The sequence below is a fragment of the Pan troglodytes genome, chromosome 13 (genome assembly GCF_028858775.2).
Source record: "Pan troglodytes isolate AG18354 chromosome 13, NHGRI_mPanTro3-v2.0_pri, whole genome shotgun sequence".
Lineage (NCBI taxonomy): Eukaryota > Metazoa > Chordata > Mammalia > Primates > Hominidae > Pan > Pan troglodytes.
Window position 1 is genome coordinate 21,842,403 of NC_072411.2, and position 487,587 is coordinate 22,329,989.

A 487,587-nucleotide genomic window follows, 5' to 3' on the forward strand; every position below is an offset into this window, starting at 1 on the left:
CAAACACCTCAGCCTTTCAGAGCCTCCAAGTTTCCTGGGAGAAAAATCCCAGAACCACATGGGTGGGAGCTCCATGACATGCATTTGGTTTTGCTTCAGAATTCACTGGCCAAGGCACTGTGAAAATCCAAAAGTCATTGACCTGCTCTAAGCCGTAGGGTGTGCAGAAACCTCTGAAGGCTTCATTAAGTCTTGAAGAAAATAGGCCAATGGAAAGGCCTGCATTGGCATCCTCAGACGAACCCTTGGCCTAGCTGGCTTTTCATAGGCAGAGGCCTTTGGACCAGCCAGTGCAGAGAGGCGGACGTGGCTGTGGACAAGTGTCTCCCAGCTTAGCTTCTGGCCTCTGGCTGGCCCAGCTGGGCAGTCCACAGAGCAGGTCCTCAGGGCCTGCTCGAACCCCTCAGTGCTCCACTGCTTGTCTCAGCATGGCTCAGGTTAGGGAGGAGAGGGTTCGGTTTGATTTCAATCTGTCTTGGGTGTAAACCCCATTGAAGCACTCAATAGCTAATGTAACTTTGGCCACATTCCCTAAACTTTCTAAATATCTGTTACTTCCTCTATAAAATGAGAATGACAGAAACTAATTCATGGGATTGTTGTAAGGAACAGAAACAAGTATGTGAAGTTTCTGGCACGTAATTTCCATTCATTCTGTCAGGCATTATCATCACAGTTAAAGAATTCCAGGGTAAATAAAAGGTCTCCAGTGTAAATATTGCAGACATCATGAGAAGTGTGTATATGTGTGTATGAATGGTTATATTTCTTTAGTTGGGGGCGCTGGAGTTCACCTTGCATGTTAACTCCATGGAGGTCCTACTTACTCTACCCCAGCTACTTATTTCACCCCCAGCTCCTGCCACTAAACCTTGAGCCAGTTTATTGACAAGGTTATATTGTCCTTATTTTTTCCACATTACATATTTAAGATGCTTAAAATTTCCTATGCCAAAGGAACATTCTAATCTCACAGCTCATAGCCAACCCCTGAGACACAGGAAAGTGTTAAAAGGACTTCTTCAAGCTAGGGGTAAGTTTGTGTAGTGCAGTTCTTAGCTAATCATGGATTAGAAAGTGTGAGGTGAGGATTAGCACATAAATAAAAGACTTCTTTGTCTTTATGCTCACTCTAATATCGCACTTTCCATTCACTTTTCTTAGGGGAGCTGTAGGGCTCCTGGACACAACCATTCAGACTACACGGTTAATCTGAGTTTCATCGTTCATAGCTCTTGGATTCCACGTCATTTGGCCCTAAGAGAATTGAAGAATTCAGGCATATCCACAAGTCTAGGGGTGGTAAATAGTCTCATCCCACACGCTCATTCCAATTGATTGGAATGGCTGCCTTGAGTTCACTGAGACAGATTCTGTGGCCCAGTCGAAGCCCAGCTCAGAAAGACAGTTGTGATGGATTAGCCATGTCTGCAAGGAACTAAAATATGGGAGACTGCTGTGTGTGCTGGGTATTTGCCTGCTTACCCTGGAGCAGGAGTTGAAAAACTTTTCTATGAAAGGTAAAAATAGTAAAGTGAATATTTTAGGCTTTATGAGCTAAATCCTTTCCCTATCACATCACCTTCTTCCTTCTCCTCTGCCTCTTCTTCCTCTTTTTATAACATAAATATTAGGGAATCAATGTCAGCAAGAAACAGATAAAATCATGGAGCAAGACTGAAAGAAATGTTGCCCTCACACACCAATACCATCCCATTCATATAAGCCCACTTCTCTGTGTATGTATGTTGTGTCTCTCTTCCTTTGATGCAAAAAACAAGCACACACACAAAAAACAACTGCATACTCTTTCAGTCTTCTGGCTTTGGGCCTCCACAGTGGACGCTGGCTGATTTCTGGCTGCCTCTTGACATCTCCTTTGACATCTAACTTGCTTAAAACTTCCTGTGCCAAAGGAACTGCCATGAATGTTTGTGTGCAACAATTTGCTACAGGAGACACCATTTGAAAAGCTCCATTTGACTCAAAGATCGAGTTCTTCCAAAGAGAGGCTTGTCTTTCTGTTTTCTTTCCCCTCATAATTAACACGGCAAAAAAGACTCTATGGTTTGGGGGTAGCTCACAACTTATAATTCTCCATGGCTCTCATTTTTGAATAGCCATGATAAAAATTATATAACTGTGTAATTTATATCTTATGTAAATAATTTCTCAGCTGAGCAAATTACTGGGTAGAAAGCAAACCCATCGTTTCCTCTCTGAGCTGCTCCCTATTCACCCTTAACCTGATTTGTGCTCAAACTCTGAGCTACAGAGAGAGATGTCTGGGTGAGTTACGTCCAAGCAGTATGATTTACACCCCCACCCCCAAAATTTCTGCCACAAATTGTAGGTGAAGCTTTTTTTGCATTTTCATGTTGAAGTATAAATAAGCCTTTCCAGTTTTTTAAAGTGAATTCTGGAAAGTAGAACTGAACCGTGGAGGTCCTTGTATACTCGGTGAGGAGACTGAACTGTATCTAAGGGCAGTGGGAGCCCACAAGGATTTTTTAAAAAATAGCTTTCTTGAGATGTAATCAATATACAATAATCTTCACATATTTAAAGTGATAATTGTGATAATTAATTCAAGACATAATTATAATTATGTTTTTACTTGTATGTCCTCAGAAAGCATCACCAATCAAGTGCACAAACACATCCATCACCCGCAGATGTTGGCTTCTGTCCCTCGGTAACCCTTTCTTTTTGCCCCTCCCCTCCCACGGCAACCACGGATCTGCTCCCCATCAATACAAATTAGTTTGCATTTTCTAAAGTTTTTCGTGGATGGAATTATACAGTATGTATCCATTTTTTCTGGCTCCTTTTATTCAATATAATTACTTCGAGATTTATCTGTGTTGTAGCATGCTATCAGTATTTCATATTTTATTGCTGGGTAGTATTTCATTATATGAATACATCACAATTTATCTGTCTATTCACCTTTTGCTGGAAGTTTGTTTGCAGTTTTCGGCTTTTACAAATAGGCTGGGCATGGTGGTTCATGCCTGTAATCCCAGTACTTTGGGAGGCTGAGGTGGGTGGATCACTTGAGGTCAGGAGTTCGAGACCAGCCTGTCCAACATGGTGAAATCCCATCTCTACTAAAAATACAAAAATTAGCCACGAGTGGTGGTGGGCGCTTGCAATCCCAGCTACTCAGGAGGCTGAGGCACAAGAATCACTTGAACCTAGGAGATGGAGGTTGCAGTAAGCTAAGATCACGCCACTGCACTCCAGCATGGGCGATAGAGCAAGACTCAGTCTCCAAAAAAATAAAAAATAAAAGAACAAAGTAAACCGCCATGAATGTTTGTGTACAAATCTTTGTATGGATATGTTCCCTCTTTTTTTTTTTTTTTTTTTTTGGAGATAGGGTCTCACTCTGTCACCTAGGCTGGAGTGCAGTGGCACAATCTCAGCTCACTGCAGCCTCAACCTCCCAGGTGTAAGCAATCCTCCTGCCTCAGCTCCCCAAGTAGCTGAGACTACAGGTGGGCAACACCACACCCAGCTAATTTTTTTGTATTTTTGGTAGAGTAGGAGTTTTGCCATGTTGCCCAGGCTAGTCTTGAACTCCTGAGTTCAAGCTATCCTCCTACCTCAGCCTCCCAAAGTGCTGGGATTACAGGCATGAGCCACCGGGCCCTGCCAGACATGATCCCTTTCTTTCCTTGGTAAACACCTAAGGAGTTGAATGGCTGGATCATAAGGTAGGTATATATTTAAGTTTTTAGGCAACTGTCAAACTGTTTTCAAAAGTGGATCTGTGATTTGTCATTCTCCCCTAGATATGTGTAAGAATTGCCTTTCCTCCACATCCTCACCAACACTTGGTATGATCAGTCTTTCTAAAGTTTAGTCATTCTAATAGGTATGAAGTGGTATCTCATTGTGGTTTTAATCTCCATTTCCCTAATGACTAATGAGAATCTTTTCATGTGATTTTTCTTCCATTATATATTTTTTGGAATGAAGTCTCTGTTCAAATCTTTTGCTCATCTTTTAAAATTGGGCTGTTTTCTTATTACTGAGTTTCAACAGTTCTTTTTATATTCTGGGTACAAGTTCTTCACAGATATATGTTTTTGCAAAGATTTTCTCCTACTCTGTGGCTTATCTTTTAACTCTCTGAACAGTGTCTTATGAAGAGCAGAACTTCCAGCTCTCAGGGCCCATCTCACCACAGCTTTCAATTTGGGCTGAGTCCAATATATTAATTTTTTTTTCAATGAATTATACTTCTGGTGTGATATCAAAAAATATTGTTTAACCCAATGTCACAAAGATTTTTCTCTTGTGGCTTCTTCTAGAACTTCTATAGTTTTAATAGTTTCATATTTTGGTCTATAATCCATCGTGAGTTCCTTTTAAATATGGTTTAGGAATATAACTTATCAAGTTAATTTCTTATATAGTGTAAGGTATGGGTCAAAGCTTATTTCTTGACATACAACTATCTAGCGCCATTTGATGAAAAACTATCCTTTCTGCACTGAATTGCCTTTACATAATTGTCAAAAATCCATTTTCCATATGTGTAGGTACATTTACATACCTTCTTTGCTGTTCCATTCATCTATTTGTCTGTCCTGATAACAATACCACATTGTCTTGATCAGAGGTCTGCAAATGACAGCCCATAGGCCCACTGCCAGTTGTGTAAATCAAGTTTTATTGAGCCAGGCATGGTGGCTCATACCTGTAGTCCCAGCACATTGGGAGGCCGAGGTGAAAGGATGGCTTGAGCTCAGGAGTTCAAGACCAGCCTTGGCAACATGGGGAAATCCTGTCTCTACAAAAAATACAAAACTTAGGCATGAGGATGCATGCCTGAGGTGGGAGGGTCACCTGAGCTTAAGAAGTCGTGGCTGCAGTGAGCACTGATTGCACCAGTTCACTCTAGCCTGGGCAACAGAGTGAGACCCCATCTCAAAAAAGAAAGTTTTATTGAACAGAGACACACCTATTCAGTTATATACTGTCTGTGGCTGCTTGTGCACTACAATGGCGGAATCGAGTGGTTGTGACAGAAACCACAGGGCCTGCAATCCTAAGATATTTACTATTTGGCCCTTTCAGAAAATGTGTGCTGATCCCTGGTCTTGATTACTACGGCTTTATAAGTCTTGAAATCTGATAGTGTTAGTACTCTAAATTTATTCTTATTTTCCAAAGTTATTTTGGCTATTCTGGGTCCTTAGCATTTCCGTATGAATTTTAGAACCAGCCTGCCAATTTCTACAAAAATAGTCTGCTGGGTTTTTTGTTTTTGTTTTTTAAATTAAAAAAGTTTTTTTAGAGGCAAGGTCTCACTCTCATTCAGGCTGGAGTGCAGGGTATCATCATAGTTCACTGTAACCTCAATGTCCTGGGCTCAAGTGATCCTCCTGCCTCAGCCTCTCAAATAGCTGGGACTACAGGCACATACCACCTCACCCAGTTAATTTTTTTTAATAGGTGGGGTCTCACTATGTTGCCCAGGCTGGTCTTGAACTCCTAGCCTCAAGCTATTGTCCCACCTCAACCTCCCAAAGTATTGAGTTTACAGGTATGAGCCATGGTGCTTGGCCTCTGCTGAGGTTTTGATTGGGACTGCATTGAATTCATAAATCAATTTGCAGGAGAATTGGCATCATAACAATACAGAGCTTTCCAATCAATGAATCAGTTATGACATCATTTATTTAGGTCTTTAATTTCTCTTGGCAATATTTTGTAGTCTTCAGTGCAGAGATTTTTACATGTCTTTTCATTTCAGTTTCTGGTTGTTTATTGCTGACATATAGAAATGCAGTTGATTTGTGTATATTGATCTTGCACCCTGCAACCTTGCTCATTAGTTCTAGTAACTTTTCATAGATTTCATCAGATTTTCTACATAAACAATCATGTCAAGGGCAAATAAAGAAATGGACACTTTTACTTCTTCCTTTCCAAAAGGGATGGCTTTGTTTTGTTTTTGCCTTATTGCACTGGTTAGAACCTCCGGTTGAATAGATATGATGAGAGTAGATATCACTTTCTTGTTCCTGATTTTACGGTGAAAGCATCAGCCTTTCATGATGAAGTATGCTGTTTGCTATGGGATTTTTGTAGATGCCTTTTATCAGTTTGAGGAAGTTTTTTTGTATTCCTAATTTGCTGAAAATTTTTTATCAGAAAAAAGTGGTAGGTTTTTTTTCGAATACTTTCACTGCATCTGTTTAAATGACCATGTTTTTCTTTTTAAATTTGTTAATATGATGGATTACACTGGTTGATTCTGAATGTTAAATCAACCTTGAATTCCTAGGACAAACCCTACTTGCATTATCTGTTTTATATATTGTTGGATTCACTTTGCTAATTTTTTGTTTAAAATTTTTGTATATATACTTATGAAAGATACTGGTCTGTAACTTTCTTTCATTAGGAAAAATAAAATGGGCCGGATGCAGTGGCTCATGCCTGTAATCTCAGAACTTTGGGAGGCCGAGGCAGGCAACCACCTGAGGTCAGGAGATCGAGACCAGCCTGGCCAACACAGTGAAACCCCAATCTCCACTAAAAATACAAAATTAGCCGAGCATGATGGCACATGCCTGTAATCCCAGATATTTGGGAGGCTGATGCAGGAGAATCGCTTGAACCCAGGAGGCGGATGTTGCAGTGAGCCAAGATCGTGCCATTGCAATCCAGCCTTGGCAACAAGGGCAAAATTCAGTCTCAAAAAAAAGAAAAAAGAAAAAGAAAAAAAGGAATGTAACATTATTTCATTTATTTGTTTTTGTTTTTGTTTTCTTTTATTGACTTATTTTTTGAGACAGGATCTCACTTCGTCACCCAAGCTGAAGTGCAGTGGTGCAATGTCAGCTTCCTGCAGCCTCGATCTCCCAGGTTCAAATCAGCCCCCAAGTAGCTGGGACTACAGGCACGTGCCACCACACCCAGCTAATTGTTTTTTAATCAGGATAATGCTGGCCTTGTAGAAAGCATTGGTAGGTATTCCCTCTTCTTCAGTTTCTTGGAGTAGTTTATGAATTGGTATTATTTCTTCCGTAAATATTTGATAGAACTCACCAGTGAAACCACTTGGACCTAATGGGTATCCTGTGGGTAGATTTTTAACCAAAAATTCAAATTATTTTATAGATATAAGGTTATTCTGGTTATCTGTTTCTTCTTGGGTGAGCTGCGGTCATGTGTGTCTTTGAAGGAATTCATCCAGCTCACCTAAGCTGTTTAATTTATTGGCATAAAGTTGCTGATAATATACCCTTTTATCTTTTTAATATCTGTGGAAACTGCAATGATGGCACCTCACCTCTGTCATTCCTGATATCGGTAATAGGTATCTTCTTTTATTCCTGATCAGTTCAGCTGGAAGTTTATCAATTTTATTGATTTTCTCAACAAACCATCTTTTGGTTTCCTTCATCTGCTTTTCATTTCATTGATTTTTGTTTTGGTCCTTACTATTACCTTTATTTTTCTTTCTCTGGGTTTAATTTGTTCGTCTTTGTCTAGTTTTTTTGTTTGTTTGTGTTTTGTTTTGTTTTGTTTTGAGACGGAGTCTCGCTCTGTCTCCCAGGCTGGAGTGCGGTGGCGCGATCTCGGCTCACTGCAAGCTCCGCCTCCCAGGTTCACGCCATTCTCCTGCCTCGGCCTCCCGAGTTTTTCTAGTTTTTTAAGACAAGAGCTGAGGTTATTGACTTGGTACCTTTCTTCTTTTCTAACATGAGTGTTTAGTGCTGTAAATTTCCCTCTCCATACTACTTTAGTGGAATCCCACAAACTTTGATATTTTGTTTTCATTTTCATTCAATTAAGAATGCTTCCTAAAATTCCTTTTTATTTTTTCTTTGATCCATTAATTATATTATTTAGTTTCCAAACATTTGAGAATTGTCTATTTGGTTTCTAATTTAATTCTAACATACTCTTATACTATTGGCTTTCTAGGGTTGCTATGACAAATTACCACAAATGCAGTGACTTAAAACAACACAGATGTTTTACCTCACAGTTCTCTAACAGTTCAGCAGTCAGACACGGACGTCACTGGGCTAAAATTGAAGTGTCAGCAAGGCTGTGCTCCTTCTGGAGGATGAGGAGAATCTACATCCTTGCTCTTCCCAGCTTCTAGAGGCTGCCTGCATTTCTTGGCTCATGACCCTTTTCCCCGACCTTCAAAACCAGAAATATCAGGTTGAGTTCTTCTCATGCTACAGCTCTCTGCCATCCCCTCCTTCTTCCACTTATGAGTACCCTTGTAATTACATTGGGCCAGGATAATCTCCCCATCTCAAGGTTAGTTGATTAGCAACCATAATTCTCCTTTTTCATGTAACCTAATATGTTCAAAGATTCCAGGGATTCGAACATGACATCTTTGGGAGGCCATTGTTCTGCCTACCACACATGACTTGAATCCTTTCAAATTTATTGAGACCAATGGCAAAAAACATGGTCTGTAACTTATATCAAGTTGGTTGTTAGTGTTCATTAGAATTTCATAACTCTACTGATTTTTTGTCTTCTTTTGCTATACATTATTAAGAGAGCAACATGATGAAATCCCATCTCTACTAAAACTACAAAAATTAGCCAGGCTTGGTGGCGTACACCTGTAGTCCCAGCTGCTCGGGAGGCTGAGTCAGGAGAATCGCTTGAACTCAGGAGGCGGAGGTTGCGGTGAGCCGAGATCGCGCCACTGCACAACAGCCTGGTGACAGAGCGAGACTCCGTCTCAAAAAAAAAATAAAAAAATAAAAAATAAAACTCTGACAATAATTATGGATTTGTCTATTTCTCCTTGCAGTTTATCAGTTTTTGCTTCATGTGTTTTGTTCTCTTACGAGAAGCACAAACATTTGGACTGTAATGTCTTCTTGTTGAATTGACACCTTCATCATTATGAAGTGACCTTCTTTATCCATGGCAATGTTCTTTGCTCTGAAATCTATGATCCCTGATATTATAATCTAACGATCCCTGATATTATAATCTAATGATCCCTGATATTATCACATAGCCACTCCAGGTTTCTTTAACCTAGTGTTAGTATGGCATACCTTTTTCCATCCTTTTACTTTTAACCTATTTGTGTTTTTAAGTTTAAAATGTTTTTATATGCAACATACATTTGTCTTACTTTTTTACACAACCTGATCATGTCTGTCTTTTAATTGGAATGTTTAAACCACTTACATTTAATGCTATTATTAATATGTTTTGCTTACATGTAACATTTTATTTCTATTTGTCATAATATTTTTGTTCCTTTTGATTATTTTTCTGATTCTTTAACATTAATTATTAATAAAATGATTTCATTTTATCTCTTTTGTTGGCTTAGTAGCAATAATTATCTGTATTTGTTATTTTTGTGGTTGTTTCAGGGCTTATAACATGCATTTTTAACTTAAAAAAAATCTAGCTTCAAGGGACATTATACTACTTCACATATAGCATAAGAATCTTATGATAAAGTTATTTCTCTCCTCCCAGACTTTATGCTATTATTGGCATGTATTTTACTCCTACATATGTTATGAACCCTACAATACAGCTGGGCACGGTGGCTCACACCTGTAATCCCAGCACTTTGGGAGGCCGAGGTGGGCAGATCATGAGGTCAGGAGTTCAAGACCAGCCTAGCCAACATGGTGAAACTCTGTCTCTACTAAAAATACAAAAATTAGCTGGGCGTGGTGGTGGGCACCGGTAATCCCAGCTACTCGGGAGGCTGAAGCAGGAGAATTGCTTGAAACTGGAAGGCCGAGGTTGCAGTGAGCTGAGATCACGTCACTGTACTCCAGCCTGGGCAACAAGAGCAAAATTCTGTCTCAAAAACACAAAAAAACTCTACATTATTTATCTTCATGTATTAATATGTGTTCATTATTATTTTGTAAGTTCTCTTTTTAAAATATTTAAATAATAAGAAAAAGTCTTACATACTCATCCATGTGGTTACTATTTCTGGTGCTCTTCATCCTTTTGTGTGGATTCATATTTCCAACTGGCATCATTTTCCTTCTCCTGAAGGACTTTAATATTTCTCGTGCAGGTCTGCTGGTAATACATTCCTTCAGTTGTTTTATATCTGGAAAATCCTGTATTTCACCTTTGTTTTAAAAAGATTTTTTTTTTTTTTTTTTTTTTTGCTGGGTATAGAATTATAAGTTGGCTTTTTAATATTTATGTTTTATTTTTTGCTTTTCAGTATTTTAAATCATGTACTTAAAATGGCCTTTGGGCCCGGCACAATGGCTCACGCCTGTAATCCCAGCACTTTGGGAGGCCGAGGTGGGCGGATTACCTGAAGTCAGGAGTTCAAGACCAGCCTAACCAACATGGTGAAACCCCACCTCTACTAAAAATACAAAAATTAGCCAGGTGTGATGGTGTGTGCCTGTAATCCCAGCTACTCGGGAGGCTGAGGCAGAATTGTTTGAACCCAGGAGACGGAGGTTGCAGTGAGCCAGGATCGCACCACTGTATTCCAGCCTAGGTGACAGAGTGAGACTCCATCTCAAAAATAAAGTAAAATAAAAATATCCTTTTGTTGGCTTTTTTTTCTCTTAAGAAATCTGCTGTAGCACTTACCCTTGTTCATATGTAGCATGACTTATTTCCCTGGTCACTTTTAAGATTTTCTTTTTATTAATGGTTTTGAACAATTTGATTATGATGCACTTTGGTGTGGCCTTATTCATATTTCTTGTGTTTGAGGTTCATTGAGATTCTTAGTTTGATGAGTTTATAGCTTTAATCAAAATTTCAAAATCTCTGGCTATTATATGTTCAAATATGTTTTTCATTCTCTTCTCCCCTCTCGGAAACTTCAGTTACACTTATATTAGACTACTTGAAGTTGTCCCACAAATCACTGATGTTCTTTTCAAAAAAAAATTTTTTTTTTTCCAGACAGGGTCTCACTCTGTTATCCAGGCTGGAGTGCAGTGGCGTGATCTCAGCTCACTGCAAACTCTGCCTCCCACATTCAAGCAATTCTTCCACCTCAACCACCCGAGTAGCTGGGAGTACAGGCGCATGCCATCATGCCCGGCTAATTGTTGTATTTTTAGTAGAGACGGGGTTTCAGCATGATGGCCAGGTTGGTCTCAAACTTCTGACCTCAAGTGATCCATCTGCCTCGGCCTCCCAAAGTGCTGGAATTACAGGCATGAGCCACTGCGCCCAGCCGCTCTTTTCAGGTTTTTATTCTTTTTTCTCTGTGTTTCATTTTACATAATTTCTCTTGCTATGTCTTCAAGTTTACTAATCCTTTTTTTATGCAATGTCTGCTCTGTTGCCAGTTCTATCCACTGTATTGTTTATCTCAGACATTGCAATTTCATTTCTAGAAGCTCAGTTTAGGTCTCTTTATATCTTCCATATCTCTACTTAGCTTTTCAAACATATTGAAAACAGTTATAATAACTGTTTTGGGGCAGGTGGTGAGGGTGTTGTTTTTTTTTTTTCTTTTTTCTTTTTTGAGATAGAGTCTCACTCCATTGGCCAGGCTGGAGTGCAGTAGCACAATGAGGGCTGACTGCAGCCTCCACCTCCCAGGCCCAAGTGATCCCCTCACTTCAGCCTCCTGAGTAGCTGGGGACCACAGGCACACACCACCATGCCTGGCTAATTTTTCTATTTTTTGTAGAGATGGGGTTTCGCCATGTTGTCCAGGCTGGGATCAACCTCCTGGGCTTAAGCTATCTGCCCACCTTAGCCTCCCAAAATATATAATAACTGTTTCAATGTCTTTGACTGCTAATTCTAACATCTGTGTCAGTTTTAGGTGGATTTCAATTGATTAATATGTCCCTTCATTATGAGTTGTATTTTTCTGTTGCTTTGAATGTCTAGTAATCTTTGGTTGACTGCTAGACAATGTTAACTTTGCCTTGTTGGGTGCTGGATTTTTAGTATTCCTGTAAAGATTCTTGGGATGTATTCTGAGATGTAGTTTAGTTACTTGGGAACAGTTTGAATCTTTAAGGTCTTGCTTTTATGAGTTTTAGATGGAGTCCTGTCTAATTTAAAAGCTAATTGTTCCCCACTACTGAGGCAAGTCCCTCCTGAGTGTACCCAATGAGCTGTGAATTATGTTTTCCCACCTGCCTAATAGGTGCACACATGATTCCTGACTTTGCATGCATGCTGGGCGCTGTTAGCTCAAACTCTTTTCTACCCTTGGATAGTTTCTTCACTATCATTCATTTCTCTGGTTCATACTCCAGGAGGACCCTCTGCAGATCTCTGGGGTTCTGTTTCTGTGCAGCTCTCATCTCTCTGACACTCTGTCCTGTGAACTCTAGGGGTCTTAACCTCCCTGTACCCTCAGCACCATCTCAACTCAGGGAGTCCCAGGGTCTCTCTAGGTCTCCTCTCTGCATCATGGCCTGGAAACTTGTAAGCTGGGGCAGTTGTAGGACTTTATTTGTTTCCCATTTCTCAGAGATCACTAAACTGCATTGCTTGATATTCATTGTCTTTAAAACTGTTGTTTCAAATACTGCCTTTTTAGGTAATTTGGTAAGTCTGGGCCCTGTTACTTTGCCTGGTCTGAAACAGAAGAAACTCCACATCTTCTTCTTGAGCAGAAGAATGGTGGATAAATATGATCTTTGAAAAATTTCAGCTGGTGACTCTGTGTAGGATACCCAAAGAGGAGCATAGAATAGAAAGGGAGAGAGGGGAACCTTCAGGATCATAAACTGTTGATGTTTTAAAGTCATTCTGCTCCCTCTGGGGCCCTCCCACCTATGCTTCTGAGGAGTCATGGCACACTTACTAAAAGCAAGTGGTTTCTGTGGTTTCTGTCTGCTCTGACTCTGGGCCCTTCACTCGGGTAAAACTCACCATGTATGACGAGGCCATACCCCAAAGAAGGACCCTATTGGTGAATGAAGGCTTAGTCCTTTCTGCCACCTCCCTACTCAGCATAGTCCTGCACCCACATCTTGGACCATATTCATCGTTTGTGGTGAGCACCACTGTCGCCTCCACCAGGGAGCCCTCTGTGACCTACAGCTGCATGAGGAGCCCCTCCTCTCTGCCCCCACAGTTCCTGTGTCTCACTTGATCATGGCACTTACCACATATTATTGTATGATCATTATCTGTGAGCACATCTGCATCACCAACCAGACACAGAACTCTATGATAATGGTAACAGGGCTTCATGGCCTCCACCCCTAGCATGTAGCCAGCCCAGAAAAGGCAGCAGGAAGGATTTACTGGATGGCTTTGTAAAAGAATGGGTGAAGAAATCAACGAGGGAGCTTGGCCTCTGGGTCTCCTTGAAAACTCTTTTGCTCTACCCTCTGGCTCCATCAACTCCCGTGGCTCAGGGTAACTTACCTGACTGATCTAACCAAGCCCCTGGGATCTGATCCAGCCCCTAAAGTGGAAGGGAAAACCAAACAATCCCTAATTTCAGGAAGGTGACTGAGTCCTAGCTGACTTTCTCCCTGATAAGATCCTCCTGGAAAAGTTGAGGCAGAAATATCCTGGCTGTCGATTCTCTTCTTTCCCCTCCCCTTCCAAGCCTGAAGGTTCAATAATGATAGAAAAAAGGACATATGATTTGTTCCCATCTGAAACAACAAGAGAGGAATAACTTCTGTGGCCACAGGCTTATGTCTTCCCAGCCATGTGTTTTGTGGCCACTGTCTCATTCTGTCCCAGCACCCCAACAAGCAGGTAAGAATAAGAAAACCACAGCTCACAGCAGTCAAGTCACTTGCCAAGGGGCACATGGAAGTTCAGGAAGGGATGTCACTAGAACCCTCCAATCTGCAGCTCCAGGCTCCCGGCCTATGGGCCATGGACCTGGGGGTGTAGCAGTGTAGGGTACATACCCAGGCTCTCCTTGTGGCAGGGGAACTGAGACTAATTGCAATTGGCCTATGAATCCATATTTGCTCCAGCAATTGTCTCTACTCTGAATAAATAACGTCACACACATCTACTTGTTGCCATCTTTTTCCAACCAAAGTAGTCGAATGCTACTTAAGTACAAATACATTTAAAAGTATAATTACATACATGCTTTTTAAATTTCATTATAGATTCTATCAAATCACGTGTACAAAGAGCCCAGCTGCTGTCATGGCTCTTGACATTTTGTTGATGTTCTTAATGGGGATTTACCTACTTAAATTTGGAATCTTCTGAGCTCCAGACCTGAGTGGTGCTCTGGGATTCGAGGTCTGGTTTTATTTAATCATGTCTGCAGCAGGAGTACGGGAAGTAAGAGGGAGTGCAGCCACTCCTGGGTTTGCCCTCTAGGATGGGGGCAGAGTGAGACACAAGGGCATGGGGTGGGTAAGAAGTGGGGAGCTGCCATCCCTTCCCTGGGGCTCAGACTGACTCTATCCAGGCACTGTCCCCTCCCCACCCCCAGGTTGTTCAGCTGCATCCTCAGCCCTGTCCATTCATGCATCAGGAAAACCACAGACTTGAGTCTCTTCCATTTTCTGGTGGTTTGGGTGCCTTGGCTAAGGGCCTATTCTCCCAGCTTTCTCCGTTTCACCAGGCTGTCATCGAACACCTGGGAAGTTGTCAGGATGCATCACACTTGATACTCTGACTCTTCCTGCAGAAATTCCTGACCCTGTGTCCAGGAGGTGAAGGGTTAAGAATGGATCAAGTCCAGGCCTGAAGAGACCATTCATAGACTGTCCCAGGAACCACATGGAGTCCTGTTGCCACTCCCTTCCTGATCTGGACCCTCTGGGGCACCAGGATCTACACTTAGGCCATAGGATATGGCAGTGGGGGAAGGGTTTGGGGTTCTGATAGAATCCTCACTGTGCTGAGGGGGATGTATCCCTTAACCTCGCTGAACCTGTTTTTTTCATCTGTAAAATGGGGATAACAACATATCTACTTTAATGGTAAGGACTGAAGAAAAGCATGTCAAGTGCCTGGCTCTACGTCTGCCGTGTAACTGCCTCTTACCTGATGTCTGTTCGCTGTGTCTTCCTTTGCAGAATGTGTCCTGAACTTGTGTTGATGTACTGGGTCCACTCAGCCAATCGTCTGCTAATGAAGGGAGGGACACGAAAGGGGAGCAGGAAGATAGAGGTGGCTGCAGAGTGGGAAATGAGGATGACTGTGATTGTGTATGCAAGTGTGCATGCATGCACATTACATGTGTGCACAGAGGAACCAGGCCGACAGGATACGAATCAAAGGGCTCAAGAGACTTTTTGCTTCATTTAATGCCTCAGATTCCACGTTGCTACATAAGCCTCCTAGAACCTAAACACAGCCCTAGAAAAAGAAAATTATCCTAAACTAACTGTGATCCATTACGCCTTTGGTCTCCCAGTGAATTGAGTCTCAAAGTAGAAATCAACGTGAATTATAGAAAATTCAAGTTCTTTTTTTTTTTGAGACGGAGTCTCGCTCTGTCACCCAGGCTGGAGTGCAGTGGCGCAAACTCGGCTCACTGCAACCTCCGCCTCCCGGGTTTAAGTGATTCTCCCACCTCAGCCTCCTGAATAGCTGGGATTACAGGCATGCACCACCATGCCCGGCTAATTTTTGTATTTTTAGTAGAGATGAGGTTTCGCCATGTTGGCCAGGCTGGTCACGAACTCCTGACCTCAGGTGATTCACCCACCTCGGCCTCCCAAAGTGTTGGGATTACAGGCATGAGCCACCACGCCCGGCCAACCTGAAGCTCTATTTTTTACAAATCTGGGATTGAGGATGTGAACTCCATGCCTGTCCCATTTTCTTACTCAGCTATGGGCTGTATCTTGCACTTGACCCTAAGTTCTCTAAGTGTGGCAAAGTTGTTCCCTTTATAAGCACTGTATTTCCACCACAAGCACCATGTCTGACACATACTATGCACTCAGTAAATATTTGCGGGGGTGGCTACACAAGATGGATGAGCAGCGGTGAGCTCCCCTGACTCACCCACTATAAGCCCACCACCCCAAAAATGGTCTCCTGTCCCTTGGCACAAGTATTCCTTCTTTCAGCACATGAGACAGACATGCCCTAACCCCCACCCGACCCGCTTTCTGGGAAGCTGACACAGGGGCTTGGCCCCGGCCATGGTGCCTGAGGCCTCTGAGAGGCAGGTAATGGCTTGGGCTAAGCTGGTCTCTTTGTTCCCAGCATCAAGGCAGGCTGAGCAGATGCTTGGCAGTTACCACCGCCAGACCGGGCCTGCCAGAACAGGGGGTGAGGCCCAGCCAGGGAATGTGTCAGGAGAGATTCCAGGGCCGGGGGAACACAAAGAGGGCACTCTCAGGGCTCCTGGGAGCCTGCCCGGCCTCCGGGTCTGCCCGTGTCAGGCCGTGCTGCCCATTGAGGCAAGAGCTCCTACCAAGGGCAGGGAAGTGACAGAAGGAGGCTAAGTTGGCCCCAGTGCAGCCCCAGAAATGAGCAAAGAGGTCATAAAAGCAGACAGCACTTATACAAGGCTGGGTGGTGGAGTGGCGAGTGTGAAACTTGAGGCAAATGTCTTCAGCTCTCTGAGACTCCATCTCTTTGATGCCAAAACCATGTTGCAAACCACGTTCCTACATTGCCAGCGGGCTCTATAGTAGTCTTAGCCAATAGGGGATGCTAACGGGAAGCTCAGTGCTGGGCCTGGAAGACGGGGTTTGGTCCTGCCAGTCTCCTTTCAGCTCAGGTGATTGTAGCCCCAGCCACACTCCTTCCCCTCGGCAGCAGCAGGTCCCTCCCGTAGCAGCAGCTGAATCTAGTCTGCAGTTTCCCAACCTTCACAGAACCAGCCTCATGGTGCTGCATCTCAGAGACACCAGCCCCAGAGCAGAGGAGCAGGAGTGTCTCCTTCTCCTACCCCCAGAGGTCTGAGTTTTGGCTCGAAGGGGGCTTCTCCTCCAAGCTCTTAAATTCTAACAGTTCTAATCTCTTCCCTAGTCCCCCAGCCTTGGGGTGTGGGAGCTGCTTCTAGCAGTTATTACCTCCACAACAACTCAGTTTTCTTTTCCTTTCTTTTTTTTTTTTTCTTTCTTTTTTTGAGATGAAGTCTCGCTCTTGTCGCCCCAGGCTGGAGTGCAATGGCGCGACCTTGGCTCACTGCAACTTCCGCCTCCCGGGTACAAGTGATTCTCCTGCCTCAGCCTCCTGAGCAGCTGGGATTACAGGCATGTGCCACCACGCCCGGCTAATTTTTATATTTTTAGTAGAGACGGGGTTTCACCACATTGGCCAGGCTGGTCTCGAACTCCTGACCTCAGGTGATCCGCCCACCTCGGCCTCCTGGAGTGCTGGGATTACAGGCGTGAGCCACTGCTCCCGGCCAACAACTCAGTTTTCTTTTTGCCTTTTCAGTTACCTAATTACCAACTTTATGCCTGGCTAATGCTATTTATATTAATGCTCTTTGTAAAAATAATGGGTGAGTTTTCTGTCTCCTGACTGGGTCCTGTCTGATCTTTCAGGCTAACAACATGTGCTTCTTACTGTTTTCTGAGGATGAAATTGTATGGTACCTGGCACGTCCAAAGCCTTCAATTTATGTTCATCCTTTGCCTTCCCTCTGGAATACGCTTAGACTCCTATGGTACCAGCTTTTCCAAAAATCTCACATTTTTCCTACTGAGATGTTTAAGAGCACACATTTAGAGACAAAGCTGTGTTTGAATCCCAGTTTGGCTACTTAATAGCTGTACAGCCTTGCACAACTTGCTTCACCTCTTGAAGCCTCATCTATCAAGTGGAAATAATAACAGCACCTACCTCCCAGGGTTGCTGCAAGGATTACACGAGATAATATAGACAGACAGCATCTAGCAGCACTCAGAAAATTATAGCTATTAACTCTTATTTGCTTATTATTTCATGGATACATCAGTGAAATCTTATAAAGTAAATCATGACTTATTTGAGAGTAAAGTTGTCACTCTTGCCTCAGAAGAAGGAAAAGGAAAAAAAAAAGAAAGTGGCTGGGAGCAATGGCTCACGCCTGTAATCCCAGCACTTTGGGAGGCCGAGGTGGGTGGATCACCTGAGGTCAGGAGTTCGAGACCAGCCTGGCCAATGTGGTGAAACCCCATCTCTACTAAAAAATACAAAAATTAGCCGGGTATGGTAGCACTTGCCTGTAGTCCCAGCTACTTGAGAGGCTGAGGCAGGATAATCTCGGAATCCAGGAGGCGGAGGTTGTACTGAGCCAAGATCGTGCCACTACACTCCAGCCTGGGCAACAGAGCCAGACTCTATCTCAAAAAAAAAAAAAAAAAGAAAGAAAAGGAAAGAAAGTAAAGTCTGTCATTTAGTTTTCTATAATCCCACAACCAACTTTAAGCCTCAACACCACCTAGTACAATGCTAGGCATCTCTTTCAAGCTTAATAACATTACTGGCTCCAAGGTGGGGAAAGTCCAAAGCTTGTCTTAGAGCTGCAGAGACTTTAGAGGTGATTAGTCTAACCCCACTGCTGTTGTGTCATCCTGAGGGTGTACCCATCAAGCATATGTACAGCCTCTAAGTGGAAGAAAAGATTCTTCTTCAAGTCCAATGAATATGTGTCCCCCAGTGGTGTCCACCCATGGTTGAGGCTCTACTCTTTGGGGCCACACAGGCAAGGCTATTTGCTTTTCTCATTATCAAATATTTGAAGGTGATGGTCATTGTCACGCGTGTCCATGTGAAGAGACCACCAAACAGGCTTTGTGTGAGCAACAAGACTGTTTATTTCACCTGGGTGCAGGTGGGCTGAGTCAGAAAAGAGAGTCAGCAAAATGTGGTGGGATTATCATTAGTTCTTATAGGTTTGGGATAGGCTTACAAAATACATTCTTAAGGGCAGGGGAGAATATTACAATGTACCTTCTTAAGGGTGGGGGAGACTATTGTATCAGTTAGGGTGGGGCAGGAACAAATCACAATGGTGGAATGTCATCAGTTAAGGCTATTTTTACTTCTTTTGTGGATCTTCAGTTGCTTCAGGCCATCTGGATGTATACATGCAGGTCACAGGGGATATGATGGCTTAGCTTGGGCTCAGAGGCCTGACAATCATATTGCCCCCTGAGATGTTCTAGTAGTTCCCTAGTAGTTTCTTACTAAAGCAGCAAGATTTCAAAAGGCCTCGACTTCCTAAACACACTTCACAAATGAGTGTCTGTTAAAATCATGGTGCTCAGAGCAGAATGCAGAGCTGTGCAGCACCCAAGGGCTGATGAGAGAAGAGTGGGTAGGATCATCACCTGCCGTGGTTTAAATGCGCTGCTGTCTTTGATGTGGGCTGAAATGACAGTCTTGTGACCACTTTATATGGCAGCCATGCCCCCATTCCTTTTGTGATAATCAATTAAACCTCTGTATCAGTCCAAGTTCTGACTTGTGAGCAGTAGAAAATATCTCTAGCTGAATTATGAAAAAAAAAAAGTAAATGTACATTGGATTTCTGGTAAGATGATGGTGGAGTTTTAAATATTCTCAGATTATCCCATATAAACAAGCAGAGTAACTAAGATAGCAAAACTAAAGACCGATGGACAACATCTACCACAAAACTAGGTAATACGGTTTCCCCAAGACTCTCCTAAAAGTGGGTGGGAACAAACCATTGGCAGCTAAAGGACCGCGTGGTCCTACGTCTGTGCCGTCAGAAGGTGCCTGGGCTTCTGATGACTGCAAGTGAAGCTGCTATAGTGTCCGGGGTATATACCCTGGGGTTCGTTGTCTCCTGGCAGGAAAATTTAGGACACAGACACAAGAGGAGTTTAGGAGTGGAGGTTTAATAGGCAGAAGAGAAGAGAAAGAAAAACAACCCTCTCTCTAGGGTGGGGGGGTCTTCTGAGAAGAAAAGACCGGCTGATTGTGGATGCCCGGATTTTATAGCCCAGCTTGAGGAGGCAGTGTCCGATTTATGTAGGACTCACAGATTCGTTTGATCAGGTATGATGTTTATATAGCGCTGGAAGGCTAGTCACCCACCCTGATCTTATTAGGCAAATGATCATGCCAGCATTTGCCTAACAAGCAATTGGCCAGCGACATGTTGTCTCTTCTTGGCCAGCGCCATGTTGTCTGCTCCTTACTGTACAAGTGGCTGGCAGAGAAGGGAAGATGGAGCCGCCATCTTGAACATGTCTAGTGCGGAGTTCCTGCCAGCATTCACCCGTGCAAGCTCCCAGCTTGCTTGTCTGTGTCTGCGGCTCGACTTTGCAGGCTGCCCTTTGTTAGAAAATGATTTGGGCTGCTTTTCATTAAAGAGAAAAGCCTTACCGAGGACTCTCATGCCTTTCTATCTGCCTAAGTGATTGCTTCTTAACTCCTACATCCCAAGGATAGAACGACCCCAAAGTCACCAGTATGAACCAACTGGAATGCACCGTGGGCCAATCTGAGAAGAACAATAAGAACTGGGAAGGTTTTAAAAGATCCAGTACGTGGGTGAATGCAATGGGGCCATGATATGGTGGATCTGATGGTGCTGGAGTAGCGTGGGCCTTATAACCCCATGAAATGAACAAATCAAATCTCTTTCCCCAGACAAAGATCCACATTGAGAAGAAACAGATGGGAACAGAATCCAAACTGAGTAGGACAGGGACAATAGAAGCAATGAGAAAAGAAAGTTTTGATTAAAGTAGAGGAGGGGCGCAAAGTAGGCAGAGCTCAGAAAATAGGAGGCCACATTTTAAATTACTTTGTGAAGCCGGGCGCAGTGGCTCACGCCTGTAATCACAAAACTTTGGGAGGCTGAGGCAGGTGGATCACCTGAGGTCAGGAGTTGAAGACCAGCCTGATCAACATGGTGAAACCCCGTCCTGAACACTTGAACCCGGAAAGTGGAGGTTGCAGTGAGCCAAAATTGCGCCACTGCACTCCAGCCTGGGCTAGAGAGTGAGACTCAGTCTCAAAAATAAATAAGTAAGTAAATAAATAAATGTGTTAGAAAAACCTAAGAGGGAGCTTTGGCACGAAGCTTAAAAAGCTATCCTAGCACGCCTTTCCATCCTAAAAACAAAGAAAATTCATTGCATATGCAAAGTGAGCAACAGAAAATAATCACAGTCAAACACCATAGGAAGTTTATCCTGAGGAAATAAAAGAATAGGGAGTACTATAGGAATATATAAGAATAAAACAATAGGCTGGGCACGGTGGCTCACACCTGTAATCCCAGCACTTTAGGAGGCAGAAGTGAGCAGGTCATTTGAGGTCAGGAGTTTGAGGCCAGCCTGGACAACATGGTGAAACCCACTCTCTACTTAAAATACAAAAGTTAGCCCAGCGTGGTAGCACATGCCTGTAATCCCAGCTACTCGGGAGGCTGAGACAGGAGAATCACTTGAACCCAGGAGGCAGAGGTTGCAGTGAGCTGAGATTGCACCGCTGCACTGCAGCCTGGGCAACAGAGGGAGACTCCATCTCAAAAAATAAAATAAAATAAGAAGGACAATAAATGTACCCAACATTGAAATACACAAGGCAATGAAACACATATGAAAGACATTTATGAAAGACATAAAAATTATCTAATTTTAAAAACAAGTAAAATATATTATGAAAATGACAAAAATTATTAAAGAACAATATAAATTAAAATTTTAAAACCTTATAAATGAGGTGATTGGCGAATAGGAAGATTTGAGATGGGCAGAACTCAGGATATAATTAGAAAAAAGAGACTTTTTTAAAAATGAAGATTACATTAGAAGAAAACAAGAAAGAACAAGTACAGTGATGCCTTCAGATAAATAGAATGTAGAGAGGAAAATGTTTTTAAATATTTTAAAAGAGATACAAAGGATTCAAAGAAAGTAGCTGATTGGCAATGAAGATTTAACATATGTAATAAGAGGCTTTCAAGAAGAACATGGGGAATGGAAGACAGCAAACACTAAAATCTGTAATTCAAGAAAATGTTCCCGAAATAAAATATTTTATAACTACATAGTGAAACAGCGTTATCACATACCTAGGAAAAATAAAATATATGGCCAATATCAAGATATATTCTAGTAAAATTATTGGACTTTATGAAAAAATTATTTTAGGCATCTCCACTAAAAGTTCAAATTGCTTAACTTGTCTACAGAGACATAAAGTAGAATAGTGGTTACCAGGGACTGGGAGTGGGAAATGGGGAGTGACCACTCAATGGGTACAGAGTTTTTTCTTGTAGTATGATGAAAATGTTCTTGAACATGATGATGGTCGTACATCACTGTGAATGTATTAAATACCACTGAATTGTACCCTTTACATAGTTAAAATGATGAATTTTGTGTTGTGTATATTTTGCCATAAAAAAGCAAGACCCAACTATAGCCTGTTGACCAGAATTGCACTCTAAATATAAAGACACAAGTAAGTCAGAAGCAAAAGGATGAAAGAAGATATACCATGCTAACACAATCAAAAGAATACTAGAATGCTCTATGAATATCAGAAAAAAATGGATTTCAAAGCAAATCATATTACTAGGGATGAAGAAGGCCATTATTTAAATGATAAAGGGCCCACTACTTCCAGATTACATTATCATTTTAAATATGCACCTAATAACAGAGCTTGAAAAAAAAATAAATGAAAAACTGGTAGAACTTAAAGAATAGACAAATTCACAATTATCATTAGATATTTCAATATCTCTCTCTCAATAATAGAACAAGTAGACAGGAAATCAGTAACTATACAGTGACTTGAACAACACTAGCAACTACACTAATTGAACATTCCACCCAACAACGGCAACAAGAAAATATAATTTTTTCAAGTGCCCAAGAATCATTTACCAAAACAGACAATATTGTAATCCATAAAAGAAGTATCAATACATTTAAAAGTTTTCAAATCACACAAGGTATGTTTTCTGATCATAATGATATTAAATTAGGAATCTGTAATAGAAAATTTTCTGGAAAATACTCAAACATTTGGAAACCAAACAACACACTTCTAAATAACTCATGGGAAAGGGAGAGACCACAGATGAAATTAGGAAGTATTTTTAACTGAATGAAAGCATAGAGTATTAAAATTTGTGGGATGCGGCTAAAGTAAATAAAGTATATTCCCTTCACCTTGCCCACAGGGAGACTGAGTGATTTTATCACACATCCTAGTGAAGTTCAGCTATGCTTTGTCTTTTGTGTTTCTTTGCTTGCCAAAATACTTAAAGCCTCACCTGAGAAAGACAAGCTGGCAGAGGAAATTAAGAAGGAATGTCAGAGAATTCCTTCTTAGCTATTTCTCTTTTCTCTTCATCTAGGTATAAACCTGGACATCAGAATAGAAAAATTACCAGAACAAAGGCAAGGCCATAAATCAGGGGTGAACAAGTAGAAGAAATAAGTGGATGAGTAAGAGAATGAATGAACAATGAGTCTGGGCTGGGCTATGATCCCAACACTTTGGGAGGCCGAGGAGGGAGGATTGCTTGAGGCCAGGAGTTTGAGACTAGCCTGGGCAACACAGCAAAAGTGGCTCTACATAAATCTTAAAAAAAAAAAGAAAAGAAAAAGCGGGGAAAAAATTAGTCTGAACACTGCAAAATTGCCCCTAGGCCAGGTACATGGTGATGTTGGCTGTATCCTGGCGTAGCGACAATTTCTGTTGCTGTAGACATCCCAGGAAATTTTCTCCTCCTCTGCTCTTCAGGAAGTTTGACCACTCCACGACACATGGGGACATTTCCAATGTCAAAAATTATAACCAACCATAAAACCTATTTTAATCCAAGCAACAACCATCTCTGTTGTCTAAACATGCCAAGAGGGAAAACGACTTTGCCCAGGGACCATGGCTATAAAACCCAGGGCCACACCCAGCTCTACCCAGTTCTGTTGCCTGCCCCAGCTCCCATGAAGTCCTTCAGCCTCCCCTGAACTAAGGCTTTGCAAGAGTGACTCAGATTCCCATCACTTGCCTCAAACCATCAGTGCTGAAAGATTGAAGTCCTCACCCTTGAACCCAACTGTGCCAAACTGCAAGAAAATATTTACCTACCCACTGCTGGGGAAATCCAAAAACAGCAAGTTTCCTCACCTGCCATGTGCCACGTGCCGGTGCTTTCTTTTTGCCCCAAACAGATGGGTGGAAGTCCAAACATAAGGAACAGCCATCTTCTGAATTAAGTAACTCAAGCTCCAAAGGGGTGTCCACCGCTGCAGCTCCATCTGACCCCTACACTGCCTCTGGTCACACCTTACACTCTGCAAGGCCTCCCACCTGTCTCTGAGTGTCCCCAGGATGCACAAGGCTTAACAATCCTGGACTCTGGCAGGCACCTGTTCCCCAACTCTGCCTCGTTTCTTAAAGATTTATTTCATATCTTCTTTACTTTTGCGGGTGTTTGAACATGTCCATTTAAAAGTGTGGTTTTTTTATATTTCAGTCTAAGCACCTCCTCTTTCAGGAAGGCTTCCTGGACTTTCCTGGCCAATTCAGGTATTCCCTCCTCTGGGTTTCCTGAACAAGGAGTTTGTCTCTATCAAGGTAGCACAAAGCAGTGGTTAGGGCAATGGATTTGGGGGTCAGACACATCTGGGTTCAAACCTTGACTCCACTATTTACTTGCTATTTGAACTTGGGCAGGCCCCTAAGCCTCAAATTCTACTTTTATGCAATCAGGTTGATAATAACACCTACCTTTGAAGAGCTTTGCGACAATTCAATGAGAGAAGACATTTAGAGCACTTGTATGATACCTGGCTTAAGGGATAGGCTGAACAACAGAGTATATGCATTCCTAAATAATTATTTAAACACAGATGACTCTGTAATGACAGTAAATACCTACCTGTCTCCCCATTGTACCACGGGCTCAATTTTATCCCCAACTCCTGCCAGAGGCTGGGAACATACAAGGGAACTGAATTTCTACAGAATCTTCCTCCTCCAACAAGCCATCCCGTCAGCAAACATCCTTTTTGGAAAGTCCAGGCAGCATGAAACCTACTGAACCTGCAGAATTAGAATATAATTAGTAAATATGTATTAAGTAACTATATTAAGTAACTGCAATGTACTAGGTGCTGTGAGGGTACAAAGATGAAAATACAAAGTCTTGTTCCTCAAAGAGCTCATGTTTTGTTTCAGGAGAGGCAATATAAGCCTTTGGAAACTTCCATCAACAACTAAGATTTAAATAGCAAAGATGGCGAAGTGGAAATCTAACAATAAGAAAAATAGAATTAATTACCAGGCACCCTGCCTCTGCCCACCATAGGCCCTCAGACCCCCATCCTGGAGCCTCACCCCTGCCCCCATCCCAGTCCCCATTCCCAGACCAGTCCCAGCATGAGAGCTGGTTTATGAGCAGCCTAAATTCTGTTCTCTCCTCCCCACCAACCCCACCACCATCACAATACTCATGTCTACTTTCTTAAGTCAAGATCCTAGGAAGTAGGTGCCCATTTTATAGATGAGAAAACCAAGGCTCATGGAGAGTAAATAACTACTCAGAGCCCCAGTTTAGTAAATGATAGAACCTGGATCCTATCGCAGGTGTGTTTGGCAGCCGAGTTCAAGCATCCCTCTCCAGATGGCCTGCACCAGGAGGCACTTACTGGGTGATACACCACAGTGTAAGGCAGCATTTCTGCCCCCAGGGGGTGAAGTCCAGTGGGGAAGATTATTTGCTCACCTGGAACAGCTGGTGTTATGCAAAGGCAAACGTGCATGTTGGGTGTGCAAGCAACAGAAACCCAACGCTGGTGACTGAGGAGCTGAGAATTGACAGGAAGGTGAGAGAACGGGCTTAGGAAGTGGGCAGCCACCAAGGGAGGCCCAGGGGCAAAAGCTTGGCCACAGTCACACCTGGAGGCCTGTGGGGAAGGCCCACCAGAAGCTCATGCTCCCGCCATAGAGGGACACCAGGGCCACTGCTGCCACCTGTGGACACTGCCACAGGAAATGGCATCTCATTTTCCCTCCACTTAATGTCACCCACCTAAGTCTGAGTCCTGGATGGAAGTGTCCTTTTAGCCACATCTGGGTCCATTTGCCCAGGAACAAGGTGAGAGAATGCCTGCCCCTTCAGCTTCCACAGTGGGCGGCTTATCTCCTGCCAATACTCACATCATAGGGCCTTATTCTCAAATAAGAAGGGGGCAAACATACTGGGTAGCCCCCTCTCCATCCCATAGCAAATGTCCCCTGCCATGATTAAGAGCTAAAAAGAATGGAATAGGTGACATGGGATCTAGAAGCTTGGAGGAGGGGCCACAAGGAGGACTTGAAGAATTTAAGAGAGGTCCATGGAAGAGGTGGGTGTGCTGACTTTGGCCTTTAAGCACAGAGAGGATGTGGCCCCGGCTCTGTCCACGATGCTTGGCCTGACCTGGTCAGGCACTGTGCAAGGGGTCCTCTGAGCTCGTTCAGTGCCTGGACCATGGCAGCCACATTATAATTCTCACGGCCATGGCACCGTGCTAAGACCCAGGCATGAAGCTGCAACTTTCCCAACAGTCCTGCAGGCTAACTTCTCTGACCCACAGCTGAGAGAGGTGATAGGCCTTGATGGAAAAGGCCAGCGCGTGAGCCCAGGCCTGTCTGACTGGGAAGCCCACGCTCCTTGCCCTAAGCTGGATGCCTCCCGTTGCAATTAGATAAGGAGCCGTAACACTGTGTGTTTTACTCCTGCTGGCTGCTTTTCCCAGGAATCTTTGTAACCTTCAGGCCAACCCTATGAGATAGCGAGAGCTGCAGATGTTCACCCCTCTTGAGTAGTCGAGGAACCCAAGGCCAAGGTCACCCAGCTTTCAGGGACTGGGGTCCACATAGGCCTGGTGCCTGCTCTTCGCCCGGATCCAGCCAGGCAGCTGTCTTCAACTCATGACCCTGCAGCGGGAGGTTGTGGGGTGGAGCAATTTGAGGAACAGATCCCATTAAGCTGTGTCCATCCACATGATGTAAACCCACACCTAGCCATCCCTTGGAACACAGTGGCCAAAAGTGCAGAGGGAATATTTGTCTAGGAGAACAATGGGTATTGATTCCTCTGGCAGCTGCAGCTGGCAGGCTCTGCAGGCGGTTTGGTCTGGGGTTTGGGGTGGTGTTTATTTGGATGCCGTAGCCTGGTTACTCATCATTCTTGCTCTCCCTGGGCCCCTGGGCTGTCTGAGGACTCAGTGGGAACAGCTCAACAGCCCAGGGCATGTGCTGTGTCACTGTCCCCTGCTCCTCCTGAGAGTGACTGGCACTATGTCCTGGCTTGGGCTGGGCTATCCTGGGATGGGGGCCTGGACACTCTGGGCTTGGACTGGCAGCCCTGCAGCCAACCTTCTTTATATGGGGCACACATGCTCCTGAGAACTTACTAGACAGGACTGTGTCCGTGCTCCATTTCCTGGCCACCTGCACATCAGTCCAAATACTGTTTCTCCAAAACACACACACACACACATAGGCGGACAGGTCACTGCCTACCTCTTACCAACACAGTCACTTCAGTGGCCTGGGAGGAAGGTGACCTCAAGTAGGTCCTGGTTCAGACACCAGTGCATGGCCTGTCAGAGCCTCTCAGGCCTCAGTGCCCCCAGCTGCAAGATACGGCTCCACAGCAAGCCCTCTGTGCCTCACCTGCATCCTGCTCCAGGCGCCTCTGTCTGCAGACTGCTCTGTGCGCATGCCCGTGAGCACGCCCTGCCTGGGCACCACACATCACCACCAGAGAGGCAGGAGGCAGGAGCACCGGGACGAAGTCTCCTCCCACCTCCCCCAGGATGAGTTTGTGCAGCTTCTGGGAACTGGGGCCCAGGGCTCTCTACCAGTGCTATCTGCCATCAGTCCTCCTTTCTCCAGATTCACTCTCCTGTCCATCGCTCCATCCCCCGGGGTCACATGCCCTTAAGTTTCCATACAGAAGCCAAAAGCCTCAGGCTCCCTGAATTTTGGGTGAGCCCAGGTGAAGACAATGGATGTGAGAACCTCTCAGGCCTCTATTCTGTGACATATGAAGGTATGAAGGGCATTTATTGATTGATTGATTGATTGATTGATAGAGTCTCTGTCACCCAGCCTGGTGTGCAGTGGCGTGATCTCAGCTCACTGCAACCTCTGCCTCCTGGGTTCAAGCAATTCTCCTGCCTCAGCCTCCCAAGTAGCTAGGACTATGGGTGTGTGCCACCACACCAGACTAATTTTTGTATTTTTAGTAGAGAAGGGTTTTCACCATGTTGGCCAGGCTGGTCTCAAGCTCCTGGTCTCAAGTGATCTGTCTGCCTCGGCCTCCCAAGGTGCTGGAACTACAGGGGTGAGCCACTGTGCCTGGCAATACGAAGGACATTCTTAAAAAAAAAAAAAATTGAAGTCCTGGGCCATATTCATCTCACACCCAGCTGGCATCTCTGCCTCCTTTACTCCTTGGATAACTAACCCTTAATTCCGTCCTCTGTAAAATGAGGCTGACCCCTTGAGGAACTTCTCCAGGATTGAATGGAGTAAGTCCATAATGTGCTCTGCACAAGGCCTGGTACCCAGAAGGTGCTCAATAATTTTAACAACCAGCACAGAGGCCTGAATGGGGTGCGGGGGGCAGTGGCTGGAATCAGAACACCTGGCAGTTTGCAGCTGTCCCTCAAGAGGCGCTGGTATCCCGGCTGGCCATGGCACTGGATGGAGCCACATGCACCCAGAATCTGTCTGTCCTCCACGAGCCCCGAGATCCAGCCTTTGCAGGCTGGGTGATGCACACCCTGGGTCCTGAGCCCGGAATTGGGGCCAAGATTCCGGGAGGCGCTCAAGATCAACAAGCTTCGGGTTTCCTGGTTGAGGTCCTGCACGTACAACATGTTCCCTCTTTCCAGAAGGGGCGAGGGTGCAGCCCAGAGGACCGCCCTCGAGCTTCTCTGACACCCTGACTGCCCCCAACCCCGAGCCCTCTGCCCTCAATTTCCCCCTGAGCTGCCTCATCCCATCCACCTGAACAAACGCATGTGGCTCAGAGGCACTCATCGATGCAGCAGGTTTCACCTTAGCCTGAAGATCTGCGGCGCCTCCGCCCCACACCCAGGGCTGGCATTTCATTCTGGGTGTCACATGGCCCCCAGGGCCTTTACGACTGCAGGGCCACTGACAGCATCTTCATTCATCTCCAGCTGCTCTGGGGGCCCAGGCAGGGCGGGCGGGAATCCATAGTAGGGTGAGAGGCTGGCCACGGCCTGCTCCCCTGCCATGCACTAGCACTGTCCCTGGCCCTCTGGCTGAAGCTGCAGGTTGCCCAACACAACCCTCTAGAGCCATTGACCCATGCGGGTCCCTGAGTCAGCTATAAACTCTGCTCAGCCCACACATGCGGCTCCCCAGGATGCCCTCCCCCACCTCCCTCTTTGGCTGCCCAGGACTTCAGAGGCCACACATCTCTGGGGGACTTTGGAGTCAGAGCTGCGTCGATCACATCCTCAGGGCATGCTTGTCCTGCTGCCTGGCCTCCCACCACAATCCTAGACCCAAGCTCGCCCACCCCTACAAGTCTCCAGGATGATGGGTGCGCAACACGGCTTGTATCGGGCTGATCCTTTGATCAGATTCCTTCCGTGGCTCCCCAGGCTTTCAGGATGGAGTCCTCCAGCCTCTTGCCTGCCTGGCAACCCAGCCTCACCAGCCACCTTGCCATCCCCATGCCCGCTCTATCTGTTTCCCAAAGGCTGTCCCACACTCTCGCCATGGGCCTTGGCACATTCTGTTTCTGCTCACTGGGATGCTCTTCTCTTCTTTGATAAATGATCACCTACTCATCTTTCAAGACTCGGCTTCAACCTTAGAAAAACTCGCATGATAAAGATGCCTCCAGGTGAGGCTGGGTGTCTTCCTCTGGGTCCTACAGAACTTGAATGCCTTTCTGTCCTGTTATACCCACAACCTGCTGCTGTTCTGATTCCACCTAGTGATCGCGTTTTTGAAGACAGTCTCATGTCTCTTTCATCCCCTGTGGGTTGGGCAAAGTCTCAGAACATGGTAGATTTCAAAAAATGTTTGAGATGGATGGAAGGATGGGCAGATAAATGGGTGGATGGATGGATGAATGGGTGGGTGGGTGGATGGATGGATGGATGGATGAGTGAATGGATAGATGAAGGACAGCTCTCATAAGTAGCAGAAAGGTCCTAAATTTTCTTACATCCTCCTTAAAATCTTTGAACATAATTAAATTGAATCGAAAAGTCTCGATCAGAGGGAGAGTTTTGTCCTTGGGACACTGACTTTATTTATGCAGTCAGCACTTATTGTGAGCCTCCCAGAGGCCCAAAGGAGAAAGAAAGCCAAGTAAAGGGAAGGCCCTGCCCACAGGAAGTGGTGCAATCACTCAACAGACTAGACACATCTGGGAGAAACTCACAAGAGCCCACCAGCCCTCCACAGAGCAGTGCAGCAGGTGCTGAGAGACGGGGACGGGCAGGTCAGAGAGTTGGACAGGGTTGCCCCAGAGCTGCTCTGTGGTGAGCACTCAAGCCCTTTAAAACTGACTCCTTCTCAACCCCATCTTCTTCATCCCACAAGATATACAAGAACATGACCCAAAGCTGGAGCTGACCCTCTAGCACTGACTCTCATGTGGACCTGATTGTAAACCTGAACCAGGCTGCATGCGGTGGCTCACACCTGTAATCCCAGCACTTTGGGAGGCTAAGGCGGGCAGATTGCCTGAGCTCAGGAGTTCGAGACCAGCCTGGGCATCATGGCAAAACCCTATCTCGACTAAAAATCAAAGAATTAGCTGGTGTGGTGGTGCACGCCTGTAGTCCCAGCTACTCGGGAGGCTGAGGCAGGAGAATCACTCAAACCCAGGAGGCAGAGGTTGAAGTGAGCTGAGACTGTGTCACTGCACTCCAGCCTGGGTGATAGAGAGATACTCTGTCTCAAAAAAGTAAAAATAAATAAAAATAAAAATAAAAATAAACCTGAACTTTATCTTGGGGGCTAGATCTGATCCTGACCCTAACCTGGACCTAAACCCTAGCTGAGATCAGATCTGAACCCAGACTTTAATCTTTACCCACGAGAGGGCTCCAGAAACAGTTGGATGGCAAGGAGCCAAACTGAACTCAGAAACTGTCTGACAGGAAGGTTCTGGCAAACACAAAGCAGATTCAAAGAGTGGCTCCATTGTAGAAAACCCACCTATGGCCCCTGCACACAGCCCAAGGTCCTTTGCCCAAGACTCAGGTGTCCCAGAGACACGGGCATCTTCAGTGCTTCTGGAAATGGGCTGAGGGTTCCCCAGGCCCTGAGGCCAGTCGAGGTGTCTGTGGACAGCAAAGAGGAACAACTGCACTTCTGTTCTCTGGGTGCCCCCCTTACGCCTCACTGCCCAGCCTCCGCCAGTCATTGAGCCTCAACCTGCCCTTGAGAGCCTTGTGCATGGGCCAGGCCCTGCACCAGGCACTCCGGCTGCAAGGAGTACAGACATGCAGCTCCTACCCTCAAGACCCCAGCTCCAGTTGAGGAGGCAAGGCTGCTCCCTCATTCACTCAGCATTTATTGGCCCACAGGTTTGGGAACCTGATTTGGGGGACATGCCAGGCAGAACATCATTAGAAAACTAATAACCAGGGCTGGGCACAGTGGCTCATGCCTGTAATCCCAGCACTTTGGGAGGCCGAGGCAGGTAGTTCACTTGAGGTCAGGGGTTCGAGACCAGCCTGGCCAATATGGTGAAATCCTGTCTCTACTAAAAATACAAAAAATTAGCCAGGTGTGGTGGCAGGTGCCTGTAATCCCACCTACTCGGGAGGCTGAGGCAGTAGAATCGCCTGAACCTGGGAGGTGGAGGTTGCAGTGAGCTGAGATCGCTCCATTACACTCCAGCCTGGGTGACAAGAGTGAGACTCTCTCAAAAAATAAAATAAGAAAACTAATAACCATTTGTGTAGGTTGCTTAGTCAGCATGGACATGGAGCAAAGAGAGCTGGATCTCAAAACTGCCATGCTGATCAGCAGGGGGATTGCACCTGTGAATAGAATGGCCACTGCACTCCAGCCTGGGTGACATAGTGAGACCATCTCTTAAAAATATTAAAAATAGGCCGGGCGCGGTAGCTCACGCCTGTAATCCCAGCATTTGGGGAGGCTAAGTCGGGCGGATCACGAGGTCAGGAGATCGAGACCATCCTGGCTAACACAGTGAAAACCCGTCTCTACTAAAAATACGAAAAATTAGCCGGGCATGGTGTCAGGCACCTGTAGTCCCAGCTACTCGGGAGGCTGAGGCAGGAGAATGGAGTGAACCCAGGAGGCGGAGCTTGCAGTGAGCCAAGATGGCACCACTGCACTCTAGCCTGGGCGACAGAGCGAGACTCTGTCTCAAAAAAAATAAATAAATAAAAATAAATAAATAAATGATTAAAAGAAGAGCTGGATAAACCGAGAGCCGTGTTGCCAATGGGTTCAGCGTTCTGAACATGCACCGGCTGGAAAGTCTCTCCCCATGGGCATTGCGGGCGTGGGCACTGCCAGTGTTTGCCTTTGTGACCCTCCCTTTCCGAGTGACAGTAGCAGAGACATTCCTTCATCCAATGTTGCAGCAAGCAGGAAGACGTTTGGCTTCAGATACTACGACAGCCTGTTCCGTGATGCTTATTGATGCATGGTAACAAGATGGCTGCTGCCCCTCCAGGACTCACAGACACATTCCAGGCAGGAAATGAGGTAAAGGGGCCAAAAAATTTCTTGTCAAAACTTTGCTCTTCCCTGGGGGCTTTTGCCTAACTCCTGGTGTCCAGAATTGTGTCACATGTCTACTCCTAGCCTCAAGAGAGATTGGGCAGTGGAGTCATTTCGTGTTCTGGGTCTGTAGTAGAGAAAGGCAAGGAGAAGTGGCAGTGGGTGGGAGGCTGAGCAAACAACCAGCAGTGTCTGTCACAGACAAGACAAGTGATAACTTTCACCCAGGGTACAGCAGAGCCTTGCTGGGCTGGGAGCTGCTGTGTCTTCTCCAAGGGACTTCGTAGTAAGTGGTCAGAATCTGGGCTGCTTCTGGCATTAGTAAGTCTTTGTTAGGGGTTCCTGTTAGGGAACCCGGAAACTTAAGAACCCTTCTCCGTGCAAGTGCCCTGCTTGGTCTGGGAGAGCGTGCTGACCATATGGCAGTCTGCCCTCTCCAAGCCAATCCCAGGGCTCTTCAAGAATGGGTGCTTCTGGGCCGGGCGTGGTGGCTCACGCCTGTATTCCCAGCACCTTGGGAGGCCAAGACGGGTGGATCACGATGTCAGAAGATCGAGACCAGCCTGGCCAACATGGTGAAACCCTGTCTCTACTAAAAATACAAAAATTAACTGGGCACGTGCCTGGAGTCCCAGCTACTCAAGAGGCTAAGGCAGGAGAATCGCTTAAACCCGGGAGGCGGAGGTTGCAGTGAGCCGAGCGCCACTGCACTCCAACCTGGGTGACAGAGCGAGACTCCATCTCAAAAAAAAAAAGAAAAGAAAAAAAAAAAAAAGAATGGGTGCTTCTGGTCCTAGTGCCAGTGTTTGACGCCTCAGCCTGCAGTGCCCTGCTCTCCACTCTGACTATGCATGGGCACCCACCCTTCCCATGCACCTAGGCCCACCTTCTCCAGGAAGCCCTCCAGGATGGCTCTACTCTCTAAACTCCCTTCTTGCAACCCCTCAAAACTCTGCCCCTCCTCAAGAGTCAGGCAGCCAGACCTTCCTCTCCCCCACTCCCCTCTGCCCCAAGTCTCACCTTCACAAGCCTTCCTAAATAGAGCATGAGTTGTGAACACAACCCAAGGTCCCACAGCAGAAACTGTCACTGCCCCACATGTCACTTGTCCTGATTAGCTGGTATTTTCTTCAATGTCTACCAAGGCGCAGACCGAACCGGGCCAAGGCTGCCCCTGACCAGCTCCCTGTGCCTGCCCCCATGTAGCCTGTGAGGTCCAAGTCAGCCTGAGTCTTTAGTGCTTTCTCTTCCACTTCAAGTTTGGGGAGGCCCCCTGTAAGACACCCACAGTGCAGGGCCAGCCATCCCTCTGGCCGGATACCCAGAACGAGCCCCTGCTGGGCAGCCCCAGCAGACCAGGAGAAAACCCTGTTTACAGGCGTGTTAGCCCAGAGCCCACCAGGCAGAGTGGAGAGGCATTCAAAGGGGTCAGAGGGACACCGTGAAGTTGCACGGAGAGCAGAGGTCAGCGTCAGCATGGGGAGCTGGGTCTCAGGAAAGCCGGGGAGGAGTAGCGCCCTGTGATTAACAGCCTTTGTAAAACCTGCCACAAGTCCCTCTCCTAATGGGTGGTCACTCTGCCCTCACACACCTGCAGAACTCCTGCTGGGCACACCCTGCACACATCGTGACGTCCTTGGTACAAGGGGCAGCCTCTCCTGCCTCCGTGCTCAATCTAATTGCCCCCCACCTTGCCCCATCCCAAGCAAATCTTTGACATCCCTGATTAAATGACCTCAAACTCAGATTCTCAAATTAAAGCAGCAATTCCCAAAAATGTTTTCCTTGGCACACTGGTGTCCCTGAGTTAATGGAGGGCCAGAGGGAATACATTTGGTAACTGTTGGATAAAATAGGATGTAACAACCTTTTTCACTGCAGACCTTCTCAGAGCCTTCAGTATGCTCCTGTGTGGAATGACTCTGACAGGAAACTACCATGTACAGCATTTCCCAAACTTATTTGGACACTGACTGTGAAATACAAAGAATATCCATAGACCACAGTTTGGGAAACTCTAAAACAGGTAATACACTTATTCATTCATTCACGTATTCATCCAACAAATATGTGTTTGGCCCTGTGCTGGGCACTGGGGTGGGGCAGTAATTGAAGCAGATGTTGTCCTGCCCTCATGAGCTTACCTTCCAGCGGGGGACAGACCTAATGCCACTTTCTTTCCTTTTTTGTTTGTTTTTTCTTTTCTTTTCTTTTCTTTTTTTTTTTTTTTTTGAGACGGAGTCTCGCTCTGTCGCCCAGGCTGGAGTGCAGTGGCACTATCTCAGCTCACTGCAAGCTCCACCTCCCGGGTTCATGCCATTCTCCTGCCTCAGCCTCGCGAGTAGATGGGACTACAGGCACCTGCCACCACGCCCAGCTAATTTTTTGTTGTTGTATTTTTAGTAGAGATGGGGTTTCACCGTGTTAGCCAGAATGGTCTTGATCTCCTGACCTCGTGATCCGCCCGTCTCTGCCTCCCAAAGTGCTGGGATTACAGCCTGTTTGTTTTTCTTTTTTTCTTTTTATTATACTTTAAGTTCTAGGGTACATGTGCACAACGTGCAGGTTTGTTACATATGTATACATGTGCCATGTTGGTGTGCTGCACCCATTAACTCGTCATTTACATTAGGTATATCTCCTAATGCTATTCCTCCCCTCTCTCCTCACCCCACAACAGGCCCCATGCAGCTATAAAAAATGATGAGTTCATGTCCTTTGTAGGGACATGGATGAAGCTGGAAACCATCATTCTCAGCAAACTATCGCAAGGACAAAAAACCAAACACCGCATGTTCTCATTCATAGGTAGGAATTGAACAATGAGAACACTTGGACACAGGAAGGGGAACATCACACACCAGGGCCTGTTTGTTTTTTTTTAATGCCACTTTCTTTCATTCATTTACACACTCAATAAATATTGAGTGTTCCGAAGTTCCCAACCCAGTGCCAGACCCTGGAGACAGAATTGAATCGGCTGTGATTGCTGCCCTCAGGAATTTTTAATTAACTAATCTAAGAGACTGTTTCTCTGGAGTAAAGCATAGGTGGCCTGATTTTTTGCAAAGGAAGCTCCCTTTGCAAACACAAGCCATCCTTCCCCTTTCATTCCTGGGTTAGCCCATCCCGCACACCATAAACCAGGTTGAATTTGGGGTCAAGTTCAACCCTTCATGTGCTGTGAAGGTATTCCACTGGTCTGGGGACAGTGTGGCGGGGGTCTGGCATCCGGCCCTGGGAGCAGCCACAGCAGTGAGGGAGCATTGACCCATGTCATCCCAGGGACCTGATAGCGTTTCCTGCTGCACAGCACCCAAGCCTGGCCTGCAGGCTCTGGGCATCTCTGTAATCCCTTCCAGCAAGATTCAGATGCCTCCAAGCAAGAACCTGCTGCAGGCCAGGCTCCCTGGAAGCAGACTCTGCTTTAGATTAGCATCCAGGACTGTCATTGGGAAGCACTCTGGGACTCCATGTTGGGGTGGGGGATGAAGGTGGGATTGAGTGGAGGGAGAAGTTGGGTTGTGAAGCAGCCTCAGTGGAGGCCTCAGTTGATGCCACAGGCAGCTCTGGAGCTGGCATTGCCCTGAGTTGTCCCAGGTTGGGGCAAGAGACCAAGCCTTTATATCTGCGCATGAGGCTCTTCCACACAGGCACGGGCACCCTCTGAGGAAGAAGATGGCCCTGGGCAATGAAGCTCCCCTTGGCCAAGGCAATTCCTGGAAAGGCTGATGGGCAGCCTCCCAGCAGCTGTGGACTAAGTCCGTCAGTCCTGAAGCAGGACTGGGATGGCTTGTTCCAGCGTCCCCCACAAATGCCAACAGCAAGAGGCAGTCTGGCTAGAGGGAAGAGCACCCCTAAAGCTGGTTTTCTCCAGCTTTAGAGCCGAGTCCCAACTCCCCACTCCAGCTTACCCCTGGGCAAGCAGCTCTGCCTCTTAGAGGAGCCTCCATTTGCTCAAACCTTGCAGGCTTTAGTGAGGTTAGTCATGTCACAGCATTAAGTGGAAGGCTTCCTGGAGGAGGTGACACCTGAGCTGAGTCGTGAAGGGAAGTGAAAGGTAGGTGTTGACCCGACAAAGAGGGGAAAGTTGCCCCAGGCAGAGGAGGGCACCTGTTGGGACCAGAGGCCTGAGCAGGCTCAAGAGAAGCACCAGCGACTCAGTGTAGCTGCTGTGGAGAGGGAGGGGTGCTTAAGAGGCGAGGCAGGATGATGGGCAGGGGCAGATCACAGAGGGCTGCAGGGTCAGGAGAGGGGAGGCTGGCCTCATGCTGCCCTCAGAGGAATCTGCCTTCTATCCTAGTGGCTTCCGGCTTCCATTTGTATGACGCTCACACAAGTTAGGGATGCTCTCAGTGGCTTACTTGTATAAGCTCATTTAACCTTAACGACACTGTTAGGAGGTATGGACTCTTACCAGTTCTATTTTACAGACGAGAACACTGAGGCACAGAGAGGCTTAGTCAGTTGTCCAAGGTCACACAGCTTGTAAGTGGAGCCCAGGCTGTCTGACACCAGAGCACACACTCCTAACCTCTACATTGTTCATCACAGGGGCACCTTTGGGTGGCCCAGGGCTGTGTCCTCTCACCACCCTGATTCTGCTTGACCCAGCCAGGTGGAGCCCTGTGGACGGGGCCCGCCAAACCAAAGCCTTCAAACCCTCCAAACCCTCAAACCCTCAAAGGCAGCTTGTCTTCCAGGGACAATGCCACTGACGCCAAGCCCCAGGGGTTGGGCTATGGGCCAGGGACATGGTTTGGCTCCAGAACATCATAGAGCAATTTGCAACACCTTCCAAATGCAATTGGGGCAGCCAAGAGAGGTAGGTGAGGTGCAGCCCTTACCTGCACCTCAGGTGTATGGCTGGGTGTCGGGTTACCCCAAGGGCAGAGGAAAAGCCTTGGCAGGAGATGAGGGCTGCAGCCAGACCCCTGTCCCCTGCCCACACACCCACATTCCCTCCTGCCTTACGCATTGCTCAGGCCCCCACACCCAGTGTAGCCAGGCAGTCCTAGCTACGACCTCCTGCAGCCCCAGCTGCAGCTCCCGCCTCTCACCTCCTTAGTCTCAGTAATTCCATGTGCAGGGGTCTCCTTCCCAACTGGTGTACACTCAGGAGAGGAACACCCATCACCTGCAGCACGCTGGGCTCTGGGGCATAACTCTGGAGGGCTTAAAGGCCTCACGTAAGACTACAACGCTTCCCAAGGCTCTGCTGCACGCTAGGTGCCGACTTTGGGGCTTATATTCCTCACAGCCTCGGCAAACATCAACTGAACACACCTGTGTGCCATTGGCCTGGGCAGGAGCATTGAGGTGAATCGGGCCCAGGCCTGCTCTCAAGGCACTCACTGGTAAGCACGGGCCTCCTCGCAGCTGGGGGAAATAGTGCCCGGGAGCCATGGGCCTTACCCACAAAGAGACTTAGGGGCCAGTGAGTGATGGAACCAGGCTTGCGTTGGGCCCGCTTTGTGCAAAACACCTCCCATCCCACCTGGAGCTCCTGCCACAACCTACAAGACAGGAGGCAGCCAGACACAGTGGCTCATGCCTATAATCCCAGCACTTTGGGAGGCCGAGGCGGGCGAATCACCTGAGGTCAGGAGTTTCACCTGGCCAACATGGTGAAACCCCGTCTCTACTAAAAATACAAAAATTAGCTGGGCCTGGTGGCAGGCACCTGTGATCCCGCTACTCGGGAGGCTGCAAAAGGAGAGTCGCTTGAACCCTGGAGGCGGAGGTTGCAGTGAGCCAAGCTCGTGCCACTGCACTCCAGCCTGGGCAACAGGGTGAGATTCCGTCGCAAAAAAAAAAAAAAAAAAAAAAAGACAGGAGGCTCAGAGAGGACCGCATCTTGCCTGAGCTCACAAGCCAGCCACGGCTGAATTCAAACCGAGCTGTGAATAACTCCGAGTCCACGTGCCCCGGGAACACCAGGCTGAGAGGAGAACGGTGCTGGAACAAGAGACCAGCTCGGGGGTGACACGGAAGGAGCAGGCCTTGGAGAAGAGTGGTGACTCACTGGGACACTTCGTGGTTACAAAACAGGCCAGGCTCCTGCCAGACACTCACACTCGGTTACTTTTGTTTTAATTCCTTCCCTGCCCTTCCACTCCCTGTTCCCTGGGCACAGTAAGTACATTCTGTTCTTCCTGAACTTCTCACTGAACAGGGCAACTCGATTCTTCTCCCATGGACGGAGGGCCCTTGGCCGACTGGAATCACGGGTGCCAGGCCAGGGCATCAGGAAGGACCCAAGAGGGACCAGCCTGTTCTGGCCAGCCTGCCAATCTGCCGGCTCCCCAGTGCTTTGGGGTCAAGTTCAACCCTCAACTAAGTCCCAGGCCTTTGAGATGAGCTTACTCTGCAATCTCGTGTCCCCTACCCCTCTCGGGTGCCAGCACGGAAGCGCTGCCCAACCCTGCATCCTCACTGGCCACCCCACAACCCCGGCCTGCCCACGCCACACCTCACCAGTGTTGACCAGAGGAGTTCCTCAAAATAAAATCCAAATTAGCTAATAGTGTTATTGCAATTTCCTAACATGAATTACGGTACTGCGGTTATGTTAAAGGGTGTCCACATTTTTAGGAAACACTCACTGACATATTCAGAGGTAAAAGGGCTTCCTGTCTGCAACTTACTCTGAAATATTTTAGAAAAAAATGTATTAAGAGAATGAGAGAGAGGGCCGGGTGCGGTGGCTCACGCCTGTAATCCCAGCACTTTGGGAGGCCGAGGTGGGCGGATCACAAGGTCAGGAGATCGAGACCATCCTGGAACACAGAGAAACCCCGTCTCTACTAAAAATACAAAAAATTAGTCGGGCGTGGTGGCGGACGCCTATAGTCCCAGCTACTCGGGAGGCTGAGGCAGGAGAATGGCGTGAACCTGGCAGGCGGAGCTTGCAGTGAGCCGAGATAGCACCACTGCACTCTAGCCTGGGCGACAGAGTGAGACTCTGAATAAAAAAAAAGAGAGAGAGAATGAGAGAGAGATGGGGAGAAAAAGCAACTGTGGTAAAACATGAACATTTTAAGGAGTTCGAATTGTATCAGAAATAATTTGTACTATTTTGGTAACTTTTCTGTAAGTTTGAAATTTTTTCTAAAATTTACAGCTGGGTGTGGTGGCTCATGCATGCCCCCGCTTTGGAAAGCTGAGGAGGGAGGGATCCCTTGAGCCCAGGAGCTGGAGATTACAGTGACCTATGACCGCACCCCAGCCTGGGTGAGAGCGAGACCCCGCCTCTAAAAAATATAAAATTAAAATTAAGTTACAAAAACTTGGGAGGAAAATAAATTTTAAAACCCGACTAACCTCAAGCCTCATCTCCAGGAAGTGCCCCAGACCCCTGAGGCTGGGATGAGGGCTCCTACGGTGTTGTGACAACTATCTTGGTTTTCGCCCACAGTTCCTGGCTCATAACTCCCACAGCCGTCGTTACAGGCTTGGGTTATGGTGTTGGGTGTCTAAGGCCTCAGGGGCAGGCCCTTGACCTTCTCCTGCCCTCCCTTCACGCCTGTGTCCCCTGCCTTTCTGACTGTGGGTCTTAAGACCACAGTCTTACCCTGGGGGAAGGAATGCTGATGTCATGAGGCTTCCATAAAAACCCAAGAGGACAGGGTTCAGGGAGCTTCCAGGCAGTTGAACACATGGAGAACGCTGGAGAGTGGTGCCCCAGGGCAGGCATGGAACCCCCACACCCCTCCACCATACCCTGCCCTATGCGTCTCTTCACCTGTATCCTTTGCAATATCCTTTATAATAAAACAGTAAACGTAAGTGTCTCCCTGAGTTTTGTGAGCCGCTCCAGCAAATTACTCAAACCCAAAGAGGGGGTCATGGGAACCCCAACTTGAAGTCAGTATGTCAGAAGTTCCGGAGGCCTGGACTTGTGACTGGTGGAGGTGGGGGGCAGGGGCAGTCTTGGGGACTGAGCCCTCCACTTTTGGGGTCTCACACTATCTCCAGGTAGGGAGTCAGAATTCGAGGACCCCCAGCTGGAGTCCGCTGCTTGGTGTGTGGAAAACCCCCGCACATCTGATCACAGAAGTCTTCTGTGTTGATGATTGTTGAGGAGAGTTTTCTCCACACGGTTCCCTTCTAGACATGCCCCATCCCCTCACCACTGCATGCCCCCATCACACCTTGTCTCCATGTCCTGTTTGCTTGCCACTTTAGGAGTGAGTGCCCTGGAGGATGGGACAGTGTCTCCTTCCGATCTGTGATCTGGGTGATACGACACCTCTAGCTCTGTGCTCAGTTCTCTACAGCAAGACATGGACCCAGGCAGCACTGGGTGCCAGGTGCCATTCTAGGCCTGGAGAATGCAGTGATGGAGATTCACCCAGCCCCCACCTAGTGCAGCTGACCTTCCAGGAGAACCTGGAGCTGGGGACAGGAAGAAGGTCAAAGCTGGGGCTGCAGGCCTCCTTCCCATGGTGTCTCCTACACTGCAGTCCAGCCATTTCCCACTCCTTCCGGGGCTCCACATAGCCGAGGGCTCCACTTGTGGCTTGCTGTCTTCCCCCCCAGCCTCTTGCCTCACACGTGCCCTCCGTGACTTCATCTGACACAGAGACCCTGACCCGCCTGAGCCCTGGCCTTCCCTCTCAGCATGTTTCCAGCTGCCAGTGGGCCAGGCGACAGGGAAGGGATGGCTTTGAGGCCTCAAGGCTCTGGCCGGTGGGCCTTGGGTTGGGGCAGGGTGTGGCACTCCAGGGAGGCTGGCCAGGATGAGCATTGCGGCTGTGGGTTCCTGCAGCTCCTGAGCTGCTGTGTGTTGCTGTAGAGTCCTGAACTCAGAGCTAGCAGTGCCGTGGGGACCCTGCTGTGCAGGCTTACAGTTGCCCTCATTGCTCCAGTGGCTCTGTGTGTGTCTCTGCTCCCTGCCTTTGAAGGACCTTGCAACTTGCCTAAGACAGGGTGCAAAGTGTGAAGAAATGGGGGGCCAGACCGAGTTGTCAAAGAACGCTTCAGCAGAGGGAGACTTCAGCTGAGCCTTGAAGGAGGAGGGAGAGGCAGGCAGATGGAGCACATTCCAGGCAGAAGACTTCCCCAATCGATGAAGGGTGTCCTGGAGAAACGCTCAGCGTGCCCTGGCCACAGTGAGAAGACGACTGACTCGTGAGCTCCGGTATCAACAGAAGATGCTGTTTCAGACCCAAGAGGCTGAGCAGATGGCAGAATGGCAGCCTCCAGCAGGGACACAGGGCCAGGATCTATTCTCGAGTTGCTACCAGAGAGCCGGGGCTGGAGGGCCCTCCCTGCTTCCTTTGAAAGACACCCATGCCCCTGGTCTGGAGGGAAGTTACCTGGGCCCTCTGCCCCCAGTACGATGTGACATTCTAGCTACGCAGTGGCTATGATTAAAGGACAAGAATGAGCTCAGCCATGGAACTCAGTGGTGGCCCCTGATACCACCTCTACCCTGCCAGGACTATCTTCCCCCAGTCACACACCTCACCCCCAAAACACAAGATCTCTGGTCTTCCCTGCAGTCATAGCCAAGATCAGCTACAGGCAAGATGCTCTGCTCAGTGCACTTGGGGCCTCCCACCCTGCTGGCTGTTGGCAAAAGGCACTTTCAGAGGCTCCTCATGCAAGGATTAGGAGCCAAAGCTGGGAGGAAGGAAGGTGAGTCAGACAGACCTGTGTTCCAAGTCTCACCCTCCATGATTTTTGACCTTGAGTGAGCCTTAGAATTCAATCACCTCCTTGGCAGAAATGGACATAAAGATACCTGCCCTGCAAAGTCACTCATTGAGCATGAGTCCTAATGCACCCCAGATGCCTGGCCTGGTGTCCGGCACAGGGAGCCTCCAGACAGATGGCAGCCATTCCTCATTTTCAGAGGATTTGTTGCAGTGTTCCCAGGTTGGTTGTTTTCCATAATTATCTTCACCAGCCAAGAGTCCCTTGAGCCAAGGATGGTGTCTTGCTTGTGCCTGGGCTCCAGGGCTAAGCACTGCTCCTGGTACATGGGAAGTGCCTGGTGTCTATGCATGAGTGTCCTTACAGGCCAGAGTGTCACCCACCTTCAGATCTGCATTGGGGCAATTTCTAGGGGAGCCTGACTCTGCTGGTCTCTGCCTGATCCTGCCTGGGAACTGGCTGGGAACAGTCTTGGCTTTGCCCTGCCCTGGACCCCTTGCTGGGCCCTGGATCCCTGTGGATGACTTCTCCAGGCTTCACCCCAGGCTCTACCTCCCATTCAGCAGGAGCTGAAAAAGAAAAAAGAAAACAGTCTATGGGGGTCAGAGCCAGGGTCTCCCTGCTAGATCAGCTTGAACTTTGAGTCCACTTTCTCTTCAAGAGGGAAAGAATGAATGAAAGGGACAGATGAAGGAGGAAGGTAGAAGGAGGTGAAGCACAGAACTGGCCTCCCAAGTCCATCTGCAATAGAGGGGCAGGGATGGTCAGCAGAAGGTGCCATCTCTGGAGAGGGGTGAGCACCCCTTCCTGGGAGGTGGCCTGAGTGCTGACACAGAGCTGACCAGCCGGGAGGTGTGTACATGGCACCTACATGGACACAGTCTCTGGACAACCTGTAGATCTGCAGCCAGTCCCAAAGCAAGGGAGCAGGAGTAGGTGTCGAGGATGGAGTACGTTCTGCAGGGAGCCCAGCAGCAGGAAGTGGGACCATGCTGGGCGCACCCCTGATAACTTACCTTCCTTCTCCTCTGCTTCCTCATCTGAAAATGAGTGTAATAACACCCACCTTGCAAAGCCATCATGAGGGTTTTCTGGGAGAACGGATATAAAGCACCTAGCAGGCCAGGCGCAGTGGCTCACGTCTGTAATCCCAGCACTTTGGGAGGCTGGGGCAGGTGGATCACCTGAGGTCAGGAGTTTGTGACCAGACTGGCCAACATGGTGAAACCCCATCTCTCTCTACTAAAAATACAAAAAAAAAAAAAAAAAAATTAGCCGGGTGTGGTGGTGCACGCTTGCAGTCCCAGGGGAGTGTCAAGCACCACTGCTGGGGCAAGCTGGGGGCCATGAGGGCCATGAGGGCCAGGGAAGGGTTCATTACCCTACTTGGGCTCGGAGGAGGTCAGCAGGGTACCCTGAGGCAGGAACGAGAGAACTGAAGAATGAAAGCCAGAAGGCAGCAGTCAAGGTGGCATTGGATGCATCTGGGAGGGATCAAGGAGGGAAGGCAGTCCCAAGCAGGAGAGCCATGTGATCGAGCCTTCCCATGCCAGTGCAGTGCCTTGCGCTGTTTATGAGTCAGTGCACTGAAACCAGGCAACCATCCTGGGGAGGCAGGAATAATTATCCTTACTCAATGGACTCAGAAGTGAGGCCCAGGGAAGTGGTTGAGGGGAGATCCACCCGAGTCCATCCTTGCACCAGCTGGCCCAGGTGTGAGGTGAAAGGCCTCATGGCTGGGCAGCTGAGTGCTGCCTCCTAAGGCTGGTTCATAGGGCTGGGCATCAGGTGGCAGGAGGCCAGAAAGGCAAAGGTCCACTTCTGTTCCCACCTATTGTGAGGCCTCCTCATTTTTCTGAGCTCTCAGCCAGAGTGGCTTTGATGGGGAAGGACAATGGAGAGGCCATTCTGGCCCCTGCCTGGCATGACTGCCTGGCTCTGCAGTGGAGTTGGGCTCCCGGGGGAGGACGCTGCATCACCTGCTCATGCCGGCACTAGGAACAGGGACTCACAATTAAGTGTCACCAACACCAGTTTGTTGGTGAACCTGGAAGACAGGCTGGTGGGTAAAGAGAGAAGGCAGAAGGTGCCCTGGATCCAAAGGCACTGCCCGCTCCAGCTGGTGGCACTCCAAGGGCAGGTCCTTCCTCTGAAGGGTGACACACTTCATTTCCTGAGCGTTTCTGCCTCTTTTTTTAAGCCTGTCCTATTGTGAAATATAATACACACATGGAAAAGGGCACAAAACAAGCACACAGCTCAGTGACTTATCACAAAGCAAAGCCCCAAGAAGTCACCACCCAGCTCCAGAAATAACACATTTTGGTCTTCCAGAACCTGGCTGGCCTTCCCTTCCCCAAAGCTAACCACTCCGCTGACATTCATGCTAATCGCATGCTTGCCTTTCCATATGACTACCACCTCGGCGTCCTTAGCAGCTGCAGAGGCTGTTCCATCACATTTTGCGATCTCTCTGGTTCCTTTCCATCGCTCTCCTGTCAGATACACATTCATATTGTGTGGGGCTATCATGCGCTGGTTACTGGAACTTCTTCACTGATGTTTACATCCAGAGTGTTGGTGAGGCTTTTCTGGAGCCCACTGGCTGCCTCCAGTCCCAGCCCTGGCACGTCCTCACTGCAGGGCACTGAGCAAGTTCCTGAACCTCCTACCCTTGATGAATGTTGGTCATCAGTTGCTCTCCAGGATCTCCCAGTGTTCCCTGACACAGAGCTTCTAAAACCCTTGCAATTTCCTAAGCAATAGAGGAGCTAGGAGCATCTTTTGTTCCAATAATTGGTCTCTAACCCCAGTTCCTGACACAGAGCTCCTAAAGCCCTTAGAATTTCCTGGGTGATGGGAGCATCTTTTGTTCCAACGAGGTGACTCTTGGGGGACTTCTGGACAGGGCTGGTCACCAGAAAGACCAAGCCCTGATTAGAAGCTTGGCGTTTTCAGCCCTAGGGCCATCCTCCAGGGAGGAAAGAGGAACTTGAGATTGAGTTAATAATCAACCACACCTACACAATGAAGCCTCCATAAACATCCCTGAGGGCCTGGCGCAGTAGCTCACACCCATAATCCCAGCACTTTGGGAGGCCGAAGCGGGTGCATCACCTGTGGTCAGGAGTTCAAGACCAGCCTGGCCAACATGGTGAAAACCCATCTCTACTAAAAATACAAAAATTAGCCCAGTGTGGTGGCGCATGCCTGTAATCCCAGCTACTCAGGAGGCTGAAGCAGGAGAATTGCTTGAACTCGGGAGGTGGAGGTTGCCATGAGCTGAGATCGTGCCATTGCACTCCAGCCTGGCGACAGAGTGAGACTCCATCTTGAAAAACAACAAAAAACAAACAAAAAAAACACATCCCTAAGGCACGAGGGTTAGAGCTTTTGGGTTGGTGAGCACCAACTCCAGGGGGACAGAAGCTCCTGCCCTTGGGACGATTCCGGGCCTTGCTCTATGTACTTTTAAAAATCTGGCTGTGATCTGTGTCCATTATCATACTCTTTATCAGAGGATAAACTAGTAAATCTAATCTTCTCTGAGTTCTGTGAACCATAATAGCAAATTATTGAACTTGAGGATGGAATGGTGGGAACCCGCATTTTATGGCCAAGTTACACAGAACTATGGGTAAGGGCCAGACGCAGTGGCTCACACCTATAATCTCAGCACTTTGGAAGGCTGAGGTGGGCAGATTACTTGAGTCCAGGAGTTCAAGAGCAGCCTGGGCAACATGGTGAAACTCCATCTCTACAAAAAATACAAAAATGTGCTAGGCATGGTGGCACATGCCTACAGTCCCAGCTGCTTGGGCAGCTGAGGCAGAAGAATCACTTGAACCCAGGAGGCAAAGGCTGCAGTGAGCCAAGTCGTGCCACAGCACCGCAGCCTGAGTGACATAGTGAGACTCTATCTTCAAATTTTTTTTTTAAAAAAAAAAGGCTGGGCACGGTGGCTCATGCCTATAATCCCAGCACTTTGGGAGGCCGAGGTGGGGAGATCACGAGGTCAAGAGTACGAGACCAGCCTGGCCAACATGGTGAAACCCTGTCTCTACTAAAAATACAAAAATTAGCCGGGCATGGTGGCGCGCGCCTATAGTCCCGGCTACTTAGGAGGCTGAGGCAAGAGAATTGCTTGAACCCAGGAGGCAGAGGTTGCAGTGAGCCGAGAGTGTGCTACTGCACTCCAGCCTGTGCACTCCAGACAGAGTAAGACTCTGTCTCAAAAAGAAAGAAACAAACAAAAAAAGCGAAGTAAGGGTAAGCTGGGACCCACTACTTCCAGTTGACATCTGATGGGTTCCTTCTTAGCCTGATGGGCCACCAAGTCACCGGATGCCCTTAAGCATGTTGCTTCCTTTCTGCGGGCCTCAGTTTCCCCAGCAGGTACAGCAGAAGAGGTTAGAGCAGCTCTGAGCTTTCCCACCGTGGCCCACACAGCCCTGGGTCCTCAGTTCCGCCCATGCCAATCTGGCCCTTCAGAGCAGCCCTTGGTTCTGAATGTGCTGCTCCATTCTATTTCCTTCAAAGCAGGTTTGGCATGGCAAGTTTGAAGACCACAGGCCTGGATTTCCAGGGTTCCTTGCAGCGTTGATTCTCTAGGCCTGCGTGACTTGGAGTCAGCTGGAATTCAGCCAAGATGCCACAGCTATGTCACATAGGAGCCATGTCCTCTCGCCCAGTCTCCATCCACTCTGTGCCAGAGACTCAGGACTGAAACTGGAGCCTCAGCCCTGGCTGACAGTGGGCCTCTGTGTGCAGCCCAGCCCCTGGCCACCCCCAGGCCCGGGCTCTGTTTTATATACAAACACCCATGGTGGGTCATAGGAAACCTGCAGGCCAATTTTGTCTTTCCAATAACAATGCACTTTTTTTCTTAAAGGCATCGGTGCACATTCTTAGGTTTGTGAGGCAAATAGAGGCCATAAGAAGAATCTGGAGGAGGTGGGAGACAACAGTCACCCCCTCTTAACTCCTGGGTCACACCCAACAGCTAGGCTTGGGGGAGCCAATCACCCTGCCAATCACCCTGCACCACCCCACACAGCAGCGCCTGGCACACCACAGTGTGAGCTCAGAATGACAATTGGCTTAAAAAAAAAAAGAATGAATAAATATGCAGGACCCCTAAAAATCAGCCCACTTTTGACCTTTTCTTTTCCTTCCTTCCTCCCTCCCTCCCTCCCTTCCTCCCTCCCTCCCTCCCTCCCTCCCTTCCTCCCTCCCTCCCTTCCTTCTCCTAAAAATCAGCCCACTTTGGACCTTTTCTTTCTTCCCTTTTTTTTTTTTTTTTTTTTTTTAAGAATTGATATGAGGTCTTGCTGTGTTGCCCAGGCTGGTTTTGAACTCCTGGCCTTCCAGCAATCCTCTTGCCTCAGCCTCCCAAAGTGCTACAATTACAGGCATGAGCCACAGGGCCTGGCCAGTAAACTCCTTTCTTCAGCAACTTAATGAACCTCTCCTGGTTTAAATTTCCTGCTTCTGAAAGTAGTGCTGATACTGGTGTCTAAACAGGGCTATAGTGAGGATTGGTATCTACAGATTAAGGACAAAGCCTGGCACAGAGGGGACACCATAGGCGTCAGCAATTTCTTTGTTCACTTATTCCAGCTGGCTTTTATTTATTTATGTCTTAAATGTCATTGTGGCAGAGAAGGCTGGACCTATAGCTAGACCGCATTTCCCAACCACCCAACCAGGCTGTTGGGTACGACCTGTGACTGCGCTGCCCAAGGTCATCCAAGCAGAAGTGAGGGTGCCATTTCCAGGCTGGTCCCCAAAACCTCTCCTCCCAGGATCCCCATTGTCCCTTCCTCTGGCAGGAGCAAAGGCTCTAAGGCCCTAGAAAATGGCAGAATGGGCCAGGCGCGGTGGCTTACGCCTTTAATCACAGCACTTTGGGAGGCCAAGGCGGGCGGATCACGAGGTCAGGAGATCGAGACCATCCTGGCTAACATGGTGAAACCCCATCTCTACTAAAAATACAAAAAATTAGCCAGGCATGGTGGCAGGCGCCTGTAGTTCCAGCTACTCGGGAGGCTGAGGCAGGAGATGGCATGAACCCGGGAGGCGGAGCTTGCAGTGAGCCGAGATGGCGCCACTGCACTCCAGCCAGGGTGACAGAGAAAAACTCCGTCTCAAAAAAAAAAAAAAACACAAAAAAAATGGCAGAACCACTAGATGGAAGGAACCTGGGTCCCTGAATGACCATGTGGGAGGCGGCCCTGGGCGCCCACATGGGCCTGAGATGTGAAGGGGAGATAAACCTTTATTATGTTAAGCCATGGGCGTTTGGGGCTTGTTTTTGCAGTGGCCAATATTACTTACCTAATATGGCCAAGATATGAGAATATTGTATTTTAATTCAATCTTCTCAGGATATTTCCAACTTAATATCTGTTTCTAAAAATGCTTAACTTAGTGGTGTTATTCTATGTTCTTGGGAGTCTTCTTTTTAATGTCATCTTCTTTTGAATACTTTACAGACAGTGTAGTCGGTCTTCAGACCCAGTTCAAACTCTTAAGTCACTAGCAACAAATAAAACAGTACCCACAACACTGCTTAGAACACATGGTCTGCCCAAGGCCTTCATGGCCCCTTCCTAAAGTCAAAGTCAGATTAATTTCAAAACAGAGACGCCCCTCCCTTCTGGGGCGTGCAGGAGCAGCGTGCTTTGAAACAGACAAGTCAGCCAGAGCTGGCGGCTCAAGAGTCAGGCTGAAGCCAAAGGGATGCTGGCAGAACACCTCACAAAAGGGAGGACAGGGTTTGCCTCTACTCCCTCCATTACTCCTCAGCTGGGAGCTCTTACGGCCCCAAGGAAAAAGCAGAGTTCTCCCTGAAGGTCATTTCCAGAGTCTAGTCCTGCGAACAGTGGCTTTCCACAGAATGACAGTAGCCATAAGGGGGACTTCTAGGCCAGAAAAGCTCCAAGCAGCCTGACCAATACACCTTCAATATCTGTTCATTTAGAATATATACATATATTTATTCATCTTCATTTGTCTGAAGTAGGTATGACTAGTCCCCCTTACCTTTTTTTTTTTTTTTTTTTTGAGACGGAGTTTAGCTCTTGTTGCCCAGGCTGGAGTGCAGTGGCACGATCTTTTTTTTTTTTTTTTTTGACTTTAAACAATTTCGCTTTATTTGAATAAAACATAAATTAACAGTGAATTACAGTAGAATTATTATAAAAGTATGTGTGATGACCACATTAATTTCAAATGAATTCATTATGATTAGTGCTATTACAATGAATACAAATGAGTTGACAATAACATGACAGTAAAAAAGGTTCACATTAAAATGTAGAAAGGGACACAAATATTGTTATAGAATATTCAAACTACTATTTCTAAGTGGCATGATCTTGACTCACCGCAACCTTCGCTTCCCGGGTTCAAGTGATTCTCCTGCCTCAGCCTCCCAAGTAGCTGGGATTACAGGCATGCGCCACCACACCTGGCTAATTTTGTATTTTTAGTAGAGATGGGGTTTCTCCATGTTGGTCAGGCTGGTCCTAGTCCCCATTTTTTTAAAAAAGAGACTTTAGGGAGATTAAATGGCAAACAGCCGGCCAGATGCAGTGGCTCACACCTGTAATCCCAGCACCTTGGGAGGCCAAGGCAGGTGGATTGCTTGAGACCAGCTTGGGCAACATAGTGAAATTTTGTCTCTACCAAAAATACAAAAAAAAAAAAAAATAGCTGGGTGTGGTGGCACACACCTGTAGTCCCAGCTACTTGAGAGGCTGAGGTAGGAAGATCACCTGAGCCCAGGGAGGTTGAGGCTGCAGTGAGCTGAAATCACATCACTGCATTTTAGCCTGGGTGACAGAGTGAGACCCTGTCTCAAAAAAAAAAAGAAAAAAGAAAAAAGAAAACAGCCTATGGGGGTCAGAGCCAGGGTCTCCCTGCTAGATTAGCTGGAACTTTGAGTCCACTTTCTCTTCAAGAGGGAAAGAATGAATGAAAGGGACAGATGAAGGAGGAAGGTGGAAGGAGGTGAAGCACAGAACTGGCCTCCCAAGTCCATCCACAATAGAGGGGCAGGGACGGTCAGCAGAAGGTGCTGGAGAGGGGTGAGCACCTCACCTGAGAGGAGGTGGCCTGAGTGCTGGGGCAGAACTCTGGAGCCCAGCAGCCCACGGCAGCCCAGAGGAAGAGCTGCATCTGCAGGTACCTGGGGACAGGCTTCCTTTCCTGGGGCCCACATTCCAGAGGGCAGCAGCAGGGCCAGCAGAGGGACAGTTGCAGCTGTGGGGAAGATGCCCATGCAGGGACTGTAAACGAGTTGGGGCTCAGGATCCCCTGGCTGGGGCTGGGCTGTGAGCTGAAGACTTAAACCAAGCCAGCCCCCTGGCCGTATATCCCACCCCTCCCCGTCCCAGAGAGGCAAGCGGGCGCAGCACTGGGAAGGAGGACGTGGTTCTAGCTCACCCCTTTCCACAGGCCCCAAGGGCACAGCTGGGTCAGGGCTGAGGTGGAGAGGGGACAAGCATGGTATGTAGCTTGTCTCAAAGGCACGCTTCCCCATGGGCAGGAAGAACTGCCGGGAGGGGCATCTCCCAAGCTACCTAGATATCCTGGCATCCTCCTTCCCAGCCAGGAGCAGCACCTTATCCGGATGCATTTGCTCCCCAGCATCAGCCTCCCCGCAGCCACATGGGACGGTGGCACAGTCTTTGGAGCTGACGGACCTGGGTCAGAAGCCTGGCTTTGCCCCCTGACTAGCTGTGTGTCCCTGAGGAAGCTGCCCAGATTCTCTGAGCCTCAGTCTCCTCACAGGCAAAGCAGAGACTTTAACAACTGCCTGAAAACGTGCTGTGAGTGCAGATGAGATAATAGGGAGGAAAAACTTTTCCTGTATCCTCTTATGTTCAGTGACTAGGGGCCTGCAAATTAAACTGACAAAAGATAGATTCACTAGAGAAAAAAGATGGATTTTTATTCTCATACCTATGAGGGAGTTTCACAGAAAAATGTGACTCAATTCAAGGCTGCAGCGAGCTATGATCCACCACACTACAGCCTGGGTGACAAAGTGAGAAACTGTCTCAAAAAAAAAAAAAAAAGAAGAAGAAGAAAAAGGAAAAAGAAAAAAAAAAGAAAGAAATGTTAAAAATAAAAAATAAAAAAAAGAAAAGAGAAAAAAGGAGAAAAGGAGAAAACAAGTATAAATAAAAAGAAAAATGTGGCCGGGCGCGGTGGCTCACACCTGTAATCCCAGCACTTTGAGAGGCCGAGGTGGACAGATCACCTGAGGCCAGGCGTTCACAACCATCCTGGCCAATATGACGAAAGCCCATCTCTACTAAAAATACAAAAATTAGCTGGACACAGTGACGGGTGCCTGTAATCCCAGCTACTTGGGAGGCTGAGGCAGGAGAACTGCTTGAGATGGAGGTTGCAGTGAGCCGAGATGGTGCCACTGCACTCCAGCCTGGGTGACAGAGTGAGACTCTGTCTCAAAAAAGAAAAGAAAAGAAAAATGCAACTCAAGGAGGTGGTTATAATTCGGGACTTATATACCATGTTAATAGGGGAAGAGGGAAGAGAAGGACCATTTTACTTTTAGGAAAGATAAATGGCCCCTAGGAGAACAGATGGCAGCTAGGACAGTTTTGCAACTATGTCTGTTCCGGTGATTTCTTGTCTTGGTGCCAGTGCTGACTTCTTGAATTCTTGTATTTGGTGATAGGAGTCCATCTCTCTGGTTTTGAAAGTTCCAGGGAAAGGATTTCTGGCAGCTGAATTCTTTTGGGAGCCTCTGCTTTTAGGCAGATTAAGGGGAATAAAAAAATTTAAAAATTAAAAAAAAAACAGAAAACCCTCTTCAGTGTGGTACATCCTGGATCCCTTCAGACAAGGCACGGGCAATACCTGGCTGGGGGAGCCCCTCACAGGCCTCTTCCTGCCGGCCCACACCACATCCCTGTGCCCATGTTTGTCCTCTTCCCAATCCCTACTGCCCCATCCGAACTCACTGTCCTCTGTCCCCATTCTCTGTGTGCTAAGGTGACACATCACCATATGGCAGCTTGCCCCCTGCCGGCACAGGCTCCCTTCACCGCTGCTTTCAGGTCCCAGTCCCTCATTTGCCCAGCACCTCTTGCTATCTCTTACTCATTCAACAAACACTCCTAGCAGGCTTCTCCCTGCCAGGCCCTGGGCTGGATTCCAGAGTGGCAGCGATCAGGCAGACCAAACTCTGTCTCTAGGAGCTCCTCCCAGTGGGAGAGGTGGACAGACAGACGGACAGTTACAGCCTAGGCACAGGAGCCCATGGGAGCTCAGAGGAAGAGCCCAGAGGAAGAGTAAGGCCCAGCAAGTTCTGTGACCTGTAGGTGCCAGCAAAGAGCTGGGCCTGCCCCTGATACTCAAAAAGCACATGTGAACAAAGGGAATGGAGGGAGAGGAGGAGAAAGAAGGGATGACAGGAGGAAGGGAGGGAAGTTGGTCGATTTTCCTCCATCCACCTTTCTCCTCTCTGGACTAGTGTTTGGGGCCAGCTCCTCCCCCACTCCAATGTCAACCTCTGGGCTTATCAGATATTTCAATAGCTGCTCTGGCCTGATAAGCCCTCTCCAGATAACCCCTTTCTCTTGTAATTGAGTTTAAATATTGATCCACCCAATCAAGGCAGGTTAATATTCAACCCAACCTAGCTCTGGAAGCCTCCTGGCCACCAGATTCTTCCCTGGGCGAGGCAACCTGGGGCTGAGCAGGGCTGGAGCAAGCAGGGCGTGCAGTCTTCCCCCAAAGCATGTTTATCAGAGGGTTTGGGAATGGGGGGGGCGGGAGGGGACTGTCTAGACCTGGGTCTGCCCCTGGTGGGTCCAAGGAACAGTGTCCAAGCCAAGCCTAAGGGCCTGCGCTTCCTGGCTGGAGGACCAGGGGAAAGCCAGCTTTGTTCCAGCAGAGGCTCAGCTGGGAGAACCTGCCCAGACACCCTTCCCTTGAGGATTCTGCTTTGCACCTTAGAGTGTCCTCAGGCTGCCAGGATCCTCCAGAGCCATATGGCTGATTTCCTCCTCTCACCCACAGCAGTGATTCCCTCAGGCTCCTCAGGGTTTGGTCCTTGTGAGTCAGCCTCCCAGGGCCTATCCTGTCTGACACACTCTGGGTGGAATCTTCAGCCTACCCGGTAGAGGCCCAAACAGTGCATGCACCTGCTTCCCACTGGTGACTTTCACGGGTCTTCCATGTGGACAGCCCCAGTCAGCGATGTGGGAGCCACCACAGCCCAGGACTTCCAGAAGCAGAAGCGCTGAGTGTGGCTACTCACCTGACCCAGAGCAGAGAGTGGGGTCGAGAGCCAGTGGCATCCACACCTGTACCCGGGAGGCCCCTCTGGTTCCGTGTGTGTGTGTGTGTCTGTGTGCGTGTGTGTGTGTGTCTGTTGGGGGGTGGGAGGGTCATCAACAGGTTTCACTACTCAAATCATCTTCCCCTACAGGGAGGCGCAGAGGATCCCATAGCTACCAGCCAGCTGTCAGGCTCTGGGTCACCTTGGTGTCAGCGGACCCTAACATTCTCTAGTCCCCCTCTGTCCCACCCCGCCCGAGTGAGTCACTATCCCTCTTGGAGGTTCCTCCCCAGAAAGAGAGGGCAGGTGCCTCCAGGCCAGCAGCAACAGCCCCCGGGGCAACCTGTTAGGAATGCACATTCTCAGACCCGCACCCCACCACTGAATGGGAGACTGCGGGCGGGGAACCCCCGCAGTGCAGTGCAGGTGGCTTTCCGGCCCTCCTGAAGATTCCGATGCACTGGGACACCACCCAGCCACTACAAGCCATGAATAAAAGCCTCCTGCCTCTCACCGCTTTACTATGTGCCGGGGCCATTCCAAGCTCTTGAAGTAAATTCAGCTCATTTACTCGTTATAATCGTCCTGCGAGGCAGGCACGAGTATTAGTCCTTGTGGACTAATTTTACGGATGAGGCGAGCAAAACAGAAAAGTTAGGCGACCTTGGGCAAGGTCACACAGCCGGAGGCTGAATGAGAAGCTAGGCAGTTCTCCGCTACATCAGGGGCTCCCGAAGTGTGGTCCCTGGACAAACGGTGTTAGCATCACCTGGGGACTTCTTAGAAATACAAATTCCCAGGCCCCCGATCAGACCTACCGAGCCCGAAGCTCTTTGCGAGGGCCCAGCCATCTTTAGAACAAGCCCTCCAGTTTCAGAACCACAGTGCTGCACCCCGCTGCCTGAAGAGACATCCTGGGAAATAGCCGGAAAGCCTCATGCCCGCATCATGGCTGGGTGGGGGGTGGTTTGCTGGAAATAGACCCCTTTGCAGTGCGGCTGCCGGCTCCTGCCCACCGGGAGGCCGAGGACAGCGACCCGAGCCGCACCTGCGCTGGGGCCTACCGAGCTCTCGCAGTTTGATGGAAAGGAAGAAGCCTTTGCTGTGGGCCCATGCTGCTCTGGGCCTCGGCTGCTGCGAGGTGCTTCTGAGTTCACACCATCCCACTCTTGTGTCCTAGCTCACCTCTAGTTTCTCTGTTGGGGCAGAGGCTGCCATACCAGAAGGAAAGACGGTGGTACAGGGGAACTCTTGGGCCCTGAGCTTGCCAGGCTCCCTAGTTCCACTCTGAGCTCTTGAACCCAATCCCGTTGCTATTGACTGAATGCTTGTGTTCCCTCCCCCGCTTCCGATGTTGAAGCCTAACCTCCAAGGTGATGGTACATGCAGGTGGGGCCTTTGGGAGGTATGAGGCCATGAGGGTGGAGCCCGCATGAATGGGGTTAGTGCCCTTGTAAAAGAGGCCCTAGGGAGCTTGTTTGCCCCTTCCTAGGAGGCAGGCCCTCACCAGCCACTGGATCTGCCAGTGCCTTGACCTTGGACACCTCACCTTCAGAACGGACAGAAATACCTTTCTGTTGTTTATAAGCCACCTAGTTTACTTATGGCATTCTGTTACAGCAGCTCGCATGGGCTAAGACAGCCATCACGTACCCTCTCAGCCTAAGGACCTGCCACGCTGTTTCCCACTGCACTTAGAACACAGGCCGGACCCTCCTGCTCCCATATGGTCTGCAACGCCCTGTGTCAGGAGAGTCAAAGCATAGGGCACAGCCCACCAGCAGGCCAGAAGGTCAGCTCCACCGGTCAAGATCTGCATTCCTCAAGAAAAAATGACATGGACTAGTCCAAGTATTGTTTTGTGAAACTCATTAATATGCACGTGTGTACTGGGAACACTGAAAACTCTGAGATCATTCCGTTATCTGGCCCGATCCCCTCCTCCTCTGACCTCCCCTGGCATCATCCTCCTTCAGCAACAATGCCCTTCTTCAGGATCCTGGAACACCCAGCCATTTCCCAGCTCAGAGGCCCTGCCAGTGCTGTTCCACATTTCCCCAGGAGCCTCGTCCTGTGCCCGGCCTTTTGCTCCCTGTCTCGTGTACATGGTCTCATTTCAGCCCCACAAACTTGCAAGGCAGGTGGTATTTCTATTTCACAGATGAGAATAGGAATCGGGGAGGTTAAGTAGCCTGCTCAAAATCATACGGACCCAGGATTCCAATCCAAGGCCTGAAGGCCCTCCCACTGTACACACCGTCTGCTCCTCTCACAGGGACGTGCAGGCAACTTGAGAGGAGAGGGGGGCTTTACCAGTGCGGGGTGGGAGGAGCGCCATCCGTGGGGCTTGGAAGTCTGGGGAGATCACGGGCAGCAGGCATGGAGGAGCCACAGCTCTGGGCGCCATGGGCACACATGATCAGAATGGACGCTGGAGACAGAAGAGCTTGGGAAAGTTGTGGTCAGGGTAGAAAGGTTTCAGAGCAGGGTAGGGGGCTGGTAGGGAGGCCTGTGGGTGGCTCATGGGCTACAGCCCTGGTCCTGGTAAGAGATAAGAGACTGGGGTGGCAGCGCTGCAAACGTGCTGACCAGCATTCAGCCAGCCCACCCACTGATCAAACTTCAAACACCTGAGGCCTCCATTACAATGGCTATTATTAAAAAACAAAGACACACAAAAAACAAAACCCAGGAAAATAATAGGTGTTGGCAAGGAGTAATTGGAACCGTTGTGCACTGTTTGAGGGAATGTAAAATGGTGCAGCCCCTGTGGAAAATAGGACGGTGGTTCCTCAAAAAATTAAACATGGAATTGACCCAGCAATCCCACTTCTGAGCATTACCCAAAAGAACTGGAAGCAGGGACATGAAGAGCTGTTTGGTCACACCCATGTGCATAGCAGCATCATTCACAATAGCTAAACATGGAAGCAACCAAAATGTCCATCGAAGGATGAGTGGATAAACAAAATGTGGGCTATCCATACAACAGTATTATTCATCCTTAAAAAGGAAGGAGAGTCTGGCCGGTGTCTCACGTCCGTAATCTCAACACTTTGGGAGGCCGAGGCGGGCAGATCACCTGAGGTCAGGACTTCGAGACCAGCCTGGCCAACATGGCGAAACACAATTTCAACTAAAAATACAAAATCTAGCTGGGCATGGCTACAAAAATACAAAATACAAAAATACAAAAATGGGCATGGCTACAAAAATACAAAAGTTAGCCGGGCATGGTGGCAGGCACCTGTAATCCCAGCTACTTGGGAGGCTGAGGCAGGAGAATCGTTTGAATCTGGGAGGCGGAGGTTGCAGTGAGCAGAGATCATGCCATCTCACTCCAGCCTGGGCAACAGAGCAAGACTGTCTCAAAACAAACAAACAAAAAAAGTAAATTCTGAGACATGCTACAATATGGATGAACCTTGAGGACACCCCAGTCACAGGCCAAATACTATATGATTCCACTTTTATGATGTCCCTCATAGAGTCAGAAATGAGAAAAGCAGTTGCTAGGGGCTGGGACAAGGGTGATACGGTTTGGACATGTCCCTTCCAAATCTCAAGTTGAAATGTGACCTCCAATGTAGTAGTTGGGCCTCGTAGGAGGTGTTTGGGTCACGGGGGCAAATCCCTCATGAATGGCTTAATGCTGTCCTCATAATGAGTGAGTCCTCTCTGAGTTCACACGAGATCTGATTACAAGAGCCTAGCGCCTTCTCCCTCTTTCTTGTTCCCTCTCTCACCCTGTGACATGCTGGCTCTCTCCTTCACCTTCCGCCACGACTGTAAGCTTCCTGAGGCCCTTACCAGAAGCAGATGCTGAGGCCATGTATGGCCTGCAGAAGCATGAGCCAAATCTCTTTATAAATTACCCAGTATCAGGTATTCCTTGTAGCAATGCAAATGGACTAACACTGGGGGACGGGAAGTTAGTGTTTAATGGGTACAAAGGTTTGGTTTTGCAAGATGAAAAGAATTCTGGGCTGGGCGTGGTGGCTCACACCTGTAATCTCAGCATTTATAGGCATCAGCCACTGTGCTTGAGGTGGGCAGACTGCTTGAGGCCAAGAGTTCAATATCAGCCTGGGCAACATGGTGAAACCCCATCTTTACAAAATACAAACAAATTAGTTGGGCATGGTGGCACGGGCCTGTAGTCCCAGCTACTTGGGAGGTTGAGTTAGGAGAATCACCTGAGCCTGGGGAGGTCGAGGCTGCAGTGAGCAGTGATCATGCCACTGCACTCCAGCCTGGGTGACAGAGCAAGACCCTGTCTCAACAAAAAATTAAGAATTCTGGAGAGGGATGGTGTGATGGTTGCACAACAATGTGAGTGTACTTAATACCGCTGACATGTACAATTCAAATAGTGAAGACGGTAAATTTTATGTTTTGTATATTTTACCAGAATCTAACAAACAAAAAAGCAAAACAACTCAAGGCCTGAGCCACAGAGGTTTCTTACAAATGTGAGTTTTATTTGCATTCTAACCCAAGCACAGATCCCACATACAGACTTCTCGTCCGCACAATGGTACAGTAACAAGTGCAAAATATGCTTTATTTCAGGTACAAAAACATGGCAGTAGGACAACTTTGAGCTCAACGCCCACCTCCCCAGGACCTCTCACACCCACCTGACCCATCCAAGGGCCACACCACCCCGACAGATACTCCCACCACCTTTAGAAAAGAGTCACCCAATCTGGAGAAAGGTGTGGAGGTTACATCTTTAGAAAGAAATCACTTTAAATACATGAACATTAGAGAACACAGTAACCGTGCTTCCACCCAGCACGGGGAGGCTGCAGAGAGGCACCCCAAACAGTCCCCTTCTCTTCTGTGGTTAACCAAGCAAGCCCCGCAAAGCTTTTCCCAGCAGAGCACACCCAGCCAGCAATGAGGCCTCAGGACAGAGCCAGCACTGTGACAAAAGAACTCGTCCCACCTATCTGAGAGCATGAGATCTGCAAGTGGGATCCGGACTGGACACCAGGAAGCTCAACCTGGCTCGGGCCATCAGTAGCTGTGGGACCCTGGCCCCCATCTAACCTCCCAGTTGACTTCCTGAAAACTGGGCTAGAGGGGGCCTCCCCATTGCTTTAGGGAGGATCAAGTAAGAAGCTGACCAAACGCGCAGAACACAAAGCCTAGCCTGTTAGCCCCAGCTGCTACCACTACTGTTACTCACGAAGAAAGGGACTGCGGTGGCTGCTGTCTGCCCCTGGAGTGAAGACACCAGGGGTGCACAGAGGCTGGACAAGCCACAGGGGGCTGGATGGCCACAGCCGGACCTCGGACCCATCTCCCGTGGGACTCCTTCCATTTGAGGCTGTCCATCCTCCAATGGCAGATGCAGAATTCTCAGGCCCAGGATACCCTTATGGAGGGCCAGGGGGCTGCCCCTCAAAACCACCAAGCTGAGGCCACTGTGAGTGGTCCCCTTTGTAGCAGGAAGAGCAGCTGGACACATGGGAAGAGGCTTGCAGGCTCCAGAGAAGCCAAAAGGTCCTCAGTCCCCAAGGTACTAGGTGGAGGTGAGATCAGGCTGCCCCTCCCAGGACAAGAGTGTGAGCTGGCCAGGAGGCCACTGCTGCCCACCACTGCTCAAAGGCCTTCTCCACACATCAACCCTGAGGGGCCTGGCCAGGGGATGCAGGCCAAATGCCCAACGGGTCCCCAGGAACAGGAAGCAGGCGGCAAGAAGGAAAGCAAAGGGCTCTGCATTCCCACCACGAGGCGGGGTGGACTCTGCAGGAGCCAGCTGAAGCACCAGAACCTTCCAAGGGGGGCTCGCCAGCCACACAGGACACGAGATGCGTGACAGGCAGGGTTAATGCAGAAACTGCTCATCTGAATGCTTCCCCTGCTTCCAAGCTCAAACCAAGTCATTTTATTCTTTTAAAAAAGCCCTTACTGTCTGAGGCTTTCTTTAAATAATCCAACAGGGATGGAGGTAATGGAGGTCTGGCTCAGTAGTCAGCAGACTTTTTCTGTAACGGGCTAGATGGTAAATATTTTGGGCTTTCAGAGCCAAGAGGCAAAATCAATATTATGTTGGCATAAGAGCAAACAAATTTCCACAATTTTTAAACTGATAAAATCCAAAATACAATAATTGAGTACATATTTTTGGTAAATACATGTCTACTAATAATAAGAATTTTTTGTGTGTGTGATGGGGTAGAAAACACTTAATTGGGTTCAAAGATAATATTCCCTATCATAAATCAGTGGCATAAACAGCCAGTGGGCCAGGTGGGCCCACCGTATGCTAGCTGACAAGGGCAGTCACACACCGGTAAGAGCTGATACAGGATGAGGGGTGCGGAGCTGAGGATATTGTTCTCTTTGATGAAGGCCTGAAAACTTCCCCTGGCCCCTGCTGCCCACCTCAGGGCTCCTCAGGACGAAGGGCATGAGGACAGGTTCCCACTCTGGCCCTTTGCTGGGGGACATGGTTTGGTTGCCCCATCGCCAGGCTGGCCAGCTGGGGCCCAAGCAGTGACCGTCCTTCCCCACCTTATCCCATCAGCTGCCCTGCACAGAGCAGAAAACCCATGCCTCAGAGCTACTTCCTAAGGACACTGCCTCTAGAAGGCCCTAAAGTGGCAGAGCCGGGGATGGCAGGTGCAGCCCTGGCCACTAGCACAGCAGTTGCCCTCAGATCTGTCAGCTATGACCCATAGATTGGGGGAGGGAGGAAAGCCAGGAGGAGCTTTTGCAGAAAGGTCTGGAAGCTAAGTGGGGGTTTCAGGAGCTCTCAGGGTGCCCCTGGGCAGGTCCCAAGAAGGAGGCCTGGGGTGCCTGACCAGCACCTCACTGGCCCTCAAGCCCTGTCCCTAAGGGGCAATGGGAAGGAGGTGGCAATCAGAAGAGGGTACAAATATTTCCTACCTGCAACCCCGGACTGGTAACATGACACAGAGCATGCAACCCGAGGGGAAGTGCCTGTGTGAAGCCAGTCATGTGGGAGACCCGCTCTAGAGACCTTGTCCTGCTCTGGGGGCCTCGCCCAGTGCCACTTACACTGTCTAGAAAAGCTAAGGCCACCAGCTTCATCCACTCTCCAGGAGGTCACACAAGATCAAAAGAGGATCATCAAGCTACCGAGGGAGCCTGTTTTCCCCAAATGCAAAGGGAACAGCAGTCATCTCCACACCTTGCCAAGCTGAGGCTGCTTCTGGCTGTGCTCATGGCAAATTCATGCGCAAGGGAAGGAACCCAGGTACACATGTAAACACGCACATGTACACCAATGACACAGACTGTGCCCGCACTGTGTCTGGCCCCTGGCTGGCAAGGAATATCTGGGGGCCCCCATAAGTTTGCGGAGGAAGTAGTCAGCCCAGTTAGGAGCTAGGGCTGATTCCCAAAGACACGATGGACACAATCTGACCCATGTCAAGAAGCATGCCGCCTTGCACTGCAGGAGCACTGGTGGCACTGTGTACAACCAAGATGGGCACACGTAAAGGTCTCCTGCCTGTTGTGCAATTTTCAAAGATTTTTTATTTTCAAAAAGACAGAGATGGAGTCTCACTACGATGCCCAGGCTGGTCTCGAACTCTTGGCGTCAAGTGATTCTCCCACCTCGGCCTCCCAAAATGCTAGGATTAGAGGCATGGGCCACCACGTCCAGCTTTTTGTACGATTTTGATGGAGGGAAAAATGGGAAAACCCCTCAGATTCATTTCATGGCAGGTTGGTGCCATCTTCAGAGATCACCAAGCCTGTATTTGTAAGAGGAGGAGATAGAGACCCAGAGAGGCAAAGAGACTCATACTGAGCGAGGGTCTGGGATCCAGGACCCTGACTCTGGGTTCTCTGTTCCTCTTCCTACACCCCAGGCAGTGTCAACATCTAACCCCCTACCCCTGCCCAATCATCCACTGTTTTCTCGCCCCCTCTGAGTGCCTAGGGACTTTCTCCCTCTGCTCCACTGACAACAGCCTAAGAGGCTTTTCCGTTTATTTCATCGACTTGTTAATGATTTTCAGATCTTCAGTTACTCAGGCCAGCCCCTGAAGCAATGCTGGACTTGGAAACTTGTGACCCTGGCTGGCTCCAGTCCACTGCTGGTAAAACCTTCCCTAGGTTAATAGCTCTGTGTAAGGGGCTCTGGGCTGTCTGGGCAAGAGGTCACTAGGGCAACACCTGACCTTTGCTTAGGACCCCAAGTCAAAGCCTCGACCTCCCCACCCCATCCTGTCCTTTCTCACAGGCATTACCATGCCCCTCCTCCAGCAAACCTATTATTCCTCCATTCAACAGCCTCTGTCCCTTCATCCAGAAAGGACAACCTGGTAAACAGGAAAGGGTTTATCTCAACCTTGCAGATACCCCGCAAAAACCGTGACGACCTAAGAGTAAGGAACTCAGCTTTGGGCTTCCAGTTCAAGATGGTGGCCTGAGCACATGTGTCTGTCTTATTTCCCTCTGGGGTTCACTGTAAAAAGAAGCTACAGTTCAGAAGCCACAGGTTGGTGGGAATGCCCTGGGAAGAGCTGTCCTGCTCAATAGGCCAGCACCTCCGGACTCACAGGAAAGACCCTGGACAGCTGTGGGAAGGGCTATGGCTTTTCTGTATGTCAATCAAATGAAAAATAAAACCTGGAGCTTTAGCTCATCTGACCCCTGTGGAAGGGATGAACTGCTAAATTAGGCAGCTGAGATATTTTGGTACCAAATTACCATGTGTACTTTTTTTTGGTATTTATTATTTTCTATTCTTTCATAAGCTATAAGCTTTAACTACAACCACGAGAAGGTAAGAAGAGCAGATGCCAGGGGCATGCCAGAAAAATGGAAGACTCTACTAATAGCACACTTAAGGTAACAGACTTTTATTACATCTTCTTTTGGAACTTAGAAGACAATATTAGCCTCCTACACTTTTGAGAATTAAAATTTAGCCCACCATCATTTGGCCTTGGTAGTGACATCACTTGGGTACAGTGATGACAGACAGCCTAAGGGGCTGGACCTCAGAAGACTAAAGGTCTAGTCCTGGTCCTTCCACTAATGGGCTGTGTGACCCTAAGCACATTATTCCACTTCTAGGTGATTCAGTTTCCTCATGACTCATAACAGGAAATCATTGGTCTCAACCTTCCTCCAAGGACTAGTGTGTGGAGCTAGAACATGCACCAAGGAAGACTGGGGAACATCAGAGAGAGATAGGACTCAGTACCGTTGACTCAGGTAAAGAGGGAGACAGCAAGAACAGAGTAGAAAGGCAGCATAAAACTGGTGGAACCAAACACAGACTAAGTAAAAAAAAAAAAAGGTAAGCTTCCCAACGACACCATGTCCCAGGAAAGAAGATCCAGTAAGAAGCAGAGGCCTTTAGCAAGGGTGCCAAGACAATTCCGTGGAGAAAGGATATTTTTCTCAATAATCAGCAGTGGGACAAGTGGAGATCCACAAGCAAAAGAATGAAGCTGGACCCCTACATCACATCATATATAAAAATATACTCGAAATGGATCAAAGACCATTGTGAGAACTAAAACTATACAAGTTCTTAGAAGAAAACACAGGCATTAATCTTCTTGACCTTAGATTAGGCAATGGTTTTCTAGATATGGCACCAAAAGCACAAGTGACAATAGAAAAAAAATACGTATCTTGGAAATCATCAAAGTTAAAAAGTTTTGTGTCTCAAAGGACACCAACAAGAAACTGAAAACAATCCACAGAAGGGGAGAACATTTTTACCAGTCATATACCTGATAAAAGACTGGCGTCTAGAATATACAAATAGCTCACCCAACTCAATAATAAAAAGAAGGCTCATCCCTGGTAGTCTAGTGGTTAGGAAAACAGAAAACTTAAAAAAAAAAAAGACAACTCAATTAAAAATAGGCAAAGGACCTGGATAGACCTTTCTCCAAAGAAGAAATACGCATGGCCCGTAAGCACAAGAAAAGACACTCAGCATCAGTTGCCATCAGGGGAATGCAAATCAAAACCACAAGATAGCATTTCATCATACTCATTAGGATGCTAAAAGCAAAAAGACAGATAATAGCAAGTGTTGATGAGGATGTAGACAAATTGAAACCTGGATACATTGCTGGTGGGAATGTAAAATGGTACAGCTGCTATAGAAAACAGTCTGGCAGTTTCTCAAAAAGTTAAAACACGGAGTTACTGTAAGACCTAGCAATTCCACTCCTATGTATATTGCTAAAAGAAATGAAAACATATGTCCACACAAAATCTTGTAGAAATATGTTCATAGCAGCATCATTCAGAGTAGCCAAAAAGTAAAAGCACACAAATGTCCATCAACTGATGAATCAATAAACAAATGTGGTCTATCTATACAATGAAGTATTATTCAGCAATACAAAAGAATGAAGTACTGATACATCCTCAACTTGGACGGCCCTAGAAAACATTCAGTGGAAGAAGCCAGTCACAAAAGAGATATCACATGATTCCAGATATATGAAATGTCCAGAGTAGGTTAATCTTACATAGAAAGTAGATTCATGGCTGCCTTGGACTGCAGGAGTTGGGAAAGTAGGGGAGTGACAGACAAAGGGTACAGGGTTTTACTGGGGGTGATGAAAATGTACCAATGTTGATTGTAATTCTGTGAATTGATGGTGGTTCTGTGAATACAATTGGACACTAGCAATGGATAAACTGAATGGCATGTGAATGACATCTCAATAAAGCTGTTAGTTAACCCACTCCCCACTTCTCCTCTAAAGAAGGAAGAGGAATCAGGAGCCTGTCCTCACTCTGTTCTGTAGGAATGCCATGGCTATTACCCAACATAATGACTAACAGAGCCCCTTTTATTCTGAAATGTCCTGGTTTATATGATAAATTTATATCGCTGCCCTATCACTATGTGCTACCATGCAGGTGACTTCGCCCCTCTGAGCCTTGGTTTCCTCATCTATAAAACAAGTTCTCCCCATTGTAGACCCTGTTTTATTCTGGTAGTCCTTCAGTCTAGCACTTCATTCCACAGAAGCTCCATTTAGAAGCTAGCACATCCCATTCAGGGGGTCAGGGGGTTCCCCATGAACCTAAATTAACCAAGAGCTGAAGCCCTGGGCCAGTAGAGATCACTGGATCCCAGGAACCAGAGGCAAGACAAAGACGAATTTCTGAGTCTACCACAGTTACTGACACTCAAATTTCCCGATAGGCCATTAAGAAAGATGATGCACCCATTCTGCTGCAGGCAAAATACCCTAAACATCGCCTCTACAAACAAACAAAGATAAACATTTAAGTTCCTGTGGCAAGTTTAGCAGCGGTTCAACAAGGTCTTCTCTAACCTTCTGTAAGTCCATCCAAGAGGGCCTCCTACTGTGGTGGTCAAGGTCATCTGATGACACCTAGGAATGGAATACTCATTCCTAATCCTCCTTACCCGTGATTGCCAGGACATAAAATAGTCTTTTTCTATTACCATCCCCCTAACCTCCCCACAAAGGGCCTCAGAACTAATGTCTCTGAGAAAGGCCGGGCACATACATTGTGGCATCTACCATGCCAATGCGCCAGTGCAGAGACAGGAGCACATCTTTGGGTTCCGCAGCAGCAGATCCTTAGAAACAACATAGAGAAGAAAGAGGTAGAAGGCACAGAATAGCCCCACTCCCATCAATTCATCCAAGAACAGGAAAGGCGGATGCTCACCAGGGTCACTGAGAAGGGAAGCAAACTTGAAACAGGAGAATGAGGGCAAACTGCTCCCATCAAGTCGGCAGTGCTGGCCATGCAGCCAACTCCCAGAGGAGGAGGTAAAGGTACCAGCTTCCAGGGTGAAGCAGAGCTTTCTCTGGAGGCAGGAGAGTGGTCAGAAGGGACCAATACAGGCGGCACCAAGATACCCAATCAGCTTCCAACTAAGGGATGAGGGGTTTCAGAGCAGACGTCTCCACTGTTTGCCCTTTTAGAACGTCAGGGTTGGACCAACAGAAATGAACAAGGAACCATTCAAAATCTGAAGGCCAAGAGGAAGGGAGAAAGGAGCCACTGGCTTTCTGTACACCGTACTTGGTGTCCACAGGCTTCTGCTGGTTGGTGCTCTGTAGCTTTCACAGACTGGGCAGGGTCCCTCCTGGCCTCAGCTTGCCTGGTGAGGCCACAGCTTACAGTGGGGCAATGTCTACATCCACGGGGATCCACAGGGCTGGGAGCTGGAGACAGGTACGAGGTCCACTGCTGCTCAGAGTCCACATTTCAGGATGATGTGGTAGCCGTCATTGCTCTCAGCTGCTAGAGAGAAACACTGGGTGTATTTCACAGGAAAAAAGGTGCAGTGCCACAGTATTGGGGAGTCCCAAAAGGCACGCTGTTAGGGTATCAGCAAAGACCACCAAAATAGGGCTGCATACAGCAAAGCGTGCTGGCAGAAGCAGGGATCTCACATGCCCTGACATCTGCCTCGTTTAGTGTCTTTTTGACAATAGGTCTTTCTACCATAGCCCTAGGCTCAAGGATGAAAACCTATGTTCCAAGGAGGATTTGGACAACTGTGGTTCTCAGGGATATTATGGCCCCCAAGGCCCCAAAGACACTTGGTGGCGGCTGGGCGCGGTGGCTCACGCCTGTAATCCCAGCACTTTGGGAGGCCAAGGCAGGCGGATCACAAGGTCAGGAGATCAAGACCATCCTGGCTAACACGGTGAAACCCCGTCTCTACTAAAAAAATACAAAAAAATTAGCCAGGCATGGTGGCGGGCGCCTGTAGTCCCAGCTACTCGGGAGGCTGAGGCAGGAGAATGGTGTGAACCCGGGAGGCGGAGCTTGCAGTGAGCTGAGATCACGCCACTGCACTCCAGCCTGGGTGACAGAAACTCCGTCTCAAAAAGAACAAAAAGACACTCGGTGGCTAGATCCACGGGACAAGGTGGGAAGTGGCCTCATCATGGTCCAGGGTCTATGAGTCGGTCAGAGGGCTTTTGTTCTGACATATCCTATACATGCACCCCAACCCTTAGGAAGGCCACAGCAGGTCTTTCTCTACCTTTTATGAATAAATACATGTTCCTGGCCCACAGGCTCTTCCTCGGCAGAGCACAGGCACACTGTCAGGTGGCCCCCTCATCCCCCATCCCGACCCACGCTGCCTGCAGACTCAGTGGCTGTATTCCAGGCTTGATCTTCCCGGAGGACCCCAGGAAACCCACAACGCTTCTACTCAACACTGAGTTCATAGAAAACAAGTTGCCTGGCCCAGGATTTCCCTTTCAGAAGTGACCCTGGGGGCCAATCTCACTAGTTCTGCCATTTCTAGGGCTAGCTTTCACAGAGAGTTTGTGCTTTCTTTTTCTCAAAGGCTTTTCCCAGGTCAGCACTCTCTGGAAGGGCCCATCCTGCAGGCAGGTCCCACCCTCTCACCTGCCCCCACAACTACCCTAGGGGGAGGGGGAGGCTTCACCTTTAATTGTGCTGAGGACAAAACAGGATTCATCTTGGAAGTTCTGCACCATCTGAGAGACAAAAGAGAAAACATGTTCCTTCAACCACGAGTTCATCATTTGGAAAGCCTCAGTGGCAGAGCCTAGCCATGCGCAGCTGCGGAAACACCACTGCCACGGTGTCCACACACACGGGAACACGGTAAACACCACTGCCACGGTGTCCACACACACGGGAACACGGTAAACACCACTGCCACGGTGTCCACACACACGGGAACACGGTAAACACCACTGCCACGGTGTCCACACACACGGGAACACGGTAAACACCACTGCCACGGTGTCCACACACACGGGAACACGGTAAACACCACTGCCACGGTGTCCACACACACGGGAACATGGTAACCACCACTGCCACAATGCCCACACACATGGGAACACGGTAAACACCACTGCCACGGTGTCCACACACACGGGAACGTGGTAAACACCACTGCCACGGTGTCCACACACACAGGAACATGGTAACCACCACTGCCACAGTGCCCACACACACGGGAACACGGTAAACACCACTGCCACGGTGTCCACACACACGGGAACACGGTAAACACCACTGCCACGGTGCCCACACACACGGGAACATGGTAACCACCACTGCCACAGTGCCCACACACACGGGAACACGGTAAACACCACTGCCACGGTGTCCACACACACGGGAACGTGGTAAACACCACTGCCACGGTGTCTACACACACGGGAACGTGGTAAACACCACTGCCACGGTGTCTACACACACGGGAACGCGGTAAACACCACTGCCACGGTGTCTACGAATGCAGCAGGAACATGGTTCTGCTACAACATTCACTGAAAAATAAGGACACAGAATCAAGGTGTGACATGATTGCAATTTAAGTAACAGAAACCTGAACATAACCCCAACCATCTAGTATGAATATGAAGGATGGAAAGAGGCCCAAACGGGAATCAAGATGTTACCATTTAATACTGGACCACTGATTTATGTTTGTTTGCACTATTTTTGCTTTTTCCTAGTTACTAATTCTTCCAGTCTCTATAACGGACGCATTACAGGAATGTGTATGTGACTAATGGCAACAGAGAAAAACAACTAAATAAAATGTTTTTAAAAATAGAAACCTTGGTACTTAGTAGGATCTGCACATCCGCGTCCTACAAAGACAAAATATAAAGGAGGGTTCCACTACCTGTGTCTATAAATGTGGCAGGAAACTAACGACTCTGCTCAGGAGCCTCCTCTCTGGAGTTCTAATTTCGATGAACTACCCAGTGACCTTGGACAAGCCAACCTTTTTAACTTCCTGTCTCCATGGCCCTCTCTGTAAAATGGGGCTGATTTAATGACAAAAATATAACCAGAATGTAGAGCAACAGGAACTGGTGTCCACTACTGATGGGGATGTAAATCTTCCTAACACTGTTCATGGGACCCAGTAAGAATGACCATGCATTTCCAACAAGGAAATTTTCCTACATTCTCCTACAAGTCATGAGCCCTGGACAAAGTTCTACATCACAAAGACGGGCATGAGGCTGGTTAGCGCAGCACCGTCTGCAGTAACACCAAACTCCTACCAGCCCCGTCAATCAACAGCAGAAGCATGAACCAGATGTGATGGAATCATGCTCCTCGGCAGTGCCAATGAGCGCCAGCTGTATACTTCAACATGCATGACCTTCCAAACAAAATGTGAAATGAAAGAAATCACAGAAGAATACACTATGATTTCACTCATGGAAAGTTTTTAAATAGCAAAATTAAACAATATATTGAGGAGGAACAAGGGAATGTTTAATAGAAAATTCATACTAGCCAGTTGGCTGTTATGAAATCAGTCCACAAAGGGGCTTCTAATGTAACATTCTGGTAACCTGAGTGCAGGTACATGGGTACTTCAATGGTTCTTTAACTGTATAAGTAAGTTTTACAAATTTTTTCCATATTTATACTGCATTTCACAATTTACATTTAAAGAATATTTTTAAAATATATAAACAGGCCGGGCGCGGTGGCTCACGCCTGTAATCCCAGGACTTTGGGAGGCGAAGGCAGGTGGATCACCTGAGGTCAGGAGTTCCAGAACAACCTGGCCAACATGGTGAAACCCCATCTCTACTAAAAATACAAAATTAGCCGGGCACGGTGGCAGGTGCCTGTAATCCCAGCTACTCAGAAGGCTAAGGCAGGAGAATCGCTTGAATGCAGGAGGCGGAGGTTGCAGTGAGCTGAGATCACATCACTGCACTTCAGCCTGGGTGACAGAGTGAGACTCTGTCTCCAAATAAAATAAAATATATAAACATACAATACACACACACACACACACACACACACACACACACTAGCTAACACAATAGCAAAACCCCTTTTCAAATTGAAAAAATGCCATCCACATTTTATGGCCTGCTCTGGATTACTACCTCGAATCTTGCAAATCCATCCACCTGTCGCCCCCGCCCCTCCCACAGAGCCTAATGATGCGTGAAGTACATTTACTCTATTCTGCTGGCCTGCTCCATCTAGCACTCTTGGCAGCCCAGCCACTTGGGCATGCGAAGCCCTACGCAGAGCCCACATGGGCTTAATCAGTAACTCTCTTGTTTAATGAAGTGCCCTTGCACCCCAGGGGCCGGCTCCGCAGCTGGCCAGGCTGCCTCCAGCACTCTGGGCAATTAAGAACCAAAGGTTTCCAATAGATTCGGGGTTAAGAGGCAAGGAGACTTTGGGGAATGAGAATCGCCTACTTAGGCGAGGTGGCATTTGGGTTCTGCTCTCTGCTTCACTTGCTTCACTGCCTACTCTTGAGCACACAGGACAAGCTGAGGAAGGAACTGCCTTCAGGGACCCGTGATTTTGCAAGCGTTCCCCACATTTTTGGCTTTTGTCTTCACAAAAGGAAATTCATTTTGGAATGCAAAGTGACAAGCCTTCGGTGACACTACAGCTGTCCACTGCTCACAGCATGTCCACCTTCCTGGCTATTCTAAAGTCAGCTCTCAGGTTAGGAACCTCAGGCTTCATTTTCCTCCTCCGTAAAATAGGAGTTAAAAAAAAAAATAGCTAGGCCAAGCACAGTGGCTCACACCTGTAATCCCAGCACCTTGAGAGGCCAAGGCAGGTGAACTGCTTGAGCCCAGGAGTTCAAGACCAGCCTGGGCAACATGGCGAAATGTTGTCTCTACAAAAAATTAAAAAAAAAAAAAATTAGCCAGGCATGGTGGAACATGCCTGTGGTCCCAGCTACTCAGAAGGCTGAGGTAGGAGGATCCCCTGAGCCCAGGAGGTCGAGGCTGCAATAAGTCTAGCTGTGACTGGGCCACTGCACTCCAGCCTGGGTTACAGAGTGAAACCGTGTCTCAAAAAAAAAAAAAAAAAAGGCTCGATTAGATTTGAATGTAATAATATAAACGTAATTCTTAACTGGTGAACTGGTGACAAAAATAGCAAGTTGCAGATAAATGTACGGCTGCATGTTTGCTGCATGTTTTAATTTTTTTTTATTTTTATATTTTTGAGATGGAGTCTCGCTCTGTTGCCCAGGCTGGAGTGCAGTGGCACAATCTCAGCTCACTGAAACCTCTGCCTCCAGGGTTCAAGCAATTCTCCTGGCTCAGCCTCCCGAATAGCTGGGATTACAGGCACCCACCATGCCCGACTAATTTTTGTGTTTTTAGTAGAGACAGGGTTTCGTCATGTTGGCCAGGCGGGTCTCGAACTCCTGACCTCAGGTGATCCACCTGCCTCAGCCTCCCAAAGTGCTGGGATTACAGACATGAGCCACCATGCCCGGACTGCATGTTTTAAAAACCCACATCTACATACACTAGGGCACACACAGAGACAAGAGCACAAAAAATTGCCTTGCAGAATCACATCAAACTTAACAGAAACTATTCCAGGAGAAAAGAAGGGGGAGGTAAGCTTTTTTCACATCTACCTTCTGCTGTTCTATGTTGCTTAACTTCTTATACTAATTACAAATTACTTTTTAATGTGAAAGACAGGGAAAATCCACCTTGCTGGCCTCCAGGACTGAGAGGAAGTGCTCATGAACATTCAAGGGCTCTGGCAGTTTAATGACAAGTGGCAAGAGGATTATTACTAGTAATGTCAACCTGTGAAATACACAAACCCTGAGAAGCCTGACATTTTTATACATCCCCAAAACTAAAAAGATCTCTCCACCACTAGCTCCCCCAAATAACAAGTGCCCTGCAGAATCACAGTCAATGACACCACCCACGACTTGTTTAGTGTCTCCTGGCACCTGCCACTGTTCTCCCACCTTATCTGTACTACAGTCTGACAGGTATATGCATCCCTGTTTTGCAGATGTGGAAACTGTGGCACAGAGAGGTTCAGTAAATTTCCCCCAAAGTCATTCAGCAACTAGGAGGTAGTTTCGGGTGGGGACACCAGTCCAATTCCAAACCCTGCATTTTCTCTACTTCTCCCAGCCACTGTTTCTGTACTCAGTATCACCAGGTCAGGAACACTCTTGGCAGCATCACCAGCAAAGGCAAGGACCAGGGATGGGAAGAAACAAATCGGAGTCTTAATCCACAAATACTGGCCTTGTGTCCTACCACTCCTTTGCTGGTCCAGGGTCAGGTGGGGCTCTATAATCCTCTATACAGAGGCCTTCAGAATTCCCAGAAGGGCTCGGGGTCTGCTGGGGGCTGAACTGGGGGCACACGATCCCATCCCGCTCCCACCAGCACAGTCCTATGTTTTTGTTTGTTTGTTTGCTTTGTTTTGTTTTTGAGATGGAGTTTCGCTTTTGTTGCCCAGGCTGGAGTGCAATGGGCATGATCTCAGCTCACTGCAACCTCCGCCTCCCAGGTTCAAGCGATTCTCCTGCCTCAGCCTCCCGAGTACCTGGGATTACAGGCATGCACCACCATGCCCGGCTAATTTTGTATTTTTAGTAGAGACAGGGGTTTCTCCATGTTGGCCAGGCTGATCTCAAACTTCTGACCTCAGGTGATCCGCCCACCTCGGCCTCCCAAAGTGCTGGGATTACAGGTGTGAGCCACTGCGCCCAGCCACAGCTCTATGTTTAAAGGCTTCACTTCAGCTGGTGCAGGGGCTCATGCCTGTAATCCCAGCACTTTGGAAGGCCAAGGTGGGTGGATCACTTGAGCCCAGGAGTTTCAGACCAGCCTGGGCAACATGGCAAAACCCTGTCTCTACAAAAAATTAGGCAGGCGTGGTGGTGAGTGCCTGTAGTCCAAGCTACTTAGGAGCCTGAGGTGGGAGGATGGCCTGAGCCTGGGAGGTGGAGGTTGCAGTAAGCTGAGATCACACCAGCCTGAGTGATAGAGCAAGACCTTGTCTCACAACAACAACAACAACAACAACCAACAACAACAAAAGGCTGGGCATGGTGGCTCACACCTATAATCTCAGCACTTTGGGAGGCTGAGGCAAGAGGATCGCTTGAGCCCAAGAGTTCAAGACCAGCCTGGGCAATGCAGCGAGACCCTGTCTCAATTTTTTTTAATATAAAAATTTTTAAATAAATAAATAAAGGCTTCACTTCAGCAGGGGCTGGGTACCTTACAGGCTCAGAGCTTGGGCCCTGCAGCTCCAATCCCTGGGTTCCCACCATAGCTCCACCCCTTACCCACTGTTCAACCTGGGGCAATTACTCAGCCTCTGTGCCTCAGTCCCGCATCTGTGAAATGGGATAATAATAACACCCACATCATATAGAGGCAGACAGGATTAAATAAGTCGCTATGCATACACTTAAAACAAGTACACACTCCTGTTATTAGGCGGAAGGGGTCCAGGATAGAACAAACTTAAAAGCCTCTGTTCTACATCATGCAAGGAATGCCTAACCCTTTGGCAGGCATATCAACACCCGCTTCTTAGCCATGAGCGGGTCAGATCCCTGGAGACCACAGTACCTGAGCCCTCTGCCAGTAGCTGCTTGTGCTCTACACTGCCCTGTGCCACCTGGGAAGGCTGTGGCACCTTCACCACTTGGCAGAGGCCTCTGCTCTCCTCTCCCACAAGCCACAGCCTCACCAACACCTGCCCTGGAGTCCACTTCACCTCTCCCTGGGGCCTGTCGCCCACCCTGGGGGAACGCCCCTCTCCTGACCTCCACAGCCCTGACTATAAGCACCTTGGGCCAGAGTGGAGTCTGTCCTCCTGGCTCCCACTGGGCACCCAGCCCAGGAGGGGTAAGGAGTGCCTACTTGGCATGGCAGCCATTCGGACCCAGACGGGGCCTCAGCACTCTCCATCGCAGCCCCGGACAGCCACAGCTGCAGGTGGTGTGCAGATGAACCTGTCTGTCACTCCCAAACCCAAGTGTGTTTCTGGGGCAGGGGTTCTGACACTCCTCCCGTGGCCCAGAGCCCGTTGTCGGGGCAGGCCGGGCAGCAGCCCTCACCTCGTTGCTCACCACCACATGGATGCCCGTGGGGCCCTGCCGGTAGACTCGGTGGATGTGCTGGGGGGAGATGCTGTACAGGTTGGCGATCTTCTCGATCAGCTCCAAGGTGGTCAGCTCTTCCAGGAAGATGGCGTGGTACACTGGGGGAAGGAGGAGCAAGTGCTGCTTTCCAAGTGGCCATTCCGTCAGTGTGAGCCTCCCACCCGCCCTGAGAAAGCAGTAAGTCCTTTGTCAAAATGCCACACCCAGGGCGGCGGGGCAGGACCACACTGCCACTCTTTTTGTTTTGTTTTGTTTTGTTTTGTGATGGAGTCTCGCTCTGTCGCCTAAGCTGGAGTGCAGCGGCGTGATCTCGGCTCACTGCAACCTCCATCTCCTGGATTCAAGTGATTCTCCTGCCTCAGCCTCCCCAGTAGCTGGGATTACAGGTGTGCACCACCACACCTGGCTAATTTTTGTATTTTTAGTAGAAATGGGGTTTCACCATGTTGGCCAGGCTGGTCTCGAACTCCTGACCTCAGGTGATCCGCTCGCCTCAGCCTCCCAAAGTGCTGGGATTACAGGGATGAGCCACTGCACCCAGCCAGGCTGCCACTCTTGATTCCTCTTGGTCTCTCTTGGGGTGCTTATGTGAAATGCAGAGATCCCTAGACCCATCCCCAGCCCAGTGACACCCAGCTGGGCTGAAGGGAGTATCAGGCAATTCTGACATGCAGCCAGATGTGAACCCACGTCAGAAGGAAGGAACAAATTCTGTCCCTTTTCAGCTCTTTTTGCTGTTTAAAGGGTTCTTGGATAGTTGGAGGGCAATGAGTGAAAGTTAAAAGGAACTATTACTTGACAACAGAAAGGAGAAGGCCTGGTCTTTCCCCTGCCCGCAACACAAACCATACTCAGCCTCAACAAAGTAACCCTAAGGAGAGAAGAGAGCACCAGGAGGGCACCATGGTGTCAGCAAGTGGGAAGAAAACAGTGACACTGACACAGACACGGCCTGCACCAGCCAGGCAGGAGCAAATGCCACCGGCAACCCAGGGTGGGTTACTCAACTTCAAGGGACCTCAAGTTCCTCAAAAGCAAATGCAATTGGATTAAATTCAAGATTCTTAAGCCTTTCCCTCACCTGAGAAACCCTTGGTTCAACAAACCTCATCAGAGGCCCAATATTTTAAAAGCACACATAGGTGGGTGTGGCAGCTCATGCCTATAATCCCAGCACTCTGCGTGGCCAAGGCAGGCGGATTTCTGGAGTCCAGGAGTTTCAGACCAGCCTGGGCAACAGAATGAGACTCCATCTCTACAAAAACATACAAGAATTAGCCAGGTGTGGGGGTGTGCACTTTTCTTTTTTTTTCCTGAGACAGAGTCTCACTTTGTCACCCAGGCTGGAGTGCAGTGGCATGATCTCGGCTCACTGCAACCTCCACTTCCCTCCGCCTCCCGGGTTCAAATGATTCTCCTGCCTCAGCTGGGATTACAGGTGTGACCATGCATGGCTAATTTTTGTATGTTTTCTTTAGTAGAGATGGGGTTACTCCCGACCTCAAGTGATCTGCCCGCCTTGGCCTCCCAAAGTGCTGGGATTACAGGCATGAGCCACGGCGTCCAGCCTACTTTTTCAATATTTAGAGATTGGGTCTTGGTATATTGCCCAGGCTGGCCTTGAACTCCTGGGCACAAGCAATCCTCCCACCTCCCCAGGTGCTGGAATTATAGGTATGAACCACCACACCCAGCCACAATTTTGCTCCTAAAACAAACCAAGCTGCCAGCAAAAAGAATTAGCAGGATCCCAGGCTGACGCCTTTCACCATGGCCACTGGGAGTGCTCGGTGGGAGCAGGAAAGCTGACAGCCACGCCTCTGAGGTCCTCGAGAGTCTCCTCTCATCAGGAGCTGCATCAGGAGCAGTTTGAGGAAACAAAAAGCTCCAGGGTGGGCATTCCTGCCTCCAATCCTGACTGCCACTGACTGGAAGCAAGATCTGGGACAATCCCAACACCTTCCCAAGCCTCGGGGTGTGCACTAAGGCAGCACCCACACTGCAGGGCCGCCACGAGGTCAGACCATGCACCATGCAAGGAGCGTGCACTAGGCTGCCCTTTCCACGTGTGGGCATGTGGGAGCCCAGGACTGTCCTGCACATTCACTGGAAACGAACAGAGGCCAGACTGCGGGCTTGAAAGCCAGGCTGCGGGACCCAATGTGTGGGTCCCAGCTCTGCTCCCCACAACTCACCACACAGGTTGCTGTCTCCACTGCCGTCCCGCTTCTGCTGCAGGGGCACTCGATTCTGCTCCAGCTCCTGACAGACATAAATGGTCATCTTTGGCCTCACATTCCTGGCAGGAGAAGAGAAAATAAATAATAGGTGTGGTGGACCAGGCGCAGTTGTTTCAGAATATTCCAGGATGGAAACAATAGTGGGCAGAACTCAGGGAGGAAGAAAGACAGCGGTGGTGACGTGGAGTGCCTGTCATGGGGTGGTGGATGACCCTCCCAGGTCCCGCAGCCTGCCAAGGGGCACTCTGCCCCAGACCACGAAGCTCAACATACAAGACGTTTTCAGGCAACAATTAGAGCAAACACTGTCTGTGGCTTGCTGTGTATCAGGTATTGTTCTCAGAACATGCCTAACTCATTTCATCCTCACAAAACTTGCAAGGGAGCTAGGACCATCGCTCTCATTCCACAGTTGAGGAAACTGAGGCTCGGAGGGCAAAGGGCTTTCCCTTCACTGCACAGCACCTAAGAGGCAGATCTGGGACTCAAACCCAGGCTCTCACTCTAAAACCATGCTGTCCATGTGTGGCTATTAAAACTTAAATTCACTAAAGTTAAATAAAAATTTCGTCCATCACATCAGCCTCGGTCCAAGTGCTCCACAGCCACATGTGGCCAGCACGGCTGCAGAACGTCTCTGCCATGGCAGGAAGGTGAGCAGGACGGCGCTGCTCTGGAGTCTCCCCTGAAACTGCTGCATGATACCATCTGACCAGCCCCAGTCTACAGCTCCCCTCAGCGGGGGAGCAGCTCCGAGCCCAGGACCGCACAAGCATCTGAGAACATGGGCAAGTGGCTCAGAGGCCGAGATCCAGAGGCCAAGGCTCTCGTCCAACCAAGAAGAGGGAGGGGCCTCCAGGCGGGGTCTGCGGCAGCCGGCCACATCTCCCACTGCAGTGTCTCACTCCCCTGCTGTGGCCCGTGCCCCTCTTGCCACATTTCCTCCTACACTTGACCCCACACTGCAGGAGTCCTGTCCCCCCAGCCAGACCACCCACCATCCAAAAGGCTGAGGTAGGGGTTTCCCACCACATGCCACGGGACATGAGCCTCTGGCTGGCTTCACAGAGAAACCAACACCTACCGGCCTTTGATGGCGTTGAAGAGCCGGATCCCATCTGCGGGACCACAGATCTGGACCAAATCATCTCGGGACATCTTCAGCAAGTCAGCACCTAGGCAGGAAAAAAACGGGGATGCCTGTTACATGGAACCCAGAGAAAGGGCTCGGTCCCCAACCAGCTGCAGACCCCATAGCACTGGGGGTAGGGGGTGGGGAAGAGCCAGCTGCACTATCTCACAGAGAAAATGGCAAAATGCTCAACAACATCAAAAGATTGCAGCCCAGGAAGTGCCAGTGCTCACAACAGTGAGTACAACAGAAGCCAATAGGTCCCCACTGCCTCATTGCCTGCCCTGCTTGCTTTCTTTCTTTTTTTTTTTTTAAGAGACAAGGTCTCAATATATTGCCTAGCCTGGCTGGTCTTGAACTCCTGGGCTCAAGCAATCCACCTACCTCAGCCTCTCAAAGTACTGGGATTACAGACATGAGTCACTGCATCTGGCCTCTTCTCTTTTTTTTTTGACATATAATCTGTATGCATAGATGTCATCAGCACAGGGCACTGGCCATGTGTGCATCTGTCTGTATATGGAAGTATACAGCTCGCTGGATGCTGACAATCTGAATACACCCCAGGACCCAGCACTCAGAGCCAGCAGTGAAACATTACCAGCCTCCTGTAGGCCCCTCGTACCAGCCACCACCCCTACTCCCACCCAGGGGAGCCACTATCCTGACTTGCTACAGTGCAGACAGTTTTGCATGTTCTCTGAAGTTTCTGTACATGGAATTGAACGGTAGGCACTCTTCCTGGTCTGGCTTTCCTCCCTGCAAGTCATGTTTCACGGTGCATTTGTGTGGAATGTAGTCATAGAGTGTTCATGCCCGTTATTACCTATCATCATTGTGTGACTACACCACAATTCACATACCCACTTTATGTGGATGGGCGCTGGGGGGGCTTCAGGTCTGGGCTGTTATGAATAGGCTCTCTGAACGTTCTCATACATGTCTTTGTTCATTACACAGGTGCGTGTCTGCCGGGTCTAGCCCCGGGGAGGGCTGCGGGGTCACAGGGTGTGTTTGGCTCTAGCAGATACTGCCAGCAGTTTCCCAGAGTGTTGCATCCATGTATGGTCCCACCAGCAGCATGTGAGGACGGGCCCACAGTTAAAGGAACATAGGAAGGTGACTGTCTCATGGGGACAGAAGTGAGCACAGCGTGAGAGCTGCCCCTTCCTCAAAGCCCAAGGGGTCCCCGAGAGCCTGGTCCCACACACTCTCCAAGGTACTAGTATATAAGCCTCAGGTGAAAGCCTGCCCAAGGCCACAATTCCCACTCCTCTCCTCTCACCACAATAAGATACGGTTTTAGGTACAATTCTATAGACACAATGGCTTCTTTTCCACTGGGAGTAAAAGCCGAAGTCCTTCCACTGTTCTTCCAGGGCCCCCATCCTGTCCGTGTCCCTTGGTGCCTCTCTGACCTCTCCTCCCCGGGCCACTCCACTCCACTCCACCTGGGTCCCCTGCTCTGTGACCACATAAGGCAGGTGCCCACATGGTGGCTGACTGGCCTACTTAAGACACAGCCGGCACTCCTCCCCATCCTCCACCCAGTCCAGTGCAGGGTCCTCTCTGAACCCCCACTCCAATCACACAAGTCACACTGCACCGAAATGAGTAGTTTCTGCATCTGTACTGACTTACAGCTACAAGCTCCCAAGGACAGGGACCCTCCCCCAACAGGCTCTCAGCAATGACAAGCTGAGGATGTGCAGGCGTCGTTTCTCTTCCACTGCCACAGGTGTCTGTGGAATCCGCTCCTCTAGTTGTGGCCAAGCCTTTACTCTGTCACTGTGGATGAACTCTACTTGGTGACAAGGCTCACTGCTCAGTTCACCTTTGCACTCCACAATACCTAGCTTGGGACTTCTGTCTGAGGGCCCATCAGGAAGGGCTCTGACACTTTTTAAAGAAGGAAGAGCCCCCTTTCTGTCTCACCTGTGGCCTCACCTCCAGCTCCCAGGTCGTGGCTCTGGAGCCAATGTGAGGAGCAGTATTTGGGTAGGAAAAGCATAAGGGGCCCTGCATCACCCTGCAGGGCTAAGGGGACTCTTCCTGGGCAGACCAGAGCCCACCAACCCCCCGCAGGTGAGGAGATCTTGACCAAGTCACCCAGATGTTCCCCCTCAAGTCGCACTCACTTGGGACCTTCTGGGGGCAGCATCACCTATGTCCAGCACTTGGCCCAGGGTTGGGGCACGTGAGCGAGCGAACCCACACTATCTCGGGTCTCCCAGCTGAAACGACAGCACTGCCTGTGTTGACAGCAAGGCCTGAAAGGTGGCCAGCCTTGAAGTGTCTCCAAGATACTCATGGGCTTTAAACACAGTTCGGAGATGCTCACCTGAGAAGCTGGCAAAGAGCCGGCAGAACTGCGAGAACCTGTTGCGGTGAAGCCACTGCTGGGCATCCTGGATCGAAGCTGATGGGAGCAGGTGCTGTGGGCAGAGGGGAGAGGCCTGGAGATGGTGGCTCAGGGCCCATGAGGGACCGCCAGCCAGAAAGCCCTGCTCAGACACTTACGTCACTGCCCACGGGCAGGGCCTCCACCGGGTGGGTCGGAGAGGCGTTGCTGCAAAGGAAAAGGAACCAGTGATGAGGACAGAGGGGGCTCCCAGGGCAATGGCCAAGGTCCCGGCACCCAGCCTGGCACTTTTACTTCCCATCTGATGCAGGATTTGTTCTAAGTGAAATGAGTCCTCAAGAATTTCCTGAGTCACAGAAACACAGCAGGAGCCAACGTCCAATCCCTCAAAATCCCTAACTGAGCCTTCGTTGTAGACAGGAAGTTCTGACAGGCTACACTGCCCCAGTCAGTGACACTCCTCTACCCTGAGTCACTGGTAACACATCCCAGGCCCCTGTTGGCTGACCCCTGCTGGTCTTGAACTTGGAGATTCAAAGCCCCAGCCCCAGGGAAAGGCACGCTGACCAAGGGCATCCAGAGCCTTGGCACCTGGAAGGCTACCGCCAAACTCAAGGGTCCTCCACCAAACCCTTTGCCAGGTGGTGAGAGGAGAGGGCATAAGAATCCCACGGGGAGTTATTTTGCAGTGAACAAGCACCCGCGGCTTGACATCCATCCACGAGGAAAAGCACTGTTCTGTTTTCTCCCGAGAGGGGGTGCACAAGCTTCCTCGGGGGCCAGGTTGGGGATGAGGCACAGACCTGAGCGCTCTCCAGGTGGACGGCGGTGAAGGCTGCACAACAGTGTGAATGTACTTAATGCCACCAGACTGCACACTTAAAAATGGTAAATTTTGTGTTATGTATATTTCTCCATAATGGGAAAAAGAGACCCTCGCAGGGCTGATCCCCAGACCGGTCATCAGTGAAGACAGCCGCCACTTCTCACCAAGTGTCTACAGGGTGCAAGCATCGTACACTTGTTACTCCCGACCCTGTGTAGAATTCTTAACCCCCTTTTGTAGTAGAGAAACTGAGTCTCAGGGAGGTTAAGGGAGTTACCCCCAAAAAGGTACAGATTGAAGACTAGGTCTGCCTGAATCTAAACATAACACCATTTCTGTGTCTACCCCCACTTCCCTGGGGACTCCTTGGTAAAACCAAGTTCACAGACAATCTCGCTTTCTTATTAGAAAAGTTCTGTCTGCCAAGCATGGGCTCTGACGAACCTGCAGGCAGAAAACAGGCAGCCTCCCACCCGGCACTCTCCTGCCTCCACCCCTGCTGCCAGCACAGGACATGCAGAGCCATCACGGTGACCCATGGCCCCGTGCCGTGCAGCCCACAACACTCAGGAGACTGACTGTCCTGTCACAGCATCCTCAGGGTCCATGTGGCCTGTGTGTCTGCAGAGCTGTGTGGGACAGCAATGAAGCCAGTTTCTGTGTTGTAAGGCCTGAAACCCAAGGCAGAGAGGACCCTAGCCAGACCCTCTCACCCCCACACTCAGTGACCATGCTGGACAAAGAACCAGGAAAGGCCCCCCAGACAGCTGCTCCCTAAGGCACCACTGTCAGGAGGGCCATTCTGCCCCAGAGGGCACCAGAGGCTGTCTTGGGTGGCTGACCGCATGCACCCTCAAGCCAGTCCTGGTTTCACCAGGTAAGTTCTGGGCCGCTGTCCCACCCGACAACGTTTACAGGGGTGTTTCTGAGCACTAAAAGTTGTGTAAATGCTGAAGACAGTTGTGACTGCAACACGAGTTAGCTACCCTGAAACCCAAACAGAAAGGAGAGGAGACCCAGAAAGGAAGACTAAGACAGGAAAGTACACCTGCCTTCATTCCAGGGAACCCGAAGAAAGAAAAGTGGGACGTACCCTTCGCCGAGGCCAAAGCTGTTTGGAGAACCATTGTAGCTTGGGGACGGGGCGCTGTTCACCTGGTAGGCCACGTCGGGCCATGGAGAGCACTGCAGGAGAGAGCACAGGGCGAGCTGGGATCTGGAGAGGTGCTGAGCCGTGCTCCCCAGGTCCTCCCAAGCAGGCATGCACTGACACCAATGCCTGAGACCCCGACCTGTGAAACGCAGCCTGCATTTACCCAGTGCCCACAATGAGCCACGGCAAGGCAGGTTACGAGGGCCACATGAAGGAAACCAGCAGAAATGTTCAGTAAGTCACCCCTGGAGCAAGTGAAGTACGCAGGGGGTCTCTCTGGGCTTCCTAGCAGTAAAACCAGAGGGGAAACATCACAGTCATGTGATTCTTGGGTCCACGAGAGAGAAAAAACGAAACCAGCCAGGTGCTCAGAAACAGCTTTTCCTGGGAGAGACAAATTCGTGTAAATGTCTGTTATAGGGAGTACTGGACCACAGGCAACTTCCAAACAAAAAAATAAGCAGTAAGAGTCAGTATTAAAACCTGTGCTATTTGAAAAAAGAACCTGCTGACAGGGGCGGAGGCTCTTGCACAATCACCAAAAGCAGCTCCTCTCAGTGAAATTCGGTGGTGTTCATTCCATTTCAGGCATTCTGCTGGGGGCTACGGGAGATCCACAAACATGAAAGATGTGATCCTTGCCCTCAAAAACATTCTACTATGGAAGCCAAAAACAAATGCATGTGGAGTCTCCCAAAGGAAGCAAGGATTTACAGGTTTTGCCTGCTGGAGAAAGTCCATCCAGCTGAAAAAGTTCATCTCTTCCCTTCCCTGCAATGATGCCTCTTCAGAGAGGGCCAATTTGAAGCATTCCTGAAGATTTACTATCACCCACCAAACTATAGTGTTGGTAAATATTTAAGTGTTGTGAGTGTGGGCTCAAATTTGTTGGTGCTAAATGCTACAGCCCAAGGAGGAAAGCTGAACAGCTGATAGAAGTGGCAGCCGGTGCCTCCCAGGGTGGGCTTTCAACTACGCTGCACTGTGGCAAGGGCTTGGACAGACCTGGCATGTGGCTCACCAGGACCTCTCTTCCCAGGGGCAGTCAGCAGAGGAGCAGAGAGGTTGAGGCTGTTAGGGAGAGAATGGTATCAGGAGGTGGGGAACACTCTGGGCAGTGGCACCAGCACAGGCATGAACCAGGTACGGGAAGAAACTGGTCTGGCCTCTAATCCATAAATGCAGTGCTTGCATCCTGCCACTCCTTTGCGGGCCGTGGGGGAGGCAGGTGACTGACCTTCAGTCAGATAAAATGCCAGTGCACATCTATCTGACCACAAAATTAGCTTTTACACTGTCTTCTTGCAAATACCCTTCTGCATGTCCACACACATACATACATACAGCTGCTCGTCAGCCAAGACTGGGCCACCATTCTCTTAGACGCTCCAAGCCTCACCCCTAACAGCCTTAATCCCACCATGGCCGGCAGGGGCCTTACCACATGGAGGGCCTTCTGAGGAAGTCCAATTATTCAATGAACAAACACCACCACCAATTAGTTAGCCTGACTGCAGAACACAGTGGGAAAGAGTTGCACAAAAATTCCCAGTAAAAAAGGAGGCACTAGCTGCAACTCGTAAAGGGAAGAGGAGGTTAGGTACAGTGGCTCACGCCTGTAATCCCAGCACTTTGGGAGGCCGAGGTGGGCAGATCACTTGAGGTCAGGAGTTCAAGACCAGCCTGGCCAACATGGTGAAACCCCGTCTCTACTAAAAATACAAAAAAATGTGCTGGGCATGGTGGCACATGCCTGTAATCCCAGATACTGGGGGAGGCCGAGGCAGGAGAATCCCTTGAACCCAGGAGATGAAGGTTGCAGTGAGCCAAGACTGCACCACTGCACTCCAGCCTAGGCAACAGAGCGAGACTCAGTCTCAAAAAACAAACAAAAAAAAAAGGGAAGAGGAAGAGCGAGCTCCTCAGGAGTTCCCATGGACATATGGAGGGTTGGAGCAGGCTGGCATTGCTGTCAGGGTTAACAGAAAATGCAACCAGACAGCAAAATAACAAGTGCTGTCACCCTCCAACCCCAGAGATCCCACTGAGAATGGAAACCTGCCGACTGCTTCCCATGTGCAGACCTTCACATGCACAGTTATTCACTGCACCACTGTCTGAAACTCCAAGAGCCCAGAAACAACCCCGCATCCACCAACAGGCCATCACACACGATGCCATGCAGCTGGGTAAGGAACTAGAAAGCTGTAGGCATCAGGCATCAAGATAAGCTAATAATGGAAAAAAGCAAGTTGTGTTTATGTACACTGTTGGTGTATAAATGCAGGCATGGGGCAAACTTGTCTACACTGGCTTCACCTGCAGACAAAGTCGGGCCAGATACAGAAGGTTTCTGCCCTGGAGGGGAGAAACCATGAGGCTAGGATGGCACTGGGAGGGATATTTTCTGTTGTACACTCTCTTGTACCTTTTGAATTTAAAACCATGTGAATACATTGCCTACTCAAAAAAAAAAAAAAAAGTAACCTAATTTGGGAAAGCACAAATGCATTCAAAGGGAGCAGAGCTGGAAGTTATTTCTGAAATACCTCCCGGGCCACTGGGTCTTATCAGATGAACACGAGCTCCAGACACTGGAACCCACCACAACAGAATAAGCACTCTCAGAAGTAGTCACCCGAGATGGGCAATTTTCCAAGAATCTAAACCAGCAGCCCTGCTCCTGGTGGAAGGCCCTTGGAGGCTCTGTCCCCGCACCCAGCCGGCTCACCTCTGTGAGGATGGTGGTTTCATAGGACGGCTGGTATTTCTCCTTCTCTTGGGCAGTTCTTTTCTCCATCTTCTCCCGGTCAGTCTTCTGTTTCCGATCGGCTCCCTTCGGCTGCGAGCAGAGTACAGAGTCCAATCAGCCCAAAACCGACACAGGCAGCAGCCCCCAAGCCCTCTCCTGCTTCCCACCTCACCCAGGGCCCCAGGGCGCAGGGAGGAACTCAGGGGCAGGACAGCACCTATCTCCCCTCCCATTCCGCCTGAATGCTTCCCCACCTGAGGAACTCGGAACCTGCCACGGGTCATGCACTCTGCTGCTCAAGGGGAAAAGATTGTTTCCCATGGCCACTCGCTTATGAAAAGGAAGCTTGGGGACCCACAAGGAATCCCAGTGCATTCCTTGGGTTACCCAGGGAGAGCAGAGGAAAGTGGAAGAAGTACAGGCTGCTGGTCTGGATTTAGTCTGTGCTTGCAACCTGAGAAATCCTGGCCATAAGCTGAAGGCCTCCTTACCCCCAACTCTCAGGACTCCCGCTAAGCCCCAGCTTACACTCTGTCTGCAGGGGAACGTCTCCATCCAGAGAGAGAGCCTGACAATCATGGGTGCTTTGCAAACCGGGGCAACTTTCAAAGGGTGTACAGGCTTCACAGCTATTATTATTCCCTTCATTTACAGAGTGGGAAACTGAGGCTCAAGGGGTTCATCAGGATGGGAGAGGATCCAAGTGAGAGTGGCCAAGTGTGCTGCATCGCAGGCTGGCCCTGCAGGTACCACCATGGGGGGCCTTCTCGACCTTGCTATGTAGTCTCCTGAGCATGTGCATCTTATGAGCTCATGCCTGCTTGGCGAAGTCAGATGTAAAGACTCCGAGCAGCGCTAGAATCGAGCAGTTTTACTACCCACACAGCAGGCTACATGTGGTGGGCAGGTAATGAAAACAGTAGTTCAAGCTCAACGGCACCTTGAGGGATTTTCATTCCAGGGGGCACCTTTCTCAGGCTACGGCTTTCGGCCCCCAGATCAAGGGTTTTTAGGGAGCATCTCTTACAGCAGTGGTCCTCAACCTCTGGGCCACAGACCGGTACCGGTCCCATGGCCTGTTAGGAACTGGGCCCCACAACAGAAGGTGAGCAGCAGGTGAGTGAGCGAAGCTTCATCTTCATCTTACTGTGAAGTAAATACTTCACAGTATTTACAGCTGCTCCCCACTGCTCACGTTACCGCCTGAGCTCTGCCTCCCGTGTCAGACCAGCGGCGGCATTAGATCCTCATAAGAGGGCAAAACCTTTTGTGAACTGCACATGCAAGGGATCAGAAAACAAGCTCAGGGCTCCCATTGACTCTGCATTATGATGAGTTGTATAATTATTTCATTATATATTACGATATAATAATAACAGAAATAAAGTGCACAACAAATGTAATGCACCTGAATCATCCCGAAACCATCCCCCTCTCTTCCGTGGAAAAACGGTCTTCCACAGAATCAGTCCCTGGTGCCAAAAAGGTTGGGGCCCCGCTGCCTTGGAGTGATGCCTGCCCTGGATGAAGCAGGGTGGCAGAGGTCACACAGGGATGTGCGCAACAGATCCAGCGTCCCGGGTGAGAGTGTGGTGTGTGGCAGCCATACCCCCACGACCTGGCCTCCGTGCTCCACCTCCAGCTCCTGTCTTGCAGGAGACTCCTCCTCCCTGCACAGAGGGTACAAGCAAAGTGGGGTTACAGCCAGACCGTGGCCGAGCCTGCATGCAGGGCACGCACTGGGCCTTGATGAGGCCTGGAGGGAGCAGGTTGCTCAGACAGGAGCCCTGCCTTTCCTTTCAGTCACCCCCAACACAGTCCCAGGGAGCGGCTCCAACAAGCCAGGCTTCCCAGTAACTGGGGTGACCGGCAAAGGGAGGGGTGACAGGCAGCTTGGCTTGGCTCAGCCTGGCTTGTGCACATCAGCTGCATCTCTTCTGTGAGTGGGGGCAAGCAGGTGGAAGGACACACCTCAGGCATTCTGAGGAGCCAGTTTTGGGTGACTAGGGGTCCTGCCACCCCTACTCCCTGCAGGAGATGCCAAGGCCTTCCTCAGGGCACTGAGACCACGCAGCTTCCAGCCCAACTCCCCAAGCAACGCCTGGCATGGGTTGAGGAGCCTGGTAGACAGAGCCCCCACTCCTAAGCTTCTGACCCAAGGTGTAGAAGGGGTACGCAGGGCACCCCATGGGGGTGGAGATGCCTACCTCAATTCTCTCCTACTGCCCAGCACAGCGTCTCCCCCAGGGCACACACCTTGTGAGCAGCAGAACTAACATGACATCCCTGGTGAGGGAGTGAACCGCTGCCTGACGGGGGCCAAGGCTGGCAGAGCAGAGACGCGGTCTGTACATGAGGGGAGGTGGTGGCCAGAGCCACAGTGAACCACAGGCTAGGAGAAGACCACAGCACACAGCCATGCAGGTGTCCAGGACCGGCAGATCCCAGAGCAGGCAGAAATACCACAGGGCCGCCACGCTCACTGCTTGGTGGACGTGGTCGGCAGAATAATGGTTCCCGAAGATGGCTGTTTGCTAATCCCCAGAACCTGTGAATATGTCACCTAACATGGCAAACGGGGAATGGAGGTTTCAGATGGAATTAAGTTTGCTACGCAACTGATGCAATAGGAAGACTATCTGGGATTAACTGCTTGGCCCCGTGTAATCACAGCATCCTTACAAAAGGAAGAGGGAGGTAGACGAGGAGGTTGGGGCCGCCATGTGAGAAGGACTCAGCCTGCTCTTGCTGGCTTTGAAGACAAAGGAAGAACCATGAACCTAGAAATGGCTTTAGAAGCTGGAATAGGCAAGAGCCCCGCCCAGAGCCTCGGGAAAGGAACACAGGCCCACTGACACCTTTAGCCCAGTGAGGACCATTTCAGACTTCTGACTGCCAGCACTAGAAGATAATAAATGCACAGAGTTTTAAGTCATAAAATTTGTGGCCATTTGTGACAGCAGCAATAGGAAGCAAGCAGAGTGGAGGAGCACAGCTCCCCTTGGAGGCCACTGCTCTGCCAGGAAAGACAAACACACAACCCTCCCGCCACTTCTCCCTCCCACTTGGGGCCTATATCACTGACTAACCAAGGCGTCCCAAACCACAGAGCTGGGCCAGGGCCTCAGAACCCTGTGCCCACAACTCTCAGGCAGCCCAGCTGTGTGGTCTCCTGAGTGCAGACTCCATCAGCTCATCCTCGGCTTCCTCTACTGCAGCTGTGATGGTGCGTCCCCAGATCACTGCCCAGTGCTCACTGTGGGCCAGGCTCTGTGAGAAATGGCAGCATCCCTGTCTCCCAGGGTTGCCACCAGGTTTATGGTTCTACCTGTGGGCATTTATTCCCACATCCGTTCCAAGCATGGGTCTTCCACAGGCCCGTGCCTTCGGTCTGGGGGAAGATCAGCACACACCCGCTTTCTAAAGGGCCCTGTCTAAAGCAACTCCCTCTTGGGTCTCCAGCCCCAGAAGATGGAACTTTCTCAGCAGGCTCCAAATTCACTTGAATGTGAAACAAGAGGAAGATGGAATGAGCACCAGGGCTGGTTACTCAAGGCAATTCCTGCCCAGGAGGTGGGTCCACTCCTTCTCTGCAGACACCTGCTAGAGTGGCCCCGGCAGACAGGGCCTACAGGGGCTGGGGACTGTGGGGCTGGGGCCTGCTTGGACATGGATTGCCCTCACGCCCTGAGAATGATGCAAGCTCATGCAACCCTCCACATCTCCCTGAGGCCACACAGGACACTGAGCTCTATCGTTGGCTACTATCTTCAGGAAATAATCAGTCCAGATTGAAGAGATGGAAAATAGTGACAGGCGACTGTAGGGAATGAAGCAAGGGAAGAAAAGGGAGGTGGTCCCCCTGAAAAGGTTTCTCTAGCAGGAAGCCATTGCAAAGAGAAAAATGGCTTCAAGCCCTAAACAGGAAGATCCGAGGCCAGGCCTCCAGCAGGGAGAGACTCTTGCTTTGATTTTTAAGGAGAATCCAGACGTGAGCACCTGTGGGCAACTGTAATGTGCTTGGGAGAAAAAAAAGCTAAAATGTGCAAATCCAATCATTCTTATAGAGCTTCTGCCAGAAGCTGAGCGGGTGCCGCAGGTGAAAAGATGCCCCCAGCAGGGCAGCAGCAGCCTGTGGTACCTGGACTTGCAGCTCGTGCGCATTAGGAGTCAGGTAGAAGCCATGTGCTAAAGGGATGCTGCGTTCCTCGCTGGGCCTGTAAGAGGAAACTCCAGGGTCTCTGTGGGCAAATGTGACCACAGGCCAGGCCAGCAGCAGGGCAGGGCGGAGCCTGTGAAGCCATCCTACCTTGAACACCTTGATCTGGCAGCTGGCTGAGTGCAGGTGCTCCGTGTACTCCCCATTCTCGTTCTGCTTAAACGTGTCAATCTGGACTCGAAAGGGCACTCCCTTCTCGCCCCCGTGCTTCCTGGGGGTGAATTCTGTGCTGATGCAGTGTACCTGGGAAGAGAAACGTTGGGCAGGTGGCAAGGAGGCACCAAGCAGGGTGGCCCTGGATTCCCCAAGCGCCCCCTCTATTGGAGGTGTCCTTCCCTGCTTGGTCAGTGCAGGCCTGCCTCGACCTCCCTGCTCTCCCTGACACTCTGTCCACTCCATCAGGCCGGTGGCCTCCCTGTTCCCCTGCCTGCAAAAGACATACACACCCCCACCTTTGTCTCTTTACTGTGGAGGCCCTGCCTGACCAGCTAAGTCCCCACCACTCCCCAGGCCACTGACCCCAATAACCTCAACCTAACTCCTCACCCAGATTCCTCCCCCTTGGCAAATCCTAGACTGAGGGCAGGGACCACAGCACAGTCCTAACCCCTCTCTAATGTCCTGGTGTCCAGGCTACTCAGGCCAGGCTGAAAGGACAACCAGAAGGCTGGAACCATTTCTGTACTTCTGGTAGGTTCCTACTACATAAATGGCACTCGATATCAATGTATTGTTATAATACTCCAATATTATAAGAATCCATAGATAACTGTAATAATAACAATGTAATAATTTTTAAACATATTAAGAATATTGTAATTGTAAAAAAAAAAGAGAGAGAGAAAGAAAAGATCGCTTTTATTGAGTGATTCCTAGGGACCAGACAGTGCTAATGGCTCTGTATTCATTATCTGATTTGTAAGATGGGAGGTTAGAAAACTAAGAGGCTCAGAAAGGGGAGGAGACTTGCTCAAGGACACACAGCAAGCGAGAGAGCCAGGATCAAGCCAGAACCACAACCACAATGCCACAGTCACATCCTTCACCACCTTGATCTCACATGGCATATAACACAAGGCTGGATCCATACCAGTGCTTGATAACAAAATAATTCACTCAACGATAGAAACTATAATAGAAAAAATGTTTACTTTCAAATGATTTCTGTTGGGAAATACTCATTTATAAAAAGCTTATATATTCTACGGGCAAAACCCAGATAGAATTCTAAAACCCTCCCCACTCCTTTCCCTAAATATGGACCAACAAGCTCTGTGACTCTTCGCAACACTCATTCTCTCTCTCCTGCAGTTTCCTTCCCAGTGACAGGGAGCAGAAGCTCATCCAGACCCTTCCAGATGGGTTAGTTTTTAGAAACTGCACGCAGGCCACCCCAAAGACTAGGTCTTCCCCTGGAGGGCAAGCTCCCTGTGGCCCACCTGAATGAATGCAGAAGCTCTCTTCGCAGGGTCCCACAAAAACTCGACTGCATTCAGCTGGGTCGGGCTGGCCCTGGGGTCCAAGATACCAACAGACAGTGGAATATCTGCATACACACACACACATACAGAAAGTGCAATTGTCAGCCTCTCCCAAATATTTAGGGAAAGACCCCTGTTACAGGTCCCAATTCCTTCACCCCAATTTGCAATGCCGAAAGCTCTGAAAAAGTTTTGCATAACTTACTGGACGGAAAGCCTGACCTGAACCACAAGCGCTGTGTTGTCTTCACCCCGTTTTGTATGAACCGTCATTTTATTTTGCTACAGAAATATGACCGTGCTTGGCTGCCTGTTGGAGATGTTCCCTGATGCTCTGGGTACACACATTGTATTGTCATTCTAGCTTCTGAATTCCAAAACCCACCTGGCCACAAGGATTATGGGTAAAGGACTGTGGGCCAGTCCCTGAGGCCCCAGAATTCCATTTCCATTGCCGATCTATCTCTGTGATGCTCACGGTTGTCTTCAACACTTATCAAAATCCTTTAAGGCACCATCCTTCCGCAAAGCCTTCCCTGAACTCCCTGTGAGCAGGTCTCTCAATTCCACAGACCTTTCTTTTCCACTGAAAAAGGGGACTCCTCGAGGGCAGGACCCAGTGTATGGTCAGCTCTGCAAGCTCCCGCGGGGTTTTACACAGAGCAGGTGCAAGCTAAAACGCCTTCTCGGCATAGGTCCAGGTGGCATCCAGGAAGAACCCAATGTGGCCTGGGTGCCTCGAGCCTTGCCTGGCCTCTCCTGGCCAGGAGACTCACCGATGTCCAGGATCCGGTCCCCTGGCCGACTCCACCGCCAGCCCTCCAGCTGCTGGTGCTCCGTATACTGCAGCCGGCGGTCATGGAAGACCACACGGATGATGCTCTGGGGAGGGAGGCCAGCAGGGAAACAAGTGACCGCGGGGGCCAAGAGGAACCCACCTCTTTTCCCTGAGCCACAGTAAACCCTCTCACCTTTGAGGCCCCTCCCCCTGGAGTTTCCTTTCCCAGTTCTCAAGCTTTGCCCACTGTCCCCTCCTCAGATCCCAGTAACACTAGCAACAGCAACAATAGTGATGACTACCATTTGTCCCAGTATTACTAAGTGCTTTACGTTATTAACCCTTTTGTGCAGATGACCAAACTGCAGCTCAGAAAAGTTCAACGCTGCCAGCCCATCTAATCCCCACCTGGGCAACAGGCTCCAGAGAAGCCAAACAGGGGCTGCGTCTCACCGTTGAGGGCTGAGCTGAACCCGGCCTCTCCCTAACCTTCCAGCTACCCGTGCCCAACCCCAGCAAGCCCAGGTGCCCAGACCCTAATCAAGCCCCTCTCCCCGAGGCAATGAGAACAGCCTGTGAGGCTTACCTTGACATATTTTGTGTTCAGATCTTGAAAGTCTCCCAGCTTCCGATTCTCCAGTAGTCGGATTTCATAAGACTGACCTGGATGGGGGTTAATAGGACATTTTCCATTTCTGAGTGTTTCTAAATTTGGGGTTCATCCAGCTAGCAGCCTTCTCAACACCCTCAGTGCCCATCCAGGCCTCAAGGCCCTGGGGAGCAAAGCAGAGAAGAAAACCCATGACCAGCTCAGCTCACTCTCTGGACTGACATCAGTCTGTCCACCCCGCCAGGTCAGGCCTAGGATACCCCAGACAACACACCGTGTGACCCTACTAGAGACAGCACCTCTACAATGTTCAAATAAACAGAATCCAGGAAAATACAGTTAGCATTAAAATCACTGAACACAAACTCATACATCTTTACAAACCCCCCAATACAACGGGATGGAGAACACAGCTACTTAAGTTCACATTACAGGGTAAATAACCAACCACACCCTTCCTGAGAGCAGGTTTGAAGGAACGAAGAAGCCTGTTAAACATTGTCTCTAATGGCAGAATGCAAAGCATGTTCCCCAGTTAAAAGAATTCCATGTATTTGAAAGGGTATAGAAATTATATTCAGGGACATATAACCAGCACAGGCTGGTCAAAGAATATAAATGGAAAAAACATCCATCCATAACAACAGAACATTTAAAAGCATCTATGAAACCTGAAGGAAATGACACACATTTTATTGAAATATAAAATACACCATGAATAAATAGGATACACCATGTTCCCAGAAGACTGTTTTATATACATATACACACACACATACATATATGTATATGTGTATATATAGAATCTCAAATGATGATATCTCAAATGATATCTCAAATGATGCCAATTTTCCCAAAATATATCTCAAAAAATATATATATATATAACTCAAATGATGCCAATTTTCCCAAAATTAAATACTGAACTACAATTTTACAAGACTGTAGCATATATCGCAATTTAATAAAGGGTGTTTTACAAATAATACAATAAATCATTTAAAAATTGGTATTGGCATATCTTTTTTTTTTTTTTGAGATGGAGTCTCACTCTGTTGTCCAGGCTGGAGTGCAGTGGCACGATCTCGGCTCACTGCAACCTCCGCCTTGTGGGTTCAAGTGATTCTCCTGCCTCAGCCTCCTGAGTAGCTGAGATTACAGGCGCCTGCCACCACGCCCAGCTAATTTTTGTATTTTTAGTAGAGGCAGGGTTTCACCATGTTGGCCAGGCTGGTCTCAAACTCCTGACCTCGTGATTCATCCACCTTGGCCTCCCAAAGTGCTGGGATTACAGGCGTAAGCCACCATGCCTGGCCAGTATTGGTATATCTAATTAGCTTTTTAATTTTTTTATTTTTAATAATTATAGACTCTTAAGAAGTTACAAAAATATGGCCAGGCACAGTGGCTCACACCTGTAATCCCAGCACCCAGCTAAGGCAGGTGGGATCACTTGTGGTCAGGAGTTCGAGACCAGCCTGACCAGTATAGTGAAACCCCGTCTCTACTAAAAATACAAAAATTAGCTATGGTGGTATGTGATTGTCATCCCAGCTACTCAGGAGACTGAGACAGGAGAATCACTTGAACCCGGGAGGCAGAGGTTGCAGTGGGCCAAGATCGTGCCACTGCACTCCAGCCTAGGCGAGAGTGAGACTTGGTCTCAAAAAAAAAAAAAAAAAGTACATTAAAGTCCTGTGTACCTTGTGCCAGCATCCCCCATGGTGGCATCTGATGGAACCATGGTACATTATCAAAACTACAGACCTTACTTCGATTTCTCTGGGTTTTGCATGTTCCCTCTCTCTTTTTCTGCAGGCTTGTATGTGTATAATCTATGAAATATAATCACATTTGGAGACTAGCTATTTACTTCAGAGTGCAGATCCTCACAGCAAATATCAAAACAAGTTATCATTGGATTAAAAAGTCAATTTCTTGTGGAGGAACAGGGAAGATGTTGATCAACGGATACAAATTTCCATTAGACAGGAGGAATAACTTCAAGAGATCTATTGTACAACATGGTGACTACTGTTAGTAACAATTCATCGTATTCTAGAAAATTGCTGACAGTCTATTTCAAGTGCTCCCTCTACAAAAAAATAATAAATGAGGTAATGCCTATGTTACTTAGCTAGATTCAACCAATGTACAATGGATACGTATTTCAAAACATCATGTTGCACATGATAAATACACACAATTCTCATTAGTCAATGTTTTTAAAAGTCAATTTCTTAAGGTTTTATTTTAACATGAATGACTATCAGATACTCAATAAGGAAGAACTTTCTGAACCTAAAACCAATGGAAAGGACATCTGGCTATATAAAATTTAAAATTACTTCTATGTATGAATGTAAAAACACTTAATACAAACTGAAGACTAGGAAGAGCAAACCCAGTGGCTATGGGCATTCTATTCTATTCTATTCTATTCTATTCTATTCTATTCTACTCTACTCTACTCTACTCTACTCTACTCTATTCTACTCTATTCTATTTTTGAGACAGGGTCTTGCTCTGTCACCCAGGTTAGAGTGCAGTGGCACAATCAAGACTCACTGCAGCCTCAACCTTCCAGCTCAAGCTATCTTCCCACCTCAGCCTCCCAAGTAGCTAAGACTACAGGCACACGCCAGCATGCCTGCCTAATTTTTTATTTTTGTAGAGACCAAGTCTCACTATGTTGCCAAGGCTGGTCTCAAACTCCTGGGCTCAAGTGATCCCCCAACCTTGGCCTCCCAAAATACCGAGATTATAGGCACGAGCCACCACGCCCAGACAAGAGCTATTATATAGCTCAAAAAGCAATTGATTAGTACCAAGACACTCCTGTAGTGGGTTGAATGGTGGTCCCCAAAAAGATATGTCACATCCTAATCCCCAGAACCTGGAAATGTGACCTTATATTTGGAAGAGTAGTCTTAGCAGACACAATTAAGATTCTGACAAGGAAGTCACCCTGTATTATCTGGGTTGGCCCTCAATCCAAGTGTGCTTATGAGAAACACAAGAGACAGAAAAGAGAGGAGGCACCATGTGACCACAGAGGCAGAGACTGCAGTGACAGGGTCACGGGTCAAGGAAGCCTGGGGCCACCAAAGCTCAAAGGTGTGAAGTCTCCCCAAGATCCCCCAGGAGCATAACCCTGCCGAATTTCCGACTGCTAGTCTCCAGAACCGTGAGAGAATCATTTGTTGTTTTAAGTTAATGCATCTATAATTAACACGTTTGTAGCAACTTGTTACAGCAGCCACAGAAAACAAATACACTCCCACCCTCACCAAAGAATAATGGAATGGACAAAGAATATGAAATTAAATCATTCATTCCAAATGTTTGTTCACACCTATCATCCCCATGCTTTGGGAGGCTGAGGAAGGCTGGTCTCCAACTCCAACCTGGGCAACACAGCGAGCTGCTATCTCTACAAAAATAACAATAAAAAGTTTGCTGAGCAACAATTTGATGCCAAATGCGGTGGGTGGGAATCCTAGGAACAGGGAGGCCAGCAGAGCCACATGGCGCCATGTTCCTGGAGTTGTCACCACAGCTCCCCACCGGCCATGACACTGGCCGAGCACAGCCATGCCCACTGGGTCAGACTCCGTCTCAGCCATTAGGAAGGTCTCTGGTCACATGCCAGTGAACACTTCTTGACCATGCCAAACCCCAGTGCTGCTCATGGTGACGTGCTGGACGCCTTTCCCATCAGAGGGAAGAGGAGCAAACCCCAAACTCTCGTCCTGCCCACTTGCCTGTTCAGGAGATTTGACGCCTAAAAAGGTCTTGCTTCCCTATTCAACATGGCTGACTTTCTGAAAAAGCCAGATTGCATACATTTCCAGGCTCCTGAACCAAGAGTCCAACACTCCCTTGATATCGACATAAAATATGCCTCACACACCCTAACTGGTTTTTCCAGTGTCCTCTGCCTTCACAGATAAAGAATGCTGACAGCGGCCCTAGCATGAGGCCCAATGTCCAGGTGGTCATTAAGTGAGTTTACGGGTGCCACAGGGCCCGATTAGCACTGACCCCAGGCTCTGCAGGGCAACCTCAGCTCACACCAAACAGCAAGCACCTCCTGTCCTGTAGAGAGCAACTTCCAGGCCTGAACATAAGGGGCAGCCACTTGGAGGGTAAAGCCATTGAGTGAGGCATTAGGCCCAGGATCACAGCTTCGCCTGGGCCAGGGATCACGGCTGCATGAGCCTTCTCCATCAGCAGCGGGGTCCTGATCCACACACTTCACCAAATCCTCCTTTCTAGCCATGCAGATGGATATCCAGCCACCCTCTGCATGCCTACCCCCGTGCCAACACAGTGGGCCCAAGCTGACCTCCCACCCAACTCACACAGCAGCACAACAGCACCATCCCAAAAGCCATGCAGAAGGCCACCATCCACAGTCACATACAGGCTGACGAGCGAGGTCACGCAGGCTGAACTGACCTAGGGCACAAGGGCATTTCTCTGCCTGGCCGACATCACTGCTGGGCGTGGGTGGAAGCCAGGACAGTGGGCTATGAGAAGGCGCGGGTCGTGTCTGTTCTGCTCATCACCGCGCTGTCTGCACACAGTAGGTACTCAGCAAATGCATCCATGGGATTTCACCTTCTTTACAGTGCTATAGTGCTGTTCTCTGTTAGAATTACAGGGTTTGCCAAAGTTAAGACACACTCTTGCCCTCAAAGGGTTGACAATCCTCTGGAGTACATCAAACAGTCCTGGAAGAGCTGTACTATAATGTTTAAAATTTCTGTAAGAGACAAAGGAGGCCCAAAAGTGAGCAATAGGTATCCAGGACGAGGCGGGGAGTGTGAGACAGGTTCGAACCACGGGATGAGAAAACATGTGACATGGGCTTTGAAGAGTGGGCAGGATTTCTGTAATTCAGGGGAAGAATGATAAAGAAATCCCAAAGCCAGCCAGGTGTGGTGGCTTACACCTGTAATCCCAGCAAGGGATTTTTGGCCTTTGGGAGGCCAAGGCAGATGGATTGCCTGAGGTCAGGAGTTCGAGACCAGCATGGCCAACATGGCGAAACCCTGTCTCTACTAAAAACACAAAAATTAGCCGGGCGTGGTGGCGCATGCTTGTAATCGCAGCTATTCTACTCAGGAGGCTGAGGCAAGAGAGTTGCTTGTATCTGCAAGGCAGAGGTTGAAGTGAGCCAAGATCATGCCACTGCGCTCCAGCCTGGGAGAGAGAGCGAGACTCCGTCTCAAAAAAAAAAAAAGGAAGAAATCCCCCAAAGCAAAGCACAGCCAGGCAGAGGGGGAGGAGTGCCCCTAGGGAACAGCTGCAAACAGCTCCATTCACAGGGTGCTTATCTGTGGCAAAGCCCACTCAAGTAGTCACTCACCTGGCTCTCCAGACGAGTGGCACTAGCAGTTAGGATCACCTGCCCTGCTGGATGGGGGAAGCAGAGGCTCAGAGAGGTTACCTGACAGGGGCAAGCTCACGCAGCTCATAAGTTGCAGAGCCCATGGCAGAATCTCAGTCAGTTTCCAGAACCCACCACACTTGCCACATCCCACCCGGTGGGTGTCACGTGCTGGGCACAAGACAGCTGTAGTTGTCCATGATTCTCTCTCAACCTCTCCTTTCTGGAAGGCATCTGCTTCCATTCTGCACACAGATTAAAGTGTGCCGAATGTTGTACAGCGTAACTCCCCAAGTTAACGTTTCTGTTTGTTTCCTACGTTCTTAACAATGATCCAGGAGGGAAAACAAATCATGATAGAAGGTGGTGGTAAAGCCTGTTCTAATTTAGGAATTGTAAAAGGAGGGGGCGGGGGAGCTGGTCTTAGAATCAAGGAAATAGGCTAAAAATAACCAAAACTGAATTGTCATGTAGCCGTGTGCCAGTACACTGCAAGCCCTGCATGTACGTCATTTCACTCAGTCCACTCGATAATCCTATAAGAAAAGTCTATTGTTTCCCTATGTTATAAACGAGGAAATTAAGTTCCAGAGAGGTGAAGTGTCCTGTTAAAGATCAAACCTGGTCTGTCTGACGCCGAAGGTGGAACACGTGGCCACCGGGCCGCCCCTCCACACCTGCTAGACTACTGCACCCAATGTTTCGTTCTTGCAAAGGTCCCATCTGGCTCTAATATTCAAGGAGTGTATCTATTACATTTCCCCTGAACTTTTTTTTTTTTTTTTTTTTTTTTTTTGAGACGGAATCTCGCTCTGTCGCCCAGGCTGGAGTACAGTGGCGCGATCTCGGCTCACTGCAAGCTCCGCCTCCCGGGTTCACGCCATTCTCCTGCCTCAGCCTCCCGAGTAGCTGGGACTGCAGGCGCCCGCCACCTCGCCCGGCTAATTTTTTGTATTTTTAGTAGAGACGGGGTTTCACCATGTTAGCCAGGATGGTCTCGATCTCCTACCTTGTGATCCACCCACCTTGGCCACCCAAAGTGCTGGGATTACAGGCGTGAGCCACCGCGCCCGGCCCCCCTGAACTTCTTGATACTCATTTTATTTCAGGACGTTCTTCTACACATCTAAACCCTCCCGCTTCTCCTAAGGCTCAAATCCCTACTGCCCCATGCCCTCAGCTCTCTGAACCAAGATGGACCTAGAACTCTCATGAATGTGTAACCATGCCGTGGCATAAAATTTGATATTCGTTTCCTTGCGATACACTAGTCCCCCTGAAACACATGTTGCCATACTCTGAACATACTGTAAAGTCATGGTAACTAAAGCCATGTTGTTTTGGCACGGGGAGAAACAGAACAATAGGAAAGAACAAGGAGCCCAGACGAGACTCTTATTTGGAAACTTGATACATGACACTATAAATGACGACGGGTCCATCTTTTCTCAATAGTGTGGGATAACTGGTTATCCATATGGAAAAATTAATCCTGACCACTTAATAAATATAATAAATTCTAGGTGGGCAGGCCGGGCACAGTGGTTCACACCTATAATCCCAGCACTTTGGGAGGCCGAGGTGGGAGATCACCTGAAGTCAGGAGTTCGAAACCATCCTGGCCAACATGGTGACACCCCGTCTCTACTAAAAATACAAAAATTAGCCGGGCATGGTGGTGGGCGCCTGTAGTCCCAGCTACTCGGGAAGCTGAGGCAGGAGAATTGCTTGAACCAGGAGGCGGAGGTTGCAGTGAGGCAAGATGGCGTCATTGCACTCCAGCTGGGGCGACAAGAGCGAAACTCCATCTCAAAAACAAAAACAAACAAAAATACCAAAAATTACCCGGGCGTGGTGGTGGGTGCCTGTAATCCCAGCTACTCAGGAGGCCGAGGCAGGAGAACCGCTTGAACCCGGGAGGCAGAGCATAGGTTGTTGGAGGGTTGAAGGTGCACCCAGCAGAGACTGGCATACAGGAGGTCCCACAACGGCCCCTGGAAACCTCTGGGTCCAGTAAGAGCTTCAGCAGGAGGTAGAACCATACTGGGCAGCAGTGCCTGGAAAGGCTTCAAGGCAACTCCCTCCAAAGTCCTGGCCCAACCCTACACTGTCAGGCTGTTAAAGGCCATTTAAAAGCTAGCAGGGAAGGAGCCCAGATTACTTTGTGATGAAAACTTGTGAGCAAGTAGCTGCCAGCCCAGCTCAGAGGAGCCAAGGTGACCTTGGGAGTGGCAGGGGCTGGGGAAGCACAGTGACAGGCTCCACCCACCACCCACCCCCACCTCAGGCTGAGCTGAGGCCCCCTCCTGCCTCCCCTACAGCTATAGCCCGAGGGTATCCAGGCAGTACTGTCCCTCCCAGGGGAGGGGTGGGGCTCCTCAGCTGGATTTAGGCTGCCACACCCCACCACCCTACAAGAAGGATGGCCTGGTTCCTGCCCAAGGGCCCTGAGCCACACAAATGGGTGTGGAAACTTCTTACCCCAATCTTAACAGCTGTGCTCAGCCTCCGCCCCCTTGCCCCTCCTGCCCTCCACCCACCTGAAGAGCAGCAGGGGGCAGGGGGGAGGCTAGATAAAATACACACATGCTCAACTAAACTTTGTGCTCTCCCTCTTCCCACCTGCACCCCACATGTCCAACACCTCCAGCCCAAGCATCAGCAAACCTTCCCTGTGAAGGGCTGCATAGCAAGTATCTTCAGCTTTGTAGGACATAAGACCGCCCACACTATTCAACTCTGCCACTGCAGCCAGGAAGCGGTCACACACCACACAGGAATGAATGGGCAGGGCTGTAATTCATTCAAACACTGAACTTGGAATTTTCATATAATTTTTCTTCTTCCTGTGGACTTCCTTCCTTCCTCCCAACTGCTTTCGGCGCTTTGCAACTTTGCCCACCCCTCCTCCTTGAATGAGGGGCTAAGTCATAGCCCCTCAAAGGACAACGGAAAGCTCTGAGAACAGGCCCGCCACCAGTTCACCCGAACCAGGTCACCCCTACCCCCAGCACCATGGACAATACTGGTATGTCGTCGGTTTTTAATTAACAGTGGCAGAATTTGGTGTTAAATTCCTTACAGCAAATAACAGAGCTGGAACTTGTCAGCCAAACCCTGAAGAACACGAAAAGATGCTCCACCTCACTCATGTAAAGAAATGCCAAATGAAAACAACGCAGCCACTGCCTGATCACCTGTCAGATGGCAAAAAACTAACAGATTGCTGGCATCCCACAAGGACAGCGATGTGGGGAAATGGGCCCTCGCCTCACACATGCTGGAGCTGGGAGATAACAAGCCACAGCCTATGGGGCACTTTGGTAATACCCATCAATATTAATAAGCGCCCAGCCACCCCATCACCAGGACTCCAGTCTATAGAGCTGCCAGCTTAGGTGCTAAAAAATCTGCCCAAGGCTGGCTATTCAAAGCAGCAGTACTGCTACAGCCCCAAACTGGAAATGAACAAAATGGTCAGCAATCACGTTACTACTAAACCTTGGGGCCACCACAGAGGAAGAGGCGCACAGCTTCACCCAGTGGTGCTGTTAGCATGTCCACCTCCTGCATGGACCACTGAGGACGCGGCATCACCTACTTCTTGTCCCTGCCCAAAGGGCACCACCTGAATCTCAACATGAGGAAACACAAGCAAACCCAAACAGAGAGACCATCTACAACCTCCTGGCCTGTACCTTCAGAAGCATCAACATCATGAAAAATGAGGGGAGACTGAAGATCTGTCCAGATTCAAGCGGGGTCAGGAGTGGGACAACTAAACACAACGTCCAGTCCTGAACTGGGTCTGGATCAAGGCAAAAACCTGCTATGGGACATCAGAACAATTGGCCCTATTTTAATAGGAATAGATGATAGGTGAGGGTATTATATTGATGTTAAATTCCCCAATTTGATAATGTACTTGTGGTTATATAAAAGAATGTCCTTGTTCTTAGGAAATACATGCTAAAGTATGAATAAGAGATCATGTTGTCTGCTCAGGCGCGGTGGCTCACACCTATAATCCCAGCACTTTGGGAGGCCAAGGCAGGTGGATCACTTGAGGTCAGGAGTTCGAGACCAGCCTGACCAATATGGTGAAACCCTGTCTCTAGTAAAAATACAAAATTAGCCGGATGCGGTGGCTAATCCCAGCTATTTGGGAAGCTTGGGAGGCTGGGAGTAGGTGGGTAATCCCAGCTACTTGGGAGGCTGAGGTAGGACAATCACTTGAATCCAGGAGGCAGAGGTTGCAGTGAGCTGAGATTGCATCACTGCACTCCAGCCTGGGCAATAAGAGTGAAACTCTGTCTCAAAAAAAAAAAAAAAAAAAAAAAAAAAAAGATCATGTTGTCTGCAACTAACTCTCAAAATATTCAGCGAGGAAAAAATATATATAATAGAGATATCCATATCAATAGCTATCCCTATCTATACATCCCTTTATAGAGCTATAGATATATATACATCTATAGATAGTTACACATAAATGCACATACGTGCATCTATATAGATAAAGCAAGTGTGGCAAAACATTTAAAAACTGGTGAATCTGGTGGAGGATATACATACTAACCATAATAAATTTTTAATTCTTCCATAGTTTGAAATTGAAAATTACTTTGAATTAGAAGTTAAAAAATAATTTTAAAATTAAGATTACAAAAAGGCTTAGGCAGACCGAGATCTGTTATAGATGTAAAAAGCCATCCACCATACACACACATGAAAAAGCAAGTTGCTGAGTATGTACACAGTGTGACTGCACTTTTGTTTTAAAATAAGTTATACTCAAACCCACATATTTGTAAGTCTAATATATACATCTAACAATGGGCAGAGAAGGACTTTTCCCTGTTAAATTAGATATATCTTCAGTATTGGCCTGAAAAAAAAAACTAGGGATATATTGCATCTGAATTTGAAAAATACAAAACAAAGAAAAGAGGGGAAAGTCCTCCACACTGTTCCAAGTACATAATGGATGCTCACAATACAGCGATTGGTATTTATTTGCCCAGTGTCAGGCTGGTACCCAAAGGCCAATCACACAGGTGGTATTTGGGGAAGGGAGTCCAGTTCATAGAGCAGGAAACACATGCAGACCATGTAAGACAGGCAGAAGCCCCATCAACCCAGGGTCTCATTGAGAGATCACCCTGAAGAACCCACAGTACACTAGGACCGTGCCCATTTCAGAGATGAAGAAACTAAGGCCCAGAGAGGTGCTGACCTGCCCAAGGTCACAGTGCAAGTTAATGGCAAAGACTAAGTAGCCTACAGCCTGGCCCAGGAGAAGAGGGGAAAGGGAACTGGGGTCAGGTCAGATACACCACCGGGGTTGAGTCAGACCCTTGACACTCCAGGACCACAGCTGAGTTCTTAAATCTCTCAGCATTTCACTCTCAACATCTGCAAAATGTTTTTTGCAGAAGTCTTGTGAGGATTAAATGAGATAATGTACTTCCCGCCCACATGTATTAATAGTAAGTACTCAGCAAGGGCCAGCCAAATAACAGGTATTGTATGCGCCCTCCTACGGAGCCCTACCCATGCACAGGTCACTGTATTCCGTGCTGCACACAGAAACTGTCCTCCAGCCCTCACACAGCTCCACACACCAAGTGACCTAACTGCCAAGGTCACAGAGCCAGGAGAAAGCCCAGCTGGGATACACCCCCAGGCAGGGATAACTCCACCAGGCCATCCACTGTCTTCCAGGGTCTGCTGCTGCAACCACAGCACTGCCCAGAGCAGGCTGCCCCTCTCCCAGTGGGCCTCCCCTGGGTCGTGCCCACCAGGTGCTCCTGCAGAGCAGCATGGAAAGCCAGAGTGGCTGTGCCCCAGTGAGCAGAACCCAGCACAGGGCCTCCTGCCTGGATCACAGTGTTCCCAAGAGCAGGAGGCAATTGCCCGAGCTAGCCAAGATTTACAGGTTGTTTACTTTCCTACAGTTACTGGTTTGGGTAATTAATGCCACATAAAACATAATGGAGGCCATCATTACCAGTGAGAAAGGAGGGCTGGATGCCAACTGTCCGGTAATAATGGTAGATGCAGAAAGCGCAATCCTGAACTCATCGTGCCCAGCACACACGGCTTACCTTGTCTCTTGCACATGTGCAATACTATGCAAGTGTCTGTTGACACAGAGCGCTCACACAGAAGAAGACAGCATGCTTCAGGGAAAAGGCTTTGCCAGCAACACACCCTAATCCTGAGCCTGATGGACTATCACCTGCATGACCTTGGGCAGGGCATTTGACCTTCTTTTTGCAGCTGCTTATGAATGCCACAGGCTAGGCATCATGTCTGGCGTAAGATGAATCCAAGTAAACACTTGGAAGATAGTTACTGGAGGCTCCTTAGAGAAAGGACTGTTTACAGAGCTGGGGCAGGCAGAATACAAGATGAGACTTAAGCATCTATAGTGCCAAAAGGTGAGGAAATGCTCAAAAAAGAATGAAGCCATGTCAGAGCAACACAAGCACCAACCCAAAGGAGCTCTCGATGGCCACAGCTGAACAATGTAAACAACACAATAAACAGCAAAATGATTTCAGTTTTACCCACAGAATAAAATAACTATCCATGAGTCTATGCTGATATAGTAAGTGAATAAATAAGTTAATGGTAGAGAAGGAAAAACTCTTTTATAGTAGCATTCCAATTACAGAAGAAAATCAACAGAAAATCACCATTAGGCAACCATTACAATAATAACTGGTGTGGACACAGTCCAACAACGGATGCTAAAATAAGTGGGCAAAGATTGAGAGGGAAAAAGCAAACGGTAAAACAGTCTCCAAGTCATATCCTCCACCCCAAGATTATTTATCAATTACAAAGGAGGAAAGGTAATTTTACAGTGGAGAAACCTGGCAGACACTACCCTAACTAAATCAGCAAGGTGAACAGCACCAGCAAAAGACGTATCAGCACCATGATCCCCAATGCACTGCCGGGGATACGATGTCACTTCAGTAGTAGTCTTGCCAAAAATGTATAAGCCCAATCTCATCATTTAAAAAACATCAAGCAGACTCAAATTGAGGAGCATTCTACAAAATCAAGCTTTTGGCCAGGCATGGTGGCTCATGCCTGCAATCCCAACACTTTGGAAGGCCAAGGCAGGAGGACTGTTTGAGCTCTGGAATTGAGAGCAGCCTGAGCAACACAGAGAGACCTCGTCTCTTATTTGTTAAAAATGATAATAACAAAATAATAATAGGCCAGCCACAGTGGCTCTTGCCTGTAATCCCAGCACTTTGGGAGGCCGAAGCAGGTGGATCACGAGGTCAGGAGTTTGAGACCAGCCTGGGCAACATGCTAAAAATCCTGTCTCTACTAAAAATACAAAAATTAGCCGGGCGTGGTGGCGGGCACCTGTAATCCTAGCTACTCGGGAGGCTGAGGCAGGAGAATGGCTTGAACCCGGGAGGCGAGGCTGCAGTGAGCCGAGATCGCACCACTGCACTCCAGCCTGGGTGACAGAGTGAGACTCCATCTCAAAAAAATAAAATAAAATAAAATAATAATAAAGCTCTTTAAGTCTGAGGGTCCCGGAAGACAAGGAAAGACAAAAGGACTGTCACAGATCGATGAAGACTCAGGAGACATGGCAACTCCCCTGCAGCGTGGGATCCGGGAACAACGGACAGTAGTGGGAGAACTGGTAAAATGCACACAAAGACTGTAGCAGACAACAGCATTCTATCAGTGTCAGTTCCTGGTTTCAGTAATTGTACCACTGTTACGTAATAGGTTAACATTATGGGAAACTGAGGACAGGGTACCCAGAAGTCTCACTACTATCTTTGACACCTTTATGTCTAAATTTATTTCCTCCTCCACAAAATACACTGGGTCTCCATATGAACATCGACGTGCTCAGAAGTACCTGGACACTTAATAACCATTTTTTAAATTGTTTGATTTGCTCTCATACTGGGAATATTATCTCTTTTTTCTATATTTTGTTTGTTTGTTTGTTTGTTTGTTTTGTGATGGAGTTTCACTCTTGTTGCCCAGGCTGGAGTGCAATGGCACAATCTCAGCTCACCACAACCTCCATCTCCGGGGTTCAAGCAATTCTCCTGCCTCAGCCTCCCAAGTAGCTGGGATTACAGGCATGCGCCACCACGTCCAGCTAATTTTGTATTTTTAGTAGAGATGGGGTTTCTCCACGTTGATCAGGCTGGTCTCGAACTTCCGACCTCAGGTGATCTGCCTGCCTCGGCCTCCCAAAGTGCTGGGCTTACAGGCATGAGCCACCATGTCTGGCCCTTTTCTATTTTATTTTATACTTTGTTATTGCTGGTACATAGGAATTCACCAGTTTTGCTAGTTGAATTTGTATCCATAGTAGATGAACAATATGAAACTGTAGATAACTGACTGATTTTGATTTACAAAATGGCAAGTGCATATGGTTTAACCTAATATAATGGTTCTTGAAGACGCACAAGCAAAAAGCCGAAAGAAAAATGAGCAATGGATATCAACTGTCTGTTTTTGGCAAAAAAAAAAAAAAAAAAAAGGGCATACAAACACATGAAGATGCTTAATTTCACTTGTAACAGTTACTAGAAATCAGACAAATACAAATCAAAATAAGGTGCTGCTATTCTCCATGCAAATTAGAAAGGATTCAAAATGTTGACAATGCCAAGTGTGGAGACAGGTGTCCTCTTGTACAAGAGGTAGGGATATAAACAGGTATTATCTCTTTGGAGGGTGATTTGACAAGGCCTACAGAAATCCTAAACACATATATCATTGCCATTTGTGTGTGTGTGTTTACGACAAGGCCAGATAAGCATCTTTGCTTGTTTATGCATGAAAATATACTGGAGCCAAGGATAACATCAGCTGCCTCTGAGGAGGGGCACTGGGTGCCTGGGGCAGAGGTGGGTGACTTACCATAATCCCTTTTACCACTTAAATTCTGAACCAAGTAAATGCATTAACTTGCCAAAAAATAAATTTTGAAAACATGAAGAAAAAAGAAAAAAAGCCTGCCCTGTAAGTTAGTAGGATAAAGGACAGTAAAGAGTAGAAAAACCAAATCTCCAAAGATAAGGGCAGAATCATGACTCACTCAGGCACCTCTGCTCCAAGCCCTGCCACCTACATAGGCTTGGGGCTCAGGAGGGGGAACCCGTGTGCCGGGCTGAGAGTGGTCGCATGGCCACATCAATGGACCCCAGGTCTCGAAGGCAGGGCCCAGCCCACCCAGCCACCGGCTTTCCACTTGCTCATATCCAACCCCCACCACCTACCTGCTCCAGGCAGTCCCATTTTGTGTCCCAGCCTCTGGTGAGAAGGCCTTTCTGGAGCAGTCTCTACTAGGGCAACACAGCCCGCTTCTCTCTCATACCCAGGGTATCTAAGGACCCTCTCTGAGACTGCTCCTCTATTCCCAGCCTCTGGCTGCAGAGTGGAAATGGGGAAGGCGGGGACAGCCAGGGTCAGTTACACCAGGCCCACCTCTTGGGCCACCTTGGTCCAAGTGAGCAGGTGACCAGGCCAGACTCGCAGTCCCCTCCTGGGAGTGCAGAATCAGGAGGGGAATGAGAGCACCTGTCTCTCTAGGCAGCTGAGGCCGTGTGCTCTCAGGAGGCTTTGGTGGCCTTGCTGTCTGCTATCTGGCCACCAGGGCAGGGATGCTGGTGGGCAGAGCTTGCAGAAGGCAGATGCCCAGAGAGGAACCGACTGAAGAGTCAAAGAATGCTCCCCAACATTTGAGCCCCTGGTTCCCGTGCGCTTCAGGGGCCCAGCTTTGGGACACTCTGCTTTATGAGGCTGGCAGATGGCTGCCAGTCTGTTACCCATACCCTCTCCATCATAAAGACAGACACTAAACAATAAATAACAACAAATAACAAGTGCTGGCCGGGGAGAAGCTGGATCCCTCCTGTATTGCTGGTAACAATGTAAAATAGTATAGCTGCTTTGGAAAACCGTCTGGCAGTTCCAGAGTCACCATTTGACCCAGCAATTCCCCTCCTACAAATATAACCAAGAGAAATGCAAACACAGGTCCACACAAAAATGTTTACACAAAGGCTCACAACAGCATTATTCACAATAGCCAAAAAGTAGAAACAGTCCAAATGTCCACCAACTTTTAATTTAAATAAAACGTGGTACATCCCACAGTGGAATATTATTTAGCAATAAAAAAGGAACGAAATACTGATATATGCTCAACATGAAGACCCTTAAAAACATGATGGACGGAAAAATGCTGCCACAAAAGACCACCACTTGTGTGATACCATTTATGTGAAAAGTCTAGAATAGGCAAGTGGGTAGAGATAAAGTAGATTACTGGTTGCCTGAGGGCGGGGGAAAGGAGAATGGGGAATGAGTGCTAGGGGTGCAGGATTTCTCTAAGAAGGGACAAAAATGTTCTAAAATTAGTTGTGATGGCTAAGTATATTTAGTTGAATAATAAAAAACATTGAATTTTATACAGTAAATGGGTGAATTGTAGGGTATGTGAATCATATCACAATAAAGCTTTTTTTTTTTCTTTGAGACAGGGTCTCACTCCGTCACCCAGACTGGAGTGCAGTGGTGCAATCTCGGCTCATCACAACCTCCACCTCCCAGGTTTGAGTGATTCTCCTGCTGCAGCTTCCCAAGTATCTGGGATTACAGGCATGAGCCATCACGCCTGGCTAATTTTTGTATTTTTAGTAGAGTCGGGGTTTCACCATGTTAGCCAGGCTGGTCTCGAACTCCTGACCTCAGAAGATCTGCCTGCCTCGGCCTCCCAAAGTGCTAGGATTACAGGCGTGAGCCACCATGCCTGGCCAAGAGTGGCTCCTTTAAAACAAAACACAAAACACCTTCCTCATTCAGAGCAGACTCTGTACACGTTCTTCCAAGTAGTAATCTTTTTTTTTTTTTTTTTTTTTTTTTTTTTTGAGACAGGGTCTCACTCTGTGGCCCAGGCTGAAGTGCAGTGATGTAGTCTCGGCTCAGTGCAGCCTCGACCTCTGGGGTTGAAGCCATTTTCCCACCTCAGTCTCCCGAGTAGCTAGGACCACAGATTTGTGCCACCACACCTGGCTAATTTTTATATTTTTTGTAGAGATGGTGTTTCCTTATGTTGCCCAGGCTGGTCCCGAACTCCTGGGCTCAAGTGATCTGCCCACCTTGGCCTCCCGAAGTGCTGGGATTTAATCTTTTTTTTTAATAGTTTTTTTTCCCCCAAGTAGTAATTCTAACCATAGCACAGTGGCCCCTGAAACCCGACTCAGGATCCCATTTCACTAACAGCAAAGTGAGTCTTCCCATCTCTGACCTTCCTTCCTTCCCTCTCTCCTCCTCCAAATATCCACAAAAAATTGCCAAAGTTAGTGGCAGAAGGAAAGTAACACTTACTGAGACCCTATGATGTACCTGGCCCGTTAATGTGATTTTTCCATAATGTACCATATAAATCATAACCCTATTTCTGCAGTGACCAGAGCAAGGTGAGAGTGTAAAGTTTATTAAACCAGGGTCCTCTCCTCCAGCCCCACTGATGGTCTGTCCTGACTGCCAGGCACCTGCTTGGTTTAGAGGCAGACAACAGCAGGGTTCCAGGCAGGCAGTTGCAGTCACCTGGGACTAGCAAGGTTTTGATGCTTCAGTGAGTGACTGTGTGTCTGTTTTTCCAGATGGGTCATCAAGTCACGAAATGAAATTTTAGGGACTTGCTTTAATCCGTTCTCAATCGAGGAAGTCTATCACATCCCCAGTGAAAGGGTGACCTGCCCTGGTCTGTACTAAGTGCTGCCGAGTGACTCGCCAGGGCTTCCAATGCTTCCGTGCTTTATGACACACTTCAACTTCAACAGAAAATCTTTTGGCTGGCTCTTTTTCCTTCAAAGTATTTCCAAAATACAGATGATTTTAATATAATTATTTTTTTCATTATTTATTTATTTATTTATTTTTGAGATGGAGTCTCACCCTGTTGCCCAGACTGGAGTGCAGTGGCATGAGCTTTGCTCACTGCAATCTCTGCCTCCCAGGTGCAAGTGATTCTCCTGCCTCAGCCTCCTGAGTAGAGTTAGCTGGGACTACAGGTGCCTGCCACCACGCCCAGCTAATTTTTGTATTTTTAGTAGAGATGAGGTTTCACCATGTTGGCCAGGCTGGTCTTGAACTCCTGGCCTCAATCAATCCACCAGCCTCCACCTCCCAAAGTCCTGGGATTACAAGCATGAGCCACCACACCTGGCCACATTATTTATTATTTTACAGATAGGGTCTTGCAATGTTGCCCAGGCTGCTCTTGAACTCTGGGCTGAAGGCATCCTCCTATCTCAGCCTTCCAAGTAGCTAGTACTATAGGCATGAACCACCACATCCAGTAATGTGATTATTAAGAACATATTATTCTGGAATTGGACTGTCTGGAATTCAATCACGTAAGTATGATGTTTTAATTAACTGGCCCATTACTACTTAAAACATAATTAAAGTTTGACACGACCATGTAGACACCTATGAACATTAAAAATCTTTTTTTTTTTTTTTTTTTTTTTTGAGACGGAGTCTCGCTCTGTCACCCAGGCTGGAGTGCAGTGGCGCGATCTCGACTCACTGCAATCTCCGCCTCCCGGATACAAGCGATTCTCCTGCCTCAGCCTCCCGAGTAGCTGGGACTACAGGCATGTGCCACCATGCCCGGCTAATTTTTTGTATTTTTAGTAGAGATGGGGTTTCACCGTGTTAGCCAGGATGGTCTCGAATTCCTGATCTCAAGTGATGCGCCTGCCTTGGCCTCCCAAAGTGCTGGGATTACAGACAATGAGCCACCACGCCCAGCCCTAAAAATCATGTCTATGTGCTATAAGCTGTGATAAGCAATCTGTACAAGTAACCTCATATTTATTTCAATACATTCTGATTGGTTTTTAAAACAACAAAGAAGTCCAGGCATGGTGGCGCACATCTGTAATCCCAGCACTGTGGAAGGCCAAAGCAGGAGTTCAACACCAACCTAGGCAACACAGGGAGACCCTGTCTCTATAAAATATATGTTAGCCAGGCTGAAGATTGCTTGAGCCCAGGAATTCAAGACTGCAGTGAGCTACGATCACAGCATTGTACTCCAGCCTGGGTGACACAGAAAGAGTCTGTCTCTCTAAAACAAACAAAAAAACAATAACAAAACACACCCCCTATTAATTTATTGGTATTTTTATTAGTTTAGCCTGAGATTCACAAATTATGGAATTCACAAATTTCACATTTCGGAAAGCGTTTGTTCTTTGTTGTTTTTTTCTTTTAAACCTTTGAACGTGGTTTACCACATTATTTGCTGATTAAACGTTTTTATAAATATTTACATTTTTTTAAAGTTTTGGCCTATAGTATCTTTCCCATTTATTTATTTATTTATTTATTTATTTAGTAACAGGGTCTCACTGTTACCCAGGCTGGAGTGCAGTGGCACGATCTCGGCTCACTACAGCCTCAATCTCCTGGGCTCAAGCGATCCTCCTGCCTCAGCCTCCAGAGTGGCTGGGACTACAGGCGTGCACCACCATGCCCAGCTAACATTTCTAAATTTTATATGGCCAAAATAAAGTATCCCTATGTGGCAAAAAAATACAACAAAAATATTATATCATTCTCCAGGCTATACTGAGGTAAGTGTTATGCCTATTTTATAGAAAATGCAGTTGACAGGTTCAGTAGCTTGGGGGAGAAGAGAAGAACCAGACTGGGAGCTGGGTACATCCAACTCCAACATTCACCCCTTTCAATGTGCCACTCAGTTGCTAGGAAAGGCTAATTAATAGTGTCATTCAGGCTGGCATTTGAGGGAATGAGGGAAAGGTGTTTACTTTAATAACACATACTAGATACCTTTCACGGCCATACAAAAGGACCGTCTTCATTCTTGTCACAGCTGCATATTATTCCACTATATCAAGGTTCTACATTCAGTCAGTTATTGTGGGACAATGTGATGATGGCCATACGGAAATTAACAGAGTTGGAGCCCTAATTTATTCCTTATGCACCATAATAAATGTCAAAGTATCAAAGATTAGGGAAAGGCTTTTTTTTTAATTTAAAAAAGATGGATATCAGTAAAATCTTAAAGTGAAGAAGGCATTTCCTAAATGGGACATGAAATACAAAAATAATTAAGGTGAAGTCCAATAAACCGGATAATAAAAATTTATCTTAAAAACTTTTATGGCTGGGCGCAGTGGCTTACACCTGTAATCCTAGCACTTTGGGAGGCTGAGGCGGGGGTGGATGGCTTGAGTCCAAGAGTTCGAGACCAGCCTGGGCAACATGGCAGAATCCCAACTCTACAAAAATACAAAAATTAGTCAGGCTTGGTGGCGGCCATTTGTAGTACCAGCTACTAGGGAGGCTAAGGCAGGAGGATCACCTGGGCCGAGGAGGTTGAGGCTGCAGTGAGCTGTAATCGCACCACTGCACTCTAGCCTGGGTGACAGAGGTGAGACCCTGTCAAAACAACAACAACAAAAAAACTTTTATTATGGGCTGGGTGCAGTGGCTCATGCGTATAATCCCAGCACTTAGGGAGGCTGGGGCAGGAAGACTGCTTGAGGCCAACAGTTGTCGACCACCCTGGCCAACATAGAGACCCTTCCTCTATAAATTAAAAACAAACAGCAAAAATTATGTAAAAGAGGCCGGGCCTGGTGGCTCATGCCTGTAATCCCAGCACTCTGGGAGGCTGCAGCGGATCACTTGAGTTCAGGAGTTCGAGACCAGCCTGGCCAACAGGGCAAAACCCTGACTCTACTAAAAATACAAAAATTAGCCAGGCGTGGTAGTGGACACCTGTAATCCCAGCTACTCAGGAGGTTGAAGCAGGAGAATCACTTGAACTTGGGAGGCAGAGGTTGCAGTGAGCAGAGACTGTGCCACTGCACACCAGCCTGGGTGACAGAGCAAGACTCCATCTCAAAAAAAAAAAAAAATATATATATATATATATATATATATATATGCAAAAGAAATAAACTAATTTAAAAAGGAATGAAATGAATGAAAAAGTGGGAAAATATTTCCAGTGCATATTATAATATCCCAAATATACAAGCAGCTCTTACAAATAAATAAGGATGAAAATCTCACTAGAAAAATGGGTAGATCACATGAAAGGCAAAAAGAGTAAAATGAAAAAATATTTCACATCATTGAGGAAAGGAGAATTAAAAGAAGACCCTATATTTTCCCCACCAGTTACCAAAGGGTAAACAGTGTTGGCAAAGGCAAAGAAAAACAGACCTTCTTCAGTCATTTAAAGAAGTGATGTATGCTAGACACTGGGCTAGGCCTCGCAGTGAACAAGATGACCAAGTCTCTGCCCTCAAGTTTATGTTTCATGTGTGGCAGAGACTGGAAAAAGATAAGGGAGGAGAAAATAAACAAGTATTCAGATAGTTATTGTTCACAAAGTGCAAACTGGCACAACTTCACTGGAAGGCAATCCGGCAGTACCTACCAAAATGTCGTGCTGGCAATTCTATTTCTAGGTGTGTATCCTACAGCTATTTTCACTCCCGCTTAAACACAAAGATATACATAGATGTTCATGGATTACTAGAGCACCAGGTTATAACCATGAAAACAATGGAAACAAGCCTAATGTTCCTCAACAGAACAAGCTATACAACAGCCATACAATGATCGTAGTGTAACCAGTAAAGATCAGGTTTTGCTTATTATATTTTTAAATGTACTCATGTGGAAAGACATTGAAGATATTTTGTTTGGGGGGAAAAAAAAGCAGCAGGACACAGTGGCTCATGCCTATAATCCCAACACTTTAGGAGGCTGAGGAGGGGAAAATTGCTTGAGCCCAAGAGCTCTAGGCTGCAGTGAGCTATGATTGTGTCACTGCACTCCAGCCTGGGCAACAGAGCGAGACTCTATCTCTAAACACACTTTTTTTTTTTTTTTAAAGCAAGTTGTTGGCCGGGAGTGGTGGCTCACACCTGTAATCCCAACACTTTGGGAGGCCAAGGCAGGTAGATTACTTGAAGTCAGGAGTTTGAAACCACCCTGGCCAACATGGTGAAACCCCGTCTCTACTAAAAATACAAAAATTGGCTGGGCATGATGGGAGGTACCTGTAATCCCAGCTACTTGAGAGGCTGAGGCAGGAGAATCGCTTGAACCTGGGAGGAAAAGATTGCAGTGAGCCGAGATCGCACCACTGCACTCCAGCCTGGGCGACAGGGCAAGACTCCGTCTCAAAATAAAAATAAAAAAAAAAAACAAAAAAGCAAGTTGTCAAACAGCAAATATAATTATGATCCCATTTCTCTTAAAAAGCAAAAGGTACACGTGGCGAACATATGTAAGGTTATATGCATGTTTGTCTATGGAAGCAGATATATATGGGTTAAGGCATGACTACGAAAAATCTGGAAGGTAGAACTATGGCACATTTTCTAGAGTATATATGGTTTGGCTGTTCTATTTTATAAAAGAATGTCCTACTTTATACTCAGGAAAAAACAAGGGGAAAACATTTTTTTAAGTAATACATTTTAAAGTCATTTGGTTTATTCAGTTTATATTCCCAAACTTCAGGCTAAAAATGAATCTGGAAAGAAAATTTCAGCTATGGAAAAAAGATGATAAACAAAATAACTAATCCTTTGCCTCATTCCTTAAATTCAAAGTCACTGATATAATTGGTAAGAAGGAAAAACATAACTGGGTACTTATTGTTTGCCAGGTATTTGTTATTCATGTAACCCACAAAGTGAAACTGTCCTGGTTTCATAAATGAGGAAACTCGGGCTCCAAAGAATCAAGTGATTTCCCTGGAGCAGAAGCTGGTCAAAAAGACAGAACTGCAAATCTGTTTGGTTCTAGGAGCAGGGAAGACAGGACTTTCCCCTGAAGCTCTTATCTCCCTCCCTGAGGTTGCTGTGAGTGGAAAACAGGAGGGTTGGGGGTAGGGTAGGAGCAACTGATAATGGACGTTTTTTTCCTCTCCAAGGAGGCATTTTCTCCCCACTCCATTCCTTCCCCACACAAAGCTTCATCCACCCTCCCTCAGAGCTGCATCAGGAGTACCAAGTGACAGAGCTCCTGCACCCAAGTGCCTGGCCCAGAATCCTGCCTGCAGGAACTCCAAGAAAAAGCAGCCAGAGAAAGAAAGGGTGCTTCCCCTTCCAGAACTCCCTTTATTATTGCACCCCAGTTCAATCACTCTCCTGGCTTTCAAACTTACATGATATAAGAGGGAAGCCTGATTTCACCTCTCAGCTGGTCATCTGTAAGATGGGAACGACGCATCTTGGGAGAACAACCCAGAAGAGAGTATCAGAAAGTGCTTTCCAAATTTTCAAGTGCTAACAAAGAAGTACCACCCTAAAGGCTGAGGTTCTCGCCTACCAGGTAATACAAACCCTCCTTAACATGATAGTTTACGGCATTTAGGAGTTCAGTGCTTTTTGTGATCTTTATTTCTAAAATGCTATTTCAACACCTTGCATAGGAAATTCTCCGCAGGGTTATGTCCCTCGTGTGGTTGTACAGCGAGTGAAGAATGAACGGAAAAGTGAAGCAAGCCTTCCCAAAGCTACCACCGTTTAACTCTAAGAGATGCAGTTCTTAGCTTTAGAGCCAACCCTGTGTTAATCTTTGAATCGGGAAAAGAAAGGATAAAAATCAGCAAAAGTTATCAAAGTCTCAACTCGATGACCTTGTTAACTTCCAAAACAGGATTGGTGAGATGTTTCCTCTTTATTAATAACAATGGCTGACATGTGAGTGCTTGCTATGTGCCCGGCATTTCAGTGTTCTACATGCATTAGCTCATTTTACCCATACGGCAGCACCTGCTTTGTAGGGAGTTTACTTCCCCCATCTCACAGGTAAGGAATTGGAGGCAAAGAAAGGTTCAGTGACTTGCCCAGGTGGTTGCCAGATGGTTTAGCCTCAGCAAGGCAGGTGGAGTTCTAGGTCAGATATCTGGTCTACCTCTCCAGCCATATCACTCATATTTCCCCTTGTGTTTGAAACCCTCATCATCCTGAACCGCTTAGGATTCCTGGGATAGACAGTGTGTTCAACTGCACCCCCATGCTTGCCTTTGCATGTGGCTTTTCTTTCTTCTCACCAAGCCACCATCCTCCTCCAACCAATAGGAAATTTTACTCCATGAATGAATGAAAGTAAGCATATTATGAAAATTCATTACTATACTTAAGACTCAAGAGTTGTTTTGACAGAAAATATCAAAGCATTCCCCACCGCAAGTCATTCTTGCAATGTTGTTTCTTATCTCAAGCCAGAAATCCCCATGCAGATTGCCTGGGGTTCTCTCTTCTCTGCTCTCCCGGACTCCTCCTCCTCCACATCCCTTGTCATCCCTCCACACCCTCCTCGTCCCTTCCCTCGGGCTCCAGGCTTCAGGAAGATATGTCTACAACAACCTTTGGCCACTGACAAAGAGGAAGTTACCTGGAAGTTTGCAAACCTCTATTCAACTCTCTATCCACCCCTTGGAAGGACCTTTTCAGAGGAAGAGAACAGAGTTTGTTTTTCAAATCATTTTCACCATATCTAAAACTAGCCACTGGGCTTGGTGATAGGACATCCCTATGAAACACACATGTCCAAGCCACATGTCCTCAAGGCATTTGTTTGACACTGCACTGAGAAATGGGCATCCAGTGGCTTAAGTGACTTTTTGATTTATGCCTATAGCATCTTTTCCATGTTTTCAGAGAACTTTAAACACATCATTACAAGGAAGAGGAGAGGACCTGTGGTGGCTTCACAAGAATAATGCAGTAACTACCATAGAGGCTTATAAACACTTAATAGCAGGCTTTTCAATTAACGAAAAATGTCTTGAATGACGTGTCAAAACTACTTTTTAAGAATTGTATCTTGGCAGGCCAAGGCGGGTGGATCACCTGAGGTCAGGAGCTCAAGACCAGCCTGGCCAACACGGCTAAACCCGGTCTCTATTTAAAAATACAAAAATTAGCCTGGCGTGGTAGTGGGCGCCTGTAACCCCAGCTACTCGGGAGGCTGAGGCAGGAGAATCGCTTGAACCCAGGAGGCAGAGGTTGCAGTGAGCCGAGGTCACACCACTGCAATCCAGCCTGGGCAGCAGAGCGAGACTCTGTCTCCAAAAAAAAAGAAAAGAAAAAAAAAAACCAATTGTATCAATGCCTTTGGTCATATGATGAAGAATAAGCTACTTAAATGAGGTACACTGAAAAAGATATCTAGTGCAGCATTACTGATTGGCGGGGGGATAAAATCATGCCTATTTTTAGATTTTCTAAATATTTACAGAGCACCTACTATACTCTCAAGGCACTCAGCTTAATACTGAGGATACAGGTTGAGCATCCCTAATCCAAAAATCCAAAACCTGAAACTTTTTGAGTCCTGATGTGACCCCACATATTGTCCACATGGGTGGCTGAGATCATCTTTTCTGATGACTCGATGTACACAAGCTTTGTTTTATAAACAAAATTATTTAAAATATTGTATAAAATTACCTTCATCTCATGTGCCTAAGGTGTACATGAAACGTAAGTGAATTTTGTGTTTAGATGTGGGTCAGAGCCTCAAAACATCTCATTATGGATATGCAAATATCCAAAAATCCAAGAAAATTCAAAATCCAAAATACTTCCAATCCCAAGCATTTAGGAAAAAGGGGTATTCTTCAGCCTATACTTTAAAATTGTAGGGGCCAGGCAGTGGCTCATGCCTGTAATCCCAACACTTTGGGAGGCCAAGGAGGATTGCTTGAGCTCAGAAGTTTGAGACCAGCCTGGGCAACATAGTGGGATCTTGTCTCTACGAAAAATAGAAAAATTAGCTGAGTGTGGTAGCACATGTTCATCCCAGCTACTTGAGAGGCTGAGGCAAGAGGACTAATTATTCCAGGAGGTGGAGGCTGCAGGAGCCATGATTATGCCACTGCATTCAGCCTGGGTGAAAGAGCAAGAAGACCCTGTCTCAAAAAAAAAAAAAGTATTTAATACATGGCTCAGCCCTATAGAACTTCCATTCTATTATGGGAGGCAGACACTAAAACAATTATACTGTATATTTTTTCCAGCAGTTATGACAATATTCTGCCCTAAATAACAAAAGGAAATGGTGAAATAACATGTAGAGGCCGGGCGCGGTGGCTCACACCTGTAATCCCAGCACTTTGGGAGGCCAAGGCAGGTGGATCATCAGTTCAGGAGATCGAGACCATCCTGGCTAACACGGTGAAACCCCATCTCTACTAAAAATACAAACTGTTAGCCAGGCATGGCGGTGGGCGCCTGTAGTCCCAGCTACTTGGGAGGCTGAGGCAGGAGAATGGCGTGAACCCAGGAGGCGAAGCTGGCAGTGAGCCGAGATCGCGCCACTGCACTCTAGCCTGGGCGACAGCACGAGACTCCATCTCAAAAAAAAAAAAAAAGAAAAAGAAATAACATGTAGACATTTTACATGTTTAGGATACTTTTAATAATAATGGAAAATGTTATTACAAGAACAGTATTTAATAAAAGCAAGAAACAACCACATAAAGCATAATCTCATCCATTTGTTTTTTTAAGAAAAAGTATAGAAGTAAGTCTTTTTTTTTTTGAGACAGGGTCTCGTTCTATCACCCAAGCTAGAGTGCAGTGGCTCAATCTTGGCTCACTGCAACCTCTGCCTTCTGGGTTCAAGCAATTATCCTGCCTCAGCCTCCCAAGTAGCTGGGATTACAGATGCCCGCCATCACGCCCAGCTAATTTTTGTATTTTTAGTAAAGATGGAGTTTCACCCCGTTGGCCAGGCTGGTCTTGAACTCCTGACCTCAGGTGATCCACCTGCCTCAGCCTCCCAAAGTGCTGGGATTACAGGCGTGAGCCACCGTGCCCAGTTGAGAAGGAAGTCTTAACGGTTATAACCCTCTGTAAGAATAAATTATTGGGAACGGCTAAAAAGAATACTGAGCGGAACCTCTCTGACAAAGGAAAACATGTTTCTAAGCTACAAAAATTAGTTCAATGAGGAATTCGGCAAGAACATCAGCAGCACAGGACAAGTCTGTCTATTGCCTGCCTTACAATTTAGGATATGGTTTGTTTTTAAGTTATACTTAAGTTCTGAGATACATGTGCAGAACGTGCAGGTTTGTGACATACGTATACATGTGCCATGGTGGTTTGCTGCACCCATCAACCCGTAACCTACGTTAGGTATTTATCCTAATGTTATCCCTCCCCTTGTCCCCCACCCCCCGACAGGCCCCAGTGTGTGATCTCCCCTCCCTGTGCCCATATATTCTCATTGTTCATCTCCCACTTATGAGTGAGAATATGCGGAGTTTGGTTTTCTGTTCCTGTGTTAGTTTGCTGAGAATGATGGGTTTTTTAATGTTTCACAAGTGTCCCAGCATTTTGAGAGGCCGAGGTGGAAGGACTGCTTGAACCCAGGAGTTCAAGAGCAGCCTGGGAAACATGGCAAAACCCCATCTCTACCAAAAATTACAAAATTACAAAATTACAAAAGTTACACATCTAAACACCACACCGGGTGTGGTGGCGCACAACTGTAGTCCCAGCTACTCAGGAGGCTGAGGTAGGAGGATCCCCTGAGCCCGCAAGGCAGAGGCTGCAGTGAGCTGAGATGGAGCTACTGCACTCCAGTCGGGGTGATGGAGCAAGACCCTGTCTCAAAAAAAAAAAAAAAAAAGCCAACAAAAAAAGTTTCAGAATTGACTTTCTAAATTTGTGAGATAAAGGTAGGAAAAGTCAGGCAATAACTAGAAAATAAACAAACTCAGATCTTCATATCACATCATAAATTCCAAATGCATTTCAGTAAGTGTTAAAATTTAGACACCTCTAAATGAAATTCAGAAAACTACTCAGCTAATTGATTTTGAGATGAGCAGCCATTTTCTTTTAAGCATAAAAGAAAAGTTTATTTTCAAAGAATGAAAGATTTGACCATAGACATTTAAAATAGATCTCTACAGAAAAAAAAAAAATCACAACATATACCTTACACCATAAATATAGTTATCACCCAACGAAAGTTAAATGGCCTGCAACCATCAGAGAAAAATACTTGCAAAACATGGGAGCTAAAAGGTTGGTATTCTTCATAAATAGTATGCCCTTATCCATAAAATATAAACACCCCAACAAAAATGTGCAAAGGACAGGAATATAATAAACAAATTAAAAAGATCAATAAATGTATTTTAAAATATCCAACCGCATTAACAATCACAGAAATGCTAATTTAAGGCCAGGGGTGGTGGTACACACCTACAGTCCCAGCTACTCAGGAAGCTGAGGAAGGAGGATCACTTGAGCTCAGAAATTTGGGTCCAGCCCGGGCAACCCAAGCCAGACCCCAGCTCAAAAAAGAAAAGAAATGTTAGTTTAGGATTAAATTCCATGTTTCACTAATCAGATGACAAAAAACAATAACCAATATTGGAAAAGAGACAAAATGTATACTGCTGGCTGGCACGTAAATTGGTACATTCTTCTGAGAAAGCAATTTGGTGATATGCATCAAAAGCCTCAATGTTCAAATCCTTTGATCCAGAAATTCTACTTCTTAGGTATTTATTTTTAAAATACATAAATAATCAACATTTCACAGGAAGATTTATATGCAAGGATGTTGTTCATCATAATAGTATTTAATTTCTAACTGGAAACTAAGTGGCCATAATATGAAACAGTTAAAGTCATAGAAATATACAATGTAATACTATGCAGCCATTACAGAAATGCAAGTCCTCAAATCATTTTCAATGACATGAGACGGCTGACAAATATAGTAAATGAAAAAAAGGATATATGTCTGTAGCATAATCACAGAAAGATATATACACAAACATGTAGAAATAAGGTTAGCAGTGGTTTCTGGTGAAATCGGAGGGGATTTTAATTTTGTTTTAATTGTCTTCCTTTTGCTTTTCTAAATTATTCAAACTTTCTATAAAGTAGATTATTTTAATAACCTACAAAATATAATTTTAAAAATATAAATATACCAAATTAACATGAGATGATGAGACCATAGGGGTAACTCCTTTTTCTCTCTTTTAACTGATCTATGAGAGGATCAACTTTTAAAACTCTTTTTTAAAAAACCTAGTAGGCTGGGCACAGTGGCTCACGCCCGTAATCCCGGCACTTTGAGAGGCTGAGGCAGGTGGATCACCTGAGATCAGGAGTTTGAGACCAGCCTGGCCAACATGGTGAAACCCCGTCTCTACTAAAAATACAAAAATTAGGTGGGCGTGGTGGCACATGACTGTAATCCCAGCTACTTGGGAGGCTGAAGCAGGACAATCGCTTGAACCCAGGAGGCAAGGGTTGCAGTGAGCCAAGCCTGCACCACTGCACTCCAGCCTGGGTGACAGAGCAAGACTGTCTCAAAAAGAAGAAAGAAAAAAAAAAAAAACACCTAGGGGGTGGCCAGGCCTGGTGGCTCACACCTGTAATCCCAGCACTTTGGAAGCCCAAGGTAGGTGGATCACTTGAGGCCAGGAGTTCAAGACCAGCCTGGCCAACATGGAGAAACACCGTCTCTACTAAAAATACAAAAATTAGCTGGGTGTGGTAGCACATGCCTGAAAAACCAGCTACTTAGGAGGCTGAGGCAGGAGAATTGCTTGAACCCAGGAGGCAGAGGTTGCAGTGAACCGAGATCGTGTCATTGCACTCCAGCCTGGGAGACAGAGCAAGACTCTGTCTCAAAAAAAAAAGGAGTTGGAAGGGGTGGAGGAAAGGTAAGGAACTCAGCTAATGGCCTTACCAACTGGAGCAGGGGCCAGGGCAGGGACAGACACACAATATCTTGGTCTAGGAGCACGACCTCAGACCTTGGACCCACTCTTCAGCACCACAGGACTTAGCCAACAAGAAGAACCACATCAAAGCTCAATGGATGCTATAAACATCTCATTTTTCCCTGCTAAATTTAAGCAAAAGAGCAGAGGCCCAAAGAGGAAAGAAAGTGCTCAAAGGTGCATAACCAGTTGGTAGCACTTGACCTTCCATGAAAGTGAAAGGCAAATGGCAAAAACCATTCCACACAGCGGCACAGATGCACACTTGGCCACATCACCCACCAACCATGGCCACTGTCCACTGCAGATGGTGCACAGGTCTCCGGGCCTGAGCAGGAAGCTCTAAAGCTGAGGGAGCTCGGCTGAGCAAGAACAACTGAGGCCAGCAGAGCTGCCCTTGGGGATAAAGCATCACCTTCCACTGCGGCCCCTCCACAATGAGAGGGGGTTGCTTCTACCCAGAGGGAGGCAGACAGAGCCAGCTGCTACTTCTGAGCTAGTTTCTTGGCCCAGAAGCTGGCAAATTCAGCAGTAAGCAGAGAGCCTGATGACCACGTTGGACTTCCACCCTGGCTGGCTCTCCAAATTGAGGAATCAAAGTTCGCGGAAAGGAAGCTACACATGTAAGACAAATTGCTACGACACTGCAGCTCCCCTGCAATTCCCTGTGACCCCACAGAAACCAGCGTTCCTCTGCCCGTCTGCTCTGCCCATTGAAAGTAGAGGGGTATCATACCAGTCAGGGGTAGAGCAGACACACAGTCCTTTGCTCATCCTTGCTGGATGCCTGGGTGGGTGGCCAGAACTGTTTCATGTCTGGGGCACACAAACAATAAAAGATAAAGCAGAAGGTGACAAATCCACATGATGCCAGGGTGGTCATGAGACGACCCAGGAAGAAAGTGCAAAAAACGCATACTCATAATCATGATAGAACCACAAAAACACCATCCATCAGGATACTTGCCCACATGTTCTGGAAAAGGGAACCAGCAACTGAACAACCACTATCATACCAGGCACCTCACAGACCTTCATTCTTTTAAACTCCACAAAATTATACTTCTTGTTTTACACATGAAAACACTGAGGTTCAGAGAAAAAAAAAAAGGCAGCTCCAAGTCACAGAGCTAGGAAGTGCCAGAGTTGGAATTCAAACTCCAAAGCCTGTTTCCCTCAGGACATGGTGAGGGAACTTGTCCCCATCACCACAGAGGGCTTTTGTCTAGCATGGATGCAACCCTGCTCCGGTGCTGCGCAGGACACAGGCCAGCCATCCCACCACTGCCAGGTGCAGCTCCAGGACCTGGGATGCTGACGGTACTCAGCGTATGTCTTCAAAGGACACAATCATGGTCACAATAAATAATCACCATGTGTCCAGGCGCCGTGGCTTAGGCCTATAATCCCAGCACTTTGGGAGGCGCAGGCAGGTGGATCACTTGAGCCCAGGAGTTTGAGACCAGCCTGGGCAACATAGTGAGACCCCCCCAGCTCTACAAAGAATTTAAAAATTAGCCGGGCATGGCGGTCTACACCTGTGATCCCAGCTACTTGGGAGGTTAAGGTGGGAGGGTCACTTCTTGGGTTGAGGAGGTCAAGGGTGCAGTGAGCCATGATCATGCCACTGCATGCCAGCCTGGGCAACAGAACAAGACTCCCTCAAAAAAGGAAAAAAAAAAAAAAAAGAAAGAAGGAAGGAAGGGAGGGAGGGAAAAACAGAAATAATGCTAGCATCTGCTCCATGGAGGGGCTATAGGAGGAATGCAGAGTGTTACCCTGTTACCCGCGTAAGGTATCTGATGTTTCCATTTTTCAGATGAAGACACTGAGGCTGGAGGGGGTCACACAGCTGGAAAATGGAATCTGAACCTGCACCTGTTCTCTTTCCCGAGCCCGGACCTCACCCACCGTAACAAAGTCACAAGGCCCAAATGGGCCTTTCACATCAGCTCCCCACTGCTTCTGGGTTCCGCCCTGGCCCAGGGCCTCTGGCCACTACCTTGGTTGAGGTAGGTCAGCGTCTCTTCATGCAGCTTCACGGCTGGGGACGTGGCAGCACACAACACATATTGCAGGGGTGGCAGGCGGGCCTCGTTCTCGGGGGACAGCTGGGGTTCCTCCTGCTTGAAGATGGGCAGAGCGAGCACATCACTGCAACACACAGGAAGCAGAGGTCAGGAGCAGAGCCCCAGGGGACTCCTGCACAGAGCCAGGGCGAAGCTAGAGAGACGACGCAGACCACCGGGGCCCAGGGTGACACGGCACGCGCATCACAGGGTGCTAGCTGCACTCCTGCAACCCTCGCATACTCCAGATGCTTTAAAACAGAGGAAACCGCTCCTTCGTGACTCTAGTTTCACTCAATGACCCCCCAAAACACTGATTCAATCAGCCCATCAAGGAGGTAAAAGGGCAAAGTTAGCTAACATCTACAGAAATCCTCTCCATGCCAGAGACAGGCTAGCAGCAAAGGGACCTCTAAGACATTTATTTGGTTTCTATCCACAAGCGATCACTCATAAAGTTTCACTTTTAGAATAAAAATCTAAACAAACATTTTTATTTTTTAATCAACAATTCCATTTACCGGCCACTTCTCATAGCAATACAACTCTGTCCTCCAGGCTCTGTAAACTATGCAAATGAACAAACCACTTCCTTCCCTCCCTGAGTACCCAGGTTGAGACATTCCTCCATCCCTTCTAAAGAGAGGACAACTGGACACTGTTTTCAGGGTCATTCTAATCTGTCCAAAAGGCAAACAGGAAGGAAGGACCTTGGCTTCAAGTCTGTGTTTGTGTGGTTGTTTTTTTGGGGGGGGGGGGCGGGGGGGACGGAGTTTCACTCTTGTTGTCCAGGCTGGAGTGCAAGTGGCGTGATCTCGGCTCACTGCAACCTCCACCTCCCGGGTTCAAGCAATTCTTGTGCCTCAGCTTCCTGAGTAGCTGGGATTATAGGAATGAGCCACCACACCTGGCTAATTTTTGTATTTTTAGTAGAGACAGGGTTCCACCATGTTGGTCAGGCTGGTCACTAACTCCTGACCTCAGGTGATCCACCCACCTCGGCCTCCCAAAGTGCTGGGATTACAGGTGTGAGCCACCGCGCCCAGCCCAGTCTATTTTCTTATCCAAGTGGGAAATCTTGAAATCCTTGCTCCAAGTTTCTTTTCCTCCACCACTTAACAAAACTCCCCACGTTAAAAAAAAAAAAAATGAAGTCATCATCCTGCGACTTAGGGAGGAACTTGTTTCTGGACGTATTTTTTAAGCCAGGAACAGTGGCTCATGCCTGAAATCCCAGTACTTTGGGAGGCTGAGGTGAGAAGACTGCTTGAAGCCAGGGGTTTGAGACCAGCCTGGGCACCACAGTGAGACCTCACCATCTCTAAAAAAAAAAAAAAAAGGAAAAAGAAAGAAACAAAAAACCCAGCATTTTAAAAATGCCCTTACAAGGGACAAAGAATTCCTTGAGAACATGAATGACCTACAGGCAGGCAAGGCTTGTGTAAGGTCTCTAAATTATGAGCAGCACATAAACAAGTGCCAAATAAGTGCCAGTGCTCTTATCTTGATAACCCTCTTCCCTTTGTGGGTCCCTGACTAGGAATCCAATTAGCTGACCCCACTTGTCTGTATAAACAGAGTCACTGGTACAATCTGTTCCTCGCACATCAGAAACAAGCGTCTCTACAACACAAACCCGGCACACACCCCATCAACATCTAATCAATTTTGAGAAGAAAAAGCCTGGCATTGAGCACACACCTGGAAAACCTGCCCTGTGTGGGCCTCCCCCGTCACCATCCACTGCCGAAAAATAAGGGTGCAAGGCCGTCTCGACTTTCCCCACAGGGCGTCTTCCTTTTGTCAGAGCAGGGCACACTCCCAGCCCAGGCGGTTCTCTAGGAACACTGAGGATTGCATAATTTCATGTTTGCCCAGACCGTGTCAAGTTAATAATCCACGGACTGCTGCCTTTAAATTTTTTAAAAAGGGGCGGGTGGGCAGAGGAAGTTAAGAACCATCCCTCAACAGTAACTTGTTTCAAGCTTGGCATCTTTATTTGCCAAGGAATAAAAGTCACGAGAACATCAAATAGAAAGGGGGAAGGGAGTAAAGGCCTCTACCCTGGTGAGGTCAGACAGCTTGCAGAAGTTCTGCCAAGTGAGGAGACGACCAAAAATAAAATACAAAAAACGCAAGGAAAAGGACCAGACCCTCCCTCTAGAGTCAGCGGACCAGGGGCATATGCACAAACCCCCACCTTGGCCCCCACTGAGGGCAAAACTCCCAGCTTCCAAGAAGTGAAATAAAAAAGGGCAAGGACTTCTTTCCATGGTCCCCCGATGACCCCAGAAGCCAATATGGCTTTACAGCACCACCCACTCCCAAGGCTCACCCTCCTCCTTTCACCAAATCCTAAAAGGTACCTGAGCTACTCCAGATAAACTTCCATCTCGGTAGCAGATGTCAGAACTGTACCTCCCAGGCAAGGGAGAATTGTTCCCTAACAAGGGAGAATTGTTCCCTAACGGGGTGAGGACATTGTAGGTATCTAGGAAGTTTCAAGTACACTCACCTTCAACTCAGGGTCACCTTCAAACTCATTGTTAAGATATGGCAACATACTTAATGGCAGCAAACTAAAACTTAGCCAAAGCTACAACTAAAACTTCAGTACAGTAAAAATGTATTCCATTGTAGCATTTCTTGCAAGTGAATGGACACTTAATCTCTGGGTGATTAACATCTCCTCCTGGGCTTCCCTCTGGTGACATCACCGTGGTCTGCCGGGTGGCTGTCAGCCTTTAAGGCTCCAGACCTTTGCCATCTCCAACTACTTTGGCCCATGAATAAAAACAGCAGATACATCCACTAAACCCAATCATTCCCCCGCCTCCAGGAAAAGGGGATGTCTTCAGGGAGGACAAATACCTACCAGCAGCCAGGAATTACAAATAACGTTTTAAGATCTAAGTGGGAACTTCTTGGGGCCAAAACTAGCACTTAAAGGTAGCTCTAGTATGGGGGCTGTCAATGCCTGTGACTCCTTCGGCCTCATCATTCATTTTCCTTGAGCCCATATCAAATGCCCTTTGGGTTAAATTAGGCACATTTCATAAACTGTGACTAAGATGGAAATAAGGACAGGCTAAAGCTGGTTCAGGCGAGTTCACAAAGTGAAATGACTGCCCATTAGTCCCGGCCAGCAGCAGAACAGGGAAAAACAATCCTCCGGGAGCGAGGGCACACGGGGTCCTACTGCTAAGAGGGGCTTGTGGGGAACTGTGCAAAACACGCAGGACTTACTTTCCCCTCTGAAGGGCACTACTCAAATCCCTCCAGCAGAAGAAAGATTTCCATCAAGGGCAATAACCACGCCGGCCTCGGGCGAACACGCGCAAGACCATCGCGGGAAGTGGGGCGACCTGCCCCTCCGAGCCCGCCGCCCCTGGCCGCCGCCCGCCCCTCGTCCAAGGAAGGGCACTGCAGAGGGCGCGAGGCTGGGAGAGGGGGCCCGGCGGAGACGGGCAAAGAGCAGGGAACGAACTTCCCCGGGCCGGGCACCAGGCTGCTGGCAGGAAGTTTCCTCTACTTCTCCGATAAGCGGGGGAGAGGAGGGCCGCAGGGGGCGGATGGGCCAGGGGAGGCGGCGGGCCGGCAGGTGCGCGCCCTGCACCCTCCCTGCCGCCTGGGAGGAGCCCTCGCAGGCATAGGGCTCTGCGCGCTCGCCTCCCCAGCGGGCCCCCAACTCCGCACGTGGGGTCCCGCCGGCGTCCATCTGTCAGTCCCTAGGCGGGACGCTGGGCGGGTCTCTCGGTCCCCAGAGGGCGGACAGCGGGGAGGCCAGGGCCCAGCAGGGGCGCCCCCTCTCCGCCCCTGGACGTCCAACGGCGCCCGGCCAGCCGGCCCGGCCCGAGCCCCGCGGGGACCGCGCGCGGCCCTTACCGCAGGTAGCTGCCGGAGTTGTGCTGGTTGTAGTGCTCGGGCTGCGTGTGCCAGAAAAGCATGGCTGGAACTCCCAGCGCGCCGACCGGGGCGCGGCAGCAAGCGCAGACGCGGGGCGCGCCGAGCTCCCACCCGCGGCTTCGCGCTCCGAACCCGCGGTGCCGGCCGGCTCGGCGCATTTATCGGCGGCCCAGGGGCGGGACAGCGGTGAGACCCGCCCCCCAGGAAGCGCGGCCCGGAGGGCGGCTCCCCGCGGCTGCCGCACCTGGCTGACTCCCGCGCGTGCCTTTCCGGCGAGCGAGCCGCCTCCGGGGCGGCCAGACCAGAGGGCTCTAGGGCCGGCCGGGTGCTCTCCCCAAACTCCGATGTGGGGCTCAGGTGACCCTTGCCGCCCCCAACCCGCTCCACACGGCCCCTCTGGCCTCTGCTCCCCACTCTACGCCCAGGGCCGGTCTCCAGAGCGGCTCCGAGATTTCCAGCCTAGGCCCTCTCTGTCGCCTTTCCTCGCTCTTGTTTTTTCATAGCACTTCAGACGCTCTGAAATCATGGGGGTTTTTTGGTTGGTTTTTTTTTTGGTTTTTTTTTTTTTTTTTGAGACGGGGTCTCGCTCTGCCACCCAGGCTGGAGTGCAGTGGCGCGATCTCGGGGCTCACTGCAACCTCTCCTTCCAGGTTCAAGCAATTCTCCTACCTCAGCCTCCTGAGTAGCTGGGATTACAAGCGCCCCCCATCACGCCTGACTAATTTTTTTATTGTTAGTAGAGACGGGGTTTCGCCATGTTGGCCAGGCTGGTCTCGAACTCCTGACCTCAGGTGATCCGCCCACCTTGGCCTCCCAAAGTGCTGGCATTACAGGCGTGAGCCACCGAGTCAGGCCGACATTTTTTTATTTTTTATTTTTACTTGTGTACTGATTGTCTTTCCCATTAGACTGTAAGCTCCAAGAGGACAGGGCCTGGCTCTCTTAACACCCCGTTACCTGCACTGCCTAGAACAGTTCATGGGACATAGTTAAGATAAATATTTGTTGAGTAAACATAAAAAAAAAAAAAAAGGAATGCACCAAAAGAGTAATCAGAGAAGCCTTCCTGGAGGAGGTGACATTGAGCTGAGACCTGATGGATGCAAAGGAAGCATCTCTGTGAACAACACCTAGGGAAAAATAGTTCCAGGCATAGTTCCCTACCCCCTTGGCAACAGTGACTGCCAAAGCCTTGAGGAAGACCTACTTGGCATGGCTGGTCTTGAGGAGAGCTTAGGAGATGAGGTGAGGAGGGCGGGGAAGATCAGAGGGCCTGGCAGGCCAGGACAAGGAGCTAGGATTTTATTCTGTGTTTTAAGCAGAGGAGTCACATGTATGATTTGCCTTTTGGAAAGATCAGTCTGGCAGCAGTGTAGACAGTGGGTCATGGGGTGGAGGGGAGCGCCATTAGGAGGGAGTGGAGTTCCCTGGAGCCCTGACCCATATCCAGGTGCTATCCGGTCCTCCAGTACATGGCACAGCACCTGGCACAGAGGAGATGGGGATTCTGTCCCTGAGTATTAATCCAGTCAAATGACATCCCTTGGGGACCTGGTCCAGAACTCCCCACTCCCCCAGGCATGGATGTGGGTAAAACCCTCCCTCACTCTGCTGTTCCTGCCCTCCTCCCTCCAGCCATAGGTCACAACTGGCAAACCACTTCCTCTGTGCAGCCCTCAAGGACTGCCCCCCGCTGTTCTGCCCTGTTAGGAGAATGGGAATATTTCCCTGGCTTCAGGTGGTGCTGTCAGCAGACAGTCCCCCAGCCATCGGCTTCTCCAGGAACTGCCCCTGCTCAGAGAGCAGCCTTGCCCTCTGTCATGTCCCTCCTGGGATAGCCCACATCCCAATGACTATCCCAGCAGAAGTATAAAAGCTTGGCCATCTCTGCCTGACTGGGGACAGTGCCGATGGGGTATTTTAGCCCCAGGACTCCCCATGAAGACAGTCAAAGCTGTCACAAAACCTGTGTCCTGCTCAGGGTCTCCCTCCTGCTTCCTTCCAGTTCCTTGCCCAGGGGTTACTCTTAAGGGAACTTCCAAAGAAACATCCTGAACACCGACCCCCACAACCAACCTCACCCCATCAGGGTCCATGACAAACCCATTGTTTAAATGGGAGGCACTCTGGGGTGGTCTGGAAAGAACATGTCCTTTGCTGGACTCGTCCTTGAGTTCTAACAGGAGAGGTCCATGGGTAAGCAGCAGTGACAGTACAGTGTGGTCAGGGACGTAGAGGCTGCCCTGGGAACACAGAGGAGGACTCTGGAGCTCCGAAGAGGCTCCAGCATGAAGTGATATCTCCTGATGGATGGGTGAGTGGAAGTGAAACCAATCTGTGGAGATGGAGGGAGGTTTCCGGCCCAGGAAACGCTCCTGCAAAGGCCTGGAGGAAGGGCAGTCAATATTATTAGATGGTTCAGACCTGGGTTTACTACTTAGCTCCATCTGAATCTATGACCTTGGGTGGAGTAAATTGACCTCATGCTGCTTCTCCCATCAAGAGGTGGTGTCTGTTTCCCTCCCCTCCCCCTTCCGCCTGGGCTGACCCTGTGACTTACTTTAACCATAGAATGCAGAGGAAGTAATGCTGTTCCCTTCTGGGCTGGCCCCTAGGCAGCTTCTCTTTTTTTTTTTTTTTTTTTTTTTTTTTTTTTGAGTTTCTTGTTGCCCAGACTGGAGTGCAATGGCAGGATCTCAGCTCACCGCAAGCTCTGCCTCCTGGGTTCAAGCGATATTCCTGCCTCTGCCTCCTGAGTAGCTGGGATTACAGGTGCCTGCCACCACACCCAGCTAATTTTTTATATTTCAATTAGAGACGGGGTTTCACCATGTTGGCCAGGCTGGTCTAGAACTCCTGACCTTCAGGTGGTCCACCCACCTCAGCCTCCCAAAGTGCTGGGATTACAAGCATGACAGGCAGCTTCTCTTAACTCTCCCAGAGCTCTGAGCCACCAGGTAGAGTCCAAATGCCCCATTGGAGAGGGAGACCTGGTCAGCCTCCAATCCCTCTGGCCACTCAGCAGAGCCCATCTAAGATGCCCCAGGGGATTGCCTCCAACCACACCTCATAGAACTGAGGCAAGCCCTGCCCACCCAAGCCCTGCCCAAAATGCAGGCTCGAGAGCAAATGGATGGCTGTGGTCTTACGCCACTGAGGTGTGGGCTGGTTTGTTTCATACAAATGGAAAAATGATACGCTGGGCCCTGTGGATCTGGGTTTTGCTATTGGGAATAATAAGGGCTCATTTCATGGTTGTGGTGAAGCTTAGGTTCAGGTGAGTTTAGCTTCTCAGGGATGATGGCTCTCATGACCTAAGTATGACTCTCTGTATTTTGGGTCATTGCCTACTTTCTCTCTCTTTGTAGGTTTTTAACTATGGGAGGGTGGAATTCAGCAATGCCTACAGAGACAGCATTTGAGTCTCACTGTGTGAACAAAAATGCATATTTCTGCCCATGACTCTTGGGTGTTACAGGGCACAATTGGCCTAGTCTGGACCCCTGGGGCTTCCAGGCTGCTGAGGAGGAGGAGACAGATGTGCAGGAGATGGCCTGCCAGTTCCTCTTTTATTTTGTGAATGTTCACAGTTCCCATGTGGTGGGAACATTGATTTTTACTGTGCGCCAGACCCAGAGCCATGCACTGTCATCTCCCGACACTGAGAAGAAGAAACATCACCTGACCTTCCGATTGAAGAAACAGGCTTGGGAGGCTGACTGCCACAGCTGGGATTTGAGGCCAGGCCTGTAAATTCAACAACCATACTCTGACTCTCATCCATTCCTGTCTTAAGGCCCGGCATTCCCTTCTTCACCCCACACTGGGCAAAGGTGCTGTGACCAGATGTCCTCTGCTCCCAGGATCAGCCTGGGTTCCCTGCAGAGGCAGCAGAAAGGGGCCCACTGAGTACTCAGGTGTCACCCCCTTAGCAGCCCCACAAGGGATTCCCAGCTGCTCTCAAAAGAGATCACGATGAATACTGGGGATTCACATCTGAGAAGATGGTTTTGAGGCATGAATAGGAGTTGAAGGATGGCCAAGGTAGAGGGCGGAATTGAGCCAGAGGGAAAGCGTGTGCACACATGTTTATCACAGTTTATCTTGGGATCAGCAGCTCTGAACGAGGGAAGCAGTGAGCAGAGGACAGAGTTAAGCTGTGAGGCCTCAGTGGATCCTATATGAGCTCCAGGGCCAGGCTGGTGCTCCAAGTTGTCCAGAATTTGGGCAGGGGTTCAAGCCTTTCTATACCACCTTGACCAGTCATGGACAGATGTGGTTGCCCTGGGGAAGGGACATCACTTTGGGCAAAGCAGCTCAGCTGAGTCCTGGAGAGGGACCTGTCAGTGTTATCACCTGCCAAGGCTCCCTGCAGCAGGGGCTTGAGTGCCGCAGCTGGAGAGGGGACACCTTGGCTGGACATGACAGCACCCACCACGCTCTCCAAGCTCAGAATCTTTGTTTATGCAATGAAGATGATGATGCCTCCCTGATGGAGCCGTTGGGAGCATTAAGACAGTGACGGAGCGTGCAGGGCAGGCTTGCCTGGCTTCTCTAAGGCACTTTGCTTTTCAGCCCTGGGTCAGCAGTCTCGCTTTAATTTCTTCTTGAGTGTTCAACAGCATGTGGTTCATCAAAAGCCCTGTGTGCTGGTAAGGATTACATTCTCTGCAAGTAACAGAAACCCCAAAATGAAGTGGCTTAGAAGAGATAGAGGCTTATTTCTCCCTCAAGTTCCAGAAGTCTAGAGTTCATGTCACCCGCTAAGGTACCCTCTTGGCACATACGGCTGTTGAGCACTTGAGATCTGGCTGGTCTGCATGGAGGTGTGCTGGAAATGTAAAACCTGTATATAAAAAAGGAATGTAACCTAGCCCCTCAGTAATTCTTATACAGATCATATAATAAATAACAATTTGAATGTATTTGGTTAGATACAATATTATTATGAAAATTAATTTTACGTTTATTTTTACTTTTTTTTTTTTTCTGAGACAGCGTCTTGCTCTGTTGCCCAGGCTGGAGTGCAATGGCGCGATCTCGGCTCACCACTACCTCCGCCTCCTGGGTTCAAGCAATTCTCCTTGCCTTAGCCTCCCAAGTAGCTGGGATTACAGGTGCCCTGCCACCACACCCGGCTAATTTTTGTATTTTTAATAGAGTTGGGGTTTCACCATGTTGGCCAGGCTGGTCTTGAACTCCTGACCTCAGGTGATCCACTGGCCTCGGCTTCTAAAAGTGCTGGGATTACAGGCGTGAGCCACCGCGCCCGGCGTATTTTTACTTTTTAAACATTTACATACATGGCTGGTATTTGTGGCTTGCATTATATTCTTTTTTTTTTTTTTTTTTTTTTTTTTTGAGACAGAGTTTCTCTCTTATCGCCCAGGCTGGAATATAATGGCACAATCTCGGCTCACTGCAACCTCCACCTCCTGGGTTCAAGCGATTCTCCTGCCTCAGCTTCCTGAGTAGCTAGGATTACAGGTGCCCACCACCATACCCGACTAATTATTTTTTGTATTTTTAGTAGAGATGGGGTTTCGCCATGTTGGCCAGGCTGATCTCAAACTCCTGACCTCAGGTGATCCGCCCGCCTCGGCCTCCCAAAGTGCTGGGATGACAGGCACGAGCCACTGTGCCCAGCCGCTTGCATTATATTCTTATTGGATGCAATTTGTCCCAGAGCAGCGGTTTCTCAACTAGAGGTTGTTTTGCCCCCAGAGGACGATGGCAATCTGGTGGGTGGGAGTGCTATTGGTGTATGGTGGGTGGAGGCCAGGGATACTGCTAGACATCCTGTAATGCATAGAACAGCCCCCACGACAAAGATTTATCCAGCCCACAATGTCAATAGGACTCAGGTTAGGAAACCCTGGTCTGAAGGTAATAGGTTGTACAATGGAAGGGAAGCCTTCTGATGCCATGTTTGTTTGCCAGGTGAACCTTCCATTTGCCGGGTCATGGCACAGTCTGAAATGGCTGCTGGAGCTCCAGCCACTATGACAGTATTCCTGCCAGCCACAGGCTGAAGGAATGGGAGAAAAGGGCACACCTCTCTCTGTGGAAGATGGACACACCACTTCTGCTTTTTTCCTATTGACTAGCACATAGTCACCTGGCCTCCCCCTTGCTATATGGGAGGCTGGGGAATGTAGTCCTTATTGGAGTGGCATGTGCCCAGCCAAAAAGCAGAGGTTCTTACTGAGGAAGATGGGAGAATGGATTTGAGGGGGAAACCAGTACCGGCCATACTCTGCCAGGGGCACCAGGCGAGGAATGTTATTCCCATTTTACAGATGAAGAAACCGAGGCACTTTGGTGAGGGGACTTGCCAAGACACAGAGTGAATGACAGACCCAGGCAGGAACTGAGGCCTCCCGACTACTGATCGTCTCTTCATCATACCTTGCTGTCCTGCAAACTTGGCTCCATCACATTTGTATCCTTGAACCCTATTTTCCAATGGCCCATATTGTCATCTCAGATGTGGTTCATCTTCATGTCTGATCCTAGCTTCTTAAGAGAGGAGAATGACTTTTCCAAGATGTTTCTTCAAATTCAGATAAAGTCCCACGTGGCCTTCAGAGGACCACCCCAAGCTCAGTTTCTACGCTTTAGCAAATGTACATGGTCATATGAGATGTTAACAGAGGGGGAAACTTGGGGAAGGGGATATGAGAATTCTGTTTATTATATTGCTAACTTTTCTCTAAATCTAGAATTATGCCAAAATACAAAAATTTCTTTTACAAATCTTTCTTCGGAATTCAAATGATCAACTTAAAATTTGGGCAAGTGTGGTTTGGTTTTCCTAAAGCAAAACTCACCTGCATCATTGACATTAGTCATTTTGTCATGCACCAACTAGCCTTGGTGTGGGGCTACTACTGGGTGGGGGTATATAGTCTGGGCTATTTGGTGCATGACAAAATGGGGGCAGGGCAGAGACTGGGTGGGGGCATACTCTGTCTCTCTCTCTCTCTCTCTCTCTCTCTCTGTCTCTCTCTCTCTCTCTCTCTCTCTCTATATATATATGTTGTTGTTGTTTTTTTTTTGAGATGGAATCTCACTCTGTCGCCCAGGCATGAGTGCAGTCATACGATCTTGGCTCACTGCAACCACCGCCTCCCGGCTTCAAGTGATTCTCCTGCCTCAGCCTCCCAAGTAGCTGGGATTACAGGTGCCTGTCACCTCACCTGGCTAATTTTTGTATTTTTAGTAGAGACGGAGTTTCACCATGTTGGCCAGGCTGGTCTCGAACTCCTGACCTCCGGTGCTCAGGTGATCCACCTGCCTTGGCCTTCCAAAGTGCTAGGATTATAGGCATGAGCCACCGTGCCTGGCCTACATATGAGATATATATGTATATATACACACACCCCTACCTACTCAGGGGTATAGCAACTCCTCCCAGACTGGGTGGGAGATAGATAGATAGATAGATAGATAGATAAATAGATACCTCCCATCCAACCTGGGCTATTTGGTGCATGACAAAATAGAGAGAGAGAAAGAGAGACAGAGAGAGAGCGCATGCTGGATTGTGAAGTACAGTGGTGTGAGCTTGCTCACTGCTCCCTCAAATTCCCTGACTCAAGCAATCCCTACACCTCAGCCTCCCAAGCAGCTGAAACTACAGGCGCATACCACCACACCTAGCTAATTTTGTTTATTTTTTGCAGATGGTGTTTCACTATGTTGTGCAGGCTGGTCTCAAACTACTGGAGTCAAGTGATCTCCTGCCTCAGCCTCCCAAAGTGCTGGGATTACGGGCATGAACCACTACACCTGGCCATATGTTTGTGTGTGTATATATTTTTTTTTTCAAAAAAGATGGGGTGTATTAGTCCATTCTCGCACTGCTATAAAGAAATACCTGAGATTAGGTAATTTATAAAGAAAAGAGGTTTAATTGGCTCATGGTTCTGCAGGCTGTACAGGAAGCATAACATCTTCTTCTTGGCGTCCACTGAGGCCTCAGGAAACTTCCAATCCTGGAAGGCAAAGGGGGAGTGAGACGTTTCACATGGCCAGAGGAGGAGGAAGAGAAAAGAGAGGGGGAAATTGCTACACACTTTTAAACAACCAGATCTCGTGATAACTCATTCACTCACTATCACGAGAGTAGCACCAAGGGGATGGTGCTAACCCGTTCCTGAGACCTCCACTTCCAGCACTGGGGAGCGGGAAATTACAATTTGACATGAGATTTGGTGGGCACATAGATCCAAGCCCTATCAGGGGGTCTCACTGTATTGCCCAAGCTGGTCTTGACTCCTGGCCTCAAGCAATCCTTCTGCCTTGAACCCCAGTCCCTCCAATGCAAAGACCCTGCTCTGACTCTCCTCCTCCCTCTCTGGCCTAGATTGCTCCCATCAGTCCTTCCAGCAGCAGTCAAGTATTCTCATTCTGACAAGGGCTGCCCCGCTCCCTGCTCAGTAGTCACAGCGAATTGCCCTGGGTGGAGTTGGCCACATGCACTTTGGCACAGTGCCCTCCCTCTAGGGCCAAACAAATACCCTGTTATCTGCTTCACACCTCCTTCTGCAAACTGCCCTGTTACAGGTGCCAGTCTCTGCAGGGGGCCACGGGGAGCAGCTCTAACCCAAGGACTGCGGCTCCAGAGACATGGAGGAAAGCAGTGAGTGAGACTACACAAAGACCCTGGCTGGGGGCACGGCTGAGGCCAAGGAGGGAGAAAACACAAGTGCTCCCCATTCATTAGCCCGCTTAACTCTCAACATCCTAGGGAGGTAGATGTCATCACACCCACTTCACTGATGAGAACACCGAGCCCCTGAGATTCAACAACTTGTCCAAACTTGCACAGCTGGAGGACAGTAGAGCCAGGACAGGGCCCAGGGTGGTCCGGCTTGAAAACCCAGGTCCCATCTGCTGTACCAAGCTGAAAGGACAGGTCAGACAAGAAGTTGGAAGAATTTTCTTGAAGAATTCGATGCACTGGGGGCTCCCCAGCGAAAGAGCACAGCCAGGTCACCCTATAGTGACAATGTGTCAACAGCCCCTCCCATACACTCTGAGCTACCAGGGCAGCTCCCAATATGAGCAGGTAATGGTGGATTGCTCAACACGCGAAAAGGGGCTCTACCATAAGAGATAGAGACCAAAACACAAATGCAGTCATGGGGTGTTGGGGACCAGAATCAAATGGGAAGAACTAGAGACTGCACACAGAGAGAAGACATTAAGAATCTGTCAGGAGCCAGGTGCGGTGGCTCATTCCTGTAATCCCAGCACTTTGGGAGGCTGAGGTGGGTTGGATCACTTGAGGCCAGGAGTTTGAGACCAGCCTGGTCCACATGGCAAAACCCTGTCTCTACTAAAAATACAAAAAAAATAGCTGGGCATGGTGGTGCACACCTGTACTCCCAGCTACTCGGGAGGCTGAGGCACGAGAATCGCTAGAACCAGGAGGTGGAGGTTGTGGTGAGCTGAGATCACACCACTGCACTCTAGCCTGGGTGACAGAGTGAGACCCTGTCTCAAGGAAAAAAAAAAAAAAAGAATCTATTGGGTATTGGGGCCAAACACAGTGGCTCACACCTGTAACCTCAGTGCTTTAGGAGGCTGGGGCAGGAGGATCTCTTGAGGCCAGGAGTTCAAGACCATCCTAGGCAACATAGTGAGACCTGTCTCTACCAAAAAAAAAAAATTAAAAAAGGAATCTCTTAGTGTTGGCATTGGCCATCCCTGAGCTCTAGCTCAGGAAGGCAATGGATGGTCACTGTGTCCTTTGGGCCAGCCCTCCTGAATAGCACACACACTATGCACTGCAGCAGCTCTCCAGCATATGGTTGCAGAGTTTGTGCTCTGCAAGAAGCACTAGCCAAGGTGGGGGCTAGGAGACCCGAAGTTCAGCCCGTGCTCCTCTCACCAAGCCATGTACCTGGCATGGGGCTGCACCACCTAGAGGAAAATCACCAAAAGTACCACCTGCTCATTCATCTGAGTGCCCATGTCTGTACCCACCTGGGGCCACACAGGCTGTTAAGTTTCTGTACTTTTTACACCTCAGCTCTTTGCCTCTCTACTGTTCCCACTTCCTAGAGCGCTTGCTCCTCAGTGTCCTCCTCCCTGGCCCTAGTTTGCCTAACTTTCATGAGGTTCAGCTCAGCATCACCTCCTCCAGGAAGCCCTCCCTACCCGCCCAGAAGAGTAGGCCAGGTGCTCCTCTCCTTCACTCTAAGCTCTGTAGATGTTGGTTCAGTACAACCTCACAGCCCCACAAGCCCAGGCTCAAGATGTCACAGGATCCTTAGGGTGTTGCTTCACCAGCCAGAGACCTCTGTGGCTGGTGGCACCTCTGCTTGGGTTTTGCTTGCACCTGCTGGGCTCATTCCTCCCACTCAGCCTGGCAGGCTGCATTCGGCTTGCACTACCAGCCTGGATCCCACACCTGCTAAGGGTGGGATCCCACACCTGCAGGTGGGAGTGTTGAGGGGTGTGTGAGCAAGCGAGTGTGGGGTCCGGCCACTGCTCACAGCCAGGGGCACCAACTGTGGCAGGGAGGGCATCTCCAGGCACTGGGTCCATGCCAGGCTGAGGGTGGACTAGACATACCACAAGTGGCTTCTGCTGCGGGCACCAGCATCTGGACAGGGGGAATGTAACGGCACCTGAAAGCTCGGAGACACTGGGAACCACAGAGCCCCAAAGAGGGTGTTAGAGCCTGTCACAGTCCTGGTTTGGGGAGCCCTGAGGTCTGGGCTCCCAGAAGGGCCACAGCTCTTCTCTCCTTCTTGTTGCCCATAATGTGGTGAGCAGGGGACATGCTTCAGTCTTGTTTGTTCTACAACTCTTTCAGTCCCAGTATTCATTGGATTGCAAGTTCTTGTACTGCATCTAGGAAGAATGAGGTATGCAGACAACTGGAGGGTTAGCAAGGCAGAGAGGAGCGTCACTGAACAACAGAACAGCTCTCAGGAGACCCAAAGTGGGTAGCTCCTTTCGGCAGGCAGGTCATCCCCACCTGTGTGTGAGTCTGGCTGAGTCTGGGGTTTTTATGCGCTCAGAATGGACGAAGTGCACGCTGATTGGTCCAAGGTCAACCATGGGCAGGCCTGGAAAAAGCACCATCCAGTTGGCCAAATGGTCATCAATGAAGTTCTCACTCTGTGCTGTGGACTTCCTCCAGAACTGGCAGCCTTGCCCCCAGGCTTCAGGCCATCCCTGGCCTGTAGGTGGAGTTTCACCAAGGACCCATCCTTCCCACCTAGGAACCTGTCTGCTTCCTGCTGTCATCAACATGTCATCCACGGTGCCCAGGCTGTTCACACTGAGGGGCAACTGCAGGCCCTTGCTGAGCTGCCCTCAGGCCCCTGGCCTCCCTCCCATGCTCGTCAGTGCCCAAGGTCTGAAGGGGGCTGAGGTGAGGAGGGGGCTGGTGTGTCAGCTCTGTGCCAAGCATGTGCACAGCCAGCTGGGTTGCAACAGCACCTGGGCCCAGCCACAACTTTGCTCCAGAATCACAGCAGGCCCCGGGAGTGAGAAGAGGCCTGAGAGCAGGAGCAGGCACTTCTGAGCCTGTGGGGGCCAGGAGATTCTCAGGCCCCTGAGAGTACAGGGATGCCCCGGTTTGAAGCTGTGGCTGGGTGGCTGCATCCATGCCTGGGAGTACAGGGGTCCCACCCTGCCAACTCAGTAGGGGGCAGGCCTCCCACCTGTTCCTGCCCCACCAGCTCTGGAGAGAGCATAGCCCCACCTGCACCACCCCTGCTGCAGCTGGTGTCCCCACAGCGGCTTCTCCAGATGGGCTGCTACTGCCATCAAAGAGAGGACAGAGGACAAAGCTTGCCAAGAAATGAGGTTGAGCTTGGGAATAAGACAAGCCTGGCTTCAAGTTTGCCTTTGTTACTTACTAGTTCTGAGACCTTGTTTAGTCCGTTTTTTTGTTGTTGTTTTTGTTTTGTTTTTGGGGGTTTTTCTGTTTTTTGTTTTTTTGGAGAGAGGGTTTCTGTCATGCAGGCAGGAGTGCAGTGGCGCAGTCATGGCTCACTGCAGCGTCAACCTCCTGGACTCAGGTGATCCTCCTACCTCAGCCTCCTGAGTAGCTGGGACTACAGGTGCATGCCATTATGCATGGCTAAGTTTTATATTTTTTGTAGAGACAGAGGTTTCACTATGTTGCCTAGGCTGGTCTGAAACTCCTGGGCTCCAGTGATCCACACACCTTGGCCTCCCAAAGTGCTGGGATTAGAGGCGTGAGCCACTGCACCTACCTTTGATTAGAGTCTTAACCTCATTTATCTTGACTTTCTTCCATGTGAAATGGGACTACTTCCCAGGGAAGTTTTAAGGTTCACGTGAGATATTGTGAATGAAGTGCCCGGCACAGCACCAAATACGCACTAGGTGCTCAGTTAATGTTTGCTTCTCTTCCTTGGGTTCAGTCCTACCCAAAAGCATGGATGGCATGTGTGTGTCTGTTGCCTGCCGAGCATGGTCTGATATTGGAGAAACGTAGTCTATGCCCCCGCTGAGATCAGAGAACAGCAGCTGTCCTTGGACTGCTCCTACTGTGCTGCCTCCAGTGGCCAGAGGCAGGGATGCCATTCCTCATTGCCTTATCTGTGAATGCAGCAGGCATTCTAGGCACGGTTGCCTAGAATCTTTTGTGCTCTTCCCCGTGCTTTGTTGACAGATATTTCATTAAATCTAAGCTGCCATCAATTGTAAGATGCATCATTATTTTGTGGAGCAGTAAGAGGAAATGCAGACAGTTAAACACAGGCATAATGCTTTCTTATCATTTAGCATTTGTATTTTGTTCTTGAAAGATCTCATTTAAGGCCAGGCATGGTGGCTCATGCTTGTAATCCCAACACTTTAGGAGGCCAAGGCGGGCAGATTGCTTAAGCCCAGGAGTTTGAGACCAGCCTGGGCAACATAGGGAGACTCTGTCTCTACAAAAAATACAAAACATTCGCCAGACATGGTGGCTCGTGCCTGTAGTCCCAGCTACTTGGGGGGATGAGGGATGAGCCCCAGCTACTTAGGCATCAACTTGAGCCTGGAAGTTTGAAGATGCAGTGAGCTATGATTGTACCACTGCACTCCAGCCTGGGCAACAGAGTGAGACCCTGTCGCAAAAAGGAAAGATCTCATTTCTATTTAGTGAAGTGTAGATCTCTCTTGTGCATATATTTTAATTTTTTGAGATGGAGTTTCGCTCTTGTTGCCCAGGCTGGAGTGCAGTGGCATGATCTCGGCTCACTGCAACCTCCACCTCTCAGGTTCAAGCAATTCTCCTGCCTCAGCCTCCCGAGTAGCTGGGACTACAGGCATGTGCCGCCACGCTCGGCTAATTTTTGTATTTTTAGCAGAGACGGGGTTTTACCATGTTGGCCAGGCTAGTCTCGAACTCCTGACCTCTGGTGATCCACCCGCCTCGGCCTCCCAAAGTGCCAGGATTACAGGCGTGAGCCACCGCGCCCAGCCCTTGTGCATGTATTTTGAAAGGACCCACATTTATTGCAGAGTCTTCTGGATCCCTTTTATACTCAGAATCGCCTGTGTTGCTGGTTTGGCACCATAGGCGGTGCGCTGGGCCCTGAGGAGCATTGGCGTTGCAGCATTTTTGAAGAGAGTGCTTCACCGTTGGCCCAGGATTTCCTTCCAAGCCGCTGATGGCCCCTCTGCACTCTTTCAATGCAGATGCTCTCTTGGTCTTAGGCAGAGATTTCATGTGTGTGCAGGCAATGTCAACCACATTACCAAACTGCCAAATGGCAGAGGCATCACCAACTGTCAGAAGCATCCTGATTTCAGAGACATGAAAATGTGGGGAAAATGTGTGTTTTAGAATCAGTGAAATACGCTGGCTCCCCAAAACTGTGAATCCTGTCTTTTTCTTAAGGTCAAAATTTGGTAAGCTACATTTCCCAGCCTCCCTTGCAGGCAGTGACCCAACTTCCGTCAATAAGATGCACCCATAGGAGGTTTTGATTTGGAAGCAACATGAGGAAGCAGGATGGGTGGAGGTGGTCTGTTGCTGGTATAGGAGGCAGCAGAGACAGTGTTTCTGGGGTTCATCACAGCAATTAAGCAGTGCGTTGTTTCTGGAAGCTTTGCCTGGACCTGCTTTTTTAGCCCTTCTAGCAATTCTGGTGGGGATAAATTCCTCTCTGCCCCTACTAGTTAGAGTTGCCCACTTAAAATCTTTTTTTTTTCTTTTTGAAATGGAGTCTTGCCCTGTCACCCAGGCTGGAGTGCAATGGCACCATCTTGGCTCACTGCAACCCCCTCCTCCCGGGTTCAAGCGATTCTTCTGCCTCAGCCTCCCGAGTAGCTGGGATAACAGGCGTGTGCCCCCGCATTCAGCTGATTTTTGTATTTTTGGTAGAGACGGGGTTTCATCATGTTGGCCAGGTTGATCTGGAACTCCTGACCTCAGGTGATCCACCTGCCTCAGCCTCCCAAAGTGCTGGGATTACAGGCGTAAGCCACTGTGCCAGGCCCGCTTAAGATCTTTTATTTCCTTTTTCCTTGTTAACAAAACCCTGATTTTACGGGGTGTCAGCAGTGTGTGCCCAGCTAAAAAAAAATCTGTATTTCCTAGGCTCCTCAATGAGAGGGCTAACCACATGACTAAATTCTGGCCAATGAGATGTAAGAAGAAGTTGATGGGCGGAGCTTTGGGGGAAGATTCCATAGCAGGTGAGCTGGCCTCAGTGTGTCCCCCAAGGTAAGGTCCCTCAGATGTGTTGTATGGGTCAGCTTCCCAAACTAGGGTTTCCTTTTATTATTGTTAGTTGTAGCCATAGAGCACATATTTGAGGGAAGTAGCTTCAAAAACAAAATCACACCCTGAAATATTTATTTGGAATTCTGGTAAGGCAACAAAAATATGAAGCTTGAGGTTTCCTGCTGTTTATTGATAACCCCCACGGGAGACAGGGGACATTCTTTTGGTTCTGTACACAGGTTTGTACATAGCATGTTTGTACACAATCCCCATTCAGCATGATAGGAGTCTCTAGGCACAAATTGGCCACGTGTTTCTGTAGATAATGTTAGTGCAGAAAAGATTTGACAGGCTAGAAGGTGACTCTATTGCCTTGCCTTTTCTTTTCTTTTTTTCTTTTTTTTGAGACGGAGTCTTGCTCTGTCGCCTAGGCTGGAGTGCAGTGGCACGATTTTGGCTCACTGCAACCTTTGCCTCCTGGGTTCAAGCGATTCTCCTGCCTCAGCCTCCCAAGTAGCTGGGACTACAGGCTTGCGCCACCAGGCCTGGCTAATTTTTGTATTTTTAGTAGAGACGGGGTTCACCATGTTGGCCAGGCTGGTTTCAAACTCCTGAACTCAAGTGATCTGCCCGCCTCGGCCTCCCAGAGTGCTGGGATTACAGGCGTGAGACACCGCACCTGGCCTGCCTTGCCTTTTCTGAAGTAAATTTTGAATTATATGACCACTGACTTTTGTTTTATTTTGTATTTTCAAGCTTTGTCACTGAATTCTTTAATGTCTGTCTTACAGAAAACCTGTATTTGTAACTCAACAAATGCTGATTTTCCTCACATTTGTCCTGTACCCCTTTTGGTACCCTCAGAAGTTGATTTTGGTTTTCATGATGGGACTGTTTCTTAGTGTTTTGAATTGGAATAGTTTTGCCTCCTGAAGCTTTAAAATATGGTTATAAGTTTTTTTGCAGATTAGGTGGTCCTGTGTAGCATTTGTTGCAACGTGCCATGCCTATTTAACACTGGATACAGCACTGGCTCATTACATTCTGTTGAACCTAGTGGTGAAATCTGGGTAGCATTGTTCCCACCTAAAAGTTCCTAATACTTTATACAAATACATTTTATAGCAAAGGAAGATGGGAGAGAGAGCCGAATCAGTTGACCAGCCTCCTTTTGCCCTTGCCTTTTCTGCTTCCTCCCTGCTTTGAAGGGAGATGTGAAGGCTGGAGCTCAGGCAGCCATGTTGGGAAAGCTAGATGCCCATTCTAATGTTGAGCAGAAATACAAAAGGAGCCTGAATCCCTGGAGACATCATGGAGCCATCACTTCAGCCTTGGATTACCCATCAGATCCTAGTTGATACTAATCGATCCCAATTTGGTATCTCAAAGGGGGGCTGCCAGTTACAGAAATCTGCAGTTTGGGAATTGGCTGAATGGAGAAGGTTGGGTTTGGGGCTGTAAAGGTTAAGTTGTGGTGAGCTGAAAGGAAGGGGAAGGGAGGAAGGGAAAAGAGAAGGAAAGGAAAGGAAAGGAAGGAGGGAGGAAGGAAGGAAGGAAGGAAGGAGTTTTCTGCCCACTGGGAAGATCTAATTAAGGTTGTTGCCTTTCCACCTGGACTTATTGTTTCAAATGACCTCAAGGCATGGGCAGAGGGGGATGGGCAAAGGGCAGAGATCACCAGTTACAGAGCCCCAAATTTTCAGACTAAAAAAAATATTTTTACAGTAAGTATAATAGTGATGGGATTAGCATCCAGAATATATTAAGACTATCCATAAATCAATGAGAATGCAACAAACCACCCAGTCACATAATGGGCAACAGAATTGAAAGGGCATTTGCTCAGAAGAGGGAACACAAATTGCCTGTAAATACATCAAACATAGCTCAACCTCATTAGTAATCAGGAAAATGAAAATTCTGGCCCTGAGATAAGATTTCAGTCAAAAGACTGGCAAAAATTTTCAGATGACATCAAGTATTGGCCAGGATATGATGGTGTACATTGATGTAACACTGCAGAAAATAGTCTATCGGGAAACAGTCAAACATGTACATACTCCATGACCCAGTGATTCCACTCCTAAATACACAGACCTTCTCTACTTATGCTTACAATGATTTGACGTATGATTTTTCGACTTTGCAATGCTGCAAAAGTGATACACATTCAGTAGAAACTGTACTTCGAGTATCCACATAACCATTCTGTTTTTCATTTTCAGTAGTGTATTTAATAAGTTGCATGAAGACTGGGCATGGTGGCTGATGCCTGTAATACCAGCACTTTGGGAGGCCGAGGCAGGTGGATCACTTGAGGTCAGGAGTTCAAGACCAGCCTGGCCAACACGGTGAAACCCTGTCTCTACTAAAAATACAAAAATTAGCCGGGTGTGGTGGCGCGTGCCTGTAATCCCAGCTACTCAGGTGGCTGTGACAGGAGAATCACTTGAACCCGGGAGGCAGAGGTTGCAGTGAGCCATGATCACGACATTGCACTCCAGCCTTCGAGACAAAGCAAGACTCCATCTAAATAATAATAATAATAAGTTACATGAGCTATTTGATACTTTATAAAATAAGCTCTATGTTAGATGTTTTTGTCCAACTGCAGGCTAATGTATGTGTTCCCAGCACATTTAAGTTAGGCTAGGCTAAGCTATAATATTCGGTAGCTTACGTGTATGAAATGCATTTTCAACTTACAATATTTCCAGTTAACAATGGGTTTATCAGGATGTAACCCTATCTTAAGTTGACAAACATTTGTATTTTCTGGAGAAACGCTTGAACATGTAACCAGGGATCAGTTGCAAAAAATCTTCAGAGCAGCAGTGCATATAAAAATAGGGGCAGTTGGCCGGGCGTGGTGGCTCGTCCAGCACTTTGGGAGGCCGAGGCGGGCAGATCACGAGGTCAGGAGATCGAGACCATCTTGGCTGACACGGTAAAACTCCATCTCTACTAAAAATACAAAAAATAAGCTGGGCATGGTGGCGGGCACCTGTAGTCCCAGCTACTCGGGAGGCTGAGGCAAGAGAATGGCGTGAACTTGGGAGGCAGAGCCTGCAGTGAGCCGAGATCGTGCCACTGCACTCCAGCCTGGGGGACAGAGCAAGACTCCGTCTCAAAAAAAAAAAAAAAATAGGGGCAGTAAGGACCCATGATCAACTGTAGAATGGCATAATGTTTCTTAGCAGTGAAAATGGAATCAACATAGCCACTGCATCAACATGGTTCAATCTGAGAAGCATAATGTTGAAAGGAAAAACTCAAGTTGTAGGAGGATTTTCTTTCTATCTGTAGAAAGTGCAAAAAGGGGAAAAACTCAACAATATAATAGAAAGAAATATGTAAATATGTGGGAAAATGTAAAGAAAAGTAAAGGAATGGTTAATACAAAATCAAGATTTAAGTCCCCCTGGGGAGAGAGAGAGGATGTGACTGGAGAGGGGACCCGGGCTTCTAAATTATGTGTTCTGTTTCTTAACCTAAGTGTGGGGGGTGGAGTGAGAACATGGGGGTTTGTTTTCATTTTGAAATGTCTGTATCTATGATATGCACTCTTTTATGTATGATGCATTTCACAATCAAAACAAAACAAAATCAATCACAATCAAAACAAAACAAAAAAACCTGGGAGAAGCAAGCTATTGGCCTGTGGTTACTTGCATGTAGATTTGACCAGAGTAATATACCCTACAAGCAAACTTACTATATTACAAAAAAATAGAAAATCAAAGGCTGGCCACACGGCTCTGACCCTGAACTCATGCCAACAGGAAGCCTATTGCAAAAGCCCTAATTATGGTTTCTGGGAGGGGCATGTCCTCAATGCCCACACCAGCCGTGGCCCGGAGGGATAATGGGTCAGGAAGATCCCCATGGATGGCACACCCAGGAGTGCCTCATGAGCTGGCCAAGGGACTCACTCCACTGCCCAGGCAGCAAGGCTTCAGGATGTGATCACATTCTGGGGCGGTGATTGTGATGTATTTCCTAGTGTCTCTTTTTTGAATGAGTTTTTGTTGTGGATGCCCCATTCTTTCTCTACCACTGTATTTTAGGTGTGTTTGGGACAGATGATTTATCTTTCAGATTATGAGTTGCAGGTCCCTAACAAGATACATCCCCCTCTGATGGAGAGGACAACACACCACCCAGGGACCCTGGACTTTGAGCTGGTTACAGTCACTGGATGACAGGTGGGCAGGGCACATGTGTTCTGTGGATGGGAAGGGCACGTGATGGGTGATAGATGGCCCAGGGAGAAGACAGAGTGGAGACTGCTCTTGGTCACCAGTATAAACATCCCCTTTCTTCCTTATTAATCAAATCCTGATTTTGTTGGGGGAACAATGTGCTTAGCTAAAACAAACACAAAAACTGTATTTAGCAGCCTTCCTAGCAGTTGGGCAACCATGTGACAAGGTCCTGACCAATGAAATCACGTGAAATTTGACGCTTCAGGGAAAGCGTCTTAAAAATATATATATAACTCAGCTAACAAGTGCCCTTCTGCCCTTGCCTTCTTTCTGTTGTCTGGAACGTAGACATGAATGTTGAAACTGCAGCAGAAATCTTGTGATCATGAGGCATTCTTTTTTTTTTTTTTTTTTTCTGAGACAGAGTTTCGCTCTTGTTGCCCAGGCTGAGTGCAATGGCGTGATCTCGGCTCGCTGCAACCTCTGCCTCCTAGGTTCAAGCGGTTCTCTTGCCTCAGCCTCCCGAGTAGCTGGGATTACAGGCAGGCACCACCACGCCTGGCTAATTTTGTATTTTTATTGGAGACAGGGTTTCTCCACGTTGGTCAGTCTGGTCTCGAACTCCCAACCTCAGGTGATCTGCCCACCCCGGACTCCCAAAGTGCTGGGATTACAGGCGTGAGCCACTGTGCCTGGCCAAAGCATTCTTCATGATAGAAGTGTGGACAGAATGTCTGTGTTCCCGCCAAATTCATGTGTTGGAACCCTAAACCCCAGTGAGACTCTATTTAGAGTAGGGAAGTAACGAAGGTTGAATGAGGCCATAAGGGTAGAACCCGATCTATAGGATAGGTGTCCTTAGAAGAAGAGAAACCAGAGCTCCCTTGCTCACTCCCACTGGCTCTGGGTTCCCCGTTCCATGCTTAGAGGAAAGACTATGTGAAGACAAAGTGGCTGTCTTCAAGCCAGAAAGAGGGTGCTTACCAGAAAGCAAACCCCTGCCAAGAACCTTGATGTTGAACTTTCAGCCTCCAGAAGTGTGAGAAAATAAATTTCTGCTGTTTAAGCCAACTAGGCTGTGGTATTTTGTTATGGCAGCCTGAGCTGACTAGGACAGGAATTGTGTGCTATCATTAGATGGTAGCACAGAAAGATGGAAGAATTCTGTGATAAATCAAGGAGCCAAGAAATAGATAATTCAATGCTAGTAGTTGGAGACTTCAACCTCACTTTCAATACTGGATAGAACTGGGCAGATAGAAGACTTTAACAACACTATAAACCAACTAGTCCTAAAAAAATATCTATAGAACACTCCACCCAACAACAGTAGAATGCACATTCTTCTCAAGCACTCGTGGAACTGTTTCCAGGATTGACCACAGGCTAGGTCATAAAATGAGCCTCAATAAATTTTAAAAGATGGAAATCATACAAAGTATGTTCTCTCACCACAATGGAATTAAATTACAAATCAGGCCAGGTGTGGTGGCTCACGCTTGTAATCCCAGGACTTTGAGAGGCCAAGGTGGGTGGATTGCTTGAGGCCAGGAGTTCAAGACCAGCCTGGGCAACATGGCAAAACCCTTCCTCTAACAAAATTACAAAAATTAGCCAGTCTCATAACTCAGTGTCAAAATAAATAAATAAATAAAAATTAAAATAAAATAAATTACAAATCAGTAAAAAATGAAAATTTGGAAAATTCACTCATATGTGGAAATTAAGCAACATATACCTAAGCAGTCAAATGAAGAATGGGTCAAATAAGTCACAAGGAAAATTAGAAAATACTTTGAGACAAATAAAAAGGGAAACATATCAAAACTCATGGATGGGCTGGGCACAGTGGCTCGTGCCTGTAATACCAGCACTTTAGAAGGGTGAAGTGGGAAGGTTGCTTGAGCCCAGAAGTTCAAGACCAGCCTGGGCAACATAGTGAATGCCCATCTTTACAAAAAAATTTTAAAAAGTTAGCCAGATGTGGTGGTGCACACCTGTGGTCCCAGCTACTTGGGAGGTTGAGGTGGGAGAATCCCTTGAGCCCAGGAATTTGAAAGCAGCAGTAGGCCATGTTCATACCACTGCATTCCATCCTGGGAAACAGAGTGAGACCCCATTTCAAAAACAACGACAACAAAATAATGGATGCAAAACAGACATCGGTAAGATGGTAGACCAAGAATATCCTGGCCAATATTCCCCATGGAAACATTAAATAAACAACTGGAGACTGGTTAAAATACCTTTATGGAAGCTCTGGAAGTCACTCAAGATTTATAGCAAACAGGATTTCATGGTGTTTTTACTTGCCTATGCTCCATCCCCTCCCCAGCTGGTGCACTTTGGGGGAGGCAATGTCCTGGTTCCCAGCTTCTTTCCATAAGTCAGAGGGAGCAGAACCAATCAAGTACACCACATTCTAGGCTGTCCAGGGGCTGCCTGAGGGATTGGTCTCTGTAATTGTCTAACTTGGAGCTCAGACAGCCAAAAGTGACAATGCTCAGATCTCGAGCTGGAAGAACCTGTGGGAAGCAATGGTCATAGCTTCTGAAAACTGACCTGCAGACCCCTGAGGTAAGAAATTACTGATTAAGGAATACAATAGAATACCTAAGACCTTGAGAGGAAGCAGGGGGAGAATCTAAGGGGAAATTAAGACGTTTAAAGGTAGGTGGTGCATGCCTGTAGTCCCAGCTACTCAGAAAGCTGAGGCAGGAGGACTGTCTGAGCCCAGGAGTTTGAGGCACTAGTGTGCTACGGTTGCACCTATGAAAAGACCTGGGAACACCTTATACCTTCATGCCTGGCTGATTAGTGGTCTGCATGAGACAAGTCTGCAAAGACTGGGAAAGATGGCTGTTTTGTCAAATGCCCAATTTTTAACAAAGGATCACAAAGTATACAAATAAATAGCAAAACATGGCTAATTCAAAGGACCAAAATAAATCTTCATAAACACAGACATCAACCTTATTGCACAAAGTCTTTAAAACAATTGCTTTATATATGTTCAAAGAACTAACGGCAAGCATGGACAAAGAACTAAAAGAAGGCAGGAAAATGATATATAAACAAAATAAGAATATCAACAGAGATAGAAATTATGTATACATAAAAAGAACCAAATAGAAATGCTGACACTGAAAAATACAATAACTGAATTGAAAATTTTACTGCCAGTATTCAATAACAGATTCGAAAAGGCAGAAAAAAATAATCAGAAACTTGAAGACAGGTCATTTGAAATTCTTGAGTCTGATGGGCAAGAAAGAAAAAAGAGTGCAGGAAAAAGTGATCAAAGCCTATGAAACTTGTGGGACACCATCAGGTGGCCCAATACAATCACTATGAAAGTCACAGAAAAAAAGAGAGAAAAAGGGTCAGAGAGATTTTAAGAAATGATATGACCCCAAATTTCCCATATTTGAGACATGAATATACACATTCAAGAAGGTTAATGAACTTCAACTGGATAAATCTAAAGAGACCCACACCAAGATGTGTTATAATCAAACTGTCAAAAAGCCAAAGACAAAGAAGGTATCTTCAGATCTCCAAGAGAAATGCAACTCATCAAGCACAAGCGGTCCTCAATAATATTACCAACAAATTTCTCAGCAGAAACCATGCAGGCCAGAAGGCAATGGGATAATATGTTTAAAGTACTGGAAGAATAAAACCTGCCAGTGGAGAATTCTATATCTGGCAAAACCATCCTTCAAAGATGAGGAAAAAATTACAACACTTTTAGATAAGCAAAGTTGGGAGAAGTTATTATCACTAGACTTCCCTACAAAAATAGCTAAAGGGAATCCTTGAAGTTAAAATGAAAAAACACCAGATAGTAACTTAAAAGCTGTTTGAAAGTATATAGTTCTCTGGTAAAGGTAAATAAATGGGCAAATGTAAAACCAGTATTACTGCTATTTTATTTTAGAACTTCACATTTTATTGTTCTATGTAATTTAAGTACAAAAGCATAAGATATAATTATAAATCTATGTTAATGGGTACACAATATATAAAGATATAATCTGTGACATCAATAATGTAAAGTGGAGGGGGCATGGCTGTAAAGGAAGGGTTTTTGTTTGAAATTCAAGTGAAGTTATAGCAGTTTAAAATACATTGTTATAGCTTTGGGATATTATATGCAATCCTCATGGTAACCACAAAGGAAATACATATATAATATACACAAAAGAAAATAAGAAAGGAATCAAAACATCTCACAACAAAAAATCAACTAAACACAAAGAAAGGAAGTAATGGAGGAAATGATGTACAAAAATTCTTCAAGACATACAGAAAATAAATAACAAAATACCAATAGTAAATTCTTCCCTGTGGGTAATTACTTTAAATGTGAATGAATTAAACTTCCCAATAATAAGACATAGATTGGCAGAATGGCTTTAAAAAACACTGTTTCTATGTTACAGCATAAGAGACTCACTTTAGGGTTAAGGATACACATTGGTTAAATGTGAAAGGATAGAAAAAGATATTCCAAGCAAATAGTAATAAACAAAGCAGGGATGACTATGTTAATATCAGACAAAATCGATTTTAATGATAAAAGGGTCAATTCACCAGGAAGACACAACAATTATAAACATATATGCACCACACGTCAGAGTTCCTAATTATATGACGTATCAACTGAATTAAAGACAGAAATAGCTCTATGATAACAGTAGAAGACTTTAAAACCCAATTTTCAATAATGGATAGAACAACCAGACAGAAGATCAATAAGAAAATAGGGGATTTGAACAATGCTTTAGACAAGTTTGACCTAAAAGATATATACAGAACATCTACCCAGCAACATCACAATACACAATTTTCTCAAGTGCACAAAGGCCAGGGAGGGTGGCTCACACCTGTAATCCCAGAACTTTGGCAGGCTGAGGTTGGAGGATCACTTGAGCCTAGGAGTTCAAGGCCAGCTTGGGCAACATAGAGAGACCCCATCTCCACAAAAAGAAATTTAAAAAATTAGCCAGGTGTGGTGGTGGCAAATGCCTGTAGTCCCAGCTACCTAGAAGGCTAAAGAGGAAGAATTACTTAACCCCGGGAGGTCAAGGTTACAGTGAGCCATGATCATGCCACTGCATTTCAGCCTGGGCAACAGAGCAAGATCCTTTCTTGAAAAAAAAAAGAAATAGAGAGAAAGAGAGAGAGAGAGGAAGGAAGGAAAGAAGGAAGGAGGGAGGGAGGGAAGAAAGGAAGGAAGGAAGGAAAGGAGGGAGGGAGAGAGGGAGGAAGGGGGGGAAGAGGAAAGGAAAGGAAAGGAAAAGAGAGCAAGAAAGAGAAGAAAGAAAGAAAGAAAAGAAAGAAAGAAACAAAGAAAGAAAGGAAGCAAAGAAGGAAGGAAGGAAAGAAAGAGAGAGAGAAAGAGAAAGAAAGAAAGAACATTATCCAGAAGAGATCATATGTTAGGGCACAAAATAAGTCTTAATAAATTTTAGAAGATTAAAATTATGCACAGTGTCTTTTCTGATCACAATGGGATGAAACTAGAAATCAATAGCAGGAGGAAAATTTGAAAATCCACAAATATGTGGAAATTAAACAACACACTCTTAAACAACCAATGGGTCAAAGAAGAAATCACAAGGGAAAATAGAAAATATCTTCAGACAAATTAAAATGAAAACAGGTTTCTGCTTTTTTGGAGGGCAGTGATCTAATCTGCAGACACCATATCCCCTCTTCCACTTCCTGCTGCAGCCAATAAAGGCCGTTGCTACCATAAAAAAACCCAAACAAAACAACAACAACAGGTTTCCTCTTTCACCAAGGACCCACCAAGATGAGTCATGTTCACACCAAAGCCGTGAATAAGGTGGCCTGGGTCATCACAGAAAAGCACTACATGAGCCTGGGCAACAACTTCCACATGAACGTGTGTGTGTGTGTGTGTGTGTTTGTGTGTGTGTGTGTGTTTGTGTGTGTGTGTGGTGTGTGTGTGTGGTGTGTGTGTGTTTGTGTGTGTGTGTTTGTGTGTGTGTTTGTGTGTGTGTGTGGTGTGTGTGTGGTGTGTGTGTGTGGTGTGTGTGTGTGTGTGTTTGTGTGTGTGTGTTTGTGTGTTGTGTGTGTTGTGTGTGTGTTTGTGTGTGTGTGTTTGTGTGTGTGTGTTTGTGTGTGTGTGTGTTGTGTGTGTGTGTGTGTGTGGTGTGTGTGTGTGTGTGTGTTGTGTGTGTGTGTGTGTGTTGTGTGTGTGTGTGTGTGTGGAGATTGCTATCGTCTCCAGTAGGAAGTCCTGCAACAAGATAGCAGGCTATGTCACACATCTGATGCAGAGGATTCAGAGGGTCCCAGTGAGAAATATCTCCATCCCATTTTAGGAGGAGGAGAGAAAAAGGAGAGAGAATTCTGTTCCTGAGGTCTCAGTCCTGGATTAGGAGGTCATTGAAGTAAATTCTCACACTGGGGAAATGCTAAAGCTTTTGGACATTGGCAGTCTGTCCAACCTGCAGGTCACTCAGCCTGAAGTTGGGATGAATTTTAAAATGCCACGTGGAACTGTTTTGACTCTTTCTGAAATGTTATAATATTTTCAGTAAGCCTGAGACAACAGCAAAAAATAAAAAATAAAAACACAAACTAATACTTATGGGATGCAGTATAAAGAGCGCTAAGATAATTCATAGCTGTAAACACGTTAAAAAAGAAGAAAGATTTGAAATCAACAACCTAATGTTACGCCTTAAGGAACTAGAAAACTATCCCAAACCTAGCAGAAGGATAGAAAGGATAATGATTAAAGCAAAGATAAATAAAATAGAGAATAGAAAAACAATACAGAAAATCAACAAGACCAAGAGCTGGCTCTTTGAAAAGATCAACAAAATTGAAAACAAACCTTTAACTAAGTAGACTTAAGAAAAAAAGAGAAATGTAAAATAACTAATATCAGAATGAAAGAAGGGCCATTCAACTTTACAGAAAAAAAATTATAAGAGAGTACTAGAGGGCTAGGCACGGTGGCTCACCCCTATAATCCCAGCAGTTTGAGAAGCTGAGGGGGTTGGATCATTTGAGGTCAGGAGTTCAAGACTAGCCTGGACAAATAGTGAAACCCCGTCTCTACTAAAAATGCAAAGATTAGCCGGGTGTGGTGTTGCGCACCTGTAATCCCAGCTATTCGGGAAATTAAGGCAGGAGAATCACTTGATCCTGGGAGGCGGAGGTTGCGGCGAGCCAAGATCGCACCACTGTACTCCAGTCTGGGCAACAGAGTGAGACCCTGTCTCAAAAAAAAAAAAAAAAAAAAAAGAGTACTAGAATAACTGCATGCCAAAAATATTACATAACCCAGATGAAGTGGACAAACTCATAGAAACACACAACATACCAAGACTTGATGAAGACACAGAAACTCTGAAAAGACCTATCAGTAGGAGGGAGATTGGATTCAGAACCAAAAACCCCTCAACAAAGAAAAGCCTAGGACCAGATAGCTTCACTGATGAATTCTACCAGACATTTAAAGAAGAACTAACACCACTTCTTCTCAAACTCTTACAAAAAATTGAAGAGAAAGGAACATTTTCAAACTCATTCTGTAAGGCCAACATTACCATGACATCAAAGACACTGCAAGAAAATAAAACTTCAGACAAATATTGCTTATCAGTATTGATCCAAAATTCCTCAACAAAATTCTGGCACACCAAATTCAACAGCATATTAAAGGGACACTATGACTAAATGGGATTTACTTCTAGAATAAAAAACTCCAAGGATGGTTTAACATATGAAAATGGATTAATGTAATACAACATAGTAACAGAATGGAAAAAAAAATGACCATTTCAATTGATGCAGAAAAATCACGTGACAAAATTCAATAACCTTTCATGACAAAAACAATCAACAAACTAGAAATAGAAGAAAAGTACCTCAACATATTAAAAGCCATATATGAAAAATCCAAAGCTAACTTAACCTGAATGGCCAAAGACTGAAAGCTTTTCTTCTAAGATCAGAAAGAAGACAAAGATGCCTGGTTTCACCACTTCTGTTGGACATAGTACTGGAAGAGTCCTAACCAGAGAAACTGGGCAAGAAAAAGAAGTAAAAGGCATAAAAATTGGAAAGGAAGAAGGGAAATTATCTCTGTTTGCAGACAATATAATCTTACATGTAGAAAACCCTAAAGATTACACACATACACAAACTACTAAATGCATTCAACAAAGTAGCAGGATACAGAATCAATAGGCAAAAATCAGTTAATTTCTATACACCAACAATGAACAATACAAAAATGAAATTAAGCGAACAATTCCATTTATAACAGTATCACAAAGAATAAAATCCTTAGGAATCAACTTAACCAAGGAGGCAAAGAACTTATACTGAAAACTACAAAATGTTGCTGAAGGAAATTAAAGAAGACACAAATAAGTGGAATGACATTCCATGTTCATGGACTGGAAGTCTTAACACCGTTCAGATGCCAATGTTACTTAAAAGTGATCTACAGACTCAAGGCAATCCACACTGAAATCCCTACATTGTATTTTGCAGAAATAGAAAATTCCTGGGGCTGTGTGTGGTGGCTCACGCCTGTAATCCCAGCACTTTGGGAAGCCGAGGCAGGCAGATCACCTGAGGTCAGGAGTTCAAGACCAGCCTGGCTGACATGACAAAACCCCATCTCTACTAAAAATACAAAAGTTAGCCAGGTGTGGTAGTGTGCACCTGTAATCCCAGCTACCTGGGAGGCTGAGGCAGGAGAGTCATTTGAACCCAGGAGGCGGAGTTTGCAGTGAGCCGAGACTGTGCCACTGCACTCCAGCCTGGGTGACAGAGCAAGACTCTATCTCAAAAAAAAAAAAAATTCATATGGAATCTCAGGAGACTCTGAATATTCAAAATAATATTGAAAAAGAACAAATTTGGAGGTGTCACATTCCCTGAGTTCAAAACTTCCTACAAACGTACAGTAATCAAAACAGCGTGGTACTGACATAAACATATACACATAGAACAATACAATAGAATAAAGAGCCCACAAATCAGCCCTGAATACATGGCCAAATAATTTCAGACAAGGATGCCAAGACCATTTAATAGGGGAAGGGCAGTACTTTAAACAAATGGTGTTGGGAAAACTGGATATCCAAAAGCAAAAGAATTATGTTGGGTCCTTATCCTACACCATGTGCAAAAATTAACTCAAAATGAATAGAAGACCTAAATGTTAGAGCTAAAACTATAAAACTCTTCTAAAAAATATAGGAGGAACACTTTATGACATTGAATTTGGCAATGACTTCTTAGTAATGATACCAAAAGCACAGGCAACAAAAGGAAAAATACACAAATGGGACTACATAAAAATTTAAAACTTTAGCAGAGAAACAGAAACTACAAAAAAGAATCAATTAAAAATTTTATACTAAAAATCATAACATCGGAAACAAAAATTTACTCGATAGGCTTAACAGCAGATTATAAATGACAGACGTATAAGTGATATTGAAGCTAGATCAAGGGATCTAATCTGAAGGACAGAACAACAACAAAAAATTGAAAATAAAAACACAATCTCAGGGAACTGTAAACAATATTTAAAAACCCTAGTCCCCTTGTATTTGGAGTCTTGGAAAAAGAAGAGAAAGAAAATGAGGTGGCAAAAATATTTGAAGACATGATAGCCAACCTTGTCTCAAATTTTGTGGGCACACATTTATAGATTCAAGAAGCTCAGCAAACCCCACACCAAATAAATACCAAAAAAATCACAAGGCATATGATTGTCAAATAGGTGAAAATCAAACATAAAGCAAAAGCTTTGGAAATAGAGAAAAATAATACATAATATACGGAAGATCAAGGATAAAAAAATGTGTGTTCCTCTCATCAGTAACAATGAGAGTCAAAGACGGTGGAACAATATCTTTGAAAAAAAACAAGAATTGGCTGGGCGCGGTGGCTCACGCCTGTAATCCCAGCACTTTGGAAGGCCGAGGCAGGTAGGTCACCTGAGGTCGAGAGTTCGAGACCAGCCTGACCAACGTGGAGAAACCCTGTCTCTACTAAAAATACAAAATTAGCTGGTCGTGGTGGCGCATGCCTGTAATCCCAGCTACTCAGGAGGCTGAGGCAGGAGAATTGCTTGAACCCAGGAGGCGGAGGTTGTGGTGAGCCGAGATCGCACCATTACACTCCAGCCAGGGCAACAAGAGTGAAACTCCGTCCCACCCACCCCCCAAAAAAAGATATTTTCAAATAAATGAAAACAAAGACAATTAATCACTAGTAGACCTGCACTATAATAAATGCAAAAAGATGTTTGTCAGGCTGAAAGGACATAATACTAGAAAGAATATCTAGGAAGGAATGAAGAGCACCAGAAATCCTAAATATGTGTATCAATATAGCCAGGCGAGGTGGCTCACACCTGTAATCCTAGCACTTTGAGAGGCCAAGGTGGGTAGATCACCTGAGGTCAGGAGTTTGAGATCAACTGGCCAAGACAGTGAAATCCCATCTCTACTGAAAACACAAAAATTAGCCAGGCATGATGGTGGGCACCTGTAATCCCAGCTACTGGAGAGGCTGAGGCAGGAGAACCGCTTGAACCCAGGAGGTGGAGATTGCAGTGAGTCTGAGATTGTGCCACTGCACTCTGACCTAGACAGGACTCCGTCTCAAAAAAAAAAAAAGTGTATAAATATAAATATACAATTTTCTCTTGTTTGTTTGTTTGTTTTTGAGATGGAGTCTTTCTCTGTCACCCAGGCTGGAGTGCAGTGGCGCGATCTCGGCTCACTGCCACCTCCGCCTCCCATGTTCAAGCAATTCTCCTGCCTCAGCCTCCTGAGTAGCTGGGATTATAGGCACACACCACAATACCTGGCTAATTTTTTTGTATTTTTAGTAGAGATAGGGTTTCACCATATTGGCCAGGCTGGTCTTGAACTTCTGACCTCAAGTGATCCTCCCACCTCAGCCTCCCAGAGTGCTAGGATTACAGGTGTGAGCTACCGCACCCGGCTGACTTTTTTTTTTTGAGACAAGCTTTTGCTCTGTCATCCAGCCCAGAGTGCAATAGTGTGATCACAGCTCACTGCAGCCTCCACCACCCAGGCTCAAGCGATCCTCCCATGTCAGCCTCTCAAGTAGCTGGGACTACAGCTGCACCTGTAGGCCCAGTTAATTTTTGTATTTTTTGTAGAGATGAGGTTTTGCCATATTGCCCAGGCTGGTCCTCTTGATGACTTTAAGATGCATTTGATTGTGTAAAGCAAAAATCATGGCATTGTGTATGGGGTTTACAGCATATGTCAAGGTAATACATATGACAATTACTAAAGGATGGGGAGAATACATGTATCTACATAAACACAGCCAAGGTTTCTGCATTTTACATGGTGTGGACAATATTATTGATATTTATTTCCAGTGTAATTCCACTGTGGTCAGAGGACATGCCCTGCATGATATCAGTCCTTCTAAAAAATTTATTCAGATTTGTGGCTGGGCACGGTGGCTCACGCCTATAATCCCAGCATTTTGGGAGGCCGAGGCAGGTGGATCGTTTGAGGTCAGGAGTTCAAGACCAGCCCGACCAACATGGTGAAACCCTGTCTCTACTAAGAATACAAAAAAAAATAGCTGGGCGTGGTGGCACATGCCTGTAATCTCAGCTACTGGGGGAGACTGAGGCAGGAGAATCACTTGAACCAGGGAGACAGAGGTTGCAGTGAGCCAAGATCATGCCACTGCACTCCAGCCTGGGCAACAGTGAGACTCCGTCTCAAAAAAGAAACAATTATTCAGATTTGTTTTATGGCCTGGAATCTAGTTTATTTCAGTGTAAACATGTACCCCGTTTTCCACCTGATATCAAGAACATGGTAAGGATGTCTGCTTTCCCTAAACATTGTGCTAGAAATTTTCCTAAACATTTCCCTAGCCAGTGCAAGAAGGCAAGAAAAACGTGGGGAAAAGGCAGGCCAGGTGAGGTGGCTCACCCCTAAAATCCCACCACTTTGGGAGGGTGAGGAGGATGGATTGTTTGTTTGAGCCCAGCAGTTCAAGACCAGCCTGGGTAACATGGCGAAACCCTGTCTCTACAAAAAGTACAAAAATTAGCGGGGCCTGCTAATGTTCACCTGTATTCCCAGCTATTCTGGAGGCTGAGATGGAAGGATTGCTTGAGCCTGGGAAGTCAAGGCTTCAGTGTGCCACTGCACTCCAGCCTGGGTGACAGAGCAAGAAGAAAAAAAAAAAAAGGGACACAGACCAGAAGAATTAAAATTGTCTCTATTCTTAAGAACTCTGCAAAATAATTACAAGAATTTAAAAGATAATTTAGAAAGGTCACACAGTACAATTTAGTGTGCAAATAATTAAAGATTTAAGTTAAAATAATTTCCCTTTATACCATCATACCATCAAAAAGTATACAAGTCTTGGAGGTAATTTTTTTTTTTTTTTTAGTTGGAGTCTTGCTTTGTCACCTAGGTGTCACAATCAAGGCTCACTGACGCCTCAAATTCCTGAGCTTAAATGATCCTCCCAACTCGGCCTCCCGAGTAGCTGGGACTACAGGCACGTGCCACCACACCTTCTAATTTTTAAATTTTTCATACAGTTGGGGTTCTCACTATGTTGCCTAGGCTGATCTCAAACTCCTGGGCTCAGATAATCCTTTCGCCTCAGTCTCCTAAAGTGTTGGGATTACAAGTGTGAGCCACCACCCCGGCCCCTCTGATAATTTTTGACAACCAAAAATACCACACATCTCCAAGTTACCACCAGCAAAGAACCACTGAGAATCTTTTATGTCTTAAAGCTTTGGGACTGACATAGCCAGAACTCGGGAGCAGACTTGACTCTACAGGTTGCTGAATCACAGTGTAGTTTGAGCTTCCAGCCTCACTAGGTTCCTCTTTTTATTTTTTTTGAGACGGAGTCTCACTCTGTTGCTCAGGCTGGAGTGCAGTGGCACGATCTTGGCTCACTGCAAGCTCCGCCTCCCGGGTTCAAGCGATTTTTCTGCCTCAGCCTCCCAAATAGCTGGGACTACAGGCGCATGCCACCAAGCCCGGCTAATTTTTTAATTTTAGTAGAGACGGGGTTTCACCATATTGATCAGGCTGGTTTTGAATTCCTGACCTCAGATGATCCACTCGCCTCGGCCTCCCAAAGTGTTGGGATTACAGACGTGAGCCACCGTGCCCAGCCTAGGTTCCTCTTTTAATAGGGCACGGATAGACAAAAAGCAGGGCCTCAGGTGTTGGGGGAGGACTGCCTAGGAGGATTCAGGAACACAAAGGATCCCGTACTCTTGAGCCGTCTCCATCTCCCTGCCCTGCCAGTGGAGATACTCACTCCCCCATAAGAGGAGGCTGCTCCTGCCTTGTTTGAAGACCCTTGCACAGATGTGACAATCCTCCTTACGCCCATCCTTTCCTGACCTTTGAGTGTCCTCCAAATCCTAGCATACTTTAGGACAATACTTACAAAGAAAACCTGGGGGGACAAGCTTACACACAGAAGTGATAGTAAGATTTTGGTATTTTATATCAGGAACAAAAAGCACTCGGGGAGTCTATGTGGGGGTGGATTCTGAGAGTGAGAGATGAAGTCGGCAGGAACAAAATTTCAGACCTGTATCTGTTTTGAAAATAAGTGTACTTACTTCAGATCTTGGAATTCCCAAAACTCTTAACTATACTTCCTGAATCTGCTCCCCTGACAGCCCTCCCCATCTCTGTACAGTTGCCCCTTGAGCAGTGCAGGGGTTGGGGCACTGATCCCCACCCTGCATGAGTTGAAAATGGGCATATAGCTTTTTTATTTTTGAGACGGAGTCTCGCTCTGTTGCCCAGGCTGGAGTGCAGTGGTGTGATCTCGGCTCACAGCAACATTCACCTCCTGGGTTCAAGCGATTCTCCTGTCGCAGCCTTCTGAGTAGCTGGGATTACAGGTGCCTGCCACCACACCCAGCTAATTTGTGTATTTTTAGTAGAGACGGGATTTCACCACGTTGGCCAGGCTGATCTCGATCTCCTGACCTCAAGTGATCCGCCTACCTCGGCCTCCCAGCGTGCTGGGATTACAGGCATGAGCCGCCAGCCACGGCCTAAATAAACATATAACTTTTGACTCCCCAAAAACTTAGCTACTAATAGCCTACCATTAACTGGAAGCCTTACCAATATGATAAAGAGTTGAGTAGGCCAGGTGCAGTGGCTCATGCCTTTAATCCCAGCACTTTGGGAGGCTGAGGCAGGCAGATCACGAGGTCAGGAGATTGAGACCATCCTGGCTAACACGGTGAAACCCCGTCTCTACTAAAAACACAAAAAATTAGCCGGGCGTGGTGGCGGGCTCCTGTAGTCCCAGCTACTCGGGAGGCTGAGGCAGGAGAATGGCGTGAACCCGGGAGGCGGAGCTTGCAGTGAGCCGAGATCGTGCCACTGCACTCCAGCCTGGGCGACAGAGCGAGACTCCGTCTCAAAAAAAAAAAAAAAGAGTTGAGTAACACATATTTTATATATATATATGTATACATATATACATATATATAAAATATACATATATAAAATATACATATATAAAATACATATATATGTGTTTTATATACATGTGTATTTTATATACATATATAAAATATATGTATATAAAATATATATAAAATATACATATATATACACATATACATATATATAAAATATACTGTATTCTTAAAGTAAGCCAGAGAAAAGAAAATGTTATTAAGAAAATCACAAGAAGGAGGAAATACATTTATTATTCAGTCTGTGGAAGTGGATCATCATAAAGGTTTTCATCCTTGTCATCTTCATGTTGAACAGGCTCAGGAGGAGGAAGAGGAGGGTTTGGCAGAGGCGGAGGAAAATCCACGCGTAGCTGTTCCCAGGCAGCTTAAAACCGTGTTGTTCAAGGATCAAGTATAATTGCCTAATCCAGCCTTTTAAGATCTCAGGCCAAAAATGTTAGAATCAACCTGAGCTCTTTTTCTTCTCTCGCTCTATATTCAATCCATCAGCAAAATCTGCAGGATCTATTTCAAAAACATATTGAGGCTGAGCATGGTGGCTCATGCCCGTAATTCCAACACTTTGGGAGGCTGAGGCAGGAGGATTGATTGAGCCCAGGAGTTCGAGACCAGCCCGGGCAACACAGTGAGACCCCATCTCTACAATAAATAAAATAACTAGGTGGGCATGGTGGTGTGTGCCTGTAGTTCTAGCTACTCCGGAGTCTGAGGTGGGAGGATCCCTTGAATCTGGGAGGTTGAAGCTGCAATGAGCCATGTTTGCACCAGTGCACGACAACCTGGGTGACAGAATGAGACCCTCTCGAAAAAAAAAAAAAGAAGAACAAAGAAAAGAAAAAAAAAGCCTGTGGTGGCATGGACAACACTGCCTGAAAGGGGCCCTGTGTTTGTCAGGGAGGGAGGGATCATGGGTGGCAGAGGCCATGTAGCAGCTCCTCCAGAGGCAAGTCCATGAGACTTCTGGTGACATTGTCTGAGCCTGGGGTCTCTGGGACTGAATGAGATGTGGCAGCCCAGCTAAGCTCCTACTTGATTTATGCGACCAAAAAGCTCCAGGTGTTGAGGATGGATACGTATGTGACCTGAGAAGGCACAATACAGAGTCCCTGCCCCTCACCCAATTCCCAGAGCTCAGTCTCCAGCCTGGGTTCCCCGGAGTGCAGGGGAGGCTGGAAGTCTTGAGAAAAAACCCCATGCTATCATCACGAGGATGGACTCTCAGTCGTCACCTGGGCCTTCCCTAAAGGTGCATGTGGATGTTTACCAGAGTAACTGTGCACTGGACACAATCTTTTTTAAAAATTATTTTGTTTGTTTTTGTTTTGAGACAGGGTCTTACTCTGTCACCCAGCCTGGAGGGCAGTGGTGTGATCGTGGCTCACTGCAGCCTCCACCTCCTGGGATCAAGCAGTCCTCTCACCTCAGCCTCTTGCACACCACTACCCCTGGCTAATTGCTTATTTTTTATTTGTGTAGCGATAGGGTCTTTCTCTGTTACCCAGGCTGGTCCCAAACTCCTGGATGCCAGCCATTCTCCCACCTTGGCCTCCCAAAGTGCTAGGTGGCGTGAGCTACTGCACCTGGTCTGGACACGATCTGAGCTCATGCAAATTCCTAGGAAGAAAAAAAACTTGTTACTGCAGTCCATTTGTCAAATGGGTGTTTTGGGCATCAGGTGATAATAGGTGGACTTTGGGCCCAGGGGCATCTTGTGTGACCAGTAGGTCTGTAAACACATCCTGTGGCTGCTGTGCCTTAACAACTTTCAGAATCTTGGCTGGGGCTCTTTGACCCAGGAGACAGTGCTGTTACTGTTGGAAGAGCTAAACACAGACCTCTGGGTTCCTCCTGTCTATGAAAATAGTTTATTAAAAGCTGCACCACATCCCTGTTTGAATTTCAAAGATTAATACCACCATCAAAGACTTCAAAGATGCAGAGGTCATCCGTACTGTGGCCTCACGGACTTCACATATTTAGCCTGTAGACAAGACAGCTGATTCTTGGGTACTGGGAAATTTAATAAGGTGGTGACTTCAAATGCAGCTCTTCCACAGACCCTCTCCTTACTGATACAAATCATAGACCCTGGTACCTGGCATTCAGCTATTGATCTGAATAGAAACAGGAAACACTAGGAATTTTATTTTTATTTTTTGAGACAGGGTCTTGCTCTGTCATCCAGATTGGAGTGCAGTGGCACTATCACGGCTCACAGCAGCCTCTACCTCCTGGACTCAAGCAGTCCCCTCACCTCAGCCTCCCAAGAGTAGCTGGGACTACAGGCACATGCTAACTAAGCCCGGCTTTTATTTTTTGTAGAGATGAGGTCTCCCTATGTTGCCCAGGCTGGTCTTGAACTCCTGGACTCAAGTGATCCTCCCACCTCCACCTTCCAAAGTGCTAGAGTTATAGGCGTGAACCACCATGCTCAACCTTGGAAGCCATTTTTTAATGACATTAAGCCCATCCATGAGAGTGGAGCCTAATCACCTCTTAAAGGCCCCACCTGGCCAGGTACAGTGGGTCATGCCTGTAACTCCAACACTTTGGGAGGCTGAGGTGGGCGGATTGCTTGAAGTCAGGAGTTCAATACTGGCCTAACCAACATGGTGAAACCTCATCTCTACTAAAAATAGAAAAAATTAGCCAGGCATGGTGGCACACGCCTATAGTCCCAGCTACTTGGGAGGCTGAGGTGGGAGAATCACCCGAGCCCAGGAGGTCAAGGCTGCAGTGAGCCAAGATCATGCCACTGTGCTCCAGCCTGGGTGACAGAGTGAGACTCCATCTCCAAAAACAAACAAACAAACAAAAAATGCCAGGCATGGTGGCTCATGCCCGTAATCCCAGCACTTTGGGAGGCCTAGGTGGGTGGATCATGAGATCAGGAGATAGAGACCATCCTGGCCAACATGGTGAAACCCCGTCTCTACTAAAATACAAAAAATTAGCTGGGTGTGGTGGCGCACATCTGTAGTCCCAGCTACTCAGGAGGCTGAGGCAGGGGAATTGCTTGAACCTGGGAGGTGGAGGTTGCAGTGAGCCAAGATTGCGCCAGTGCACTCCAGCCTGGGCAACAGAGCAAGACTCCGTCTCAAAAATAAATAAATAAATAAATAATAAATAAAAAACAAAAAAATACAAATACAAAAGAAAAACCCAGCAGCCATGCAGCTTTGGGGAAGAGGATAGAAGGGGTGGAGTATGCAGGGAGTTGGGAGCGTACCATTATCAGAAGAGGAAATCTTCCCTACCTTTCTACTTTCCACTTAATATTAACTGTCAGTAATCCCCATGTCTTGAAGAATTTTTTGGACATACACTTTTTTTCTTCAAATTTTATTTTAAGTTCAGGGGTACGTGTGCAGGATGTGCAGGTTTGTTGCGTAGGTAAACATGTGCCATGGTGTTTGCTGCACAGATCATCCCATCACCTAGGTATTAAGCCCCTCAGGCATTAGCTATTCTTCCTGATGTTCTCCCTCCCTCATCCCCTCTGGCAGGCCCCAGTGTGTGTTGTTCTCCTCCATGTGTCCATGTGTTCTCATATTTGAGCTCCCACTTATAAGTGAGAATATGCAGTGTTTGGTTTTCTGTTCCTGTGTTAGACTGCTGAGGATAATGGCTTCCAGCTCCATCCCATGTGCCTGAAAAGGACATGATCTTGTTCCTTTTTATGTCTCCTTAGTATTTCATGGTGTATATGTACCACATTTTATTTATTCAGTCTACCATTGATGCGCATTTAGGTTGATTCCATGTCTTTGCTATGGTGAATAGTGCTGCAATGAACATATGTGTGTATGTATCTTTATAATAGAATAATCTATATTCCTTTGGGTATATACCCAGCAATGGGATTTCTGGGTCAAATGGTATTTCTGCCTCTAGATCTTTGAGGAATTGCCACACTGTCTTTCATAATGGTTGAGCTAATTTACACTCCCACCAACAGTGTAAAAGCATTCCTTTTTCTCTACAACCTCACCAGCATCTGTTGTTTTTTGACTTTTTATTAATAATATTTGCCATTCTGGCTGGTGTGAGATGGTATCTCATTGTGGTTTTGATTTGTATTTCTCTAATGATGAGTGATGTTGAGCTTTTTTTTATGTTTGTTGTCTGCATGAATGTCTTCTTTTGAGAAGTGTCTGTTCATGTCCTTTGCCCACTTTTTAATGGGGTCGTTTGTTTTTTTTTTTTTTTTTTGCTTGTAAATTTGTTAAAGCTCCTTGTAGACTCTGGATATTAGGCCTTTATCAGATGGATAAATTGCAAAACTTTTCCCTAATTCTGGTAGGTTGTTTGTTCATTCTGATGATAGTTTCTTAAGCTGTGCAGAAGCTCCTTAGTTTAATTAGATCCCATTTTTCAATGTTTGCTTTTGCTGCAATTGCTTTTGGTGTTTTCTTCGTGAAATCTTTGCCTGTGCCTAGGACATACACTTTTAACTGGCTGGATGGTCTTCCACCAAAAGGCTAAGCCATCATTTGTTGAGATGTTTTCTCTTCAGTTGGATGCTTTTGTGGTCTTGTCTCTCCATGGCTCAGAGTTCCCTATTACAGATGATGGCATCCCCTCCAGCTAGTTTATATATGTATTTAGAGACAGGGTATCGTCCTATTGCCCAGGCTGGAGTGCGATGGTGCAATCTCAGCTCATTTTAACTTCTGCCTCGTGGGCTCAGGTGATCCTTACACCTCAGCTTCCTGGAGTATCTAGGACTATAGGCATACAGGCATGTGCCACCATGCCTGGTTAATTTTTTATTTTATTTTATTTTTTGGTAGAGATGAGGTTTTGTCATGTTGCCCAGGCTGGTCTCACACCCCTGAGTTCAAGTGATCTGCCAGCCTCCACCTCCCAAAGTGCTGGGATTACAGGTGTGAGCCACCGTGCCCAGCCCCCCTCCAGCTAGTTTAAGCAGAATGGGACTTCTTAAGACATTTAGGTAGTGGACATCATCATTGGGAGGGCCAGGGTGCCAGGGGTGGGTGCCACCCAACCAGGAACAGCAAGAGACAGGGAAAATTCCTTTCCAAATCTTGGCGGCTGCCACTTGCAGCTTGGTAGCTTTGAGACTGAGGACAAGCTAGAACCTGCAACTGAGATGCCCCACAAGAACCAAATGTCACCACCACTGTGTCCATCCTTAACAAAAGCTGCTTCTCATCTTGTGAGGTGCATCTATCTCCCTGGCAGAACCTAGCCATACACGAAGCCCTAGCATTGAGGGAGAGGGAGCTGGGTCCCACCATAGAGGCAGGCATGATGGGGGGATGGCCCTCAGACTCAACCTCTCCCCACTGCAACCTGACATTTTGAGAGTAGCCACCACCCCATGTGCACCTGCCTCTCTGAGTGTGTCTCTCTTGCGTCCTCTTTCCTATACTTTTGGAAAACGTCTCACAGAGAATATGGGACCTCAGACTTGGCTGGAAAATCAGGACCCTGTGTGATTAGTGCTAATTTGGATAGCATCAAGACCATTTCAAATCCCTTTGGCTTTTGTTAGGAGGCAAAACCAGGCAGAGAGGAGCCAAGGAGGAGCAGGTGGCGAAGGAGACAGAGCCCGTTAATGCTCGGGCCAGAGGGGCAATGCCCAGCCCTTCCCCACCGCCATGTGCAGAAAGTGTCCCACGAAAGCTGACAGTATCCTGTATGTGGAGTCGTCCCCTCAGACACAGGCCTGTTAGGACACTGGGCAGTCTCACGCAGGGTGGCTTTCCTTGGATGGGAGTCCACAGAGGTACTCTCAAGGCTCTGTAAATTCTCTGCAGGAATTTTACATTTGAGGGTTTTCATGTCTGTGATTGTCTAAAGAATCAATAGGAGACTCACCTAAATTATGGAGACTCACCTAAATAACCACCTTATAACTTGGGATTCTCACACAATTTTAGTCTTTAAATTATGAAACATTTGATAATGCAAAAGAAAACATAGAACATAAATGATAGTTATGGGCTGTAACAATAAAACACACACCTGTGAACCCACCCCCAAATTACAAAGCAGAACATCATCTGGTCATTGAAACTGAGGACATGCTCCCCCAGTCTCAGTCCCGTCTCTCCCGAACAGGCAGTTACTCTCCCGAATTTGTTTCCTAACCACTCATTTTGTAGAGTTTTACCACACATGTGTGTCTCTAAGAAAATACATGGTTTTGTTTTGGTTATTTTGATCTTAAAAAAAGGCAAGATGTGGCTGGGCGCGGTGGCTCACGCTTGTAATCCCAGCACTCTGGGAGGCTGAGGTGGGCGGATCACCTGAGCTCAGGAGTTCAAGACCAGCCTGACCAACATGGTGAAACCCCATCTCTACTAAATACAAAAAATTAGCCGGGCGTGCTGGTGGGCGCCTGTAATCCTAGCTACTTCGGAGGCTGAGGCAGGAGAATAGCTTGAACCCGGGAGTCGGAGGTTGCGAGATCACGCCATCATTGCACTCCAGCCTGGGCAACAAGAGCGAAAACTCCATCTCAAAAAAGGAAAAAAAAAAAAAAAAAGGCAAGATGCTCTGTGCTTTCTTCTGTGACTTTCTCTTTCCCCCCAAAACGGCATTCCCGATTCCCCATGTGATAAATGCAGCTGCAGGTCCTTCCTCTTTCCTTCACGGTATCGCTCACGTGGGGAGTCCAGTTTCTTGACCCCTTCTCCTCCCCGGGCGCCTTTGTGCTGTGTCTTGTTTAGCACACCCTTGCTCCAGGGTGTGCCCCAGAAGCAGAACTGCGGGTTGTAAGGTACGCACATCTTCTCCTTTACAGACTGTTTTCCACATTGGTCACGCTGCTTGTAACTTTAGGGCTAAGAGAAGCCAAAAGACTCTCTGAGTTTGCAGATAAAAATGGGGAAGCCAGGTTAGACCCCAGGCCGGCTCCACGGCCAAGCACGCTCCCCCACTGAACCGGCTCAACTGCCCACCTGACAAAGTACAATGGCTGCCAGGATGTGCAGGCCGTGGCCGCGTGCTCTTATATTTCATTTATTTTTATTTGTATTTTGTATTTTTTGAGATGGGGGTCCTGCTATGTTGCCCAGGTTGGTCTCAAACTTCTGGGATCAAGTGATCCTCCCACCTCAGCCTCCCAAAGTGCTAGCATTACAGGCATGAGCCACTGTGCCTGGCCATATTTGCTCTTTTTTTTTTTTTTTTTTTTTTTGAGATGGAATCTTGCTCTGTCACCCAGGCTGGAGTGCAATGGTGCAATCTCAGCTCACAGCAACCTCCATCTCTTGGGTTACAGCGATTCTTGTGCCTCAGCCTCCTGAGTAGCTGGGATTACAGGCGTGTGCCACCACGCCTGGCTAATCTTTTTTATTTTTAGTAGAGATGGGGTTTCACCATATTGGCCAGGCTGTTCTTGAACTCCTGGCCTCAAATGATCTGCCCACCTCGGCCTCCAAAAGTGCTGGGATTACAAGTGTCAGCCACCATGCCTGGCCGTGTGCTCTTTTATTTCAGTGATTTACAAATATCCCATGAGGTAGATACTGCTGCCATTGGCACTTTTTCCATGCAGAAGAAGAAACTGAGGCACGAAGAGTGAAGTAACTTGCCACGGCCACACAAGAGTTAGGATTTGAACCCAGGCAGTTTAGTAGCAGCCACTGTGTTCTCAAGTACCATGGCAGGGCTCCCAGCTAAGTAGAAAACACTGTAAGCCTCAAGTCACGCCCTTGAGACCACATCCTAGTTGGGGAACCACAAACTAGTCATTCATTCATTCATCCATCCATCCATCCATCTGTCCATCCATCCATCCCGCACCAACCATGGGCCAGGCTAAGTGTTAGGAATACAGAGGTAAAGGACACAGGCCCAGTTCTTAGCCACAGAGATGACTAAGATGACAAATAATTGCACAAATAGATACAAAATGCGTAACAAGTTTAGGAAGGAAAAACAAAAGGTCTAATTTAGAATATTCTCCAAAAAAGAAAGGGGGCCTGGCACTTAAGCTGGGACCTGAAGGATCTGTGAAGTTAGCCAGAGGAGTGCTTGAGCAGGTGAGTGCATGCGTGCATGTGTGCAGGTGTGTGTGTAGACAGGGGGCCAGGCACAGCCAACAGCAATGCAAAGGCCCTGAGGCCAGGAGGCAGTGCCTGGGGCACAGCGGCACAAGATGGGGTGGTGGAGAAGGCAGGGGCCAGGTGGCGAGCCCTGTAGGCCATGTTCAAGATTTTGGAATTTTATCCCAGAGAGTGTGTATGGCAGTGACGGGTAGGAGGTAGGCATTGCAAGGTTTGACATGAAATAATGATACATCAGGGGAACATTTTTTTTTAACAGCGTGGGCCTGTAATCCCAGCACTCTGGGAGGCAGAGGCAGGAGCATCGCTTGAGGCCAGGAGTTCAAGAGACTGAGGCAGGAGGAACGCTCGAATCCAGGAGGTTGAGGTTTCAGTGAGCCGCGATGGCGCCACTGCACTCCAGCCTGGACAACAGAGTGAGACCCTGTCTCTAAAAAATAAAAAAACGGAGGCTGGGCACGGTGGCTCACGCCTGTGATCCCAGCACCTTGGGAGGCTGGGGCAGGCAGATCACGAGGTCAGGAGATTGAGACCATCCTGGCTAATACGGTGAAACCCCATCTCTACTAAAAACACAAAAAATTAGCCGGGCATGGTGGCGGGTGCCTGTACTCCCAGCTACTTGGGAGGCTGAGGCAGGAAAATGGCTTGAACCTGGGAGGAGGAGGTTGCAGTGAGCCAAGATCGCGCCATTGCACTCCAGCCTGGGCAACAGAGCAAGACTCCGTCTCAAAAATAAATAAATAAATAATAAATAAAAAACAAAAAAATACAAATACAAAAGAAAAACCCAGCAGCCATGCAGCTTTGGGGAAGAGGATAGAAGGGGTGGAGTATGCAGGGAGTTGGGAGCGAAGGGCTGGGTAGGAGAGGGTCCCAGCGGCATCTTCTCCATGGGATGCTGGTTGCGGGGGGCTGCGGGGGGCTGCTGGTTGCAGGTGGGCTGAAGGGGGAGTGGAGGGTGGGGAGAGCCTGGCATCAGTGTCTGCAGACTACAGAGCAGCGAGCAGACGGGCAGGGAAGCCAGGCCTGGCAGCACTAGGTTTGAGGAGCCCAGGGACAGCGTGGAGGAGACTCCTGGCAGGCGTTGGGGGTGAGGGGTGAACGGGAGGGGATGCTGGCCCCGTCCTGTCCCCAGCCCCATCATCCCCCCAGGTGGGAAAGCTGCCTGGAAGCCCACGGTTGTCGTGTGAATCTTTCGCGTGGACTGGGGGGTGATAGGGCAGAGACTTTACATCAGTCGTTCATTTGTCCAGAACTTTGTTGAGCGTCATGTGTCAGAAACGGGGGCGGGGACCTCCATGATAGTAATAATACAGGAATTATGATGGCTGACATTTGCTGAGGCTTCCGGAAGGGTGTCAGAGACTTTAACAGTGTGCTAATCCTCACACCCTCACACACACACCCCAGCCCTGCCTCCCCAATTCCCATCTCCTAGGATTTTACAGAGGAAGAAACTGAGGTCTTCGTGAGCTGGAGTCATCTGGCTATTAAGTCACAGGCTTCAAAACACTCAGGATTGGATTCAAGCCCTAGATTCCAGCACCCAGGCGGGCCTTTCCCCCACCAGGCCCACTGAGCAGTTGCCCGGGAGTACTGCGGAAATGTTTACCACGAGCTTGGTGTCAAACAGCTGGGCGGGCCTGCCTGTGACCACGGCCCACCTGAACTTGCTAACAAGACTCAGGTGGATGGAAAATGGAACAGAGGCTCAGGGAAGGGACAGAGTTACAAAGCAAAAGACTCCGGTTCAGTCTAGAGCTAGACTTCCTGGGTTTGAATCTCGGTTCTCTTACGAGAGAGACCTGTGACCCCAAGTGAGTTACTCAGAGTCTCTGTGCCACTGTTTCCCATGTGCAAAACGGGAATTATCAAAGGAACTGCCTCATGGGGCTGTTGTGAGGATTAAATCAGAAAGCTCAGCAAAGCATCAGAACAGAGTTTGGCAGGTGGTTTCTGTTTTGTCATTTTGAAACAGGGTCTCTGGCTGTCACTCAGGCTGGAGAGCAGTGGTGCAATCAAGGTTCACTGCAGCCTCCACCTCCTGAGTAGCTGGGACTTCAGGTATTTGCCACTACACCCAGCTAATTTTTTAAACTTTTTGTAGAGAAGGGGGTCTCCCTCTGTTACCCACACTGGTCTTGAATTCCTAGGTTCAACAGATCTTCCTGCCTCAGCCTCCCATAGTGCTAGGATTACAGGCATGAGCCACGGCACCCGGCCAGCTTGGCCGTAGTAAGCACTCATAGGTCCCAGCTCTTGTTCCCACTGAAGAATGAGCAGGTGTCCAGGGGAAATGGCAGGACAGCAGACAGGAAAGCAGGAGACCAGAGGAGAGGCATGGCCGGAGTGCTGGCCCTGGACATACCTCCGGAGCCTTCCAAGTCCTCACGGTCGGGGAGCAGAGGCCACGGTGGTGCAGAGCCTGAACCACCGCTGTAGGAGGCCATACTGCCCGCCCCACCCAGACTGTTCCCAGGCACTTGGCAGGGCACAGGGGGAGGCAGGACATCCCGGAACTGCCGGGAAGTGACCCAGGAACACTGTGTCTCCAGGAGCTCCAGGGCCCGGCAAGTCCACCTGGAGGCCGGGCACCTGCAGCTGAGGAGGGCATGGCACGAAGCATTTTAATGTCTTTTAAATACATAGCTGGGATGAGATACCCATTCACATGACCTTTGTCCGTTCCTGCCTGGAGCCACTGAAGTGAGTTAATAAATACTGGAGGAGGTGGGCTGAGCCTGCGGGGGAAGAGCTGTCCCCTGAGGAGGGAGCTCTGGCCCAGGCGGCTTAGGCCATCACGGTCTTCTCTGCTAACAGCATCCCATTTCACTCTCAAAAGTTCTCGTCCTCCCGTGCTGAGTTAGCTGGTCACCATAGTTACCTATAATGACAGGGATGGCCTGACATTCCTGAGGCCATACCTTGTTTTCAGCCACAGCCTGCAGGATTGTCCCCAGCCTTGGGGTCAAACCACCTGTCACATTTTAAGCAAAATGCTCTACAATCCCAAGTGGGGTCCCCAGCCCTGTAGCGGCGGCACTGCCTGGGTCCTCCGCAGAGACGCAGGTTTTCAGGCTGCCCCAGCCCTACTGGTCAGCAATGCAGGCAGGCAGTGATCTGCTTCACAAGCCCCGAGGGGTTCTGATGTGCACTCTGAGTCCTCGTAACTCCAGGGGGAGATGGAAGGGTGCAAGGCCTGATGAGGGGAGGGGAGCACTGCCGGACCAAATGCATAGCGGGGCCTGGCACAACTCCATCAGTCACTATTTAGCCGTGGCTCCTCCTGTGCCTGTTTCCTCATTTGGAAACCGAACACAACAGTGCGTCCGTCGATAGTATTTCAGGACGTGTCCTACAGCAAGATGCTACAGACCAGAATCTTGCAAAGTGTGAAGTTCATCAGCCAAGAATGCTAACAGCCTCAGTACCCCACCCTTCACTGGTGGCCTGTGACCCTCTGAAAAATGGCAAGGACTTCCTGGCAGCCCTTGGTAAGGTAGGGCAATGGCACCAGGGTTGGAGAACCACATATAGAAAGCTGAACAGGCTGCTGTGTCTGAACCTGGTCCCACCGCCCAGGGTTTTTCTTTTGCTAATGAATAATGGTCTCTGACTGCACATGCAGGTGTGCCTGTGGGGAGGGAAGGGGGGTGACATCACCCTCTTGTGCATTTCCGGGTCCACAGTAGGAGGCAGGGCAGGCGACCATCGGGAGCATTTATTTTGGGCCAGCTGCTTCACTTACATCATCTCCATGAACTCTCATGGCACCTCTGCTAGGCAGTTATTTTTTCATTTTTTTCTATAGTTTTGAACACAGCCAGGCAGTTCTTAACCCAATTCATAAATGAAAAGACTGAGGCAGGAAGTGATCTGCCCACGGGGGGCAGGGGTGGAGCTGGGATTCCAATCCAAGTATCTGTGATCCAGAGCATCCTGAGGCGTCTCAGGCGGGGTACAAGGTGGTGGGCCACAGGAGAAAGGGGCACAGAGTCACTGGATAGTGGCACTCGGGACGAATCATGGAACATGATGGAAAACAACTTTTTAGTAAAAAGTAAAGCTTCAAAATGTGGTCTATCCATACAATAGAATATTATTCAGCCTTAGGAAGGAAATTAAAAATGTGAAAAAATGCAGGTGAACATGTGTTTATAAATTTAAAAAAGAAATTCTGATACATACATGGATGAACCTTGACATATTAAGCAAAATAAGCCAGTCACAGAAAGCCGAATACTGTATGATCCAGTTATGCAAGATGCCCGGAATAGTCAAATTCAGAGAGAGGGAAAGTAGAATGCTGGTTGCCAGGGGCCTTGCGGGAGGCAGGAATGGGGAAGTTATGCTTAATGGGGACAGGGTTTGTTTTACTAGTTGAGAGCCCTAGAGAGGGATTCCAGAACACCATGATGGTGATGGTTACCCAATGACCTGAATATATTTACCACCACTGAACAGCACACTTACAAATGGTTAAGATGGTAAATCTCGTGTTACGTGTATTTTGCCACAATTTTAAGACTTGAAGGGAAAAAGGGCTTCAAAGCAGCGGCTGTGGAGCCTGTGACGTTGTGCATTTGCTCCCAGAGGCTCTGCTCTTTGCCCTGCCTAGTCTGCTCCAGTCCCCAGTGACCAGCAGAGAAGAACCGCAGGCATGCAGGGGAGCCCGGCTGCTCTCAGTGGCTCTCCAGCTCATTTCGGGATTCGAGGCTGAGGCTTTCTCCTGCTTCTACCTTTCCGGGAAGCCACTGTTCTCACTGATCAGTTGAGGAAATGGAGCCGATGAGGGAGGCCCCTGCTCACATGGCCTCCAGGAGCGTGGGTGGGGTTCCAGCCCATGCGTCTCACCTCCCACCTTGTCACCGCACACACGGCACAGCAACCAGCTCCCAGGCGACTCCATCAGATGTGATACTTCCCCAGATTGACCTTTTTAAAAAAATGTATATCAATATATATATTTTTCAGATGGAGTATCACTCTGTCACCCAGGCTGGAGTGCAGTGGCATGATCTCGGCTCATTGTAGCCTCTGCCTCCTGGGCTCAAGCGATTCTCCCACCTCAGCTTCCTGGGTAGCTGGAATTACAGGCACACCACCACACCCAGCTAATTTTTGTATTTTTAGTAGAGACGGGGTTTTGCCACGTCGCCCAGGCTGGTCTTAAACTCCTGAGCTCAAGTAATCCGCCCGCCTCGGCCTCCCAGAATGCTAGGATTACATGGGTTGACCTCTTGATGTCACGAGGGGAAAGAGCTCTTCTGATGTATGATTCCTCCTGAATCCTTTATCGAAATGGCTGTGTTCTGATCGCAGGGGGAGGGGATCAGCTATCTGCAGGGCATGGTGGTGGTAAAGACATCATCAAGCAGAACATTGAATTAAGTCTCATTTATTCTAGGGCAAACTCAAAAGGGTTTTTTTTTTTGTTTTCTTTTTTAGCAAATCCTAGCACATTATTAACAAAAAAATCTGTACATTTGCCATGATACACTTGAAAGTGAAACAAATAAGATATAAATACAGATATGGATGTAACATGAAAAAGCCCCCCAAAAAAAACCCAAAAAACAAAAAAACCCACCCAACCTGGGGGTGTGGGGACCATGCGTGTGAACACAGTGCCAACAAAACTATTTTGGTGGCTGATATTTTTTCAGAGCATTTCTTTATTTCCAAACATTATTGTTAGCAAAGTCCTGGTGGGATTCTACAAAGTTCTTATTTGCTGTCCTTTAAAGTGTAACATTATGCTTGATAAATAAAGGGTGGCAGGGAAAGAAAAAGACTGATGAGACAAAGTCAGTTGCATTACCTGCACAGGGTGGTAAGCTAGTGAGGCGCATAGAAAAGGCAGGCCCGTGGCATCGCCGCAGGTCCGGGAAGCACACACAGTGTACTTGAAGGAAGCTGCGTGCCCCGAGGACCGGCTGCACCCTGCCCAGACCCTGGCTGCAGGGGAGGCAGCAGCTTGGAGGAAGCAGGGAGTCAGCCCGCCCAGCCCCGCAGTGGAGCAGCAGGGGTCTTGGGCCCTGGCCAGTCAGGTAGACAGGGAGGCAGAGGCAGGCTTAGGTGCTCTGCTCTTTTGTGTTCTGTTTTTCACTGGAACAGGGGCCCTGCAGGGAGGCGGCGGCAAGGCAAGGCAGCTGCAGCTGTCAGGGTCTAGGGGGCGACGGTGGGCTCGGCGCCCTCCCAGTGAGGTGGTGGCGGCATGCGAGTCTCCTCGGCGCGGCGGCAGCAGTTTTCAGATTGAGGCCAAGAGACCTGTGACGTGATTGTATCTCTAAGTCAGGAGACTGAAGACTGGGCGAGTGACATTCAAGGCTAGCCCTTTGTGAGTACTATGAGGACGTCCAGCAATGTTCGAGATCCTTTCTAAGTACACTGGGGACTGGGGGACCTTCTGGGAGTCAAAGAGCTCAAGGAGAAAGGTCTTTCTAACTGCATTAGGAATAAAGAAACTCATGGATAACCTAGCCCGACGCACATTCCTGCAACAGAGGGGTCAACAAGAGACTCCCTAATTCACTTGTAGAGTGTAAAAAAGAAATACCATTAATGACATATTAATAAACAAACAGTACTTATCAACAAAAGACCTGGTCCTGCTATATTTTGAGCCAAAGCTAGTCAGTAATACCCAACCCCTTGAAACGCGTCCCTCAAGTTCCCTCAACAGCAGCAGTGAGGTACCACACATGTGTAGGGTGCACGCACAAACACACACAACACCACACACACACACACACACACACACACACGTCAGCACCCTGGCTTTACTGTTCCTATGCACTATGGGGCCTTCATTTTCAGCGCATGTTTCCAAATCAACATCAGTCTTTCCCAGCTTCCTGCATCCAATCCAGAGGGTCAGGGCAGAGGGGTCTGTGGAAATGATGTTAAGAATCACGTGCTCTGGCACCCAGCCTCTGCTTTCAGTCCTAGCAGTTGCAGTGGGCTCTGCACTGGAATAGCAAATACGTTATTAGAATTAATCTCAAAAGAAGCATTTTCCTTATGGAAAAATCAGTTCAATTTATAGGATCTAATACAACAGTAAGAGACGATAGAAGTCCTCATGATTGCATTAAGAATTTCCATTTGGCTTAAGAATTTTACTCAGAATTTATTTAACCAGACTCCAAACCTCTAGTTACTTTTATTGGAGTAATTAGGCTCTAAAGGTGTTTTTAACAAGGGGGCCTAGTGGTTCGTTGAGGAGGAAGAGAGACTGTAAATGTGTGTTCTTTTTAAGTGTGTTTCTAATCCTGTTTTTCTGCAATCTGCTACACCTCATAATTACTTTTTTCCTTAAACAGTGACTATTTCATCAACAGACATTCAAGGAACTACTTCAGTTTATAAAATTAAAAAAAAATTGTGATATCCAGTCTCTCTAGGCTTTTCTTGGCTCTTAATTCCACATTAAACTGAGAAGTCAGAACTAAGATGGTAAAGATGCCATTTACCAGATTAATTGAGACCACGTTAGAACTGAACGGCTTAGGCAGAACTTGGAGGGGAGGAAAGAAGTTGGTGCTCAATCTGAATCATCGTGTAGCCCAGAGATGAGGGTCTTGGCAGAGCCCCCATGACAACAGTGTTCCCAAGGATCTCAGCAGTAAAGATGAAAGACTTCTTCTTTATCTTCTGTGCTTCATGAACTGCCATCTCAGGCATCCCTAAATGATGCCATACATTTATCTTATTTTTGTGTCCAGATTTAAACTTGAAGAATTCCTTTGCATGGAAGCTCTGGGGTAGGGACCTTGTCGGTGGAGTCGATTAGGGAGGGCTGGAAGGAGACTGTCAGGGTGCACTCCCAATTCTACGCTGAAAGCCAGGGCAGTCGGCCTCCAGTCTGGATATGACAAGCAAAATTCCCAGCGTTTGTTAAAAGGCCATCTTCAGACTGTTCTTGCCAAGACTTGATTCCCATTTTTAGTAGGTCTCAGAACACAACTTAAAGATATATCACCTTTCGTGGTGTCAGCTGTGAAAGGGGCCCCACACAGACCATACGCACAAGAAAATAGGCTAAGGAGGAAGAACACAAAGTAACACCCCACCCCACCCCCAAATATGTTATTAACTGAAAAAAAAATGCTACTTTCTACCAAGTAGTGGCTAGAGCGCTCTGATTTTTAAAAACTGCACCCCACACACAGGGTTTCGCCATCTCAGCAGGCTGTACAAGACATGTTTCAGTATGGCTCTTTTCTGTTCTTATTCCTTTTGTTTTGTATGAAGACTGCAATACAGGCCTTGCTTCCTTTACATTCAATACCAGTAAGATTCTACAGAAAAGCTGGAAGGGACCAAAATACTGATTGTAATAAATATTTGTGGGCCTCCTTGTACTGACTGGGCAGCCGATGAAGGGGGTGGGGAAAGGTCTCTGAGAGGCACCACTGATTGCTTCTAGGTCTACACAAGAGACAGGTACTGCCATTAGCTGTGCGTGGAGACATCGGAGGAGGAGCTGCTGTTGCTGTTGGTGGTCTGGGCCCTCTTTATGTATAAGTTTAGTAGCTTCATCTGAAAAGAGAAGATGAAACTGAATTAGCAGGAAGAAAAGCAATCAGAAAGTAGAAAACAGCAAAAAGAATCCCAGGTGACAGTAAGGAAACAGCAAGCCCCTTAGTTCCCTTGGTTGAGGAGTTCATTATAAAAACATGTTCTGAGTGCCTGCTGCTCATCCAATGCATCTGCCAGGTGCCAGGGCCACAGAGGGCGGGAGGAGGTCAGAGTCCAGAGGAGGGAAAAGCAGTGGGCAATGACAAGCCCACCACCAGGTGTCACAACTAGGTGGGCCGCAGCAGCTCATGGAGGAAGGGATACGGGGGCAGGGCCATTCATCTCAAGCACGACTGCAGCCCAAAGGCTCCATCAGAGCCAGGGAAAAAGCAGGGTGAGAACCCCGCTCCACAGGGCTGAAGTGGCTGGGCCAAGGTCAGAGGGCAAATCCTCTAACCTTCACACCTTTAGCCTCTTGAGTAGCTGGGACTACAGGCATGTGACACCATGCCTGGCAGTACTTTAAATGTAAATGGATTAAACTCTTCAATCAAAAGACAGAAATGGGCAGAATGGATAAACATGTGATCCAATTATATGCTGTCTATAAGAAATTCACTTTAGATCCAAAGACATAAATGGATTGAAAATGAAAGGATATAAAAAGATATTCCATGAAACAGTAATGAAAGGGAGCAAGGCTGGCTATACTAATATCAGACAAAACAGACTTGACATCAAAAAAGCTTCTGGAGATAAGACTTCGATACTCCACCCTCAATAATGGATGAAAGAACCAGACAGATGATAAGCAAGCAAATAGAGGACTTAACCTGATAAACCAACTTGATCTAACAGATGTATATGAAACTCAACAACAGAACACACATTCTTCTCAAGGGACACATTAAGTTTCAAATCTATTGAAGTTTAATTTGTGATTTAACATATGGTTTATCATAGGATTTAACATATGATTGAACATAGACCATATGTTCAATCACAAATTAAGTTTAAATAGATTTAAAAAGATACCAAAGTATCTTCTCAACCATAATGGGATGAAATAAATCAATAATAGAAGGAAAACTAAAAAAAATCATAAATTTATAAAAATTGAGTTAACATATTCTTAAACAACCAATGAGTAAAGAAGAGATCATAAGGTAAACTAGAAGACATATTTAAAAAAAGAATTTTTTTTTTTGAGACAGGGTCTCACTCGGAGGCCCAGGCTGGAGTGCAGTGGCACAACCTCAGCTCACTGCAGCCTTGACCTTCCAGGATCAGGTGATCCTCCCACCTTAGCTTCCTGACTAGCTGGGACCAGAGGTGCACACCACCATGCCCAGCTAATTTTGTATTTTGTATGATGGGGCTTTGCCATGTTGACCAGGCTAGTCTTGAACTCGTGGGCTCAAGCGATCCTCCTGCCTCGGCCTCCCAAAGTGCTGGGATTACTAGCGTGAGCCACCGCACCTAGCCTTAGAAAACATCTTGAGACAAATGAAAATGATAAGACAATTTTTGGGGATGCAGCAAAAGCAGTGCTGAAGAGGGAAATTTAGAGTTATAAATGCTTACATTAAAAAAGAAAGCTCTCTAATCAACAACCTAAACTTTTATCTTAAGGAACCAGAAAAAAGAACTACATCTAAAGCTAGCAGGAGAAAACAATAAAGATTAGAGCAGAGATAAACAAAATAGAGAACAGAAAAATAGAGAAAATTGGCTGGGCATGGTCACGCCTATAATCTCAGCACTGTAGGAGGCTGAGGTGGGAGAATCGTTTGAAACCAGTTCAAGACCAGACTGGCAACATAGCGAGACCCTATCTCTACAAAAAATTTAAAAATTAGCTGGGATTATGTGTGCCTGTAATCCCAGCTACTTGGGGAGGGGCTGAGATGGGAGGATGGCTTGAGTCCAGGAGGTCAAGGGTGCCAGTGAGTCATGATTGTGCCACCGCACTCCAGCCTGAGTGACCAAAAATTAATTAATTAATTTATGCATGCACAGACATGGTCTTGCTGTTGCCCAGGCTGGTTTGGAGCTTCTGGCCTCAAGTGACCCTGCCAAAGTGCTAGAATTACAGGCGTGAGCCACCCACTCCTGGCCCAGTCAAATAATTTTCAACAAGCATGCCAAGACCGTTCAATAGGGAAAGGATCATCTTTTTAACAGATAAGAAATCGCCATCAGGTTATTTATTTTCAACAAATGAGATACCCATCCTCATCTCATAGAGGACGGCTATTAGAAATAATGAGAAATAAATTAGAAAAGTGAAAAATAAAAACAGAAAATAACAAGTGTTGGTGAGGATGTGGGGAAATTAGAACCCTTGTGCACTGTTGGTCAGAACGTAAAATGGTGCAATCTCTGTGGAAAACAGCAGGGAGGTTCCCTGAAACATGAAGGACTTGAACAGGTGCACCAGTGTTCATAGCAGCATTATTCACAAGAGCCAGAAGGTGGAAGCAACCCAGGGTCTATCAGCAGATGAGCAGATAAACAAACCATGCAATCTACACACAATGGACATTCAGTCTTGAAAAGGAAGGAAATTCTGACAAATGCTGCAACATGGATAAGCCCTGAGGACATTATGCTAAGTGAAATAAGCCAGCCACAAAGGACACATACGATGTAATTCCACTTATATGAGACACCTGGGGTAGTCAAATTCATGGAGACAGAAAGTAGAAAGGTGGATGCCAGGGGTTGGGAAAGAAGGAAATAGGAAATTATTGTTTAATGGGTGCAAAGGTTCAGTTTTGCAAAATGAAAAAAGTTTCGAAGATGGATGGTAGTGATGGTTATACAACAATATGAACCACACACTTAAAAATAGTTACAATGGGTCGGATGAGGTGGCTCACACCTGTAATCCCAGCATTTTGGGAGGTGGGTGGATCACTTGAGGTCAAGAGTTCGAGACCAGCCTGACCAACATGGTGAAACCCCGTCTCAACTAAAAATACAAAAACTAGCTGGGCGTGGTGGCAGGCGCCTATAATCCCAGCTACTCAGGAGGCTGAAGCAGGACAATCGTTTGAACCTGGGAGGCGGGGGTTGCAGTGAGCCAAGATCACGTCACCGCACTTCAGCCTGGGTGACACAGTGAGACTCTATCTCAAAAAAAAAAAGTTACAATGGTAAATTTTATTATACCACAATAAAAAGACTGGAGGGGGGGAAAAAGAAAAGAAAGCTTGTTCAAGGTCATAAAACTCGTAAGTGGGGAACAGAGACCAGAAGGCAAGCTGACCCCAAAGCTAGCGTTGCTGCCCTAGCAACACGGCATCTCTCCAAATGCACTACAGAGGTTCCTTCCCTTCATCAGACCTCTTCGTACAGAAGATATCTCTTCCTGGTATCACTTATTTTTTTTCTTAAAAAAAAACCTTTTTTTTGAGACAGAGTTTCGCTCTGTCACCCAGGCTGGAGTGCAGTGGTGCGGTTCTTGGCTCACTGCAACCTCCACCTCCCAGGTTCAAGCGATTCTCCTGCCTCAGCCTCCTGAGTAGCTGGGATTACAGACATGTGCCACCACACCCACCTAATTTTGTATTTGTAGTAGAGATGGGGTTTCACCATGTTGGTGAGGCTGGTCTTGAACTCCTGACCTCAGATGATCCGCCTGCCTCGGCCTCCCAAAGTGCTGGGATTACAGGTGTGAGCCATGCCCAGCCTTCATTTATTAACTTCATTTTAGCAAAAGGAGAGGGTGTTCCCATAGGCCTGTAACACTGGAACACAGGGAGCCATGACTTGATTCCCTTTGTTTCTAGTCAAGGAAATTGAGACAGACTTAGCACCAGGTTCTGCCTGCCAGCTACCATCTGGTTGAGGAAGGGAGGGAGTTTGTATTAGGAGATGTGTACCTGAGTCTACAAAGTTCATATGAACATACCAGAGCTATTACATGAAAAAAAATTTAGGCCAGACACGGTGGCTCACACCTGCAATCCCAGCACTTTGGGAAGCCAAGGCAGGAGGATCACCTGAGGTCAGGAGTTCGAGACCAGCCTGGCCAACCAGGCAAAACCCCGTGTCGACTAAAAATACAAAAACTTAACCAGGCGTGGTGGCACACGCCTGTAATCCCAGCTACTCAGGAGGCTGAGGCAGGAGAATCGCTTGAACCTGGGAGACAGAGGTTGTCTGTGCCACTGCACTCCAGCCTGGGTGACAGAGCGAGGCTCCATATAAAAATAATAATAATAAAAAACTTAACGGCTGGATGAACTGGGCTACGAAAGCAGAAAGATGTGAAGGCCAGTCTCTCCAAACCCCTGAGGAACTAAGGTTGTAACTGGGGGAGGGAAGGCGCTGGCTCCCGGTCAGGAATGTGGGTTCTGGACCCAAAGCTTCACCAAGAGTGGCAGCAGCGGGTCAATTGCCAAATGGGGAGGAGAAAACACCTGGATTTTCTGTCCCTTATCCAAAGGGTCAAATGAGTTGATGGGACAACTCTCTTACTCAGGAAAAGTAAAAAGTGCCAGACAAAACCAAGGTGTGACTCATGTTCTTTTTGGATGAAGTTTCCATTTTATAAATGTAATTCCCTTTGTGAACTGTATCATCGAAGGTCCTCCTGGTCAGCAGGAATCACCTACAAATCCCTGATGGAGGTAGGAGAGCTGGGGGGACTTTTGCTCTGTATCTTTCAGATAATTAGGAAGGGGATCTGATGAGGAGCCTGTGCAGCAGTAGGGCAAGGAGAAGGAACTGGAGAACAGAATAAGGTCACCCCCAAACCATGCACTGCACACCTGCCTCATACACCTCTTCCAGCCTATCTGCTGATTCCTGTTTACAAAAAGAGGACAGTGTCTCCTCTGGACCACCGGTTCTCAACCAGGGGTGATTCTGCCCCCCAGAGGGCATCTGGCCAGGTGTGAGACAGCAGTGATGGGTGCTATTGGCACATGTCGGTATAGACGGTGGTGGTCACAGATGCTGCTTAAACTTCCTACCACACACAGGGCAGCCCACCTCAACAAGGTGGCCCAGAGTGTCAACAGAGCCAAGGTGGAGAAACCCTGCTCTGAACACCCCAGCCAGAGCTTTGCTTCCCCAGAACTCTGGAGAAACAAGGCTCTGGCTGTTATGCTCACCAGCTGTATCAAAGCAACAGCTCAATCTGAAATGATGAAATGGGCCCCACTTGCCAATTCCTCCTCTCATAAGAGCAGGCGCTTCTGGTTTCATGTTTTCCACTGGCTTCGTTTGATAGAGTGGTTTGTATAAAAAGGTGGGGATTTTAAACTCCACAGAGATGTGCTTTCTCCACAGGCAGGTCCTGAGGCCCCAGGCCCAGCTGGCCTCCTCTCTGGGAACCAAGGCCTCACCCCTTCACCATGCCTCTCCTGCCACAGCATAAGGCCGGGTTTTTAATCTGCTCTCACCAGCCTAGCATGTCACATTTGAGTTTGTTGTCGTCGTTGTTGTTTTAATTAAAACCAATAAGCAGTCTAGCCACTCTCATTTTCAGTGACATCCATTTTGGTCCATTTTCTTCCCCTGATTCCAGACACCCTTAAAGGAACATTAGAGGCAGCAGTGTGAGTAAGAAGTCTGCCTCCTGGAGTCAGGTCTGTGCCCTGGGGCACGTTAAGGGGGATGACCATGCCCACAGGGATGTTGCCGTAAACATGAGTCAACGCATGCAAAGTGCGTAGGGCTGCCCTGCAGGCTCAAGGTGAGAGCCAGCTGTTGCCACTACTGATGCCCATGAGGGACTCAGCTCTGATTCAGCAACTGCTAAGCAAGCAGGTAAATTTCTTTAGTGTTTCCATGAAAAATCGGATGGTTTCTAATTAAAGTTGTTTTTCTTTTGGAAATAAACCAGCAGCTCAAAATTAGCATTTCATAAACAGGAGTTAAGGCAGACTATGTTGTGTAATGTTAGTCTTACCTTAAACTGATTTCACTGTATAGTTCATTTTTATATTTAGAAAAATCCTATTGGAGAAATAAGGCCCAGCTAAAATACAATGAACAAAACCTGTCTGGAATCCAGAGCTGCAATCAAATGGATTTATGACAAGCTGGCAGAGCCCAGGTGTGCGCATCAGCCCAGGTAACACTATACATACCTTGCTCCCTGTGAGCTGTGCAAGGTGAGGTTTCAGGTCTTCTCCGATTACGGAATAAATTGCCACTAAGCAAAACACGCTGGCCTTACGCACACTACTTTCGGTGTTGTCATAACCCTAGAGAGCCAGAAGGGAACACGAAAAGGAAACCAGATCAAAGATTCATTCCATAGCCAACATCTCATCAACGTTTCCACAAATGCCCTCAGAGTTCAACCTTGGACTTGTCAGTAACAACCAGGATAGACCTCAGCCCCGCAATGGAATCCAGACAGCTTTCACCCCAAAGTGGTCACAACTTAGCATCAAGAGAAACTTGGTTTCTGGGGTGCGGAAGCAGGAGGGTGGAGAGTCCCAGACTGGTCTCTGCGTCTGCACAGGTATCACCGTGTAACAAGCTGCCACCCAAGAAACATTGTAGAGGAGAGAGAATGAGAAAAGGAAATGAAGGGGAAAGAGAACTTGCTTTATTCCCATTTCTCCCAAAGGTAAACCAAATTTCCTTGTGAAAATGCCTTTAAAGAAATGAGAACATCATCACTCGCTCTTGTGAGCAAAACCCCTCTACCCTCCAGTGATTGCTGGGGAACGTCTGGTCCCACAGCCTGATGTCCGTGTCCCTTTGCAGCTGGGCCTCCATCTATCTGTCGGCCTCATCCTGGCCCACACCCAGCTGGGGCTACCTGCTGCTGTTCTCCAAACAGCCTGGGACTCTTCAGTCTCTGTGCCTTTCCCTTTGTTTGGAATAATCTAGGCCTCAACAATTAAGTGTTTAGTCCCCAAGCCAAGTGCCCAGCAAACAGCAGCATTGATTAAATGTGATGCTAACTCCTCTCTACCTTTCCCCAGTGAAACTCCCTCGCCAAGGGCCAACTTCAAACCACCTCTTCTATGAACCCTCTCTCCCCCACCCCAACCTGGAAACCCCTTCTCTACTGTCATGTAGCCCATGGTGACACCTGTCATTATCTGTGTGGCTGCGGAGTAGGCTGAAAATCCTCTGAGGCAGTCCACACAGTGGAACGCAGCTGCTTTATGCCAGTCTGTCTCACTTACTGTCTCATGCTTAGAAGAGTTTCAGTGAGTATTTGTGTGCTGCATGAGACCAAGGACCATTGTTTGATTTACACGCCATGGTCCACCTCGCCCAGGGCTGGGGCTACAGCAGGTGTGCAATAAGGGTTTGTTGAAAGAATGGACAAAAAAATGATCAAAGTATGTTTATAGTAAACAGAAAGTTCATTCTGTGAGCTGCCAGGAAAGCATTCTTAGTGCATTCAGGAGAGGGGGTGAGCTGGAAGCCGACAGAGGAGGCTGTGAAGTGTCCCTGCCACACGGCCTCACAGGTCCTGCCTGGTTTTTCCTACCCGTCCCTGCCAGTGAAGGAGGAGCACAAAGCCCTTACATTACTTCAAGTTAGGCAACCCCACACAGGCCGGGGGCAGGCCCCACCAACACGAGGGCCTACCTGCAGCAAGCCTGGGATGATGTCGACAAGGAGCTGCAGCAATGACTCCTTTGCGATCCTCTCGACGACTTTGGTCTGCATCTTGATGGCAGCAAGGTTGATGGGGTAGTCGGCCGTCTGGATGATGGGGCAGAGCACCTTGATGCACTGCTCCGGGTGGATGGAACTGGCCAGTGTGGACGCAGCCTCCTCAGCCGCTCTCACCACCTGAAACACCCAGTTCCCCCAAAGAGTGAGCTCCACATGCCACGTGAAGCGAAAGACCAAACATCACTTTTGATTTCAGAGGCCAAAGGACAATGACCTCAATGTCAGATGGCAGCCATTGCTTCGCCTGGCTCAATTGTTAAACACAGAGTGGTCTGCAGGGTGATTTTAAAGGAGAGTGTGGGCCACGGAAAGGCAGGTCTAGGGGATTCTGGGAAAAACCTTAGAAAAGTGGTACTCGGTCGGGTGCGGTGGCTCACACCTGTAATCCCAGAACTTTGGGAGGCCGAGGTGGGCAGATCACGAGGTCAGGAGATCGAGACCATCCTGGCTATCACGGTGAGAACCCATCTCTACTAAAAATACAAAAAATTAGCCGGACGTGTTGGTGGGCACCTGTAGTCCCAGCTACTTGGGAGGCTGAGGCAGGAGAATGGCATGAACCTGGGAGGCGGAGCTTGCAGTGAGCCAAGATCGCGCCACCGCACTCCAGCCTGGGTGACAGTGCAAGACTCTGTCTCAAAAAAAAAAAGAAAAGAAAAGAAAAGAAAAGTGGTACTCCAAGTGCAGCCCCCTATCAGCCCCAGCAGCAGTGCTGGGAACCTGTTAGAAATGCAACTTCTCAGGCCCACCCAGACCTGCTCAGAGGTGGGCCCCAACTGGAGGAGGGGGTGCAACGAGCTGTGTTGGTAAGCACCAGGTGATTTCTAGACACACTAAAATTGGAGAACCTCCGCCCTAGAAGACTAGGACCTGAATACAGAAATGCTTCCAATGGCTTGTGGGACACCTACAACTGGAGCATCTGCAAAGAAGCCTGGAGGAAATCAGAGTGACTTCAATGCTGGCACTTCCTGGAAGAGGCCCACCTGCCAGGCAGTTGAGGCAGTTGGGAAGGCACAGAGAGAAGCCCCTGAAAGGGTTTTCCTGAGGAATCTCTTCTGGAAAGTTGCTTTTCTAGGACTCTGTGCTCACGATGACCCCTTTGCCTTCCATTTTTAGGGAGGTACATGAAATGGCCATCTCATGGTCAAAGGAGCAGCCTCTGACCTCTGGAGGGCCACAAGACCCTTTTGTAATAAAGATGGAAGCAAAATGCAAAACCCAGTGAGCAAGAAAGAGGACAGCAGAAGGCCTGGTGGAAAGAGCCTCGGCCTTGGGCTCAGGGAGCAGGTCCCAGTCATGCTAGTCCCAAATGCTAAAACTCCATGTCCTCATCTGTAAAACAGGGACGTCACAGAGATAAATGGTGAGCAGTACTCAAGATATAGTCAGTAAAGGATGCTTACTACTACCAATGGCACAGAGTACACATTACATAAATGACAGATAAAGACAGGCACCAGGCTATACGCACATGGATTTTCTTACAAAGTACAACAGAACTCGAATACTTTTTGCCTACTGCCAGCCCTGACTGGGCTAGTCATTCCATCCAGATTCCTTTTTGCATTATGTTCTGTTACTCAAAATAACTCAGCTCTAACTTCATACAACAAAAAGGTGAAGACTACCAGCCCACAGCTTCAGTCATCCCAGCCCTTGTGAGTGAAGCAAGACAGGCCCATGGAAACAGCATATGGATCATCTGGAAAGCTGCTTCTAGTTATGGGCATGAAGTGGGTGAAGAAGTCTGTACAAGTCAGGGAGCGTGGGAAATGGACAGGAGGCCCACAGAGAGGCCACCTGAGCTGTGTAGCAGACAGGCCCAGGGCTGGGCTCAGAGGCCATATAAACTGCTTGGGGTCACTTTGGGGCCCTCACTGAGGCTCTCCTGGGGCTCTGGGAAGAGACTGTGGCTCCAGAAGACGCTCGGCTTCACCTTCAGCCCAGGGCTACACTGTCCCATGAACAGGGCTCACTTCAGGGAGTGTGCATGAGTCCATGTGTCAGCTCTGCTCTGTGGAATGGTAAAGGGAAATTTTTCCAACACTAGACAGCTGAGTTCATCTCATTAACAATGGACACGTTTGGGGCCAGCCGTGCTGCTGTTAGTGGGTTTTTCACTATGAAGCCCCATATGAGCTTTGGCTACTCACACCCACTACCTGGCACTTATCACTACAAAACACCTGGAAGAAAGTGCATCAAGGGTTAACGCTCTTTCTCTCAGGGCGGTAAGATAATGGATAACTTTGTTTTCCTCTTCATACTTTTTAGATAGATAGAAAAATTGCAATGAACATTAGGCTGGTGCAAAATTAGTTGCAGTTTTTACCATTACAATATAACCTTTGTAGCAAGGAAAATGTATTCCAGAAAATCTACTTGAACTGTCTGAGGCCAGGGAAAACTGGCAGCCCAGCCCTGGCTCAGGGTGGAAGGTGGCAGGGCAGTGCACTTGAGGAGCAGGCCGCACCTCATTCGTCTTCCTGAAGGGAACCCCACCCCAGCATACGGGAGGTGCTCCGTGGTGCAGCCAGCGCCATCATCATGACTGTTCCTGCTGACCTCCCACTCTCCATAAAGCCCTTCTGCTGAACTACAAAACTCACTGTCCCTCAGATGTGGCTGACACACACGTCCCAGCCCCTGCCCAGGCCTCCCTATCAGACCAGTGACACTTTTCCCCCAACTTCTGTTCCTCTGTCTGTGACATTCACATGGCACCATATGTAGACGGCTTTGTATTTCTGGTGGCATTTCCATGTGTGTTTCTTCTTATCAAACACCCAGGAACTGAAACATTTCTGTTGTACCTAAGTACCCACTAAGCTGGGCATTTACCAGGAGCTTAGTACTTACTGAGAGACTGAGAATTCATTCTCCTAGCTGTCTGAGAATATGTCCCACTTAAAGAAGCCCTACCTCCCTCAAGTCTTTCTTGTTGGAGGTCTTTTGTACTTTCCCTGGGAGGACCCGCTAACTCCTTGCAGCCCTGAGTAAAGGCTAGGAATCTCATGAAATAAGATCACCACATCCATCACCACGTAGCCGGCACCCTGGAGTGAACACACTGCAGCCACCTCTGGGGCCTATACTGGGATTATGGATGAATCCCTGGTGGAGCTCCGGATCAGCATGGCTTAAGGGTAAGTACTGTGTACAGGTCAGAACACCCAAGATTCGCCTGTGCTCACTATGTATGTGAAGGTCAGGCTCGAGGACAAAGCACTGTAGAGAGGCAATTTTATTTTAAAAGTCATGTCCAACTCTCAAGCACCTCATAAGATTCTTTCCTCTCATTTGTGCTCTGTGTGTACGTTTGTTCACCCAGCACTGACCAGGTGCCTCCTGTGTGTCAGAGACTGAGCTCAAAGCTCAGGCCACAGAGCTGAGAAGGACTGGGCCACCCATGCTCTGGTGGTTCAGGGCAGAGTGAGGGTAGTCTGTGCAGAGGGCCAGCATGAGGGTGTGGAGACCCAGGAAGGAGCCAGATGGCAGGGACCTGCTACCTGATGCACTTCTTGTGGGTGGCCAGGATTAGATGGGAGGAAGGAGAATGGATATGTGCAGAAGGCTTCTTTGGTGTTCTGCGGGCCTTCCTCCAGCTCAAGGGCCCTCGGCCATGCACAGCCAGCCTACCCTGCCTCTGCCTCGTCCAGGCACCTCAGTGAGCAGGCCTTCCCCTTGCCAGCCAAAGTGTTAGACTCAACATTGATGGCACTGACTCCATGCATGCCACGAATGTACAGGAAGGAGCCTATTTGAAGGAAGCCCACTGTGATTTCTTTTTCTTGCCAATTCAAACTCCTGCCAAAGGTAGCTTTTTCCACACAGGTCACCTGAAAGCAGAGTACTGTTTGGACCCTGGTGTGTACGTGTGACCTTTCACTTTTTTACCCCGACAAAGGCAGCCTCCAGAGTTAGATGAGCATATTCTCAGCCTCTGAGAGAAGTACAGGAGACAAACCTTAGTTGAATCCTCTGGCAAAAAACTTCCTTGGTCTAAGCTTCCATTTTTTAATAAAAACTCCTAAAACGAGGATTTTATTTTTAATTTTTTGAGACAGAGTCTCACTCTATCATTCAGGCTGGAGTGCAATAGAGTCATCTGGGCTCACTGCAACCTCTGCTTCTGGGTTCAAGCGATTCTCATGCCTCGGCCTCCCAAGTAGCTGGGATTACAGGCGTGTGCCACCACACCCAGCTAATTTTTGTATTTTTAGTAGAGACGGGGTTTCACCATGTTGACCAGGCTGGTCTCAAACTCCTGGCCTCAAGTGATCCACCCACCTCAGCCTCCAAAGTGCTGGGATTACAGAGGCACTGCAACCAGCCTAAAATGAGGATTTTAAAGTATCTACTTTCACAGTTATCTGAATTGAGACAAGATGTAAACCAGCTTGGTATATTTTAGCTACAAAACACATGATGGCTAAGCCATACATGGAGGCTCACACCTGTAACCCCAGCTACTTGGAAGGCTGTGCTGGGTGGATCACTTGAGCCCAGGAATTTGAGACCAGCCTGGGCAACATGGAGAAACCCCATCTCAAACAAAAACAAAACACAAGCTAGGTGCTGGTGGAGGAATGACACCAGAGTGGAGCTCAGCAGCAGAGGCACCACCAGAAGGCACAGCAGCTGAGCCGGGAGCTCCCAAGTTGCTGGGGATGGGGGGCGAGGGGGGCAGAGCTTTGTGACCCCGAGACTCCACAGAGGCCCAGTCATCACACTGAATGTTCTAAGAATGGGTAACACTGGTAAGCCAGCTCCTTCCCTGGGGTCCAGTGCCAACATCATGATGGGTATGCCCTCTCCAATGACCTCTAAGATGCCTGAGGTTCCTCAGCAAGGCCTAGCTCCTTCCTGCCTATGCGGTGCTTCCTCTCCCTGCCCACACCCTGTGCAGCCACATCTCTATGCCCCTGGCCAAGTCATCCTGAGGACTTACTGCAACACAACTCCCAGGAAGCCTCATCATGTGTACGCTTTATTTTATCACTGCAGGTAAATATTTTGCTGAAATTGTCCCTCCCACTAGACTAAAAGTTCCTTGAAGGCAAGATCCCATCTTAGCCACCTTTCTATTCCCATGACTGGCACAATGTCCAGTATACGCCAGGTGCTCAATAAATAGCTGTTGAACTAATTTCCCCATAGTGTGCGTGTGCACGTGCACACACACACACACACACAGATAGGGTCTTGCTCTGTTGCCCAGGCTGGAGTGCGATGGTGTGATCATGGCTCACTGCAGCCTCGATCTCCTGGGCTCAAGCGATCCTCCTACCTTAGCCTCCCCAAGTAGGTGGGATTACAGGCACACATAATATTTTAAGTTTTTTGTAGGGGTCTCAGTATGTGAGATGGGGTCTCGCTATGTTACCCAAACTGGTTTCAAATGATCTGCCCACCTCAGCCTCCCAAAATGCTGGGATTACAAGCATGAACCACTACACCCAGGCCAGCGTACATATTTTTAATGCTCATGACTCACAAAGTCACATCTGGAGCATGCCACATTGACTTGGATTTACATTTTTCCTAAGGAGCTAGCACAGAAAACTAGGAGCATGGCAGGTTATCTACAAATGATCAACTTGGGCTGTGGAAAAATCTACTGTACCAGGCCCAGAGAGTCCCATTCCAGGTGACACACTGGAAAAGCAACAGAACAGTTCTTTGGAAAAGAGACTTCAGCTCAGGTTTTTCCAGTCACCAATTGTCTGAGGAGGACCGGCATGTTTCTTGGAAGAGCTCCGTCAGGTAATGGGTTGCCTCAGACGGGCGCTTTCCTTCCTCCTCCATTTGTGCAGGTCTCAGAGTCTGTGTGTGTTTGGGAAAGCCAAGCACGTGGCTGTGTACCTATGTGGCTGAGTTACACACAGCTGAGTGGACGGTGAAAAGTGGAAGGAGACAGTCCCTCTCTTATCTAATCTGGCCCAGCAATGAAACCATGCTCAGAAACTGCTGGCTTTCTACTGCAAGAAATTACTGCCCAAGTATCATAACACACCAGCCTGAAAGCTGAGGAACTTTTAGGCCTCTGTTTTCAAACCTGGAGAAAGAAACAAAAGGTCAGAAAACACCAGATTCTGTAGCGTATCAAAATTAGAAAGCACTGATGCACAGGAGTCAATATCTGAGGTCCCCCGGGAGGTGGGAAGCAGCTCAGTGGGTGGAAAGAACACGGCTCTGGAGACAGGATTCAAGAGTCGGCAGCATTGCTTTCCAGGCTTGACAGGAGCAAGCTAAGGCCTCCTGGTGCTCTTCGGGGTTGCAACGAGGATTAGTGAGACCAGGTAACCGATTGCCGGGTTCGTGGTGAGAACTCGTGGTTTTCCTTCTCTCCTCCCCATCTCCTGCACTCTATTGCCCTTCAGGATAAAGTGAATTATCCTACAGAGAGCTGCTGGGGAAAAAGGCTGTTTCAGATCCGCTGAGCTGAAACCCAAACCCAAGGAGCCCTTCATCTTACAAAAATCCAGGAACTCTGGATGTGGCCTGCATGAGGCATTTGGTGAAATGTATCTATTATTTTATTTTATTTTGAGACAGAGTCTTGCTCTGTTGCCCAGGCTGGAGTGCAGTGGCGCCATCTTGGTGGGTTCAAGCGATTCTCCTGCCTCAGCCTCCGAGTAGCTGGGACTACAGGCGCACATCACCACGCCTGGCTAATTTTTTTGTATTTTTAGTAGAGACAGGGTTTCACCAAGTTGGCCAGGCTGGTCTCAAACTCCTGACCTCAAGTGATCTGCCCACCTCGGCCTCCCAAAGTGTTGGGATTACCGGTGTGAGCCACCACGCCCGGATGATCAAATGTATCTAATGTGGATGAGGGCTTTGGTTCTAAAATGTCTGAAAATAAAATGTCAGAAGCTGCACATTAAGATGGGTAGTTTGAGGCCCTCTTTTTCACTGGGGTTAGAGAAAGTTTCCCAAGACAGACGCTGGTTTTGGCAAGGGAGGTAGGTGTTCTCAACTTCCCTCTATATGCCAAACCCCTGGCTTTGGCAAGCTGCCTGAATCAGGGTGAACTTTAGGTTTTGCCCCTGTGTTCTATGTAACATAAGAAGCAAAGATTATAAATGTAAGCAAACAGAGAGCAAAAGTCAACATGGGCAGCAGAAACAAAGGAAGACAACACCACTTAGTACACAGGGTGGCCAGAAGTGGCAAGGATTTAGAAAGGGGTGAGGGACTATTCAAAGAGGACAGGATCAAAAAGACTTCTGGGTTATAATCTGCCTTGAAGTCATCAAAAACTATTCCAATTCTGCTACAGTCTCATTAGAAACACAGCACTCCTTCCTCTTTCAAAGTCAGTGAAGTAATAGTGTCTAGCTAAGAAAAGCGTAATTTTCACATCTAGCTTTTTAAAATTGGATCATTACTCAGAATACTGGTGAATGTTTGCTTAAAGGTTTCTTTCTTTTAGCACAAAGTTTTCAAAATTTGGATTGCATGTTTTTTAGGTTCACAAGGTTTGATCTGGCTCTGTCACAGACACACCAGAATAACTGGTTGAGTCAAAAAAAAAAAAAAAAAAGCAAAGGTCCAGGAACAACAGTGGCTGGAATCAAAGAACTCTTCATAGCAGTGTCTTGAGCTTAGCTACTCAATCATGTGGAAGCTAAGGAAGAGTTTAGCGCCACCTTCTGGGAAAGGCCAGAAAGACCTTAAAAAATTGGATTGACCCTGAGTTTAAGTATCCACCAGTAGACTGGGGAAAAACGACCAATGCCCCAGATTGGCACTGACATGGTCCTGGGATTTACAACGGAGCGCCAGCATGGCCCTGAACCTGGGACGAGAGTCCTCACTTAGCTAGGCTCAGTACCAGAGGGAGAGGAGAAGAAAAGTTCCAGGCTATAAGTCTGGAGACCTGAGTTTTGGCTCTGGTTCTGGCATCAACTAGCCAAGTGAGCTTGGGGTAAATTTCTTCACTTTCTATGCCTCGGTTTTCCTCATCAGTAAAACCAAAGGGAGAATCTGAATCAATTATTTTAAAAGTATTTCAGATTATAAAATCTTATCATCCAACTCTACCTGATGAGTCTTTTCCCCTGAAAAATGTGCATGCACAAAATTCCAGGAAGCTTTGAAGATCTTGAGAAGTAGTGTCTGTATGAAATGACCTCTAACAAGACAGTCTTCACATCCTTGCCTGGAAAAGGAGATTCAGGGCAACACAATGGATATCTTCAAATGTGGTCAGGCTCTTAGGTGGGAGATTTATTCTGTTCTACTCTAAGGGGTAGAACTAGGGCCAACAGGGACAAATGATGAGAAGGAGTGGAAAGAGGGGCTGGGAGCCCAGGAGGTGGTGTGTCCTGCTGTCCTGGAGATGCTGCAGAGGCTGGGCTGGCCTCTCAGGAGGTGCTCAGCATCAGATGGGAAGCTGGGCAGCACGTTTAAGGCTTCTCTTTGGCATTCTAATTCCGGTATCCATCTCTAAAAACCCATGGCATTTCCTAGCCTAACGCTGACAATGTACCGGCTACCCCAGCACAAATATAGACGGATTCCAAACAAAGCAGTAGTCAAAAAATACAAGTCATATTTTTGACTGGTGTTTTAGAGTTTACTCAATTGCATTTAATAGCTTCTTCGGTGTATTTAGAGAAATGCAGTTATATCTGCTTTATGTAGAATTTTAAAAACTTGACAACAATTCTATTCAAAATCAGTCTACTTTCTTCAATGGAAGAGTATAAAAAGGATACTATCTTCAATTTTCAACAATGTCAACCACCTTACCTCACTTGACTTTAATGCTAGCCTCTCAGCGCAGGGTATAAAACACCCGCCCCCCACCTCCCACCCAGCATACAAGTGCTTTAGATATCCAGAGTGTCTATGACTTGTCCACAATCACAGTCCCCGAGCTGGCAAAAGCAGCATGTGAACCCAGGCCTTCAAACCCCAAACTCAAAGGTTTTGACATTAAGTTATGGCTCTTTCTGAAGCTACAAGAACTAAAGGGCAGGTGTCACATCTGGCTCCTTGAGAGTCAGTTCATCAGCGAGGCAGAACTACTCCCCTACCTGTGAATAACAGCAGGAGCAGCCGCCACCACAGCTGCCACTCAGAAATAGACACTGTGCCTGGCACTTTACAAGCCTGTGAGGTGGGCTATGTTTCTCCACTCGACACAGAGAATATGAGGGCTCACAAAATGGTAAGTCTCCTGCCGTCTTGGCTCAGCGGGGTTCAACCCAGGAGTGTCTTCCAAGCCCATGCCCCCTCCCTTGGCCACATGGCCTTGGCTCCTAGCTAGAGTTCTCTCCCTATGCGCTCCTTTTCAGCCCATCTCAGGTTCTAACTCCCTAAGGAACTCTTCCTTGACTATTCTAGCCCACTCCTAAACTCCTGGTGTATTTCACTTTGAACCACACGACTCTGCTTTAACCTCACCTAAACCGTAAGGACCTTGAAGACTACAGTACACCACTACCCATCAATCATCAAACATTTATTGGAGTTTGTGCTGTTAGTATGACTGCTGGCTCAGTAACTTGGAATCTCTCAATGAAGCTAAACAGGTTTTGGGGTTTTATCTTTTTATTAAAAAGCAAAAACCTACAAAGGAAATGGGGCTTCTGGTCATATCCCAAGGTTGGGCCTAGGGAAAACTGAAAATTTAGAATTTGAGGATTTTGGTTTGCTACTCAACAGCAACCTGTATTATCTTGAGGCTGGATGAAACACAGATAATCACCTAGTCCACTTGATAGGGTAAGAGATAAGGAAAAACCAAAGTACAGAGGGGTAAAGGCATTTCTCCAGAGTTCATGCAGTATATTATTTCCCAGTGCCCACTGATACAAATGACTGCTGCCCTGAGAGGCACCTAAGGGCCATTCCTGAGCGCAGGGGGTCTGGCTGAGATGAGGTCAGCTAGTGATTCTAACTGGTATTTGATCACATATCTTCTCTGGCACACTGGTGCTTCTCTCTGACTATGGCATTTGTCTAAAGGACTGCATGAGATACCATGCTGGCTGGGCGAATCAGAAACCAGACAAGTTCCCAGGAAGTTCTCTTTCTTTTATAAATAACTTTGGTCTGATTTTGCCATTTTAATTCCTTAAAGTCATAAAATAAAAAGTTAACTAGAAATGATTTAAAAATAAAACCCCTGAAGACATACTACTGGTGGTTTTATATTTATCTAAGAATCAAACTTCCCAAAACAAGCCAAACCACTTGAAGCTGGATTCTGGTGCCTTAAACACCACGACCTTTGTGTGTGTAGCAAGAAATGTTTGGTGATCCAGCACAGTGACATGAATGATGCTAATATTTTCCTCTTTTAACAGACAAGTGTAACTGGATATTCACTAATGTGGCAAAGTTCAGAATAAGCTAAGTCTAATGATCAGAAAACCTCAATTACAGAATATCTTCAAAAAACAGTTGGGCTTCTTTCAAGTTTAAATAAAACATTTACTGTGAACTTCAACATTATGGGTACTATATGCACATCACAATGACTGGCAGCAACAAATATTCTTGCATTAAGTGTGCATACAATGATTTATAATTAGTATATCAACTATTTCCTGAGAAATGGGCACTTTTGAAATGAGTAAGGATGTCTGAGAACAGTTTTATGTAGCAACATTTGTATAGCATATGACAATTTTAAAAGCATGTTTCTATATCATAATATCTTTCATTCTCACAGCAGAGCTGCTTATTCAGGGTTATACTAAGATGATGAAACTGGGGACAGCTGGACAACAGCAGACGCAGGACTAAAAACCAGGTTTTCTGCCTCGAGATTTTTATCTCACACTGACCCCAGAATCTCTTTGTAGTATCAATTCTCTTATTTAATCCTCTCTTTTTAATCACCAAAGGAGAGGTTCTGTACCAGCTCTAACAAACAGATTACAAATTCTAATATAAGAAGAGTTCAAATTCATGGAGTTCTCTTGGAAACAGAAAATGGGCTCAAAATTTTAAAAGGTCACTCTCAAGGCCTTAGCCCTTTAAGGTATTTGCTAAATGCCAACTCTACTGCAAACCACGGTAACTTCATTAATGAGGCACTGAAACTCAATAGCAAAATTTATTTACTAAAAAGATAAAGAAGTTAGATAATGAAGAGACTTACTCAAATAGGGACTGTGAAAACATTATGTCTAAGCTCAGAAACACCAAATTTTAAAATACAAACTCTAAATCGGTGTCCAAATCCTTCATCTATCTTGCTTACTATAGAACATGTATGTTAGCTTTGGATGAATGGTGTCTGAGACAGATTTGGTACTTGGCACATTTTCAATGTGTAAGAAACACATTCTGCACATATAGCTTCTTTTGAAAGAAACTGACAAAGCAGACGCTTGCTTATATGAGAAAACAAGCCATCTTATTGTCAGTCCTATCTCATCCATCTTCCCAAACAGCTTTTGTGACAAATTTCAATTTACAGAAATTGTATTTCAAGAAGCTGTCCTTCCTCGCTGCAGTCACATAGTCAGAGCCACAGTGCACATGCTGGTGTGGTAACGTCACGCTGGCAAGAGAAGGGCAGCTGGTGCCAATGTCTCTAAAAGCAGCCCCATGTTAACCTGCCGAGTCTTACGCTCTTCATCTCCTGCTGAAGCCCAGTTTTTGTCTGGGAATATAAAACCAACTAGCTTCTTATTGAGAACGAAGCTCCAAGAGAGCTAACTTTGGGATAAACAAACTTTGGAAGTATTAATAAGACAGGAAAATAGACTATGTCTTTGTATGACTAATAAAGTAAGTCTAGAAACATTTCAGATCCTTTTCAATAAATGTTTGGAGTCGTAAGAATTGAAAGCAATGATAAGAAAATGGAAGGACTAGAGAAATATTACGTGCCATATTAATATGCCAACAAGATGCCTACAACACAAACTTTATGTGCATCTCAGCCTTCTGCCCTAAAAAATAGCAAGAAGGAATGGGAAAAGATTGGTTAAAATAAGAGGAAGATAAGAAGAACTTCAAGGGAAAAGAAAAAAAAAGGAACGAAAAATGAAAACCCAACCCCAAACCTAAATACACAGGTTCTTGAGTTATTATAGTGGCTCCTGGCAAAGTGACAGAGTAAAGTTTTATAAGGAAACTCCAAGGGCAATGAGTCAAGGTGAGTCCAACTATGCAAAGCAGGAAGGCCTGCCAATGCAGGCACCGTTCCCAACACATCTCCTCCACCAGCTCTACCACAAGTCAGTAACAGCAGCATGGGGACCCCTGAACCCGAGTGCTGCTAAGTTTATTTTAAGCAGGATATATATTCTGCTCTTTTCCCTTGGAAAATTTAAAGGGCCTCATACCTGAGAATTTTCTCTCCTAAATTTCTAATTTTGCAGAAAAAAAAAAAAATCTCCCAAGAAAAAAACAAATAACAAACCAATTACTTAATGTTGTTAACTTATACTTCTTAGGACTCAACTTTAGACAGATATCTTCCAACTGGAGAGTCGGTAAGTGCGTGCCAAGACACCATGGACGGCTTGGCGTTTCATTTAAATGCCCGAGTCTAAGTATGTACTGCCCCATGAAAACAACTGATATCATCTCTATGTAAAAGAACATCAGGCCAGGTGCAGTGGCTCATGCCCGTAGTCCCAGCTACTCAGGGGGCTAAGGCAGGAGGACTGCTTGAACCTGGGAGGTGGAGGTTACAGTGAGCACAGGTTGTGCCACTGCACTCCAGCCTGGGTGACAAAGCAAGACCCTGTCTCAAAAACAAAGCACAACAAAAAGAACATCATTTTAATTTCATTTTTTGATCACGTATTCTCATTAAGGAGAAGCAATTATGGTTTAAAAAAGTTAGCACATGCCATTTGCCCCTTAACGGAGACACAAAACCTAGCTAATGTCTCAGTTCTGCCAGTAACTGCTGTGCATACAGTTCCTCTAGGACAAGCTTGTCCAACCCGTGGCCCAGGACGGTTTTGAATGCAGCCCAACACTAATTCATAAACTTTCTTAAAACATTATGAAAATTTTTTGTGATTTTTTTTTTAGGCTCATTGGCTATTGTTAGTGCATTTTATGTGTGGCCTAAGACAATTCTTCCAATGCAGCCCAGGGAAGCCAAAAGATGGGACACCCCTGCTCTAGGACCTTCCCTCCTCACCTGGGAATCACTATGTTGATCGTACTAGCTCATCTGGTCTTCACGTTTTTTAAATGAGTTATTATAAATGAAAAGTGCTTTGTTCAAATGTGAGTTATTATCACCATCATGCAACCAAGCCAGATTTTGGAAACCCAGTTATTAGTCTGAAAACACATCCCTCCCCCGTGTACTGTGTGCTGTTCTAGGACTAGCAGGTGAAGAGAGGCCCAGTCTGAGGACAAGACCCTCGCCCTTGCTGAGCTACAATTGTGGTGGAGATTTGAAGAGGTCACATCAGTCACTGCTCAAGCAGTCACACAAATGCCAAACAGAACTATGATCTAGGGTCTGACTGTCTATGTAGACGGAAGAATTGTGTTAATTATAATTCCCTTCATCCACGAGTGTGCTCACACGACAGTCACACATGAGCCAAGAGCTCAAACTAAGCAAGTTGTTACGTCTCACTCTGGGGTCAAGCCCATTATCTGGCATGCTAAGTTTTCTGAAGTTCCAATCTATGAGTTTGTTTCCCACGGTTCCTTTTACTGAAGGGTGTCACTGAATCATTTGTATCTGGACAGCTCCTGCCACCTCCCCATTCTCTGTAGGCTTCTAGCCACTTGAAAGCCTGGTGAGGCATAGGGGCTGGACAATCCAATAAGCAACAGGCTGTGTTTTTGCTGAGTGTGCACCCTCTGTGGCATGTGTGCAGGACACAGAGACATGTCCTGCCACTCTCTACCAGGCAGCTGAGGTCCCAATGCCAGGAACTGCAGAGATAGCTTGCTAGCATTTTAAATACTCAAAAGTGAGTGGAAGAGGCACAGCAGGGCTGCCTCCACTCAGCCTCATCTTGCAGAGAGAAGCACACTGAACGGCCGGGAGGGAGGAAGGTCAGTACAGCAGCCTGCTACCCACTGTTGGCAGGCGCTGGGCTGGAATCATCCCTGGTCATCTCATTTAATTCTCATGAGAAACTCTGTGGAAATATCCATTCCTATTTTACACACAAGGAAACGGAGGCTCAGAAGGTGAAATGACTGGTCCACAGATCTGGAGCAAGAAGGCATTGGTTCTGGGACTTGCATGTCTGTGATTCCAAAGCTGGTCTCCACCTCCCACACCAGACTACCAGAGGCTAAATGCCAGAAGCAGCAGCAGACCCTTCCCTTCCACAAAGGCAGCTGGAAGCACGGACATGGAACACATCCCAGGGGCAGGGCAGGCCTGCTGGAAACAGTGAGCAGGAGCTAGGAACTGAACAAATGGCATTGGCCCTGGAACTATGCCACTGCTCAGCAAGGACGACAGCAATGGGGACTCCACGCTGTATTACGACATGGCTGAGTTCCAAGGAAGGGGCTCTTAAGCTGTGCGCTGATTCTGATTCCTCTATCTCCATGTCCAAACTGCTCCTCATGACCCGTCTGTTCAGCACCCCTGGCCACATGACTGACTCACCTCCTTATGGGAGTCTTTGTGGGCTTCCAGAGTCTTCATAATCGTCAGCTCGGCGTAGTTTTTAAATCTTGCTGGTTGATTTCTCAGAATTTCCCTCAAAACTCTTAACGCCAGTGCTCGAATTGAATGCTAGAATACAAAGGGAAAGGAAGACATTACCAAACACCACACAGCACTTTCACACACAGCACTCAGCAGGATCGGCAAGGCCAAGCACCCAGTTCTGGGTTCCCTGGAACCTCGCAGAACCCTCTAAACAGATCACACAGTTCACTTGAAATCAGCTTTACTTGACACTGGCTCTCTAGACATCAGCTCCATGAAGGCAGGCACTGTGCCTTAGGGTGACATTCCCAGGACCCAGCGCCTGACAGGCACTGAGAAAAGCTACTTGAACGAGCCATGCACTTGAGACCAAATGAGGATGATATACCTAAGTTCATTATCAGTTTTCTGGGGATTTCCAGATGTCCTGAGGCTTCAGGCTACAAATTATGCTTCTGTAAAATGTATGAAAGAATGTGTATAAAGCACCTGGATGTTTCATCAACACAGCCTGTAAGAGTGAACTCCACCTAAGGACAGTGGAAGGCCTGTCATTATTCCTGACCTTCCATGTGATGAGATCACTGGGTGTGTACAGGCCTCAAGTTGGTTAAGGCCAGAGTCATGCATCTGGAGGAAAGCCATTCCAAACAGACTCCTAATCTCAATAAAAGAGAACGTAGTTTACACCAAACAGAGCCAGAAAGTACATCCTGATTCTTTGCCACTCATCTGTACAGTTCACACACTAATACACCATTTACCTGTCTTCTACATGACATCACTTTATCTCCCAACAGAGCCAACAAGGCATAACTGCCTTACGAGCCAATACTTTGTTTTTTTTAAAAGTATTTTTAAAAAGTTTTTTTTAAAAAAGTAAAACAGATTACTTATTTCCATTCTTCTATTTTTACTTATCCCTAAACCAAACCATTAATCCGAAGCATCAGAAAGCTATCTGAGTCACCACGGCATGGCATGCAGCAGCCTCCCTGTCACTCAGTTGCCATGCAAGTCCCCTCTAGCTGGCCCTGGGCATGGCCTGTCACCTCCTGGCAATCCTCCCATCCCCTTCCTCCAGCCCCTCCCCACAGCACTCTCTTCTCATTTCTCTTCTCCATGTGGATGGAGAAACTTTTTCTTGTAGAGGTTTAATTCTGGTAATTCTCAGCATCTATTCCTGTTTCCATATAAGGGACCAGCTCCACAGGTGGGAGAAGGCAGGACTTTGACCAGATTACTCCCCCTTTTAAGAGTTCTCTATGTGCGATGTGCAGATCACAGACCAGGCGTGTCAGAAATGCCTAGTTTGTCACATTCAAATGTCCCAGCATGATGAAGCTTTTTTTATTTTTAAATTAATAATACAAAAATCAGAATCATGCTTCTGGAACCTGCCACTTGACTGATTAAAATTATTGGAACTCTTAACATATGTAGGGGGGGACCAAGATGGAATTTCATGGAATGTAGCATTTAATTAGGTCTTTTAAAATGAACCTTTTTATTTCTCAATTACATATGAAACAAAAATGAAACTCACAAGTAAAAAAGTACATCCTAAAAGACCACATTCTATGCTAATAAAGTTTTAAGAAATTCTGTGTTAAAGCAACTAGATGCAGGAATGAAGTTTCCTCAACTACTATAAACCCAGTTGTAGACCATGCACGTAAGCCAAGCAGCAGCTTGTTGCTGATAAAAACATGACCTTATTAAACGTGCTCAGAAAATATGTGAAAAATGAACAAATAAATGTTTTGATGTAAACAGTAAGCACAACCCAGAAAGTAAAGCTGAAGCTAAGCCCAATAAGAAAAGGACATCGTGACCCCATTACATGGAAAGGGGCAAGATAAGGCCAAACCAGCATCTCACGTCTTTGTCTCCAAGGGTCTCCAGCAGCAGGAGCAGAATGGTCTTGAAGTGCTCCTCCCAGACACCAAGGCTGTCTTCCCGCGTGATCTTGAGCAGCTCCAGCAGGGCTCCCTTCCGTTCCTCCACTCGCTCGTTGTGGTTGGACAGCTCTTTCAGAAGGTCAGCCACCAGGTCAGAATGGTCGATGGGCACTGGTGAAACACACCAGACATACGTCACCTCGTGAGGAAATGCCCAGCACGGGGGCTTGCTCAGTGGTGCGCAGTGATCCTTCCCTTCCTGCCTCCTCTCCCAGAGGCGATGCCTCCTTCACGGTTCCCCTCCCACCCCCCGCCCTGCTTCGCTGTCCGGCCTCAGCCTACACACCCTCCACCAACCTTCTCACCAAGTTCACTGTGAAAGCAGAGGTGCGAGACCAGCTGTCCAGTACCAACAGTCAATGTCTTCACCCTTCCTTGCTATCTTTTCCCTTCTACTTCAGACAAAGAGGAGAAATGCCTGTATCTGCCAAAGCCCCTACTCAACCCTTTTATTTTCTGAAACTCTCTCCCACTGCCATGGTCCTGAGTCAGCCCCACCACTGGACAGCCTCTTACCAGGGTCAAATCTACTCTCATACACACATACTCCTCAAGGCCTCCTCACCATCACATCTGATTATCCTCCATTCCCTTCTCAAATGTCTACAGCTTAGGAACCAGCATGGTGAACAAATACCAATCAAGGTGTTTGGACTACTGGTGGACTATCTATGTGGAGACTAAAAACTGGCCCAAGATGACTCAACATAGTTACCTGCAGGGCTGTGAACACGGTTTCTATGGCAGAAAGGCACATCCTTTCTCCTCCATGTTCTTTTAAGAAACCTCAACTCTGAATATTCAACTTTAAATAGAGAGGATGAAAAAACAAACAAATCAGACAAGTTATTAGGAACTACTTAAATGTGTATTTGCATACTTCTTTAGCTTCTAAGATTGGGTAGCAAACACACAAGAAAGTCTGAAATGGTAAAGAACTCTGTCATTTCCTCCTGCCTTCCTACCTTTTCCTCCTTTTCTTTAAGCCTTTTAGTACACAGGTGGTGAATAACCAACACTGTAATTTCTACCCTAATCAAGATCTACAAAGGATAAGGTAAACAATTCTATAAGCAATGAAAACAAATAGTCCACTTCTCCCAGGAAGTGCCAGTCCTTACAAACACTATACCCTAATAGCTCACTGTCCAGTAAACAGATCTGTGGGCAGAGTCTGAGATGCTACCCACCAGCATATAAGCAATTAATAGCTAAGTGATTAGGCTTTTAATCCCTATAGCCATTTCTGCTTTCAAACAGAGAACTCCTCTTCTATCTTAGCATTCCCCTACTGTCTGATCCCTGCAAGAGGATCAGCTTTCTTTTCTTTGTGCCCCGAATGGATCTGGCATCTGCCTCCAGCACAGGTCTTCTCTGGTACTAGTGTGACCACTATCAGTCTGCTCCCCTGACAGACCTTGAGCTCTCTGAGGCCAGGCACTGTGTCTCATGTGCCTCAGTCCCTGGCAACCCATACACTTCATGACACACGGTAGGCCCTTAGTGAATGTTAACTATTAAGAATTCTAATGTAGGTTCTAATTACTCATTCAAACTTGAGAAATAAAACAGGCTTCAAAACAATATTTTTTAAAAGCACTATCAAATCGAAATAAACCAAATCATGTAACATGAGAGGTGAAAAAATAATTCAGTTCCCGATAAAAATACCATTGTACAAATACATACTCATCACTCACTAGTTTATTCAGTAATGGACACTGGTCTTAACACAGGAGCCAGAAAGAAACCAGACTAGCTCGCTTCTGCTCCCTACTTCCTGTGTTATATGCTTACGTTACATTTTGGGCAAATCTTTCTGACCCCATACTTAGCTTGGCACCACACATGGTAATGCAAATGCTCAGTGTGTATGTCAAACCCCTGCCTCCCAAATGCAGCACGGAGGTCAACACAGCTCTAGGGAGACCTGGTTACAAAGCAGGTGTGAAAGGAGAGGGAAGCCTCGGAGCAGTGCTTCAGGATCTCACTCCACAGCTCGGGGAGCTGGGAAGCAGGTCCAAGGCCTTCACAAAGGCTGAGCCCGTGCTCGCCATCCTGTTTGTTCCTACGCCCCTGGCCTACCTGGGCCCTGGGTTCTACAGCAAAACCTCCCTGATGGTAGAGCTGGCCTTCCCTCATGCTCAGCTGCGGCAGTGGCTACTTCATATCATGTGTGACTGTTTATTTCCTCACTGCCCCGCTACTTGTGCTTCTGTTCACTGCCGTGTTCCCCGTGCCCAAGCGCACAGTAGGGATTCAGTTAAGTAGTGCCTGAACAAATGACTAAGCAGAAAGAACAGACCCAGCGTCTCCGTTTACATCTGACCAGTGGGCCTGGTGCTGGCCAGACGGGAGGGAGCACAACGGAAGCACTTCTGGGTGGGGACAGTTAAGTAAAGAGACACCAACCGTCTCGAAGCTGCTCCATGTCGTCATCGAACACAGCCTCTTTCAGGGCGGTCTTGTCGTAGGTGTTGATGGCATCTGAGTAGGGGTACGGGTTGTAGTCTCGCGCCCGCGGCCCCGGGAAGGCGCGCGGAGGCTGGGTGTTGAGTAGTGAGGTCTTGTTATCCAGAGCTGTCCGGCCTCCTTCTACCTCACCACCCCCCCGGCCCTCGGTGGCAGGGGAGGCAGCGCCCCCATCGCGGGACACCTGCAGCACAGCACACTGTCAGTTCCCTTCTGGGACTTGTAATGGACATTTCCTTTGAATGCTCAGAAATATTAAGAAGGCCAGAGATTTTCACTTGAAATATCTATGGCCAGTGACAAAAGGACAGCTATTAGTACTGCAATGTAAAAATACCAAATCCGTAAACTACCACAAAAGGAACAATATACCTGCACTTATTTGCGTCTAGTCTTTACGCTTTAAATCTCCTTTACTTTGTAACTTGATGATCCACTTTACCAAGATGTTTTCTGAGGGATGAAAGGCTCAGAAGCCTTTCCTTGAGAAGGAAAGGCTGTCCACTCACAGCCCTGCTTTCAAGCACCAGACCAGCAACGGGGGCTTCTCACTGTGGCCCTGGCCCACATCCACAGACAGAAGCTCCTCCAACCGCCATCATTAAGTCTAATGGGTGTCATCCATCCCCAAATTAATTCCTTGTACTATATGTATTCCTGCCTAGTGCTGGGCCTCAGCGCTTCACAATCTCCTATGACAGAGAACTCAGCACCTCCTAGGCATATTATTCTTCTTTCAGATATTTCTGACCCAGAGTTGTTATGCTGGGTCAAAGAACAGGACTTTAGTATTTCCCAAATTTTGTTTTTTTTCCCTAGTATATTCTGAATGTTGTCTTCAACCAATTCAACCGCTGGCCCTCTGACTGGGCCCTTGACATGGTATTGACAAGAGCAAATCACTTTTGCTTTTAGGGTCCTCTGCTATGGGGCACACCACTGGTCTAGCCCCTTTGCAGGTGGCAGTGTAGCCCAGCAGGTGTGGGCTGGCTGCTGGCAACGGGGACAGACTGTTTTCCTCATCCCAAACATCTGACTACCCAACAACGGTGGAAACATTCCAGGCAGCCAGAACACGTTGGTGACACCTATGGCAAAATTTTTACTTGTGCTGATGACAAGATACATTTCTCTCACTTTGTGCTAATGCATTTACACTTTTTTCCGATTTTGGAAAAGTAGATGTAACATACCATTTTGATCATTCCTAACATACCATTTTTGATCATCCAGTGTCATTAAATACATTCATGATGTTGTGTAACCATCACCACTATGTATACCCAAAACTTTCTCATCATTCCCAACAAAAACCCTACATCCTCATCCCTCTCCCTTCCCCACAACCCCTGGTAACCTTTATCTTACTTTGTCTCTTGGAATCTGCCTATGCTAGGTACCTCAGATAAGTGGAACTACTGAACACATTCCACTGTGTGTAAATACCACATTTTGTTTATCTGTTCATCTGCTGATGGGCATTTGGATTGCTTTTGCCTTTTGGCTCTTGTGAATAATGCTGCTATGACACACTGGTGCACAAACATCTGTTCAAGTCCCTGCTTTCAATTCTTTTGGACTTGAATCTAGTGGAGGTGCTGGGATGCATTTGGTTTCTAACACCCAGAAACAAAATTTTATAATTAAGATGTAAAAATAATACATAATATATGCGTAGACAGAAACAAATTAAGACTAAAAAGGTATAAATCAAATCTTAACAGAGGTTTTCTCTGGGTGGAAGAAAATTCATGGATGGTTTTAATTGTTTCTTTTTATAAGTCTTCTAAAAATACCATTATAATGAAAAATTATTTATAAAAAAGGTAAGCCATTGAACAGGAGGTTTAAAAAAAACAAAAAAAGAGAAGGGTTTTAAAAATTTCAGACATTTAAAAAATAAAGCTCAACTCCCAATTCTAATCACTGTTAACAACAAAACCTTACTCCCTCAGTGTGTGTCTCCACGCAGGCTTTACGCAGCAGGAACCCGGTGTGCACGCTGGCTTCTGTTTTCCTTTCCCTACAGTGCAAGCACTTCCCGTGTGGATGAAGTTTTTGTAACCACCATGTTTAATCACAGCACTACCTCTACTTGTGTTTTAAAAAAGATTTACTCAGATGTTCCCCTTTAATATTTTTGCTACTGTAGATAATGCTGAAATAAGCTATCTTATGGAAATGACATTTTTTTTTTCTTCTGTTGAGTTCTTTCTTTAGTGTAGATTAACCATACTGGGTAAAGAATATGCAAATCACTTTTGCTAAATATAATTTTACTGAGTTCCAAAACATTGTATCAATTTTCCATGGCACCAACATTACACTAGATCCTTATGCTCTTTCTAGTATTAAATGTTGTAATTTCTATTAAAGCAAAGCAGAAGAGAACCTTGATATAAGTCTGCTGTATTTCTGTAATTGACCGTAAGGATGGGCTTTCTCCCTATGTTGAATGTCTTCATTTTTGCTGTGTGCATCACCCTCCTACTGCATCTGACATTCATCCTATTGGCTTGTCTCCCTATATTGGGTTTCCTTGTTAGGCTTAAGAGGAGATGTACTGGCTCCCGAGTCTTTCACATTTAACACAGTTTTATATCCACCTCAATGTTTTAACTAAACATATGGTAAGTGGTGGCTAAGATGGTGAATTTTGAAGCTCCTCCATTCTTCGATTTTCTGAGACAGAGTTTCACTCTTGTCGCCCAGGCTGGAGTGTAAATGGTGCAATCTCGGCTCACTGCAACCTCTGCCTTCTAGGTTCAAGCGATTCTCCTGCCTCAGCCTCCCAAGGAGCTGGGATTACAGGCATGTGCCACCAAACCTGGCTAATTTTTTGTATTTAGTAGAGATGGGGTTTCACCATGTTGGTCAGGATGGTCTGGAACTCCTGACCTCAGGTGATCCACCCACCTCAGACTCCCAAAGTGCTGGGATTACCAGCATGAGTCACCATGCCTGGTCCATTCTTCGATTTTCACTGCCACCCTAGCTTTGCTGCTCGAGGCCACATTCTCCAGCAGGAACAGCCACTGCTCTGACATACAGCATCTTCATGGCACTTCCTGATTCCTCCTGGCCCTGCAGCTCTGCCACTGCACTCCCCCTACTCCACCTGTCCCTAGGTGACACTGAGGCTTCCCAGGCCTTGCCCTCTTTATTTTCTCCCTCCCAAATTTCACTCCTTTCAACTCTCATCACAGTATTTTTACACTTGACAAAATCAGAAACCATCTAAATATACTGAAACAGGACACTGGGTGCCCATCTACAGAACATCATCCACAGGAGGAATCATTGAGAAGCCACAACTCACACAGGAACTGATGGAAAAGCACTCATGCCCTATGCTCAACAGATGGACAGTGTGATATTACTCTTATAAAAGCAATACTCCGCACACTCCCCTACACACATATATGTATAAATATACAAAAAGGAATAGAAAAATACACCCTATAATGTTAACCTATATTGGTTATCTCTAGAGATGGTGATTTCTTCTTTTTCACTTTCTAAGTATCATTTTTTGGGCATAAATTAAGTGTGTGTGTGTGTGTGTGTGTGTGTGTATGTATGTGTGTGTGTGTGTGTATATATATATATATATATATTTTTTTTTTTTTTTTAAGGGACACAATCTTACTCTGTCACCCAAGCTGGAGTGCAGTGGCACAATCGTAGCTTACTGCAGCCTCAAACTCCTAGGCTTAAGCAATCAATCCTCTCACTTCAGCTTCTGGAGTAGCTGGGACTACAGGGTGCACACCACCACATCTAGATAAATTAAATTTTTTTTTTTTGTAGAGACAAGAGTCTCCCTATGTTGCCCAGGCTGTTCTTGAACTCCTGGGCTCAAGCAATCCTCCTGCCTTGGCCTCCCAAAGTGCTGGGATTGCAGGCGTGAGCCACCATAATTGGAAAAAGTAACCCCTCACGCATCCACCTTTTCTACTGTTCTTGATAGGAGTTCTGTTTCCCTAGTCAGATTCCCCCATTCCTCACAACAAGTCCCCCGCTTCAAAGCAGGCCTCCTTCCACTGCCCTGAGAAACCGGCAGTGGGAACACGCTCTACTTCCTGCCTCAAGCCCCTAAAGCCGCCCTCCTCCCTAGCTAAGACCAGTCATTCTACCTGGGCCCTAATCTCACGTCCCCACGTCCTGAAGGATCTGCATCCAATCATCTGCTCTCCTCCACTGTGTAGGCAAGGTTCTTCTCTCCACTGGCCCTGCTGGGAGAGATCTCTCCCATCTGAAATGCCCTTTGATCCTTATTTCTCTCCAGTTTGTTCCTCAACTTCTTCACCCACTGTGATCTGGTTTCCATTCTCAACTCTGCACTCAACTATGCTCACAAGATCCAATGTACTCCTGGAAGAAACTAACTTTGGATATTGCAGACTGTAACTACGTGTAAAGTTTATTTAAGAAGAAAAACATGGAAATCCAGTGAGCCCATTCTCGAAGGAAAGGTCTTAACTTTACATCAAAACATTAGCAAGTAAATGTGTATTTTATATCTTTTAGGTTAAAATAGAACATTTAATGTGGATAATAAGCAAATAATCCAATGGAGCCCTTTCATTTCATATGTGACCTGTTATCTCTTTGCAGCATGGCCCCTTTGGCTAGAATGTCCTTCCTGAAATAGTCTCCCTTATCTTCTATGCCACCACCCTCTCCTGGTCTCCCTCCTGTCAGCTCTAGCTTCTGTCCTTCCCTTAGTGTTGATGCTCCTTAGGATTCTGTCCTTATCCTTTACCTGGTGATTTCACTTACTCACTTTTCTTTAGTTATCTTCAAGCAACTAATCAATATCTCTCAAATATCTAACTTCTGCCTAAATCACTGGCTGAAACAGACGGGTATATCCAAAGTCTTGATGGATATATTTGCTTGGATATTCCATAATCCCTGCAATTTGCATGTATTCAAAAGAGAATTCGTTATATTTCAAAGAGAGCATCTCCTTCTAGGGTAATATTTCACTGAATTGCACTAGCATTTGCTCAACAGCCCCAGAAGACTTCTGATTCTTCTGTTTCTGCTCATGCCCTATTCAGTCCCACTTCCTTCTGAATTATTCTCCATTCCATAGTTACAGTAGCCTGTCTAAAATATAAGTATGACTATGCCACTTCCCTGCTTAAAGATCCTTCAATGACTCTAGTATCACCAGGGTGAAGTCAAGGCATTGGCTGGGAATACCCCAGTGAGCACATCCTTCCTGCTCTGAATCTCCCCAACCACTCCTCATGCCCACTCTTCTCCACTTCAGCCACTTCGAATAGGAAATCACACCATGCCTACATCCATGTCTTAGTCTTCGAACAGGCCCTCCTGACTACAACCCTCCTACTCAACCTAACAAACTCCTCTGGACCTCCATGCTTCAGTTCAGAGGTGACATAATCTCTTTTGCACATCTGATATGGTTTGGCTCTGTGTACTCACCCAAATCTTATGTCAAATTGCAATTTCCAATGTTCGGTGAGGAACCTGGTGGGAGGTAATTCGATCACGAGGGCGGAATTCCCCCTTGCTGTTCTCATGATAGTGAGTGAGTTCTCATAAGACCTGGTTGTTTAGAAGTGTGTAGCACTTCCCCCTTCGCTCTCTCTCTTGCCTTGCCACCATGTGAAGACATACTTGCTTCCCCTTTGCCTTTCTGCCATGATTGTAAGTTTCCTGAGGCCTCCCCAGCCAGGCCTCCGGTATAGTCTGTAGAACTGTGAGTCAATTAAACCTCTTTTCTTTATAAATTACCCAGTCTCAGGTAGTTCTTTATAGCAGTGTGAGAACTAACTAATATAGAAAATTGGTACCAGAAATGGGGTATTGCAATAAAGATGCCTGAAAATGTGGAAGCAACTTTGGAACTGGGTAATGGACAGAGGCTGGAACAATTTGGAGGGATCAGAAGACAGGAAAATGAAAGAAAGTTTGAAACTTCCTAGAGACTTGTTGAATAGTTGTGACCAAAATGCTAATAGTGATACGGACAGTGAAGTCCAGGATGAGGTGGTCTCAGATGAAGATAATGAACTGGAGTAAAGGTCACTCTTGATGTGCTCTAGCAAAGAGACTGGCAGCACTGTGCCCCTGCCCTCCAGATCTGCGGAACTTTGAAGTTGAGAGAGATGATTTAGGGTATCTGGTGAAAGAAATTTCTAAGCAGTAAAGTGTTCAAGATGTGGCCTGGCTGCTTCTAAAAGCCTCTGTTCATTTGCATAAACACAAAAATGACCTGAAACTAGAACCTATATTTAAAAAGGAAGCAGAGTGTAAAAGTTTGGAAAATTTGCAGCCCAACCAGGCAGGAGAAAAGAAAAACCCATTTTTGGGAAGGAATTCAAGGCTGCAGAAATTTGCACAAGTAATTAAAAGCCGGATGTTAATAGCCAAGACAATGGAGTAATGTCTCCAGGGCATTTCAGAGACCTTCTTGGCAGCCCCTCCCATCACAGACCTAGAGGCCTAAGAGGGAAAAATGGTTTTGTGGGCCAGGCCCAGGGCCCTGCTGCTTTCTGCAGCCTTGGTACATGGTGCCCTGCATCCTAGCTGCTCCAGCTCCAGCTATGGCTAAAAGGGGCCAACGTACAGCTTGGGCCATTGTTTCAGAGGGTGTAAACACAAAGCCTTGGTGGCTTCCATGTGGTGTTGGGCCTGTGGATATGCAGAAAGCAAGAATTGAGGTTTGGGAGCCTCTACCTAGATTTTAGAGGATGTATGAAAATGCCTGGATGTCCAGGCAAAAGTCTGCTGCAGGGGCAGAGCCCTCATGGAGAACCTCTACTAGGGGAGTACAGAGGAGAAATGTGGGGTTGGAGCCCCCACAGAGTCCCCACTGGGGCACTGCCTAGCGGAGCAGTGAGAAGGCCATAGTTCTCCAGATCCCAGAATGGTAGATCCACCAACAGCTTGCACTGTGTACCTGGAAAAGCCGCAGGCACGCAATGTCAGTCCATGAAAGCAGCTGTAGGGGCTGTACCTTGCAGAGCCACAAGGGTGGAGCTGCCCAAGGCCTTGGGAGCCTACTCCTTGCATCAGTGTGCCCTGGATGTGAGACATGGAGTCAAAGGAGATTATTTTGGAGCTTTAAGTTTAATGACTGCCCTCCTGGGTTTCAGACTTGCATGGGGCCTGTAGTCCCTTTGTTTTGGCCAATTTCTCCCTTTTGCAATGGAAGCATTTACCTAATGCCTGTAGTTCCACTGTATCTTAGAAGTCACTAACTTGTTTTTTATTTTACAGGCTCATAGGCGGAAGGGACTTGCTTTGTCTCAGATTAGACTTTGGACTTGGACTTTTGAGTTAATGCAGGAATGAGTTAAGACTTTGGAGGACTGTTGGGAAGGCATGATTGTGTTTTGAAATGTGAGGTGATGAGATATGGGAGGGGCCAGGGGTAGAATGATATAGTTTGGCTCTGTGTCCCCACCCAAATCTCATGTCAAACTGTAATTCCCAATGTCGGGGGAGGAACCTGGTAGGAGGTGACTGGATCATGGGGGCAGATTTCCCCCTTGCTGTTCTTATGATAGTAAGTTCTCATGAGACCTGGTTGTTTAAAAGTGTACAGCACTTCCCTCTTCACTCTCTCTCTCCTGTTACCATGTGAAGATGTGCTTGCTTCCCCTTATGCCATGACTGTAAGCTTCCTGGGGCCTTCCCAGCCGTGACTCCCATACAACCTGTGGAACTGTGAGTCAATTAAACCTCTTTTCCTTATAAATTACCTAGTTTCTGGTAATTTTTTTTTTTTTTTTTGAGACAGAGTCTCACTCTGTCACCAGGCTGGAATGCAGTGGCACGATCTCGGCTCACTGCAACTTCTGCATCCCAGGTTCAGGCAATTCTCCTGCCTCTGCCTCCTGAGTAGCTGGGACTACAGGTGTGCACCACCAAGCCCAGCTAATTTTTATATTTGTAGTAGAGACAGGGTTTCACCATGTTGGCCAGGATGGTCTCGATCTCTTGACCTCATGATCCACCCACCTCGGCCTCCCAAAGTGTTGGGATTACAGGTGTGAGCCACCGCACCTAGCTGGTAGTTCTTTATAGCAGTGTGAGAACTGACTAATACAACATCCTCCCTAGGCACCACAACTAGCCACAGGTCTCCTGGATGCTGAGCAGCGGCCATACTCACTGCACCATGATCCTGTGCTTATCTGTCTGCCTCTCCCATAAGACTGGAGCTCTCAGAAAGCCATGGTGGTGTCTGGTTCAGGCTCACCATTTTTATTACATCATGAAACAAAACTATGTCCAGAATAAACAAAAGCAAACTGAGAAAAAAGGCACTTAACATTCCTTGAAAAGATAGCTGAGGGTTGCTCTTTTGAAATTTTGTAAAATTAATTACCTTGGGCCTCTTAATACTATTTTATGGTTATTATAAAAAAGACAAAAAATAACAAAGGTGAGGTTTTGGAGAAAATGAAATTCTTATATACCATTGGTGAGAATGTACATTAGTATAGCCATTATGGAAAACAGTATAGTGGTTTCTCAAAAACCTAAAAATGGAACTACCACACAACCAACAATTCCATTACTGGGAATTTATCCAAAGAAAGGAAATCAGTATATCAAAGAGATGCCTACACCCTCATGTTTGTTATAGCACTATTCACAATAGCGAAGATACAGAATCAATCTAAGTGTCCCTCAACAAATGAATGCATAAAGCAAATGTGACATATATACACAATGGAATACTATTCGGCCATAAAAAGAAATGAAAGCCTATCATTCACAGCAACATGGATGAACTGGAGGACATTAAGTGAAATAAATGAGGTACATTAAGACCAAAATCATATATTCTCACTCATTTATGGGAACTAATAACAGTTGAGCTCATAGAAGTAGACGGTAGAACTGTGGTTACTAGAGGCTGGGAAGGGGTGGGGGGGTCGGGGAGGAAAACAGGCTGGTTAATAGCTGCAAAATTGCAGCTAGGTAAGAGGAATAAGTTCTAATGCTCTATAGCAGGAGTCCCTAATCCCCAGACCATAGACTGGTATTGGTCTGTGGCCTGTTAGGAACTAGGCAGCACAGCAGGTGAGCAGTGGGCAAGTGAGTGAAGCTTCATCTTATTTACAGCCACCCCACATTGCTCACATTACTGCCTGAGCTCTGCCTCCTGTCAGATCAATGGCAGCAATAAATTCTCATAGGAGCGTCAACTCTATTATGAACTGTGCATGCGAGGGGATCTAGGTTGCGTGGTCCTTATGAGAGTCTAATGCCTGATGATTTGTCACTGTCTCCCAGCACCCTCAGACAGGGCCAACTAGTTGCAGGAAAACAAGCTCAGGGCTCCCACTGATTCTACATCATAGTGAGTTGTATAATTGTTTCATCATATATTACAATGTAGTAACAATAGAGATAAAGTACACAATAAACGTAATGTGCTTGAATCATCCCCAAACCATCCTCCCACCACCTGGCCTGGTCTGTGGAAAAATTATCTTCCACAAAACCAGTTCCTGGTGCCAAAAAGGTTGGGGACTGCTGCTCTAAAGTACTGTAGGGTAAATACAGTTAACAACAGTTTATTGTGTATTTCCAAAACACTAGAAGAGAGAATTTTTCAATGTTCCCAATATAAAGAAATGATAAATGAGGTGATGGATGTACTAATTACCTTGATTTGATTATTACACATTCTACACATGTATCAAAATATCACTTTGTAACCCATAAATGTGTGTAATTATTACATGTCAACTAAAACTAAAAGGAAAACATTATTTTAACTACAGGATAAAAATAATGATGAAGCTCAGTAATCATGATGGTCAGTGTTCAGAAGTCTCATTATCTGTCATTTAACTAATACAGAGTTCTCTTTTAGCCTAGGGATACTTACAATATCACACTCCTTTTTGCCATCTCGTTTAATTGGCTCATTCAGATCTTCTTGGCTTCGAAAACTAAACTTTTCAATGGCTTCTGTAACTCCACGTAGAGAACTATAGATTTCTTCAGAGTTCAGGTTCTCTGTATCATAGTCCAGCATGCTAAAGATAAAAAATATTTTATTTCTTAAATCGAGGCATATACATAGAACTGAGATATGGGCATAAGTTACTTCCCACAATTTAAAGAATAAGACATATTTATAGTTTTGTTTATTGGGTGATTTGGAATGAAAAGGAGACGTCTTTTGTTAGAGTACCACCAGCGGACAATTACACATCTTCTTTGTTAAATCTGCCAAACACATTACATCAGCACTCAATAAAAACCAGTGGGAAACAACAGTAACCACGAGAATGCAGGAACTCAAAGAGTGACACTGGTGACTGAAGGCACGAGATAATGAAAGTGGAAAAATAACTTTCTTATTTTGAAGATGGAAAAAAGGAGTTTGGTTGTTACTGGTCTCAAATGTACAAACTTAAGAGGAATGGGCAGTTGGAAATAAAGCTAGTACTATAAGCAAATTTCAAAGGAGCAAAGTAAATGACCTCACAAGGCTAGGTTATACTCCCAGATATCCAATCCAGAAAACAAATAAAACCCTATTAAAACAAAACAAAACAAAAAACCCTAGACTCAAAGTCAGATCCACCCTATGAATAGGCCCAGAAAGTAACTCTCACATCATCTCACCCAGGAGCTTGCTATTAATATCAGACTCTTCTACATGCTTCTGTTTGGAGTTTTATAATCAAAGCAGATTTTAGAAAAAGTCACATTCCTGGATGGACATCTAAAAATCCTCATAAAAGCAAGAAATACTTGTTGTTCACAGAAAAGTGTTATTGACTGCTGTCTTTATAGACATTGGGCACAGCAAAACATGAAATGAAGCAAAAAAGCCAAACAATCCTTTTTGGTGCACTGCAGTTTGTCAACAAGTGCCTTTTAGATGTCTGGAAAGTGCACTGAAACAGGGAGAATCCTGAGAACAAAAACCATCCTGAGAATATAAAAGAAAAGCATGGGATGGATATATCAGCATAAAGCAAGCAAAACACGAAGCAACAGTCAACCAAGGGCAAGTTAAAAAAAAATCTTAGTTTAAATGTCACTTGTTTCAAGAAAGTTTCAAGAAAAGATCAGATGAATTCGTCTAATTTAATTTTTAAAATAGTCCTGAGCTATATTGAGGATTGCTAGGGACACGCAAAGAATCCTTGGCTGTAAGCATGCAACACTGTTTAAGGACTAAAGAAAAGCAATCTTCCTGTTCTTCAAAAGAGTAGTAACTGAAGAAACAAAGTATCCTTCCTAAGGGCAACACAACCAATCCTGTACATTCCCAAAGTGAGTTTCCTGTAATGTAAAAATGATGAACATTTACTAAATACTCTTCCTTAAGTATTCTGCCTTAAAAAAAAAAAAAAAAAAGTTTGGGCAGATGAGCAAGATAAGATTTGGAGCGCTCTCACTTGGAGTGGCCAGATCTCTACTGGCTTGATGTAGCAATGATCCAAGTGTTTTCTAGGGCTGGTGCTGGTAGGTTCTAGAGCCCAAGAGCTGACCACAATCTCAAAGATGGGAGCTATTTGTCTAGAATTGCAAATATGGCCCAGATAAAACCCACCTTTCCTGATGAATGAATATTTGGAGAGTTCACAAAAAAAAAAAAAAAAAAAAAATTCAACTTAAAGATTGACTTGAGCGTCAAACAAAAAGAAATGTGAACCTTGAATAGGTTTGCTGTTGAAATTCCATGTCTAAACTGACAGGAGGTAGAATAAAAAACCTGAAGAGAATTTAAGATTTCAACCTCTTCTATGTTCACAAGGCTGTCTGTCAAAGAGGCAACACTCCTTAGATGTGAGAAAGGCATGACCAAGGGGCCAGAGGCTCCCCCTCTCCTTCTGAGGACACCACAACACTAGCTTATGTATGGACAAGGCATTTATACATCTGGCCAGTACACTATTTTTTATATATAAAGACTGAGTATTATGACTCAAACAAAAAATATATATACAAGATGTAAAAAAAATGCCTTAAAATACTTTTAATCACAACAACCAAAAATAACAGCATAGCCCATGCAAAAGAAAAAAATCCAAAAAACTGAAAGAATGATGGGATGGACAAGAGGAAGTCTGGGGGAACGTTCAAGTTTTTTAAGGGATGTCACAATATTATTTTCCATATGTCGCTTCAGATAATGTCAGCTTTCAGATAATTCATCTCATTATTCTTAACCTGAACTTTCTTAAAAATATTTCATTTCAGATCATATCACTTCACTATTACAATAGCCTCTTTTTAAAATAAGAAAATAAAGGATTCTGTCAGTTAATTTCCTCCTTCTCACTTTCAATTAATAAACCAACTCAAACTCCCAATTCAGGAGCACCATTTGCAGAACCAAGAACAATTGAAGGTGTCTTCTTTTAGACTCACTAGCCTGGTGTTTGAAGTATCTCCTTGGTATGAAGCTATAACTGTGAGCTGCAGGTGAGAGGCATAACTGCTTACCTCTAGGAGGAAACGGACCATGCTACTTTCTTTGCTATTTTTATGCTTTGGCTTGAATTATATTTTTCCAAATCAGTATCTGTTAAGTTCTCACTTAAAGGAAAAAGGAACTTCCCATGGAAGCCATCATCAGGGAGGGTAGATATTGTGTCCTCACAAGCAGTATATGAGGGAGCAGCAGGACGGCCTCAGAAGCTGACTGAGAAGAGACCTGGGAAAACCTCAATCTGCCATCTGCCCCACAGCCTGTCTTGTTTCAGCCCTGAGACAACCCCAGGACATAATCCTTGGGTTAGAGGTCAGGCCCTGATCACCTGTAAATACTCTGGTTAGACTCCACAAGGGCTCTCTTAGGTTTTTTAGATTAGGGAGAATTCCTTAATCAGCCAATAGTCACTGACCTAAGGTTAGGCCATGCCACCCAACATGGAAGCTGAAAGCGGCCCTGGGCTTGCCCGCTAAAGGATCCATGTCGTGGGGAGGGAGGAGAACATGGGGTCAAGGTCTCCAAGAGAGAGAAACTGGAGAGAGAAGCCTGCCTTCTTCGTCATTTTGTAGGAAAAGGGTACAATGTATAGAATAAGGATAGTCATTCTTTGTTATGGAATCAATAGGATTTTGGCACAGAGCAAATAGACAGACATACAGATTCCCTCTTAGTTTTATGTAACTGATAGGTTTTCTAAATGTAAAAGTCTCTAGTCAACTATCACTGCCTCCAATGGGCAACAGAAGTTATAAGTATTCAGTAAGCATTCTCTCTTAATGAGTTAGGTCAACACGTATCGTGTATGTATGTGAAAGATGATCCTAGGAATGGGATGTGCTCTGGAGGGGCAATCTTGATGGCTGGCTGGTGGTGAAGCTGAGTGCCCATGAGGGAATACAGGTCAACATACTGGGAGACAGTCAACCAACTGATCTTACACTTGGAGGCACAGCTAACCTTAAAAAAAAGAAAAAGGAGTGACCTGCTTTGTTAACATTAAAGACAGCAGCCGTCTCCTCGCCTGCTTGCCCTAACCTTGTGTATCTAGAAACATTCATCGCAGGGTTCTCTGTACATTTTAGAAATGACTTTTAGAGGTATAAGAGCTTCAAAAGGTGTTGTTAAAATATTTCATTTACTGTTTTTGGCTTCACTATGTAGATTATTTGTATTCCACAAAAGTCAGAACGCAAATCTGCACAAAAGCTATCTATGAAGTATTTCAAAAGTAACAGGTCTTTTTTTTTTAACCCTTTTCCTATCACACCCTCTATTATAGAGGACAGAAACTCATCTCACAAAGAACAGTGACAGCTGGACTGCCCAGTGCTCTAACAGGTTTCTAGGGAAGAGATTCTCTGATCTTTGGACCTTATAAAAAGCATCCCCAAGAGACCCTGAAATAGACATCTGCAGTACTATGTGGACCCTTCTTTGTACCACAGATTTACCATCTGTCAGCATGTGAGGGAAGCCCACCCCTTCTTCCAGACTCATAACATTGTTGCATAACCAGTGTCCATGATGCCGCATTCAGCATCAACTGTGGGGGTGAGTGAGGGGACTGACGTTTCTCCTTCTTAGAGGCAGGGCATCCTTAGTGAGCTGTAACAGTTATCCTGCCTCTTGGGGACTCCTTTCTGGATCTGTGTGCTCAGACTACCCTCATATGACAGTATGTTAGGAAAGAAATCAGTTACAAATAGTCAATAGCGAGGCTGAGAGTGACAGGTATGGTTTGGGAAAGAGGTCTTTTTGGCTTCTCAGGGGAATGTCTTCTGCACTTTAGACGCATGCTAAGAAAACTGCTCCCACTATTGCCCACGCTGACCTCACAGCATTTCCTGAGGTCTTTCTGGGGGCTGAGCACTGCACTGTACAGAAAGGCCCACAATAATGGGTGGTGATGAATCTGATCAGCTTATAAAGGGTCATCTGTCCCTGTAACACAGCAGGAACCATACTTGTGAGATTTGGCAAAGATCACGCACCTGCTCACACTTCTCACCAAGGCTCTACTCCTGCTATGTGACACCAAGGAAGGGACCACACTGGAGGCAGCTTAGAGGCTTTCCCAAAGACCTGAGACGACCTTGGAAATGCAATAATATTGTGACACCTCAGACAAGTTTGACAGGTAGCTTGTTACCTGGGAGAGTAAGAGCGCCTGAGAGCCTTGTGGGAGGGAGCGGTGGGGATGGAGTTAGGCTGAGAAAAGGGAGGTGGGTGCTTCGCTAACCCGTCGGCACTCCAACCCCATAACCGACTGCAGTGATCAGAAGAGCAAAATCAGAGAGAGAAATACAAAAAGCAAAGGGGAGGGGAGGAGGAAAGCACTACACACTAAGTGTCTTAGTCTCTTCTTTCCTTGACAAAGTTCTATTAAAGTTAATCAGAGCAAAATTAGCACTTCATCGTACAGAGAAAAGAACAAATTTTGTTTTACAATTTGGTCCTCGATGAGACTGCTTTATTCTTTCCCCTCCCAAACATGGAATGTGTTTACTACTTAAAATCACATGAGATTCCAAGAGTGTCTGTGCGTGAGACTGTGTGTATATGTCAGTACGAGGGGGTGTGTGTATCTGCATGCACTGGGAAGGACATAACACAATACACAAGAAAATATGGATGCTCACTTTCAGTTAACTCATCAGTTATTTTAGAAAGAACCAAAGAAGAATCATGGGGCCTTAATTCAAATCGGACCAGAGGGACTCCAGCAGGACTCAGAGACCGTGCTACTCTGACCAGAGCTCTCCAGCGTGGAGCAGTGCATTCTTCGGTGCTGTGATCCAGTTGGATGGCGTTCAGAGACAGCACAAGCTGTATCCTTCTGAAACAACAGTAGCGCCACTAGAGGGCTAGCGTGTTAAGTCTCAGCTGGGCAGCTCAGAGTGCTGGGTCATAAAAACCAAATCCCTCTGCTCATACCACCTAATATGAGAACTGAAATTCTCTGGGGAACACAAGTATGCACTTTCCCTTCACAAATGTCACTGGGTGCCTGGGCTTGCAGAGGCCCTGAAGGAGAGTTCTAACAACTGTTGCAATTCAAAAGGATGGAGGGAGAGACTGGGAAAGTGGGGAGCTGGCTGGCTGGTGATGTGGGGTAAGGCCATGGGTGGAGTCCATGGCATCAGTGCCAGGGTGCCTACAGAGCAGCCCTGCCTGCCACTGGCATTCACTGGCATCGTCACAGCAGGAGCCTCTGCATGCTAATCTCCCCTGAGCACAGGTATGGCTCTGCTTTACAAGGAAAATAAGGCATTGAGATGCAAAGTCACTAGCATACAGAGGCCTAAAGACACACTGGCCTCTGTGTGGGGCACACACTGGGTCAGATGCACACACTGGGTTGGAGGTGAGGGCATAGGAGGGATGCAGGTGACACCTCAGGCTGGGCCTCTGCTTGGGGAAGGAGTGGCAGACACACCCACCTCCGAGTGTGGGGTGGGGTCTCCCTGTTAAGCCCCACTTTGATTCTATCCATACTCTGGATCCTCTCACAAGAGGATGACTAAAAATTACTTCCTATTGCTAGGGACATACATGCTATTTACACAGAGTCATCCTGCTCTATGACATGTTTGCCAAGAATATATGGCAGACCAGGGCAAGGACCACCATATACTTTTTTTTTTTCTTAAAGGAAATGGACTTCAGATGACTTCTGAAGCCCCTTGCAACTCAGTTTTTCATTTATCGTAAAATCACATTGGGTAAAATATAAATATGTATTTCACATATTTATAGCACATAGATCTCTTCTCCAAATACCAAGTGGTATTTGTGTATTAGCTGGTAATAGGAAGTTTATTCTTTCACACAGAAATGATGTCTAACGGAATGTTTCACAAAAGTTTAACCTATTATCTACAGCATCTCTACTACTACTGGGTTGATTAAAAAAAATGACTTCCTCACTGGTGAGATAGATAGATAGATAGATAGATATACATATACACATATATATACACACATATACATATATACATATATATGTATATATACATATATACATATATATGTATATATACATATATACATATATATGTATATATGTATATATACATATATATGTATATATACATATATACATATATACACATATATACATATATATACACACATATATACATATATATATACACACACACACACACACACACATTTTTTGTTTTTAAGACAGGGTCTCATTCTGTTGTCCAGGCTAGAGTGCAGTGGCATAATGATGGCTCACTGCAGCCTCCATGTCATGCGCTCAAGCAATCTCCCCACCTCAGCCTTCCAAGTAGCTGAGAACACAGGTGTGTGCCACCATGTCCAGCTAATTTTTTATTCTTTGTAGAGACAGGATCTCACTATGTTGCCCAGGCTAGTTTCAAACTCCTGGGCTGAAGCAATCCTCCCACGTTGGCCTCCCAAAGTGCTGGGATTACAGGCATCAGTCACGGTGTCCGGCCACTAGTGATATTTTTAAACAATTATCAGATTTATCATTTTAGAATAGTTTCTCACTATCATCATGATCCAAGTATAGAAATTTTGGACTAAAAAAAAAACGTTTATTTTGACAGTTAAAATTAGACTTAAAACAGGCCAGGTGTGGCGGCTCATGCCTGTAATTCCAGCATGTTGGGAGGCAGAGGTGGGCGGATCACCTGACATCAGGAGTTCGAGACTCCGTCTCTACTAAAAATACAAAAATTAGCTGGGCGTGGTGGTGTACGCCTGTAGTCCCAGCTACTCAGGAGGCTGAAGCATAAGAATCGCTTGAATCCCAAAGGCGGAGGTTTCAGTGAGCAGAGATCATGCCACTGCACTCCAGCCTGGGTGACAGAGTGAGACTTAATCTCTAAATAAATAAATTAATTAATTAATTTGACTGAAAACAAATAATTGGTAATAGCTTTTCCCCTACAGAATAAAAGGCTAACACTGTCTGGTCAAGATAACTCAAAGGAATGGCAGGTCACAGAAAATCAACATTTTAAGAGCAATGCTCAGAAAAAATAGCTGAGATTATATACAACAGATCTGTCTATCTGTCTGTAGTCTCCTTAAATGAGGTAACCTAGTCAATTCTATTTAGTGCAATAATTCATTTCTGTTATCATTTTCCTGTTAGAAAATATGTAGCCTATTTAAATATTTCTAGTGACATGATAACATGAAGCAGTTTTTCCCACTGCTGGACAGTTTTAGTTGCGAGAAAAATCATTTCTTCTGTAAGCTCAAGTTGGCTAAGGCCATCTGGCTATTTACACACTGAATGATGGCAAGTTTAAAAAAAATATTTTTCCAAGAAAGAAACTACATAAATAATTCCCTAAATAAGAATTTGATAACAAGAAAATATTTAGACCACACATGAACTACTGAATATTGAAAATAAATCTCTTTGTTTCTTCCACTGATCTGTAACTATAAATACAAATTAAGATGAGGCCAATTAAGAAGGAATAATGACCTTGAAAAACACAATTTTTAATGACTTGAGGACCCATGGAGATTGACTTAGCCAGTTTTAGCTCTCATGAATGATACTAACAGCACTATCAAGTTTTTACTTAGATTAGTCCAAATAATAAAATGCTTAATTTGAGTTATACCTTTTGACTTACTAAAGAATGTGCCACCCTAAGAATGCAATAACTAAAAGATAAGATGTATGAACTGTATATTATGGAAGAAAAGACTTCCCAATTAATGTTGCATAACTATCTCTTCTAGACAGAGGCAACAATTTACAGAAAATTCAAGTTTTCCATATAATTTTCTCCACCAGAAAAGATAATTTTATGATTTTACTGTCACCACTGTATCATCATATTCAAAAGTCAAGCATATTTTCATTAGTCTCTGGCCTCAATTATTTAATTGTAACAGCTTGTTGAAGCCATGACAACACAGACCAAATCTGGAGACATGATATCACATTGCAGTCTACCTAAATATAGTGCAGAGGGAAATTTGAGGGAGTAAACATAAGGGCAATCTGAACAGCAAGATAAGATAGCTATAGAAAATCCTTTGTTTCACCAAGAGGAAAACACAAATTTCTTATGTTCCAAAGTATTTAAAGGATATGAGGAACTGGAAACCTTCAGTGATAAGGAAGAAGTGTGGGAGATTCTTGATCATTTAAAAAACTAAATGTAAAAGCAATTATGTTTTGATATCTTCCTAGTAACAAGGTCCCATTAAAGGGAAAATAGCATACTTGTGGTATTTTCATTTCATTTTAAGATCCTGGTGTCAGCAGCCCTCAGGACACAAGCTTACTGGTTTGTATTGTTAGTGATCCCAAAGAGTTAATCCTGTAGACAAACAGAGCATGTGTGCCCCTTGCTGGTCCAGACACTGGCTCTCTCCTAAAAATTTTGGCCTATAGGGCAACTGCTTTGAGTGGGGCCATGGGTAACTCCCAGCCCATGTGAGGGGGTCACTAAAGCTACCATGCAGTCTTCTAAAGGCTCTTGTCAGATGGTGAAGTATTATCTAAAGATCCCAAGACAAAGCAGTTTCTCTTTTTAAATCATTGCCTCAGCTTCTATAGGGCCAATATTTGCATGGTCCCAACAAGAGTATGCAATGTTGATCCAATTTTAGTTCCCAGATTCTAAATCACAGTCCTTCAGAGCAGCATTCTGCTTCAAACATGATAGCAACTATGTTTAGAATGATTACTTGGTTGAAAAACTACCCTAGACTTGGTGTAACTGACTATAACAAGTTGGCTTGGATGACTAAATACCTTCAGGTTCTACCACTTGCAGAACAGGTAATGAGCTTCTACATGGATTCTATGTAAAACAGTACTAAATACAAACTTTTAGTTGTAGGTACTATTAGGTACTAGTGAGTGTTTAGAGCTACAAGAGCGAGAGAACATTCAGCACACATCATTCATCTTACCACAGAAGTTAACCCCTTTGCATAAGATTATACAGTTACAATTTGAGTGAGGACTAGAACCCACGGTTCTTGATACTCAATATTCTTTTTGTTATTTAGCTTAGCCTAAAAATCTAGAAATAGGATGCACAGCAATTAAGGTGCTTTAGTTTCTTTACTTCTGTGGAAAGTAAAGAAGTGACCTTACCTTGGAGACAGACCCCCATGGGAACAGTTGGTGGGTGAGGTCAGGGGGCTGGTCCTGCTGCTGGTGTGTCGGGAGGGCGTCCGGCCAATCGTATTGCTTGGAGAGCCCTGGGGTGAAGCAGAATAGGCATCGTTATTCAAGGGCTGTATATAGAATATATTCTATTCTTTCCTTGGTCTTTTAACCCACATGTAAATAAATGGGTAGAATCTGCCCAGGATGGTTTTTTTTTTCCCTCAGAATCATAAGGCCAATTTTAAGTGTATATAAACCAAAAATGAATAATCATCATACAGGCACTCCTGGAGTCAAATGATTGATGTTGGGTGTGCTAGAGTGACAGACAAAATTGAGCACTTGCATCTTTCCAGTGTTGAAAAATAAGACCAACTCAGTGAATGAATGACTAACTGGATAACCTAGTGAAAATGTAGTTGACTGAAAAACCTGAGAAAAAACGGCATACTTAAATATCAGATTCATTCATTCACTGGGGCTTAAGATGGCCCCATCCTCAGGATGCTCGACATTTCCTGAAAGAGGACAAGGAAACGGGGTATTCTATTAGAGTAGGTTCTAGATAAGGGCTACGCAGAGGTCATGGACATCACATAGGCACCAATCGTGACCAAAGCACTCACCACACTGGTGTTACTGGAATTCTTGAGGTGGTTGTGCAGGAGTTTGGTGGCACCATCCTGGAATGTTTTTGGCAAGGCACCAAGTAACATGGTAAATTCAGGAGTATTCAATTCAAACAGAGAGATTAGCACAATCTGTGCTGCCTAGAAAAAGGAACCATGATTAATTTATGTAATGTACAATAGGTCATCAAAATGTTGATTAAAGTTGTTTTAAAAAAATATTTTATAAGTAAAATCACTAATAAGAGGGCATTCTAGGCATCAAAACCAAAAAAGCATCTGAAGAAAATAATACCAATCATAAGTAGTCTGACTTCAATCGGGAAAATAAACTCTGGCTTCGTTTTAATGCCCTGGCCTTGGAATTCCACAGCACACTAATAATAAATTCCTAGAACTTTTCTCTTGTTGTCTGGTACTAGGAAGGAAGCTGGTTAAGTAGGTAAATGAAACAATTAAAAAATTTTAAAAAGTTTAAGATTGATCCCACTTTAATAATTTAGAACTGAACAGGGATCTCAGTGCACCCTGGAAAGCACATATTTTTAAACAAGCTGCATTAGGTTATCTTGTGAAGCCATACTCCTCTTGACTAAGAAACATGAGAAAACGAGTATAAATACCTCAGAAAAACTTCTACTTTTACACCTATAAACCAAGGAGAGAGACTTTGAGAAGCAAATCAGATTTCGAAGGAGTCTACATTAAAAACATGCTCTTCTGCCTTTTGGAAAATGTTCTACTTTTGCTTATTAATTGAGTCAACACACTGCAAGCCTGCTTGTAGTGATTGTGGTAGCGAGGTAGGCAAAGCAATGAGCTGGAACAAGAGTGGTCAATGAGGCTCGGGCTTCTAGTAAGTGATGTGCTTTCTATGGATTTAGTAGCAGGCAATCTGAGCTTAAAGCACAATGCCTGAGGAATTAATTACAATAGTTTTCATTTACAAAAGCTAAGCCAAAAAAAATTTAGTAAATACTAACTGGCATTTCTAATTAATTTCTAAGAGTCAAGAGAAAGAAAAAGACACAAAAAACTGTCTGTGAATATAATCACTTCTTTTTCATTTTTAACCATAAAGACTTTACAAACATAAAGTCCTTCCAAAGACTGTAGTTTTTAAGATTGCAGTAATTATTCAGAATTTTTTTCCATGACATAGAATATTACACAAAAAATGTGCTTGCAGAGAAATTCTTTTGGAAATAAACATCACAAAATATTTCAATGCTTTCACAATGCTAAAATTAATTATAGGTCCAGTTAGGACAAAATTACTATTTTGTGCATGGAGAAGGAAAAGAAATCCAAAAACCCAAAGGTATTTAACCAAAAATAAGAATTATGAATTTAAAAATATAATCAAAAGTTACTTTTTTAACATTTTGAAATCATTCATTAATCACAGTATTGGGCAAAAGTACATTACTTTTTTCCCCTTTAATTTCAAATACAGTCATTAATACCTTTTCCACCCAAATTAAATAAGTGGTCACAATATTTTTATGACATGGGCAAAAAGCATTATTATTACTTGTACTAAAATATACTTTTCTACATTTCATTTTGGAAACATTTTAAACAAATTATCTGAAGGAATCTATTTCACCAATTTAATGTACTGTTTATTTGATATGCATATTTGTATAACAGAACAATTTCCAAAACTCATGCAAAGTAACCTGCATATTTTTAAAAAACATTGTATTAGGTGTTAGAAAAAAAAAAAAAACAATGCATGCAGAAAAATAATGCACTACAAGGAGGAAAGAAAGCAGCAGCCTGGAATTGTAGCAGGAAAAACACATCAATTTAATTTAAAAATATTGGCACTTAAATTTTGTTGGTTGAAAATGGCATTTGAAAGTTATAAAATATATGATTACATTCTTGAATAGTACGCTTTTTATGTGAAATGTGCCACTGCCTTTATTTAAGAGACAATATTTCTTCCCAGAATGTTACCTAATGTCACAAGCTAACTTGAGGCTTTTCATGATGCAAATTATTAACTTAGAAGCTTAGAGTGTTTCCAAAGTAAAATCTTTTAAAAATAAGATCCAAGTTCTAGAAACAGTAGAAAGTATCATTTAAATATACATTTTTTTATTTTTAAGAAAAGAGACAGGGGTCTCATTGCCCAGGCTGGAGTGCAGTGGCTGTTTACAGGTCCAATCATAGTGCACTGCAGCCTCGAACTCGTGTGCTCCAAGCAATCCTACTGCCTCAGTCTCTGGAGCAGCTGGGATTATAGACATATGCCATAGTGCCGGGCTCAAGTATCCAATTTTTAAAAGATTTTATATCAGAGTTTTGCCACGAATTAGACTGTTACTGTTTTCAAATATTTTATCTCCAACCCTCTGAATTAGTGAGAGGTTAAAATATGGAATCCAAGCAAGGAAGAAAACTGGGTTATATTTATCATTACCACCAATATGATCTCATTAAACAAGTAGGGCTGGAGAGATGCATTAAAAAAGCCTGGCGCATAGCTCATGTTCACTAGTGACTCAAAAAGTGGAGTATGCCACTGTTCTTGTCGGCATATGTGAACTGTTATCTTCGTAAGAGGCAAGACCGTTAGGCAGCCAGATGAAAAACTCAGAGTACTGCTGACTTTTTCTAATGGGCAACCCTAGGGCAATTTACTTTAAGGATCACATGGCAACTTAAAATGAAATGATTCTCACACACACCCTCATAGAGGAATTTGAGAGGTGGGGTTTGTAAAAGGTTCTTCACATCTCACTGCTACCATTTGAAGAGAACTCCCAGGGACATCAACTGTCTTGAATGGTGCACATCTTATAGCAGAAAGGAATTCTCCCTAGCAGATCAGATCAAAACAAAGCTTTGCCAAACACTTCAGTGTTTGTATTAATTTGGGAAAACAAAATTTGAGAGGAAAGGCAGAGTTTTCCAATTTATTAAACAACTCACTGCTCCCTTCAGACTCTCATTAAAAACTGCTTCATAAAGTCACCAAAGAGAAACTATTTCAAAACCATCAGACATTTCTCATTTAGTATCTCTCCTTTCTTTTTTTCAAGAGATGGGGGTCTTGCTATGTTGCCCAGGCTGGAGTACAGTGGCTATTCACAGGCATAATAACTGTGCACTGCAGCCTTGAGCTCATGTAATCCTCCTGCCTCAGCCTCCCAAGTAGCTGGGACTACAGGCGTGTGCCACTGTGTCGGCCTAATATCTCTCATTTTTACTATTCTACTAAAATATGGTAGTGGTCGACATAAACATGGCTATATCACTGAGAAGGTAGTTAATCATAAAACACACCACAACACAAACATCGACACAGGCACACATACACACGCTCATATATTATTATATTAATTTTACATTTCTCAAAAGCTTCCCAGAGCCTTCACAAGGGCAACTGGTATTAATAATCTAAAATGCAAACAGTGAAGTGTGCTGTTTGAAATTAGTACACAGTCTTCAATCTACCTGTTTACAACTTTCTTCCAAGTTTCCTTCTCCAGGCCCAGAGCAGGTTGAAGCTGACCTAGTGGGGAAATCCTCACCTACTCGACTACGCTGAAGTGAGGACTGGCAAACAGGAAAGTTGGGAGGATTGAATCAGAGAGAAGCAGAAAGTGCCTAAACATGGCAATCTGTTAGCTATAAAAGCATTTGGCTTCTTAGATAAAATCAGCAAGACACACATGATTGAAAGTAAGGAAGAATCAGAATAATAACAATAGCTGTCAGTTTTAACCCTCAGTAGTATCACTAGGTCTTTTACTTAATAATCTTGAAAGTAGTATTCTTGCTTCAGGTGATGAAATGGAAGATGTCCAAATAAGACTTGAAAGAGTCCGGGCGTGGTGGCTCACACCTGTAATAATCCCAGCACTCTGGGAGGCCAAGGTGGGCAGATCAACTGAGGTCAGGAGTTTGAGACCAGCCTGGCCAACATGGTGAAACTCCCGTCTCCACTAAAAATACAAAAATCAGCTGGGTGTGGTGGCATGTGCCTGTAATCCCAGCTACCCAGGAGGCTGAGGCAGGAGAATCGCTGGAACCTGGGAGGTGGAGGTTGCAGTGAGCCGAGATCGTGCCACTGTACTCCAGCCTGGGCAACAGAGCGAGACTGTCTCAACAACAACAACAAAAAGACTTGAAAGAGACTCGCAGTCACAGTTAAGCTGAGATCCAGCTATTTGATAGTAAAACCCATAGCTTTCAGACTAGAGGCATGCTGCCTTTATAATCATATTTTTTTAAAAAGTCAACTAGATATCTCATCTTTTCAAGGCAATTTATGTATTAATACTTCTCCCTGCTCTAGCCAACAGCATCTTTATACTTCTAGGTTTCTTTGCCACGCCTTTTTGCCCACACTTCTCAAAACAAGGTTTGGGGGCTAAATCTGTTGCTTCATTTGACAAAGAGAGTCACATGTGATAAGCAAACATACAGGCATTTTAAATTCCAAAATGTAAACATACAATTAAAATTCTACTGCCATTACCACATTCCCTTTGATTGATCACATGGCTTCCTAAATCTTAGAAAAAATTCTGGTACTCAGTTTATTCCATAAATAACAGCAGCAGCAAAACCAAAACAATCCTCAAACAATAATAGCGGAGCTGCAACTGCAAATAAAATGTCTACGTTTTAATATACTTTATGAAATTTAATCTTCTCAGTAATGCCTGAGGTAAGTGTTATTTATGTATAGAGATAGGACTCTTTCTGTGGGTGCAAGCAATGCTCCTGCCTCAGCCTCCCATGAGGCTGGAACTACAAGCATGCGCCACCATGCCCAGTTTGAGGCAAGTATTATTATTCCGATTTTACAGATAATAAACAAGAACTCAGGGATTAAATTACTTGCTCTGACCCCAATGAGTGGCAGAGGCAGATGTCAAATGGATGTCAAACTCCAGAACCCACCTTCTTTCTACCAGTAATATATACTATTATCTTACATCAACACAGTGCATTAAGAAAGGTCTAGTGTACGTCTGCATAGTTTCATCACACAACTAAACTAGTCAGGGCTCCCACACTGAGAAAATGGAAAAGTTTACTTTTGGAATAAAGCAGGCTAGTTACAGACTGGGTTGGGCTTTTTCACCTTGTCCAAACCAGTCTCAGTGCGGTAAGCACACCTCACTGGTGATGCGTTCGTGTTTTGATTTTAAAAACACCTTAACAATTTAAGCACCCCTCCCTCCAAAATGTGAAACACCCCAATATACTGAGCTAAGAAGGAAAACAAAATATTAAAATGCTAAAATCAATTAATCTGGGTTATATCAGCTTGTTATAAGTTTAAAATGCTTCAAAAGTGCTTTCACAAACATGGTTGTATGGACTTAGAGAATGAATTATGTTGTCTGAAAAGTCCCCAGGTACTGTTTACATAAAATATTCTCCAGAGATGAGTCTAATATGAGAATTTACTGTATAAATTTCAGACTGAAGGGCTCTTCTGTATTTGGAATACCTACCCTAAAAAAATTAAAGCAGGACATTCACAGAAGAACTTGGTTTAAGATCACAAAACGCTTTTAAATCACCAAGATTTCCACAATCCCTGATATAACCTTTAAAAAACTCTGGAAATGAAGGATGAGGCAGAACAAAGTTTATTTATACAGACATGTATTTTATGTTTAGTGTGTTAAATGATCTAGATAAGAATGGTACTAGTTTTCATACCGTTTAAAATAATTTTAAATCTTATCAATTTTAGATCTTAGAGTAGTGATAAATACTACATCACAATTCTAAGTATTTTAATTTATTTAGGCACTACCTTCATTCTGACAGTGCTTCAAGAACGTCTCATATTCTTGGGTAAGGTAGCTGCATCACTTACAAAAGCAACTATATTTATAAATGTTCAACGGATGCTACATCAAAACAGGGAATTTAAATAAAAGTGAATCTACCTCCAAAAAGGATTAATCTGCAGTGCCCTAATGTAGAGTTTGAGGACATCTATTTTAATACTGTCCTATGATACATCTATTTGAATCAAAAGTAATGCTTTACTAGTTAGTGCTGAATGTTACTGAAAGCCAAATAGTTTAGAGCCACGGATATCTTGGATGATTTAAAAAAAAAAAAAAATCCAGAGGGTGCCAGAATACAGACATGCATCTGCTAAGTAAGTTGAACCACATCATAATTTGCATAGATAGGTAAAAAAGCACCCTCCTAAAATAAGAGCCAAGGAATTATCGAATAACTATGGAAGCCTTCTGCCAACCCCCTAAAAGAGACACTAAAGCCCTGGTAGTCAAGACACTAAGACGGCCCCTAAGATTCCCCATAACGTATTACACCCTATATAACCTCTCCCACCCTTAGAGTGAGCGGGACTTGTGAATATAATCGATATCACTCCCATGATTGTGTTACACGGCAGAAGTGATTTTCAAAAATGTAATTGAGGCCCTTAATCATTTGACTTTGAGTTAATCCAAAGGGAGATTATCCTGGATGGGCCTGACCTAATCAGGCAAGTCCTTAAAAGGCATCAGAGATATTCAAAATGAGAGAGAGTCTATGGCTGGCTTTGTTTTAATTTCTCCATTTTTGAAGAAGAGTTTTGTCAAACAGTGAATTCTTGGCTGAGCGCTTTCTTTCTTTCAGTACCTTCAATGTCATCCACTGCCTTCTGTCCTTTGTGGTTTCTGAAGAGAAATGAGCTGTTAATCTTATTGAGGATCTTGTGCATGGGATGAGTTTCTCCCCTCTTGCTGCTTTCAGGATTCTCTCTTTGGCTTTCAGCAATTAGATGTTATGTGTCTAGGTGTGAATCCTTTTATTAAAAAATCTTGGCTGGGCGCAGTGGCTCACGCCTGTAATCCCAGCACTTTGGGAGGCCAAGGTGGGCGGATCACGAGGTCAGGAGTTCGAGACCAGCCTGACCAACATGGTGAAACCCCTTCTCTACTAAAAATACAAAAATTAGCCGGGCATGGTGGTATGTGCCTATAATCCCAGCTACTCGGGAGGCTGAGGCAGGAGAATGGCGTGAACCCGGGAGGCGGAGGTTGCAGTGAGCCGAGATCGCGCCACTGCACTCCAGCCTGGGTGACAGAGCGAGACTCCGTCTCAAACAAACAAACCAAAAAAACAAATTGTTTTAGTTTGTTGGGCTACTTAGATGTGTAATGTTTTTTTGTCAAATTTGGGGAGTTTCTTAGATATTATTTCTTCATGTATTCTCCCGATAGCTTTGAACAAGCAAACTTCCTGGCAGCCTCTACTAGCTGAGAATGGCTGCCCGTTGACAATGAGGAAGAAAGCAGGCAGCTGAGTTCTACACCTGCAAGAGACTGAAATCTGCCAAGGACCAATGAGCTGGAAGAAGACCTCAGCCTCAGATGAGACTGCAGATCCAGATGACATCTTGTTTCAGCCTTTGAGACACCAACCAGAGGACCCAGAGAACACATGTCAGACTCCTGACTTATTACTGTGAGATAATAAATCTGTATTGTTTCAAGCTAAGGATGTGGTAATTTGTTATATAATAGAAAACAAATAACGAAGTCAAAAGAAGGGAATTTTCAAAACTAGTCTTAAAAATGATGGCTTCAAAATATCATTTGAAATGAAATAATTTCCATATGGGTGTTTATCATTCATTAATTCATTCAAAACATATCAATGCCCACTATGTTACTCCAGGTATATGCCAGGCACTGAGCATGCAGGGTGAGCAAAACAGTCCCCTTACTGCTCATCCTCCCAAACCCTCTGCTTCAGACATATCAGTCTATTTCACTGTTCCCAGACAAATCTCATTTCTTAAACATGACTACTGTCCTTTCCCTAAACTCATCACTTATGCAAACTGCATCCATATTCCACATCTGAGGATGAATCTTATCTTCTCTAGGAAGCTTTCTATGATCAATACAGAGTGCATTGAGCTGACAATACACAGAAAACCAGGCAGGTATTCCATCAGTTTGAAGGAAGTTGCCCAGGGTAACAGGGCCCTAACCACTAAAGTGGGTTTAGAGGAAGCACAAACACTCTAGGTCCAAGGAAGGGAGGTAGGGAAGATGCCAGAGAACAGAGAGGCCAAGCCTAGTCCTGAAGATACTGAGGAGCAACACTGCGTAGCAAGAGAATTTGCAAGAACCAGATCAAGACTATATCAGTAGTCTGCATGTCTTGAGATTCATTCCAAGGCCATGGCCCAAAATACTAGACCTTGTCTGTGTATTAAAAATCAGCCAAGAGTGAAAGGAACCCCAATCGAAAAAACAACAGAGTGTCTAGGCTCTGCCCTATACCAATTAAATCACATTACTTGGGAATAGAGCTCAGAAATCTACGTTGATTTTAATTGCAGCCAGGACTGTGAACTATTATTCTAAATCTTCTGAAATTCCTCTGAAGATCAGGATTATTGTCCTAGAACCTGGGTATAAGTTAGGTGTGAAGGTGAGGAGTTAAGTACACCTCACAATGGGAAAGGAGAAGTAGTGGGGCAGGCATGGAAAGTAGCACGCCGGTGGAGATAAAGCTTTGTGAAGTAACACTATATAATCCAAAATAACTGAAAACAAGTGTTGAAGCTCATTCAAACAGCAAATGAACAAAGTGATTTCTGGCAATATATCCAATGTTCTATTTATATTTGGCTTGAGCTAGTATTAAAATAAGTTGAGGTTTTTGGAGCATCAGGCTAATCATTCGAAATTATCTGTAATGTTCTGATTAGAATAGTAAGGACAATAAGTCCTAGTTCAAATATTCTAATGTGCATGTCCACAGGGAGTGGGTATTATGATCAAAGCTAGTTTGTCCCAAACAGGTCCTAATCGAGGTAATATGCAAATATAGAATATGTTTCAGCCCGTACCAGGCAATACTTAAGTAACATTCCATTACAAAAGCGCATACTCACATATCACACATATACTTATGTGCTATGTATTGAAAGATGTTTGCTCTTTTTTAAGCATCTATTACGTCTTATCAAACTTTTCAACCACATTTTATCATCAGGGACCCTGTAGCCAGCTAGCCCTAGATCTGCAATTTTATCTTCAAAGTACGTATTACAAACTGATATAAGGAAAACAAACATCTGTGTAAAAGACACTAATTTACTAGTGATTTCATATTAGAAAATATATAAAATAGATGCCTGGGGAAACCATAAGCCCATCATGCAAGATTTCAGATTTTCATTTTTATATTCAAAACTGGGCAGAGCTGGAGAGAGAAAAGGGCAACAGCAGAGCCTTAGTGATATAGGTTTGTGGGTGGGTGGCACGGTTTTCAAGTTTCTAAATACATTTCTCTAACACAAGCCCAGGAACAATCTGTAATTACACGTCGGTTCTCTTGGACATACCTTTCTCACGTCTGAACTCTTTGGTTCTGTTGTCCAGGTTATGATTCTAGAAACAGCAAGCCTTGTCTCACTAGAGTTTACAAAATCTGTTGGATCCATCTGTCTGGCCAGAGACTCAATGTATTTCAGGATTGCAACTTTGACCTGAAAGAGCCAATAATTATAAACATTAAGTACACTTGATGAATCTTTGAACACAATTCTTATCAGGTGGCCAGAGAAAAGTAAACCCTGGTGAGGGGGATCTCCTTCCTTTCTCCTGTATCGATAGTTTCCACGTGGAGCGACATCCAACAGAGGAAAAAGCATGAAATGGCTGATGGGTAAGTTTGGGGACAGGAAGAGGCACATGGCTCAGTTTTCTTCATTTTTAGCTGCCTGTAGAGAAGCTTGCTCTGCTCCTCATCTATGCTGCAAGACACTTCCAGGGCAGAAGCCCTTGAGAGGGGCCCGTGGGATTTCCAGTTCTGCCACTGACTGCAGGGCATGTTCAGCTCTAGTTTTGTCACACGTTCTAGGCCATGTTCTGTAAGGCAGCATTTTCAGTAATCAAGCTGATGCTCTGTCCTAACTTCACCATCAACTTCTCAACTAGCTTTGACTTCAGGAGGAAAAGGTAATTATTTGTTAGACTCATCCTAAAACCTCCAAAAAGTTAATGATCAAAGAACAGATGATGAACGTGACCTAATTCAAATTAACATACATCCTCCCTCAAACTTGGTCTTGTTATTACAGGTATGATTTCCCACAACATGTAATGATTAACTTTCATAGCTTAGAATGTTAATATTAAACATTCCAATAAGATACCTATCTCCACACACAAGAATGTCTTAATTTTCTAGTTTAAATATTAATTGTGAAAAAGACTAGTACTGCCCAAATGCTGGTGAGGATGCAGAAAAACTAGAGCTCTCATAAACTACTGGTAGGAATACAATATGGTATAACCATTTTAGTGGTTTCTAAAAAAGCTAAACATGTACTTACCCAATGAACCAGCAAATACACTACTAGGTACTGAACCAAGACAAACAGGAACATGTCCACAAAGAATCAAACAAGAATGCTCACAGCAGATTTATTCACAATAGCTAAACATGGGTCATGAATAAACAAAAGTAAATTTAAACAAATGTGAGTTCCAGGGTTGAATTGTAATGACAAATAATTACTGACCTTGAGGTTTGGAGTTTGAGTTTGATCCACAATAAATCTCATCAAAATGTTAAATTGTTGATCAAATGGAAAGGAGTCCCTAGGTTGGTGGGAAAAAAGTGCTTATTTTTAAAGAAATTTATTACAAAACAATGTAAAACTATTTAACAAAAGCATACCATTGTAAGTTAATGTATGTAAAACCCTGTTCACATTTTTAATAAATAGTGCTTTTCGTTTTATGCAGAGTAATACATGTTATACAGAAAATATGGAAAAAGGAAGATCTTTTTGCAAGTCCCCAAACACAAATTGAACTTACTTTGAGTGGCTATTTAAAAAATTAAGACTAAGCAATAAACTAAGGAGAAATTTCTACCTGCCTTTCTAAGGATTCGCTCATTTTCCCTCCAGCTACCTTTCTGGATATTGCTTAAACATAAAAATCACTTCTGATACCCAAATCTCATTTTTACATCCTGACCGGGCTGCTTACAGCTGACCCTGCTTAAACTAACCGTATCATCCTCCTTGGTCTTGGTCACTGCTTAGGGTCCCTGCACACCACAGAAGAATGCCTGTGAGATGGCGACAAAACATTTCCCATCCAGCTACAAATCACACACAGAAGCCTGGGGTCCCAGGAGCCCCTTCTCTCTCTTGGCCAGAGAGTCACTGCTCTTTCTGTTAAAATGCTGTAATTACTAGTATTAGTTTAAAATTGCACAATGGGGCCCACGTGGAAAATGGTGATGTAACTTCCATATTAACAGGAAAGATAAATGCAAGGCAAATATCTACACTGCTTTCTTTGGACTCTCTTAGAGATTTTTCCCAATCTACGTAAATGTAGTAAAATAAAGAAGTAGGTTTGACTCTGTAAAATGAAGCAAATAGAACTGGTTTGAAAAGTCAATAAAATCATACAATAAAAATAAAAAGCACATGGCACATATCAGGTACCAGTGTTATCCTACATATAATTACTAATAAAAAGTAAACTTGATCCAATAATACCCTGGAATCTCTGAAGATCTCTTCGGGAAGGAAAGCATACTTTAATATACCTAATTTAAGTGACTATGTCAACAAACCACCCACAAAATGTCTCTCCCTTCTTCTGGCAGCATGGGGTGGATGGAGAATACATTTCAGTAATGGGTGTGTATAATCGGGAAATACGCCATTGTTAGGCACAGGTAAAGGAAAGGAAATTGAGGCAGATTAGCACTCAAGTCTATAAACTGAGAAGCAATTCTCAGCCATCACTAAAACCTCCTATTAGCAGTCACTGACTATTCTAGATCAGCTTAAACACCTGTGCATCTCAACTGCTGAGAAAAAGAAGGGAATATTAAAAACGCTTTAGGCACTCAGACCAAATCTACTGAGATTAGGACTCTTAAAGGGGCATCCAGAAAAACTAACAGGAGGTCACAATTGTATTCCTTAATCACCAAAGTTTAGGAACACAATCTTAATACTCCTACCATTCCTAAATATATGAAATAGATCTGGTCATTGGTAAATTCACCTAAATTAAGCGACCTACAGGCCAAGTCTGGCTCACATGTGTTTTATTTGGCCTTCACAGTATCTTAAAAAATTCTCAAATATGTTGCCCAAATCCACATTTCTGACCTTTCTTGAAAAGTCTGGTACTACTGAGCCCATGTCCCAATGTGGCCACAACCGGCCCCAGTCTACAAACAGCCATCCTATCTACTCCACTCAATGATACCAGCTTATCAGCCTAGCCCCTCAGTCAATCTTGGCTAAACCTTTATAATCCACTGGTATAATGGTGTACTGTAATGCTCCCTAACTCCACTAAGTTTAGCCATGCAAAGGAATGACGAAGTTTGAAAGCTTTATTGCAAATTTAGTACATTACTTTGATTCTTATTTATTTATTTATTTAATATTCTTTTTTTATGGCCTCACTGACAGATGCAAGTACATTACTTTGAGTTCATTAAAAACCAGAAGGGTAATCGCTCTGGATAATAGAATTCTATAGCAATGCAATTACACAGACTGACAGGGTCAAGGGCCAAAAGAAAACAGCTGGCATCATGGTGTAGAGGAACAAATGCATACTTTGAAGTCAGAGTCATGTAAAAGCTGCACGCATAGGGAGATGCCGGCAGGGCAGGATGTGCTACTGTGCTAGTCAAGGGAGTCAGAGAGGGAAGAGAAGGTTCCAATGCTATCCATACCACCCCCCTGCCCCCACAGGAGGTGAGGACACACACCCACAAGATAGCCTGCAACAATAAAAACAGACAACAGTGCAATCTTCAGAAATCCTGGATTTGTGTTCCCAAACAGCCACTAACACAAAGTCAAGGCAAACTGTCTGTTTCTCACTGATAAAATGAGCATCATCTTTAAGGTCCTTCCATCTTGAAATTCTATGATAACTAGAATTATTCCAGTTTGTAGTAACTTATAAAAGTTATTGCCCTGATAATTTTCTGAGTGACTTGGAAGTTATTCCTTTGTTCTTTAAAAAAGTTCACCAATTTGACATTCCCCCCATCCATCTTCCACCAAATCACAACCAAGACATTATTGCAAAGTGTCTTCTGAGATGTTTCAACTTTCATACTTGCATATTGAGGACCCACAACTGCATAGACAATAGAGAAGCGGTTTCTGAACAGCAGCAGCATGTACTTTTTCTAACTTTTCTGGGCTTCAGCAGCTTTTCTTTTCTCATAACAGCCAGAAGGGTCACAACTACTGCAAATGTGCTATTAATCTCTAGCCAGTGTACTATTAATTTAGAGAATTTTCCTGGACCAATGGAAACTCTACATCATACACCGATAGAAAAATTTCTAGTAAGACTTGTAAGTTGAAGTAATAAAAATACTAAGGTCTTCAGAAAAATGTAAACAAATATTCTAAATGTTCCCTTTAAATGTTTTTTAATGAGAAGAGAATCAATTTCCAAAGTTTTACATTTGTTTATTATATATGTCTTAAATACTCACAAAAGTAATATCAACACAAGGAAGATATGGTATTTCATTTCATGGACTGGTGGGACATGTCAACAAGTATGTCAACAACAGAAAGTGAGAACTGAGTAAAAGCGATATTCAAGGGGGTGACAAAGGCCATGGGTAACAAAAGAGAATGGCAAAAAGTCACTTACAAGTATCCTGTAACATCAAAATGGACCTAACCCTTAAACACTTACCTTGTGACATCTAGAGCCTTTTGAACTTTTGCTTGCACAGATCCAAGTAAATCTGCTCCCATTTTCTTAAGTAATTGTGTGAGAAGAACAAAAAGCCAGTCTTGTAAATCATCCTTATGAATTATTATAAAATCCACAAGAGTCTCCAAAAACATACTGAAAACCTAGACACAAATGAAAACCAAGTAGTTCACATATTGAATTCACGATTTCCTCCAAAGTCTACAAAACATTAAAAATGCCCATACGTGCTTTGCCCAGACTCTTGTAACTTAGCTTAACACTGTTAACAACTGTTCATAGTACAGAAGGAAAATGTAGTGCAGAAAACAGATAAAGGAAAAAGAAATGGAACTTACTCTCTGTTGTGAATTCCACCGCAAACGAGGCCATGCAACAAAACAAATTCCATGTTAGTTGGCAGTGAATTAATACCATTTTCATGCGTTTTTTTAAGAAAACCTGAAAAGGCTACAAACCAATGAAATATTCTCTCCTCCATCAATGTAAGTCTTTAAAAAGCAGTACAGAGAGAAATTAACTTTTCTGTGTTTAATCCTGAAGGCTTTTCTTTCTTAAACAACAACAAATCCTCTTGCCCTAATTCTATAGTATTCTTATTCACTATCTAGCAGTCAACAAATACTATTATAAAATGAGCCAATAAAAACACCTACTCACTATTGTGTAGCTATTGCTTTTCACGTCAGACATTTTGATGTATACCAATTTCAGATATCATAAAGTAATAGATTACGGCTTAGAATAAAATATATAAAAATATTAACATAATCATCATGCTGTTGTGTAATGATTTTTGCTAAGGCAAAATAGAGTGCACAGTGGAATATCTCTGAACCAATTTCAGAGAGAAAAGTAGCACTGAGTATCCCTACCTTGTTAATGAAACTTGTTCTACTTGGACAAACCACGAACCCTATATCGCCTCATTTCTAGCACAGCAACTATTCACCACCAGGGGTCTCCTGTGAGACAGCTCAGGAAAAAGTCATTCAGCTGTGGGATTCCTGGCTTCGCTTACAGGCAGCTAACAAATACTAACTAAACTGAGACCTCCAAACTCACTGTACAAGAGACTTCTGATGGAAACAAATTTCCTTCTTTATCCTCACATTCTGCTTCTGAATCAGCAATCTAGGGGTGACAGGTAACAGAAATTTATCAGTGTTCTAAACCATCTAATAGTGTTCATGTTATAAATCTTAAGAATCTAATTATGCTTATGAGTTAAATCTTACTGCTTTTACCACTATCTTAGAGAAAAATCTTGATAAATTTTATCTTTGGATATCTATGTGGCCTTTAAGCTCAGTCTTTCCTGAATTTTTATTGAGACAGAGTCTCACTCTGTTGTTCAGGCTGGAGTGCAGTGGTGCGATCTCAGCTCACTGTAACCTCCGCCTCCCAGGTTCAAGTGATTGCCTCCCAAGTAACTGCGATTACAGGTGCCCGCCACCATGCCCAGCTAATTTTTATATTTTTAGTAGAGACAGGGTTTTGCCATGTTGGCCAGGCTGGTCTCGAACTCTTGACCTCAGGTGATCTGCCCGCCTCGGCCTCCCAAAGTGCTGGGATTACAGGTGTAAGCCACTGTGCCCAGTGGATTTTTATTAATATTGTTAATGTTGACTTTGCTGTGAGGGTCACAGCAGAAAGTTTAAAGACATGCTTCAAGAATGACACTGAGTGAGGAGAGCTGTTGTGGGGGGAGGGGAGGAGAACCCTTGCATTCACTCCCCTTTACTCTCATGAGCACCTCAAAAGGCTGGGACCATATCTTCTTTTCTATATCCCTGCCCCAGAGCAGGTACTCAGTAAATGTTAAAATGACTGGGTGAATGAATGGGTGGATGGATGTTTGATATTTCAAGGACAATTCCTACGAGGAAGCAAGGATAGGAAAAGAAAGAAGATGATGATGACTAACTGGCTGGGCTCTCTGGCCATCACAGGTTTCTTTCTTACAGCAAGACTTGGAGGAGCTCATCTTTACTAGGAAAACTGTAGTTGATCCTGCATGTCAGCATTAAAGATTTGCTTCTGCTCATTTAAGGTTCTAACCATTTCCACACCTTACCTTCTTCCTCTAAAAGCATCTAATAGTCTCTAAGGGCCTTCTCCCTAACAATAGTATTTAAAATCTAGACTCCAAGTAAACTTCTGTAAAGATATCCTGTCTCATGTCTTTTCCACCACCCCTGGAAAGTGTTCTGTCCCATACTCAGGGGCATTTCCCCCTCAGCTGGGACTCTCTCATCAAAAAAAGCATTCCTTGGGCTTAGTGTTCCCTATGGCCCTCAGGAGGTGTGGGCACCAGCTAAGTGATCCCCGTTCAGCAAGTTCTTGGTAACAGCAAAATCCTATTTTATGAAATAACCTGGTTTATCAATAAATCCATTACATATTCTCATTTTTTCTATCTTGTCCTATACGGACATATTCTACACGGGATACAAAAATAATTATATACTTATTTTCACTACTATAACATTAAAAAATGCATGATATTATAATATAATCTTATACCCTAGCACCTACCTCACTGTTTGGCTAAGAGGAGACATACAAAAATATTTGCTGAATATAAGAAAGACCATCTGATTCTCTCCCTGATAACATTTACTTGAAACACACTTATTTAACTTGAAATTTTATGCACACTTAAGTTTCCAAGAATTCTGTTTTTAAAAGATGTAACATACACTAGTGCTGAAACTGGTGTGACTCTGTAAGGTCGGAACTGCACTATCGGGAATTCTCTCTCATTCTTGGGTAGTATATCACACAGAGCACACAGACATGCAGGGGTAAAGATAGGGCAGGCATGACTTCAGACTTACCTTGCTATGAGGGTCAGCAAACATCCGAGTGAAGATCTCACACAACCTTTTCAGTTCAACTCGACTAGAAGAAATAAAACAGAAATCAATGAATTTACTACTTTTATTATTTTTGAGACAGGGTCTCACTCTATTACCCAGGCTGGAGTGCAGTGGTGCGATCATAGCTCACTACAGCCTTGATCTCCCAAGCTCAAGTGATCCTCCCACCTCAGCCTCCCGAGTAGCTGGGAGGTGCACACTACCACACCTGGGTAATTTTTTTGATCAGTCAACTACATAAGCTTTACATAATTCATATCTACATAACAATGTTTTTTCACAAACTCTTATTTAATTTATAGCTAAATCAAATAGGAATATAAAACCAGAGATTTGTTCTCATTTTAAGATGAGGAAACTAAGACTGAGTGATTTACTCAAGCTAACACATCTGGAAGTGACAAAGCCATGCACCAAATCCTTTCCATTTTATCCCAGCTGTGTTTTCCACATGCTACAACTGAAAAGCAATGGAATAAAGTTTAAAAAGCATGTCTATCCTGCATTTTAATGAGAGGTACAAAACAAAAAAGGGAAAAAACAAAACAGCATGTGTTTCAGGGTCAGACAGATCTGGATTTTAATCTCAGTTCTGCTGTAAATAAGGTACTCTGGGCCAGGGGCAGTGGCTCACACCTGTAATCCCAGCACTTTGGGAGGCCAAGGCAGGTGGATCACCTTAGGTCAGGAATTCAAGACCAGCCTGGCCAATGTGGTGAAACCCTGTCCCTACTAAAAATAAAAAAATTAGCCAGGCATGGTGGTGGGTGCCTGTAATCCCAGTTACTCAGGAGGCTGAGGCAGGAGAATCGTTTGAAACCAGGAGGCAGAGGTTGCAGTGAGCCGAGATCACACTATTGCACTTCAGCCTGGGCAACAAGAGCGAAACTCAGTCTCAAAAATAAATAAATAAAATAAATAAGTACTCTGCTATCTTTAAGCCTGTGATTTCCTTATTGGTCAAACAGGATAAGGACCATGTCACGTGGCTGCTGAGAGGATTAAAAGATAAAACATTGTACCTTCTACTGTACCTAGGACAAAGCAAACACTCATTTCACATTGGTGCCCTTTGTCTTTTCTGATCCTTGACTACTACCAAGTCCCATGTTTAAAGTTTGATAGAAGTGTCCTCTCTTCCACAAATCATCCCTGATTAATGCCCTCTTACGTGGATGAGACAGTTTGTTCAAGAACCCTTCAATATTGTTAACGACGTAACCTAGATTAGACCAATGCCAATCAACAGATTCCTAGAAATTATTCAATGGGTACTTGGTGAACACTAAGAATCTACAAAGTGGGACCACCAGGATTAAACAGATTCTTGAGGAACAATCGTGACAAATCATCTTCTGTTTTTGACAGGTCACCAAAGTGTCACAGGATGCCTGCGTTTCAGAAGGCAAAACTTCCTGTATCGTCTTCGTGAACAGACAAATAATAGGGGCAGGTATGAGTACGGGAGGGTGGAGTCAGGCTGCCTGAAGAGCCACAGTGAGAGCTGAGCAACTCATCAGGCAGTGCTCAGCCTTACAGAACCCAAGAGGGATGCCCATCTATGACCGTTAACTTATCTTATAAAAATCATCCAAAGGATAAAGTAGACTGCATTTCATGTATTCTAAGTTGCCCATTTCTTAATTCCCATTCACATCTCCTTTCTCCCGTTTTCACATCTCTGTAATTGAGTCATCTTATAATCAATGACATTTTTGCACTGTTATGGTTTAATACGCGGCATTAATTAAAGGGCTAAAAATAAGGGTGTGTCTATGGTGCCTTAGATTTGACAAAATATGGTATAACCACATACTTTTTTGGTATGTGTAATATATGCTTATTTTAGAAAATTTATAAAACAGAAACAAAGAAAAAAGCAAAAACGATCCATCTAAAAGACAATGCTGTTACTATTTTGGAGTGCTCCATTTTGTTATCTCCTATGTACATTTATAAGCTACATATATGCACATGCATATCAAAATTTTCCAAACTAAGAGTGATAACATTTAATCCAAGACCCTAAAGTATAATGAACCATACTAACCTCCAGAGTTGTTTTATTTTATGTTTTAACCTGAACTGCATACTGTACACCAAGATTTCTCAAATAACATCTACTGGACAAATATAAAACAGAAGGGAACCAAATATGGGGTCTTTATTTTTTTATTTATTTTATTTTTTTTGAGACAGGATTTCACTCTGCCACTCAAGCTAGAGGGCAGTGGTGTAATCATAATGCACTGCAATCTCCAACTCTGGGCTCATGTGATCCTCCTGCCTCAGCCTCCGAAGTATCTGGGATTACAGATGCATATCACCACATCCGGCTAATGTTTTAACTTTTTTGTAGAGATGGGGTCTCCCTTTGTTGCCCAGGCTGGTCTCGAACTCCTGGAGTCAAGTGCTCCTCCTGTCCTGGCCTCTCAAAAGTGCTGGGATTACAGGTATGAGCCACTGTGTCCACCCTAAATCTTTTATCAGCTTAATAAATTACAGAATACTTGCCAGATGGGCTGGGCGCGGTGGCTCATGCCTGTAAGCCCAGCACTTTGGGGGGCAAAGGCAGCCAGATCACGAGGTCAGGAGTTCAAGACCAGCTTGGCCAATATGGTGAAACCCTGTCTCTACTACAAATACAAAAATTAGCCAGGTGTGGTGGTGTACACCTGTAGTCCCAGCTACTCAGGAGGCTGAGGGAGAAGAATCGCTTGAACCCGGGAGGTGGAGGCTGCAGTGAGCCAAGATCGTGCCACTGCATCCAGTCTGGGCAACAGAGCGAGATTCCATCTCAAAAAAAAAAAAAAAAAAGTAAAGAAAAAAAGGATATTTGCCAGATATTTCAAAGCAAATGGATGGCAAAGCAAATGGATGGCAAGGACTGTGTCTTAAGTCACCTTGGTACCTTTAGTGCCTGTTCCTGCAAGCAGACCTCTCGGTATCTCCATTAATTATAGGAATTAGACTCCATTAATTATAGGAAATCCCTTTAAACCCCTGAAGAGTCCAACAGGAGATTCAAACTTAGCTCATATTCTTGCTGTGGTCCTCACCTCAGTGTTCTTTGGCTCTTCAGTAAGTTCTGCAGGCCCAGAAGCCCTTCTTTCCTTTCTGACCAGTTTGAACTAGCACAGTGGTTGAGAACTTCTGCTACATCCTCAGTCTGCCGCAGATAATGGGGAATGCCACCATTCCTGGAGCCATATGAGCGCTCAGAGCAAACACTTGAGGCATCACTGTTGGCATCATCGTCAGAATACATCCCATACGGCTCATATCTCCTCCTCACAGGCTTCTTCTGACAGGTCCAATGAGGGATGGGAGTGATTGAGGAAGAAATAGAAAGGTGAAATGACTGTGAGTCACACCAAACAAAATCTACAACAAAGAGTTAAGTGTAAAAAGACACATGCACACACACACTTTTCCTGTGCTTATAGATTAGGGAAATAAAAACAGAAAAGCAGTTTTCCATTAGGTAAATAAGCAAAGCACTCCGTAGTAGAGGGGAAAGAGTATGGCCTCCAGTAAAGTGCGTAGACTTTACAGGAAGACAGACACATCACAACCTTGGTGCCAACACTGACTGGGCTGCATGACTTCTGAAAGCCTCCTAGGCCTTTTGCTTCAGTTTCCCCATCTTTAAGACAACAATAATTAAACCTATCATACAGGCTTGTTGTGAAGATTAAATGAAATTATATGTTAAATATTTCAGCTGGGCACCTGGCACAATGCAAATACGTGCAGCCAACAGCCCCTCCCCAGTCAAAAGCAATATATCTTGAGCACAGTCTATGGGTAAACTTGTGTGAATATTTATGTTTCCTAAAAAAGTCAGAATTTGAAATGTCAATGGCAGAAGCAGCCCACGTAAAAGGATTTCTAAGTCATCTCCCTCTGTTGCCCAGGCTGGTTTTGAACTCCTGGCCACTTTTATTAAAGACTTAGGGTTTTGAAACACAAATAGGCTTCTTTGAAAGTAGACTATAATACCCACTTTATTCACTTCTCTGACCCTGAATACAAAACTGTTATACCCACAAATATGATATAGCAGCAACTATACAAAATTGATAAAAACAAAACAAATAGCGATTGGCTTAAACCATACAAATATACTTCTTTAATAATATGGCATATTATTGTTAATCCAACTTGCTCAGGACTGTTCTGCCTTAAGCCTATTGTCATAATTATTGATAGCATCCCCCTTTTAATCTCAAAAGCATTTTTGTTTGGATAATAAATTACATGGTCACACAAAATCCAGACTCCTAAAATAAGAAAAATGTTGATAAATCCACTCATGAAATCATGACGACGTAAGAATATGCACAAACTGAGTTAATAAAATGAAACACTACTAGGCGAAGGAGCAGAGCTTGACATTCAAAATAAATACTAAAACAGATGTACATGAAAGGTGGCTGACTCCACCATGAATAAAGACAACAATGATGGTGAATCACTGTTACGATTCAACAAAATCATATTTCAGACCAGAATTTCTATACTACATTTTTTGGTTTTCACTAGCTTCTAAAAGAAATATACTTGCAACAGAAGAAATAAAGTTGTAAAACAAAAGTTAAAGCACTGGTACCTTGCTCCTGGAGTCTCCTAACAGCTGTAGGCAGGAAAATATTGAAGGATGGGGAAAAAGCATAGAGAATTATGTCAGAAGCATATGTAGGGATTGTTCTTGCAACAAAAGTGTACAGCAAAACATATCTTAGCAAACCAAAAATACAGGTTAGCAAGCGTTTCACATCAAGCTAATAATAATAAAGAATGCTTTCAAAATGGCATTTCCTAACCCTCCTCCACGTCTCAGAAGACCTTCTGGTAACTTGCTGTAATTCTTTGCTAAAACTTTTCCCATATCGGTGAGGCAAATCTCTAAGGTCACCATTAATTCTACTATCTATTCCTCTGAGACATTCTGTCTGGCGCCGTGGTGTCTATTCAGCGAGGCAAAGATTCTGTACCATTTCTGTGTTTTCTCTTCAGAAGCAGGTCACTTGGAGAGACTAAACAGTTTGGACAAAAAGTAACAAGGGCAGCATGAATCTAATGGGAGCTAGAGCTCAGAGAAAAGCTCCAGTCAAGTTAAGCCAAAGCTCAAACTCTCAAGTCCTATTCCGCCTCCTAGAACTTTACACACAGTCCCTTATGCAGTTCTTTAAAGAACTAAGAAATTTCCCTGCCTTAAGTGGAAGTCTCAACTAAGGGTTTCACATCCATCATTTCCCACCCCTTTGACCTCCACTTCCCAGGGTCTCTGAACAAATAAGATACAGATTCTAAATGCTGCAACTTGGAAGGACAAACAGCTTCACATAATTCTGTTCCAGCTCTTGACTCCTAAAGCCATGGTTAGAGCAGTTACCCTGAACTCTAGCACCTGCCAGAAAAAAGTCTTTCTATACATAAGGTTGAGGAATACAGGTGGCCAGGCAGCTTGCCTACAGGAAAAGGATTAGGAGAGCAGCAAACTGCTCACAGACACTTGTCAAAGAACCTGACTGAGCAGGAATAAATGAGGGCAAGACAAGAAGGAATGAAAACTGGAATCACCATAGCCATAAACTATAAAATGTTGATCTGAAAAAACATGGCTGGATTAAAAACTTCAGAGTCTGAAAGCAGGATATTACATACTTTTTTCCCTTACAAGAGAATAAATCTTAAAACAGCAAGAGCAAGGCCAGTGATCAGACAGTTCTAAAGAATATCCATTTCAAATGCTGAGCACATAAACCAGAATATGCAAGAGACTGTGTGACTAGCTGAAATGCATCTTTAAAAAGCAATCTGACCACAAGCTGATTCTACTAAGAAACTTTTTGGTATAACCAAAAAAATTAAAGGATCCATGATCGTTTATGTTTTTCAGATATTACACTATAATGATGCAAAAACATATTCCACCATTGCTTCACATCCTCAAAGATTTAGGAAAAACAACATAAAATCAAACAGACAAGATAACAGAATAAATGCAAGATTTTCAAACCTCAAACTCTATTACCTATTATTATAATAATATGTCTAGGTTATGCCATCAAAGTCTGTAAAGCAACAGAAGCAACAGAATGGAAAAAAGGAAATGCCAGAAAAAAAAACATGGTTAAAAAGAAAAAAGAAGCCCAATGACATCTGAGAAGTCCAGGGTCATCAAAAGCTCCTTGATACTGAAGAGCACAGATAAGAAATACTTGACGCTAATATTTTCTGTAAAGTCCATTTTCACTTATATGTGTGCAGAGGTAAAAGTTTAAGGGGCAAACAATAACAATATAAATTTACCCAACATTAACACAATTTTAAAGAGTTTCAAAGATGAATTCATAACCTGATTTGGGGGCAATTTCCTGTCAGGACAGAGAGAAATGCAGATGAGTATTTCAAAAAGACTGTGTACATACATACTGTGCCTCTTACCAAAGCATCGGCAACAGCAGCTTCAAGATCTGTACTTGTGCTCAGAACTCTCATGGCATTCACAGAACCAGGTATTCTTCCTGGCTGGCCAAGCCCAAACCGATCTATTTAAAAAACAAAAGCAAAAGATGTGTCACTTTAATTCAAATTATTTCAATTCCTTGCAAGGACTACTGCCTCTTCCCACCAAGTAGACAGAAGTACTGAAAAGTCTCTAGCCAATTTTAACTACACTTGACTTGTTTACCAGTGGTAGAGGTTAAGCTGTTCACATTTAATGCTATCGTGCCACAAAGCACTGTCACTCGAAATTGTTCAAACATGGTATTTTATTATTGAAAAGTTTCTGATATGAGAGGGAAGCGGGAACTTATTATAAAAGGGAGCTAGGCTATGAGTTGAGTCTTTTAATCTATTTAGCTTTCCCTGTAGAGGCAAGTGGCCTTGATGTTTGGTCAAACTAATTAGAAAGCTTCATGGTTTCATAAGAGTTCTAATGCAATGTGTGGTAAAAACTTAAAATTTGAAACGAATGTATTAAATTGATTTCTGTGCAAATTTTTATTAGTGTCACTTCTGTTTAACTATTGCTAAGCTCATTTAATTTTAGATACTTGTTCGTCACGATGCCTGTGTCAACAAAAATTACTTAAAAATCAATTTATTAAAATTATTTAATAATCACTAAAAAAATCTAGCACTTTCACTGAAGAACATTAAAAATTTAGATAATATAAGTTTTACCTGGGTTCCTCAAATAATTTAGAATGGCAATTTTTATACAGATAAACAAATAATAGAAAGAATCCAAAGAATTTAAAACAAATTTAGTAGTTCAAACAACTATTTTAAGCTTACTTGTGATCATGGAAATGAAAACTCACTTTTTAAAGTCTCATTAAATCAGCTGACCAACCTTCCTTAGGAAGTGCTGGAGATTAAAACTATACTAGGAGAAAGGCAGTGTAAGTTGTATCTTCATTAAGTGTGTTGTACATTATCTACCAGTAAAAAATTTCTTATTTAAAAGTCTAATGTATAAAAACCTTTGGAAGAAAAATGTTAAGATAAAATATTTTCTCTGTGTTAACAAATAAGACTTCGTTTGGACAACGAAAATCTCTATGTTAGCTATATTCTGGAAGCATCTAGAATAAAAGGGAAGCTAATATCTATTTTACATGAATTGATCTTTCCTATAAAACAATGTATTTAAAATTTTAGATATGCAACAAGACAGTGCCTACAAAACTGGTGAACTTAAAAAGTGAATTGTTATTTAGCTTTTTAAAAATGTCAATTTCAAAACATTATACCTTCCACCACCACAGAAAGGGAGAAAAATTTAAACACTGCTAATCAATAGTTATACAGTCATGAATTTTAAAAAAAGAAACAAAAACTGTATGTTATACTATCCCCTTTTTTAATGCATTTGCTGGTCTTTCCAACTGTCATCTTAACCATTATGTTTAAAAGGTAATGTGCCATATAAACTAAAAAAGGCCATTAAAAATTACATTTATCTATATCAGTTGAAATATGAAACAAGTGTAAATGTGAGATTTACTATGCACACATAGTTTTACAGATGATCTTTGTTCAAGTTTTTTTTTCATTAAAAAAGGGTAGATAGTAGGAGACTTATGAGTAACAGAATGAAAGTAATTCAATTATAAGCCATTAAAAAATTACCCAGCATAAACTTAAATAAAACGAAGTCTAATAAAATTTTAAAAAAAATCTCATGCCAGCAATTCTTGCTCCAGGGAATATATAGATTTTTTCAGATACAAAATTAAAACTATAAGAACAATGCAATTATTCTGTGCTTCCAAGATGCATACAGCTTTGCCATACAGTGACTATAGATCATTTGATATATATCACAGACAATTTGAATTTCAAATCTTAAGGGGAAATGTTTATCTGGATCTAAGCAAAACTATAAGCTTTATGTTTTCGCCAGAGCCAAGTCTGTTCCATATTCTCAAGGCTCTGATACTATTATGAAGTCTGATTTTTCCAAGAGATGAATACCTATGACTGTGCTCTCAGTCTGGCCCCTAATCTTCAGGGAAATGTACATAATCAGAAATATATAGGAGGCTGGGCACGGTGGCTTTGCCTGTAATCCCAGCACTTTGGGAGGCCAAGGTGGGTAAATCGCTTGAGCCCAGGAGTTTTGAGACCAGCCTGGGCAACACAGTGAAATCCCGTCTCTACAAAAAACAACAAAAACTAGCTGGGTATGGTGGCACGCACCTGTAGTCCCAGCTACTTGGGGGGCTGAGGTGGGAGGATCGCTTGAGCCCAGGTAGCAGAGGTTGCAGTGACCCAAGATCACGCTACTACACTCCAAGCCTAGGCAACAGAGTGAGACCCTGTTTCAAAAACAAAAAACAAAAACAAACAAACAAAAAAAGCAAAGGGGGCTTCATTTAGAAGAAGAAAAGAGAAAATACCAGACTCGGTGAATTGGTAACAATTGTTACCATCAATGGTCTGAAAATTCATAGATTATGCCTTACTCAATTGAGAAAATTGTAGTCATTAGGGACTGTTAGCATATAAAAATAGTGGCAGTTAAATCTAACAAATTGATGTACTACTGTATGCTTACTTTTTGCCACTGTGGCTAACCAGTGGATGTTGAGTATTGCTAAACAGAGCTGAGAGAGCAGGTTTGGGGTTTGCAGGCTGCAAAGGATACCTCTGGCCTGACTTGATTACCTGAATCCTGATCTTGTTTTTCCATAAAACTTTGAGAACAATACATTTATTTTCATACATATGAAATTATGTATGCTATAATTTGCAGCGCTGTTAACTAAATGGTACCTTAAAAATGTGAACTTGACATCAATAACTAGCATTAATATTTGACAGTTTATTTGGAGTAAAGACTTTGGAAGGGAAAGAATCTGTTGGATGATATCCATGCCCCCTTGCCCCACAGGAACCCTAAATAATACCTAATTTTGGTTATTTTCCTGGGGACAGAGTGGCAGGAAGGGAATTACTTCCCTGTTGTTTTAACGTAAATATGAACACTGGAGAAACGATGTTGTCAAACAGGCTATAAAGCATCTACAGCCTATTAACAGAACTATAAACATTCAATAACTTAAAAAAATTAAAGCACATTGGGGAAAAAATATGAGGTGCATACATGCCAAGTGCTAGCCGACACAGATGAAAACAAATGTTAACATGGGTGTGAAACTAGAACATATGAAGAAGCCAAGTCATGCAGTTAGCACTTGTTCACCTGACTGCCCAACAGATTCAGCAGTGGAGAGAGCACTAGTGGACCTGGAATGACGTCGAGAGGCTGCAGGTAAAAGGAATGGCAACACCCACAGGATTAACACAGAAGTACCAGAGACAGAAAATGCCACAGTCCAGAGGAAATGCAGAGACTGCTACCAACAAGGCCATGTTTTCTCACAAGAAGAAATGGTGCTGGATATGAATGGACAGCAAGTGCCAATCCCCAAACTTCACAGTGGCCAGCTGGCTCTCACACAGCTATTAAACACACAGGCACAACAAAGGCGCTCTTAAAGGTGCTCCAAACTAAGTATGCATCAACCAACTCGGACTCCAGGGTTATATTCACGCCATGAAGCCTCTATCAGCCAGTATGGACATATGCAACATGAAGAACAGCAGGAGTCACAGAGCACCGTCTACATCCCAGAGCGGAACGGCAGTAAGACGGATTGTTAACTCAGCTCACGAGATGTTTTATCAGTATGTGATGCATATGCAACCATGCACCAAAAACAAGCATAGAAGTTCATAATGTTACTTCAACGGAAATAAAATAAAATCACAGGAAGGGGGTTCAACAGTTGGAATTCCATTTTCCCCAGTCAAAATGTTTGTTGTTCTGTTGCATGAATATCCTAATTATTATTATTACTATTGTTTTGAGACAAGGTCTCACTCTGTTGCCCAGGCTGAAGTGCAATGGCACAATAATGGCTCTCTGCAGCCTTGATTCCCCAGGCTCAAGCAGATCCGCCTGCCTCAGCCTCCCAAGTAGCAGGGACTACAGGGATGTGCCACCACATTCGGCTTTGTTTTTTTTTGTAGAGACGAGGTCTCCCTATGTTGCCTGGCTGGTCTCAAACTTCTGGGCTCAAGCAATCTTCCCGCCTTAGCCTTCCAAAGTGCCGGGATTACAGGTGTGAGCCACCACGCCTGGCCATATCCTAATTATTAGTACTTGTGTAATTGTTTGAATTTAGCTGTATTAAGTTCAATGATCTTCCTTGGAGAGGCAGTTACAGTACACTGGTTATGAGTACCAGCTCAGTAATGCAATTGTAAATGCTCGTTGGATCACAACTAGCCATAGGACTGACCTTGGGCAAAGTACTAAATCTATCTGTGTCTCAGTATCTTGTTTGTAAAATGGTGCTAATAATGGTTAATGGTACCTACCTCTTGGGAGTTACTGAGTGGATTAAAAGAGATTATAAAGCAACTTAAACATTGGTTAGTGTTGGGTGGTGCTGGTGGTGGCAGTAACAGTTAAGAGCAACCTCCAATTTACAATCTGACATTATAGTACCATTTTATTAACAAGTATTCTTAACGAGCATATTACTTCATCAACCTGAGGGAAATACATGCTAAATTCTGTCCTCATGTGGATAGAAAACAACTTTTAGAAATAATTATGAAATAAAGACTTGGTTCAAAACATTAACTTATTGACTACAGTTTCATGCAACATATGGCTTTTCGTTAACCTCAGGAAAAACAAAAGATAATATGCTTCCATTCATTACTCTGAAAAATTCACAGTGATTATACCACAGAAAATTTATAGGTTTAACAAAATAATACTGAGCAGTGCTACATTTTATCCGTACTACTAGAGTATTCTGTACATGTTAACGCTCTCACATTCAGTCATAAAATATCAATACCTCAAATTCTTCAATATAATTTTTAAGGTCCATGTTACTTTATGAAATGTGCATCTCTATGGTACATGTGGTACTAAATAGCAAAGATTACCTGGCAATTTTTACCAGCTTGCAAAAAAAGGAAAATATCCCTTTCTCAAGATTCACAAAAATTAAAACTAAATTGGCAAAGAATATTATAAAATTATCACTTTCCCTAAATAAGGAAGTTGGTAAAATATCTTAAGACTGAAGCAAACTATACATTTTGTACAAGCACATCACTATCTTGATAGTTCAGACTGAAATAGTTTTTAAGCAGTACCTGATATGTAGGTTCCTTATAAAGTGGTCCTTTAGTTCAGTTTCAACAGAATATTCTAAAAAAAATCTGTCATGCCATGAGTCCTCTGTCACATTCACAAGTTAACACCCAACACTGGAATCCAAGGTAGACCCACTTATGTGAAAGCCTAATTTATAGCAGCCCTAGAGCCCTTAATTTCCCTTAATCAAAAATTATCACCATAACCATATATATTCATACCATCAAAATGGTCCAAAACAATAAAAATGCAAACTTAAAAATATATATTCACTAGAATATAAGTACTTTCATTCTTTTTGTTGTTGTTGTTGTTGTTGTTGTTAAAGAGCTGGCTACATAAGTGGATTCAAAGAAGCACTGACACACAATCTCACTAATTTCCAAAAAGGGTGGGAAGAGATTATTAAAATGAATGAGCTAAAGAAGGAACCTTCAGAGGATGTGTAGTAAGCTCCCCTGAGGACAACAACCTTCTGGGATATATCTTTGAGTTCCCAGGTCCTAACCCCAAGCCTGGAAATAAATGACTCAGAAACATCTTCTAACCCCCGACCCCAAGAAGCCTCAGAACAAGCATTTAATATATTTTCGAGAAACAGATGAAAGACACTGAATTATCCGAACTACTTCCAAATGAGGCAGGATTGAAGTCAAACCTGAATTCAAACCCTGGCTCCACCATTTAGCTGCATGATCTTGAGAAAGTGGCTTATTCTGCCTAAGACTCTGACGATGATAATACCTGTCCCAGAGGATGAACAGGGACCACAAGGCATTATGCCTGCTGCCTGCTCCAAACGGTGTGTGTACACATGAGCAATGCTGTTGTTCTTGCTGGACATAAGTTTTAGGGTTAGGTTTAACCCAAGGTGGGGAAAAGCATGATACAAAAATTTTAGCTCGAAGACCTTAACTATTGCCCTGACCACAACAGAAGACGTGCTGATGCTAGAGTTTGTGAGGACCCACAGCTTCTGCCTTGGTAGTGGCAATTACACATTTCAACATTCTGGGTTGTCACCAAGACAGCTAAGCAGATCCATTTAATCAAACAATGTACAAAACAGACCAGATTCACTCAACCACTCAGAGTTCAATTAGGATCTCAAGAATTCAGCACATCTTGCCTGCTCCACATGCCAGATTCCAAAGGATGCTTCCACGGACAGTATCAAAAATAACAGTACATATTTGAAAGGAAAACACTGAATTGCTTCTAAGAGACAAAATAACCAATAAGGGATTGAATTTTACTCATAAATAGGTTGTTCAGAAGGTCAAATAGTGAGCAAGGATGCAAAGATATACAGCCTTAATTTAAAAGGAAAAATCACCAGTTCATTCAGAAAAAAAAAAAAAAAAAAAAAAAAATCATTGCCACCTCTGATTATTGAGAATTCTGCTGTAATGCTTCAGACTGCTGTGGAATAGGTGACATGCAATAGGTAAGCTGCCCCACTCAAGGGCTCATGCTAACAAGGTGGAACACCTCACAACAGGTATTGCCTTGCTAAATCACAGGGACCATCTAGCAGGGGTTTGGCATCTGGTTACCTGTTCTTTTTCAGAATTTCATAAAGGACAATGGGTCATAAAGAAATACATCTAGATTTTGATTACCGACACTGATTAGGGAAAAAAGATCAGAAGAAGTGAGTAACATTAGAAGGGGCTAGGTAGAGGCAAATATTAAGACCTTATGCTTTTGATTTAACGTCCCTCTTTCGTAGTGGCATGTATAGTTTTCAAAAGACCAGTTACATAAATACATAGTTAAAATTAACAGACTGCTGGAGTCCACAGATCCACATAATTTCAGGTCTACGTCTAATTATTATAAAATGATTTCTACGTTTATGCTTATCAAGAGGAAAATGGACATCTGTACAGCACTTAACATGGCCAGCAGCCAAAAATAATTATTGAAGAATACAAAATATTCCTTTTCACAAAAGTATGTGTTGACAGATGTCTTTTGGGGATCGACAGTTTATACTAACTAAAAAAGGTTTATTATGTGTCCATTTTAGAGATGGCAGGACTATTAACTCTAAAAAGAAAACTCACTTTACTTTTCTAAACATTATCGCAATTGTACTTTAGTTCCTTCTTTGAATTAAATTACATATAGACTGATCTGTAGTAAAATTAAAGATAAATTGTAAAAATTCAATGACTAAGAATAAACTTTGGATTAACTTTACTTTTAAGCAGCAACTCACTTCGGCTGAGTTTTGCCTTAGGTTACAAATTACCACACAGATGGGCTTGCCCAAGAGCAAGTGGTCACAATGACAACAGTACAGAGTGAAGTGGTGTTTTTTTCCTCTAATATATAAAAATTCGAAGTTGCCAAAATTCAAGCATGCAGAGGGGGACAAGGGGTAACTAAGGAAGAGGAAAGAAAGAAGAAAGGATCACAAGGACAGTAGAGGAGGAAAAGCAGGTCATTCCGCCTAGCAGTGTCTCGGACAAGCAGGGAAAGGAACTCTTTGCTCCTCAGCCAGCACCTACGTGTACTCACCAAGTGGAGGAAAGCCCCGAGCAGGGCTTGTATCTCGGCTGCTCTCACGGCTGGTATCGCGGCTGCACCCCTGACTCATGCTGGGTCGAGGGATACGGCTGCTCCGTGCTAGCGTGCAGCATGAAGGGTTTCAGAGAAGGTGAACAAGTTTAATGAAGACAGATAAACTCACAAAATGTCAGTCACATTTGGTTAATGTAATTACGACATTGTTCGCGCTGGGGAGTTCTCATGACTGAGCCACCTATCCATGCTGAGGTCTCACTGACTGACGTGCCAACAGGGGAGGGTTTGGGTAAAATGTGATTATGCTCAATACCTCAGAAAGCTGTGAATTTCAGTACGAAGGTGAAATTACACCTAAATGTAAGAAGTGATAAGAAATCTTTCCGAACAACAAACTGTCATCAGAAAATACAAGATCAAAAGCCTTTTAGAAACGATCAGTTTTTATGAGCTTAGCAAACTTCTCAACAAGAGGACAAAAAACCAAAGCTGTATTCATATGCACTTGTTTCTTAGAAAGGTAATTTAATTTGGATTAACAAACAGAATAACCACACTGGTCACTGAAGTCCATGAACTTACCTAATGATAAGGAAGAGGGCTCACTGCTCCCAGGCTGGCCATCTTCACCAAGAGAAGCCATAAGAGTTGACACAACCAGAGAGAGAGCCTACCCACTCCAAGTAAGTGTGTAGATGCTTCAAACATATCCAATTCTCGAAACCAGCAGATATAAAAAGTGGGGACTGTTATCCTTTCCTTTACTGATCCCAACATTTTATCCCTGCTTTTTCTATGAAAATCTGAAAAGATCTGCCTGTGCTCTACCAAGCACCACCACTGACCCAGTCTTTCACACTGTGTCTAGAGCAAGTAGATCAATACTCTCAGTATTTGGGGAAAGATCTCTCCACTGACCTGAGAACAGCAAATAACTTTCTGATTATCTACGGCTAAAGTTAATCATTCTCATGTTATAAAACACCGAGACTACAAGACAGAATTGCATGAATAGCCCAGGGTCTCATAATAACTGAGCTGTGAAGCTTAGAAAAGACCAGGATACCCTTGTTTCTCCATCTGAGAAAATGGAAATACATTACTGGGAAAATACTCCAAAACAACCTTGTATACTGAATACATGTAGGTGGAATGCCTAATGTAATAGCTGATGGGGACAATATACGTTTCCATCCTGAGAGGATGGACTGGAAAAAATGTCAAGACATTTTAGAAACAATCAACTTGAATCACTGATATCAAAACAAGTATGTTTCTATACTGCAATGAGCATAGTCTATTATTTAAGAGCAAAGATTTATTATACAGCCAAAGTATAACAAGAATGTCTTATAAACCAGAACCATAACACTCCCTGATTAAAAAAAGAATACGAAAGGGAAAACTAAAGCCAACTTTCTATTGTGCTCAGCTGCTTCACAGCTAGAGTGGAACTAGACTCTGAAGGCATTTAAGTGATATCCAAATGCTTACTACTGCTCAGGGAAAAAAAAAAAAGTCAAGCACAGGAACGTAATCTCAACAATCTAGACATAAAGGGCTTTATTGGGGGTTCACCAGAAATTCTTAAGCTCTCCTTAATTTTGCCAGAGTGATGTGAAAGCACTGAATTTTCACTCAAAGTAGTAGTGACTATTTAGTCAGCAATTCTTGATGACATTCTAAACAGCTCCTACAATGATGACAAAAGGAGATGCCAAATTAAATGCTTAAAAAACTAGGGAGCGTGTGTACTGGCTCTACCAATACGGACAACTTTCCTAGAATGTACACAGCAATACCACTCATCCTTAGAGAACCAATGCCAAATCTGAGTCAAAAAATGACCATTCCAGCTCCATGCTATCTCACTGGTCCAGCCACTTGGCCTCTTTGGGTCTCAAGCCTCCCATTAGGAAAACGAGGAAAAAGAACACGTCCCCTCATTTTAAATGAGAAGGGTACTGTGAGATAATGCACATACATAAGTATTTCCAAGTCCCTTGCTGAAGAGCACATGTAAAAATTTTGTCGTATTCCACTGCCCACTCCAAAACAAATCACAAAAAAGCTATAAAAGGCCTCAATAGTTGTTTAAACAAGTTCATGCTTAGTTGAGCATTTTCTTAATAGTTCTTGCCTGATTATTTCTGAATTCTTCCCAGCCCCATCCCCTTCCTTAAATTCATATACATGCTAGAACAACGGGGAAAAAAATGCTCTTTTTTGTCTGAGTCTGTTTTGTGAAGACAATAAAAAGCATTAACAGCAGTAAACAGATATGATCTGAAATAACAGTATGCATAAATTTCTTAACAAGGTTTACCCCCCTCCGGTATTTCACCCAGAGAGAGTTCATTCACCTATTTGAGCTGATTTTCTCATTTAACATATGGCTAGCAGCAGTATAGAGAAAAATAATTGTCCGTTTATGATTTTGTGAAAATATGGCCATAGTTACCCTAAACCTCAAGAGCTTTGGCATCATTTACTCATCAAAGTAAATCTAGTGGTGACATCCATGGTTCAAATGTTAAATAATTTAAAATACAAGAGAAATACAAACTCACTTATACTACTACTTTGAAAGACTAATCTAAAAGAAGGATTTAAAATAAGTATATTTATTTATTAAATTTCTTTTTTTTTTTTTTTTTTTGAGATGGAGTCTTGCTCTGTCACCCGGGCTGGAGAGCAATGGTGTGATCTTGACTCACTGCAACCTCCGCCTCCTGGGTTCAAGTGATTCTCATCTCAGCCTCCCGAGTAGCTGGGATTACAGGTGCACGCCGCCATGCCCAGCTAATTTTTTGTAGTTTAGTAGGGACGGGGTTTCACCTTGTTGCCCAGGCTGGTCTCGAACTCCTGAGCTCAGGCAATCCACCCGCCTTAGCCTTCCAAAGTGCTAGGATTACAGGTGTGAGCCACTGTGCCCAGCCTATTTTTTATTTTTGAGACAGAGTCTTCTTCTGTTGACCAGGCTGGAATGTGTGGCGCAATCTCGGCTCACTGCAACCTCCGCCTTCCAGGTTTAAGTGCCTCTCCTGCCTCAGCCTCCTAAGTAGCTGGGATTACAGGCATGCACCACCACATCCAGCTAAGTTTTGTATCTTTAATAGAGATGGGGTTTTGCCATGGTGGTCAGGCTGGTCTCGAACTCCTGACCTCAAGGGATTCATCCACCTCGGCCTCCCGAAGTGCTGGGATTACAGGCGTGAGCCACTGCACCCGGCCTAAAATAAGTATAAAAATGACTTTTTATAAATGAATTAATTAGGTGATCAAAACTAAAAGAAGAAAATCCCACCAAAATAGTCTTATCTCTTTAAGTGCCAAACTAAATGTTCTATGTGAAAATATGTTACAGAAGAGAAGGCATAAGAGGGAGAGACCAGGAAAACATACTTATACTGTGAACTTCCTAAAAAAGCAGTATTCCTAGGTACCTCTGGGGTCTTCTGCTTACATGAAATGCTGGGAAGCCGTAAGATACCCATTTGATTGGTTTACATTTCTTGATAGACACTCTACCCTACTTCAGTGTTTTAATGGTAATCTTGACTTTTACATCTTAAGGAAGGGTCCAACCAGGACTCATAAAAGCAGAATATAAGAGAATTAATAAAAACAACCAGAAGTTAAAGACATGAAATGTCTCGCTGGTCTAGACATTTTCATGTCTTGGTCTTAGACAGTAGTCTAATTTCACAGTTGAAATGAACTATTATTAATGTTTAATTATTTCAAAGTATTTTAACCAGAAAACCTTAACATTTAAAATACACATCCACAGAATGAAAGCTGCAAAAATATCAAATATGTTTTCATAGCCTTTCCATAGAGGAGTGGGAGAAGGGAACAAGGGCAAACTTCCAAAATATAATCACTATAGATGCTAGTGATTTATGTGACTTTATTGTATCTATAAAGTATTATCTTTAAGACACACAGAAATAAAACAACTTAAAAATATATTTTCCTAGTCAGATAGCTTATGAGGGAACAAATCACCAAGAAAAAAGAATATCAGGGATATATTTTGCTTCTTGAATATTTAATAGGAATTACAGGCTGTTCTGCTTAAGAAAATCTAAATGCCAAAGAAGAGCCTTGGCATCAGTTTTAAAACAAATGAAAAAAGAAAATTTTGTTAAGAAGTATCATTTCAAACAAAAAGAGGCATAGTTGAACCAAACACGATTTGTAGATAACTACGATTAATTCTCAGTGCAAATTCCAAACCTAGTTTAGCTATCATTAAAACTGTTCAATTTGTTGGTTTGGGAATTATAGAAAATATTCCTAAAAGATGTTCCTCCTCTTTTTTTCAACAATTATATTGAAAACTACTATACAATGAGTCAAATGTTAAGAAACACAGGCATATATCCAGTATATACTAAATGATAATAGTAATATATAATCTATTATTGAATAATGCTATTATGTCTGCCACCCTATTAAATGCAATCTCTAAGCAATACCATAGGAAAAAAATGAAAATACATTTTATTCATATATATTTCTTTATATGCATATATTCTCGCAATGTGTAGAAATTTAAAGAAAATATCTTCTTTAATATAAACTATGTGTATGACCTCAAAGCTCTACACGTAACTGATCCCTTTAATTAGCATCAAGGAAATAACTTTCTTCAAATAATATTTCAAATAACTCTTTGGAAGGGAACAGGCTTAAGTTCCTACTGATGCTCCATAATACCTGTTTTAAAAACATATAAAATATTGTCTTTTCAACTACACACAACACAAACTTCCTAGTTAAAACCATGGAACACATTAGAATTATGTTAGATAAATGAAGTTGAGTTATTTCCCAATTTCAAGAAGAAGATTAAAATGGCATCTTTAATAATATAAAAAGAAAAAAATCTCAAAACAGAAAAGAATCTTTAAATGTATAAAACTAACATGGGTTGCAAACAGACATCCTATAAACTTAAACAATTAACTATGGAAAAAGACGGCTAAAACATAACACCTAGATTTAAAATCAAATGCATTTTCCAAACACAAATATGTTACAGCATCAGACATAAAATTCAGATATTCCAGCTGTGACCTTTTCTATGGTTGTATCCACATCAACACCCAAATAACTTGTCAGCTAAGAGACCACACTACGCAATGCCAATAAAAAGTTGGCATCATAGAGATTTACTAAAACCAAGAAATACTTTCTACTTGCTTTGGAAATAGGATTTCAAATCAAATCCTATCCATTCTTAAATATCTTCTCCTGCCTTCTCGTAGCTAAGGTCGGCTTCAAAGACTTTCATGAGCTGGACTCTACCAGTCTCTGCCCCCAACTCCCACCCACTCTGACTTCCTTTACAGCAGCCAAATGAATTACATGTGGCTGCCTCTTGCCTGACTGCTTCTGCAGATGCTTCTCTCTCCTCTAGAAACCTTTCCCCTCATCTCCCCACCTGGACCAATCCCATTTTGTACTTCATGAAAACAGAATCTACTCTGGGCAGCCTCCCCTAGCAAGAAATCTGGGGTGGCCAAGGGTCTAAGATACTCCTTTTTTAGGTCATAGTTTTGATTATGTGAAGCACCCTTTCATAGTATTTGTCATACTGTGTTACATTTCCACCTCTCCCCAATAGATATCAAGCTTTTTGAAGTCAGAATCTAAATCTATCTCATGTATCTTCTAATTCTCAGGTCTAACAAAGTGCCTGGTACATCATAGTAAACACTGTTGATGAGATAAATGAATAAATGAGAAAGATAAGCCAACACAATTTAAGAATACAGTAGTCTGATTTTATATTAATACATTTTACCCTTAGGAAGTAAAGAAGTCATAGAGTATGAATTTAGATTTTTTGTATTATATCACAAAGACTTCTAAATTTTATATTTAAAAAGTTAGAGTATGAATTAGATTTTAAATGGAACAAAAGGTATTTAAGCGGCTGACAGTAATTCACATGATTCTACACACTATTACAAAGAAACTAAGTAACACAAAACTAAATATTATGTATTGGTTTTAATCAATTCCTAGCTTTCATGCTTAAACAAATCTATGTCAAAAGTAACTATACATATTTTTTCACCATAAGTTTCACCAATTAGATTAGAGAAGACCAGAATTAAAATAAATGTGGACCCTAAATGCTGTTTTTGAAAAATTCATATAGGTTAATGTCTACTTAGTGCTAATCAGTAAAAGGAAAATGAAAAGCAACACTGCTTCTAATTGTGGGGGAAACACCCTGCTATTTCCCCAATTCCAATGCTTTGTACAATGACAGCAAAACACAAAAGCCTACAATGACATAATTCCTTCCCATCAATTTGAAGGGTTAAGTCCCATATATTTTTCTAACTGAAACCTCAATATGCCATAATCTGTATAAAGCACACCCAGGCAAAGTGACATCCTCAGTTCAAAAAATAGATCTATATTTCCTACATTAGACATAGTCATTAGATTATAGTCAAAACTATGACCAAGCTGGGAATGGTATTCCAAGATCTTTGAGAATCCTTACCTAATCCTATTCGGTTTGGACTTGTTTCCCGGCTACATCCCTGGCTCCTGGGAATCTTGCTTCGCTTTTCTGAAGACGGTGTCACAGGTGGGCCTCGTGAGGAGCCCCCAGTAAGTCCACCATAACCACTTCCCAACAATTTTCCTGGGGAACTTGACCGGCTGCCAGCTAAAAGTGAAGCAAAATGACAATGAATAATAGATGTAAATGTAGGAATGAACTATAATACTTTCAAAAGCCAGATTTTACACATTAATTTGGCTAAAATACATAATTTTATATAAAAATAAATTTTTATTTGGTGGTAGTAATTTTTTTAAATGTAGGAGCATAAAAGACAATTGAATATCATAAAAGAATATACTTAGAAGAATTACTGGTGGAATAGCCTCCTTATTCCACAGTAAATATCTACAAATGTCACAAAGGTGTTTATTCTTATTTTGTTTTTTTAATTCTGTAAGAGCTGATTATGTTAAAAATTTTAGGTGTCACTGCTAGAAGAGCAGAAGTAGAACTATAACAATTTTCTTAGCATTAGCTACAGAAAATGAATCCAAGAAAACTCTATTAATCTGACAAATGATATAAAAGGGAGTAGGGGGATAAAATAACCAGAAACCTGGTAAATAAAAATCACAAAATAAGATAGAAGCTCAAACATATTAGTTAATCATAATAAATGTGGCTGGATTAAATTCATCGATTTAAAAGAGATTAAAACAAGCCTGGGCTGGTGGCTCATGTCTGTAGTCCCAGCACTTTGGGAGGCCAAGGTGGGAGGAGTTTGAGCCCAGGAGTTTGAGACTAGTGTGGGCAACAACAGGGAGACCCCACTTCTCCAAAAATTGTAAAAATTTGTCAGGCATGGTGGCACATGCCTCTAGTCCCAGCTACCCGGGAGACTGAGGTGGGAGGATCACTTGAGCCCAGGAGGTCAAGGCTGAAGTGAGCCATGATCACACCACTGCACTTCAGACCTGGCAACAGAGCAAGACCCTGTCTCTTAAAAAAGAACAAAAAAGAAAAGAAAAGAAAATGCAAAGTAAAATAAAATGAAATTCAGCTGTCTGGTATTTTTAAAAGTCAAACAATACACCACAAACAAAAACAAATAGAATAAAACACAGCATTTAAAAAAGACAAAGAAGGATATTTAATATTTATAAAAGAATAATTGTCCATGAAGATATAATAATCACGAACCTTTATGCTCCAAACAACATAGTTTTGAAATATAAAACTAAAAAATGATAAAAGTACAGGAAGAAATGGAAAAAGCCATACTTACCGAAAGACCTCATGGAAAGACTAATAATATTGAGAAACTATATACCTCACAGAAATTGACAGAGCAGTCAAAATTGTGTCTGTGTGTGTATATGTATGTATAAAAACACACACTTCCCACATACACATATATATCCCAACAGATAGAACACATATTCTTTTTACCTTTCCACACATGAATATTAAAAATAAAAATTGTGTATTAAGCCTCAAAGTAAATCTCAAAAAAAAATCTACAACAGTAGAAATAACACGGACCACATTCTCTGAGAAGTATGCAATAAAACTGGAAATTAAAAACAAATAATATGGCTGATAATTTTTATTAATAGGTAAGTAGCTAGATACATATATTACTATTTCTTGTGGGACCTAATTCTCTCTCAGAGGAAACAACAAAATTTTAAGCATCACACCAATACACTCAAATGGCAATCATTTGCATTGACAGATTACCTCCCTAAGTAGAGAAGGCAATACATTCTAAAATATAAAGTATACATTTACTATGTACTAGAATAGAATGACCCAGAGGAAGAAAGCATTTGAAGCAACACTTACCTGTAAATTTATATGTGTGTTTATTTTAAATATATATTATTTAAAAGTACATATTATATAAATCAAAACCACCATCATTCAAATGAACCACGTAGGTGGATACTCACAAAAATTAATAGTTTATAATGATTTAACTAAAAATTGAAGTGAAAAATCATTATAAAAACCAATGAAGAATTTGTCTCAGGACCTATTAATTTTACCCATAAAATTTGAGCTATATAAACTATTAAACTATGTATAAAGGGGAAAGAAATCCATTTCAAACTCTAGAATTTGAACACAAAGAAAAACGCAGAAAGATTAACTAAGCTTACAATAAAGAGAGAAATTAATATTGTGCAAGGAACATGGGGTCAGGGAGAATGCCAACAACAACAACAAAAAAAAAGGCAAGAAGAGAAATGGCTTACCACCAGCAGGATTAGCAGATCTGGATCCTTGATTATGAGAGCAGACCAAAGGACAGGCAAAAAGTGGATTAAAAGACAATAACACAATACAGAAGGTCAGCATGCAACACAACACAAAGGTCTTTGTTCACAAATACATTAGCAAAACAGCTATATTTCCTAGGACTTGTTCCTCCTATTTTTGTACTTATGTTTATCTTTGTCATTCTACATTAGCATTTATTTCAGATCTGTTCATAAAACACTTTCAAACCTACAATGTGCCAGGCTCACATCTGCTTTCTAGCTTTAAGCAACCTGAGGGAAGTGATTGTAACTTACTCATCTGTGTATCACTACCATCTTCAGAAGTGCTTGCCACATAGTAAGTGCTCAATAAACATCAACTAACTGAAAGAAACTGCTGTTAACTAGTTTCACCTGTCCTGACTTCCCGTAAACCTCAAATATTTAAAATATGCCAATTATTAAGGGCCCTAAATCTAATATTAATGAAGCCTACTTAGTATTAAATCAGGACTATGAATACTAGTATATCTACATTTGTGATATATACACTTATATTTACCACTTATTAAAATAATTTTTAAAATATTTAATGTATATGCATAAGCTTAAGGTATAGGCTTGATCACTGGCTAGTGTGGTCACTCTTCCTGAGTACGATTTGGTGAGTGAAGTAAAACTAAGGAATTTTAAAAGGGGAGCCCCAAGGCTAGGTACAGTATTTTTATAAGACTGAAAAATTAAAGCTCTATTATCACCCTAATCACTATTAGAGAAGGAACTGTAATCTTCACCACCTGCCAAGGTAACCTACACATTCCTAAAACCTGCAATATAGGAGAGAAAATTACAGCATTGACCTAGCTGGGGCAGGGAACCCCAAAGACCCCAGTGCTGATAAACAGCATTAGAAAGAAATATGTAAAATACTGTTCAACCCTCAACCCCCACAGAGGGAAGCAACACTGCAAAATTACATGCTTAGACATTTTTTATTTGGCTTAATTTCATTATATTGACCTAGATTCTGAGATTTGAACACTTTTTGTCAAGAATTCCTTTGCAGTAAAATTTGACCCATATGTATGAGTCAAATATCCTTTTGTGTCTCCAGGCATCACTAGCGTTCAACAGAATAACCAGAGCCAAGAAGTTGTTCCCAAGACAGACACTTCTGGGCTACACCTGCACCCTGGATCTGAATGAAAATCCAGTTTAAGTTCTACACTAAGGAGGGCATTCTTGGTTTTAACGGACTCAATCTATCCTGAACTGCATCCCTCATCATGTAAATCCATTCCTAGCCTTCTTTCCTAAACCTACTGAAGTAGACAGGGATCAAGGAGGCTCAACTTCAGCTAGGATGGAAGTCTGCTGATCTGAAACAACTATGACGATAAAGTTTGCGTCCATTTAACTATCACATGTTAGGCTCCTAATGCTCATTAAATCCTCATTAAAACCCCATGAGGGTGGGAACTGTTATCACTCAATTTACAGACAATGAAACAATGGCTCACAAAGGTTAAAAGACTCACCCAACATCACACTGGAGCCAGGATGCAAACCCAGTTTTGTCTGACACTGAAACCCATGCTTGTAGTGTATCACACTACACAATACAACCTAGGCCACAGGAAGGTTCTGTAGCCTCACCAAAGGCAGCACTATAACTGATCTTCTGCTTTCTTTGCAGAAATTATATAACATGAGGACTGCAGTTATCAAAGGGAAAAGAATTTAAATTCAGAAGGTGTTGAACAAGGCCATTTTCTATACTAAGGGAGCTCTTAAGGTTTGGTGCAGACTGATCACTCTCTACAACAGACAGACAGTTCCTTGGGCCACAAAGGAGGCAGGCAAATGTCAGCTAGTGAGTGCTGTGCTGTGGGACCGCATGCAGCTCCTGGGGACAGGAAGACTCTTCCTTCCCACGCTCACCTTGCCCAGGAGCACTCTGCTACCCAGCTCTACTCGACATGCATAGAGAGGAGGCGGGCCCCTTAAAGTTTATGTGTGGCTGGAAAGTGAGACACCAAGTGAGGATCTGAAGAGTGACCAGAATAAATTCATTCCAGCTGTGGCTGCTTTCATGGCTAAGGCTAACAAACCAACTGACTTCACATATACAGAGACGCAATCATGGAAGCAGCTAGGCAAAGCAAGAGCCCACATGGCAGGAAGAGAGGTGCGGGCTGCAAATGTTAGAGCACAGAATTAAAGGGGGAGAGCTTTTAATGGATTTACTTATTTACCACTGGAAAGAACATAGCATTAATAGTTTTCTGCCCACGTACTGTTGTAAAATTACATCAGAAGGATTCCTTATCAATGCAAAAATGAGTCACAGAACAGATAAGTTACAATTTGACAGGCTTCAAAGGAGGGAGAAAAACTACATTTTAATGTTTAATGCTTAACAATACAAAATGTAAATCACCTGGACAGGAGACAAATGTATGCCTGAAATGTTTCATTTTTTAAGCTTACCCAACAAACAGTAAGATTACTCACAGTATCTCAGAGCCACAAAAAATGTGTTTTTCCCTCTGAAGTCAATATAAAGATTGTAAAATGTTCAACTGCAGAATGAGCTGTTGAATAAAACTGAGGTAAGCAAGAGCATAAAATATGTTTCTTACGCTGGGACTGTGAAACCACTTTAGCGCGACTGCGGCCCCGGTTATCAGGTGTAGAGGCGACGTTGGTGGCACTCCCAGAGCTTTGCCGTCTTGTGCGGATCCGACCTGGAGGACACAGCAAAAACAGCGTTTCACAACGTTTCCAGTAAGTGCCACCTCCTCAAGAAAAGAACCCATGCCCCAAAAGAGGGGCAGTGACCAGCCAACTACATGGGGAGCAACAGCTTCTGTGAGCAGATCCTCCACACGAGGTCTGCCACGTCTCCCTGTGCGTGCATGCACACACGTGCATGTGATCCGCACACAACTGTTCTACGAACACAGGATGAACTCCTGAGATGGAGCCATGGACCTGCAGCTGTTTAGGTTCCAGCTATTTTACTATGTTATCTCTTCAGACGAGGAAGTGATATCCATTTGAGGACATTTCCCATAATTTTTTCCAGATTAAATTTTCTTTTTTATTGTCTACAAATCTGACAAATTTCCAAAAACAGAAAATATTTACTGTCACTGTAAAAAACAAACTATAGAAAATAAGAGTAATACCAAAAAAAAACCCCAAAATAAAAAAGTCTACCTTCTTAACTCAGCCATCACAGAAGCTATAGCTCCCCAGTGAATAAATGTGTTTTTGATATGCAGCATTAAACTTCTATTTTTAAAGCATGTATGTCAGTAAGTTTCTAAGATAAAGAAAAGATAAAGCTAAAAAGAGAGATACAGCTAAAAAGAATCAGTATTAGGAGTACCTAGAGAAATGATGGCCCAAAGATAATCCAATGCTGTAGGCAGTTATGAAAAAATTACAGCAATTATTGAACCACGAAGCCATAAAAATAAAAATGAATTCAGAAACACAAAATCATCAGTGACCAGACTAGTATGATTAGCGATTAAACTTTAAAAAAAAAAAAAAATGGGCCTTTTTGGTTTCGAGGGAGCACAAAATGCCTCTCCGGCCGTAACTCAATGAGGATAGGAAAAACACAACCAACTTGAACTCCCACTGGCTTTTATGTTGTTCAAAATCACTTCTACCCCCGCAAGCGACAAAGCTTACAGAGAAGTAATGCAGGAAGCAAATCCTAAAGCTTGAAAAAGTTTCAAGAAAGGAAGGTAAAGAGCAATGAAAGAAAGCTGGCATTAAAAAAATAATAAAACTAGTTAAGAATCAATGACTTTTCAGTTTAAGGAAAAACTTATACATAAACTCTATAATCTATACAGAAGTGAAAAGCTATACCATTTACTAACAACTATATATGAGTCCATTCAGAATCCTCACAGCATATAAAGTAATTACTCCCATTTTACAGATGAGAAAACCGAGAAACAGGGAAATTAATTAATTTGTTCAATGTGACACTACTGGTTTAGATACCTGTGCCTGGCTGACTGGGAAGCCTATGAGTGATGACCTCTGATTTTCCTAAGGAAGTCACTGAGCTAAATCAAGGCAATCACAAAGGCAAAGCGAACATGAAAAAAACAACTGAATTTAAATTCTTAAACTCATTATAAAATATTTAGGTCACAAAAAGATTTTTTAAATGAACATGTATACTCATTTAGCTTAAAAAATAAAAACTCTCTTTGCTAACCCTCTCGTATTCTACTTTCCCCCAACATTTGGTAACATGATCCTAAACCCAGTGTTCAGCATTCCCTTGTTTTTTTTTTTTTTTTTTGTAAATACATGTTTTCACAACCAATAACTGTGTGGTTTTGTTTTACATATTTAGAACGTTTTTAAATTATAACACAAGGTCTATATTTTTCTAAAGCTTACTATTTTGCTAATATTTTATTTGAAAAGTCACTTATGTATGGATAAAGAACGGATATACTTTATTTTTTCCATATAACTAACCAATGTTGAAATAAATTTACTTAACGCTTTTCTTACTGATTAAAATACCACTTCATTGTTTATCAAGCAGCACTTATGTGTGTCTGGGTTTCTCAGCCTTCTAGTCTGTCCCACTAGTCAATGTGTCCATACCTACACGACATCACAATACTGTGATTAGCTTTTTATTAATTAATTAATTAATTAATATATGAGGCAGAGTCTCTTTCTGTCGCCCATGCTGGAGTGCAGTGGTGTGTGACCTCGGCTTACTGCAACCTCCACCTCCTGGGATCAAGCGATTCTCCTGCCTCAGCCTCCCCAGTAGCTGGGATTACAGGAACATGCCACCACACCTGGCTAATTTTTGTATTTTTAGTAGAGTCAGGATCTGACCATGTTGGCCAGGCTGGTCTCCAACTCCTGACCTCAAGTGATCCACCCGCCCTGGCCTCCTAAAGTTCTGGGATTACGGGCAGGAGCCACTGTCCCCGGCCTGTGATTAGCCTTTTTAAAAAGACATCCTGCTAATTGGCAGGACAAGTAAATTCGCCTTTTCCAAAGCCCTTTGCTGTCTTCCATATGTATGTGCAGACACAATAACAATGCCTGTTGAAATGTTGACTGGCATTATGTGAAACTCTGGGTTAAGGGGAAAAGCTTTATAATATTGGTCTTCTCATTCATTGTATCTTCTATGTTTATTTAACTTTTTCAATATCTTTTGATAAAGTCTGATCATTTTTTCAAAGTTCTTACTCAATTTTTATAGACTTATTTAAAGTTGCTTTATTTTTATAATTTATTAAATTATATTTTCTGTTCTTGGCAGGTAAGAATGGAATCATTATATTTTGATCTTAACACTCTAGGATTCTGCTAAACTTTTATTAATTCCGCTAATTTGTATACAGATTTGGGGTTATCTAAATAGAATAACACCCACAAATAACTCATCAGCTTATTACCCTCAAATAATTCACTTTTACTTCTTTGCCTTTATTGTGGTGTCTTGGTCATGTAATATAATGCAAAATAGAAGCAGTGAGGGTAAGCACTGTTGACTCAAACAAGATTTTAAAAAAGAATTTCTGAAATTTCACAGAAAGTATATCTGCCAACAGGTTAAGAAAATTTGGCCCAGAGCGGTGGCTCATGCCTGTAATCCCAGCACTTTAGGAGGCCAAGGTGAGCGGATCACCTGAGGTCAGGAGCTCGAGACTAGCCTGGCCAACGTGGAGAAACCCCATTTCTACTAAAAATGCAAAAATTAGCTGGGCATGGTGGCGCATGTCTGTAATCCCAGCTACTTGGAAGGCTGAGGCAGGAGAATCTCTCGAACCCGGGGCGGAGGTTGCAGTGAGCCAAGATCATGCCACTGTACTCCAGCCTGGGCAAAAGAGCAAAACCCTGTCTAAAAAAGAAAAAAAAAAAAAAAAGAAAATTCATTTCTGTGCCTAGTTGCCAACAATTTTTATCATAAATGTTTGAATTTTTTGATGTTTTGATCTTTTTAGATAAGAGGGTTTTTCTCCCGAATTTAAACTACATTAATAAATTTTAAAGTAATAGGTGAGGCACGGCGGCTCACGCCTGTAACCCCAGCACTTTGGGAGGCTGAGGTGGGAGGATCTCTTGAGGACAAGAGTTTGACACCAGCCTGGCTAACACGGCAAAACCCCATCTCTAATAAAAATACAAAAAATTAGTTGGGCATGGTTGTGCAGGCCTGTAATGCCAGCTACTTTGAAGGCTGAGGCACGAGAATTGCTTGAACCTGGGAGGCAAAGGTTGCAGTGAGCTGACATCGTGCCACTGCACTCCAGCCTAGGCGACAAAGTGAGACTCTGTCTCAAAAAGAAAAGAAGAAAAATTAAACCTGGGCTAAACCTACGTGGTCATGACATACACACTCACATACACAATGTTTGTAGGTACTCTGGTCATACTAGCTGCATAAAACCAGTGAGGGAAGTATTCCCTCTTTTCCTATTCTCTGAGTTTACGTAAGACTGGAATTACCTAATGTTTTTATTATTATTATTATTTTGCATCTCCACTGATAAACTGACAATGCAATTATCCAGTCTTTGATACAACTTGTGTGCGAAACCATCTGAGCATGGCAGGAATTTTTGGAGTATCTTTTCCATTTTTATTAAGTTTATTTTGGCAGGGTGGGAATAGAACAATGAACTTTTAACTACTGATTCAAATTGTTTAATGAGCAGTCTTAGAACTACTCACATTGCTTGTTTCTTTGAAGAAACAGTTTTGGGTTTTCTTGAAACTTGTACAATTTGTTTTTGAATTGTTAACAAAGCTGTCATAGGTTTATCTTACCTTAATTTCAAAAAATTATTATTTTTTCTTTGATACAGAGTCTAGCTCTGCTGCCTAGGCTGGAGTGGAATGGTGCGATCACAGCTCACTGATGCCTCACTTCCCAGGTTCAAGCTGTCCTCCCACCTTAGCCTTCTAGTAGCTGGGAGCAGCTGGGACTACAGGTGTATGTCACTACGCCATATTAATTTTTAAATTTTCTGTAGAGATGGGGGTCTCACTATGTTGCCCAGGCTGGTCTCAAACTCCTGGCCTCAAGCAATCCTCTCACCTTGGCCTCCCAAAGTGCTCAGATTATAGGTGTGAGCCATTGTACCTGGCTTCCTATTACCTTTAAAACTCTACTGATCCACATTTATGCCTAATTTATTATTCTTAACAGTTAATTTGTACCTTTTCTGTATTTCAATTGACATTTTTCAAAAGTTTGCCTACTTGATTAGTATTTTCAAAAACTGAAATTTTGCTGGGTGCAGTGGCTCACACCTGTAAGCCCAGCACTTTGGGAGGCTGAGGCAGGTGGATTACTTGAGGCTAGGAGTTAGAGACCAGCCTGGGCAACATGGAGAGACTGTCTCAACTAAAAATGCAAAAATTACCTGGGCGTGGTGGTACACGCCTGCAATCCTCTTTTACTGGCATGAGCCACCATGCCCAACTTTAGTGTCTTTCATCAATTACAAATTTTTTTTTGCCTTTGTTACTAAATACTCTTCAACAGCTTTCTTCTACTGATCCTTTGTCTTCTATCTGTAGTCTTACGTTTTAGATTTCTCTCTTTAAATATCACATTGGGCTGGGCGTGGTGGCCCTCCCCTGTAACCTCAGCACTTTGGGAGGCCTAGGCAGAAGGACAGCTTGAGGCTAAGAGTTTGAGACCAGCCTGGGAAACATAGCAAGACCCTGTCTCCATTTAAAAATAATAAAAAATAAATATTATATTGCTAGAGCTTTAAAATAAATCAAGCGTGACAATCTTTCTCATTTAACCACAAAGCTTGGTTTATTTGAATTTATTTTTACTTCTTTTTCTTTTTTTCTTTTTTTGAGGCAGAGTTTCGTTCTCGTTGCCCAGGCTGGAGTTCAATGGCGCAATCTGGGCTCACTGCAACCTCTGTGTCCCGGGTTCAAGTGATTCTCCTGCCTCAGCCTCCCGAGTAGCTGGGAATACAGGCATGTGCCACCACGACCGGCTAATTTTGTATTTTTAGTAGAGACGGGGTGTCTCCATGTTGGTCAGGCTGGTCTTGACCTCCCAACCTCAGGTGATCTGCCCGCCTCAGCCTCCCAAAGTGTTGGGATTACAGGCGTGAGCCACCATGCCCGCCCTATTTTTACCTTTTTATATGCATGCTTTTGTCTTGATTTTTCATTTTCCTTTTATCCTCTCCTTTGTTTCCTTCTTTTGGCTTAATTTTTTAAAGATGCTTTACTATCTTTAAATAATATTATGAAAAACGCAGCCATTAAATCACACTTTAGAGGAGATACAGTAATTTTAAGGGCTCCCTCCTTTTAAAATTAAACCTCTTTGAGATAATTATAGATTCCTATGCAGTTTTAAGTTTTAAGATTCCTGTGTGTTCTTTATGCAGTTTCTCTCAATGGTAACATCTTACAAAGCTATAGTATAAAATCAGAAACAGGACATGAACACTGATATGCTCCACCCTTCCTATTCAGACTATTCAGATTTCCCTGTTTTCTTTGCAGTTAATCTTTGGCTTTCCTTTGTAGGTAGTTTCTTTTTCTAGTGGCTTCTGTGCCTTTCGTGTTGTGCAATTTTACTTTTTTTTTTTTTTTTCTTGAGACAGAACTTTACTCTGTCACCCAGGTTGGAGTACAGTGGCGTGATCTCAGCTTACTGCAATCTCTGCCTCCCAGGTTTAAGTGATTCTCGTGCCTCAGTTTCCCGAGTAGCTGGGATTACAGACATGTACCACCACACCTGGCTAGTTTTTGTATTTTTAGTGGAGACAGGGTTTTGCCATGTTGGCCAGGCTGGTCTCAAACTCCTGTCCTCAAGTGATCAGCCCACCTCAGCCTCCCAAAGCACTGGGATTAAGGCGTGAGCCACCGTACCTGGCCTTACTATGATATGTTTAACTGCAGATTTTTTATTTTTGTCTTATTGGAATTTATTGGGTTTCTTCAATCTGTGCTTTAGTGTCTTTTTTTTTTTTGAGACAGAGTCTCACTCTGTTGCCCAGGCTGGAGTGCAGTGGTGTGATCTCGGTTCACTGCAATTTCCACCTCGCGGGTTCAAGCATTTCTCACACCTCAGCCTCCCAAGCAGCTGGGACTACAGGTGCGAGCCACCACGCCCAGCTAATTTTGGTATTATAAGCAGAGACGGGGTTTCACCATGTTGGCCAGGCTGGTCTCAAACTCCTGGCCTTCAGTGATCCACCCACCTCAGCCTCCCAAAGTGCTGGGATTATAGGCATGAGCCACTGTGCCCGGCTTTAGTGTCTTTCATCAATTATGAAGAATTCCCAACCATCATCTCTTCAAATATTGTCTCTGCCCCATTCTCCCTCTTCTTCTTAAACTCCCATTAGACATGTTAAATTTCTTTACTATCTTGCATGTAACTTAACAACTCTGTCATATTTTCTAACTCTGTACTACAGTCTGGATAAGTTCTTCCTAGCTTTCTTAATTCATGAGTTCTCTCTTCAGTTACATTGATTCTACTGCTCAATTTACCCATGCAGTTTATTTTTATTTTTTTCAGACAGGGTCTTGCTCTGTTGTCCTGACTGGAGTACAGCGGTTATGATCACAGCTCACTGCAGCCTCAACCTTCTGTGCTCAAGCGATCCCCCTGCCCCAGCCTCACAAGTATCTGGGGCTACAGGTGTGCACCACCATGCTTGGCTAACTGTAAAAAAAAATTTTTGGTAGAGATGGGGTCTCACTATATTGCCCAGGCTTAACTCCTGGGCTCAAGCAATCCTCCTGCCTCGGCCTCCAAAATTCCTAAGATTACAGGTGTGAGCCACCGTGCCTGACCACTTTTTGATTTTAATAATGTATTATATTTTCATTTCTAGAAGTTCCATTTGCTCTTCTTCAAAATCTGCTTGGTCATTCTTGATAGCCTCTTACTCCCTTTCTACAATTTCACTTTATTTCTTTAACTGTTAAGACAATGAAACGATCACTTTTCTTGGAAATTTATGGGAATTCTTTAAGATCTAGATTAAAGCTGAATTATTCCAAAGAAGATCTCTGATTTTGTTTGTGTCCTGTGGACACAAGTAATCCACAGCCAACTTAAAATGATTTATCTATTTGGGTTTTTCAGACTACAAAGGTAACGTAAACTCTGATCAGAATCCTGCATCAGGATTTTGGTTGCACATTCTCGAGGGAGATTATTTTCCCCCTCTAACCAGCACGAGAGTTAAGATGGGCAAATTTCTCTGTTGTTCTTTTCAGTTTAGTAAGGTTAACTTTTTGTTCACTAATGATGATGCAGGTCTTAAATGGGCTTGGGCTTTCTGTCCTTTATGTCCTGCACAATCATCACATCAAATGCCCAAGGACCCCAGGGTTTAGCCAAAAGCCTCAGGGTGACGGCCAGCATTGACCCTGACATACCAGGGCTCCTGCCAGCCATGCTTAGGTTTGAAGCTGTGTGGATTCACTGCTTTTACTCTAGAATAGTAATGTATTCTCAACTGGGAGGATTATTCTGGCTACTAAGTTGTATATATCCTTAAAAAATGCGAGTTTATTTCTTTTAAACACTTTAGTTATTTTACATTTTGTAACAGATCCTTAAGTCCTTAAGGGTACATTCTGTTTTTATTCTTTTTCTCTGCTGCCTCTCACTCATAATGGATGTAACACAGAGTATGAACTCTTATTTCACTGATTTCCATCTGCATGAACCCCGAGGAATTAGATTTGAGAGTAGCTTCCTCTACAGAAGTTTAATGTTTGTTCCTGGCAGGCACCCTTGGGGGCTATAAACACAAACTACTTTAATTCATTAGCTTGGAGTCTTCCAAACACCACAGGTGAAGTAAATTTAAAACCACAACTTGTGTGAGTAGACAGCTTAGTTACAAATTATGAGAAAAGATTAGGGGTTTTTCCCCCCCCTCTGTTTAAGGCAAAGTCAAGACAGACATTATATCAACTTGAAGATAAAGAGGATTTTTTGTGTTGTTTTGTTTTTCTCACCTGTCCACCTTGTCATGGATATACAGCCCCCTTGTCAATGCTGGCTTAATGCCAACTCTCAATCTTCACCTTGGGTCAGCTCAAGGTCTTGTGATCTGTGCGTCTAGCTATTCACATCAATAACTAAGCCCTTTTCTGCATCTATTGAGATAATCATGTGGTTTTTGTCTTGGCTCTGTTTATATGCTGGATTACATTTATTGATTTGCGTATATTGAACCAGCCTTGCATCCCAGGGATGAAGCCCACTTGATCACGGTGGATAAGCTTTTTGATGTGCTGCTGGATTAGGTTTGCCAGTATTTTATTGAGGATTTTTGCATCAATGTTCATCAAGGATATTGGTCTAAAATTCTCTTTTTTGGTTGTGTCTCTGCCTGGCTTTGGTATCAGAATGATGCTGGCCTCATAAAATGAGTTAGGGAGGATTCCCTCTTTTTCTATTGATTGGAACAGTTTCAGAAGGAATGGTACCAGTTCCTCCTTGTACCTCTGGTAAAATTCGGCTGTGAATCCATCTGGTCCTGGACTCTTTTTGGTTGGTAAGCTATTGATTATTGCCACAATTTCAGCTCCTGTTATTGGTCTATTCAGAGATTCAACTTCTTCCTGGTTTAGTCTTGGGAGAGTGTATGTGTCCAGGAATTTATCCATTTCTTCTAGATTTTCTAGTTTATTTGCGTAGAGGTGTTTGTAGTATTCTCTGATGGTAGTTTGTATTTCTGTGGGATCGGTGGTGATATCCCCTTTATCATTTTTTATTGCGTCTATTTGATTCTTCTCTCTTTTTTTATTAGTCTTGCTAGTGGTCTATCAATTTTGTTGATCCTTTCAAAAAACCAGCTCCTGGATTCATTAATTTTTTGAAGGGTTTTTTGTGTCTCTATTTCCTTCAGTTCTGCTCTGATTTTAGTTATTTCTTGCCTTCTGCTAGCTTTTGAATGTGTTTGCTCTTGCTTTTCTAGTTCTTTTAATTGTGATGTTAGGGTGTCAATTTTGGATCTTTCCTTTCTCTTGTGGGCATTTAGTGCTATAAATTTCCCTCTACACACTGCTTTGAATGCGTCCCAGAGATTCTGGTATGTTGTGTCTTTGTTCTCGTTGGTTTCAAAGAACATCTTTATTTCTGCCTTCATTTCGTTATGTACCCAGTAGTCATTCAGGAGCAGGTTGTTCAGTTTCCATATAGTTGAGCGGTTGTGAGTTTATTGCGGCATTATTCACAATAGCAAAGACTTGGAACCAACCCAAGTGTCCAACAATGATAGACTGGATTAAGAAAATGTGGCACATATACACCATGGAATACTATGCAGCCATAAAAAAGGATGAGTTCATGTCCTTTGTAGGGACATGGATGAAATTGGAAATCATCATTCTCGGTAAACTATCGCAAGAACAAAAAACCAAACACCGCATATTCTCACTCATAGGTGGGAATTGAACAATGAGATCACATGGACACAGGAAGGGGAATATCACACTCTGGGACTGTTGTGGGGTGGGGGGAGGGGGGAGGGATAGCATTGGGAGATATACCTAATGCTAGATGACGAGTTAGTGGGTGCAGCGTACCAGCATGGCACATGTATACATATGTAACTAACCTGCACAATGTGCACATGTACCCTAAAACTTAAAGTATAATTTAAAAAAAAAACTTAAAAAAAAAAAATAACTAAGCCCTCGGGGACAGCCTTAAAAATCAGTTCAAGCTTGCCATTCCAGTCTGTGATCCTCTTGGTTTTGAACATTTCCTTACATTTTTGGGAACACAGCTATACAGCTTAAAGGGCCTCTGTTGTGTTAAACTCAGATATATATTTATTTTATAGGAAAAGGTGTCTTTTGTTTCATTTTGTTTTGTTTTCAGTCTATTGATTTGGCAATATTACTATGAGTACCTGTGCATGTTTTTAAAAGATGATATAAAATGCTCTGTGGTAATTAGGGGAAAAAAGTTTCAATAAATGCAACAAGCAGGCTGGGCACAGTGGCTCACGCCTGTAATCCCAGCACTTTGGGAGGCCAAGGCACGAGGGTCACTTGAGTCCAGGAGTTCGAGACCATCCTGGGCAACATGGCGAAACCCCATCTCCACAAAAAATTAGCAGGGCATGGTGTTGCACACCTGTAGTCCCAGTTACTTGGAAGGCTGAGGTGGGAGGATACTTGAGCCTGGCAAGTAAAGGCGGCAGTGAGCCATGATCATGCCATTGTACTCTAACCTAGGTGACAGAGTAAGACCCCACCTCAAAATACAATAAATAAAAATAAAGCAACAAGCAGTACAAATATACTTCAGTTCTGTATTATAATCTATTAAGTGACAGAGACAAGTAGATAGATGTGAAGGGAGAAAAAAAAGTCAGCACAAGTAACAGAAAAAAAAAAAAAAAGAGGTAAAGAACTGTACAACAAAAAGAATTTTGGAGGGAAGGATGAATAAGATACGCATCAACAAACAAACCTAACCAGAGCAAAACCAGACCCAGAGGAAAACAAAGACTTGTAAGAGGAGCCCAAAGCCTTTGACTTTCATGGAATAAAGAAAGATCATTCATCTCATGACTTTTTAATACTGCTCCTAAGGATTCTTTTTCACTTACATTGCCATTCCTTCTAGAAAAGACTCCAAACCAGGAGAAATTCACCCTGCGTACCAAGTGTAGTTTGTAGGCCTGGTTTTCCTATCTTCTTGTTAGGCAAATGAAAAACCACTAGAGAGCCTTATGTCACTAGGGTTTTTCTGTTCCCTACGTGTTTCAAATTTTCTAGCAAATTCCCAAATTAGAGATTATAAAATTAAAAGGTCTTCAAAGTAAGTCTCTGTTCTCATCACACTGGGACGTTTTGGCATACATATCTGCTGTACGTTTCACTGCTTGGGGGCATAATTAAACCAGCCTTTACTCATACACTGACATCTTTTACAGAACCAAAACAGAGGAACTTGATCATTTCTACATTTCGCTACCTACAACTATTCTCCCCACAAGAATAATTTCCTGCCAGGCATGGTGGCTTACGCCTGTAATCCCAGCACTTTGGGAGGCTGAGGCAGGAGGATGACTTGAACCCAGGAGTTTAAGACCAGACTAGGCAACATAGGGAGACCCCATCTCTACAAAAAAATTGAAAAATTAGCCAGGCAGGCGTGGTGGTGCACGCCTGTAGTCCCAGCTACTCTGACAGACAGGGTGGGGAGCTGAGGCAGGAGGATCACTTGAGCCTGGCAGGTCAAGGGTGCAGTGAACTGTAATAGCACCACTGCACTCCAGAGCCTGGGTAACAAATGAGACCCTGCCTTTTAAAAAAAAAAAAAAAAAATTTTCCTTCATATTTTAAAAATTTAAAAGAAGCTTAACACCCTTTTACTTCTATATATAGACATGCATACTTTTTCCACCGTGTAAAAAGGACAATTATCTAGAATTCACAGTTCTTGGATAATTTTTTACATTTTATTTCCCAGTAAAATTGTACTAAAATCTAAGTTCTTTTTCCTGAACAGAAGACAAGGCTATATAATTTTTATCGTGTAATCTTAATTAAAATCACTGAAAGTTAAGTTGATATGGCTTTTGACTACATCTTAATAAACATGATTATTCCCCAAACAAACAATGGTTGTCAGCCCCACAGGCCATTCAAAGCACTGTAACTTTTCATTTAAAGTTACTTATTTTGGGAAAAATATGAATGCTTTTCCTAAGCATACTAGCTTTTTAAAAAAAGTATGAGAATGCATTCATTTACCATATGACATCTAATCATAAACTTCCTCATGTGCAACATAAAAGACATTATGTTTCCCTTATCAAAATCTCCAAAAATTACTGAACATAACACACTGAAGATAATAACCTAGAAATAAACTTTCATCCAAAAGCTGAGTTTTTCATTCTTTACAAAAAGTATTTTTCTAATTAGTCATAAATGTTAGGATTCCTTGATGTGGACAATGAATAACTCCTAAGGAATATATATTTTTCTCAATTACTATAGTAATAAAATTGCCAGTAAACTCAAACGTACTGCCTAAATTTCTTTCTTTCTTTCTTTCTTTTTTTTTTTTTTTTTTTGAGACGGAGTCTCACTCTGTTGCCCAGGCTGGAGTGCAATGATGGCATAATCTCCGCTCACTACAACCTCCGCCTCCTGGGTTCAAGCAATTCTCCTGTTTCAGCCTTTTGAGTAGCTGGGACTAGAGGCACACACCACTGCATCTGGCTAATTTTTGTATTCTTAATAGAGACGGGGTTTCACCATGTTGGTCAGGCTGGTCTCGAACTCCTGACCTCAGGTGATTCACCTGCTTGGCCTCCCAAACTGCTGGGATTACAGAGGTGAGCCACTGCACTCACCCTCTAAATTTTTAATTTAGAGCATACAACTGTTTTAAAATCATCTTGTCTCAGAAGCTAGATTATAAAATATTTAAGAGACTTATTAATAAATTTTTTAAAGGCCCATAATGGTTCCAAAAATGCAGGTGGAAAACTCATATTGAAAAGGCACCAAGTGACATCTCCTGCAGACTTTACCTAGAAAACCACTGTGGCTTTTCTAAACAGAACAGGCTCTCTCAGTCTCACTGCTGAAACCAGCAGAACAATGGCAGCCCAGAAGAGTTCAAACTCACAGGTCTTTCCGGGCTTTGACTAGCCAGTGTTGCCACAGCCTGTGCAGCCCCAGTACACAAACACTGACACTCCCTATGCTTCTTCAGCAACGGTCTCTATTGTCAGAGTCTGAGCTCTCTATAAAAAACAATTTCTCCCAGAAGAAGGAAAAACCAGAGAGTTTAGTCTCCTGGACAATAACTGAGAGGGCAATTCTGACCTTACTCAGGACTGTGGAACTGATGGGAAAAAAAAAAAAAAAAAAAAAGTTAAAAAGTCCTAGGGCTGGATGGAATAAAAGGCTGATTTCAATTCTGTTATATAGGCATAGAAATCAGGGCATTCTGGAAAAACATATAATTTCCCATGTAATGTCTTTGCTTTCCATTTCATCTACATTATTCTCTTCCACTCTCCTCCTCCCCTCCCAGTAAGGCTGAGAAAACACTCGGGATTGTTTCTTTGGGCAGGAGAAACATAAAATTACCCATATCAGCTTAAGAAATGAAGAAAATTATCAACCAGCTTCCCAATCACACCAGCCTCTGCCGTCTGCTGTCAGACATGACATCCTCATCAGGACAGAGGTTTCTTGTTCTTATTTTAATTCTGGAATTTTTTTTTTTTACAAACTTGTCCGACCCTAAGAACCACCAGTGAGGCTTATTAGAAATTCAGATTCTCTAGTTCCTTCCAAACTTAATCAGCATCTTCAGGGTGAAGGACCTAAGAGTATTTTTTTAGTAAGTATCCAAGTAATTCTCACGATGTGATAAATTTAAGAAACACTGCTCTTGGGATCATGTTCACCTTCAAAAAAAAAAAATCCATTCCTATCTTTCTTTTATGAGTCCCTTGGAAAGTAACATATGGATTAAAAGAACTGAGCTGCACACATCAAGCTAAACCCAGCCAACTTTGCATGCTAGCCCTTTAGGGTGACTAAATAATATATGAAAATGAACTAGCTGTTCCTAATTGTTAAGTAATTATCCTGAAGGTTGGTGGGTTTAAGCCTCTATTTAGGCAGAGAAGGTTCCTCTAAATTTCAATTACTTAAAGCATTATCATGCATTCTATCTAGCAAAGGAATGATATTGTCTTATATGCACTTATCAAAAACCTGCAAAGACTAAAACTATGTCTAAAATTCAAAAGGTAATACAAAAATAGAAAGAGCTTCTTGAGAATGGCATAAAAAACAAAATAAAGTGGATCTGGATATGCCTATTTCTTACAGCATTACTATATCCTCGGTGTGTAGTACAGAACATGGCACATGGAAGGCATTTAATACATGGTTGATGAGGGGATGAATGAGAGTAAATGAATGAATGGGGTGTGTGTCCGTGAGACAAATAAAAAATAGCATCATATAAGTCAGTAGTACCTTTAGAGGAGAGAAAAATATATTTTTTTATTTCTTTAAATTACCTGTTAGAAAATGTTTACCAGCCTTTAGTCTGAATAATTGACATTGAAATTTACTTTCAAAACAGAAAGGCAAATCCTGAGAGGCCCACAAAAGCACAAAAGGAAAGAAAAGGAAACAAAAGCTAAGGCAGTGCTTCAGGAGTAATAAAACCCAAGACAGGCAGTCCATGAGGACAGTAGCACACAGTGTGACATCAATGCTCCTCCCCAGAGTGTGGACTCAGCAATAAAAACCACGCGCAGCATACTTTAGTGCTAAAATTCACAAGAACAAAGACTGAACAAGAAAGGGAAGGAGAACTCAGGTAGAGGTAGGGCAAAAACCCAATGGCGACAGAATGAAAAGAGAGGAGGAGAAACAGCGTGCAACATCTCATGCAGGGACCTTGGTGAGGACAAGCGGGTACTGGGCAACACTCGGTGAGAACAGAGGACCAGAGAAAGTGAGACACACCTCAATCACAGAAACAAACCGCTTACCCTCCGCTTTAGTGGTAGTACCATCTTTAAGCAAATTAAAAAACAAGGGAAGGGATAACAGGGAACAGTTAGTAACATTCAAAAAATTAAAAAGCCGAATGTTATTAGCTACTAAAAAAGCAAAAGTACAATTTAAAACAAAATTAAAAGGGAAACAAGTTCAACAGCAAAGCAGAGTCTGAAGCAAGTAAGTGTGCCTTGTATTGAAATTAGCTTAACATAGCATAATGGTTTTTTTGCCTTTGGAAAATAAAACACAGACGGGCAACCCAGGGTAGTGCCACAGTTGAAAGAAAGATTATTTTTTGTTTTAGCCAACTCTCATCCTCTTAAGAGTTCCTTTTTCTTGGAAGAAAGTACCAGCAGAACAGGGCAGAGAGGAGGAACTAGAAGCTAAAATACTAAAGAGTTACCCAAAAGGCAGAGCCAAGTAAGAAGCTCAGAGAAGCTTGCTCTAGCAATGCCTATCCCAACTACACGTCCAGCAGCAAAAGCTGTCGAGCATGGTACCTGAGTCCAGGCCTATGTACTCCATGTCTTCCCTCATGTGTCTGGACTCTAGAAGTTTGGAAAAGGATCATCAGCTTTAATGCTACACTTTTGCAAAGATGTCATGTGTCAACCTAGGTAGCAACTGTAACAAATTCTCACTAGGATTGTACTATATTTCAATTTTTTGGTGTTTTTGTTTGGGGACAAAATAAGGGAAGTTGAGGTAGAATTCTCAGGAAACAGAGAATTTGAATACTCCAGTCTCGTTCTTTGAAGAGGTTAATACTGGACTGAAAACTTATCATCAGTGCTTCTGAAGGGTCAGCTCCATATTATCATACCAAAAGACGTGAGGGCTTGTAGTCTATACCAGCCATATTCAAACACTCCATAATACAGACAGAGAAACAAAAATACTGAGGCTGATTTTTACTCACTTTTTCCAACAATGAAACAAATACTAATTACAAATACTAAAGGTGGATCTAATATACTAAAGCATAGGTAAGTACTGAAAAACTAAACTAAAATTAACAGAACTAATTCAGCATAGGAGGAAGAGTTGTTACTTCTCCTTTGCTCAATGGTTACATATGGACAACACTCCTACATAATGTTGCAATAGTTAAAAACGATTTTAAAAAGAGAGTTCTTAATGAATTTCTTCTCAATTGTTATGGGTGTATGAGGTATTTCCATAAAAACAAGACTGACTGAGCAAATGTTCCAGAACACATATCTTTCAAATTAATAATGTTCCTATCACAATCACACTTTCTTCCACCTTACAGGACAATAGTTTGTAAAGAACCTTTATATAATTTCATTTTGCCTCATATATGAGTTAGGTGGCTATTATTACAAGTAATTTGCAGGTATGGAAAATAGACTTACAGATTCCACGGCCTACTCCAGGTCACAGAGCGAATAAATGGCAGACCCTAAAATCTTCTCTGGGTGCTATTTGTTCACTGTGCTCCCAATGTTCAAAACATTTTCAGAACATTAGTTTTAGAACTGACTCTGGAATTTGTCTGAAAGTTACATGAGTAACTCCACCTCAATATTTCAGGAAGTTTAAATTTTATTCATTTCCTTAAAATCTAAAGTAGAACCAATCCAGCTAAGTCCCTAGATTTTGGCTTTGAATGAATTGGCTCTTACAAAAACAAAACGAAATAAACAATTAGCCTGACACATAGTACGTGTTAAGCATCTGCTGAAAAATATGAATAGTCGATCTATCACTATGTCAGATGCTAAAAGTTTTGGAAGTAGTTTTTAAAAAACTTTTTTGGGCAATCATCAGAGTAAGGGCATGCTCCTCCCAAGGTGATACATGGAAGGACAACACTCTTTTGCACAGACATGGTTATGCTGATTCATGAGCTCATCACATTCCTTCAGATTCCTCCTGCCATTCCCCACAACCCAACCCGATTATACCTGCCAGCTCTGGTTATATTCTCAAATTGAGAAACACCTAATGACACTGACTACCTTTGGTGAATCCCTCACTGAACCTGCTGGCTCTGCTCCCACCAGTGTCAGAGGGGGAAAAAACTTAGCTTTGACAATATGGGAGGTGGCTGGGCTTGCCATGGAGGAAGAGGAAGAGTTGAGGAAAGGACCTGCTCAGTGCCACACACCCTCCGAGCATGAGTGTACTGTGTACTTACTCAGCACTAAAACGGATGATGCATCGAAGAAAGGGACACTCAACAAGGGTGGCTGGCTGTCAGCAGCAAGTGCACGAAGCTACTTAGATTTAAATAGTAGCCCCACAACAGTGAGACTTGCCTCAATCATGGGTTTGTATTTTGCTAAGAGGTTAAGAGTCATCTTTTGCAGAGCAGTGCAGGAGGGAAAGGGTGACAGGGGTGTGGTTACCTAAGGATGCGTATGACCCTGGAGGCAAAGCTGCTGCAGAGCTGAAAGGCGTCGTGCCCGAAGATGAGGAGACTTTGGATTTGGCACTGGCTGCTGCGTTCACATCAATATCACTTCGAGATCGCTGGAGGGACCCAGTCGTTGACACAGATTTGGTACTAACTGTAGAAGCTTTAGTGATAAAGGAGGAAATATGAATAAGGACTACATAGAATTTTGAAAATACATTGCTAAAATCTGATGTTGTTTTGCTTTCCTGAAAACAAATACCAAGTTTTAACAAATGCTGGAGCATAAAAAACTGACAAACAGTTTCTCCTGGTCCCTGAAGAGAGTTCAGGCAATGCCGAAGGAAACTACAAGTGATCTCAATTGTAATGTATCAATTACATTTGTTTTCTTGTTATCGAAGACTATAAACCCCAAAGAAATGGACCATGTTTCTGCTTACTACGAAGAAGTGAAATAAGGAAAAAATGCTCACATCTAGGGCGTCTCCTCATGAAATGACATAACTGTGCCACGCCCTCTTACCTAGAGCCCTCCTCTTTCTGGAACATGCCACTCTCCCACCACTAACCACCATCACACTGCTGCAGCTGCTGCTCAAAACGCCACCAAGATGTCTTCACTGTCTCATCAAAGGATCAGAGACAGGAGGTACAGTTTGTGGCAATGTCAACATGCAGGGGAGGTGGGGAGAAAAGGTCACAGAGCTTCATTCCTAAGTCACCCCGTCAATGTTGTCCTCAGCAGCGAGTGGCCCTGACAAAGCGGAGCTCTGCTGGAGAGTCAGGGCAGGGCAGAGCAGGCTACATTCAAGCCTAAGAAGGAAGTGAGGGCAGGCCGTTGGCCTCCTGTGCCTGGGCAGCCTCTTGCAGCTGCACGTACAGCCCACCAGAGCGGAGAACAGGCCTTCTCCACGGCTGTCAGTCTCACCTCTAGATGTGGTACTTCCAGTAGGACTTCTTTTGGCAGACAGCGGACGACTAAAAGTAAAGATGTATATTATTTGTTACATGTACTGTACCTGAATTAATACAAATACAAACTACAACAGGAAATTATTACAATGAAGAATTATTTCAGAGTTTTCAGAATTTTTTGGGCAATGTGAACCACAATGTTATAAACTCCCTGATTCCCAACGAAGCTTTAGCAATCTATTTTGGATTGCCTTTCAAATACAGAGAGTGAAATAGTAACTACAGACAGAAATTAGAAACACAGAGCAGAGATGATAATATATTAAGTCACAGAGTTTGAATGGCCTCCATTTCCAAACTTGTCTCCAGGTTCACACTTACATCCTCTGAGAAGACTCTGAAGCACTGGTGTGTATAGTTCACACTACTCCATAATTCACTTATGTTATTCTAAAACTGTATTCTAGGACTGCCGTACACATGTAACTGAAAAACAGTATGGTAGAGACCAAAGCAACCTATTTCTTACCACTCCATGGTGGTATCTTACTTTGCACCAGGATCTACCTGAAGTAAGGGGGCGTTTTAACAAGCACACATGTAAAAACATAGCTAGAATTTGTGTTTTCACGTGACAAACTTTTAAATACAAATTCTCACATGAATGATAAGCAAAGATGAATCTCTTACTTTAGACTCTCTTGAGAGCTGGAAGACGAGCGGTCTGACTGAGGCAGAGACACTATGCTGTCTGAGTTCTTCAGGTGGGACTGCAGGGCTTTCTGGTAGGAGGACTCCAAGGTGTGGTACAAGTGCTCTGCTTCTCTGCTGAAGTGACTGTGGAAACCCCAGTAACATCTAGAGGAAACACACAAAATCCTGGTCTAATTCAAGGATCCAAACAGGTCTTTTGCTGAACTCTGGAGTACACCACAGAAGATTTTCAAGGACTGGAAGCCTCAGTTTAGCCGCTAATAGTAGCAGGAGGAGAGGGTAAAAAAAGGAGACCTGGTACGAATCCTGGCCTCACAATTTTACTGTCTTTTAGACTATGGGCAAGTCATTCACCCTCTCTCAACCTCAGCCTCATTTATAACATGGGAATTAAAAAGCCTAACTTGCAAAACTGGGGAATCTTAGGGAAGGTGGAGCTAAACATCTAAGACTATACCTAGAACACAGGATAGGCTCATTAAAATGGCAGCTATTATACATGCAATTTTACATCTCTTGACACAAAGTATTTAAAATTGCCTTAGGTAACATGTGCAAAAGAAAATTTTTAAAATGTTCAGAGCTACTTGAAATCGGTATCACATTATAATTAAAGACCAAGAAAAAATGGGCCGGGGGTGGGGAGGGTCCAATACAAGGATAAAAACAGCATAAACAGATCATTAACAAATCCATTCCTAATAGTTTTTAGCAACGATTAATTATATCACTTATTTTGGTAGAAACTAGCAAAGAAAAAATTGGCACAAACACTTCATAGTTATAATAAGCTCAGAAACAAGTGAAATATAATTTAACTGTGAAGGCAGTCAAAGAGCAATAAGTACTAGATCAGGATGTATGAATGCAGCTAAGTAAAACCGTAATGTTGCAGGCTAGTACAATTAGATTTTAGCACATATCAATTAGGAGAGTTGGTCAACTATGAGAGTAAATTCAAAAAAAAAAATCACAGATGCAACACTGGCAGTAGTTATCAATGCACTGCCCAAGAGAGAATGTCTTAATATCAAACTTCTGGTATTTACAGTCACACTGGCAAAAATTATTTCCAAGGCTGGACACAGTGGCTCACACCTGTAATTCCAGCACTTTGGGAGGCCGAGGCGGGTGGATCACGAGGTCAGGAGATCGAGACTATCCTGGCTAACACGGTGAAACCATGTGTCTACTAAAAATACAAAACATTAGCCAGGCATGAGGGCAGGCGCCTGTAGTCCCAGCTACTTGGGAGGCTGAGGTAGGAGAATGACGAGAACCTGGGAGGTGGAGCTTGCAGTGAGCCGAGATTGCACCACTGCACTCCAGCCTGGGCAACAAAATGAGACTCTATCTCAAAAAAAAAAAAAAAAAATTTCCAAGGAGGTAACGAATACAGAGGCCATGGCCACATAATTGGAGGAAACTCAGTCCTAATGGCAAAAGTACCTCACTTGTTGAGACAGAAACAACAAGTTATCACTGTGATAATCCCAGGCATTAGTCGATCCAACTCCCCTTAATATGATTCACACCAAGGAACCACAGATGCTTGCAAAGAAGTGACTGCAGGGAGAGAATTCCCTGTGACCAAGATTTTTCATGGTAAATCATTAAAGCAGCTTTGGATTACAATATGGCTTAATGAGTAAAAGAATACATTGAGCATGTATACAACTGCCTTCCAGAGCTATGTGATGATTTGTGACGAATGTAAAAAACGAGCATTCTTTTGTCTCCCTCAGTCCTGTTTATTTACAAGGTTGAGTGATGTTATTAAAAAAAGAGAGAAATATTCCAAAATGGCCTTTGGGGGTCATGTTTAAAAGTCATGGTTAACAAATATGTTCAAGTAACTTAAGTTTTTAATAAGGCAATCCTATAATTCATGTGAAATATAGAAGAAGTTAATTTAAAAAGTGGTGTACAATAAAAACTTACTTTCTGGCTTCTATTCTTGCTTCGGAATCAGCATCATGTATTCCCTTCTTTATTGTTTCAGCTAATACCGATATGTGTCTAGATATTTAGAAAAGAAAGCAGTAACAATCATAAATGTATGGTTTGATGCAAGTGAAACCAGGTGGGAGAAACAACTTCCAAATGGCAACATGGAGCTGGGAGCCTCTGTGCCAAGGCTGGTAAGTTCCCACGTGGCTGGGCAAAGCACGGCACTCCTACCTACAGCCCTTTAATTCCCAACCCTGCCCCAACACCCTAGCGCCACTCCAACCCACCCACGCCTAAGGACTTTGATAACCCTATTCTCTTGTGGGACTTTTTTTAAAAAACACAAGCTGATTTTTTTTAAATGTGCACTTATAGCTCAATCTTTTACAAACCCAAACAACAAAAGCTTGTGTTTTTCACATCAGAACTAGTTTCTATGGAAACTGTGAGATAATCACCTTAACATTAAATAGGCTGTCTACACCAAATACAGAGGGAGAAAAAGAAAACTTTCAAATGAGTGAAATTCCTTGAAGGATCTAACACTTGTCTACTAACAGCAACTTTAAACAGTTACCTCATGGGAACTGACAGGAATGTCAAGCAGCAGGGCCAGAGTCAGTAACAGTTTACATTGGCTCTGCAGCTGTCAGAATGCACATGGACATAGTAGTATTTCAACCAATGAAATTCACTAAAAGCGTCTGTGAATATTATGTGGCCAACATCAGTAAAACAACAGACGTAGTCATGAAAACAAACGCATATATTCCTCCATTCTTACAGAAAGCCAGCTGGACCACTCACCAAAGCATTCACTCTAAAGACTCAATTCAGAGGGAAAAATGGTTTCAAATCAGATGCTCACCGTTCTAGTGAATGTGTCTGCCATTCTTGTAAAAGCAAATCTAAAAATTCAAAACAGCGCCTAAAAAGTATTAAGAAATACACAACTTATTAATACATATTTTAGTGAAAATGAAAACTTAAGTGACCCAATACTATTTTTTATAATTAGTACATTTCTTCTGATTTTTATGATTAGAAAAACAGAACATAAAGAATGAATCAGAACTGACTAAAAACCAAAGCAAATGAAAGTAATTAAGCACCTATTAGTGCCACAGGGACACAGGGACAGGATCCAAGCATTTCTCTCCAATCAGAAGCTTGCACTTCATGGCAACATCACTGAAAGGACTTACCACTGTCATTCATTTTTATACTATCCTAAGTAATATGTTAATAGAGAATGTACACATGCACAGAAGATCAACAAACATGACACAATCAGGTCTTTGCATTAATTTCGGAGAATGCTTTGCACAAAAAAAGTTAAAAGTACCTTGAAAAACTAAGTGCTCTCCATATTTTCATGCTAAGGCCCTAAATAGTGCTTAAAATGGATTTTCTCCAACTACTTTGCTTTCCTCCAACCAACCAATAGAAGGATGTTTCAGCATCCTTCTATTTAAGCCTTTTCACTTTTATGATTTTTCTTGGTCTGATTTGTGCACAAAAACAATTTAGATTACATCACCACTTCGGGTTCTACCTCTACAAAATTTTCTTTTTCTGGCCGGGCACAGTGGCTCACTCCTGTAATCCCAGCACTTTAGGAGGCCAAGGCGGGCGGATCACTTGAGGTCAGGAGTTCAAGACCAGCCTGGCTAACATGGTGAAACCCCATCTCTACTAAAAATACAAAAATTAGCCAGGCATGGTGACGGGCACCTGTAATCCCAGCTACTCAGGAGGCTGAGGCAGAAGAATCACTTGAACCCGGGAGGCAGAGGTTGCAGTGAGCCGAGATCGTGCCACTGCACTCCAGCCTAGGCGACAGAGCGAGACTCTGTCAAACAAACAAACAAACAAATAAATAAACATTTCTTTTTCCTAAGTCTAGCATTTCTATTTTTGTATGAATAAATCCTAATAGTCCTAGGAACCCATTCAAGAACACACAAATCAGAAGTAAAATCTTTCTCTAAAGAAATGACCAGACTTTCTTTCCTACAACCTTCCCAATTCACAACTTATAATCCATACACAATCACTCAATAAATCAAGGCTGGGAGCAGCGGCTCACGCCTGTAATCCCAGCACTTTGGGAGGACAAAGCAGGAGGATCACCTGAAGCCAGGCATTTGAGACCAGCCTAGGCAACAAAGCAAGACACTGTCTCTACAAAAAATTTTTTTAAAAAAATTAGTTGGGCATGGTGGCATGCACTAATAAAGTCCTAGCTATTTAGGAAGCTGAGGTGGGTGGATTGCTTGGGCCCAGAAGTTTGAGACTGCAATGAACTATGATTGCACCACTGCACTCCAGTTTAGGGAACCAAGTCAGACCCTGTCTCAAAAATAAACAAATAAAAATAATTATTTACTGACCCTTTACCCCATGCTAGATGCTGGAGATCCAATGATAACCAAGACACAGCCCAGAGAACATAAGAGACAAACAGTTACACTGCCAGAATGCAAGGGGCTCCAGCAGCTCACAGGAGAGCCATGCAGCTTGGTCCTAGGGCCGGCAGTGGTGGGGCCAGAGTGGTAGAGCAAGCCTTTTCAAAGGAAAGACACCAACTACACACACACACATTCCTCACCATCACCCTCCCCATTCCTGCCCCAATCCCCAATCTAGACCATGTTTATTCTACTTTCACCCTTTTGCCTGTGGCATTTCCCAGTCTGGGTTTTTCTTGGCTCTTTACTGCACTTATTCCTACTCATCTTTCAAAATGTAGCTCATTTTTAACCCATCTATGAAGCTTCTTGGGAAAACATCAGCAAGCTTTAATCACTGCTGTATCTGAACTCCTAATTCCACTATATATACGTTAATGTCAGAGTGTGTGTAACCCATTTGTTACCAATTCTACGAAGCGAAGCTAAGTACAGGCTGAATATGTAGCTAAGAAGGTGCACTGCCTTGCTTACACTGCCCTCTTAAGCTCCCTCTCCATTTCTGAGGGCAGAGGGCAGAGGGACTGGGCAAGATGGTCTCTATTACTTCTCTCAGCATTAAGACATACAGTTCTGACTGATACCCACTGGCTAAATACAGAAATAACAATCTGAGTGTTTGGTTCAGAAATTGGTGAGGGTGGCGGCATTTCTATTGTCACAATAACTGTAGGGTGCTACTCATATTTAGTGCCAAAGGCCAGAACTGCTAAATGTTATGAAGCGAATTTTATCTCCCTGCCCACCCCCCCCCCCTCCAAAATTAATATGCTGAAGTCCTTACTCTCAATGTGATGGTTATTTAGAGATGGGACCTTTGGGAAGTGATAAGGTTTAGATTAGGCATGATAATGGGGCCCTCATTATGAGATTAGTGTCCCTATAAGAAGAGATAACAGGTAGCTTGTTCTTTCCTCCTTCCCACCCTGCTCTCCCTCTCTCCCATGTGAGGACACAGGAAAACACTGGTCTACAGGCCAGGACGAGAGTCCTCACCAGAATCTGACCTTGCTGGCACGCCGACTTTGAACTTCCAGCCTCTAGGCCAGGGTTATCCAATCTTTTGGCTCCTCTGGGCCACAGTGAAAGAAGAATAATCGTCTTGGGCCACAAATAAAATACACTAACACTAATGATAGCAGATGAGCTTAAAAAAAAATCTCATAATGTTTTAAGAAAGTTTACGAATTTGTATTGGGCATTCAAAGCTGTCCTGTGCTGCATGGTTGGACAAGCTTGCTCTAGACTGTGAGAAATAAATCTGTTGTTCATGCCATCCAGTCTGTAGTATTTTGTAATGGCAGCCCAAGATGATGAATCCCCTGAACATCTTACAATGTTCCACAACAAAGATCCGTGTCATCTTATTGGAGAAATTTTGCCTTACGCAAGGAAAAACACATTCTGAATTTCTCTTGGAAACCTAACAATAGCGAAATGAAAACAACAGCAGCAAAATGAAAATAACAACAGCCACAGCTGCAACAAATTAAGCTTTCACTAAATGTTTTACGTAATGATTGTGAATCCTCCAAACCTTTATACCTAACGAGTCAAACGAGTAAGTGGGAGAGGAATGTTTCAACTGATGCTGGTCAGGTTCTGAAGTTCATAATCATCCCTCTGGCATGCCAACTTTACATTCTCATCTCTAGGAGAAGCTAAAGCTGTTCCACTCTAACCCCAGGAGAAGCTGAACCCTAGGTCAAGGGTAGATTGCATTCCCCGGGGAACGCACTTGAGCCGCACAGTAAGGAATTACATTTTTTCAGTGGAAGGTATAAATTTCTTTTTTCGTGACTTTAGATAGCTGGATTATTCTTCTTTTCTCTTTTTGTCTTTCATGTAGTTATTAATGAGATGGATATAAAACCAACTACTAGGTATATATCCCAAAAAAATGAAGTCAATATGTTGAAGAGATATCTGAACTCTCATGATTATTGCAAGACTATTCACAATAGCCAAGATAGGGAATCAACCTAAGTATCCATCAACAGATAAGGAGATAAAGATAATGTAGCATATATACACAACAGAATCTATTCAGCCTTAACAACAACAAAATAAATCTTGTCATTTAAGACAACACAGATAAACCTGGAAAATATTATCTTAAATGAAATAAGCCAGGCATACAAAGACAAATACTGCATGATCTCACTTAAGTGTGGAATCCAAAAAAGTCGACTCAGGCTTAGTGCAGTGGCTCACACCTGCAATCCCAGCACTTTGGAGGTTGAGGCCAGCCTGGGCAACATGATAAGACCTTATCTCTACAAAAAATTTAAAACTTAGCTGGGGGCGTGGTGGCAGACGCCTATGGTCTCAGCTACTTGGGAGACTGAGGCGGGAGGATCACTTGAGCCCAGGAGTTAGAGATTGCAGGGAGCCATGATTGTGCCACTGCACTCTAGCCTGGGTGACAGAGTGAGGTACCACCTCTAAAGCAAACAAAATTGGACTCATAGAAGCAGAAAGTAGAATGGTGGTTCCCAGAAGCTGGGGGTTGGGAGACTGGGGAGATGTAAAGCATGCAAAATGTCAGGTAGATAGGAGTAAGTTCAAGAGATCGATTGCACATCATAGTGATGTGACTACAGTTAGTAACAACATATTATACACTTTAAAATTGCTGAGAGTAGATTTCAAGTGTTTTCACCACAAAAAAATAAGTATGTGAGGTGATACACATGTTAAAGAGCTTGATTTAACCATTACAAAATGTATACACATTATCAACACAGCATGTTGTACACCATAAGTCTTCACAATTTTTACTTGCCAATTAAAAAAACAAAGATTGGGCATGGTGGCTCACATCTATAATCCCAGCACTTTGGCAGATCAAGGTGGGAAGACTGCTTGAGCCCAGGAGTCTGAGATCATCCTTGGGCAACATAATGAGACCCCCGTCTCTAAAAAAAAAAAAAGTAAAAAAAAAAAAAAGATTAGTGGGCCATGGTGGTGTGTGCCTATAGTCCCAGCTACTTGGAAGCCCAGGAGCTTGAGGTTACAGTGTGCTGCACTCCAGCCTGGGTGAAAGAAAGAAAAGAAAGGAAAGCAATAAAGGAAGAAAGGCAAGAAAGGAAGGAAGGAAAGGAAAAAGGAAAGAAAAGGAAAAAAAGGAAGAAAAAGAAAAGGGGAAGGGAAGGGAACAGAAGGGAAAGGAAGAAAAGGAAAGGAAAGAAAATTTTTTAAAAGGCGGTCTCTGGCCAATTTGTTAAAAATAATAAAATAAATTTTAAAACGACAAATATAGAGCTGCTTCATGCTTAAGAGGGTCTTGTACCCACAGAAACCCAGCAGGATCAACAAGACACCCCAGGAAAAAAGGTAAACGGCTGGCAAAGGTCATCTGGGCTCTAAATCTTCGAGTGAAGGACTCTTTCACAGGGCTAGGATCAAGACACACAGCTAAGGGAATGGGGCCAAGAGGTTGCCCAAGCCTGCCAGTAATTATCCTATAAGACTCCCAATACAGTCTACTGGAACAGCTTTAGTGGTATTCATGAATTCCCTGCAAACCTACACAAAACTATTCTGTACATTTACGACTTGCTGGAAAGAGGGTTCATAGATTTTAAAAGACTCTTAAAACACTCAAGAATCACAGGTCTGAGCTGAAAGAACACAGTCTTTATTCCTCACACGTAGTTTAGGGCAGCTCGCCAGGACATATAAGATAGGGACTTGGGAACAAACCCCTAGCTAGTTACCCAGGTTGTATTTGCCTGTGTCTTCTGGGTATATCTCCCACAACTGCACAGAACTAAGTGACGGTGAAGATTCAGAATCCCAGAAATCGCTAACAGAAGATGCAAACACATACCTTTCCCCTCACCTATGTTAATACAAAACTATTGCCATTGATGTTTACGGTATTTTTTTCTTGCATGCAGTTACTGCCTTTACTCAGGGAACAGGGCAGACCGATGACAAAGGTAGGAGGATTACCACAGGAAACAAATGTACAGGGAGTCCTCTCCCCTTCTCCTTCTGCCACTAACACCCAAACTCACTTTCTCTCACACAGACATATACATACACACACACACACACACACACACACACACACACACACACACAGAAACATAATAGAGGTTGTCCACATTCATTTCCCAAAATATTTAGATCTTGATTCTTCAACTCAAAGTCATTTACTGCAGTGATTTTAAGTAATACTAAGCATGTTATACATGAAATTTTATCCATGGAAGGAGATTTGGAATTTGTTTTGGTTTTTAAACAATTCAAAAACAATGAGAAAATCCTTTAAAATTTACCTTCTAACTGCGACAGACTTAGAGGTACAGTTGCTTGTTATGACAGGTATTAACCTAGGGATGTGTGTGTGCTGTGAAGAACAACAAAAAACAGAGGTCAACACTTGCAAGTACAAAAACAAAACAAAATTAAGAGAATCACTTCCTTACTAACCTACTTATAGCACATATATATTCAGATTAGAATGTCAGTGAGTTTTAAAAGAAAAAAAGAATTCACAGGATATTGTCAAAAGCCATTAGAAAATTTACAGAGTTAAGAACAGGCAACATGATGACATGAAGATAAGCCTAAAACAATCATTAGTATGAGGTCTAAATTATCTCAGCTGTAGAGATCTGAGTGGGTTTAAAAGGAGTCATCAGACCAATATATTTTGATACTATTTCAATGGAAATGTCCAAGAATGACCTTGGGTTTCACAGTTAAAGCAGGCAGTGCAAGTAAGAACAGTAAGAACTTATAATACAAAGTAAATAACCAATAATCAAGAATATTCTGGATAGATTTTAGACAACATCATCAAGCCTCAAAGTTTCACGAGCTGCCTCTGGGCAAAAATGACTTGAAAGTGGTGGGGAGGTAATGTAGAAAACCATTTTAAACCTTTGTGAACTATTAGATTTTGTTAAAAACCTGTGTATAAATTACTTGGATAATTATTTAAATTTAAACAAACAAGTGCCTAGAAAACCTAACCAAAGAGAACATTTTGTTTCGTGCTTATGTGCAATTAATTAAACTTTTGGGTGAACAGTAAAACCACAAGCACCGATACCTAAAACGGAAGGACTGGGACTAAGGAGGTAAGACTAAGAGTAATATCCGAGTAACAAGAATACAATATAAACTCAGAAGCAGACACCGGATGTTCGAACATTTTAAACCAATAGTGAGTTAACAATCATACCTCATTAACTTTATAACACAACCATAATTCACATTATGGATTATAAAAAGCTCACATGCCACAATTAAGTAGGGGGAAAAGATGATATATATACAAAATTCCAATATAATTATGCTAATAAATTTAATGACTCAATATAATTATGTTAACAAAAATGCCTCTAATATTTATCAACCATCAGTATTTACCACTTGCTTATTTCATGCATGGCCTATAACATACTTACCCGAATAATTAACCTAACAGCTACAACACCAGATGTGGCCATAATTTTGGCACTGTTTGGAATTAAATTAAAGATAGTTGGCATAATGGCTTCAGCTCCATGGTCAAACTTATTCCCCAGAACTGATGACAGATGCCTAAAACAAGAAAAGGATACTGGACTGTAGTTATTTTTCTTAGAGACAGTGAAGCATATAAACCACTTAACATCTAGAGCCTTCATTTAAAGTTATCTAGAAAGGACAAGGGTCTGAGATTTCCGATGTGCACGTTAAGAACTTGGCAAATAGTTCTTAGCCCAAAAGTTTTGTTGTTGTTTTTTTTTAAAAAAAAAACATTTCCAACTAGTCTGTGGAGCTTTTTGTTTGTTTTCTAGAGGCAGGATCTCACTACCTTGCCCACGTTGAACTTGAACTCCTGGGCTCAATCAATCCTCCCACTTTGGCTTTCCAAGTAGCTGGGACTCCAGGCACATACCAGCCCACCTGCCCCAGCTAGTCTTAAAATAGCAAACAAACTGATTATATTTTAATAAAACACAAATATGAAAAAGCACCCTTGGCTCCTTTTTCTTTTTTCTTTTATCTTAACATAAAATATTCAGGCTTCAAAATCTGACTTCAGCCAAAACTTAAAACAGCTGCAATGCCTCCTCCTGCTGCTGCTGCTGCTTTGATATTCCGACATACATTCTAACACAAAGTTTTAATAGCTTTGATCACTAGTACACGTACAGCTAGAATAAAATTTTACTGCAGTAAATGCCTTTAACTTTATAACTACACTACTCTTCTAGGAACAAACACTCTGATAAACACGCTATTGCCTGCCAGCAAAAATCAATGAAAAATCAGAGAAACAGGATTTTATAGAATTTCACTTTTCCATATTAATAACTGCTTCAAAGTTTGAAATAAAGGCTTCAGAGCTATGTCACTGAATAAAATTTAAAATCTGTCACACTTCACATAATTGAGCAAAAAGTATTGTAAAACTACTGAAAGAAGTGTTAACTGGAATGGGTCTTGGAGACTAGTCAGAAGTTACATTAAAGAGACCCAGCTCACATGTTCAAGGAGACATCTCTGAAGCTCTGTGGTGACACTATTTTATGGTGAGAATATGGAGCATCGCAGTCCTTACCCCAACGTGATACAAGCCTCCCGCACTACCTGAGACCGCAGGTCCTTAGCAGAGAGTTTAAAGGCTCCATCCAAAAGACGCAAATGTTGAAAGAAGTTATCATACTCAGCAGCACCAGCCAAAAGTAAAGATCTAATCTTTTTTAGCTAATGGAATAGAGAAAATTCAGAAAAATAGAAAACAATTCTAACACAGAATATACACAACGAAAGAAGTCATCAAATACAAAAGAGATCATTGTTAAAGTTCAACTGATTAGAAAGCTTTCCCAAAAGAATTCAGCCAGTTAAATATTAGCTAATACAATAAACAAATCTACATATCACAAATAAGACTAAATAATTTTTAACTAGAGTATTTGTGACACATATACTATAATTTCTGCAAAAACAGTTTTACATTTGAAATATCTTAAAGTATTTATAGATCCTACAACACTAATGATAAATAATTAAAAACTTTTGGCTTGTGAAAATCCCCTCCTAAGCTTACCTCCCCGCGACACCCTACTTCAACTGCCATTTATTTAAGAATTAAAGGAAGAAGCATTCCTGTAGTATTTATTATCCTCCACTGAACCATTAAATGGCTGGTCTGAATTTGAAATACAATATAATGGCAATTGTACCACCTCTCTTCTTGCCAGCCAACCAGTAGAAAATAGCCTTCTCAGATAAGACACACCCTCACTTTAATGCTGAGCCCACTTTCCATTAATCTACTTTTAAAAATAAAGGAGACACAACTTTCTAGCAAGTGATAAGAAGAAAGAAAAGAATATTGGGGACATACACTAAAAATGCCACAAAAAAGCCACCTTAAAGGCAAACAATCACAGAATGAAATTTCTGCTAAGGTGAGAGTGGAGACTATTACCATACATTCCACAGTCAGGTCTTTGTTAAAAGACTAGGCGATTCATAAAGGTGTAAGGTGGTGTGTTTTCAAAATAAAAATAAAAGGAGACACTCTACTAAAAAGGTGAAGTATAAATATGATAATTTGAATTTAAAATATGTACTATTTAGAATTCATTAGAGCTGTCCCAATTTCACAATAAAGTATTTGAGATATTTAAATACATCTTATGAAAATGTAATCACATGAAGTCAACAGCTTACAGCATTTACTCTCTGCTCCCAATCATGCTTGTCATCAGATAATATTTCCCTAATTTTGTTTATGGATTCCTCAAGGTCTCGGCTGGAATAAATCTGTAAGCAAAATTAATTTACAATCAATATAAAAACATGCAGAATAAACAGATTATTTCTTAATTACATGAAGTCAAGAACATTAAGTATGGTAAAAGAAATTATTTTTTTAAGAAATACCTATGAGAAAATATCTGAACAGTTTTGTCTATAATGAGGATCTTTCTCACTACAAATGTGTACCCACAAGATTTGCTGCCATATGTGAATAACCCTGCCTCAAACATAGCTTTACTATAAACTTAACAGATGATTTCATGTACAAAGAGAAACAAGGCTAATGGAAACAGCCAGTGATGCCTAAGTCATTTCTCACTTAGTATTATCTATAACATGACACTATACCTATAAATTTAAACAGTTTCAAATCTACTTTCTCATTTATCCCCACATCTTACCTAGAAAACAGGTAAGGTACAGGGTATAATCAATCTTGATGTATGCTGGGAAGGTCAGGTCAAGTACTTAAGGATGAACCTGAACCCGAGATTGTTTTTTGTTTAAGACACTGGGAATCACTCTGTCGCCCAGGATGGAGTGCAGTGGCGCAATCTCAATTCACAACAAACTCCACCTCCCGGGTTCAAGGGAGCCTCACACCTCAATCTCCCGAATAGCTAGAACTATAGGCACAAGCCACCATGGATGATTTTTGTATCTTTTATAGAGATGAGGTTTCGCCATGTCGCCTAGGCCACTGAGATTCTTGTTACCTGCTTTATACACATATGGCAACCAAGGTGGCAAAGAGAGTTGTACATAACAGACAGTAAGTGCCACAGGAATCCAGAGCACAGACAGTCAGTGTAGGCTGAGGAAAAGTATTAGTCTCAATCAGCAACAGACGATACTAAGGCACAAAGCAGTCAAAAACTTGTGGCTGTATCCCAATTTTTATAAATAATCTTTGTTTCATCTGTTAGGTACTTAAAGTGAAGCATCAAAGAAGGTATAAACTAAGCTCTTATTAAACCATTCTCCGTAACTTTTCAGACACCAAAATCCTTCAAACTTATGAATTTTTTAAAAAAAATCCCTAAATAAATATACTTTTTTTATTCTCTAATTTAGCGTCATCTATTTCTTTCTCTTTTATGTGACCTGATCCATAAACTTAATAATAGAGCAACCAATGTCTTTCCCGTTCTTACTGAAAGATTATCTTGGGCCTTGACTTTTGCTCCAACATTTTCTGGTCTGCACCTCAGATCTCCTGTAGTGCTGACAGTTAAAATTACCTGACCTAGTAAAAACATTACATAGGCAGAATTGAAAAATAAAACTTGAAGAGTAAGTTGACCCTTGTTTGTAATCATACTCAAATATCCTCACTGACCTGTACTACAGGTACATCATCAAATGCTTTAATAAAATCCTCTTCATCAACAGCACCAGCTCCTTCTTTTGCAGCTGTAAAAAAGAATTTTAAAAATGTAAACAATATGAAACAACGTCTATAACACATACACTGAAGAAGTCTAAACATACACAATCAAAATTACATTTTGGAAGATTCAGAACATTTTTTAAAAAGGCTTCATATAACTTTGGAGTGTCATGAAATTGACAAACATTACTGACTTCATATCAAGATGAAATATAGTAATTCTACAATGCTATATACATTAGCTTAAGGTCACTTAGACTACCTGTTTAAGCAGGGAGGGTATGGGTTTTAAAGGATTTAGATATTGTATTAACATACAAGTCCTTTGAAAGATTCCTAATAAATGGATCAAGCAGAAAATTTAATTCATCAGGGAATAACTTAAATTGTTATTACTGGGAATCCAGCATAACAAATTTGTGAATATTCAAACAAGTCCTAAATAATTTCACAGTTTTATTTAACTTTATATTAGTTTGAAAACATTTCTATTTCCTTGAACTCATGATAACTGTCATTTTTTTCACTTAAGAATCAGTTACAAGTTTCTCCTACAAACTTACCCTAAGATGCTTTGTATAATTAAAAGTATTGGAGAAAGTATTTCTTTTTGCTAATATGAGCTCCCCTTTATGTATGAAAATCAAGTGATGCTTTATCAGATTTTTTTCACATTGTAAAAATTGGTATCTATAGTCCTCTTCATAACCCCCATTAATGATTTACATGGATTAGTCTGATTGCTTTTCTAAGACCTTCATACCACTCATGTATCTGGTGTTCAGGGTGCTGATAACTATCCAGACAGAAAGGGGCTTTAAAGACAATCCCAGGTAGCAGTAAATGTGTGTCATCACTCTTGCTGAAGATCACTCACACTGTGGAAAAGCTAACTACTATAAAGGATGACCATCACTCACTGTGATGTGGTGCTCTGTGTCTGTTTTAGCATAAAAACTGGATCCCATTGAGCAGATAGGCCCTGAATGCCTCCTTTGCATAAGGCCCTACACCATGTACCCACATATACCGAAGAGGACTCAAAGGCCAACAACAGTCCCTGAGCCTAAGCTATCTGATGAGGAGGAGCTAATCAGGAAATTCGTGACTATGGCATTAAACAACATGGAAAAAGGATAAGTGCAGGGCTGAAGGGGAAAACTGGGCTGATATGTGCATAATCTACACAGCAGGGACTTCTGGAAGGGGTATGGATGCGAGATGGGAAGGAAAGCACCAGTCTAGTAATTTTCTTTTTTATTTTATTTTATTTTATTATTATTATACTTTTAAGTTTTAGGGTACATGTGCACAATGTGCCGGTTAGTTACATATGCATACATGTGCCATGCTGGTGCGCTGCACCCATTAACTCATCATTTAGCATTAGGTATATCCTCCTAATGCTATCCCTCCCCACTCCCCTCACCCCACCACAGTCCCCAGAGTGTGATCTTCCCCTTCCTGTGTCCATGTGTTCTCATTGTTCAATTCCCACCTATGAGTGAGAATATGCGGTGTTTGGTTTTTTGTTCTTGCGATAGTTTACCGAGAATGATGATTTCCAATTTCATCCACGTCCCTACAAAGGACATGAACTCATCCTTTTTTATGGCTGCATAGTATTCCATGGTGTATATGTGCCACATTTTCTTAATCCAGTCTATCATTGTTGGACATTTGGGTTGGTTCCAAGTCTTTGCTATTGTGAATAGTGCCGCAATAAACATACGTGTGCATGTGTCTTTATAGCAGCATGATTTATAGTCCTTTGGGTATATACCCAGTAATGGGATGGCTGGGTCAAATGGTATTTCTAGTTCTAGATCCTTGAGGAATCGCCACACTGACTTCCACAATGGTTGAACTAGTTTACAGTCCCACCAACAGTGTAAAAGTGTTCCTATTTCTCCACATCCTCTCCAGCACCTGTCGTTTCCTGACTTTTTAATGATTGCCATTCTAACTGGTGTGAGATGGTATCTCATTGTGGTTTTGATTTGCATTTCTCTGATAGCCAGTGATGGTGAGCATTTTTTCATGTGTTTTTTTAGCTGCATAAATGTCTTCTTTTGAGAAGTGTCTGTTCATGTCCTTCACCCACTTTTTGATGGGGTTGTTTGTTTTTTTCTTGTAAATTTGTTTGAGTTCATTGTAGATTCTGGATATTAACCCTTTGTCAGATGAGTAGGTTGCGAAAATTTTCTCCCATTTTGTAGGTTGCCTGTTCACTCTGATGGTAGTTTCTTTTGCTGTGCAGAAGCTCTTCAGTTTAATTAGATCCCATTTGTCAATTCTGGCTTCTGTTGTCATTGCTTTTGGTGTTTTAGACATGAAGTCCTTGCCCATGCCTATGTCCTGAATGGTAATGCCTAGGTTTTCTTCCAAATTCAACAACCCTTCATGCTAAAAACTCTCAAGAAATTAGGTATTGATGGGACGTATCTCAAAATCATAAGAGCTATCTATGACAAACCCACAGCCAATATCATGCCGAATGGGCAAAAACTGGAAACATTCCCTTTGAAAACTGGCACAAGACAGGGATGCCCTCTCTCACCACTCCTATTCAACACAGTGTTAGAAGTTCTGGCCAGGGCAATTAGGCAGGAGAAGGAAATAAAGGGTATTCAATTAGGAAAAGAGGAAGTCAAATTGTCCCTGTTTGCAGATGACATGATTGTTTATCTAGAAAACCCCATTGTCTCAGTCCAAAATCTCCTCAAGCTGATAAGCAAGTTCAGCAAAGTCTCAGGATACAAAATCAATGTACAAAAATCACAAGCATTCTTATACACCAATAACAGACAAACAGAGAGCCAAATCATGAGTGAACTCCCATTCACAATTGCTTCAAAGATAATAAAATACCTAGGAATCCAACTTACAAGGGACGTGAAGGACCTCTTTAAGGAGAACTACAAACCACTGCTCAATGAAATAAAAGAGGATACAAAGAAATGGAAGAACATTCCATGCTCATGGGTAGGAAGAATCAATATTGTGAAAATGGCCATACCGCCCAAGGTAATTTAGAGATTCAATGCCATCCCCATCAAGCTACCAATGACTTTCTTCACAGAATTGGAAAAAACTACTTTAAAGTTCATATGGAACCACAAAAGAGCCCGCATCGCCAAGTCAATCCTAGGCCAAAAGAACAAAGCTGGAGGCATCACGCTACCTGACTTCAAACTATACTACAGGGCTACAGTAACCAAAACAGCATGGTACTGGTACCAAAACAGAGATATAGATCAATGAAACAGAACAGAGCCCTCAGAAATAACGCCGCATATCTACAACTATCTGATCTTTGACAAACCTGAGAAAAACAAGCAATGGGGAAAGGATTCCCTATTTAATAAATGGTGCTGGGAAAACTGGCTAGCCATATGTAGAAAGCTGAAACTGGATCCCTTCCTTACACCTTATACAAAAATTAATTCAAGATGGATTAAAGACTTAAACATTAGACCTAAAAGTCTAGTAATTTTCTAAGCCTTGTTTGTGCAACAGATAATTACCCAAGAATAGTTCAAGAAAAAAGATTAGAAAGATTGTTCAGGCATTAAAAGGAACAAAGTATTGATATATGCTACAAGGTAGATGAAACACTGAAAACATCCCCTTTAAAATGGCTAATTTTATGTTATGAGAACTTAAACTCAATAACAAAAAGTAAAATGTTTTAAAATACACCAAAAAAATAATTAGAAAGAACTAGAAATAAGCACAATTAACATTCCTACAGCTCCTCTATCACAGATGCTGGGGTGAGGAGGCAGAGTGGTCCCATGCTGGTCTGGTCAAGATACCAATATTCTAGGGCCGGTTCAGAATTCAGGAGAGGCCATCAGGAGACAGCATTTTAATGCTAACCATGAGTACAGCTTTTACTTGGCCCACTCAGCTTCATCTTTTTTGGCTCATGGGATTCCCCACCCACCACTATCCCCACCACCACCAACAGCTCAAAGCTCACAGCCATCAGTGAAAATGGTTCTAAGAGCAGCACCTACACAATTTTTCTGAGATAAATTTCAGAGAGAATTTGCATGTAAATGTAAAATTTGAGAGAAAATAAGAGTTGTATATAACAACCAAACTGTCTACATTAGGGGTGAAAGGAAGAATTTATGGGAGAAATCTCCTACAATTTATTTAATGCAACATCCATACGGGTCTCACAAGGAACCATGTTGCTTGTAAGAACAAAATGTGTTTTATCTTATTTATTTTTATTCCCAACTTTTAAGTTCAGGATGTGCAGGTTTGTTACATAGGTAAACGTGTGCCATGGTGGTTTGCTGCACAGATCATCCCATCACCTAGGTATTAAGACCAGCACATTAGCTATTCTTCGTGATGTGCTCCCTCCTCCCACCCCAAACCCTGCAACAGGTCCCAGTGTGTGTTTTCCTCACCCATGTGTCCATGTGTTCTCATCATTCAGCTCCCACTTATAAGTGAGAACATGTAGTATTTGGTTTTCTGTTCCTGCATTAGACTGCTGAGGATAATGGCTTCCACCTCCATCCATGTCCCTGCAAAGGACATGATCTTGTTCCTTTTTATGAATGTGGTATACATGTACCACACTTTCTTTATCCAGTCTATCATTGATGGGCATTTAGGTTGATTCCACATCTTTGCTATTGTGAATAGTGCTGGGATGAACATATGCATACATGTATCTTTATAACAGAATGACTTATATTCCTTTGGGTATATGCCCAGTAATGGGACTGCTAGGTCAAATGGTAATTCTGCCTCTAGGTCTTTGGGGAATTGCCACACTGTCTTCCACAGTGGTTGAATTAATTTACACTCCCATCAACAGTGTAAAAGCACTCCTTTTTCTCTACAACCTCGCCAGCATCTATTGTTTTTCTGAATTTTTAATAATAGCCATTCTGACTGGTGTGAGATGGTATCTCATTGTGATTTGCATTTCTCTAATAATCAGTGATGTTGAGCTTTTTTTCATGTTTGTTAGCTGCATGTTTGTCCTCTTTTCGTAACTGTCTGCTCATTTTCTTTGCCCACTTTTTAATGGGGTTGTTTTTCTTGTAAATTTAAGTTCTTTGCAGATTCTGGATGTTAGGCCTTTTGTCAGATGGATAGATTGCAAAATTTTTCTCCCATTCTGTAGGTTGAGTGTTCTCTCTGATGACAGTTTATTTTGCTGTGCAGAAGCTCTTTAATTAGGTCCATTTGTCAATTTTTGCTTTTGTTGCAATTGCTTTTGGTGTCTTCGTCATGAAATCTTTGCCCATGCCTATGTCCTAAATGGTATTGCCTAGATTTCCTTCTAGGGTTTTATAGTTTTGAGTTATACATTTAAGTCTTTCATCCATCTTGAGTTGATTTTTGTATAGCGTGTAAGGAAGAGGTCCAGTTTCAATTTTCTGCATATGGCTATCCAGTTCTCCCAGCACCATTTATTAAACAGGGAATTCTTTCCCCATTGCTTGTTTTTATCAGGTTTGTTGAAGATCAGATGGTTGTAGTCGTGGGGTCTTTATTTCTGGGTTCTCTCTTCTATTCCATTGGTCTATGTGTCTGTTCTTGTACTACTACCACACTGTTTTGGTTAGGGGTAGCCTTATAGTATAAAGTTGGATAGAGTGATGCCTCCAGCTTTGTTCTTTTTGCTTAGGATTGCCTTGGCTATATGAGCTCTTATTTGGTTCTATATGGATTTTAAGATAGTTTCTTCTAATTCTGTCAATGTTAGTTTAATAGGAATAGCACTAAATCTATAATTGCTTTGGGCAGTATGGCCATTTCATAATATTAATTCTTCCTATCCATGAGCATGGACTGTTTTTCCATTTGTTTGTATCGTCTCTGATCTCTTTGAGCAGTGTTTTGTAGTGCTCCTTGAGGAAATCCTTCACTTCCCTTGTTAGCTGTATTCCTAGGTATTTTATTCTTTTTGTGGCAATTGTGAATGGGAATTCATTCACGATTTGGCTCTCTGCTTGCCTGGTGTTGATGTACAGGAATGCTAGCGATATTTGCACATTAATTTTGTATCCTGAGACTTTGCTGAAGTTGCTTATCAGCTTAAGAAGCTTTTGGGCTGAGACAATGGAGTTTTCTAGATATAGGATCATGTCATCTGCAAATAAAGATAGTTTGACTTCCTCTCTTCCTATGTGAATACCCTAACCCTAACCCCAATCCTAAGCCCAACCCCATGCTCCTTTAGCTCGGTGAAGTTCGTTATTATCCACATTCTGAGGCCTACTTCTGTCATTTCAGCCATCTCAGTCTCAGCCTAGTTCTGAGCCCTTGCTGGAGAGCGGTTGCGGTCATCTGAAGGAAAAGGGGTACTCCGGCTTTTTGAGTTTTCAGCGCTTTTGTGTTGATTCTTTCTCATCTTTGTGGGCTTATCTACCTTTGATCTTTGAGGTTGTGGTCCTTTGGATGGGGTTTTTTGTTGTTGCTGTTTTCTGTTTGTTTTTCGTTTAACAGTCTGGTCACTCTTCCGGTGGGGCTGCTGCTACCCAGCTTTCTACAGATTGTCTTTGAGGTATTGAGCTCTGCCCTTCCTGCATGAAGAGCCTGCGGTCCAGGTAGAGAAATACAGGCCTTCCACTCCCACAGAGCTACCTCCCGCTGGCCCAGCTCTACTTCATGCTGCCACCCAACAGACACACCAACAGCTGCCACCTCACCATGGCTCACTGGGAACTGGAGCAGAGATGGCTGGTCACCACCACCCACAGCACGACCCTGCATGCGGAGTATACACACACACCCCAATACCTAGGGGCCAGTCTACAAAATATATTTTAAAGACAGGAGTTACAGTGTGACTTCTGGATTATTCTCAGTCTTGTTAAATAGAAATTGTCTAAAACGCCCCTAGTGGTTTCAGGCATTGCTGGATCCAGATAACTAAACAATGTGATGAGGGTGCGCTCTTGCTCTTATCTCTGAGCAATGCTTTCCTCTGTGCTGGCTTCCTTCTCCTGCAGGCTCCACCTTACTAGAATGTGGCAAAAGTCAACACAGTAGCTCAAATTTACAACTTACCAGCTTATCAGCATCAGTATCGCAATGCTAATTCAATTAAAGAATAGCAGGCAGAAACCTGCTGCATATGGGGACTGTATCACTTCTGAGGGCCACCACAGGCAAGTACGTGCACCTCTGGTTTGAAAAGCTGGCATAGCTGACCCCAGAACGCCACACAGGGCTTAGACTAACCTGAAGACTTGGATCCAAGGGTGGATGAACCAAGCCGGCGGGTGGTTCCCATTCCAACGTTTCTCCGAGAACTTGGTGGAGCCTTGGATGATGTAGAACTAGCAGAGGAAGGTCTGTTACCATCCACAGAATCTTCATCGTCGAAATTTTTATCTGAACAGTAAGCACAGAAACCAACGTTTTTTTAAAAACAAAAACTATATATACATATATATATACTTTTTCACCTGATTATAAAACAATTAGTCTTCGAGACTGATTCTGCATACTCTTTTGGAATCTGAGGTGCTCCTCTAGGGTCTGGAAAGCCTTAGGTTAAGCCCAGAATGAAGCTACAAAGATCATACTTGCTTTTACATACCCAGAATACTTTTGCACTCAAATTTTGAAAAATAGAACAAATATAAAGAAGAAAACAATCTCTCATAAAACCACCACCTTGAAACAGTTATTTTCACATTCTGGAACATTTCTGACCATCCATGCTTTTTTTTTTTTTTTTGAAGACAGAGTCTCACTGTCACTCAATCCTCCCTCCTTGGCCTCTCAAGGTGCTAGGATGACAGGCATGAGCCACTGTACTTGGTCACCTGGGTGTACTTTAAACTAACAGCTGAGATGAGAGTATATATCATATTGGAATAGTGCTTACTTCAAATATGTAAATTTTTCCTCTGTGATGAAATATTTTTCATAACCACCATTTTAATAATTGTATGGTACTTTGTAATTGGAAAATGGTACAAGTGAAACACTCTTATTGTTAGATATTTAGGGTGTTTCTAATTCCTCACCATTAGAAATGCAATATTGCCAATACTTTCCTACACTTTTTTTTGTTTGTTTGAATTTCCAATAGTTTTAGGAATGAAAACCATAGAAGTAGGTCAAAGAGTGTAAAAGTTCTTGATGTATAGTGCCAAAATTATCAGAGAGGTCATATAAATGTACATTTCTCCTAGAAGTTCAAAGAAGTACTCATCCTTCCACACCATTGCCAACATTTAATATTACCATTTTTAAACTTTAATCAATCTGACAGGTGAAAAAAAAGACTTCACTTTCTATGTTGCATTTCTTTTTTAGTGAAGATAACATTTTTTTCGTAAGTTCATTAACTTTTAAATTTTCTAAACAGCAGTGGATCCAATCAATACTCCTCAAGTTGCATTTAAAATTTTAAAAAAACACAGCTATAATCCTACCACTTTGGGAGGCCAAAATGGGAGGACTGCTTGAGGCCAGGAGTTCAAGACCAGCCTGGGCAACATAGCAAGGTCCTGTCTCTTAAAAATAAAAAAATGTGTCAGATATGGCGGCGTGTGCCTGTAGTCCCAGATACTCAGAAGGCTGAGGCAGGAGCATCAACTTGAGCCCAGGAACTTGAAGCTGCAGTGAGCCAGGGTCACTCCACTACATTCCAGCCTGGGTGACAGAGCAAGACCCTGTCTCGAGAAAAAAGAAACATCTTTGGAATCTTAAAAATCAACATATTTATGAAAACACTTTAATGATGCAAAATTAAAGTTTATGTATCAAGTATAAGAGTGAGTCATTTAGGAGGCTAAACAAAGAACTTACGAGTAATTTAAATAAAAAAAACAACATCTGTAGCTGGCAATATTCATGATTTCTGAAATGGGCATCAGTTCTTTACCAATAAGTTTGAAATAAATCATTGCTATCCAAAAAACATACAAATAGAATCCTGTTTTCCTTGATCTAGTTGCTTCTTAAGCTAAATTATCAACAGCCAAGTCTTGTGTCTACTCAAGACCCCAATGCTCCCTAAAACTCAACAACAATGCACTCCAAATTACATGGTTCAGTTTATTCAACACAGCGTAGGGGGAGGAGGAAAGACATCTTCACAAATCCATGTCCTTATGCAGATTAGCTCCTTTCACTGTGCCTTTAAATCCCCCAGATTGTCTTGTTATGCCATTCTGTTTCAAGATGGTTCTTTCAATCTATACATCCATTTTTCATTGATTCAGATGCACAGCGCTCTTAATTAGCATAGACTTCCCGTGGATTCAGAAAGTGGTTCATAATGGCCTTCCCAAAAGGAAAATTTAAGTCTAATGTAAGGAATAAGAACAACCCAAAGGAAAAGTCACCCACTGAGTACTGCCAGCATTAGCAGTGACAAGGACAGATCTCACTCAGCCTATCTGTCCTCTGGGGAGCTCCAAGAACATACGAACGGCTGTCATTATTCTACTACCTTAAATCATAATCATTCTGCTGAGTGGGAACAGTTCCAGTCTGTGGGACAGGTAAAAAATAAATGGGAGACATGAAGACACTATCACGCTTCACTCACAAATTCATGTAAATTATGTTTAGTTCAGTCTTCTAAAATATGCAGGCATGTCATTTAGAACAGTACTCAGTTGCCAAGAATTATTTTCAATGGACCAATTTCAATGGAATTCCTGAAATTTTTGCTTGCATCAGTGATAGACTAGACGTGGACGACTTAACCTCTTGCAATAAATAGCTAGAAAATCTGACAGTATATATAAAAGAACTACGTGCAGGCACCGGACAACGGGCAGTTCAGAACTTGGCTGTTCAGCTAATTTGCATAAAGATATGGATTTGTTTGTTTCTCCCTGCAAGAAAAGAAACAAACAAGGCAAGCTATACAATCACCCCAACTTTCTGCCTGGAGGTGTTAATAATTTCCAGGTCACCAAGTACAGGGAAGGGGAACTCAAATTAAACATAGTAGCCCTACAGATTAAATACTGCAGACAATAAAGAACAGAGTTCAGAGAAGTTGAGGGTGCTAGAAATTACAGGAAGCTACACAGAAAGAGGGCTACAGGAATGTGCTAAGTTCTAGGCCTCACGTGTGTGAGTGAACTTCCAGGAAGCAAGGCAGAAAACGACCAAGAAGGTATAAAATGAAAAATTCTTAGAGTTTACACAAGTAGGGAAGCTCCAAACAGCCAAAGTGGAATGTTCTTGGTGACCCACCCAAGGCATTCAATGGAGACCCCCAGAGAGTCAGGTCTTAGTGAGACTGAAGTATGTCTGGAGTGCAAGTTAAATGAAATCTGCCCTATCAGAGCTTAAAAGCAGGCCTACAGGGCATTAGGCAGACCGCAAGTAACTTATCTGATTTGCCAAAACAAAGCATGATATTCCTAAAAGAAATATAACAAGACACAGACACTCAACAAGGTAATATTCACAATACACAACATCTAATAAAAAATTCCTTCACTATGTACAGAGAAGCCTTAAAAAAAAATTTCCTAAACATGACAAGAGGGGAGAAAATGTGGCCCATAATCAGGAGGGGCAAAAAAATCAGAAAATAGTAAACTTCTGAGAAATGATGAAATAAGAACATTAAACTTCTATTATAACTATGTTCAATATTAAAATACATAGACATTCATAAGAAAAAAGAAAGTTTTTTTAAAGAATCCAATGGAACTTACAGATTTTAAGAAAACATAATATCTGAAATGAAAATTTCACTGATTGAGATTAAGTGCAGACTAGACATTGTAGAAGTAAAGAAAAAAATCAGGGAACTTAAACATATAGCAATAGAATTTATCCAAAATAAGCACAGAAGCCCTTCATCACCAACACCTGTATGTAATGCCGCCCCAAGAAGGGAAGGAGGAGGCCAGGCGAGGTGGCTCACACCTGTAATCCCAGCACTTTGGGCGGCTGAGGCAGGCAGATCACGAGGTCAGGAGATAGAGACCATCCTGGCTAACACGGTGAAACCCCGTCTCTACTAAACATACAAAAAATTAGCCGGGCATGGTGGCGGGTGCCTGTAGTCCCAGCTACTCGGGAGGCTGAGGCAGGAGAATGGCGTGAACCCAAGAGGCAGAGGTTGCAGTGAGTCAAGATCGCACCGCCCTCCAGCCTGGGTGACAGAGCGAGACTCCGTCTCAAATAAAAAAGAGAAGGAGGAAAGGGCATACTGAGCAGCCAATGTAGGGCTTTTTAAACCGAACTTTAGGAGGCTGCTTGTCTTTTTACTTACCCTTTGGAAACAAATCTAACAAGCTTACTTAGCTGATTTCCTAAGCAGATTAGAAGCAACTAACTATAGGGATAGTGAGAAGGAGGACGCAAGAATTAAGCAAAGTAATGTTAATAAGTGAGCTGAAGGCCTAATAGCCTAATAGAAACTACAAAAAGCAAACACATGCACATAAAAACCCCTAAACCCAAAATGCTTAGAATACAGTTGACAGTACAGGGGTCAAATCACATCTATACAATAACAGCACAATGACCCTGCACAACAACTTAAGATTCAATTTTTCAATGATCTGTGAGTTAGTGAAGGAAGTAATTCACATTTCCCATCTCGATTGGAAATTCAGGAAAACAAAGGATAAAAAGTGTATTTATTTTCTAGATTAAAAGCTGGACACAATGCTTTGAACTGAAACACCTGCAAAGGCTTTTGGAGGATAAAAACCAACTGAGCCAATTATTTGAAAACTTAACTAACATACTGTTTAAAAATAAGTTTAGCCTATGTTTCCTAGCTTTTCAGATATCAGAAATTAAGATTAAATTTAAAAGGAGGCTGGGTCATCAGAAAGGTACCTAGTTTCAGTTAACTGGGAAATTCCACTATGTGGAATGAGCCATTCTTTAACTGGGCAAATAAGCTGTATCTGCAACTGGACCATGGTTACAGTCCAGGATGAAGAGTCTCACATCCAGGTTCTAACGTTACAGTATTTCTCAGCTAAATTAACCCATACTGAGCTCTACTAGCCATTTGGATTCCCATTTTTTTAGGCTTTTCTGCTAAGCAGACGTCTGGTAGTATCTAACCTCTTTTTCTAGTGCTTTAACTAAGGCAGAAATGGGTAAAAATGAGTATTTTTAACTGCAGGCTTGTGCCATTACATCAATTTTAACATTTGCACATAATACATATGTTACACATAAAATCATCTTAAGGGGAAGTTCTCTTTAAGCCCACAGAAATAATTAATTGTATCTTCAGCCCCACTGCAAAGACTGCCATGGGAGGGCCACTTCTCTCATCTGATAGTCTCGGGTAGAAATCTGAAATAAGCAGATGGAAGCCTTCAGTTCCTAGCAAGCATCACCTCTTTTGATTCTTTAAAAATCACCTGAGCTCCATTCCACCTTCTACAGCATCAGGATAAACCACTTAAAAATGACTCATGAAATTTCTACAGAGTGATACTATAATTTTCATCCAACCCTGAATCACCCCACCCCTGGCAATCCAAGTAAGTAGACATAATGAAGGGAAAAATAGCAGTAAAACAGTAAAAATAAAGCCAGATTACAAACACAATCATCCATGGCCTTAGAAGCAAACTAGCAGACTTCCAGAAGCTGAACAGGTCTACTACTGAGGTCCAGATGCTGGAGAGAGGCTGAGGGATAGCCAGGGCCAGCACTAGGAGGTCAGAACCAGTCCCTTCAGCAGCCTCCACTGAAGTCCCTAAGAAAGCCCCAGCAGAGCCCAGCTGCCCCAGAACTGAACTTTAACCAGGCTGCATAGGGGAGATACCAAGCAACAAGCCACAGACAGATCAGAAGGAATATACCACTGTGGCTACAAGTTTGGCTATGAGGGGCAGAGATATCAATCTAAAGACAAACATGAATTCAAGTCTGGTGTCTGGAACTTGTAATTAGAAGCTTTGGGCCATACTGTTCGCTCGGAAAATTTAAACACTCATCTATGAGGACCAACAAAAAGTCACAGAAACTAAGAAATAACTGCTCATTGCCTATCTGCCAGGAAAGCCAGAACCTAAACCACAAAGCTTTTCCTTCTCTTCTTCTGAGGCAGGCTTTGATGGATAGAAGCCCAATGGGGAGAAAATGCCTCATTTTCTAAAGAAAAGACAACTATCTCTCTGCTTCACTGCAGCAGGGTCACTTTGAAGAAGCTGCTATCCTGACAGGCTTTCAGATTCACCCACTCCCTGCTAATTGAGATTCTCCTCCAAGGGAGTAAGAAATGTGGCAGCCTACTAACTAGACTATAATTAGCTCTCTCAAGAGGAAGCTGCACAGAGACAGGATAATGAGCCCAAAGGCGGCTGCTTTTCATAAATATCCCAAAATTTCTTTCTTCTTGAATTTGCAGAGCTCCAAACCTTTTGCAAAGGCTGTTTCTGCTATCTGCAATTCTTGTCCTGTCTGCCAGACACACCCCTATGCATTCTTGAAAACACAAGTCTACTGCTAGCCTGAGATCCTGCCCGGCTCTAACTTGCGTGTACCATTTACTTCATTGCCCCCTGAAATTAGCTGGCTGCAGATCTGTTTGGTCTCTCTGTCCCTGGAGTAGGGACCACTTTGTATTCTTCTTGGTATTTACAACATCTAGAACAGAGTCTGGGCCAACACCCAGTAGACATTCAGAAAAATTTAATTCTGGTAGTCCACATGAAGAAAGGCAAAATTTGTGAATGGATGAAAATCTTTTCTCATATATCTTTTTTAGAAGCTTTTATTACTCTTTTAACGTGCATATGGTTTAATTAGATAATAAATTCAAACAAGGCTATGAAAATAACTGAAGACAAATCAACAAAGACAATTAAAACCTCAAATACTTTTTAAGCTTCCAAATTTTCCTGCTAGAAAGAAATGTATATCCTTCTTTCCTGATAAAACATATACCTATTTTAAAATTAAGTCATAGTTCCACTATAAGCAATATAAGCTCCCCAAATTAAACTAACAATTTGATATATATGTATTTCTAGACTTTAATGCATTCATAAACATGAATTCTATACACACATGCATAAAAACTGCTTTTTGCACACCAATATTTTTCTAGATCAATATTAATCTAGTCAATTTTAAAGACTACTTATTGTGACACTGTGTGCATAGACTATATTTAATCAATCATCTATTTATTGATATTGAATTGTTTTCAATTTTTCACCTTCATAATACCACTGCAGTCAGTATGCTTAAAAGTAACAAGAAAAGTAACACCTAATAGAATCACAGCACACAACTGTGTACCAGGTCCTGGGTTTGGTTTTGCATAGTCACATTAAATCCTCCTGACAACGCTGACAGAAGGACTATTGTCACTTCGGTCTTAAAGCAATTCCCATAAGCTGATGCTTAGGAGGTGCTGGGCACTGTGCTAAGTATGTTCTGCACGTTGTGTTGTTTAATTCTTACTGCATATGTTTGCTTACTTAAAATTATTTAAGATAATTTCTCAAGTACAGTATCTTCAATATCTCTTATGAATATAAACATTAAAAATCCTCAAAAAATACTAGCGAACCAAATTCAGCAACATATAAAAATAATTAACATTATGGCCATGTGCGACTTATCCCAGGAATGTAATGTTTGTTCAATATACATCATAGTTGTCATATTAATATAATAAAAGACAAAAAACAACATATTCTCTAAACACAGTAAAACGCTTTCATGCTAAAAACACTACAAGCAGGGATTAGAAGAGAACTCCCTCAACCTGATAAAGACCACCTACAGGCTGGGCACAGTGGCTCACATCTGTAATCCCAGCACTTTGGGAGGCCAAGGCGGGCGGACTGCCTGAGGTCAGGAGTTCCAGACCAGCCTGACCAACATGGTGAAACCTCATCTCTACTAAAAATACAAAAATGAGCCCAGCGTGGCAGCACACTCCTGTAATCCCAGCTACTCAGGAGGCTGAGGCAGGAAGATCGCTTGAAGCCAGGAGAGGGAGGTTGCAGTGAGCTGAGATTGTGCCACTGCACTCCAGCCTAGGCGATGGAGCCAGACTCCGTCTCAAAACACACACACACACACACCACACACACACACACACACCACACACACACACCACACACACACACACCACACACCACACACACATACACACCACACACCACACACATACACACACCACACCCCCCACACACACACATACACACCACACACCACAAACACACACACACACCACACCACACACACACACACCACACACACACACACACACACACACCATCAACAACATGGTGAAAGACCGGATGCTTTCCCCCTAAGACCAAGAACAAGGGAAGATGTTTACTCTCACTACTTCTATTCAACATTGTGGTAGACGTTCTAGCCAGGGAAATCCGACCAGAAAAAGCAAAAAAAAAAAAGCATGCAGACTGGATTGGAAGAACTAAAACTATCTCCATTTACAAATGACTTGATTTGGTATGTAGAAAACACTAAAGAATGCATGCAAAAACTTAGAACCAATAAACAAGTTCAGTGAGGTTGCAGGATATAAAAAACCAATATTAAAAAATCCATCGTATATTCTATACATCAAATTAAGAAAACAACAATAGCAGCAATAAAAACACCTAACAACTTTAACAAAAGGAAACTACATGACATTGTTAAGATCCAGTAAAGACAAACCTAATAAGTAGAAAGATATTCCATGTTCATATATCGGAGGAATTTTTACTCATTATCCAAACTATATTCCTTGCCCATCTGTTTCCTCTTAATTTTAACCGAAGTTGGATAAATAGAAAAGTGTAAAAGTGCAAAACACACTGTCTGAATTGAATGGCTGGATAAAGACTTTTTCTTCTAAGTTCCTACCTCCCCTTCTCCATCAAAGTATGGGAACTGGGGTACACGTATCACCCCCAATCCAGTCAATATGGACCAGTGTTAAATAGGGCCGGTTCTACCACTCTGTACAAAAAATCTTTCAATATCCATATTCTGAAACAAAAATCCCTCTCCCTGTTTACAAAATTAAGGAAGGCTTTTGTCAGAACACAGGGAATATAAAAATTTCCAGCTTGGCTGGAAATGTTGGCATTTTTGACAATACAAAGGTGGAAATGGCATAATAGAAGCTCTGAGGGTGCTAGCAGAGTGCTACTTCTGCCCTTTGGCACCAGTAATCCATCCTCTACCACAGAAGTGAGCGTGGAATGCAATCAAGCTGCCAGTTAGGGATCACGTTCCATTCCTTCCACCCAAAAGCTTGCTGCCAAAAAGCTGGGCTGGCATTTTAAGACGATCTCAACAATGACACCACTGGTACAGATAACGTGAGAAGAGAGAACTGGAGCACAGACAGGTGACAACTCAAAATTTATTTCAGCTTTACTAGTCCTTCACAAAGGGAGTTCAAACAGGACGACACCGGGGAAAGACAGGCAAGGAAAACACCATCGGAAACTGGAGAGGGAAATGAACTGTGAGGAGGGCAGAAAGCCAACTTCCACAGATGCCTGCTCCTTAAGGCACTGTAGGAGCTCAAAGTTCACACTGGGTAAGAGCTGCTGAGTGCCTCCTGCAGGTGCAGATCAAGGCACAATTCCTCTTTGGGTCTCAGGTGGAAAATGCCCTGGCTGCTGCTACATAACTTATAACCAGGCTCCAGAGAGATGCAGGCATACTCACAACAGAGGAGCCCAGCGATGATTCTGTGAGGAAGAAATCCACAGCTCGCACTGGGTAGTGAGCCTGTTCTGGGGCAGAGCTGTAACGTCACAGGCCTGCACTTTTAGCAAGACCAACCTCATGTGAGGTATAAAAAGAAAATGAAGAGAGATAGGCTTCTGTTTCCCTGTGTGAAAAAGGATGATCCTGTCTACCTATGAAATGTGCTGCCCACCCAATATCAACCCCCTTCTACTGACAGCCCAGGGTAACCACCCTCCCCCACTCTCAGAGTGATGACACCTTTGTTTGCCTCAGTGGAACCTGGCCACAGCATCAGGGCTCTCCCAACCCATTACGGTAATTAATTCTAGAACCTCTCTTCTTGTGGACTTAGAGCTATGCAGGTACAAGCCTGGAGCTGTTGGAGCCAACAAATGGCAGTGCCTGCCTAAGAGAGAGGCAAAGCAAAAGAAAGCAGAGTCAGGGGCAGTGAGAACCGAGGTCTAATGCCTGGCATGCGTCCAAAGGAGGACCGCATGACCCACACACCCAGACTTCTCAGTTCCACGAGCCAAGTCACTCCCCTTCTCCCTTACACCACTTGGAATGAGGCCTGCATTGCTGGCAACCCAAAGCATCTCTGTACTATATCAAAGGGATGTCATGCAGATTAGACAAAATGCATTAAAGACAGGAAAACCATAAGTATGGGACAAATGGCAGCTATTTTATACCCTCATTATTTGTGCTATGCTTTGCGTGCAAAAAACCAGCTCTTCAAAAATATTTCAATAGAAGTGAGGAATTAGGAACATAATTTTCTTTAAAAATGGGCTTAAAAGGCCATACAACTAATTCAAATTAGGCAGCCAAAAAAAAATGTATGGACATTATTGAGACATGGAGGTTAAACCACCTTCTCTAGAACTGATTCCAAAGGTTAAAACCACCTTCTCTAGAACTGATTCCAAAGGGAAGGTATCCATTTCCCCTTTGTCAAGCGTCCTTAGGAGGTCTCAATGACAATTTTCTCAGGGTCACAGGAAAGAAAATAATTTGTCATTTGTAAGTAAAAGAAAAAAGCTCAATTAGGAATATGCTTTCATCAAGTGGAATCAATCTTTTAAACTCTCTCCAAATCCTCCATGCCCTGTAACTTGGAAGTTCAAGTCCAGAGCACAGGGTCACCTTACAGGTGATTTGGTCTCAAACTAATCATTTTGTTACTTCTGTAATAAAACTGGACTCCCAGAGCACCAGTCTTGCCCTAGCCTCTACCACTGGAAGGCTACTGGAGAGGATACCGCCTCTGAATACCAATAGGTGACCATGTGCATCTTCCTTCATCTCTCCAGCATTTCTCTAGTAAGCATGCTTGTGTCTGAAGTACTTTGTTGGGAGCTGGGCTGCAGAAAGGGAAGTCACGGTTCTCACTCTGGACTGCAGTCCAACGTGGGAACACACACAATCAACAGCACGTAGGATTCAGTGTGAGGTTTTCCTAACAGCACACACACAGTATGACCTATGAATCCAAAATAGGGCCAAACAAATTTAGAAAGGATCCACTGTGCCCACCAACCAACCCTTGGATGTGACCCGTACTACTTGGGTCCATTTAACATTAACTGAGAGTGTGAGCGGCTTTAAATGTGTGCACATCCTACTTAACTCAGGAATACCGTGGGCTACCATGCTCAGTGAATATACAGTGAGAGAGAACAAATTCCAAAGACTCTTCCTGAACAGATGTAGCAGGGGCAAGGAACTCCTGACAGGGGATAATGAACAAAGTAGCCAGCTTCCCTCTGCACCTGGACAGGCCCAGATGCCCCACTACTCTGTGAGTGTGCCCATCGGGACACTAGGGAACAGAGAATTAAAGACAAAGTCTTCAAGTCATGTCCAGGAGTTAGGGTTCCTGAAGTTAGAATCTCTTGGCCAAACTGGAGGCCCAGTTTAAGTTAACCCTGTTAATACTATGCCTTCCTCAGAGAAAAGAACTTACAGCGACACGCCAAGAGTGATTAAGATCAGTCTTGAAGAAGAGTATCTCTAAACATATGTCAGAAAGACTATAAACTTACCCTTAGAGCCAAAAAGCAAAGGAAGGGAACACAAAGAGACTGGTACTTTAATATCCAGAGTACCAAAGAGCTCCCTAGGGGGTGAATTAGGGAAGATGGGGATAAACTATCCTTCCTGCTGGAATAGCTAGTCCCCAACACAAAACTCTCTGAGCACCTGAGCTGAGCCCACAGTATCATCTCCTGGAATGACACTCACACTGAAACATCCACAGGAACTCAATTCTCCATAGAAACGTCCACCATTCCTCAACATCCACAAGAGCTCTTAGACTGAAAACCTGGCTTCATGTGTCGTTAAGGACCATCACTTCCAGACATATGTGTATTAGTGCCTCAAACTCTCCCCAGGACCGGACAGACTCAGGGTAAGATGAAAACAGACAGAGCCTTCTCCAAGAGAGCTGCTTCTGCTTCTCCCACTTGCTAGGTTCGCAGAGCTGGGACCGTCCTCTAGTCCCCTCCATCAGCCATCTAACTCAGAGTTCATCCAGCAGGAGCAAGAGAGGGAGGGGTGAGGGGCTGAAATAAGTAGTCATCTGTAGGAATCTTCCTCTTTTAGATACCAAAGCTCTCCTGGGCAGAAGACTGACTTCATCCATCTGGGCATCCTACTTTATCTGCCCCTCTTCCCCCTCCCCGCCCCACACAGGGCCTGGAAGAAAGTTAGTTTGTGAATCACCTCACTATTGTCTTTTGTACTCTCTGGCCATGAATTTCTAGCTGCTTTCAAGCTTCTCTCTGTGGAAACAGGATGACTATAAACATCTACAATAGCTCAGTAAAGCTCAGGATAGCATGAAAAGAATTAACCATTGTAGTGAAGGAAAAAATAAGTTCTTACTTTAGGAATCTGAAGGTTTTTCCTAGCAAATATCTGAGAGAGAGAGAGAGAGAAAGAGAGAGAATATGAATGAATATGTGTGTGTGTATATATATGTATGTGTATATATATGTGTGTGTATATATATGTATGTATATATATATGTGTCTATACATATATATACACACACACAAGAATTTGGGTTTATTTTCTCCAATCAATATTAATATGTCTGTTTTTTTGGTGCAATGTTCATTCAAATCTAAATAATTCCAGCCCTACAATTTGAAAAGTTAAAATCATACTTTAGTTGATGGTTTTCAATGATTTTAATAACACCTTTGGATAACTACAGCATACATATGCTTAAAACAATAGCAATCTAGAGTTCTCATTGCTGTATTTACATAATTATAAAGAGTTAACATAAACCAAAAATAACTTGTTTCAAAATTTCAAAGTAGTTAGCTTTCTAAAATTCTTTTAATTACATTTGGGTAGTATTACAAACCTAAATGCAAATGGCACTCAGCTTCCCTGCTATTATTTGTCTAGAGAATTATCCAGACATTCTGTTGCATGGCCGGGTATACAGGCCACACAACTGCAGGCTAAAAACAGGAAGAAAGCAAAGCTTAGGAGGAATCAACATCATGAGAGGTTTCAAGCAAGTGTATTTTAGGAGAAGGAAGTGCAGATAAGTGCAGTTATTCTACGTAAGGTACAGGATGTCCTTAAAGAGATTTTTGTAAATTATAGATATATTACTAAAAGTACCTATTTGATAACTGTCCTCACACTTTGATCATATGCTCATTTTCTAGCCCAAATAGGTCAAGTGAGTGTGCCACACACCACATCTCCATCATCTCGGCCCACCACTGAGGCCTGCTCACCACTACCTTCAGCTTCCTTCTGTGTTCCCCAGCTCCCAAGCCAACTGCCCACATAATAATCACATTGCCCAATTTATGCCAAAGACAACCATTGTGTGAGAAATTTCACACCCAATTCATAAGCACCAACAAACATCCCATGCTCCCCTTTGTCCTGCATGCCAAAAAGTCAGCCTTGCTGGGCACAAACACCACCATGCAGGGAACTTCTGAGCACAAACAGTGCGGGGCCAGGGTCTTGGACCCCATCACAGGGCTTCCATCCAGCTCACAAATATGGAGGCCAGGATTCTCTTCCAGTTGACTATGGACCTCTTGATGGCAGTGGGAGGAAACAAGGGAAAGATACAAGAGAACATGGTGGGGAAGAGGTGGGAGAAAAGGGGAAAAGAAAGGAACAAAGGGAGAATGAGAGAGAACAGATTCTCTTTCTTAAGCTCTGAGTTCATAAGTAAAGCATTAATTTACTTCAAGAAATAACAGCCAAGATAGTTTACAGGAGGAGGAGGCTAGTTGCCACCTGACTTGGATAACTATCTCCCTCTTTTGTTTATTCATTGAGGATGAGGATCTACTACATTTCAGGCACTTTACTAGTTCCTGGGAATACAGTATGAACAAAACATTCATGCTAACTGCCCAAAGAGACTTTCCAGTACAAAGGGGTATGACATTTGTAAAGACAAATCTGTGATAAAGGCAAAGAAGAAAAAGAACAGTGTTCTGTAACAAAGTGAGGGGAAAGGCAGAGGGTGGTGAGAGACATTTTGGACATGGTGGTTCAGAGAAGGCCAAATCACACTATGCTGTAGGCCTTTTACCAAAGGCATAACCTCATCTACATGGGAGAGGATTACTCAGGCATCTCTGTCATGGACATGGAATTTAAGAGTAGGAGGCAGAGAAAGGTAGAAGGAAGGTTCCAATTTGCCTTGAACAATGAAGCAAAAGAATGCCTTTGACTAAGCAGCAGGGCAAGGCTAACTGTTTTGGCAGGAAAAGGGGCCCTACAAAAAGTGTACTCTTTCTCTTTGGAAAGGGTTTACCCTGTGGATCTACCCTCACGGCCACCAGCATATGCACACAGATTATCACAGCCTGGCCTAACTGCAGATAACTGAATATAGTAAGCCAAGCTCAAACACCATTTTCATTTCTGTATAAAGAAATCCAAGTACACTAAAGACTCCAAAAATTGTTTTAAGATAGAAAAGAGGGCCTTCCAATTGTGTGTGTGTGTTTTTCCTTCAAATTTTGTATTTTAAAGACCCATGAGCTGGGTACGGTGGCTCACGCCTGTAATCTCAGCACTTTGGGAGGTCAAGGCGGGCGGATCACTTGAGGTCAGGAGTTTGAGACCTGCCTGGCCAACACAGTAAAACCCTGTCACTGCTGGAAAAAAAGAAAAAAAATTAGGGCATGGTGGGGGGCGCCTGTAATCCCAGCTACTACAGGCATGGTCCACCACACCAGCTCACATACCCTTTGTGTATGCCAAGGATGTTTGTAAATGCCCGTCCTGTGCCTGGCACTGGGCAGGCTGCTGGTAATTCAGAGGTGAACACAGCAGCTCCCATCTTTATTCTCACAAAGCTGATCATAAGCCAGCATAAGGAGTCTTAGGAAAGCGAATTCCTAGAGGCCACAGAAGTCCAGGCAAGGCATTTCTGAGGAAGCCTCTGCACCCAGACCTGAAAACCAGGCAGGCATGAGGAAAGTGAAGTGCATTCTAAGTGAGAATAATGTGTGCAAGCTCCCTGGGGCAAGAAACGGGCAAGGCAGGAATGGCAAAGGCACAAAGGCAGTAATGAACGAGAATGGGTGACTATAATTATAGTAATAATGACAACCACAAGCTTCTTCCTGGTAATAGGTTAGAGAATAGTAGGACATTGAAATCATCATTTATCCCTCAAAAAGGAACTGAAAAGGTACAATGCAGGCCTTAAGTGGGCATATTCTGACTTACATTTTTATTATTTCATGGCAAAGGGGAAAGTTTTAAGCAACACTAAGGGATGTGAATAAAGTTTGCAAACTGATGACTGAAAACTGAGACTTCCAGAAGTCAACAACTAAAATTTCAACACCTTAGATAATCTCTGAGTGTCATATTACATAAGAGTCACCATATATCCTTTCATTGATTAAATGTTCATTTCTCCCTTTGATCACGGTACTTATTTTACCTTCCAACTTGCCCTGAAAGTTATAAATGTCAGAACCCAAATCCCACAGATATCAGATCTACACCCTGTGCTCTTTTGGAAATGTCATTTTAATTATCACTGTAGCAATCTTGACCCAATTCTTTTTGACAATCACTACATAGGCACAAAAGTAAGTCAGGTGGAAAAACTTAGAGCCAAATTTGGAAAAGATTTCCTACCAGAATGTTCTCTCATACTTTAAAGTAATTACACTAAGAGCTATTTGCCATTTGTGCGAGTAATCCTTCAAATCTTCCATCTCTGCTTTAATGATCTCTTTCTCCAGAACCCTCTTTAGCTAGAGAGGCAAATACCATACCGCTACATACGAAGACAAAGAGAAAGAGGATGACAATTTAACATAAATAGCCATGTTCCAATAATACTTAATCCTCTAATAGCAATCTCAACTCTACTCGAAGATACAAACCTACTTGAATCAAACTCACGTACAAACAAAATTCTATGTCCAAGTGTCCAAAACTATAATTACCTATAATCATCTTACCCTCAAAACCTGCTCTCCCCTCCAGGTTCCTGACTTCAGTTGGTCCTACCACCATTTGTCCAGGCCAAAATATGGAATTGCTCTTAACTCTTCCCCTCCTATCTCCCACCAGGTCTTTCCCCACCCACTGCCCTAAATAAGCACTGGGTGTGGTCAGTGCTGCTTAGAACCACCTCTCACTTCCATTCCCTCTCAGTCCCACTGAGGCCAACCTAATTCGGGTCTTCCTCATCTCTCAGGTAGATCTGTATTACCATATAGTATCCTTACTGGTGTCCATGTCTTTAATCTTTGTATGTTTTGTTTTTTTTTAATGACCTGTTTTAAATACACGAAACAGTGAAAAAGATTTTCTTAAAGCACATAACCCAACACGCAGATCAACTGTTACCTTTAACTATTGTCCCTAGCGTATTCAGCATTCCTTAGTTTTTCCCTAATGTCCTTTATCTGCTCCAGGATCCCATTCAGGACACCACATTACATTTAGTTATCCTGCCTCCCTAGGCTCTTCTAGGTTGTGACAGTTTCTCAGACTTTGTTTTCAATGACCTTGACATGGTTAGGGAGTTTACAGAATATCTTTGATTTTGGGTTTGCCTAAGGCTTCTGCCATGTTTCCACAGAGCTTATGGGGCTTTGGGAGGAAGACCACAGAGGTAAAATGCCATTCTCATCACATCCTATCAAGAACACCCACCACACTGACCGACTAGGAAGTTATGCTCCCCTCCTTTAGAATGGGATATTTGCATAAATGATTTGGAATAATTCTGCACAAGAGGTTCGTCTCTTCATCTCCATTTACACACTTTTCAATCATTTTGTTTACATCATATGGATCGTTAACATTTATTTTATACTTTGGGTTAAAACTCAACACTACTGTGTTGCTTAAAGCATTCTAGCTTTGGCTATCGGAAGCACTTTCAGTTGACTCCTGTGTCTCTCAGCAATACCTCCACTGTTGTTTTGTTTTGCTTTTTCTTTGATTTTTTCAACCACTTCCTTACTTTCTGGCCCTGCGAGATACACTGGCTCACCTTGCTCCAGCCCTAAACTCAGCCATTTCCCCAAGGAGCCCTGGTGGTGTTAGTGACCAAGATCTGGGTACTGGATGGTTTCTTTTTACAAGATCTTAGGATACATTTAATTCTGCATCTTGTTTTCTTAGAATACCTTTCCATATCTACATAAAAAGATCAACTATATTATTTTAAACCTCAGTTCAACCTTCATACCTCCTGTTATGAGATCATCTAGAGCTGCCACAGTGGATGTGTCCCTGTATCAATAGGATGAGATTGATGTGCCAGGCCCAAGGCCCCTCACTGGCTCCTCAGCAAAGGGACTATCATCCCCAATTTGCACATGAGAAAATGAAGGTGGACAGCCATGCTGCCAGTCCCAGGTCACACACTGCCCATGCAGAGGTGGCACTCATACCCAGTCTGAGGGATTCCAGAGCACTTGGCCTGACAAAATGGCTTTCTGGAATAAAGACTTGTCTAAGACAGCAAAAACTAGGGCCCTCCCCTAGTCCTGCAACTAACCCAATCATAGAAAACCCAAAACCTTCAGTATCTGTGTTTAAAAGCTGCCCTACCTACTCCTCATGGGGCTGCTGTGAACTTCATAAAACAAAAAACGCAGGAAAGTGCTCTGAAAACACTAAAGTACTCTACACACCTTGGGAGACCTGCTGCTGTTATATTTTGCAGATTTTTAATGGTCGTGAATTAATATATGATTCAGACATACCACTTCCATAAGAAACAGTATTTTAATCCTTGTTTCCTATCACGACTGCAGTTACTGAGGGTAAAAGTTACCAAAGCATGTAAGCCTGAATTCCAGGTGATAGTGACTAAGGAGGCAGGCAATTTGAAAAAATACATCAAGTGAAAGAATCGTCTTTATTTTAAACTCAGATTCAGGAGGCTATCTCCATGGCTTTTAACATGAAAAAGTTGACTCTCATATTATTTTGACCTGTTGCTAAATACAAATGAAAATATCACAACTTAAGTCAAATGCTACTTGTAAGTGACACACTTTCAAATCCTCAAAGGAAAGGCTCTGAGAGAGGTTACTTCAGAACATGAATTATTTAACTCTCCTGCCCAGGTATTGATTTCCTGCAGCAGTTTAACCTGAAAATAGAATATGATACTTAGGTATGAAATAAAAATATTATCACTGTATACCTTAAATTCTCAATTAAAGAATACAAATATACTTTAAATTCTCAATTTAAAAATATGAGCAGAAATGTGGCATCTTCCAGTACTTTCAGCCCAACTTAACCAAATTTAAGAAAATAGCTATACAAACCTTTAATAATCCATTACAAAATAAACACTGAGCAGAAGTCCTGGATGTGCCCAATTCCCCACAGCAGGAGACAAATAAACACTTGTTACTGTATGCAATTTTACTCTGTGCAATACCTGTTTCAGTAGAAGAGTCTGGAAATACCCTTTGAAGACAACAAATTAAGAGTCTGCCAGCAAAACCACTAGGAAAGCAAGACAGTGACACAGGTTGTTCCCATCACATCAACTGTACCCTATACCTTTAAATGCAAACCCTGTTTATACAGAATCTTTTAAAATCACTTCGATATTGGCCAAACCTGAGAAAAAGCTCTGTGGAAAGACTGAAAGCTAATCAAGAAGATTTTTTGTGAACAATACTTCTTTTGTAGTTTTCCTGTACATTTTTGCATTTTAAAAATGCAAATCTTTTAAAGGGGAAAAAAATAAACAATGACTTAAGACAGAAGCAGCATCCTTGCACTGCTATCATTTATGCTTTTCCTCTATACCTACTGGGAAAACTTAGAAATTTCTAGCCAGTAGATTCTTTTCAAGACCACTTAGCGTTATTAACAAATACCTTGCAATTGCAAATAGATTTATGTTCATAACCCTCATACTGTGAACATAAGCAGAGAAAAATTAAAAGCCCATGAAATAAACAGAAGATAAAAACACAGCTAGCCTCAGCCTACTGTGCCTACTTCCTCTCTCCTAGTCTTAGAAGGTTAACATTGATGTTTATTTCCCTGTAGGTTTCACAATTTTTCACTGCTTAAATACCAACAACATTCATAACAATCTTTCCCATGTTTCATCCATGATTTTTAGTTATCAAAGGAATTATAAAATATTTAAGCATTTCTTAGCCAAGCAGCAATAATTATAAACACTTTTCAGAATATATTAGAATAGCCTACCTTTCCCAGTAGTCATGATTGTCAGTAATCCTGGTACCAAATAAAAACACTGCTCTGAAAGCTATACCTACTCACAGCAACTTAAGCATCAGCTAACTCTCCACCCACACTTGTTCAGTGTGATCCGGCAGCACCAATGACAACTGCCACCCTATTCCAAAATAAAAGCCTAGACTAACAATGATTTTGTAAAAAGGGTTGGGGGTTGGTGGCTGGGGGGAGGTGTGAGCCTTCTCCATCCAACTCTACTCATTTAAGAGAGTCTTCTTTAAAAGTGGTATTAAAAATTTTTAAACCAGTTCTTCCCCCTCAAGAAAAAGAATACTCCTAACACAAATCTTAAAAAGAAAAATATCAAAAAGCAACCTTATTTCCACACAGAAAATAAAATAAGCTGTCTGCTGCAGCTTACGCGACTTATGCTGCCATCAGAAGCAGTCTCTTCCAGGCTATTTTAGGTGAGCTTCTTAGCACAGCTCAACACATATGCCAGCCTTGTAACAAACACATTATCCTTGTATTCGTGACTATGGAAACACTTTCCTAAGATACTGAACCACTATCCCAAACCTTGTAATATGCATAGTCTAATCAACAAGCACTGGGAGAGAGTGTGAACCTAGAATTGGCACCTGATCCACTTATTCACAATCATTGCTTTTAAAGGATAAGCATGGATAATAATGACTTGGCTTCTTAATAAAGAAAAGACAACTGATTTGCCTTTAAATGAATGCTTTGTCCTAGCCACACTGGGCAATAATTCAGATCTTATCTAACACAATCTGTCAATGGTCTGTTTTCAGACTTGCACAGGTATTTCTCATTTCTGACAAAGTAGAACTGATACCTGTAATATTTTTCAAGTTATAGTTTTTTAAGTGTAAAACCATAAAGCAAAATGCATTTGGCAACAAAATGATACCCTGTACATTCATGTATAAGAGCCAATAATGTTATGATTACTTGTTATCTACTTTATAGTTTTATTAGCAAATAAATATTGGGTCTTTTACTTCAGCTACAAATTTATTATAGAATTATCATGGATTTAACCAAGATGATAGTTTGTATCTTTCCTCATAAACATGTTAGCTTTGCTCAAGAAACTCAAAAGCATGTGTATTTTTTAACCAAATTAATGTTCATGGGCCTCGCTTCAATCAAATCCAATTAAAGATCATTAAGTGGTTGCAGATAAAGGACACTGAGTAGTCCATAATTACTGGGTCTTTCATTCTGAAAATCCAATTCTCCCATGAGCATAAGCACATCTGCATGATTTAAAAACTTACAAATAATTTGCTTTTTGAAACTCATGGAAGGAAAAACTGTAATTTTTGCTTCAAGGGGCTTGCTAATTATATGGAGATGAAAAAAGAAGAAACATCTATATAGCAACATATTTTTAACTCTCATATTCTCACCATTCAAAGCCGAAAGGCCTTCGGGTAACCTAGCAACAAGAAGGAATCATACAAAGATGAAGTATTCTATTACAGACAGGAAGCCCATTTCAAATTGCTACTTGGCTGCTTTTTCATTCCTGTTTTAGTCACAATTCGATTACGCTTTTAAAAATTAAGTCCATGGGTTTCATATAAATATTAAGCATCAGAGAACAACATAATTTTGAACATCTGAAGATATACAAACCCTTGATAAATCCCTATTATTTCTTAGGAGTACCACCATTAAATACGTTTCTTCCAACTTAGCTAAAATCCAGAACGTTTCTTACTCAAAAGTGCACTGTTGTTCACAAGCAACAAAAGAAAAAAATAAATTGGACTTCATCAAAATTTAAAACCTTTATACACCAAAAGACACTTAAAAGTGAAAAGATTGGCTCACGCCTGTAATCCCAGCACTCTGGGAGGCCGAGGCAGGTAGATCACGAGGTCAGGAGATCGAAACCATCCTGGATAATACGGTGAAACCCCATCTCTACTAAAAATACAAAAAATTAGCCGGGCGTGGTGGCGGGCACCTGTAGTCCCAGCTACCCGGGAGGCTGAGGCAGAAGAATGGTGAGAACCCGGGAGGCGGAGCTTGCAGTGAGCCCAGGTTGCACCAGTGTACTCCAGCCTGGGCGACAGAGCGAGACTCCCTCTCCAAAAAAAAAAAAAAAAAAGTGAAAAGATAAGCCACAGAATGAAAAAAAAATTTACAAATCGTATCTGCAAATCATATACAGTTCAACAACAAAAAGATAAACAATTCGATTTTTAAGTGGGCAAAGGACTTGATTAGATGTTTTTCCAACGTAGATCAACAAATGGCCAGTAAGCACAGGAAATATGTTCAAACATATTAGTCATTAGGGAAATGCAAATCAAAACCACAATGAGACACTACTTCATAATTACTAGGGTGACTACAATTAAAAAAAAATTAAAAAAAAGACAAGCATTGCCAAAAAGTGGAGAATTTTGTAAAGGCTAGAGAGAATATAAAATGGTGCAGCCACTGTGGAAAACAGTTTAGTGGTTCCTCAGTAAGTTAAACATAGAATGACCATGTAATAGAGCAATTCTACTCCTGGATATACACTCAAAAGAACTGAAAACAGGTGTTTAAAAGCTTGTATACAAATGTTCAAAGCAGCACTATTCACAATAGACAAAGGTAGAAACAATCCAACTGTCCATCAATAGATGCACAGTTGCAGCTATCTGTGACTATACTAAAAATAACTGAATTATACACTTGAAATGAATGCTGTCATGGTATGTAAATTATATTTTAACAAAGCAATTTTAAAAGAGCATTACTGTCCATACTACTCAAAGCAATCTATAGATCCAACAAATCCCTATCAAATGCCAATGACATTCTTTACAGAAATAAAAAAGTAATCCCAAAATTTATACGGAACCACAAAAGACTCAGAATAGCCGAAGTCATCCTAAGCAAAAAGAACAAAACTAGAAGAATCACATTATCTGACTTCAAATTATACGACAACCATTGCTGTTTTTGTGGCAGCATGGTACTGGAAAAAAAACAGACACACAGACCAATGGAACAGAATAGAGATCACAGAAATAAATCCACACATCTACAGTGAACTCATTTTTGACAACAGTGCCGACAAGAACACACACTGGGGAAAGGACAGTCTCTTCAATAAATGGTGCTGGAAAAACTGAATATCCATATGCAGAAGAATAAAACTAGACCCCCATATCTCTCACCACAAAAATCAAATCAAAATGAATTAAAGAGTTAAACCTAAGACCTCAAACTATAAAACTACTAAAAGAAAACATGGGGGAAACTCTCCAGGACATTGGTCTGGGCAAAGATTTTTTCAGTAACACCCCACAAGTATGGGCAACCAAAGCAAACAATCAACAAAGTGTAAGACAACCCACAAAATGCAAGAAAATATTCGCAAACTACCCATCTGACAAGGGATTAATAACCAGAATATATGAGGAGCTCAAACAACTCAATAGAAAAAAAAATCAAATAATTCAATTTAAACGTAAGCAAAAGATCTGAATAGACATTTTTCGAAAGAAGACACACAAATGGCAAACAGGCATATTAAAAAAGTGCTCAACATCATTGATTATCAGAGAAATGCAAATCAAAACTACAATGAGGTATCATCTCACCCCAGTTAAAATGGCTTTAATCCAAAAGACAGGCAATAACAAATTCTGGCAAGGATGTGGAGAAAAGGGAACTCTTGTACACTGTTTGTAGAAATGTTAAATTAGTACAGCCACTACGGAAAACAATAGAGAGGTTCCTCAAAACACTAAAACTAGAACTACCATACGATCCAGCAATCCCACTGCTAGGTATGTACCCAAAAGAAAGGAAATCAGTATATTGAAGAGATACCTGCACTGCCATGTTTACTGCAGCACTGTTCACAATAGCCAAGATTTTAAAGCAACCTAAGTGTCCATCAACAGGAGAAGGAATAAAGAAAATGTGATGCCTATACACAATGCAGTACTATTCAGCCATAAAAAGAATGAGATCCTGTCATTTGCAACAACATGGATGGAACTGGAGGAAATTATGTTAAGAGAAGCTAGGCATAGAAAGACAAACTTCATATGTTCTCACTCATTTGTGGGAGCTAAAAATTAAAACAACTGAACTTATGGAGATAGGGAGTAGAATACCAGTTACCAGCAGAGGCTGGGAAGAATAGTGGTGGTGGGGAAGGGAGTGGAGATGGTTAAAGGGTACAAAAATATAGTTAGACAGAATAAGATCTAGTATTTGATAGCACAACAGGATAACTACAGTCAATATTTATTGTACATTTAAAAATAACTGAAAGAGTATAACTGGAATGTTTGCAACACAAGAAATGATAAATGCTTGAGTTGATGGATACCCTACTTACCTTGATGTGACTGTTATACAAAATACCTATGTAACCCATAAATATATACAACTGTTATATGTCCATAAAAATTAAAAATATTGGGCCAAGCGCGTTGGCTCATGCCTGTAATCCCAGCACTTTGGGAGGCCGAGGTGAGCGAATCACCTGAGGTCAGGAGATTGAGACCATCCTGGCTAACATGGTGAAACCTCGTCTCTACTAAAAATACAAAAAATTACCAAGGCATGGTGGTGGGCGCCTGTAGTCTCAGCTACTCGGGAGACTGAGGCAGAAGAATCACTTGAACCTGGGAGGCGGAGGTAACAGCGAGCCAAGATCGCACCACTGCACTCCAGCCTGGGTGACAGAGCAAGACTCCATCTAAAAAATAAATAAATAAATAGGCCGGGCACGGAGGCTCACGCCTGTAATCCCAACACTTTGGGAGGCCGAGGCGGGCGGATCACGAGGTCAGGAGATAGAGACCATCCTGGCTAACACAGTGAAACTCCATCTCTACTAAAAATACAAACAAATTAGCTGGGCGTGGTGGCAGGTGCCTGTACTCTCAGCTACTCGGGAGGCTGAGGCAGCTGAATGGCATGAACCCAGGAGGCAGAGCTTGCAGTGAGCCGAGATGGCACCACTGCCCTCCACCCTGGGTGACAGAGCTGGACTCCATCTCTAAAACATAAATAAATAAAAATATTTAAAGAGTATTGTCACTTTAAAGAATACAACGGCTGGGTGCGGTGGCTCACGTCTGTAATACCAGCGCTTTGGGAGGCTGAGGCAGGCAGATCGCCTGAAGTCAAGATTTCGAGACCAGCCTGACCAACATGGTGAAACCCCGTCTCTACTAAAAATACAAAAATTCGCTGGGCATGGTGGTGAGCGCCTGTAATCCCAGCTACTTGGGAGGCTGAGGCAGGAGAAGCACTCGAACCAGGGAGGCGGAGGTTGCGGTGAGCCGAGATCGTGCCATTGCACTCCAGCCTGGGCAACAAGAGCAAAACTCCATCTCAAAAAAACGAATAAAAAATTTAAAAAGTAAATAAATAATACATTAAATTTTAAATGCATACTCCAAAATAATCTGAAAATCTACAAGTATGACAGTCATTCTCAAATATTCTTTTTATTGAAAAAATGAATATACCCCTAAAATTGAGCAACTGGAGGAGAATCTATTATTCTGAGCACCAACCATGTCCCAGGCACTAAGAAATTCGCTAAGAATTTTACACACAATCTCATTTATTCTCCACAAAATCCCTGCAAGGTCTTCACTCCATTTTACAGATGAGCAAATGTGGTTCACAAGAGTTAAGTCACTTGCCCAAAATCCCATAGCTAAAGCATTGCAGAGCAGGGCACAGACACCTTTCCTAAGGAGCGAGGAGAGCCACACATTTCCAAAGCAATCCCCCTTGACTTGCTCCCTGACACTGTCCACACTTCCCCACACAGGGGCATGTGGGCACCCACACTCCAAAATTAACAACTGTAACTACTGTTTGGCATACACAGTCACCATTTATTAAACAGATATTTGTTGCCTAGTCCTTAGCTGAGTATAGGCTGCTAAATTTTCACAAATGGGAGTTAGAAAGACACAGATCATTTAATAGACACCCTTTTGAGTCAGCCTAGGAAGCCGCTCTGTGGACATGCAGTGCTAACCAACCAAGGCAGCCATCAAGTGATCAGAACCTCTGCCCAAGAGGTCGTTGAGGAGCCTGGAAATGAGCCCCATGTTGTCATTCATTCTCTCCTGTGTTTTGCTCAGTTCTCTGTCAGCTCTAGCTCATATGCAACACTCCAGAACCCAGTGGGTATATAAGAATCCATGGGAAAAAGCAGAGAGAAAAAGAATCTAGTCATCTCAGATACTAAGTGTTCGTACATGCACTCAAGATTTACTGAGAGACAAAGAAGAAAAGCTGGTTCCGGTGAAACAAACCAATCGCAGAGAACACTGGGACTAAGAGGCCAGCCTGCAAGGTATCCGAGCCTTAGAATGAGCAAAAACAGGCACACAGTCCCCTGTATGCAGGAGGGTTACAGTCCAATGCCGAGATAGGTATTAGTCAGATAATCGCCAAATGTAAACCTGCAAACATGATGCATACCAAGCAGTGGGGTAGAGGGTGCCTGCCCACACTTAACAGAGGGACCTGACATCATTTGGGAGGCCAACAGATGAATGGAATAAGAAAAATGTGTATATATACACGATGGTATATAATTCAGCCATAAAAAAGAATGAAATCCTGTTATTTGTAGCAACATGGATGGAACTAGAAGCCATCATATTATATAAAATAAGCCAAGCACAGAAAGACAAACATCACACGTTCTCACTCATATGTGGGAGCTAAAAGGGTAGATCTCACAAAGGTAGAGATTAGACTGGTAGTTACCAAAGGCCAGGAAGGGGAGGGGGAAGAGTGAAGTGAAAAAAATGTATATAAATGTATTTATTACCACTGAACCGTACACTTAAAAATGGTAAAGATTGTTAATTATATATGTAGATTTTACGTCAATAAAAAAGCAATATTTGAGTTAAACTCCATATGAATCAGTGATAATATTTATGAAAAGTGAGGGAGAGGGAGGTATCAAAAATGACACCCAATCTTTAATTTACATACCAGGATGAATAATGGAGCAATCACGCTTATAAGGAGTACAGAAAACACTTAGGGTGGAGCAATATTTATTGTTTTGTGTTTTGTCTTTCAGCCAGAAGTAGAATATAAATTTGGTTTTAGATACATGTTTCAAATACAAGAGGAAATGTCAGACAGGCAGCTGTTTCACATACAGTTCCAATCCTGTACCAAGATCTGTACAGGAGACAAACATTTATGAAAAAAATGTGATATAGCTAATAAATAAAATTACAGCCATGGATATGTGTAACCAGGGAAAAAGCACTGCCTGAGAAAGGAAAAGGCCTAGAATTAAGCTTTAATAATTGAATGGCTAATTACTAGACATTAGATAAAGGAAGCCAAGAAGGTACAGCCCAAAAAGCAGGAAGAAACTAGGAGGAGGTCAGACCCAGCTTTTCTTTCTTTCTTTCTTTCTTTTTTTAGATGGAGTCTTGCTCTGTCACCCAGGCTGGAGTGCAGTGACACAATGTCTGCTCAAGGCAACCTCCACCTCCCAGGTTCAAGCGATTCTCCTGCCCCAGCCTCCTGAATAGCTAGGACTACAGGCGCCCACCACCACGCCCGGGCCCAGCTAATTTTTTGTATTTTTAGTAGAGATGGGGTTTCACCATGTTAGCCAGGATGGTCTCAATCTCCTGACCTCGTGATCCGCCCGCCTTGGCCTCCCAAAGTGCTGGGATTACAGGCGCACGCCGCCACGCCCAGCTAATTTTTTGTATTTTAGCAGAGACGGGGTTTCACCGTGTTGCCCAGGCTGGTCTGGAACTCCTGAGCTCAGGCAATCTGCCTGCCTCGGCCTCCCAAAGTGCTAGGATTACAGGCATGAACCACCATGCCTGGCCTCTTTTCTTTCTTTTTACTGTGGTAAAATAGGTAATAGTTTCTTTTTCTTCTTTTTTTTTTCTGAGACGGAGTCTCACGACCAGGCTGGAGCACAGTGGTACAATCTCAGCTCACTGAAACCTCTGCCTCCCAAGTTCAAGCGATCCTCCCACCTCAGGGCCACCCCACCAGCCCCGCAGCTGGGACTACAGGGGTGCCCCACCACACCTGGCTAATTTTTGTATTTTTGTAGAGATGGAGTTTCACCATATTGGTCAGGCTGGTCTCAAACTCCTAACCTCAGATAATCTGCCTGTCTCAGTCTCGCAAAGTGCTGAGATTACAGGTGTGAGCCACTGCACCTGGCCAAATATAGGCAATAGTTTCTTAGGTATGACAAAAGAAAAAATAAACAGATAAATTGGACTTCATCAAAATTTAACAATTTATATCTCAAGTGACACTATCAAGAAAGTGAAAAGAAAACCCATAGAATGGGAGAAAATATTTGCTAATAAATCACATCTGGTAAGAGTCTGGTATGTAGCACATCTAAAGACCTCTTAAAACTCAACAATAAATAGGCAATTAACTCCTTTAGAAAATGGGCAAAAGATTTATTTGAATAGACATTTCTCCAAGCAAGGTATTTAAAGGGTTAATAAGCCCATGAAAAAGATGTTCAATACCATTACTCATCAAGGTAAAGCAAATCAATACCACAATGAGATACCACTTTACACCCACTATGGTGACTATAATGAAAAAGATAGACAATGACAACTGTTGGCAAGGATGTGGAGAAAGTAGAAACTCTTACAGGTTGCTGGTAAGAACATAAAATAGTGCTGCAAAACTGGAAAACTGTGTGTTTACTGTGTTTGAGCAGTTACTCAAAAAGTTAAACGTACAACCCAGCAATTCTACTGCAAGGTATACAGCCAACAGAAATGAAAATACATATCCACATGAAATCTTTTACATCAATGTTCAAAGAATCATTCTTCACAATGGCCAAAAAGTGGAACAACCGCAAACGTCCATCAACAGACGGATAAAGAAAATGCAATCTAATCACACAATGGAATCTTGTTCAGCCATAAAAAGAAATGAACTTCTGATACATGCTACATTATGGATGAACCTTGAAAACATTATGCTAAGTGAAAGACACCAGACACAAAAGCCAAATATTGTATGATTCCAATTATACAAAATGTTCTGAATAGGCAAATCCATAAAGACAGAAAATAGGATGCTGCCAGAAACTGGGGGGAGAGGGGAATAGGGAGTAAGTGCTAATGGGAATGGGACGTGAGGGTGATGAAGTATTTTAGATTTAAATAGTGGTAATAGTTGCACACTTTGTGAATATTAAAAAAAAAAAAAACCACTAAAGCATTCACTTTAAAAAGTGAAACACCAGTAGGTAAATTATATATAATCTCAATTTTTAATTTTTAAATGAAGGGCAACTAGAAGGAGAATGTATCTCAATTTTTTAAATATACTGATAACTTCACAAAAGGCCTAACACCTATTTCTGATAAAAACTCAGATAAGGGCATTTGACTTTCTTTCTTTAACCTTCATGTGCCCATCTGGGTCTCTCCCAAGCACACCTTCCTTTCTTTCCTATTCTAAGGCCTTTTTAAATAAACTTCTATTCCTGCTCTGGGAAAAAAAAAAAAAAGATAAACAGAAGTAAATAGAAAACTACCTCATTTTGATAAAGAACATCTACAAAAATCCTACAGCTAATACCATACTTAGCACCTAGGATAGGAACCAGACAAGGATGTCCTGTCTCACCACTCTTATCTTACACAGTACTGGAAGTTCTAGCCAGTGCAATAAGGCAAGAAAAAGAAATTAAAAGCATACGTATCTGAAAGAGATAAAACTGTTCCTATTTGCAGATGACAAGACTGTACAAGTAGAAAACCCCACAGAGGCTACAAAAACTCCTACAACTAATAAGTTCAGAAAGGTTGTAATCTAAGCTGTATAAGGTATGAAATGGAGAAAGCAGAGGATGAATGGATCTAGAGAAAACTGAACAGTCAAAGGTTTGAAGTTCAAAAGAGATCAAAGAATTACACTGGGAGTTGTGTTTTAAAAAAACACGAAGGAGGAGGAGGTGGGGGGGAGAGAGAGAGAGAGGGAGAGACAGAGAAAGAGAGAGAGGAAGAGAAAGGAGGAAAGAAAGAAAGAAAGAGAAAGAAAGAAAGAAAGAAAGAAAGAAAGAAAGAAAGAAAGGAAAGAAAAGAAAAGAAAGAGAAAAGAAAAGAGGGAAGGAAGGAGGGAAGGAGGGAAGGAAGGAAGGAAGAAGAAAAGAGAAAAAGGAGGAGGAGGAGAAAAGGTGAAAGAAAGAAAAGAAAAGAAAGAGAAAATTAGATAAAGAGGGAGACAGGTTTTATTCCATCACTACTGCAGTTTCTCTATGCCATCTGAATGTTCAATGAAGGAAATCAAGTGGTTTGTTTTTTGACAGCTATTGAACATTTTACTGGTCTCTCAAAGTTACTGTAAAGAGATGAAAATCATTTAGGTTAGAAATTCTAAAATTTTATACATATGGCTATATATTACTTAGTTTCCTTCAACATTTTGGCTCTAACAATTAAAACAGTAATACTACACATACAAAGCAAAAAGCTGAAATTATCGGCCTCCAAGAAATTTTGTTAAGGCTTCCTTACCATTTGCTATTTTTAGCATAGACGTTTAAAAGAACTGTTTCCATCCTCAACCCTACACCTATGTGTGTGCACGTGCACACACACATAAAGGGAATTTGGGGGCAATATTTATACCTAGCCATTTAGAATAAAATGCTGCTTGTGATACATCCAATGCCACACAGTTTTGGCATTCCTGAGGGTGAAATCCTATTTGTCACATCACTGGATCCCATAGAGTATATGTACACACTCTTTTAGGCAAGATCCCCAGTGTGGATGCAGTCTTTCTCCCCAATGCCAGCACTATAATGAGATTCTGTTTCATAGCTGTCATACTGGCTTATGAAGCACAAACTCAATTTCCTGCCACTGCTTTTACTTACTTGCACAGCATGTTCTGTCCTGGTGCCAACAATTTTTAAACTGAGAAACCACACAAATGACACCAATACACCCACACAAAAGTAAAAGCCACATGTCCAGCAACTAACTGCCTGTGAAGACCTGCCTGTGGACACCCAGCAACCCCAGTCATCACGAGTGCACCACTCAGATGCCAGAATTCTGGCCCCAGCTCTACCAATGATATGTTTTTAAAAGTTAAAAGTATGTACACTAAAGTACAGGGTAAAGGAGAGAAAATTACACCATAGTTAAAATCATATACAAATTATACAGTTATAGGAAAATGAACTAAGAAAATAGAGCGAAAATAATTTTTGATGGTAATAGCTGAATTATGATATCAATTTTCTATTATTTCTTACAATCTATGAAAAAGAAATAAGGAGGATTAATGAAAGCATTTTTAGATCACTTTAGGTATTTTATATAGGAAACATGCTGTTCAAAGAAAAATTCCTTTGGAATAATAATAGGTACACAGCAGAGTGTGAGTCAAAAGACTTGCATGCTATTACCTGCTCTGCCCTTATGTATCAAGTTACTTTGAGGAAAAGCGCTCAGACTTCTCTTTACAATCTCAAGATATTCAAAATGTGAAGGCTTGTACTAGGAAGATAGTAGTAGTGATGAGGAGAATTACTGGGATTCGGGGCGCAGTTTTAAAAGTTAATCCAACAGGATTAATGAATTCAGTACTGGCTGTAATCTAAGATACCTAAAAATTCTAAAATAGCTTAGCTATGATACAATGAGGTATCCAGAGTTAGAAAAAGTTTTTCTCAGCAATTAACTTTTTGATATTTTTTCCTTCATACAGGAGTAATTCACTCCTGTCTTTTCCTCTCCTTCTGGAATCACAAGAATTACCCACTAGTTCTCAAATATCATCACAAAGTATAGTGAAAGGAATACAGGAACTGGCAACAATAGATTACAATTGACATCAAAATCATTACTTTATTTATTCAACAATACTTACTGCACACCTATCACAAGCCAGGGACTCTTCAAGGCGTTGAATTTATGCTCATTGAGAAAAAAAATAAAGAACAATAAAGGGAATAAAGTAAAGGTCCTGCTCTCATGAGTAAACACATATTTTTCTAGTGATACATGCGAAGAAAACTCAAACAGGGTGAGGGCACAGAGCGTTCCCTCAGAACCCTGGACATGCTATTCTGGTGGCCTCAGTAATGCAGTGATACTGTATGAAGTGAGATACTGTATGAGGGAGGAGGGAGGAGGCCATAATGATACCCACAGGGCAAATACTTCAGGCAGAAGGAATTACAAGCACAGAGGTCCTGAAGCAGGAGATGCTCAGAATGTTGAAAATTAGCAAGGAGGTCAAATGTGGCTAGAGCAAAGAGAAATTTCACAAAGAACGATTCAAATGACATCAGAATGGTGGTGGGTGCCAGATCACGCAAGGCCCAGTGGGCCATGGTGAGTTGGTGAATTGTAGCCTGGGTGTGATGGGAAGTCTTTGGAGGATTAGGAAGAAGATTAACACCACCTGACTTGTATTCTGAAAGGATTACTCTGGTTGCTATATGAAAAACAGACTTTAGGCATGGGGAAACAGTAGAAGAAAAGATACTGTTTAGGAGGGAAACACAAGAGCCCAGGTAAAATACCATGACAGCTTGCACTAGGAAGACAGCAGCAGTGATGATGAGAGTTCCTGGGATTCAGGATGCAGTTCTAAAAGTAAAGCCAACAGGATTTGTTAATAAATTCAATACAGGTTATGAAAGAAAGTCAGTGATGATTCACTGCATTGTTTCTGGCCTGGAAAACTGGGTGAATGGAGGTTAAGTTTTAAGACTTAGAAACTCTTACTAAATTACCTAATTCAGCTCTTCACATATAACATAAATGATGTGAATGTAAAACTGAAAAAGCAAAAGTAGGGATTGCTTTTTCTACTCACCATTTGCAGATTGTATCATGTTTCCAGATTTCTGGACTTCATCAAATTTTGTAAAAATTACATTCAACCTGTATGAAAGAAAAATGTAAACAAACTATTAACCATCACTGCTCATAGCCAATTATATTAAAATGCTAATGTGAAGTTGATCCCCACCCCCCATCAAAAAAAAACAACGGTACAGACCCACCTAGTAACAAAACAGTGACTCAATCAATAACATTAACAATAGCCAACAATAACTGAGCACTTACTATGGGTAAAGAATGGGCCTAGAAGTCTATCTGAAAGATCTCATTTAATCTCCTTGAGGTGACACAGGTGTGGGGTGGAGATTCTAGCCCTGAGAGTAGTAATCCAGAGCCCTTGCTCTCTGACATTACTGACTACTCTGCACAAAATGTGTATCTTATGAGAAGTGTGTGTTTCTCCTCTTTCTTTCTTAGCGCAGACTATCAGTTACTTGGGATGGAGCTTTTCAAAATGCACTAATAGTACGTTACAAAGGCTTGTGCTTATTGCTGTGATTCATGCTTAATCCAAAAATGCTATAAATGATTTCTCTAGAAACAAATGCTGTGACTGGATAATCTTCAGCTTAAAAAAAATCTGTATTACATTTATTTTCTATTAATGGATCATTTCACCTTGGCATTTAAATTAAAGCAAAATTCCTTAACCAGTCTAAATATTCCATCCTAGTGACACCAAAAATGAAAGGAAAAGGTGGGAGAATGCAATCATAATTAGTAGAAAAAGTTAAGAAAAAAGAGGCTTTCTTGAGCCAGGCATGGTGGCTCATTACTGTAATCCCAGCACTTTGGGAGGCTGAAGCAGGTGGATCGCCTGAGGTCAGGAGTTTGAGACCAGCCTGGCCAACATAGTGAAATCCCATCTCTACTAAAAATACAAAAAATTAGCTGGGTGTGGTGGTGGGTGCCTGTAATCCCAGCTACTAGGGAGGCTGAGGCAGGAGAATTGCTTGGACCCAGGAGACAGAGGCTGTAATGAGCCGAGACAGTGCCACTGCACTCCAGCCTGGGCGACAAGAGCAAAACTCCGTCTCAAAAAAAACAGAAAGAAAAAAGAGGCTTTCTCACAGGTATATTGGAGTAAGTGTTGAGATTCCAAAGCAATGTATCTGTGCATTCAATTTTAGGGACATTTTAAGTGCTTTTTAACACACCATCCTATCCTGCCAGCTCTCATCATTTCAAATATGTTTGCCTTTCCTTCTCAAGTGAATGGAAGCTCCTCAGGGGTAGAGATGTGAGCTATATTCTTTTGGTATTTGTACCAAACACTATGTATGCCATGCAGACACTCACTCAGGAGAGTTACATCACTACATTAGACAGCTGGAACCTAACTCCTCACTCTGGAAAACTGTAGGTATTCACACAAGCTCTGGTGTTAGTTCATTCATTTGTTCATTCACTCAAAAATACTTGAGTGCCCATTATGTGCCCAACACGGAGCTAGTGAGTTCTTACCCTCTGGAGCTTATGCTCTAAGTAACAGAGAGGACAAAATTACACATCAGCAAATGAGGGGGATGAACCAGGCTGATGCACTGCCTCCCCCCATTCCATAGGAGACACCAACAATCTTTTCAAGCCATCTTTCCACCAAGCCCAGATGTTCCCTCAGAATCCTTCTCAAAACTATTCCAGGCAGCCACTACCCATTCGTTAAAGCTGGCACTGAATAAAACTCCAATTGCCACCTCAGGACCAGATATGAATAAAACTATAACTCACTTTCAAATCCAGCAGTTACTAAAGAACTGGAAAGATGCCTTACATGATTGTGTTTCTTATGATGTTTCCATTATCTTCCCTTTTTAAAAGTAACAAAGATCTCCAATGGCTTGACAAACTCATAAATAATATCATGACACCGGTTGCCAGGGCATGCCCTCACTAAGGCACTACTTGATTGTGTCACAACCACACCCTCTGATGTGAGCATGTCTGCAAGTCTGCAAGTTGGAGCCAAGGTATACCTCTAGTCTGGCTGTTCCTGAAATTACTGGAAGAAGGCAAGTATTTCTTTCATTCTTGGGAGAGTATTCACCATTCTAAATGGTAATTGTGTACGAGTCTGCAGATTCTTTCTCAGTGGTGAGGCATTCTCACTGTGGTCACATCACCCACGACCTGGCAAGCCTGAACAACTAGGTATGAGAACACTATAAACATAACTATTACTAGTATGTCCACCTTAATTCAGAATTCCCTCCGCTTTTACTCTCCTGTCTCACTAGCTCCCTCATTCTCTGCTCATTAATGCTGCTACAACAGCTCCTATCAGGGTTACCACCTAAAGAGACAGTCTAACACCAACAAAGCATCCTTAGGAATGAAAGGACTGGTTTTTGTTTGCTAGCTCTGAGCACAAAAATATAAAATGTCTCTCTTGGGACCTACTGATTCACACAAATCTAAAAGGATGAGTTTTATATATTCAAAGACATTGAATACATAACTAATGATTACCCTCTGAAGCCACTAAATTGTTTTATTTTAAATCTCTGGATTTCCATTTAAAATAAATTTCTTTACTGGTTTGACAACCACCATCTTCCTCTATTTTTTCTGAATTTAAATTTCCATATTAAACTCTTCAATCCAATTAGAATTTATTTTACTATAAGATTTAGTTCAAATTAGTTCCTTCCTAGAAAATTTTATATATAAATTTTGAATAATTTCCTGGAAGCAAATACTTAATCACAGTAATCTCAGTCAATAAGCTGCATCCATATACTCAGAGCTTCTAGCATGAAAAAGAGAAATCAACATAAACACATACTTAAAAATCCAAACTTGGAGGACAGAAGAGATTTTAAAGAGAAAGAAAAAGTTTTTTTTAAAATGTCATTAGTGCTTCCAAAGAGATGAGAAAATATTGTGACCATAAAACAGGAGAGTAGCACTTTAAAATGGCAGAATAAGGACCCTTGAAAATCTGCTTCAAAGAAGCAAAGAAAACATTGGCAAAAACCATCCAAATCAACTTACCATCATGGCAAGTGTGAAAACCAGCAGCCTGGCAGCCACTAGAAAGAGCTGAAGCTCCCAAGTCTGGAGCTCCCTAAAAGTCCCCATTCCCAAAGGACTATCATTCCACCTATCTGGCACATCCCTGCAAGCCCAATTGCAGGGCTTGTCTTTATCTGACCTGACTCAGAGCTTGTTCAATGTTAGAGGCCTTTTCCCTGAGGCGATGATCAAAACTAACCAGTGACAACTGTTCAACATGGCGGATACCCAAGACAGAAATAACAACTAGGGCAAAGAAGCTGACCAAAAACAGGAAAAAAAAAAGGGGGGGGGAAGGGGGGGTAGAAATTGAGATGTCCACAGCAAACTTTGAAAACACTGACATACTCCTGGGAACCTGGGAGGTCACGTATATGTGCAAGGCTGTGCACATGCACAGGCCCAGGAAAGACCCCTGAAGCCTCTAATGTCCCCACTGGCTGACTTTGACACTCTGAACAAGCAGAAAGTAAAAAGGAAGACAGAGGTGCAAAACACCTTTCAGAGCACTGAAAGCATGCCCCCAAAACACAGAGCCAGTCAGTAGAGGCTGGGAGACTTAGTGGTTCAACATGTTTAAGGAAATCTCTGTTCAGTCATTAGCTAACCGCTAAGCTAACCAACCAGAGAATTCAGTGGCAACATATAACAAAGAACGAAGACTTTAAGGAATTCTTTCAGGAAAGTCACTAGAGCAAAATAAGCAACAAAAACAATAAACAGCAACAACAAAAAATCTGGGGAGGGGAAAGAATATGATTTCCTGAGTTGCCACAATATATTATTTAAAGTGTCCAGTTTCAACAACAAATGATGAGACAAAGAAACAAGAAAATATGGCCCATACAAAGGAAATAAAAATCAGTCAACAAAAACTATTTTTAAGGAAACCTATACATTTCCTTAACTCAAAGAAGACTTCAAGTCAACTAATATAAATATGTTGAAAGATCTAAAGAAAACTATTTCTGAAGAATTAAAGTGTAAGAACAATGTCTCACCAAATAGAGAAAAACAACAAACAGAAAGAATATATTTAAAAGAACCATACAAAAATTCTGGAGATGAAAAATACAATAACTGAAATTAAAAATTCACCAGGAGGAGTTCAACAACAGATTTGAGCTGAGACAAGAAGGAATCAACAAATTTGAAGATCAGTCAAAAGATACCATATCCTATCTAAGTAACAGAAACAAACAAAAACAATGAACAGAGTCTAAGAGATCATCTTACAAAACCAATGTACCAACATAGTCACATAACAGAAGTCCCAGGAAAACAGAAAAAAGAAAAGGAGATACGGTACTTTTCAAAGGACTTTTTGGGTCAGATACTTTGCCCTAGTTGTTATCGTTGCTTCAGGCATCCACCACGTTGAAAAATTATCAAAAAAAGATATATGAAGAATAATGGCTAAAAACTTCACAAATTTGATATAAAACAATCTATATATTTAACAAGCTACTCCAAACAGGATAAACTTAAAGAGATCCAAATCTAGACACAATAACCAAACTGTCACAAGAGAAGACAAAGAGAAAATCTTCAAAGCAACAATGGAGAACCCACTCATTGTGCACAAGGGATCCTCAAAAAGGTCAATATCTGATTTCTCATGAGAAACCATGAAAGCCAGAGTGGAGCAGGGTAGGAATAGATAATATATTCAAAGTTCTGAAATTAAAAAAGACAATCAACCAAGAATTCTATATGTAACAAAACTATTCACCAAAAACAAAAGGAGAACTTAAGATATTACCAGATAAATGAAAAACAACAGTCCTTTGGGTTGAAATGAAAGGACACTGTACAACAGCTCAAATCCACATGAAGAAATAAAAAAAAAGTAAAAATAACTACATAGGTAAATATAAAATATAGTATAAAAGTATTTTTTGTTCTTAGCTCTTTTCTTGTCCTACATAACTTAAAAAGAAACTGCATAAAGCAATAATTATAGAACTATATGCACTGGTGGGCTTATAATGTATAAAGATGTAATTTGCATGACAATAGCGAAAAAAAAGAAGAAAACAGAGCTAAGTAGAAGTTTTTAATACTGAAATTAAATAGTATCAATTTAAACTAGACTGTTTAAAGTTAAGATGTTAATTGCAAGCCCCAGAGCAACTGCGAATAATTCCCCCCCAAAAACTAAAATAAACAGCAAGTTATAGTAGTACACTAGAAAATACCTATTTAACACAAAATAACACAGTAACAGAGGAACAAAGAAACAAGTCATGACATATAGAACATAAATAGCATACCTGCCGACATAAATTCTACCTTACCAGTACTACATTAAATATAAATAGATTAAACACTCCAACGGAAAGTTAAAAAAAGTCAGACTGCATAAACAAATAAGACTCAACTTTATAGTGTCTACAAGAGACTCACTGTATTTATTTTTTTTATAAAAGATGGGGTTTCACTAGGTTGCCAAGGCTGAACTAGAGCTTAAGTCATCCTCCTGCCTCAGCTTCCCCAGTAGCTGGAACTGGGGGTACATGCCCCACACCCAGTCTAAGAGACACTTAAGATTCAAAGTCACAAAGTGGTTGAAAAGTAAAGGATGGAAAAAGATATTTCATGCAAACAGTACACAAAAGAGAGCTAGAATGGTTATAGTGATAACAAGTAACACAGACCTTAAGACAAAACTTCTCTCTGTGCACAAAGAAAGACATTTTACAATAGTAAAAGAGTCAGTGCTCAGGGAATCATAACAATTATAAACATATATGCACCTAAGAACAGAGCCCAAAATACAGGAAGCAAAAAGTGACAACTGAAGAGAGAAATAGGTAATTCAACAGTATTAACTGGAAACTTCAATATGTACATTCCTTAATGGATTTTAAAAACCAGAAAGAGGATCGACCAGAAAATAAGACTTCAATGACAGTATAATCCAACTGGAACAAACATCTATAAGACATTCAAACAAACAATATTAGAATACAGATTCTTCTTTTTTGAGACAGGGTCTCTCTCTGTCACCCAAGCTGAAGTGCAGTGGCACGATCTCAGCTCACTGCAACCTCAACCTCCCAAGCTGGAGAGATTCTCCTGCCTCAGCGCCTCATGTAGCTAGGACCACAGGCACACGCTACCACACCCAACTAATTTTTTAATTTTTTTGTAGAAACGGGGTCTCATGTTGCCCAGGCTGGTCTTGCACTCCTGGGCTCAAGCAATCCTTCCGTCTCGGCCTCCCAAAGGGATGGGATTACAGGCATGAGCCACTGGGCCTGCCTTACAGATTCTTTTCAAGTGTACATGGAATATTATCCAGGAGTCCACATGCCAGGCCACAAAAATAAGCCTCAATAAATTTCAAGCCGGGCACGGTGGACCACACCTGTAATCTCAGCACTTGGGGACGCTGAGGCAGGTGGAACACACGAGGGCAGAAGTTCGAGATCATCCTGGCCAATGTGGCAAAACCTCGTCTCTACTAAAATTACAAAAATTAGCCAGGTGTGGTGGTATACATCTGTAATCTCAGCTACTTGGGAGACTGAGGCACAAGAATTGCTTGAACCCAGGAGGCAGAGGTTGCAGTGAGCCAAGACTGTACTACTGCACTCCAGCCTGGACAAAAGAGTGAGACTCTGCCTCAAAAAAATGTTTTTAATTTAAAAAAAAGATTTCAAATGACTGAAACCATACAAATTATGTTCTCTAACCACAATTTGATAAAATCAGAAATTAATAACAAAAAGAAATAAGAAACAAACAAATGTAGAAATCAAACACTCCTAAGTAACAAATAACTCAAAAATGAAAACAAAAAGGAATTAGAAAATACTTTGAGATAAATGAAAACATTAACATATCAAAGCTTATGGAATACAGCTAAAGCAGTACTTAGAAATTCATAGGTGTAGATGTCTACATTAAAACAGAAGATCTCAAATCAATAACCTTCCATCTTAAAAAACTAGAAAAAGACAAGTACATCAAACCAATCAAAAGTAAAGATTAGAGTGAAATAAGCAAAATATATACAACAGGGAAAATAGAAAAATCAATGAAACCAGAAGTTAGTTCTTTGAAAAGGCAAAAACTGACAAACCTTAACTAGACTGACCAGAAGAGCAAAGGCTCAAATTAATGAAATAAGAACCTTGAAAGGGAAGGCATTACTGCTAAGCATGTACAAATAAAAAGGATTACAGGGGAATTCTATGAACAATTATATGCCAACAATTAGATAACCAAGATAAAATGACTAAATTCCTACAGAGACCCAAGCTACCAAAACTGATTCGAAAAGAAACAGAAAATCTGAATAGACCCCTAACAAGTAGAGAAATTGAATTAGTGACCCCTAACAAGTAGAGAGATTTAATTAGTGATTCAAAAAAAATCAGCCTGAGACCAGCCTGGGCAACATGGCAAAACCCCATCTGTACAAAAAATACAGAAATTACCCGCACATGGTAGCATGCGCCTGTAGTCCCAGCTACTTGGGAGGCCGAGATGGAACGATTACTTGAGCCCAGGAAGTCAAGGCTGCAGTGAGCAATGATCATGTCATTGCACTCCAGCCTGGGCAACAGAGAGAGATCCTGCCTCAAAAAATAATAATAATAAATAAAAATAATTTTAAAAATTAAATAAATGGACGAATGAATGAATGAATGAACCAAGAAAGAAAAGGCCTGGTCTCCAAGAAACAGCAGATGCACCTGCCGAGAAAGGTGAAGCAAAGACCCAGGATGACAAAGAGGTGTCAGGATGGTGGGTTTGCAAGAGGCAGTGAAGGCAGCCAGTTCAGGTTGAAACAGGCTTCACGGACTTACACAACTGGCAGAGAGGTTAGCAAGTAGAAAGTATGAGTATGCAGTAAGTATATAGACAACTATACAAATGAAACTAAAACAGTTATTAACTCCAGGAAAAACAAAAAGTTGTAAGAAAAAGGTAATCATAGTTTACCAAATATTAATAGTGAACTGTAAATAGCATTCATAATCATAATATGAACTATATGTTGTCCTTACCAAAATCAAAATATGACTTTATTTGATAGATGAGGAGACTGGAAGTATATATGAGAGAGGTTAAGAGAAAAGAGAGCAGTCAGGGGCAGTGGCTCATGACTGTAATCCCAGCACTTTGGGAGGCCGAGGCGGGTGGATCACCTGAGGTCGGGGGTTCGAGATCAGCCTAACCAACATGGAGAAACCCCGTCTCTACTAAAAATACAAAATTAGCCAGGCACGGTGGTGCATGCCAGCAATCCCAGCTACTCGGGAGGCTGAGGCAGGAGAATCACTTGAACCCAGGAGGTGGAGGTTGCAGTGAGCCGAAATCACACCACTGCACTCCAGTCTGGGCAACAAGAGCGAAACTCCATCTCAAAAAAAAAAAAGAGAGAGAGAGAGAGAGAGCTGAAATTCAGCCTGCATAGTGAAAAGTATAATTCTTATAGTGACAAAAAATTTTTAAATAGCAATACCTGCCAATTATTAGGAGAACAGTAAATAACAAAAGGATCAATAGAAACAGTTGACAGCGTTTGCCTCTGAGGAGCAGAAAAAGGCAGAAAGAGTGAGGAACTGTCTGTTCAAAAATGTATCTTATAAATCTAGTTGAATCTCTGTGTGTACAAATAACTATGACAAAAAATAAAATTAAAAATAAGTGATGTCTCAGAGCAATTTATCATCTGCTTTCACCTTGGGTTCTCTTTAACACTAAAGCTTTAGCAAGCAAGTTAAAAATTTTAAAGTACCAATTTTCCCTTTCCGAAACAATCATTAAGTAATAAAACCTGACGAACGTTTATAAATTTTAAAATAGATAGCAAACGAGTAAATATTATGAAATGTGTTTTTTAAAAAAGTAGGTTCCCAATGTAAGTTACCAAATAGTTATAATGAATCAAGTGACCTATGTCTCAGCCCTGTCTATAAGTTAAATTATCTTCAGGTTTAAAGCCACTGCTTTTTAGAAGCTTGGTTCCCAAATGATGATCCCAGAAGAAATTTAATATCAGTGACCTTTTTCCCAACACTCTGCAAACTAAAATATGTGATACTGACTAAAAATATTTTCTAGAAGACTCAATGGGATGAGAGTGAATGTCAAGATATGCTAAAAGTCTATGAAAGTAACAAAGATTTAACATTTTATTAAGTTGTCAAGCATGCCTCACAGGGTATCACACAACTACATGATATCTTATGATGGCTAGAAGTTATTTATTTTCTGAACATATATACATGAACTATAATAATACATGTAAAAACCATGTTAAATGGTCAAATATTCTATACCTTTAGGGCCTCAACTACTCTGAGACCCCATGTAAGCAGGGAGACCCTCTAACATGAAGATTTTGTTAACTACCTCCACTTTATTATCTGGCTCGATATGATTTTGGCCACGAGAAGAGAAGACTGAAATAACAACAAATGACCCTAATCCCTAATTCCAGCTCCTCCAAAGTGAAGCTGGTTGTACAGGTCTCTTTTCTCAACTGCGAAATGGACAAAGAAAATTGTTGCTTGAATGGGATTACTACTCTTGCTATTTAAGTCATTTAGGTGATCTCACTAAGGCATTTTCCTCACCACGTATTTCTTAGAGATATAATTAATCGTATTCTTCTCAATATACTCTCTTGGTGAACAAACCCTTATGAAGACATTTTTAATTTAGAACTAAATCCAAGTTTTGGAAAGCATTAAGCAAATTTTACAATATTGTAATAGTCCTATGGAAACTTGCTAAGTTGAAAAATCTATGCTCACAAAATTACTAAAAAATCTATAATGATGTAAGAGAAGTCTCGACTATTCAAGTAATCCAGTCACCCACGTGGAGCCACATATAGCAGATACTGAAGTTCTCTGATACCATAAAAGCCTCATTCCATTTGGGCACAAAAACAAAGGTGGTAACTGGAGCCTCTGCCCCTCAGAGTTCTAGATCTTAGGTAACTGTCTTGTAGTAAATGCAAGGAAACTTGAAGTTTCAGCTTCTCTCACTAGAGTAAGGTTTTTAAAGAACAGCATAGTTCTCCAAGCACTCGTGTATGCCAAAGTGTCACAATATGGATGTGAAGGGTGCGGGTCCATTTCCCTAAGAACACCCTCTCCGTTTTGGAGAATTTGTAGGAGGATTTTAGGTAATGTGAGCTAGCAGAAACCCTCATTTCTATTCAGAGGTCCAAGTTCTTTTGTAGCACCTTTTTTTATTTTTATTTTTTTTAAAGAGAAGAAGGAGGGGGTCATGTGAAGAACCTGAGAAACATGTGACTGAGAAGCTGGAAAAGGTGGCTTTAACTCCAGCTCTGGCATCCAGGCCTCTGAGGTCCCACTGTGTTGGGGATCTCCAGGACCACCCCCAGGCTTACTGGTTCACTAGGAAGACTCACAGGACTCAGCACAATCTTAGTCACAGCTGTGATTTTTTATAGCAAAAGGATACAAAGCACAATCAGCAAAGGAGAAAGATGCATGGGGTGAAACCCAGAGGATACCAGGCAAGCATCCTAGAGACTCTCCTGGTAGAGTCACACAGGACACATTTAATCCCTCAGCAGTGAGTTGTAACAACACAAGTGAGATGCTTTCTATCAGGAATGCTCCTTAGAGACTCAGTGCCCAGGGTTTTTCTTGGGGGCTGGTCATGTAAACACCCTCTGCCTGGCACTTAACAAAATGCCAGACTCCCAGAAGGAAAGCAGGTATTCAGCATAAACCAAATTGTGCTGTGCAGTTTGACACGGTGAGCCACTCTTATTCCACTTGTTGGGAATGGTGGGGGCCCTCCCCAAATCCACATTTCTAGACACCAGCATGGGGCCAGGCCTGTAAGCAGGCCTTTCTAAGGAAAGCAGTCTCAGGCCAGCTGCATTAACTCTTTCCTGCACTCACCTTTCTAGATCTCGGTTTCACCATGTCATTTCCCCCTGATTTGCTAGTTTGCTGTGGTTACCCTCCAAAAATACAGAGGAAGCCTCCTGTTAAGATGGAAACTGTGTAAAATGGTGGATTCATGGTCTGGGGTCACATCAAGTTACACAGCATGGCATGAGGCCATCCCTGCAGCAGGGCAGGGTTTCACTCTCGAGACCTGTTTTCCCAACAATCACGGTGACTTCGTCATTAAACAGTCCCTTCCCTTGATATCATGCCTTCCGTGCTCATCTGTGCCCTCCAACTTTCTCTAAGAGATTGTTTAGTATTGCTATTGAGTTCTTTTTCCTCCTGTGTTCTCACCATATATTCAAAGACCAGAAGGCTGAGGTTCACAAAACACAGGAACTTAAAAAAAAAAAAAAAAAAAAAAACTATTATCACAGATTATCTTTTGTAAAGAACATGAAAAGTAGTTTTATTCCCATCCAATCATCCTGTGCACAGATGGTGAGAGCAATTCCAGATCAGGCATGACTCTCAACCACAAGGAAGCACAGTCCACTTGTCTGCCCGTGGAGCCACCACTTGAGGGTCTGGGGCCCACTGCCGTCATGTTTGCCTTAGAGACATCAAGACAGTTGACTCCTGTATGTTTCAATATTCCATCCCATTTCCAGATGCCCAGTATGCCATAAACTCTTTTGTGAAACAGGACGGAGAAAATTAAAAGGCAAGTCAGAAGAACAGGGTTTTGAACTCGGTTCTCTCTCTTAGTAGCTGTGTAATCTCTCAAAAGTCACTTCATGTTTCTAGGCCTCTGGGGTTTCCATGGACAAAATGACAGGCTCAGATAAGCTGCCCTGTGAGTCCACTCCAGTTCTGTCTGGAATTTTAACATTACTTTCCCCCTTAAAGGAATGACCCAGGGTAAAAGTTTGGAATTAATTTGGTGTTAAGTTTCTCCATCACAGTTAAAATTATACATATCTGATCACTACATTATTTTTAAAATCTGGACTATAACAAAGTCACATTTGTGGACTCCAATTGTCTTGGGTCTGATGAGACGCTGATCCCCTTGCATGGGCTTATACACATTGTGAATGACATGAAAACAGAAAGTTACATTTAAAACATGATTTCCAAAATTATAACTTATGAATTTTTATCCAAACACATTCTGGAATGGCTTCATTCATTCAAACATATTCTAAGCACCTACTATACTAAGTGCTGTCTGTACAGATATAGATACAGAATCATAGATATAGAACCATAAAACTGTAAGAATGCTGAATTTTTCAATACCAATTGCTTTTAAAATCAGTATGTGGCATGGGACCTGGCCAGTTGTCTGAGTGAGAAACTCTCATTTCTGAGGAATTGGAATGGGAGCGGACCCCTGATGTATGATCTGGATAAAATCTCCAACTACCCTCTAACCTTATATTCTTTGAATAAAATAACCACAACAGAAGAAGTATTGCAAATCAAGATATTAACTGGAAAAGAATGGGGGTGGGGGGAGGGGGGTGGTGGGTAGAGCAGAAGAAAGGAAAAAATCTGCACTCACCGGGACTGTGGCAATCCTTTTTTACTGAGATCTGCCCTCACACGTTCTCCTACATGTCTGTAAATTTCCACTAAGCTGTTTATTGCTGCATCTCGAACCTAGATATAAAAGAAGAGATCTTACAGCTGCTCTGTGTCATCCCCCAGCAAGTCCTGCTGGGACACAACAGGCCATATACCACCCCAATTTATCACCATTTTACCAGTGCAACTGTGAATACAATCCTTATATACATTTGTCTAGAGAAAGCCATGTTTTGACAGTTTTCACTTTGCTGATACAATGTCAAATGGTAGTAAAACTGTGGGACCCCCATCCCTATATACACGGCAAAGTCCATATCCTTAGTTCTTTCCATTCTTTAAGGTAATTTTGGAAAACTGGAATTTTCAGACCATCTTTCCAAATTAAGAAACAACACTAAAAATAAATAAATGATACTAAAAATAAAATACCATGTAAAACACTCTGGATTTAAGTCAATTAAACAAATACTTAATGAGCAACAAAAATGGGTAGTACAGGCCATATGAAGTCCCATACTCAAGAAGCCCCTAGTCCTAAGAAGGAGATTTTTAAAAAGTCCTAAAAGTCTACATTACAGGGCATGATGGAATAAACATTATTCAAGAGCATAAAGAGGTTGCAGTTTAAAGAAGGGAGCAATCACATTAGGGGATGTCAAGGGATGCCATATGAGGAAGAAACCACCGCGAAGTGCTTGGAACAGCAGGATTTCACCAGGTCCAGATGGAATGAGCGAATTCCAAATAAGACACAGCCTGTGCAAAGGCACGAAAGCAGACATGCACGGCACATGCTTCAGGAAGAGGGAGTACGCCAGTCTGGCCAGACCAGATCAAACTAAGAAAGCAGCATGAAATATGAAATAAGGTGTGAGAGACAGGGTAGACTTTTTTTCTAACCTGGGGAAATTTGCATACGGACTGTATATTACACATCACTGTATCCATGTTAAATTTCCAGGGTGAGAAAAATGACATGCGTTAATATAAGAAAATATCTTTGTTATTAAATGATACATACACACTGATATGTCTAGGGTTAAAAATATCATAAGCCGGGCGCGGTGGCTCACGCCTATAATCCCAGCACTTTGGGAGGCCGAAGCGGGCAGATCACGAGGTCTGGAGTTCAAGACCAGCCTGGCCAACATGGTGAAACCTTGTCTCTACTATAAATACAAAAAAATTAGCTGGGCGTGGTGGTGCATGTACCTGTAATCCCAGCTACTCAGGAGGCTGAGGCAGGAGAATCACTTGAACCTGGGAGGCGGAGTTTGCAGTAAGCTGAGATCGTGCCACTGCACTCCAGCCTGGGCAACAGAGCAAGACTCTGTCTCAGAAAGAAAAAAAAAATCATTATATCTGCATGTTACTTTCAAATGGCTCAAGAAAAAAGTATGTGTCTGTATATGTATGTATGTGTGTACACAGAGATACAGAAGAAATGTAACAAATGTTAACTGGTAAATATACTCACTTTCTCTGTATGTTAAAAAAATCTGCAAATAAAAAGGTAGGAAGAAAAACATTTTTAAAACATAAAATGGAACCAAGGCCAGGTGGTGTTGGGGAGACTGTGCTTAATTCAGTAAGCAAAGATGGGAGTACAACATCAAGGTAGTGGAGAATGAAGAGAAAAGAAGCAGGAATACAAACAAAAATTTACAATTTGAAATACTGAAGGGAGTCCTCTGATTTAACAGTGTTACATGACAGGTAACTTTACTCATAATTTTTATCTCTTCCAGTGGAAAAAGGCAAATCTTAGGCTATACTGTCACCCAAAACCTCATGCTATGGACTGAACTGTGTGCCCCCAAAATTCAAATGATGAAGCCCTAACTCTCCAACATATTTCAAGATAGGGCCTATAAGGATGCAATTAAGGGCCGAGCATGGTGGCTCACACCTGTAATCCCAGCACTTTGGGAGGCCAAGGTAGGAGGACAGCTTGAGCCCAGGGGTTTGGGACCAGCCTGGGCAACAAAGTGAGCGCCCATCTCTACAAAAAAAATGTTTCTTAATTAGCTGGGCCAGTTGGTACTCAGGTACAGTCCTACCTACTTGGGGGGGCCTGAGGTAGGAGGATCACTCAAGCTCAGGAGTTGGAGGCTGCAGTGAGCTATAATCCCACCACCACACTCTAGCCTCAGAGACAAAGCAAGACTCAAGCTTTTTTTTTTTTTTTTTTTTTTTAGAAAAAGGAGGTAACTGGGTATGGTGGCTCGTGCCTATAATCCAAGCACTTTGGAAGGCCCAGGCAGGCGAGTTTAAGTTCAGGAGTTCGAGTTCAGGCAAGTTCAAGTTCAGGCGAGTTCAAGGTCAGGAGTTCGAGACCAGCCTGGCAAACATGGTGAAACCCCGTCTCTACTAAAAAATACAAAAATCAGCTGGGCGTGGTGGCACACACCTGTAATCCCAGCTACTTGGGAGGCTGAGGTAGGAGAATCACTTAAACCCGGGAGGCAGAGGTTGCAGTGAGCTGAGATCACACCACTGCATTCCAGTCTGGGTGACAGAGCGAGACCCCCGTCTCAAAAAAAAAAAAAAGGAGGCAATTAAGGTTAAATGAGGTCATGATGGCGGGACCCTAAAATTAGAGGATTAGTGTCCTCATAAGAGAAGCCAGAGAGCTGGGTACACACACAGAAGAGGTCATATAAGCACATAGTGAGATGGCAGCCATCTACAAGCCAGGAAGAAAGCCCCGACCAGAACCCGGCCTCTAAAACTGTGAAAAAATTAATTTCTGTTGTTTAACTCACTCGGTCTACAGCATTTTGTTATGGCAGCCAGAGCTGACAAACACAGATTATCAGTTTATTTTGAGGGAAAAAAATAATTTCTAATGTTAGGGAACATTTTTACATTGAAAATGCGGTCGGGCGCGGTGGCTCATGCCTGTAATCCCAGCACTTTGGGTGGCCGAGGCAGGCAGATCACTGGAGGTCAGGAGTTCGAGACCAGCCTGGCCAACATGGTGAAACCCCATCTCTACTAAAAATACAAAAAAAAAAAACTTTAGCTGGGCATGGCGGCGAGTCCCAGCTACTTGGGACACTGAGGCACAAGAATCGCTTGAACCCAGGAGGCAGAGGTTGCAGTGAGCCGAGATTACACCACTTCACTCCAGCCTGGGTGACAGAGCAAGACACTGTCTCAAGAAAAAGAAAAAAAGAAAAATGCATATATTACAGACGTAGTCAATGCTACTATACCTTGAATACTATTAAAGTGTATCACTATTGCTTAGTTTCTAGGGATAACATCTGCTCAGAGCAAATCTCAATGGGTCATCTCTTTAAAGAACAATCAATACCCAGGCAGCTACTTAGAAAGTCTGGGCCATAAACGTTTAAGAGATTTACTGGAAAAATTACTAGCTTTAGAGTCAAATATTAATAAGTAGACTTAAGGACCTACTTGGCCATTTAGGGAGCTGTGTAACCTTAGACAAAACACTAGAACTCCTTTGGTCTCAATTTCCTCCTCTGTAAACTGAGGGTTGCTCTGAGGACTGAAAGAAATAACCGTTTCATTCAACAAATATTTGAGTGCCTACTAGGTGAAAATGAACTGAAACGCCTACACAGGCCAGGCAGTGACATGAGAAGTGAGTGATTGCAGCAGGCTGAGTGCAGGGTGACAAATGGCACTGGCAGGGAACCCTGGAGGCAGGGACAGAAGAGGGATAAGGTGGCTCAGGCAGATGGGCCAGCACCACCCAGCCACAGAGGAATGGTAGCACAACTTTACCAGACCTTCTACCCTTTCAAGAAAAGTTAAAAATATAAGTCTCCCAAATATAAACTCATTTGAACTCAAAATGTAAAATTAAAACATTCTGCAGGCACAAGCATACACACACCCACGAATCTACAGGCTGAAACCAGCTTTATGCCAGCAGCTTGTGACCTATAGTTTGTATCTATAAAGCAATCAACACAATGGCTAGTGTTATATCTATCTTTTAAACCAACATCTTTATCCTCTAAAATAATCGTTCCTTAGACCTAGAAAGTTACAGGGTCAGATAGCATTTAGGGGTCTAAACTATTCTTCACTGAAGAACTGCAGATGAACAGATATTCTTTGGTACTGCAAAGTAGGACACTCTAATAGAGAAGAGGTTTAAACAAAAGCCATTCAGCTGAGACTGAAGGACAATGCAGCTATTCGCTTCTACACAGGCTCTCACTGGTCTCGCACTGCCTCTCCCTGCTGACCCCTCAGGCTCACCACAGAAAGGCACCACAATGTGTCAGGCCATGAAGACTGCAAAAAGACAAGAGCCCCATACATGCAGCATGCTCTGCCAGGTCTTATATGCATGCTTTACAGAATCTAAGGTCTCCAACGTCTGACCATGTTGTTCCGTCCTTCCTCATAGTCACTGCACACTGGAGGGTGTAGAGGCTGGCAAGGTTAGTCACCTGCCCAGTGCCCACAGATCAGGAATGGCAGGCTGGAGCACCTCTCTGGGGGCAAGCCAACATCCTTCTCACCAGCGCACTGCACCTTAATGTGGATGCCAAAATAAAGGCTTCCTGCAAAGCAAAAAACTCAAAGGAAGGCTTCTGCCCTAGGGTGGGGGACAGGGAAGCAGTCTATAAACTGATGAGACCCTAAATCCACCCTGTCCTCCTAGAACCCAGCACAGCCCCACAGCCAGTGCCTTGGAGCGTGGGTACCCCAGCACCCCAGCACAGCTGTGCCCAAGAGCCCACCCCTGGCTCCCAGGCTGCAACTGTGGCAGGGCCGCATGGGAGCTCTGTCAAGCCAGCAGCAGAGGTGCTCCTCCCTCCTCCTGAGCTCTGTCCAGCTGGAGACAGCATGGAATTAGCAATGGTCATATGTTTCAAGATGTTTTAGGCTTTGAACCAAACTCAACAACCCTCTGCCAGCCTGCCTGCCTGCAAAAGGGCAGGTGAGGTGCTGTGAAGATGAAATCAAAAGTCTTCAGGCAGAACTCAGGCTTTTCTTATCTAGTCAAGGGAATTCTTATTGTTAGGATGCCTCGGACCACTGGCTGCCTGTTACAGCCACTGTCCTGTCCTCATCAACAAGCACAGACTTCGTACTGAAATCCCCACCTCCAGGAAGAAAAGCTTCCCTCAGCTCAGGAGGTACATCCTTAGTGTACGGCCATCACACAATTCTGTCCCTTCCCAGCAGCTGGGTCACACAGGGGCACGGAATGCAACTCTCCAACAATGAAACATGAGGGGAATCTGTGGGAAAGCTTCTAGAAAACATTTCTCTGCTCTTGGAAAAAGACATTCAGGGAAAAGTGAACACTGGCTGGGTATCTGACGATAGGAGAGAACTGCTGATTCTCGGGACATAGGAGGTGACAATGGTATTAAGGTTACATTTTTGAAGAAAAAAAGTCTATCTTTTAAAATATTTAAGAGTTAAATAAATGTGGTCTAAGATTTGCTTCAACATAATCTAACTTTTGCTTCAAAATAATGGGGTGGAGGAGGGGAAAAAGACAAAACTGAACTGGCCTTGTCGAATGAGCTGATGGCACATGGGGACGCTTTATGGCACTCTCACTGCTTATGTGTATGTTTGAACCTTTCGATATGAAAGTTGAAAACAGAAGAGGAGCTCACAAAGCAGCAGCCTCCTCTCTGCCAGGCCAACCGTGCGTGTGTGCGGCAGCTGTACCTGTGCCGTGCCAGTGCGGAGAGCTCTAGGGGGCAATGCACACAGGCTGAGGTGCCCAAGACTCCGGCTCCGAGCCACTGGCAGATCCCGGAAACTTCCTACGTCATGCAGAATGACACATTTCCCCACTGCTCTAATGATTCTGAGTTGGGCTTTCAGTTACTTGTAACCAAAAGCATCCTAGCCCACACACACTGTTCACCTGTGGCCCACTCTGAAAGGCCTCCCTGCTCTGAGTCACTGCATTCAGACCACCAAGGAAATGAACACTTGCCGAGTTAATTTTAAACACCAAATCCAGTCTTTGTTAGCCGCTGCCTGAAGAGCTGAGAGAGGATTCTCCGCACACTGGCTGTAGGGAAATGAAGAGCTGGAGGCTGACTACTAGGTCAGGTGTCTAAGTGCAGAGACAACACTGATACAACAGTGTCCTCTCTGGTCTGAGACTTGGCAAATAAGGGAAAGTCATTCAAATAGTTATGGGGCATCGGGAACTGCAAAGAGGAACAAGTTATAATCTTAACTCTAGAGGTTCAGAGACTAGTAGGAAAGATTAATGAAAAAATTAAAATAAAGGCAACAGCAAAAGCACATGCAAGCTACACAAGAACCCCAGAAGCAGGAATAATTAACTTGGTTAGTATCGGGGAGGAAGGTGGCAGAACTTCCTGGCAGAAGGGAGACATGGATTGATTGTATGTCTGTGTATGTGTGTGTGTGTGTGCATGCGAGTGCAAATATATGTGCGGACAAAACATTCCTAAGGCACATGTGAATATATGGATTATTTTCAGAGTGCTCAATTTGGAATACTCTAGCTGTAAATCCTGCCTACTACAGAATACTGAAAGCTGCCCGTAGAGTATCAACCTCATCTTATGGATGAGGTGGGGGAAATGAAAAAAACAAAACAAATAATAAGAACTTTCTCAAAAGCAGACACACAGGCCTAGAACTCAGCCCACAAAACCACTATAGGCTCCAAACTCCTGACCAAAGCCTAGGGCTTCCTGGCACAAAAAGTATAACTGCCATTAAAGACACTAGGCAGGAAGTGCTAACTTGAATTTTTGGCTTAATGAAACATTTTAGACAAGTCTCACATTTTCTATCTTATTTTAAAAAACTATCTCTCTGATTCTTCATAAATTATTTTTAAAATTATACAATCTATTTATGATTTATACAGCAGTAAGATGTAATCCATTTAAATGTACTACTTTTGTTTTTCGGTTGTATTATTATTATTATTCCCCATAATCAGTCCAGGAGCACCTGATTTTTGGTAGTGAAACTAGTGTCTGGTATATGGCAGTATGTGTATAGTCTACTCCAGGGCTGCCAATGTTTGGTGTAAGTATGGCTATGTCAATATCACAAATACATCTCAAGACACTAAGGCTATCCTACAATTAAGGTTTTTCATATATTTAAAGCACTATACACCTGAGTTTCTCAGAAACCCACTGGCACATGGTAGGTGCATGATTTCTGCAAATGAAAATGACCATCTCAGATGATGAGGAGACTACTGAGTAACTTGGCCTTCTGAGAGGCTTCTACTTGGACCAACAGGCCACACCAGCACCTAAGAATATTCACTTGCAAGGACTCTCATAAGGATTGAGGGTTGAGGCACTTCCCTCACCCCTCTGACTCCACTATAAAGGGGAAACGGAGGCTCAAGATGCAAGTGACCCCAAGGTCAGCTATTACATGCAAAGCAGGGATCTATGCCTTTAACGTAGGTGTCTTACATTGCGTTAGGTAGCTCAAGTATTAATATTAAACATACTCTGCCTTTTGGCAACTTTAAAACAGTATGTCAAACTGTTAAAGACTCGACATTATCTTAAACTCTTAAACAACTGAATCTACATTTTGAGAATGTGGGATTGTGCTGATCATTTGAAATTTAATCTGTGTACTTCTAAAATAAAGAAAATCTTGTTAAAATCCCTAGAGACCTTACGAGTTAACCCTAGATCTAAAGGAGAAAAATAGTATCAGAGAGTAGCCCAACACAAAAACAGACTAGGCCCTTCCTGTCTCCTTTCTACCAAAGCTTTAGGGAACTTTTAAGTGAGACCTCCTCTAGCAGAAAACTTCAGAGAAAAGGAAAACCTGTGAAGAGCAGGGCATTCTCCAAGGCTTACCTGAATAGCTTCAAGGATGAGAATGTACCCATTCAAAATTTTAAATATGCTTAACATTCCACTCCCAATGTCTCTTAAAATCTACACCGAATCCATGATCTTTTGGGCGGGGAAATACTGAGGTTATTCATCAGTGAAGAGCCCTAGGACAACGACGCATTTCCTTCACTTTCCTCTGGAGGATGTGGTCCGCCTCAGTTGCAGAAGCAAAATTTGAGGCTCGGAAGCAAAATCAAGCTAGTAATCTCCATCCCCTTCCCCAAAAAGCCCAAGGATCCACACAGACAAGACAGGCCCACAGCATGAGCTCTCGCTAAATATATGTGGAAGAAAAAGAGGAAGAAGGGGAAATGGGGGTGAGTGAGGGGACCCTGTGGGACGGACTGCAGTGTGGTGCACAGCCATGCAGTGCTCCCCTCCCCAAAGCAGACGCTAGACAACGTCCCTTGTTGTAGATCTGGACAGCGTAGGTCTGGGCTGTGTTTTTATATCGCCCCACCACAGAAGTGCATTTAGAGGGGCCAGCCCTCCACTGCCCACCCCAGATATTAAGATCTCCACCGGCAGTGTGAACATTCACATCCCCTGTCTGGCCAAAGTCAGCAACCGAATGAGGAGAGAATCACCTCAGCAAGTTGGCTTTTCTGCTCCGCTAGAGCACTCCATGTGGCGGCAGCGAAACCCCCAGAGTGCGGCCTCTATAAAGGATTTTTCCCACGGAAAACAAAAACAGAAACAAAACCAAAAGGGAGGAAGGATACAAAACGATAATCTATTTGGTAACTTAGAATCTTTTTAAAAAATAGTACAATTTATTTTTAAATTAACGTTGAATATAAAGTATGATTAAGTAAATAAAAATGTCTAAACATTTATTTCCCATGCCATATATTTTCCTTTTTTTTTTTTTTCTTTTAAAGAAAAAGTCGTGCTGGGTTGCCCAGGCTGGAATGCAGTGGCACGATCTTAGCTCACTGTAACCTCTGCCTCCCAGGTTCATGCGATTCTTGTGCCTCAGGCTCCCAAGTAGCTGCGATCACAGGTGAACGCCACCATGCCTGGCCAATTTTTGTATTTTTGGTAGAGATGGGGTTTCACCATGTTGGTCTGGCTGGTCTCAAACTCCTGGCCTCAAGTGATGCATCCACCTTGGCCTCCTAAAGTGCTGGGATTACTGGCATGAGCCACCACGTGCCCGGCCTAATGCTATATATTTTCAACAAAGGCTGAAAAAGGGCATGAGTGGAAGAAGAAAGCAGGGAGACAGCAGACAACAGGCAGTGAGGAGGGGAGAGGCTGGGGTGGAAGGAGCAGCACAACAGCCAAAGAGAAGGGAGAGACACCTGCTGCTGGAACTAAGAGCAAGATAAGGAAAGGGCCTGGAGAGCAAGAGGGGAGGGGTGCCGACTCAGAGGAGCCAGAGGCCAGGGGAGGTTGGGTAGAAGGCCAGCCTGATACAACCTCCTGGGAGAGTAACTTAGCAGTTATCAACCAAGATTTCACAAGAGAGGCCACTGACCATATATATTTCTCTTGTAAATTACTGTTCCATTTTCTGTCCCTTCTTCTAATGAAGTATCATTCTTATCAGTTTGTATGAGATGACATAATAAAAATGACTCTGGTTGAGAAATAGCATTGAACTGGGAGGAGAGTTCAATGCTATTTCTCCAGCCCAGACTTGTACAACTTTGTGAATTGCCTGGTAACTCACAGGTGAGACAGCCAGCTCCTCTCCTACCCTCACACTGAGGAAGTGGTACTTTTTGTTAATTTAGGTAAAGTCTGCAGTTCTTAAGGGTTCAGTTGAGGAGTTTCCACAATGATATACACAGTGGAGCCACCCCCCAAAGCAAAATGTAGAACATTCCCATCACCTCAGAAAATTCCCCTCAGACCCTCTTTCAATCATTCTCCCCAACCTCAGCAGATTCTGCACCTCCACCCCCGGCACCACCCCTTTTGGCTGCAGAGGTGGTGGCCAGACATCTTATCTTGGAGGCTGGTCTGGATAACATCAATTTCTAGGCTAGTGATTTCTCAGCCCTGTGTATAGAAGAGGACAGATTGGCCACCACATTTACCAATTTTATACTTAAATGTAAACTTATTTTATACATTTGAATGTATAAATATTTTATAAATGCTAATGGGTACTGGATCTCTTAAATAATCATCATTGTTCTGTGAAGATTAGGACTCCAGTCCCACCCACTACGGAACACCAGAATGCATCTCAACAGTCTGTAAGCAATGACTTCTCCCGAGGGTTTTCCTTCTCACTCACCTGGCTGTTTGGATCTCCAAGTAAGTTGCATATATGTGGCACAATCTTGCTTAGTGTTAAAGTCTGTGCTCCAGAGCTGAAAACAAAAGGAGTGCTTTCTTGTTAGTGAGAACTGAGGAAAGAAAGAAAGACGCCTGTCTGCCCACACCTGCCCTTCCCGTGTCTCCCCAATCCCCATCACCACCTCATATCAAGTCTCTCTCCATCCCATCCACACTGGCTCCAAAGTAAATGTGTCCGATGGCCCCTTTGCACAGAGTTCAAAACCTAGGGTGGCTTCTCCCAGATAAGTCTCCGTCCTGTCCCCCAGGGCTCTGGCCAATCTGGCCCTAACCCTTTAAGGCTGGGCCAGAGCTCCAGCCCCCCAGGTCCCGCTTGCCTCACAGGTGCTGCCTCTGCATTACTGTCTGTCACTTTAAGCCAACTACGAGTCACTTGAGGGACCTTGTTTAATTCTCCCGTGTGCTGTGGCAGAGCTAGACATTCAGGCAACACCGCTGGATGAAAAGACTGCAATCAAATCAGAGCATCTACCCTACTGGGGCACATCTGAGCCAAGTACTGCCCTACTGGGGCACATTTGAGTTACAATTTTCACCATCACCATCCCTGTCATGACAAATAGCCTTTGTGAATAAAAATCTCTTGGTTAATCTGCCTACTACCTTAGCATACATTCCTAAAACTGGAGCTACTGTGATCAAAGGCTAGAAGTTTTTTTTTTTTCTTAAGCTTCAGCTACATATGGCCAAATTTAATGGCACTGAAAAGGCTAACATATTAAGATGGAAAAAATTTACAAGTAATATAAACATTATAATCTCAATTTTGTTTTTAAAAATAACATAACTTTACAGGTTAGGATAAAATGCACCAAATTTAACAGTGATTACCTGAAGGTAACAGAATCATAGTAATCTTTATTTTTTCCTTACGTACATTTTTATGATATATACAGTTTTTTTTCATAATCAGAAAAAAAGGCTTGAAATTTATAATTTTTAAAAAGCCTCTCCTACAAATAAGCACATGAAAAAAATGTTCACCATCAACAGCCATTAGATAAATACAAATTAAAACCACAATGAGGTATTACTATACACATATAAAAATGGCTAAAATAAAAAAGTGACAACATCCAATGGCTAGCAAGGGTATGAAGAAACCAGATTATTCGGACATTGCTGGTAGGAATGTAAAACAGTATGGACAACTCTGGGGAAAAAAATTGGCAGTACCTTTTAAACTAAAAATGAACTTACCAAATCACCCAGCAAGTGTACTCTTGGGCACTGATCCAAGAGACATGGAAACTTATGTTCATGTAGAAACTTGTACATGAATGTTCATAGCAGCTTTATTCATAAAAGCCAAAAACTGGAAATTACCCAAATGTTCTTCAACAGGTGACTAGTTTAACCAACTGTGACACATCTATACCAAGGAATTCTATTTAGCAATAAAATGAACTATCAAATGTCAGGTGCAAAGTCAAGGGCATTATGCTGAGTGAACAAAAGATAAACTCAAAAGGTTACATATTGTATAATTCCATTTACATAACATTCTTGAAATGACAAAATCATAGGGAGGGAGAACAGATTCCTGGAAATTCAAATACATTCATGGTTGCCAGGGGTCAGGGTGCAGCTACACACAGCAGCATGAAGGAGCCCTGCAGTGACTGTGCAGTTGCATATACACACAAATGCACATGTGGTTTTACCTGAGAAATTTGCGCAAGTTCTAGGGATTGTATCAATCTCAACTTCCTGGTACTGATGCTGTACTATAGTTATTCAAGGTGCTAACACTGGGCAAGGGTGGGTAAAGGGGGCGTGAGATCTCACACTACACTTCTTTGCAACTTCCTGTAAATCTATAATTATTTCAAAATAAAAAGTTTTAAAAAATTCAGCCACGTAAAAATGTCAGGCTCATCCCAGACTTACGCATTGAGTGTTGCTATAAGGCAGAGACAGATGCCTTCTCGAGTACGGAAATTCTTGTGTTTGAAGCCTCCAAGCATTCTGTCCCATACGTACTGCAGATGACAAAGAACAGGTGAGGAAAGAAGACTGCTGCAGCTGTCACTTTATAAGGGAGCAATAGAAGGCAAGCCTCTTAACGAGCGCCAAATTAGTCCTATCCTCTACCAACACATTTAATCCTCTCGAGAGCATACTGGAAAATGATGACATCTATCATGTTATCAAGTATATCAAATTACAATTTTTAAAACACATTCATTTACATAATTGCATTTAATTCTCCCAAGAACCCTGAAAGAGAGGTATAACTGTCCTCATTTTATGGGTGAGGAAAGCAAGGCCAAAGGAGCTAGTGAGTTGCCAAAGATCACACACTCACACTGGCCTCTGCTTTTTCTGATCACCCCCCAATAAAGGACAGTAGAAGCTGGGAAGGCAGGGGTGTTTTGGTCCATCCCAGCAGCCCCAATTCACTAGAAGACAGGGGCCAGGGCTCCAGCCAGGCCTCCTGACTCCCCAGACACCACAGCTCTCTCTTTTCAGAGAACTGGAGAGTCGGTTACATAAATGAGCTGAAGAGTCTAATGGATTAAAACTAAGTATATTAGATTCACTAATTTATTCAATACCCCCATGTTAAATCCACTAATTTACTCATCTCATAGTTTTGTGACTTATTTATTTAAATATTTTGCATGGGGAAACAGATTGAATGCTGTGAAAATTTTTATCTGTAATACATCAGCTTAAGTCTATGGAGTCACACCATTTGTGCAAGTACACACACACACCCTCGCACGTGCATGCACGCGCACTGGCCAGCTGACCTCAAAACACATCTCTTGCCCCTACCTGGGGATTAGCAGCTTGATCCATGATCTTTAGCAGCAGAGTTTGGTCCTGCTCCCTCACAGAGTCTTTAGCATCTCCTAGTCTGTCTATTAGACTTGGCAGCACTGAAAATCAAAATGGAAACTGATCAAATGAAACCCTATTTGGGGGTCTGTGGTCACCAAGTATTGCTATCTCAATTATGTGGGAAGACAAACCCCTGACCTAAATGATGTATCTCATTCTAAAACCACTCATCTTTGCTCACAGCTCTACTCTCCTTGCTGAAGTCCATGAAAGTCACCAAACGAGTCTGCAAAATCCTTTGCATGGACAGATACACTATTTGTCTTCCTCCTTACCCCACGTTCCTCCAGCCAGTTCCCAACGTATTTGTAAGCTGATAAAAATGGAAGACCTTGACAGGAAGAGTCAACAGAAAGGAAAATTCAGGTAAAACACAAGGAGAGGGGCTCCAGCATATGTGTTTGGGGGTGGAAGGAGTGGGCACTTATGAATAAATCTTAAGTTTCATCACTATTGTGTATTTTTTAGTTTTACATCACACCCAAACACACATGAGACAGAGCCCAGCTCTCCATCTTCCCCCACATACCCAGGGTGGACCCTCCCACCAGTGGTCCAAGTGCACCTGTAGACCAGAGATCAGCTTATTTTAAGAGTTTGTAAACCTCTATTACATGAGATATCCCTGAATAATTCAGCTAATTTAGAAGGAAAATGGAACACTATTAAAATATCAAATGTCTAAAAGTAAAAGCTTTTTTTAAATTTGTAAACAGTCGGTGCTCACGACCTTTTCAGAAGGAGCATATTGGTCGGAAAGTTAACAGTAAAGAATACATGTGTACCAATGTAAAATAGAGAAAGTCCATAAGGAAATGGTTGCATAGAGGTGCTTAGTGTTTATACTGCCCCCATGAAACACCGGAGGTCAGGAATTTAGAGGTATTTAAATCTATGAAATCTGTGGGTTTTGTTTCATTTTGCTGACATACTGTTTTCCCTTCAAAATAAGAGTGAACATTTACTATACATTTGTAATGACATTTACAATCAAGGTGAAAATAGTCATGCCAACCATAATCATCTGGAGAAAAATACAACTGGCTTGGTTTTATAGGATTTCTCAAGGAAAACTGCCTCTCATTAAAGGGGACCGGGGTCAGGGTAAAATATGACTTGGTTGGCACTAAAGAGTGACAGCTAATTTAGCATAAGAAATAAAAATGGCACTAATATTTCATATTAGAACACGTATTACTAAGTTCCGTATGAGAACACAGTGAAGCCAGTACAAAGGTATGGGGGAGGGTAAGGGCGCCTGCAGGCCCAGAGGCCAAGGGAGTCCAGCTGGAAGGGAAGGCAGCGGGGCGGCCGGCCGAGGCTGCGAGTGCTAAGGGGGCTGGGGAGGGCGGGGACTGGCTGTTTGGGAGGAGCGGAAGGGAGAGAGAGGGGGCTGGAGGGGAGGCAGGGTGGCTGCCGGGAGGGTTTGGGAGCCGGGGAGGCCGAGGGAAGGCTGGGGGTCTGAAGGGGCCGGGTCCGCTCCACAAGTGCCGCAGCTCACCTGTGCCGATCTGCGCCTTGAACCGATCCTGCAGCCGGGTCACCAGGGCGGACAGGATGTCCATGCCCAGCAGAACCACCTGCAGCGGGAAACACCGGGAGCCTGTTAGCGGCCGGCCTGCGGGGCAGCGCTCCCGCCCACCCGCTCCGGGGACGCCTAGACATTTCTGGCCCAGACGCAGTCCGAGAGTCCAGACGCATGCCGACTGGAAGACCAAAGAGATTAGCACGAGGAAGGATGATCTTCCACAAAAAGAGCTATGTACAGCTATAATGGAAAATACTCGGTGAGGAGAAACGAAATAAAAGGCAATACAGCGTAGCCAAACCCGGGTTAGCTGCCGGTGGAGTTCAAGAGCGCGCCGCGGTCCCGCCCCCGCCAGCCCCGCCCCGGCGAGAAAAGCATATGCAAATTTTCGAGCGCCCGACGCGCGGTCTTCTGGGTAAAACCGAGCCGCCGCTTTTGCGACCCTTCAGGGCCTCAGAAAACAAAGAATTGGGGTGTCGTCGAAAGCTGTGGAGGCTGGAGGTAAGCCAGCTACCAGACCGACTAGGGCGAGGCTCACGAATTAATTACCACAACCCTACCAGGTATTGGCGCTTCCTGCTTGCAGCGCAGGGACTTTTTACTACAACCATCCTTTTCTTGGGGTTGCGCTACTGTCCAATGAGCGCATAGTGAGGGCAGTACTGCTAACGCCTGAACAACACACCCGCATCAACTAGAGCTTTGCTTTACCTTGGTGCAATTTTTGGAAAAATGAAAACCCGTTTTCATAGACTAATCAGTTCAAACAGCAGTAAGTCGTAAATAATCTGGTGCTTTGTCATTAAACCAATAGAGGGCGCACAAGACGCGTGGTTTCAGTGTCGTAAGGAAAGTTCTTTCCGTTTTTGCGGTGAAAACGGGGAGAATTTCCACCGAACTTAACCCCGTTAACTTTACGCCGACCATCGACCGTTCTGTAACTCCTTTATGCTGAGCCAGCCCAGGAGTCTAGGTCAAGTTTCAATAGGAGACGAAGTTTCAGTAGGTCTTTGCACCTCACATAAAATGTAATCCAGATCGGGCGCGGTGGCTCACGCCTGTAATCCCAGCACTTTGGGAGGCGGAGGCGGGCGGATCACGAGGTCAGGACATCGAGACCATCCTGGCTAACACAGTGAAACTCCGTCTCTCCTAAAAATACAAAAAATTAGCCGGGCGAGGTGGCGGGCGCCTGTAGTCCCAGCTGCTCGGGAGGCTGAGGCAGGAGAATGGCGTGAATCCGGGGGGGTGGAGCCTGCAGTGAGCAGAGATCGCGCCACTGCACTCCAGCCTGGGCGACAGCGAGACTCCATCTCAAAAAAAAAAAAAAAAAAAAAGTAATCCCAGCACTTGGGGAGGCCGAGGCGGGCGGATCAGGAGCTCAGGAGATAGAGACTATCCTGGCCAACATGGTGAAACCCCCGTCTCTACTAAAAATACAAAAATTAGCTGGGCGTGGTGGCGCAAGCCTGTAGTCCCAGCTACTTGGGAGGCTGAGGCAGGAGAATCGCTTGAACCTGGGAGGCGGAGGTTGCAATGAGCCAATATCGGGCCACTGCACTCCAGCCTGGCGACAGAGCAAGACTCGGTCTCAAAAAAAAAAAAGAAAAAGAAATGTGAAATAGTGAGCTTTTTGTGGAATGGTCCAATAGTCAGATTAAACCCTTCCTCCGTATGAAGCAGTTTTGCACTGTCAGACTTCATTAAACACGCTTCCAACACAAAGCCGGGCACTGCCCAATGTTCACACAACAACCAAACAGGACGGGGCAACAGTTAGGATTTCTTGTATACAGCCTGTGCCTGCCTGCCTCTGGCGGCTGATAAAAGCAAAAACTGCAGACTTTTCTATTCAGCTTTGAAATCCACTGCTTCAAAACTGAAGGAATCTAAATTGGCCCAATAATCCCCACAATATATAAAATGTTCTTGCAAGAAACTGGCTACTTGACAATATTGAAGAAAATAATTTTAAAAACTTTTATAAAGAGAACAATTTGTAAACAGATTTTTTTAATAATATAATAATGGTATAAACACTTTAAAATAATGACTCTACTTTCCAGCTAAAAGGGATTAGGTTTCACACTATGACTTCCTTCCAGAGTACAGTATGAAGTGGAGGAGTAACTATCCTGCGGAGAAAACTGACAGACGCAACCTCAGCCAGACGGTGGAGGTCAACATCAAGTACACGTCCTATGATGTCATGGAAACGGCATTTTGCCTCTGTGATAGTCCTTCCCAAGACCCTTAAGCCCAGTCTAAACATGAGGAAAACATCAGAGAAATTCCAATAGAGGGGCATCCTACAAAACACCTGAGCAGTACCCCTCAAAACTGTCCAGGTCATCAAAAACAAGAACTCTGAGAAACCGTCACAGCAACAGGAGCCAAGGGAAACATAACAACTAAAGGTAATGAGGTATCCTGGAAAAGAGTGTGCAACAGAAAGACGACATTTTTCCTTAGGTAGAAACTAAGGAAATAGGAATAAAGCATGAACTCTAGTTAATAATAATACATCAATACTGGCTCATTAATTGTAATAAACCACATTAATGTTAGATATAATAATGAGATGTTTGTAATTTTTCTGTAAAAAAGTTTATTTTTTAAAAAGAACAGCCCATCACTTAAGTGAGTTATTTAGCTTTCGTCTGGTGAAATCTTAAGCTTATCTGCACAGTTGCATTACTGGTTGCAGGTAGGGGTGTTATTCATGACAGAAACATCCCTTCACACATCGTTCAAGGCTAAGGTAAAGAGGACTATTGTTTACTTGGGGGAACGCTGACGTCAGCTTTTCCAGGATGGCAGTTTACTTGGTAGGTCTGAGCAGAGAAGGCCTCGCTAAGCCCCGGACAGTCAAGTTTCAATGCGTTGCCTAGAGGAACTGGGGAGCCTGGAAACTCCCGAAGAAGACTGAGTGGGTAGATGCACCTGAGCCCCAGAGAAATAGGACAGGAGAGGTCCAGGGTGCCAGCCAGGAGGACAGAAGGCAGTTCCAGGCACTTTCACAGCTCAGGCCCTTCTCCTGGGTTTCCATTTCCCTACTGAAGAAAGGGATACATGAAAAAGTCCTTGCGCCCAGAAGACCACTCTGATAATTAACTATAAAAACCTCTTTGTGTCTAACCCTCCTCATCTGTAAAACATGGGCAATAATAACAGCTGACTGGTGGGTTGTTGTGAGGATTAAATAAAGTGTGTATGTAAACTGTGCCTGGCACGTGGTAAGGGTACTTTTTTTTTCCCCCTATTTCTGCTTTCTTCAGCCCTTAGGTTTATAAAACCAACTTCTTCTGCATGGCTCACTGGAATACACAATTCTGTTTTATGGAATGAGGTGTTACCTGATTCTAAAGTCACGAATAAAAGTCAATCAAAATCTTTAAATTTGTTGTAATTTTTTTCTTCCAACACCATTAACTCTGCGTGACCCTTGACTCTGACATTTTACTTAATTATCTACGTTTGTGCTTGTTTCCCCAGCTACACTCCTTGAATGTAAGGAATACTATCATCTTGCATTTCCTCAGAATTCCCATAATAAGTAGCACAATGCTGGGTACACGGTAGGTGATCAATAAACCCTACTGTATTGATGTGAATGAGACTGGAACAGATGAGTTCTCAAGGTCCAACACATCTTCTTTATCCTAAAAACCTTTAAAAGACTCTTTTGTAAAAGAGAGAAGAGGGCTGACCAGGTCACTGGGACCAACACTCCTGCCGAGCACAACTAAAAAATGCTGGACACAAAAGAACACCTGCAGCATCAGAGAACTAAGAAGGCACAGAAGAACTTCCAGGTCAAGAAACACAGACAACCAAAATTTACAGATATGAGCCTGCAACAACTGGTTCACTTTGCCCTGGGGCCATTTATACACTGGGAAAGGGCACAGAGAATCACTTTTAATAACCTCTTGGGTCATCTAGGAGGGCAAAGGTTAGATTCCAAAGCCCTCCAAAGTTGGTGACCTAGTTAACCCCCTACCACATGTGCTGGAAACCCAAATGGCTAGACTTTCGGAGGAGAGTGAGTTGGAAATAAAACAGCCTTCACAGGGACTGCAGCCCAGTTTCCAAGCATCTGGGTGGCCCAGAAAAATCCTAATCCCTGACATCAGATTAAAGTGAGTTTAGACTGTTTGTGCCCAAAAGCCCTGAGCAGATAAAAACACAAGTCATTTCTGGATAAAGAAAACATCATCCTAATAATCTAGTCCTCGGGTTATTCCTGTAAAAATTTTTCTTTTGTTGTTGTTGTTTGTTTTTTTGAGATGGAGTCTCGCTCTGTTGCCCAGGCTGGAGTGCAATGGCACGATCTCTGCTCACTGCAACCTCCGCCTCCCAGGTTCAAGAGATTCTCGTGCTTCAGCCTCCCAAGTAGCTGGGATGTGTTATCAGCCCAGCTAATTTTTGTATTTTTAGTAGAGACGGGGTTTTATCATGTTGGACAGACTGTTCTTGAATTCCTGACCTCAAGCAATCTGCCTGCCTCAGCTCCCAAAGTGCTGGGATTACTGACGTTGAGCCATTGCGCCTGGCCTATTCCTGTAACAATTTTTCAAAGAGAACATCTGAAACACAACCAAAGATAACCAGTCACACAGGACAAAGTGAAAACTAGCAGAAACAAAGACCAACCTGGACTCTGGGTCCCTGGATAGGAGAATAATTGCAAACGGACTTTAAAATAACAAGTAAGGCCGAGTGTGGTGTCTCACGCCTGTAATCCCAGCACTTTGGGAGGCCGAGGCAGGCAGAGGCAGGCGGATTGCCTGAGCTTAGGAGTTCAAGACTAGCCTGGGCAACGTGGCAAAATGCCACCTCTACGAAAAAATACAAAAATTAGCTGGGCGTGGTGGCATGCACCTGTGGTCCCAGCTGCTCTGCTCGGGAGGCTGAGGTGGGAGGATCACTTGAGCCTGGGAGGCGGAAGTTGCAGCAAGTGGAGATCGTGCCACTGCACTCCAGCCTGGGTGACAGAGAGACACCTTGTCTCAATAAATAAATTAATTAAATAAGTCTTATTATGTCTAAGAAGAAAAAACACATGATTAAAGTTTTGGGTAGAGAAATGACAACTTTTAAAGTTACATAGGTTAAACAAATAATACAAGAGAAAATTAAATACTCAATGCATGGGCTCTTTTTCCTAAGTGCACTGTAAATACATGAAGAGAACTAAGCAGGAAACTAAGTCTGCAGAAAAAATCCAGAATAAAGTAAAGAGAAACAAAAAGATGGAATATTCAAAAGAATAGGCAAGAGAGAATAGAGAGAAAACATCAAGTTTACATGGAATTTAAAAAGAAGAAATGAGAGACAATAGGTATAAAGCAACGGCTGACATTCATTAGAATTTTTTTTTTTTTTGGAGATAGGATCATGCTCTGTCACCCAGGCTGGAGTGTAGTTGCGTGATTTCGGCTCACTGCAACCTCCATCTCCCAGCTTCAAGTGATCCTCCTGCCTCAGCAACCCGCCCCCTCCCCAGTAGCTGGGACTATAGATGCATGCCACCACACCACCCAGCTAATTTTTTGAGCTTTTGTAGAGGAGGGGTTTTGCCACGTTGCCCAGGCTGGTCTTGAACTTCTGGACTCAAGCAATCCGACTGTGTTGGCCTCCCAGAGTGCTGGGATTACAGGCATGAGCCACTGCACCCAGCCCTATTTTATTAAAAAATAAAAAATAAATAGTGTTGGTGAAGATGTAGAGAAACTGGAACTCTTGTATACTGCTGGTGAAGTGTAAAATGGTAGAGTTGTTGTGGAAAATGGTTATAGCAGTTCCTCAAAAAAGATTAGGGCTGGGCACGGTGGCTCACGCCTGTAATCCCAGCACTTTGGGAGGCCGAGGTGGGCAGATCACGAAGTCAGGAGATCGAGACCATCCTGGCTAACACAGTGAAACCCCGTCTCTATTAAAAATACAAAAAATTAGCCGGGCGTTGTGATGGGCGCCTGTAGTCCCAGCTACTCGGGAGGCTGAGGCAGGAGAATGGCATGAACCTGCGAGGCAGAGCTTGCAGTGAGCCAAGATTGTGCCACTGCACTCCAGCCTGGGTGACAGAGCGAGACTGTCTGAAAAAAAAAAAAAAAAAGATTAAAAATAATATTACCATATGATTCCAGCAATTCCACTTCTGGGCATATACCCAAAAGAAGTAAAAGCAGAGTTTCCAAAGACAGTTGTAAACCCATATTCACAGCATCATTACCTACAGGAGTAAAAAGGTGGAAACAACTGAAGTGTTGATTGACAGATGAATGGATATACAAAATGGAGTCTACTGGTCTACCCATACAATGGAACTTTAGGCCTTTTCTGAAACACTACAACATGGATGAACCTTGAAGGCATTATGTGGAATAAAGTAAGCCAGTCACAAAGACAAATATTGTCTGGTTCCACTTACATGAAACACCTAGAGTAGTCAAATTCACTGATACAGAAAGTAGACTGGTGGCTGCCAGGGATTGTGGAAGGGAGAAATGAGAGTTATTATTTAATGGCTACAGGGTTTCAGTTTTACAAGAGAAAAACATTATGGAAAGAGACGTTGGTGATGGTTGCATAATTCAAATGTACTTCATGCCGCTGAATTGTACACAAAACTAGTTACATGGTGAATTTTATGTTCTGTATGTCTCACTACAATTAGAAATAACTTTTAAACAATAGCTGATGGTTATGAAGCTTGTGTTATGGGGCAATAAAAATGCTCTAAAATTAGATAGTGGTGATGGTTGTATAACTCTGTGAATGTACCACTGAATTTTACACCTTTAAAAAGAATAAAAGGCTGGGCACAGTGGCTCACACCTGTAATCCCAGCAATTTGAGAGGTCAAGGCGGGCAGATCGCTTGAGCCCAGGAGTTTGAGACTAGCCTTAGCAACATGGCAAAATCCTGTCTCTACAAAAAATACAAAAATTAGCCAGGCCTGGTGGCACAAGCCTGTAGTCTCAGCTACTCGGATCGCTGAGGTGAGAGGATCGCTCGAGCCCAGGAAGTTGAGGCTGCAGTGAGCCGTGATCTTGTCACTGCACTCCAGCCTGGGTGACAGATCAAGATCCTGTGTCCAAGAAAAAAAAAAAGAGAGAGAGAGAGAGAGAAGCAATACCTGAAGAGATAATGGCTGAAAATGTTCCAAAAACTGAAGAAAAACATCAAGCCACAGATTCAAGAAGCCCAGTGTATCACACCACACTAAGGAAAAAGAAACCCAAACCTAGATACATTAGCTACATTGTTTAAAAGATGAAAATTAAGACCAATACTGCCAACAATAAAGAAATGCATCAGCAAAGTGAAGAAAGATAATTACTAATTACCAACCTATAATTCTATGATCTGTAAAATATACCTTTCTAGAAAGTGAAATAATTCTCATACAAAAACTAAAAGAACTTTTCAATACTTATCTTAGAAGCTATCCATTCTTTTAAATTTCAATTTTAGTGACTGTCCTGGTGCTGCTGGTTTAACAATAAATCATTCCGTGTAACTTGCCATATTAATAACATGATTTTCCCCTTTATTATGTTAATCACCGCAAAAGATACAAAGCATCTGAGAAATTGAACATCCACTGCATTCATGATTAAAAATTCTTAGCAGATTAGGAAGAGAAAGATTCTTCCTTAACTTCATAAAGGATATATTTTTTTCAAACCTACAAAAAGCATCACACTTAATGATGAAATGCTGAAAGCTTTCTCTCTGAGACTGGAACACGACAAAAATATCCACTGTACAATTTCTGTTCAACATTATATCTACAGTCCTAGCTAACTAATTTTGGCAAGAAAAAAAATAAAAGTGGCCAGGCATGGTGGCTCACGCCTGTAATCCCAGCACTTTGGGAGGCCAAGGCGGGTGGATCACCTGAGGTCAGGAGTTTGAGACCAGCCTGACCAACATGGAGAAACCCCGTCTCTAATCAAAATACAAAATTAGCCGGGCGTGGTGGCACATGCCTGTAATCGCAGCTACTTGGGAGGCTGAGGCAGGAGAATCGCTTGAACCCGGGAGGCAGAGGTTGCAGTGACCCAAGATTGCGCCATTGTACTCCAGCCTGGGTGATAAGAGCAAAACTCCGTCTCAAAAAAAATTTTTTTAAAAAGTATGAAAATTGACAAAAAAAGATTATCATTCTGAATGGAAAATACAACTGCGTAAAAAAAAATTCTAGAAGGCGCTAGGCATGGTGGCTCATGCCTGTAATCCCAGCAATTTGGGAGGCCATGGCAGGCAGATCACGAGGTCAGGAGATGGAGACCATCTTGGCCAAGATGGTGAAACCCCATCTCTACTAAAGATACAAAAATTACCCGGGCATGGCAGTGGGCACCTGTAATCCCAGCTACTCGGGAGGCTGAGGCAGAGAATTGCTTGAACCCAGGAAGCAGAGGTTGCAGTGAGCCGAGATTGCGCCACTGCACTCCAGCCTGGGCGACAGAGCAAGACTCAGTCTCAAAAAAAAAAAAACTAGAAGATCTAAAGATGCATTATAAAATTAAGTTTTGCAAGACTAATACAAAGCCAATATATATGAAAAAAATTACATTTCTATTCTCATAATAAGCCAAAAAGGAAAGTTAAAAATGTTCCTATTTTTTATTTTATAAAAATAAACACCGAGGAATAAATCTAGCCAAAATAAATATCTGCCCAAAAAGCTATGTAACAATTTTTAAAATTTTTTTAAGATAGCTAAAATAAATGGAAAGATAAAACTATAGGCTGGAATACTCAGTACTGTGAAATTTTCAGTTCTCCCAAATTGATCTAAACATTCAATAAAATTCCACTAAAAACCCTAATAAACACAAACATATTTTTTTTTAAGAACTAAACAAGTTGATTCCAAAATACGTGTGATAATACGAATGGCAAGGCACTCTTTTGGTTAAACAAGGTGATAAAACTTGCTCCCCGTGGATATCAAGATTTATTACAATATCACAGGAATTAAGACAATGTGCTATCAGTTGATGGACAGACACATACACCAACAGACAGGATAAAGAAACAGATTCGGGCCTATGGGGGTATTTTATGACAAAGCAGGCATTACAGAGCAGTGACAATATGGCTACTTTTTAAATTGATGCCCCTGGATCAACTGAATATCTACATGGATTTAAAAAGAAGCTGACTCCTATCTCACACCCTGCACAAAAATGAATTCCTGATAATAGATAAACGTGCAGAAAGCAAAGCAATAAACCTTTTAGAAAATAACATAATAGCTTCATGATCCCAGGATAGAGGAAAATATCAGGACACAATAAACACAAACCATAAAGGACAAGATTGATGAACTGGACCAAATTAGAATAAAGAACTTTGGCATATCAAAACCACTTAAGAAAGTGAAAGTCAAGTCACGCTAGAAGAAGATATTACAAAACAAATAAGCAACAACAGGCTTGTTTCTAGAATATATAAAGGTGCTCTACAAAGCAACTGATAGGCAAGCCAGTAGAAAAACAGGCAAAATATGTGAAGAGGCACTTCACAAAAGATACCAATGGTCAACATTCTAAGAAAAGTTGTTCAATTTCTACTAGTCATCAAGGAAGTGCAAATTAAATGAGACACTACTGCACACTCACAATGGCTAAAACGGAAAAAGACCCACAAGACTGAGTGTTAACAAGGATGTGGTACCACAGAAACTCTCCTACATGCTAGCAGGAATGTAAATTGGCATAATCAACACTTTAGAAAACATATTGGCATTAGCTAACAAATCTGAAGATATGCAGCAATACTGCTGCTAGGATATAACCAACAGAAACACATGCATACATCTAACAGGTGAAATGTGCAAGAATGCTCAGAGCAGCACTACTACAGTAGCCAAAAACTAGAAATCCTTAAGTCCATCCACTGTGGAATGTTGAAGTTGTGGGTTTCATACTAAGAGATGCAATAAGCACTGAAAATAAATGAATCACAGTTACACTCAGCAATACAAAATCTTGTAAGAATGAATCAAAAGGCCAGAAACATACCCACATTTCTATGAAGTTCAAAAACAAGCAAATAAAGTGGGCACGGTGGTGTCTACAGTCCCAGCTACTTGGGAGGCTGAGGCTGGATGATCGCTTAAGCCCAGGAGTTCAAGTCCAGTGTGGGCAAGATAGTGAGACCCCGTTTCTAAAAATCATTAATTTTTTAAAACCAAGCAAACATGGCCAGGCATGGTGGTTCACACCTGTAATCCCAGCACTTTGGGAGGCTGAGGTGGGCGAATCAAGAGGTCAGGAGTTCAAGACCAGCCTGACCAACATGGTGAAACCCCGTTTCTACTAAAAATACAAAAAATTAGCTGGGCGTAGTGGCATGCACCTGTAATCCCAGCTACTTGGAGGCTGAGGCAGGAGAATCGCTTGAACCCGGGAGGCAGAGATTGCAGTGAGCCTTGATCGCGCCACTGCACTCCAGCCTGTGCAACAGAGTGAGACTCCATCAAAAAAAAAAAAAAAGCAAACATAAACTGTAATGTTAAGGTGCATATTTAGATAATAAAACTAAAAAGAAAAGCCAGAAAGCAGTTATCATAAAAGTCAGAAGAGTGGTTACTTAGGGGAGTCCTGGTGGCGATGTCCTAAGCAACGTTCTATTTCTTGTCCTGAAGATCAATTAAACAGCTATTAGCTTTAAAATACATCATTAAATTGTGTCTTTGTGTTTTGTGCACATTCTATACACACTTCACAGTTTTAAGTTTTAAAAATCAGAGCAGTGGGAGTGATGCTGACTACTAGACCTATAAGTTTATAACAAGAAGCTTAGACCTCCAAAACACTTGTAAAGGCCCCAAAATGGAACAGTTATCTTTCCAGAACATGAGGTCTGCTCATTGAGCAAAGAAAGGAATACTCAATCCTTTTCTCCAAAAAAACATCCATAAGGGACAAACTAGGTGGTAAAAACAGGCCATTTCTTAAGCTTCAGAAAACTGGATTGTCTAAGGTAAAAACAATGTTCACATTCATATTGCACTTCATTGTTTTAAGGTATTTTGCATGAATCTGAGTAATCTCACAATAATCCTGAGATATAGAATATATTATCCTTATTTTGGAAATAAGGAAAATAAAGACCAAAAGACTTATCCAGGGTTGTAAAGTTTGGTAAATGACCAAACTGCAAATAAGCCCGAGCCTCCTGACTACACCAAAGCCATTTTCACTATAACATAATAATGATATACACAAAACCCCACATTTTTAGTCTTTTTCATCTCTCTTTCTCTCTCTCTAGCTAGCTTAAGACCTTCTCTGCCAATATCGGATAACTTCAAACGTCAGCCTCGGCGCTACACCTCTCTGAGGCTCTGGGAATGCCTCAGCTAGGAAAACAAGCACTGGCTTTGTAAGCACATCTTTGGGGCTGACATCCAGCTCTCCTCCCATGGCAGCTGCTCCATCTCCGAGCTTCAAATGCTCACTCAATAAAACCAGAATAATAATACATTTACCTTAAACAGTACACATGAGGCTAACGAAGTTTTAACAAAATGCTCGGAATGTCACAGGCACCCAGTAAGTACTATTTCCCTTCTTTATGAGAGCAGCACTTTTAAAAATAATAAAGCGTGGCTTACTGAGTTAAGGGGCAAACAAAGTAGGCATGAAATCTAGAAAAGAAAATAAGGTTGCCTAAAATTCCATCACTCAACAATACCCCTGTTACTGCTTTGGTGACTATCCTGCAAGACATCCAGGCACACGCACATGCACATTTTTCCATTCAATGTGCAATGGACATCTTCCCAAGTCAATAAATACAGATCTACACCCCTATTTTCAGTGGCTTTATAATATTGTACGTAGGTATCATCATCACTCACCCAGTCCTACTAATATGCAGGGTTTTCATTATTTTACACAAAACGATGATGGATGCACACTTCTACATATGTGCTCTCATCCTCTTAGTACAAATGCTGAAAATATTTGCTGAGTCAAAAAGAAAACACACTGTATACTATACTGTTAGCTCTGTTTTTAATGTAATGCACTAGGTGCTGCTTTAAAAACAGGACTGTGCCATGCTGATTTCTACACACTTTTTAGTTATTTTAAAAGACTAGATTGCAACCTCACTAAGTAAGGAGAAATTAGCACTCTACACCGTACTTTTCACATTCAAGAATAAAAACACAACACAAATACCCCCTCAAGAAAAGTGTGATAGTCAGTGACTTTGCACATACACATGTACGATGGGAGAAGTAGTTACTGTTACCCAAACTTGTTATCCTTCAAAGCAGTCACCTAGGAAGTGCCTGGGTGCTCAACCCAATAACAATGCCACTGCGCAGTCTATTTTTAAAATTCCTCTTCTGGAATGCCCTCCAGAGATAGTTTATAAACCATAAAAGTAAATGTCTGTTAAAATACGTTAATTAATATTAGATTAATGGGACTTACAAAGTTATGGAATATTACCAGTAACTGTCCATATAAAGGATTTTACCTTTCAAAAGGTATTTAGGATCATCACACCATCAAACCACTTTCTTTTATTACACGAGGCCAGCAATATGGCAAGTCACGCTAGGAGACAAGGTTTAAAATACAATGAGAAGCAGAGTTAGTAACCTTTGTTTGAAGACCTAGACCAATCCAATACAGCTTTCAGCAATGACAGAAATGTTCTACAACGGTGATGTCCAATGCAGTAGCCACTAGCCGCATATGGTTACTAAGCAAACGAAAGGTAGCTAGTGCAAATGCGGAACCGGACTTTTCATTTAACTTTGCTTAATCTTAACTTTAAACCACCGCAGGAGGCTCATGGCTACTGTACTGGACAGTGCTGCTCTAGACCACTGGCTGCAAACTCGGACACGTAGGTAAAAATAAGGCCGGTTATGTGATGGGGGTACGGGGGCCATGGAAACTTGGGGCACCTCTTAAAGCTCCAGTCACTTGATAACATGTGGGACTGAAGGACAGTAAGGCCACATCTCCTGATTTTAAACCCTGGCAACTTATCCAAAGAATTTTAAAGCACTAAGGAGACCAAACAAAACATATTTGTGGGTCATATCCAGTCACAGACCTCTAAATTTGCAATCTCTCTCATCCAGATACATCCCATAAACATGAGATCAGGCACCAAGACATTCATGATGGTTTAAGGAAATAAACAAAGATCCAAGTTTCCCATATGGACTTTCAAAATTTTCCCTGATATGCTTCCAAGCTGACCTACCTGTTCCTCTCTCCCAGTAGCCCCCAGCCTGCCAGCAGGACTCACAGCTCTTCCTCCTGCCCAAGATTCCTAGAGTCTCCCTAGACTCCTCCAAAGCCCAAGTCCCAATCCTTCTAAGAGACAGTTCCAGCTAGCCCCCTCCAAAAGGTCTCCAGCCTCCTAATTTCTCTAAACCCCAATCTGAATAGTACTTTTTTCTATCTCCTTTATATGCATACTAAGTAACTCTCCAAAAAGACCACAAACTACTCAAAGCAGAGCAGATTCTTACACAACCTTTCTCACGCACTCACTTGCCCAGAGACAGTAAAAAAAAAGTAGGGGGTGGATAGGAAATCATGGGGCAGTGAACGTCTATCTTACAAAGATTCTCTATTTAATTCTCACAACAATATTTTGAGGCAAATATCATAACTATAAATATGCCTACTTTGCAGATAAGGAAACTAAGCCCAAAAAGATGAACAAATAATTAGGCAAGGTCACTCCGCGATTATGTGGCTTAAATAATGTTCACTAATCCATTAGTCTTACAAAAGGGCAAACCAAGAACACTTAAGTTTATAATGACACCCAAGTCAAATCACTCTTCTGTGTCTACTTTTTCCAGAGAACCATCTGCCCACTGGTTGTGCTTCTGACAAAGAGTGTGTAACAGAAGCCGTTCCAAGAGTGTACTGTAACTAATTTTAGAGACCAAAATATCTGTGAATTGGCTCATTGGTTATAGCTCCCAGCATTCCAATCTCCACAGAGGCACCATGAGAGACAAATCAACTCCTTCCTCAAGTAAGGAGTAATCTCCTTCCACTGATTTTTCTCAGAGTTCATGCCAGGGTTAAATCCTGACAAAAATCTTAGCTCCAGGATGGCATTTTACTACTTTCAAAAAATATATACAAAAAAAAAAAAAAAAGATATTACTACCCTTTTTTGAAATGTTGAAATCTGGAAAAACATAACAATAGTCTGTGCTTAACATACTCTCTAAATTCATGCAATACATGTTTTTTTAAAGGGGGAAAGGTGCATTCATTTATTCACTTAAAATTTATTGATCACTTATTAGAATTCTATATACTTGATCAAATATCAATCAAGTATAAGGGTAGAGACGAACAAGCTGTTAGACATATAAGGAGTTACTAAACACACACGTACCACATGACTGCAATTCCATTCCATACATAAAGATCTGGGTCAGTAAACAAGAAAATAAACCAAAAAAGTGAAAAACATGGGATCCTAGAAACAGAGGGGCCAACTCAAAAGAGAGGTGAAGGCAATTAACAAGATGATGGCAAAAGGGATTCTCAGAATGATGGCAGGGCACCTAATTTTTTATTTCTTTTTCTTTTCTTTTCTTTTCTTTTCTTTTTTTTTTTTTAATTTTTGAGACGAAGTCTCGCTCTGTCACCCAGGCTGGAGTGTAGTGATGGGATCTTGGCTCACTGCAACCTCTACCTCCCAGGCTCAAGCAATTCTCCTGCCTCAGCCTCCTGAGTAACTGGGATTACAGGCATGTGCCACCACACCCAGCTATTTGTATTTTTAGTAGAGACAGGGTTTCACTATGTTGACCATGTTGGTCTTGAACTCCTGACCTCAAGTGATCCACCTGCCTCGGCCTCCCAAAGTGTTGGGATTACAGGTGTTAGCCACTGCACCCGGCCTGGGTACCTAATTAAAATCAGCACAGCAAGGGCAGAGAATGAGAGCAAGTTAGAAATCAACAGGGGAATACAAAGCTGATGGTCCAAAATCGAATCTCCAAGTTTGTCTCCAAAAAGTTTTTGTTTTTCTTTTATTTGTTTGGTTTTTTTAATCACGGGGGTAGGGCGGGCACGGAGCAGACATTTGCTTGAATCATGATCCAAAAAAATCCACACATGACATTTAGCAGGTATGGCACATGACAACTCAAGGTTATTCTAAAGTCTCCCTGACTCTAAAGTGGGCCCCCTCCTACCCCATTTCTTTTCGTGTCATTTTCATGCTGTAGAAATCTGGTCGGTTCTGTTATGAAGAGAGACACAGTCAGCTTTGTCTGTTTCCTTAGGCATCGTTGAACTTGACCCTCTACCTGCATTTCCTGCAGATGAAGTCAGCTCTAGAGATCCGACTAGATTCAGATTCAGCATTTCTGGCCAGAATATTTTATAGGTGGTACTATAATCTTTATTCCAATAATATCTTCCATATTTCATCAAATCTAAGACACCACCAACTTTATGAACACCAAAGAAATAGCTGGTGACAAACTGTTACCCAATTGATCAAAAGACTCATCTTGATATCAGAGATGGTAAAACTGTAGAGGTTAAAAAAAAAAGTGTCTCAGAATTGAAATTCTATTATAGTTTGCTCATTACTTAAAAAAAAAAAACTTTCTTTAATTGGATTTATAGTTCTATAGAATGAGAGCTTCAAAAACACCTTTTAAAACAGAAAGATTCTTAGAAGTACGGCATGCTTTACATGCAATGCCTCTTGGAAACAGAAATGATCTTTCAAGGTACTTTCCAACCATGGATTTCAAGGCGCTTTCCCTTTCACATCCCACCCCAACACATTTCCTGTGATTTATCACATCTCTATACTTTAGCCATGAGACTACCTCTCAGGGGATACCCAGAAAAAGTAAAAACAAGGAACAGCTAAAAAATTCAGTTACATTGGAAATAACTTGGCAGTTTCTTTAAAAACGAAACACACACGTACCCTATGACTGCAATTCCATTCCTAGGTATCTACCTAGAAATGAAATATAGAAATCAAAGTGTAGGGGGGTGGCCAAGATGGCTGACTAGAAGCATCTAGTGTGCGCAGCTCTCACGAGACGAGCGAAGGGGCGAGTAAACACAGCACCTTCAATTAAACATCCAGGTACACGCATTGGGACCAATCAAGGAAACAACTCCACCCATGGAAAACGGAGAAAAGCAAGGCAGGACAGTGGCCCACTTGGGAGTGAAATGGAGCCAGGGGAACCTCCCCCATTCAGGGAAGCAGTGAGTGAATATGGGACCCCGGGAACCACGCTTCTTCCACAGACCTTTTTACAACCCTCGGGTCAGGAGACTGCCTCACGAACCCACTCCACCAGGGTCTTCAGTCTGACACAGAGCTACGTGGAATCTTGGCAGAGTAGTTTCTCAGGCGCGAACAGAGACCCGAGAGCCTTAGATACCCAGGCTTTCTGGGCTTCAGGGCAACAGAAGCTGCAATTCCATCTTTGGGTTTGAAGTGCCCAAAGCAACTAGGGGCAGACCCTGAGCATAGCATGGCTGCTCTATGAAAAAGAGGTCAGACTGCTGTTTTAAGCAGGTCCCTGATCCCATTCCTCTTCAGTGGATGGGCCCTCCCAATTGAGGTCTCCAACCACCACCTACAGGTGCCTTTGGGCTGGCAACAGATCTGTACCTTCCTGGGACAGAGCTCCCAGAGGGAGGGGCAGGCCACTATCTCTGCTGTTTTGCAGCCTTCACTGTTGATACCTCCAGGTACTGGAAAATCCAAGGCAACTGGGACGGGAGTGGACCCCCAACATATTGCAGCAGCCCTACAGAAAAGTGGCCAGACGGTTATGTGGGTACCCATTCCCACATCTCCTCATCGGCAGGTCCTCCAGGCCTGGGCCTCCAGCCACCCCCTTACCAGAGCTATCCAGCCAGTAGCAACTCAGCAACTCCCTGGACAGAGACCACATGGCAACTGAAAGCCTCTTTGCCACTGCTGCTGCGGTGGAACTGCCCTTGCTACCCTCGGACTAACAAAGAAGCACAGACCCTAACTGCCTTATCCACACCTCCAACAAGGAGGGGAGGCTAGTCCGTCTCCCAAGGGCCCACCTACCCCCCTACTCTTCACCAGGCAGGGAACCCCCAGCTTGGGCTCGCAGCAAAGACCCTCCATCCTGAGCTGATTGCACTGAGTGACTGCTGACCTGCATGTCTCTGGGGTGGAGCCCACAGGAGACAATCAAATGACCCTCGGCCACAACCACTACTAAGGTCCCTTCCTCTGCTGCCCCCAAACTGGAAAAAAAACATAAACACTGAGATTGTCCCAGAGCTGCAGTGGGCAGCTCAGGAATGCCAAGCTGCGATCTATAGCCAGTACTCAAGGTGGAAAGAAACCCACGCTTTTTGAGAATTGAGAGGGAACACGGCTGCAACTGTGAGGAAATATGGGGGAGCCACACAACCAAGCAAGAGTCTACCATGACCAGTATGCCTACGTGCCACATACCAGATCACAACCCAAAGCTTCAGCACCAAAAATACCTCACTAACATACCACCCTCTGAAACCAAAAACAAGAAGTCAGCTTCAAAGACCCTAAACAAAGACTCAGCCCTGTGAAAACATCCAGCAAATCAGTCACTTGACTGTACTCAATCTACACTGCAGTTAAAGGAACACCCAGACTTAGAGACAAGCAAAAAACCAATGCAAGAACTCCAGTAACTGTTATATGTCTTCCAATAACCACACCAGTTCTCCAACAAGAGTTCTTAACCAGGCTGAGCTGGCTGAATGACAAAAATAGAATTTAGAATATGGATAGGAACCAAGATCACTGAGATTCAGGAGAATAGCAAAACTCAATCCAAGGAAAGTAAGAACCAAAATAAAATGATACAGGAGCTGAAGGACAAAATAGCCAGTATAAAAAAGAACCTAAAGGATCTGACAGAGCTGAATAACACAATACAAGAATTTCACAATGCAATCACAAGTATTAACAGCAGAATAAACCAAGCTGAAGAAAGAATCTTAGAACTTGAAGACTGGCTCTCTGAAATAAGAGTCAGACAAAAATAGTGACAGAAAGAATAAGGAATGAACAAAACCTCAAGAAGTATGGGATTATGTAAAGAAGCCAAATCTATGAAAAATTGGTATCCCTGAAAGGGAGAAGAAAGCAAACAACTTACAAAATATATTTCAGGGTATCATCCATGAAAACTTCCCCAACCCTGCTAGAGAAGCCAAAAGTCAAATTCAGGAAATACAGAGAACTCCTGCAAGATGCTACACATGAAGATCACCCCCAAGACACATAATCATCAGATTTTCCAAGGCTGAAATGTAAGAAAGGATGTTAAAGGCAGCTAGAGAGAAAGGGCAGGTCACCTACAAAGGGAACCCTGTCAGGCTTACAACAGACTTCTCAGCTGAAACCCTGTAAGTCAGAAGAGATTGGGAACCTATATTCAACATTCTTAAATAAAAAAAAAAAAAATCTTCAACCAAGAATTTCATATCCAGCCAAACTTACAAGAGATCTTGAAAGGAGCACTAAATGTACTAATATAGTAGAAAGGAAAGATCACTACCAACAAATGCAAAAACACAAACCAGTGTTAAATATGCAGACCAGCGATACTATAAAGCAGCCACACAAACAAGCCAGCATAATAACCAGCTAAGAACACAATGACAGGATTAAATACACATATATAAAACTAACCTTGAATGTAAATGGGCTAAATGCCCCCACATAAAAGGCACAGAGTGGCAAGCTGGATAAAAAAGCAAGACCCAATGGTATGCTGTCTTCAAGGAACCCATCTCACATGCAATGACACCCATAGGCTCAAACTAAATGGATGGAGGAAAATCTACTAAGCAAATGGAAAACAGAAAAAAGCCAGGGTTGCAATCCTAATTTCAGACAAAGAGACTTTAAAACAACAAAGATCAAAAAAGACAAAGATGGGCATTACATAATAGTAAAGGGTTCAATTCAACAAGACGACCTAACTATCCTAAATACATATATGCACCCCAACACAAGAGCACCCAGATTCATAAAGAAAGTTCTTAGAGACCTTCAAAGAGATTTACACTCCCACAAAATAATACTGGGAGATGTCAACACTCTACTGACAATATTAGACAGATCATCAAGGCAGAAAATTTATAAAGATATTCAAGACCGGAACTCAACACTAGACCAATGGATCTGATAAATCTCTACAGAACTCTCCACCCAAAAATAACAGAATATATATGCTTCAGATCATCACATGGCACATACTCTAAAATCAACCACATAATTGGACATAAAACAATCCTCTGCAAAAAAAAAAAAAAAAAGGCCTGGCGTGGTGGCTCACGCCTGTAATCCCAGCACTTTGGGAGGCCGAGGCGGGCGGATCATGAGGTCAGGAGATCGAGACCATCCTGGCTAACATGGTGAAACCCCGTCTCTATTAAAAATGCAAAAAAATTAGCCAGGCGTGGTGGCGGGTGCCTGTAGTCCCAGCTACTCGGGAGGCTGAGGCAGGAGAATGGCGTGAACCTGGGAGGTGGAGCTTGCAGTGAGCCGAGATTGTGCCACTGCACTCCAGCCTGGGTGACAGAGCACGACTCCGTCTCAAAAAAAAAAAAAAACCTGAAATCACACCAAACACACTCTTGGACCACAGCACATTAAAAATAGAAGTCAAGACTAAGAAAATCACTGAAAATCATACAATTACATGTAAATTATACAACATGCTCTTGAAAGACTTTAGGGTAAATAAAGAAATTAAGGCAGAAATCAAGAAGCTCTTTGAAACTAATGAGAACAAAGATACAACATATCAGAATCTCTGGGACACAGCTAAGACAGTGTTAAGACAGTAATTCATAGCACTAAATGCCAACATAAAAAGAAAGATCTCAAATTAACAACCTAACATCACAACTGAAAGAATTAGAGAAGCAAGGACAAATCAACCCAAAAGCTAGCGGAAGACAAGAAATAACCAAAATCAGAGTTGAAATGAAGGAAATCGAGACATGAAAAACAATTTTTAAAAAATCGACAAATCTGGGAGTTTTTAAAAAAAAATTAATAAGATAAATAGGCTGCTAGCTAGACTAACAAAGAAGAAAAAAGGGAAGATCCAAATAAACACAATTAGAAATGATGAAGAAAATGTTACTACTGACCCCATAAAAATAAAAACCATCAGAAACTACTATGCACACCTCTACACACACAAACTAGAAAGCCTGGAAGAGATGAATTAATTCCTGGACACATACAGTCTCCTAAGACTGAACCAGGAAGAAACTGATTCCCTGAGCAGACAAATAATGAGCTCCAAAACTGAATTCGTAATAAAAAGCCTACCAACCAAATTCACAGCCAAATTCTACTAGATGTACAGAGAACAGCTGATACCATTCCTACTGAAACTATTCCAAACACTTGAGGAGGAGGGACTCCTACCCAACTCATTCTACTAGGCCACCATCATACTAATACCAAAACCCAGAAGAGACACAACAAAAAAAGAAACCTCAAGCCAATATCCTTGATGAACATCGATACAAAAATCTTCGACAAAATACTTGCAAACCAAATCCAGGAGCACATCAAAAAGCTAATTCACTATGATCAAATAAGCTTCATCCCTGGGATGCAAGGTTGGTTCAACATATGCAAATCAATAAATGTGATTCATCATATAAACAGAATTGAAGACAAAACCACATGATTATCTCAACAGATGCAGAAAGGGCTTTCAATAAAGTTAAACACCCCTTCATGTTATTAGGTATTGAAGGAACATACTTCGAAGTAACAGCCACCTATGACAAATGCACAGCCAACACCATACTGAATGGGGAAAAGCTAGAAGCATTCCCCTTGAAAACCGGCACAAGACAAGGATGCTCACTCTTACCACTCCTATTCAACATAGTATTGGAAGGTCTAGCTAGAGCAATCAGGCAAGAGAAAGAAATAAAGGCATCCAAATAAGAAGAGAGGAAGTCAAACTATCCCTATTTGTAGACAATACTATTCTATATCTAGAAAACCCCACAGTCTCGGCCCAAAAGCTCATTCAGCGATCAACAACTTCAGCAAAGTTTCTGGATACAAAATCAATATACAAAAATCACTAGCACTCGTATACACCAGCAACAGGCAAGCAGAGAGTCAAGTCATGAATGAACACCCATTCACAATTGCCACAAAAAGAATAAAACACCTAGGAATACAGCGAACCAGGAAGGTAAAAGATCTCTACAATGAGAATTACAAAACACTGCTCAGAGAAATCAGAGAAGACACAAACAAATGGAAAAATATCCCATGCCCATGGATAGGAAGAATCAATATCATTAAATGGCCATACTACCCAAAGCAATGTACAGATTCAGTGCTATTTCTATCAAAACTACCACTGACATTCTTCAAAGAACTAGAAAAAAATATTTTAAAATTCATATGGAACCAGAAAAAAAAGCCCAAATAGTCAAGGCAATCCTATGCAAAAAGAACAAGACTGAAGGCATCACATTACCTGAGTTCAAACTATACTACAGTAACCAAAACAGCATGCTACTCATACAAAAACAGGCACATAGACCAATGGAATAGAATAGAAAGCCCAGAAATAGGCTGCACACCTATGACCATCTGATCTTCAACAAGCTGACAGAAACAAGCAATGGGGAAAAAACTTCCTATTCAATAAATGGTGCTGAGATAACTGGCTAGCCATCTGCAGAAGATTAAAGCTGGAACCCTGCCTTACACCATACATAAAAATCAAGTCATGATGAATTAAAGACTTAAATGTCAAACCCAAAACTATAAAAACCCTGGAAGACAACCTAAGCAATACCATCCTGGACACAGGAATGGGCAAAGTTTTCATGACAAAGACACCAAAAGCAATCGCAACAAAAGCAAAAATTTACAAATGGGATCGAATTAAACTTAAGAGCTTCTGCACAGCAAAAGAAATTATCAACAGAGTAAATAGACAACCTACAGAATGGGAGAAAATATTTGCAAACCACGCATCTGACAAAGGTCTAATATCCAGCATCTATAAGAAACTTTAACAAACTTACAACAGAAAAAACAACCCCATTAAAATACAGGCAAAGGACATGAACAGACACTTTTCAAAAGAAGACATACATGCAGCCAACATGCAGGCATATGAAAAAAAGCTCAACATCACTGATCATTAGAGAAATGCAAATCAAAACCACAATGAGATACCATCTCACACAGTCAGAATGGCTATTATTAAAAAGTCAAAAAGTAACAGATGCTGGTGAGGTTGCAGAGAAAAGGGAACACTTACACACTGTTGGTGGGAGTGTAAATTAGTTAAACCACTGTGGAGAGCAGTCTGGCAATTCCTCAAAGAGCTAGAAGCAGAACTACCATTCAACCTAGCAATCCCATTACTGGGTATATACGCAAAGGAATATAAATCATTCTACCATAAAGACACATGCATGTGTATGTTAATTGCAGCACTATTCACAATAGCAAAGACATGAAATCAACCTACATGCCCATCAATAACAGACTGGATAATGAAAAAGTGGTACATACATACCATGGAATACTATGCAGCCATAAAAAGGAATGAGATCACATCTTTTGTGGGAACATGGATGGAGCTGGAGGCTATTATCCTTAGCAAACTAATGCAGAAACAGAAAACCAAATATTGCATGTTCTCACTTGTAAGTGGGAGATAAATGATGAGAACACATGAACACAAAGAAGGGAACGACAGACACTGAGGCCTACTTGAAGGTGGAGGGTGGGAGGAGGGAGAGGAGCAGAAAAGATAACTTTTGGGTACTGGGCTTAATACCTGGGTGATGAAATAATCTGTACAACAAACCCCTGTGACATGAGTTCACTTCCGTAACAAACCTTCACATATACCCTGGAACCTAAAATAAAACTTTAAAAGTAAATAAATAAAATTTAAAAATAAAATAAAATAGCAAGGTACTGCATTTTTAAAAAAGAAAAATGGGCCAGGCATGGTGGTGCATGCCTGTAATCCCACCACTTTGGGAGGCTGAGGTGGGAGGATCATGAGATCAGGAGATAGAGACCATCCTGGCCAACATGGTGAAACCGTGTCTCCACTAAAATATAAAAAATTAGCCAGGCATGGTGGCAGGCGCCTGTAGTCCCAGCTACTAGGTTGGCTGAGGCAGGGAAATCACTTGAACCTGGGAGGCAGAGGCTGCGGTGACCCAAGATCGCGTCACTGCACTCCAGCCTGGTGACAGAGCAAGACTCCGTCTCAAAAATAAATAAATAAATAAATAAATAAATAAATAAAAAATAAAAATGTATGGTCACATAAAGATTTGTATCTTTAATTATTCATCATTAATTATGAATTAATGCATAATTATGAAATACTGTCATAATTCATATAGCAGTATTATTCATAACGGCAAAAAGCAGAAATAAGCCAAATGTCCATCAAATTATGAATGGATAAACAAAATGTGGTAGATCCATATAATTAAATAACACTCAACAGGCTACAGACAGTGGCTCACACCTGCAATTTCCGAACTTTGGGAGGCCAAGATGGGAGAACTGCTTAAGCCCAGTAGTTTAAGATTAGCCTAGGCAACATAGTGAGATGCCATCTCTTTAAAAAAAAAAAAACAAACTTAGATGTGTGTGGTGGCGTGTGCCTGTAGTCCCAGCTATACTGGAGGCTGAGGTGGGAGGACCAGTTGAGCCTGGGAGGTCAAGGCTACAGTGAGCCATGATCACCCACTGCACTCTGGCCTGAGCGACAAAGCAAGACCCTATCTCAAAAAATAAATTAAAAAGAAATAAATAACAACAATAAAGAAGAACAAACTATTGACACATGCTATGACATAGATGAAGCATGAAAACATGATGTGAAGTACGATAAATCAGATAGGCTGGTTGAAGTGGCTCATACCTGTAATCCTAACACTTTGGAAGGCCAAGGCAGGAGGATCTCTTGAGCCCAGGAGTTTGAGACCAGCCTGGGCAACATAGGAAGACCCTGCCTCTACAAAAAGTAAAAAAAAAAAAAAAAATTAGCCAGGAGTGGTGGCACTTGCCTGTGGTCCCAGCTACTCAGGAGGTTGAGGTGGGAGGATGGCGTGGGCCCAGGAGTTCATGGCTGCAGTGAGCTGAGATGGCACCACTGCATACCTGCCTCACCTTGTCTTTAAGAAAAAGGAATTAGATTAAAAGACTACATATTATATGTTCCCATTTATAGGAAATGTCCAGAAAGGGCAAATCAGTAGAAACAGAAAACAGATACATCATTGCCTAGAGCTGGGGGTAGAAGTGAGGGTTGACTGCAAATGGCATGAGGGATCTTTTTGGGCTGATAGAGAAATGTGAAGATGGTTGCACAACTCTGTAATTTTACTAAAAATAATTAAATTGTATATTATTTACAATGTACAGGTAAATTTTATGGTATATAAATTATATCTCAATAAAGCCATTTAAGAAAAGCAAAATCTGTTAGTAGGCTTAAAACAATTCTCCTAGTGACTGAATCATGCACAGAAGAACTTATTATACCTGCCCCAAACAAGTATTTCTTATATCTCTATCCAGAAATATCGGCTGTTGTGGAAGAAAGCAAGGCCCTGGATCAGGAACTGAGAGTTGTGGGTGGAAAGCAACACGGTCTGTGCAGACCCAGAGTCCTAATGGAGTCAAGAACTCCCTGGAGAGCTCACGCTGCACACAAACCTCAGCAGGTCTCTCTGCGGCCCATGAATCCTCTGCAGTTTTCCTGGATGTGCTGTGCTCTTGCATGCTCCCGTCTGCAGCACTGTGCGTTCTCTCTGCTGCCTGCTCTTGTGCCTCTTTCAGGACTCGCTTCAAGCCTCATCAACTCCAGTGGCCTCCCACCAATATCCACCAGCTTGAGACAGAAGTTGTGTTTCCAGCCACCTATTATACTGTTCTAGCAGTCAGACTCATTTGTGACCTCTGATTTTTAAAAGCATCTATTTCTCTAATGCCAAGAGTCTAGACTGCAACCTTCCAGAAGATAGGTTTTTATTCATCTATCATCAGCATCAACTATAATGATAGCAAATTTTGAGGAGGAGGATGGAGGGAAGGTGAATAAGACAAACAGGAAAAAATGTAAATATCATGAACTACGTATTCCAATTAACCTGAATACAATGACTGCCATCAAGACATTATCACTCTGTCCTACTTGTATCCTTGCTTCCAATCCCAGCCCACTCAAGGTCTACTCTCAACAGACAAGCATAATGTCTTTTTTTTCTTTTTTTAAGACAGAGTCTTGCTCTATCAAGTACAGTGATACAATCTTGGCTCACTGCAACCTCTGCCTCCTGGGTTCAAGCGATTATCCTGCCTCAGCCTCCTGAGTAGCTAGGATTACAGGCATGTGCCACCACGCCCAGTTAATTTTTTTGTATTTTTAGTAGAGATGGGGTTTCACCATGTTGGTCAGGCTGGAACTCCTGACCTCGTGATCCACCCACCTTGGTCTCCCAAAGTGCTGAAATTACAGGTGTGAGCCACGGCGCCTGCCCGCTACCCATCGCTTTTTTTTTTTTTTTTGAGACAGGCTGGAATGCAGTGGCATGATCTCAGCTCACTGCCACCTCTGCCTCCCAGGTTCAAGCAAATTCTCGGCCTCAGCCTTCCAAGTAGCTGGGATTACAGGCACACGCCACCACGCCTAGCTAATTTTCGTATTTTTTGTATAAAGATAGGGTTTTGCCATGTTGCCCAGGCTGGTCTCACATTCCTGGCCTCAAGTGATCTGCCCGCCTCAGCCTCCCAAAGTGCTGGGATTATAGGTGTGAACCACCATGCCCAGCCACAGAATGTCCTTTTGAAAGGCAAGTCGTTATCATTTCAATCCTCTCTTCAACACCATCCAAGGGCTCCCCAGCTTGGGTAAGAGCCAGTCTTACTACGGCCTACAAGCCCTCATGATCTGACCTCTCATTACCTCTCTGAGCTTATCTAGTGGTCCTGCCCGCTCCCTTCACTGGCCTCCTGGCTGTTCATCAGATGTGCCAGACTCCTTCCGCTCTCTGCACCGGGTGCTCTGTATGCCTGCAATGCTCTTCCCCAAGATACCTACCTAGCTTGTTTCAGCATCTCCTTCAAGTCTTTGTTCAAATGTCATAAAATTCACTGTTAACATGCTTATTGGCTCCTTCCCCCAAGTAACACATAAGCTCCATGAAGACAGAAATATTCATCTGATTATCATTGCTATTGTCTAGAACCATATTTGTTGAATAAATGAACAAATCCCACTGACAGGCCTTATTGCTCACCTGGAAAAATATCTTTCTGTTGGGTTCTAAATTAAGTTGAACAAGAATGAACAACTTCTGACATGCATCTCCCCTCCCATACTTCTTGCTGCCAAAAAGTGACACCAAAATACAAATAAAGAGAAACTAATACAACTAAAGCACCATGCAAACAGCAGTACCTGTAGTACAGTACTGTACTAGGTCACAAGACCTGCATCCTAGTTCTGCTACCAAATGACTCTAGGTGTGTTATTAATACTTGCATAATCGGGGCAACTGTCTACAAAACTAAAACTAGTGGTCTCTGAGACTCTGCAAGCTCTGTGGTTTGAATTCTGTTCTTCATTCTCCCTATTTTGCAGTGCTGCTCACTGCGAATGTTGTCAATCCCTGTTGCTGGGCCCTGCCCTAGGTTTCTACTGCTGCCTTTCTCAAGAGCACGTGATAGAACTTACTCTTTCCTGGTTATCAGTTCAGATGATAAGTTTTGTTTGTGCCTTTCTTCACTCAGTAGATAGCTTAAAGCAGTGGCCTCTGAACTTTTTGATTACATAGAATATCTATTATGTGGCCAGGCTTGGTGGCTCACACCTGCAATCACAGCACTTTGAGAGGCTGAGGCGGACGGATCACAAGGTCAGGAGTTCGAGACCAGCCTGGCCAACATGGTGAAACCCCATCTCTACTAAAAATACAAAAATTAGCTGGGCGTGGTGGCAGGTGCCTATAATCCCAGCTACCCAGGAGGCTGAGGCAGGAGAATCGCTTGAACCTGGGAGGCGGAGGTTGCAGTGAGCCAAGATCACACCACTGCACTCCAGCCTAGGCGACAGAGTGAGACTCTGTCTCTAAATAAATAAATAAATAAATAAAAGAACTATTAACAATGGAGGGTGGAAAGAACAGAATCAACCATAAGCTCTGCTAACTTTTTAGTCTATTGTAGAACCCTGGAGATGGAGGTTGCAGTGAGCTGAGATCACGCCACTGCACTCTAGCCTGGGCAATGGAGTAATACTTCATCTTGGAAAAAAAGAAAAAAGAAAAAAAAAGAATACCTATTATGTGTAGGCTGGGCACGGTGGCTCATGCCTGTAATCCTAGCACTTTGGGAGGCCAAGGTGGGTGGATCACAAGGTCAGGAGTTCAAGACCAGCCTGGACAAGATGGTGAAACCCCATCTCTACTAAAAATACTAAAATTAGCCGGGCATGGTGGTGGGCACCTGTAATCCCAGCTACTCGGGAGGCTGAGGCAGAGAACTGCTTGAACCCAGGAGGCTGAGGTTGCAGTGAGCCGAGATTGCACCACTGCACTCCAGCCTGGGTGACAGAGTGAGACTCCATCTCAAAAAGAAAAAAAAAAAAAAAAAAAAAAGAACACCTATTATGTGTATTTACTTATAAATCGTACAATCTATTGTTATGTAAATTTAGTTATAAAGCATATGTAAAACAGAATAACTTCAAAGAATAAGGTGAAAAATAAATATTAACAAGGAGCTATAATGTTCTTCCCGTAGCCCAATGGACTGGCCTGTCCCTCATAGAAACCACTAATCTAAAATGAAAGCAGCATCACCCAGATTGAAAATGGGAAAGCAACAGAAAAAAAGAAATCCTCCAGGCATCCTAGGAAGCATCTCTGCTATGGTTTGAATGTGCCCCCCAAATTTCACGTTATAAATTTAATCTACAATGCTGCAGTCCTGAAAGGCGAGGCTTTTAAAGAAGGGACTGTGTCATGAGGGCTCTGTCTTCACGAATGGATGAATGAATTAATGGGTTATCACGGGAGCGGAACTAGTGGCTTTATAAGAAGAGGAAGAGAAACCTGAGCTAAAGCACTCACAGCCCCTCACCATGTGATAACCCGCACCACCTTGGGACTCTGCAGAAAATGCCCACCAGCTAGAAGGCTCTCACCAGAAGTGGTCCTTTGACTCTGGACTTCTTGGCCCTCACGACTATAAGAAAAAAATTCCTTTTTAAAATAATTTATCCAGTTTCAGGTATTCTGTTATAAACAAAAGAAAATGGACTAATACACTCTTGCTGCCAATTGGGGGAAAGTGACAGTTAAGGTGATATATTCCCAAGTGCCTCAGACTCCAAATCACAAAGAATTTCAGAGCGAGCCAGATTCTCTCATGGTTCTGTTCAGAATGTTTCATAAGAATGACCTTGCAAACTGAAGCTTTCAACCTGGCCTGGGTACCTTAAGAATATTTTATGAACAATCAATCCACCGAACTGTACCTATCAGCAGACCTTGGTTAACTGCACAGAGTACCTGAAAGCCATCCCTTGTCTGAATTCACACAGAAAACTTTTAGAGCCACGGCACTGTGATGGAGGGAAAGAAGGTGTGGACCACACCTCATGAGATGTGCAAACAACATGGCTCATGACAAACCCAGCAGAATGCTCAATCTTTAGAAACCCAAGATGGCTACAGCAATACAGACCATGACAATTTTTGGTAAGGACATGGAGAAACTGAAACCCTCATACATTATTGGTGGGATTATAAAGTAATGTAGCCACTCTGGAAAACAATCTAGCAGTTCCCCAAAATGTTTAACATAAAATTACCATATGTCTCATACATTCAGCTCCTAGGTATATACCCAAGAGATTTAAAAATCTACATCCACACAAAAACATGAATATTCATAACAGTATTATTCATAATAGTCAAAAAGTGAAAACAACATAATATCCAACAACTGACAAAATGTGGTATACCTACATAATGGAATATTATTTGGCAATAAAAAGAAATTAAGTACTGAATTCATGCTACAACATGGGTAAACCTTGAAAACATTATGATACAAATGGAAGAAGTCAAGATACAAAAGACCACATATCGCATGATTCTAGTTTATGAAATATCTGGAATAGAGACAGAAAAAAAAAATCCAAAGACAGCAAGTTGATTAGTTGGTTGCCAGAAGCTTTGGACAGAGAGGATGGGGAGTAACTGCTGATGGGTATAGAGTTCCCTTTTAATACAATGAAAATCTTCAAACACTAGACAGTGGTGATGAGCATACAACTCTGAATATACAAAACAACCACTTAATTGTAAACTATAAAATGGTGAATTTTATAATTCATGATATATAAATTATATTTTAGTACCTTAATATTATCATCATCATCATCATCATCATCATCATCATTACAATGGCTAATGAAATGTGGTATCCTGGATTGGATCCAAGAAAAGAAAAAAGACATTAGTGGAAACACTGATGAAATCCAAATAAAACCTGTAGTTTGATTAATAGTGTTGTACCAAGTCCCTTGTATTTCTTAAGTTTTGATAAATGTACCATGGCACTGTAAGAAGCTCACACTAAGGGAAGCTGGGTGAAATGTACATGGGAACTCTTAAATCACTTCAAAGTAAAAAAAAAAATTTAATGATAATGAAAAAACTTAACATACTTGAATACTACAGAATACAATGCAGCTACAGGAAAGAATAATTTAGACCTACATGTATATTTAACATGGGAAGATGTCTGTGTTATGAAGTTTTTAAAAACAGCAAGCTGCAGAACAGTATGCAGAATAGTATGACTGCATTTCCTTAAAAACTTACATGCAATGTTTGTGAGCAATGTGTTTGTATGCTGGGGAATAGGATTTTCACCTTGGGCTTCACACGTGTGTATTAAGGAATTTTCACAACAGATACACATAAATTCGAAATTTAAGAAAGCCACAATTAAAACAATTTTTAACATTTTAAGTTTTAAACACACATATCCCCTCAGAAGCTGCCTGCCAGGAAGGAATGGAAGACAGTCTTCTGTCTAGGTTTTCTCTGCAAAGTGGAGAACGAATCCACATCCAAGAACATCCCTCTGCTCCACGGTTATTTCCACCTCTAGGAATAAGGGGTATCACATCAGTACCAGGCATTTCAAGAACAGCAAGTTACTGACAATGCTTGAAGTTAAATGCTCGGTGCATGGATTCATTAAAACATTCTCTCTACTTTTGTGTACGTTTCACAATTTTCTTTTTGTTTTCGCCCAAGCTAGAGTGCAGTGGCGCGATCTCAGCTCACCACAACCTCTGCCTCCCAGGTTCAAGCAATTCTCCTGCATCAGCCTCCCAAGTAGCCAGGATTACAGGAGCCTGCCACCACAACTGGCTAATTTTTGTTTTTTTTGTTTGTTTGTTTTTTGTGTTTTGAGACGGAGCCCAGGCTGAAGTGCAATGGCACGATCCTGGCTCACTGCAACCTCTGCCTCCTGGGTTCAAGTGATTTTCCTGCCTCAGCCTCCCGAGTAGCTGGGATTACAGGCATGGGCCACCATGCCCAGCTAATTTTTGTATTTTTAGCAGAGACAGGGTTTTGCCACGTTGGCCAGGTTGGTCTTGAACTCCTGGCCTCAGGTGATCCAACCACCTCGGCCTCCCAAAGTGCTGGGATTACAGGCATGAGCCACCACGCGCAGCCCAATGTTTTGCAATTTTCATAATACAAAGTTGAAAAAGTAATAACAAAGGTATACTATAGGTTTGATCTTTAGAAACTATATCTCCTTAACTACCTGGGAACCAGGATTAAGACTCATGACTATTATTCTAGGCAAAGAATTACTACTGTAAAATCTATCTTAAAGCTTTCTTTTCTCTTACCTTAAATACTGCAGTGACTAAAAAAGAGTAGCTTGCAGTGCACTGATCTCATACAATCACTATTAGAAAAACTAGAGACAAAATGGAACAATAAGACAAATATTTAGATCAAAAGTATCCAATCTTTTGGTTTCCCTAGGCCCCACTGGAAGAAGAAATGTCTTGGGCCACACATAAAATACACTAACACTAATGACAGCTGATGAGCTTAAAAAAAAAATTGCAAAAAAATTTCATAATGTTTTAACAAAGTTTGTGAATTTGTGTAGGACCACATTCAAAACTGTCCTGGGCCTCTGAGCCAGGGGTTGGAAACCTTGATTTAGATGGAGATAAGGGCAAGTGAGTCAGGCCTTCTGAAATACTGGGCTCTCTAAATAAAGGATGGTGCAAGTATTTAAAGGGGAAAGGAAATGCCAAAGTTAGAGTTGATACACTCACTATTCTCCCTTGAAGAAAATCATCAGTTTCCTACCTTTGAGTGGCTTATCTACAAGGGTTATTACATGTCTGCAGGCATCAGGATTGCAAAAATCAGAGGTAAAGCTGTTTTCATTAGGGAATCTGGCAATTTACAAGAAAGGGGCTCAAAACTACATTATGTTAGGGCTTAATGTTAGACAAGTATTCTTTGTCTTCTGTGGTTTTTCTTGAGATGAAATGTTTTACTTCTGACTGTGGGACTAATGTGTTCCTACAGGTTGCAACATAAAACGGATTTCTCACTATGAACCTTAGAGAAACAGCTTGACAATCTTTGTCCTGGACAGCAAGTCTTCTTAGAGCTGGGGCCAAGTGACTTCTCTTTGACTCCTCTGAGCAAAGCCCAGCGCCAGCCACAGCACAGGAACCTGGGCAGGCAGTCCACCCTCAGGGCCTGCCTGTGACCACTGCTAACCTTTGCGGAACAAACATGTGCTGAAGGATTTGAGTTCTTCAGAGGACTTGGGGGACTGACTTATAGAAAATGCTCAGCACGTGGCCTAGCACGAGGCATTCTTTAAATCTGAGTCTCCTCCCCATTCCATCTCTCATCCCTTTTCCTGAATTCTGTCTTTACTGATTTATCTAGTCATCCAGCAAAGAACAAATCACTCCAAAGCCATGACAGGCTACAACACAACTAGTTACTCCAACACTGAGAGTCCTATGACTCCCTCCGTAAAATCAACTGAGTAGAATACTGAACAGCTCTTCTGAACATTTTCAGACAAATCTCTATTCTAGAAACCTTTCCACTGGGGAACTATCTCAAACTCTTCAATTATTTACTAGGAGATCAAACATAAGCACAGAAGCACAACAGGCAAATTTCACTTAAGCTTGGCTTTTGTCCTCTGGGGTTTTATTATTGTTCAGGTTTTGTCTTTCAATGATGTGGCCTGGTACAGAGAACCCTCTCCTGCTTTCAATTTTATTCTTTCAGAATCTGGAAAGGAGGTCAGCTGTCCTTTCCAGGCTTCAGTTCCTCCATCTGTAAAATGAAGTTGTTCTAAATTATTTTTCATGTCTCTTCTAAATTTAAAATGTTATATGCACACATCTTTTTGAGTCCCGATGACAGTCCCAACACAGGCCAAGCTAATCACGTGACTGACACTTCCCCAGAGGCACTTGGCTGAGGCTCCTGGGGTTGGGGGTGGGCAATGTACCTGCCCCATCTGGTGTCACACTCCTAAGGTGTGACCTCCCTCGCAACTGACCCCTTTCAAATCAAGTACAAGGCATCTCTTCTCAACTGGAGGCTTCCCCCAATGCCAAGTAGCCTTCACTTCTCTCTCCCTTCTCTGACCTCTAACCACAACACTCAAGGATAACATAAGTGGGCACTTGATTTTTCTCCACTCTTTTCATAGGATAGTTTATATTATGCTGAACAGGCTGTCAAGAAACGACCGCCTGATGATTTGCTGAAAGAGTCTACATCACATTGAAAAAGGAGACGTATAAAGCAACAAGACTTTGTCAAAGGCCAGTAGCACTTTTAAAGAGGAGGCAGAAAGAATCAGCAGAAACCTGTCTGGATTGAGCATCACCTCTTCCATTCCAGAATTTCATTCATGCTTTCAAACATACCATGCTTTTAGCCAAAAAATGAAAAATTAACATGCCGACACACTTAATGAATTCTCTTATTAAAAAATATGCTAACTTGTTCTAGCATAGAAAGCTTAGAGGTAGGATATGGAAATCAAAAATAAATTTGCTGCTTTAATTTCTTTTAACTTCCAACTTTTTGTAAAACAAAAAGGCCCTGAGAACTTGGAACAAATTCTCAGCTCTGGGGAAATTAGCTTCTTTTATATTACCTCCCACTCTTATCTAATCCTGATTTCAAATTTCAAAAGTAAGCAAAACCAAATTTGGGAGAAATAAACAAAAAAGAATGAGCAAGGGGTGAAAATGAAAGTTCATTGTATTCATTTGTTTTCATGCTGCTAATAAAGACATATCCAAGACTGGGCAATTTACAAAAGAAAGAGGTTTATTGGACTTACAGTTCCACATGGCTGGAGAGGCCTCACAATCATGGGGGAAGGCAAGGAGGAGCAAGTCATGTCTTACATGGATGGCAACAGGCAAAGAGAGAGCTTGTGCAGGGAAACTCCCATTTTTAAAACCATCAGATCTTGTGAGACCTATTCACTATCACAAGAACAGCATGGGAAAGACCTGTCCCCATGATTCAATCATCTCCCACTAGGTCCCACTCGCAATGTGTGGGAATTATGAGATAAGATTTGGGTGGGAATACAAAGCCAAACCACATCATTCATGAGGTAATTATTCCAAATGAGGAATTCACTGATTAGCTAAAGGCAATGAGGAAAAACAAAAAAAGGTGGCGGCGGGGTAGGGAGCTAACATTTATCCATTCTTCTATAAATGTTCCATGTACGAACCATGTTTTAGGAATCTATTCTTTCTGAGACCCTGTCACTTAACCTCTCTGGCCCAGCACTGGACAATCTCATATCATGACTAAAATGGTTTGAGTTCTATAATTAAGGACTTCACCCTAACTTAGAACCACTGAAGAAGAATTATCAAAGATTTTAGTCAGAAAGGGCCTTGGTCATCACCCTGTATTGATTTACCCTGTTTTAGTGACAGATTTATCACCTGTACTCACATCCAAGTCCAAGGGGCTCTAAAGCCCAGCTCTCTCTATGGTACGATATTTTATTCCCAGGGGTGGAGAGAATTAGGAATCCAAGTCCAAAGCTATACCAGTTAAACACGGGAAACCAAGCACACATTTTCATCAACTTTTGCTCCTGACAGCCCATCAGAATGACAGAAGTACAGATTATCACCGAAACAACTTAGAGAAGTGAGGCATTGGTAGAACACAAGCAGCCATCAGCAAATAAATTTTTCCCCAAACACAATTTGAGAAGAAGAAAAGAGAGGGAAAGCCACAACCCAGAATATGCTCCAAAGGGGCTGCAGTTGGCATGAAAGCTTATCCTCCTGGTCCCTAAATAAGTTCTGGGTTCCTGTGGCAGCTATGGGGCAAGAAGCACTGGGACACTGGGATAAGCAAAAGAATGCAGGTGGACAAGGGGACTGCCACTGTCAGAGAAAAGAAGTTGTATACACAGGTGGGGAAAGACGAGGAGGAGGCCTATCAACAGGCCAGGCTGGGGCCCCTGCACAGAGGCTCAATTCTGTGATGAGATGAAAGTTCACATATTCGCCTCCCACCACTAGACTATGAATAAGGTAACCACATAATTTATCATCTGAAGTCAGGAACTTTGAGATTCAAAGGGCGTACTCTTATACCAGGACAAGAGGCATGAACAGGGAATGTCCCAGGCTACATGGACATAGGGTCTCCCTAGGCATGAGTTCCTCAGGGCAGGAACTAGGTCTCATTCTGCTCTGTATTCACAAGACCAAGGAGGGTCTCAGTAAACATGCAGAATAACTCATGTGACTACTTTCTGCAGTAAATCAAATTTGCCAAAAGCAATCGGCATAGTATTTCTACCAGGGCTGCCTTGTTGCACAAGTCCAGGAGGCACTATCACAGCCCCATGCAGCAGCTGTGTTCACATAAAAGGAGATGCACTTTTTTTAAGAAATTTGTTTTTAAACCCTCTCTAAATGAGCTTTGAAATGAACTTCCTCCACATCCACAGCCAACCAAAGCTCTGCCCTGAAGCCACTTTCCTACTGAACTTGCTGTGACCTTCCATGCTCATCCCTCCCTTCGCAGGGACAGGCTGTCAGAGCCCTGAGAGCTGCAGAGACAGCTGATGCCCCATACTGTGAGCCCAGAGCCTTTTTTCACTAGGCCGCTCCAATTCTGGCATTATCTGACTTAGCAACTCAAATCAAAGATCATCAGGCATGACCAGCAGATCTGCATGCTCAAGTCTAGATGCTGACAGCAATACTGACAGTCAGAACACACATTAAGAGCAGAACGGCCCTAAAACTTGTTCTAAGTCCTTTCCCTGTTTGCATCAGTTTGCTGTAGTTATCCACAGGTAAGGTACTAAAACAAGGGCCCTAGGATTTATCTCTTTTCCGAAGAGAAAACACCCAAAAAGCACAAGTGAACTTTCTTGCAGGGGTGTTTCAGGGACGGCCAGAAACAAGCACACAGCAGGAGCTAGCACTGGGCTCTGAGACTGACAGCTGTGAGTCCTATTAATGGACCTCCAGCACCCTTCTCACATTTCACTGCTTTAATCCAAGCTACCAAACAATTCTAATGAGACCAGCCTATAAACTATTCAGGTGCCTCTGAAGCAATCATCTCAAAGTCCTCCCACAAGCGGGGGTAGATGTGTGGGTGCAAAAAGAGAAATGGGGACGAAAGCAGTGGGACCACAGGCCAGACCTCAAGGTGCCTTGCATTTCTTGGACCCCGTTATCAGATCACATGCTAGGTGTATAATGTGAATTCCCATGTTTATAAATCCTGTAATTACTTTGCAAACTGTATTGCTCTGTAATGTGTTCTGTGCTGCACCATATTTTGTGTTAAAAGTGATAGTTTGTAAAACGTAAGCAGTAAGTGGAAACAACTTGGTCCTCTCTGTTTTTCTTGAAAGACTGGGTTTTCAAGTAGAACTATGGCAGAGAACTAAAGAAATATTGTTTATAAGCAAAATGCCCAAGATGTCTGCAAACAGGACTTCCTTAGGTGAGCGAGATTCAAAGCTCCAAAACAGTAAGCATTGTAGACAAATTACAATCATTTTATTGAGGATTTACTGTGTGCAAAGCACAAGCTCATGTCTTAAATTACTTTCAGATGCCACCAGTAATTTTGATAATAACTCCCTACCAATGCCAAATGCTCAAACTAGTACCCAACTAGTTCCCTTAACATTCCAGTAATCCATCCTCAATCTCATTACCTCTTACCCACTGGACTATTTTCTAGGAACCTCTTACTCATCCCCAAGTTGGCTGAGACACCACCATAATTTTTTTACTTTCCAAGACACAACTTGGAACACCCTAGAAGCCTGCTCAAAAACCTTCAATGAACCCTCAGAGCCTGCTTAAAAAACAGCTTAACAGCCCTGGTGTGGCCTTCACGCCCTCTGAGGCTGGGCACCAATCTCTCTCTAGGAAGCATAGTTCAGGGGAAGAGTTTGGGTTCTGAACCCAGATAGCCCCATTTCAGATGCCAGCTCTACCACCTATCTTCACCTATTAAAGGGGAATTACAACAGCAACTAACAAGATGGTTGTGAGGATGAAGGAAAACAATTTGCCTAAAAGAGCTCTGCACAGGCCTAGTATGCAGAACTGTTCCATAAACGTTAGCTGCTTTCATTATCCTCAGCTTCTTCCACTCACTGAACAAACAGTCGAGCACCGCTGTGGGCCAGGCACTGTCCTGTCCTGATGCTCAGCATACAGACTGAACAAAACAAAGCCCTTGCCCTCTAGGAGCTTCCCAAGAATAGGGGGAAGGAGAGTACCCCAGAGCTTCAGTACACATGATCCATGGGCCAAAGTGGAACTTCTCCAGACTGCTCCAGCATTGCTCGGCACTATTTCCACCTGGAAAGTTTACTTCTACATGACCAAATCCTGCCTATCTTATAAGATCCAGCTCCAGGGCCACCATTTCCAGAAGCTTTCGCTAGTTACCTCCCACAGAAGGGCAGCCTGGACTCAGCACTCTGCATCTCTTGTAACTGGTTGGCTGTAATGTACGACACGAGGTCCTCCCGTGCAAACGTCTCCTCTGCTATAATCACTAGTTTGAAGGCAGGGAATAGAATTTTTCTCCCTTTAACTCCCTGGCACATCTTATCTTCACATACACACAAACACAAAATGTGTGAAACGGGCAAATAAATCTCTACCCTAATTATCCTCTCATCATGCTATGACTAAGCCATGAAATCTAAAGACAAATCTGGACTACAAGGAGGTGTTAGGAAAGAAAAGAAATACCTTTGGAGCGCCACATAATACAAATACACGATATCAGAGTTTAGTGATTTATCTTGGCTAAGAAGTTATAAAGTCTCTTTCTTTATGTGACTACTTCTATCTTCCTAGATGGGGTTGGGAAGCTGGTAAAGTTTCGGTGGACTGGTTAACTTCTAAGATTTTCATGCTTTTACATCCATGAATCAAAAACAGAGAAAGATCAAGGCTTTATACACTTTCAGGATGTCATCAGAGTATTCAGTTTCTAACATGCATTGAACAGCACCAGTACAGAACAGAGGGAGGATTCATCCACTTGTCTAGAGGGCTTCAGACAGATGTGTACTGTGCTCTCAGACTCAGGGCTGAATCAATAATGGACAGGGGTGGCTAATGACGTCCAGCCAGAATTGGTTCAGTATGATTCAGAGTTCAGAGACAGCACATTACTGCTAAGCAGGGGTCAAAGAGACCTAGCTTCCACCCCTCCTGGAACCCTGGGGGCAACTGTAACCACTGGACCAGGGAGGGGTGGTCAGTGGCCTTCAGAGCCCCTGGTCCTCACACTGGGGCAGTCTAATCAGATAACAAATGACCCTCAGAAAACTCAGCCTTTGATTTCAAATAAGAAATGTGTTGTATTCTAGACGAGCAAAAGAACAAATGAAACAAACATTTCTTTAATAATCATAACCCAACTTTAGTGAAGACTGCCCAGCACTAAGCAAGTAACAGGCTCACAACTGAAAGAAGGAATGAGTCTATCCGGAGAAAGGATTTTTCCACATAACTGAGGACTGATTCTAAATGTCTTCAGTTTCCATTTAGTTAATGGAAATCTCCTAAAATGTACTAGATATTTCAATTATAGAGAATACTCTAGAGTTTGGCTTTTCTTGAAGTCACCATTACAAATATAGCCATTGTGCGAAGCTCAAGTCCAAGAGTTGCTTTCCAGGGTCCTATAAAATAGAGCAAATCAGAGGAGAACTCTGTCATATCCAGGTCCTTGGTCTTCCCCTACCTTCACTTACTGCTGAGACACTGGGGAGACAAACTTCTCCACAAGTTTTAGTTAGGGAGGTGGCAGGAATAGTTTGGAGGAATAGAATTGATAGGGTAGCCTCTGGCTGTCCTGAGCTGGTGTCATATATCTGTTAAGCCAGAGGGATGTAAAAGGTTGCTCTCAGGAAAGCCATGTGCCTTCCGGAGATATAAATGTTCAATCCCTCATTATGTTAATTTACTCAATAAATATTTATTGAGTGGCCACCATGTCCCAAGCACTGTTTTAGGCAATAGAGACGCTAATGACTTTGCCTGTCTTCCTAAACTGCCATCAGAGGTCTCTGCCTCAAGAATCTTACATTCAAGTAGAAGGAATTTCAAATAGTGGCAAAGTAATTGACTGAGGGTAGAGACTATTTTAGCTAGGGACGTCACAGAAGGTTTCTAAACAGTGAGTTTAAGCTGAGACCCAAATGACAGGATATAGCTCATAACACAGAGATCGGGAGAAAGCCAACTAACCATTAGAAAGCCCTCTAAAGCACAATCTAGAGACAGAGATCAGGGCGGCTGGAGGACAGTAAAAGACAGCAGGAATGAGAACAAGGCCAAGAGACAGCTAGGGCTAGGCCTTCGGCACAAGGTCATTAACACTTGTAAAGTAAATGTTTTAATTTTATTTTAAGTGTAATGGGAAGACACTGGAGAAGGTTAGGCTGACAAGTGATAGAACCCAATTTATGATGTTAAAAGATTTCTTACGGCCGGACGTGGTGGCTCACACCTGTAATCCCAGCACTTTGGGAGGCCAAGGAGGGCAAATCACCTGAGATCAGGAGTTTGAGACCAGCCTGACCAACATGATGAAATGGGATATAAAAAGTTAGCAGGGCGTGGTGGTGCGTGCCTGTAGTCCCAGCTACTCGGGAGGCTGAGGCAGGAGAATCGCTTGAACCCAGGAGGCCAAGGTTGCAGTGAGCCAAGATTGCAGCACTGCACTCCAGCCTGGCAAAGAGGGAGACTCTGTCTCAAAAAAAAAAAGATTACTTGGAATGCTGTGTGCACTGGAGGCTCACCATGGCCAACCTTGTTTGTAAACTGTGCTGATGTGACAATAGCACATAGTGGTTAAGAGTGCAGACTCTGGACTAGATTCTGCCACTTACTACTGGTGTAACTTTGAGCAAATTAATTCCTCTATGTGCCTCAGTTTCTGCATCTGTCAAAGGAAGATATTTGCTGTTTTAGTTTCTGTGTTAAGGATAAAAGTTAAAAAGGGGGGGCATCCAAGTGTCTAAATATCACTAATATGCACTCACTTCTTTCCAAGAGGCCTCTAGCATATCAGTCTGTTCTCTCCTCTCTCCCTCCTTCTTTCCCTCCCCACCCAACTCCCAAAGGAAAGAGACGGGTGGCACAATCTTGTTAACGAAGTAAAAAGGGCCTCTCCTTTTTATTGCTGGAGACTATCACTAGGGTGGGAGGAAGAAGCATGACCAAAATGTGATCTAGAATTCAGTGCACCACTAAGTAGAACACTGTTTCTTAAACATAAAGCCAATCTTCTCTTGTGTAAAAAGGTTTTCCTTCTCAAAGTGAAAAATATCTCTGTGGCTAAAGTCATTCATGCTGAGCATTTCAGCAACATGGTAGACTCCCACATGCCTGATTGTTCATTTTCTAACAGCTGCAGGCAGAATCTAGTGAACTCTTAATGATCCATGAGGCTTTCAGCCTGCCATGCATCCTCTCTCACAGCAAGCATGTAGTTTTCAATATCAGGGAGCCCGGCTTCTCCCTTCAAAAGGCAAGAGGGGGTGAGTGTATCAATATTCCTTCTACAGTGTGAAAACTAGAATTTCTAGATTTCCTTCACTGGGACCCTGTATGATATAATACCATGAGTTTTCTATTTGGAATTTTCTGAGAACAAATCACAATTTAAATTCAAGTTCTTCAATTAGTAACAAAGGTTAGGATGGATGCCAAGGCTTTCATCCAACTAAAACTCATTTTCTGGATTTATTGGATATGAAGGAAACAAGGAATATTCCTGGCTGATTCCCAGGTGTCCCCTCCCACTCGCTTACCCCTCCCCACTTCATTCTCATGAGAAATGAAAGTCACCCATGGGATTTGGATGCCCATTAGAATCTTCCTGCCTTACAGAACCATGGCTACAAATTCATCCCTCTCATAAAGCTATACTGAATTAGGATACGACTATAAGAGAGGAAATTGTCACAGGGATTTCTGTTTTTTTAATGACAAGGCACATTAAGCAAAAAACACAAAAGGCCACCTCAAATACAAGCAAGCAGGAGACACTTATTATGCAGCTTAATATAATTAAACTTATTTATTTAGTTTTTGTTTTTTTTCTTTTGGGATGGGTCTCACTCTGTCACCCAGGCTGGAGTACAGTAGTGTGATCTTGGCTCACCACAATCTCTGCCTCCCAGGCTCAAGCAATCCTCCCACCTCGGCCTCCCAAGTAGCTGGGATTGTAGGTGTGTGCCACCATGCCCAGCTAGTTTTTTGATTTGTTTTGTTTTGTTTTGCTTTGGTAGAGATGGGCTTTCACCATGTTGCCCAAGCTAATATAATTAAATTTCATAAGCAGTTACTATATGCTGGGTACTGCTGTGCAAGCAACGGGTTCAGACACACAAAGAAAAATCAAACTATGGCCCTCTTCTGCAAAAATATCAATATTATAGTTGAAACAAGTAGCAAATGGCAACAACACAAAGCAAAACGTGGTCTGGCAAAGTGTGGTGTGGGCTCAGTGGTATGGGAGCAAGCCATTTTAACCGGGAAAAATTAGCACAGGCTTCACAGGAGCCATACCGTTTAAGCTGAGTCTTCAATCATGAAAAGAAGTTTCACAAGGCCAACAAGAGGCAATCCATACCGAGTAAAGAGCATGGGGTGGCAGGAGGATGCACCAAATCAGTGTGGCTACAGTATGGAGGGAATGTGGTGGAAGAAAAGCAAAGAATGGCATGTTTAGGACAAAAATATTAGAGGATGTTGAGTATCATGCTCAGGTGTTTGGGCTTTCTTGTTTAGGCAGCAGAGAACTCAAGGCTTCGGAGCAGGGATGGACAAACAAATCTGTGTTTTAGAAAGCTCACCTGTAAAAGATGTAGCACTGATTACAAAAAAAAAAAAAGAGAGAGAAAGAAAGAAAGCCACTTGGCCTAGGGAGGGAAACTAGTTGGAAAGCAGCTTCAAAAAGCTAAGGAAGAGAAAAATGGCATCTGATTCCTACAGCAGAGGCAGAATTAGAAGAACAAAAGGCAGAGGTCTGACAGGTAGACACTTCAGATAAAATAACAGGGCCAGGCACAGTGGCTCATGCCTGTAATCCCAGCACTTTGGGAGGCCAGGGCGGGTGGATCACGAGATCAGGAGATCGAGACAATCCTGGCTAACATGGTGAAACCCCGTCTCTACTAAAAATACAAAAAATTAGCAGGGCATGGTGGCTGGCACCTGTAGTCCCAGCTACTCAGGAGGCTGAGGCAGGAGAATGGCATGAACCCGGGACGCAGAGATTGCAGTGAGCCGAGGTTGCACCAATGCACTCCAGCCTGGGCAGCAGAGCGAGACTCGTTCTCAAAAAATAAAAAAGACGACATTTTCTTCATGCTTTTCTGCCATTTTCAAATAGGCACACATTCTTAAGGGTGGGGGGGACAAAAAATTATTATTTCAGAGAAAAAAACTACTAAAATTTATTGACAACTGGATTGTGTGTGCTGGGAAAGAGGAACATTTTAAACATAAAGAGTTAAAAGTTAGGACCGAGGGCAGTGGCTCACGCACCTGTAATCCCAGAATTTTGGGAGGCTGAGGAGGGCAGATCACCTGAGCTCAGAAGTTTGAGACTAGCCTGGGCAACATGGTGAAACCACGTTTCTACCAAAAATATATATATGATAATTTTTTTTTTTAAGTTAAAAGTTAACCCCAGACTTCCATTGATGGTGACTGGTCATGCCTCAAACCTAAACAAGAACAAAGGAGGAAAGGAAGCATAGTTCATCCACCATCTTCTTCTGACCAATGAGAAAAGGGAAAGGGTATTAAATCTAGCTTGGGTCCCACTAACCCAGAGCTGAACTAAAATTACTCTGCAGTGCTCATGAAAACAGTTTTGTTTTGTTTTGTTTTGTTTTGTTTTTGAGATGGAGTCTCGTCCTGTCGCCCAGGCTAGAGGGCAGTGGTACAATCTCAGCTCACTGCAACCTCCACCTCCCAGGTTCAAGCAATTCTCCTGCCTTGGCCTCTCTAGTAGCTAGGATTAAAGGTGCCCGCCACCACGCCCAGCTAGTTTTTGTATTTTTAGTAGAGATGGGGTTTTGCCATATTGCCCAGGCTGGTCTTGAACTCCTGACCTCAGGTGATTCACCCACCTCAGCCTCCCCAAGTGCTGGGATTACAGGCGTGAGCCACCGCGCCCAGCTGAAAACACAGTTTTCTAAGCAAAATAAATATAAACAAAGGAACGTGTAAACAATGTGACAGCAGGATATGCTTAAGAAACAGTTTCAAGTTTAAAGTCCTTTTTTAAGTGTCTTTAGCATGCCAAGAATGTATATGCTAATAAATTAGTTCTCTAATTTTTAAGACACCTGTTAAATAACAATATTGCACTATTTGGCCCAAAAGTATCATGGTCTGGATTACCACATTCACTACAGTTAGATCATATTTCTTCATTGTCTAAGTTAATTCTCTCATATTAATTGATATTTGTTCCTATTACCCTGTCACTTCAAATCTGAAATGTTGAATTAGGAGATTTTCAGTTCAAAAGCCAATAGACACACAATTTAAGTACAAATAAAACTGAATACATGTGAGTAAAATTATTGGTTTGTATCAGTATCAATATCCTGGTTGTGATTTGATACCATAGTTTGGCCAAATGTTACCATTTTGGGAAACTGGGCATTTATAAAAAGGATCTCTCTATATTTTTCCTTATAACTGCATGTGAATCTATGATTACCTCAACTTTAAAAGGGAGAAGGTAGACTAAAAAAACAAAACAAAACAAAAGCTAACGGGCAACTGTGTCCTGTGAAACCCTATTTTCTCTCACCACACATAGACCAGCAACAAAAACGTAAGCTTTGCAGAGTAGAGTGGTGGTTACCAGGGTGCCTGGGGGATTCCGCTGGGGAGACACAAAATTTCAGTTAGACAAGAGGAATAAGTTTAAGGGATCTATTGTACAATATGGTAACTATAGCTATTAATAATGTACTGTATTCTTAAAAATCACTGATGGCCCGAGGCGGGCAGATCACAAGGTCAGGAGATCGAGACTATCCTGGCTAACATGGTGAAACCCCGTCTCTACTAAAAATAGAAAAATTAGCTGGGTGTGTTGGCGGGTGCCTATAGTCCCAGTTACTCGGGAGGCTGAGTCAGGAGAATGGCATGAACCCAGGAGGCGGAGCTTGCAGTGAGCTGAGATTGTGCCACTGCACTCCAGCCTGGGCGACAGAGCCAGACTCCATCTCGGAAAAAAAAAAAAAAAAAAAAAAATCACTGATGGCTGGGCGCCGTGGCTCACACCTGTAATCCTAGCACTTTGGGAGGCCAAGGTGGGTGGATCACCTGAGGTCAGGAGTTCCAGACCAGCCTGGCCAACGTGGTGAAACCCTGTCTCCACTAAAAATACAAAAATTAGCTGAGCGTGGTGGCACACGCCTGTAATCCCAGCTACTTGGGAGGCTGAGGCAGGAGAATCACTTGAACCAGGGAAGTGGAGGTGGCAGTGAGCCAAGATTGTGCCACTGCACTCCAGCCTGGGTGACAGAGCAAGACTCCATATCAAAAAAAAAACAAAACAAAAACCAGGTGCGGTGGCTCACGCCTGTAATCCCAGCACTTTGGGAGGCCGAGGCAGGCGGATCACAAGGTCAGGAGTTCAAGACCAGCCTGGCCAACATGATGAAACCCTGTCTCTACTAGAAATACAAAAACTAGCTGGGCACGGTGGCATGTGCCTATAATCCAAGCTACTCAGGAGGCTGAGGCAGCAGAATTGCTTGAACCAGGACCCAGGAAGTGGAGGTTGCAGTGAGCCGAGATCGTGCCACTGCACTCCAACTTGGGCTACAGAGGGAGATTCTGTCTCAAAAAAAAAAAACAAAGAAATCACTGAGAGATTTTAAATCTTCTCACCATAAAAAAAAAACTATGTGAGGTAATGCATATACTAATTAGCTCGATCTAGCCATTCCACAATATTACATATTTCAAAGCATCATGTTGTACATAATATATACAATTTCTGTCAATTAAAAATACATTTCTTTTTTTTTCCTTTGAGACAAGTCTCCCTCTGTCTCCCAGGGCTAGAGTGCAGTGGCGCAATTTCGGCTCACTGCAACCTCCGCCTCCCAGGTTCAAGCAATTCTCCTGCCTCAGCCTCCTGAGTAGCTAGGATTAGACGTGCACCACCATGCCCGGCTAATTTTTTTTTTTAGTAGAGACAGGGTTTCACCGTGTTGGCCAGGCTGGTCTTAAACTTTCGACCTCAGATGATCTGCCTGCCTTGGCCTCCCAAAGTGCTGGGATTACAGGGGTGAGCCACCATACCCAGCTACATTAATTTTTTAATAAAAAACTTTTTTCAAAAAAGGGAGGCTTTAGAGCTAATTGCTTATAAGTAAAAGCATGAAAATGTATCAGATTCTGAAGCTCACACACCACAAAGTAAAAGGGAGAAAGTAAGAGAAGATTCATGGATAATAAGCTTTACACAGTCCTGTAAAGAGGTATGGCAGGTAGTATTATTTCTCTCCATCGTACAAACCAGGAAGCAAAGGCTCAGTGACGTAAAGTGGTCTGCCCAAGTCTACGCACCAGAGTAAAGCAAGTGTTCACAACTCAATATAAAAACATGAAAACGAAAAGTAATTTCCTACTAGGAGAAGAGTGGGTGAGGAGAGGCAGAAAGGAGGAGGACGGATAAATACACCTAAGATAACATTACTTAAGCGGCATAATCTCTAAAGCATCGGTGTAAATATCCAGGCTCAAGACCTGTTACAGGGCTTCACATTATGAGCTATAGAGAAGGAGACACAGTTAAATGTGTCCCTACCCAACAACAGAGGGTGCAGATTCTCACCCCCAACTAAAAAATGACTTATGTAGCTAAGAGCATGACACCGGCCAAAGCTAACCTTTGAATCCCTGACGGATAGGCCTCTATAATAGCAAGGTATTACACAACCTGGCCTGCAATTATTATTTGTATTTGACCATCAAAAAATCTTGTGGAATACCATGAACAGGAAGGGTTAGAGGTCTTTTCATTTATTAGACAGATTTTACTGAGTAACAACTATGTGCCCAGGCACTAAGCAAGGTGTTACAGGTAAAATTTTTTTTTTTTAAAAAGTGGGTAGATATGGGGTGAGAGGTACAGACATTAATCAAATTATCACAACATAAATTAAGCCATGGTAAATGTTACAAGGTAAAGCTTTGAAGGCATACAAAATGGATGCAGGAATGCCCAGCAGGAACAGATCTAGGTTATGGGATTTCAAAAACAAAACACAGTCCCTGCCCTCTGGAAGCTCATCATCTAGTGAGGAAGACTTGTACAAAGAGGTAGCTTGAGTATAGTGCAATACCAGGTAAAAGTGCTTCCTTGTGTTCGAAGCCTGACAAGATGTTCTAGGCTTATCTATCTCAGACACTTCCTGCTTAGATTTGAAACCAGCCACTTCTCCAAGGAGCCCCAATTCCTTTCACTGGGAATTGGCCCTTTCAGATTAGCTCTGTGCCCTCTGACATGGCTTGAAAGGGCTCCTACTGGCTAATATGAGACCTCAAGAATATGCTCAAATGGAATGGAACACCAAGTATGTTTAAGTTCATGAGTTATATTAATACTAAAAAGATCCTCTTTCTTTTGGAGACTGGTAGACACTAACTCATGTTCTGAAAATCTAAGGAAAGAATAAAGCAGTCAAACTACCTTTCCTATACAGAATGCATTTCAGAATAATCAACTAGTTGAAGAGGCAAAGTTCTTTATAGAAGAATCACAGCTAATAAATAATAGAACTGAAGGAAATGACAGAATTAGAAAATGTCCTATTTTTGTGACAATTGAGGATAACTGAACACAAACTAATTAGTAGGTGACATTAAGGGACTGGCGGTAATTTTGTTAGGCGTGATAATGGTACCATGGTTATTTTTTAAGACCTTATTACGGATACATATTAAAATATTTATAGGTAAAATGATAGGACACATGGAATGTGCTTTAAAATTCTCCAGGGGACTGGGGGGCAGCAGAGGGAAGACAGATGAAACAAAAGCAGCAGAACACTGAGAGTTGTTGAAGCTGGATGATGAGTATGGAGGTTCATTGTTTCATTTTCTTTACTCTTACGTATCTTTAAAAAAAAAAATCCATGACAAAAGGTTGGGAAAAAAGATCCACCTTTATGCATGGGCTAATCATCACAATGCACACTTCAAATGGCAAAAATGTGCAAATGACCTAAATCTCTATCAATAGGAGACAAATTAAGTAGATCATAACACATAAAAAGGAATCCTATGAGGCCATAAAAATGACCATATTTCAACAAGAAAACCTATCTGGCTAACTTTTTACACTGAGTAAAACAAAACAACAAACAGGCTATAGAATAGCATATATGGTGAAATTCTAATGTGATATATGCACAGAGAAATGCCGGGAAGGCTGTTCCCCACAGTGTGGGCATCTCTGGGAGGTAATGTATTAGGCAAGTTATTTTCCTCACTGTTCTGTGGCAACTTCTCATAAAGACACTGACCCACGTAATTCTTTGGGAGGCAACAGGGTTCAAGTTTATTTTTAGTTTCCTCAAATTTAAAATGAGGTTGAAAATATGGTTCTAGTGGTGATTTAATGAATAAAATACTGAAAGCAATTATCACAAGATCTGGCATATAAATAGATATTCAAAACATGTTAGAGGCCAGGTGCAGTGGTGCATGCCTGTGATCCTAGCACTTTGGGAGCCCAAGACAGGAGAAGTGCTTGAGTCCAGGAGTTCAAGAGTACCCTGGGCAACACAGACGACCCTATCTCTACTAAAATTTCATTGACGATTGATTGATTGATTGATTGATTGAGAAAGAGTCTCACTCTGTCACCCAGGCTAGAGGGCAGTGGTATGATCTCTGCTCACTGCAACCTCTCCCTTCTGGGCTCAAGCGATCCTCCCACCCCAACCTCCTGAGTAACTGGAGTTATGGGCACCTGCCACCACGTCCGGCTAATTTTTAAATTTTTTATAGAGATGGGGTTTCACCATGTTGCTCGGGCTGGTCTCGAACTCATTAGCTCACGCAATCCACCCACCTCGGCCTCCCAAAGTGCAAGGATTACACAGGCATGAGCCACCACACCCTGCCGCTAGAAAAGATGAAAAACAAACAAACAAACAAACAAAAAACCTGCATGCCTGCAGTCCCAGCTACTCAGGAAGCTGAGGTGAGAGGATCACTTAAGGCCAGGAGTTTGAGGCTGTAGTGAGATATGATTACACCACTGCACTCCAGCCTGGACAACACAGTGAGAGACTATCTCAAAAAAAAAAAAAAAAAAAAAAGGCCAGGTGCAGTGGCTCATGCCTGTAATCCCAACACTTTGGGAGGCCGAGGCTGGCGGATCACAAGGTCAGGAGATCGAGACCATCCTGGCCAACACGGTGAAACCCCATCTCTACTAAAAATACAAAAATTAGCGGAGTGTGGTGGTGCATGCCTGTAGTCCCAGCTACTTGGGAGGCTGTGGCAGGAGAATCACTTGAACCAGGGAGGCCGAGGTTGCAGTGAGCCGAGATTGCACCACTGCACTCAAGCCTGGCAACAGAGCAAGACTCCGTCTCAAAAAAAAAAAAAGTTAGACTTCTTTTTGCTTTTTTACATTCCAAAACCAAAATAAAGCAATTGCTTCTTAAAAGCACAAGCATTTGGAAGTGACAGTAAGAGGAATTAAAAACACACACACACACAAACAAAAAAACTTCACTCTGTAAGTCTAAAACTCATACACTTATACACTTCCCCTCTTCCTCCATATAAATACCATAAAATTCATCCTGTTAAAGTGTACAATTCAGTAATTTAACTATTTGTTGAAACCTAATATACATTTGTTTCATTTTAAAGACAGAATTCAGTCTTCCTTAATACAGCCCCATAATGTATCTTCTGAAACAAATCTTTGAAAATACAGTATTATCCATGTCCTTAGACCGTCACATCATAACAACATTTTAGAGGTGAGCCTAGTCATTTAATCATATGGCTTTTTTACTCTCACATCAAATGCCTGTGAAAATTCAGCATTCTCTCAGAACCAGGCTTCTCTGTAATTTACTATGAAGAAGACAGAGGGGCTGGGGGGATCTGAAGGAGCTTTCTCACATGTATGGGATTCCTTCACATATGGAATCCCTTCCCCTCTTCTAGCTCACTTGTTAAAAATTGGTGTTTCATGTGCATACCATAAACTTCATCCTTTTAAAGTGTACAACTCCGTAATTTACAGTATATGCACAGGTTGTGCAGCCATCACCACTAATTCTAAAATATCTTCATCATCTCAAAAGAAACCGTTATCCATTAGCAGCTGCTCCCGATCCCTCCTCCTCTCAGTCCCTGGCAACCACTAATGCAATTCTCATTCTCACTAAGGCTGTTTTGTTGGTGAAGGGGAGAGGAAGATGCAAGACATTCATTCTTGAGTCAAAGGATCTCCATTCTATTAGGTTTGTAATATACAAAGAACATGCTTTAACTCCACATGTACCATTATGCATTGAGGAAGATAAATAAGCATCTTCCTCTTGAATTAATCCTTCTACTATAAAGCAGAAATCAAACCAAACTGCCAGATTTGGCTTACTCTGACTGCATTGCTAATAAACTCTGAACATTTGGCATGGCATATTTCATAATCTTCTATCTCAAAAGTCTGAGGCAAAAATAACAAAAAAAGAAAATCTGCAGCAATTACCACGAAAAAATAAACTAAATGTAAAAAGTAGTAAATGAAGTCATTAAAACAAGCTAAATTCATACCAGTGTTTGCTCATTTCACTGGCAAAATTCATCGAAACAGTTCAAGTATTAAATGTAGTAAGAAATTTTCTACAGATTTTTATTTTTGTCTTTTTAGAGCAACCAGATTAAAATTTAAGGGAAGAAAGTGGGACTGATGCAGTGGAATATGCTTTAGTGGATCCCTGATCCTAACTGTAATATTGCTTGGGTATTCTCCATATATTAAAGATGCAAAGTTACTTTATTGTGAGCAGAATTCCAAGAGAAAAATTAAGAAATCACTGTGAGGTACCAGTGATCTTCCCTAATTTCAGAACTGCAACTGTATACCTAACAAGGGCATTACTTTTTACAACACATCTTTTATTTCTTCATGTAGCAGACAACATAAATAATGTATCATCCTTAATCATATCCTGACAAATACCTTCTCAAAAGCACTTGTAGAAGAAAATTTTAAAATTTCTCTTTATAAAATAATGTATTCCTATTGCGAGGTATTTTAAAAATGCAAGACAGAAATATAACCTATCTATAATTTCATCAATTAGATTAACACCATTAACATTTTCATTTCTTTCCAGATCATTTTTCTACACATTTGTACAAAGTTGAGCCTTTGCTGTATTTAAATTTTGCACTTGCCTTTTTCATTTTACATTATTCCATTAGCATGTCCCCCAAATCACTGAAAACTCTTTATAAACTACACTTGCTGCAGAGTGCACCATCGCCTGGATAAACATGTAAATATTTGTACACATTTATCTTATATTCTCCTAGTGCTGGGTAGTTAAGATTTCCCAATTTGAAAGCCATTATTTCTTATTTCAAGTGTTTTTTAAATCATCATGCACATATTTTTTTTCTTGGACACACAACACATGCACAAAGGCCATATAATTTGGTTCCAAAGGACTTGGATATTTTCAAGCCATTGTGATGCAGAGTAACTGCCAAAAACTACATTCCTGTCTGAGAAAAAATATCGTTCATATCATTAGGACTTTGGAATGAACAAACAATGACCCATTCATTCTTTAAAAACCTCTTAGAAATTAAAGGCCATGCCCTCAATCAGTCAAAAAGCATTCTCTCCTATCTTAAACGTGCAATCAGACCCCTCTGCTGACCTTTAATACCAAAAACGTGAGGAAGGAAGATTCACTTTGTTTACCTGTGTGTCATTTTGGTAATGGCTATCTTATATAGCTGACCTTGAATTTCTAATTTAGACTCTATTCACAGGCAGACCAGCATTCCTCAAAGGTCACTCTGCAGAGCAAAGGATCCCAGGAACTATTATACAGTACCCTAGAATCGTTTCTCTGCCTCCCAAAAGGCCTTTTGTTCTTAAGTAAGAAATAAATAAGGCCAGGAATGGTGGCTCAAGCCTATAATCCCAACACTTTGGAAGGTCAAGACAGGAGGATTGCTTGAGCCGAGGAGTTTGAGACCAGCCTGGGCAACATGGTGGGACCCCATCTCTACAAACAATTTTAAAATTAGCTGATCAGGGTGGCGAATGCCTATACTCCCAGCTACTTGGAAGGCTGAGTTAGGAAGATTGCTTGAGCCCGGAAGGCAGAAGTTGCAGTGAGCCAAGATCGTGCCACTGCACTCCCACCTGGACGACAAAGCAAGATACTGTCTCAAAAAAGAAAAGAAAAGTCCAGGCACAGTGGCTCATGACTGTAATCCCAGCACTTTTGGAGGCCCAGGCGGGCGGATCACTTGAGGCCAGGAGTTCAAGACCAGCCTGTCCCAACTGAAGACACAAAAATTAGCCAGGTGTGGTGGCAGGTGTTTGTAATCCCAGCTACTTGGGAGGCTGAGGCAGGAGAATCATCTGAACCCAGGAGATGGAGGTGGCAGTGAGCCAAGATCGTGCCACTCTACTCCAGCCTGGGCGACAGAGAATCTGTAGAAAGAAAGAAGAAAGGAAGGAAAAAAAGGAAAAAAGAAAGGAAGAAAAAAAGAAAAAGGGAAGTGAGGGAGCAGAGGGAGGGAAGGAGGACAGGACAGAACAGGACAGGAAAGGGAGGGAGAGAGAGACAGAAAGAGAAAGGGAGAGAGAGAGAAAGAGAAAGGGAGAGAGAGAGAAAGAGGAGGAGAGAGAGAGAAAGAAAGACAAAGACAGAAAGATGGATGGATGAATGGATGGAAGGAAGGAAGGAAAAGAGAGAAAAAGAAGGGGGGAAGGAGGAAGAGAGAGAAAGAAAGATACATGTTTTTGGAAGGAAGGAAAGAAGGGAGGGAGAAAGAAAGAGAGGAGAGAGAGAAAGAAAGACAGAAAGAAAGGCAGAAAAGAGGGAAAGACAGAAAGGAACAAAGGAAGACAGCAGGGAGGGAGGGAAGAGAAAGGGAAAGGGAAAGGGAGAGAGAGGGAGAGAGAGGGAGAGAGAGGGAGAGAGAGGGAGAGAGAGGGAGAGAGAGGGAGAGAGAGGGAGCGAGAGGGAGCGAGAGGGAGCGAGAGGGAGAGAGAGGGAGAGAGTCTTCTTCCTAAACTGGTTCTAAGGTAGTCAAAATTATTCTTCTGGCTGTTAAAATGCTAGTCCACCTAAAATCCTTACACCTTCAAAAGGTGTTTTTCTTTTCTTTCTTTCTTCCTTTTTTTTTTTTTTTTTAACTGAGACAGAGTCTTGCTCTGTCGCCCTGGCTGGAGTACAGTGGCGCGATCTCGGCTCTCTGCAACCTCTGCCTCCCAGGTTCAAAGCAATGCTCTTGCCTCAGCTTCCCAAGCAGCTGGGACTACAGGTGCCTGCCACCACGCCTGGCTAATTTTTGTATTTTTAGTAGAGACGGGGTTTCACCATGTTGGCAAGGCTGGCCTCAAACTCCTGACCTCAAGTGATCCACCCGCCTCAGCCTCCCAAAGTGCTAGGATTACAGGCATGAACCACCGTGCCCGGCCAAAGGTGTTTCACTTATTCATCTGCAAATACCAAGCCAGTGCCCAGTTACTATAAGGGACCGTTGTTGCTCTTCCAAGCATCTGCTGAACTTTTTCTTTTATTCCCTCCATTGAAAATTTAAATGTACCTACCCCCTACTATTAGTCCAGTAGGAAATCTAAGACTTGTTTTATTTTTCTTACCATACTCCCTAAACAATGTGATTACAAAGCAAAGTTATACCTATTAGCCAGAGGTTGCATGAAGGACCATTCAAATTCCAGTTAAATGCTATGTGGTTTAGAGACTATTACTTAACCCGGAGGAGTCCCAGAGCTAACTAACCTCTGGGAATTGTGATAAAATTGAAGAATAATGCATATATAAAAACCTGACACATAGCAGGAGATCAAATACATGGTGATTATCTTCATGATGTTCAGACCATTTCTTTTCTACAATCCCCACTGCCACTTATCCATTTTGGCAAAATATGCAAAGCAAACATTTCTAATTCACTCTTGACTTCACTCAAGCAAAATCATCTCCCTTTTTTCATAGCATGCCCATCAAGTACCCATATAGTACTTATCAAAGCTAGTACCTCCCCTTTCAAGTCCATTCCTGTTCTTGCTCATTTGTATTCTCTTTCGTTCTTCACTGCTATGGTGTGGATGTTTGTGTCCCCTCCAAAATTTATGTTGAAACTGCAACTCAATGTGATAGCATCAAGAGTTGAGGCTTTGGGGAGGTGATTAAGTCATGAGGGCAGAGCTCTCATGAATGAGACTAACACTTTATGAAAGTGTTAGGGTCTTTTCTGAAATACCTTTATGTAAAAAATCGTGGGGAGGGCAGGTGGAGGAACCAGCTAGACGCTTTTTTGCCCTTCCACTCTTCTGCCATGTGAGGACACAGCGTTTGTCCCTTCCAGAGGATGCAGCAACAAGGTATCATCCTGGTAGCCAAGACCAGGCCCTCACCACTCAACCTACCAGCACCTTGACCTTAGACTTCCAGGCTCCAGAACTGTAAGAAATACATTTATTTTTTATTTTTGTGGAGATGGGCATCTTGCTTTCTTTGTTGCCCAGACTGGTCTCAAACTCCTGGGCTCAACTGATCTTCCCACCTCGGCCTCCCAAAGTGCTGGGATTACAGGCATGAGCCACTGCACCTGGCCAAATTTTTATTATTTATAAATCACCCAGTCTGTGGTTATTTGGTTACTGCAGCAGAAACAGACTAAGACATTCTCTATGATCAGTTTTATGCTCTTTTGGATGCAATTTCTTCCAACACTGAAAAACTTGTAGGGCATTCCATTACTTAAACAGTCAAATAGCTGCTTACATGGCGACTTAAAGTCTCTCCCTTACTCCAGCCTGGGTGAGAATCAACTACCTGAAACTTAGACATGATCTAAGCCTGGTTTTTAAGGAAAGGTGGAGAGGGAGGCTAAATGCCCCCAGATGATTCTGATATGCCTCACAAAGAGATGACTGCTTATTTCCAGAATAGATTTTTAAAAAAATAAAAATGGTGGGGTATGTACCCCACAATTCTTTTTTTTTTTCTGGAAACAGGGTCTCACTCTGTCACCCAGGTGGGAGTACACAATCCACTTTAGTACACATTTTGACACACTGAGAAACCTGGCCCAGTAGCCTTCACCCATACCCATTACAATGCAAAGACACTCAGCCAATGCACCCTCAACTAATGTCTCTTAAAATGACAAATAAACTGTTTATCCCTCTGTGGCCTCTCTACCACTGTTTGGCTGTTTGGGTACAATTTAAATCCATAACAGGTCATCAAAGGCAAGCAGTGATAGTGCTGTAATGCTGGATCAACCACAAAGAAACAAAAGAAGGCTATCACACTGGATGCTATAAAATGATCATAAAGCTAACAAGTACTTACTGTATGTCAGCACTTACGATATGTCAACCACTTTCTACACATGAACTCTTTTACCCTCACGACAACCCTATGGATCAACACTGTCCCCATTTTGCAGAAGAAAAACTATGGAGAGATTAAGAAACTTATCCAGTACCACACAGCTAGTGACGGAAGGTCTAAAGGGAGGAGTGTGAATTCTAACCCAAACAGTCTGGTCCCAGGTTAACTTTTCAATTATAAATTGCCTATTTTACATAGCTGGAGTCACCTTCAAATAAAAGAAGAGAAAGAAGAACACCAACTAGGAACTGACGAGGGGAAGCCCCAACATTACAAAATGCTTTCAACACATCTCTGTAGCTTGAGAGCATTTGTCAGCAGGTTACAAAAAACAACAGATGGAATAGCCAGAGGTAGGTCACGATTTCAGAGGATATGCAGGTACAGAAAGCAACTGCGAAGTGAGATTTAGAACACAGCTCCACAGAGACTAAGTATACTTGCTCTCCTTTGCCAGCGTTCCCATTTCTAGGACCGCATCCCCTGCCCTAAACAGGGTATATCTAATTTTGGAGATAGGAAAAAACAAAAAACAGATCAATTTTCCTTATAGAAAGCAATCAAGAGCTCAGTCTATAAAAATAAGTCTTTTGGCCAGGCATGGTGGCTACTGCCTTTATCCCAGCACTTTGGGAGGCCGAAGCGGGCAGATCACGAGGTCAAGAGATCGAGACCATCCTGGCCAACATGGTGAAACACCATCTCTACTAAAAATACAAAATTAGCTGGGCACAGTCGTGCGTACCTGTAGTCCCAGCTGCTCAGGAGACTGAGCCAGGAGAATCGCTTGAACCCAGGAGGCAGAGGCGGTTGCAGTGAGCCGAGATCGTGCCACAGCACTCCAGCCTGAGCAACAGAGCAAGACTCCATCTCAAAAAAAAAAAAAAAAAAAAAGTCTTTCAACCAAGATACTTAAGGTTTCTCAAGAGCACAGCTACTTGGGGGAAAAAATAGTGACTTCTGGATGGCTTCCCATTCTGCCACATTCAACCTGACCACTCTACTTGCTCCTTTAGTTAAAGATAACAGACATGGGCAGAAAGAAACAAACACATACCTAATACAAACATAGCTGACATGTACTTTGACGTTTTTGAGGACCCTATTCTTTTTTTTCTTTTTTTGAGACATAGTCTCCTTCTGTCATCCAGGCTGGAATGCAGTGGCATGATCTCGGCTCACTGCAACCTCAGCCTCCCAGTTCAAGCCATTCTCCTGCCTCAGCCACCCAAGTAGCTGGGATTCCAGGCACACGCCACCACGCCCAGCTAATTTTTGTATTTTTAATAGAGATGGGGTTTCACCGTGTTGGCCAGGCTGGTCTCAAATGCCTGACCTGAAGTGATCCACCCGCCTCAGCCTCCCAAAGTGCTGGGATTACAGGAGTGAGACACTGCACCCAGCCCCTGTTCTTTAAAAAGAAAGAACAATTTTAAATCCTAGTTGTATTATTTAAAAATTTTCCAACAATAAAAAACTTATAAAGTAGTAATCCCTATAATTCTCTCCACCCCCCTTAAAAAATACACTATTAATAGTTTGGCATATGCCATACCAGATTTTTCTCTATGCATTGGCATAAGGTTTTCTTAAACTAAATTATGCTCAATATGAATTTAAAAATAAAAAAAAAAGACAACTGTCCTGAGTGTGCATGAATGTGTTTCCATTGTGTCCACATCCACCTGTGCTTTGGGGCCCTGTGAGCATAAATCCTCCGCCTTCATTGTATATGAAGAGCTGCACGTTGAAGCCCCTGAGGCCTAGGTTAGTAGCTACACTTAGCCCCCATGCAGTATGTACTGTGAAGCGCACTGCTTTCTCCCAGCTGCTCTGAGCATACTTTTCTCAAAGTAGCATGACCAAGCAAGTTGGCTGATCCTGGCTAAAATAAAGTATCCCAGGGAAGAAAGATGTGGTCTTAAGAGAATAGATCTGGGCCGGGCACAGTGGCTCACACCTGTAATCCCAACACTTTGGGAGGCCGAGGCGGGCGGATCACAAAGTCAGTAGTTCAAGAACAGACTGGCCAGCATGGTGAAACCTTGTCTCAACTAAAAATATAAAAATTAGCCAGGCACGGTGGTGCGAGCCTGTAGTCCCAGCTACTTGGGAGGCTGAGGCAGGAGAATTGCCTGAACCTGGAAGGCGGAGGTTGCAGTGAGCTGAGATCACACCACTGCACTCCAGCCTGGGCAACGCGGCGAGACTCTGTTTCAAAAAAAAAAAAAAAAAGGAAGAAGACAGAGAATAGATCAGAACCTTAAGGGGTAAGAGGTATGCAGGGAATCCTGCCCTCCCCCCATCCTTAGAACATCCCCCTGCCTGGATCCAGGGCAGGGCTGGAAATTGGGCCTGGAGCTTTCCCTTTCCTAATCCCCCTACCACATCCTCCTCTTAATTTCCTTAACACCTCACCTCCCCTTCCCTTCTCATTTTAAAACCCCTCATTTGGGACCTCTAACAGAAGAGCACAAACTGGCTCTTAGAAAAATATGTGATGAATAAACAAGAAGCTCAATGTCAGCCGGGCGAGGTGGCTCACGCCTGTAATCCCAACACTTTGGGAGGCTGAAGCAGGTGAATCACCTGAGGTCAGGAGGTTCGAGACTAGTCTGGCCAACATAGTGAAACCCCATCTCAACCACAAATACAAAAATTAGATGGGTGTACTGGCACACGCCTGTAGTCCCAGCTACTCAGGAGGCTGAGGCAGAAGAATCGCTTGAACCCAAGAGGCGGAGGTTACAGTGAGCCGAGATCGCACCACTGCACTCCAGCCTGGACAACAGAATGAGACTCCATCTCAAAAAAAAAAAAGGAAAAAATAATAAAAATATATGATGAATAAACATAAGAGCTCAACATCGGCCAGGCGCGGTGGCTCACGCCTGTAATCTCAGCACTTTGGGAGGCTGAGGCGGGTGCATCACCTGAAGTCAGGAGGTTCAAGACTAGCCTGGTCAACATAGTGAGACCCTGTCTCTACTAAAAATACAAAAATTAGCCGGGTGTATTGGTACTACCCTGTAGTCCCAGCTACTCAGGAGGTTGAGGCAGGAGAATCACTTGAACCCGGGAGATGGAGGTTGCAGTGAGCCAAGATCATGCCACTGCACTCCAGCCTGGATGACAGAACGAGACTCCGTCTCAAAAAAAAAAAAAAAAAAAAAAGCTGAACTTCACCAGTTTAACTCCCATTCCCTATAATGTAATACCCAGTGATGGTTTTAAATAAGACAGGTTATGCGGTAAGTGTATATCTGAAGTCTTAAAGCAGAATATAATCCCTTACACATATCAATACCTAAAGAATTCAAACTTCACATTTATACAGAAAAAATGGCATCATGCCCATAAAAATACTAGTATTTTGGTAGAATTACAAAATTTAGTATAATCACTAAGGATAAATCCTCGATTTAAAGAGGCTGGGAAAGCTGGAAAAGTTCTTGCTTGATGACACAGCTGAAAGCCCAAATAATGAAAGATCATCAGAAGAAAAAATAAACAAAATAAAGTACAAACACAGAGACATATTATGCCAAGCACTGGGCAGTGCCTGGGCATGCCTCAGGTCTCCATGAAGTATGCAGTAGTCTCCTCTTATGGACAAGAAATGAAGGCTCAATGGCACATCTAAATCCACACAAATAGTAAGTAGAGAGCTGTGATACAAACCCTAACCTCTGATCCCAATGCCTGAGGCTTCCACTAGACCCCTGAGGCCTCCCCCAACCAATCTAAAGTATGAAGTTCATGATTCCCCCAGGGGTTGCACATGGGCCATTTGCCCCCAGTCAAGCCACCCTTCTTTTAGGAGACTTGGTATTCCTTGCCCTGTCCCTTTACATGAGTGGGAGCGACCATTTTCGTGCACAGCCATGTCTCCCCGGCTACAATGCATAGGCTGAGGGTTTATGGGGATTGTTTGGGGATTTGTGGTTGTTTTACTCCAAGCTGGGAAGAGAGAAACTCAGTCTTCTGATAGTGGAGCTGCAAGATGTGAGTTGGGGTCATAAACAGCATGAACACAACACTGAAGAGAGGCCTGCATCCAAAAATGCAGCCACGGGGCAGACAGAAACACAGTTCTCGCCACCAAGTCCCCAGTGCTGTCTCCAGAGTGATCTCAACCACCACGCTGGCCAGTGACGTGCCCATCCATCTGACTTGCCTCCTATGATGAGAAAGATTACTGACCATCATTTTCTTTACAAAGGTGTTTTTTGAAAAACATTCTTTAGTTTAGGCTAGAATCAAATGGAGAATCAAATAAGATCACACACTTACCCCTCACTACCCAACAAAAACATACCACTATAGGCCGGGTGCGGTGGCTCACGCCTGTTATCCCAGCACTTTGGGAGGCCAAGGCGAGCAGACCACCTAAGGTCAAGAGTTTGAGATCAGCCTGGCCAACATGGTAAAACCCTGTCTCTACTAAAAATACAAAAATTAGCCGGGTGTGGTGGTGCACGCCTGTAGTCTCAGCTACTCAGGAGGCTGAGGCAGGAGAATTGCTTGAACCTAGGAGGCAGAGGTTGCGGTGAGCCAAGGCCGTACCATTGCACTCCAGCCTGGGTGACAAGAGTGAAACTCTGTCTCAAAAAAAAAAAAAAAACACACACTATTATTTAACAGTATTATTTGCCATCTTCCAGTTTAGCCCAGTTAAGATGAGCTGATATTTATTAGGTTATAGTAGGTGTGAAAGCACTTGGAAAAAAGAGTGGAATATTCAAAAGAAATGGATTTTGATGTTTTTTTCTCACAACTCTATTGGGAGATAAATCAATATTATCCTCATTTTGTGGAGGAAAAAAAAAAGATACCTGAATTAAACAACAACAAATAGACCCAAATAGATCCATTTCAATGTGAACATTGTTGAGGTATCAGGTCTTCCTCCTCCTTCATATAGGCATCTCCTGCTCTACTGATATTTAATACACCTTAGACAGACAATTTTCATCAATCAGTTAAGGGGGAAATGAGATCAACAAAAATAAAACTATTTTATTTACCTTATTTCCTCTTAAAATGTGCTCTTATCTGAAAGATTACAAGCAGAAGAAATAGTCTCCATTGCTGCTCCTAGAAGCAAACAGGTATCTTTGGCCCATTCCAAAGGAAAAATATCAAGAGAAATGGTAACATCCAGGATTAATATGGAGGCACTCCTGCAACACTGACAGGTGGGCAATCTGCCGAACTTTGAACCAGCAATTCAGCCTTTCAGAACTTCCGGCACAGAGGTACACAAGAGGGCAGAAACACGTATGTACAGGGATGATCAAGTGCAGTGATGCTATGGCCAAAAGATGAGAAACCACTTGGATGACAGCAACCACGTGCAGAAAAAGAAATGAAAGCTACAAATGTACAGAAGAGAATATTACATTAAAAATATTTTAAATCATCTTATAAGTGATACAACTTAGTGCTAAGATGATCATGACACATGTTAAACAGCTGACAAAATAGCATGATCAGTCTTATCTAAATATTCTTTCCATCTTTTTTCTACAGATATAAACAATAAGATAATTATCTCAGGGCAAAAGACTGAGTGATTTTAATTTTTTCATTACAACTTCTAAAAAATATGTTCCTGTTTATACAATAAGTACATATTACTTTTACTGTAATAAAAACAAATTATTATCATTTGCAAAAATCATCTAAGCAGCCTCCAGAAATGTGTTTGAAAAAGGTTGTTCCCAAGCTATATGTATAAATCACAAAGAACATAAGCTTAGGATTCTCAACCAAAGTAAGAAGTCAAAGACAAAAATATCTCCATGGCTATTTTTCTAAATGTTCTTCAAAAATTATTTGATTTTTTTTTTTTTGAGATGGAGTCTCGCTCTGTTGCCCAGGCTGGAGAGCAATGGTGCAATCTCGGCTCACTGCAACCTCCGCCTCCCGGGTTCAAGCGATTCTCCTGCCTCAGCCTGCCAAGCAGCTGGGACTACAGGCGTGCACCACCACGCCCAGCTAATTTTTGTATTTTTAGTGGAGACGGGGTTTCACCATGTTGGCCAGGGTGGTCTCCATCTCCTGACCTCGTGATCCGCCCGCTTCGGCCTCCCAAACTGCTGGGATTACAGGTGTGAGCCACTGCGTCCGGCCAAATTATTTGATTTTTAAAAATTACTTCTCTAAATCAAAAAGAAGTCAAATGCACCATGCAGAAAAAGAACTTGGACAGCTTTTTTTACGAGGCTATCCATAGCCAATAAATTGTATCATGAAGCCTGAAATCTCAAACAATTATCAAATTCATCCCAGTCCTTCATATATGCACACTAATACCAAAAACCACTAGGTTGTCCTCCTCCCTAATGACATTACTCAAATTTGCTTCTCCCTCACTTCCTCTTAGTCCTAGTCCACAATGCCTTCATCAGACAATCTTCAGCACCCACTGCTGCGGTGTGTGGGTGAGACCCAGACACCTCTCCCTGAGGTCTTTCAATGGCTTTGATTGCCCTGCGAATCAGTACTAAAGTCCTACACACTACAGTGCTGCAGGGAAGTCTCTCTCGATTGCCCTCAGGGCTCCTCCACCTAGGAAATGTGCTCAACCTCGCTGGTGCACAACCAGGCCACTTGTATCTCAGAATATTATCTCTATTAAGGACACCTGAACATCTTCCTTCATGGAGCCAGCTGAGCTATCTCTTGTCCCTCATCCAAAAGAATCCTAAAGGCCATCTCATCCACAAAGCTTTTAAGGATGTTTAAACACCGAGAGATTCCTATCAGTCATCAAAGAACTTCTTCCCCATTTATAACCACACCTATTTGTTCCATAATGGACAGCCATCTCTAACAGCTCCTTCTTTGCCCCTCCCCAAAATCCCATGTAAAATGCAGCTGTAGATCAAATAATTCTTCCAGGTTGACCTCCCATTCTCTACTTCGAGCCATTTTCATCTGATTTCTCTGGATTTCTTACCATGGTCCTTGTCACAGACTCGCCCTCTACCTAACCTGTTCAATAGATAACTTGGCAGGGCCACCAGCCTGGGTTTCTTTTTACTCCAATGCTGTCTGACAATTCCCCCTTAGCCCACAGTTCAAGCTGGTGAGTTCTGTCTATAGCTGAATAACCTGGATCTCACTTATATTCAGATTGTGTCATCCATTTGCATGTTTTGCTTTTCTTCCCCTCCCACAAAGCGTCCTTTAATATCCTGCTAACTCCAGGAAGATATTTTGCTATTACATGTCTTTTTGTATTCCCTTCATAATATTTATGAAAACTTTCAGGCAGCCATTGCTCCATTTTTACTTCAGGCTCAAACCAAATTTCATCGCATCTTTATATGTTCACTAAATTATTAGGTTGCCTTAAACAATGTATGAATATAAATGTACCTAAGTAACATTAATTTTAAACACTTTTTTCTCCTTCAAAGCAGTTCCTTTTTGTGATAACTATCAAAATATTCTTTCTATTTTGATAGAACTTCATTCTTTCTATACATTTCAAAAATATATGAAGCCAACATAGGATATACATTTCAAAAACATATGAAGCCAACTAATAAATGAAGAAGGAATGGTGAACTAGAAAATCACCCTTTGGCAACCAGCATAATAATTAATAACTGGGTTTTTTTGTTTGTTTTTTTGTTTTTTGGTTTGAGACAGAGTCTCGCCGTCACCCAGGCTGCAGTGAAGTGGCATGATCTCGGCTCACTGCAGGCTCTGACCCCCAGGGTTCACGCCATTCTCCTGCCTCAGCCTCCCGTGTAGCTGGGACTATAGGTGCCCGCCACCTCACCTGGCTAATTTTTTATATTTTTAGTAGAGACGGGGTTTCACCGTGCTAGCCAGGATGGTCTCCTGACCTCGTGATCCGCCCACCTCGGCCTCCCAAAGTGCTGGGATTACAGGCGTGAGCCACCACGCCCGGCCTAATAACTGTTTTAAGTAAAAATCATCAATGGATTCTGAAGCTATAGGTGTAAGTTTAATGAGTAATAGGATATTTATACAGTCTCAAACTATCTCCCCACAAGATATCTATTAATTAGAAAGAGGGGGAAAAAGTAACTTTTTGAAGAAACCTGGCAAATACCTCTTTAACCACGTAGGAGGAAGAGATATCGTGTGCCTCCCGATGTGAGGCACTGAGAAGGATATGTCACATCTACAGTATTCCTGCCAAAATCTAACCAGGAGGAAGCATCAAACAACGTCAAATTGACGAACTACACATAGTAAGGTGACCTAATTCTTCAAAATTATTAAGCCAAGAAAAATAAGGAAAGACTGACAATGAACTGTTTCAGTGTAAAGGAAACTATGGCCGGGGGCGGTGGCTCACACCTGTAATCCCAGCACTTAGGGAGGCGCAGGCGGGTGGATCACCTGAGGTCAGGAGTTCGAGACCAGCCTGACCAACATGGTAAAACTCCGCCTCTACTAAAAATACAAAAGTAGCCGGGCATGGTGGTGCCTGCCTATAATCCCAGCTACTTGGGAGGCTGAGGCAGAAGAATCGCTTGATCCGGGGAGGCGGAGGTTGCAGGGAGCTGAGATCGCGCCACTGCACTCCAGCCTGGGCAACAAGAGAGAAGAGAAAAACTCCATCTCAAAAAAAAAAAAAAAAAAGGAAACTACACAGGTATGAGACCTAAATGTAGTGTGTGTTCCAGAACCGGATCATGAAACAGGATTAAAAAAATTTTTTTTTCGGCCAGGCGCAGTGGCTCACGCCTGTAATCCCACCACTTTGGGAGGCCGAGGTGGGTGGATCACCTGAGGTTGGGAGTTCAAGACCAGCATGACCAACATGGAGAAACCCCATCTTTACTAAAAATACAAAATTAGCCAGGGTGGTGGTGCATGCCTGTGATCCCAGCTACTCGGGAGGCCGAGGCAAGAGAATCATTGAACCCGGGAGGCGGAGGTTGCGGTGAGCCGAGATCGCGCCACTGCACTCCAGCCTGGGTAACAAGAGCAAAACTCCGTCTCAAAAAAAAGGCCTGGCGCGGTGGCTCACGCCTGTAATCCCAACACTTTGGGAAGCCGAGGCGGGTGGATCGTGAGGTCAGGAGATCGAGACGATCCTGGCTAACACGGTGAAACCCCGTCTCTACTAAAAATACAAAAAATTAGCCAGGCGTGGTGGCGGGTGCCTGTAGTCCCAGCTACTCAGGAGGCTGAGGCAGGAGAATGGCGTGAACCCGGGAGGTGGGGCTTGCAGCGAACCGAGATCAGGCCACTGCACTCCAGCCTGGGCGACAGAGGGAGACTCCGTCTCAAAAAAAAAAAAAATTTTCTTGTTGCTATAAAGGACATTAGCATGACAACAGGTGAAATTTGAGTATGTCTCATAAATCAGGTATTAATAATCTATCAATTTTTTTTTTTAAGAGACGGAGTCTCGCTCTGTTGCCCAGGCTGGAGTGCAGTGGCATGATCTCAGGTCACTGCAACCTCCGCCTCCCGGGTTCACGCCATTCTCCTGCCTCAGCCTCCCGAGTAGCTGGGACTACAGGCGCCCGACACCACGCCCGGCTAATTTCTGTATTTTTAGTAGAGACAGGGTTTCACCTTGTTAGCCAGAATGGTCTCCATCTCCTGACCTCGTGATCCGCCCGCCTTGGCCTCCCAAAGTGCTGGGATTACAGGCGTGAGCCACCGTGCCCGGCCAGTAGTCCATCAATCTTAATCCTGATTTAGATAGCTGTCCTAACATTATATAAATGAATGACCTTGTTTCTAAGAACCACTGTACACACAGGTATTGCAGTGAAGCACTGTGTCTACTACTCTCAAATGATTACAATAAGCATAATAATAGAGAAAAGAAGACATATGTGATAAAGAGTTAACACTGGGGTCCAGGTGAAACATACATGAAAATTTTTTTAACTGTTTTCTGAAGTTTTCCCATATGTCTGAATATTTTCCAAAATAAAAAGTTTAAAAAGTATATATGGTCATGATTCTAACAGGACCAAAGAACTATTTTAAATATATTCATCTTAAATATTTTTCATTACAGTCTAACTCAAAACTCCCTCCCTTTAAGAAATCAACTGTGGGGTACGTCCTTACACCCTTTTCTTTTATGCTCCAATAAATGCTACTATTACCTCTGCTACAAAATTATAAAGAAAATACTGCATATTGCTTCAGCGGTGGGTGCTACAGTCAGACTATTCAGACTAACATCCTGCCTCTGACACTTTCTAGTCATGTAACCTCGGGCAAGTTTCTTCAGTGTCCCCACTTAAAGAATAGGAATAATCACAGGGCTTATCATACAGCATCTATGTTATAATTACACCAGGCAATGCATGCAAAACACTTAACAGTGTCTAGCACATAATGGCGCTTAATAAGTGTTAGCTACTAGTAAACATTAGCTGTTAATCATTAGCCTCATTGTTAGGTCCATGTTCTCACTCCAGCTGTTTTACTTTCTGCCTTGACATTCAATTTATTACTTCTTCTGTTGCATGTATCCTTATTTAAATTTTAGTTTTCTGAAACAAGGGAAAGTATAAGTGTTAAAAATTTTACAATCAAGTGAAATCTTCCTAAAACAGGGGGCCTCAGTCAATGGATTGGTTTATACCAGTCAGTTTTTAACTCACCCTTCACAGACTTCCCAGCCAGCTGCTGCTCTACTCAGGGACTTTATTATCAACACTGAACAACTGATGGATTCATATCTTATTACAAGAGACCCAAGGCCTCTGTTCCAGGGCACAGGCTAACTGACTAGGCCACAAGAAAACATGTAACCTCAGTCCCACATAAAAGTTAACTTTCCTCAGATTTTATGAGTATTTGGTCCCATAATATACATTTTCGTCAACTTCCTTTTACTGACCACATGCTACATATTAAAAGCACTACACTGGCACCTTATATACATGGGCTTACTGAATCCTCTATGTAGTAAACATCATCAGACCCATTTTACAGATGAGGAAATACATTCTAGAGAGAAAGCTACCTGCTCAAATATATGAGTGGCAGAGCCAGAAGAGGAATCCAGACAATTCACACTCAAATCTAAAATATTTTCAGTACACTTTGTTGCCCTTGCATATAGGTAAACACATTTAGGAAGAAATGCCACTAATTACATACATCAAGGACACCATTTTTACCAACAATCTATATAAATTTTCTTGACATAACCTTTCCAAAGGTTTTTTGCTTTTGCTTAGTGCTGCTAACTGTAGCTTTTCTACTTATGACAGAGGCACCTGTCTTTTTAGATTACACCATGGAAATTCACCTCCTACAGCCAATAGGACAAACACTGCAAGGAAAACCTGGAAAAAAATGGACGGTCTCTGAAAGGATGTGTCACTTGGTGGCAGTAGCGAGGAGACTGCCAGAAAAGGAAACAGAAGTCACTTAATCTGAATCCAATCATCTTTTCTGGCTCTCCTCTCAAGGACACAAGCGGGAAAATAAAAACCTCGATGAAAGCCAAGGTTTTGGAGATAGGCAAAGGAAATGAGAGGAACCTCCCTTATCTGTCAACACAGTCTCCTCCTGCCCATAAACACACTTGATCTAGCGGTAACATGTGCTCTGTAAAGCAGCTTAGGAGAGACTACATCTTTTACAGTCTACCAAGAAAGTGCTAACCAGAAAGGGAGAAACAGGAAAGGAAGAGAGACTTTCTCAGAACCCTCTGCAGCTTACACCTTTTGGTTCTTCATAACCCTCTTTAATCCCACTTCTCTGTCAAGGCCTCTCCCACTAAGCATACCCTAACGTTTCTTCTTTCTCCACATGACAGAATTTATACAAATTCCTATGACGCAATTTAGCACTGAATTATTTCCTATCCTACACTGTGCACCGCCCTCTCATGTGCCCTCCCCGTTCCTCCAATCAGACCACAGGGCAGAAGAAAAGGAAGCTCTGGGTTAATAGGGGACCCACAAATTTCAAATATAAGGCAGCACGGAATGGGCCTTGAGACAAATGTACACGGAGATGAAGCCCACACAGACTGGACAGACCTAGACAGCTTAGGCACTGGGCCGGGACCGTACCCAGTTTTTCCCTACTGTATAAGTATAGCAACTGGCACATCATACGTGTTTAATTAACTCTGGTTGTTGCATAAGGACTTGCGTTCAAGTCTCAGAAATCTTAATTACTAGCTTTATCACCTTGAACAAGTTAGCTAATTTTTTGAGCATCCGTCTTCTCATTTGTAAAATGGGAAAAATAATGTCTACCTCATATGGTAATTACAATTTTAAAAATGAACACATATTTAGCACAATTTCTGGCTCACAGTAAATGCACCACAGCCATAGACTATCATTATTATTGTACAGTATTAAATACAGGTCCACAATTGCTTATCGAAAACTCTAGAGGCCAGGTATATTCTGGAATACAGAATTTTTCAGATTTTTAGGAAGATAAAATAGTGCACGGAGAGAGAGTGTGTGTGTGTGTGTGTATGTGTAATATAGCCCCTTGAATAGAATCCGGGGCAGCAACTCACAATCAAGCACATTAATATTTTTGTAGTGAAACATAGCCTAGCCAGGTACATACAGACTATAAATAGTCTCATGTTAGTTCACTTCAGGTCAAACGGCAAATTAGTAACTAAAAACACTAGGCCTTCAGAGTGCTTTGAATTTTGAAACTGCAGAGAAAGGCCTGTGGGACTGTATTCACAAAAAGCACCAAGCCCCTGCTAAGAAACGTTGTTTCCAATGAGCCCAGTAAAGGTACAGGTACTTGCACTGGTGTGGTGTGGATGTGAGGCTGCATGTTACTGCACTGCTGCGCAGAATCAAAGCTGTCAAGATGACCTGAGAAAGCTGCGTAGCATTAAGTCCCCCCCAATTCCCTCCAGTTGCATAGCCCAGGCAGTCTCTCCAAGACAGGTCATTCTTAACATTTCATCCCTTCTCACCTGATGAGGGAAGAAGGAAGAACAGAAGCAGCTGGAAGTGAGTGCAAGAACCTATCCCCACCACTTTTCCCTTTCTGCAAGTTTTAAGGCAGACAGGAAGAGGAGACCAGATCAATGAGGACAGCCATATTCAAAATTTGGGGTTATTTTTATTATTTAATGTCTCCTTCCAGGATTCCCATGGTCACTATGACAACATGGAACCTTCACAAATCCTTCCATGTTGAACAGCACCCCCATGGTGTAGCACAGTGCTGTTCTGAATGTATGCTTATTTAAATAACCAATTACTCAACCCACACTACCAAAGAAAGTTCAAGGCCAGCTCACTGTAGATGATTAGCAGTAAGCTAACAGAATTCAAGCTGATCCCAATATGAGTCTGAGTGAGAGAGGCAAGTTTTTCTGAAATATCACATAAGGTAGTCAAGTTTTACTGGAACACAGCCAAGCCTGTTCATTTACCTATTACCTGTCACTGCTTTTGCAATATAACGATTCATATTAGTTGAATATTTCAAAGAGCATATGGTCTCACAAAGCCCAAAATAGGTACTATCTGGGTTTTAAGGAAAAGTTTACTAAACCCTGTTCTTATGAAAGCAGCACTAGCCAGAAAATCAGAGACCTATATTTAAATCCAGTTCCATAATCACTAGTTAAAATTGCCTCATTATTTCCAAGCCTCAGTTACTTCCTGTATAAAAATTAGGATACCACTATCTATTTACCCTGCAGGGTTGTTATAAAGACTACATGAGATAAGACAGAGAACATACCTGAAACTAAGTAAGGAATAAATGGTAGCCATTAAATTGCCCTTGATACCACATATACATCTGTCTGTAAAGAAACACTTAAATGCAAAGTTACTCAAGCTCCAGCCAACGTTTTTATTTTTATTTATTTATTTATTTATTTTTTGAGACGGAGTCTCACTCTGTTGCCCAGGCTAGAGTGCAGTGGTGCAACCTCAGCTCACTGCAAACTCTGCCTCCCAGGTTCAAGCAATTCTCCTGCCTCAGCCTCCAAGCAGCTGGGACTATAGGTGCGCGCCACCACGCCCGGCTGATTTTTGTATTTTTAGTAGATATGGGGTTTCACCATGTTGGCCAGGCTGGTCGTGACTCCTGACCTCATGATCCGCCCACCTCGGCCTCCCAAAGTGCTGGGATTACAGGCGTGATTCACTACACCTGGCCGTATTTTTTTTTAATAAGCCATTGAGCTGACATTCATCTACCTTCCCTGTTAAGAAAAGGAATAACAACACACAAGTACTATTGTTTGGGCAAGCCAAAATTACTTCTCCATTCTCTTTTCAGCCCTTAATTTAAAGAAAAAAATAAAAACAGCCGGGCACGGTGGCTCACAACTGTAATCCCAGCACTTTGAGAGGCCGAGGCTGGTGGATCACGCAGTCAGGAGTTCAAGACCAGCCTGGCCAATATGGTAAAACCCTGTCTCTACTAAAAATACAAAAATTAGCCAGGTGTGGTGGTGCATGCCTGTAGTCCCAGCTACTCGGGAGGCTGAGGCAGAAGAAACACTTGAACCCAGGAGGTGGAGGTTGCATTGAGCCTAGATTGCACCACTGCACTCCAGCCTGGGCGAGAGAGTGAGACTCCATCTCAAAAAAAAAAAAAAAAAAAAAAAAAAAAAAATTCAAGAAGCCAAGGTCCCAAGGTCAGGCATGGTGGCTCACGCCTGTAATCCCAGCATTTTGAGAGGCCGAGGCAGTCGGATCACTGGAGGTCATGAGTTGGAGACCAGCCTGGCCAACATGGCAAAGCCCCATCTCTACTAAAAATACAGAAAAAAATCAGCCAGGCATCGTGGCACGCACCTGTAATCCCAGCTACTCAGGAGGCTGAGGCACAAGAATCATTTGAACCAGGAAGCAAAGGTAACGGTGAGCCAAGATCGCACCACTGCACTCCAGCCTGGGTGGCAGAGTGAGACTCTGTCAAAAAAAAAAAAAAAAAAAAATTCAAGAAGCCAAGCTTCAAAGTTTTGTTTAATATAAAGCTAATCCCTTTAATCTAAAATATTAAAGGAATTATCTATTTTAAAAATTCCAAATAAAGCCAAACTGTACCTCAGGGTTTCAATTTTAAAAATCTTAACTTATAATTAAGAAAAAAAGGGAAGTAGGATCTAAAAGGTAGTTTCCAGGTTTCAGTAAAGCAACCAGCAATACCTGGCTGAGGAGTCTAAGTTCCTGAGATCACTCATGGAACCAGTATTTGTTGAGCACCCATGATGTTCCATACTCTGGGCTCCAGGTGTGAACATGCAGGCTGCCACTACACTTAGAGAAATTACAAACCATAAGACACAGCCCTTGAGTGCAAAAACAACCTCTATTAAGTAATATAAAATATTAGAGCTTGAGGGCTCCCAAGAGATTATCTAGTCTAATATCTGCATTGTACAAACAAGTTTAACTGAGTTGTCCATGGTTACAAGCAAGTTAGTGGTAAACCCCAACTTCCTGACTTTCCTTCACACTAATCTGTCCTTGTTTAGGAATTACTTCACCAAGAGTCAAGTCTTAATCTTTCATTCCTTTGTAACCCTGCAAATGTCATTCTGGAAAAACTAACCAATCTTCAAAATTCTCAGTTCCTTTAGGCAGTGTTACTACTTTCTTCTTCTGTCTTCCCACAGAACTCTGTATATTTGCATTACTGCACACACTACACTGTACTGTATAACTTGTTTATTTATCAGTTTCCTCTCCATAGACTATGAGCTCCTTGAAGACAATTACTTTTGCACCAATCTAATAATTTAACATCCATGCTACCCCAGTCCCATCCCCAACCTCCTTTTCCTATTAGGACCCTGATACTATTCAAGTATCCGCCCTCCTTCACATGGTCACATGCTTCACTCAAGGGAGGCCCCCACTTAAGACCAGTAGGTTAAGCATGGCACTCAAAGGCAATCACGGACACTCGTTTTCCAGTGGTGCTGGGATGGGCACGCAAAGTCACTCTAGCAAATGTGATGAAAGAAAAGTCTGCTGGGGAGCTTCTGAGAGAGGTTTCCTTCCCCCAAGTGAAAGATACAAGAAGACATTCTCCTTCCCTGGACATTGCCTTAACTACTACTAGATTTATTTGAGACACTAGATTTCCTTGGAGAACTTTAGGTCATTTGAGTCAGTTTCCAATTACTCTTAGTCAGAAGCATCCTAATATGCACATAGAAAAAGTGGTGGAGTTGTGACCCAAAAACATAGACAAGGTGATTTCACAGCCCTTAAAAATGTAACAACCATGGCTAACACCTGACTGAATGAGGAAAAGCGTTCAGCATTTTTTTTTTTTTTTTTTTTTTGAGATGGAGTCTTGCTCTGTCGCCCAGGCTGGAGTGCAATGGCATGATCTTGGCTCACTGCAACCTCTGCCTTCCGGGTTGAAGCAATTCTCCTACCTCAGCCTCCCAAGTAGCTGGGATTACAGGGTGTGCCACCACGCCCAGCTAATTTTTGTATTTTTAGTAGAGATGGGGTTTCACCATGTTGGCCAGGCTAATCTCGAACTCCTGACCTCGTGATCCGCCTGCCTCGGCCTCCCAAAGTGCTGGGATTACAGGCATGAGCCGTCGCACTCAGCCAGCTTTCAGCTTTTAACAACTAAAACGGTACAAATATGCCCACTCTCACCCTCTTTTTCAACATAGTACTGGAAGTCCTTCCCAGAGCAATTAGGCAAGAGAAAGAAATAAAAAGCATCCAAATTGGAAAGAGTAGGTAAAATTGTCCCTGTTTGCAGATGACATGATCTTATATACAGAAAAACCTAAAGATTCTACCAAAAAACTCTTACTCCTGATGACTGAAATCGGTACGGTTACAGGATACAAACATACAAAAATGAGTAGCATTTCTATACACCAACAACAAACTAGCTAAAAAAAGAAATCAAGAAGGCAATTCTGGCCGAGCACAGTGGCTCACGCCCGTAATCCCAGCACTTTGGGAGGCCAAGACGGGTGGATCACCTGAGGTCACGAGTTCGAAATCAGCCTGGCCAATGTAGTAAAACCCCATCTCTACTAAAAACACAAAAATCAGCCGGGTATGGTGGTGCACGCCTGCAGTCCCAGCTACTCAGGAGGTTGAGGCATGAAAATCACTTGAACCCAGGAGGCGGAGGTTGCAGTGAGCCGAGATTACGCCACTGCACTCCAGCCTGGGCAAAAGAGCAACACTCCATCTAAAAAAAAAAAAAAAAAGGAAGAAGAAGAAGAAAGAAGAAGAAGAAAGAAGAAGAAGAAAGAAGAAGAAGAAAGAAGAAGAAGAAGAAGAAGAAGAAGAAGAAGAAGAAGAAGAAGGCGGCAATTCCATTTATAACAGCTACCAAAAATAAAATACCTAGGAATAAATTTAACCAAGGAGATGAAAGGCCTCTACAAGGAAAACTACAAAACACTGATAATAGAAACTGAAGAGGATACAAACAAATAGAAAGACATCACATGCTCATGGATTAGAGGAATTAATATAGTTAAAATGACAATAGCAATCTACAGATTGAATGCCATTCTATCAAAATACCAATGACATTCTTCACAGAAATAGAAAAAAAAGTCCTAAAATTTGTATGGAACCACAAAAGACCCTGAATAGCCAAAGCAACTCTGAGCAAAAAGAACAAAGCTAGAGGCATCACACTAACAGACCTCAAAGTAAACTACAAAGCTGTAGTAACCAAAACAACCTGGTACTGTCACAAAAACAGACACATAGGCCAATGGAACAAAATAGGGAACACAGAAATTAATCCACATATCTACGGCCAACTGACTTTTGACAAAGGTGCCAAGAACACTCACTGGGGAAAGGCCAGTCTCTTCAATAAATGTTTCTGGGAAAACTGGATATCCATATGCAGAAGAATAAAACTAGATCCCCATCTCTCACCCTATACAAAAATCAACTGTAAATGGATCAAAGACCTAAATGTAAGACCCAAAACAATAAAACTACTAGATGAAAACATTTAAGAAATGTTTCAGGACATTAGTCTGGGAAAATATTTTATAAATAAGACCTCAAAAGCACAAGAAACAAAACCAAAAATGAACAAATGGGATGATATTAAACTAAAAAGCTTCAGGGCAACCAAGAAACAAGAGAGTAAAAACACAAGCTACATAATGGGAGAAGATATTTGCAAATTACTCCTCTGACAGGAGATTTTTTTTTTAAGCCAGTAAAATTTAGCAGTGGGGAGTTGTATACCAACTTTAGTGACACTATGTTAAATTCTGATAACTCATTACCATTGGACCAGCCAAACGGGATTAATATCCAGAATAAACAAGGAACTCAAATATCTCAACAGAAAAAAAAAATTATATATATATATATACAATTTTAAAAATGGACAAATAATCTGAACAGACATTTCTCAAAGGAAGACATACCAATGGCCAACAAATATATGAAAAAATGTTAGACATCACTAATCATAAGGGAAATGCAAATCAAAACCACAATGAGGTATCAACTCACCCCTGTTAGGATGGCTATTATCAAAAAGACAAAAAATAATAAATGCTGATGAGGATGTAGCAGAGAAAAGGGAACTCTTATACACTGCTGGTGGGAACATAAACTAGTACAGCTGCTATGGAAAACAGTATGGAAGTTCCATAAAAAACTATAAATAGAACTACCATAGGATCCAGCAATCCCACTAGTGGGAATTTATTCAAGTGAAAAGAAATCAGAATATGGAAGAGATATCTGCTCCCCCATGTTCACTGCAGCACTATTCACAACAGCAAAGAATCAACCTACATGTCCAACAACAGAGAATGGATAAAGAAAATGTGGTATATTCAATGGAATATTAATTAGCCATGAAAAAGAATAAAATCCCGTCCTTCACAGCAACATGGATGGAACTAGAGGGCATTATGTTAAGTGAAATAAGCCAGGAACAGAAAGTTAAACACTACATGTTCTCACTCATATGTGAAGCTAAATAAAAGTTAATCTCATAAGTAAAAAGTAGAAGAGAGGATAGCAGAGGCTGGGAAGGACAGGAGGAAGAGAGGTATAGGAAGAGATTTGTTAAAGAATACAAAATTACAGCTAGATAGGAGGAATAACTTCTGGTGTTATATACCACTGTAGGATGACTAGAGTTAATAGTAATATAGTTTCAATTAGCTAGAAGGAGGATATTAAACGTTCCCAACACAAAGAAATGATAAACATTTGAGATGATGGATATACTAATTACCCTGACCTGATCACTACAAATTATATTCATCAAAATATCATTAGGTATCCCATGAGTATGTAAAATTATTTGTCAATTTTTACAAATTACTTTTAAAAAAGAACAAAATTGTAGTGACTAGACTTTATCACCTCTCATCTCTTTTAACATTCGCACCATCCAGCACCAATGCCAAACACATAAGCAGCAACTGATAATTTCAGCTAAGTGAATAAACAGATGAATGAAATAGAATTTTAGCCAGAGTTTAAAGACAGGTAGGATAGGCTGGGCACGGTGGCACACGCCTGTAATCCCGGCATTTTGGGAGGAGGAGGCGGGTGGCTTGCTTGAGCCCAGGAGTTCAAGACCAGCCCGGGCAACATGGTAAAACCTTGTCTCTACAAAAATACAAAAATTAGCTGGGCATGGTGGCGCACGTCTGTAGTCCCAGCTACTTGAGAGGCTGAGGTGGGAGGATTGCTTGAGCCCAGGAGGTGGAGGTTGCAGTGAGCCGAGATAGTGCCACTGCACTCCAGCCTGGGCGACAGAGCAAGACTCGGTCTAAAAAATAAATATACGAAGACAGGTAGGATAAATTTTATATCCAGTGATAAGTGAAATATTAGGGCAATAGGTAACGTATTTAGAAAACAGAGTACGTACTAGAGCAAAGGACTCCTGTGACTTTTTAAGTCCAAACCAATCTCAAAAGATTGAGTCAATGAAAAAAGCACAAAAGATTCTATGTCTGTAAGCCCCTTTAACAACGTCTATAGCACCTATTAGCAGTCATGCAAACTCCCCACTCTTCCTTCCATCTCAACCTTGACCCAAAGGGGCCACCCTCTAGGGAAATGAAAAGAGAGCATAAGGGGATGAGAATAGGGGAGGAAGCAGAGAGAGGAACACCACTTCTTCAGCACTTCAAGTCCAATCTAGTTTTTATTCAGGAAAACTGTCTTTGACAGGTAAAATGGTCAACCTTCACAACTCATTTGACCCATGGGACCTGGCCCCCACCCCCACCCCCACCCCCACTCCCTACCAAGGTCACATAAACAGCCTTGACCTTTAGATCCTGAAGGATATCCTCTAGGCCATTACACACAGGTCACAGAAAAGTCCTTGACAACCTATTTCTGTCCAGGTACCTGGGCCAGCTTCACAACAGTGACCTGAAGGTAAAATGCTCCACATCCTATTACCAATTCAATCCCCCAGAGAAAATCAGTGAAGACATTTGTTATTTATAAAGGGCAACTCACCAAGGTCTCAGGACCTATTTGCTGCAAAACATAATATACACATTAACTTCAAGGCTACAAATGCTTGTCAACTTTCCAACAAAAAAGCCTCCCCTTATCTGTTCACTTGACCTTCTGTCAAAGTGCTAAACGATGAGAATTTTTTGATCTGCAATGAGTATCAAAGAAAACTCTACTTTCTCCAGAATGAAATAACCCAAGGCCACAATCTGATTGAGTGTCTTACTAGAAACCAAGGAAGCATGCTGACTGCTCACAAGGGATTTTTATAAGGGCCAATTTTGATCTACCAGTGCAGCCCAGCCACCTCCAAAAGTGCCTTCTAAAGCACAGCTTACCTTGTAATTGCTAGAGTTCACCCAAGAGGTAGCAAGTCCATCCACAAGTTTATCTAACATGGTCTGGTCATGCTCAAGGTCAGCAGACTTCTGTTTGTCTGAGAAATAGTCTATCAGTTCTTGGCCAACCTGCAATCGTTTCCCCACATCCTTCTGCAACACCTGCGCCAGGCAGGACTCCATGCGAGGCTCCATAGTGGAATTCAAATCCAGATCCAGCAAAAGCTAGAGGGCAGTCACGATGACTCCCTCCCAGCAGACGTATCTGGGAGGTTGCCTCTTTGTTCGCTGAAGGTTACTAAGAGCCTGTGTTTCAAAGATGCAATCTGGGGAATGGCAACAATGCACCATGTGTGTCTGAAGAGCAGCTGGTAGGATATTAAAAGTCCAATTTAAATAACTAGTAGGAGATAAAGGAGTGAGTGGCAGAGTGATGTTCTACTACTGGGTCTGAAATACTTCATAATTCAGCAGTCCATTCTGAAAAGTAAGAGAAGAGAACGACAAATTAGCACAGATAACATAACACCCAAATGTTATGAAACATTAAATCAAAGACAAAGCAATTCATGCTGCAGAATCATTTATAATCACAAGCACAGTGAGAAGCATGAACGGCTTGGCAACCATATCGAAATAACATAATTATTATTTTTATCAGGAAGAACATCGAAGCCCAAAGAAGAGCCAATGAGCCACACAGTTGGCAGGTTGATGTTTTCCACAATTTCCCAGCTTGTAAATGCACCAGACAGGAAAGCAATCTTCTGCTTTAGCTAGCATATTTATTTGTAACTTCAATTCTATTTCCCACCAGAAATCTAACACCACTCTGTGTCTGAATCACTGTAGGTACTGCAGCTTACTGCCTTACTCTCAGTCTTCTAAAAAAAACCAAGTATGGGAAATGAGGAAGGCTCTATAGAAAACACTGTTGACCAAAGTGGCTGGCTTGGTCACATTAAACAAAGTCAAGGGCAGCACCTACATCACACTACTTTACAATGGAGTAAGTGGTAGCCTCCATCTCCTCCTCCCTACAACAAAGAAAAGAAAGACACAAAAAGAGAAAGGAGGTGGGCGCGGTGGCTCACGCCTGTAATCCCAACACTTTGGGAGGCCGGGGCAGGCCGATCATTTGAGGTCAGGAGTTCGAGACAGCCTGGCCAACATGGTGAAACCCTGTCTCTACTAAAAATACAAAAATTAGCTGGGCATGGTGGCAGTGCCTGTAGTCCCAGCTACTCGGGAGGCTGAGGCAGGAGAATCGCTTAAACTCAGGAGGCAGAGCTTGCAGTGAGCCGAGATTGCGCCACTGTACTCCAGCCTGGGCGACAGAGCGCAACTCCGTCAAAAAAGGCCGGGTACGGTGGCTCACACCTGTAATCTCAGCACTTTGGGAGGCCGAGGTGGGCGGATCACCTGAGGTTAGGAATTCAAGACCAGCCTGGCCAACATGGTGAAACCCCGTCTCTAAAAATATAAAAACTAGCCAGGTGTGGTGGTGGACACCTGTAATCCCAGCTACTCAGGAGGCTGAGACAGGAGAATTGCTTGAATTCAGGAGACGGAGGTTGCGGTGAGCCGACACAGTGCCACTGCACTCCACCCTGGGTGACAGAGCAAGACTCTGTCTCAAAAAAAGAGAAAGGAAATAGGCTCATATTCTGATCAGTTATTGGCACAGTATTCTCAGCTGACAATAGCACCATTTGGGCCTAGTGTTTTGATATTAAAATTAGGAGATCTCAAAATCATGTTTGAGTAGGGTAAAATACATGATATGGGAAAAGTACCAAAACCGTTCTAACTACACAAATTGCATAAGCTCTCTCGTTAACCTATAGCTGCTGGAGCATTGTACAAATTTGTTTCTGACTTACTCTAAAACCATTACTTAATTCCTTTCATTTTAAACCAAGAAGACCCATAGGAAACCTATCTTCAAGATTCAGTACCTCCCTGATACTGTGCCAAATTGAAGCTTTTCTCACACCAGTAGTAAGTCCCAACTTTCAAAGTTTCCAGAAAACATATCTTTGTTTTCTAAATAAAGTAAAATTAAAATTCTCAGTAGAGTAACTCACAGTCTGAACACAGCAATTCTCTCCCTTTCTAATACCACCCCATCCCCACCCCTAATCTCAACATAAAAACACTGAGATTCTTTCTGAGGTATGGAATCACATGAAGTCATTCAATGAGGAAAACCCTCCTTCAAAGCCCCAGCACATAACTACCCATCTTCTACTTTACTGCTTCCAACAACACAGAAGAGTGAGGGAAGGATAGCATTCAACGGGACTTAGTATCTCACAGAGCAATCCTTCCTTATATTGAGGAGAGATCTGCTTTCCAGTCACGTCCAAATGCTGGAACTAGTCCCTCCTTCACAAGAAAGAGCTTCAAAAGCAGCTATTATCCTTCATTCCAATTTTTAGTACAAATGTAATACTTCCAGTTCCTTTATCATCTCTTATGTTGGACTAAAGAAGGTATCAACGATACGGGAAAACTTAAGAAACCAAAAGAATCTCTTTCTGGACCTACTATTAGTCCAAGAAGCAGAACAAATAAGCACCAGGTTGGTGGTATATTAAAAATGGCCACAAATTCTTTGCTACTCCTACCTCACCCAGGTGGAGTCCAAGTCCCCTCCCGCAGTGACTCTGGGCTTAACCCTGTGAAATCAGCAACTACAAAAGCAAGCAAAGACTTGCTATACAAGCAATGGAACTTGCCCTCTTAGAATGCTGCCCTGGGACGGCCATGCTGTAAGGAAGCTGGCCTAGCCTATTGGACATGAGAGGCCACTTGGGGAACCAACATGCTCTGACCAACAGCCAGCAGCAACTGCCAGACATGTGAGTGAGGCCATCTGGGACCATCTACCCATTCCAGTCGTCATCCGACTGCAGTTATGCCAGTAAGTGTAAGGAAACAAGCAGAAAAGCCACCAAGCCAAACCACAGAATTATGAGAAATAACATTTCGTTGTTGTTTTATTTAAGCCACTAAATTCAGAGCGGTTGGTTACACAGCAATAGATAACTGATATACTCCTTCTTCCCCTAAACAACTATCATTCATTTTCATTCATTCTCAATGAAAAAAAATTTCATAGCGTTTACTCCTTCAAGGGGCCTAAAATGAACAGATACTAACCAATAATAATAATAATACAATTTAAGGAGCCACATGAGGTGTCAGCTTCTGTGCTTATGTAATACTGATTTATATAATACTATCTCTAATTCTTCAACTCTATAAAGTAGGTGTTAACGTTCTTATTTATAGATTAAGAAATTGAGGTAAAGTATAGGTAAGTAATTTTCCAAGGTTGCATGGACAATCAGTTTCCTTTCCCCACCTTGAAAACATTATTAGAAGTCTTAGCCTAATTCTGTTTTGACTCAAGAGGTCAGATTTCCTGTTTAGACAGGAAGCAACAGGCAAGAGAGCAAGGTCTCTATTCCTTAAGTAAACACTAGGAAAGTTCCCATTCGTTCAAGTCTCCCTACTGTGATTTATAAATATATATCATAAGAAAACCTCCCCTTCAACCATAATTGTATAAGATTTCTAACAAATAAGCATATGCTTCTTGAACGTAATTATGCAACAAAGGCTTAGTACACTCAAAAATAGGTCACAAATTCCTATCAACGAAATGCAAAGAATGAAAGAGACTGGACGCCCCTAGGCTTTAAGCAGATTGAATTCTCTCTTCTTTTTCTTCTTAATTTAAAAAAGGTAACTATTCTCTCTTACACTTTTTCTTATTAAACTGATGTTTTTGGACTTTTTTCATGTTTTTGTTTTCTACATCTCTATTTTCAGGGAATATTAATCACATAGTTCCAAATTCACAAGGTACAAAAGTGCAAGACCTGCCTTCCACCCCTGACCCTCCCAGCCACCCAGTTTCTCTCCTTAAAAGCAAGTAATGGCCAGGCGCAGTGGCTCAAGCCTGTAATCCCAAGACTTTGGGAGGCTGAGGCGGGCGGATCATGAGGTCAGGAGATGGAGACCAGCCTGGCCAACATGGTGAAACCCTGTCTCTACTAAAAATACAAAAATTAGCTGGTCATGGTGGCACGTGCCTGTAATCCCAGCTGCTTGGGAGGCTGAGGCAGGAGAATCGCTTGAAGCAGGGAGTCAGAGGTTGCAGTGAGCCGATCACGCCACTGCACTCCAGCCTGGCAACAGGGAGAGACTTTGTCTCAAAAAATAAATAAATAAAAAATAAGCAAGTAATGTCACCAGTTTCCCATGTATCTTTTCAGAAACATTTTCAGCTATCAAAACAAATAAATATAGGTGTTCTCCTCCCTGAATCTTCTAGGAAGGTTTTTCTAAACATTTGCAATTAAATCATAAAAAGAGAAATCAAAAAATAATTGTATTTTAAAATGCAGAAAACTTAGAAAATAAGAGGGAAAAAGGATGACGTGGAGGAGTGAGAGAAGAAGGAGGAGGAGTTACAGGAGGAAGAGGAGCTGGAGGAGAAGGAGAAGTTACAGGAGGAAGAGAAGCCTGAGGAGGAGGAGTTACAGGAGGAAGAGAAACTGGAGGAGGAGGAGGAGTTATGAGAGGAAGAGGAACTGGAGGAGGAGGAGTTACAGGAGGAAGAGGAGCTAGAGGAGGAAGAGGAACTAGAGGAGGAGGAGGAGTTACAGGAGGAAGAGGAGCTAGAGGAGGAAGAGGAACTAGAGGAGGAGGAGGAGTTACAGGAGGAAGAGGAGCTAGAGGAGGAAGAGGAGCTGGAGGAGGAAGAGGAGTTACAGGAGGAAGAGGAACTGGAGGAGGAGGAGGAGTTGCAGGAGGAAGAGGAACTGGAGGAGGAGGAGGAGTTATGAGAGGAAGAGGAACTGGAGGAGGAGGAGTTACAGGAGGAAGAGGAACTGGAGGAGGAGGAAGACTTACAGGAGGAAGAGGAACTGGAGGAGGAGGAGTTACAGGAGGAAGAGGAACTGGAGGAGGAGGAAGACTTACAGGAGGAAGAGGAACTGGAGGAGGAGGAGTTACAGGAGGAAGAGGAACTGGAGGAGGAGGAGTTGGAGGAGTTACAGGAGAAAGAGGAACTGGAGGAGGAGGAGGAGTTACGGGAGGAAGAGGAACTGGAGGAGGAGGAGTTGGAGGAGTTACAGGAGAAAGAGGAACTGGAGGAGGAGGAGTTACGGGAGGAAGAGGAACTGGAGGAGGAGGAGTTGGAGGAGTTTCAGGAGGAAGAGGATGAGGAGGAGGAGTTACAGGCAGAAGAGGAGCTGGAGGAGGAGTTATAGGAGGAAGAGGAGCATGAGGAGGAGGAGTTATAGGAGGAAGAGGAACTAGAGGAGGAGGAGGAGTTACAAGAAGAAGAGCATGAGGAAGAGGAGTTACAGGAGGAAGAGCAGCATGAGGAGGAGGAGTTATAGAGAAAGAGGAACTGGAGAAGGAGAAATTGGAGGAGTTGGAGGAGGAGGATTTGGAAGAATTGAAAGAGGAGGAGGACTTGGAGGAGGAGGAAAAGTGGAAGGAAGAGGAGGAATTAGAAAAGCTGGAGAGGGAAAAGAGGAGGAGGAGTTGAGGGAGTTGGAGGAGAAGGAGAAAAAGAAGAGATGAAGTTAGAGAAGTTGGAGGAGGAGGAAGAAGAGGAGCTGATGGAGCTGGAGGAGGAAGTAAAACTCTCTTCCATCCACCCATATCCTGCCCAGGCTCTCCATGAGGGAAAAGTAGAATAAGGAAACCTAGGTCTAAAGTTAACCATAACCAGTGGTCACCTATGCCTGAGCTAAGTAAAAACCAGGTCTATTAGTCTATTATATTTAAGACATAATGGGAGGCACTGCGATACAAAAATAAACAGGACTCAGCCCTTGCCTGCCTTTAGTGAGATTATGAACTACTGTTTACAATCCCTGCAGTCAGTTCTATAATCATCATTCAAAAGAGCAGTGTTACAGAGAAGAATTACCTTACAGCAGTGTTGACATCAAAGATTATTCAGAATGTAACACTATTTCTGAGTTTAAAAAAAAGTTCAATTTTCATAATTTTCCAAAAGAATATGAGAGACATTAAAATGATACAGAAGAAACAGTAGAGGAGGTGACAATAGCAAAACATCTTTATTCTTCTTCATCAGGAAAAGTTTTCTCCTTTAGCAAGATCTACTATGAAGGCTACTGAACACACTAAATGTCACTGTATCAGTCACCTGAGAAAAGGGACACATTTTGGATATTTCTGAAAAAATGGTCCAACTCTTCCCAAACCCAAACCCCTTTCATTCTCCAACATCAACGTTCTCTGCCCCCACTACAGTAGTTAGGTTCCAAGCATCTCAACCTTTTCCTGTCACATCATCTTGGTCCACAGGGTCAAGACAATTGTCCTAGTCATGCTCCTTTATAGTACCCTGGAAAGTAGAAATTATCAGAGGAACCAGAACAATGGGCCAACTCTGCTGCAGGTCAACAGGAAGAAGTTTAAAAATACCAACTTCAACAAGAAGGAAGGAACACACAATAAAAAAAGTCATCTTGATGTAATGAAAAGAGGCATCAAGTTGGGAATTTTGGCCTCTGGTCTTGACTCCCAAGTGGCACTGTGGAGAATACCAGCTCTAGCATGCATCAAATAAGATTAAGAATGAAAAAGCACATGCACAGAGCCTTTTTAAAAAAAAAAAAAATAGCACCTATCTCCAGCCCCTTAATTACCATATCTACCTGTGGCACTTACACACACTATCAGTAAAGAACTATTAACAATGGGGGATGGAAAGAAGAACAGAATCAATCATAAGCTCTGATAACTTTTTTAGTCTACTGTAGACTTCTTTGTAAGAAATTAAAAGGAGGACCATTTATACTTAGTAGCTTAAAACAATAATGAATTAATATTTCCCATAAGTCTACGAGGTGGCTGGGCTCAGCTGGGAAGATCTTGTGCTAGTCTTTCCTGGGATCATTCATGCAGTTGAGTCATCTGGCATTTTTACTGCAGCTGAAGGCTCTACAATGGTGTCACTCACATGTCTGGGACTCTGGTGCTGGCTGTTGGCTGGGCCTCTCTCCACACATGATCTCTAACCATTCAGTGGCATAGCCTAGAGCTCATCATGTAGTGGCTGGAGCACTCCAAGATGACAAAGGGGGAGGCTACCAGGCCTCCTGAGGCCTGGGATCCACAATTTGCATGTTACTTCTGCCACAATCTATTGGTAAAAGCAAGTCACAAGGCCAGTCCACATTAAAAGTGTGAGGAAGCCGGGCACGGTGGCTCATGCCTGCAATCCCAGCACTTTGGGAGGCCAAGGCAGGTGGATGACCTGAGGTCAGGTGTTCGAGACTAGCCTGGTCCACATGGTGAAACCCCATCTCTACTAAAAATATAAAAACTAGCCAGGCGTGGTGGTGTGCGCCTGTAATCCCAGCTACTCAAGAGGCTGAGGCAGGGAAATCACTTGAGCCTGGGAGGCAGAGGTTGTGGTGAGCTGAGATCACACCACTGCACTCCAGTTTGGGCAACAGAGTGAGACTCTGTCTCAAAAAACAAAACAAACAAACAAAAAAAAAGTGTGAGGAAATGGAGTCTACCAATCAATAGGAGGAGCTACAAAATACTGTGACATGTTTTTCAATCTAACACGTATTTACTCAATGGATATTTGTAGAATGAATAAATGGATGGAGCGAATATATTCATATACCCTGTTCATCCATTACCAGTCTGTCTGAATCACTTTTATTTACTCATCAATTTATCAAATATAAAATCTCACTATAGAATATACTAAAGAAATAACTATAGTCTATGACTTCACTTGAAAGAGCTTCCAACATACTCAGAGAGGACAAGACATACATACACACAAAAGGCCTGTCAATGTCGGAGGTCAACACAAACACGAGATGTATAACTAGTAGATTTAGCAAGTAAAATACTGCACCTGCCAAATAAGGAACGTGAATAAGTACTATGAAAATTCAGAGGAAGGAATGGATTAAGAAGGCTTGGAATGACCAAGTCAAAACTATATAAACAAGATTCAGCTTGAGCTTTGTGTTAAAATGTGGCTAGGATGTGCATTTAATAGTTATGGTGGCCAGGCCCAGTGGCTCACGCCTGTAATCCCAGCACTTTGGGAGGCCAAAGTGGGCAGATCACCTGAGGTCAGGAGTTCGAGACCAGCCTGGCCAACATGGCAAAACCCCATCTCTACTAAAAATACAAAAATTAGCCGGGCATAGTGGCGCACGCCTGTAATCCCAGCTACTTGGGAGGCTGAGGAAGGCGAATCACTTGGACCCGGGAGGTGGAGGTTGCAGTGACCAAGATCACGGAACTGCACTCCAGCTTGCGCGTCGGGAATGAGACTCCATCTCAAAAAAAACAAAAAAAAATAGTTACAGCACTTAAGGAAAAACAGCATAAGCAAAATGAGGGAGGTGAAGAGTGGTATGGCAGACATAGTGAGATTACCTGTGAGATAAGTAGGCATTATTATTCTCATTTTGAAGATAAGAAATGCAGCTCAGAAAGGTTAAAAAAACAAAAACAGGTCGGGTGCGGTGGCTCACACCTGTAATCCCAGCATTTTCAGAGGCTGACGGGGGCGGGGAAGTTCGAGACCAGCCTGGCCAACATGGCAAAATCCTGTCTCCACTAAAAATATAGAAATTAGCAGGGTGTGGTGGCACACGCCTGTAATCCCAGCTACTCAAGAAGGTGAGGCAGGAGAATTGCTTGAACCCAGGAGGCGCAAGTTGCAGTGAGCCAAGATCGTGCCACTGCACTCCAGCCTGGGTGACAAAGCAAGACTCTGTCTCAAAAAAAATAAATAAAATAAAATTAGCAAATAAATTTAAAAAAACAAAAACAAACAAAAAAACCTGCCTAAGGTTTTAAAACTAATAGCTGTCAAGCAATAATTCAAAACCAGATCTGCCTGGCCCCAAAGTTTGTGTTCTTTTCACTATACTACAGCTTCATTGAAAGTTCAAAGCATGGGCATTTACTAACTGAAACATGAAAATGTTTCAGCGACAGCATGTGGGGCATAAGAAGGAGAAAATTAAGAAACACGAAGTCAAATCATAAATAAGGCGTTCAAGAAGCCTTAATAAAATAATATTCTATACTAGAGTATCAAGAAGGAATTAAATTACCAGCACCAGTTAATCAATAACCACATTAAAAAATCTCCCTGGGGCCAGGTGCGGTCGCTCACGCCTGTAATCTCAACACTTTGGGAGGCCAGGGCGGGTGGATCACCTGAGGTCAGGAGTTCGAGAACAGCCTGGCCAACATGGTGAAACCCCGTCTCTACTAAAAATACAAAAATTAGCCAGGCATGGTGGCAGGCGCCTGTAATCCCAGCTACTCGGGAGGCTGAGACAATAGAATCGCTTGAACCTGGGAGGCGGAGGTTGCAGTGAGCAGAGATTGCACCATTGCACTCCAGCCTGGCAACAAAGAGCAAAACTCTGTCTCAAAAAAATTAAAAATAAAAATCTCCCTGGAAAACAGGGTTGAAATTTAAAGCCAATAAGTTGATAATTTAAAGCCAGTTCTGGAAGAAGGTATGATAGTTTCATGCCAGAAAGAAGGTATGATAGTTTAAAGCCAGAAATTAGCAGGATCTACTCACACTAAGTCAGCATATTTCTATCAATAAGACAATCTTTTCTGTATTAGGATGATTTCTGCAACAATTACAACATGATCGAAAACGAAGAAAGACAGACACGCCGCCATGCCCTGCCAGCAGGAAGTCTGTTCTTAGTCTACCTGTTCCTTCTGTCCTTTCTTTCTCTTTTTTCTCCCTCCCACTGTCCCACTCATTTTGAGGCCCACACATTCACTCAGTGAGCAAGCATTTACTCTGACAGGTATTGAACTATGCTAACTACTAAAAATCACAAAACTTTGTAAAGACTTCATCAAGGCCTTCAAGAAGGTCACTGCCTGAAAAAAGAAAGAGACAAACACAGTCAAAATAGTATGGGGACAAGTCTTAAACCAGAAGTTTGTAGAAGATGCTGTAGGTAGAAGAGGAAGGAAGATAAAACTGCCTGAGGGAACTCAGTAATGCTTCAACTGGGAATTGCAAGGATGGGGCACTGCACCTACCAACTAAGCACCAAGCAGCTCAGCACCGGGGCAGCCCCAGCTTTCATTTGTCAGTCACAGGTCCTTCCCTGTCTTCCACTGCAGACTCACACTCCAGTCTCCCTGACTCCCTCCCTATCTCCTCTCAGCTTCCTTAATGGTTTCAGCACCCACACAGATGACAACAACTCCTCCTTTCTGCCTCCTCAGACCTTTAACCTTCCAGTTGTCTGCTCCCAGGAATCAGCAATCTCTCCTCTGCTAGCTCATTCCCAGCAGCTTGTAAATGTCCTCTAAATCACTCATCTTACAAAGGCCCTCTCTTGAGCTCACATGCCTTTCATCAATGACACCATCAACAGTGAGGCTTCTTTAAGCCGTTGTCTACACCAGCCAGCTCCACTGATGCACTTCCTGTCCCCTCCACAGACCCTCTGATCTGGCTTCACTTGCTCACTCCACAAGAGCAGCTCTTGTCAGAATCACCAGTGACAGCCATGTTGGCAAATCCAAGGAAGACTTTTCTGTACTTAACAAACTACACCACTCAGCAGCAATCCAAAGTCGATCGCCCCTTCCTTCTTCAAAAATTCCCTACTTGTGTGAAAACAAATGCTTATGCCTTCTTGCTACTTCTCTGGTTGCATCTACTAATTCATCTCTCATCTCTACCCACCTTCCAGATCTCTGTTGGTGGGCTCAGTCCAGTGCCTCTTGTCCCCTCACGCTGCTCACTCCAAAATAACCAGCATCCATTCCCATGCTTATAAACTGATGTCTCCCAAATTTGTATCTCCAAGCCAAATACCTCTGAGCTCTAGTCATATACGCTGGCCTCCTTTTGGTTCCAAACTCTTTACTACTTCAGGGCTTTTGCTTATGTTGTTCCTTCTGCCAAAAACTCTCCTTACACCTATATTGGCCCGGCTACTCTTTTTCATCTTTCAGACTTCAGCTTAAATGCTAGCTCCTCAGAGACCCATTGGAAGGCCATTCTAGGGGTACTCCCTTGTCACTGCATGCTGTTCTCTACTTTCAAGCACTTAAGGTGCAATTCTATCACATATTTACTGTCTGATTTCCCAACAGGACTGTCAGCCTCAAGAAGGTAGGGACCTAACTATATTTTGTTCACCTAATGCCTATAATGCCTGTTGCAAACAAGGTACTCCAGAAATACTCGTCCAAAGAATAAAGTTTGCTTGGGCTGAAAATCAAAGGACAAACAGTCACTGGCAGTCATAAGTTGAGTTAGATTCTTTCTTAGAAGTAGAGGTAAGGGAGAAGGTAGAAAACATTACAAGTAAAAGGAATGTGCAAATACATATGGACAAAGCACAGATGCAAGAGTGTGCGGCCTGTTCAGAGGAAACAAGCAGTCTAGAAAGATCACAGAACTGGTTCCCAACCTGTAAACATTGCTGATCCTCACTCCTGGGGTGAAAGGGGAAACTTATTAGAAGGATGTCTGATAATTATTCCATACATACACCAAGAATTATCTATACAGACAAAATATCATATTCATATGTTTTAATACTGAGAAAGTATTCATATTTTTCAAGGTTACCTTTATGCATTATGAATGTATCATGAATTTTTTAATGCAAAAATAATATAAAAAGTGTTTCTAAATTCTTAGTTTGATGTTTTTATTTCAATTAACAAATACTAGAAATTCTACTAGAGTTCTCTAGAGCTCTGTAATTCTAGATACTAAGATGAAATAATTCTCAAAAAGCCTGTAAAATACCAGTCAGGCATACAACAGAAAGACTGTACAGAAATAAGGCCCAACAGTCCATTTCTTGCACCAAAAGTCAACAGTGCTTTGGTCTTGCAGGGAAATCTATACAAGTCATCTCTGAACTGGAGAATCTAGAAACTGGATGGATATATAATTGTGTACCTTGGAAAGATCATTAAAAGCTGGAATTACTCAAGTATACTCAAGAATATTCTGCAGTAGGGAAAAAATCAGAGTTAAACTAATTTTCTCTCATTCTCTATCCCTCACTCCAGTGTGCACAATGATTAACTACAATGTAATTACGACAAAATCCAACCACAATGTAAAAGCACCAAAATGAATAAAAGGTTCAAGCTCACCACATTACATTAAAAAGGCAGGTCACCTGAACAACAAAACAAAATCATTAACATTGGTTAACTTTCAGCTGATAAAATTACAGGCCCCTTTAATCTTATCTTTGTGCTTTCCTGTGTTTTCCAAATTTTTCCTATGATGAATACATATTACTTTTATAATCACAATTAGAAAAATGGTATTCAAAACTCAGGCACTATCATTTCATAGTGGAGGGAAACCTACCTTTCAACACTACAGAACATAGTGACGTAAACAATAAGAAAAAAATTCCTAAGAAAATGCAGCTGGCAGATCAGTTATTTCCACAAAAACGTTGTAAAAAACTATAGGCTGGTCAACACAAATAACTGCAAAAACAAACAACAACAACAAAAAGGCAACTGCATTACAGTACACTTGCCATCAGAAAATAATAGAAACAAATACTACCCAGGTGTCAGATAAGGTACTCATGATTAGAATTTGCCTTCACTAGTATTTTAATAAAGTAAATTTTAAAAATCCTCTCAGATATTTTAAACATATTTTTCCCTAAATGTGAACTGTAAAAGTAGAACATAGTTTTCATTCTATTTTTTCTCCTCCTGTGGCAGGTTTAGGCTATTGGGATTAAAATTGCTTCTATTTTTTTCTACTCCTTGAAACTCCCTCAAAGATGAAACAAGATGGACATCCACTGAGAACTGCTGAAGCTTGGTGATGGGCATTCCAGGGTTTGTTATAATCTCTTTACTTTTATATCTGTTAGAAATGATCCAGGGCTGGGCTTGGTGGCTTAGATCTGTAATCCCAGAGCTTTGAGAGGCCCAGGTGGGTGGATCACCTGAGGTCAGGAGTTCAAGACCAGTCTGGCCAACAAAGCGAAACCCCATCTCTACTAAAAATATGAAAAGTAGCCGGGAGTGGTGGCGCATGCCTGTAATCCCAGCTACTGAGGAGGCTGAGGTGGGAGAACTGCTTGAACCCAGAGGCGGAGGTCACAGTGAGTCAAAATCGTGCTGCTGCACTCCAGCCTGGGCAACAGAGCGAGATTCTGTCTCAAAAAAAAAAAAAAGAAATTACCCAGAATTAGCAGGGCCAGTGGCACATGTCTGATTAGGGATCAGAAATTATCTATAATCAAAGTGGCATCTAATTGTGGTTTTGATTTTCATCTAAGGACTAAGGATACTGAGCTGCTTTTTTTTTGAGATGAAGTCTCGTTCTGTCGCCAGGCTGGAGTGCAGTGGCGTAATCTCGGCTCACTGCAACCTCTGCCTCCGGGGTTCAAGCAATTCTCCCACCTCAGCATTCCAAGTAGCTGGGACTACAGGTACGCGCCACCACGCCCAGCTAAATTTTGTATTTTTAGTAGAGACGGGGTTTCACCATATTGGCCAGGATGGTCTCGATCTATCGACTTAGTGATGCACCCACCTTGGCCTCCCAAAGTGCTGGGATTACAGGCATGAGCCACCACGCCCGGCCTTGACTTCTTTTCATGGATGTACTGGCCATTTGGACAGCATCTTTGAAGAAGTATCTGATCAAATCCTTTGCTCATTTGTTAACTGGGTTATGTGTCTTTCTACTGTTGATTTTAAGAATTTCTAAAATATATTTTGGATAAAAGTCCTTTATCAGATATATGACAAATATTTTTTCTCATTCTGGGATGTCTTCATTTTCTTGATGGTGCCATTTGAAAAAAAGGTTTTCTGTTTCAATGAATATCAATTTACCTGTTTTTCTTTCAGTGCCTATGTTTTAGGTGTCATACTGAAGAAGCCACGCACGGTGGCTCACACCTGTAATCCCGGCAGCTTTGGGAGGCCGAGACAGACTGCTTGAGCTCACGAGTTTGAGACCAGCCTGGGCAATGTGGCAAACCCTGTCTCTATAAAAAATTCAAAAATTAATTGGTACATGCTTGTAGTCCCAGCCACTCGGGAGGCTAAAGTAGGAGGATTGTTGAGCCCAGCAGGAAGTCAAGGCTGCAGTGAGCTGCGATCCCCCTACTGTAACCCAGCCTCAGCGACAGTGAGACCCTGTATCAAAAAAAAAAAGAAGAAAAAAGAAACCATTGTGTAATACAAGGGCATGAAGATTTACAACCATGTTTTCTTCTAAGAGTTTTTTTCTTTTTTAATAGAGATGGCATCTCACTATGTTGCCCAGGCTGATCTTGAATTCCTGGGCTCAAGTGATCCTCCCACCTTGGCCTCCAAAGTGCTGGGATTACAGGTATGACCCACTAGGCTCAGCCTGAGTTTTATTGTTTCAGATCTTACATTTAGGTCTACGATGAATTCTGAATTTATATATATATAAGTGAGGTAAGGGTCCAAATTCCTTTTTTTGTTATGTGGACCTGTACCACCATCATTTGTTGAAAAAGATTATTCTTTCTCCACCTAACTGTCCTTGCACTTTGTTGAAAATCAATTGACCATAAACAGAAGGGTTTAGTTCTGGATTCTCATTCTATGCCATTGATCTATATGTCTATATTTATGCCAGTATCAGATTGTCTCAATTATTGTAACTTTGTAGTAAGTTATGAAAGTCCTCCAACTTTTTTTTCAAGATTGTTTTGGCAATTCTGGGTCCCTTGCATTTCTACATGAGTTTTAAGATCAGCTTGTCAATTTCTGCAAAGTAGGCAACTGGGTTTGTTTTTTTGTTGTTTGTTTGTTTGTTTGTTTATGAGACGGAGTCTCACTCTGTCACCCAGGCTGGAGAGCAGTGGCGTGATCTCGGCTTACTGAAACTTTGCCTCCCAGGTTCAAGCAATCCTCCTGCCTCAGCCTCCCAACCAGCTGGGATTACAGGCGCACACCACCACACTCAGCTAATTTTTGTATTTTTAGTAGAGATGGGGTTTCAGCATGTTGTTGTTCAGGCTGGTCTCAAACTCTTGACCTCACACCTGCCTCAGCCTCCCAAAGTGCTGGGATTATAGGCATGAGCCACCACACCTGGCCTGGAATTTTAATAGGGATTGTGCTAAATCTATATGGGGAATATTACCATCATAACAATATTAAGTCTTCCAATCCCTGAACATAGAGTATCTTTCCATTTATTTAGATCTTTCAATGATGTTTTATAGTTCAGATGTAAGTTCCGGCCAGGCACAGTGGCTCACGCCTGTAATCCCAGCACTTTGGGGGGTCGAGGCAGGTGGATCACTTGAATTCAGGAGTTTGAGACCAACCTGGGCAACATGGAGAAACCTAGTCTCTAAAAAAAACAAAAATTAGCCAGGCGTGGTGGTATACACCTGTGGTACCAACTACTCAGGAGGCTAAGGTGGAAGGATCACTTGAGCCCAGGAGGTAGAGGTTGCAGTGAGCTGATACTATGCCACTGCACTCCAGCATGGGCGACAAGAGTGAGACCCTATCTCAAAAAAAAAAAAAAAAAGAATGTAAGTTGTGCACTTCTTTTGTTATTACCAAATGTTTTATTCTTTTTGACGCTACTGTGAATGGAATTGTTCCCTTGGTTTCATTTTTGAATTATTCATTGTAAATGTGTAACAATAAAATTAATTTCTGTATATTGATCCCGTATTCTGCAACTTTGAGGAGCTCATAACAGTTTTATAGTGCATTCCTTAGGATGTTTTATATACAAGATCATACCATCTGCAAATAGAGATTATCTTACTTCCTTTCCAATATGAACGCCTTTTCTTTCTTTTTCTTCCCTAATTGTCCTGGCTAGAACCTCCAATACAATGTTAAAGCTAAGTGTCAAAGAGACTATACATGTTTTGGTCAAGCGCAGTGGCTCACACCTATAATCCCAGCACTTTGGGAGGCCAAGGTGGGTGGATCACGTAAGATCAGGAGTTCGAGACCAGCCTGGGCAACATAATAAAACTCCGTCTATATAAAAAATATCTATATATATATAAATTTTAAAAAAATTAAAGACTATATGTCTTGTTCCTAATCTTAGGACAGCATTCTGTCTTTCATCATTAAGTATGATATTAGCTGTAGGTTTTCAAAGATGGCCTTTATCACACTGAGGAAGTTCCCTTCCATTTCTAATTTGTTGAATGTTTTTTATCATGAAACAATGTTGGATTTAATCAAACGTTTTTCCTGCCGCTATTGAGATGATCATGTTGGTCTTGTCTTTTATTCTATTACATGGCATGTTACGTTAATTTACAGACATTAAGCCAACTTTGCATTCCTGGGATAATTCCCACTCGGTCACAGTGCAGAATTCTTCTGATATGTTGCTATATTCAGTTTGCAAGTATTTTGTTGAGGTATTTTACACCTATATCCATAAAGAATACTGTTCTGTAGTTTTCTTGTCTTGTGACGTTTTTGCCTGGTTTTGGTATCAGCCTAATAATGTCCTCATAGGATAAACTGGAAAGTAATTACCTCTTCTTTATTTTGAAAGAGTGTGTGAAGAATTTATGTTGATTCTTCTTTAAATATTTGGTAGAATCACAAAATGCAAAGTCATCTGGACCTAAGCTTTTTTGGGAGGGGCTTTTTTATTGCTAATTCAATCTCTTTCCTTTATTGGTCTATTTAGATTTTCTATTTCTTTGGGAGGTTGAGGCAGGAGAATCACTTGAACCCAGGACGCAAACGCTGCAGTGAGCCAACATCACACCACTGCACTCCACCCTGAGCAACAGAGCAAGACTCCATCTGAAACAAACAAAAAAGACTTTCTATTTCTTTTTGAGTTAATTTCAGTAGTGTCTTTCAAAGAATGCATATATTTCATATGTGTTATCTAACTTGTTGGCATAAAATGGTTCCTAGTATTTCCTTATAATCTTTTTTAATTTCCATGTAAGGTCTGTAGTGATGTCCTTTCTTTCATTCCTCATTTTATTAATTTATTAATCTAGCTCAAGGTTTGTGCATTTTGTTGATCTTTGCGCAGAACCTATTTTTGGTTTGATTTTCCCTACTTTTTTCCCCTCTATTTCATTTATTTCCATTCTAGATTTTATTTATTATATTCCTTCTGCTCACTTTGGATTTAGTGTGTTCTTCTTTCATTAGTTTCTTAAGCTGGAAGATTAAGTTATGGATTTGACATCTTTCTTCTTTTGTTAATACAAGCATTTATAGCTATAAATTTCCTTCTGGGAACTGCTTTTGCTGTATCCCCTAGCTTATGATATATTCTTTGTTTTTCGCATGAAGCATAGTAGGCCCTCAGTAAACATTCATTGTTGAAAAATGAGTGGCAGGGGTTTTTTTCTTCTTCTTCTTCTTGTTTTTTGAGATGGATTCTCACTCTGCCACCCAGGCTGGAGTACAGTGGACAGTTGCGTGATCTGGGCTCACCGCAACCTCCACCTCCTGGGTCCAAGCTATTCTCCTGCCTCAGCCTCCCAAGTAGCTGGGATTACAGGCACCCACCACCATGCCCGGCTAATTTTTTGTATTTTTAGTAGAATGGGGTTTCGCCATGTTGGCCAGGCTGGTCTTGAACTCCTGATCTCAGGTGATCCACCTGCCTTGGCCTCCCAAACTGCTGGGATTACAGGCATGAGCCACTGCGCCCAGCCCAGGGGTTTTTTTTGTTTTGTTTTGTTTTTTTCAATTTTGGTAAAACATATATAAGATTTGCCATTTTAACTATTTTAAAACATACAATTAATTCAGTGGTATAAAGTACATTCACATTGTTTGCAACCATCATCATCATGATATGATATATTTTGCCTTTATCTCAGAGTATTTTCCAATTTTCCTGTGGCTTTCTCTTTGAATCATTGGTGATTTCAGTGTGTGTAGTTTAATTTTCACATATTCTGAATTCCCCAAATTTCCTTCTGTTATTGATATCTAATTTCATTCCATTATGGTCAGAGAACATAGTATGATTTCCATCCGTTAAATTAATTGAGGCTTGTTTTATGGCATAACATATGGTCTATCCTGAAATGTTCCATATGCACTTCAGAACAATGTGTATCCTGCTATTATTGGAAGGGGTGTTCTATAAATGTCTGTCCCTTAATGATTTAAAAGTTTGCCTGCATCTAGACAAGGTTTAAGAAAAAAAATTGTCAATTATTTCAATTTTAAAATTTTCATTTTATGCCCCACTTTCTATACTAAGTATTCCATGTGCATGTACAAATGAAAAGCCGGTCTCCCTTCAAAAATAAAAATGTTTCTAGTAACACATGAAGAGTTGGTTTCTAACAGTGAAATCCACTAAAAAGCTAAGCACAAAGGAGCATATATGCTAGCTTGAGAGATTTTCTTTCTTTTTTTTTTTTTTTTTTTTTTTTTGAGACGGAGTCTCACTCTGTTATCCAGGCTGGAGTGCAGTGGCACAATCTCGGCTCAATGCAACCTCTACTTCCCAGGTTCAAGCGATTCTCCTGCCTCAGCCTCCCAAGTAGCTGGGATTACAGGCACCCGCCACCAGTCCCAGTTAATTTTTGTATTTTTAGTAGAAACGGGTTTCACCATATTGGCCAGGCTGGTCTTGAACTCCTGACCTCAGGTGATCCGCCCGCCTTGGCCTCCCAAAGTGCTGGCATTACAAGCATGAGCCACCACGCCCAGCCTGCTTGAGAGATTTTCTAAGAGGTTCCTGAAACAGAAAAATCCCCAGACTTAGGTGAGTAAGAAGAGAAGAGAACAGGCTGGGCACAGTGGCTCACATCTGTAATCCCAGCACTTTGGGAGGCCGAGGCGGGCACATCACGAGGTCAAGAGATCAAGACGATGGAGACCATCCTGGCCAACATGGTGAAACCTCGTCTCTACTAAAAATACAAAAATTAGCTGGGCATGGTGGCGCGCACCTGTAATCCCAGCTACTCGGGAGGCTGAGGCAAGAGAATCACTTTGAACACAGGAGGCAGAGGCTGCAGTGAGCTGAGATGGCACCACTGCATTCCAGCCTGGAGGCAGAGCGAGACTCCATCTCAAAAAAAAAAAAAGAGAGAAGAGGACATCTGATATGTCATTTGATACAGTATGACAGCTGACATGGCCATCCCAAATTTCCCAAGGGAGCTAGGTTATACCCAGTTGAAAAAAAAGAAAACTCTATTAAGTCCTGGGTATTTAATGTGAAGACAGAAGGTGTAAGAAGGATGAGGATTTAAAAATACAAGAGAAGTCTTTCTGTGTTACTGAATAAAGAAGTCAAGCTATGAAGAATTAATACACCAATAGTTTTAAATTTGGCTTTCATTTCATCAATAAAATAAGTATAGCTACTTCATATTTGAAGCAGTACCTTCCAACGTATTAAGTGATCATACAAATGCTACTTTCTCTATTCCCTACAAAACCTCTGTCAGATTGTAATTATAATGCCTATTTTACAGACAAGAAGAGATTCAGAAGCAAAGTGACTTCTGGGGTCACACAGCAAGTATGAAACAGAACCAGAATTTTGATTCCTTTTTTTTGTTTTGTTTTGTTTTAGAGAGATGGGGTCTTGCTATGTTGCCCATGCTGGTCTTGAACTCCTGGCCTCAAGTGATTCTCGCACTTTGGCCTCCCAAAACACTGGGATTACAGATGTGAGCCACCACACCTGGCCAGAACCAAGATTTGAACTTCACTTTCTAATTCAAAATCCAAGGCTATTTTCACCAAAATGCAGCTCCTTCTGCTCACCAACAATAGATACACATCTCTGAGTACTTTAGACACACGTATCATTTAGGAAAAAGACCTACAAAGGAAAGATATATCCACCATAATGTTCTCAAAATAAGAGCTGAAAAGCTTGAATATAGAGGAACAACTAGTACCTGGCACAGCACCTCATACTAAGCAAGTGATCCACAAAGAATAAATGAAGAGAAAGAACCATCACATGCATTCCCACAAGTAGCCTTAGGAGAGTAATCAGCAACATTTAGTTCAAAGAGTTCAGTACATCCCATAGATGCCAATGGCAAGCCAAAAGCATGATCAAAAATAGGAAAAAGAGGGGAAAACTAGGATAACGTAGGGAAAAGAAGACACAGCACAGCAGGAAAAGAGGAGAAACAACAAAATATGCGTAACCATTGGGGGAAACTGGGTGAAGGGTAAACAAGAACTCCCTGTACATTTTTTGCAACTTCTTGTGAATCTATAATTATTTCACAATAGGAAGTTAAAGAAAACAAAAGAAGAAAAAAGTGGAAAGACACATGAAATGGAAAGGCTCTTGGTTCCAGTTTCCCAAGTTCACTGAGTACCTAATGTACCAGGCAATCTGCCAGGCACTGCCCTCAACAAGCTCCATGTTCACTGCAGAGAGAAAGACAAGTAAATAATCTATTCCACCAAGTATATCAAGACGCTTTCCTGCAAGGCTCTACTTTTCCAATTCTTTAGGAAACATGGAAAAAAGAAAGGCTACAACAGTGAAACAAATATAAGGGCACCACTAGGTAAAGCTACACCTTAGGTGTACCTGAGCATGAGAATGCAGGCTTTGCTTATTGTCCCTCACCATCCAAGCATGTTTACCTTGCTTAGGCAAGATTCATACTCCTCAGTATGAATCTGATGGACGAGGAAAACGTGCAGAGTCATGGACAGCCTTCAAAGATAAGGAAACCTGTGCTTGCTAAAGAAAGAGAACTGAAATGAGGGCTTTAGGGATTCATTTATTCATTGACAATTTAGATCTTATTATGTTACTTCAAACCCTTTCAATGCAACTTAAGTGACTTGTCAGTGAAAAATAATGTGGAACATCACCTGAGCAATGACAAAGGCTATTGAAGAGACAATTTCATATACTATCAAATAAGGAATTTTATACACTGCATACAATTTCAAATACTATGAAATACTGTGAAATTTCATACCCTGTCCACCACTATTCAATCATATTTCAAGCTCATATACTTTAAGTCTGTACTTTACTAAGTTTATACCTAACAAAAATTTGCTATATTTCTCAGATAAGCTATATTAGGACACTGCTTTTACTAAAATGAAATTTTTATAGTTATGTTTTATGGATTTACAAAAAAAAATTCCAAAAGAAAAGCGCAAAAAGAGAGCTGTGCCTTAACAATGTTAGTATAAACTGGGTTGTACTACATACAGCAGCTCGGTTTCCAAAACGAGTTATGATTGCCTCAATATTTTTCCAACATAAACTTATTCCTATTCAACATTAACATGGTTTTCCTTAAAATATCAAAAAACCTAACCATCACTCTAGTCCTACATTTTCAAAAACGGTCACTTAAGAATGTAATTGAGGCCAGGCACGATGGCTTACACCTGTAATCCCAGCACTTTGGGAGCCTGAGGTGCGTGGATCACTTGAGGCTAGGAATTCGAGACCAGCCTTGCCAACATGGTGAAACCCCGTCTCTACTAAAAATACAAAAATTAGCCAGGCATGGTGGTGCACGCCTGTAACCCCAGCTACTCCTGATGCTGAGGCACAAGAATCGCTTGAATTTGGGAAGCAGAGGTTGCACAGTCAAGATCACCCCACTGCACTCCAGCCTGGGTGACAGAACAAGACTCCGTCTCAAAAAAAAAAAAAAAAAAAAGAATGTAATTGAATATAATCAAATAAACACTTTAATGCACTGCTGATGAGAATAAAAAGTAGTAATACATAGGACAATTTGGCAACATCTCTTCACCCAACCAGTTCAAAATCTAAGAATGCATCTAAGGAAAAATTTATCAAGTATGCTAAAATGGGCTGGGCACCATGGCTCCTGACAGAGCGAGACTCCATCTCAAAAAAAAAAAAAAGTATACCAAACTGAACATATCAAGTTGTTCACTGCAGCTGGTCATCCTTTTTTTTTAATTCTTTTTTCTCTTTCTTTGTTTTGGTCATCCTTTTTTAATGAAATAATCCTAAATGTTAACGAACAGGGAATTGGGAAATAAATTACAGTACATCCATACAACAGCATACTATGCAGTTACCAAGAATGATGATAAAAAATCTGTTCTTGCCGGGCGCGGTGTCTCAGCCTGTAATCCCAGCACTTTGGGAGGCCAAGGCGGGCAGATCATGAGGTCAGGAGATCAAGACCATCCTGGCTAACACGGTGAAACCCCGTCTCTACTAAAAATACAAAAACTTAGCCGGGCATGGTGGCAGGCACCTGCAGTCCCAGCTACTTGGGAGGCTGAGGTGGGAGAATGGCATGAATCCGGGAGGCGGAGCTTGCAGTGATCTGAGATCGCGCCACTGCACTCCAGCCTGGGTGACAAAGCGAGACTCCATCTCAAAAAAATATATAAAAAATAAAAAATAAATAAATAAATCTGTTCTTATTGGACTTTAAAGGTATCTGCAATCATTTTAGTGAAAAAAGCAAACTAGAAAACAATTAGAAAAGCAAACTAGGCCGGGAGCGGTGGCTCATGCCGGTAATCCCAGCACTCTGGGAGGCCGAAGCCAGTGGATCACCTGAGGTCAGGAATTTGAGACCAGCCTGGCCAACATGGTGAAACCCCATGTCTACTAAAAATACAAAAATTAGCTGGGCATGGTGGCAGGCACCTGTAATCCCACGTACTTGAGAGACTGAGGCAGGAGAATCACTTGAACCTGGGAGACAGAGGTTGCAGTGAGCCAAGATCACGCCACTGCACTCTAGCCTGGGCGACAAGAGCGAAATTCCATCTCAAAAAAAATAAAAAAGCAAACTAGAAAACAAAAATGATGCCATTTTTGTTTATAAAATAAAAACTTTTTTTTATATGCATCTTGCATAGAAAACGTATGGAAGGGAACACACTAAAATGTTAATACTATGTTTTCCCTTTTTTTATTGAGATGGAGTCTTGCTCTGTCACCCAGGCTGGACTGCAGTGATGCAATCTTGGCTCACTGCAACCTTCGCCTCCCAGGTTCAAGCTATTCTCCTGCCTCAGCCTCCTGAGTAGCTGGGATTACAGGTGTGCACTACCATGCCCAGCTAACTTTACATTTTTAGTAGAGACAGGATTTCACTATGTTGGCCAGGCTGGTCTCAAACTCCTGACCTCAAGCGATCCACCCGCCTCCGCCTCCCAAACTGCTGGGATTACAGGCGTGAGCCACCACTCCCAGCCTCTATTCCTATTCTTTCTAGTTAAATCATACTCTATCCAATAAATTCCAGAAAGTTGTTTTTAAAGTTAAATCAAATTGTAATCCTGATATCACAATCATCATCCATTACTACAAGTATTGAAAACTACAGAAAGTTTGGTAGATCACCATATTGGAAAGAAACACACACACACACACACACACACACACACACGCAGAAGCAATTATTCAGTAAATCTTCTGTATCTAGTACCCATCTCTAGAAGGCAGTATTGGTAACATCTACAAGGAAACAAAACTTATTCCTGCCTCGTCCAGTCACAAAATTCTTGCCAAGTCAAAAGAGAAAAGCAAACAAGAAATGAGAAGAGGCCGGGCATGGTGGCTCACGCCTATAATCCCAGCACTTTGGGAGGCCAAGGTGGGTGGATTGCCTGAGGTCAGGAGTTTGAGATCAGCCTGGCCAACATGGCAAAACTCTGTCTCTACTGAAAATAAAAAAATTAGCCGGGCATGGTGGTGGATGCCTGTAATCCCAGCAACTCAAAAGGCTGAGGCAGGAGAATCGCTTGAACCCAGCAGAGGTTGCAGTGAGCCAAGATCTCGCCATTGCACTCCAGCCTGGACAACAAGAGCAAAACTACGTCTCAAAAAAAAAAAAAAAAAAAAGAGGCCGGGCGCGGTGGCTCACGCCTGTAATCCCAGCACTTTGGGAGGCCGAGGTGGGTGGATCACAAGGTCAGGAGATCAAGACCATCCTGGCTAACATGGTGAAACCCCATCTCTACTAAAAATACAAAAAATTAGCCGGGTGTGGTGGCGGGCGCCCATAGTCCCAGCTACTCGGGAGACTGAGGCAGGAGAATGGCATGAACCCGGGAGGTGGAGGTTGCAGTGAGCCGAGATTGCGCCATTGCGCTCCAGCCTGGGTGACAGAGCGAGACTCCAGCTCAAAAAAAAAAAAAAAAAAAAAGAAATGAGAAGAAAAGTGCTCAATTTGCTTTTGATCACTGAACTATAGTCATATTTTAATTCAAAAAATGACACATGACATGTTTCTACGCCATTTTAAAATTACTTTTTTTTTTTTTTTTTTGAGATGGAGTCTCGCTCTGTCACCATGCTGGAGTGCACTGGTACGATCTTGGCTCACTGCAACTTCCGCCTCCTAGATTCAAGCAATTCTCCTGCCTCAGCCTCCCGAATAGCTGGGACTACAGGCACACACCACCAGGCCCAGCTAATTTTTGTATTTTTAGTAAAGACGAGGTTTCACCATGTTGACCAGGATGGTCTCGATCCCTTGACCTCGTGATCTGCCCACCTCGACCTCCCAAAGTGCTGGGATTACAGGCGTAAGCCACCAGGCCCGGCCTGAAATTACATTTTTTAAACATATTTTTAAAATACATATTGCAGGCCAGGCACAGTGGCTCACACCTGTAATCCCAGCACTTTGGGAGGCCAAGGTGGGAGGATCGCTTGAGCTCATGAGTTTGAGAACAGCCTGGGCAACATAGTGAGACCCCATCTCTACAAAAAATACAAAAATCGGGCCAGGCGCAGTGGGTCACACCTGTAATCCCAGCACTTTGAGAGGCTGAGGTGGGTGGGTCACCTGAGGTCAACAGTTCGAGACCAGCCTCGTCAACATGGTGAAACCCTGTCTCTAGTAAAAATGCAAAAATTAGCTGGGCGTGGTGGTGTGCCCATGTAATCCCAGCTACTCGGGAGGCTGAGGTGGGAGAACTGCTTGAACCCAGGAGGCGGAGGCTGTAGTGAGCCGAGATCATGCCACTGCACTCCAGCCCAGGCGACAGAGCAAGACCCCATCTCAAAACAAATAAAATAAAATAAATAAATAAAATAAACAATACAAAAATCAGCCAGGCATGGTAGTATGCACCTGTAGTTCCAGCTAACTGGGAGGCTGAGATGGGAGAATGGTTGGAGCCTGGGAGGCAGAGGTTGCAGCGAGCTGAGATTGTGCCACTGTACTCTAGCCTGGGCGACAGAGCTTTGTCTCAAAAAACGAACAAAAATATATCTTGTATTGCAGGTTGGATTTCATCAAAACCTCCAACGTGAATAATCTGGGAATATCTATTTATAGCAATGTTAAGGCACGTAACTTTTAACCCAAAATGTCAACTTCTGGGAATTTATTCATATATGTGCAAAAATAATATATTATAGAATTATTCTTTGCAGCACTGTTTATAAAAGCAAAAGATTAGATAAAACTAAATGTTCATCAATAGAGGACTCAGGAAATCATGATATGCCATGCAACAGCATACTATTTAGTCATACAGTTCATTTAAAAAAAAAAAGGAGGAAGTCTTCAATGTACTCACATAGAATGATTTCCAAGATACGTGAAGTTTAAAAAAAGTAAAATGCGCTGGACGCAGTGGCTCATGCCTGTAAACCCAACACTTTGAGAGGCCGAGGTTGGCAGATCACCTGAGGTCGGGAATTCAAGACTAGCCTGACCAACATGCAGAAACCTCATCTCTACTAAAAATACAAAATTAGCCAGGCATGGTGGCACATGCCTGTAATCCTAGCTACTAGGGAGACTGAGACAGGAGAATCACTTGAACCTGGGAGGTGGAGGTTGCGGTGAGCCAAGATTGCGCCATTGCACTCTAGCCTGGGCAGCAAGAGTGAAACTCCGTCTCAGAAAAAAAAAAAAAAAGCAAAATGCAAAAGTAGTCTATAATCAGCCACGAACTGTACAAAAACAGAGGGAGGTGTGTGTGTGTGTGTGTATATATATGTATGAGTGTGTGTGTGTATATATATATATATATATATATATATATATATGCTTTTTTTCATGAATATAATTAATAACATTGGTGACTCCAGGGAAAGAAATTGGGTGGATGGCAGACAAGCTAGGAGAGAAACTTAAATTTTTAATTCATGTGTATATATTACCTGTTCAAAAAAAAGTTTATAATAGAAAAATTTCATGCATTTAACTAATAGTCCTATTTCTCACTCTACACAATTTAAGCAAGATGAAGCGAATTCTCATATAACTATAATATACTTACATTCACTCATAATAAAAAGAGATACAAGTATATCCCCCAGATACCTTCTTAAAACTTCTATGTTCAATAATGCACATAATAAACTTGTAACTGCAATTCAAAATATTAATAATACCATCACTATTCAGAAGCAAACAAAATAGCAACAAGTTTCCTAAAAGAACAATGTCTAACCCCTGCCCCGCAAATTCCAAAATTGAATCACTGACCAGTTTATAATTCAAGTAAGGATATGAAAATACAAGAGTCCTGATTTCATCAACATCTAGGACTCCCCATAGCATGTTAGTTTCAAACAGCCTTTTTCTCTCAGCAAGAGTGCTTTCTTGCCTCTTATCTGTAGCCACTTCTCAAAATGAGAACATGACATTACTATAGCCAAAAGTCAATCTCCTTGTCTCATGGTCACAAGCTAGGTCCCCAGCCAACACTGCTCTCTCAAAAATGGAAGACAACAAAACAGGGCCAGGCGCGGTGGCTCACACCTGTAATCCCAGCACTTTCGGAGGCCGAGGTGAGTGGATCATGAGGTCAGGAGATCGAGACCATCCTGGCTAACACAGTGAAACCCCGTCTCTACTAAAAATAAAAAAAAATTAGCCAGGCGTGGTGGTGGGCACCTGTAGTCCCCGCTACTCAGTAGGCTGAGGCAGGAGAATGGCGTGAACCCGGGAGGCGGAGCTTGTAGTGAGCCCCACTGCACTCCAGCCTGGGCGACAGAGCGAGACTCCGTCTCAAAAAAAAAAAAAAACCAGACCCCAGAGTACCCACCAGGAGAGTGTGCACCTGGTTCACAGCCTCACATCCTTCAGGCCAAAATAGGAAGGGGCCACATCTCTTTCCCCATCCCCAGCTTAGGATCCCATCCCTCTTCAGTTTTCCCATAGTAGCACGCTTAATACGCAGAATAATAACCATTACTTGTCTGCCTTCCTTCTTAGGCATGGAGCTCCTTGGGAACAAAGCTTGAGAGCCTTTCTCTCTGCCCTTAAACATAACAGCAAAGTTTGCTGAATGATGATTTTGATCAAGTTACACAGTTTGTTCAATCTCTAGTAATTACCTAGGATATACCCTAGAATAACACTTTTATTTTAATGTCAGCAGTTTCATTAAAGACTCTCTGTTTTTAGGCCCATTTCTTATTAATGCCTTGTGTACACCCTTTCTGCATCACCTCCAGTCTCCCTACCCCACCCCAAAAGAGGTCTAGTAACCAGATAATTACAATGAGATGTTTCTAATCTCCCAGTGCTTAGTCATTCTTTCATGACTCCATAAAATCAGTAACTCTACAATTAAACTAAATACTGTCCCTTTGTCCAAACAAATCCTCCTTTTGCCACTTCAGAAATCCACTGCATGTTCTGAAAAGAAAGACAGAATGGCAAGCTTTTCCCACTATGTTTACTTTAGAAACGCAGTCACAGACCACAGGAAATCTGCCTGGCACGCCAATCACTGCCAACAGGTACGCTCAATCAGCAGTAAGCCCAGACAGCTCATATTGAGAGCATTTTTTAGAGGGCCATCTTCCTCAGAATAGGATCCCATGCCTGGATGATAATTTATTAAATGAAAAGAATGCTGCTTCTGTCAAACTTTTTAGACAAAATATATGCACAAAAGTAGAACAATAGCTATAGATTCAGATACATACCAGCCCAACTTCTCCATAAAGAAGGATGGAGATAGTAAAAGATAGTTTGCATCCCTCCTTCCTACTCTCCCTGGCATAAATCATGCTTCCTACTAAGGGAGTTTAAACTCTTGTTAAATCAGTCTCTTAGAGAGCTAGGCACTGTGGCTCACGCCTATAATCCAATCCCAGCACTTTAGGAAGCCGAGGAGGGAGGATCACTTGAAGCCAAGAGTTCTAGGCAGCAGTGAGCTATGATCACACCACACTGCACTCCAACCCGGGCAACAAAGCGAGATTGCGTCTGTAAAAAAAAAAAAAAGAAAAGAAAAGAAAAGAAAGAAAATGACTCGTTGATTGACAATTACCTGGAAAGCATATGAAATACTGTGTTTACTCTGGCCTCTCTGATGTTGTTATGTTGCTTGGAACTAAAGAGAATAAAATAATTCCTTCCTTTGTTTCCACTGTTAATAATAAATGTCTTCTAAAAAAGACAATAGATGAATAACCAACACCTCAGATAATAAAAGTGTTTACATAACAAGATACTAAGAAATACCTTAAGAGTCAAAATTTACTGGAAAACAAAAAGCAAAGGCCAACCTTCAAGCTGAATCTTTCCCTTCACTGACATCTGGACTGTAGATTACAAAACGGACTCCCCAGAGAGGTCTGATCTCTTAGGGCAAGTAACATTAGCCACTACCAAACACTAAAGAGAGTGATGGAGGGAAATATGTTAATACAGATTCAGAGAGAAAGATCAGAGACTTCACTAGTTAACTTCTGGAATTTCTGGACAAGAATTTTCTAATGCTGTTTATTTTAATTTTTTGTTAGAAAAGTAATACATACTCATTGCTCAAACTCAAAATAATTTTTGAGACTAAGAGCATTTGTCAAAAATGAAAAGGCAAAATCTAGACATACAAAATAACCTCTAAAATGAGTATATTTCTCAATTCAAAATTCAGTTACCAGAATATTAAATAGCTAGTTAACAAATTTTCAGGCCAGGCGCAGTGGCTCACGCCTGTTATCCCAACCCTTTGGGAGGCACAGGCAGGCACATTGCTTGAGCCCAGGAGTTTGAGATCAGCCTGAGCAATATTATGAGACCTTGTTTCTAAAAAAAAAATAAATTTTGAGGCCGGGCGTGGTGGCTCATGCCTGTAATCCCAGCACTTTGGGAGGCTAAGGCAGGTGGATCACAAGGTCAGGAGTTCAAGACGAACCTGGTCAAGATGGAGAAACCCGGTCTCTACTAAAAACACAAAAATTAGCCAGGCACAGTGCAGGCGCCTGTAATCCCAGCTACTCGGGAGGCTGAGGCAGGAGACTCGCTTGAACCCATGGGGTGGAGATTACAGTGGGCTGAGATTGCGCCACTGCACTCCAACCTGGGTGACAGAGTGAGACTCCATTTCAAAAATAATAATAATAATAATAATAATAATAAATTTTAGGGTGGTGCAGTGGCTCATGCCTGTAATCTCAACACTTTGGGAGGCCGAGGTGGGTGGATCACCTGAGGTCAGGAGTTCGAGACCAGACTGACCAATATGCTGAAACCCCATCTCTACTAAAAAAATACAAAATTAGCAGGGTGAGGTGGCTCATGCCTGTAATCCCAGCTACTCAGGAGGCTGAGGCATGAGAATCGCTTGAACACAGGAGGCGGAGGTTGCAGTGAGCCAAGATCACACCACTGCACTCCAGCCTGGGCAACAAGAGCGAAACTCCGTCTCAAAAAAATAACAATAATAATAATACATTTTTTAAAAAATTTCAGACATCCATAAAATGAGCCACATATTATGCTACCTAACTAGAACTTACCCAAATACCATGTGTCACACACAAAAAAGTCCTAAGGCATTGGAAAGATCAAGATACTACTGTCAATCCCTACATTTGGTAAAATGACTTAAAAGGACCTGAGTAAAAAACTTTGAAGAACTTTTTAATACATCAACCAGTAATTTTTTAAGAATGATTTTCTGCAACTACCCCAAATATATTCACATAGATCTATGTTCAGCTTCACAATTCAGTCAATATAGGTTAAGCATACCACCTGCATGGTACTAGACTAGGCACCAGAGTGATGTCCTCTCCTCAAGAGAAAAGGAAATTGAGAAAGAAAGAAATAGAACATATACTCTCCTACCCCAAAGGTCCTTACAATCTGTTTTTGGGACACAAACTATTTAAAAGTTAAATAACAACACAAAGTTAAAAGAAAGGAGGGGAATTCATATTTATTAACTGCCTCATATATCAAGCAGCAACACAATAACATACACAAAACATCCACATCTCCTGTTTTGAGGGAAGAAAATAAGGAAAGAGGAGAGGTTGAGAGAATAGAAAATGAAGTCAAAAACCCAAAGCAAACTATAAATGCCACTCAGGGATACAGAAAATAAGTAACTAAAACATTTATATTGGTCTTCAACAAATGGTACTAGGACAACTGGCTATCTACATGAAAAAAAAAAGAAGTCAGACCCCTACCTCACACCATGTACAAAAATTAACTCAAAGTGGATCAAGGACCTCAAAGTAAGAGCTAAAATTATAAAATCTTAGAGGAAAACATAGGGATAAATCTTCATTACTTTGAATTTGGCAACAAATTCTTATATATGCTAACATAAACACAAAGCTTAAAAAAATAGGCTGGCGTGGTGGCTCATGCCTATGATTATAGGCAGCACTTTGGGAAGCCGAGGCAGGTGGATCACCCAAGGTGAAGAGTTTCAGACCAGCCTGGCCAACATGGTGAAACTCCATCTCTATGAAAAATACAAAAATTAGCCAGGAATGGTGGTGCATGCCTGTAATCTCAGTTACTCAGGAGGCTGAGGCAGGAGAATGGCTTGAACCCAGGAGGCAGAGGTTGCAGTGAGCTGAGATTATGCCACCGCATCCTAGCCTGGGTGACAGAGTGAGACTCCATCTCAAAAAAAAAAAGAATTGAAAAACTTTTTTAAGAAAAAAAGAATCCTTCCTGTAAGAGATAACTTTAAAAAGAATAAAAAACAAAAAAGGAGATAACACAAGCAACAAAAGAGGACATTATCAAGAAAGTAAAAAGACAACCTACCCAGAGTGAGAAAATATTTGCAAATCATATATCTGACAAAGGACTTGTAACCAAAAGATATAAATCAATCATAAAACTCAAAAACAAAAAGGCAAACAATCCAATTTAAAAATAAGAAACAGACTTGAACAGACATTTCTCCAAAGAAGACATACAAATGACCGATAAACACATGAAAAGATGCCTAACAACTTAGTCATTAGGAAAATGAAAATCAAAACCAAATTAAGATACTACTTATATTATAGAATGGTTATAATAAAAATAAAAATTAAAAAAACCACAGAAAATGACATGTGTTGGTGAGAATGTGGAGAAACTGGAACCCTTGTACATTGCTAGTCAGAATGTAAAATGGTACAGCCACTGTGAAAAACAGTTCAGCAACTGCTCCAAAAAGTTACAACACAGAATCACCCAAATGACGCAACAATTCCACTCCAAGGTATATACCCAAAAGAAATGAAAACAGAGATTCAAACAGATATTGTACAATAGTGTTCACTGCACCATTATTCACAATAGCCAAAGAGCAGAAACAAGCCAACGTCCACCAACAAATTAGTGGATAAACAAAATGTGGTATATCCATACAATAGAACATTACTCAGCAATAAAAGAAGAATGGTGTTCTTTTTTATTTTTATTTTTTTGAGACAGAGTTTTGCTCTTTTTGCCGAGGCTGGAGTGCAGTGGCATGATCTCGGCTCACTGCAACCTCCGCCTCCCAGGATCAAGCAATTCTCCTGCCTCAGCCTCCCAAGTAGCTGAGATTACAGGCACACACCACCACACCCAGCTAATTTTTTGTATTTTTAGTAGAGACAGGGTTTCATCATGTTGGTCAGGCTGGTCTTGAACTCCTGACCTCAGGTGATCCACCCGCCTTGGCCTCCCCAAATGCTGGGATTACAGGCATGAGCCACTGTGCCCAGCCAACAATGGAGTACACTGCGCAAATGGGGCCAGGTGCGGTGGCTCACGCCTGTAATCCCAGCACTTTGGGAGGCTGAGGTAGGCGGATCACAAGGTCAGAAGATCGAGACCATCCTGGTTAACACAGTGAAACCCTGTCTCTACTAAAAATACAAAAAAATTAGCCGGGCTTGGTGGTGGGTGCCTGTAGTCCCAGCTACTCGGGAGGCTGAGGCAGGAGAATGGCGTGAACCCGGGAGGCGGAGCTTGCAGTGAGCCAAGATTGCGCCACTGCACTCCAGCCTGGGCGACAGAGAGAGACTCTGTCTCAAAAACAAACAAACAAACAAACAAACAAAAACACTGTGCAAATGAAATAAGCCAGTCACAAAAGGAAAATATTGTATGATTCCATTTATATGAAATATCCAGAATAGGCAAATCCATTGAGTCAGAAAGTAGATCAGAGGTTACCAGGTGCTGGGAGACAGAGGAATGGGGAGTTATCGCTTAATGGCTACAGAGTTTCTATTTGGGATGATGGAAAAGATTTGGAAACAGATTATGGCAATGGTGGCACAATAGCATTAATGTAATTAATGCCACTTAATTGCATACTTAATAATGGTTTAGGCCAGGCACAGTGGCTCACACCTGTAATCCCAGCACTCTGGGAGGGGAACAAGGCAGGCAGATCACCTGAGGTTGGGAGTTCAAGACCAGCCCGGCCAACATGGAGAAACCCTGTCTCTACTAAAAATACAAAATTAGCCAGGCATGGTGGCGCATGCCTGTAATCTCAGCTACTCTGGAGGCTGAGGCAGAAGAGTCACTTGAACGCAGGAGGCAGAGGTTGCAGTAAGCCAAGATTGCACCATGGCACTCCAGCCTGGGCAACAAGAGGGAAACTCCATCTCAAAAAAAAAAAAAAAAAAGGATTATAAATCACGTTACTATAAAGACACATGCACACGTATGTTTACTGGGGCACGATTCACAACAACAAAGACTTGGAACCAACCCAAATGTCCAACAATGATAGACTGGATTAAGAAAATGTGGCACATATATATCATGGAATACTATGCAGCCATAAAAAAGGATGAGTTCATGTCCTTTGTAGGGACACGGATGAAGCTGGAAACCATCATTCTGAGCAAACTATCGCAAGGACAAAAAACCAAACACCACATGTTCTCACTCACAGGTAGGAACTGAACAATGAGAACACTTGGACACAGGGTGGGGAACATCACACACTAGGGTCTGCCATGGGGTGGGGGGCCGGGGGAGGAATAGCATTGGGAGAAATACCTAATGTAAATGACAGGCTGATGGGTGCAGCGGGCCAGCATTGCACATGTATAACTATGTAACGAGCCTGCACGTTGTGCACATGTACCCTAGAACTTAGAGTATAATACAAAAAAATGGTTTAAATGGACAATTTTATGTTATGTATATTTTACTACAATAAAACACTTGAAAGAAAAAAAAACTTTATCAGGTCTTCAGTTATCTGGATTGTCTAAGGTTAGATTTCATATCAGGAGCTCAAATCTAAAAAGGACTGTACAGTCACCTGATCTAATCCTCGTGGAAACCCTAGTGGGAAGTCTGCATCTCTACATCCCTCCTGACTAGTGAGTGGTTTCCAGATGCTGCCAGATAGTGGCAGCATACCTTTCCCCAAGGCAGCCCACTGACCTTCATGAAGGAAGAACAACCTGAGCTGGAAAAAAAAAAAAAGGGATAAATGAAAAGCATGCTGAAGATTTTAAAAGCCAAATTCTGCTATTCTGCAGGTGTGTGACAATGAACAAATTATTCAACTTCTCCAAGTCTCTGCTTTCTCTCATTATAAAATGACAATAGCACCTGCCTTTAAATGTTACTGTAAGAATTGGCAGAAGTATACCTCTAGCACCCATCCAACTGCCTGGCAAATGGTGAGTGTTCTATCTCATGGTAATTGCTAGTGTGACAATAGGTCTATGTGCCACCTTTCAGCTAACCAAAGGCTGAGCAGGATATGGCCTGGGCTGGGAGAACACTATGACTTACCAGAACTTAAATAAAACAGCCACCAGCACCACAGAAAAACATCAGAGAAGGAGCTGTTTTTATGCAGTTCAACTCTCTTAGGAAAGACTGGCTTATTGTTCCAAGAACGAACCCAGCTACTCTTCATTTAGGAAGGCACTGCTACACAATTCATTTTCTCTATACAACAGGCCTCTGTTAGCATGTCCGGGCTACTGTTCGTAACAGAGTCTGCCTCTACCCACAGGAAAGACACAGTCTGTGAAGAAAATTTGCTAAAAGGTAGTCCCCAGAGGCTGCTCTCAAACTTGTGTAGCCCCAGAAGCACTTGGGGAACCTGTTAAAAAAAAAAAAAAACAGGTATCGCCCACACCCACAGATATTCTGATTACTAAATATTTTACACAGGAGCCTAGCACACAACTGTTTAAAGAAACACTAGAAGGTAGGCCACAAAAATGTAATAAGATCACATTCTGATGTGGACAACTACAACAATCTGTCCCACAAAGCAAAGGCTGCATTTTCCTCTATGCCCATCTAGAAATGGAATAGTTTTGGTCATGCCAGACAGGATTGGAAACCAAGGAAGTAACAGAGACCACCTGCATGTAATACCCAATGTGAGTTTCATACAGTTTCATCATACTGAAGGCCCTCATGATTGCTTATTCTTTTTTAAAATAAACACAAAAAGTAATGAAAAATAAAAATAATGTACCAGCTACACCTGATATAATAGCAAAAAATATACTTAAATTATATTCACCAGAAGTTGGTTAACATTTTTGTGAAACTAACACATTCTTACATTGCTGGGAAAATTACTAAATGGTACGAATTTTTGGTTAGCCAGTGGCAATACATATTAAAAATCATAACTATGAGGCTGGATGTGCTGGTGTGCACCTGCAGTCCCAGCTACTCAGGAGACTGAGGTGGGAGGATCACTGAGCCCAGGAGTTCGAGTAGCCTAGGCAACATAGTAAGACCCTGCCTCTTTAAAAACAAACAAAAAAAGCTCATAAATACCCTTAAATTCAATAATCCCACTTATTTGAATTTATCCTAAGGGAATAACACAAAAGAAACTATACAAAAAAGATAGTCACTATTGGATTACATATAATAATAAAAAAAAAAAGATAACTACTCAGACACAGTGGCTCATGCCTATAATCCCAGCACTTTGGGATGGTGAGGCAGGAGGATTGCTTGAGTCCAGGAGTTTGAGACCAGCCTGGGCAATATAGTGGGATCCTGTCTCTACAAAAAATACAAAAATTAGCAAGGGTGGTGGCGCACACCTGGCTAATCCCAGCTACTCAGGAGGCTGAGGTGGAAGGTCAAGGCTGCAGTAAGCCATGATCATACCACCACACTCCACCCTGGGTGACAGAGCAGGTATCTTTTTGCTAAAAAAAAAAAAGAAAAAAGAAAATCTTCCTGTCAAAACTCTCAGGCCAGGTGCAGTGGTTCACACCTGTAATCCCAGCATTTGGGAGGCTAAGGCAGGTAGATCACTTGAGGTCAGGAGTTCGAGACCAGCCTGGCCAACATGGTGAAACTCTGTAACTACTAAAAATACAAGAATGAGCCAGGCGTGGTGGCGCACACCTGTAATCTCAGCTACATGGGAGGCTGAGGCAGAAGAATCGCTTGAATCCGGGAGGCAGAGGTTGCAGTAAGCTGAGATTGTGCCACTTCACTCCAGCCTGGGCATCAGAGTGAGACCCTGTCCCAAAAAAAATCTCAAACAGTTTACCAAAATTTGCCATATTAACTCAAAATGACAAAGCTATTAAAACTTAAAATTACATATACTATGTAATTATAAGAAAACCATCCATAAAACATGCAAGACCTAAAATTACTTACAAAAAGAATGGACACATGGACAGTCTCAAAGAGTGATATATCGGGAAGTAATAGCTCATGTTGAAATGGTTTGATGTGGTTTTCCTGCACTGGTCTCTCAACTTTCCATATTATTGCTACATTATTGCAGTAAGACTATAAATAAATTTAACTGATTCTGCCTGGAGAGTTAATTGGACAGTAGTGAGGGAAAGTCCTACACTGACCTCAGCTATCCTGAATGAAGACAGGCTCACCTAAACGCACCATGCTATCAGATGGCCACAAGGCCAGTTCTAGATTTCTGTCCCCAAAAGATCAATCTTAACAGATACACAAAAATATAAAACCTTGAATTTACTTTTTTTCCTTTTATTCTTTTCTTTAAATACTCTAAAAGTAGTATTTTTCTAAAAGCAAGTATATATGCACTAAAGGAAAGGAGGAAATCTGATTTGACAGCTATTGGCATGGCAAAAAGACTAGAAGACTTCATAAGCCACAACTTCAATATAAGCCATGATGATGTAGCTAGGAAACAGCGTGGTTCACATGAAAAGGACATTAAGCTGAGAGACAGAAGGCCCAGTTCTCAATCTAGATCAATCAGGGTGAATTTCATTTGCAGGCCTTGATTTCTCATCTGCAAATTGATAGGATCGTGATGCTATCTCCCCTACCCATCTCATAAGACTTGGAAGGGAACAAAGATTATGACTGTAAAAGTGCATTAAAAATCATTTTTATCTTTTAAATCTGGCCATTATTATTATGAAGACATTTATTTATAAATCTACAAAAAAAGGGTAACAGTGTGTGGAAGGATACATTCCAAACTGGTAAGTGGGTGTTTCTCCAGGAGTCTGAAATTGGGAGCCATGCCTTTACCTAGATCTGCATTGTTTGAATCTTGAAGGAACTTCTATTCATCTATTACTTGGGGAATTTTAAAATTTTAATTTGTAAAAGCTAATGATATCACGAATGTAAAGTGCAGAGTTCTCCACCTCTGGCTCATCTAAGAACCATCTAAAGACTGTTCAAACTGTGGCTACCCAGGTCCCCTACAAATTCCCTGGGTGGAAGATAATAAAATAAGGCCAGGCTGCTTGTATTTTAACAAGGTCCCAAAGAGATTCCAGTGACTTGATTACTGCAACTACTACTACATGGTTATTAACTCCTACCATGTATTACCGACTTAACACATACCAGTCACTATCCTCAACACTTTACACGTATTATCTCATTTAATCCTGACAACAACCTATAGGTAGGTGCTACAATTAACACTGCCCTCCCCTCACCCTCATTTTACAGATGAAGACACTAAAATATTGAGATTATTTAACTGGCCTAAAATCACAGCACTTGTAAGTGGCAGAGACAGAATGCACAAGGAAATTTGAAAATCATTGATTCAGTTTCCTAACCTAAGAAAACAGCTGTATATTCTGGTCAGGTCATATCTTCTGTTTTGTTTCAGACACTGCATTTAAAGGACATTAAAAAAAAAAAAAAAAAAAAAAAACAATGGCTGGGGGCAGTGGGTCACACCTACAATCCCAGCACTTTGGGAGGCGGAGGCAGGCAGATCACCTGAGGTCAGGAGTTTGAGATCAGCCTGGCCCAACATGGTAAAACCCCGTCTCTACTAGAAATACAACAAAAATTAGCCAGGCGTGTGCCACCACGCCTGTAGTCCCAAGCTACTCAGGAGGCTGAGGCAGGAGAATTGCTTGAACCTGGGAGATGGAGGCTGCAGTGAGCTGACATCACGCCACTGCACTCCAGCCTTGGTGACAGAGCAAGACTCCACCTTGGGGGCCGGTGGGGGGGAATAGTTGGGCCAGGCTTCCTAGCACTTTGGTAGGCCAAGGCAGGAGGATCACTTGAGCCCAGCAGTTCGAGACCAGCATGGGCAACATGGTGAGACCCTATCTCTACAAAACACTTCTAAAACAAAATTTAGAAAATTAGCCAGGTGTGGTGGTGCATGCCTGTAGTCCCAGCTACTCAAAAGGCTGAAGCAGGAGGATTGATTAAGTCCAGAAGGTCAAGGTTGCAGTGAGCCATGACCATGCCACTGCACTCCAGCTTGATCAACAGAGCAAAACCGTCTCAAAAAAAAAACAAGAGTTGCCTAAAGAAAGCATGGTGAGCCATATCAAACCAGGAAAGGACTAACCATTTAGGGCTGTTTGCATACCTTCACTATAATCAGCCATCGATTCATGTTATTGTCTCCCTAAGTAGACTGCAAGCCCCTGAAGTGCAGGGGCCATGGATGTCTCTTCAACTGTACCTTCTTGGTACCTGATGCTCAATTCAAGAGAGAGTTTAATAAGTAAATTAATCAATAATTCTAGAAGTGTGATATCTGTCACGGGAAATATGAAGTGCTATTATGTGAAGAAGAAACAGACTTAATTCAGGTTCCTTCAGGAAGTATAACTAAGGTCAATACGTGAAAGGGAGGGAGCAGACTGTAGTAGTAATCTAAAAACATTTCTGGCAACCAAGACCTGTCCAGGGACAGATGCCTGCAGTTTGACACTGATGATCAGAATGTAGCAAACATAAGGAAGGATGCTGGACTACTGGGCCTCTAACAACTCCTCCTAAGCTCAAATTCTATTAGTCTACATTAGGATACATTTGTTTATTCTTTCATACATTCTACAGTTTCCATTAGTTATACAAGTCACTTAGTCACTTAGTAAGCAACAGAGGACACACAATGTGTTCTACAAACTCCCTGTGCCATCAAGGATCTAGAGAAAAGTAAATGCACAAAAGTGAATCTAAGCAAGCAGGAAGGTGATATATACAACAGGAAGCAGCAAGGAGTGAGGAAACTTCCAGGCAGGAAACAAGACAGAAGTTAACAAAGGTGTTATGGAAGAAACGTCACCATTTGAGCACACCTGAGCTAGATCTTTAGGATCTATGAGGGGAGGTGGGATGAGGGCTGTCATAAGAATTTGGGGAGGAAAACCATTGTGTGGCAGTAATGGTCTGGGCATAAAGCCGGCAGAAAAGCCCTGGGGAGGTGAAGAACAAGCTAGAAACAAGCAGTAAATGCCGGCATTTTAGAGGTCATTTAGTCAAACACCTATACCCGTACTTTGTTGATGATGCCCCGCTGGCAATGGGTAAAAAAGTTAGTTCATTTTTTAAAATTACATCTTACAAACCAAAAACTGTATCAGCGATGATTTCTACTTCGCTTAGTTTTTGTTTTTAAGACTAACAGATCCTTCCCTTGTTTTGTTTTTGTTTTTAGACAAGGTCTCACTCTGTCATCCAAGCTATAATGCAGTGGCACGATTTCGGCTCACTGTAGCCTCAGCCTCCCAGACTCAGGAGATCCTCCCACCTCATCCCCCCAAGTAGCTGGGACTACAGGTGCACACCACTATCCCCAGCTAATTTTTGTATTTTCTGTAGAGACACAGGGTTTCACCATGTTGCCCAGGTTGGTCTCAAACTCCATGCAACCCGCCCGCCTTGGCCTCCCAAAATGCTAGCATTACAGATGTAAGCCACTGCACCCAGCCTCTTCTCTTGTTTTCTAGGAAATCTTTAAAATGTTCTGTTTTTAAACATTTAAGTTTTACTTCTATCTACTATTTCCACTATTTGACAACTAGATTTAGTTACCAAAAATGACAGTTTCAGTAACTCAGTTGAACCTAACATTTGTAATCACTTAAATGTTTATATTTACCAATAGTACTACAAAATAAAAAAAAAATCTAAAAATTATTAAGTATAAGATTATGAAGAATAGATGGGTCTCAAACAGTAAATTTAAGTCCCAGGCCCAAGAAGCCATCTCATTCAACTTATAAATCAAGACACTAAGCTACTTAAGAAAATAAACAAGACGGAAGCAAAAATCTAAATCTAGGCCAGGCGTGGTGGCTCACGCCTGTAATCCCAGCACTTCGGGAGGCTGAGGCAGGCGGACCATGAGGTCAGGATATCAAAGCCATCCTGGCTAACACGGTGAAACCCCGTCTCTACTAAGAAAATGCAAAAAAATTAGCCGGGCATGGTGGCGGGCACCTGTAGTCCCAGCTACTCGGGAGGCTGAGGGAGGAGAATGGCATGAACCTGGGAGGCGGAGCTTGCAGTGAGCCCAGATCGCGCCACTGCATTCCAGCCTGGGTAACACAGCGAGACTCCATCTCAAAAAAAAAAAAAAAAAAAATCTAAATCTAAAACCAGTAAACACGGGCCGAGCGCGATTGCTCACGCCTGTAATCCCAGCACTTTGGAAGGCCAAGGCAGGCTGATCACAGGAGGTCAGGAGTTCAAGACCAGCCTGGCCAACATAGTGAAACCCTGTCTCTACTAAAAATACAAAAATTAGCTGGGCATGGTTGTGGGTGCCTGTAATCCCAGCTACTCAGGCGGCTGAGGCAGGAGAATCGCTTGAACCCAGGAGGCGGAGGTTGCAGTGAGCTGAGATTGCACCATTGCACTGCAGCCTGGGCGACAAGAGTGAAACTCTGTTTCAAAAATAAAAATAATAAATAAAACCAGTAAACAAAATATAACACACTTAAATGACAAACTACATGTTCTTCTGGCCAATCATTTCTCAACATCCCTGTCAAACTATTTTAAGGGTCTGAAATCTTGCTCTATAAAAAGCAAGTTCCCATCATCTGAACTACACTTAAAGAGATTCTATCCCACTAGTTACTGAAGCATAATACACCAGGCTTCAGAGTTTTACTTGCTATCAGTTAAAAAAAAAGTTTACCTCTTTTACATAAATAAAGTGGAATCTGTGGGTTAATTCAAAAGCCTGACATAGTAGGAGATCTGGGTTTTCCGTTCTCACACAAATTTATGGTGCAAACTTAGCAAAAGCCTTTTCTGTATTTGCCAATTCAGTTGTAACACAGAGATACAATATTTGACACCTCCACCACCAACAAAGTCTCCTCTAAGGAGTCCTGACTTTGGTTAACCTTACCTGGGAGAATCAAAAGCTATGGCTGAAAACTCCTTCATAAAAACTAAAACTTTAGAAGTCTAAAATGGTGTTACCAGGTAGCCCATAATAAACAATGAATTATAGAAACTGAGATTTCAGTAACAACTGCTAAAAAGGTGTATTACACAATTTAACAAGATAACCAGATCATCAAAATTTAAATTTCTTAACAAATGTAAAAAATAAATAATATTCAGTACTCTGAGGCACTGTGCTACTTTTTATCTATATGGTCGCAACATCAATGTTGCTAATCTCCCAATCCCTTGATGAGCAAACGGAGCCAATATCCAGGATCCCTCATATCGAGAGGTCAGTTACCGTCGTAAATAATCGTAGTAATAAAAACAATTTCTAATGCCAGAATTGAAAACGGACTGTGGCACCCAAATAGGGTCCAAGGTACATGGCGGCATGAAACTATTTCTCGTTTCTGACTCTTCTGCATCACTGTCTCCCAAAGGACTAGAGAATCTGAAGCTCTCATTGCCACATCTACAAATGAAAGTATCATGTTTAAAGAGCTCACAGGTTCTACGAATGGTCAGTATTTAATGAACGCACCCCACTACACAGAAACTCACCCAGCTGCAAACTCAGCTGCAAACTCACCACAGCGTGCTTTCAGACTCCACATTAATTTTTTTTAATTTTAGAAACAAACAACTATTTTAAAAATATTATGTAATAATTTAAACTCTGGAAAGTCCCATACTCATCCCAGCAGCTCGGAAAACGGAAAGCAAAATTCGATTAGCTCCATTGTACCTAGCCAGGCTAACGTGCGAGATCACACACTCATCTTCGTCAGAGCGTCTCTGCCAATACCAAAGAACAACAAAGGCAAGTTGAGAAGTCTACACAGGCTTAACTCAGCACTTGTTCGCTTTCCCAGCTTCGGAAAGAAGCTCTTCGAAGGCCCGGGGAACCAAGGGGACCTTGTGCATCCCATCAAGCCGGCCGCTCCGCTCGGCGCCGCTCGCGCAGCTTTTGTCTGGCCCGGTTGGGAGCCCAGGACGGGAGCCCGGGCCGCCCGCCTCCCGGCACCCCTTCTCTCTGGATCTTTCTCCACACCCATCACTCGCCAATGACTAGTTGTTGTGGGTTTCTCTCCCTCGCCCCCTCCCTTCCTTTCAAACGCGCCCCGGGCTCGCTGGCTTCTCCCACCCGGCAGGGGAGACTCGGGTTAGGAAGGGGGCCCGGGTGGGGTCTGGAAAAGGGAAACAGAGAGGGGCACACAAAGCCCGACTGACCCCAGGGCCGATCCCCTCCCTCTGCAAAGCAGCCTGGGCTCAGCGACCTACTGGTTGGATAAACAACCCTCGCATCCCGCTCCTCGCCAGGCTCCCACCTCAGCGCCGCCCCATCCCCCCAAAGTGCACCCAAGAGCCGATGACAGCGCTGGACATCGCCCCCACCCAGACCCGGCGCCCGCCACTGCGCGGGAGGGGCCAGGGCCGCGGGAGGGCTCGGGTCTGACCCTCCGCCCCCTGACCGGGTACTTACAGCCCTGTTTTTCGTTACTGTTGCCGCTGCGGACCAGAGAGCCGCCGCCTTCTCCTCCACCCCAATGAGGTTAAGCGCTTGGTGCGGGGATTAAAAAAAAAAAAAAAAAGAAAAAAAAAAAAAAAGACCGAGAGAGCGAGAGAGACGCCGAGGGCGCCTGCGCAGTGCGGTCACCCTTTTTCTTCTTACCGCCACCAACCCGGGTACACCATAGAGAGCGTAAACCGAGACCAGAGAGGCGGCTGCCTCTCTATGGTAACGCCCCGCGCAGGCGCTGGCCTGGCCGTGTTAGGCTTCGCTGGCGTAAAGTCCCCGGGAGCTTTGCCCCTCACGGAGAACGTTAGTTGACCCTGATGGGGACCCGTAGGGTAAAGGTTTTGTTTTTGTTTTTTTTACGGAAAAGGTGGCCTGAGTGTGGTTAGGCCCCTTGGAAAGTTGCGACAAAACTCGAGTTAGACAAGGAAGGTCGGAACTAAGTGGCCACAGCAACAATGCACCAGCAAGCAGGGAGCGTGATAGGAAGAGCTAAAGAGGAATCGGGAAACCCTGGGTAAAAGTCGTCCAAGTGGAACTTCCTTTGGTCGGGGGTCTGATACTCGAAGGAAACGGTCTTTCACTTCTGGGTTAGGGCGTCCGCCCACAGGGCGACTGCAATGAAGGAAATTGTGCCCTGCGACTTCCCGTAACAGAGCTGTGTGTCCACGCCCCCTTTTCCGAGCAGGCGCGGACGCTTGTGCCGGAAGTAAACTTGTTAACGGTTCTTTGCCTTTTGGGGAGGGGAGACAGCCCAGAGAAGGCTTCGGAGACCCTTGAGTCGGCCAGCGAGCAGGGTTTCTTACTTGAGCGCCTCCACAAATAAACGCTCCTTCGCTCCTCCGTCGCGTGCGTTTCCCTGGGATAATAAGTGGGAAAGTGGTGGCTTTTATTTTTTTGAGACAGGGTCTCACCGCCGTCGCCCAGGCTGGATGGAGTGCAGTGGCGCGATCACGGCTCACTGCAGCCTCGACTTCCCAGGCTTAGGTGATCCTCCTGCCTTAGCCTCCCGAGTAGCTGGAATTACAGGCGTGCACCACCACCCCCAACTACTTTTTGTATTTTTTTGTAGAGATGGGTTTCACCATGTTTCCCAGCCTTGTCTCAAACTCCTGACCTCAAGTGATCCGCCGTCTTGGGTCTTCGAAAGTGCTGGGACAGCAGGAGTGAGCCACCGCATCTGGCCCGGAAAGTGTTTTGGAGCGTAGAAAAATGCAAATTATAGGGCTGCCTTCAAGGATCCCGAAGGACCCACAGATTTGCCGCATCAGGCTCCTATGCACGCCGGTAATTTGATGTGTTAAGATGCACTGCCCAGTGCGTTGTTTTTACTGGAGGAGCTTGTGTGCGGAGCTCCTTGCTAGTGTATGTGTATGTGTTGGGATGGGAGAGAAGTGCGGGAGAACTATGAGATAATGCCCCCTGATCCTCAGGGTCTTAGGAGGTATGGTCGGAGAGGCTGAGCTAAAGTATGAAAGCCGTGTGTAGGCCCTTCTGTGTAGTGCAGAAAAGGGAGAGGTATGTGATTTGAAAGAGTAGGGATGACATGGAGGATGCGACTCCTGGTTGGATCTATAAACTAATGTCTTTGGAACGAAAGCACATGCAACCTTTTGAAAATGGATGGGTGATAATGAAAGACCATTCCAGAGAAGAAACACCATGGTGCAAAGGCTCAAGAGGCATACTGGAAGTACAATGAAGAGAGCAATCTAACTGAAATGGGAAAAAAAGAAACAGAGTAAAAAGTAAGATTTGATGAGAAAGATGGAATCGATTTTTAAATTTTTTTATCTACACAACAAAATTTATTATCTTAACCATTTTTGAGTGAATAATTCGTTAGTATTAAGTATATTTACCTTGTGCAGCCAGTCTCCAGAATTCTTTTCATCTTGCAAAACAAACCCCGAACCCATTAAACAATTTCTCATTCGCCATTTTCCAGCTAGCCTTGGTAACCTCCATTCTAGTTCTGTCTCTATGAATTTGACTATGTACCCCGTGTAAGTGGTATCATACAGTATTTGTCTTTTTGTGACTGGCATATTTCACATAGCATAATCTCCTTGTGGTTTATCCATCTTGTAGCATGTGTCAGAATTTCCTTCCCTTTTAAGACTAAATAATATTCCATTGTATGTATATACCACTTGTGTTATTTCCACCTTTTGGTTATTGTGAATAATACTGCTTCAAACATGAGTGTACAGATAACTCTTCAAGATTCTTTTAGGGTGATACAGAGATAGTAAGTTATCTTGATTGTTCACTGCCAGTTACAGACCAAACTCCTTGTTCTCCTTGTGCTCCACTTCTCAACCACTGCACTTGGCTAGTCTTAAACAAAAAAAGAAAAACCCTAATTTTAATAGCTTGTGGGGACAGACGCAGTGGCTCACGCCTATAATCCCAACACTTTGGGAGGCCGAGGTGGGTGGATCACTTGAGGTCAAAAGTTTGAGACCAGCCTGGCCAATATGGTAAAACCCTGTCTCTACTAAAAATACAAAAATTAGCCGGGTGCGGTAGCACACACCTGTAATCCCAGCCACTCAGGAGACTGAGGCAGGAGAAATGCTTGAACCCAGGAAGTGGAGGTTGTGGTGAACGGAAATTGCGCCACCGCACTCAAGCTGGGCGACAGCGAGACTCCGTCTCAAAAATTAGTATTAATAGAATGTGGGAGATTTTGAAACCAAGTATAGAAATTCATACTTTATATTGTTTAAGGTCCTTGACTAGGCATAGTAACATGATGAAAGAACTGTTGGTTTGTTTGGTTTTTTTCCGAGACAGAGTCTCACTCTGTTGCCCAGGCTGGCGTGCAGTGGTGCGATCTCGGCTCACTGCAACCTCTGCCTCCCTGGTTGAAGCGATTCTCTTTCCTCAGCCTCCTGAGTAGCTGGGACTACAGGCACATGCCACCACGCCCAGCTAATTGTTGTATTTTTAGTAGAGGCGGGGTTTCACCATGTTGGCCAGGATGGTCTCGATCTCTTGACCTCGTGATCCAGCCTCCCAAAGTGCTGGGATTACAGGCATGAGCCACCACGCCCAGCTAGAAAGATCTGTTTCAGAAAGCAACTCTGGCAGTGGAAGCTGAATACATACTCCATTTCTATAAAGCATTTATGGAGGCCTCTAGATGTGCCAGGCATTGTACTGCTGCTTTACGTAAATTATTGATGGGTCCATGAATCCATTAAAATAAATGTGAGCCAGTTGTTATGCACCCCAATTTACAGGCAAGAAAATCAAGGTTCTGAGTTGCAGATGGGCTGAGAAAAGGCTCACCAACCACATGTACACACAAGAGATTAGGAAAGAAAACTGCCATTGGAGCCAGGCCCCGGTAAGCACTGAGTATTCATTGGTTTGAATGAGGATACTGAAAGAAAAAAAATGACATGTAAGAGTGACTTTTCTCAGGAGAAAGAATAGGCTGACATCAAGAGTCTTTGCTGTCACATTAGTGGTATGTATAAGGGCACAACACAACAGAAGTACATTTTTCAAGGTTCGTAAAAGAACCCTGGGGTTTGCTTTTAGGTTTGTTTATTACCTTTAACAAATATAAAATGCCAGGTAAATATATCTTTGTATATAGTAGAGAAATTAATAAGACATACCCTTCCCTACTCAACATTTCATCTTTGATTTTATATTCTCAAAAATATTGTGAGGTCTTTTAAGGAAATGATCTCCTTTTGGCAGATGAGGAAATTGAGGGCCAGAGAGGAAAAATTATCTTCCCAATGCCACATGCCTAATTGGTCTCAAAGCTTTGACTGGAACCTGAGCCTCCAGAATTGCTGCTATGCTTTCATCTCCCTTAGAGAGATAGATAACAGTAGTCAGAGTGAGTGGACAATTCTTCTATTCAGTCAGTCTGATCTTCCTCAGGGATGCATATCCAGACTCCCATGGAGCTAGTGATAGTTAAACAAAGAGGCAGAGAATATAGTGCATTATAAATAGCATTCATACACTCAAAAATATTGTGTGCTGATACTGTGCCAAACACTTAGCAAAGCAGGGAAAAATCCCTGTCCTCATAGCAGAGACTAAAAATACTAATAAGTAAAATATATACTAAGACAGGTAGGATAAGTGTTGGCAAGAAAAAGTGAAGCAGTGAGAGGGGAATAGGGTGAGCCGAGAGTAGGGAGGGAAGTTTTTGTTTATACCAGAGGCAGAGGAGCCCCACTGAGAAGGCAAACTGTACAAAGATCTAAAGGAGGCAAAGGAACAAGAAATGTGCCTTGGGTAGACAGGGAACATTCCGGGTGGAATAACAAGTGCAGAAATCATTAAGGCAGAAAGATGCCTACTACATTCTAAGAACAGAAGGCAGTCCAGAGTGATAGAAGCAGAGTACAGGAGGGTAAAAGTAGGAAATGAAGTCAGAGAGGTAAGAGGAATTGAAATTGGGCATGGACTTACAGGCCATTGTAAGGACTTTGGCTTTTTCTGAGGGAGATGGGAAGCCATCGTTGAGTAGAAAAATAGTGAAATTCTACTTATATATTTAAAGAATCACATTGACTTCTAGTTTGACACTAGATTATTGAGGAGCAAGGGGGACCACTTAGGAAGCTATTGTAATACTCCAGGTGAGAGATAAGTGGCATAGAAAAGGTGCAAGCAGTGGAGGGATGAGGTATCTGGATATATTCAGGGTGGCACACAGGATTTGATGACAATTTATATAGGATGTGAGAAAATGAAGGGAGTCCAAGGTGACTATGATTTTTGGCCTGAGCATTTTGAAGAATAGTGTTGTCATTTACTGAAATGGGAAAGATGGAGGAGCACGTTGGGGATGGGAAGAGATAAATTCCATTTTGGGCCAGGCAGGGTGGCTCACACCTGTAATCCCAGTACTTTGGGAGGCCGAGGCAGGCAGATCGCTTGAGCTCAGGAGTTCAAAACCAGCCTGGGTAACTGGGTAAAACCCCATCTCTACAAAAATTAGCCAGGCGTGGTGGCAGATGCCCATAGTCTCAGCTGCTTGGGAGGATCACTTGAGCCCTGGAGGTGGAGGTTGCAGTGAGCCAAAATGGCACCACTGCACTCCAGCCTGGGTGACAGAATGAGACCCCGTCTCAAAAAGTCACAAAAATTCTGTTTTGGAGCTTAAATTTGAGATGCCTGTTAGAATGCCACATGAAAAGATCAAGAAGAGAGTTAGATATGTAGGAGTCTGGAATTTAGAAACTTCCAGACTGGAGATGTAAATCTGGGAGAGAGCATGTACAGAGTATTTGAAGCCATGAAATAATCTACATATAAAGTGTAGACAGAATTTTGAGAAAGGTATCTTAGGCACTGAAATAGGAGGAAACCAGGAAAAGAATCCCAGTTGAACTGGGTGGGGAGGATGGCTCAAGGAAGAACAACCATGTCAATTGCTGGGTTCTAACTGGGCACTGCTTATGATAGTGGAGTAGTAAGGATAAAAGCCTGATTGGAATGGATTTAGAATAGTGGGAACAGAATTGGAGAGAGGGAGAATAGATAATTTGGGTATGGAGTTGGTTGTAAGGATAGCGGGTAGAAAAGTGATAACTG

General features: G+C 43.5%; 2 protein-coding genes, 2 long non-coding RNA genes, 1 other non-coding gene and 1 pseudogene across 58 annotated transcripts; 4 read left to right on the forward strand and 2 right to left on the reverse strand.

Annotated features, from left to right (window-relative positions):
* Positions 1–58,053: 58,053 nt before the first annotated feature.
* TFCP2L1 (transcription factor CP2 like 1) lies at positions 58,054–126,404 on the reverse strand. Of its 4 annotated transcripts, none has more exons than XM_016949621.3 (15): positions 126,247–126,404; positions 122,295–122,446; positions 91,026–91,102; positions 90,438–90,543; positions 89,620–89,726; positions 88,271–88,423; positions 83,941–84,051; positions 81,150–81,241; positions 79,389–79,437; positions 79,210–79,303; positions 76,821–76,911; positions 75,692–75,795; positions 73,452–73,594; positions 67,011–67,062; positions 58,054–65,842 (listed from the first exon to the last, which is right to left on the reverse strand). In XM_016949621.3, the coding sequence occupies exons 1-15, from the start codon at positions 126,306–126,308 to the stop codon at positions 65,796–65,798; spliced, it is 1,440 nt and encodes a 479-aa protein (XP_016805110.1). In that variant the 5' UTR covers positions 126,309–126,404; the 3' UTR covers positions 58,054–65,795. The 4 variants fall into 4 exon arrangements, with proteins under 4 accessions (XP_016805110.1, XP_016805109.1, XP_016805111.1 ...); XM_016949620.3 differs by having other exon boundaries at positions 58,054–65,845; XM_016949622.3 differs by lacking the exon at positions 67,011–67,062.
* Positions 126,405–151,000: 24,596 nt separating this feature from the next.
* Positions 151,001–151,742, forward strand: LOC129143254 (small ribosomal subunit protein eS17-like; annotated as a pseudogene).
* Positions 151,743–173,157: 21,415 nt separating this feature from the next.
* CLASP1 (cytoplasmic linker associated protein 1) lies at positions 173,158–482,153 on the reverse strand. Of its 50 annotated transcripts, XM_054678907.2 has the most exons (45): positions 481,981–482,153; positions 467,558–467,840; positions 439,606–440,085; positions 364,392–364,470; positions 362,825–362,928; positions 361,934–362,025; positions 359,982–360,057; positions 349,840–349,937; positions 337,337–337,404; positions 305,288–305,440; positions 298,016–298,089; positions 296,587–296,679; positions 295,466–295,611; positions 294,324–294,459; positions 293,187–293,257; positions 287,298–287,357; positions 286,421–286,498; positions 284,456–284,623; positions 283,779–283,828; positions 282,840–283,010; positions 280,968–281,015; positions 280,458–280,481; positions 265,530–265,634; positions 262,882–262,908; positions 260,618–260,785; positions 254,083–254,190; positions 249,580–249,642; positions 246,309–246,412; positions 244,468–244,491; positions 242,915–243,159; positions 239,814–239,877; positions 236,953–237,116; positions 233,766–233,844; positions 232,584–232,727; positions 226,691–226,792; positions 223,220–223,363; positions 222,579–222,685; positions 217,620–217,736; positions 212,903–213,053; positions 202,957–203,200; positions 200,465–200,655; positions 198,539–198,667; positions 183,871–184,077; positions 182,403–182,519; positions 173,158–176,319 (listed from the first exon to the last, which is right to left on the reverse strand). In XM_054678907.2, the coding sequence occupies exons 3-45, from the start codon at positions 439,798–439,800 to the stop codon at positions 176,233–176,235; spliced, it is 4,875 nt and encodes a 1,624-aa protein (XP_054534882.1). In that variant the 5' UTR covers positions 439,801–440,085; positions 467,558–467,840; positions 481,981–482,153; the 3' UTR covers positions 173,158–176,232. The 50 variants fall into 50 exon arrangements, with proteins under 50 accessions (XP_054534882.1, XP_054534885.1, XP_016805115.1 ...); XM_054678910.2 differs by lacking the exon at positions 467,558–467,840 and having other exon boundaries at positions 242,915–243,156; XM_016949626.4 differs by lacking the exon at positions 467,558–467,840.
* LOC134807967 (uncharacterized) lies at positions 339,280–363,573 on the forward strand. Of its 2 annotated transcripts, none has more exons than XR_010149708.1 (3): positions 339,280–339,377; positions 359,887–360,001; positions 363,074–363,413. It is a non-coding gene; the product is annotated as an uncharacterized LOC134807967 (long non-coding RNA). The 2 variants fall into 2 exon arrangements; XR_010149707.1 differs by having other exon boundaries at positions 339,284–339,377; positions 359,892–360,001; positions 363,074–363,573.
* On the forward strand, positions 365,025–365,150 carry LOC112208502 (U4atac minor spliceosomal RNA). Its single transcript, XR_002942980.2, has one exon. It is a non-coding gene; the product is annotated as a U4atac minor spliceosomal RNA (small nuclear RNA).
* A 583-nt stretch (positions 482,154–482,736) lies between the features above and the next one.
* LOC134807966 (uncharacterized) lies at positions 482,737–484,373 on the forward strand. The gene is made up of 2 exons (XR_010149706.1): positions 482,737–483,000; positions 483,086–484,373. It is a non-coding gene; the product is annotated as an uncharacterized LOC134807966 (long non-coding RNA).
* Positions 484,374–487,587: the final 3,214 nt, after the last annotated feature.

Excerpts from the sequence above, each read along its gene's own strand:
- CLASP1 (XM_016949626.4), bottom strand. The coding sequence starts at position 439,800 with ATGGAGCCTCGCATGGAGTCCTGCCTGGCGCAGGTGTTGCAGAAGGAT. Across the intron at positions 254,191-260,617 it reads TCCAAACCGAATAGGATTAG|CACGGAGCAGCCGTATCCCT; the intron begins GTAAGGATTCTC and ends GCTGCACGCTAG. Across the intron at positions 223,364-226,690 it reads TGGAAGAAAGTTGTAAACAG|GCAGCACAGATTGTGCTAAT; the intron begins GTAGATTGAAGA and ends TCCTTTTTCTAG.
- TFCP2L1 (XM_016949620.3), bottom strand. The coding sequence starts at position 126,308 with ATGCTTTTCTGGCACACGCAGCCCGAGCACTACAACCAGCACAACTCC. Across the intron at positions 67,063-73,451 it reads ATGTGGTGGTGAGCAACGAG|ATGGTGCAGAACTTCCAAGA; the intron begins GTGAGGGCTGCT and ends TTTGTCTCTCAG. Across the intron at positions 65,846-67,010 it reads TGTCCTCAGCACAATTAAAG|CAGCTGAGAGCAATGACGGC; the intron begins GTGAAGCCTCCC and ends GTTTCTCTCTAG.